The sequence below is a fragment of the Lutjanus erythropterus genome, chromosome 9 (assembly GCF_056507025.1).
Source record: "Lutjanus erythropterus isolate fLutEry1 chromosome 9, fLutEry1.hap2, whole genome shotgun sequence".
NCBI lineage: Eukaryota > Metazoa > Chordata > Actinopteri > Lutjaniformes > Lutjanidae > Lutjanus > Lutjanus erythropterus.
The window spans coordinates 15,323,761-15,825,303 of NC_139325.1; the positions used below are offsets into that span (position 1 = coordinate 15,323,761).

The 501,543-nt window shown below is 38.6% G+C and overlaps 7 protein-coding genes across 11 annotated transcripts; 4 read left to right on the top strand and 3 right to left on the bottom strand.

The window, feature by feature from the left end:
- Positions 1-7,392: 7,392 nt before the first annotated feature.
- On the bottom strand, positions 7,393-74,272 carry cobl (cordon-bleu WH2 repeat protein). The gene is made up of 19 exons (XM_084726262.1): positions 74,151-74,272; positions 73,765-73,896; positions 56,143-56,337; positions 52,744-52,954; positions 49,916-50,144; positions 48,236-48,280; positions 47,313-47,401; positions 46,920-46,991; positions 40,872-41,054; positions 24,912-25,509; positions 20,563-20,721; positions 16,418-16,730; positions 14,007-14,125; positions 13,049-13,240; positions 11,328-12,904; positions 10,968-11,201; positions 10,754-10,870; positions 8,904-9,212; positions 7,393-7,864 (listed from the first exon to the last, which is right to left on the bottom strand). The coding sequence occupies exons 2-19, from the start codon at positions 73,791-73,793 to the stop codon at positions 7,781-7,783; spliced, it is 4,755 nt and encodes a 1,584-aa protein (XP_084582388.1). The 5' UTR covers positions 73,794-73,896; positions 74,151-74,272; the 3' UTR covers positions 7,393-7,780.
- Positions 74,273-76,470: 2,198 nt separating this feature from the next.
- Positions 76,471-79,915, top strand: LOC146321205 (C-C chemokine receptor type 2-like). Its single transcript, XM_084725637.1, has 3 exons — positions 76,471-76,639; positions 77,583-77,741; positions 78,817-79,915. Exons 1-3 carry the CDS (start codon positions 76,633-76,635, stop codon positions 79,728-79,730), a joined length of 1,080 nt encoding a protein of 359 aa, XP_084581763.1. The 5' UTR covers positions 76,471-76,632; the 3' UTR covers positions 79,731-79,915.
- A 3,012-nt stretch (positions 79,916-82,927) lies between these two features.
- On the top strand, positions 82,928-87,608 carry LOC146321206 (C-C chemokine receptor type 4). Of its 2 annotated transcripts, XM_084725639.1 has the most exons (5): positions 82,928-83,034; positions 83,773-83,883; positions 85,540-85,685; positions 85,867-86,039; positions 86,602-87,608. In XM_084725639.1, exons 3-5 carry the CDS (start codon positions 85,544-85,546, stop codon positions 87,307-87,309), a joined length of 1,023 nt encoding a protein of 340 aa, XP_084581765.1. In that variant the 5' UTR covers positions 82,928-83,034; positions 83,773-83,883; positions 85,540-85,543; the 3' UTR covers positions 87,310-87,608. The 2 variants fall into 2 exon arrangements, with proteins under 2 accessions (XP_084581765.1, XP_084581766.1); XM_084725640.1 differs by lacking the exons at positions 82,928-83,034; positions 83,773-83,883 and having other exon boundaries at positions 85,187-85,685.
- Positions 87,609-90,132: 2,524 nt separating this feature from the next.
- On the top strand, positions 90,133-99,351 carry ccr8.2 (chemokine (C-C motif) receptor 8.2). Its single transcript, XM_084726264.1, has 3 exons — positions 90,133-90,275; positions 94,463-94,546; positions 95,864-99,351. Exons 1-3 carry the CDS (start codon positions 90,232-90,234, stop codon positions 96,951-96,953), a joined length of 1,218 nt encoding a protein of 405 aa, XP_084582390.1. The 5' UTR covers positions 90,133-90,231; the 3' UTR covers positions 96,954-99,351.
- A 9,114-nt stretch (positions 99,352-108,465) lies between these two features.
- triob (trio Rho guanine nucleotide exchange factor b) lies at positions 108,466-258,645 on the bottom strand. Its single transcript, XM_084726265.1, has 61 exons — positions 258,372-258,645; positions 241,912-241,965; positions 202,691-202,765; positions 200,786-200,900; positions 198,035-198,227; positions 196,486-196,590; positions 195,754-196,224; positions 193,873-193,995; positions 176,948-177,139; positions 175,647-175,778; positions 174,972-175,202; positions 172,756-172,878; positions 172,055-172,246; positions 169,128-169,297; positions 168,264-168,438; positions 160,822-161,017; positions 158,674-158,840; positions 156,063-156,182; positions 154,174-154,272; positions 153,965-154,057; positions 153,569-153,718; positions 152,659-152,773; positions 152,333-152,448; positions 149,593-149,715; positions 149,040-149,234; positions 148,125-148,240; positions 147,380-147,446; positions 146,968-147,077; positions 146,756-146,825; positions 146,516-146,605; positions 146,226-146,318; positions 145,352-145,463; positions 144,927-145,117; positions 144,248-144,349; positions 142,971-143,110; positions 142,577-142,676; positions 138,365-138,617; positions 125,982-126,268; positions 125,716-125,886; positions 123,643-123,738; positions 122,571-122,719; positions 122,328-122,394; positions 122,113-122,216; positions 121,738-121,807; positions 121,476-121,565; positions 121,287-121,379; positions 121,133-121,183; positions 120,885-120,962; positions 120,439-120,630; positions 120,069-120,246; positions 118,369-119,246; positions 116,179-116,429; positions 115,944-116,073; positions 115,800-115,827; positions 115,369-115,531; positions 115,046-115,167; positions 114,306-114,384; positions 113,647-113,847; positions 113,402-113,540; positions 112,318-112,504; positions 108,466-111,295 (listed from the first exon to the last, which is right to left on the bottom strand). Exons 1-61 carry the CDS (start codon positions 258,439-258,441, stop codon positions 110,892-110,894), a joined length of 9,447 nt encoding a protein of 3,148 aa, XP_084582391.1. The 5' UTR covers positions 258,442-258,645; the 3' UTR covers positions 108,466-110,891.
- Positions 258,646-260,538: 1,893 nt separating this feature from the next.
- dnah5 (dynein, axonemal, heavy chain 5) lies at positions 260,539-379,829 on the top strand. Of its 4 annotated transcripts, XM_084726267.1 has the most exons (89): positions 260,539-260,628; positions 270,731-270,865; positions 271,172-271,256; positions 271,531-271,694; positions 273,902-274,120; positions 274,526-274,663; positions 275,234-275,410; positions 275,598-275,711; positions 275,928-276,035; positions 276,532-276,654; positions 277,015-277,230; positions 277,620-277,646; positions 278,357-278,464; positions 278,637-278,722; positions 279,295-279,502; positions 279,589-279,702; positions 279,925-280,131; positions 280,417-280,497; positions 281,554-281,644; positions 281,960-282,105; positions 282,912-283,089; positions 283,316-283,570; positions 284,071-284,267; positions 284,405-284,498; positions 285,119-285,261; positions 285,596-285,672; positions 285,764-285,888; positions 286,040-286,275; positions 286,451-286,669; positions 286,960-287,022; positions 288,085-288,323; positions 289,559-289,706; positions 289,868-289,960; positions 290,921-291,120; positions 291,286-291,439; positions 291,860-292,023; positions 292,217-292,373; positions 292,681-292,893; positions 293,531-293,755; positions 294,711-294,883; positions 297,767-297,837; positions 299,309-299,416; positions 299,606-299,793; positions 300,535-300,729; positions 301,889-302,023; positions 302,202-302,309; positions 304,039-304,192; positions 304,403-304,549; positions 306,798-307,039; positions 308,091-308,267; positions 308,876-309,080; positions 309,316-309,458; positions 312,403-312,537; positions 312,894-313,016; positions 313,273-313,486; positions 313,778-314,001; positions 315,594-315,792; positions 315,910-316,082; positions 316,462-316,592; positions 319,278-319,431; positions 324,472-324,739; positions 325,527-325,650; positions 325,895-326,002; positions 326,889-327,003; positions 327,727-327,903; positions 331,678-331,881; positions 332,469-332,648; positions 336,592-336,729; positions 339,823-339,958; positions 340,371-340,552; positions 341,167-341,301; positions 342,567-342,722; positions 349,810-349,992; positions 351,910-352,014; positions 352,406-352,544; positions 352,939-353,053; positions 354,927-355,117; positions 357,084-357,205; positions 360,069-360,218; positions 360,980-361,225; positions 361,959-362,178; positions 363,434-363,639; positions 364,355-364,558; positions 370,471-370,686; positions 371,587-371,799; positions 373,001-373,153; positions 375,340-375,571; positions 377,864-378,056; positions 378,162-379,829. In XM_084726267.1, the coding sequence occupies exons 1-88, from the start codon at positions 260,539-260,541 to the stop codon at positions 378,013-378,015; spliced, it is 13,986 nt and encodes a 4,661-aa protein (XP_084582393.1). In that variant the 3' UTR covers positions 378,016-378,056; positions 378,162-379,829. The 4 variants fall into 4 exon arrangements, with proteins under 4 accessions (XP_084582393.1, XP_084582392.1, XP_084582394.1 ...); XM_084726266.1 differs by having other exon boundaries at positions 377,864-379,829; XM_084726268.1 differs by having other exon boundaries at positions 271,537-271,694; positions 377,864-379,829.
- adcy2a (adenylate cyclase 2a) lies at positions 379,057-459,887 on the bottom strand. Its single transcript, XM_084726270.1, has 25 exons — positions 459,296-459,887; positions 452,286-452,483; positions 431,652-431,813; positions 416,821-416,970; positions 413,703-413,851; positions 413,029-413,140; positions 412,447-412,574; positions 411,410-411,568; positions 410,084-410,216; positions 409,815-409,991; positions 409,675-409,718; positions 409,404-409,484; positions 409,018-409,087; positions 408,668-408,765; positions 407,775-407,859; positions 404,261-404,398; positions 401,671-401,790; positions 401,374-401,558; positions 393,046-393,130; positions 387,635-387,793; positions 386,354-386,500; positions 385,540-385,650; positions 385,296-385,410; positions 382,626-382,750; positions 379,057-380,405 (listed from the first exon to the last, which is right to left on the bottom strand). Exons 1-25 carry the CDS (start codon positions 459,830-459,832, stop codon positions 380,253-380,255), a joined length of 3,621 nt encoding a protein of 1,206 aa, XP_084582396.1. The 5' UTR covers positions 459,833-459,887; the 3' UTR covers positions 379,057-380,252.
- Between the last annotated feature and the right edge of the window lie 41,656 nt (positions 459,888-501,543).

A 501,543-nucleotide genomic window follows, 5' to 3' on the forward strand; every position in this document is an offset into this window, starting at 1 on the left:
TTAACCAATTATCATTACAGTTTATTGGGTTAACTCTTTGTTAACACTTGCCCAGTCGGCCAAGTGATTCGCAAGATTTACTTGCCCAACATGGATTAAAAAATTTTGCACATATGCACATTTTACCTTATTTTTATTGAAACAAGAGGGGTTTAACTTTAAGGTGCAATATTAGGGGGGTTTTGTCTGTCTTGCTTCTTTCACTTGCTGCCACAACAAATAAGGGAAATAAAAGTAAGGTGGGAAATAAAATATGAATGGAAAATAATGCAGATAGTCCCCTAAAACATAAGTATTGGATGTTCATTGTAGATCTACATGGTACATGTACATGTACATGCTGCTTTTTAGTCAGGACCATGTGAATATAGACAAGTCAAGCCATTACAGAACATTGTGTATTTCAAACACTCACAGTTGGTTATGATGCCTTCATAACTACACATTCATCATATTTCATCTTCAGCTTTGTGGATATTAGTCTTTCTGTGACTCTATATCATTGTAGTATGTAGTAGTATGTAATCTGTAGTGTTACAGATTATAACCTCAGAAATAAAATGGAAAACCAAGGTGGTAACATGGCAAGAATATTGTTATGATACACCATGAGACTAAAGTTAAGGCCAACACGTCATTTTAATAATAAGAAGCCCTGCTCTGACAAGCACAATCACAGATGAAACCACCGGTGACTGTGAGGTATGTATATTGCACAACCGGGGGTCAGATCTCATTGCACCAGAGTTACCTTCCCTGCACTTCCCTCTTAACCTTGTAAGGGTGTTGCATAAGACCTTCTGATGTGTATATGACTGACAGCAACATCAAGAGGTGTACATTCACTGCTAACTAGCTTAAAACATGTAGACATTAATAAAACATTTAGGAGGGAAGGCATGCCCCAAAGGAAATGACTTGAAGTGAACCCAACAGCACTGTCGGAAAACTGACACCAGGGATAAACCAGTGTTCACCTCGTTTCTCGTGCTGCCTGTGATATTTCAGTCTCAGATAAACTTAAGTGATGGGAACACACCATGGGAGTCTGAAGTGCAAAAGGTCATCATCAGTCCTGTGTGTGTGTGTGTGTGTGTGTGTGTGTGTGTCTGGATCAGGACAACAGGGAGTTCACACGGTGTCCCCTCAATGTATAAACACACATTCAAAGAGCAGACATTGTGCAGCTGTTGGCATCATACACATACTTACATACAAACCCACATCGTGTCATTCATATTCAGGGTGTCTCCGTGCAGACAAAGCACTCTTAATGAGAGACTGGTACTGAGACACGAACTTAAAACACATTATGTTGATTTCACCTCATCAGACATTCAGCATCACACAGGCCTTTTGTTCAAATTGATTGATCAGATACATGGTTGACTACCCAACATCAGAAAACAAAGTCAATACAAACCCCTGCTGATAGTCGCTGTCACTGTGTCCATCACTCATAAGTCAGCCAGTCAACACTAACAAAGCTGTGTAATATCAGGCCAGGCAGTTAGTGAATGGCTTTCACATGGATGGGTGTGCTTTGAGTGAAAACTGCCATAGAGGGAAATAAAGCCCGAGCGATACTACATTTTTGGGGCAAATATCAATATTAGGGAACAAAAAGATTCTGACATAAATATATTGTTGGAGATCCTTTATTCTTTGGATTTATTTTGGAGCTTTTTCCCTTTAGACCTTGAATTAAGACAAAAAGAATTTAAATATGCAGTAGGGATGCACAATAAATACTGAGGCCAATAAATTATTTTGGGGCCAATAAATTATCGCCCAATATTCACCTCTCACAGCTACGTTGGTCTGCATTCGTATTATCACCCATTCTCGAGAAGAGGGACAAATCATGCTGCTACCAAAAACAAAAGAAATCTTTAAAAATTATTACTACTAACTCTCTAATTCCAATTCTCCAATTCCAAGTGCCAGTGAATTCTTTAGATTGAGATTATATGTATTAAAATTATGTAATTTATAAAATATTTTGGCCTGCATTAACTTTTTAAAATTTCTAAACTTGCCCTTCAAACAATCAAAAAAATGTGTTCAGAGCCTTAAAAACCTAAAACTTAGAATACTTAGATATCATAGGTGTAAAAATGTGATGTTGTAATTATCTTTGTTTTAAAATATATTTGTCATTAAGATGCTGGTCCTTTAATGCTGTATTCCAGATTCCCGTCAACTCTGCCAGATTTTTACAAAAACATAAATTGATCAGGCATAAAAAGGTTTAGCTATAGCCCTGTCTCACTTCCTGGTTTCAAAAAAGGCAGGACTACTACTCAAGTACAGGTAAGCTTTCTATTTCTCAACAAATTCATGAAATAATATTGCCATTAGATATGTCTTAAACATACCATGTCAAGTCCTTAGCCCTTCTAAATCTAAACCAAAGAAGAATTATGGGTAAAAAAAAAATGTGTATTTTAAATAGTATTAAGAGAACTCTTCACAACTTTAAAAAATAAAATCGCTACTTGCTGCGACTATGCTGTGAAATGCAAAATCTAATATTTTTTCAACTCTGGAAGTTGTCAACTCTGTCAGATATTGCATCTTACAGAGTTGACATTTATGCTCTCATTGAATGATGAGTTTCAAATCAGTACTTTTAGTGCAGTATTTAGGACCTGGTGTCATTTCGGTCAATAAAACATATATATATATATATATAAATATATAAATATGCATATTAAAATCACTAAAGTTTAAAAATGAAAATATCAGCCAACCACCGGCTCCAGAGAGAACTCGGCACTTTCTGTTATTTATTGCTCATCTTGAGTAACAAAAACCACATGCAAAACAACCTGTACAAAGTGAATGATGTGATCTAAATTTCATGATTATATGATCAAAATTTTGTTCGTAAACACGCTGAGTGGTTTGGTGACATGTGACATATCTTCCCTGCCTCAGGCTTCCATGTGAAACCATCATGGCAACAAACACAAACACAAACTTACCAATACGGTTGGTAAAGGCTCAAAGCCAAACCTAATTGAATTTATTTCTGTTGTGTTATGTGGTGTGATCTTCTGGAAATTCTTTATTCAGAGCTTGTTTACGTTTGCCAGTATGGTTAAAATGGTTTGGAGCCATAACACAGGCACAACAAGCTCAAACACACATACACACACACACACAACAAAAATATCACTCACACCCACCCATACACACACACACCCTTCAGAGATTTGTAAGGCAGATTAGAATGGCCATAGAGTGAGCATGGATTTGGACCCACAAAAGAGCCTGTGGTCCTCTGCAGGAATTTACTGCTCTCTCTGGCCAACAGAGCCAAGATCACCCTACTCTGACTTACTCACTGCTAGAACTGACTTAACATCACGCTGCACTGGTCAGTAAAAATCCCGGAAAACAAGAGCATGAGGTGGCAGTGATTCATGTTTTATTTGGTAACACCTTTGCACTCAAAAGAAGAGTTATGATGTTTTATGCCACTTGACCTGAGATTTCTCCATCGGTGTGTTTTTACATTGTTTATTTCCATGTGATTTTGCAACTAATGTGGATATTTGCATCATTCATTTCCTTCTAGGGGAAGGTGGAGGGGCATGATGACTGGTGTTTCAGGAATCAGGAATGCAGGTTAGGTTCAAGTTCTGTGAGAGTCATTTTGTGTGACCACATAGTGATGAGTCAGGGCCATGAGCTGCTGCCCGGAATAGTAGCTCATCTGTGGTGTGGCAGGCAGAGAGAGACAGAGAGAGGTTACAATATATTTCATAAGGACAGCAGAATGACCACAGCCAACAGGCAGCCACAGTGCTGGAAATTTCACAGGGCAGGCACAGCAGAGTGATGCTTTCCAGGGCAAAGGTCATACTACCATCTGCTGAATCTAGTAAAAACCCTAATTTCAAAGAGGCCGGGACTCTGTGTGAAATGTAAATAAAAACAGAATCCAAAGATTCTTAAATCCTTTTTGACTTGCATTCAGTTGAATACAGTACAAAGACAAGATGTTCAAACCGATAAACATTATTGTTTTTTGAATTTGAGGTCTGCAACACATCTCAAAATTCAAAAGTTAACTGGTAACAGGTGACAGCATGATGATTTGTTATGGAAGGTGTATTCTTGCATTCTTGTATAGATATCTCTGCACATAAGGCACAAGGCTGGAAACCAATAACTGTGACCTTTGACCTTTGCACTGCATTAAAAACCCACATGATTATATAAAGGATACTAAAACCGTTATCAACTAACACAGTGTGTCACTGCATCTATAAATGCAAGTTAAGCCTCCATGCAAAATGAAAGCCATATATCAACAACAACTAGTTTCTCTGGGGCCTGAGTTCATCTGAGACTTAGACTTAGACTCAGTGGAAAGGGTGCTGTGGCCTGATGACTCCACAGATTTTTTTTAAGGTCTCCCTTAAGCTTACGGGCCCGGGAGACCTTAAAATACAACTTACGACGCATGTAGCGCTACAAAGGCTCTGGGAAACAGGGCTCTGATTGTTACCAGTGCTAACTTCAAAGCACTGTGTTAGCGCCCATGGCTAACTGTCACATCTGTGAAGGCCACACTGATGCTGAAAGGTACATACAGGTTTTGGAGCGTCATATGTTGCCATCCAGACATGTCCTTTAAGAGATTTCCATGCTTATTTGGCTGTAAAATGTGTGGCGCATTATGAAGCAAAGAAATATGACAAAAGAGACCGCGGGCTGTTTAGACTTTGAAGTTGTATATCAAGCAAGACTGGGAAAGAATTCACCTTTTAAACTTTCAGCAATTAGTGTCCTCAGTTCCAAAATGCTTACTGAGCAAAATGTTAAAAGAAAAGGTGATGTAACAGCGGTACATGCCCCTGTCGACACGCCCCTATCCCAGCTTTATGGAACATGTTGCAAGCAAATTCAGAATGAGTCACTTACAAAAAATGATAAAGATAATCAGTTTGAACTTTAAATGTCTCATCTTACTGCACTATAATATGTACTGTATTATAATTGAATATAGGTTTGCAAATAATTGCATTCTGTTTTTTCTGTTTTACACAGCATCCCAACATTTGTGGAATCGGGATTTGTATTTTTCTAACTGCTACTTGAGAGTGAAAAATGCTAATTCTTATTGATGAGTGAACGAGAATGATGAATGAGGCTGCGAGTCATATTTCACTTGATTACAAAATGATTTATTGAATTGAAAATTAGGTAGACAAAAAATAATTGTGCAACCTTCCCAAAAAACAACGTGTACTTAAAACTTACAAAGCAATAGCTTATAAAATGTCCACACTATCAGTGAAATAGCTCTGTATCAAAGAATTAAATCAAATCTTTTCTCTGTGAAGATCTTTCTTTACTTTACAAAATGTACAACGCTACAATGTGCTGTAGGATATAGTGTAGATGAAACCATCTGGCAGGAATGAAACAATTCCTTCTAGTTAGTGAAAAACAAAACAAAACAAAACAAAACAGAAATTCTCTTAAGGTTTTCACTCTCAGGGTCAAACATACAACAGTAAGAGTATTTTTTGAGTGTTGAAACTGAGCATAAATTAAAATAAATCTCTCTAAAACTCCCTTTACTTAGATTGAACTCACAATCCACAGCAGCAAGCATTTACACCTGAATATGTATACTCTAGGTTCTTCTTCACTCTAAAGATGACGCAGTGTGGACGTCCTACTTTATCCATAACTATACCATTTAATGGTAGTGGTCCACTCTATCTATCAAGCATAGGTACTCCATACAGTAAACTTCACCTACAGACAAGCAGCATACTCCTAAATCAAGGCCACTGATATCCTATATTCCTGCTTTCCTACAATGGCTGGTTTGTATTACATAGCGACTACATACTGGTGATTTGTTTATTAATAAACTAATCTCTTTGCTCATGGTGGCATCCACCATTGCTAGAATTCAACAACAGTGCTTCAAATATGTTGAAATGTCAAGGAAAATAAAAGGTTCATCTTAACTTTTCTAATATACTGAACATCAAAGGCACGGTCAGTCATATCGCTTCCGTACAGGTTTCTGCAGGGCGTTGACCATGTGCGACAAGGTCCTTAGATTTTCAACAGCAGCACAAATGAAGGTTAGAAGCTAAAACAGGAGCACACTGAGCTTACAGGCACTAGTTGGTCAACACTATCGTAGCCTCATCACAGCCAAGAACTGTAGAAGCTGGCATTGTTGACCAGATCTGGATAAAATAATACACTTTAAAAAATCAAATATTGTCAGTGGATCTACCCACTGTTTTCTTAAAGGACTAGTGTGTAAGATTAGTTGCCATCTAGTGGTGAGCTTGCAAATTGCTGCCGACTGAATACCCCTCATCTCACTCTCCTCTTCTGAGCGTGTACAGTGGCCGTGCAACTCTGAGAAACATAGGAGTGCGACGTGGCAGAAGAGGACCTGCCCCCTTTGTAGACGTACAGGGCTCATTCCCACGAAAACACAACAATTCTTAGTTTCAAGTGCTGAAAACAGTATTATATTCCATTTCTGCCAAACTCTGCCAATAGACCCTCCGAAATCTCACACACTGGACCTTCAAGAGTACTTAAGTTTTCAATAATCTTAATTTGTTAAACAAATATTAAGTAGTTCAAATCTGGAAACATCATCAAATCCAACTTATTGCACCCAAAAAGAATTTTTACAGCAAACATCATATACATAACACTGACTGAGCAATGGTATGGCATTGATAACTTAACTGTGATAAAAAAAAAAAAAAAAAGATCAGAGCAAATAAAAAAAAAGATCTGAAAGTAGCATAAACTATTAAATTTACTTTCATTGGCACACATTTTGAACATCTTTTCCAGTTAAAACTACTGAATTCAAGTACAGATGGCAAGATATGTTTAGGAACAGATATATGTCATAAAGATGAACACAGGATGAAGTTTTTCATCTTCTAACAAGATATTGTTTTAAGCTAACTGAGAGATCTGATATGATGAATGGAATTAACCGCAAACCTTTCACCTATGACACCTTGATTAGACAAATGCTTCTGGTGTTTGGCTACTAAGAGAGCAATGTTCCCTTTGCAAGAAGAAATGTTTAAATCATTCTCCTTTTATACAAAATTCTTAGAGCATTAGTGCATTATTTTAATAATAAGGCCACAGGCTAGTAGGCAGAGCTGTAAAGCCCTATCTGAATTGTTTATCTACAGTAGACAGCATATAGAGCCGCGTTTCCACCCAAAGTACCCAGAACTTTTAGTCCCAGGAACTATTTTTCAAATAACTAAAAAGTTTCTGTCACTGGTTGTTTGCAGCCTCCGCTGCAGCCTTAAGTCCTGTAAAAATTAGGCAAATTAGCCAACAATGGTGACCTGGACTTTGTTGTTAGTTCCTCTGTCATATGCTGCAAGCAACCACCAAGGTTCCTGTACTTTTGGACAGTATTACACCCCAAGTAGGTATTTTTTAGGGATGAAATACTCTCCCCAGATTCTTAATTTAGACCCTGGTAACTGTGTTGGAAAGACACAGAGTTCCTCTTAAGGTCCCTAGTCTCTGGGAAAAGTTCCAGCGGTGGAAACGTGGTTTAGAAATAATTCTTTTTTCTTTGTCATTTGTCATCAGATAAAGTTTCCCAAAACTTTCACATAACCTCCACAGAAATTGTGACTCAGTCCAGATTTCCAAATGTCTGTTGCAAAAGCACAATGGCAAAAAACAACAACTGAAATTAAACTTGATAAATCATTCCTCATTGTGGTGATGTGGGCTTCCCCTCTTATTGTTGAGGGAGTGTTGAGGAGGTTGCCTGGATTGTTCCCAGTCTGCCGTTCACTTTGACTGTGTTTGTGGGCACAGCGACCTAGTTAAAAGAGACACAACATGTCATGTTTGTAATTCTCCACTTTGGTAATGACAGGAGTAATAGTTCATGGCATGCTGGGAGGAATATATCAGCTTCTGTGGTTTTGTGGTGTCTAACTGGATACAGAAAGAAAAAAAGCTGAACTGAAACTGAAAGAAAGAATTCTGATTTTTTTTTTTATTCAATTTTGTACCATTTCAGATCTGACAAGAAATGTGGTCAAAAATTGTCTGTTTATTTTCTTTTTCCCTTAAACTCTGCTGTTGTTTCTGTCTGATTTAAAGAACGCAAAATTAATAATGCAAAAAATGTTCCTGGCATCTCTTATTTTACACAGCTGCTGACCTGAAATTGAACTTTATCTACTTGGAAATGTTCACACAGCAGCACAGTATGGCTGTCAGATGAATCTGCAAATGTTTTACAATCTGCATTTCATTTACAGTTTCCTGGCTGCAGCACTGCAGGAGAGCTTTGTTCTGCCGATGATGTCTTCCAACGAGGCGAGACATGAGAAACCAGACCAAAAGATGTGAGAGAAAAGAGGACACTGGTTCAAATCATATGCTTTTCGGTCGCTTCCTTGCCTCTCTCTATTCTGTCGCTGCCTATTTTCATGGCTGTCTTTTTTCTTCTTTGATAAGAGTCTCTCTGGGTGAAATTATGCCGTCTTGTGACCAAGACTCATGAAAAAAACAACAAAAGAATCAAAGCATTAAGATATTCAATTGCTGTGCTAATGCTAAATTTTAATTTGTTCATACTATCTTTGTTTTATTTTTAATTTCTTCACCAGTTTATGTATTTTTCCCTGTTCTGCTGACAGAACAGATGAGACAGATAGAGATTTGGAAGCCAATAGCCTCTGATGTCATTTGATCCAATGGGACGTGCGATGTTTAAGTCTTACTCTATTTTCATCATTATGTTTTCATGAAGAAACTGTAGAATTGAAAATCCAACAGTACTGAGAGTAAAAAAGAGTACTGCAACAAGTTTCACTCTGTGGTGGAAATAGATGGTGTTTTTCTTGTACCTTTTTTAGCCTCTCGGCAGCAGATCCATTGCGAATGGCCTCCATCATAGCCTCCCTGGCCAAAGCAGGGTTCATGGGGGTGTTAGTGCTTGAATGTGCCACAGTGCCAGGCTTAACCTGGGGCAAGACAAGGGGAGGAGGAGGTGGAGGTGCAGTCATGGGTGCTGGTGGGGGTGGTGGTGGCGGTGTGGGGGTAAAGGCAGGAGAAGTGCAAGTCAAAGAGGGAGAGGAGGGTGAGGAAAGGGGTCCCGCACTCTCCTCAGACACCTTCCTGAACCTCTCCAGCTCATCAGCAGCCTCAGATTTGGTCTGTGGGACACAAAATAGTGAGACAACGGTAATTCTAGATATATAAACAGAGCTGGGAGATCAACTGCTCTCAAAGAGGTGTATTTGAACTCTTACTCATGGCCTGAGTATCTAACATCAGTCTCTCACACTTACAAATTCTTTTCTGTTCTAATCTTTCTGCATTATATGTTTTTATATGATTTTATCTTATCTATTTTTGTACCTTCATTGTACCTTGTGATTTAGTTTTATTTATTTATACACTTTTTTTGAGAAGCACAAAGTTTTTGAGTCTGATTTAGTCATGCAGCATTCCAGAGATTCCAGTTCTGGTAAGGAACCTCCAGAATAGAACCGCAGATGTTTCAGCTACAGCAGCTCGTTCTCTGCCCCTTTCATTCCACATGGGTCCTTACATGACACCAAACCACAGCTCACAGTCCACACACAGCGATGAAAATAGACTCCCATGCTTGCATAACTCCGGTCATACATGGTTCTGTGAAGCTGCTAACTAGCTAACAATACAGGCAAAGAGTTTAAGCGTACTTCTTATATTCAACATAACTGCAACAAGAACGCGTCTGTTCTTAAGTTGACCTGACCTGACCTGAAGCTGTACTAAAATCTACAGTCAGTACAATGCCAACACTAACATGCTGATGTTTAGTAGGTATATTCACCATCTTCATGTTAGCATGTTTCAAAAGTACAAAAATATCGAAAGAGGAACGAGAGAAGCAGCGAGGGAAATGGCATGTAGAACCAGAATATTTTCACATCTAACTGTAAAATTAAAGGTTTATTGATGAGGTGATGAAAGATGAATCTTGATTTATTTTCTGTTGATACTGAATGAAGTGTGTTTTACAATGATAAAATTCTGTAAATGGAATCTTGTGGTGGCTTTGGCAAGATAAATAAATCGTCTGTGTCTCGTTAAACAATAAATATCTTTAACAATGAAGGACTGTATCTGTAGGGATCCTTTCCATAATGTTGTCAGACACTTCTAATAACAATCTGAGGCTGTCAGTGGCCGAACAAGCACTTTCAGCGGATCTATTTTGACGGCAGCAATGGCCCATAGATTTCATTGCAGCCCGTTTTGCAGCTGCAGCGGTCTCAGTCATACTGGACCTATTTCCAAAATTGTTTTCCCCATCAATCACTTAGACACAAAACATGGGTAAACAGGGTCCAGGTTTAAAAAAATACTGAAGTTAACCTTCAGGGAGGATTCATTCTCTGGGGACTTTGAATATCTGAACCAAATTTCATGGCAATCCACCCAATAGTTGTTAAAGACATTTCTCGGTGAACCAAAAATCTATAGTCAACAAACAGATCAGGACTCATCTTCTGCAGACAAGGAATATCTAAAAAAGAAAAATTAGCTATCTTGGCTAAAAAGAGGAATGTTGAAAGTCATTCTAGGAGGCTGCAAGTGGATGGTAGGTAGTCATACTGTGACTTTGTAGGACCAGGTTTTATTTCCCTTCCAGCTACCTTGACAAATATAAGGTGATATTGTGTAAATAGCTAAGAGAGTATTTTACCTTCCTCAGTCTACCCGAGTTGGTCTGAGCTCTGATGGCAGCCAGAAGAGCAGATCTCTCGTTCTCCTCCTCCACATATGATGTTTTCTTCACGCTACTGGGACCAGACATGGTGATCTAATAATGAAATAAAAAGAAAATCAAAATCATTTTGTTGTCTTCCAGCCAACACCATCACTTCATCATTCATGCACTGAAATTTTCTTGACCTCACCTTCTTGAGCCTGTCCTTGCCTCCACCGGTCTGGATCGCCTCCATCAGGCTGCTGTGCAGAGACGTCTCTTTCTCAACTGACTTACAGATCACCGGTCTGAACTTTTTAACTGGTCCAAACACTGTCACCAGCGGAGGACCAGGGGTCACACTGCTGTCTGTCACTGTGACAGAAGGTTGTGGCTTCACATCAGGTGTTAGATGGGTGGCTGCCTTGGCCGTGTCCCTTGTATTCTGAAGACAAGATGTTGGGGATTAAGTACACTGTCATTGACACTGCTGTAAAAATTCTTCACAGTATTTATTTTTCAAGAGAGCTATTAGATGAAGCACAGAATTTTTACTGCAGGCTTTACTCACACTTGTCTGGATTTGGGGAATGATCTTTGGGGCTGTGGGTGGTTTGGCAGATGACTGTTGAAGACTGCTTTGTGCAGGGCTGGGGCTTCTGGGATGAATATGTCTGATATTATCTTTGTCATTATTGGCGGTTGTATTTATTTGGGTGGGGCCACTAGACTGAATGTGCTTATTCTTGGTTGTTTCTGTTTCCAGTGTATTAATGCTTCCTCTGATGGATCCAACACTACTTCCAAATCCTCCCCTGTCTGGTCGCACTTCTCCGAAATCCCGCTGGCTATCTGACACATATTCTGGGAAGCTCATAGACCTCTTGGGACCAGGAGGGTTGAATTTAAAAACAGATTCATTCTCCTTATTATCTGACAAAGATGACTGGGACGACTGGTGTGGATTCACTTGTATGGACCGACCTGATCTCTGGAAAGCCTGTGTTTTCAAAGGAGCAGAGGAGTCAGGTACGTTGGGGATGAAGTTGGGTTTAACTGAGGACTTTGGGGTGTATTTAGCGATGGCAGACGCCACGTATTGGCTTGAGGTTCGTCTGGACGGTTTGAGGAAGGAAAGGTCTTTACTCAGGTCTGGGAGGAGAGGAGAAGGAATGGATGGTTTAATACTTGGCTGCGGAACATTTGTGGACACCGAAATCTTGCTTTCCACTTCTTTCTGCTCCTCTTTTGCAACTTTGTTGTCTTTCGCTGGTTCTTTAGCTTCTTCTTTAACCAGCTCTTTAGGCTGGACTCGCTCTGCAGGTTTATTAAGTGATGCTTGCATCGTTTTCAGGTCCTCAGTGTTACCGGTTTTCAATGTAGTTTGTGAGATTGCGGTGGGAGTACTTTTCAGGCCATCTGTGCTCTCCTTAGCCTTATCAATGAGAGCTTTGTTGTGAGACACAGCACTTTCTTGTCTTTCGTTTGAGCTCCAAAAAGCTTTGGCTTTTCCAAGAAGTGGAGACCCCTCACTGTGGTTAATTCCCAACTCCGATGAAGCACCAACTTTGGTCTGGGAGATACCCGCTTTCACCATGTTTCCTTGATCGTCAATCTTAATGGCACCATCAGTCAGTGCGACGGCTGGCACTCCCGTAGCAGAGTGTAAGACAGAAGATTTGGGAGGGACCACAGTGAATGTTTTCATACCGAAGCGTGATGTAATGTTGGGAGTGATTTTACGAGTATTCAAGTTATTTTGGTCAACTCTGTGCGACTCTTCATCTCGTTCTGCAGACGCTGTTTTCTCGCTGGTTGTTGGAGGAACAGGTTTCTTCTCTTGAACAGGTTGGGCGTTACTTTTGCTGTATTTCTGCATGTCGACATTAGATTTCACTGCTGATGTTGTTCTTTGTTTATCTTCTTTCAGGCTGTTGGTATGAGTGACACTTGTCTCTTTAATTTTTGTTTCTAGTATCTTTTCTTCCTTTTTGTCACCTTTAGACTTGTTCTTCAGTGACTTCTGCTGCTGAGTTTGAGACGACTGCTTAATATCTGCAATACTGCTCTTACTACTCTCAGCAGCTGTACAAGCATTGTTGTTTTTGTTCTGTGGCTCTATGTTGGACTGGCGATAAACACCTGGAGCTGTGATAAGAAAAGGTAAGAAGAGATCCATGTAAAATATAAATAATTATATAACAGTATAACTAAATTGTATTGAGATCATTGAACCTGAATAAATGGACTGAATAAATTGACTCTAAAGGCAGACATGCTGTTTTTTCGTACCTTTGCTGCCAGCTGACACGGTCCTGGTCAGTGACTTTGCCTCATTTTCTACAATGTTACGTTCATAGTCCTCCAGGACTTCATCTATGGCTGTGACTGGCACATCCATGTCCACTACAGACACCGGCACCTCATTACTGTCTGTGGACATGGCATAGGGAGCCTCCTTCGTTGAGACAATATCTATGTGGTCTGGAAAAAAGAGCAGATCAAGAGACATCATACTCTGTTACTTTAGGCACATTTTACTTGAATATTTAAGAATACTACTATGGCCAGTAGTTATCAGAATTCACTAGGACGAAATGTCAAACTTTAAACCCATTTTACATCAAATTGCAGATTCATAGGATTTCTTCAGGTATACGACAAATGCAAAAAGCCTGACAAGTGACATCCATGTAAATCTATTACCAGAATCTAGCTAAAACCAGAAATACTGTCAACTGATGATTGGATTGACATTTTTAATGACATACAGGATGGAAATAATCACTTTTTCTCTCAGACGTTGGATTGTGTACAGCTGTACATTCATGATTGTTTAATGCAAATTTCTATCTTTTGTTTTCATTTATTTTCCTTGCCTACTTTCTTTTTGTAAAGTGATTTTAGTATCAGGAAGGTACACCCCAACTCCCTGGTTTTATTTAATTAGTTTGGTTTTCTATTTTGTATTTTTTAATAGCTGTATTTTGTAAGTCTTGTAAGGAAATCCTATGCAAGTTCTATGAGAACCTTGATAAAATCTGATAAAAACAAAATTAAAAAAAAGACACATCCATATAGTGTTGCAGTGTTGGTTTGATGGTCGACAGGTTTAATCTTTTACTGAACCACAGTCTGTATCAATTCTTGTGTTGGAGGCAGGCTCACCTGGACTGCCAGGACACCTCAAAGAATAAATACAATCCAATCATAGATTATAGATGAATACTGTCATGGCGTGCCCCCTCACCTGCAAGGTCAGCTTCAAAAGCTGCCAAAGTCTGATGGAGCTGGGCTGTGAGCTCTGGGTCATCTTCATAGTTGTCTTTTAACCTGTCCGACTTTGCCTGTTGGCTGATGTCGTGGTGCCTGTGAAGGGTACATAAAAACGTGTCAAAAAGACATACACACACACACACATGTTAAAACACACACAGTCCCATAACATTTGTAATGTAAAAAGAGATCAGTGGATAGGGGCAGCCACAATACAGCACTCCTCATGACTCTATAATTTTTTATTAACCACCCAGTCACTTTCAAAACAGCTGTTATGAGCTGCCTGTTTGATGCTGTTGTTAAATCCAGCACCATTCCCGTTACTAATCTGCCACAGAAACCGAGAGGCTAAATGCAGTTCAGTAGTAGAAGAAAGAAAACAAATGTGATAGTTTTAAATATTTTGTGCTTGTTCAAAGCTGAGTTTTATTTTTACTGGAGCCTGTTGGCTTTGAAACATGTAGCTGTAAAGATATTATTACCACAGTTTAAAGTTCCTTCACTCTCTTCAAGGGTTCAGCAGAGCATTCTCATGAGTTACTGGCGTATTAGCCATAACAAATTGCAATATGAAGGCCAAACCAAATAGAATTTGTCTTCTAAGAGACTTGGACTGGTCCTCTTTTCCTCAACGATTCTGAGAAAACAGGGTTATAGTGCTTTCCTGGAATACTGAGGAGCCAGCAGCATCAGGCCAGGCCTTGGATTCATAGAGTTCTCTGATTAACAGCATCAATCCCACATCCCTGGTCTGGGCACATTACCATACACATTTCACAACAACTTAAAAGGCGAAAAGTGATCTGGGGCAGCACTCATTTTCCACAAAACCTTTGAATAAGAGCCTAGAACCATAACTATGAAAGCTGAGCACTAAAGGTTGAGGGTGCCAGCTTTGGCTACAACTCAAATATAACACATGGCGGGAACTGCTCTTGGTTATTACTGCTGGCACAGTTAAAAACTGTAGAGAGACTTCTATAGTTGGCTGACACGGTGATGGTTCACTATTCAGGTGAAAACACAGGTGTGATAGCAAAGTTGATGGCCCAATGCAAGAATTTAACTAATAATTTTCATACAGGTGTTTGTTATCAATGGTTACGCCGGCTCAAATTGACAGCAAAGTGAAGGGCACATGCATTATCTTGCCTGCAAGGACACCGGGATCTATTCAAATGGATTTACAAGTAATATGTGACAGCTATGGGAAAAATATGAGGTAGAATCGTGGTAGGAGTCTGCAAAAAGCAGATACTGAGAAGCACATGGTCAGAGAGATGAATGAGGTAAGGTAGACACTATGAATCATTTGTTTTCTCTTGAGGCCAAAGCAGATGCCTTAATGTGCCTCACCATCTCGATTAAGACTTTCATCATCTTGATGGCCAAAAATCACAAATTAGGTGAATGTAAATATACCATATGTGCTTTTCAATTTCATTCTACACTCTTAAAAAGAAAGGTGTTAACTAGAAACATGGTGTTCTTTGGCTTGTCCTTGTAGTAGAAGCCTTTTTGGTTCCAGGTAGAACCTTTTTTGGAGGTTTGGAACAGTTCTACATAGAATCCAGCATAAAGGGCTATACCTAGAACCATCTTGTGAAAGGTTCCACTCAGAGGAGAGGTTCTACAGAGAACCTTTCTATGGTGTAATGGCTCCAGCCGGGACCTTTTCCATCTTCTAAGGGTGCTAACAGGAACACACCCAGGGAGGTCTACCAGAACCCTTTTGTATTCCTGTTCCAATGGTTTTATCTACAACCCACCCAGGGCATTCTACAAAGTACCCTTTTTATTCCAAGGGTTTATCTAGAACCTACCCAGGGGGCTCTGCGGAGAACCCTTTTCTAATATGGTACAAAGAACCCTTGATGAACACTTCACAACATTCAACGAAAAAGGATTTTAACAATCCTTGAAGAACTCTTGCTTCCATTAAAGGTTCTTTGGGTGAAAAAGGTTCTTCATGGAACTGTAAAGGGATGTCCATGCAAACTGTAATATAAGACCTATAACTGTAAATATAACTATAAAAATGTCATTCTAAAAATGCTTCTAACTTAAGTGGATGGTGGCGTCCAGACAGCAACTTTATAGTTGTGGTGTGGAGTACATCATCCACTTCAGTTAAAATGATTTTAAAATCAATATTTTATAGTAGTAGTAGTAGTATAGCTCTTGGTGTGGATGGCCCTTCAGTCTTATAAAAAACCCTTTTGGAACCCTTTCCTCAAAAAAGGATTCTTCATAAGCAAAATAGTTGTGGGTACAAGCTTAGCCCTTCAGAAAAAAAAATCCTTTTGGAACCCTTATTTCTAAGAGTGTACTTTCCTCCCTCACTGTTCCTCTTTCTGTGATTCCCTTGACTTCCATCTCTACCTGTGTCTTGATCCCCAGGTGGCACATCCCTCATCACTGTCACTGGAATTGTCCCGCACTGGTCCCAGCAGTCTCTCTGCCCCGCCTCCATCCAGAGACAAACTCCCATCTGGGGATGTGGGCTGGGTGTCGGATGGAGAGCTGACCATGCCTGAGTCCTCACCCTCTGCCATGCCCTCTGAGGCGGCGTAACCCTGGTCAGGCAGGCTGCTGCCACCACTGCTGCTTCCCAAGGACATGGTCTCCTCCTCGGGTGTTTCAGTCTCTGGTCTCTGGCCATTGGCTGTGGAGCTCCGCATGGAGTGCAGCCAAGCTGGAAGAGGACAGAGGAGGATCTTAGCATCATGTTATTACTTTCCTTTAAGACTTTTAGCAACTGTTAGCAGCAACTTCAATATCCAAGACAAAGGGTTTTCACTGGGCTGGGGTTGTGTATTTACTCACGCCATGCATTAACTTTTATCACTTATTTATTTTTGTCAAATTCACCAACCTTAAAAGACTTTTTATACCTGGGAAAACACTGAGAGACACAAATCATGAGGTCATTTGTTTGAAAAGAAGTGCAGGATGCAGAGCGACCATGCAGAGCGAAAGTTGGAAGAAGAGGAAAAAATTCTGAGGAAGTATTTACATTAGTTTCATCATTCAGTCTGACACTACACACACACACACGAGCCAAATATACAAACGCAAGCCTGGGCCACAACCACTTGTGGCTTGATAAAAAAGCTTTAATGATGTGTGGGTGGATTTACTGTAAACAAACCCTTTTAATTAGATTTTTACAGTACTGTTTTAGATCCCAGTGAAAGATAGCATTGCTTCATACCCTCTCATCTCTTTAGTACAGTCATGCTCTGGTCAGTCCTGTGGGTTTTGGAGGACTTATTTAGTCTGTCACTGATCTCATTGAACTCGAGGCCAAGAGAATAAAAATCAATGTACCATTTCTTAGGTTTTCAGCAGCCCAGCCAGCATGCAAAGCACTGGGAACTCAATGGGGGATTCTTTAAAATGATTTTAACAGTGAATGACCTTGTTTGTAATACCAGGTGTCTGTGAGTGTGTGCATGCATTTGGGCACTCATTGTGCTTCAATATGTCTTCCTGTGTGTGTGTGTGTGTGTGTGTGTGTGTGTGTGTGTGTGTGTGTGTGTGTGTGTGTGTGTGTGTGTGTGCGTGCGCACGCACTAGGCCTGTCAGTTTTGGGCCCAGTCCTAATGGTGTGGAGAGAACAGTCAGTTCCAGGAGATGTGGTGATGACTCACAGGGCTGTCCTCCCAGCTCCTTCCCAGCAACAGCTTAGTCATGCCAGCTACAGCCACATTCAGCACACACACGCACAGACAAGTGCATGCATACACACACAGTCTTGTGCTCTCATATGTTTACACACACACACACACACACACATATATATGCTTGCATTACAAACGCAGTTAACATCCACACATAGATGTAAAATTTCCCGCTCAATACGACCTTCGGCACATGCTCAGTTAAAGCAAAACAAAATGTTACCCAAGCAAGTCAATACTCGTCAACATCTGACCACAGCAATCCATGCACGATCCCAAACCAAAGTCGTTGAATCTTGATCCAGTCTTCAACTGTTTAATTGAAAAATGTCTTTCAAACATATGTTCTGTTTTCACAACACAGGTTTTCTTTACAAATAAGTGCTCTGTTCATGTGATCTGTTCATTATCACAACTCTACAGGCTCAATAAGCACACATCCCCATACTAGGCCATATATTTGCTTGACACCTACTAAGAGTAAAAACAGATCTGCATTGTATTATAATCACAGCCAAAGGTCAACCATCACTGTCTCAAAAATGTAAAAATCTACTTTATGACTCTGTCACACCACAATAGTTGCATTCATATAGTACAGAACAAACATGTGATAAACAAGCGCTCCACCCCCATGACATACAGTCACCACACAAAAACTGTTTCACATTTTCTTTTTTTTGTATATGTAATGTAATAATACAGTGCTCATAATAGTAAAAAAGTTGTGTGACACAGTCTTGTCTTACAGCCACATTTATTGCAGCTTTTCAGCCAGACGCAAATGATATACTTAGTTTTTCTCTCCCAATATTTTTAACCAAAATACTATGCAAGGTTGTCAAAAGTACTGACACTTACACTTTTTCAATACCGCATTTAAAATACAATACTAGCATTTGATAGTAGTGAAAGTACCAAAGGTATGAAAAAGAAATTATCTAAGTGTTCATTCAAAACTGCAGTTCAGCTTAGTATTTATTTTCCCGCTTGCAGCAAAACCACAGTGTTCAGGGACTTTTTCTGTATCAGCACCGTGTGCAAGTTGTTAATTAAAAAAGAAACAAAGTGTGCCTTAGACTTTTTTTTTTGCCGTGGTATCCAAAGAGGTATCAAGTATCGTTCTTTTATATTAGTAGTGTACTTACGGTTTTGTGACAACTCTAGTATAGAGCTCACAATAGTAAACAAGTTGCTTTTTATGGAACAGTCTTGTCTTAAGACCAGATTTATTGCCAAAGATCCAAATTACTACTTACAAACAATTTTGCCAAACACTTGTTTTACAAACAATTAACCATTTTTCCACATAGGAAGTCATGATAGAAGGGCAATTTTGGATCCCATCATTTACTGTAAAAATAAGCTGTGAAGTGTTCATGCAATTACAAGCTTTCACAATAATAAAAACAACAGTTCTATAGAAAATCAGTGTGTACTTTTTTTTTAAGTAGAGTGTTATGAGCTTTTTTTTTTAAATACATAAAAGGAAAATGTCATTGATAGATCACCCTCACCATAATATTGCCAAAGGCAGCATGCATTCAGCTCTCAGATTTCTAAACTGAGCCATAACACCAGGCACAGAGAAACATACGCTGTCCAACTATTGATCTGCAAATATCACATCACCAGAATATTGGCTGATAGATATCACATGGCCTTGCCTCATAGCCTCATTTCAGCCTGTCACTCATCAATCACACTGTAACTTATCCTTCCAGGGCTTAGCTCATCTGTCACTGTATAGTCCTCTGACCACATTCTCTGTGTCCACTTTTAAATCAGCTCTCTCTCGTGCATACTCAATCACAAACAGCAGATCAAGTTGAAATGCAAAACCACCAACAGTATATACATACATTTGAAAAAAAAAGCATTGCTTTAAGAGTGAAATTGGAGAGTATTTTGTGTCCTCAACAGAAACCAATCCAAATGATTGAAAGAGCAGGTGCATTGCTACAAAGTGGCTCCTGCTGTAACAGCAAATGAAAGCAAGTGATAGAAATGAGCCGATTAAAATCGAGAGAGCAAAGAGACCTTGATGATAAATACAAGAGTGCAGAAGAAACAGTAGAAAATGTCATTAAAGAATGAGAGGAAGGTGGTGAACGTCAGAGGGAGGTCCAGCAGAAATAAGAAGGGCCAAGACGAAGCAAAGGGAACTGATGAAAAGTGATTGTCGGGCGAAGGAAGGGTCAAGCCAGAGAGAGACTTCAGGAGTGTTTGGAGCGCAGTCGCACAGGCCCACAGCAGTACACTACAAAGTATAGGGAGCGGGGTGGGGGAGTAAAGAAAAGAAGAGATGAGATTTGAGATGGAGAGATCGTAAACATTGCACTTGGCGGGGATGGAGATGAAAACAGCATCCAGAGAAAAACCTAGAAGTAAAGTGAGAAATTGAGGACAACAAATAGTGAAATGAAAAACAGGCTTCTGTCTCGATTATAAATCTAATGCATTGTTATGTACTGTATAAATGCAACAAAAAAGGCACTCCAGTTGATTGGTGTTGACCCCAGCCTTGACCTTTTGAACCCAGAAGAAATAACATGGCTTACAGGGTGACATTTATAGATATGAAGCACCTTGACCTCACATGGACCCAGTATCACTTAACAACTCTGCTACAAGAAGACAGAGATGGAAAGCATCTGAGGAAAGAGAGCAGTATTTGCATGCAAGCACACGCATGCATTTGGCAGTGAAAAGGACAGTTGCAATAATCCAAGCTCTGATTGGGACGAATGAAATAAAAGTTAGAAATCCAGGAGAGCAGCTTCTAGGAAAGAAAAGAAAGATCAGGAGTGATGGAAAAGGAGAGGCTGTCCATCTGGAACCTACACTGCGGAGCTGCTTCCTCCGCTTCCATGGGGCTCTGTGGGGACTTGCTTTCTGTGGGCTCAGTGGGAGGGGAGGACAGGGTAGGGGGTAAGACAAGCTGTGGTGGCTCCCGGGCTGGGGAACGACGAGGTTTGGGTGGTGCTGGTCGCTCGGTGGCTCCTGCAGGAGAAACAGCACGCAGGCAGGGCAAGCACTGATGATCATGCAAGGAAAAATGTGACACAAACATTGTGCATGCAAAGTTCTTATCAGGATCTTTATTTGTTTTTTGTTTTTTTTTCTGGCAACGTCTTGGCTTCTGTGTTTTCTGTGCTACACTTCCAGAGACTGCTTGTTATTCAAACAGTGGCTTCTTTATCCTCAGATTTCCTGCTGATGAAGTTTGAGTTTCTGTGGGCAGAACTCCTTCCTTTGTCTTCCGAGCCATGGAGGTTATCGCTGTTAAAGTACTGTAAAGTAGTGTTCACAGAACATTCATTTGTTCAGGCTTTTACCACTGGTCCTGTGGAATTTCACAATTTACTTGACTATTTAGTTGAGGGCCCAGCCTTGACAACAAAGGTCTGTAAAGTATGAGCTGAAATTTGAACAAAACTGAAAAGATCTATTTCTTTGTTGTGTACTCTGCCACCGAGGCTTTCAGTATTTCTATCTTCTAACTTGAATTGAATGACTAAAACATAACTGTTAAACGTTTCAGGAATCAGAGTTATTCTGACATTTAGAATTTATGAATTTTAGAATCTGTACTAAAAAAGTAAATCTCAGATATCGTTTTAGACTTAAATAGCACTACCACATCCTAAAATTATATCCCTATTTCATGCCAAAAATAGGCACTGATTGACTTGATAAAAAATAACGAATATGGATACTAATGTCAGTAGGGGCAGTAAGAAAGGAAGTAAAGCGTAGATATGATACACAAAGCGTGTGAGACAGCTGATGCTAACAGAAGTGTGGATGGACAAATAGGACAAATTCAATCTGGATTACATATTGGGCTGTAGGGGAAAAAGCAAAATTACTGTATAATAGCACTGCTGAAATATAGCTACCTAAACATCTTTATAAGACTAGTGATGCTCAGTGTGCTGTGTCTTAGTCAGCAGGTGCTGTCGACGTGCTTCTTTATCTGTTTACTCTTTTGTCGACAACAGGAAGGAAACTGTAACAACAGCATGCGAGGCTGAGATGATAAACAACACCATCATAACCTTGACAGCTTCTGGAGCACACACACAAACACATACACACACAAGCTGTAAAAACAGTTGAATCTTCTCTTCCAATCCATAAAACCTTAAAAATGGCCTTGGTGCTAATTTTTCAACAATTTGATCTCGGTTTTACCCCTTCATATTATTGTTGCTGTGTTTCTCTAAACGAGCACACAGAGACACACACTGCACTGCCTCAGGCACTCCACTAAATATCTGTATGATTAATGTGAATGCAGCCTCAAAAACAGCAGTACTATATCACTTTGTCAATATTAACTGGTGGATATTGTGTTGACTAGATTTAAAGAGAAACCACTGATTTACATTTTACCCCGACTTCTCTGCTTCAAGCTGAAGCTGTAGTGAAAAGAAACCCAGAAACACAAAGAAACATGTATATTGTCCTTTGTTTTCAACCAAGCTGAGGCTTTAAATTCAAGTTGACATAAATATTGACATTATGCATTCCCTTCTGCCTAACATACAACAGACACACACTAACACACCCACGCCTGTGTACATTTTACGTTTTAACCTTCTACAGTAGTGTTCTAGAGTTGAGTTTTAAGATTTATGCTAAATACTAGCTAATATCTAGGATCAGAGGAAGCAATGGTATAAAAATAAGATTTAAAAAATATTGAAGTAATTCTATATTACAGTGGTACTTTCAGTGTAATGGTTTGCATCTCCACCTTTGTTTATTTAGAATTACATATCTTTATAACAAAGCTTTTCAAAGCAAATGACATGGACATATACAACAATTTTGCTTAAATTAAAGACCAAATCAAACTTATAAAATGAAAGACTAACTTAAACCTAATAAATGCACTGTGTACATATCTGCCCTTCCCATACAAACAGGAGGGAACCAGCCTATACTGTGTGTGCAGGGTGTAGTCTAAGCTCTGACGTGTATACCAGCTATTTTTTCACTGCCAAATATATACTCTTCTTGTATAATGAGTTGTCTAGCTGCACTAAAGAATATTTTGTTTATAGTTGCAGCATGTAAAAAGTTAATGTTGAGGTTGTGTGTAGGACAAAATGACTGTTGAGAGGAAATAATTGACTGAAAATAAAAATTTCAACCCAGTGAATATTTTCTAACACATTGTAAAAAGAAAGGACACTGAAAATACAGGGAGACCAAAGCAAAAGAGAAGGTGATGCACTGTCAGCAGTGTCAGGATAGTGAAAAAGAGAAGTAGCTAGGTCTATACATTTATTAATGATCCTGGTGCTGTCTCCTCCAGCCTGACTAATGCACTAACCTCCTCATACTTCATCCTTTCTCTTCCTTTCATCTGCCTGTCCATCATTCCCCTCTCCTTAAACCCCCCTAGTCCTCTTGTTTTTACCTTGCTACCCTGTCATCCCTGCTGCCAAAACCTTCCCATGCTCCGTTCTCTGAACTCCATTCTGGTACCTTCACCTTTCTCATCCCTTTTCTGAGGTCTATGCCTCTCTCATCTCTGCCCCTGTCAGACAAGACAGCCCTCTGCTGCAATCTCACTTTGCACCACAGAAAGATCTAGGTTATGTAAAGATCAATACGAGGCCAGCTGAAGTTCAAGTAGGTCCTGTTTAAATCTATGATGGATCTGTCTGTCTTTGTATCTGCCAGCTTTGAAGGTGTGTGAGAGCGGCTGCATGCATAAGAGAGAAAGTGAAATAAAGAGGGGGATAGAGAGAGAGAGAAGTGAAAATGAAAGAAAGAGAGAAAGATAGGACGAATGTGTGGAATAGATCAGTGCAGACAAGACACACGAACTGTACTGTCTCATGAACTATGATGAAAACCAGCTCCACTAGTTCCTGTACTTCAGCCATGACTTGAGTGCATGCACACACACACACACACACACACACACACACACACACACACACACACACACACACACACACACACACACACACACACACACATCCACACACAGTCTTTCACCAGGTTATGTGCGTCATTCTTCACAGTTTAAGTTTCAGATGTCGCAGCATTGTGACAGCTCCGTCCTCCAGGGCAGACATTCAGTCAATTTCTTGACAAGTATAAAACTTCAGACTGTCTCAGTTCTTTAACATAAAGAATGAGCGTGTGTGTGTATACCATCACTGTCAAAGAGTTCAGTGATCAACAACCAAATTCATTTTCCTTGATGAGTATAAATGTTTTGTGCACTGGGGTGTGAAATGTGATATAGTTTAAACCAAAATTTAATTCACAGAGTAACTGATAGGAGATAATAAAACTAATAACAACATGTGCCAAAATGATACACAAATACAACAGGTAGATCTCATTACAGCTTCACTGCCTGTAGTGCTGTATCATTATAAATATCTTTGGCTGTCATTTGGCATTATTCCTGTTGCTAATCTGTTGTGAGGTGTTGGTGTCTCTGTCTTTAATTTGTGTAGAAGAAGTCTGCCAACAGAGAAATGTTAGACAGTTACTAGAATAAAATAGGCTGTGTCATCACTATCTAGGGAAAAATGAGATCATTAGTGTGTTTTCAGAAAGCAAAGACTTAGGAGTGTTAATGATTATTGCATTTATACACTGAGGACTTCAAATTTAAATTATTGTTTCTAAAATATGTGTCAGCTGCTGGGGTCAGTTGCACAAAACATCTATGGACTTAAGATTTTCCTTAAAGAGTGAGTTAATATTTTCTTGAAATAAAATCTTAGCAACCATAGTAAGGAAAATAATTTAAGGAACCTCTTACTCTCTTAACCAGTCTTAACTGCAACATGGCCAAGGGGTGAATAAATACTGTACCCTATGGAATCAACTCTGTTTAACAGTATTTCTTTCACAATACACAAGATCACAGTCTAAATGACAAGGTTAGTTATGTCATGATAACAGGTATCACAAGCACCGAGCAAACAAATGGTGGATGGAATAGAGACTATATAATTTTACTGCAGTAAAATCTCTTTCAATGCCTTAAGGTTTTCCCTTTAGAAGGATTCAGTGCAACAGCCTTAAGCACATCCTTCAGCTTAAGGGAAATTAAACCTTAAGTGTCATATTTAAGGAGAAAACTTTAGGGTTTTTTTGTACAACCAGCCCTTGGTTTTTGAGTGTCTGTTATCATGCTTTTGATAGATATTTACCCATTGCGCTGTGTCTGTTGTTCTCAACTTCATCCAGTTTCAGGTTTAAAGCTGACTCAGTCTCTGACCGGGAGCTGCTGGCTGAGGTTGCATCTGACTTGACAGCCATGCTGCTGGACTTTTCCGACTCCTCCATCCTGCTGCTGGAGCTTTTCATAGTGGTTTGGACCTGCACAGACCCGCTCATTGTGCTGCTGGTGAGGCTGCTACACTGGGAACCAACTTGGTCCAGGTCCGCATCTGAGTCATCGAGGCTGTGACTGAGTTCAGAGCTTGAATCCTGGACAGCCAGGCTGTCGGTGGTGCTGCTGCTTGGGGTCGGGGAGCTGGGGGTTGTGGTGGCAGTGGACACAGGTGGAGGTTGTACTGGCGCTTTCAAGGGGACTGGTTTTACCGTTTGTGTTACCACAGTGGTAGCAGAGATGGTGGTTGACTGTGCCACCTTGGTACGGGAGGCCGGAGTAGGTGTTTCAGTAGCGTGGCTATCAGGGGTGGGAGCAGCAGAAGGTGAAGTGTCGTCAGGGCCTGGGGTGATGGAAGCCGGGGTGGGAGGAGGGGCTGGAGCCTTTCTTTTCCTCTGCTGGCTCTCTGAGCCCGTCTGATTGAAAATAAGTAAAAGAAAAGCAGAGAGACAGTAGAAAGTTAATTTATGCAAGAACCTTCTGCATATGTGTGTGTGTGTGGTCTAACCATAAATCAGCCTGTCTACCAGGACTGAAGTAGAGTTACTACTGAGTAATTAAATCAAGTGGAGTTCTGGCAGGCGCCTGAGTCCTCAAATCCATCAGAGTGCCAACATTCCTTTTAAATTATCCTACAACAACATCTGGCAGCGACACAGTTAATTTGATGCAGTGGTATTGTGATAGTACATATTGAGACTGTATGCACACTTTACTGTGGTGCTTCTCCTAAATATTCAAAGAGACATCAACCATAATCCAACTGTAATGCTGTCTTGCTGAATTACTCGTAAAACTGAACCACTGATCACTTCAGGGGGGGAAGTGACAGCTGTTATTAGCAAAATGATGCAATTTCTTTTGTGTATGTGCAAACATAAAACAAAAACATGTCATGTTGCTCCCACATCTCCAACCCTCTGTCAACTCAGTTTAAAAATACAATTGTTGGCAAGGTACAACTTAAAACACTTAGGCAAGAAGTCAATGATGGGGAAAAAGTAAAATGATACCAAGTGACACGGCCCAGCAAGAACAAGCGATTCAGCAAGAATCTGTCAACAGATGTTTCATAACATTAATCCTTTTTTATGTTTTTCATAATGACGGTGACAGAAAAAGAAACAAATTTTGTAAAAATACATAAATACATTTAAACTGGTTGTCGTGGAGAAAGAGAAATGAAATAGGAGGAGACAGGGTAAAACTATGAATCACTGACAAAGTAATGAGTGAGAAATTCTCTGTTTTCTTCCACAGGGAGATGAGACTATTCACACCCTCATGTGCAAGTTGATCTCACTCTCTGTGAAGTCAGTTTTCTAAGAATCAATTTAAAAGTGCTATGGGCAGGTTTCAACAGTGTAGATGTCCTTCTGTCTCAAAATTCCCAATTACTGCTGCTGCTGCTGTGTTCAACTTTTCTTCACTCTGAAACTGAACAGAGAACATGCCCAGAGCTGCATGTAGGGTTGCATCATGCAGCAGGACGAGAGAGATCAGGCCACCTTGCCTCTCTTTAGGCAAACTAGGTTCACACATGTGAACTCAGTGAACTCACCACTGCATGGCATGCTATGGAAATCTAAATGGCCCCCCAACTGGTTGTCTTTCTCTTCCTTGGTCTCCCACTTCTCTCCCTCTCTGGCATTCATACATACATGAATACAGACATACCAGTGGATGTGGGCCAAAGTTGAAGCTGCAATGGATGACTGACTCGACTATGAAGATAGATGTGTGTGTGTGTGTGTGTGTGTGTGTGTGTGTGTGTGTGTGTGTGTGTGTGTGTGTGTGCACATGCATGTGTGAGTATGTTTACGTGTGTGTTCCCTGCAGAGTGAAACATAAGACTGCAGCCAAGCCCTGCTCTGAAAGCAAGAGATCTGTGGCCACAACACACACACACACACATGCACATACACTTTTCTGTGTGACTGTATGAGCACATACACAAGCACACATGAGAAGGAACGGTATATCTCAGGCCAAAGTACACTCTTAGAAATAAGGGTTCCAAAGAGGTCCTCCCTGAAGGGCTGAGGTTTGACCCAAAATGATATGCTTTGCTTTGTTTCATCAAGGGTTCAGCAACCCTTTTTATCCAAAGAACCCTTTTTTTCATGGATTATTGAAATCCTTGAAGAACTCTTTTGTCACAGGTTTTGTTTCTTTACATTAATATGAAAGGGTTCTTGGTAGAACCCCTCTGAGTGGCTTCTAGATAAATCCTTTGGAATAAAGAAGGGGTCTCTTCAGAACTCCGGTGGCGGGTTCTAGATAAAACCAGTAGTAACCTCTGGGTGGGTGCTTGTTGGAACGTTATGATTGAATCCCAAGGGAGGGTTCTTGCTAAAGCTTACATCATAGAAGGATTCTCTGTAGAACCTTTCATAGGGGGTTTTGTGTGGAACCTATCACAGATGGTTCAAGGTATAACCCTTCCAACTGAAACCTTTATAAAAGGTTCTATGGGGAACCAAAAAGGGTTCTCCTACAGGGACAAGCTGAATAACCCTTTATGGTTCTAGTTAGCACCTTTATTTCTCAGAGTGTGGGGTGTATGGATTAGGGAGTTGTTAAGGGTTGCAGGGTTAAGTGTGTGCTGCTCTCATGGGCTTATTGGCGCCATGACTGGGAACGCAGCATGTACTTAAGATTGTTAGAGACTGAAGCCAAGACTCAAGACTCTGTATTACACCACATTCAAGGTCACACTGTACATTAAGTTAAGCTGGCTGTGTAATGTGATTATGTATACACTGTGTTTATGTGTGTTGTTTACTAACGTTACATTTGCAGCTGCTTTTTCAAACGTATGTTACACAGAGGAGAATAGCTGTACAACATAACTCGTTTTTTTTCAAAAGCTATGCATGTGCTGCTGCATACCTGCTAGAGGCAGGCCTCTTCTGCTCAAATGTCAAGTCAGCCTTGTGTCATGACATCACAAGTCAAGTCACTACAAAGCAAAGGACGGCCAAAGTATCAAGTGGATTCTCAAGTCCTGACGCCGTAAGTACAGTCGAGTCATGTTGCATCAAATCACAAGCAGAAACAATGTCAAATGAAATCAATGCAAAGATGAGTGATGAGTTCACTAGAGTTTCACAATGCACTATGAAAAATACAGATTAAATCCATACGTGGGAATACACAGAGATACTAAACTCCTCTTTCCATTTACTAGTTTTGAAATTGATTAATCACACAGTAGATTCATTTTAGGTATCTTATTTTAATGAGACAAAGATAAACAACATTTGGAGGTTTTTCACTATCACAAGGAGCCAGATTCATGGATCATATTCTGGAGTATTATATAGGACCAGACATGAGACGTAACAAAAGTATTTTGTTTTCAAATATTTGTACTTTACTTGAGCATTTATTTTTCTGAAACTTCTTACTTTCACCCTCCTGCATTTTAACAGAAATATCTGCACGATCAGGCTCATTATTTTAGTTTAAATTCCTTTGAAGGATTATTGATTATTTTTATTTTGCATCATTATATGCTTCCTTCCCAACATCAAGATCAATTTCAACCTAAATGGATGGGACAGTTACACACAGAAAAGGCATTTCCTTGGTGTGTCCATCAGTGCATATCATGTGTGACAGATGTAACAGGACGCAACAGGCAGTCAGAGAGGGACTGCAGAGAAAAGGTTCAGTTAGATTTGCACAGAAAAAGCCGTTAAAATAGAGAGATACAGAAGAGAGCTACTTTTTACTTTTACTCAAGTAAATAAGCTGAATGAGTAAATATGTTGAATCAGTACTTCTGTTTTTACTAGTCTTTTTTTAGACAAGTATCTGTACTTCTACTTGAGTAAAAAATGTGTGCACTTAAGCCATTTCCATAAACAACTGAAAGAAGCAAACACTTTCTTCACTGTTAATCTTAAGTCACAAGAAGTCCATTTATTTCTGATGATTAAGAAAGGATGCAGGGACATCATCACCCACCATCTAATTATCAAACTTCCTTGTTTTCATACTAATGTGATTGTTCTACAGTAACTCCACAAACACGAGGAAAAGAGAACTTGATTTCAGCTATTAAAAGCCTTCATGTTCTATGCAGGGTGTTTTTGTCTCATAAATGGTGCTTGGACTGAAGACTGCTTTAGTCTATTATTGAGGAAGATAAGCTCTGCTGTGAAAATGCTGTAGTTTTGTTATTTTGTCATTATGCTGACTAATAACTACGCTAAAACATAGTGGAGAGAATGAACTAATATATTTCTCAGATTCACAACTGGTTTGGACAGAGCACTAACCAATCATAATCTGCAAATCACGAACAAGCAGTTATTGTCTGCTAGGGCTGCACAATTATTTCAAATATTACTGAATTTACAATATGGTCATACCCAAGTTGCAGAAGCTGCAATTGTTTGATAAGGGAAAAATGCAGGACAAAATAGATTTGCAATGAACGGACATCACATCATCATGATTTTAATACTTTTTTCAATGAACATGAATATTGTGATGAAGAAATTACCATTTTATTGCCACAATAATCACAATATGATTTCTTTTGCAGCACTATTGTCTACCACATGCTTCTTTGCTTTAACACATTAAGATTTTTCTCTTCCTGATTGTTTTTTTACGGGCTTTGATTAAAGAACAGCTGAAAAACAACACAACATATGTGGACATGGGTATATTTTAAAGGGAATGCGCCTTTACACAAAAGCACATAGAAGGCCATGCCAGGACAGTCTGGTGTGTCCATTAGATTTTCCACTATATGGTTTGAGAGGCGAAGGGCCTCATGTTGGAGCATGTTGATCAGATAGGGCCACCCATGGAGGCTTCAACCTGTTGCGTGACCATTCATCAGTTGTTTCGAAGGACTCTTGATGGGTGAGGGGCTTTGTGACAGAGCAACATTACAGCGCTAATGTGGAATGTGAAATGGAGTATGTGTGAGTATGAGAGGGAGTTACACTGTATATGTGTGTGCTTGTGCATGTCCCCATGCATGCATGAGTACATTCATATATGCTTGTGTATGTGTGCAAATGCACATGTGTATGTATGTGCATGTCAGAGATAATAATAGCGGCTGAACTGTCTCGACATTGAGGGCACTGAGGTCAAAAACATCCAACAGTAGGCTGGAAGACAGTTAGCGTGTGTTGGGGTTATTGTGTGTGTATGTATGTTATAATTAACATGTGTGAGTGTGTAGGATGTATGAAGAAAAGAGTTTATGCTAAAAGTCTTAACAATGTGTGTATGTAAGGGGGGAGGCGTGGAAGAGGCTAGCTAAGGATAAGGAGACACATGGCTGACCCAGTTCCATTGTCATCTACTGTGTCCTACTAACCCACTGAATTTCCATGCTTTCTTCCCCTTTTCCCTACATTTACAGAAATGTTCATATACACAGTTTTGTGTAGGGATGAGAGGACTCGGAGAAGACAAACATAATAGCTGTAGTTTATACAAATTGATTAATTGTAGGGCTGTAACAATATATCGAATATTGCAATAGTGATTTGTTAATTATTTATTATTTTGTTTTATTAATTTTCATTTTATTTTATAAAAATGACATTTTTTCACAGTTTTTCACATTTTTTCATGTTGTCTTTTTTTTTTTTTTTTTTTTTTAAATCTTACAATAAATATTGTGTCATGGAATTTTTATCATAGAATTGTCATACCTTTAGTTTTTGGTAACATTACATTCTTACTAACTTGCCTACAATTAATAAACTGTGCTTTTGCTAATTTAAAGGCTGGCTTTCTGCAGGCAATAGTGCAGTGCATTTCTGTTAATTACTTTTCCAGTTAATCAAAAAAACGTACAAGTTCTCACATCCTAAGTGAATAATCACTTCTAAATGGTTCTCAAACTGGGATCCTTAAGTGGGTTGTAGGGGGTCCCCAGGAAAAAGAGGAGTAGAATATTTTAACTTTTATCACATTTTTTATAAAGTTGGAACAGCAAAAGATGAAATGATTGACTGGAATTTATAGTGATCTTAGTTTGAAATTTGATTGAAAAGATTTTATTATCTTCAAACGTAAAAATAAAAAAAAATTACAAAATCCTCTCAAACTGAAGTCTAATGGGGACCTACTGTGGAGGTCCTTAGCATTAAAAAGTTTGAAATAATCACTTCTCCCCCAGTATGAATATAACATAAATAAAAAAAATATTGGCTTACATATACCCCTTGTAAAAAAAAAAAAAAAAGCAAATACCTACTGAATTATTCAAACAAAACCAGAACTAGAGAAGTTTGGAGTTAACAAAGCCAACACATTGGATTATATTTATATGCATGTATATAACAAGGGGTATTCACTGTTCACTTTCTAATAAATCCACATACACACACACAAACAAACACACACACACACACACACACACACACACACACACACACACACACACACACACACACCCACCCTCTCACTCAGATGCAGCCATGAACGGTTTGAGACTGACACTAACATACATTTGCTTCATTTGTTTGTCCCATCTGTCCTGGCGGGTCTCATACACAAGATGTTTTGACAGCTTCAAGTGCAGACAGATCCTGTCCTACATAGGCAGCATGGCAGGGTGACGTGTTCCCCTATTCCAGGCCCCTAACTCACACTTTCACAATCTTCAAGGTCAGTGCATAAGAATAGAAAGCTTGCAGTGTCTCTCTACAGTAAACTTCAGTCAGCACAACCACAAAGCCGAGCAGACATACAGCAAGGACATGTTGCACATTAATGTACATTATGTTAGAGGGCATGTGTAGGATATTGGCAAAATTCAGTAACAAAAGGTAATGTGTAATTAACAACAGTACTGTGTGCTAATCGTGCCCTTTTTCCATTGCAAAATATTCCTCTACCTCTATAATTTTGGCCTTTACTTGGTAGATCTGGTTCACATATTGTTTTTAAATAGAAAGTTGCAGATATGTGATTTCACTTCAGTTTAGAAAACAGTTCTGTTTTAAGGGTTAGGGGTTAGGGTTATTACGTTACTGTACAATAAAGTTTGACCCCTATTTTTTCTAAAACTGCAGCACAATCATGAACAACAATCTGGTGCTTCTTATTTTATGGTGATCTACTGTATTATAGTTTGTCTTATATTGTTCTGTCGGTGCTTTCTTGTAGAGTTCTGAGTTTTGTGCTATTAAGGTATACTTGTATTGATGAGTTTGTGTTTTGTACTGTCTTCTGGGTATTTGCTGTGAAGTTTTATGTATTTTAAAGGCCAATCTTGGCACAGGCATTGCAAGGTAGCTTAACCCATAAATTCTGTGATGTATGGCATTGGTTTATGCCACATACTTGTCCCTATACAAATAAAAATCTAAAAAACAAAATGTTCTCATGTAATTGACTCGTGTGTGAATAATTAACAGTTTTGTTACCCATGCAAATCTTCAGACTAAGATCAGACTAAAAATGTAGTACAACTTTTTGATAATTAGATCAAGGTCATTTTGAAGATGTATGTAAAATGTACATGGCTCTACTAGAGCCACAGCACCTGTTGTTCTCAAATGAAAACAGGAGCTTTAAAGGGAGGATGAAGAATGGGAGATGATCAGAGGAAGGGCTGCCTGTTTGCTTTGGCAGCAGTTGCCTTCTTTCTTTGCTTCCAACTGATTCAGAAATAAATGTTCTGTTCCTTCAGAATATGTGGAGAGTTACAGTGGAGCCATGTGGCAAATGGGTAAACATCCTTCTCTACATCCTTCCAAACCTCTATTGACATTTCACATCAGGAACACCCAGCTTACCTTCCGTCTTTCTCTCTTTGCACTGATTTGTACTTTTTCCCTCCTTTTTTTTTGGTCTCTTGTTCTCTCACAATTCTTACCTGAATGAAGCTATGCCTATTTAACCACAAATACATGAGGGACTAACAGCAGCAGCATGGCCATTCATTGGGTGAAACTGTGACTAGTCGACAAGTATTGTAAAAGAGACAAAACAGGGTGTTTTCAGCAAAAGAAAAGCTGATATCAAAGGGGAACAAAAAATGGAAAGAAAAAAAGACAGATGGATGGCAAAACAAAGAGGAAAAACAGAAGCGAAGAAAGAAAAACCCTTACAGGAACACTCATCAGTGAGCACAGATCCAGTAGCGACTTGTGTTTTGTCTGGCTGATTGAACCAGAGCTGTGCATTAGAGCAGATTAAAGTTAGCTACCGCCGTAGACAACTATGGGTCTGATGGATGACTGTGAAAAGCAAGCCTCCCTCTCCTGCCAACTCACTGTTTTTGCAGTGACAGATCATCAGGGAAAAAAAACGTAGCCAGCTCGATCAATCAAGAAGCCAAACAGACACAGGCAGGAATGCAGCATGCACAAAAACTAATTCATGCAATGATGTGGTGAAGGCTTTCGGTAGAAAGTCTGCCATATATACTGCAATATAGCTTTACACAAACACAACACATTTACGCACCCATAAAAACATGAAGTCTGGACCAAACAGAAAACATATTGAGGAAAATACTAAAACTAATGCCACAGTCAAACCTTGAAAACACACAATGATATTATTAGCATGTTTTCAAAGTTGTTTCATTTGTATACACAGCCAAATCCAAACCTTATCTCCAGCCTCTCCCTCTCTGAATTTCCCTATGCACTTATCCCTGAATAAGATCCCATTCTGTCTCATTTACTAATTATTTACTTATTATTCTCATTTATTAATTAAATAATAATAAATATAATGTATTTTTATTCTGACCTGAGGTTCTTATATTAACAGTAAGATGTGAAATATGCACAAGCTGACTTGTTTTGTATGTTGTTGTTTTTCCGACTGTAACATGACACTGTCACTCACATGTGCTTTTAAGACAAGGGCTGGGTATCTGTACTCTATACCTTTAAGGTATCAACAGAAATAACGCAGTACCAAGGCTCACTGCCACTGCAAGCCTTCTTATATTTAATGTAATGTGTGACTGGCCCACTACCACAGCAGCTACAACTCATACAGTCTGTCATGTGATGAAGTCGAACGTGGAGAATGACAGAGTTGATAGAATTCACAGTTCAGTGTGCTGAGATTACACTCAGTATAGCTACACTACACACCTATGAAGTCTGATAAAAATAAATGCATAAAATACTCAGAATACCTAGAATTATTTCAGGAATGCTTCTGTTAACATTATGAGTATCAAATGAGGTAGAAAAAAAAGGTATCAAATAGAGGACTGTATTGCTTTAATGGTATTGGTATTGGCACTGGTATCATAATTTTTTAAAAGATACCCAGCCCTATTCAACACTATTATCAGTTTGTGTATAAGACACAAATAAACCAATTGTTTAAAAAACAAATAAAAGTAAAACTAAACCACAAACTGCCATAATTAAGATCTGAACAGCAATCACATTAAAATCTCTGGGTCATCTTGGGCAACTCTTTGTCAGATCTGACAGCTGGATTTCTCTTGAGAAATTTAATCTTATACACTTGCAACAGTGTCTCAGCTGCCATGGTTCACTTGTGATCTTTCAACTGAGAGACAGACAGTCATCAAATTTTAATTCCCACATAAGGGTTCACTTTTCCCAGCAAACAGATGTGATGTGAATTACGACTTTTTCCAAATGTCTTTCCTCTCCCCTCTGGCTTGTATCAGCCTTCCGTGGCTTCGGGTTTCACAAGAAACTCTGGTGTATCGAACAAGAAATGGTTTCATACTGGAGCTTTCCTGATTGGCTACATTATAAATCATTTTTTCCAAATCCGTATGCATGTAATGCTGCAAATGTAATGCTGGTGAGTTATTAGTCTAGAGAGTAATGTAGGCAGACATTTGCACTGTCATTTGGTGACAGGAGTTCAAAAATGTCAGTTGAAATGAAATACGGGGGCAGTGAAGGTGCAATAAAAACTGAAAGCCTACATTTAGCTGTAAGTAATCCATTTTAGAACATTTGTAGACTTTTCTTACAGACTTAAATACAGCCTGCTTACTGTCACTGATCTTATTACTCTTTCACCTTCTGCTCTTAAATGCCACTTGTCCTCTGTTGAACTTTTCCCTCGTCATGTCCTCCTTCTACAAGGTGAGGGTGGTGCTAAGGGCCAACCAGATTTCATGCTGTACTGCATTTTTGAAATATGATCCCAAAGCTCATACATTGTTAATGTTGCACAACCCAAGTACACACATGTGAAACCCTTATTAGACCTAATATTACCTTACTCTGACTTTCTTTGACCTTCTAAGTCACTCAGTTTTTCTCCGTTGCTCTTTATCCTCTCTCTCATTCTCTGCTTCAGTTATTCCATCTTTATCTCTCAGTCTTCCTGCACACACACCACACATGAGCACAAACACACTTACTCAAGAAGCACCTTCTGTTGCTGAGCACTGAAGCAGAAAGCTCAGAGTTTTTCTGAACTCCTTTATCACAAGAGGCAATGTAGACATGGCTTCCTTTCCAAACCACAATAACAGATTGCCTATCACTGCTGGAAAAAAAGACTCCAAAAACAAAGTTGTGTTTCTCTGAACTCAATGTTCCAAAACATAATTTCATTCCATGCTGCTCTCATAAAGACAGACACAGATTGTTGGTTGTTCAGCTGAAGAAACAAAACTGTAAACTCCTCTGACTCCATGACAACAGCATTGAAATGTGAAAACATCTGATTTGCCTACAGTCGAAGATGACTTTACACTCTTCCTGAATACTGTGTCATCTGTTTTTAGTGCTGTTGCTAACCCCATTCTCACAGCCTGTCTCTCAGAGATCAAACTTCCATTACTCCAAATGAAACAAGATCTTAAATGGAGATATTAAAGTTCTTTTTCAAGACCCTGACATCAATCCAGATTGTGAAAAAAAGTGTGTAACTAAAATGTATGAATGATGACACACAATGATGTTAATGGCAGGGCTCAACAGTAAGGATTTCCCAAAGGCCTGGGGACAAGTACAATGCAAGACTGGGCTAGCAGATCTAGCAACTTTCTTGCCCAAGTCATAAAAAAGAATTAAACATTGTTCTTCCAGAGCTGATGACAGGAGAAGCTATGGAGTGAGTCATCTCACTTCTTTCTCTTGTCTGTTGAGATTTGTACAGGCACAGAACAGATCAGGCACTGATGAGAATAAGCTGGTATCGACAAAGTTTATGTGCGGAAGTCAAAGTGAGTATTTCAATTATCCTGGAAACAGGAATTAAGTTGTGTGGCTTTAGAGGATGTGGGCAAAACAGGGTCATTTGTCAAAGGCATGTCAAGTTTCCGAAAAACGTTACTGCAGGGCCATAAATGGAGTCAGCAGCATCACGCTTGCATGGCAGCAAAGCAGACTGCCCCTCCACACTGATGGTGCTTGTACAAAACTTGAGCACTGAAACAACTCAGGTTGTTGCCAGTGTTTCATGTTTCAATAAAGGGGCAGCCGTTCACTCGTGTACTCTAGAACAAGACTAACCTTAATTGACAAAGGCATTATTTGACAACCAGTAATAAGTAAATCAGTTTGTATAGGGCACATAAAAATTTACTTTGGGCAAGTAAATTTCTGACAAGTGGAAAATTAGTTGCTGATTAGTTGAAAAAATCCATCTGAAAATGTACTGTTGACTTTGCTATGAACTCACTGTCCACATATTTCCCTTTCAGGAACTACTTATTACGAATCAGCAAATCCGAAATTATTTTGTTTTTAGTTATATTACTTTTGTTCAGTACTCAGACAAGTAAACTGACTGACTGTCTTACAAGCAGTGTGTAAAAATGGATTACCTTGGTTTTTCACTAGCTATGCTGATAAATACAAATAGTATGGGATTTCCACACGTATGTGATATAGCATTGAAGTCCAAACAAGAATCTCCACAATAATAATTCATAATCCAAGCGTTCACACACATTACAGTTATATCTCAGGTGTTTAACTCATTCAGACTTACTAAAAGCACATTAAGCATAACTCTAGCTTCAATTCTTATTTCTTAGGCCACCAACATTAGAAACATGAAAGCAAAAAGTGCCTGGGACAGAGCCACAGGGAAAATATATATATAGCAAAAGTTCAACTTATCTTAAATTGATCATTTGTGATAGGCACAGAAGTTGTCCTAAAATATGGCCCTGAATTTGACCAACAACCCTCCTAATTTTGTCGATGATGTTAATCTTACTATGTTCCTACTATGATTTAAATGACTGCCCTTGGTGATCTCTGCCTCTCCAAAGGCTATTTGAAGTATTTAGCTTCATTATAACAATCTCATCATCCTTATAGCTTATATTATGATGTCAATGTCCATTACTGTGTCTAGTAAATCACAATTAGTTGACCACCTAAGCTCGTTTGGCACAGAGGGAGGTCTATAATGAGGACAATCTTCATAGAGAGATGTCCTCAGATAACCTGCTATCATGTGCCTAATCCTCTATCTCAACACACACATACACGTCCTCATATTTTATATACTGCAGACAGTATCAACATAAGGCGGGGTAGATTGTAGTACAAAGCAGCATGAGTCAGGATTGAGAAAGTGGTTTGGTGCACGACAGGCCTGAGTCAGCAAAATCCAACATACATAGAAAGTACAACAAAAACAAACTGCACATTTGGGGATAAATTGTGTGTGACTTCTGCCAGGCGAGCTGGCCCACTTCCAGCCCATCCCTTGTGGACAAACCTGTATCTGTACTAATATATTTTAAAAGTATAGCGTGACATCTGTTTTCACTGGAGCTTGAGCTTTGTAAAGATGATGTGCTACTGACAGGCAAAACCTCTCCTACTGTAGCTTAATATTGCCTCCAGCAACTACGATGCCATATTTCATGTAAATGTGAAAGTACAACTTAGATTCTGACTGTGACATGATTTGATTTGACATGTACAATTGTTCCGCAGATCCAAGTCATGCAGAGCTCTTTAATGCCAATGGCCCTGAGAAACTATCCTGATAAGACCTGGCTGCTATGACACCCTTCACTGTCATGAAACCAAATCCTGTCTAATCACATTCAGACAACAAACACAGGCCAGGCATGCTGCTAATCTTTGAACACCCAACACCTATGGTGTCCTCAGATGACGCTGGCTAATCACATAAACACATATGAAACAAGGCCGACATTAATGTTTGTGTCACGTTCTATCACAAGTACAAGCCTGTCGACCACGAGTAAATCCATGCTTCCTCCTGCACAGTGATCTGGTTGGTGACCTCTATGGCTGACTTCTCAAAAACTCGGCAACACTCACCAAAATAATCTAGATGGATAGATAGCTCTACAGGTAAGAATGGATTAGCAAAATGTTGTCACATATGGTACTAGAGAAGATAACTTACATATTGAGAAACAGTGTTTGAAACTTTTATACATTCCTAAAACATTCAAGCATTAGAGATATTCAAATGTAAGTCAAATACCTCTATATATCTTATAAAATGTTATATAAAATCACCTTTGAGACAGGACTGGCATTGAGAGTACTACCTAATACTTTTTATGTCATTTTTATTTTTTTATGTTTTGGCATGTGCATTTATTTTGGTACTACTGTGCTGTTTGGGTTTGTGTGGGTTTATGAAAAACATTCATCTTTTGTTGGTTGCATGTAATTGTTAGTGTTTTGTTTTTGTGTTTTTGGAAAGTGGGGTGGGGAGAGGAGGAACGCTGTTTGTCTGTAATAAACAGCATTTACAAAAATCTTAGCTCTATAGGTGAGAGGAAAAATATGTATTTTAAATTTTTTGGGCGACTGTCCCTTTAAAAATGTACTTGAAATCAGCATGCAGAAGTTTCACTTTTTACAGACTTGTTGCTATTCTGTGATTCCTGTGCAAGGAACTGAACTGTCTCCAATCCCTCTGCTCAAAAAGCACCACCAGGAAACGGAGAGGTGCAACATGAGAGGTGTCCTGCACCGCAGAATGACCTTGCAAAGTGTGGATGGAATATACATGAGACTTCAGACAGGATAAGAGTTCAGAGAAGGCATAAGAGTGAGATGGAGAAATCTATTATTAGACTATTATTAGTCATCAAGTCCTCAGATGACCTTGCCAACTCCTGTGCTGTGAAGCTGCCCTTGTGACTCCTAGTTGTGTCTCAGTAGGTGTCTCAGCTCTGGTATCTGTCATAATAACTCTTAATCTGACAGGTGGATAGATAAATTACTGTCTCCCTCTGCACAACTACATTTTGCTGTACTAAAAATAATCACCACAGCAATAGGGAGCTTCTTAATAGGGTCACAATGCACTGCCAAAAGAAAATAAATATGAAACATTCATAATTAAATTAAAATGAATACCATTAAGCAGCCCTATTCATTGGCTAACTTTGGCCCTTTAACAACCTAAATCTGGCCCTTTGACCATTTATAAATGATATAAATGTGATTTTATTTAAATAACCTGCTAACATTTTAAGTTCATTCATTGGTTATATCTTATTATTTCAGGTTTTAACTCAGGCTGTTTAAGCAGAGGGAATAAGGGGAGTTCATGAAAACAACAGGTTACTTTTGATTACAAAGGCACATTGCTTTCTTGCACTTTTGCACAAAATGTGTGAAAAAATTGTGAATTGCAACTCCAATAACTTACTATGCTCACCAAACCAAATACCTCTGAAATGTGCTCTGCTCCTCCATGCAGAGTTCAGTTCAGTTAATTAAGCTAAAGAGGATAACACCATTCTCCTTGTTGTTCCAAGGACAAAGTTTCCTTCTATAACATTCATCAAGAACACTAGCTCCGACAAATAAACAAAACTTATTATCAGAGGGAGGGAGGAAGGATGTTGGTTGCTAAACAACATTTCCCAGCATGCTGCCATAACACTATAATGAGACTGCAGGGAGCTGTTGCTCTAATGTAGACGATACAGGTCACTCTGGCCTTGAGGAGCTGAATCTGAGGCCAAAACACCCAAAGGAAAGGCTGTGTCAAACAGATTGCAGTTTTCAGATGTTCTGCTTCAGGTCAGTTCTGAGAGCAGAGGGATTTGGATATTTTACCTAAAATTACCTAATACTAATTATACATTGTTTTTTGAAATTAAATGTGTATGCAATACACAACATACATACAACATACATAACGCAAGTCCAAATAAGTTATTTGGGAAACCACAAATATGATTGAAGCAGATACTTCTGCAACCCAAAGTTGCTCATTATTATTCAGGAAAAATGTAACACATTAATGTAAGAGCACTACTTTTTATTTTTAATCTACTACTTATTTTATCTATTTATTTTTATGTAGTACTTAATTTTAATATTATAATAGAATTATAATATTAATATATATGTATATATTCTAGTATTGTGAACACAGAAAGAGAGATGAAAGGTACAGTACGAGGATTTGGAAATATATTTCATAATTAATTATGTCCAAAATATTAAATAAAATCAACCTGCTAATGGAAATTGGGCTAGAAAATGCAATATTTGCCTGATTTAACATGACTTTGAGTATAAACTATACTCACTTCTGGTCTTCTATCCAAATACAGACACAGAGACAGATGATTCCATTACAAATAATGACATACCTGTGCACTGCTAGTATGCAGTATATCTTCAGACAATAATGTATTTATTTATGCATGCACTTGCATGCAAGTGTGTGAGATGGTATTTTTTTGTTTGCCCTGCAGGTATAATTTAGTGATTGACCACACTGGGCAATGGAGCAAGAGTCACAGTTTTATAGCATGGTATAAGTAACTGAACTGTTTTCCAGTTAGTGGCTTTTAACCCCTCACCTGATAGCCCTCAAAGCTAGCGTGTCCCACAGTGGGTGTTGGTGCCCCGGGTAGTGCTGGGGCCCTCCTCTTCTTGGCGTCAACCTTGGGAGACGTCCTGGGTATGTTCATGACTGACTGAGACTGGCCCAAGGTGCTGGGTCGATCTTCTATGCTGGGAACCCCTGACACTGAGGCCAGACCCTGTGGACGATTTAAAAAATAAAGGGGGTGAGGTCACAATGACAAATATGTATGTAAGTACACAATGTGTAAATGTGTTTTACAGATATCAATTTCAAATGAGACAGACACATGACCAGTGAGTTACAGATATATAAATTCATCAAATTCATCATGTTACTGTTGTGCCACCCAGAGCTGAAATGCTACCAATGTTTGAAGTGATCTTTGCCTCTCTAAAGGCTATTTAAAGCATTGAGCTTAGCCTTATAGAGCATTCGTACAGTATTTTCAATCAAACCTAAACCACCTGAACCAAGAATTGTCTCTTGAAGCCTTTCACATATAAATTGTTACAATAAATGCAATTACAAATTCCTTTACACCCATAACAATCAATATATACAGTCACTTTGTGAATATATACTCACTAACTGTAATATTAACACCGATTGAATATTTTGATTATGAATATTTAATTCTTGATGGTTTCCAGAGACAGGAATCAACAGAGGACTTTGCCATAGTTTTGCAAAGTTTTGGAAACTTTATGATTTCAATCATGTAAACTTTACATTTAAATGTTTAAATGAACTCTGTAATTACATCAAGTGACTACAGAACTGTACAACATCCAACAGAGCAGCTTCTAGAGACAATTCTAAGTTCCATCCTGTAAAACATCTTTTGCTCAGACAGCTTTTTCTGGAAAGGAGCAAAGTCCTGGAACTTGTTACCTGATCACTTAAAATGTGCTGCAAACTTGCCAAACCGCCAGATCCTGGTTAATTCAGTAACAAACCTGTACTCATGTTTAGTTATTAAATGTAATATATTAAGTAATGTAACATTACAATATCCTGCTAACTAACAAAATTGTTTACAGGACTCATATCACTCAAAGTGTTAAATTTAAAGGGTTGCCTTTAGGTTTAAAACTGACATACAAAATACAATAAATGTTTATGTGACAAAATGTAACATGAACATTTATTTCCTATTTAGATGAACTTTTAAACTCATGTCAAAGGAAGATCACCACTTTTCCCATTTACAGCATGTTAAATTGTTTGAAAATGCATGCATACGTGCACATACTGTGCTACGCATGCATTCGATGCACCCATTTCTGACGGTACAGTTCATGTTTCAGTCACAACAATTTATTTGACCAAGTTGAAAGTGTAACCGCATTTTCAAAGGGTGGCTGCTCCTGACAAAAGCATTGGAACAAAAATGGTTTTCAACATCTGATCAAAGACGGCCCAAAGTGTTCCTGAAAATCTGAATCTCCCCATGGCTCAGCTTGGTACAGAGCCTTGGCACAACGGGGGTACCAAACCACGACCCACACCCCCATGATTTAATAAAAGAAACGTGTTTAAAAGCAGATTAATTGATGCGTTCAGACAATGCCTGGATACGGCATAAAAGCAGAGCAAAGAGGAACATAAAGTTCAGGGCATTAGAATTAATTGGACCCAAGGTTAGAACATCTCACAGTAGGGTGGGATGGGAAAAGAACAGTACTTCTGAATAAAAGGCCATGAGGAGAGCAGTCCAGTAGGCACGTCTGCCTCAGTTTTCAATGGGAACATTTCACTTGTGAAAATATGTTTTAACTACTGATATTTTGATTCTTTGGGCATGCAAATAAATATGTTATTGGGGAACCTCTTGCCTTGCAGTGAAGAGAGGTAGCAAGATACATTTTACTCAGTATACCACTAAAATAAGCATTTGTGAAAAAACAAAATAACGACACATCAAAAAACACATCACTCTTGTATTAAGAACTTATAGTGACTATAACCAAGGTAACACCTTGTATATTAATTTTTCAGAAAAACACAAACTTTACATTAACAATTAGGTAAAAAAAACAGTCAAAACATGTAAACAGTAAAAACATGAATAAGTTAACACAGCACAACTTAAGAAGATAAAAATGATGATATAAAATATTAAATAAAAGTTTTCCACAGTGCTGTGTGACTGACAGGGGTAAGAGCAGGGCAAGGTGGAGGTGGGCTAGATGGCAGATGGAGGCTGACAGAACAAAAAAGAAATGTTGGAAGTGAAGGATTGATGTGATTTCCATTTGGGATCCTAAAAAAAGAACTTGTTTTCACCTCACCAAAATATAATGTTCAAAGCAGAAAATTCACATGAACTCTGTCTGACTTTTTCACCTGCTCTCTTCAACTCTTTCCCTCTGGTAAACAATCTTAAATCTGTCAAAATCGTGTGAGATGAAAATGTAACAAAGGCACCGCAGCATTCATAATTACAAAGAGCATAACTTAAAAGGAACCTATTGAACTTCTGCAGAAGGAAGATGACTTACATACTGTATCTCCGGGGAATGCCTTTTAGAACTGATCCTTCTGCAAACCACAAATGCAAACGTAAAAGTGACAGTCACGATCTCCAGTTGCCTATGAAAATATCAGAATCCCTTCCTATTAATCAGACCGTGAGTTAGTCTTATTTTAGCGTAGAGGAGAATCCTCCTGCATCTACTTTGAAAGAGGAGAAGTTCATTTTTTAGAATGTAAAACACATCACTCTTTGACTGCACTGAAATGTGTGAAACGAATGACAACTCTCATTTTTTCAAAGACTTACATGCTTTAAATGCATGTGACTGAGACAAAATGAATCATAATCATAATCCTAATTTTTTGGTAGATGACAGGGTATTTGAAGAATAAGTACACCAGGCTGAAAAGTAGTGTTTCACTGCCCTCTCTGGCTGAAAGTTTCAAGTCTATTTCATCTCTGATCACACATCTCTGCTGGTTGACTGTGGTTGGGTGTGGTCAGATGTGCGCACTTTTTTACCTCTACCCACACCAAACAGTGATGTCACAGTATACTAATACACCCTTGAGTATACACCTATATCACTACAGCAAGGTCAAAAAGTAGTCAAGATTTCCAGGTGGTGTTAAGTTACTCTTCAATCAGGCGCATAAAAAAGATATATTTATTCAAGAGCCAGACCGATATATCGGATGGCCGATATATCAGATGGCCGATATATCAGCCCGATATTGGTCTAGTACAGTTATATTGGTCAATATCAGTATTAGCATATATGTTTACCAGTGTTTTTTACAGAACATAAATTAGTTTCATTTGTTAGTCTATGGGTAGTATTTGATGTATATTTCATCTTTTTCAAGTTGTTCTATTTGTGTTTTATTTATTTATAGTAATTCATAACTATTGCAAATACCAGCAAAAGTTAACTGTTTCAGTGATCTGATGTAATTTTGTTTTTATATATATAAAGAACATTGGGGAGATATATCAACATCAGAATTTTTCATACTCCTCAATATCAGTATCACCTCAAAAATCTAGTATCGGTCGGGCTCAAATGTATTTACAGTATTATCATCAAAACTAAGTTTTTGCTTTTGACATTGATATAGCAGTCTATCTTGCACCCAAATATTTTATTAATTGTAAGAGTACATAATGTGTGTAAGCTGTAATATTAATTTAGAAGGTAGTTAGGAAGGGCTTTTGCTTCATGAGCTGAGCACATTTTGTGCCATACCTTAATATTAATTTATTCATCTGTGTTTGGAGTGATGACATCATCAAATATTTATGCCACAGAGAAATCCTAGAAAACCAGCAAGTGTGCAACTTTTGTCAAGTACAATCATTTTTATTAGTGGGCAAATCATTGAATATGACTACTAGAGCTGTGAGTAATGAAAACTGCTTTACAGTTGTGAGGCTCCCAAAATGATGCTTTGATAATTGTTGTTTAAATGTTATTTCTGTGATTAGGTGGCTGGGGCAGGTAGTTAATACAGTTGAAAAAACTGTTTTAATCCAATGTCTATTACGAGCAAAAATATCTGATGTATATGTATTTTAAAAAGTAAAAAGGGAAAAAAAAGCACATTTTAAGTCAGTTTGCTTCAGACTCAGCACTGCCCCATAACATGATGCTCTCTGAGCATGTTAGTGTTTTAAGACCACACACACACCGACTCACACACAGTAGTTTAGCCCCTAATGAACAATTAGAGATAACAGGCTGGGCTTTTAGTGCTAATGTAGCCAAGGTAGGGTAATCTGATGCCTTCAGTCTGATAACACTGTGTGTCTATGTATGTGTGTGTGCGCGTTTGCTTGTGTGCACGAATGCATGTGTGTGGTCTGATAACAGTCCCTGGTTGAAACAATCATATCAGAGAGAAAAAGTCCAGCTGCATTAGAACCCACTATAAAGGGTGACATGGCTGAGAAATAGCAATATGAATAAAGAGAAATTAGCTCCCACTGTGAGATGATGAATTTCAGTGTTCTAAATGTATTCTAAAATTTAACATCAAAGCATATATCATGTACTGTGTCTATAGTAGTTTGAACGCTTAATCCTTTTTAGTCATTTCTCTGACTTCCTTCATTGTTGATATTTAATTCTAAAGGAAGACGTGTAGCCAGAGGAACCTGATGAAGATATAAAATAAGGACAAGCTTAGGCCTTAAAGAAAAGGACGATAATAGTAATTGGGATGCTTAGTGTCGAAGGAAAGACTAGGAACAAGAGGTAGAAGAGTGGAGAAGTCAACCTAGAAGCTTTGTGCTTGGTGGGACTGTGAAGTGAACCAGAGTGAGTGTTTTTCCAGTTAATACAATCAAACGCCATATTGACCTGAGGTGAGCCACAGAGGCTGCAACAGAACTGAGGTTCATGGATTCAGAATCTAATTAAAGTGATTGAATTATGGATATAACAGGTAGAGAGTGGCCTAATGCAGCATCTAAAAGTGCATCTGGTCTAACATGGATGTTCACTCCTCATACACACTGGAGTGGTTGTGGTTAATATTTTGATTTTTAAAAAATCCACCATTCAAGCTTTATTTTCAGCTGACTGACATTTGGTCAAATCTTCCCATATACCAACGCTGTGCTATACACTCTATAATTCATAGTGATTTTATTTAGTATAGAAGCTAGAAATACAACTATTTAATAATTTTGCCTCTTGCCATTTTATTACTCGGGACTTATTTGCAGGAAAGAAAAGACAGTGGGGGAAAGACCTGCAGGCAGCACCACAGGCAGTACTCTTCATCTGACCTCTGATGAACACTAAGACTGCTGACTGGAGACAGCTGCTGCCCTCTGGAGGACATCCATCTACATGACAACTCAGCAATCTTGTACAGGGGCAACAAGGTCCTATTATGTGAAGTTTCTTTATTCAAAGAGGCTTTAGGGTCACATTTGTGAAGCTGATTAGTTTTTTGTTATTGGTATACAGCTGAAATTCAAGAAACTTTAACGTCAAACTATTATTTACTGAAGTGACTAGCTTTGGTGATACTGGCATTGTCAACCAGCACTGGTAGGACTTGACACACCCAATCAAATCAACATTTGTAGTAGTTGTGATCGTCCAAAACAGAGGCCGAATTTAAGGTGGGAATAGTAGGCATACAGTATGTTATTTAAAGAGAGGAGGCTTTTATATTACACATCAGGCTGAATGCCGAATCAGAGTATCAGTAGCCATGCAAGAAATGGACAAGAAATGGACATGATAACAGGAACTACCCAACCCATGTGATAAAGCCCAATTATACTGACCTGCAATAAATACTATCTTTGTTTAATTTGTTCAGTTTTTGTTGAGAGTGTGACAAAAGTGTCGATTCAACCCTATGGCAATGAGGTTTCCCTGTATTTTGTAATATTATTGTTTTATATTAAATTGCACAGGTGTTCCTGTTATTCTGTTCACCCACAGTATGTGATTGAAATGCTGCATAAATTAGTTAAGGTAAGGTGACAATAAAACTTTGATTTCATTTATCACATCTGGACATTGTCAGATGTGTTAGTAATACTCACATTGGATTGTGTGTCTGTATTTTGGATTACTTTATCATCATAGTCATCCATGTCCAAAGATGTTGTCTCTGTCTGTAAACAAAAGGCACAGCTAACATGCAGCATTCAACTGTTCAGCCATGCATTTAGTCTGCCTCAGCTATCAGTCTGAATGATTGGCATGCACCACTCAAGGTTAGTTTGTTAATTATTACGCAAACTCATATTTCTTATGGAACTTGCACAGATGTTACTGCTAAACTTTCTGGGCCATAGTGATGATCTTAATTCAATAATATCAGTGTAATATTTTGTATGTATGATCAATATTAACCTTGATAATAAAACATCCTTACCCTGCTATAACTGGAATCATAAAGATTGAGATGCAGCAACAGAGATCCCGGGTCTTACCTTGGATTTCCTCCTGCCGAACTGGAAGATACCCAGGAAGCCTTTCTTTTCTGCTCTGCCCAAACTAGTAGTGCTAGAGCGGAGGGAGTCTACAAAAAGAAATCAAAGACAACAAGGAGGAGGAGAAAAGGTGGACATGATAGTGTCAGTAACTCATAAAAACAAAGTAAATATGTAAAGGTTCGTTCTAAGAAAGGAATAGGAGAAATTCAGTAGTGAGTAACGAGTGATCCCGGCATGCGTAGATTTATTAGGCTAACAACAAAATTGAGAGTGGGTTTGCAAAATTAGTAGAATACTGTGAATTTACAGTGCAATCTCACATATTTAGTTAATATCCAATTAATTTGCTTTACTTAATACATAATAATAAATGATCAAATATATGCGTTTTTATTTTATTGGACATTTTTAAAGCGTTTTGGAATGGTCTAAATACTCATCCTGTTTTCACTCACAAAGAACTGACTAAGTTTCCTCAGCAGAGGGCACTATAGCTTTATTTTTCTCAAAGGCCAACTCAATCTAACCTTCACAGTCTACAAAGCAGCAAGTAACAATGTGTCATAATAACACTGTTGGCTTGAGGACGGGGGGGGGGGGGGTAAACTAATCATTTAAAAAATCACAGAGCTGTACTGGAGGGGCATTTTCCTAAAAAAGCAGTGGCAAAGCACATTAATAATAAGTCATTTTAAAATGTTGATGATTATCAAGTATTAAAATTACAATAACATCAAACTAACAAATCATTTCTTTGAGTACGGATAACTAACAAGCAAACTTGCACGTCAAACGCAGTAAAAAAAAAAAAAAAAAAAAAAAAAAAAAAACAGGGTTAAATAGCAAGCAGCAGTACATTGGGTTAAAGAACTACATTTGGTTAGAACACTAAGACGGACAAGATTTATCATGACGAATACCTGAGTAGTTAAGAGCAGGGGCAGAAGCCATTTTAGGCTGGAGAACTGGAAAACATGACAACGTTTTAAAAAACACATGAAATCACTAATGGATAACTGACCTGGGTCAAAAAGAATCAAATAATCTGTTGTATTTCCATTTCTGTAGAACCACAACACACTGGTAGAATTTAACCACAGAAAGAAACTCTAATGATAAGACATACAACATGATTTGTAGATTTTCCTCAATTAACCATGTCACGTGTCCTTCATAATAACATTGAAAGGCTGATTACTAAATTACAACCATTACCTAACAGCATTTGGCCATAAACATGACATAATCTTCTACATGTTCTTCCTTATATCTTTCATGGCCCTAAACCACAAGCTTTTCCCATAAGATGACACTCTGTGACAAGAGCAATATCTATAAATGGGTGTGGACTGTTCCCATGGCAATGAACCATAACATCAGATCTTGGACTGTAATTCAGCTTCCTACCAGATAAAGGACGAATAATTATTGTAAATCCAGAGACAAATTGTATTTACCAAGGTTCTAGTAGGAGAACATATTGTAAAGACACAACAAAGGATTATATTTTTATTTATACTCTGTTGTACCTGCTGCTTCTTACACCAATATTGGCTCTGACTGTATAAAATTATAAATTATATAAATATAATGTTAGGCTGTTTTTTTTGGTTGACTGCACTGAAAGTGCCAGCTACTGGCTGAGTTGGCACATAGCATATACATCAACATTCATGATTTGGTACAATATGACTTTTATTCATCTTACTTACACTGTTAGTATTAAGCTTTAAGTTCCCTACAGGAAAATTATAATTTCTCCTGTACTCATCCACAAATATGTCAGAGAGTCATAGGGGACTCTGTAAGATGTTAGGCATGCAGTCTCAGTCTCTGTCCAGGCCAGTCACACCACCCTTGTTCTAAACAGTTCACCTAAGTTTGCAAATCTGTGTAGAGGCTATTGAGAAATACAAACTGCAGGCTCTCCCATAGATCATTTCATCTGGTTTCAAGAAAAATCCAATCCAGTGGCAGGTATTAAGAATAACTACAGACTGGTCTTGTTTGCTTCTGTAGGTCATACAGAAGCTTTAGTATTAAACTGAGGTTGTTTCATAACAAGTTAAAAAGTCTTTGTAGTACATTTAAGATAAAACTGTCAAGTTTGGAGGATAGTTAAAACTTAGGTAAAGGAGAATATATATTTTTTCCCCTAATTTCACTTAATATGCATTTGCTTGTCTGTATATGTGTTCATATATTTTACAAAGACACTGATTCAGTATAATAATAGTGCGTGCTACAGAAACTGCTTTGGGGATGATATTACTTTGCATGCAGCAGCAGATAATATGACACAATAGCTGGATGAGCCAAGGCACCTATCAGTATCCATGATGACTTATTTGATCTGCTTTAATTAGCTGACTAACATCAGCCATCACTGTCACAGAGCATAAACCCAGGCTCGGCTCTATTCATTTTTTTGGTAATTGAATTTCTTCTTTTATTTTATTGAAAATAATACAACTATTTTTCCATTAAAACCTAATCTAATCTATAAACAATTTTATTATTTAAAAACTTGGCTCTGTTACTTGTTTTCAATTTAAATGTGACTGAAACCCTGACAGAAAATTACATGGATTTAAGTTTACCTAGACTCTGATCGTGTACGTAGAGCTCCTTGATCCCCAGGTCTGACAGAGATTTGTCCAGTTGTAACTCGTGGCGACTGACACTGTCCTTCAGGAGTAGGACATGTGCAGGTTCAAACTCACACTTGTCACAGATGGCCGGTATCAGAGCCTGGAGTGGTACCAACGGGTTGACCCGAACCACTGCCTTCTGGCTGCCGTGGTAGTTCACCATCAAACGCACTGTTTTCTGATATGGACAGGGAAGAAGAGTTGAAAAAAATGGACATTAATGTCTGCATGGGATAAAAGTCCAGTTAGAGCACGTTGAAAAAATCCTCCCATTCTGCTGTCACAAAACACATATTTTCATTTTCACGTTGTCTGTATATGGCATGCATAAAGAAAAGAGGATAGCTTTGATGGACGAAATAAGACAGAAAAAAATGTAACAACTTCAAACTAACTGACTGACCTAACAGAGACATGATTGATTAAATTCAGCAGTTCAGTAACAACTACCATAATATCAACTAATGAGTCTTGAACATAATAACCAAAGAGCAGACAGTATAGGTAAACTGAATAAGTTGATGTATGAAGATATGGTATAAATAGATTTGAAGACAAAAGAGCAATAAATGTGAATGAATGAGTAATCAACTTGATCTGAGATGCTTTCTTTTGAGTTTGAGTTTTCTTTTAGAGAAACAAGTGAATTGTAAAATATGTGGAAATGAAGGGAGCAGAGTGACAGAAACACCTTCAAAGATCCCAAGACACTTTGATAAATGAGTAACTTAAGGTTAGACTTTGGTTGCTGACAGAAAAAGGAACATTCACTAGGCTGAAGATGATCGTATATATGTGTGTGCATATATGCATGTGATCTTGGATGTGTCTGTGTGTAATTAGCTAGTTAATCTTACAGCACTACATAGTCTTCTGTTATAGAGAACAGACACGCTCTGTTCAGCAGGCTTTATCACTAAGTGGCTCACATCAGCCTCTATAAAACACTCTCCCCACTCAGAAGTCAAGAGCCTGAAGAATTCATAAAATGGCACTTCAGTCTGTGGCTACTCATTGGCTTTTGTATTTCAAGGGACATTTAATGTTATTCAGTATTATGTATCACTACAAGGAAATAAAACATTCCGATCGCGGGCTTCTGGCAAGGTCTAATGACTTCTCCAGTAAGCCAGTAGTTTTAACTGTTGTTGATAGATGGCAGTTTAATCTAGGGGTGTCTACGTATCAGCAAGTTAAATGTACGGCTTTTAAGACTTTTTAATGCCACAGTTTAATTAAATTCACAGCCAATTTTGCAATAAAACTAAACATTAAATGTGAAAATATAGGCGGACTCTTCTGACTAAATTCTTACATTGTCAGTACAAAATTATAAGTAAGGCAAAACGACAATAACTGGTTGAGTTAAAGAAGGTAGAATTTACAGTTTCTATGGTGAAAGTCACTTAGACCATGAATTACTATTGTGGTTCTCTGTTTTATTGTTAACACATGGATAAGTAGAAAGTAAATCCACAGAAACTAGACTGTTTGTTGGTTGGCAAACTAGCTAGCTCCTACATGCCATCCAGACAGACCATGGATGTAGGTCACCACGTAACAAAAATTGCTAACACGAAAAGCCAAAAATCTTAAAGACTGTGAAAGGATAACAGAGACATTAGAATTCAACTGTTCTTGATATTACCAAAGATAAAACATACAAGCATTTTGCACTTGGAGTGAGTTTTGGACCATGTTTGAAGGATTCAGTAAATAAATATTTAAGACCTTCACACACAGAATTTAATACTATTTAATACCTTTTAAGGGCATTAATGAAAAAATGTAAATTTAAGACATTTTAAGACTTTTTAAGGACCTGTAGCCACCCTGTAACCATACAGACAAGTTCTACAGTGGGAGTCCTTCATATATTTAAAAGTTAGAATACATTGTAGGACTGTTGTATAAAGCTGCATTAATTTTAGCTGGGTGCATCTAATGAACTGACAGCTGACTGTTCAGTATATGACAATGGCAAATTAGATACAACAGAGAAGAGAGATGACTGACAGCAGTGTCTGAAATAGTGTCAGTCTCTGGCCTGAGGCCAGGCAGGGTCAAAGGGAGAGAGAGCAGCCAGTGAGCCCTGAGAAGAGCAGAGAAATAATGCATGGTAACTAAAGGTAAGGCACTCATCAAATATTCAAACTGTAGGAGGAGAGATGAGGAGAGGCAGAGAAAAAGGGAGAGAGAAAGAGACTAATGCTCAGTAGAAATCATTTCAGATAGGAACTGTAAAATCCGATAACAACAAGACAGAAAAGAGTACAGGTGATAAAGACAAAAAAGGCACACTTGGACTCAAAAACCAGCGTATGAGAACTAACTCCAGTGTCATGCTAAGTCAGTTCAATCCCAACTGGCTTCCTACCTTAGTATATGCCCTTACAGGTTTCACTGGCCTTCCTTTCTGCCAGCACTCAGAGGTAAAAGGTAGAGAAGGGAGGGATGGACATTACACAAGGCTACAGGGTAAGGAGCTATCCACATAGTGCATGCAGACTGCACAACTTACGCAAGGCTTTTTCACTGGTATTCTGGGCTACATTAATCTACATTACAAATAACATGGGTACCTTTGGGATATTTTTTCTAAATCTCACTATTGTGTGTACTCTTATTATTCAATTTGCACTGCAACCCACAAGAACCTAGGCCTAACATACCTAATTTCAGCAATTTGAATAGACTGTGAGATGTACTCAAAACTATAAAGCACACAGGACAGAAAGAACATCCAGATCACAGTAACAAGCTCCACTGTTACTCACCTCTGGCACTTTGGGTGCCGGTCGGCGCACCACTTTCTCTTCCAAGACTTTCTCCTTGATGAGGACACAGGCCACGTTGAGGGAGCCCAGCAGCGCGTTGGGCTTGAACCCCAAAGTGTGGCCCTCGGGCGACAGCAGCTCCAGGGTGTGCAGTGCTGGATTCAGGTGGTAGTGGCTACACAGCTCGACCAACAGGTCCATTAGTGCCTTACTGAGAGAGGGAATAAGAGAGAGAAGAGGGAGAGCGAGAGAAAGTGAAAGAGATGGGGTGAAGAGGGAGGGAGGGAGTTTGGAAGAAAGAACCACAAGAGGAGATGGGGAGAAGGGAGACAGAGAGGCAAGCAGGAGGGAAGATAGGGTTACAAAGTCTACCTAGCTTTAGCTCTGGTAAAGAGAATAGTAATTACTTCATACAACACAAAAGAGACACACTCGATGTGCTTAGAAGTGTTGATTGATAGACACAAAGAATATGATTTTAAACACTGAAGTTTTCATATAGATACACTAGAGATGGAATGGGGATTAGGGTCCGACTTATACCGGTCTTTTGGAGATGGCAATAAGATGGCAATAACTGGAAGTAAAAAACATTCAATATCAATATATCAGCCAATATTTTTTTTATATAGAATATAAAAAAACACTTTTGACAAAGGATATTTAACAGTTTAACAATGCTTAACAACAAAGTTATAAAGTTTCACTTGTATTTCTAATAATTATAAGCCTAAATAAAAAACATAAATAGAACAAAGTAAACCCAAATAACAAAAAAGGATCAAATATACATAAATTGCTGCCTATAAAGTTAACATATAAAACAATCAGCATTATGTTCAGTTAAGAAAAGTTTTCATATAGGCGCATACAAAATATATTCTGATGCCAATATAAACATTTTTGTGATAGGCCAATATCGGGCTGATAATATCATTGAACTAATATATCAGTTGGGCTCTAATAGAAATAGCAGCGATTTTGACATGAAGACAAAACTGCTGTCCTTGTAGCATCAGGAGGAGGAGAACTGAAAACAAAACACGCAAAAACAAGAAGAGAAGGCAGATAAGAGAAGGCACTCAGGATAGAAACGTCCGCAATAAAAATGGCAGCCAAAAAATCTAGTGACATTAAAAAAGGTGACAATCAAATTGCAGAGTCCTTGCTGATATGACAACCTCTTCTGTTGATCAAGCTACAGCAGAAGCTCTGAGGTCTGCTTTGCTGCTTTGTGTGTCTGTGTGTAGGGGAGTTAATGAGGAGGCCTACAGTACTACCTGTCAATCCTCAGATAAAGAAACCAAGAGACAGTCTCCAATGTTTTCTGAGAACTGCCAGATCAGATGACAGAACTGAGAGAGATACTACGACAAAGGACACCATTGACAATCACTAAGACATGGACACATTCTACAACTAAAACGACAACATGCTTTCAACAGACCCAGTGTCCTCTGTTGGGGGCTTCTTCAGCTGGTTCACATAGGTTCATTTTTATAAAGGCATGTTAAGTGTCCAGGCATTGTTCATTCTAGGGTTCCCCCCTAATAGCTGACTAAAACGTCAGTCAGTTGAATCACTTGAGACTTAGTCAACCAAGTAAGTTTTCATTACTCAGTTGCAGGAAAAAAAAACACCTCCAACCCCAATTAGGAGTGTGCTGCCCTGGACAAAAGTGTTAGGTGGACAGCTGTAACACAGACCTGTCCTCTTGTACCACTGGAGTCACCAGCAATAGCACTGGAGTTTTGGGAGGAGTTTTCAGGCTCAGGGAATGATGGTGGGGTGCGTCACTGGAATCAGCACCAGAACCAGAGCTGGGAGAACAGGTTAAAGAACCAGGCTCAGTCACTGCCGCACTTCTGCTAAGTTAACTGAGCTGTAACTGCCATTAGCTAGTTAGGACAGCTAGTGGTCCGCTTCAGCTGGGAGGCCAGTTTGACAAGAGGGAGACTAATTGATTTGAGGTGATTTATAATGGCTAAATTAATATCATGAATATTCATGAGAAATCACCTAATGGTTTGAATTAACAACTACTAGTCGACAACAAAAATCTTGGTCAGGGAAGCCCTCAGTCCTCACCGTAACATTTTCCACTTACATTTACAAGTTACATTACGGGGACATATTTTCATCTGATGTAGTGGTGCAATCATAAAAATTACATCTTGGGGGATTAAAAGATTAAAAACATAGATCGGCTTGTGATTGAAATTTACACTTGTCTCTCTAGCACCTCACAATACTGTATCTCAGTATCTTCAAGTTGTTGATGCGCTTTGAAAAACTGGAAAACTGTGTACTATATATACGTAGGCTTGTGTAGTATATAAGATACAGTATTCATGAAAAACTATAATCTGATCTGTAATATTGAAGTATTAACATCTCTTACAACAGAGCCACACAGCTGTATTCATTTTGGAATATGAGCACAAATCAGCTTTTCTATAAACTGTTTTTATATTCTTTGCTTTTATCATCACCTTGTTAAAATGTCCAAGTACACACAATAAATTAATTACACTACAACACCTCTGCCTTATCTTATTTATGAATTTATAACTACCACAGTATCAGGCTTTAATGCTGTTACTGAGCAGTGTCAGAAGGTAAACTGTAAACACAGTCCATCTGAAGCTAAAATACCTGTCTTTTACTACTAATGACAAGTAGCACAGAGACAGCAACTGGCATTAAGTTTGTCTGTGGTTATTACAAGACCACCTTGCTGTTCTGTACTGAGGAAAAATCCTTGATTTTCTGCCCCAAAGGAGAGAGCCTCATTAGGGGCAGAGAGAGCATTAGCTGGTAAGCCTTCATCTGTCAGCTCTCTGGGACAAAGCTTGTGCTGAGACGGGGAATGGGACCCCTTGACAAGGCCCCACTGGCACAGCAACCCAAATAGACCCAGAAACAGGTCTCATACTATTTGTCTGGTCACTGGCAATGTAGGCCAAAACATAAAATAATTTTGTTCAGTTAAGCAATTGCTAAGAGCCTCATATTGTGACTATTTTGACTGATATTACAATTGTGACATGATGTTTGATATTAGAGGAAATTCTAAGTTTTCATTATTTTAATTTTCATTGAAAAACATACAATTATGGTGTGATTTTTGCAGGGATCTGTTCTTAACAAATATGTTTTCTTCAGCATGCAGAATATGAAGTGCTGGCCATCTCTGCAGCATGACAATATTTTATTTAAAATGGTATTTTGACACACAGTTTGCCTTTAATAAACACTTCTCTCTCTGAGATTTGAAAATTGCATCGGGCCAAATTGCATTTTCGGTGAAATTTCCATTAATTGTTCAGCCATACACAAAACCCATGCTGGTGGGAGTGACACACCCAGAGTTACTGGGTCCTTGTATGCCTGCCTTACCTGCCATCCTCAGTTACAGAAGCCTGGTATCCCTGTGGTAGGGTTAGCTGTAAATCCACAGTGGGCCTCAGTATGTTCTCCTTTGTGTCCATGCCTGATGTCCCTCCCCCATCAGGTACGGTGTTTCTGAAGATGTGGCGTGGGGCGGGTTGAGGAGCCTGCGGGGGTGGTGGGGCACGTGCCTTCATTCTCCTCCTAGGAGATGACAATGGCAAAGATAAACACAGGAGACTATTGCTAGAAGTTTTTGTACCAGGTTTTTCATGTAGAGCCTTAGGACAGTTACAACAGGCACTGATTCCACATGTTCTACTTGAGTATTGCATTTATAATTAATGAATCAATTGAGAAAACATACAATTAAGTCAAGTAAACAGTGTATCGTGTAAGCAAAACACCTTCTTCATCTGATGCAATGTTTTCACAATGTGACTCATTGGTTAATTGGCTTTAAATAGCCCTTTTTACTGTTATAAGGACTGTATCATGTTTTTTTTCCATGTCCAAACACAGGTAAAAGCATGACCCCTTCAAAGTATGGTTGCCATCACATAGCGACTATATGATTAAACGCCCCTACCCATGCTCATCGGCACCAGAAATACTAGTAGTTTAAAATATTTATCAATATTTCATTCATGCATGATGCCAGTTATCTGTTGCCGCTAAGATTTTATGCAGCCGCATGCCACTAGTCTCTCGCCCAGCGCGTATGAACCGATCACCCTGGCAACCCCGGATGTTTGTATCAGCAAAGTCGGACAGATGAATGTAGACTGTGACAGAATAAGCTGATATATATTCACTCGACTGGAGAAACATGTGACCACATTAAGCACAGACACAGACATAAACCTGCAGGCGGAGCTGCTGCTGCTACTACTAGCTGCTAACGTTAGCCACACTGTGTGTCAGGCTGGCAGCTAATGTTAGCTCTGGATCCTTTACCTGCAGACACTGTGACCCTCTTCGGTCTGAAAAGGTGAAGCGTTTAGTGAGTTGTTGTCATGTTTTGTACATTAATGTGTAAGGTTTGTATTGCACAGCGCAAAGTAGCGCGCATTTCAGCGGCATTTAAAGTACAATTTGGCGATTGTAGACTGATTAACGTCTTCAGATGGCTCTTAATACACTCAGTATTTTTTTCGGACGTTAAACATTATAAACTAATAAATTCTACTAAATTTGAACTGTTTTCTCGGTGTTTTCTTAGTGTTTGACTAGTCGACTAGTCTAAATTAAATTTTGCATTTAAAGGGAATTAGTCGCCAGGAACATCCCTAGTACACACGCTCAAACAAGCACGCCTGTGGCGTTGGTGTGCAGCAGTGAAATGGGTCCCCGCTGAAACACTTTCCCGCCATGCACGTTCCAGATGTTGTTTGGGCTATTCACCGGTATGGCGGTGTATGAAAAATTAATGTCATAACGAAAATAAAGACTGGTTTTCGGTACGAACTAGTATACCGCACAGGCCTACTCTCTTAATTTCTTAATAAAAAAAATTAAAATATGTAGATATTTTCATTCCTCTGAGTCATCTTGTTTATCTTGAGTTCAGTCTTAGTTATACAGCACAACAACCAAATGAACACAATCCACCGCCAGCACCTCAAGAGCAGCCTGAATACTAATCACTTCTATCTGTTTTTCTGTTTCTGACACAACCTTTCTCTTCATTTAGATTACATAACAGTCTACAGAAATGCTGAGATGAACCCCTCTGGGTGTCAAGATAGCCCAGCCCTAAGCAGCTGCTTATTCCATCTGTTTCTAACACTCCTCTGACTAATATTCTAATAATTTATAATAATAATAATAATAACACCCTCCCTAATATTACTGCCAAGTATTCTTATTCATACTTTAAGAAAATACTGCAGTCTCAAATAATCAATTTCTGTTTTCAAAGCAAAAATAATTTCTAAAGGGAAATAATTAACAGCTAGCCAGCTAAAAACACAATTGTTCAATAAAATGTTCAATAACTGTGCAAATATCTTATATCATATCCCCTGGTAATGGTGCATACAATGAGTGACTTGCAAACAGCCAATAATTTAACAGTTGTGTTGTTCAGTTTCACCATTGGCATGTGACACAACAACAGAAACAGCATGGACTGGGGCCCCCGAGCAGCTTACTTGGTAGAGCATGTGCTCCATGTACTGAGCAATAGCCCAGGTTCACTTCCTTTGCTGCATATCATCCCCTCTCTCCCCCTTTTCCTGTCTACCTAATAATAATCATAATAAAGATTTAAAAAAAAAAAAAGCCCAGAGAAAGATACATCTTTACAAAAAAAAGAAGAGACAGTGACTGAGAAAATGAATTTGAATTAAGGTGAGATCATTCATTCATCCTTATTTATTTATTTTTTTATTAATTTATTATTGCCTGTGTGCCTCAAAAAAGCATATGGTTAATTCAACCTTTGTTCTCCTTGTCTTCATAAAAACATGTTGTTAGAAATTCTCAATAATTGATATATGCAATGTTTTCTGGCAGTGGTTCATTTTGTGTTGTTTAAACCTCAGACCACTGTATAACAGTTTTGTCATCTGTCATCACTGTGTGTGTGTGTGTGTGTGTGTGTGTATATAAATATATATATACATATACATACACATACATATATATAGCATTACATAAAATGTTTAATTTAGCATTGTAGTACAACAATTTCCATAGCACAAAAAACTCGAAGCAAAAATATTTAAAAGGTTATAAGGCATTTGGTTGGCTCAGGAGCAAAGCATGCATAATTTAGTGTGCTGACATTAGCTCTACGAAAACCATAAATACAGATAGGACACAGATAAGAACGATACTCAAACCACAACTTCTACACAATGGGTGGAGCTGTGGCACATGTCAGTGACATGCTGGCGACAAGATGCTGCTGCTATCTGCACATTTGCCCTCAGCCCAACATAAACTGTACTTAGCCTGACAGAGACAGCTGATTAGACAGAAATCAAATACTTCATTCCGCTAACAATGACAAATAGTTATTCTAAAGGTGCCAATGTTTCAGCACGCACTCCATCTCTGTCTTCACTGCACAAATATTAGCCTTAGATAACAAAAGAAAAACACCCCACTCACGTCAGAAACAGTCCTTGTGTTGATTAAAGGTTCAAACTGTTTTATATCAGACTGTTTATAAATCCAGTTCCAAGGATTAGGCACACTCTCAGAGAGAGTGTGTTGGTCCAGTGGTGTATAATCCAGTATCCTCCAAGGTACTCGTGCCCAGTATAAAGGCTGCGATGGAACAATGTACGTGAACATAGCACGGTCAGCGGACTCTAACCTGGCTACAGTTAACCATTAACAGTTGAGTCAGATATCAACTAACTCTCAACCACAAGACCCATAGTGTCATTGACTCATTATGTAATGCAGAGAGTTTTTCAGTGGATGCATCATGGGAATGACAGACTATAAGGAGTCTAATCACAGTGCAGATCATTTCTAACCACTAACTGCAAGGTGCTCTTCCTGAGAGTGTATTTAAAGACATACAGTTTACTCACAAGAAATAGAGAGACGCAAATCATTTTTGTGAGCAGCTTAGAGACCTGTAAATGTATGACATTTCTGTGTTTTGTCTGGTGAGACTGTGCTTTTGAAAGTAAACAGAACTGGGCTCTGTGGAGCTGTGGGACTGGGCCCTGGCCAGGCTTAACACAGTCAGCTAGTATCCTTCTCTCCCTCTCACTTGCTGTTTGTCTCAACATAACATTTCACTCTCCCTCTCTCTCTCTTTCCCTCTCTTGAACACGCACAAAGACTCCTTTAGGAAAAGCTTCGTCTCCCACAGAGTTAGGATGAGCGAGCATAAATGGAGAGAGAAAGAGCGAGAGAGTAAAGCAACGAAGAGCAGGAAACTCTGCTCCGGCACAGGAGGGCAGTAAGTGCTGAGCTGCTGCAGGTACTGAGTTACAAATGGGATCAAACACACACACACACACACACACACACACACACACACACACACAAACACACACACACACACACACACACGGAAGGTTACTAATGGACTTCTCAGAACCACTCAGTTCTTTTCACTTGACTAAACAGCATTAACAAGGGTATATTTTTTTCACTATCCCCTACTACATCTGTTAGCTTTTCTTTTTAACAGGGACAGTTGTTTGTTTAGGTGCAAAGTGTGTATGACACTCAAATAAATGTTTTTTAATAGTTTAAACAGTAACAATCTAAAACAAACAGATGCTGAATTCAACTTAAACTGCCAGAGGCCTGTAGACTCATGTGGTCAGTGGTAAAATCATCCAGAACAACATCTGAGCAGCTAAGTGGAAAACAAAGTGAACAGAGAACATCAGAAATGGAATTTTCATTCACAGTTTAGATCAAATATAACACAACAAAGATTAGCATGTATACCATATTTAGTTTCCCTGGGTCTCTGCAGCAGGTAAATCTGACAGCATTTCATAATAAGTCTAAGACTGACACACAAAAATCACATTATGATTATTTTGATAGATATTGTATTTGCAATATGATACACTTCTCAAACTAACAGAGTTGTCTGAAATAATGAAGTTATTGTGGAAAGTCTTGTAGAAGCTGTTTTTTATTTAATACTATTATCCATTAGATTACAACAAAAACTACAAAGCCATTTTGTAGATAGGAACACTATGGTTAATTAAAATTTTGCATGTTAGCTCTTACATGTGCATGTCACACTGAGATCATGCTGGCAACCAACTATTTCTGAACATATGGTGTGCCACAGTGTTGATGGTGGAGTAGTAATCTCACATGCCTAATTCTAATGTCTATGATGTCATTCTTAATGGCATAAAGTGCAGGTTAATCTTCAAATGCTGGTGTGTTTCTTTAAGCCAGTGATAATCTGCCTGTTGGCATTGGTTGGCATTTTGGTTAAATAAAACAGTGCAAAATTAACATAATCATTATTTAGACAAGCCAACATTTGATCAATAGAATATGATATTCACTGGTGTAATATTTAAGTGAGCACAAACTGTCATAACCTTACCTTTGTTCTCAGTGAAGCAACGGTAATAGTATAAGACACAGGCCTATACACAGCCTACCAGTCATCCTATTTTGCTGTCTGTGTGTTAGTCTCTTTAACAGATTAGTCTCAGTATTTGCCTGTCTGTCTGTCTGTGTGTGTGTGTGTGTGTGTGTGTGTGTGTGTGTGTGTGTGTGTGTGTGTGTGTGTGTGTGTGTGTAAGTGCTTTTACAGTGTGTGCATACACGTCAGGCTACCTCCTCCCTGACCCAAATACAACCATGCTCACTCCTGATCAAGGTGAATCAATGCTGGATGTGTGAGTGTGACACTGTTTGTGTACATGTGTGATTGTGTTTGGATAAAGACACAGATCAGTGTAGATATAGGACAAAATGAAAATAATATATATGCAAACTGCAAAAAAAAACTGTCCCATGGAGAGATGGAAAGGGTGAATCATATGATTTCAGGATATAAGCAAAAATGAAATGCTAGTCCATGTCCATGACTGCCACAGTCCGATTACTGTTTTTAGATGAGAAGTGAAATTACATAACACAGCTCAGACAAACTGGAGACTACCTTGAGGTTTATTTTTTTCTGAGAAAAGAAGTAACTGTCAATGACTGTATTTATCCAAGCCATGGAAACGGAAAGCCTAAAAAGTCCCCGCTCTGGAAGGTCTTATGACGGAATATATTAGTTTATGCTCTGAGCTGTGCTTTGTCAGCACCAACCCTACTAAATCAAATTCCATTTGCCACTTCTCTTTTTTAATTTGTTCATTTCTGCTATCTGAACTCGACAGCTTCTTTTTAATCTCAATAAAAAGAGAAAATGTAACCATTGTGTGTTTGATATCTTATTCACTTTCTCAAGGATCCAGTCTGAACAACACAGTCTGCTGTGGATGTGAAACTATGATTTAGAAGCAGACATAGCCACAAACATTCATGAAGTCAGTAAGTTAGTCAGACACAAAGTCACTGAGATCTACAGACAGCCAGACATGTCCCCAATCAGAGACGTGGACATCTAGTCAGATGAAAGTCTGTTCAGTGGCAGACAATAGGATCACTGAAACAATGAACCACTATCCTCTAATGAAGACAACAAACTGGGAATGAGGCAATTAATTGGCCACAGCGCTGACTGACCCACATTTACTGACAGACTTTGTGGATTCTGAGAATATAAACAATGGATGAACCCAAAGCTCTATGGCATATAATAAGAATTGAAATCCCAGTAGTTAAATTGTTTGTTTGAGCAACATAAACACTTTCTTTTGAGAAGCAGAAAGACTCAAGTTGGCTGTCTCCAACACACACAAACACAGTTCACATTATTTCCCATTTTTGTCAAAGCTAGAAGTGTTTCAGATCTAATCTGACCTGTCAAACAAATGTCCAGCTGGATAATCAGAGAGGCTGTTGGAGTATGTAAATTGATAAAACTTTGTAGTTAGACTTGTGGAACTCTAACAAGCATCTCCAATACCTGCATTAGATAATTCTGGTTGAAAAAACACTGACATGTTTACATAGTTCTACCGAGCAATTCTTAATTTCCTGACAGACAGTTTGTACGAGAACAAAAAAGAAACTGGTGGCTAAGTTTATAGAAGGGGCTGGCTGTCAATCAAAGTGGATGGTTTGATCGCAGTGATTCTGGTTCAGTCCTTGACCTCAGACCCTGAGCTCCAACCATCCTTGAGCAAAATACTGAAGCCAAAGTAATATTTAAAATTAGCATTAGTAAATTAGTAGTAAATAAATGAACATTTGGTAAGTCAGAACAGTTTGTTTTTAGTTGTAACAGTGGTGTCAGTCAGATTTAGTTCAGCTAGAGCTATGGAACATTAAATCATCCATATTTGCTGCATCTGAGCCTTTCTTACCCTGCAGTGTGCTTAAACTATAGGTTCTATGAACTTATTTTTAAAATACAAAAATGAGACATTATCAGTTATTTAATAAGGATCAACCAGAAGCAAGTAATTACTATTGTTTGTTATCAGTATTGGCTGAAAAGAATCCACATTGGCATCTCTAAATTCATGATCATGCTTTCAAAATATGAAATATTATTTGGGATACACTTCAGTGAAGAGAACCATCAACAAAGAAAGCATGCTCTGCACTGAGTGCCACTTCAAGAGAACACACACCCACTTACATGTGAGCATACACATACATATTAGAGCCAAAGCCACAGTTGTCTGTGTGCACACTTGTGTTTTAACCTTCTGTTGTGCATTGGACACACTGTGAATGATACACATCCTGGACCCTCGGCCACTCCCCTCACACTCATACACACTGTCCTGCTACCTTGGCCAGCATACCCCTCGGGTGTCATGGTGTCCCCATGGCAACCTATATTTACACCACTTGACTGCGGAAGAGTGTAGACTTCGGTTTAGTAGCAGCTGTGGATTTTGGACGTGTGCACACAAAGAGTGAGTGAGCCAGAGAAAGAGAAAGAGACACAGAGACGAGCAGGGACACAAAGCAGGGACAAGATAGAAAGAGAGAGTGAAAGACTCTCTTGTAGAAGTGAGTATTAGAGACGTGAGCCCAGTAAACCATTTGTTTGCAGTTGCTAGGCACACACAGCCTTCTAGTTCAGCATATGCCTTGATGCTCATATTACCAGCCATGTGGTTGAAAACCCCACCCAACGGCAATACCAAGCAAACTGTCTCAGTGAGAGTGCCAGTCTGACCCTCTGCATTCACACTGCAGAGCTGGTCCACCACAACCTCAGCACTGCCCCAAAAGCTACAGCCAAGTAAAAACTGCACACTGAAGTACAAACTGTAGATATTTTTATGTTTGAATCTCTGCTTTTCTGTGCAGTTTAGGCAAATACATTTACTTTTATCTTGTGTAGATGATAGCAGTTTCTAATGGAAAAATGACATTTTTTTTTATGCATTTCTATTTATTTGAAGTGCAAGGTAATCAAATATCAAAATGAATCAAGGATAAACATTTAAAGGTGCACTGGTTTGTTGAACAACCAAAAGATATGTTTATATTTAGTGTTACTCACCAAAAGGTATTGTGTGTGTCCTTGAAGTCTAACACATGTGTTGAGTTCAACACAGGAAAAGTGCCAATGCTGACATTTACCCAGGTAACAACTTACATCCACAACGTTAGTGTTATGTTTTACATACAATAACATGCTGAGTATGATTTTGACAAACAACTGTCCACAAGAATAGTTTCATGAAACTCATCACACAATTCCCTAAAATCAATCAAGCTCATACAGTTATACAGATTAGCAGCAGTTTGACCAAATGCCTCATTCAACACACAAAAGACCCCAAATCAATGATTCACTGCATAGTGTTTTACCTCACTCCATGGTATGTGGAGCTGAAAACCCAGGGTCAAACCTGGTACCACAGTATGTGCCTGTTTTTTCTATGCTAGTTTGCATATGCAGTAACTGTCTTACTCTCTACCTCATTCATAGCTGGAGGTCAACACAGTTCACAAAGGCTAAACTGCTATTGTAGCTCAGGAAGGTACTAGGCCTATACTATCTTTATGTTATCTATTCAACCAGTAATTATAATACATTTGCATTTTATTAGGGTCTATTATGGTGTACTGCTGTAACAACTTTGGCTCTAGTGTTGGCCAAACTGCACTTAACCAAATGACAGGCCATGATAACAGTCTGTGGTTGAACAGCACTTGAATGATTAATTCATAATCATTTGAAGCTCGACTCCACATATGCAATATCACTGCATTTGCATGCAAACTACAACCATACTCAACCTGAATCACATATTGTCTGGAGGCTGCACTGTCTATATGAAATCCCAGCATTTAAAATAAGAATATGTTGGTCTTGAAATTTGCATGTAACCTGGGTCACCTGCTTACCACTATTATAACGACCAGGATAGAGCTCGGCACAATCTGCTCAACAGGAGTGCTGCAGAATCGGTAACAGTAACATAATGACCCAAGGGAGATGAAAAGACAACACCACACCTCAGGTGCTAAATGAATTGTTACTCATTGGGATCAATTAAGTTGCTTACATTCTTTACAGTTATTCGAGGTTTTACATTCAGGATATATTGCATTGACCGTGGGTTAAGTCAGCTAGCAACTGACAACCCAGAAGTATCTGTTTCACACCTCCTTAAAGGAGAGAAATCCACTTACTGTAACAGCACCCCTCCCTCCTCCTCCCTCCTATCCTCTCGTCTTCTCTCCTTGCCCATGTAGTCACCTTGTCCACTTGTGACTAGTGACACAGAGGCACGCTGTAACAGTTAAACATGAAACATGTTCCAAGGAGACAATAATTCTCCAAAAATAGGAGCAGTAAGTTAAATTCTGTCTGACCAGCTGGAAAAACAGTCTAGCTTACTTTTTTTGATCGAATACGATGGGCATGTCCATAGACTTTTGCCAAAAAGTATCTTTCCTTAGTCCTTCAGTGACTGAGGTGAATTTATTGAGTTCTGTCAATAGAGGGCCATAGTTTTCAACTGTATATTCCTGGACAGTCAAGTGTTTTAATGTTTACAATGCTTACTGTAAAAGTCAGGAACCACTGCACTCAAGTAATGAACTTCTGCAGTTCAAATTTATCAGTTGATCTACTTAGCTAAGAGTCTTGATCCTCTGACAAAGCAAGATGTCATTGTTAGTACTAGTTTTAACATCAGAATTAATCCCATGAGGGCTGATACTGTAAATAACTGGATTGTTGAGTCACATAGCCCTTACAGTTTAATTATTGTTTTTATTTGTGCACATACTGGCTGTGCACTGTGCACCAGCTCAGTAAAACTTGTGGGTGGCAAACAGGCCCACAGCAGAGGGAGACTGGAGGGAAAATGAGAGGGAGGGACAATGAAGGTTAGTAAGAGGGAACATGAGGGAGTCTCAGGTGGCAAAAAGCCCCATATGGCTGAAGAGCAACAATCAAATGGGATAGAAAAGTCTAGGTGGGTGGAGTCCAACATTAGAGAAGATAGGAAGGAGAGATGGAATGTAGAAGCAGAACAGCAGGAAATGATAATTAGTCTGTTTTCTATTCCCTAAGCTGCATGTTCAATTAGAGAGAGCTCCCGCTGGAGAGACAAGAAGAAAAACACTACAGTACAGATATTGTTGGTTTTTAACAGACATGCACCACTTATAGGGACCCCGGGATCCTTTGATGTGACAAACAGACAACACAAATCAATGAAATCACACAGTACAATATTTTCAGCAAGACTGAATCCAGTTTTTGCAATAAAAAAAGGACTGCAAATAAGTCCCTCCAGGAAGCTGCAATGTTGCAATTGCAACAATTAACACAAATTCAACTAATGAATTCTGAACAACCTTGCCGTTTTTTCTAATCACTAATCTGACCAGTCACTGTAGCTTTATTTTGTCCCTGGCACTGAGAAGATCACAAGGTAACTGTCATTTAATCGATGCTCTGTGCACTTATATTTTACAATTTTGTGGTTTGACTCAGTTTGAGCTCCAAAATCATTTTGCTTCTTTGTGAAATACCCCCCAGGTGTACTTTTTCTTTTACAAATAAAGCATATTTTATTGGAGGTTTTTTTTGTAATCCTGAGCCTTTTTGCTAAGGTTAATAAGAACAAGTAAGTCTTTGTTTTTGTTTGTTTTATTCTCCCTGGAACAAGTTGCCTTTTTTTATGAATTATAGAAAAAATGTGACTTGTTTGCAATGCTTGCTCACATAATTTCATTGGAAAAAACACAGAAAAACATTGCAACATGCATATATGCATTTTTCTGCAAACCTGCCATGAAATCCAGCATTTTAGGTCACAATAATCCCAAAAAAGCCTGCAAAATCCTGGAAGGACTGACAAATAAAGGGCATATTTCTTTTCCTGCGCTTTCTAAGCTTGTTCCTTATCATATCAACAGGTAATAGGCAAATAAATAACATTTTAGCACCCATTGATGCCCTTTTACTAGAAAAGAAATGTGCATGTGCTCCCTGCCGATAGCCTGTAATGCTTTAATAATAATTTTGTGAAAAGGACAAACGACTGCTGATGAATAACAAATATTGTGGCACAAAGTAGTTGCACTTTGTTTTTTCTATGATCAAGAACAGGCAGGCATAGCAGCAATGTTAAAGGGTTACCCACATGCAAAACCATCACAACATGTACATAACAAAGTGCACTTCACCACCTCTGGCTTATCAGGCGATATGACTGTTATGGTCTGTCAGTTGGCATTAGAGAACTCCATCCAGTCTGCACACACTCATATGCAGTCCGTCTGTATTCCTCTCTGACAAACCCACATACCAGAGTGACTAACATATGACTGCAGGCTTCCAGAAATAAATCCGAGCAGCTCATAACAGCTGCATACTAAGAGCACAGACAGATACACTGTACTGGAGCTACTTGAGACTGATACACAGGCCTACTTTGTTGTTAAAGGTATCTGCCAATGCCTTATTTCACAGGGGGCGTTATAAACAGCAGAAAATAGGGTGGATAATGTATAGCAATGGGGATTAAGGAGCATGACAGTGTATAAATACAGCCAGTCTATGTCTCAAATATTTCCAATGGCTTTGAAGTAAATGTATTCAAAGAGTTAGTACTGCTTTGGACTTTGCACAGACCAAGTAACCATCAATTACATCCTACTGTAACAGGCCTTACAACAAACTCCTACTTGGAATATTATAACCACAACAGACACTGCATTAATTGTTAATGGCATACAGATTCATTAAAAACAGTCAATTCTCGTAAAATGTGGGTGAGGGTAACACTTTAAGCACTTAATTACAAAGTTATCTACTTTATCTCAAGTGTTCAGTGTTTTCTGAGGATTAAATCATACATGGAACATAGTCTAATAGCCAAAAAGCTTGATATGTCTACCATACACTGACTCCTTACTAAACCCATAAATTGAGCAAAGGTTATGTATGCTTTGGATCGAACATGTTCAGTCAGTGTGCACTTTGGTCAAGCTTCTATCCTTGCAGAACAAGCTGGTGGAAGCATTGCATCCACACCCTTTCTATTTTAAACAGGATGGTCTGTGAAATGGATGCAGATATTACCAGATACACGTTGCACCGCTGCCAACAACGCATAGCCTCAAATACTTTCTCTCTTGCCTATCTCAATTTTCACAGGAGTTAAATTTAACCCATCATAAAACATAACCTTAAATATCCAGATGTGACCACATACACTAAAATATTTTCCTCGTTGGTAAAAGTAAATGCAGTATAGCCTTCAAGCAAAAGAGGAAAAAGAGAGGGAAGTCCCTTAGTCAGCAGTGCTGAGCTGCTGGGCGACCACATGAGCCTTAAAATTTTAAATAGAGAAGATTTTGTGAAGGATGTCCAGGGTGGGGAGCTTCAGATCTGCATCTGTCTAAATATCTGTATTTGAGCCCCCAGCAGGGGCCCACAGCAGCACTAAAGGATAACTTAATCTTACAATGTCTATCTCTGAGAGTATTTTAAGAAACTGTACAGACTAACAGACATGCATGACATTCAAACACTATGCAAAGGATGAGGCTGACATTTAGTCCAGTGGGCACAGCTTCAAACTAATGAGCATTTACACTGCAACTAGCCAATGCTGGTGATCTCCCTCCACTTATACAGTGTTCATGAGTACACACATGCAAGCATGTGCATGTGTGCAGACAGGACAGCTGGTAGCCAATAATTATCTCTGGGTGTGTGCTGAGGATAAATGGACACTTATTTGTAATCCCATACTGTATTTATCTGTAAAATCTGCAACCAGTCTTCCTGTGGGTGTGTTTTAAAACTGAACAGACACAGAGATGAGGCTACCACAGACAAGAGAGGCATTAAAAATATAATGTATGACCTACCAACAGTGAGGCAGATGGCAGCACAAGTCCAAATGCTGAGAGTGGTAAGGCTTTTTTTTCCTATTCTTTGCACTTCATGAAGCACTTTAAGGTAAAATCCAAACATAAGAAATGCACCAAGCCTATGTGGTGATAAATGGCAACAAATGTGTTTGTCTCTGTAAGGGTGTGGGTGGTTGATCATCATCACTGGGGAGTGAACCACATGTGACCAAAGTAAGCTCACAAGGTTCTGACGTCACACATGATTGTGTCTCCAGAAAAGACAGACAGAAAAACAGAAGAGTTCTATTAAACATGCAACAGTCCAGTAAAACACTTTGAAGATTTTAAAAAAACACAAGTGAGGAATGCTATAAAGTTAGATTTTATATGAGCAGTTCCCTCTTATTTCTTCCTCTGTTTATATATATATTTTAGTCAGTTGCTTCCTTACTGCCTCAGTGGGAGTGGAAAAAATTAAAAGCATAAAACAAAACCACATTAATCAGAGACTTCTGGACTACAGCTCGCTCAACACACAAACAAGGGTATAGGCAGACACACATAAACACCAGGTCCAGACATGTAGAGGAAAACACCAGTGTGCTCATTAAGACTGTTGTGTACTCGGCACACTAGTACTATAACTACTCTGGTCTAAATTAGAGACAGACAGATATATTGTTTGGCCAATATTATTGGACTATACTGGCCCATCACAGCTTTATTAGTCTATACTGGTATTGATGCATATTTGTCCGATATGCACCAATATGAAAACTTTGTTTGTTGATAGAACACAATGCAGAGGGCATTTTATAGATATTTGATCAATTTTCTTGATTCAAGTTTAATTACTTTTTTTCTATTTGTTTTTTTATGTTATGTTGGAATTGTGTTGGATTTTTTTAACCTCCTAATATCATCTGCATCAGCCCCGAAAACTCAGCACTGGTCCAGCTCTGAATGCAAATACCAGACATAGTTACACAATTAGGTAACAAATAAAAAAAGTAAGTGTATTTTGTTAAAATTATATTTAAAAAATGAGATTATTAGCATGATTATAATTTAAAATACAAAAAGATATACTACCATGGGTCCACATTACAACACTTAACAAGTCTCACATGACATGAAGTGAAACCATAGTTACTTTAAGTTCCCAATTCATTATTATAGCTCTTGTGGACAAATGCTGTTACTGGGTGGAGATTTCACCATTCCGTCTTTAAACTAGAAAAAGGGAACAACATCACAGCAGTGAAAATCCTCTCATCATTCAAGAACTCAACATCCAATTCAAAGAAACATTTACAGGTAGGAACAACCACTAACATCAATTAATGCTACAGAAATCCAGTATTAAGGACTCAAAATTAACTTTTTTTGTTCAAATTGCTTGTGAATATTCAAATTTTACCAGTCACAAAATAGATTACTGTCGTTTTCTTTGGCTGGTGAAGCAAATATACCAGACAGTTGAATATTTTACCAGCATTTGGCTGGTGGATGTAACTAATTTGTTTCAATGAGTCAGCTAACTTGTAGCTAACTTGTCAAAACTACTATTACTGCTGCTACTGAAAAATGTGAGAAATCTGTGAGAAATCTGTGAAAAATCTGTTGTCATTTGGTCCCTGCGTGGGGAGGAAGTTCCCTTTTGTGCTGATGCTTAATTACAGGCTTATAAAGCTCAAAACTAAAAGGCTTCATTCAGGCTACCTTTGCACCACTCCTACCTGCAGAAGTGCACACTCCTTTTTCTAAACACTGACACACACACACACACACACACACACACACACACACCTGCTGCTCAGATTTCAATGGCAAGGTACAACTGAATTTCACTTCCTTCAAAAGAGCAGTTTCTCCATTCTCTATTTATCTGGTCAGTTATCGTGCTCTGTGTGTGTATATGTGTGTGTGTGTGTGTGTGTGTGTGTGTGTGTCTAGTGGTAGTTTTATGAGCTGTGCTTCATTAGGACTGGGCTATGTAGTAAAGTAGCTCGTCTCTGTGTGTGATGACGAAAGAGAGATCACAACACAAAGGGAGTTGTCATGGTAATTTATATGGACAGAAATGTCACACGCTGACTGGATAAAAGGGCGTTTTGGGTCCACTGCCAGCTGACTCTGCTGTGACTAGCCTACTTTGTAATTTGGCCAAAAAGCTCTTGAGTGTCTGAAATCACTGTATTTAAGCGTATCTGGTTAAAGGGACCTTTGCTTGAAAGATCAGAGAAGAAATAGACTGAACTTAAAAAAAAAACACCTCATCAACTCTTTCAAACGGTATCATACCCTACTCATGTTACTGCTGAAGAAGAACACACGTTTTAGTGTATATCTGCACTATGCTGCTGTTGAGCCTTTATGACGCGCAGATGGAGTAGTTCAGAGTGTCCTGAAGAGCTAAAGCATGATAAATAAAAGGTGTGACCCTTCTACAATGACAGCAGTAACACTAACAGTAATTACAATCTTGCTTTAAGGTTTGATGAAGTCAGCAAAATCTGGCTCTACAGTGCACAACTATTACCATAACTGCCAAGTAGCGCATAATTATACTGATGCTGGATCACACCTGGTCAGTGAGATACTCACAAAGACATCATAATTTAACTTATGTGTTAAAAACCTCAGATACACCCATGAAAACCATTTGGAATATAAGCTCAAATCATGCTCATTCAAGCTAATAATTTCTATTATATTTGCAAATTATTACACGTTGGTGCCTTTTTTTTTACCTTCCTTTATCTTATTTCCTTTTGCCAATGAGAAATTATTAAAAGTTTCCAGCTAAATTAACACAAACATTATGTATATGTTATAAAAAATATTCACAAATCAGACCATACATCTGTTCCTCTGTAGCACAAAGACATCTGAAAGTTCAGGAGCTGTTTACCCTCACAGAGAAGCTGCAATGAATGAGTGGTACCGTATGAACACTGTTCAAAATAGTAACATATTTTCAAATATATAGTAAGTGATCCCAGACGCATGTAATAAAGAAGCAGGAAAAACATCAGTACTGTACCAAATTGTGCTTGGGCCTTTTCACAGCAGACATTTTGGCTTGTCATAAAAGGAAGAGCCCAGGTGTTACTAATAACATAATAACTCCCTTGTATTGACATCTCCCAGTAAGACATGACAACAGACTATTTTGACTTGAATAAGAAGGTAAACACAGGTGTTAAAAAAGATACTAATTAAGATTCAGTTACATTCAGGTCAGACAGAGTCAAGGTGCTGCTGTGGCTCTGCTACACCAAATGAAACAGGACATTAATTAGCATCATTGGCAACGCCTGTGTTTACCCTACTATTAAATATCAATAAAGGTCTATTAGCCAGCATACACAATACCAGGACACTGAAACTGATGCAGCTAAATGGATTTCAGCAAACATCTACTTTAATATTTGAACTTGTGCCGTTGCTACTGTCACATGTCACAGTATGAAAGAGGCCTACACAGCCCCAAATAACACGAGTAACAGCACATTGTGGAGAACAACTACAGTTGTTGCTGTTGTCAGTCTCTTTCCTCTACTGCAGCAAACAACTACAGTGTCGCACTATGCTTTGGTCAAGAGCTGTTCATTCTTATTGTGTGTGAGAGGCAAAGAGGCTGTGGGCACATGGAGAGCAGGCTGGTGTGGCTGCTGGAACACTCTCTCTGTTGTCAGGACTGACTATAAGCTACAAATGCTTTTTTTAAGTGTTGCTGCGTGTGGAGGCTCCTCACCGTTTCCAATAGGCATTTGTGGGGCTGCAACTCATTGTAACCCAAATATTTTCACAACAGCTTTATGGAGCGATGAAATTACTGTTTTCGAAGAAAAGCACCTATTAATCATAACCCTAACAATGACACACAACCACACAGTCAAGTCATATGTGATAACACTGCATAATGTCACAAGAAGCTTCTTTTGAGCACCTTAGACCAGTGGTTCTCAAACTTTTTTTTTCCCCATGAAGGACACAAATGACACAAATTAGACCACAGACCCTAGTTTGATAAAAATTTTGGTGCCACATCAGAAAAGATTTTTGCTTTTAAAAGTTTTGTTACATAACGCGCACAGTGTTTCTGCTGTCTCACACTGTATCTGTCGGTGTTTGGGTGTTAGTTGCTTAATATTGAGGATCTAATGTTAAAAATCTTTGGAATTATTATACAATCATTATTTCAAAGGCATCTGGACTACATCTTATTTAGCTTTAGATAACATTTAGGCTAAATTACAATGATTATACAAATCACAGTTTGGATAATTGATGCATCTCTCCTAAATGGGTACAGAGAAAATACTGGTGTATGAACCCCATGACCAAATAGTGATAGATTCTGTCCTTGTGTTACTTGTTGATGGAATTACAGTAAAAATAAATTATTGCCTTTATTCTCGAGAACCCCTGAAAACCAATCCAAAGTCTCCTGGGGGTCCTCGTTCCCCCATTTGAAAACCACTGCCCTAGACCAGCAATAAATACTACATTGCTGTACTCAAACTGGACATAATGCAAACAACAAATGCAACGATACATTTGCGCAGTTTTTTTTCGTAGATAGGCACGTTTTTCAATGTTGATAATTGGTTTAATTATTCTGAAAGTTCGTTCAAAGTTCCACAAACCGTCTGAGAAAGAATAAAAACGTTTAAGTAATATAACTAATTATCCTTTTTAAGGACTTACCCTGACGGCGGTTTGGAGGACTCGGTCATTGCAGTGATTAGATATCCAACTTCAGATGATAGCGGCACGCAAGCTGCTCCTAAAATCCGCTGTTGCGCTTTTAGACTCGGTGGATATCCATTATACTATCACCTGCGAGTTCAAAATTTAAATTAATTGCCGTGTTTTATAGCATGTCTCAAACAAACAAACAAACAAAAAACACTCCTTGTTTTTTGGTGTGAAAATAGCAACTTTATATTTTCTATCACAGGTCCAACAAGTGACAGTGCGCAGAGATGACAGTCCTGTCCTGTGTGACCTGCAGCACAAAGACCGCAAAGTGTTCGGAAAGCTAACTACGACACAAGAACTGATAAATGTTGAGTATTTTAAGTGCAACTTACTTTAGTTAAAACGGTCTTGCTGAGTCCTCATGGATTCATTCTCACTGAGTTACTTGTCAAATCTAGTTGATATAATCTTCGTATTCCCAGTTTGATTTTTCCTCGAGCGTCGTCGAGGTAACTGAATACGACTTCCGGCATAGCGCTTCAAAATAAGAGCTCATAAACGAAAGAGCGTTTGACCAACACGTCTACATAGGATAATTGTAACATTTTTTCATTTTCAACTCTCACACTACTTGAAATACACAAGTCAGTCACTCACTAGGTTTGACAATAAGAAACATACAAATTTGAACTAACTCAAAAGAAAACTGATGTTTTTGTCACTAATATTATTTTTGATGCAAGAAGTCAGAGTGTTACAATTGTGTAAGTGGTGTGGGCGTAAGTGGGGGCGTGTATGGTACAGAAAAAAAGGTGTCACATTAATCCTCTGATGAAAGACCACGTCAAAGACATCTATCTAATAGTGTTACTTAAGATTTATTTTGTACATGCTTGAAATTCTTTTAAAGTATATTCAAAAGATCTCAGGTGCATTCAGTGCAAAAGTCTGTTTCTATCTTTTTAATTATTTGACTTAAGTAAAAAGTAATTTTAGCATTTAAATTTAGTGAAATGTGTTAATTTTCTAACAGAAAAGTATATCACCACAGACAAACAAGGTGCTTAACTGAGCCATGTTTTTGTCTATGTTTAACCACTACCTCAGGGATAAAATTGATCCAAGTTCAAAGGCAGCAGTAGAAAAATACTATACATCCAAAAAGTAACTCTCATTCCTCCAAATCATTTTTTGTTGAAAACTTTTGCCATGGTGAAATGATCAGAGATCGAATTATACCGAGCAGGTGCAGAGTAAGTGTCATCAGTCTAACTGGTTTCTGAGTGGAGGAATTAAATGTATTATAAATGCCACCTGTTATATTTGTCCCCAGTCTCCCCCACCATACTATAACCATACATAACCTACTATAAAAATCTATTAAGCAAGTCTACTCTTTTATTTGGAAGGTGATGCTACATAATTTTCAGTGTTCTGCAGCTGCGTCTGTCCAGCTTGACGCAGCTCCGTGCAGCCCGCCTTCGTCAGCAGCTCTCACGTCAATCATTGGGAATTCACTGAGCGCCAGCTGGAGAGCGACGGTACGAATAAATACACCTCAAGTACACAGAGACAGAGATAGAAAAACAAAAAGACACGAAAAAAACAATCAAATCCGGAGCTAAAACTAATAATAATAATCATAACAATAACAACAACAATAATATACAATACTATTATTATTATTGTTATTGTTGTTGTTGCACGTTAGATTTACGTATAAGATAACAAAAGTTTAGGCCAAGCTTGTATGCACAGCGTCTCAATGAAATTCTATTATGAGAATTCAAATCTTTTCTACCGGCATGTTTCTCCCGGCATGCTTTGTGCTATCAACACCTCCCGGCACAACTAGGTATGATTCTTCACCACAAGAGGGCACTCGTAGACTATTCTATGATTTTATCTGTTGGACGCTCTACATGGGGTCAGACTGTCAGAGGAAGGAGAAGGAAATGAAGAAGAAGACTAAAATAGGACAGAGTTACACAAAATCAAGCAGAAACACTAGAAGTTAGTCAGAGTTGCGGGTGCTTGAAAGTTTATTCAATGACGTTATATAAAATGCTGTGAATGCATTCATCTGAATGGTCAGGATAACTTTTCAATATAGGAGAGGGAGAGGGAGTGAGACAGCACCTGAACATGCATTTCAAACAGGGGACAAGCTTATTCAACTAGCTATGGACCTGTTACAGCTGTTACTAAATTAATATTCTGCCAAACCTCAGAAAACTAGAGCAAGCTCTGCTTACCAGATTTCGTGATCTAGATCAGGGTTTTTCAAAGTACGAGTGTCAGCCTCCCCTCAGAAGAAGCTTGGAAAAAGGTTAGTTAGTTTGGTTAGTTGTCAGATTAATTGCTATTTTGATAATAGATTGATCTGTTTGAGTCAATGTTTTAAAGAAAAAAACATCCTCTGACTTAAGCTTTTAAAATGAAATGTTTTCTGGGGGTTAGGGTTAGGGTTCTGTTGCAACATCTTTGATTAATTTAATTCAGTGGGACTTCCTCAAATGCCTCATGCATATGTATGATGTATTGAAGCTTTTTGTGCAAATTTGAAAGTCTGACATGTTTGGCCGCTTAGATTTGATATGCTATATGTTTTACTTTGGCAGACTATTGTACTTCAAGCATCTGTGAACTTTAAACTCCTGATAACAATCTCGCAGTCACACTTAGGGACTTACAGGAAACAGCATCTGCATTTTTTTTTCTCTGCTACCCTCAATAGAAGTCTGTTGACTTTCAGACAGTCACTTCATCAGGGGACATTTGACAACATCACATCCATAAAGATCTGGACTGAAAAATTAGGATCACAGCGCCTGACAGTACCTGAACAGGAAAAGGAATCACTGAGATATCACCATGTCAAGTGAGTAGATTTTAACAACTGTACTTATTTTATTGCTTAATGTATGTAAATGAATGTGTTATTGATTAGTTGAAGAAATATTTGTGTGTGATCATTAGTGATCCATGAGGCTTAATACTTTGCTGTAACTATTATTATGATCCACTGTTGTAATACAGTATACATTTGTATTTTTTATTAATCGATGTTTTACATCCTGAGATTATTTTATTTTTTATTATGTTCAATTGTTTCACTAAATGAAGAAATACAAAATATTACAATAATTAGATTATATATTGGCTATCAAAAGTCTTAAACATTATTCTTTAGATATATACGATCTACAAACATGTATCTATTAAGGCAGACAAAATAACAGTTCAGATTCATTTAAATCTTAAGTAACTGCCTTTTCAAAGACTCAAATATCTAAAATCGTCAGTATGTGGATAACATGAAATAGATGCTTTTTGGTGAATCTGTTGAAATTAGCAGGGATGTGATGAACAGTATAGAGCATGTTGACTTTTCACAGACTTCAGTGACACTGGGGTTTGCAATGGTCCTTTTTCATAAACTGTGTACATTATTGTGTCTGCCCCCTGTAAATAAATGTGTAGGAGTGACAAATGTTTCCAAGAAGGTACTAAATTACCCATGATGACCAGCAGGTGGCATTATAGCCCTCATTATCAATTGATTCACCCAGATTACAACGTTCACCACGGCAGCAGATAGATTTGGTTCAATTTATTTGGTTTTGTTTCTGTTTTGAGATATCAGTATGTGACATTTCTGCCTTAACAGCGATGTAGTGGAGTTAAATAGAACTAGACTACTTTCCTCTGAAAAATACAGTAGTCCTATGAAAAAACTAGAGTAATATAAGGTATAGGAACTATATCTAAACTAAGGTAAGATGTTGCAAATGTTGAAACTGAAAAAAAAATTCTCTCTGCAGTTGATGGAGCACCTGCCAACCTCACCGCAGCGTTTGATTATGAAGATTATTATAAAGGGCTTGATGACTTTGCTCCGTGTGATGCCGATGATGTGAGCACTTTTGGCAAGGTGTTTCTGCCCACTCTCTATAGTTTGGTTTGCATCCTCGGCTTTTTAGGTATGTATATGTGTGTGTGTGTGTGTGTGTGTGTGTGTGTGTGTGTGTGTGTAGGTTTGTTTGTACTCATGGGGTCCAACAACCAGACTACAGTGGTGCGGCTAGCTTTGTGGGGACCAAAATGCTGGACCCCACAAATTTAAAGGGTTAACCAAACAGCCCTTTAAATTGTTTTTTTTTCTAAGGAGGGCAAAGTCACAACCCACCCTCCTCTGCCTCTCGTTGGCTAGTACTTGTTACCTTTTGTTGGTTAGGTTGATTAGGTTTAGGCTTGAGGAATAATTGGTTAAGGTTAGGGTAAGAATATCAGAGTACACCAATAGCCCTCTGTGAAATAGCGGTGACAGTGTCAATGTCTTTTTAAAACTGCACATTTTAGAGTGGCCTTTTAACGTAACCAGTCCAATGCACACCTGAGCATTAATCATGATTTTTATCAGCAATCTCTCTATGCCCCACCCAGCACTGGGTATTTTCAAAAAATTGCATTGCCAGCACCAGCACCGGAACCCTTTAAGTTATACCGGTACCAATAGAGTATGTCATTTGATGCTTTTTTCCCAGAGGTTCCTCTTTATGAAGAACACTTGCAGTAATTAACTTTGAGCAAAATCATAGAAATAGTCATCATTTTCTAGATCTATTTACTAAAAGGATTGAAGGCAGGTATTGTCTGACTGGAAAAATGTTGATACTACTTGGTACTGGATTATTTCAATGGATACTTTTAAAGATATTGAGTACCAATACCCAGCCCGAGCCCTGCCTGTCAGGTGGATGGATTATCTTGACAAAGAAGTGCTCACTAATATGGACTTTAACAAATTTCTGAACAAAAGAGACACTGCTGTCGACTGTTTCATATGTATCTTTTGGTGCTTTGCCAAGCCGAGTGCCTTGTAGTTCCATTATATGCGAGAGAAGGCAGACATCTCTCCGGCTGATGTCACCAAAACTCTTCAACTCCAAAACAATCTAGATATATTAAAATAACACCTGTAGGCCGGGGAAAATATGTGTTTTTGAGACCATTATGATGCATAATCTGATAGATGTTTTTCCTCTGCTCATGCAGGTAATGGCCTGGTGGTATGTGTTCTGGTGAAGTACCGCAACCAGACCAATTTGACGGACATCTGCCTCTTCAACCTGGCTATCTCTGACCTTCTCTTCGCCCTCACGCTGCCTTTCTACTCTCACTATTCTGTGGTCAGTGAGTGGACCTTTGGAGACTTTTTGTGCCGCTTTGTCTCTGGCTCCCACAGCACCGGCTTCTTCAGCAGCATCTTCTTCATGGTTGTCATGACGGTGGACCGGTATGTGGTCATTATGTATACTCACAAGGTAGCACAGTATCGCACTCTGAGAGCAGGCATTGCTCTGAGCGTGTTGGTCTGGATGCTTAGCTTCAGCATCTCTCTACCAGCTTTCATCTTCACAAAGGTTACAAATGACTCTCTGGAGCGAAGTTGTTGCTTCATCCCGGATAATGATGCCTGGAAGCTTTATGACCTTGTCACAGCAAATGCACTGGGTCTCCTTATTCCCTTGTTCGTGATGATAGGTTGCTACTCCAGGATCATCCCCACCCTGGTGAACATGAGGACTGCAAAGAAGCACCGCATTATCAAGCTGATCATCTCCATCATGGTCACCTTTTTCATATTCTGGGCCCCGTACAACATTTGCCTCTTCTTGATGTTTCTGAAAAATGAAGATAAATTGCAGATTGAAGACAAATGCAGGCTGGATGCAAACTTAAGGATGGCAATAACAGTGACTGAGGCCTTTGCTTACACTCACTGCTGCCTGAACCCCATTATATACGCATTTGTGGGACAAAAATTTATGAAACGAGCTCTGCAGCTGCTGAGTACCTTCGTGCCTAAGATTCTCCTACCCTCCACCAGGGATTTGTCCGATAGCTCATACAGGAAGAGCTCATTTATGTCCAGGTCCTCTGATGTCACCCCCACCTTTATTAAGTAGGAGGTGGAGGACAGACAGAGAGTTTAACATGTTTTTATCTGGCAAGCCCTTGTTGATATAGCATGATTTGTTTTATTTGTCATTCCCAGGTTCCACCTCTGACAGTATTATTCATCAGTAATATCTAATCTTAAAGTGGCCACATTATGCTTTTTGGGTTTTTCCTTTCCTTTAATAGGTTAAAAGAACATCGTTTGCGATAGACCCTTTGTTCAATTGCTTGGTGACATCACTATGTAACACATTTGCATGGACAAGAGCAGCCATATATCAACCTCCACACTGACTGTTGGGTGAAAGCAACCACTGTAAAAGCAGCTAGTTAATGATAGTTAATGATGTCATTCATTCATTTTCTGTAACTACTTATTCCGTAAGGGTTGCAGGCTGCTGGAGCCTATCCCAGCTGACATTGGGCGAGAGGCAGGGTACACCCTGGACAAGTCGCCAGTTCATCTTAAGGCTGATACATAGACAGACAACCACTCACACTCACATTCACACCTATGGGCAGAGTCACCAATTAACCTAGCATGCATGTCTTTGGACTGTGGGAGGAAGCCGGAGAAAACCCACACAGACACGGGGAGAACATGCAAACTCCGCACAGAAAGGTGCTGCCCAAGCAAGCCAGGGATCGAACTCAGGACCTTCTTGCTGTGAGGCGGCAGTACTAACCATTGCACCACTGTGTGCACACACGTGTGCTGATTTTGTCTGTGGATCAAAGCCAATCAGAAAAGAGTGATGTTTTGATGGTGTAATTAAAGTTTTTGCTTTGAAAAAGCATGGCCCCACCTTAAACACCAGCTTTTAGAATGGAATTTTTTTCAGCAAAATAAAGTGTCTCAATGATAAAAAAAAAAAAAAAAAAAAAAAAAAATATATATATATATGTATATATATATATATATATATATATATATATATATATATATATATATAAGATTCAATAAGGCAGTTGTATATGTCAGACTCATCCTCCCTGATATAGTTTAAACTGGCAAAGACCTCAGAATTTGTATTTACTGCCAGTCACACTAGAGTGGTTGTTTTCACCCAAAAAGGAGCGGGGGCATGATGCAGGAGCAAGGCACCTAGTTAGGAACAAAAGTTTTAATGAGCTTTGGGCTTTAAGAGGACAAGAACTAAGAGCTGTTTCAAACAGAGTGTAAACAGAGGTGCTGCAGCTGTAGAGAAAAATTAAGCATTTTGAACATTTGAACACAAACCTATTTTAGTAGAAATCCCAGATAAAACTATGACCTTGAAAATGAGCATAATATGACCGCTTTAAAAAGCTCTCTGTGTTGTACCTATACATGTAAATATCTTTAGATGAGTCTGATTTCATTCACACTTTGAATTTGCACTGTTTTATTTTGTTTTGATCATAGTATGTGTGAAAGTATAATCTGATCATCGTCTTCTCTATGATCTCAGCGTGTTTTCTGCAATGCTCCTTCTCTTTCTGCTGACATTGGAGGAAACTTAATGGCATTTTTGGATTGTACAAACTGTACCTCTTGACTGAAACTATGACAGCCTTATTTGTAACAGCATATAACCACAAAGTTTGTTTATCAGTGCCTGATGTGTTAAACGTGTTTCTGCACCCCCTTTTTCACACGTTCTCACTTGTTGATGAGCCTGCAAGTTAGTTGAAAAATATTCATACTAGAGGGAAAATCTATTTTTCAAAAGAGGTGAAACACTTTCACAACATGGAATTGTTTTTTTACACTTTGATGTGGAAAAAGTTATTCATTGAAAAAAATTGATGAATCAAAGCTACAAAGGCAAAACTTACGGGATTAGCACTTTTTGTTCTCTCAAGCAGCATCATTTATCATGAATTTCAGTCTGTAGAAATGGAGTCAATTCTGGGTCATCATATATACCTATGACTTTTCATATGTTTATGTCTCACCTTTGTATATATGTACATAATACTGCATTTTTCTAGTGTTTTCATACTGAATACATTGTTTTTTTATGTATCATGTTGTAATTGCTTTCTGCGGTGGTTTAGTTTGCCAGTGGAGATTATTAAAGTTTATCTTTTTTCCAGTCTAAGAGTCAGTCTAATCACTGATCATGTTACACTGTGCTTTTATTTGGACATCTTGTACTTACTTAAAGAAAAAGTTTGAGATGGTTACAAACCTACAGAGGCCCTGAGTGGCAAGTGAGAAAACAAATTCTGGTCATTGATTTTAATTACTTTCCCTCCTGTGTTTATGACTTAGGAACAGGTGAAAAAAGTTTTCGCCAGGACATTTTTTTTAAAGTGTTTGTTGTTGTAATACTCATTTCTGTCACAAGAGACTGAAGTGTGACATTTTGTCACTGCCCCTTGGCGACGTGCGCAGTATGCTGAGGGGTGGTGACAAAACATCAGTTTGAGACAAGTTGGAATTAGAACAGGTTGATTTTCTTCCAGGAGAGGTTAAATTAAAAAACTAATTAAAACTAATCTGTAAAAAACATGCTGTGAGTGTTTAGTCCTATTTAGAACATGGAGTAGAGGTACTGCATGTATTGCAAGTCATGTAACATTACTGTCGTCTTTCTTTTGTCTAGAAATGTGACAAAACTGTGTAACAGCAGATTAGCAACAATTAAAATGTATTTCTTGAATGAATTTAGTCCTATTATGAACATGGGGTAGTGGTGCAATTAACCTTCACCTGCCAAATAATTAGGTAGGCAATTACTTGCTAGTGTGCCATTTTATTCTCACAGCAAAGGCAGCTTGTTATGTACAGCCATTACAGTATTTGAGAAAAAAAACTACAGTATAGATATAATTAAGTTGATCCAATTCTATGGTGATTCTAATATATAAATAATTTGTATAATCATGTTAAGATTCAAGTTTTACCTAATTTGAAATTTAAGTATGCAAAAGTTTTGAAATATAAATAATAATTGAAAAAAAAGCTTCTGTAATTCCTGATGAGCTGAAAGCAATTTTCAAAAGCGCATGTCACCAAAGTGTGAAGAGTGAACAGTGAAATAGAGAAAAGCTCCTCATTAGAATGCAGTTTCCCCTCTACTACTTTCTTGGCACATGTTAACACATAAAGGGACATTTCTCAGAAAACCGCACTGCCACCTCTTGCACGATTGAAACAATGCAGAGGAAACAACAAAACCCCAATGCACACCTTACCAGAAATGAGCTCTGCAGCAGGATTTGACACAAAAAGTGAGCAATGCATGTTGACAGGATGATATGTGAGCTCGAAGCCCAACACAACAACATGCACATTCAGGAGCAGTGATTTTGGCAGACAATTTGGTAAGCACACTGACATTTAAATTTTAAAATGTTTAGACACTGTTTACTACTTCATTTACAGCTCTCTCACGTCCTACACATATAAACACAGTGTGTAGCTGAGGCGTGCGTGTGTGTGCGTGTGTGTGTGTCAGCCACAGGAAGTGAGGGTCGGCATTCAAACCGTATATAAACCACTGTTTATGTTGATAGTGGAAGGAAAAAAAGGGTCAGATGTGGTTTAAAAGAGATCATCTGAATTTGATTATGGTCAGAATGGCAGGAAGTTTGTGATATTCACTGAGAGATGAGCATTAAATCATCTAAACTGTTGGTGGCTGTAAACACTTGTACCTTTGACATTCAGAGGGGAAAAGTGAATAATGACGTTTTCATCAGCTACTGTGAATGTAACAGAATTACAGTCATTGCTGTAGATTTCTCAGATTTGGAAAATTGTTTTTACATTTGAAATAGCAGCAGTTGGACTTGTTTTTACAGAAGCCTCTTGGGCATGACTCACTAAATGGTGATCATGTTTGAAAAGTTCAACTCAAAGGGCAGGAAAGTCCAGTAATGTCTCTGAATTCCCTACAAACAGGTGGATGTTTTTCAAACATTTTTTTAATGAGGTGTTTTTTATCTTTAGAAAATGTTCAGTGTGTAACAAACAGCAGTCACACACTGTCATTATGGTGTGGAACAATGCGTGTCTGTCATGATGAGGAACAGAAACATCTATATCTCTTTTTCCAGTAGATTTGTGAGTGGAGGAAATCTTTTCAAACACTTCAGTGCAAACAAAGGGAAGAGTTTTCTCAACACCACAAGAAAGTAGAGTCAGGAGCCAAAGATTGCATTGTTGATAAAGTAAGTAAAGCATTTATTTTTATATTCACATCTAATCTATGTGATTCTGGCACTTTGGGTTCACATTAGCATAAGAAGGGAATCTTTAGTTAGAAATTCAGTAATATCAAGACTTTAATCATATGATAACAGCATAATTTATGTTATTTGGATCCTAGATGGTCACATTTTACCTCCTCTGATGACACCTGTGATTTAACTGTCTAACTTTAATGTTAAGCTATATTAACTGATCATGGAAATGTTAGACTGTTGTATGATTCACTTGTTTTGTGTTCATTTCACTGTTTAATTCAAGGCTTGGAGAAAACACTTTAAGATCAAGATTTTCCTAAACTGGGTTTGAACTCAACCACATGTTTGAACAAGTCCAACAGGAAAGAGCCGTACAACCACAACACATGAAGTTTATATAAAAAAGAGCCCCTTGTCTGTCTCAAATACCACTTTTGTCATTTTTGTAAGGTTGAGGGAACTAATGTCTGCCAGTTAGTGTAGTAGACTTGTGATGGATTTGATTTAAGACCAAGATGGATAGTTGTTCATTACTTTTGCGCACACACACAAAAGAAATACAGATAAGTTAATTGTAGTATATTAATTTTTTTAAATTCATGTGTTTTAGTTAAAAGTAACCATGTACAATATAAAACATAAATATCCTAATTTTACGCACTAAGCTATACAAAGATGAACACACATAAAACTATGTAAAACTGCTCACAATAGCTCATGTATGCTTCAAATACGAGCTAGTTATAAAGACAAGAGTTAAAGGTCAGTGAGTACAGAGGTGAGCTGCTTTTAGAAAATGTTTTAGGTTGGTTATGAAAGCACTGGTAGAGAAGGGTATTCCACTGATTTGGGGCTTTTACAGATAATGCAGATTGTCGAAATGCAAAATGTTATGTTAAAGTCTTATAAAGAGGATAATCTTGCAGAGTTTAGTGAGCCAGTAAAAGTCATGTAGTAAATTAGGGGCCAAACTATTTAAAATTTTACAAAACCAGGAGCAAAGTTCAAAATAATCTAAAATTCCCAAAGCTTAGTAAGATGTATTTCTCCAGTACCCTACAGTGATGAAAATGCCATGGTGTTGTTGTCCAGAGTTTATACGTTTGTATTTTTTGGTTTTGACTCAGTAGGTGTATCACCAGTCTGCCCCCAGCATGTAACGAGATATGCCATTTAGGAAAGGATCATAACATACATAAATGTCTTGTCTGTGTTGAGACACAGTCTCTAATACCACTAAAATTGCTTAGTTATACTGTATACTTATGGTTTTCCCAAATTTCTTTACTGGTTTCTTACAGTTTAAATTTTGATCCAGTGTCATAAGATATTTTAAATGAGCATTATGAGGTTGTACCATGGTTTTGATTGTACTATGGTAAAATGTGTGAGATAATCATTATTATTATAATTTTTTTTTCTGTGACTTGGAGTGATTTAATTTTTGGTAACTCTGATATTTACAGTAATGATTTGCTCTATTGAATGTATGATGTCAGTCACGCTATATTTGTTTTCTACAGTACATGAACCTGTTTTTGACCTAATTATATCACTCTAGATTTTTTGTGTGTGTGGTTTTGAATATTGTTTGGTTTAATATCTAGCTTTAAACATCAACTTCTTTTCCTCCTCACACAGCAATATGAACATATCAGAGAACGACTCATACATATACGCAGGGATGTATGACTATGAATTTTACTGTGATACCAGCCCAGATTTTCCCAATGGATCGATGGTCTTGCCGGTTCTTTTCTACATGCTGTTTTGTCTGGGCCTGATAGGTATGTTCAACATTACCTCACTCTTAAAGAGCAAAAACGTGGGTCACTCTCTTTACACATTTTAATGCATGTAGCAGAAACTGACGCATGCAACAGTTGACATACATATGCCATAGTCCAGTTCTACAGTCTGTCACCAGAAATAATAAGTAATGACAAATAATTTGAAATGGTTTCACAGGCAACATCACTATTCTCTGGGTTCTCCTCCGATACATAAAACTGAAGACTATGACAGACATTTCCCTCCTAAACCTGGCCTTGTCTGACCTCATACTGGCTGTATCTTTGCCCCTCTGGGCCTACGATTCACAGAACCTTGCATTATGCAAACTGATGACTGGAGTCTATCAGGTGAGCCTTTCTTTAATTTTTCATTATTAAGAACCCCATCAAAATATTAAATCGCTCATATTTTAATATCCAAAAACTCAAAATCCAATAGTACTTGTTATTCAGAGAGCAGAATTTATAAACAGGTGCAGGTGAGCTATTAAACAACACTTGCTGCAAGTTAACACTAAGGGTTTTTATCTGGTATTGTTGGTAAGGTGTGAAAAGTCAGGATTAAGCTGATGCTTTCACTCCCTAATAAAACACGGCATCTGAAATGTCAGTACATAAGTGCAAGGGTGGAAAACATGAACTTATTTTTTCTTCTTTTACACTATGAGGTATTACTGCCAGTGAACTATTTCTATGTTCCACTGTAAACATGGGTGTTGTTATATTTTATAAAAAAGGAGATATTCTAACTCTAACCAAGATGAGCTCAGGTGTTATCAGGCGATGTGTGAAACAGCTGCTGTGTAATTTCAGCTGTATGAAGAACCTGACTGAGGCCTGTAGAACCTAACATACGTCACCTTGTGCCACATCCTGTTTTGACTTTGCTCCCGTCTGCTCCTCTGAACAGCTGGGTTTCTACAGTGGGACTTTGTTTGTGACCCTAATGAGTGTGGACCGCTACCTGGCCATTGTCCACGCCGTTGCAACCATGAAGGCCCGAACACTTCTCTATGGAATCATAGCCAGCATCGCTATCTGGGTTGTATCTGTCAGCATGGCCATCCCTCAGGTGGTATTTGCCTCCTTGGAGATAGATCAAGATGACAACAGCTCCCAGTGCCAGCCACTGTACCCAGAGGAGAGCCAGGAGTTTTGGAAGATGCTGCGAAACTTCAGTGAGAATTCAGTCGGCCTTTTCGTGTGCCTCCCCATCATGATCTTCTGCTATGTGAAGATCCTGTCTGTGCTGTCCAGGTGCAGAAACTCCAAAAAGGGCAGAGCTATAAAGCTGATATTTACCATTGTGTGTGTGTTTGTGGTGTGCTGGGTCCCCTACAATGTCACAGTTTTCCTTCAGACACTGCAGCTGTTTGACCTGGTGAACACCTGCGAGACTTCAAAGAACATTAACTCTGCCTTGAGATTTTCTGAGATCATTGCAGTGTCTCGCTGCTGTGTAAATCCAGTCATCTATGCATTTGTAGGGGAGAAGTTTAGGAAGTCAATGGGTAATATGCTGACTAGAAACCTCTGCTGGAAGCACCAGAGCAGATGGCTGTCAAGCCACAGAGACACCACAGAGACCTCCAACACACCTGTAAGATCAGATTATTAGGAATGATAAAAACACCTTACCTGTGTGGTGGTTTTGGCTACATGTGTGATGTAAGAATGCTTTTATCTTGAAATTCAGAGACTACAGAGGAAAAACTGCCTGTGTGTGAGGTGTCATGTACGTGGTGCTTATTAAGAACTGCAAAATGATATGCCACCACAGCAAGAATAGGGGAATGCTGTATTTTGAAAATGTACATACATTTATGAAACATGTATTCAAATCATGAAATGCCAAGTATATTTTGATTTTGTAGAACCATATTGTAACTAATGTAAAATAGATAAAATAAAACTTGACTGCTCTTTCTTTGTTCTGTTTATATTGACTTCCCAGTTCAAATTCAAAAGGCCGTTCCGGCTTGTGCTCTGTGTGTGTTATGTATGTGAAATGTCACAAGCTAAGCATCCTGCCACAGCAGTGCATCACCATGCATGAGCTTGAGATGATAAAAACGTACTTTCATTCATTTTAAAATCTATTTATTTATACAACATTTAAATGTGCTAATTTTCAATTGCAGTCCTTTGATTAGATGTTATGAAACCAATGATAAGTTGCATGTGCAGACAGAAGACAACATGGCTGCCACAACAACAGCAACAGCCCCAAAGTAGGCTCTCTCAAGTGTGCAAGTTCAACAGGAAACAGTCAAACATTAGTGCAATCCACTGTTCAGCACATGTGATCAGGCAAGCAAAACACACCCAAGCATTACTGGTTATAACCATTTTTGACACTTACAGACATGCAGAACAGCGATAAGTAATAACACTGAAATTAAATATGACAATCATAACGTTGATCTTGATCAAATGTTAAAAGAAGTAGGTACAGGTTAGTAAAATTACAAAATCAGACACCGCTGTGCTCTCTTGAGCACTTGGTGCTACTGACCCCCTCCACAGCCAAGTTGTTGATGAGAAGTTTTATCTTATACAGTTAATGGGTGTAAGACACAACTAGACTATAAGAATTCATACATCAAATGTGGTATGAATTCTCTACATTGGTGATACACTAAATTAATGGTTTAGGCCAGAATAATTACTCTCAAGAGATTTTTCATGGGTCTGAGGTTCTGGCCATGGCCATCCTCCTACCTGCCAGCACAGCCCTGAGGAAGAGAGAGACCCCTTGTTTGCAGAATCAGTTGTTAAATTTGGCGCTACTTGCTTTCCGATCTTGCACGTTTTGACATGATCGAAGGGGACCATAGATACACAGTAAGTCTATGAGGAGGACACTGTAGGAGGAGTTGTTCCAGCATCAGTACAATGTCATCACAGAGGTGCACGCCCAAATGGGGCAAAAACCAGTGCTTGTATACGCTTGTGCACCCTGTAATGTTTGTAAACAAGAAAACTGTCTATATCAATCATTAGCAAGATAGTTAATTAGTGTTTTGCCGATAGCTTAAGATGTGACTATATATACATCCCTTTTACAGATCATTTTCTTGCAATAATTGGTGCTGAAATCATGTTACTGAAACAAATACCAATGATGGTATTTCATGTTCTTTTTTGTGCATTATTACTTTATATCATAGATGTATTATATTGAACTAGATAGTGTATGCATTCAATCCCATTAGAGTTGCTCATCTGGCACATAAACCAAAAAAGTTTTTTAGCTTCCTGTTTACCTCCTGGTTATATGACCCACTGTGTATGTGCAGTAGTGTTTCTCCCCTTGCCCTTGCCCATGAGTTCTTGCCCATGTCTTAGACTTTACATTGCAATGACATCACAGATTTTTAAATAACTTTTTGTCGGCTCTAGTTAAGTTTTACAAATATACACAGTTTTACAGGTGTCTCTTATAATGGTGGCTTATAGGGAGGAAATGCTTATGGGGGACAAGCAAAAATGTGCGGGGCTAGGGTCAGTTGAGAAACTCTCACAGAAAAACATGATTGGCTGAAAGATCTGGACATGTAGGATTACCCAGTCTCCTCTTAGAGCAGATCTGAGATCTTTTTCTGCTTGATAAAAGTTGTCAGTAGGGGAGCTTAAGATTGGTTTTCTGTCCATTTTTTGTTTTGTACACAGCGAAAATGGGCTTAGTGGTTCTACATTTCCTTGAGTCCAGCTTGTTATACAGTGTCTTAAGTAGAGAATGGTAATTGCATTCATTGCAAGTAGTTGGCAATTTCTTGAATTCCTAGAATGAGAAGTATTGTATTCGGTTATTACTGGGCATTGCTTTTTTTCACTGTTTTTTTTTTTTTCTGAAGCATGAGGTGGTGTTAAGGAGAATATATAGCTATAGACATGACAAACTACTTGGATGAGTTTCAGGCAGTCATTCTTGGCAGCTTGTAATTATTTGACAAGAAATGTGCAGAGCAGAATCCCCATGTCATATAATAACATCCTGACCTGACTAACAAGGTTGTATTTGACCATTAATTCAGTTACTGACTGATTCACAATGATGCATAAAATGTTAAGATGTGTACATTTCAATAGTCACACCAGCCTGTCTACAAAGTGTCGGTGGCTGTGTCAGTAGTATCACTTCCTACATGTGTGAAAGCTCAAATGTGCATGCACATCTTCTGCAAACCTCAAGCTCTGTGTGCCTGCTGGGCTGGACAGAATCACCTGCATTTTTAAAGCTTGCATATGCGGACTGCGGTTCATTATAGTTCTGCAGAAACTGTGGGTTCTTACATGAAGTTTCAAAAGCATTCACAGGAAGAGGCAAACCATATGATACATGAAATGCTACAAGCCCCCTTGTAGCTTGGTTAGGGGGTGGGTGTATTTTGAAAAGGGCTTGCACATCAATTTCTCACACTTTCTCTCTCATGTTGTACATTTCTTGTGTACAGAGCCTAATCAAACTGGATGCACAGCTGATCATTTCTCCTGATTTAGCCATCATCTCTACCATTTGTGAACCAGAATAAACACCATGACCACCACCAATATCAGCTATCTTGTTAACAGCACCAACAGGTAATGTTTTTTGTTGTTTTTTGACCACTTTTATATTCATCTACAACTTATGACAAGTACAAAATAATACAAAGGTATAATACAAACAGGTATATAGTCAGGCCTAATCAGGTCACCCTGATTAGGTGTACAGAAAAATTGTTAATGGATCAAAAATTAATTGTTTAATACTAATGAAGCAATGTTAATATTGTTTAATACTAATCCCAGCTATTACAAGAGATTCAACTGTGGTTATTAGGTTAGGTTTAATGCACAACACAATTCAAGTATAAATGAAGAAGTCTGACTTTTAAAGACAGATTGATGATTTTTAATATACTTACGAATATTTATTTTTAAAGGAAAGAGAGAAGGAAAAAAACTTACACTTACACTTCCTGTTTTTTTTTTAAGTATTTTTTTAAAATATATTTAATATATTCTTTTTTTTTTTAAGTATTTTGATTCATATCACTTACCGCTATCACAGTCTCATGCTTGTCTTGCTTTGGGTCCATGGGAGACTAACTTTGTTCTCATCCTGCTCCAACACATTTATGTTCAAAATGGATTTGTACAAAATATGCATCAATGATATTGTGGTCATCAGTCAATTCTACAACTGACAAGTCTTTCTTTCACATTGGGACCAGCATCTATGATAATCACATTCTCAGTCACAAAAATATAATTGCCCTAGACAGCAGTACTGTCACCAACTGAACAAACTGAAAAAAATTAAAGCAGTGAGATTACCCTGTACATCACATATTTCCTCCAGAGAGACCTTTATCCAAAAAAATCTTCTCTACTGAAAAAATATTCAGCAGGCGAAGTGAAGCCAACTCCACAACACGACATGTTCAAATCCCTTTTGTGCTGTAACAATATAAGCTCTGTGTACCATTTGATTGCTTAAAACATTCTCACAATTTAAGACAGATTCAATCTGAAACCGCCTACGCTGTCTATAGGTTACTTAAACAACCTGCAGGTTTCTTATGTTGTGGCTGCGAAGGTTCTAACTCATCAGACACCAAATGCACAAATACACTCCCATGTACCACTAAAAATACACCAGAAATCCTTTAATAAGCTGCATCATTACATATTATGTGCTGAAATGTCTGTGTGGTTTTCTATAAACTTTAAAGACATTTAAATCTGACCACTAAATAGAAAATATTGGCAGAAACTGTGGAATATGCTACAGAAAAACATAATGTACATGCTTGACAGAGTCATCATAGTTGTGACAAATAGAGGTAAGGATGATCTTACGGAGGAGATGATGTTCTGGGGTTGCTGTGTAATGTTCCCTAAAAGTTCTATTAAGTAGACAAATGTCCGGCACCTTTACATGATACTGGGGACATCCCTCAAATGTCCTCTTTTGGTTAAAAGAGATGCAGTTCAAAATTCCCTTAAAGACTTAAAAAAAATCAAAATTCCATGTTGGTTATTTTATGGTTATATAACAGTATTACCATGATATTATGGATATTTAGGACATTAAGAGAACGCTCTCATATGGTCCACTGTTGGTCATACAAGGACATTTTGTTGAGGACTTTGGGCCGGTCACACATACATGAATGTGGAGGAGTCATTGCTTGCCAAGGCCAAGGCTGTTAAACAGATGGTTAACTAAGTACAAAAACTTTTTACTTTTACTCAATACATTTTGTCACAAATATCTGTACTTTCTATTCCATGTATTTTCAAACAGCCTTATTACTTTGGTTTTAAAGCATTTGACGGAATTATTGATTATTTTTGTATTACCAATACAAAAAGATGTAACAAGATGAAATCAGGTAACAATACATAATAAAACAAAAATTATGTGAAAGATATAACAAGACAAAAATTACATAACAAGATGTAACAATGCATGAAATGATGTAAGAAGGCGAAAATGATGTAATACATAACAAGACAAAAGCGATGTTACACAAGGAAAACCATGTGTAACAATACACAAAAAGACAAAAATTAATATGAAGTAACACGACGAAATTACATATAAGTTGTAGTAAAACAAAAATGATAACAAGATGGCAATGACAAAATATGTAACAAGACAAAAAAGATATAACAAGACATAAGGACACAAAAACAGTCCAACAAGATGTAACAAGACAAAAATGAGGTAAAAGACATAACAATACAAGACTGACATAAAAGATGTGACAAGACGAAACAGACAGCAAGACTCGAGCGTGGAGGAAACGTGAGGTTCAGTTAGCTTTGCACTGAAGAGCGTCCTTCAGAGGGCGACTTTCTACTTTTATACTTTTATACTAAATACATTTCAGAGCCTATACTTTTTCACTTTTGAGTAAAGACATTGATTTCTAGTCTTTTTTTCATAAGTATCTGTACTTCTACTTGAAAACCGAGTGTGCAAATGTTTTTCATTTTATGGTCACATAGAAATCTTGCAAAGAGAACATTTGGGATGTTCAGAACATTCACATATGGTTCTTTGTTAGTCAAATGGGGACATTTCATTTGGGACCATCATCTACACTGGTACTCAGTTAGTAACATGGCTTCACATAGAGGACATTTCCATATGGTTTTCTGTTGGTCATATGAGAAAATTCTCTTTAGTGCCACAGCAACATCTAACATAAGCTCTCTCTCTCCTTTTTTTTCTTTGGAGGGGTTTTTAGAATCAAACCGGAGCTACCGCAGAGGACTGATTGCCTCCGTACATGGGGTGTAAAACCGAAATGCGAAGTGTATGGTGGCTTAGTGGTTAGCACTGTTGCCTTGCGCGACAGGTTTGGTTTGAAGTGTGAATGTTCATCTTCACATTTCACCTGCCATCAAAAACATATATTAGGTTAATTATTCTGTCACATCCATAAATGTTCTGGGAATACAGAACAGGATACAATTTCTAGTTGGTATAATCAATTATGCAAAGCAGTGAATGGATTCACATTATTAATCCTATTGAGCCCTTATCCTTGATGATGAAATGATTTTTTCCCATTTCTTTTAATTCCTATGACACCTGATTTCTATGGAATTTGCTTGCATGTTGTATGTGTCACGACCTGGCTCAAAGGTAGGACAAAATATGGAGACCACGCATGACACTTTAAAGTAAAAGAATTAAATATATTTAAATTAACTAAATTAAGTATTTATGTAAGTCAGTTCATCAGTAATGTTTGTAGTGTATGGGTGTGTGAATGTGTTAAGATGTAAGACAACAAAAAACTAAAAAACCCAAGACCAAACAAACCAAGCAACTCAAAGAGGAGAGAGAGAGCACTGAATGCTCAGACACCCATAAATATAGGTGAGCTTTCACACCAACTCAGGTGTTAGCCATCTCTCCTAATGAGCCACTCCCAAGGTCTCAGCAACCAACCAAAAAGTAGGTCAGAGGCCTAGGGGCCGTCACATATGGCACTGGGATTTCATTTCTAAGAATATTCTTGAAAATCTACGCATAAAAAAACAACATACCACTATGTGTTTGAAGCACATACCCAAAATTTGTGCAATTCAGCCACAAAAACACACTGGACAATATTTTTGCTATTAATGAGAAATAAATCAAATCATTCAATGTAGATTTACCATGTCAAAGATGGACCCAAATACAGAACACAGACAAGCCATTGACACTGGGGTGGTAAGTCAGGGCATTTATTGAAGGGGTAAAGGGAGAAAGGTGGTGGAAGGAGCAGGCAGCCCACTGGTGAAGTAGATTGGTTTTACTGGAGCTGGAAACGGTTGAGGGTTAACGGGTTGAACAAAGGCAGGCAGGTATGACAGCAGGCAGATGAACGGGGTCCTGGAGCACAAGGAGAAACACCATGAGGAATGAAAGACAGCACAAAACATGAGGCTTTAGCTGTTACAGGTGGTGGACTGAGTGAAAACCAGGGTTTTTAAACCGGTGAGCTGAGTGCTGCCGAGTATGGAAGGAGCAGAGCTAGGAGGAGCCAGGAGAGCGGAGAGGGAAAACCATGCCCACAAGACAGACAGACAGGAGAAACAGGAGACACAGGGGGAACAGGAAAACAGACAAGCCTTACAAGAGACATTGTGTCGTTGTTGTTGTTGTTGCTGTGTAGTTGTAGAATGAAATGTAAAACTGGACTGATCAAGGGTATATGCAGCTTTTCTTTTGGTTTGTTTTTATCTTCATAAAGTAGGTCATAGTTTGCTTTTCTTTCCAGGCAGCTGACCATGACCACACCCATCTCTGTTGTCAGCGCTTTCACTGACTTAAGTTGGGGTCCACCTACACAAGACACACCAGGGTAAGATTAAACCTACAGCTGGCACACATACCACCATATGTTGTTCTGTGATGTGTCTTTGTCAGTCTGTCTCACTTTACTCCAAAGCCTAGTGTAGGATTTTTTACGAGCAGCTAGCTGAGCATTTCAGTCTGTTTTGTCATAACATTTATTTTTCTGACATGCAATCCTGAATTTGTCTGTAAGATTACAGCTGCATCATTCTTATTGCTTTACAATTAAGTAATGCAGCTTATCTTAAGGGAAAGGTTTACTTTTGAACCTTTTATTGCACTACACACAGCTACAGTGCAAACTGATGTATCTTTACATCTATGTTAAAGGAGTGATGTGTAAAATTTGGACAAAGTTTAGTTTTAAAATGTTCTAAAATTGAACTAACATTATTAACTGAATATGAAGAACACTTATGACATTATGTCACAGATATCTGTGCATTGTGTTGCAGAGATATATATTGAAATTAGCATGGTAACCAGGTAACAAGGTAGTAGTCTGATCCCCCTGTAGATTCAGGTGGGAGATATATGCTTTTTAGTTTAATAAATAAACAAAGTAATCTCACAAAATGTAAAGAAATTATATATTCTCACACCTTATGTCTGCAATAAACCATACATCTTCTGAATTCAAGTTTCTCTCTTTTACTTACTAAGACAATCTTGTCCGTAAAACACAATTAAAACTCAACAGAAACTAAACAAAAGTCACAGTTGTTCAACAATTGGCAATTCTGGCTTGGTTGAAATAAATCCTTAATCCACTATGTTAGATGAGGAAATATTCGGGTTCCTTGCATCACCCCTGGAGTCAGAGTCCTGGTCAGAGCTGTTGTAAATCACCTCCATGTTGTCCAGTTGGCCCCCACCCCCTTAGCTTAAATATTAATACACTAATTATGATAAAAGTCACACAAATGTCTAATAGGATAAAATGATGAAGTGATGACATTTTATTTCCAAAAGATCAAAGGTCTAATGTTCAGCTCCTTATCAGTCCTCTGTACTCCTCTGCAAAAACAGTTGACAGCACAGTAAAAATAGAAGACAGCATGTTTCTCACTGGAAAGTGTTTATTGGAATCATACTTAATACCTTTATATTAAATTCATGCAGTCATTGCTACATATTATATGAGTCTGGACAGACATGGATGTAACTTGCAATGTGTCTGGTTCACAAAAGCAGACAACCATGATGCAGTAATTCTAGTTACACGTTACACCTTTAAGCAAGAGGGTTGTAGATCCAGTAAACTGACCTGATATAATGGGAATTCATTTTTCTTTGCTGGTTTTGTTCCTCTGTTTCTCACCAGCTTTACAACTGCATCCTTCAATGATAACATCACCTCAGCCACCATAGAATACGACTACGCTGACTACCTTGACTTCCTTGAAGATGTCGAGGTGTGCAAGTATGAGCGTCACGGAGCCACTTTTCTTCCAGCCCTTTACTCCATTTTCTTCCTCTTGGGCCTTCTGGGTAACTCTCTGGTCATCTGGGTCATCACTTGTGGGGTGCGACTCCGCAGCATGACTGATGTGTGCCTCTTGAACTTGGCTGCTGCTGACCTGCTCCTGGTGTGTTCCCTTCCCTTCCTCGCCCACCAAGCTCGAGACCAATGGCTGTTTGGGGATGGTATGTGCAAAATGGTCCTGGGTATTTACTACATTTCTTTTTACTGTGGGATCTTCTTCATCAGTCTAATGAGCATTGACCGATACTTGGCTGTAGTACATGCTGTTTATGCTATGAGAGCACGGACGAGGTCCTTTGGAATGATTGCAGCTGCTGTAACGTGGCTGGCTGGTTTTTTGGCTTCTTTCCCTGATCTGATATTTCTCAAACAGCAGACTGTTGTTAATGGGTCTAATTTCTGCTTCCCTGAATTTCCAAAAAAACTGGATGGTCCGAACTCTCATTTCTGGAGGGTCTTCAGCCTTTTTAAAATGAACATTATGGGCCTGTTTGTCCCAGTTATCATCATGGGATTCTGCTACTCCCAGATCATCTGGCGACTGCTGAACAGCCAGTCATCAAAGAGACAGGCCATCCGTTTAGTTCTCACCGTGGTGGCTGTTTTCTTCTGTTGCTGGGTCCCCTACAACATCACATCGTTCTTCAAAGCACTGGAGCTACTGGACATCTACGCAGAATGTGAAAGCAGCAAAGCCATCAGATTGGCTTTACAGGTCACTGAGGCCATTGCCTACTCTCACAGCTGCCTGAACCCCATCCTGTACGTCTTTGTTGGGGAGAAGTTTAGGAGGCACCTGCTCAGGTTGATAAACAAGACTCCATGCAGACTGTGCCAGGTCATCAAGGTCTACATACCTCAGGACAGAATTGCAGGCTCAGTCTACTCTCAGACTACCAGCATTGATGAAAGGAGCACCGTTGTGTAAAGTGGGGGAAGGTGGGATTTGGTTGTGTGCCATCACCACAAATTTCTTGCGAAGTCAAAACTTTTTATATATCAGAAGTGAGCATTAATATAGTGGTTTTCCAGTGGTTTCTTTGTAGTGTTAAGGTGCAACATAGTACTGCCATTGTGCAGAAAACCTTTTAAGCCCCTAAATGGGTCTTTAGAGGTTCTCTATAGATGCTTCAGCTTAGTTTAGATTAGTTGGAGAAAGAATAAAAAATGTGTACATGTGTACGTATTAGGTGTATTTTCCCCCTAAAATGTGATAGATTTTACAGTCAATTGAGTTACTTAAGCTACTGTATTGGAAAGGTCAAGAGGTCAGGGATAGATCTCTGACAGTCAAAGTCATCCTATGATCAAATAGAGATGTGACATTGGACAACATCAACATACATAGCAATCATCATTGCATATACATATGAGACAAAAATACCAAAGAAAATAAATAAGTATACATTTATTTGACTTTTTAAAAAATAGTTTCTTTATATTTTTTTTCCAGTTTATATAGATAAATGTATAAGTGTGTTATAGTGTTGTTGCTACTGGCTGGGTATCCCTTTTCAAGTGCAATTTTAGAAAATGTATATATAAAGCAAATTATACAAATTTTAATTTGATATAAACTCGTCAGTTTTATTTCTGCGGTAGCAATCTGAATATGAATCAATTGCAAGGGCCATTTCTGTGCCTTACACATTGTTGGAGGATCTGCTCTCTCTACGGGCCTCAGTGCAACTGCAGCACCTGCACAGTGTATATTTACACACCTGTATATAGACCGAAAGAATGAAAGAAGTAGTTAGTGTTATTTAGCACATTTTGCAGTATGCAGGTTATTTGAGGATTGATGTGTCTTAAAGAATACATGAAAGTACATGTGAATCAATTTGACAAGCCTGATCTTTATGGTCTCATGATATTTTAATAGTCTTACGCAAGCAAAACACAGTGTACCTTATGATTTGTAACCATACATTAATGTATTTTTATACTTTTATATGTTTTATAGACTATAAGAATGAATATGTAGAATTGTACTGTAAATATGTTTTGGATTCTTGCGATTTTTTTATCATATATATAGATGTTGTTTAGAATTAAAGTTTGTTCTCTTTTTAATCACATGCTGCTAGCTGAAACTAAGTGAGAAACTGTGTCAACATGAACATCTGTCAACAACGTCAGCGTTAGAAACCTCAGCAGCCTCATTTAATCATCAACTACCAATAGACACAGTAGGTGTACTGCAACAAACCAGAACCTAACTTGACCACTTCCTTGCTTTAATCAGTGGAAGCACAGCTACAAAACAAATATTGTCTTTTATTTGCACATGATGGCCATAACTTGCGTCAGTTTTGCGTCTGACACTGGTGCACAGCAAAAGGTTCACGGTGCAGGCAACCTGCAAGTTTCATATCATTTGTAGCAGCAGCTATACCACTCCTAACCTCATCCTCAAGAAAACCACAACCTGAAAGGGGAAGTTGTGTATAGTTGTTTAACCTTTGCAGTCTCTGTGCACAAATGAATGTCACTGTCAAAGTTTGCAAATATTTTTGCAATATTTCTACTCTACAGTCTATTAATTGGCATTTCTTAAAACATGCACTTTCAAACATCTAAGTTGATGGGTATGATGATGTGATAAATCTGTTGCTATGTTCATATGTGCATGGAGTATTTTTACTGAATCATTACACTTATTAACCACCATTTCAATCAATGTACAGATAAAGTTATTCATTAGGTACGTCAGGCATTTTAGATTTATATCATCTATGGTATCTGAAAATCAGTGTCCGTGCAGAAAGTTCAGCTCAGTTAGAATCTGTGCTGTGGTGACTCACTCAAAGATAAAACAATGACATCACTCATGAGTCAAAGACAGGATTCTGTTTCTGAAGTAGGCCTACATTTCCTGAAGAAACCAGCAAGATTGAAATGGCATTTTTTTCTTTTTGTAGTGATTCAGTATAGATCTTTTATAAAGTTGGGTGACTCGAGACAGATAAACTTATGAGGATTTTTTAAAGAATTGCAGAAACTGAAAAAGCAGAGGCTGAAAAAACCTGACATTTAGTTTCCAGTGGGACAAGATCTACAAACACCAAACCCTACACTTCCCATAATGCAACTAGATAGTGTCTTTCATTAGACCTTCCATTTCTGGTAAATGATCAAGCCTTTTTTTCCATTTTTCCATTGTATTTTATTCAGTCCTGAATAGAAAACATCATACTGAGCAGTTTCTGGCGCTTGCTGTTTTTGCTCTCACACATATAGATTTTTGTATGTTAACATAAAGTTACCTATCTAAGTGTCATATTACGCTATTGCCATTTTTCAATAAAATTGCTCCATTAAGATACCCCAAATATTTGATTAATTGTTTTTTCTGTACACTGATGTGTTCTGATTGCATTTTTGCATGTACCTCCTTTGTCCTTTGTGTCTTATATTTTTGCCCCTTTTATAACTTTATTATTATTATTATTATTATTATTATTATTATTATTATTATTATTATTATTATTATTATTGTCTTAGCATGGCCATCAGTAAGACAGGGACACTGATTCTACTGTAGTTTTGTGCAGTTTAGTGCAGTTTAGTTCTGCACATTCTAGACTCATTCATGAAGGTGTACTTGCTGTATGGTTACAAATTAAATTAAAGCTGCAAACAGCGGTGATTGGACCCTTGCACCCCTTTGCATGTTGGGACATGCGACAGGTGTTGCCTCATTGCTGGACACTGGCCAGTCAACAAGGCTTGAATTTTTAGGTCTTTTGGGCAACTCAGGGAAGAGTTCAGTGTCACTTCATGTGTCAGTTAGATGGCGCTATAGAACACCCACTGATTATATGGCAAGTTCCAGTATAGCAAGTGTAGACCACACCGTGAAAAAAAAGTTTTGTCACGTAATTGAAATTGTTACACCAATTGTTTACTTCCTGTTGTCAGTAGGTGGTACTGTGATTATGACCCCTGAGTGGCATGTCGTCATCAGGCTGGGACTCTACGCAGACTGTGAAAGCAACAAAACCATCAGATAAGCTTTACACGTCACTGAAGCTGTTGCCTACTTCCACATCAACCTCAACTCCATCCTGTGTGTGCTTGTTGGAGAGAAGCTCAGATGGCACAAGTGTATTATTTTATCTGATGCTGTGACCTGCACCTCTACTCATGCCTGTACACTACATTAACTTTTAAATAATATTGAATAGTGCAAGATTTCCAGGTGATGCATTTTTTATGTGTTGTGTTGTAATGATGTGCAAATGATTTCTTTAATGATTAATAATAATAATTTTAAGCATTCCTATGCATACAGTAATAACACTGCAACAGAAATCATTAATATTTAAGCTGACAAACTAAAAACTGTAGTCAGAAACGCAACAGGAAAATTCTCATGCAGCCTCAAAAATGAACATGAAGTTAGCTAACAATGATAAATTGTCTCAAACACTGAACATTTTAACATTATGCTGGTTGGATTCATTGCAGTGCTGTTGTATTAAGCTGCATTGAATTTCGATGGGTGTATCTCATTGTCAGCATTACATCTGCTCTGTGCAGTGGTGGACAGTAATGAAGTACATTTACTTGAGTACTATATTTAAGTACATTTTTTGAGTATCTGTACTTTACTTGAGTATTTGTTTTACTGGAAACTTATGACTTTCGCTCCACTACATTTCAAAGACAAATATTGTACTTTTGACCCCACTACATTTCTAGGAAGGTTGTTGTTACTCGTTACTTTTAGGCTAAGCACTGCTTTGAAGTCAGCCGTTGCTGTTTTCAAAATGCCACTGTCTTTCTTTCAGAAGGAAACAAATAACAGTACCTGCTCTCAACTAGGATTGATGTAAAAGCAGAAATATGCCATCCAGGCACATTCTGTAACTCTGTAACTCAAGCAAACTCTGCCTCTTTCATTCAAAAAAAAGAAGAAAAAAAATGCTGCAATGGTGACAACAGGAGAAAGACAAAAGACAAAAGACAAAGACAAAATTAAATCTCAATTAATATCTATTAATCTCTAATTAATGTATACATTGCCCCAGAAGCCAGAAAGAAATCTCAATTATTTAACAGACTCAGAGAGCCCCTTACAATCGGCTTCAATCTTGTCCACCTTAAGTCATCGTATTTAAAAAAAACAAAGAAAAACTAAGGATAATGTGTCTGATCTGAGGTGTTTGATTTACCTGCCAACTGCTTTTTGAGGAGATTAGCAGCGCTCTCCTTTCCTCTGAATCATCCTGTGAACAAAAAAAAAAAATGCATGCATCATTTTACAGCCAAAATTGATGTACTTACGTATATTTGTTACAGGTTTACTCATGAATGTCAAACAGCTCCCCCATGCATGTTTGCTGACTAAACCTGCTTCAGCGTAGTGTCAACCTTAAAATTAGGATGAAGCAAAACACTTTTTATCTTACCTTTGCAGCTCATAACTAACACTAGAGATTCAGTGCCAATTAACATAATTTTGCTGCCACTGTAAAACAAAGCATAAAAAAGACAATCCCTATGAGCGCGCGCTAGCTAAGTCTACAGTACGATTGCTAAATTAGCTGAGACAAGCTGTAATTTCAAGTTTAGTCTTGTCTAAAAGCTCTTTCTTGTAAAATAGTTAATAGCTGTTGCAAATAAAACAAAGCAAAAATAGTAATCACCAAGTATGGTTTTGGCTAACTGATTAAAACATGTACATGTACAAACTTATGTATATAGTACAGTAATTTAAAGATGGAAAACAGGGGAGGCTGACATGTCAAGGGCTTTGACCTTACTTGAGCTTTAATGGAGACGGCACACTCATTCACCTAACTGAAGAGCATTAACTAAAGAATGACTGCAACAGCAAACACATAGAGTTCTGAATTAATGTTACTCCATTTTATTCACTATTTTTTTTTTAAACAAAGGGAACACGCTATTCCTTGTCCCAGCCCCCAAAAAGAAATAAATTCTCCATGCCGTTCAACAAAAAAATTGTCTTTTAATAACTTTTCATCTCAAAGATCTGTAGACTAGACAAAGAAATGTTGTCATTAACTGCTTTGATTAATTGAGTTTGTTAAATACAATGCATAGAAAGTGGTTGGAAAATGGCACATTAAATTCAAGATGGCTGACTTCCTGTTTGAATGTCTACACATGATACACATGCCTATTGATTTTCGTAGATGAAATGAACTGGCATGTTTACTTCATTGAAATTTTGTAGGGGGCACTAAAGAGCCATTTTGCCACGGCCTTTGAGAGACCCTGTTCATTTGGGCAAAGAAAGAAATGAAAAATAAATCCTTCAGCACTTGAGACTTGCATCAGAGTATATACGGTGATACAGGTGTTAGTCATGGCCACAGAGCTCAGCTGGAGAACCTTGAGCAAACAGAGGAACACACACGAGTTTAGTGGGATCATTTTGGGCATTTTCTCCAGAGAGAAGTTCATTTCTCATCAGTCTAAACAGACACACACAGGGAGGCATAGCTCCTAGTGCATATAATCATCAATGCTTTTAGATAATTAATTAATTAATTATTTATTTAAATATTTATTATTAATTATTTCATATTTTTAACACAGGACACTGATTTTTCTTTCAGAACAAGTTTTTTTTTTTTTTGGTTAAATGTTGTGACCCAAGAGAACAACTCAAGATTCAATGAACACAGTTTGGATGAAACTGTATTCAGCATCACTGAGAGCACAGTTTGACTCTACTTTACCCATAATTCAGATCTTCCAATCAGAAATACAGGCTTTGAGACAGTGTTGCCAGATGTATGATAATTATCAGATTTGTATCATAATTTTAACAACTCTACAATATATGATAGTTCCAAAAAAAAAAGTCCAAACCTATTACAATTTTTACATTTTCATAAACCTACAATGTAAACTGATCAAGCAGCTGGCAGGGCAGAGAGACTGGGCACAGTCTGGGGCTTTTATTTTGATGGGTAAGAACAGAAGGAGTGGTTTGTAATAGGCTGCCATCAGTTCTGTGTAAAGCCATACACAGTTGTGATCTTGTTCAGACGACGGAGCCTCCATGTAATGCAGTGCACGTGACATAGTTTTACTGTTCACTGGTAGCATCCTGGCCTCCTCTCAGGTCGTCCCTACATATATGACAATTTTTGTTAAAATAGGATCATTTTAAAGTCACTGTATGATATTACTGTATTTTGCTTCTGGCAACACTGCAGTGAGACAATGTGATTTCTGTGATGACGGAGAAAGTGTGTCATCTTTATTCCGTCACATCCGTACATACAGTACATTTGGTGAAATGAAATGCAGCAGTGCCACCTGTGACTGGCTCTTGTCAGTACAATTTCCCGCATGGCTTTCTTCTAGAGTGAATAGTACAATCAAACATGGAAGTTATGGCTGATAGCATTAATCGTGTAGGTGATGCATATAGGCAATCCACTTTATCAGAAAAGGAGAGTTTCCACTTCCAACAGGTAACTTACTTAGCTGATGGATGAGCTGGATGGGAATAGCGTTCAGGAGTCAGTGCTGGCAGGGCCTAAAAGTTATGCCTATCAGACCAGAACTGGTGATGAGTTTCAAGGGAATCCCAACAAACAATGAAAGCTGCAAAAAAAAAGTTTTGACAGCATTAACTGGTTTGTAGAGGGTTACAGAAAATAGCAGAGGCGGTGTTACGGCACCTGAGAAACAGTCGAGATAAGAAGGGATTTCATCTGAAAAAATGTTCATTTCAAAAGAGACTCAGAGTGATGTATGACAAAAGGCTCCTCTTATCCCTCAGACAAAGCAAACCCTTTGGTTATTAAGAAAAAAAAAATCTCACCCAGAAATAGCAGAGTAGATTCATTTTGATCCCAGATTGCATTTACCATTTTCATGTCTGGTGGTAGGACCCAGTGGATTGACATGTTATGGTAAGGTAAGATAATTTATTTTTCAAAGTGTCATGCACCAAAAAAAGTGCCCAGCCCTCATGGGTTTATAAGACACTACAAACAACAAAACAAGACAAATCGGGAGCAAATATCAAAACACAAAGAGCAAAAGAAACAAAGGTACACTTCCTACATCACAAACAATCTTAAATCAAATACCGAGGACCAAATTCTTAGAATTGCATTCACATACCTTGAGCATATCTTAACACATCAAATAAAAAGTCCCCTTGTGCACTGCTGATAAGCGTTTAACAAAAATGTTATGAATGCTGTACCTGATCATATTATTTGGATTTGTGGTTCTTTTCTGAACTGGGGCAGAAAAATAAAAACATTACTTTTGTAAAAGGGCTATCTGATTCTTTTGAGACTCTTTCTCACTGATCAAACACACCTGGTCAGCATCATTTTTATTTATTTCTGTATTTATTTTTAGTGATAAGTCTGTGTTTTAGTCAGCTTAAAATGTAACAGCACAGTCACATTTCTATACATAAAATTCACTGGCTGGCTCTGATCCATCTTTATGATGATTCAGTTGTTTTTAATGCACTGTGAGACTGTTTCTCCAGATTTTCTCTCTATTTGAATTATTTGTAAGAGCGGCACATACGTGTCTCCTACGACCTGATGATGGACCATGTCATTATACGTGAACAGGTGATAAATGCCTATTTTTATATCAGGGGGGTGGGGAGAGTTTGCATACATCATGTGTGCCATCAAGGGGAAAAATGAACTTTATAACAGCTGCTACCCACCCACACAAATGCCTGTTTAAAAGTATCATACTTTATAGTAAAGTCAGATTGAATTTTTTTTAAGTCACACGTCAAAATTAACTTTTATCAAATACTACAGGTAAAGTTTCATTTAACTCTGTGCTCCTTTGTATCTACCCAGTTGAGAAGGGTCTTATCAAGAGAAACATTATATCAAGTTTGAGGGTATGAAATCTCCATCAGTGCCTCTTGCCAAGGATCCTCCAAGTGAAGATGTTGAGCTAAATCCACTCAGTAATTGTTTGATATGAAAATCAAAAATCAACTGTAGAGATGTCTGCCCTCTTTTGCATATAATGGGAATGAAACTTGCCTTGTGGTGCTCAAAGCAGCAAAAATATATTTGAAAAACTCAATAGCAAAGTTTCTTTCCACAAATAATGACTTGCTAATCAAGATAATGCACAGACCTTGTTGTGAGCAGTTTCATGTAGGAACTCATTTCTTTCCACAGTAGAATCTGCTGGAACCACTTTCTTTCTAATAGACAGAAAATAGTTCCTACATGAAACTGCTCACAACAAGGTCTTTGAATTATCTTGAGAAATCAAGTCACACTTTTTGGAAAGAGACACTGCTTGTGGGATTTTTCTTGGTGCTTTGAGCACCACAGACTGAGTGTCATTTAGTTCCATTACACTGGATTGAAGGCAGACATCTCTGTGATATCTTCAAACTCTGCAACTCAAACCAAAACAATCTAGACAGGTAAATAGCACTACAGGTATGAAGGAAAAAAAAATAAAAAAAATAAAAAATCTCTCTCTATATATATATATATATATATATGTATATATATATATATATAGTTGTTACCATCCCTAAGCTAAGCTATCAATATTAACATTTAGGCCACATAAATTTTTCCCAAATACAAATGTATGTTTAATTAAACTGTGTTGCATTGAAAATTGTCCCATTCTTCCAATCTCACACTAAAATATAGAGATTGAACATCCAGCAAACGGGTCACTGACTGAATATAGACACCAGCTCCTATATTATTGTGGTTTAAAGGGAATCCCCAGCTCTCCAGCAAACTAAGGAGGATGACTAATAAGTTTATTCTCTTCAGTGGAGCTATGTTTAAACCATATCAAGAGGCCCACCTACAGCATTTCTATAACAATCACCTTCTCCCTTATGAAGCAACAAAAGGCCTGCTGCTGGTGACTGATTGACTTCTGCTGATAAACCCTTTGTATCTCCCCCACCTCCTCTGTGTGAAATTTTATGTATTTTTAACATGTTGCAACCACCCATGATCATGGCTTCTTCCTGTCAAATAAAATTTGACATATTTAATGACCTTTAAGTGATATGACTAATGTAAGTTGAATATGTATAGATTATTAGGATAGATATTAGGTTGGTCTAGTCCAGATAGCCTCTGAGTAAGCTGAGAGAAATGCAAAAGGTGTTACAAAAGTCCCCAGTGTCCCCTACATTTTATTGATAATACTTAGATACTTTTGCTTGACCTGCACGCAGGAATTTTACCATGGTGGAGTATTTTCACACTGTGGTATTACTACTTTCACTGAACTTAAGGATATCAATACTCTGGGAACTGTATATCAGCTGTTCTATGAGTGTATCATTGTCAAAACCTTAAATTGATTTTCAGCTCTTTAGTGCCATCTAGTGGCCTTGCAGAACCTGGTTACACGGTAGTACTAAACCATACATCTGATAGCTATCGGAGTGGAGGTTACAGTCATGTCATTTTCTCCACAGCGAGATTAACTTTCTAGATATTTTTTTAAACAGTACCGAGAAATCCTTTTTAATCATGACAGCAGGGCTAGATTACTCGATAACTTGGCCGTTCAACTTTTCAGGGGGTTTCACTTGTTTAAACCAAGAAAAGAAGAGTCAGAAAGGGATTTTTATGCATGAGTGAATGCTGAATTCAGTGGGTGAAGGAGACATAATGATACTTAGGAGCTACAGTAGATGAGCTGTCACCTCTGGGAGCAAAGAAATTCACATGGTCAAAGAAATCACGTGATCAATCAAAATATTGTACAGCAATACAAAACTGTGAGGCATAACATAAGACACAAAGGCAGCAAATAAAGAAGAAGTGCCACATCAGCATGCAACACCTTTACACTTTATAGGTGTTGCATGAGATTTTGACCAAGATTGTGTCAAGATTGCACAGCTATGTCCCCTGTGGTTTTATGCAAAGCATGCTGATTTTACACCTGTCAAGATGAGCTGTTCCTCTCATGTGATACACATATACTGTAGTTAAACAAAGACAAACTGGCAGTTCAACACCGAGGTATATGTTATTGGAAACAACAACTATAAAACAAGTATTTATTTTCAGAACACTTTTCTAATATTTATTTTCAGAACACTTAAAATTTCCAGTATTTCTTTTCAGAAGAATTCAGAACTTATGAACAAAAGTTCTTCTAACTGATGAATTGAATGAGTGTACTGTACAGAGCTCAATCAATTCATTAAATGAAATTCCTGAAGACGCCTGATCAGCACATCAGAAGACGTACTAGTATGCATTATTTGAGAGTTAAAACTCTCCTGAGATTCTTCTTTTTTTAAAATATAATTATATATAGAAAGCATATATGACAAAAATCTGCTGTGTGTTGCTAATACACTTTAAGATAAGTTATGGTTGCTTGTTTTCACAAAGAAACTGAAAGAAAAACTGCAAACTATGATGAAGTTTAGACTTGAATGTAGTCCATACCCCCTTAAAATTTAATAAATTCACTGGGAGCAGTTTCCCATATTGCCTTTGTGTCAATGCTAAAACAAAGGAGCTCCAACAGTAGCAGCTGTAGTTCTGAATTATTTGTGGAAAATGAAGATGTGACTTTTCAAACTGAGAAAATGTAAAAGGAAATCAATTTGTTTGTAATAACTGTGACTAAAGAGTTGTTGGTTCAACTTTAATCTTACCTCATTACCAATTGTTACCTCAACCTATCTTTTAAAGTTTAGTCAACTTAAAATTATAAGGCAGACACCAACTTTTTAAAGTTAAACAAGTTAATTATTCTTCTTTTTTTTTTCAATGTCTGGACAATAATAGATGCATAAAGAGGTGTCTTTATGGTAAGTTCTATCTTCTGATTAATGAAAACACGAGTAACTGACATTATAAAATGGATTAAGGAGGTGGGGAAATTATCTTTTGCAATGACAGCACTCTGCCAATTCATGCACAGCAGCATGTGCAGAGGACAGATAAGATCAGTAACATCCCCTCTTTGGTTCACTTTATGGGTTATCACAGGTACATATCTTCATCAGAGTAAACACATTCACTTGCACACATCTCTTTGTTGTTTTTATCTCACCATCTTGCTTTTCATTTGTGGAGGCAGGTTTTCCCCTTGTTGGTGTAAATATCATATACATCACAGTTTTTGCAAGAGCCACATGTGAAGCCGGTGTGCTGCTCTTCTCACGGAAAGGAAAACAATCAAGTATTCAGTTTAAAATGAGGATTTCTGTCACAGCAAATGGACATAGTTTATTATTGCTGTTTTCATTCATTACGCTTAATCAATGGCTTGTTCAGGGTTTTTCCCTGCCTGCTCTTTACTCATGCCAGGAAAACAACATCGTCTCGCCTTCCAACCCTCAAAGGTTATTGGAAATGATGAATGAATAACAACAGTTTCAAGAAAAAGAATATTTTCATGTGTGGGTGTTCATGAGCGTACTGTAGTGCACACAACGTGACACCAGCTGTTCCTTGTACGTTTAATGGCAAAATAACAGAAGACAAAATAAAATATTTACAACACTTAGTAACATGTAAACACAATTTTCTGTACAAAGAAATATACATGCAAAAGTAAAAATAAGTCATAATAAGACATTCAAAATGACATTGCTGCAGTCTTGTTCTATGTGTATTTAAAATATGACATAGTTATGAGGTTTACATCCTGGGTGTGGGCTAAACTGCCCGACCCTCTCTGTACATCTTTACATCATGTATAGGCTGGGTTTCCCAAAGGCATTTTATTACTTAGATCATTTTCTTCCATGAAGAGGGAGAATTGAATAAACGGATTAACAGCATGATTTTGGGAAACCCAGATCCACACCAATAAATAAAAAATGACACAAAATGAGAGACTTAGACTGTACAGACCAACTCGACATGTTATTGACTTCTTCAACATTAAATCAGATTATCTGACAGTAACTCTTACAACCTTCAAATAAAATAAGAAGCAATGCACATTTTTTTTTTTTAGTTTCACCCACCTCTCAAGGTTGACTCACTCAACTGGCACTTAAAAAAAAAAAAAAAACTTCTTCACCTAAAGACATAAACGCGTTAAAGTAACTGGAAGAGATTTCTTTCATGGCTGTTCATGCTGAGTGATATTTATCAAAGGGGTATATTTCAACTGTTGGTGGTGCAAGATTTGGTTGTCTCCTAAAAGGCATAATGCTTCCTCCAATCATTTAAAATCTGCGGTGAACAGGCCACTACGAAAAACATTTTTTCCAACCCTATTGCTCGGTAAAAATGTCAACCAATTCTGTCTCAAGACGTCAAACTGAGATGCTAAAAAAATCTAGCGACATACATCAGTATCTACCTACGAAAGCCAAACAAACTCACACAGCAAACCACTTTGTGCACAGCTTGAAAAAAGACAAGTGAAATATTAGTTTTTTTCATCAATAAACCACCAAACAATTTCTTATTACAATAAGAATAAATAAAGCCAGACTGAACCTTTGTAAACACTCATATGTCTGGGTTCAGTGTGGTCTGTTATAACTTAACATGAGAAATCATTAATTAAAAAAAACAACACATTTTAGCGGGAAAAGAAAGCATATTCAACTTTGGTATTGTTACAGAAATTAAAAACATAGCAATGACAAAATGAAAGCATAAGTGCCTATATTTTATAGATACACATTTTTATACATTATTTCCCAAAACCCTCCTCCTGTCTGGGGGGTTTTGCAGATATTAATACTGAACTTAATACATAAGAGTTAACACAATACAGACATCTATCGCAGTACCAGGTACGTACATGCCTTTTTAAGAATACGGCTACAACACAAGTCTTCATAAATAGTTGCATAAATGTTAAAGCTGCAACATTGCACATGGGAATTGATGCAAAATACGAGTGCATTTCTAGTAGCGGTTTTGTTCAGAGTGAAATCCAGCTGCTGAGGGTCTGCAGGGAGCGTGGACTCACTAATACTCGGCAAATGAAATAGCTTTTTGTTCAGACAAATTCTTGTTGAGACAAATTCTTCAAAATGAGAATGAAAGGCAGGAATATTTTATTTACAAATAAGGCGGATGCAGGTAGAAATCTGAAAAGCTGAATTGCCGAATAGCTTGAACGCTCATTCAAGTTAATTTCTCTTAGTGTAACAAACTGAAATGATTTCTCCTTTCAAACTGAACGAGGGGGATAATATAAGCAAACTATTGCACTGAATGTAACTACAATGTGTTTCTGGAAAACATGGTTTTGGTCTTCACCTTGTTCTTGAATAAGTGGACCCTGCTGATGGGTGCCACTTTGTTCACACTTCTCTGGTTTTCTGTCTAATAATTTACTCACCTTTGTTTTCCCAAAATGTATGAATAAAGACAGTTCTCTGTTTCCTCACTGTACATGGTTTCATTTACAAAAAGTAATCTCTCGTTACAAAAAAAAACATTTTCTTGTGTTCAACCGAAAGCAGCCTGAATTACTCTTTAATATACAGTATTCTATGTTCTTTGTTTAACACTGTCCGAAGCACAAGACTTGCTCGTGCTGGCTTGTTGAGAAAGCACGGTTTTCTCCCTGCCAAGTCAAGATTTGAAATCTCAAACAGATTCCAACAGTTTGTTTGTTGTGCAGGCATAATGACAATATGCCAAGGTTCAGGGGAGGTGGGGGAAGAGTCAAAGGTTTAATCAGCAGAGGTCGGTCAGTCAGCAGCAGCAGGACTTTTGTGGCTTCATGAGGGAGGGGGTGATCATCGTGGAAAAGTTGCTGGTGGTCCTCTCAGTAGGGTATATAACAGTTCAACTGAACCAAGTTAACTTGTTATTCATCAGGCAGGAATTCCGTCTCAACCACAACGTGGGAACTGGTGTCTACAGCATGTTGTCACATCCACCCGGTGACCCGTTTGCTAGATGTGGTTGAGCAGGCGGCTGTGAAGGAAGGCCTTGATGGAGCCAATGGGCCGAACATCGTTCTGGTGTTTCCGTCTCTCGATGAAGGAAATGAGTCTGGAGGTGTCCAGATGTGAGGTGTGACGGTTCTGAGATGGTGGCTGTGTATGATTTAAGGTGTCTCTGTTTATCACACCTCGAGGCTGGAGCCAGGGCTCCTGCAGGCAGAACGCTGCAGAGGGCCGTCGCTCTGGCTCACTCTGGAGCAGCAGGCAGATGAAGTCCCTGGCAGCCGGGCTCACGCCCTGGAAGTAGTCCTCCGGGAAGCTGAAGTCCAGGCGACAGATGTTCAAACATGTCTCCTCCAAGCTCTCATCCAGGAAGGGAGAGGCGCCGCTTAGGACAACGTAGGTCACAACTCCTGTAAATCATCAAGTCAGTACAATGGTAAATTAATCAATCAATAGGTTGGTAAATTAGTTAGCATCATAAAAATGCTGCAGGAATGAGTCCCAAAACCTGGAAATGGGTTCCCACGTCTCAAAGTCAGTGGGTTTCTTGAATGGGATTTTGGTTAGAATAAAATAGAATAAAATTTGCAGTAAACAAACGTTTAAGAGATTCTCATGTTTTGTTTTATGACATTCTTGTCAACTGTGGGATCTAAAAAATAGGAAGAATTTAGAAACCAAAATTGGGGGTAATTTGAATTTCATAGACATTTTCTCTGAAAATGACATGATAATAAGTAACATACACATTTCTTTTGGAAACAGATGCCTTTCAACTGACAATTATCAGCTGGAAAACAGGTTGGGGTCACAGCATTTAGCCTTACCAAGTCCAATTTCAAATTTGATTACAATAACACAGAAAATAACTATTTTAGAAATGTTTTTCTAAGGGTATAATAATTAGGGTGCTCATAAAAAATGTACCCCTTTCTTCTAAAACTTTCCATCAAAAAAAGAAAGTATGAAAATTTGTAATAAATCAGAAGAATTTCAGGAGAACTGTGATGCCAGGAGGAAACCAGGAGAGCAGGACCTGGGATGGTTGGCAAGTACGCATAAAATACGTCCTTAAATCCCCCACTCATCAACTTTGAAGCTTTTATGTGTCTTAAAAGATGCGGTTGCTAACAAGTGGCTGAATGAGATGACAGAGGTTTACAAGGACATTAAACGTCATAAAGCTGAGCACTAGTCGCTTAGTGGTGGCCTGGTGTCATGTGACCGTGGTTTGTGGTGAACAAACAAAGAAGAACTATAAAGTTTTGTTTGCAATAGAGCTTATTTTCTGCACAAATTGAAGAACCAATGAAAAAAACCCATCATCCCTCATCCCTACAGTCACCTGTACAATATATTAAATTGCTATATATTGTCAAATATTTTTCTCATGATGTTACAAGTTACAAACTGCTCGTGCTTGGTTACAGACCTAAGCTCCAGAGGTCAGACATCAGTGAGGCAGGCTGACCCAGGACAAGCTCAGGAGCACAGAACTCTGGGCTCCCCAGGAGAGGATGGATGTAGGAGGAGGGAGGGCTCAGCTGAACGGCATCACCAAAGTCTGTCAGCTTGATCACTGGCTGGGAAGACGCATGTTCCACCACAATGTTCTCAGGCTGCGGAAGCAGGAGAAAGAAACTTTAGAAACCAACGTTAGACCCAGATGACGTCCATCTTTTGTTACACCGGCACATCCACAGGCCCTCAGTAAGATTCAGCTTATATCACATATTATATATATATTGCAAGGGATTCCCTGACTCTTGTGGTACTTATATTGTGCTAAATTTTCCTCAGTTTGAAAAGATGTAGAAAGAAAAATGCTTTTTCAGTAGTTTGGCTTAATAGTGTGGAAACATCTGAAAACCATCATGTGATACAATTTATGCCCTAAAGAGGTTTCTTTACAGTGACTTATTCACACAGGACTAGATAACCTGTGGACCTCTAGTGCTGTGTAATAACTACAGAGATAATCTTATAGAAATAAATCCTGTGCAAATTTGCCATGTCAGTAATTAAAGTAAAAATTCCACTGCAAATTACCTACCATCTCTCACCAAGCACATGGTTCATGAGATAATATTGTCTAATCTCTGTGGTTTGTTCATTTGTGAGGTTTTTTGTTTACTCTGGGACTTTTTTCTGCCTTTTCCCTGAAAATTACTGAGACTCTATTGGAAATTATTAATCAAATCTTTGGGTGCAAATTCAGGAGGCTCGCCAACACAGCATTTCTAAATAATACGAAGCCCCCAGGCACAACTAGTCCCATGCAAACAGGGCTTTATTTATAAAATCTCAGTTTACAGAATCCCTGACACCTTAAAATCTTTTTTTTAAATACTCCACAGTCGCAATAAATTCTTTTCGCAATGAGATATAAATATATAAATATATAAATATATATACATATATAGAGAGTCATATGTATGTATATGAATTCATTTTCTGTTGACTGACTTATTGCTTAATTAACTAATTTCTTAGCTCTACACTGAATATATATTTACTTTGACATCAAGATGTGCTATTCTCCAGCCGTGCAGGTAGTGGAGCGCTTCAAGAATATCTCTGAGGTACAGAGCCACCTTCTCCTCTGTCAGGTTGCCCCAGCTCACAATGTAGTCCAGGAAACGTCCCTGGTCTGCCCTGTAAATAAAAACAAAAAACACATGATGCACTTGTCATTAGTGACTTTTCACAGGGATAAACAATTCATAACTTTAAAACTGCATAGAAACACTGCTGTACTTACATCTCTAGTACAAGTACAAAGCTGTTGGCCGTCTCATACGTGTCCAGCAGCTTGACCAGGTTGGGATGGTCTAGACTCTGCAGGAGTCTGATCTCCTGCAGCACCAGCTCTCGACGCAGCAGCTTCTTGTTAACGTGTTTTGCTGCAATTGTGCGTTTACTCCCTCTCTGGTCACACCGCTTAGTCACTGAGAACCGGCCCCTGGAGAGCAGAAATGAGGGTCAGATAAACACATGAATACCAATTTAATATCACGTGGTACCATGGCCTGTTGAAGTTTGGGGTATCAGGCATTTTACTGATGTTACTTTTAGCTTACTCTGGATCTTAGCAACAAGTAGATTTCTTTAAGTTGATGCTCTACTTGTTTCAAATTAAGATAATCATTCTTTAATCTTCTCCCTGTATCTGTCATGTATTTGCCTTGACTGGATTTAACAGACTGTTGATAATATATGCACGTAAATTTGTCTGATCAGTCTAAATCATGAGAAAGCAGGTACTGTGATCAGTTTCCAGGAAATTTCAATTCCTCCTTACCACTAACTGTCTTCTACTATTACTATTAGTATCATTAGCTTTGATGTGGTCGAGGAACATCACATGACAGTCAAACAGTGATCTACCAGATAAATCTAGTTTTATCGGTACTTTCTTACCTTCCCAGTTCAGTGATCTCTGTGTAGTGGGACTCAAAGCTGCTTTTCCAGAGGACTTCACTGCCATCATCAGGTGTTCCTGAGAACACAGAATCATAGATTCAGAATGGGTTACACAGACTAAAAACGACCTATGTTTTTCTAACAAGCATTCCTATTTAAGTAAGACTTTTTTCTTTTTTTTTTTTGTTTCCTTGCTTGATTGAAAGTTGGAAATGTGTACAGTTTTCACAGTTCAAAACTCCAAACTGAGGTGGTGTTAGCACTGCAGTGTACCCAATAATTATTTACAGAACAAATGCAGGTAGCTCACTGGCAAATAAATAGTTAAAAGGTTTAATATTAGGGACCTACTGCAACAATATATTGAATATTACAATATCACCACTAAAATTAAATATCTCAATACCATACCGTACTGTGACAATATCTACTGTAATATTACATGGCTAATTATTTCATTTTATTTTTACTTTTAAAAGGACTTCTACTGACTGCTGCATTATTTTTGTTTTGCAGTAGTACATACATAATTCATACAAACATACATACATACAAAACTGGCTACTAAACTAGGAAAGCAGAAGCATTAAAGTTAAAAGGGAAAAATAAAATTTATACAAGGAAAAAATGCATAATTTTCCTTCAATTATTTATTTATTTGTAAATATTGCGATAATTTTTTTAAAAGTTTTTTGGTATTATAACATCCCTAGTTTATTCAACTACAGGACTCTCACCTGAAACTCTGAGGCTGGCGGAGGAGGTGACAGAACCTGCTACATTTGTGGCGACACAAGTGTACACACCACTGTCCTCTACAGACACTCCCACAATACGAAGAGTTGCTTCCTCTGTCTCACTGCAACAAGAAAGAAGGACAGAGAGATAAGCCATCAGATCTGTCAGTTTCTCCATTTGTAGATGATGCCAACGATGTACAGGAGCATTGTGTATTTCTTGGAATTAAAGCTTTGAATCCCTTTCCTCCCACCACAAAGACAATGTGTTCCTCCTCTAACCTTGCTGTGACTTTAAATTAAAATGAAATACATGCCGTCACCTGTAAGTGATGCTGTAGTGTCCGTTGTTGCTCAGAGTGTTGTTGTCGGGTCCCCGCCAGGTGACGGTGGCCCGGGGTCGACCGCACACTTTACATCTCAGAGTAACACTGTCGCCACTCTCACATGCTACATCACTGACGGGGATGAGGAAATCTGGGGGAGCTGTAGAGACAGAATAGAGGTCAAAGATGATACGAGAAAGTGATGCTGGTACTTTGAGTCACAAATAAGCTTAAAACATTTTTCTATACAAGCCAAAATCATCAAGTTTCAAAATAAGAGCCCGTGACAGGAATACCATCCTGAACAATGTCTAATTCAAACATGTAGATTTGTAAGGTTGATGGGCTGATAGGGTTCATGTTTACTTTAGGATTTTCACACACACTCACACTCACACTCCTTGGTCAAAAGCAGCAATTGTACATACCATCATGAATGAAGTTGGGATTTAGAAGCTGTAAAGAAAAAAAATGCAAGGACAAAGTTAGATTTCTTGCCCAAGTTAAAATGTGCAGATAGGACAGAGAGCAAATACATTTTTATGTTTGTAAGTTATCTTCACACTCTCTACCTTGACAGAGACTTTGTTGGCCAGACCGTCCTGAGACTTGCGGTAGCCATTCTCCATCTTCCGGCCCTCCTTGTCTCTTTTCTCAGATTTCCGGCGGATACGGAGCGCTGTGTGCCATGATAATGATTTTCTAAAGCAACAAAGACCAGAAATGAGAACAGAAGCCCTAAGTTTCACTTCTGTTTTTGCATAATCATAATACATGTGCTAGTTTCAGTCAGTGTCTTTTGCCTACTTGATGGTTCCTTCCGGGAGTTCTGGTGTGATGGAGGATGAAGTATGTCCTAATACGTATCCAGGGATCCAGCCCTCGGCGGCAGGGCAGTGCTCATTGGCTGCCCGGTACACCAGGAACATGTTTTGCTGGTTGCTGGCGAGCATTTGGACCACCTCACCCTGCACCACACTGATTTCATCCTCCTTCACTGCCACATAGTCCTGGGTCACCAACATGGTGGACACACTGCTGCTGCTACTGCTTTCACTCTGTCAGAGAAGAAGAAGAAGAACATTTTAGACTAACACACAACAGCCTGCACAGTCAGTTATATATTAAACAAATAAATGCAACACTTTTGTTTTTGCTCATTTTGTCATTTTCCATGAGTAAGGTATATTTCCCTCAAATTTTGCTCACAAATTTTTAAAATCCATGTTAAAAAGGTCTTCTCCTTTACAGATAATCTGTCTACCTGACAGGTGTGGTATATAGAGATGCTGATTATAGGGATAGTTCAGATTATTTGATATGGCGTTGTATGAGGTACTTATCAATACTCAGTGCATTTCCCACAGTAGATGCCGGTCGTCACGCCGCCAGTTTGGAGAAGCAGAGAGGTGTACCAACAAAGAAGTTAGGCAATGTACTGCTGAGGACAGGGTCAGCAACAAAAAATATTTTAGCCACTTTAAAAGGTTCCTCCAAAAAAAAAAAAAAAAAAAAAAAAAATCATAGGGGAAATCAGTAATTTTACCTCTAAAATATGTTTTGTTGTTGACCCTGTCCACAGCAGATTATTGCTTACCCTACAACCTTAACTGATCAGTCCTCTGGCCTAAAGCTAACCAACCCAACCAACGTGATAATGAGAATTAGCTAATCAGAGGCAGAAGAGGGTGGGCCATGCTTTTCCATTCTGGAAAAAAAAAAAGGTATCTGTGGCTCGATGTGAAACAGCCATAGTTCAGTGCGTCATAAATGTCTTTTTTAAAGTCTAAACTGCACATTTTAAAGTGTCCTTTAATTGTAACCAATCCAAGACACATATGTGCAATGATCCTGCTGTTTAATCAGCATCTCTATATGACACAACTGTTAGGCAAAGGAAAAGTGCTCTCCAACACATTTTAACATTTTTGTGAACAAAATTTAAGAAATAAATTTTTTGTGTGCACAGAAAAATTTTACTTCAACGTATGAAAAATGGGAGGAAAAACAAAAGTGTTGCATTTATGTATTTGTTGAATGTACATGTGCACCAATACATTTGCACAGACACAGATTAAAACACAGATTAAAGCACAGATTTGCACATACAGTCCTGAAAAAGGGAAGTACAGAAATGTATCAGTAGTTTCACGCCAGTCAAATGCATGACTTGATTGACACACATGAATGACGTTCCTAATATGCTTTATGCATGCAGCAAAAGGGAGCAATGCAAAATCTTTTTTTTTTGCAGAGATATTGTTAAAGCAATCATTTATGTGTGCAGTAATGATTGTCTATATAAAAGACAGAAGTTATGTATTAAGAAGTTGTGAAGCAGAAGTTAAGATCCTTCGGTAAGAGACGCTGAAATGAGGAACTTTGCGTCTCCACGGACAGAGCAAGGTTGATGTAAAAACAATTTCCGAGAAGAAGACACTCTATCAGTCTGAAGAGAAAGCAGGTCGAAAGGAAGCAAACAGCAGCTGATGTAGTCTCAAGGCTAAACACTGAAAAGTTAAGACTAAATGGCATACAGAATAAAGGGGAAAGGATGTAACATGACAAAGTTTTTACCCCTAGATTACTGATTATTGCACGAGAATACTCCCATGGAAGTATGAATGAAAGAGATAACAGAGAAATGTTGTTTTTAAAATCATATGTTAGTGTCTATTAGCTGCAGTTTGGAAGCAAACACATACCGAAGCTCAGAGATAGAGTCTAAGAAAGCAGATACAACAGCTGCTCCATGAGTCAGATCCACACTGTTAGTACATTCTGAAAGAGCCAGAAGATTCCCTCTCACACACACTGACGGTGGAGTTAGTGCACTCAGATAGCCGTTAATCTCCGGTGTAGTAGTCGTTGCATTTACAAGCCATTCTCAGAGCCAGCGGCAGGGCGAATCACTGACTGACAGCCAGTCAGTGAGGGCGGGGTTAGTGACTAGTGAGTAGGCCTCACTGAAGCCTGGGCCTTGACTTGGCATCTTACCCCGTTGCTCTGGGTGGAGTGTATGGACTGCTCGCTGGTGGAGGAGCAGGTGCTCATGCGGTCTATGTCCTTACTGTGGGTGGAGTGGCGGTGATGAGATGGCGTCCCGTGACTTCCTCTGCCCAGAGAGTCCCCTCCACCACCACTGTCACCAGGGTAGGAGAAGGAACCAGGCCGGCTGGCCGGAGAGGGGGGCATGGCAGGCACCATAGCCCAGAAAGAGTTGCCTTTATGAGCCGGGCTGGAGGGGACTCCTCCTCCTCCTCCTCCTCCTCCTCCTCCTCCTCCTCCTCCTACAGGGGACTGAGGTGAAATCAGAGGAGAAACTGTCCCAACTCGTGGGCTTTTTAGGGGCAAATTCAGAGGAGCTACGGCCATCTGTGGTATTCCAGCTGTTTGATGCTTCTGTGTTTCTCCCTCCATGCTGTCTGACGGCCGGTTACTGTTATTACTGTTACTTCCATGAGGACTGTCCAGCCTCCTCATCTTAGGCACCTCTGAAGCTAACAGCTCTCCGTTTGTGCTGCTGTCTGAGTAGGGGTTAGAGGGGAGGAACTGAGGGTGGCAGGGTGACCACATACCTGCTGATCTGTCGGGCCCCTCAGGGCCCGGGGGGTGGTGGTGGTGGACGGGCTGGGGGAGGCGTGATGACGGCTGGGGGATGCGGGAGGGCCGGGAGCGAGGGCCGCACAGAGAGGAGGAGCTACTCCCTGATCCTCCAGAGCCACCGCCGCCACCTCCCCCTCCCATGTTGGAGGTACTGTTGGAGCTGCTGCCTCCTGGCAGGCCTCCAGTGCTGCTGCTGCTACTGCTGGGTGGTCCGCCCGGCCCGCCACCACCCACGTGGTTCCTCTGGTACTCTATGGGGGACGTTAGGGCTGTAAGAGAGGACAAGGGACAAGATTTTACTCATGTCACAACCTTAATGTTAACAGTTAGGATGTAACAATATATCAATACCATACCAGACTGTGACAGTATCTGCCACCATATTACTATGGTTGAATATTTTATTATTTTTATTTTATTTTCTAAATGGATTCTACTGACTGTTGCATTGTTTTTGTTTTACAAATATATATACATAATTCAAACATTCATTGCCAAAGACAATTCATGTAAAAATTTTGCCTGCGGTTAGGTCACGGCTGGACACTTATTTTACTTTATTAACAGGGTTTCTGAAGTTTTCAGCAAGTGTAAATTCTAGCTTGGCTCCACATTATTGATGGTCTTGTTTTGCATTAGTTGCAGCGTGATCAACACCAATTTTTCACCAAAACATATTTAAAAGTGAGACTGAACAATGCAACTTTATAAAAGTAACCTTAATTTCGTGAATTCAGTCATTTTTAGACCTGGCAAAATCATATTTAAGACATGTTAAGACTTTTTATGACCCTCTGGACACGTGGTTAAAGAAGGAAAGCAGAAGCACAATGCAGCACTTGCAGTTAAAAGGAAAAATTATTTATATGAACAAAGAATGCTGTGCACATCAGATTTGTTATTTAATAAAGGACATTTCAAGTCGTAATTTTGCTTTGTTTTTAAATATCACGATAAATGTCATATTTTGGACGTTTTATCGTAGTATGGTTGTCCATTGAGACACAGAGAGTTTTTGGGTACTCAGAAATTTCCACTAAAGGACCCAATGTAGCATCACTTTAGTGTGGGCTTGTACATCATTCTCTTACCATTGAGGAAATTGCGCTGGTTCTCCAGTATCTGGCTGACCTGGTGGACCCACACTTGACTGACTCCTGGGCTTGTGGAATGGAGGGTGTACCTCTCCAGGTTGCCACTAGATGATCTGGAGGTCAGTGTGAACTTGCAGGGGTCGTCTGTATTTTCTTCCAAACCCAACCAGCTCACCTGCAACAGGGAAGGAGGAAGAACGAAGATGAAGGAAGGAAAAGGAAGTGTTGACATTTGTAAAAGGAGTTTGACTTTGGCTTCAAATAAAGAAGCTACAGTACAATTTACAGTACATAAAGATAAAATCCATAGATATTTTTTTTTCTGCTCTGAGGGTAGTTTTTTGTGATTTTAATGAGCTCCACTGACCTTGATGCTATTCTTGAAGAGGTAGCCGGGAGTAGAAAAGCCCTTCTTTTTGTCCAGGGGCTCGCTGAAGATGACGATCTGCTCAAACAAAAAGACTCTCCTCTCTTTCATCCTGGACAGAAGTCCTCCATCCTGGTCTGACACCATGAAGGTGTCTTGGAGGAGCAATCTGCCCTGCGCCACAATTTTACCCTGAAGAATGAGAAAGAGAGGAGGGAACGAAAATCAGAGTCTTTCTACCCATTTCCATTTTTCAAGTTAAATTTGACAAATAAATAAATAAAAGCAAAGTCTAATACCACACAAACCACTTTCAGAACTTCAAAAATATCTCCAAAAAATGAGTGCACACTGACACCTAGTGGTAGAGGACTGAACTAAGAAATTGATTTCTCCAGAGTATAAACTATTTACAGACAGATGCACAAACACAGTAGCAGTCTTACTTCGAAACCTTGAAGGCGCCCGACATTCATCATGTCATTGCAGCGCTTGGGGACCACACACATCACCTCGACAGCTTTCTATAGTACAACATGAGAGTAAAACAAACTTAGAAATAAACTGCTTGCACAACAGTCAAGTAAAACAATAAGTGAGGAATGTGAGTCTTGTCATGTGGTTCATGTAGTCACACAGAGGTAAATGCAATAGATTACTGAAAGTCATCAGTTTAAGGGTGAAATCACATTACCTCTATTTCTGTTGTATCCACTCCGGCCTTCTTAGAAATTTTGAAAAGATCCTGTGAAAGATTTAAAATGTATTATATATTATATTACATATGTATTACATCAAGTGTATTTTTCCTTATTCTGAATCCAGCCACTATGTGGTAATGGTTTTACCTTCAGCAGCAACTGGTACTTCATTATACGCTGTACGGGTTTGATTAGCAGGTCAGTGATCTGCAGTCTGTGGCCCAATCGCTGCTTTAGGTCCTGAAGAAAGATAAAAATATCATCAAGTCTGGGAAATACAAATCATAGCACACATAAAGAACATTCTGTAGGTGTAAAATGGTTTAACAGTCCCACCTCAAAGTATGTGTCAATATACTCTGACACAATGTGCTCAGATTTAGGTTTGTTCTGGCAGTACACAATGTACATGTGTAGCCTCCGCTCCTGCAGTTGGAAACAAACCAGAAAAGAAAGGTGGCTTTTAGAAGTGAGAAAAATGTGACAGCTTAGAAAATGTAATTTCCTTCCTCTCGCTTTTAAATTCAGTAGAGATCTACTTGATAATCCACCCCTCAATGAAAAAAATGTGAAACAAATGTGAATATATGTTTCTCACCTGTTTAACAAATAAAGGAGCCAGCCTGTCAGGATCCTCCAAACACTTCTCAAGCTCTCCCAGGAAAAAACTGTACATCAATCAAGAGAGAAACACAGGACTTAAATGACTGTTTTCTTTTTTTTTTTAAATATTCAGTTTTCTATCAAAGAGAAGTAAAGAAACTAGAAAATATTCACATTTAAGAAGCTGAAATCAGAGAATTTTGCCTTTTTTCTTAAAAAATTACTAAAACTGATTAATCAAAAATAGTCTGTGATTAATTTTATACTATATACTACTATATACTACTATACTACTACTATAATACAACTTTAAAAACATTTTGCAGTGGAATTGACAGGACATGATAACTGAAGAAGACTGCCAGCTTACTCTTTGTGCCAGTCATAGATCTGATGGATGTTTCCGAAGACAATCTTGTCTTTTCCTCTCATGTCATCTGGAACTCCTTCCTCTTTCATCCTACTCATGTAGCCCTGTGGAGAAGAAAGTCAACTCATTTGTAAAACATACAGCAAACACCTATCAAAAACAATCTCTGGAAATTTAAAGTTACGATACTTTAATATCTTTTTTTCTCTTTTTACCTCCACCACTGAGCCAAGATCTCTGACATAGTCCCTCTCAGTCTCCACCAGCTCCAGAAGCACGTAACTGAGACACAAAACAGAAATTGTCACGCTGTAATACAAATGTAATGCACTCAGCTGTGGACGAACATCAGAAATGTTCCATATAAGCACACAAATGAAGACAAACGTAATTAACTGATCGAACTGAAACAGCTTTTGTTTATCCAAACACTAACAAGACGTGGGCTTATAACTCACTGTCTTCTCTTGAGGAAGCCAGACTTGCGCTCATCCACCTCATCGATGGGCGAAGATGAGGAGAGGAGGGAGTTGTCGGAGGGGTTGAGGGAGGGAGAGCTGCTGTCGCCTTGCTCTACCGACAGAGAGCTCGGCCGATCCTCCAGGGACTGAGAAACAAGGAGGACAGAGGAATGAAGATGTAGAAAAAATAACTGGAACAGTTGAAAAAAGAGTATTTACTGTGTGGCTGGGCTGCACAAACAAGGGCAAATTTTTAAACCTGATTAAATCATGATTAAACTTTAAATTATGTGTTACCACATATTTAAACAAGCTTAAAATGGTGAAAGAATAAAATTAAACCTAAGTTGACTGTTATTTAATTCTGCTGGCAGAAAAACTTTAAACTCCAATTTAAAATGTGATGCAGTCAGTATTAACTTTAAACTTAAATTTGAGGATGTTTAACTCCTTTTGTAGCTAGCTAGCAAACAATATAACTTTTAGAACTTTTTAGCTAACAGGCAAACATAACAACATTTTATTAAGGAATACTGATTTCTCCCCCCTTTCATAATTACTAGATCCCAACTCAAATTTTATATTTATTTTAATTTGGTTAAGCAAGCATCTCCATATTGATTAAAGTCTAATTTTTGCTTATATTTGATTAGAAATAATCTTAGATTAAATTAATCTTTGTTGGTGCAGCTCATTGAATGTGATTTTATGTTTTCCACAGCATGTTTCAGTTATTTATCAGGGATCAAAATAAAGCCATATGACCACAGAGGAAACTGTATTATCTTTACTCTAGTATTTATCTGTACTGTATTGTATGTAGGCCAGTGGGCATGTGTGAGTTGGGGATATTTGCCAGAGTGCAATGCCCATTTGTTGGAACAGTGGACAGCTGGCATAGTGAGTCACAGTCCTGACAGATGACTAGTAGGCCATGGTGCCATTCTCTGTCAACAACGCTAGAAAAAAAAATGTGTGTGTTTGTGCATAAATCTATCAGAGTTGTTCTGTGCACACATGTGCCACATTTGCCTGTACTTGTTAGTGCTGTTTATGATTTCTATCTCACCATCTTGCTCTTCACCAGCTCTTCGATGGCACTGACCAGTTCGGCAGCACTGGGTGTCTCCGAGCTGTTGGGACGAGCGGACAGACGCGACGCAGACTGAAAAAGAGAGAGAAAATGGAAGAAAGAATGACAGAAAGTTAGCAGTTGAGGTGTAAAACATGAGAAATGTAAAACTTGCCAGTGCTGCATGCGTACAGGAGTCATACATTCTCAATGGCTGCTGCTGTGTATGTGATCAGGCTCACCATTGTTGAGTTTGGACCCCGATATTCCACATGTCCAAATAAGGACTTGGTGGTGGGTGTGATCTCCCTAATAAAGGGGTTAATTAAGGGCTAAGTTGGAGCCAATCACAGGCTGGTCTCAGGGAAACAGAGGTCATGACGTGGGTTTAGGTCAAGGGCAAGCTGTGGGATTGGACTGCTCTTCAAGCACGAGCACCACAATTGGTTAAACAACTTACGTACAGCAAACAGTGTTGCTTAATACTCCATTGGAAAGAAGGTTTGCCTCTGCAACAGAGCCCAGTCTGAGGCATAAGTGGCAGGCAAAGTTTTAAAAGGATTCTCGTTCAAAACCAGACTTAATGGGAATTCACCATTTAGTCCCACAAACACCTCGCCACTGCAGCAACACGTGAATGGAGTATTCGCTTTAGCAACAGTAGAACGATTACACTCCAAGGGAATTACATTTAGTTGGTGAAAGAAAGAGAACAAAAAGACAAGAAAGAAGTTAAAAAAGAAGGATCCAAAGTGGAGAAGATGAAGTGGTTTTACATGGAAAGATAGGGAAACTGGGAAAGAAGAGAAGCAGAACAGAAATCAACATAATGCTGAAGGAGGCAACATGCAACCATCAAGAAAACAAGAGAAAAAAAAAAAAAGAAAACGTATTAGTACCAAAGAAAAAGTTAAGTTGTGCTTTTGTATTCTTGATATTTATACAACTCTCTATGGAACCAAACACGAAAATATGGCTGTTGAAATGAAAGCTGCAGTAGGCAATTTGAACACACACGATGCAAAACCTCCCCATCACTTGCCAAGGTAAAGGTGGTCAACTGTTGTAACTAACAAGCAAGCTAATGTCTGTTCTAGTTAGTTAGTTATATCTGACTGGGAGATAAGAAAGACATAAAGACAAGTAGAACCTGGGTAACCCTTGTTTGTACAGAGTGGCTGTGATTTCCTAGATACATGGTAACTAACCTTGATTGGTTGTTTAATTCAGACTGAGTCAAGTTAAAAAAAAAAAACATGCAAAAGGACAGGATCATTCAAGTAAATGTTGTCAAAATTTATTTCAACCAAGACTATAATGAAATAATCTTGCCTTCTGCAACTTTAAGGTTAATGTGAAAGAAATATTTAAAGCTACTACAAAGAACTTTCATATTGTGTTGATGTTGAAGGTCCCATATGCACAAAAGCAGTAGTATTTCTATTGCCATAACCATAAAATAGAGCATCATAAATAAAATTATCTAAACAGAAATCTCTTGTTTCTTTTGAAGTGGCTAACATAACTTTGCCTGGGAAAATATAAACATAAGCTGTTCCAGTCTGCATGCCATAAACCATCTCATCTGATTTTAAGGAGAATCCGAACCAGTGGCAGGCATTAAGAATAACTATTTAGAAATAGCAGGCCTTCGCTGTGATGGTGTCATTTCCTTATAAAGTAAGACTGTTCTATAACCAGTTAAAAACTCCTTGTTGTAGCTTTTTGAAATTAGAAAAAAAAACATTTTTTTTCTTAACACTTAAAACTCAAAGTTCAAAAGTTGTGAACAACAATTCTTTTGTGTGTCTGAACTGTATGTTATCTTATTTTTGCATTGCAACCCTCCCTGCAATTATCGCACATAGTATCTCTATTTTTATGCCACAGTACTGCTGAGGAAGCAAAAGCATCCATTTAAAATAAAGCACAGTGGTGAAACTTAAACGCAAACCACAAACCGTATTTGTCTTGGGTCATATTGTGTATTGCGTTTTGCGCAGACCATTGTGTCTGACCATGTATAGTTATGTGTGTCTACGTGTATTTAGACTGCCCTGTGTGACCCACCTTGTCATCTTGGGAGTCGGGCTGCAGCAGGCTGTGTTGCTGGATGGCCATCGGGGGAGGTAGAGGGACAGCGTCGGCCCCCTCCTCTCCTTCCTCCTCGCCACAGCTCTGCATGCCTGATGAGGAAGACTTAGACAGGGTACCACTGCTCAGCCCCTCATTACGCATACGCTGTAGAATGAAGACGAGAGCAATGATTGTCAGCTGGTAGGTCAGAACCAAAACTGTTTTTCAATGTTCTGACAGGATCAGTCATCTGTATTTACCTCCTCCAATGTCTCGTCCTGTGGTGTGGCGGCGCTGTCGTCAGAGTCCTTCTGCGAGCCATGCATTGTATCCATGTTCTTCCTTGTGCCATCACGGTTCTTCTTGTGCTTGTGGGCGAGCTTCTTGACGTGGCCATCTGCTTTGCCGGAGCTAAGTCGCCGTACGGGGCTGGTCAGCCACTTTCTTAATGTGTTCCCGGGACGTTTGGGGCCAGGCGAGCTGTGAGGACCCAGGGTCTGGCTGGAGCCTGGTTGTAGGGCGTCGTTACTGGATACAGACAAAGTGTCTAAGAGTGAGAGGGAGAAAAGAAAGAAGAGGTTGATAATGGCAGTAACACAAGTACAGAGGCATAATCTGTAGACTTCACCAGAAATTAAGGAACAACTGTGCTATAAAAGGTTTGTTTACATCACAAACTCCTGGAAACACAGCAGCAAAACAGTCATGTATTTTGCCATTTTTCCATAAAATTGAACTCTTTTTACTCAATTATTAATTTACCACAATATACATTCATTTGGTCAAAAATATTACAATTCAGACTTATTTGATTTGTTTTTTTCAGCACTGAAGCTGTAATTATATATCAAACTAGACACTCAATCAGTATAAATCACTTAAAAAGCTGTTTTTATGTAAGAAGTCGCCATATATGCATATGTGAATTTGCATATATTGAGAGAACATTGAGGAAAGACACATTATATGATTTAAAAAAGCGTCTACATGTGTTTTGTTTGTGCTTCGTTTGTATGTGTTATTTGCAGTGGGCAGGCTGGCCTCCTCCTCCTCACAGTGATCCTTGGGGAATATGTAGGAGGAAACCTCTTCTTCGACTAGAAATGGAGCGATGTGAAAATGATACAGGAAAAAAGGATGCCCGAGGCTTTGTCTGAACACTTCAAACATACATCCACCTGTCTGTCCCACCTGTCTGCTCACCCCCTCCCCTGTTCTCCTTCCTATCTTTAACCTCTCTCCTCCGTTGCCCTGACATTCCCACATTACTTTTCTTCACCATTATCAAAAAAGCTGCTGCATGCTACAGAGTGAAGAAACAAAACCTCTCAACTGGCTCGACGTAGTATCTGACCGAGCAGTCTTGGGGTGATAACGTTGGGGTTGGATTTCTTTGTGTGTCGTCTCATTGTGCAACATGACCCCAACTCTGACACCACATAGCGTTCCCTGAACAAGACCTTTCACCTCCTGTAAGACTGCATGATTTAAGAGTATCCATTAGTCTGCTGCCAATATAAGAGGTCAAGAAAAAACAAAACAAAACAAAACCCTAGATATGACAAAGAACGTCAGGAATCCCCCAAAGATGAGGAGAGTATGGATGCTCTCTGATCACCTAGTATGTGGACTAAATAGGGTATTCAGCTATGTTAAGCAAGATCCCAAACTGTAAAGAGCCGAAATGCTCAGTTAAAAGGAAAATGTGAACTGTGTAGGAAAGAAGTGAACACTGGTTCCTCACTTTGCTGGAAACTGACAAACTATCAGTCATTTTGCCAAATTGAAACAATGGAACTCACATGGATGTTTCATATCTTACAAATATTTTTAGAATTTATGGATAGTTTTAATTTGAAAGTATTAATCTAATTAGTAATTGAATTTAATAACATGACAAAATTAATAATAATGAATTAAATAATTGTATTTTATATGCAAGCACATAAGAACAGTCTAATTAATCAACATAATATTACATAATCATCTCTAAATCTGCATAATATTAATCTCTTTAAGAGTGACACTGCATCTTGTAAAAATCCCTTTTATCTATATATATTTCAACAGAACAAGGTTTGCAACGGTATCAGTTGTTGTTTTGTTTGGTTTTTTCATTCCATCTTTTATTTAAGTAATATAAATTGTTTACAGTTGTAGCAAAAGGTATCCAAGTGTTTTATGTTATAAGGATAATACACGGAGGAATGATGTCGGTGTTGGTGATTTTCCAGGGTGTTTTAATTGGAGGACTTTTGTTGAAGGAAGTTTACCTCACAGCAATGCCCTGAACAGGGAGCGGATGCTTTCATTGTGCAGATTAGTAAAAAAAAGTGCATCTCAATGGGGGCTGGAGGGACGATACTCAAGGATGATACTCTCCTCCAATTTCATCATGTCACATTGTGAGTTGTTGAGCTTCAAAGCTAAAGGCAGAAAAGAAAACAATGAGCTTTTCTAATGTTTTCGAGAAACATATTTAACTCTGAATACAAGACTAAATTATTGATATTTTAGGATTCTGTGCAGCAGCTTGACTAATGAGTAAAAGGTCTGAGAGTTTCAGGCTTCAGCTTCTCCATCATGTAGCTATTCAAGTGGTTAAAAAGATGCAGCTGCTAAAGATTAAACCATGTGACCAAGCTGAATGGTTCTTATGAATGGCAGGTGTGGAAATGCTGCCCTCCCTCACTGGACACTTTCACACAGCCTGAATGAATGCATCTGCATGTGAACGTGCATGTCAGTCATTCAGCCGCTGGGAGACGTATTTTTACTGCGCTGCGCTGATACAAAGCATGTGTTCTCACATTGCATGCAAGGGAAAAAGAAAGCACAGTTCCCAGAATAACAAGCATCTCCCACATTAAGACTCTAAGACCATCTTCTCCGAGACTCCTCTCACCATCTCGCTCTGACAAAGCCCAGGTCATCTGCAGATATCGTCAGCATAACCTGAGCAATAATAGTCCTGATCTTTCACCGACTGTACAGTACTCAAGCTGCCTTGTGCAAGATTTTCTTAGCCGTGAGTCAGGCCAACAATAACGTGAACGTGTCGAGGCAGAGCAGGCAAGAGCACATGTTTTTATCTTGTTTTCATCCTGCAATTTATTTTTTGCCAGACAGAAAGTCAGACCGATACCGTTCTATCTCCCAGGGATGGAAGAGATTGAACAGCTCCGGAGATCTATAAATTCCACCCAAAGGGCACATTTAAAGGTAGGAGGTGTGAAGGGGCTGTCCGTGTTGCTTGAGAGCAATTTGATGGAAGATAATCCCTTTCACTGGCACAAATCTTAACATACAACCTCGCTGTTTAGTGCAGATTTTAGGGGAACCTTGTGAATTACCTCCCTCCACCATCTCCCCTGCTGTACCAAATGAAAACCAGAGTCACAAATGTTTGTTACGATACCGCCCTGGAATGTTTTAGTCATGGGTACGAACATAGAGCCTATTTAAAGCTGTAATTCTGATGACACAGATACCTTAGCATTTACTATTGTTGGTCTCTAAGGACTATTAAAAACTTCCTTTATGAGTTCTCTATATTGTTACTTTAGTAGATAACACCAGCACATTTGATCCATTATTCATACTGAAAACAGAAAGTTCAGGTGATGACTGGGCCTTTGAATTATTTAAAGATCTTTAAAGATCCGAATACATTGAGTAAATAACCATTATTATCATATCGTATCAATAACTATTATGCTCTATCATTATATTCACCGGGGGAAAATGTACAGTGAGTGGGTAATAATTGCAATACGTGCAATTACTCTGTAGTTACCATATTATCTGTATAAGTGAAAGGTATAGTGTACATAGTATTCTTATTTTACTTTCTATTCCTATTTAACTTGTATTTTTATTCATCACTTGCTTTTTTCTACCTGCACATCTGACTCTTGAGATGCCACAACAATTGAATTTCTGACAACCTACTTGCGTAGGTGCGAAAGTTGTGCTTCTAAAGGGAGCAAACCATGGAGGCAGACACAGGGGGGCAGGACTTCTGATGTAGAGTAAACAGACTAGAGACACGCTGGGGTCACAACCTAACATGTAGCCATGCTGTTAGCAAGTATGTGTCAGCTAATACATCAGAGGATGCAGGGTCAGTTAAGCAGACAAATATTTTACGGCATCAATTCGCTCCAGTTAGGTCTCTGGTGAGAAACTATTACTTTTATGCCTTTGAATGACATTCAAATACTCACAAAATGTAAAACTGAGGTCACTGGCTTTGTGGTTTAAGGAAACAGAAGAAAAGTGGCCAATCTAAAAGTGTGAATTATAATATATCAACATAATAAAATTTGAATATCATAAATCAACAGAAAAAAAAGCCTCACTAGTGATGTATCTATTAATTTGTAAATATTAATATGATGATAATATATAAATGGTCATAAGAGAGAAATATATTTTCAGCAGTAACTGAAGGGGAGATACTGTGACTAAGAAACATTTTACAAAAAGCAGGGAAATCTCCCTCCTGTCCTTTATGATGACTAAAATGTGCACACTGACAGTTAGATAAGCATCTGCTGCTATCTACATGCTCTGATCAGACTGAAGAGGTCGTGCTAACATGGGTGTAAACAGATGAAACATGAGGTCAGCAGCCTTGACACATTCTTCCTCAGTAGAAAATAACCCTTGGATCACACATACACACACACAGGGGGCGCGACCTTTGCCCTTTGCCCTGCAGGGCGTCTCTCATTGTGAAGACACCTCCGGAACAGCTGGTGATGCTTGCGCTCATGGGAAACAAAACTAGCTGACATGATCTGCTTGCAGGGGTGACACCAACTAAGACTTTGTTTTTATAGCAAGAATTTCATTTTAGTCATGGAAACAATTTATTAAAGACTCTTAATTCTGCTGCTACAAAAATACATCAAGACAAAACAAATAATCCACTAGATTGAAAAGGTAGAAAGATGTTTCACTACTCATCCAAGAGGCTTCTTGAGTTTTAAAGTGATTATTCAGTTTGTCTTGATGCTGTACTACCTGGATACACAAACTACTGTATTTCCTCCAGTTTAGAGTCAAAGAATTTGAGCTATTTCACAAGCAGCATTTTCATTCCAAGGCCCAAAACAGTAGGCAACCGCAAATGACATCTGGTCTCATTAATCCCATCTGGTAAGCTTGTAATCACAAGTGCCGGATTCCCAAATGTAAAAATTATAAATACATCAGGAGTGTACAGTATGCTGGTGCTAGGCTGACACACATGCCAACGATCTAAATTGCTGTCCATTTCTCTACAGCTGCAAGAGATTAAACTTGCTCACAACAGACTTTAAAGCATCTAGTAACATGTTTGTTATTCAACATGAATACAGGCATCTCTGCCTCTGGAGCAATTCTGGAACAAAGGGTCCTGCCTGGGTGGGAACCCTTGATTTGAGAAAGTCATCATTTGTCTGTGTTGTTTGTTCAATGTACCAAAAAATTAGGTTTTATAATTTTACATCACTGTGGTTAAAATATAACAGGTTGATGATTCTAAGATGCTGGAAGAGCCTCAATCTCCAACGCTGAAAATGTGGAAGGAACAAATGATGGAAATAGCTGAATGTGAAATGATGCTGGGAAGACTGAACTGCAAAAATGGCATGTTTATAGAAAAACAGGACAGTTTTAGTGGATATATATATATTTATGCAACCTAATCTTGACAAGAATCTGATGATTTTGTACAGTATTATGTACTAATGCGCACCACATTATTGGAACCAAATAACTGCCTGCCCGCTTGATATTTGTTATATTACCTGCCTGTCTTTTGTTTTGTTTTTGTTGTGTTTTCCCTTTTTCTGTTTTGTTTGTGGATAGTCTTTTATAAAACCCAATCATCTCATTCACTTTCTCAGTGGACAGCATCATATTGCTTAGATGACTGTGATGATGATTGGGATCATAAATGTGTATATTTTCATGCAGCATTAGTGATTTGTGCACGGTAGACAAACTGCATGTATGTAGCCTACATATAGAAATGCACATGCATGCATGTACATACATGCTGCATTTTGTACATGCATGTACAGACATTCAAACTTCAAAAAAACTGCCTTCACCATCTGATTAAACATACAAACATTTACATTGATACTGAACATATAAAGTCAAATCACATTTGTATTCTGCTAATAATAGCATCCTCCTCGTTTAACTCTGTAGGGTGATATTCTTAAGAAGAGACTCACCCAGGGTCACACACAGGCCCTCCACTGCATCTTCAGATGTTTGCTAATTTATCTGCAAGCTACTGACGTGTTATCATAATTGAGTCACTGCTCATTCATGCTACCACAAAGAACCTGTAGATTTACAACTTAGTGTCAGTCCCCGAGTCTCAGAATAGGAGGGAGGGGACGGGCTGTCTTACAACCAGAGTGATCCTGAAAGTCTGCGCAGCTCCACAGAAGCATGCCTGGGATTCCAGAGGTGTCACCAGGGGAGCATCTTTCGTGTGGTCTTATCTTGCCCCAGGAGAAGTGATACAAACACACAGACGCACACAAACATCAGTCGGTGTGGCTGAAATGGAGCTTTTGGGGGTGGAGGTGCAGCGTGTGGGAAAGCTCCAGGGGGTTTGGCTAGCTGATCTGTAAAAATGTGGACAATGCTGGAGAGGGCTTGCCACCAAACAGCCATAGTTAGTGAGGGCGTGGAGGTGGGATGGGAGATATGGCAGAATTTAGAGACCACCCGCTACATATTCTGGCAAAACTAGTCAGATAGTATAATGTTAAAGGCTTTATTAAACTATATAAGGTAGACAACTTTGGATACTATAGCGTTTTTTCTATTCTATTCTTTTCTATTTGACCTCATTATTTTCTTTCTCCCTGGGGTCTACAATAACTCTCTACCCATCTGTGCAGCACCCGCCCTGTCATACAGATAGGCACAAAGATATAATCTTGTCAATGTGATTTCAGTAGATTTAATATCTCATCACATAACAGTGCATTCACTAAATTACTTTCACTGCCATAATGCCACAACATAATCCACACTTGATTAGTGAATGCCCTCTGCCTTAAACCCATTTGTAAATAGCTGATGTACATTCTACAACAAAGATGAGCTGTCAAAAAACAAAAAAAACAAAAAATGTATAACTGTTTTTGTTTCTTGCACAGTAGTTGTAAGTGCAGTCCAACTTTCTGACCCTACAAAAACTTTCTCTTTATGTCATACGACCACAAACGTAGCCCAATACAGATTGTACCATTACATTTCCTTTACATCTTGAATATGACAAGACATCTTATCACTTAAATAATTTCTTTCTCTCAACTCTCCAGACTTCTTTAGTATTAAAAAAGCAGAAATTGCAATTTTATCTCCACATAATAGCCAAATACAGAAGACACATTACTATCTCCATTTTAAACTCTGATAAAGAAGGCAAACAGTCCAAGTGTTTTGTCAAACAAAACCTACTCTGACATATAAATACTGTATTTGTACACAAGCAGAACAGCAAGAAAATGCTACACAGTCCAACACATTGTGCCAGCACCCACCTAGGTCCAGCAGCCAGAACTTGCAGTTGTCAGAGTGCCCTCCCTGTGCTGAATCCATGGAGCAAAATGGGTTTAGAGACACTAAGGACTCGATTCCACGGGCCATGTCTGCCAAATATCAAGCCTCTGGGATTCTGACTCGAAATATTGCCTCACAGCATCTCCACAGGTACGACCACTGACTTTAAATTCCTATGCAAAAACCAAAAACTGTTTAACTGCTGGTTAAAAATGGAAAGAATTTTGCAGTTGCTTAAATTCCAAGGAGACGAAGTATGAAGTCCAGCGTGAGGATAAAGAAAAAGTCAAATGCAGCATTAGAGAGTAGGATGTTTTCTCTTTCTCTCTCTCTTTCCCTCTCTCTCCTGTGAGTGGGCTGCTGTGAGGATATTGGGCAAGCCTCCACTGTGCCTCTCCTGCTCCAAGGGGATGTCTGTAAACATGCAGCACATCTACCGTATTACCCTTTGTAGAAGCACCCACTCAGTTTGTGTGGGCGGGTGCATATTTTAGAGGCATTAGGATGCATACGAGTTGTGCAGTATGCTTGGAACAAATATAGACTTGGTTATGAAATCCAAGAGAAGTGAACAGCAGAATGCTCACACATTTCAGATTGTTTTCCTTGAATTCTGAATATTCTTGGGGTTTTCAAGGGGTTTTGTGACGACTACTGTATATATTCAACACTTAACTCTGTTTTCCTATATCGTCACTTCATCTGACACACTGGCGAGATGCACAAAGGTCTCCCTGTTTTAACTGTGAGCGTGTGTTTGGGTGTGTGTGTCTCCCTGGGCTCTAAACACACTCTGTACAAACACGCACATACTTGCACATGCACTGCCTGCACGTACTCTCTGCTCCATGCAGAGGTCTTTTATCAGTAACACTGTCATTAAATGTGTACCTTTGTATTTAATTCTCAGAGGCAACCTGCATTCTTCAGTAAAGGGGGAATTCCAGCAAACAAACTGAAAATGTGATTAGTGTGTAGGTAAAGTGCTCTAAACAAGATTTAACAGGAATGTGTAGGTTTGCACACTGTAAAGTAAAAAAAAAAAAAAAAAACTCTAACCCTTTCAAGGCACCATAACACTAAATTTTGAGTTTTAAGTCACACTCAAACTCTCTACATATATTTTTTGTATAAATAAACTAAAACAAGTATTGCCAACATTTATTCATCCATTTATTTATCCATTTATCCCATGTGAATCTTTGAATTTGAGAAACCCCAAAAATCCTGCATTTCAAAAATTGTTCAGTGATCTGTGATCCTGATTTTTAACATTATTCACCTTAATGAATTTACTCAACAATTTTTGAAATATAATTGGCTCTAACACTCAAAGGTTCACAATTTTAACAAAGAAAAGTAAACCATCTCAACATAAGATTATAGGTTGAGAAACTTTTATTTTTATTTTTTCAAAATTTAAGAGTTTGAGTTGAAACTCAAAAGTTTAGTGAAGACAGCTGCATCGAAATTGAAGTGTTTATACACACTGATAGATAGGCACATACACACTGAAGACATACTATAGAGATGTGAACTACTTTCACTCAAAAACATCCTACAACCTGAGCAGACAACCAGCTGCCAGCCGTACACTTCACAAACTAATCCTACTGTATGTGAACCATTCAACTCTATTCTATTCCAGACACAGACATTGGCCTCCAACAGTCAATTATTCCTGGTTGTGAGACACAGCAGGAAAAGGGGAGATTTCCCGGAGAAGACTAATCCCCCAAACCGTCACCCTTCCACAACTTTGAACAAAGTGGCCTACATGGTTGGTCAGTAAACACAAAAGACCGACAAAGTAGCAAAGACATTTTTTTTGTCATCCTTGTTCTCCACCTCCTCAGCAACAGCCTTTTTTGACCACAGCAGCCTCTGCAGTGAGAAGCTCCTTTTCATCACTCCCTCTGGCCACCCAAACACACTGACACAAACAATGAGGGTGGGTTAGGCGCAACCAAGAGACCAAGGAGAGCCAGATAAAAACAAGAGCCTCTGTAAGCAAACAGAGATAAGAAATGGTTAAGCGTAGAAAGATAAGTGGTTCGTAAATTTTATCCTTCTTCCTGTGCTGCACTTGTGAATCATTCAACTAATTCCAAACTTGTAAGTTCCTGTAAGTACAGCCCATACATCCTGTAATTTAAAATTCAAATGCAGACCTTTCTTGTACTGACTACAAAGGGGCTGCAAGCAAAAATATTTGTATGCTATATTACCATAGAAACAAGCAGTTTCAGCTCTCACCCACTCTTCCAGAGGGAAAGACACAAGCAGAAACTTCCGTCAAGACGTGATGACAGCAGCTCAAATGAGGGTCAGGTCTGTGTATGGAGTTTTCCCTTTCACTGTCTTCTGTTAGCTATAATCTATTCTTTGTTCAGTACTTAGTATTTTAGTACTTAAGCACTGGTTAGATTATGAATGCTAACTGCTGGTCTGTATAAGGACACTGTGCAAAACAATAAATACACATTGCAGTGATTTGTAATTTTTTTTGACCTACTTGCACACACAATTTTTTATTTTTTTTTTTACAAAATGTTGAACCATGCCCCATCCTTGCCTATAAACAACTGAGCCTTTTGAGGTTGCCCCTCTCATACCCAGTCATTATACTATCACCTATTACCAATTAACCTGTTCACCTGTCGAATGTTCCAAACAGGACTTTTTGAGCATTCCAAAACTTTTCCAGTCTTTTGTCACTCTTGTCCCATCTTTTTTCGGAAATGTTGCAGGCACCAAATTCAGAATGAGTGTATATTCAAAAAATAGAGTCTATCAGATTGAACTGTAAACTGTATTGAACTTGTCATTGGATTGTATTTAATTGAAGACAATTTGAAAAGGATTTGCAAAACACTGAATTCTGTTTTTATTTACGTTTTACACAGCGTCCAAACTTTTTTGGAACTGGGGTTTGTACATTTCAGATGAGGTCAACATCAATGCCTTACATGGCCCAAGTGTAGAGACGAGCTGAAATATCAGAAAATCTACCTTGACTGCCTAGGGACATTCAAATATCACACAGTAAGTACTGATGTTCAGATTTAAAACAATGAGGGAATCAGTCACCATCACAGTAGCAGATCCAACAGCAGTTCAAAAGAATATGGACCCGGACAGTAGGGGGGTCTGATCCACACTTACTAGATAAACAAACCAGCAGCACCACAAGAATATCAAGTGGCCACCTGAGTCAGCTTTTAGGTCTTTGTCAGAAAGTTTTTAGCTCCAGGCTGATATGACTGCACTGATAAAACACATTAAAGGAAATAGTTCGGGTTTTTGATATGGAGTTATATGAGGTACTTATCCATAGCCAGTGTATTACCTACAATATATGACGAACTGCATGTCCCCAGTTTGGAGAAGCAAAGAGGAGTAGTGCGTGAAAGCTAAGAAATGTACTGCCATGAACAGGGTCAACAACAAAAGGTATTTTAGCCACTTAAAACAGCCTCACCTAAAAAATCAATATCATTTTAAGAGTAAGCTATATTTATGATTTGATTTACTGCTCTACCTTGAAGTCAGACAGCCATTTCCAACTGAAAAACACTATTATATAAACTGTCATATTGCTCTCTCCAAAGCCATTCACCAAAGTCAAACAATATCAACCAATCAAGGCAGCACAAAACCACAAGTCCTGTGTTCTACAAGGTAAATTTACTGGTTTTGACAAAGGAGTTGAGAGAATGATATAACTGTTTCAGTTCCCCGTCTGATCCTGTCCACAGCAGTACATTGTTTAGCTTCTGTGCTGCCTCTCCAAACTGGGGGATTGACCGCCATCCACTGTAGGTGTTATGTTAACCACTGACAATTCAAAAAATCCAAACTATCCCTTTAATGTTGGTATTAATACTGACATTTCTTTCGTGGGTTGAAAATGGCTTAACACTCCATCTACTGTTTTAAATCAGCCCTGACTCTTTCAAGGCCAGTGCTGACGCCCTTTAATCATCTATCAAATCAATCACATTATGTCCTTCCTGCCTCTCCACTTAATCTCTGAAACCGCCATGATCAAGCCTGCTCTGCAGCGCATTACTGTTATTAAGAAAATTTTTTATTTTGGATACTATAAATTAACAAGCCAGTATTAAAAACTGGAGGAAAATGTAAAATTAATCATGCATGTTTTCCTGTAATTCAAGTCATGCACTAACATCTGCATGTTATGAAATACATTTTTGTTTCAGCAGGGTGGCCACATTTGTGACTCCAAGTTGTATCTTCCTCTCTCATCTCCAAGTTAAAATATATGGACTAGTGAATGTATAACGTGTGTGTCTACGTATGTGAGAAATCCCCAACATTTCTAACAATCCGTTGGTAATTATGAAGTTAATTTTCTGGCAGGACATGATTCAACAATATTTGTCTTGCTGTAACCATAGCAGATTGTGGAAATAACCATGGGAACCATATTACTGACTTGTCTTAATGAGACCCTTTGGGCACGAGAATATGCAGATTCTGACATCATATTTTCCAGGATTGAACTCTCACAAGGCCGTTAAGTATTTTACATTTGCTACAATACGGGGACATGCTGCTGCGTGTTCATGACAAAATAAAGGTTTCTGACAGTAATAAGATCTGTGGATGTTAACAGTGTGGCAAATTCAAAGGTTAATATTATTTTAAGGTAATTAAAAGAGAGATATGGTTCAAGCTCACTCTCCACAGTTGCATAGCAACACCTAGAAATACATGTACGTGCTTTCTCTTGCAGCTGTTTGGTGAGAAGCGCAGGTTTTGCAAGTCACCAGTCCTGTGTTTGCAAACAAGAAATCCATCCTATTAGCTTTCACAAATGCTTCAAATGCCCATATGTGCAGGGATGTGAAAAGCAGTTGTTGTCGTGTTAGATAACAAGATTCTGCTGGCCACCTTGTTGTTTCTAAACACGAAATTCATCCAATCATCCAACTTCCTAATATTCTGAAGTGTCCAGATATGCCTCAAAATGAGAAAATAGCTTCCAATCCATCTGCCAATGTGAGTATGAACACCCAAGGAAATATTCTCATCCTACCCTTGTGGTTGAAGAGCCCCTCCATCTCCATGGAGGACCTGGAGTGAGCGATACAGAGCATGGAGCAGGGGACAATGCCCTCCTGGGCTGGAGAACGGTCTGTGGTCCGCACCAGGCACCAGTCCGGCTTGTCGTGGAGTCGCTCCAGAACCTCCACAGTCTGGCCCCGGCGTACTGTCAGCTCCCCACTGCTACCACCGTTACTGGCCACAAAGTCATGGATCACCACTGTCAACTCACAGCCACCGGACAGCTGAAATGAAAGGACAACAGAAGCGATGTCGGTAAAAAAAAACAAAAAAACAGGGATGTTCACCGGTAAATAAATGTTTTTTCATTTCATTTCTCTGGTTCACATGTCTCCAACAAGCATGAATACAATCTCCACAGGACACCCTTTGAGGTTAAATTATATCAAACAAGTCATTCAACAAAAAAACGTGAAACTAATATCAGTAAGCATGAGCGTAATGCTAAACTGAGATTACATTGTTGCTAAATTGACTAAGGAGGAATGATTGAACACTGATGATAAGACTGGTGTGCTGTCACACTTAGGACTGAAACATAGGCCTGGATAATAAAACAATGGTCATACGGATCAGCAGTAGACACTTCAGAGCTTTTGATTTCAATGACTCAAATTTTGGGGATTGCAGTTCTCCCAGTATTTTTTCTCTCTGCACCCCAACCTTCATAAGTGCATCTGGTGCATGACCGAAGAAAAAACACCACCACCACAGCACAGTTTCCAGGGAGCCTGTAGCTACACTTTTCAACTTGACACTGCCGGTGTCAGATTTGTATTGCAATTCTTTTCTCAATGTCACATTATAACACTAAATAAAAGAGTATCTTATAATAACTCCTGTTCATAGATATCTTGTCCAGTCAGTACTGATTACCTGCACACAGGACAGTCCAGTGTTGTATATTCCCACACAACAACCTTTGTAAAGTAAGGTAAATGTGTGTATGACTTCACTACCTGACACTATAAACTGATGCCAACAAGTGTGATCATTCAATGAAATTGCTTCTGACATCTCAAAGTGAAATTACTGGCTCCTCAGAACACAAAGCAACTATTCCCACACAACAACCTTCGCAAACAGTACAGGTGCTAACGCAGCTCTGTAAAGTAATGTGTACATGCACTGATGACTGGTGACTCATTCTGGCACAACTGAGCAAAACGTCAGTCTGACGAACCGACTCTTGAGTGTCTATGAAAAGACAGGCGACATAAGATAGACGGGGATCAAGGTGGAATTAGTCATTTTGCTCACCGGTTTATTCTTGAACATATTTCATTTGGACATGTGACTGAAAATGCAACCATTTGCTGCACATTAAATGTTTTGATACTCTAACAGTACACCAGAGCATGTGCAAATTCTGATACCCAGCAATCATAAAATACAAAAGCATAATTAATGATTGTCTAGGACATTTTCAAATAAATGGCTTTGAAATGGCAAAATAAATGAAATAGATATCACAAATGTCCAATGATGTGTAGTTTGTCCTCTCTGCTGTACAGTACATAGCAATAGTTCTAATTGAACTTCATGTTTTAAACTAGTTAATTCTTTACTAATTGTAAGCCTGTATTTTTATAATAGGAAAGTTCATGTACTCCAAGTTAAAATTCCCAAGAAAAAGTAACATTAAACTCAAATATTTTTGAGCTATAAAACCTAAATTGATTTCAATCGTCTTGTGGGCATTTAACACTGATGATGACCAAAGTTTTAAGTCTATTAATCATACAATTAATAATAAAGTTAAAATAAGCTATATACCCGGCAGACTGTTTACACATTTCATGTGTTCAAAGGGTTACAGCTGTTTAAATTGAACATGTGTTTCCTATTTATAGCACTGAAATTTACATGGTGTTGCATGTTTCTTTTGCCCTTTATCACTGAGACAAATTGTATAAACCATTTCAAAGAAAAAAACATCATGCCTTTTTTCAAATACCACACGACACATCATTGACAACATACCCTTTGGTAGTGTGGTAAAGCCAGAGAGCTGAGAAGCTGAGAAATGGGATTTGAGCTCCTGTCCTCCAGCCTTTCCATTGTCCACTCCCTCATTGCAAGAAAAAGTCCCAAACAGCTTGAAAACTCTACCGCAGTCTGATTTCTACAGCAATCAACTAAAATTGTCCTAAATCACAACAAGGAGACGCTCTCTAGATAAGCATACATTTAAGTAAAATTGATTTAACTTTTTATGGAATATTTCCCGTGGGAAGAGCAGCCGCAGATAATTACAATCCTGATCCATTAGAACATCCAAAGGCCAGAAGAAAAGTTGCTGCCATCAACAGCGCTCCTCTGTGGGTGCTTACAATCAGACTATTGAAGGTTAAATGATTCCCTGTTGTGTGTCTCCTCTCCACAGTGGAGCAGTTAATCCATCCTTGTCTTTAAACGAATGTTGCCACAATTAAGCTCACTAATGTCCATTCATCAACAAAAACAAAACACACCAGAAAATTAGTGGAAAAAAACACAGCGGTTTTTGCCCGAATATTTCTAAGTGTGAGATCGATAGCTGTGAGGACATAAAACTGTGCTCTCCTGTCTGGCATACAGACGAGCATCCTCTGTGAAGAGAGCGTGGGAGGCTGAAGCTGCTGACACACAAGTCACTCACTAAAGCGGAGACACACACACACACAGGAAGCAGGGCACACACACACACACACGCTCTAACACAAACACAGCACTGTCACTGCCTCTTGAATGAGAGGTCTCACAGAGAGCCCTCACAGAGAGGAAGATAGAGAGGGGCATTCAAAAACGTGAGACTGAAACACAACATTTGTACTTGCATGTGTCACTGTGTATTTTGAATGTTTATACACGAGAGCGTGTCCTTAACTGAGGGAACAATGAATAATTAATTTATGAGAACACACACTGCTCACCTCCTCACCTTTACAGTTTGTTTTTATGTCACGCGACACAAACACAGAGCTAAGGTTTGTGCTAACAGTTAACTAAACAGCAATAGTGGGTATGCTAAGCTAATTTTCTTTTTTTAAGGCTGAGCTGGGGGAAATCCAATTCAAGTGTGAAAATAGAGACCCATAGTCCACTGCTTCAATTTATAATTAGTATGACAAAAAAGTATGGAAATATTTTGTATCTATGTGTGCTGGTGCGTGTGTGTGTGTGTGTGTGTGTGTGTGTGTGTGTGTGTGTGTGTGTGCGCTTTACAGTTGCTCATACTGAGCGTAGGAGGACAGGCCTTCTGTGGTGCTATTACCAGATATAACTACAGCCGACTGCTAAGGTTCTCTCTCTCTCTCTCTCTCTATCTCCTTCTCTCTATCTCACATGCGCGCGCGCGCGCGCACACACACACACACACACACACACACACACACAGCTTTAAAGCACTATCAGATGGACTGTTTCTTCCTCTTCACACAATCAAAAACTTTAGAGTTGCCTGCATATAACCAGTTTGCAGCTTCCAGATGATCACGTCACTGTGTGATGGGATGATATGGACCAATGGTAGAGAGGCTACGTCAGGGGCTCTCAAACGTATCACTCAAAGATCCACAACGGATCTTTACTCAAGTGAAACTTTTGGAACAATTGGCAATAATTATTTAGCCCACATAAAACTTTAAAGCAACATATATTCAACAAGCAATTAATTAATGTCACATGATGGGTCAGTACAAAACTGATATAGACACGATTATTTTATTGAACATATTAGTTCTAGATCTCGTACTAGAGAAAACAGAGCTGATAGCAATTTCTACAGTGTAACGTTAATGTGTGAACTTGGCAGCAACAGCACACGACACTCTGTCCAGCAGTTAACTTTGCCATGACAACATTGTCAATGATAAATATAGTAAGCCATATTAAAACTTTATTTGCAAACTGCAACTTGTCTGACCAGGCAATTGGAAAAATTAATACTGAAGCCTGCTACAGATTTTTTTTGTTCAAAATTGAAAACATGACACTTCTTTCATAACATAAAGTATAGCCTGGGTCGGGTCTGACTTGCTGTGCAGTCCAGATGTAGACCTTGGTCCAGACTTTGAGAAGTCCTGGGCTACATACTGGCTGAATGAACAAATTAGTGTGACAGTATTTATTTTTTGCATGTCTGATGTGCTGCTATGCACATGGTGGGAATGAAGCCTGGAGAATGTGTCTATCGTCCTACCTTATCACTGTCCAGTGTGTTCTGGGATGTGCGTGAGGCAATGGAGATGGTATCTGGTTGGCTGCTGGCGTCTCCCTGGCTGTCCAGCTCCTCTCCGTCTCTGCAGGCAGACATTATTATCATTATAATCACTCCATTATTATTAATCATTGTATTTTTCTGGAAATGTTTGGTAGTGAGTTTTTATACTGCAACAGCCTGGAATCTGGGATGTTTTTTGCATCACTTCTGTTTTTCTCCTGAGGCCAGCTGCAGTTTTAATGGTCATTATTGAAAAAACTGATCTAAATAGTTTTAGAATTTCCTACTGTATTTATTTATTAATATTTGCCACATTGCGCCTTTAACAAAATAAACAAAAGCTTAAGTTCAGAGAATGACACTCTTAGCTTACCGTCTGCCTTTCTGTTTTGTTGTGGTGGCTTTAGGGATGTGGATGGGCTCCTTCAGAGCTCCTCGCAGGTGGACGGTTCGTTCCTGGATGACCTCCCGAATATGTTTGATCCAGTCCTGTTTGTTCTCAATGCTTGAAGCCTGTGACGCGACATGACAACTTGGTCAGATAAAGTTTAGACTGACAGGTTTTAGTATGTACAGCTGTTATGTCACCACTAGTGACGTAGTCAGGTGTTTTTTTCTGCTTTTTCACATACTGATGCAGACAGATCATTAATCAGCGACAAGAGATGTGAACAGCAGAAAAAATAAAAGCAGTTACCCTTTTCACTTTTCCCAAACGGATGCATTGTTGACCCATAACACAGCTTGAGGTTTAATTTAGCAATTATATAGTTGTGTCTGATCCCACATGAGTGCTTTCATCCCTGCAATCTTCTAATTGAGTCACATGTTCATATTCAGACACAATGTGAAATGACGACAGTGGTGTCTCCTAAGTGCCACTTAGGGCTCCACAGAGAGAAACAGGTACTTTTATCATCAGCCTCATTTATTTACGTCACAGAGCCAACACGACAGCATGTTGTGCATATGACTACCCTCGTCTGCGTCTCCTCTTCCTCCTTCACTTAGCAACGAGCAGCACCAAGGCTGCTGTGGCACCGTGTTACATAAGACACAGATTAGGATGGTCATCAGAAGTTATGCAATAAAACAGACCAACAGCTGCTGAGCACACATTCGCGCATCGTAACAAAAACACGGGGATCCACAAGTTTCATTCTTTCTCTCTGTCAGTCTCAAAAACAAAGACGCATCTACATATTCACCCTGCATAAAACACTGCTTATGACTCACTGCATGAGAACTACCAAGTTGCTTGTGAGTTTTGATTATGACCCATCAACTGCTATGCTAATGTTTCTGCATGATAAGTGAATAAGTAGCAAAAAGTAACACTCCAGCCCTCTACAGGGAGTGAACTTTCTTGGCTGAACAGAGGGAGCTATGTAGGATTTAGTGGGGGTGGACTACAAATATGGAGTGACTCTTCCTCTTTATGTGTGAACATCTTGACCACTCTTGCAGACAGGGGATCATATGGGGGTCTATTTTACACTTCATTGATACAAGTGGAACTGTAGCTAATTAAGAGGAATATTTTGGTTCTCATATTTACAATAGGAAAAAGGAAAAGGAACATTAAGAAACATGAAGGCAGTGACCAAACAATGCCCTTTATCTTCACCATTAAAATTCTTATCTTTATACCTTGAGGACGATCTTGTTGTCCGAGGTCGGGGTCCTGCCCACCCACAGGGCAAATTTACACGGATCTCCCTCCACATGTTCTGTCACTCCAAGCTCTGATGTCTGAGGGGGTGAATAATGTGTCAGAAAATCCACATGATACATTACCAAAAATGTCACAAATAACAGCAATCAAATAACAGCAATTTGTCGTAGAGACCATCCAGCTGACCCAACTCCCAAAAACCATGAAAACCTGGAACAAACTGGAACTTAGGTTCACACGTTTGAGCTGTACTCTAGTCTTAGATTGGGTCAAGCTTGAATTTAGATTTTAAAATTTTGTTTTGACCCAACAAACCCTGATAAAACCCAAGGAAAATGACAACATGAGCAACACAAGCTCCATATTTAGTCTGGCAATTGGGTCAGTTGTTTTAATAAACACATTTATATAATGAAAATCCAAGGACGATTGACCCAATCAATACACAGAAATGACAATAATGACTGGTACACCAACTATATTCTGGTGACATCATGTCATAGCTTGTACTATTATGAGCGATGAAGTCATAGTTTATTAGCATCATCCATGGATAGCCCCAGTAAGTCAGACAGTACATCTTAGTAACTTCTCATCTGTTATAATCAGTTTAAAAAGAAACAATACAGTCTGATGAAACAGCCCTTTACTTACAAAGAGTTTGCTCTTGTACAGATACTTGCTGCGCCCATTAGAGTCTTTGACTTCTTTGCTGAAGACCAGAGACATCTCGAAGAGGAAGAGGTGTCGGTCGCGACCCTTCCGGATCAGAGTCTTGGGATCCCAGACCTGGAAGGACTCCTGGAGTATCAACTCTCCCTGTGAGTCAATGTTCCCATCAAACCCTGACAAAGAAGAAAGGAGCAATTTAGTCGTGTTTGTGTGTACAGTATGTACAAACATCTTTGTGGGTGGCGAGCGGAAGGGAAGTTAAATTAAGTTATTGTTGACTCACAGCTGAATTGTCTCTGCTGAATGAACTGAAAGTGGCGTCACTCCATTCACAAAAGTGAAGTGGATGTTGAAATAATGAGAAACATCAGACACTCAGAACAAGTTGTTTTTGTGTGTATACCCACCATCCAGCATAGAGAGATGCATGGCATCATTGGCTTTCTTGGGAACACTGAGCATCACTTCAAGACCATCCTTGATCTCACCTTTACCCTCCTCACAGCATGTCAACAACTCCTACAATACAAGCACACAAACAGAGACATACACATGTTGACATTTAAATGAAGAAGTAACAATTTCATTTTTTAAACAGAGAGTTTATCTAACCATTTTCAGATCAACCGGATAATCAATGAGGAGAAAATGGGTAAAAGGTAAACTACAGTTTACCCACCCGTGTATTTATCACTACAACCCTTGTTGTAACACATTGCTACACACACATACCACACACACCTATGAGAACATGTCTATCCCTTTTCTCTGTGTATCTATAAATATAGCAGCTTGACAAAATGTACATTCTTTACGAGTTGAATGTCACTGTGTATCAAACTATAGTAAGCAGTCAGTGCTGAAGTAAAATAGAACAGAGATTTGTATCTAAGAATCATTTGCAGGTTTGACTGTCCTGGTGAAAAACACAGCTAATCATTTTGAGCAGTATGGCTCACACACTTACAGTTAACTTTTCATTTTGGTGGCACTGGCCAATTTACTGACTCAAAAACTTGGTTTTAAAGCATGAATGAAATGTTTTGGGCGAGTAACTACCTTTTGCAAACATGTAATCGAGTTTTGATGTTCTATGACAATTGCACTTCCATTTTAGAGAATGTAAAGACTGTTTAAAAAAATGAGTCAAATGGATTGCGAAAAACTGTAATGATTTTTAAAGGGTAAAAGTTCATACTGTATGCATTTTTTGCCTGCAAAAACTAAATAACAACAGACTGGATATCATTCCCTTTAGATCTATTTAAAGACAAGCTGTACCTTGAGAAGGAGTTGGTATTTAGTGATTCTCTGGACTGGTTTGATCAGATACGAGGAGATGGAGTTGGCAAGGCGATGTCTCTGCTGGATTTCCTGTGAATCAAAAACGGAAACACACATATGAGTATGTGTTACGGAGCTATATTCTTCATTATTCTCACTCATGTACTGTACAGGTAAACGTTGAGAGCTAAACAAAAAAGTCCAAGAAGCAGTGCGTGGATTACAAAATATATAAAAGGAAATCTCTCATCCTAACTTTAATATCACAAGTTATCACATTTACTTACATCAAAGTAGGGTCCAGCATGTTCCAGGATGAGCTGAGTGGAGTCGGGCTTGTTCTTGCAGTAGTTCACATACATCTGAAACTTATCAGCCTGAGCAGAAGAAATAACACCAGTACTTTACACACAAGATATCAAGAGTCTAGTCTATTAACCTTGGTGCTTAGTGTTTTGGTATTTAAACTTAATGTGGACCTAAGTAGGACCTAAGAAATATAAAAGTCATAACTATAAATCTCTCACCCAAGTCACAAAACAATGGCCAACATCCTCTGGAAGCTGCTCATACTTCTCCAACTCCTTCAGGAAGATACTGTACAGAGACAGAAGCATTTAAAAGAGGAGTGATGAGAAGCTGAGGAACGATTTTGTATATGAAACACTTTATCGTTTTAAATTAGCTGATGTTGATGGTAAAAACGCAGAATGTCACAGCAGATCACTGCTCCACTGACTTGTGATGAAACTCATAGAGGTCCTGCATGTTCCCAAAAATGATGTGTTCCTTGTTGACAATACCAGGAGGAATCTCCTCTACACCGCTGGTCATCTCCCACAGGTATGTCTGCACAACACACACACACGCACGCACGCACGCACGCACGCACGCACGCACGCACGCACGCACGCACGCACGCACGCACGCACGCACACACACACACACACACACACACACACACACACACACACACACACACACACACAGAGAGAGAGAGAGAATAATTAATTAAAAACCTAGAAATGTCTCTGTTTCAGCTCATCTGATGTAAGAGCAACTGATCATCATGTTAAATATATCAATTAATCATTTACTTAAAGTCAGGAAACAACTAATTATGTACAAATTGAAAAAAAAAAACCACTTACATCCATACACTCCCGCAGGTCTCTGACGTAGGCTTTCTCTGTTTGAATCAGTTCAGCCATTATAAATCTGAAAGGACAGGCAACAAGGATAGATACACTGATGAACATGGTCGGGTGCTATAGTTCACCAAATATAAATTATTTAAAAAACATTGTTTTTTTGGAAATTCATCCCATGAAACTGCTCTATGGCGACATGTCTCCTAGGCACAGAGTTAAGACAAATATCACACTGTTGCTTGATGTGGCTGCATTATAACCCCCTTATGGCTCACTTATGGTTTGTGAACATATGTACTATAATTTTCAGGCTGTTCATGGGCTCCCCCCTGTTTGAATTTCCCCCATAAACCATTTAAAACCAATTAGCACAGATATTCCTTCACAGAACACAAGAACACTGAAACATTTGGTGATAAATGCTCATAAGGCACATTACTGCTCTGCATCCTCTCACATGCACCATAAATTCCATCTCCATTTGTTAACACACTTGATTGGATTTGAAGATTTCAGCGTTCACTGTGATGTGCTCATGTTCTCTGGGTAATCTGACATTAAACTCCACATTATCACAAACTCTCACAATTTAAAATGAAAGCCTGACTGCAGTTATAACGTGTTAATGGGACCAAAAAAAAAAAAAGGTTTCATATGTTTGCAGAAAGACAACTGAATTCTTCATCCAGGCATTTTGCCACGACTGTGTAGGAAAGAGTGCCAGGGATATAGCTGTCACACTTACTCTTTCCTTCTCGCGGACTTCCTCTTCTCTTCATTGAGTTCATGGGCAGCATCCCTCAGTTTGACCTCTGACCCTGGAGCACTGGCTGGGATGATGTCCAGTTGCAGCTCTTTACTCTGAAAAGGACACAGTGGCTTTTATGTTGTGCATAATAAGCAGGATGGTCATTCTCCAGTAAACACACCAAAGTGTGATGTATTTGCTTTCTCTCTCCATTAAAATGCACTATGGGGAAATGGAGTTTCACAAGGAGTTTCTAACCTCTTATGCAACTGTTTCAATTTAATAGCGATGCGTCTATATGACCTACATAAGCAAATAAGACCATCAACGAGAAGACTGGCTGTTTCTGTGGTTATTCTTGATGTCTGCTACCTGGTCAACATGCAGAACCAAAGAGCCTCTGTTTACATTTTCCTGGGCAAAGTTACAATGAGTTGTACCTTAGCCAATAAAAAGGAAGCAGAGGGAGATTTTTATTTAGATTACTTTATTTTTGGCATAATTGTTTTTGTTTATTAGGGTGGAAACACTACTGCCTTTGTCCACAAGGAGCTCCAAAATTAACACAACATGAAAGTTCTTTGTTGTAGCTTTAAATGGGACATTTGACCCCAAAGTGCAAGCTCTACAATAACGTGAAAGCCAGAGGTAGTTTGTAAGATTAAATCCATCACTTAAAACATGATTTTGTTTTAATCTCACACTAGAAAGGCTAGAGGCCAAGGTTATATCCTTATAACTGTAACCTGTGTTGGACGCATACTCTATCAACAGCTGTATCTCTCCATGATCTTTCATTCTGCAGCATTAACTGAAACTTTTAGCTTAAAACATATGAATCAAAACGCATTAGTAAGAACAGAACTGATATCTGTACTCCTCTTTTGACTTTTATCAGTGGTGTGCACTCACAGCCTTGTTGGAGTCGGAAGAAATGCCGAGCGCCGTTTCCAGGCAGGTTCGGTATTTGTCCATGCGGAGAGAGAAGTCCCTGTAGCGCTTGTCCACAGAGGACACCCATTTCTTTATCTCCAGGGCATGGGCGTGGCCCTTGTCACAAAACCCATCCGCCAGCTGGATCAACAGCTTTACCCGCTCTTTGGTTTGCTGTCAATAGAGAAACATTTAGGGAGGCAACAGAAAGGGAGGAGAGATGGCCGCACAGAGGCAACGTCAGAGGAGGAAAGGTAGATAAGAGAGACAGAGAGAGAGAGTTGGGAATCAGTGTGTTTGCTTGATGGACACAATAGCATGTTCTCTCACACAATAACAGTGACACAGCAACGAGGAAAGAGGACAATACGCTGCCCTGGGAAAGGGCCTCACGGCAGAGCACAGGACTGTGCAAACAAACACACAGCACAACGAGCAGAGCAACAGGCACAAAATATACAGTTTCTATCCTCCTCACCTTCTTTTATAGATGTAGTGACAAATAAACACAGACACACACACACACACGTACCTTTGCTGTGATCTGGAAGTCTTCGTGCTCTTTTAGCAGCTCTTGTGTGTGATGAATGCTGGAGCCAGTGGATGTGTGTGTGGACAGGTAAAACTCCCCAGTGTCATGGATCCACTCCAGGGCCTGAGGAAACAACCAAGCATAATTGAGTACGTTTGCACTGCAGGGATTTTCGTTACACAATTTGACACAGTCTCTATTAACTATCTAAATATGAAAACATTAAAGCCAAGGGGCAGTTTGTGTTATTGGACTCATCCGTTTCTTCCCCTCCTATCCAGTGGGTTAGTTTTTTTTTTTTTTTTTTACTTGATGTAACTCTAAGGGGGAAAAAACTCTTTTGCACAGCTCAAAACTATACATATATTGGTCAGGTAAAGAAAAAAATGAACAAAAATCATAAGATGGTTAAGTAAGTTTACTGCACATATTCTTGTCCTAGAAAGAAAGCTGACCACAAGTTACCAACCCATATAGTAGTGGCACATGGTTATACATACACAACAAACATGTATTATGCATACTTAAATTCATAGATACATATACCCATACATATATATATATACATACAGTTGCCTATACACATACTGTACATATCTGTGCATATGCATGCAAACACATACACTATTTACATAAATATTGGATTTGGGTGATATAAAGGTATACCAGGGAATTAAAAAACCCCAGCTGTACAGACGCTTCCCTTTCTATGAAACTGATGAGGAAACACTGTATTGTAGTGTGCAGCACACACCACCAGGGATCAGTCTCTGTGCAGCAGTGCAGCTGAGCAGACAAACATGGAGCCTGTTAGATAAAGTTAGAGGACTAACTACTAAAAAAGAAAAATGCTTCTGTTTGATTATATTTTGGATTCAGTCTCAATGATGAAGGTAAACTGACAACCACTGCAGACTACTGACTGGTCAGAGAAGGACTTTGGCGATAGTGTGTAACTTTAGTCTGTGTGAGAGAGGGTAAGTGTCAGACTGATTATTGTGTATGGTGTCAGAGAGTGACGGTGAATGTGCGCTAAGCAGAGGAAAAGGTGAGTGGTGAAGTTAACGGTCTGGCAGAATGACCGGCAACGGTGCCGTAAATGCACAGTGTGGGTTTGAGTTTGTCAGTGAATGAAAGCTGCAGCTTTTCATGATTGAAGCTGAACTCCTGAGTGTGTGTTTCAGCTGTGGGAATAGTGTTGCTAAGATGACCATCTCCCCTATGTTAAGGCAGTACAACAGTAGAGTGGACTACAGTGGGTTGAGCTGTTTTACACAAATACCGCCATAGTAATGTACACCTTGGTATAATGTCAGGAAGGTACAAAGGTATGAAAAAATAGATACCGCCGAAGCCTTATAAGTATACTAATGTATGTATGCACACACAATAAACTGCACAAGGAATTATATTAGAATAAAGAAACAGATCTGTAGTGGTGCTTATATTCTTACTAATAATGGCATGTTGTAAATTTGCACATTAATAAAATTAATAAAGTGTGATAAATTTGAACTGATCATGTGATATGTATAGTATTGACATGTATAGTACTACTGCACTATCTGCTGCACAATATAATTATGTTTAATTATTCTTAATTAATGTAGTTTTTGAAACAGCAATATAGAATGGAATATAATGAAATTAGATCTTTATGATACCAAACAAACTACGAAAATCAAAAATTTAACTTATTCAATTAATTTCCAAAGGTCCTACTTTGTTTTGATTCTTTTTAACGTCTGTGTACTTTATAACCAGCAGTGGCAGAACTGGTCCAGTCAAACTGTGAGACCAGAAAGCATTTGGGCCCTGGGGATAAAACCTGGATCGCCCTAGAATAGCCATGTCCTAGAAACATCTATGATGTCATCTGATTTTATTGGCTAAGCACGCCGCTGTGTGCCTGCACTGTGCTATCCAAACACCACAAGAGGGAGCAAAGTATCTTGTATTTAAACAGCCTCAGATCTGATACACAGAGATAGAGCCAAGGGCTTAAGTGCCACAGATTTTAAGTTGCTTTGGCTTCTTGAAAATAAAGTTTCCAGCAGTGATGTTTAAATAAAAAAGCTCAATCTGTGTGATATGTGAATAGATCTTGGCTTCTGCAGATAACACCATTATCCAAACTGTGTCAATCCCATAGGTCCTTGCATCTTTGAACAATGGCTGATCTGAGACTTGTTTGAGTAAGAAATAGTGATTTTTTTGTGACTTGACCTCTCTCCCTTAGCTCAGATCTCTTTCTCTTCTAAAACACAGAAAAACTTAACAATAAAAATCCCGGGGGTTGAAACGTTCAGCACTGCCTGAGGGGTAAAAAATAGTAGTTGGGTGACTTATGTTAGGCAATGCTCTGTAGTAAACACAGTGTTTAAATTTACTTGGCCACATTAATGTTGGCCGTCTTTACGACTGTCATTGTTGCAAATGTCTGCCAACTTACATCATTTCCAGTACATTTGAAATGTATCATTACAAAGAAAACACAGACTGCCTGATTCAAGATGGAAATGAGACAAATCAAGATGGAAGTTGCAGCTGCATGCCAACAGACACAAGTCAACTTGTTAATTTGGTTCCAGTTCAAACAAGGGGAGGCTTATTTCTACTCAGTCTGTCTGTAATGAATTGAATGACACAAGGCATGGACCTGCCCTGCCTTATCTCCAAATTGTGATTATTGCAGGTGCACTCATAAACATGCAGTGTGCACACAATCATAAGCACAAACCTGTTTGGCGCTGCGTTCAAACACGACGTATTGCTGGCACTGGTCCAGTCTCCGCTTTCTCATGGTCCAGAAGTGGAGCACTCTGTTCTCTCTCTGCAGCAGCTCATTCAAGATATCTGATGAAACAGCACAAGTGCACAAAATGAATGTATTCAAGATGTTTTTTTTTTTTCTGTGCGTCAGCAGAGCAAGGACATACTGAAAACTTGAATTTATAATTCTGTGAATAAATTAAGAAATGGTGATTAGAAAAAGTTACAAAGCTAATTTGAAAAAACATCTTTGCAGTGAAAAGCCCCAAAGTGATTACCAAGTTGTCTACTTACTCTTAACCTGAGTCTCTGGAGCTTTGACATGGGACAGCATGCCAGGCATGTTGACACTGTTCCTGTGCAGGTACTTCAAGAAGACGTCAGCATTGCGTCGGGCTAACGTACAGGCCTGTAAGTGTGCAGAATGGGAACAGATGTCACTTACAGGCTTTTCTGTCTAATATAATACCTACAATTATCTCAGAAATCACAACAATAACAAGTAATTTGACATTTTTCTTAAAAGGAGCAATATGTAAGATATGCGTTCAAAGATACTGCAGTACTGCCGTCCAAATAGTGTGTTGGAGCCAAAAATTGCAAATTAAATATGTTAAATCCCCATTTAATTTATGATCTATGATTGAAGTGAGTTTTTCCACCCTGCCACCTCCTTCCCAGACATGCAGCTCAGACAGGCTGCAGGGACACTGAACCTACATGAACACAACATAAGACTTTGACAATAACAAATGACAACAAGTCCTAGTTGATCATTGATTTTATAACTCTGTCAGTTGTCTGTGAAAAGCTAAGGCTGTTATCCCAAAAACAAAAGCCCACTGCTCTGAAAATACACACTCTGGAGTCAGAGTTCAGTGACTGCCTGTCTTACTGCCTGCCAGACTCCATTAATGTATTGTTCAATTTAACATTATATAATCTATTCCTTATAAAAGAATATTGTTTTTTTATGACTCATAAACTCAGTGAACCTTCAGCATTAATTTGAACTCTAATAAATGTGAATTGGGCAAAATGAAACAGATTTCACAGAAGAACATGCTGGCTTAAGTGTTTTAAGTGCTTTTAAATCATGAAATAATGATTAAGTACAGTAAATATATTACACATCTCTCCTTTAAATGGAAAATGAAACATTTCCTTAAATATAAATAAAATATATTTAAAATAACTTTCTCACCTTGAGGAAGGCCTCTTTCTGCTCCAGATGTTTGCTGATCATGGGGGTGACGTGGTCTGACTCACTGTTTGGACCCAGTTTATCAGCACCACCACACCAGTCCTCTTCTCTCTTATACTCCTGCTCCAGGCTTTCTAACACACTGCACACCTGAGACATACATGATACAGTACATAAAACCACTGTACAATACAACACTGGTCTTCTGCCTCTGAGTTTTATGTAACTTGCAAAACTACACATCATTGGGAGCATTTTTTCTAATGATACTCTGCAGGCACAAGCTTTGAAGGTCTATTGACAAAGGGGAGTGTAATTCCCATAATTCTTTTCTGTCATCTTTGCTCAAACTCACTCCTGTTCAAAATGAACACACTTTAACACCTGCTTGCGTACCTGTTCAGAGGTCTTGTAGAAGGCCACAGAAGCATTAACCAGCTTGAGTCGGTCCTCCATCTTCAGCATCAGCTGCTGCCAGTGGTCTGCCACCTTCGAGTCAAACAAAACAAACCAGTTTACGACTTTAAAACAGCAATCACGCCACCTGCATTATTATTCATGCTTTCCTTTAGAGATGTAGAGATGTATTTGTTAGAGAAGAATACCTTTTCTGCACAGTCCCTGATCATATCCATGTCATAGTGGTTTGCCTGGAGCAAGGCCTCAGCCTTCTGCTGTACCTGCAGCGCACTCTGATGGGTTTTCTGCGTGGGGGAAAAAAAAAAGCAGATGAAATTCAAGAGTTATATGAATCTATATATCATAATGATTGCTTTAAAAACAGAACCCCAGCTGCTTGTTGGCCCTCCAGGGCACTTTGGTGGAGGGTGGAGGAAAGGCTAAATAAATAAAAGTAGTGTCTCATTATAGCTGTGTTGTAAAAGATTGTCCTGGAGTGAGCACTCTGGAGAGGAAATGAGATAGGGAGGTAAAAAGGACAGTATCTGGTGACTCTTGTGTAGCCTTTTGCTCCTTGCTGGACTCGGAGAAGTAGCAGGAGGGGAAACAGAAGATAAAGGAAGAATGAAGGATTTCCTACAACCTTTGATCATGTCTGCAGCACCTGCAGGGTACTGTCCTGGAGGACATTCTTATATCAGTTCCTATTTTCTCACTGAATCCATTATGAGATTCAGAGACTACAGTTAAGGCATGCATGCTGACATTAAACTCTCACATAAGCAATAATCAGAAACACAGCTTTCTTCTGACTGCATCTGTGTGCAAGTGTATGTGAGCTCTGTAGAAGTAGGTCAGGTACAGGCCTGCATTAAAATGAGCCCGGCTCAATAGAGTTCAAAGGAAAGACACCCTGCATAATCAGTGTTAAAAGAAAAAAAAGGAAATAAAGAAGAAAGGTGAGTAGAGGAGGAAGAAAGAGAGTGGTGGAGTCTTATTAGTTATTCATAATTCCATTTCATGTGTGACTTGTGATGAGAAGGGGAAGCAGTGGAAACCCGTGAACCTGAAAGGAGTTTCTGAAAGGCAAAAGGTTGAACGGAGTCGAGGAGATACAGAAGAGGTAAAGAGAAGGAAAAGGGTGAAGAAGAACGGGGCATGAGGAGATAAATCGAGACAAACAAGATGAAGGGGAACAAGAGAAAAAAATAGGATTAGGAACTGTGTAAGGAAAACAAAGACATTTGTAATTGGAAGTACAAAGTACATGGCCATCAGCACCTTGCTTCAATAAACCATAATGTATTTTCCAGGTCTGAAAAGTGCAGCCAGTGCAAAAGTGGCTTTAATCTGCCTTCTTCTATTGACTCCACTAACGGCACTACACTGTTTCCTATTGAGTTTATGGTTTCAATCACTAGTTTTAAGTCTTATTCAACACAGCATGATGTTCAACTTTGTAATTTATGGTCCTATTTAGAGTAAAATAGACAACAAAGCAGAGTATGCTTTAGGTCATGTCTACCTTGTGACTGACATGTCATTCTCAGTGAGTCCATCCAGTGTCACACACAGGGCTCACAAAACTCACATCAAACTGTTTTAGTGTGCTGTTTAGTTGTAATACAATAAAGATTGTGACCAAGCAGCTGCCATTGTGTGTCCAGTTACCAGCCGAGCTTCCTGAAACTCAAATCACACTGTCAGAGTAGACAGTATTGATTAATATTCGGTTACCACTATGCCTTTTTCTTCCATAAAATGTTTTCAAAGAACATATTTTTGTGCACAGTTTAGTTGTAATATGAGAAAGAGCATGACCAGGCCAACATTATTTCTCAGTGAATGGACAGGCCAAAACCAAGCACTGCCCACCACCCACAAGCTCCACGCTCTTGTCGGCACTGCACATGCTCTGGTTGCAAACAAGATGGCAACCTCCATAATTCCAAACTCAAGTCTTCAAAAGGGTACTTCAAAAACCAATGGGTGGCGTCATGGTTGGGTCACACTTGGTTGCTTCTAGTTAATTTATCAAAATGAGCTGAAAGGAGAACAACAAGAGAAAAATTATACATATTGTTTAAATTTTTACCTCTATTGCATGTTGGAATTGTTCATGTTCCTTCTGCAGCTGTTCAGCTTCTTGTAATGAACTGGCTGTAATCAGACCGGCGTTCAGCATGGACTCGCCATTACGGATCCATCCCAGAACCTAAAACACACACAGCATACACACAAAAAAATATTATAGAAATTATTCACTCCTTACTTTTTAACACACTGGAATTATCTGCACTACTTTCGCTATGGAAACATCTCGAAAGCACTTCAGTAATCATCGTTAAAAACATCTAAGCTGTTCCCCAAATTTCTGAGGTCTTTGTTCTGTGTTCTTTGCTCCTACTTTCTTTTTTCCTTCTCCCATCAGCTCTTCAACATTCTCTCCATGTGCACCAGCTCTCCCCCTTTATCTGTCTCTTCTCATAAATTTTTTTCTTTGCTTCTCTAACCCTCTGACACCTCCTCATTCCCCTCCATCCGCACTCTGTTCCTGTTTCAATTGCTCGGCACATCTCCCTACCTACACCATCCTTTACTTAGCCCTTTGTACATAATCTCTTCACCTACCACACACCCCGCCTCGCACACGCAACACACACGCTCGTGGATGCACACAAAATCCCATTTGCTCATAGTTTTGCTGGCCTAGTTCTAGCCAAAGGGTATGCTAAACACAGTCTGTCAGAACACCTCTCCGTCTGACTCAGCAAGCACACCTGCTGTGTGGGTGATGGGAAGAACTGCAACTGGATCTTGGCTATAAAAATGATGATGCAACACAACTGTGACTCCTGTTTTTCAGCAGCTTCAACAGGGCCTGTGTTTCCATTGCACTTGCATTGTCCCGAGGCAGGACAGGTATGAGAATCGGAGGAGCTGCATGTACACGTGACGTAACTCTAACGCTTGCACAAACAGCAGCAACGTCAGCAATAATAAATACATGTATGATTCATTAGTATAATATGGAAAACCATTAGATTTACATAATGTATTATGCTATTTCATAATGCCATCACAATTGACTTCACTTCACAGGGCTTTTAGTTTTGTTGGTGCTCTATCCATAATCCTTATTTTTAAACTGTGCCATTTCATAATGACATACAGAAAGTATTCCTAACAAGTAACCACCTCTCAGTTTGGGAAATTTTAAGCCAAAAAAGGAAAACGCAGTAACAACAGCAACTGTAGTGCAGCAGTAATCTCTGGCCTGGATTAAAAGGCTATGATATTTATATCACCAGTAGCAGCAGTACAGAGGCTACAATTACCAGATTATGGTTGTGTCTAACTTTAGTCTAACAGGGTTGTCTAACAAGTTTAAAAAGTAAGTATTCAGTATTGGTCAGTATAACTTTTTGTTTTTTTCTCTCTTTTTGTCTAAACACCTCGACAAAGAGACAACCTAAGAGATTTAATGAAATGCTCGTAAGTGAACCCTTCAGCTTATGGAAATATTTTGCTTAAGGGACAAACTTAAATTTGAAACTGAAGGTGGTTTATGCAACTGGGTACAGTACCCACAGCTTAAGACAGTTCTGATTTATAAACCACTATTAGCTGCTCAGACTCATAGACTTCTTTTACTGCCTATATAGCACGGCCTGTCTGTGGGCAGATGTGTCAAAATAGCCCCACCATCATACTGGCATCGCTCTATCACCACACTGTCAGATCTGTTCAATCACTACGATGGCAGTGCAGCTTCTGAAATGTGCTGCTGTAATACTCTTTGGGTACAATTTTGTTACTCTTATTCTCAATTTCATATCTGCCACCACTTTTCTTCAATTTATTATTCATTTGAGCGCAAGTTGGAACACAAAGCCTGTTGTTATCCGGCTGCATCACTATGATAACCGGCCTAGTTATGAAAATTGGCTCTATGTTTGTTTTTGTTTTGCTTTGAAATATCAGTTGGCTACATCGCAAATTCATTCACACAATTTTCTCGCTGTGATTATGAATACTGGGAGAGAATCGCTGTTCTTCACTGACAACAACAATAAGCTAAGAAACTCTATCTCGTTCCCTCCCTGTCAAGTCAGATCCTGTCTGGCCAATTTCTCTTCTTTTACCCTGAATTTCCATTTATCTTTCTCCCGCTTTAAACCTTGGCTGAACATCTAACCGTGCTGTATCTTTCTGACTATTCCCCAAAGTCAGAAAGATATACAGACAGATAGAAATACAGCCAGAAAGAGGAGGGAGAGACAGAGTTGTTGACAGAGGATGAGTCATCTACCCATGGTCATGTACAGACAGAACATACTGTAGCCCTGTAGCCCTTCAAACACTCCACTGTAATATCACAGTGCACTGTGCCAATAAATTGTCAGAATAGCTTTCCTCAGATCAGTCTGACTTCAGTCTCAGGAGGAAAAAGCATCACAGGTAGCCCTAGGTGTGTTTATTTCTGAATACAGCACATGAGAGCATTTATATATGATCGCTATGTCTTTTCTTTGTGAGTTTAATGAGGGGATTATTCTTTCATAACTGAAAAAAGCTCTTTTGTAGCTTGTCTTTTAGAGTGCTTTCAAAATCCCACCCCCACCTTCCAATCGCTGCTTTAAAGCTGTATCATTGTCTGTCCTTGTTATACTCTCTTGTCCTTTTCTTCTTCTTCAAGTATGTACCTGTTTGACTTCAGCCTGTAGATGCCTTAATTGGACACACTGCTCCAGATGTCTCCTGTGCTGCTCTGCCGCCAGGTCCAACTCCTGCTGCTTCTCATGGAGAAACTCCAGCAGGTCCTGGACCCGTGTGGCCATGTCCACATCTCTGTCGCATAACAGCTCCACACCTGCAACACAACAGACATTTTGTTGTGTTGCAATGACACATTCCGTCTTTTATAATACTATATTTATGCGCATTTGTCTTGCGTTTGCAATTTGTTTCTTAATTTAAGAAAAGATGACATAAATCAACGGACAAGAAGCAAAACAATAAACATAGAACAAACACAACACAATGGTCAAAAAGTGAGCAAAATAGAAAATCAAACCAATGTAGTCCTGTAGACAGACACACCCAAGATAAACCCTCACAGCTTGTAGAAGGCCGACTTAACACCCATATAAATAACAAAACATTAAGAGACATAAATAAAGAACAACTTTATCCTTTTTCAAATGAGCATCACTATTATAGATGGAGAAACTGATAGCATCTTAGGGTAATTACACAACAAAATTAAAGTTTACAGGTAATATTCTTTAAGTGAGCTAAAATAGACTTTTCTCATCTTTCCCTTTTTTCTCACTTTTGTTTCCTTCTCTATTAACTACAAATGCAAAACAACAATAGTCATGTTTTATATAGACACCTAGTCAGGTCATTCCTAAGAGCCAGCAAATGAGCTAGTAAGCAAATACCACACATAAAACAAACAATGTCAAAAAATAAGCATCAAATGAGTTAAAAAGAAGACAATAAAGAACATTTGTTTCTATGCATTTTACACACAGTTATTCACTCAATCATTTATTATTACTGACAAGGACAAATGGGTATTCTGCATACATCTCTGTCAATACTGAATCCACATACTATACACAGAGGTAGAGGGAAAAGTATAAAATATATATTTCGTGAATGTACTCTGTGTTATCTGCATCTATAGAAGAGCAACAGCTAGACGGACACAGATTTTACATTTTAAAATATTATTCATGGATGGCATTTTACTAACATAAGGCCATGCTGACAGTGAAATGCTGATCTTGTGGAACCAGACTAAATCATGTCTGAAAGCCATTTTCTGCAAAAACCTTTAAATCATAGAACTGTAGCATTAGAATAATGTGTACTCACATTTCAGTCCTGCATTCCAGAGCAGCATTGTCATGATGCTAGCAGCAAGGCTGGGTCTAGTCAGTAATTATCATCATAAGGCACGTTACAGAGATAGCTCTCGCATATCTACTATTGTTAAGGTAACCATTTAGCTAGCTGGAGCAGAACAGCTGGCTGACTGCAGAGTCAGATTACTGCATTACGTCAGTGCGTTTTGTACTGTGACAATATCTGAAGTGAAACGTCACGACAACACAGGAGGCGTGGTCCTGGTCATGAAAAAAATATACTTCTGTGTGTGCATGTGTTGACCAGTGGTTTACCACAACCGTGAACAGGACTCTATGGATTAAGAGGCACAATCTGCTTGGTAAAAGCAGATCTGCCTTCCATTCCCTCCTTCTTTTTCCATAAATTTCTTTTTCTTTCCATTTATTTACTCCGAACATATTCAGCACCAATCTCCTCTTAATGGACAGTTCAAAATTTTTTTATGTAGTTATATAAGTATCTTTAAAGAAGCAGCAGGAGTACCAGGGGCTGGATCCAATGCTTTAAAACACTGTCACACAATAACACAAACAAACTACCCAACTGAGGCAGCAGTAGATCAGCAACTCCCGTGTTCTGTAAGTTAAAACGTTTTTGTTAAAACGAGTCTGGTGGCTGTGGGGAGGTTGATAAAATGGTATCAGTTTCCCATCTGGTATTGATTTTTTTAGGTAGACCTTTTTTGGGTGGCTAAACAACATTTTGCTGCTGACCCTGTCCACAGCAGTACAGTGCTTAGCTTCCCACATCAGCTCTCTGCTTCTCCAAAATGGGGGTGCAGTACAACCACATTTCAAAAAATCTGCTTTTGCACCTCAAGTTAAAATGACTTTGTAGTTCCAAAAGAAAATTATTTTGCCTCCATATTTCAGTGGTGCACTTAGTCCGTTCTTGACAAAATATTTTAGCAAGTGTATTTCTATTGCCTCACTCACCAGATGCCTGGACCTCTGTGACATACTGCAGCAACTCTTGGCCCTGGTGGATGACATCAAAGGTGAGGTTGTTCATAGTAAGCGCCTTGTCTGCATGATGCTGCAACCTCTGCTCAGCCAGCGTCAGGTCCTCTGTGTCAAAGTCACTCATCTGCTGGGACAGTTCCTCGTTCCATGACTCCAGGTCTGAGATGATCTGAGAGGGAGTAAAGGAATGGAGACAGAGGGAGTGAAACAGGATGAAAAGTAAACTGATGATAATAAAATGCATGAAAAAAATTACCTTTTATTCAAATGAAAGGCACTGAGAGGTGATGAACAAAATTATTTTGTACAAATTCTTGACATTTATCAATATATGAAATTATGTGGAGCAACAAGTCTTTCTTCAGTTATTTTCACTGGTACAGACATTCACAGGACTGTAAAGCTCTGCAAAACAGCACAGCCATTTCATTATCCATATAATTTTATGATTAAGAGAATTTTTGAATACCAAGTCAGACAGTTTAATCGCTGTAACCTGAGCTGACTGCCATAATAACGGATAACATATTACACTGGTGATGCATGGCTGGTAAAGCAGATGTACCGAGATGTCAGCGCTTGTCTCTGACTGCCTACGCAGACTGAATCATGATACCAGGGGCACCTTGATCCTGGCACCATCCAGCTCTGTCTGTCAGTGTTGTTTTTCCCATTTTTTTTTTTTTTTTTTTTTACAAACACATGCGGTCTAGTACACTTAATTTAAGAATTTACCCACCTCTTGCTCGAGGGAATATGGAGTTACCATTGTAGTAAAACCTGTTACTAGAAACAGGTTTTAATTCCATTTTTAAAGGTGGGGTTTTATGCAGTTCTTATCCAGTGCACATATTCCTCACTAAATTCATCAAATATCTCCTCACAGTCCACTCGCTCACTGTTCTGTGTGTGCTGCTGAAAATAAATGTAGTGTCTGTGTGTATTATCTAATTTTCTAGACTTCTGCTTTCAGAGCTATGTGAATTAAGTAATTACTAAAACCAATAATGACCGAATTCAGAGGCAGTTAAGTAGTGTGATAACAAGTAGGTACATGTATATAATCCGACAACCCATTTGCCCTTTGAGGGCAACCATAACACTGATGTGACCCGGGATGAAACTGCATTTTTTTACAACCTTGCTCCATGGTGATCAGAGTTAATTTGCGTATAAGAACAGTATTTCAGGTATAAAGTGAAACTGTCAAGAATAGCAAATTGTATGGCATGACTGTGTTATACTGTAAATAATGGTATGGAAACAATGATTATGCTGAGCTCATCATGTGAGCCTACAGCAAGGTTTCTGGTCTTTTCATTATTTAGCTGTTTTTTCAAGACTTAATGTAGAACTGGCATACATGTGCTCAAACAGACAACACCATTTTTATTTGGTGCGGTGTGAAATCAAATCTCAGTGTTGTAACTGCACCTTTGAGATGGACATTTGCTGTGCAGTGACCATAACACGATTCGTGAAAGATAAAAATGATCAAATTTCATCATCTGTGGTTTTATCTACTTTACTGACATGGGTGACAGTTTGACGTTCAGCTGTTCTGTCACCCACTGAACTACTGTAAAGAACGTGTCACTTTGAAACATATGGAGTTACCAGGACCTGACAGATGGAACTCTATGAGAATATATTTAAGCCATATATGTAAGAAATATGAATATCTAATACAGTAGTAGTAGTGGTGGTAAAATTTGATCTGTGTGCATAAATGAAAATGAACATGAGATGCTTTGGCAGCTGTCCTCTTCATTTGAAACACTGCTACCTTGTGCTTTACAAGACAGTAATAACACAGTAATAAAGGGACAGAGGAGCACCATTTTTGCACGTCCGTACTCTTGTGTGACAAAGATAGATAGATAGATAGAAAAGCAACAGCTAAGGAAGAAGAAGAAAATGTGATCTCTCTGTGTTTTTTTAATTTCTACCATCTCTCAGCTATACTTCTACAGGCTAGAACTGATATAATCCTATAAAAGTATGTTAGAACACCATGATACAGGTGTGATTCATAGTGCAGTAACAGTGTTATACTGCTAAAACTTGGCAAAGGACGGTGAAGCATTTCAGCAATAGCAATTTATTGCAGGCTAAGGGTATGATTATGCTATTTGTCATTTGCAACATTTAGGAAACATCAGAGAATAGCAGTGAACTGCTCGTAATAGCTGGAACAAATTAAATATGAACAGAAAATTCCTTTTGAAATGAGCATAAACTGAGCTGAAAAAAAGTGAAAACTGTACTCAGTAATCAGAAAACAGTGCTACAATCAGGAAACAGTGCATCTACATAAACAACAAACAAATCTTTGTTTCTCTGTCTCCTATAATTAACTTTTTAATGAATAGGATAAGCTGTATTTTTCTCCAACCCTCATGATACAGACAAAGAAGAGGAGCCACAGGGAGCCAGGTAGCTATCAATTACCTCAAAGTCAGAATTAGTCACTAACCTGCTCTATGTTTCACCATAAATATCTTTTTTTTAATCCTGTTACTAGCACAGAAAAAGTCCCAGTGTTTTTTCTTTTTCTATAATTAAATAATGTGTAGTCATGCAATGCAATATGGGCCTATCAGCTAATGTGGTTTACCAAAAGTGGCTAGCACAGACGCTAACTGTAGATACACAGCAGATATATCAGAATATGTGGTCAGCCATTACAGAAGTCTTGGAAGGCAAGTGAGGAAAAAAACATTTTCTAAGTCTGTTGAAGCACTTATTATTGTATAACAACAAATACTGAAAAATAATCCTGACCAATTTTTTTTACACCTGCCAAAATATGAAGAAAAGTCACTTTGAAAAACTGTCCTGGCAAAATGTTTTTTCACCAAAACTTTTTTAACCTGTTTCATGGATGAAGAAAAAAAGTAACTTCAAAAATATGCTGGCAAAACCTTGTTCTTCACCTACTTTACAGATGCCAAAAGAATTTAAAAACATTCTTCTTTCACCTTACAAAACCCCTTTTTTCCCCACTTGTTCATAAACACGGAAAATAAAACCATTTTCTTTTCTCACCTGCCTCTAGCGTTACATAAGCCACTGTGATCAGTAGAACACAAATTTATCTGTCAATATCCATGGCACAATGTATGTAGATATGGATGCAGTAAACACATATTTTGCTGCAAAATGTTTTTCTACAGCAGCTGTCAGAATACAAATTCTTTCTCTCTTCTTTTCACTAAGTCTAAACATCACAAAGTTACAAAAAATTGCAATACCTCAGGATCATATGTTCCAACAATTTATCTTTAAGGAAGACCACTCAGTTTACTGTGCCTTTATTCTTTTTCACCATTCTAAGTGTAATAGCTTGTAAGGCAGCTGCTTTCCACTTATTCGACTATTACAGCAGGGAGGTCACAGACAATAAGCTTTCTTGGAAACAATACCTAAACATGGGTAGAGCATACATTCACAATGTCCTCAAACCTCGGTTAAGACCAGCCTTGGACCATGGAAACATCCACGATGTGGTGAAACCCATGTCAAAACAACTTTTTTAGTCTTGGTTTATTGCAGATCCACTAAAGTCGTTTTTAAGAAGAGCACAACACATAAAAGTCTATTTCACGACTGAAAGGTTCTCTGTGCACCTCCTCATTGAATATGTTTATACAGAAAGTAGGATAAACCTATCATGCAATAAAGAGCATTATTCTCTTGCAATGCAGAAAAGCGCGCTTGCCTCATTACAAAGTACTGCAGGAAAATCACACAAATTCCCCTGCTAAATGTTCTTGTCTAGCACACACAGTAATCTTCTCAAGTCATTTTAAAGCAGAATAAGATAAAAACTTCTCTAACCAATATGATAAGTTTTAAAAATCTGGCAACAAAGTAGAAACTTACCAAGCACTCTTTTGAACTCTGCTCTCCTCTCCTCTTACAGTTGAGTAAAATGCCTTCTGTGTGCAGAAAGACCATCTCCATCAGCAACCAACACTGTGAAAACTAACTAACGTGAGGAGATAAGTCTCCTCTCTAACCACTTATTTTATTTTTCTTGTTGGTCTGCAGTGACAACACAACTCATCGTTAGAGAAGAAAGCACTGAGAGACAACTGTACGTCTCACCTCAACCCCGTGCCCTCACCTCAAACACACACCTCCTTCAAGCCAGGAGGGAGTGTCGCAGTGCATGTGCATGTGTTTGTGTGGGCAGGGAGTGGAGGGAAACAAAGGCCTCCTCCACCCATCTTCATGCTCAAGCACTGTGTCATATTAATCCTCCGTCTAATTGTGTGTATGTGTGGGCGTACTTCAGTGTTCAGCACGAGAGATTAGCAGATCCACCATGATTCCCTGACTTGACACGCAGAGCTAATGTGAGACTTATCTGTTCTTTTGGACTTAACAATGCTGACACAAAAGACTTGAAACCAACCACAGAACTTCTGCTGGCATACAGTAGAGGAGAATAAAACACCACATAGTTCTAGACCGGAGGAGTTAAACTCATTTTCGTTCTTGTGCCACATACTGTACAGCCCAATTTGATCTCAAGTGGGCCGTACCAGTAAAACCATTGCATAATAACCTATAAATAACAACACCTCCAATTTCTTTCCTTTTTAGAATATACAGACCACAGTGGATCTGCAAATGCACAAAACATTTATTTAGTTTGGAAATGAACAGTAATATAATATTTTACTTCTTTATGATTTGAACAACTTGTTGAGATCTATAACTTGTTTTAATTTTCCACACATTTCCACTCCTGTGTAGTAATGCTGCATCACCACACAACACCAGCTTAAGTAGTAAACAATGACAAAACAAAAATTTAGTGCCTTAGTGATGAGGCTAAACTAATGTCGCTTTAAGATATAAGTCTGAGGCTGCCGATTGACAATATTTTGCACAAGTTAAATATCTTTAAATATGACTACAATAAGTATTTAGTGCTTTTTCACAGAGAGCCATGTCCTGAAAGATTTTGTGCTGTTAGTGGCATTAATGTCAGGAGATCATCAAAGTCATAAAATATAATGTCAAAAATTATATTATCCAAAAGAAAATATCCTCCTCATTCCTTTAACTGTTAACACACTGTACTACTCACTGTAACTTTGCCTGAGAAAATGTAAACACAGGCTCATCTCATCATGGAGAATCCGACCTGGTGGCAGGTATTAATAATAACAATACAGAAATAGCCAGTCTTTTCACAGATAGTTTTGTTAGCTTAGGTCGTATACAGACATTAGTAATACATTGAGACGGTTTCATTACCAGTTAAAAACTAATTGCAGTCGCTTTAAGTTCACTTTGTTTGTGTCTTGAAAATCCAGCTGACAATAGCAGCTGAGTATTAATAGAAACACTATAATTAATTACTAAATTTCTGAGCATTAACACAAACAAAAGGTGCTTGGCCTAAAATTGCTTATGCCTGTAAAATCAGGTCCGGCAGGCATTACAACATTAAACGTAGTCTGATGAATTGTTGTGCATTTAAATGCATATCATGAAGCATAACAAACGCATAACTATTTTTTCAGAGCAATTAAGTCTACAGCAATAAAATCACAGTGGTTCTTTTTGCAAAATAATAATATATTAACAATAATAATAAGAATTATTATTAAAAATAATACAGTTTAGTTGAGTGTGTAAGCATGCTAAAGTTTGCTAATTAGCATGAAACATAAACTGTAGCTGAGGTTTATGTGAATGTCATTAGTTTTGCAGGTTATAAACCTACAATGTATAAAATATTGGATCAATCAAAATTTGTACCTCATAACAGCACAAGAGTGATCACCACTTACAAAAGTCTAAATTTTTTTTTTTTTTGACATTTTTCAAAAAGTTTTGCCAGAAATTTTTTTCACACAGTCATTAGGATTCATCCTCTGGGCACAGGTGAATCCATCCAATAGTTGTTGAGGTATGACTGACTGCGTTACTAACTGACACTGACTACTGCCATCCTTAAAATGCCTAAAAATGCTGTTCATCATCACACTAGTGAGGCGATTATTATTGAAAACTATTTCTATACATGCTTTCATTCATCACGTCTGCCATGATTGGTTTCCACAAACCCCATTTTGCACTTACAGTACATCACCCTCATGCATATGGTGCTGTATCTCTGCTCTAAGCCTTCGCTCCCACAGTGACTGAGTGTAATTCATCTGTCAACATAGAGTGGCTCAACAAATCTGATTCGACAGCCACAATAAACATCACGAGAAACGTAAAATAATATTTTAAAAGAGCAGTTAACATATCTGAGCACCAGCTGAGAGAAGCATTCACTCTCACAGTTGGACATTAAGGATTTAGTGGATACAATGAAGCCAATTGCTGGTTGGGGAGGAGGAAACAAAATTGGAATGAGGCAGTGGATGAGATGCGTCAAGTGGAACTAAATACTTTTTTAATGTAGCACATGTGAGAGTATCGCTGTGAATTCAACCAAGCTTTGAACCAGCGGGAATCCTCACTACAGGACTGAATCTCCCTTTTACAGTGTAACGGTCCATCAGCTCAGAGTCACAGTCATTGTGGTTTTTCAGTGTGTCCCCTGCCACATGGAACAGATCTTTTAAGAAAAAACTACTAAGCCGCTAAAACAAAAGGTGTAATATGGCACAAATCATTCCCTTTTTCTCAACTTAACACATTCTCTGCAGTTTTTGGTTTCGGCAAAACTTTATTTGAAAGGGTGAGCATAAGACTATCATAACTGCATCATTATACATGTATGCATATATAGCCATGTCATAACACCTACCATTAAGATGAAGGAGTCTTGACGAATGTTTAACGAATGACTGCTGTCATTAAGTATCATTAGGTCAATTATGTCATTTTGAATGCAAAGTTGACATTGTTTGAAATGTCTTTTTTATGACAACTTGACATTAATCAAAGACAAAAATATCTTTGCTATGATTATAACATGATCATGTATTATGATATATTATGACCACAATCATAATCAGTTCCATCCCCAATTATTGTTAAAGATCAATAAAAATTCTGGGGTGGGGGTGCAAATTTAGTTCAGCTTCTGAAAGTGGGCATACCGGAAAGGGAACAACTGGTGTAATGACAGTCTTATGCACACCCCTCCCAATAAAGTGTTATCAAGAGTTAAAAAAGTTCATAAATTCTGCTCCACCTCTGACATTTTTCATGCTCATTAGTGAAGGTTTATTTTCAGCTGTTTTCCCTTCAGATATTATCCACGCAAGTCCACATTCTTCTTCCGCTCCCACCAGATTCTGGCTCTCATAATCCTGTGCAAGCCTCAAACTCCTTCTCCTCTTTCTGTTTTTCTCACTTTCACTTTTGTCTGAACATTGCAGGATAAAACAAAAACAAACATCCATCACACGCCGAGCCTCCGTCCCCTGCCTACTCACGTCAATGGCATCTCTCTCAAAGATGCGGAGCTGGAGGAAGAGCTCCAGTTTGATTTTTCTTTCCTGGAACAGCTCCTCCATCTGGCCCTGGGCCTCGTCCAGCTGCTGCAGCACGCTCTCGATGTGCGCCATGGAGCTATTGTGGGGAGTCTTGTTGCTTGAGATGGCTGAGTCTCTGTGGACAGAGGTCAAATACAGGGGAGTTACAGGTGTGGAGTACATTTGTAGTCAGAGATTTGGCCCGCAGTTCTTGTGAAGACATCTCTGAGGAAATCAAGAGTTGAGTATTTTCCTCTCTCTTTTGCCCAGTTTAGTTAGTCTGTTTAAGAAAACTCTTTCTATCTTTCTTCATAGCTTTGGGATTTCTTTTCCTCAACTGTCCAATGATTGCAGATAAACTGTCAAATCACTGAGGCCTGAAGCTTTGCACGTCTTAGTTTTGGTATTTAGTAAGATGTCATTTTCAGTGATACAGGAATTCATTATGGTTGTTACTCTAAACTCTCAGTTTAAGAGAGTGTGTTGGTATGTGTTAAAGGGATAATTCTATATTATTTGAAGTAGGGTTGATTTTATTTTTTTATGTGTACCTTTCTAAATTGGCTAAAATGCCTTTTCTTGCTGTTCCTCTTCATGGCAGTTCATCGCTTAGCTTCCGTATGGGGGTCCCTCTCTGCTTCTCCTAACTGGAGGCATGCCGACTGCCATCTACTATAGCTGACACACTGGCAATCGATAAGTACCTCAACCCCAACCCCACTTCAAATAATTCAAACTATCCCTTTAATGTATTGGATAAGTGCATGTATATTATATGCTGTAATACAATGTGAAGACAATAATGTAGCATATAATAATTGACACCTGAGCTGCTGTATGAGGTCCTCTCCCTCCTTGATGACATTGACAGTAGCCTGCAGGGTGGTCTGCTGCTGCTGGCCAAAACGCTTGATCAGGTCCTGCACGGCTTCCACTGACTCTGCGTATACGTCATCAAGCAGCTCCTTCTGAAGCTCCTCCAACCACGTCCACAGCTAACAGTGATTGACAGGAAAGGTAAGCCAGTTAAAATGCAGCATCATGTGCATGTAGTGCAGAGAAAAAAAAAAGCCAAACGGTCCTGTTGTGAAGAGAATACACATGCTGAAGGGGAGTGGGGCAGAATACACAGAGCGCTGTGAGTTAAACACAGATGTAAGGATAGATAGACAAGCTGCCAAATGGACAGACAGAAGATGGGCGACAGAAATCAAATCCAACCGGTTCTGCTCAAAGCTGGTGTTTTGTGAACGGTCATCTTTGTAACAGATTAGCCATCTGGGTGAATTGGCTCAGTGTACTAAAGCCCTGGCACACTATCCAGGCTGCAGGAGAGAGACCCTGGAACCCGTGGTTTGTCTAACACCCACACTGTCGACTCAAAAACACGTCTACTTTGGTAATGTTGCCGTCATTCACAAAGTAGCATACAGTATGTTGTATTATACCTTACATCTATAGTATATAGACGTTGTCACTGTTGTTTGACAACCAAATATACAAAGGATTGAGTCAGCTTTTTTTTTTTTATTAAAGCCTGGTGGCAGTTTATTTTTGATTAGGCTTGACGAGACTAGCTTTGGTTTTCAGTGTTTGGTTGAGGGAGCACAAGGATGCTCAATACAAAATATGTGACATTTTCTAAATCTCACAGCCCTTTTTTCAAAATAGGTATCCCAGTAGTTTACCTTTTCTTTTTTTTTGTCTTTAAAGGGAAAGTTCACCCCAAAACCAAAAATACACATTGTATCTCTTACCTGTAGTGCTGTTCATCCACCTAGCTTGGTGTGAGCTGCTTAGTTTTGGAGATATCAGCTGTAGAGATGTCTGCCGTCTCTCTGAGATAATGGGTGTAAATGGTGCTTGGCTTGTAGTGCTCAAAGCACCAAAAAATACATTTCAAAAATAATCCATAAACATTGTTGTGAGCCCTTTCATGTATGACCAATTTTCTTTCTACAGAAGAATCTACTGGAACTACTTATATAAATAGTTCCGACAAGTACATTTACAAAAAACTTTTTTTTTGTAATTTGAGCACTACAAGCCTTTAGTTCCATTATATCATAGAGAAGGCAAGGCAAATTTATTTATACAGCACCATTCAGACACAAGGCCTTTCAAAGTGCTATAGATGAGTACAGAAATACATTAAAATAAAACATTAAAAGAGCATTAAAATTGGAGACATCTTTACAGACAATATCTCCAAAACACAGAAACTCACACCAAAACAATCTACATGGATAAACAGCACTAAAGGTAACAGGACAGATTCATAATTTAGGTTTTTGGGTGAACTGTCCCTTTAAAGTAGATTAATTTACACTATTAATATTACCAAAGGATATTGTCTTTTATCTGGAGTGACTCTGTCTGTGTACTTCATGAATATCAGTGCAGATGAATCCCCTCTCCTCCAGTGTAGTTCATGCTCTGTCTGCACATACTGTTTGTTGCCTTTCAACATGTTGGACCGCATCCAAAGGCTTCTACAGAACTAGAAGAGGTGATGGGCAGGAGAGCTGGAAACATTCACTCATGCACACACACACACACACACACAGGAGGACATGCACACACAGGCTCAGGCTCACACATAAACACAGTGACCTGCACTAGTGTGAGCTGACAGATGGGATGAAGGAGATTAGTCCATATGGACATTAAAGACTAGCTTCATTAATAACGTTGTGGCTCTGACTGTCTCTGTGACTCTATGTAAACAGGATGTAGTGCTAACACACGCAGAGCACAGTGCTATGTCAGTGTGGAGAGGTTAATTTTGACAGTCAGTGTTAGCGTATGACTTTCATATTACCATGACACTAACAAGAATTAAGGGAGTGGTGTAGTGATTAGCACCTTGTCCACACAGCACGTACAGATTCCTGTCATGTACTGTGTAGTTTGCGTGTTCTTTATTTTTTTTTTTAAAGGGACATGGTAAATTATAATAAAGAAAATTTAAGGCATGATAATCATGATCAAAGGGTTGTCTTTAATTTGTGTAAACACAAGTTCACTACAGAAGGAAAGGAAGCACAGATGTTTTAACAGCGAGAACATAATGACTGGCATATATTCAAGAGCACTTTGAGGGATGATGGATATTTACACTCTTAAACACACAGACACACAAATACACACACACACACATCTAGAAGATGTCATGACTATCTTGCCTGCAGCTGGTTCAAAAGGCAGCAGCGAGACTCCTCAATAGTACCAATAAGAGAGACCATATCTCCATTGTACTATACTCAATTCTGTACTTTAGTGGTAGCCAGTGAAGAAGCACTGACTACCACTGAAGTACAAAATTGATTTTAAGATTCTTTATTTGTTTTTAGGCCATTGCATGGACCGGCGTCAGGTTACATCTCAGAAATACTAATCCTCTATTCCACTCCTCTCGTCTTGATATATAGTATTGTGTTTGTTCTTTATTATGAAAACAACAGATGTAAAGGATGATGTAGCCTTGGTGGCAGAAAGTGCTGGGTTTCAGCTTTCTAGTTAGTTCTGTGTTCATATAATAGAATGCCTGTCTGCAACATATATCTAATGAGTCAGTTGTTGATGGTAGACAAATATATGACAAAGATATGCTGTTCCTGCATATGATAAAAAGCTGGTGTGTGATCAATAAATTGATAACCCTCTACCATCTCAGCTCCCGTCTTTGAAACAAAACAGAAGTCAAATTGATGGGGCTAATTGGGGTTGAGGGAAGGAATGGAAATACACACCTCTTTGACATGTGTATGGAAGGCAACAGACATGTCCAGCAGGACTTTACGCTGCTCAACACGTCGCACAAAGTCCTGGATGCGATCTTCTAGCTGGTGGGCAGCCTGGTAGATTTCCTCTGGGTCACACTCTCCGGTCTGTGCCAGCTGCTCTGCTGCCTCCAGCAACTTGTCAGCATTGGTGTAGGTGTTCTGAAATGTTCACATTACGTATTTTTAAAATGAGACTACAGTATCTCACACACTTGACTGGTATAGTCTGCTCTAGTCTACAGTCTGGGCAATATCTAAATATTGTATCAATGTCATGATATGAAACTAGATGTCATCTTAGATTTAGGACATCATTTTTTAATGATACGGCATGAATGTTTGTCCTAGTTTTAAAGTCTGCATTTCAGAAAAATGTTGTCATTTTCTGAAATTAACTTGCTGATCTATTATTTGCCTTTATCCACTTTATATCAATGTCATTATATCCACATTGCTATTACTTTTTTAATTATCAAAAATCTCACTTAAGTAATATTTTTGTGATAGCATCAACCCTACAATACTGTTACAATACTAATAAATATTGAAAAGAGGTATTTTGTTAAAAATATGATCTTTGATTTTGATGTTTTTTCAAAGAAATGTGCATTTGATGGCTAAACAAACAGGTATGTCGCAGGCAGAAATGCATTACTTTAAAAACTCACCTGTGCAACCTCTTCAAAGTCTTCATGTCTCTTCTGCAGAGCCCTGGCTCTGTGCAAAGACTTTCCAACACCAGTGTGTTTACTGAGGAAGGCCTCACCATGGTTTTCTATCCAGTCCAACACCTTGAAACACACACACACACACACACAGTACAAAATATGGTCATAGTTTAAATGGGCACAACTACACAGGGTAACTGTACATTTATAATGCAGTATACATGGTTGAGCAGTAGGGGGTGCAATTGACTGGAATGGCTGTACTCAGATCCCATTAGAGTTACACTGGTCTATAGATGTCATCTCACTCCTTCTCTGCTCATCCCCTCTTCTTTACTCTTTCTCCATCTGCAGTCTGTCATGTTTAAATTACATGAGAGTGGACAATTAGGTTTCGCCTAATAGGAAATCCAGAGCAGTGCTAAGTGTCAACATTTCCACTGTGGATGAGATTAGCTGTAAATCTTTGTACATAATTACCTTATTATCTATTAAACAGATGGCAATACTTCATATGTTTCTATGTGGAGCAATGAAAGGGATTTTCATGATGCTTTTCAAGGTCTCTGAGAGAATATTTTGATGGGACAAACACACATGAACATGTGCACAATGCCCTCGACACTTTATGTGACAGTAAATTGCATCACCATGGAAACCACTACCAAAAGAAAAGGGTAATGAAAGAGTGGATGGAAGAGGGGGGAAGACAGAAGCGCAGAGAAACAGCAAGACAGAGACGGAGAGAAGGAGGGAGGGGGCAGAGAGGAGTTCATGCCCAAAGGGTAGAAACGCAGAGACGACACTATATACCAACTCAGTAGATTTGATCTAAGAGCTCTGCCATCCAGACAGTCACAGAGAGAGATAGAGACTCTCACTGTGAAAACCCAGGAGGAAGTGAAAAAAGGCTTTGAAGCTGGAGCTGATTATATTATATCTTAATATCACACCCCCTGCTATCCAGTATGGAACACTCGCAGAATACTATTCTTGGATTTATTGGTTTTATAACCATTAAAAAATAGTGAGGCAGTAACATTTAATGTATGCGCTGCTATTCACTTTACCTAATGTTTGTATGATGGGACAGCTTCCTCATAGTTATTTATTAGCCATAGATATTATATACATGTGTAATGTTGCTAGTAAAAATGTCTGTTTACAGCAATACCACCTTTACTCAACTATGGGAAACACAAGCATTTTACAGTAACCCAAACACTGTCTCTTTTGCATTTTGTTTGAGTTTTGCAGCCCCTGTAGATTCTCCTACATGCTTGGAACATTGACATATATAAATGGGACAACATGACAGCTCCCCAGTATCTCACCACAGCAGATCATCTGCTCTTTGGCAGATCAGGCACCACTCAACCTGTATGGATCCACATATTTGATTAGCACAGGCTTTTTTATGCCCTTCCTGACACAACCCTTCACATTTATCCAGGCACGGGACTGCCATATTGAGAATAAACTGACTTGTGCTGGGTAACAAACTGCAGCGCAGTCAAAGGACACTTCAACAAGTGACAACTGCGCCCTGCTCGTGATTGAATCGGTCGGCTGTTTAGATGTCCTGTAAGGGGCTGTATTGGTAGAATACAGAAAAAATGAAATCTAAATATTCATAAGTATGTTTTAATTAGTGTTTAATAAACTCCTTACCTTAGAGTGAGCCCTTGATATCTACAGAGGGCATGGATCCTCTTCCATGGAGGTCACTATGTTTCTATAATAACTTAGAACAGACACACCAAACACTGGTCCTAGGGAGGGCTTCTTGTATTTTTCAGGAGTTTTGGACCCTTCATATGCTCTCCTACATGCTTGGAAGGGGAGGGTGAGAGGAGAGGTACTTAGTCGGTTGCAATCTGCAATCTTATCACTCGATGCCACTGAATCCTTCACACTGGTCCTTTATTTATTTTTTTTTTTTTGGAATAGCATCAAAATAAATTTGGTGAAATTCCCACATAATGAAAATCCTTGTGAACAGCTCAAAAAGTTGATAATTTCCGTTAGAAATGTTGGAAAGTTTAGGTCTGTACATTGGTAGTGCTTTGTAGCCTGTAGCCTTTGCTGTGTATGTGCACATGTGTGTGTGTGTGTGTGAGGAAGAGAGCGCACGTCTGTCCAAAACCTGCTGAAGCAGAGGTTAGAGGTCTTGTTGTAGTTAGATTATGCTCTGTGTGTCTATATGCGTCTCTTACTTGCTGTACGTCCTGCTGGAAGACACACAGCTGCAGCCGTTGGTGTAGGCGGACTTTGCGATGCTGCCAGATGTTTTCCAGCTGCCTCTGGTGATGCAGGACCTCATGGATGATGTCTAGGACATGGTGCACGGCCTTGGAGTAGTTAGCCGATGCCATCAATGAATCAGCACTTCCTGGCGTCAAAGGTCGCTGCAGTTTGTCCAAAAGAGACTTCCCATCCTGGCTTACCTGTAAAAGATTATGTGCAATTTGACATATCGCAAAAAATTGTCAAGCATCTCGTTGAAGAGTAATAAAATGCCTCATGTCTCAGCTGCTAACTTCCTCATTGAACAGAAATCAGCTGGAGAGAATGTATTGATCATGTCAGTATAAATACAACTAAATCTAATGATATAACCAGAGAAAAATTTAAGTAACTATGTGGACAGATTTATTCAGGCCAGGCGTGTAAATACATAAAAGTCAAACACAAATGAATGGATAATGGAGAGATTTTGTTTTCTATTGTATTGAAGGCATCTGTGTATATTTTGAATACATGATTTGGATAATTGTCAGTCCTATTTTGTGTTCTGCAAAGGAGAAAGTCATTTTTGCATAATCATTTGTTTGCACGCTCACCTGGCTATGTGTGTGTGTGTGTGTACATGGATGAATGTGTGTACTGACCTCGGAGTATGCGGTGGTGATGTGCTCATACAGTCCCTGGTGATGGTGGATTGTGTCTTCCAGATCCTGGAGTTCAGAGGGCAGCTCTCCTTCACCACATGCCTTACACCATGGCTCCACTTTAGTCATGTACTGGAGAGAGAACGCACAATATAAACACTCCATATCACAGACCAACATATTTCTAGGCATACAATATTATGTAGATTCAAGCACTATATTATACACAGTGCATGCTATTAACACTGTGGATGACCACTGAGGTTTGATTTACCTGTTCTCAAATTTTTAGCTGTCTCTGTTGAAACTGTTATTGTACATTTACATTTTACTACAGTACATGCTAAACCATACTTTTTGGTAGGTAAAAGCACTAATCATTGTGTATGCAGGATGGGACCTTTACATCCAAGCAGTAGTGATCTTTGGCAAAACTTGAACAACTTTGCTATTTAGTTTTCATTTTGAAATAAACTTACACTATAATTACATTCACACACACACACACACACACACACACACACACACACACACACACACACACACACATTAGAATTTGAATTTCTTCTCAGTGTCAGACAGATATAACAATTGGCCAATACTATCAGCTGATACTGGCTATCACAGCTATCAGTCTATATCTGTATTGGCGTATATGTTGCCTGATATGTGCTGACATAAAAAACTTTTTTGACAGAACATACAACACACTGTCCTTATTTGCGTTCACCTTATTGATGGCACTTTCTGTCACCAGGGCATATTCTTCCTTCCTTTTCACAAAAAATATTCATAATTAACCAATGAAAGTTTACTGTTTGGGTACCCTGAACATGCCCTGTTATTCTGTTTATTGTTAATAAATGTCCTGCCTCCATTACATATCTTTGTCACAAGTGTTTGATACCCACATTTGAGGGATCACTGCAATATTCCAATCCAATACTGACAACAACATATCAATAGCTTGCAAGGAAGTCTTGAGCATTGAAGACTGTACAGAGCAGGCCACTCAGCCTCAACGAGTAACTAATGCGTTATTACTGCAAGCAAAGCAAAAAAGGAAAGCAGTATCAATCATTTCAGATAGAAGATCTTGTCAGCCTCATCATTATCTAATATGCTTCATTCCACCTCTTATTTACACTGAATGTATTGTATGTGTGTAAGAACTAAAACTTTAAAAATATATGCAAATACCTTGGGGCATTTCCAGTGGAGCTGCCAACAGTTAATTTATTCTAGCCAGAAATGTTTGTATGCACGCAGGCTGATTGTATGTGATTGTTGTGTGTCCGTACCTGGTCTGCTTTCTGGTGGAAGCTGGCAGACATCTCCAGCAGGGTGCTGCGTTCATCCAGTGCTGCAGCGAAGGCCTTCCACTCTTGTTCCAGCTGTCCTGAGATCTGCTGGATTTGCTGGGAGGCATAGTGGCCCGACTCCAGGAGCCGGTTCCCCACTGACATGATCCGATTGATGTTCACATACACGTTCTGCATTTAAGGAGAACCAGAGAAGCAAGACCGCACATGTTAAAATATATACAAAATAGAGACAGGCAGATAAATTCTGGAGGATGGATACATCAGTTCTCATAAAATACTCATTTGGCATCAATTCCTCAAAATAAATAAATAAATAAATAATACTATATACATACAAAATGTGGGTGACTGCATCAACATTTTTCCATACTTTTATATAATGTTTGTGCCAATGACCAGCCCTAAGAGACATATTTATCTTGCCCATGTCACATGCCTGTGGAAACCTTGGAGACATGAGAACTGAGCGTGCAGCACAGTCACACACTTCCACGTCGGACTGGTGAGAGTTTAACACATCAATGGAGAATGGCAGAAAGGAAAGGAAATATGAAAAAAGAAGCACTATCTGTGAAAAGAAAGTGGCGCACAGAAGAAACACGACAGCAACATTTAAAAACTACACACCCGCAGCAGTTATAGTGAGGATGAACAAAACCAAGAAGATAATTTTGATCATAGTATGTCTGTAAAATATACAGGTTTTTACACTTTAGACCTTTCTAGAACAAAACACTCATGCTTGCTTTTATAATGTCAGATCTTTTTTTCTCTCAATATTGGCCTTTTTTTTTTTTAAATAACATTCCCACTTGGAAAATTATCAGTATCAATAGTGATAAAATTGTGATAATAAATTGTGAAATAAAAACATTATGGATTACCCATCCCTAATATCAAAATTAGTAAAGTATAATCCCTAATTAGTATGATTATCCTTAATAAGTTCATGTATATACAGTAGACAGACAGGTAGACAAAGTTAATACTAACTGTGTGCTAACGAAGCTGTTGCAATCAAAGACCAATGATTTAAATCTAAGGACAGCTAACATGAGGCATTGGTGACTCATAAACAACGATTTTTTATGCAATGTTGATATTGTGCCCCAGTAAATTAACAAGCTGCCAATTAAAGTATTGTTGTGGTTACATTTTGGGTGCCATGATGCAACAGTATCTTCAAACAGCCAAGACTAGCTGAATTTCTGCAAATTGTGTTTGTAAAACATGAGAAATTACCAAAATTACTTTAACATACACAGTGAGTAATATCAGAGAGAATTAAATCAATACATGCAGCTTGGTAATAAGCTAACCATCCCCTTCACACACACACACACACACACACACACACACACACACACACACACACACACACACACACACACACACACACACACACACAACCTTGTGGACATTAAAAAGTCATTCACTTGGGAGGCATACCTCATGTGAATAATGAAAAGAGACCCATTTGCCTCTTAATCTTTCAGTCTTTTTTAATATATGGGCTCCAAGCTGTTTGGTGTAGATAGGCACGGATCAGCAAACGCTAATTAACAACTGTGTTAACAGCCTGTTATTATTCTATTCAATTACTGCTCCTGGACCCTATTATGGCTCTTAGTTTGCTTGTTTCAATCACAACAGGGTGGAGAGATGAACCGAACACCAGCCATAGCCTTCAAACAGAGGCAGGGTCTTGGGAAGAGTGATTCTAGGAAGACAAATGATGCATTTTCATCAACGTTGCAGATGATGATGATGATGTCTGTTTTTCCTGAAATTAGGGTTTAGAAATTTGAATAGCGTTACTTTTACTTGATAGGAGTTTTTTTTGCATTCAGACCAAGTAAAGATATCCCCCACTGTCCAAAATCCAGGAAAATCTTGACACTGGGACATCAAAAGCAGTAAATTAAGTCTGATGTTGACTTGGGGATAATACAGACAGTGGTGTGCTTAGAAGTATTGCACATGAGGGAGTCCAACAACTCTTAAATACACAGCAGTAGGTAAGTTGTGTTACACAGCAGTGCACAGTCGAGCTACAGTAATCCTATTATACATTTTACAAAGGAACAAGAACAGGAAAACGAACTTTAAGCTACAACTGTATAGATCTGGTAAAGTATTATACACCACAAGAAACTATGATTTTTTTTTTTTTTTGAAAGGACATACACTCAAATAGACCTGAAGCAGAACACACAACCAGTCACAACCTGTAAGCCTAAAGGCCTTCGAGCCATCTGTGGGACATTATGAATTTGATTAAATAACAGAGACCGGAGTACTCGGACGCACTGGGTGGTAAAGTCTTAATCCAAAACTGATGGACAGAGAGGGGGAAGGGTGGGGTACAGATAGGCAGAAGGTATTCCTAATTCAAACCTGATGTGGGCAGGGGGCAAGAGAAAAAAGTCAGACAGAAAGTAAGACAGAAAGGGAGAAAGGAGGAGGGAAAAGAGGACAACAATGTTGACCCAGAAATCAATCAATCTACAGAAAAGGAACACAAATAAGGCCACAGTGGTATTTGCTTTGTGAAAGGACTACAGAGGAAGATGAACAACTGTTCACAACAGCAGAATGGCCAATGACAAAAATGAAGTGATATATACTAATATTATATAGGGTCCTCAAAAGTTCAAGCAAGGAATGAAAGTTAGTATTTATAATGTGCAGAATGCTTGTAACTAAAATCCCCCAATACACCTCACCTATGCTACATGCATGAATCAATGTTATATGGAAGGACACAACATGTTGATGATTTAAATTTCACTGGTTCCCTGTGTCCTCTATAATTGTCCTTCTACTTATAGATAAGGCTCTCAATGGCTCAGAACCATCCTACATCACAGATTTCCTTGTAGTTTTATGTTTCTTCATGGATTCTCTACTGTAGACTCTCTGGATACCCAAAACCCCACCAAAAAGAACATTGGAGATGAAGCTTTTTTTTTCAGTTAGGCTCCAAAAATATGGAACAGCCTCGCCAAACATATCAGAGGCAAGCTCTGTTGAAATGTTTAAATGTTAAATTAAAAAAAAAAAAACCTTGCTGCGACCTTATAGTCTATTTTTAAATGACAGTTTATGCCTTAAATGACTTTCAATACCTTTTTTCTCTCAGTAGCTGATTATGCCTTCAAATGTTTTTTGCTCTTACTTGATACATCCAGTTGCCTGACTTTGTGATTTCTGTTTGTCCTGTTTTTATCTGTGCTGCATATTTTGTATGAAAGCAGATACTTAAATAAAGTTCATTCTAATTACTCTTGATTATAATTATTATTATTACATATAAGTGGCTAAAATCCAACTTTGCCGCTCTTTGTAGGGTACATTAAAGACTTACTACTTAATAAATACTGAATAGTGTACCGTACACTATTCAGTATTTATTAAGTAGGAAATAGTGAAAGAGTGAACAAGGGGCCCCAAACATTCAGAAAGCCAGTGAGAGCGAGCAGGCTGCTAATAAGTTCATTGTACGAACAGGTTAATGATGCAAATTGGTTTAAGCCAATTAGCTTCCCTTGACTTTGAATGTCAAATTGCATAATCATATCACCAATTCAGTGCAGCTCATATTAGTGTCCTTTTGGGCAGGAAGAGTTACTTTTTAGAATACAGGTTACTAAGCTTAAGCTAACTAAGTTGCACTTTTCCCCATAGACACTTCTGATTGAAACACTAAGAGTGCACCTATTTGCATAGGCTCATTAATAAGCTGCTTGTGCAGAATGCAAAAAAAAACAAAAACACAACAACAACCTATTGGTCAAAAAAGACCCACAAAAACCTGAATGAAACTGAAACTTAACACCAACAGAAACACTTAACGTGATTTTGTGTTGGCTCAAAAAAAAAGAAGAAGTAGATTTTAGGTTAAAAGATTCACACACTGCTTTGCCAGATAAAGTCAGTGTCCAATTCTTCTTAACAAGAACAAGCCACCCAAATAATGTAAACCACAGCTTTGAATAATTGTCACTGTTCACATGTAGACTTCTAATCTCACAGATCAACTTGCCTCCAGTTGTCACTGGAGCTATTCTCAATCTCTAAAAAAAATCTTCTGTATACACAATGAAGGCAAATCATCCTCATGCCTTCAGGACTGTTTCCATTTGTATTCTACTGAACATGTTGGGATGCCAGATATATCCCTTGCATACCTACTGGGACCTATATTCTGAAAATATTTGGCAATTTTGTTAATTCATTCACAGCTACTGGTTCCCCCACAGGGATCATGAAGGTTTCATATGTGTTTTTGTTGGTTTTCTATATAATAGTGAGGACAGTATAATGTTGTATAAATCATTCTAACAACACCTGCCAGGGACTTCAGGCCTTATAGAACATATCAAAGCTTCTATTTACTGTGTGGCATCATTGCAGGAGGTAAACCTGCATCTCTATATTTTGTCCTTTGTGATCAAGTCTATTCTTAAAACGTAATTTAAGATTACATATGCAAGATGTAATAAGTTGGGGTTGGTAAGAGGCAGTCTCATGAAGTTCCTCCCACTAGAACAAGTCCTTCCTGCTAAATCATTAGAACCAACCGCAAGGTGGTCAATGCATATATAACACACAGTCACATACAGAGAGAAACACAACTTCACAATGGAGGAGTCTGAAGCAGCAGACTCTGCTGGTGATGAATACATGACAATGGACCCCGACAACTGGTTGGAACAGGATGACACTTATGAAAATGGAGATACACTTGGAAGATGGGATTCAAGAGGACATGGAGCGGACCATGATTCGAAGGGACCAGAGTCTGTAACTTGGAGTCCCCAGCAAAACACCCCAAACCCAAACACTGCACGACCCCCCAACAACCCTCTACCTGACAGATACATCACTATCAGACGGCCTCCAGTCAATGCAAAGACAAGACCTGGAATGAAGCAACCAGCTGGATTAGGTAAGGTACATACTTAAATTCAAATAATATAAATACAATAAATGCAGACACACAAAACAATAACATACCATTGTGTCAAATTAAAATAACCTTATTATTATCTTCTGATTAGTTTTCTTCAAGTGCACCACAGTATGTCTGGCATTGGTCTGTATTCTGTTACTCGGAGGGCTGCTTGGACTCATCTTCTACTGTGAGCCTGAACTTTCTTTTATGAAATCACAACCTTAAAGATGCAGCAGATGTTGCCCTAGAGGTAGGGCTGCATGATTGAAACAAATATTACTGAAACCACAATATGGCCAAGTGCAATATCCAAATCTCAGAGGGTGCAATTATTTGATAAATGAAAGATGTGTGACAAAACAGCATTACAATGAAGTACTGCAGTGCTGCCAAGATGCCCTGGCCTGTGAATCTTGTTCTCCAGATGTAAGAAAGCTTGTTGGTTTGGCAACAACAAACAACAAACTAATGTCACACCATCATGATTGTTTTTTGCAAGTTTTTTTCAGAAAAAAAATGAAAATTCTGATGCAAAAGTGATGATTCTCACTAATAGTGAATCATATCACAATTACATCATCTGTCAAAATAATCGCAATATGATTTTTCTTTTTCACAATCCTGTGCAGCCCTACCCTAAGGCAAAAAAGATATGAAAAAATCTAGAAAAAAGTGACTCACATACAGTCAACACTGTATTAACATACAGAGAAGCAGTGACTTACTTCACTTAGGGTAATCTTGTAATATCATATATTGAGGTGTAATCCTTGACCACCCCCTCCCCTTTAGGAGTAAATTTACCTAATTTAATACAATTGTTGATTGTTTTTGTGCTTTGAATTTTGAATGTAAAATTTTGTAAGATTTATTACAAAGAGAGGCTTTGAAAATTTTCATTGTACATTTTCCTGAGAACTATTGTTTTAAATTTCTGTAGAATTGTTGTATACAACGGGAACAATTTTCTTTTTAAATGACTAGAGTGATCAAAGGTTTGTCCATTAGTTTTATAGTACAATTATCACATGTTCATATTCCTGTAACTTTTCACAGCATGAATTGTGTATATGAATGAGTATCCCACTTGGCCTCTGTCAAAGATTAAATTGAATCTCTTTTTATAACAGCTGCCAAGAGTCATATGGAAATATCTGAAGAAATACAGAAGCTACGTGAGGAAATCAAGTTGAAGAACGAAACAAGTGAGTAGTCAATGAACATCAGAGAAGAAAAACAGCACAAATCTTTGATCAAATGTTTTATAAAGGCTATGATTCTGGACAAAGTGAAAACAAACAGTGTAAAACTAAACAGCTGTTCAGCTTTTTGGATATAAAGTTTTGAAGGATTTATTACAGTGAAGGACTGCTAAAGAGAGGCTTTGGAAGTTTTCATTGTATAAAGTCCTGAGAATTATTATGTTTAATGGTTGTAGAATTATTTGATACAACAGGAACATTTTTCTGTTTAAATGACTAGAGTGACCAAAGGTTTGTCTATTAGCTTTATAGTACAAATATCACATGTTCATATTCCTGTAACTTTTCACAGCATGAATTGTGTATATGAATGAGTATCCCACTTGGCATCTGTCAAAGATTAAATTAAATCTCTTTTTATAACAGTTGCCAAGAGTCATATGGAAATATCTGAAGAAATACAGAAGCTACGTGAGGAAATCAAGTTGAAGAACGAAACAAGTGAGTAGTCAATGAACATCACCCCAAGAAAACAGCACAAATCTTTGATCAAATGTTTTATAAAGGCTATGATTCTGGACAAAGTGAAAGACATTGCAGGAAACTAAACAATTATTCAGATTTTAGATATAACTTTTTGAAGGATTTATTATGATGGAGGACTGCTAAAGAGAGGCTTTGGAAGTTTCTGTTGCAAGCTTTCCTGAGAATCATTACTTTCAGTGTACGCAGAATTATTTTATACAACATGAACATTTATTTTTTTAATTACTACAGTGATCAAAGGTTTGTCCATTAGCTTTATAGTACAATTATCACATGTTCATATTCCTGTAACTTTTCACAGCATGAATTGTGTATATGAATCAGTATCCCACTTGGCCTCTGTCAAAGATTAAATTGAATCTCTTTTTATAACAGTTGCCAAGAGTCATATGGAAATATCTGAAGAAATACAGAAGCTACGTGAGGAAATCAAGTTGAAGAACGAAACAAGTGAGTAGTCAATGAACATCAGAGAAGAAAAACAGCACAAATCTTTGATCAAATGTTTTATAAAGGCTATGATTCTGGACAAAGTGAAAGACATTGCAGGAAACTTAACAATTATTCAGGTTTTTAGATATAAAATTTTGAAGGATTTATTACGATGGAGGACTGCTAAAGAGAGGCTTTGGAAGTTTCTGTTGCAAGCTTTCCTGAGAATCATTACTTTCAGTGTACGCAGAATTATTTTATACAACATGAACATTTATTTTTTTAATTACTACAGTGATCAAAGGTTTGTCCATTAGCTTTATAGTACAATTATCACATGTTCATATTCCTGTAACTTTTCACAGAACTAGCAGTCTGTGTTAGTGTTCAGCAGGTGGAACAGTGGATGATAAAAAGTTAAAAAATAATCTGTGCATGCATGAATTGTGTATATGAATGAGTATCCCACTGGGCCTCTGTCAGAGATTAAATTAAATCTCTTTTTATAACAGCTGCCAAGAGTCATATGGAAATATCTGAAGAAATACAGAAGCTACGTGAGGAAATCAAGTTGAAGAACGAAACAAGTGAGTAGTCAATGAACATCACAGAAAAAACACAGCACAAATCTTTGATCAAATGTTTTATAAAGGCTATGATTCTGGACAAAGTAAAAACAAACAGTGTAAAACTAAACAGCTGTTCAACTTTTTGGATATAAAGTTTTGAAGGATTTATTACAGTGAAGGACCGCTAAAGAGAGGCTTTGGAAGTTTTTGTTGTATAAAGTCCTGAGAATTATTATTTTTAATGGTTGTAGAATTATTTTATACAACAGGAACATTTTTCTGTTTAAATGACTAGAGTGATCAAAGGTTTGTCCATTAGCTTTATAGTACAATTATCACATGTTCATATTCCTGTAACTTTTCACAGCATGAATTGTGTATATGAATGAGTATCCCACTTGGCCTCTGTCAAAGATTAAATTGAATCTCTTTTTATAACAGTTGCCAAGAGTCATATGGAAATATCTGAAGAAATACAGAAGCTACGTGAGGAAATCAAGTTGAAGAACGAAACAAGTGAGTAGTCAATGAACATCAGAGAAGAAAAACAGCAGAAATCTTTGATCAAATGTTTTATAAACGCTATGATTCTGGACAAAGTGAAAGACATTGCAGGAAACTTAACAATTATTCAGGTTTTAGATATAACTTTTTGAAGGATTTATTACGATGGAGGACTGCTAAAGAGAGGCTTTGGAAGTTTTTGTTGCAAGCTTTCCTGAGAATATTTTTTTTAAATGTATGTAGACTTATTTTATACAACATGAACATTTATTTTTTTTAATTACTACAGTGATCAAAGGTTTGACCATTAGCTTTACAGTACAATTATCACATGTTCATATTCCTGTAACTTTTCACAGAACTAGCAGTCTGTGTTAGTGTTCAGCAGGTGGAACAGTGGATGATAAAAAGTTAAAAAATAATCTGTGCATGCATGAATTGTGTATATGAATGAGTATCCCACTTGGCCTCTGTCAAAGATTAAATTGAATCTCTTTTTATAACAGCTGCCAAGAGTCATATGGAAATATCTGAAGAAATACAGAAGCTACGTGAGGAAATCAAGTTGAAGAACGAAACAAGTGAGTAGTCAATGAACATCACAGAAAAAAAAAACAGCACAAATCTTTGATCAAATGTTTTATAAAGGCTATGATTCTGGACAAAGTGAAAACAAACAGTGTAAAACAAAACAGCTGTTCAACTTTTTGGATATAAAGTTTTGAAGGATTTATTACAGTGAAGGACTGCTAAAGAGAGGCTTTGGAAGTTTTTGTTGTATAAAGGCCTGAGAATTATTATTTTTAATGGTTGTAGAATTATTTGATACAACAGGAACATTTTTCTGTTTAAATGACTAGAGTGATCAAAGGTTTGTCCATTAGCTTTATAGTACAATTATCACATGTTCATATTCCTGTAACGTTTCACAGCATGAATTGTGTATATGAATGAGTATCCCACTTGGCCTCTGTCAAAGATTAAATTGAATCTCTTTTTATAACAGTTGCCAAGAGTCATATGGAAATATCTGAAGAAATACAGAAGCTACGTGAGGAAATCAAGTTGAAGAACGAAACAAGTGAGTAGTCAATGAACATCAGAGAAGAAAAACAGCACAAATCTTTGATCAAATGTTTTATAAAGGCTATGATTCTGGACAAAGTGAAAGACATTGCAGGAAACTAAACAATTATTCAGGTTTTAGATATAACTTTTTGAAGGATTTATTATGATGGAGGACTGCTAAAGAGAGGCTTTGGAAGTTTCTGTTGCAAACTTTCCTGAGAATCATTACTTTCAGTGTACGCAGAATTATTTTATACAACATGAACATTTATTTTTTTTAATTACTAGAGTGATCAAAGGTTTGTCCTTTAGCTTTACAGTACAATTATCACATGTTCATATTCCTGTAACTTTTCACAGAACTAGCAGTCTGTGTTAGTGTTCAGCAGGTGGAACAGTGGGTGATAAAAAGTTAAAAAAATAATCTGTGCATGCATGAATTGTGTATATGAATGAGTATCCCACTTGGCCTCTGTCAAAGATTAAATTGAATCTCTTTTTATAACAGCTGCCAAGAGTCATATGGAAATATCTGAAGAAATACAGAAGCTACGTGAGGAAATCAAGTTGAAGAACGAAACAAGTGAGTAGTCAATGAACATCAGAGAAGAAAAACAGCACAAATCTTTGATCAAATGTTTTATAAAGGCTATGATTCTGGACAAAGTGAAAAAAAAAAAAACTGTGTAAAAGTAAACATTTGTTTAACTCGTTGGATATAAAGTTTTGAAGAATTTATTACAATGGAGGACTGCTAAAGAGAGGCTTTGGAAGTTTTTGTTGCAAGCTTTCCTGAGAATATTTTTTTTAAATATATGTAGAATTATTTGATACAACATGAACATTTTTTAAATGACTACAGTGATCGAAGGTTTGTCCTTTAGCTTTACAGTACAATTATCACATGTTCATATTCCTGTAACTTTTCACAGCATGAATTGTGTATATGAATGAGTATCCCACTTGGCCTCTGTCAAAGATTAAATTGAATCTCTTTTTATAACAGCTGCCAAGAGTCATATGGAAATATCTGAAGAAATACAGAAGCTACGTGAGGAAATCAAGTTGAAGAACGAAACAAGTGAGTAGTCAATGAACATCAGAGAAGAAAAACAGCACAAATCTTTGATCAAATGTTTTATAAAGGCTATGATTCTGGACAAAGTGAAAGACATTGCAGGAAACTTAACAATTATTCAGGTTTTAGATATAACTTTTTGAAGGATTTATTACGATGGAGGACTGCTAAAGAGAGGCTTTGGAAGTTTCTGTTGCAAGCTTTCCTGAGAATCATTATTTTCAATGCATATAGATTTATTTTATACAACATGAACATTTATTTTTTTAATTACTAGAGTGATCAAAGGTTTGTACATTAGCTTTACAGTACAATTATCACATGTTCATCTTCCTGTAACTTTTCACAGAACTAGCAGTCTGTGTTAGTGTTCAGCAGGTGGAACAGTGGGTGATAAAAAGTTAAAAAATAATCTGTGCATGCATGAATTGTGTATATGAATGAGTATCCCACTTGGCCTCTGTCAGAGATTAAATTGAATCTCTTTTTATAACAGCTGCCAAGAGTCATATGGAAATATTTGAAGAAATACAGAAGCTACGTGAGGAAATCAAGTTGAAGAACGAAACAAGTGAGTAGTCAATGAACATCAGAGAAGAAAAACACAGCACAAATCTTTGATCAAATGTTTCATAAAGGCTATGATTCTGGACAAAGTGAAAAATAAAAACTGAAAAAACTTAACAGTTGTTCAGTTTTCTGGATATAAAGTTTTGAAGGATTTATTACAGTGAAGGACTGCTAAAGAGAGGCTTTGGAAGTTTTCATTGTATAAAGTCATAAGAATTATTTTTTTTTAATGTATGTAGAATTATTTTATACAACAGGAACATTTTTTAAATGACTAGAGTGATCAAAGGTTTGTCCATTAGCTTTACAGTACAATTATCACATGTTCATATTCCTGTAACTTTTCACAGCATGAATTGTGTATATGAATGAGTATCCCACTTGGCCTCTGTCAAAGATTAAATTGAATCTCTTTTTATAACAGCTGCCAAGAGTCATACGGAAATATCTGAGGAAATACAGAAGCTACGTGAGGAAATCAAGTTGAAGAACGAAACAAGTGAGTAGTCAATGAACATCACAGAAAAAAACAGCACAAATCTTTGATCAAATGTTTTATAAAGGCTATGATTCTGGACAAAGTGAAAAAAAAAACTGTGGAAAACTAAACATTTGTGCAGCTTTTTGGATATAAAGTTTTGTTATAAACTTTTTTGAGCAGGTGGATCAGTGGGTGATAAAACGTTAAAAAAAATAATCTGTGCATGCATGAATTGTGTATATGAATGAGTATCCCACTTGGCCTCTGTCAAAGATTAAATTGAATCTGTTTTTATAACAGCTGCCAAGAGTCATATGGAAATATCTGAAGAAATACAGAAGGTACATGAGGAAATCATTAAGTTGAGTAATTTAAGTAAGTAATTAATGAATATCACACAAAACACAGCAGAAATCCTTGATCAAACATTTTATAAAGGCTATCTAAAAAATGTTGCTGTGACAGTTTCCAGCAGATACGGCTATTATAATTGTACTGGAACAGACCTGTTGACAACAAATTAGGACATGCGTGAGGTGAGCAATTTCCTGATTTGTGTTTGTGTATGTCCAGCTGTGGATACATATATGAAAAAGTAAAGGGTATAAAATGGCCTAATCTTAATTAACAATTTTACTTGGCTTCACAGCAGCCAATGGAAGGGGATTGTAGTTCGCAGGAGCTGGAGAAAGGATGAAGAATGCAGCATCCTGTCCTCCTGGAACTGCACACTTAAATTACTGGACTTTTCAAATCCTATTGTAAAACTGAAAATAATGGCAGATTACACAGGATAGGACAAGATATTATCAAGATTATTGTACATACATAGATGCTACACTGACCACCTTGGCTTGTTGCTGCATTATGTCAATGTTACCGCCATTTTTGTTTTGAAGCAAATACATGTTAAAGTCGGAACTGTGGATTTGTTTCTCAACTAATCTCAATGAGTGGTGTTATATTTTATGAACTAAACAGTTTAACAACAACAACAAAAAAATATTATTCCCTTATGGTGAAATCACATTTTTTCTCTGCACAAATAGGCCATATAGATATGCATGTTGATGAAGACCAGCAAAATGATAAATGATAAATACATAGTCTGTGATTGCTTTCCTTATATACTTGAGATAATTGTGTTGAGATTCTTCTTTATTCACTCTCTTATACATAATGATTATTGCTGCCAGTGGGTCTGCACTGGAAATCAATGGAGAGATCTTGATCTTGCATGATCTTATGGGGTTTGCAGATGTAAACAAGGGAGACGGAAGTGGTGGTACAACTTGCTGTAGTAATGTAAGCTTTGCAGTGAGAAAAAAAAAAACAGAAGGATAAATGAATGAATTTGGAGGAGAAAATGTTTGGGGAGACAAGGTCAACACAGGTTTGTCTATTCGTCAGTGAGAAGTAAAAGTAAGATTTTAACTGTCAGTTTAAATATCTGTCAACAGTAGTATGCAAGCTATCCCAATGTCTGTAAACCAGATCATTTGGGCTATACTTTGTTACCGACCGAGGTCTAGCCCAAATTTCTCCTCCAATTGAGAGGTGATTTTTTTTTTTATATATGACTTTATTTGAATAATTAAAATTTCATCATTCCAGTCAACTGTTTCTTTAGAGTATGTAGTTTGTACTCAGAAGCATAGTTTTGGATTTTTATTGTATACAAATGAATTATGAATGAAATGACAAAATTAAGTGACACCAAAAAGTAACACCAATAATAAAACTACCAAAAAAGCATGGGGTGGCGAGCAGGGTGGGATAAGTATCTACCTAGTGTAAATCTTGGGTTACATAAATATCATTTAACATTCTGCCAAGTCTATACTTAGGGTAGATCTTATTCATTGTTTGTATATCCAGTGAATATGGCAAGTATTACCGCCTTGTAGAGACCAGTTGTTGGACACGATGTGGAGAACAAAAACCAAATTATACACATGCTTTTTGTGTCCACTGTTAATATCCTTTTGGGAAGAGGTTGAGTAAACCTTAGTGAACATCTTTGAGTTAAATGAACATCTGAAACCAGAAAATTTCTTGGTTATTAATTTGTTGGGCATAATTAACACTACTGGCATGCATCCCTTCAACATACGGCGTGTGACAGCCATGAAACAGGCGACGGAGCAGGGTGATTTTGTGGTAAATCACCACAAAACTCCTGGAGCGTGAGCCCGTCTCTTTCTGCAGCAGAAATGACCAGAGACGACGTCAGATCAGGTCATTTATCAATGACCATGTAATAATTTGTTCATTATTTCTTAGAGTATGTTTTAGAGGTTATTTTGTGCTATTTATTGTACAGGTGTATACCATTCATTCCAACTTTACTAATAAATTATTATCATTCTTCACCCAAATTTGCAAGATTTGTTTTTCCAAAATCACGGCTTTTCAATGTTTTTCTTGCCTCTCTTTCGATGGGTTGTTAAAGGGAAAGATACACACATTAAACTGTCAGTAAGTTAGCTGAAAAATGAGCTTCAACAGTTAACCACAAAACTGGATGCTGTGTGTGTAAAAATTGTCACTAGGCAAAGTTGTTAGTTAGTTACCTTTTAATATCTTTTATGTTGTTTTATGTTGATTCATGAGTTAAATTAGTTACTATCAATTCTAATTAAAGGTAGCCTACACTATAAAACGATGTCCCATTTACATTATAATAAATCATTACCAAACTGCATTTGTTAAGTGCCTCCTATAGGGGGCATGACACTAACATCAATCCATCTCTTGTATTATGCACATAATGACACATTATGACTTACATAATTGCAAACAGTCACCATTAACATGTAGTTTAACCCTTGACTTAAACTTGATGGTATTCACATGAATTAACTGTAGCAATGATAAGACATTAATGATCACTGTCGATGGAGCAACAAATCTCTTCAAAACTCTTCTTTTAAAACCAGTGACGCCAATGTTTCGACATCAGTGGAAACAGGTAAATATGTTGTTTCACCTCTCCCATAAACGTTCACACACACCGAGAACACACACAGAAACAAGAGGACACAGGCAGTGTCGCTACATAAACACACGCGCGCCCTACACTATGTATTTCCATTCAGCCATGAAAGCAACAGGAAGAGGAAACGCTGCTTCCTGTGGAAGAATGGGTGGAGGGGGCGGTGGTCAGTCTGAGTGTACCCAGCTCTGTGTGTGTGTGTGTGTATACATTGTACTGTGAATATATGTGTGAGTTTATACAGCAGTTCCATCTGTCTTTTCTACCACTGTTGTCTCAGGGGTTATTGGTTCATCTCCACCCGGAGTGTTGACACAACTGGCTTTGGGCGGGCACTGAAGCTGACCCTGGGCCCTCTTGTTGACACCACTCAGTGCACATGGTTCCCAACACCAGTGATTTGTGACACTGTGAGTGGGAGGATTTAGGCCATGAGTCTCCCTCTTCCTTGGCTACATTTTTGTCCAACTAACAATAGTGACTGTTTGTATTTATATGTTTTTGTCCATATCAGAGCTGATGGACAGTACATGTTTTCTATGCCAGTTTTAGTCCAAAACATTTAGAGTTTACTAACCTAAGTCCCACCTGTACATCCTTATGATATGAACTGGTTAAAGCTTGGTTTAAATGCTGAGTCATATCTTAGTCCAGGCATTTCAGACAAAAGTGTAGGTCAGCCTCACAAATTGCAACAGAAACAAACTCTACGGATTTGGTGTCCTCGATATGTTTTGAATGACAAAGAAAAATCTTCAAATCCAAAAATGCCGGCCGCTGCAGAGGACTAACAGCCTCAGTTACAAGGGGCGGACACTCGCAGTTTGACCTTTTACCCCTCTAAAACTTATGAGCTCTGAGGCTTCAGTAGAGATTCTGAATTCTTACTGAGCAACACCAAGTGAAATACAAAATAACTAAGTATTTGGTTTGATTTCTAGGCTATTATGAACGCTAGAAAACCAGACTATTTATGACTACAGGTTGATTAATTAGTGAATGAATAAGACAAGAAACTTAACATAAAGTCTTAAGCATTACTGTTATATATCACTACATTGACTTGGCTGACCTAGAGGCCTAAGAAGTGTTATGAGCCTGACAAGTATTATTGTCAAACAGATGTAATGTTAGTCCCCTTGACTTCCATTCCAATTTTCAAACAAAATCCATTCATCCATTTCAAATAAAGTCATCCTTGACCATTAAGTTAAATTAATTATTTTAGTGAACTTAAAATAATTTTTGTTTGCACTGCCCTGTCATTTTGGCCTTCTTGTCCTCACAAAATTGACAACACCAAAGTTGCCTCACCCCCTAAGATGATAAAATTTCTGGCCTGCTTTTCACTAACCTGACACGCCAGATGGTTTGTTACACAGAACCATCTGGGAAGCCGTCCACAGAAACCATTTAGAAAAGGGCGGGCGCTTTCGTAAAAACACTCGGCAGGTGATTGGATGAACCATCTGTCACGTCTGACATGGGTTAACGTCAACGATTCAGATCAACTCACTAAATCAACGCTGAAGCCAGCCGGAAGAAGAGCAAAAACGTCTTTTCCATTGATAAAAGCCTTCAGTGCTGCTATTTGCTCTTCTTTCAATGAAGATATACTCAACTGTTCTGATATAACTGACGCTATCGCAGTATCTGTGCAAACCTCTTCAGGAGCCACCGTTGTTAGAGTCGAAATGAGTTGCTTCTATGGACGCTTCTTGCTATTGGCACCTGAAACCACACCTGTAGCTGCCAGTAGTCCCTCCGAGAATGCTGACCGACTCGCACCACCTCTGGTGCGGACACAAACAGATAGCTTGGAGCTTTGTAGGAAATTGTGGCATCACCAGTTTCAGTATTTTCAACACTTTCCCTAACTTAGATTCTTAAGACTTTAAATATGTTATAAAAGAGTTTCTGTTGCAATTCGTGTGGAGTCATATTGTACAATGTCTGTACTATCTAACAAATAGGGATCATACAGTATCTGCAAATCAAAGTAAATCTGCAGAGTTAATACAGTATAGTGTCCTCGGCTACACTTGTTAAGTCAACAGCAGAGCTCCACAGACTACAGTAAAGTACGGGAGGGCAGAGAGGGCTGTGGCGCAGAGCAGCAGAGGGCAGCATACAGCTATGGGAGGGGCAGGGAGGCAATATGGGTCAATTATGGGAACAGCACTGTGACAAGACATGACAGAGAGGGCAGGGTTGGGGCAGAGTTGAGGCAGACTGGAAAACAGCTGAATAATATGAGAAAGTGGCAGGACAGAAAATATCAGTCCACAGCGAGTCACAGCCCAAGGGAGAGAGTGGTTTGGGATGAAGGCTGCGAAGAAGAAGAGGTGGATGTTTGTGTGTGTGTAGTGGTTGTACAGGGGTGGGAGGCTTGTTACTGTGAATGACAGTAATGATGATGGTTTGTGACTGCGTTGGCTGTGTGTAAGTGTGTTTCTGTGCATGTATGTGTGCACAACAGAGACTAAGACAATGTCTTACCATGCAGTTCATAGCAAAGTGGTTGTGCTGGGTCTGCAGCTCGACTGCATGCTGGTGGTTCCCTCCGATCTCTGTGTAACTGGTGAGAAAAAGCCCCTTGTTGTGCATTATCCAGTCGAACATCTACACATGGAAGAAGAGGGGGAGAAAACGCAGTTAGTCTTACAGAACGCACTTCAAATGAAAAGGGTCTTTCCATCTTGCGTTTACTCACATTGACAGCAGTGAGAATAAGAGGGCCTGTTGTTTGATGTTTGTAACTGACAAAAACCTTTTATCATTCATCACTGTACTGACTTCCCATCGTCAAGCTCTTCTGTAATAAATAGATCCAAAAGGTCATGCTGTGTGTGGGGGTCTGACTTAGGCTACCATAGGCGACACATTTCAGAGTAGAAACTAGTTAAGAGAGTGCTGCAGGAATGAATCCTAAAACCCAGTGATGAGTTAGGATATTAACATTTCTGTTTGCCTCATCTGGAAGTCGGTGGGTTTTTTTTTAAGTTTTTGTTATTTGACTGAAATAAAGGTCTGTGGTTAACACAAGCTTAAGAGGTTTTCACGTTTTGTTTTAAGACATAAAATACATCAGTAAATACCCATTTGAGAATTTTGAAGCTTTTACACTTCTTCAAAAAGGCAGCTGCTAATGAGTTTAAATGATACTACATTGGTTGTCACTGACACATGAATGTCATCACGCCGAACATCAGTCACTTAGTGGGCATGCAGCTGCAAAACATGTGCGTGGTGCAGTTTATTTATAGTTTCATGTTAGCTTTTTACTTCAGATAACTGAATTTACGTTTCATTCAAAAATTAGAAAAGTGATGCTCATTTGTGTAAAATTTTCTTGTGGAACAAAACATAGTATCATAAACTTCCACAGAGCTAATTTTCTGCATTATTCCAAAAACCCAATGGAAAAATCCCATTGGCTTTTTGTTTAGGGGACCAGAGTGATGCTAACTTCTGGGTTGGCCTACAAAAATACATTCCTGCTACACTCTATTGGGGACAGCTTATGCAACGGACCCTTCCAAGTCCAACCCAGCTGAGAAAGCTTGGTGCCTGGCAGAACCTTAATCACATTTCTCCCTTTATGTGGCTGTGTGCTCTTTCTGTGTTCCTCTTACTACATGCTTGGTGTGTGGAAAAGGTGTGTTTAATTAGAGCTCTTTCCAGAGTAGGCCTCTGTATTTGCCTCCGGCCCTGTATGGTTCATATAGCTGCGTATATTTCCCAGCTTCAGACATGCAACATCACACACTCTCCTGAAATACTCACGACATGCAGGCACACACTCACTCACATTCATTTCCTCTCTGTTTCCATGCACACAAGCACACAGCTCAGATAATAATTCACCAAGATATAAAATAATGCTAAGAAACACACACAACACAATCTTTATGACCAAAAAAGCTTTTAAAATAAAAACGAGAATTTATATTATTAAGATATTGTATATTAACCTTCTCTCAACAGTGGCCAGTAGTAGTACAGCAATGCACCTCACTGTTAAGCCTTTACCACAATATACATACACAGCCTCACTGATCTGGCCTACATGGGGATGAAAGTTGATCTGAGGACTTAAATATTTGGATTAATGTAATGTTTCCAAATACCCAGCTCAGACTGGCATGCATGCATGCATGCTCATGCTTCAGATTAGCTCCTGTGTGGCCTGAAATACCTGCATATATCAAAAAATAAACTGTATATTGGTGGATATTAGCATAGAAGCACCAAGGGGCAAGAACATGAGGTGGCAGTGAGGATCTAATTAACCTTATTCTCTACATGGTTTCAATCGTCATGATCATCATTTGAATAGTGTAGAGAATAGCACGGAAGAGAACAGAAAATCACGCTGACCTTCTCTGCATCCTGCTCGAACAGACGCAGCTGGAAACACTGGTCCAGCTTCAGCTTCCTCATGTGCCACAGCTGCTGCAGATTTTGCCGAGTCCCGTGCAGCTTATCCAACAAACCTGTCACTTTAGCTACTAGGTTGTGTGCATCCGCATGCGTGTGGGAGCCGTAATGATGGTCATTGGAGTCTCCACTGGCTCCACCAGAGCGGTTACCATATCCACTTTCACTACTACTTCCACCTCCTGCAGTTTGTGACTGTAGCCTTTGCAGCAGCCTTCGTCCCTGCGTGTCCAGCTCCTCCACAGATGCCTTCGTGGCCCTTTTCTTAAGTGCTGCGTGTTCTTCCATGAGTCTCCGAGCTCCCTCCAGGTCCCGTGGGAGATCACGCTGGGACAAGGTGTCCTGGAGCTCCTCGAGGCGTGCCAGCGCCCGCGCTGCGTCACTGGCAAACGTCTCAAATGACAGCCGCACCTGAAATGAAAGTTAGATAGGTAGAAAGATGTACTTAATTAATCCCAAATTGGGAAATTGTTGTGTTATAGCAGCAGGATACCAAGACATTGCACACAGTCATATACATAAACACAAGAAGAGAAAAATATATATCAATAGAAAAATAACACAAATAACAAAATAAAATTAAAACAGCTCATTATTATTATAAAACAGAAAGCCTGGTCTTTCTAAAGGACAGAAGAAAAAAAAAGGACATGATAAAATGTGTATTCAAACCTCAATCCAGTCATCATGGTTGTACTCTAAGCTGCCCTCAAAGTCAGCTGTCAGCTGGGATGGATCCACAATCTTGGATAAACCCTCTAAGGAAACCATCACCGTCTGGTGCAGTCGGGTTTATGTGGGACAAACGAAGTCAGCAGTGACAACGAAGAGAAAGATGAGGTGAAGGAGGGAGACAAACCACCAGAAATTAATTATCACAGTCATCATCATCCTCTCCATATTCAAAACTTATCCAATGATAAGGGTCAAAATACTGTCCACTGTTAGACCTAGATTATGAGAAGAATGTGCAGAGTCAGTGGCTCTACACATGTTTAGATAGGTGGGGTGACCAAAAGGAAAACATTCCAGACATTTTTAGCCACATTCATGTTATCATTAATAAGATGGAAATACACGGATATAAACGCTTAAGAAGTATAAACAGAAATTGCTGACATTCACCGGAGGCAGGCAAACACAATGAAAACACAAAATATGCTGTCAGATTTGGGGTTGAAGTCTGCCTCTCAAGTATGAGTGTCAAGATTCTCAAAACTTTCAATTTTAAGGTCACAATGCAGTTCAGTTTTCAATTTTTTTTCAGCATTGATGGCTGCCATATCGAGTCTTCGTTTGTAAAGACCAACATTTTCAAATTCGTCTTTAAAATGTTACTGTTCATACGATGTTAGTTCAGTGTCTTTACAGCAGAGTTATGTGAAATGCTACGTACCATGGATAAATTCTACTAGCAGAAACACTGAGCTAGCTGCTAGATAACCACTGCGTCAGTGGAGAGCAAGGGCCAAATTGAAGTTTTGATCAGTTTTCAATTCTGAATTAACCCCGCCTCTCAGGTGTGTTATAGATGCTATAATAGCTAGAGGTTTAGTTTCTTTTTAACTGAAAGCAAACTAAGACACAATTTCAGGAGTAGTTGTAGGTGGAGGTGTGAATGTACACTATAAAAACTTGTGCTGCTGGATAATGAGCAACAGTTAAACAGGGAAAACTGAACAGCAGACCACGAGGGAGCAGAGAACACATCTTGATGTCTTCCCCCGTTGAGAACTAGCAGCCAGAAACTCAAACTAGTGATTTTCTTTACCATGTCCTGCTCACATACAGTACAACATACAACAAGTGGCATGTCCAAACCCAACTCACTTCTGTTGGGATGAAATGCTTCGCCATGTCCTATATATCCTGTTTCCATAGTAACTGGGTCAGGACTAAATATACCAGCACCACTTGCCCACACGGGACAGAACAGTGCCACTGTCACTGAGCAGCAGTCCAATTAGATCTGATAAATTAAGACCTATGGCTATGCTAAACTGACAAGTACTCTAATAGCTTACAACAAATTGTTAATCTTATAATGTATTGACATAATGAGCACTGCCAAAAGCCCCTTTCCTTGTAGACAATAAAAAATCATAAACACATCATAAACCAGTATACTCAGAGGAGACAATAACACTAATGATCCATGTAAAACATCTATAACAGAACATAAGCCACAAATATGAAAAGAAGCACATAAAGTATCGCCCACCTCAAATTCAAACTTGGAGCTGCCGAAGTTGGTCCTCTGCTTCTGCCAGAAGTTGTCTGGCTTGATGATGAGCGCGACGTGAATACAAGACGGAAAAGACTCCTGAAGGATCTTCAACAGAGGCTTGATGCTGTCCCACTTAGAACCACGCATGTCCACAATAACTGTGAAGCCATGTCTGGCCACCTCCTCGCTGCAGAAAACACGAATAAAGAGGTCAGATCCTACCATGAAGAACAAATCAAAACACGAGAAGATATATTACATTTAAATTATTTCATCATGGTAACATCTAACAATTCGAGCAGTTTAGGAGAGAGGGTAACATGTGAAAACAAAAGGACAAAACCAATCAGCTGTGATTGATTTGAGACTGAACAAACATGAAAGAGCTACAAGAAAGATTGTCAAACTACTGAGTCACATTATTGTCACAGCCCATGTAACAGAAATAGAGACACCGCCCCCCCACAAAAAACAAAAAAACTAATGAAACAACTAACGAAAAAAAGAAAAACACCCATTGTAAATTTTGTAAAAGCTCTGTTGTAACTACAAAGATGCCAAAAAGATTTAAAGTCAAGAGATCCCATGCAAATCTCTGGAGCATCTGGGGAGGGAAAAAATAGTTAAAACATTCAAGCGTTGAAATTTCCACTGCTGCTTACCAGGAGTCGTGCTGCTCTATAAGTCCATAAAAGGTTGTTTCTCAGTGTTAAAGGCTTTAATCTGAATGTGTCTAGCTAGGAGACAGAAACAGACGCAGGCCCTCCTGCTCTAACTCACTCTGACCTCACTCTCTGAAAACAGATCGGCAGCCAAATGGGTAGAGAAAAACAGAGTGTCGAGGAGGCAGAGGGGAGAGAGAGAAGGACAGAGGGAGGGGGAGACAGATGTAACAGAAAAAAAAAAGGAGGAAAGACAGAAGAAATATTTAGACAGGAGAAAGAGAAGTCAAGCTGAGGAGAAGAAGCTGACCTCCTTCTGAGTTAGTGACACTTTGTTCCTTCTGATCCTCAAACTGGATGGCTGGCCACCTCTGACAAATCTTTTCTCCTGTCTAGTCTGACCTCCTAACACAGAGCTGAGCTTTTTGGATGCCTGGAAGTCTTTGTAAACCAAAACCAGCATGTCTTAATTCAGAGCAATCTACCTGTCTTTTACTGCTACAACACATAATACTTCAGATAAGTATTTGAAAAAATGCAGGTGGGCTGTCTCAAGATAAAAAATGCATTTTTAACATGAAACTGATTTATTCAGGTTCGTCTGCACTCCAAACTGAACACAAACTAATACCACATAAAAGCAGAACATAAAACCCTTCACTTACATCATTTAGACTTGATCTAACCCCTTTTTTGAGTTTGTATGTACTTTTGCAAAGAGGTGAAAAGATTTTGCATCAGAGGTCAACATCTAGGGTCATGGCATTGAGAATCAATTCAAAATAAGAGCCGATTCCAAAGGAATCATTAAGAAATTTTGAATTTGATTCTATTTATTAATTCCTACACAAACTGCACTCAAATTAAACCAAACATGCAAACACCTACCACACATCAACCTTGGCTATCAGTCGGCATTTATGTGTTTGTCTCACTAAATCATGAGTCAGTTAACATACTTAGCCATCAAGTTGTTTGATTAGCAGGTGAATAGCAACAATTTTGTGAGTCTTGTAACAATCAATTAAAATTGTGAAGAAGCAAAATCAATAAGCAGAATCTGAATCAGAATTGTTAAAACCAAAAAATGCTCCACCCTTTCAACATCCGATTAATAGTTTGTGTAGTGTAGATAGTTTGCAAGTTATTTCAATAACAAACATTTGCATCATACTCTAGTCAGGCTACTTCTGACTGAAATACAGGCATGTGTTGAACTTCTTTGATTTTGACTTGGATATCAAGGGGCCCTGAAGAAACCCAGGCCAAATTTTTGCAGTAACCGATCTGGTCCACCTCTTGCCTCAAGACAAATCTCCAAACTCTACTGTGAAAAAGACTTAAAGCACCAGACCTGCAAAGAAAGCACTAGCAAGCGCAGCACAGGGGAGATCAGAGGCAGCGAAACAGAGGAGTGCAAGCTCCCCTCCAAGCTAATCACAACTGACTCCAAACAGAACAGCCTGGAGCCAAGTGTTAAATGTGAAGGAAAGGTGCTCCTACACTTGAACATCAGGCGGCACAAAACTACAGAGGGAGTGCAGCTCTGCAAGGACATCCTGTGGCTACACACTTCCTGCAGCAGTTTATAGACTCGAGTCTATACGATAAAACAAACAGGGAAACGGGAAAGAAAAGCCAACCAAGAAAAGGGACATTTTGTTTAATTAGAACTGACCCACTCTAACTACACAATATCAATAGCAGAGTGAGAGAGGGGAGAGTCACTACATAGTGGTAACCTACATAAAGGAGAGGGAGCTTTTTCTAGAGAGTCAGGAGGAAATGAGGTGGGGAATGGAGGAAGGAGGGGGTTGAATCTTCACAGAGAATCCAAAAACAAAACCATCCCAGCTCTTTGTAGCCTCAGGTTATGCTTCAGAATTTTAAATCCAAGCAAGGTGGGAAAGTCTGACACAAAGAAAGCTATGAGATGTGTGTGAGTGTGACTGAGAGGACGAGAGGATGAGCCTGTCTCAAATTAACCCAGGAGGAAAGACAGGAAAGGGTGCATGTGCATATTCACAGATTGAAAACCTATGAATCCTCCACTGAAAACCTGTGTGTGTGTGTTTGTAAGTACCTGGGAATAGTAGCCAGGTAAGCTATAAGCCTGCGGAGGTCTTCGGGTCGTATTCTGTCATGGTTGCTCCGTGCTGGAAAGGTGAGAACTGGACCGCCGCGTCTGTCTCTACCACCTTTGGGTAGAAATCAAACAACAAAAAGTCATTAAAACAGCCACTTCCCATGTAGGTCATGTTCATAGATAAAGAAACGTAGATAGCGCATTTGCAGTTTGACATGCATCTGCTCATCCAACATATTTGAGAGGTCAAGATCCACCAGTAAACAATGCATTATGCATTGAGAGTTGCAGACTGTAACTTGATCACTTCTGAACAGATTTTCCTGAGAAGACCTGACAAATTTAACATTATAGTGCTTACTTGTTGGGATTAAATTCAGTCACTAGGGGTGATCTGACCAGCTCTATGTCACTGAGCTGCTTAGATGCTATTCACGCTATTTACCCTCTGAACAGTCACGTCTTCTACTGGGACATGCAGCCTCTGATCAACATCAAGTGTCATCACTGCTTTATATCAGTACAGTATATAGAGAATATTTCATGAAAGACAATTCAGAATCAAGCAGGTTACAGGTGTAACAGGTGTTACAGGCCTCCAATGAGTTATTGATGCTAAATGCATAATGCCTGTATACTGTAGCACAGCTGAAGCAAAGCTAAATCTACAGACTGAAATTTTAAAAGCTAGCTATTATCCTTTTGACTACTTAGTCTGCTACTGTCCAGTTCACGCTGGACTACATAACCATCACATTACTACACCAAAAAGATGTCAAGTGAGGGCAGTGGTTCAGTTCAGAGATGACAGTAGCTAATTTATATGAGTGCCATCTGTGAATATTTCTGCAGTTAGTCATGACTATCCTGGGTCAAACAGAAGAGTCAGGGCTCAAATTAGTGTCACGATGACAAGCCTTGTAATAGCCTTTCAGTCAGAGACTGTCTGCAGCAACAAACAACACTAATTATTAATGACCAGCAAAGACACACTCAACCTCACAATTATGGCAATGGAGATGCAGTTAACACTAACGGGGTAAAGGTCAGGTCAGCACCATGACGAGTCAGAAACAGGTCACAGAAATAAATGAGTCTTACAAAATCATAGAAAGCTTGAATTTTCAACAAAATGATACCCCTGCTGCCATTTTGTGACATTCAGTGACACATAGTATGTATTCTCATTGGAAACTATCAGATCTTTCAAGCACAAAAGCCACAAAGTCTTGTGACTGTGTTGATTTTGTTATTATTCTGAGGATGAGTGTGACTTTAGATCTTTTAAAAGTAAATAAATTAAAAACTAAAGATGTTATTTATGCTAGAACCAAAGGTTTCTTTTTGATTAGTAGACACTTAATTAAGCATAACGTATGAAACTGAATTCTCCACTTCTGTATAAAAGATCTTGACTTCACCTCACTTGATTTCTCTCTTCTGTTAAGTTTGCCTTGCATCACCATGCAAACAAAACAATACATGAATGATATGAAACCCACTCCCATGCAAGGTCACTGCAGTAACACAGAGATACAATAGCTACTTCAAAGTGTAGGAAAGAGTTTAACAAGCTTATCTGAGATCAAGGCAACATGAGCTTGTTCAAAAACGTTAATCTAATTCCCAATTTTTTTTCACCACTTCTGAAAAAGATTTCTACCCTTGAAAGATGAGAGATTTAATTTTCAGAGCATTCAGACTCCCTAAGACACAGTCCAATTCTGAACTGGCTGACCGACTGAAGGGCAACAGTGCAAACATATAGTTTGGGTTTGCTTTGACATCTCTTGATTGAAAAAAGTACGAATGGCAGTTTTTATGAGTACTGACACATTACAATATTTGATACATATAACAATATCATATCAGTGACATAAACTGTAACGGTGTACATCTGACCTGAGAGAAAGGCAACCTTCTCCTTGAGGATTGGAAGCACATCAATTGCCTTCATATCCTCATTGCGGTGAAACCCTGAAACACAGAGAAAAACAGACAAATCAGCAATCAGAATCCACCTATCCAAATGGTTTTTGTTCATTTTCACACATTTTTAGTATGCACTGAGTTGGTGTTTGCAGCTTGTCACTGTTTGTTCTAATCCAGATGACCTCAAGTCTCTCAAAATGATCCACTTTCTTTAGCATATTGTATAGAAGACAACATTATTATACAATAAGCATGGATGTAGCCCCTAGATGCAGCTGAGCAGCATGTCATGAGAAACATTTATATTGTGTAGTCAATACAATTAGTGTGTTAACATCAAGGGTTAAAAGTGAAAAACAAATATATGGATCTGGTTATAACTATGGCGAGTCAAGCAATGGTATTGTTTTCATTTCTGAAGATATTAGCTTATCTGAAACTCAAAGTAATAACTTAAAATTTCTGCCATAATTATCTTGTCACAGTTACTATGGAATTTCAAAAACATTATCATTTGATCCATTTTGATCATGACAATTGGTGAAGTTGCAGTCCTAAGTGTTTAGCCTAGCCTAGCCTTTCCATGATGGTCTCGCCTGCTCTGTTGTGGTATGTTCTTCAAATGTCAACTCTTTTTGCATCGCCTCCTCAACAGATGGCACACTGGTTAATACCAGGAAGCAAGATGGAGCAATTCAACACACACACACACACACACACACACACACACACACACACAGAAAAACACACTCACACCAGCTGACTTTTATCTGGTGTGTCAGAGCAGTCAGTCATGAAGACAACTGATTCAGATGATCCAGTGAACAGAGTAGTGTAGGGATGTTTGATACAGTCAAATATCAAAGCAGATTTTCACAGTAGGCATCTGATAATAACTGGGAGCTTTCATTCAAATACAGCGTATTCCCATTTGGTTCCCAAATTCTCTATCACTGCCACAGTGAACATCTGCATGTACTGCAAAACCCAATAATCAACAGCTGAAAGCTATGATGCTGCAGTCAGTAACAAATATTCATCAGCCACAATATTGACAGCTTTGACCACTGAATATATACGAGTGCATGCAAGAGAGGAGGTGGGGGGGGGGGGGGTGGGTGGGAGGCAATGCCTCTCTGCAGATGCAGTTAGCTGGTGATGTCATCAGATATCCCTCATTTTAGCTGTGAGCCATCTCTCTCACACGCACACACCCCGACACACAAAATAGCCTATACAAGGAACATGTAGCCGATTTGAAATTGCACACTAGCAGCAAATCATTATCATAGATTATAGATTTGTTTATTTATTAGATTACTGAGTTATATGTCTATTTATTTGAAATTCTGTCAAACAATCGCTAACACCAGCTAAGCCAGAACTGACTGAAGTTTCAGTTTCAGTTAGCTCTGATTGGTGGCACTGACTTATAAGAAATATACTGATGAGAATTGAGAAGTGGATCCAATAAAGAATCTGTTCCAAATTGTCCATTCAATCAGAATCATATACTTCCAAGCTTATCAGTTCCTTTTATTGATGCCGCCATGTTTTTCTGACAGTTGCACATTCTGAAAATAATGACATCAAACTAATTCTTCTATGCTGCTGGAAATTCGCAACAAGTAGGAGTCATGCCAGTGAGGAAGCAGTGGTCCAAAGCGTGGCGTCACTTCATGAAGAAAGATGACAAAAGCACTAGTTGTAATGCCTGTACATAAAAACTAATAAATCATTTCAAGTACGGGTAGAAACACTATCAATACACAAAATGGGCTTAAAATCCAGCAACGATACAATCTACGCACAAGTGCAACTGCTTCCCAACCAAGCAACACATCCTTTCTTTGACTAAGAAAACCTAATGGAAAACAAGTGCTGTACAAATATTCTCTCATTTTATCCATTTCAGATGATAACAGACAGACTGTTGGTACATCTAGCTCTCAGGCTACAGCCAGCCAAGGAATCAATAACGAAATCGATACAGAATCATAATAAGCACAATTCATAATGGCACTGGTATTGAAAAAATCTTATTAATTTCCATCCCTTCACTTATGTCATTCAAAAACTCAAATAAGCTGCATTAATTGCCTACTTTACCTTCAGTCCAACTGTTAATGGTCTTTTCACATTAAAAAATAAGAAAAGGAAAAATGATCTTTTCGTCTGTGTCTTAGTTTGACTGACAGTAGCTGACAGAAACCAGAGTGCTGGTGTTACACTGTAGTGAGACAAAACAAACAAACTGTAGCTTACATGTCATAGGCAGACATAGTGTTGTTAGTAACACTGAAGTGTAAGAACGACAGCAGCATCTAACCGGAGTGAAGTGACATTTGCAGGAATGTTTACATGCTGTTAAATGTGCTGCAGCTGAGCACCTAATTAGCGATCTAGTTTACAAACTAATGTTAGCAGTGACATTGCCACTGGTGAATGTTTGTTGGTTCCCCATCAAATAGATATTAATAGTTTTTCATGCCAGCCACATCAATATGAAATAATGCATAAACACGGATTACGGTCTTGTTCCATTTAGTGTTGCAGGCCCCTTACTGTGAGCCAACATGTGCAATAGCAGCATTATACTTCTGTTTGACCTGACCTAGTATCATTGGTAACACCTGTGTTTACCCTATTATTTCAATTTTAAATTGTTGCTGTGAAAAAGGTCCATTAGCTAAGATGCAGAACAAGATGTGATTGACTGCATATGTAGACATATGTATCCTCTAACAGATAAAGAAATGCAGTTTACTTTCAGTCTGACTCACGGTCTTAACTCACAACCTAGTTAGAGACAGTACTTGTATTCCTGCTGATGTGTCTCAAAATGCTAAAATGTGATGAGAATATGTAAAAACAAAAAAATGTGAAAATATGAGAAATATTTAGAGCAAAGAGCTTAGAACTTTACATAAGCACTGTGCTGCTTTGACAGTTATATTATAAACATTTAATCACACTGACTACGAATGGAAATGAGCTAATTAGATAGTGGCCAGACTGCTGAGTGCTGAATCATGCACTCACACACACACACACACACACACACACACACACACACACACACACACACACACACACACACACACACACACACACACACAACGAATGTCCTCAAATAAAAGTCAGTTATGATTCTAAATTCATTTGAAACTACAGTGAAGCCATAATCTGAAGCAGCAGCCAGTGATTATTACTCAAAGTTGAGTATTTGCTCTGAAAATTTGAATATTTTTCAGCTCACAGCTTGATACAAGCAGTGAAGGAAATAGCAAAATGAAGACATTTTTCAACATGAGTATCATTAAACATGTGACTGCTTCTTCCAGGTGGCAAATGAGCTACAACCCGAAGATATAGAGGAAAAAAAAGAAGGGTGACAGAGTGTAAAGTGAAGACAGAGAGGGAATGACAGAAAGCTATGGATAGATGAAAAGATAAATGGATCAAAGGCAGACTGAAATGGAGAGGGGCAAAGACGAAGTGTGTGGTATGAAATGACAGGAAGAGAAAAGCACAGGCTGATAATGATTCATGGGAGACGGCGAAGAGAAGAATATGGGGACAGACAAAACTGCAGCGTACAGCGAGACAGATAATAATACAGACAGAGAAGACTGCAGAAAGAGACAGCTAAGTAACTCCTACAGGTTTTAATGGCTCCCGTAATATCGATTTCATCCACGGTCTGAGGGAGTTAGGAGCGGCGGTCAGGCCTGGATGACAGCACATTAGCTCACAGTGGGAAGTGGCCGGACTGGACACAACCTGACTCACGGATAATGTCACAACCAGCTGAGGCGAGATGGGACTGAGGTGGCAATAATGGTTTCATTCTCTTTGCACGGCTGGTGAAAGGAGAGAGAGAGAGAGAGGCCAAATAGCTGAGTGAGTCCTACGCACCCCACACTTATACTTTTTATGATCTCCCTCTCTGTTGCTGACTGTCTCTGTATAACCTGCTGCACCTGTTTGTCGTGCAGCCTCCACCCTCTATCTGTCTCTCACACACAGAGAACATGGTAAGAAGATGTGCTTTGACAATAGCTGGAAATATGTTGAAAACAAAGACGTAGGCTTCATTCTGTGTCTTCAGAGAAGTGATTCTGTGAGTGGCACTAAACAGCAGCAAACAAGTGCCCAAACAAGAAGAGACTAGAATTGCCGCCTTGCTGTTGTATTCCTCTGCCAAACAGTAAAGTCGCAGTTTATATCCAGAGTCTTATAATACATGTGAGACTTTGAAAGACTTCAATAAAAGGTATTAAGTTTATTATTTTGGCAAAATGGAAGTAACAACTATAATAAGCTGTATAGTGTATGACTCCAGTGAATAATCTCCAGTGGGAAACATGCTGCCTTCATTTAAAGATTTTATTTTTTACAAGAGTTTCAGGTGTTTTTGCAGAACATTATGATGTGACAGTGAAGTTGACCTTTAGCATTTTGATTATAACATGTATAATATGTCACATTTTATTCTAACTGACATTTCTGTGAAAATTTGTTATGGCCAAAAATGTGTTTTGTAGGGTCAAAGTGACAGTCCAACTGGGCATTTTTTACCAAATATGAAAAAATGCTGAGAACTCTCTTCTCAGCTGCTGCTGAGATGGACATGAGGTCATAGCGACTGTGACCTTTGACCACCAAAACTGAATCAGTTTATCTCTCAGTCAAAGTGAACATTTGTGCCAAATTTGAAGAATTGCTCACTCAGCATGTCGGGGCTATTGTGTTAACAAGAATGGGAAGGATGTCAGGTCACAGCGATTTTGACTTACGACCTTTGACCACCAAAATCTAGTCAGTCCATCCTTGAGTCCAAGGGGACGTTTGTGCTAAATTTGAAGAAATTCTCTCAAGGCATTCTTGAGATATCGTGTTGATAAGAACGGGACAGATAGATGGCGGACAACCCGAAAACATAATGCCTCCGGCTATGGCTGTCACTGGCGCAGAGGAATAAAAATACTCCTCTTGCACTGTGTGTTCGCACATGTGTGTTTCCTGAGAAGTGTGCCCAGACACATTCCTCACTGTGGTGGTTTATGTAAAACACTGGCGCTGGCACACAGCCAACACTGACCTCTGTTATACTGCTGCAGCCCTGCTAAAACTGCAGTTCGTCACCTTTTTGAGCACCGCATTGGGCCAAATCTGGCAGAGAGCTGGACATATATGCACCTCAGGTTTATGTGGAAGGCTGCAGTAAGCTAGAACCAGATGTGGCTGCCATAGAAGTTACACATCTCAATGCTGCAACACTGTATTTTGGAAATCAGATTGGAAAATTCCACATAAAGTGTTGCAAGATCATAAAAAAAAGGAGAGCAGCAAAATATAAATAGCTGCCAGTGAAGAGAAAGATGCTTCCAGAGTATGATTACTACTTATGATGTCAACACAGTAAAATCGTGGCAATGCTGCAAGTACACAAGCAACCACACAGCCTCTCCTAATTTTTGTCATGTTTATATGCAGCAATAACCCATACAATATCCCACAGAAATGAAGTATTACCCTACACACTGTGATTCATGAAATCCCATCACTGCCTCTCGCTACACACACTAACACACCAGAACACGCAGGCACACACAACAATCTCTTCTCTTCACTACACACAACCCCTCATTTACAAGTCTGCCGAGCATGAAATAAAGCTTTTCAATCACAGACTGCTTGTTCATAACACACTCATAATGAGAGCAATCCATTTTACTGGCAGCCTGCACTCAGTGCCCTGTAAAATGAGGCAAAATGCATAGTGTTCGTCCAAGAAATAAGGTTTTTTACAACAACGTTTTTGTGAATATTTTTTTTAAAACTGGAATTCAAAGCAGGTGAATGAAGAGGAGGGGATTTTTTTTTTCCAGTGCTTGCCGTGACACAACTGTCCTTGCACATGTACATAGTAACAGGAAATACAAGGTGACGAGGCGATCAACTGCACACATGACAGGTAGTGGATCATGCAGACATAAGCAGTGTAGGAGTGGTAGATGCCAGTCTGTCATTCATCACACACACACACACACAAACACACACAGTAATGGAGACATCTTGTGCATTCATCAAAGGGACAATGACAGTATGTCATGTGGAGTATTTTGTGCATGGACTGGCTTGACAACATATAATGCATGATATATGATCATGCTCTCACTTGTCAACTATGAACCTTTAAGTGTAAGTGTGGAACTACTTGTCATTTTGGTGAGTTGTATATTTATACACTACATATTTAGGCAGTTGGTGAGAATGTTGAGTGATTTTTCGCCCCTATTGTAGTGCTTTTCCATTTAATAAATATGCAATAACAGTTCAGTGACTAAAAGGTGGAATGCTGCAAGGAAAGTCTGAACTAGTTGTAGGCTATTTTTTAATCTTCACTGTAAAAAAAAAAATGCAGGCATTTAGTGGAATCAGTTAATCTTTTCTCATACACACTAGTTTCAGAACACTCAAGAGTCTTTTGATTTGAAATGATAAGTTGAAGGAATGAACTGAGTTCAATCAATTAATTTAGAAACCTGATCAGTTTATCAGATTTCCCAGCATGCACTGTTTGAGAGTTAACTCTCCTTGATAATTAAAAACATATATGATGAAAACATGCTGTGTGTCTAATACATCTTAAGATAAGTCATGGTTGCTTGGTATCACAATAATGAAAACACACCAATGCTGGAACAAAGGAGCAGCAGCAGATGTAAGTTCTTTAACAAAAACTAAAAGGTCTGACCACATAACTCATATTTTATCTTCTCTTCATCCAGTAAAAAAAAAAGAATTGATTTTAAAACACTTCTTATTGTTTTTAAATGTCCTCTTATGTTGTTGACATGCTCACTGTACCTAAAATCAACTCAAAATCAGCGTATGGTGCTTTCAGTCATTATGGTCCTACTCTCTGGAATTGTACAAGTGTTCTCTTTCAAACTAAAAACATATCTTTTTTCGCAAGCTTTTAGGTTTTTAAGTGTATTTTTATTTGTTTTAGGAATCAGTATTATTATTATCTTCCTTTTTAAGATTAATGATAATAATACCTTCTTACTTTGTTTGTTTTTATCATGTTCTGCTTGTTTTTATATATGCAATACTTTATTATCGTATATGTAATTTTATGTTTGTCATGTATGATGTATCTTGAAGCACACTGAGTTTACGCTTGTCGTATGAAATGTGCTATATAAATAAAGTTGACTGACTTTTCAAAGAAAAGAAAAGAAAACATACAAAATCAAATTTGTTTGAAATCTCCATCAGTGTAACTAAACGGTCATTGTTCAATTAATATCCAAGGCTTATTGAACTTGTTTTCTCAAATGAATTATAAAGTTTATACTAGACTATTATATGACTAGAAAAGTTTGTTTTTTTTAAATCAGTACAAAATGACCTCAACTTGTCTGCTCAGATTCAGTCAACCAAAAATTTTAAGGCAGCCCGGGCATTAACATTTTTTTTTTAAGTTACAAAAAATAGTATAGTATTGTCTTGCAATACTAGACACTAGTTTTTACCCCACAGCTGTGCTAAGCTGCCACCATTGGCTATCTTTCATAGACCGTCAAATTACAGTTCTAGTTTGCCCAATTTTGTACTGACTTTGTCAGGTCAGAGATGAGAGCAGCTTTTCTAATTGTGTGTGCCGTCATGCAGCTAAAAGGTCATCCAACCCCACTGGTTTAGCAGTGATATTCTAGTAAAACACACAACCACAGAATGCAGAGGTGAAGATACAAAATTGTAGCTTACGTTTAACTTTAAGACACAGAATGAAGGAGTCTATACATGGACTGAACAGTTTCATGCTTGGTTTTAAAAGAATTTCTCAGTCTTCGTTTTTGAAAAGCTTGATCACTGTGAGGATATTTCACATGCAGCCTGAGCAGTGAGTACTTTGCATTTTCACTCAAGCAGCTATGCATGAATTTAGAAAGCAAACAGAGAGCATAAGGCAGTGACACATATTCACTCCGCTCACCCCTTCATCTTGTCTCTACACGAGGATTGTGCCCCCAATCCTTAAATTCACATTGCTATGTAGCAGAGGCACTACAACACACAGAAAGTGTGCCAATCAATTTCCTTTTGCCCTCCTAACTCCAGGCTGGAATCACTCACATGCAGATACACTACTACAGAACAGATTGTGTTTGTGTTGTGCACCAATTCTTCACACCACAGACTGAAAACTTCCTACAGTACATCCTTCAGGATCCAAACTGGGTTACAGACTTGTTTCTAGAAGGCTTTAATGAGTTGGGGAATGCATGCGCTAAGTTTAGAGCAGAATAAAAAAAGTTCATAAACCTCTGACCACAATTGCAACATGTGTAGTTTCTTCACCTACAGTGCGAGCATCATAACTCATTACCCAAAAATGAGCACAACTGCACATTCGTGTCGTCTTTCCGCAGCATGACGGAACAGACGGCCTCAGTGCACTGTGCCAATCCCTTCACTTCCAATCCTTTAGACCACAGGCTAGACTGTACATGGTGCATCTGCACAGCCTGGCACGCTGCATGATGCCAATCCTCTGGCTCATAACCTCATAACCTCAAACTCTGAACAATTACAAACTAGGCAGTATGTGTAGTACAGCAGAACAGACCAGGCCCGCTGCATAATACTGCAGAAATACTACAGCACAATTCCCCTGGTTGTTAAGTTGACCGCATAAGCACGAAACTGATAACACACATTCCTGCTGCCGGCGAGGAGAACTGTGCAAAGATCCAAAGATTCAGAGCAGTAGTCACTATGAAATGCATTTTATACCGATGATGTGCACCCCGCAGCAGTGTTTCACAGTACAGATGCAACAAATGGATTCTCATTATTTATTTGTAATCACAGCTGTATAAATGTAAGCTCTTTTAGAATTTAGTGTCTGCTTTATGTGAAGATATACAGTGCATGTGACTGTGATGGATTTCAGATGGCTCTTTTATACTCTCTCTGGGTCAGAGCCCAGTATGTGAACCTTGCTATGAGCTTGAGTGAAAAGAGACAACTGGGAGGCATTTGTCTCACTGCTCAGCCTGGTTTGGCTCAGTTTGGGACGACTTGGACTGGCTCAGAATGTGGGGAACCTTTGGGAACAGTGCAGAAACAGAGGAAATGCAAGAGTGGATTGGTTTAGTCATTACCGTGCAAGAGTTAGAAGGTGGTTGCATTAGTCTGTGCTTGATTTTGTTGGGTGAGAACAAGGCTCACTTTGGCCTTTCTCTCTTCATCAGCAAAGACAGTTTATGCTCACAAAAACAGAGAAGTGATAATTATGGAAAAAATAATCGAGAAACTAGTAGTAGAAGCATTACATGACTCAAATACAGTTCTGTTCTTTTATCCAATAGAATATGGCAACAAAAATAGGAGCTATGTATGGAATATTAAGGAGGAATTCGATTACACAAATCTCATACTGATATGACTTTTAAAGAAGCCTATAATATCTCAATTATTTCATAGTAAAAAAAGAAAAAACAATATTATCCCAGAGATTTCCTCCCCATTTAACCCAAATAAAACATGCTAAACAAAGGTGTTTAATATGTTGTCTCCATTATTAACTGCACTGTTATTATTGCACCATTCTGACTTTAAACTACAGCCTGATCAATATATCAGTTGATTGATATTATTGGCTTGGTGTTGACCTATCACAGCTTTATTGGTCTATATAGGCATTGGCACATATGGGCCTATATGAAAGCTTTTTTTTAACAGAACATAATGCTTTATAGGCAATATTGTATTTTCTTATTTATTTCATATTTTATATATTTTGATTTATTTGTGTTTTCATATTTGTAGTTATCTATAATTGCATTACATATCTTTGTTACAACTGTTGACCACTTTTGAGGGATCACTGCAAAACACACACACACACACACACACACACATTTATGCAATTTGTTGCATACATTTGTAACTTTTTTTCTGTTTGTTTTTTTCTTAATGTGTGTAAACCAGCTTGCGTGTGTGTCTGTGTTCTGACCTGTGTTTCACTGTGCGGCAGCATGACTGGCACCCTTTGCAGGGCGCTAAGAATAGTGCTCCCTTGGAGAGAGGGATGTGCCACTTTATCAGCTTTTTGGGTAAAACTTAACTGAAACCAGGCAGAAAACAGGGCACAGGCCACTGTACACCCTCGAGGGAATCTGCAACACAAAATCGATATCTCACCACCAGTGTCTGCCAGGAAACTTCGAGCTCTGAACGTCTACCACCAGTGACATCAAGTCTACAGCTGCCGTTTGCAGTAATACCAGCTCTTCTGTTGGTGTTGATGTTAAGTTATAATACGCTAGCTTTTTGGGATCTGAGAAAAGTCCAACTGATTCTCTCACAAATATCCAAACCACCTGGGAGTTGCACTCAAACATAAAAATACTGAAGCATCTAGAGCACTCAAAGTAATCTCTAACCTTCTGACTTTCATAGTTTAATGTTAATCTAACATTTGCTATTTTAGCCTAGAGGCATAAATGAACATTCAGCTTTTGGCTCTGAACCACAGCTTGTTTTTATCTACCTATACTATCTGCTTTCATCACATATAGACCACGTGAAGATGCCATGTCGTGTACTATTTCTGCATAACCCCCAAGTGAGTAGGGATATCAGGCTGCAATTGCCCTACTACATGTTGTTGTGGGCAATATGAGTGTTGAGCGTTGTCTATATGATGGTCTGTTACAAGCAGTTATGTCCCCTGTGTGACAACCCTGACTAGAGTAACAACAGAGTAGAGTAACAGCGCCCTGGTGCAACGGGGTGGATAAAATAAACAACTTAGAGCTCGATCTCTCTCTCGTTCTACCTCTCACTCCATTTCTCCATCTTCCACTCTCACACAGTCTTTAAATTCTTCCCTCAGATACAAAGCCACTTCTAGCAGCCTCTCTACTCTACTCCAGTTCTTTGACCTTCAGCCGGAGCTGGCAGGGGGCCTTGGGACTGTGGTGAGCTCAACTTTCATCGGGTTTCTCATATTGTTGTCACAGTGTGGCTTACAGTAAAAATAACACTTTGCTCCTACCGCAACCCCTCGACCTGCACATAACCCCTCAGCACAGCGAAAATGGGTATGAATAAGTCATAACAAATGGGAAGGGTAGGAAACAAAAACTAATCTCATGGTACAGCTCTGGCACTGGGCTTAAATGTTTTGCAGTGTGGCGCCTTCAGATAAAACAATGTCTTTCCCACCACTGAAGAGAGGTTATTAAATGTTTCTTACTGTAATTTGTTTAACCTAAGCAGAGAATGTGGAGTCACTATAACAGAGTGGTTAAGGCCATTAATCTGCTGATTAAATAAATTAATTAATCAATCTATAAAATATTCAAAAATAGTGAAAAATGCCCATCACAAGTTTCTAAAGCACAACCTGATCTCTTCAAATTAGGGGGTACATATTTAGTTGTGTAGTTGATTAAACACACATTTCATCTCTGACTGTTAAGTAGTCATTAAGTTTAGGGTATTTTTGTTTGATTGATAGTGGTGCTAACAAGAATTCATTCCTGTTCATCTTACAGTTTGGTAACCTGTACCTGAAGGCATCAGCTCGAACTCCTTATGAAGGATGTGGTTTGGGTCAGAAGTAATTTAAGGCCCTTTTCTTAACATTTAAAATCAGGTTATGCCCCTCAAACCACTGCAGGACTTCTTTCACCTCTGATTTGCACACAGCAATATCTGAGTCTGTTGTCAGTAGACTCAGTATGGCTGTGTCATCTGAGAATTTGATAATATAATTGTTTGTGTACTGATTCCTGCAGCCGGCTTACACAATCCTGGCTCCAGTACTTATAACCTGTAAGTCAGAGAGAGTTAACTTTCACTTGGCGCTGTCTACCTCTGAGAATTGCAAAGTACCACTTGATTATAAAGGGGTTCACCTCCATCTGTTTCAGCGTGTTTAACAGGATCTGAGGGAGTATAATATTAAATGCAGTGCGAAAATCCATAAACAAGCAGTTGGATTTTCAAGGTGTATTAAAATAAAGTGTCACCAGTGCCTCTACCATCCTTGTATGCAAACTGGCAGGGATCTAAGAGATGTTGTACTTCACTTTGTAGATTTCCTACCATGATGCGTTCAAGTGTTTTCATCACTATGGATGTTAAAGCTACTGGTCTAAAATAATTACTGACCTGAGGACAAGTGTTTTGGAACCATGATGGCAGCTTTTTCCATATTGTAGTAATGGTAAATGTGTAATCTAAAATGTTATGCAATCACCTGATGCTTGAAAATTGCACATTTAATCATTTCACCACTAGCCACAATCACTTGTCAGAACACAAACTTCTCCTTCTCAAACACAAACGTGAGCGTTGGAGATGTACTACTACGATGTAACTGTGTGATGAACCATGAAATGAGTACTTGAGTGGTCCTCCAGCACACTACTACTGATATTTCCACACTTTTACTCGAAAGACCACAATGTGATGCATATAAATAATTCATAATTAAGCAGGACAAAACAAAACCAGAGAAACCTAAATATACCCTTCAGACTCATCATACAGAACACAGAACAGAAATCTCTGTAAATCATGTTCACACCATTCAGTGCCACAAATACCCTAAATATAACTCATATTTAGTAGGCTACAGTGTGGGAGCAATGCTTAGATAAACAATGGTCAGCAGTCTTATACAAGCCAGTGACTGCATGCACATGAAGACACTACTTCACTGAGCTGTTTGTGAGACCAGTAAAGGGCACAATCAAAGCAGTTTCAATGCAGTATAATGAACTACTGTGCTCACATCTGTGCTCTCACAATACACTGCAGTGCTACACGTTACTCGGCACGCATTTCTGAAATTACACTTGCGACATGTGTGTGTAGTAAAAGCAGTAATGATAATATTGTACACAAGAAGATGAAAAGCTCACACAAATCACAACACACACACACAACCTGGAGACAGCCCAGGGCCCAATGCATGCTGCACTAATAAGAAAATCTGTACGACCGTCTATTTGTATGTGGAGTTGCTTCATTAGTAATCTGTTTAAGGTCATAATAATCCTTGACAGAATATAAGTGGTGTATGTGTTCTTATTCTGGTGCTACAGCTGTTTCTCCATTCCTTTCACACCTCAGTGAGCATGGATAACAACCTCACCTCCGTGTACAATTTACAAATCTCCTCCACTCTTTTTTTCTTCATTTCCCATCTCTCATGTGACATCTTACCACCCTGTCTGTCTCTTTCAATCTGTATTCTCCCCTCCCTCTGTTGACTCTATTGACTTCTGACATACTTAGTGTTCCCGGAGGCCTCACTATTGGCAACCCTCTGTGCCACTTGCCAGTACTTAATGCTGTGTTTTTCTTTCTTTTTTTTGTGTCCACACACTGCAACATGGCTAGATTTCAAAGGATAAGAACATGTGAATCATTGCTAGTCAGCACTTTTGACAGACAGAAGCCCTTTTGGGGACTGTCAGAGTTGGGAGCAGAGGACTGAGGCAGCAGCCCTTTGATTGGAAGCACTTGTCTTGTCATGATCAACTCCATTCTATATCTATCCGGCATTTAGACAGAAGGACTGTCGTACAATTCCTTCTGGGGTGCATAAAAAAATGAGATGTCTACAGTGTCTGTAAGTTTTAAGCGTGTGACAAAGTTTGATGAGTAATCTACTGCATTGGTTCTCAACCAGGGGTCCAATCCCTCTCCTCAGTGGGTGCCAAAGATCACAAGGGGTCCCCAAAGCTTTTTCTGCTCTGAGGCCGTTAAAATTAGATATGCAGAGTTTATACAAATGTCAGTAAACAAAACTATTTAGAAGATCTTGTTTTTTTCCTCCGCAATCCAAAATAATAGGATACATAGTTGGCCACACGTCTGTGACCTCTTGAGCTCTGTGATAATGACTCATTATGAGTGTGTATACATTTACTCTGTTGGGTTGTTAAAAGAAAAAATGTTGGAAAAGAGACATGGAACAAACGGAAACAATTATAACTGAATATTAAACCTTGGAAATAATCAGTTTTCCTTTTGCTTTAGGTATACATGTGCATGGGCTGGGGAGACTCAGCTTCTCATAGGTTGAAGTACTGGGGGCTCCTAGGAAAAAAGGTGGGGAACCACTGATTTACTGGATGACATTTTCATTTCCCTGAACAGTGACTATCAGGAGTCTAGGGACACTATAAAAGTATTGTGCATTGACTCTTTAGTTTTTACAGGATCTGACAAAGAACTTTTCTATTGATCTTACTATAAAAGTGAAAAGGACTAAAGGTTCACCTGACCCCAGTGCAAAGACTGATCAATTGAGTGCACAGTCATCGTCACAAGTAATAACTAGGGACCCGTGACTCCCCAGTTTTGTCCCCGGTCTTATTTTAAATTAAACCATGCCAGAGGCCTTTATAAATCCTCGCTCAGCTTGCCTGGTTGTGATGTCATCCTGCAGTGCTCTCCTCATGACAAATAGCACTATTTCTCCTAATCGCCTCACAGCAGTCATCTCCTCAGACATCTGCATTCATTACCCCTGCAGGCTCCAAGTCTTTGAGCAAGAGGGGGTGAAAAAGAACACTTCCATTTCTATTGAGAGTGATGGCGGTACTATTTTCTAGCTACCTGATCAGAGTATTTGAGGAGGTAAAGGCCAAGTCTGATGTTATGAACTGTATTCATCTAATGGTTTACCTTCTGTCCTGTGCTAACAGTGTAGGGCAGCTGTCCTGGATGACCTGTGTCCACACCTGACACAGACTGCAGGCTTACAAACTGATCAAGCAGGGTGTACTCTTTAGCTGTACAGGCTCAACATTCAGTAAACATAAGGTATACTGTATGCCGTTTTCTCTATTTCTATCCTATTATAACTAAAACAGTTTTGTGTCTATGTGGCACAGCATACGCTGAGCACAATGACCCATATACTAAAATGAAAACAGGACACCTTAAGCATCAGGGTGGTGGTTAAGTGTATAAAAAGACAATGTACATATACTGTATGTAGAGGCCTTTTGTGTCCCCTTCACTTCCCAGAGGCATCCCATAAATTACGTCAAACGTAAGATACACACAAAGCTTTTACAGAGATCTGAATGTTACTAGCCTGGCATCAAACAGAATTTTAAACTTGAAGACAACAGAGTGGAAGCACTGCTGGGTCTTTTTGTTGGTCACATAATGTACAGGTGCTCTTTGATACAAAGAAAATTCAGGTATTTTGTGGGTGAAACATCTTGATTAGATTTTATTATTGAGACTGTTTCACCCATGCAACAAGCCTTTTCCCAGAAGAATAAGCACAACAAAACCTGACTTTTAAACTGGTTACACTCCATTTCCATATTCAGAGAGCCAGTCAAGTCAGTGGGCAGATTTAAGGTCTGGACCAAGCAAAGATTTTAGTTTTTTAGCACATCGTAAAATAACTAAAATACATACAACAAGCTCACATGGTCATCGTATAACTTAAATCTGTGGTAAACACTGCAAACACAAAATCATGTGTCATAATTGTTCAGGCAAACTGCCCTATCAGAGGGGAACAAAAGTCATGGCTAGGCCTCAGCAACACAAATTGCCACAAACTTAAATCAAAACCTCAATCTCAGTGACACAGCCTCCAGGAAAAAAGACCACCTTATGCCTTACAACATTATTTACTGCAACGCCTTGTATATTAGTTTGCACTATATTGTGAAGTGTTCCTGTTATTTTATCTCTTGGGAATACTTACAATACAGCTACATTGCACTAGGCATTTTAAAAGTAGGACTTTCTTGTAACAATATGCACATGTTCCCCATATTATAGTATGTCTAGGAAACAACCCAAGAATATGCAGAGGGTTAAGTGTAGTCTATTATTTAGTCATCCAATCATTCACTCCCCTATCTCTTCTCAGATGGAGAATATAGATACCACAGATTACTGCTAAACTGCCAAAGAGATCACAAATGAAAACAGTAAAATTACACAATTTTCTTTAAAATATGCACAAACCATCACTCTTACAGAATTGTGCTTTCCACATAGTACATAACAAATATTTAAATACTTAACAAATAACAGCCATACTGTAAATTACTATGATGCAAAATGCATTTGAGTTTAGAAAGCTGAATGCTGTGATTTGGTCCCCTCTTTCTGCCTAAACTCTGTAGTTAACAAAAGGAGGGAGAGTTTTCTAATTTGCATTATAAAGACTGTTTTTAATCACTGTCACATGTCTCATTTGAAACAAAATACAGTATAAGGTGATGAAGAAACTACTGTTTAAATATGTGTTTATTATTTATTATATTTTATATTTATTTTATTAAAAAAAGGCAATGCAGCGCATAAATAATATAAAAAATATCAGTGCAAACAAAATATTATGAGGTGTAATGGGGCTCTAGATCATTAACATCAAATTATCTTTACAGATTTAAAGGCATTTTTGTAAATATCCCTCTACCAGAGTTAATATGAATAGTGTTTCTTTACTGCAGTTATTTCAGTTGTACACTTAAGATGAATCAAAATAAACAGGATTCTGGATTAACACGACATATATTTAAATGATAGAGAATACTCTACCTGAGAGTCTGATCAGGGTTTTTCCAGCCTGGGCGTACTGCCAGCTGTGGTTATCCAGCACAGCCATTGTAAACCAAAACCAGCTCAGAGGTGTCCCAGTCAATCTAGACCTATACTATCCTGCAGCCTACACAGGTCTACAGCAGTTATTGCTCTACCGCTTCTAGCTTCCTAACCGTACCATTGTTGTATGGCGAGGAGGCAACTGAACAACTGCCGCACCATATATTGGCCAACGCCCTGCCACCCACCGAGCTACAGACAGCCAAAGGCACTGCCAGCTCCTCTTTGCCTTCACCAAATGGCTTTTTTTTTTGGCTGTTTTCCCCCCCATGTCACTAACCCCTCCCCAAAACAAGATTTAGTAACAAGTGCTGCTTTGCATTAAACAGTTTCTCCCTTGTGTGACCGACTAGCTACTCACAGGGGGGAAAAAAGTTAAGCCAGCCAAACAGTTGTTGCTAGTGGATTTGCGGGTGAAATAGGCTTTAATAATGATTGGTTGTAATCTTCTCTCTGACTAATACTCTGTTGGTGACTGTGAGCTTTTGCGTTGGGGCACGTAAGAACCCTTAAAGTAAAAAATGTCCTTATCATCTTTACAAGTGTAGTTATCAAGAGCACAATGATTATTTATCGATCTTATGAGACAGAAACTGAAAAATGTCATTTCTCATGTACAACCATCTTGTTTTCTTCAAATATGTAACAGAAGTTGAATTGCAACAAGTCCTGAATCAACAGTCTTCTGTCACATTTTTTTTTAGAATTCCTTAAAAAATGTTGGTCTATACAAAACTAGTATTAAACAATGCATTTATTAACACCAGACATCAGCTCATTCATTTATAATCATGTGTTAAGCATTTATATTGGACACTTTACGTCATCTTGACGTCAATGAACCTCAAAAACTGTGCAGAAATTCATTGAGACCAAATTATCTAAGCGGTTATATTTGATCCAAACACTCGTGCATATCCACTTTCATAAAAAACAGTCACTTGATTGGGAGCCAACATGTTTTGAACTGCGGAAACAAAACAAAGAGCTTATTCACTGTTTACTCCTAGAGAGAAAATTAAGCTTCTTTGTTGTCCCTCAAAGGAAAAGTCGAGAGGGGATTACCATTATTTTTCCAAATTGTGAGGAAAGCTCCGATAAGCTCTAAAAATGGGTTTACAAGACATGGAGCTCAAAAAGCAAGGCCAGAGTAAGTCATGATCCAGCAACTAAAACTCCTGTGATTAACAAGCATCAGCGTTCAAGCTGCAGCAAAGACTTTATCTTGATATAAAAGTGTTGACATAATGGACAGACTGCAATATATTATGTGCAGGCATTTTTAACAAAAATCCAATCAAAAATGGCCTATAAATATACAGATTTCCATTCACATTTTTACACAGTATCCCCCTCTACAGCACTTTCTGGGGCCACCTACCAACTTTGTTAGCTGTCTGACATGGTTCCACGGCCAGCTGACCCCTCCTGTCCCTGAGAAAGCCCATGAGGTGCAAACGGAAAAGCAAGGCCAGATTCGCCATGTTCTCAGTCACAGATAACGATCCAGATCCACCGATGTGACACAAGGGAGCGTCCAAAAGCGGCGATCCTGTAGGTCATATACTGTAACTCAATCCCCAAAAGTGAGATGTCAAATATATTCTCTAGTTTTGTGAAAGTTATTATTCAAGCGAAAAAAACAGCAGACCGCTAACTGTATTATGATGGTGGTCATGTCTTGTCTGTGTGAGAGCTGACAGCCTTCTCTTGTCTCTAAGGTCTGTCCTGCTCTGCGTGCATGCAAGCGGACCAGGTCATATATCTGATTGATCCTGCTGGAATAAATAACTGCAAGGGATTGTCACCTCTGAGAATGAGGCACGAGTAAGCTATAACAGGCACATAAAAGCACATGAGTGAGTGTGTAGTAGGTTAGGTCACTGCAGCTGTAGATGCCTTGTTTATTTTGCAATGGAATAACATGTAACATGCTATAATAACCCCTAGACATAGGTAGCCTCACCTGATTCTGGAAATATAATAAAAAGTAAAAAGAAAAAGCTATTTATACCAGGTTAACTAGTCTCCATTTGAACTTAACTTTAAAAGTGCAATATGTCTGGACAGCTTTTGGCCACTACTGGGTGCAGCGTATCAGCAAACTGCCGCTAAATCAACAACAACAACAGGTTCAGGACAGGAGTTGAGTGGTAGAGGAGCAAAAGGGAGGTCAGACATTAGTGAGGCACCAGAGAGCCAGAATATTTCCACATCTAACTTTGTAAATTAAGGTTTTATTTTGACCAAACCAGAGTTGCTGATTGTTGAAACAGTGGAAAGAATATTATTATTTTGTTTCTGTTGAATTTTATAGTGTGTTTTATGAAAAAATCAATTAAACTGGAGAGAAAAATTTCATTCAGAAGATCATATTTGAATAGGTATTTAATAGGAAAATAGGTGTGAGAATATCAAGAAATCAAGATATGTGCAATTATTTTGTTTATTTATTAGACTAAAAAAATGATAGACCTTGTGCAGTGTAGCAAACTTGCCACTTGCACACATCTCCCAGCTGAAACTGTGGGAGGAATCGTGAGTAACACAATCAGATTATAGCCTCTGAAGGTACAAAATTATATTATAAGACAGGACAGACCAGGGTTGGCTAGTTAGCTGACATCTCTGCAACACAATACATAGATGACTGATATCTGAACATCAAAATTGTTAATTCTTCACAGTCTGTGGATAACTTGAGTTATTTTCAGTGTTTAAAACCAATATTCTTACATATTGGACTTTTAAAATCATAGTTTTGCTGACCTTTATTTGTACGTGTATGGAGAGGAAGTGGGTATCCTGTCAACTAACCCTCAGCCCCTCTCATAACCCATTTTATCCAATTGTAATCCACACATGTTGACCTTTATTAGCTTATATTAGCTATTAGAGAGAGAGAGAGAGAGAGGGAGAGGGAGAGGGAGAGGGAGAGAGAAAGAGCAGACCAGGAGAGAAGTGGTGAATGTGAGAGGGATGGACACTATAAACAAGCATAAAAGCCCTTTTCAGCGTTGGCCGTCCATGTGCATCTGTCTGCTTGTAAGCCTACAACAGTATACAGTACAAACTAACTGGGCAGCCAGCTGAGTCGCATCAACACATCAATGAAGTAGAGAGGAGGACTCTTTGTACAGCTCAGGGAACACCATTCATCAGCTTCCTCTATCCAAACCGTGCTCCGATTGTCCCGCCGCACAACAAAACCAAGCCAATAAACCACAGTGCACCAAATAACACTTGACAGGCGGGGTGCACAAGGGACAGAGAGAGAAAGCAGAGTGCGTGCTTCTGTGGTCCACTGTGTTACTAACTGCCTCCGAAGAAAAGAGGACAGAGAAGGAAAGAGGAGGGAGAGAAAGTGCTGGAGACAACACCATGTCAACTGTCCTTCATTTGTTTCAGACAGTTGTGGCCCAAGGCAGATGGGATTTCAACTGATGATGTCAGACAGCGGGAGACAAATGACGATACCTGTCCAGGTCCAGAGGTGGACAGATTAAAAAAGAGGAGACAATACAAGTTGATGGAAACAGATTTTTCAAACACACCTTAACATTGCAAGTGTCTGCATCTCTAGATTGTGCAGCCCAACCCTCATGTCGCCAGAAAATTAAGACTTAAAAGAGCAGGGGTGTCAAGAAGTTGATGCAAGAAGCCATTAGTGCATGTAACCCCCTCTCTATCACCACCACAGTTAAAAACAACACAGGATACACGGGACAGACGCAACCATTCATTAAAAACAAACACGTGCCACCTTATGTGGGAAGCAGCAATGCAATGTCACACAAACTGCTTTTATTCACAAAAAGGCAGTTGGTGGAAACTCTGACTCACATATCACACTTATTTTGCCCAAATGTACCAAATTTACTTAAAACCTGTGCAACAGTTGGAGGCTTTAGAGAGAAAGACAGACAATGCTGGAGAGACATCTAATATAACAACACTGTTGGTTATACTACACATAGACATACTATCCAAAAAGCGTGTTCCTGCATGGAACCAAATATAAAGGAAGATAACCCCATCACACAGCAGAACTGTCAGGTCAGCTGAACCATGACCTCAGCTGACAGCAGCACTAACAGAGCACCAGCTGAGCTCTGATAATAGGATTATTTGCTCCTACTAACCTCAGGGACAAACTTTGAAATTAACACGTGATTTACTTAAAAAGCAGCCATTAACACAAGTGTTGTGATGAAGCTGGCAGCTGCACTTTATAAATGCTTGCATGGAGATAAAATAGCCACAGGGACGCTCTACAAAACATCTATGGTAAATGACAGAAGAATACTGGGGATGCTTAAAATAATCAAGCGGTGACTTAGTGTCTGTTCTTTCCTGTGTCAGTTGCTGCTGGAACATAAATGGAAGGAAAACAAAGCCTGAAATAAAATCATTCAGCTGTGAAAAAATGGTGCTGAGCAACCTCACTCTCTTTTTGGAATAAACAGTATTTGTAATGAATGTCTCTAACAGTGTGTTGAATGATAAACAGGGAATCAAACTCTGTGGTTTCTGTCTAAACAAACCCAGCAAACAGACCAAAACTATTATAACTGAGTCCAATTGTCTTTAGTGTGACTGTGTGTGTATATGTGTGTGTGTGTGTGTGTGTGTGTGTGTGTGTGTGTGTGTGTGTGTGTGTGTGTGTGTGTGTGTGTGTGCACCTGCAGGGCTTACAGCTTGCTAAAAGCAGGATAGTTCCTGTTTACAAGCTCAGTAGTCAAAGCCAGTTCCCAGAGGAAGACACACAAAGACATTACGCGTATCTTTGTGTGTGTGTGTGTGTCCAGAGAGAGTTTGTGTGTGGATTATTGCTGCTGGTGTACATATGCATCATGTTCTCCTCTCCAGTCATCCTCCATGCTTCTCTAGTCCTCTTCTTAAAGTGACAGTTCATATTCTTTAATGGGGGCTTGTATGAGGTACTTATCGTCATCATCATTTATCAGTCAGGTCAGCAAGCCCCCAGTTAAGAGAAGCAGAGAGGGGCACCAGCAGTGAAACTAAGCAAGGTACTTCTGTGGATGGATTCTGTAACAAAAGGTAGTTCAGTCACTTAAAAAAGGTCCACTAAAAAATCAATATCAGTCTGATTAATTTTCTAACAGGAAACTGCCATTATATATACGCCAAACTGGGTGAAATCAGTAATTATACCTTACAGAACACAGAAGTTGTTGGTCTACTGCTGCCTTTATTATCTGTTAGTTTGTTTATGTTACTGTGTGCCTTAAGTGAATCTGAACTATCCCTTTAAAACATCAAAGTTATATCATAAAGCAAAGCGAAACAATCGAGGCAGCAGCATACTGGCAACTCCCTTGTCCTGCAAAGTAAAATGATTGATTTCACCCATGATGTTTGGTCGGTTTGGGGACATCAATATTTGGCTCATTTAACAGCGGCCTGTCTGATGGCAAGGTAAAGCAGTAAAAATATTCTAAATATAGCGTACACTTAAACTGATATTGATTTTTAAGGTGGACTTTTTTGAAATGGCTAAAATAGGATTTATTGGTGGCCCTGTCCACAGCAGTACATTACTTCACTTCCATGCTGGTACTCCTCTCTGCTTCTCCAAACTGTGGGCTTGCCGACTGGCATCTACAGCAGGTAATACACCGACTACTGATGCATACTTCATACAACCTCACATTAAATAATCCAAAATATCTCTTATCATTCTCATCCACATCTTCAACTCGCTCCACTCTATTTTGTTTCTCAACCCTTCTTGCCCTCTCTGGCATTCCTCTCTGGTCATTCCCAATCCAACACACTCTCTCCTCATCCCTCCTCTCTGTCTGCCTCCTCGTCACTCCATTCCTCTGTGAATAGGTTTTCACTAGACTTGTCCTCAACAAAGACCAGACAATGTCCCGTTGAGTACACGCACAGCAGACAGGGAACTACAGGCTATGGCTCCATAGCCTGTCCCCAAGCCAGGAGGCGGCTAGTGGATCCACTGTTATTACAGCCCTGAAAACAACTGGCTTATGCAAACAGGGAGCCACAGGACTATCAGATGGAATATCTGACTTACATGCATGGATAAACACATGCATGCACAAACACCCTGAAAGAGTGGCCAGTGGTGGTTACATGTTTGCTCCCTGCTCTGACCATCATGACACTGAAACCTTACTTGCTCTGGAGAAGTGCCTAATGTAAAACACTCAATTGCTTGTGCAATAAAATTATGTTTTGCAGTGCCAAAATAACAAGATAAAGAAGTAAATAAGCTGTGCTTACTGGTGGGAGTATGTTTGCAACTTGCCAGTTGATTTACAACAGTGTTTCTACAGAGGGAAATATTTCACACCAATTTGGACTATTGAGCCATTCCAAATCTAATCTCATCTAGTTATTTTCATATTTTGCTGAGGCTCCCAAGTGTCTCAGTTTCTAGCCATCCTCCAAGAGGACAGGAGGGGGGCTGAGAACTGAAAGAGACGGGGAAACAGATAGAGGTGAGAAAAATAAGAAGTTGGAACTGGAATAGAGGGAAAAAAGGGAGGAATAAACATAACTTCAGACTGGTTTGTGTCTGCTCCCAATTTAGGATGCTCTCTTCAAGCCATTTAATTGTAGGTCTTTTTATGACTTTGAGGCCTGAACTTCAAGCAAACAACACAGAACCACATGGACTCCACCCCGACTGCGTATAGATAGGATACCATACACAGTCATGTTATACTGTCTGTTTTTACCTACATGGTCCTCCTATGGGAAATACAAATAAATGTGACGCCCACATACATTAAAAAAACATGAACATCCATCAAAAACAACAAAGAGTGACAGTTACTCTGAGGAGAGAGGAAAAGACAGACAGAGGAACCTACATACTCCCTGCACTCTTTGTATCACACAGTAGGGGTCACTAGTCTCATCAGTAAAACAGTTGTTCATGGGCAGATAAACCATTCACTGTAGAAAAACATCAAAGTAGCATATGTGACATCATCAATAGGTGTCTGGAGGAACATTTTGCAGTGTGATAGACTAAGACTCATTTAAATCCAGCAAATACACTCAAATATACAACTCTTTAAGCCCATATTTCATTTCAGTGTTTTCAAAATCACCACCATGACACACATTACAAGACAAATAGCAATCAAGAACATAACGTCTTATGGGAAAGTCACATTTCTGCATACCCTTTAACCATTAATCTGTCACACCTTACTTGCATCTGCAGTCATGTCAAGGGAGAGGGAAAACAAAAGGAGAAAATCATTTTATTATGTGGTCAACTACTAGTATTAGTGCATCTGCTTTGAGAATCAGACATTTTAATGTGCAGTTATACTAACATTGTCTTAAACCTCCTTCAGTTTTGGCAGCGCAAGGCCTCTTTTTCCAGTTGTTTTCTATTGGCAGTGCTAATACGCCCCTTGGTATCTTGGGTTTTGGACAAAAAAAACAGTGCCCTGTTTTTTTTTGTTTTTTGTTTTTTTCAGGAGCACTCTTAACACCTCAAGTTTAAAAAAAAAAAAATCAACTCAGTGCAGAACAAGATTCAAGTTTTTTCCCCCTTGTCCATTGGATTATTAATTGAGAGACAAGCCCTCAGTGGTGGTAATTCCGTATATTAAGTTTACAAATTCTTGGGAATAACAATCATGGCTGACAATTTACTGGTGTCTATTGCTGGATATCCAGAGCTGAATGGTTTTATCAAGCGTAGTTGCCATGATTCGAACAGCAAACAGCAGCCTGGAGGCAAATTAATGTAATATTGAGATTTGGGGTAAATTGTTTTCATTCCTTTGAACAGTACTAGTAACTGTTAACATACATTTTTTATGGTTTGCGTTAAGCTAAAGTTAGCTTGCTTTCGACATCTCCCTGGGCAAGCTGCCTAATTTCTTCTCTTTCTGAGGGTTTCACCCTCTGCAATTGTGCCCTGACAGACAAAGATATAGGAATGTAAATGAAGTGAGGCTGCAGCTGACAATTATTTTTCAAATGATTAATCTATTGATTTTTTTTTCAGTTATTCAATTAATCTAGCAATTTATATATTGATTAATTTAGTTATCATTCTTTAATTATTCAATTGCATACCAATAAATGTACCCAAAATACATATCATAACCTTGTCTCATAAATATTTCAATATTTTAATCAATCATAATCCTGAAAAATAGTAAATAGTAATAAAAAGCACATTAGAATCATGATAATAGTGGCATATTTTAAAGATAGTCTAATTTCCACCCTATTTAATAGACTCCATGTCAGCTGCCTGATCAGAAGATACTGGACCTCAAATCTAAAGGAGCTGTGATGCATGTTACTTTAATGACTAATTACAGCGTCAACCCTTCACTGTATCAAAATATCATTTATCATTTTTGACTTAAAACTTAAACTGGTTATGATATGGAGTTGTTTCATCATTTTAGTCATATGTTGGTAGACTGATCCCTAACAGTGTATTTTTGTGGGCCAAAGAAAATACTTTTCATTATTTTCCTGGTGCCTGAAATGAATTACAGCCTTTAACATTATTTTTATTACATAGAAGAAACATCTAAAAAATATATTTAAAGTGACTTCTACCAACAGAAAAATGTTCCACGTGTTGATGATCCTCATATACATGTATCATGCTTGGGTGCTGACAGAAAGTAAACAGGATGATGTTGCTGCTGTGGCTGCAGGAGGAGGACGGGTTGCTCGGTGCTTGACTTCTAACGCTCGTGTAGAGCAGCTGTACTGCTGTGATAAGTCACGTCCAGTTGTGGAGCTTAAGGAGAGCCAAACTGTTGTGTCTCTGTCTAAAATAATCCCACACTTTAGATGATCGCTGCGAGGCTCTCTGCAGCTTGTTCTCCAGGAGAATCCACGCTCTGACCGGGCGCAGTAGTTCACAACAATGCGCCGACGCATGACATGCAAATCACCATATTTTCATAATCGATGATGTCGATTACTTTGACGAATCGCCCCAGCCCTAAAATGAGGGAAGCTTTCCCAACATTTCTGATGCTCATATTCTCATCATCCAGCTGCAGATGAATCCATATTGTCGGGCTGCTTAAATATTAAATGCTTATGGGTCACTACACTCTGTTTCACAGCCAAGAAGCTCATCTCTCACTGTCTGCACGAGGGAAGAGTTCAGGGTGTCAATGGAGAAGAGAGAGAAAACTGGATTATTTTCTCATTTAATCACCCTCAGGACCCAGAATGCAATTCTAGTGTTGGTGGGCTAGAATAACAAACAGTTTGCACATTGTACAGCTTAAAACAATGCTGACATGTGCAGTGACACAGGATATTTGACTTTACCTCATCTTAAAACACCTTATGTAGGGACCATGGAAACATGGCATCTCTAAAATCATCTGCTGCTAATCTTATAAAGTCTGGACTGAAGTAAATGCAATTCTACTACAAGGTCACACAAATACAACTCCATAACACCCTTATATCTTCTTCTCTTTAAAATTGTCAGCTGACTACAGTTTCAATACACAGCAAACAGACCTTTTCTGTTACATACTTTGCTTTTGTCCTTGTTTAGTAATAGTTCCCTTTTGATCAGAGGCCACAGACCTGCAGAGTGGGCCAGAGTGAATGTCATGCGATGCGCAACATCATTTCAGCTCCAACACTCAAATTAACACCTAATTGACCGACCGAGGACAAAATGAACAAGAAGTGAAGGTTATGAAGTGATGAGAAGAAGGGGTGGGAAGTTTGATTCTTATTTTCATTCATTCTCTCCAGTCTCCTAATGCATGTATACTTTATAGCAGGGGAAACATACAATCCACCAGTTTTGATAAATTTCGTTTCATAATGCCAAACACTCAAAATTCTTTGTTTTAGTCTCTCAATGACACACAAAATGCACAAAATTATTACTTTAACCGATGAACTGGGCAATAGGAATAACAAAATTACATCAAGACCGATTAGAAAACAATCAAATTACTTATTGTCCATGTCAAATACAATCATCAGAGACAAGGGGAGACTCAAGATTCACTCAGCATGACTCAATATTAGAGGAATCTTTCTTTGCTAAATTCCACATTTGAATACTGCAATTGTTCAATTCATAAATTAAATGTAACTTGCTTCCAACAAAATTATCATTTTGACCATTTTATATGATTATATATGCCTCCCTGTCTGATCAGAACCATTGTGTCTTGGAATTTTATCACATGAAGAACAATGGCATTGGATTTGAGAGTTATTTTAGATTATGTAAAACATAAACATCTAAAACATTTTCATCATTACTTGTGTAAACGGACAACTCACAAATTTCATTTCATAAAGAAATGGAAACTAAATTTGTGACTATGTGAACACACTGATTGTATACACCATATTAATGTGTTAATTTAGTTTGTCAATCAGGTGCATGCTGTTATCCTTTAATGATCTGACCTTATTAAATCGGTAGAGAAAAATAAGCAAAAAGTGCAATGGAAGCAAGTGAGTCAGTATTAGGAATATCACTGTATTGTCAAATTAGCATGGCTTTAAAAGTATGGTGTAACTTTGAAAAATCATAAATAATATTCTAAACACACCTTGTTCAGTTCAATACATGCAGGAGTTTGATGCTACAATCTTAATTAATGGCAGTTTACGACACTGTGGTATGGTGTTATAGTCTTACTCTACATGTTGACTGTTTTGTTGTCTGGAGCACACTGGGAAAAAAAATCCAGCCAATCATGGTTGATATGGCAATAAATATAATCTTGATTCTTATTTGGTCTGGTATAGTAGTGTCGCTATATACCACTATTAGCAACATTACAGCAACATTGAGATGTATTTGTCTTTTATGCCTGCAATGTGATGCTACCCAAGTCAATGATTAGCTCCCTTGGTGGTTACACATTCCCCTCTATGTAAATTCAAACCTTTGCAGCAGAAGAAGTGAAACCACATGACTCACATGCATTCATTAGTTAGCATCACAACTCTCTATTTTTGGTCTGCAGGCTGTCGAGAAGTAGCTCTAAGTATAGAGCAGAGCTGAATGCAGTCATTGGTCTACATATGTTTCACCAATATGATAAAATCATTATCATGTAGTGGCTGGTGAAATACAACTCACATTAATGCACTTAAAAATCCACATAAAGTAATGTGGCTGTGAGCACAAACACACTCAAGTTACATCCAGTTTGCAACATTTCAAAGTCATTTTAAAAAGTGTGGCCTTGCCTCACTGCTGCTGTGTCACTTTGTCCTCCAGCTAATGTTAAATTATTCAGCCTTTCCTTGTAAATCATATAATACTTACAAGGTTCAGCAGACAGGATCTGGATGGACATGTCTTCAGCTTGGTTTTTGCTCCCTCTGCACTCGAACCAGTCAACTGACCAATAAAGCAAGCAGCATGACAGCACAGGCGGGTTTCCATCCGTATGTGAGCTTCCACAGAATTTGAGATGGTACAGCTTCTCCCTCTAAGAAGAGTGCTTTCGGATTGCAAGAATCATAGCCTTTACCCCTTTGCGCTCCACTCCATCATCAACACTGCTTCAAGTAAACACCTTCATTATGTGTCACCTTTTGTCAGTGGCAGTTATTCTCATACAGACACTATCTCCACTGTAACATAAAACCACAGGATATTAATCAATCACATTCTTAAGGAAGAAATAGGAGAAAAATCAACATTAGTTCCACTCACTGTGCATAATATCTCATTCCTGCCTGTGGTGTCACTACAACAATCAACTTGCCACACTGCCACTATGAATCAAACATTTATTTTTAACATTTTAGCATGAAAATGATCTAAATCATTACTGCATTTGCACGGATGTGACGATCCCATCACATGATCCAACATCATGTCCTAAGCCTCTATTGAATGAATGAATGAAGAGCATTCTAGTATAATTTCTTGGGTAAAAATTAGCATTGCCCCTGCAGCTGCACCACCATCAAAAACTGTGAATACATCCATCGAAGAGGATGAAGAGGGCATTATGGTGATATTCCCCTGTCCCTGGAGCAGCCAAGCATCCTTTATGTCCCCTGAGTCAAGGAACGACCGGCACACACACACACACGCACACACACAACAAACCACCCCCCAACCATCCCACCCTTCAGGCTCAGCTCCTCCCCCCACTGGCCATCTCTAGCAGGCGATAGGCTGATGTACGGGGGAGAGGTTGATGGCGATTGGATGGGTGACGGAGCGGAACCTTGCTTTCTTATGCATCAGTGCTCTCCAGGAAAAGACCGGGGTCGGAGAAAGAGAGGACAAAGATGATGATGATGTGGGAAATAGGAATGATATGAGGGTTGGAGGAAGAGAGAGGTAATGAAGTAGGGAGGAGAAGAAAAAGCTTGAAGGGGGAAGGTGGAAAATTTGCAACATTACACTGCTCACCTACATTTTATCCAAACACTGTCCTTTAATATAACATCAATAACAGATCTTCACTAAATGCATATTGACACCAAATCTTGCAGATAGAAAAGTCTAATGAAAATTACATTAAATTTGATGTTAGCATGCAGAGAAACACACTGTCTTGACTTCAGGCAGTTTAAAACAGATGGGGCCTATTAGCATACAGCATGGTGGTGTATTTATATCTAGTGTGTGTGTTTGTATATGGAGGGCAGGGTTCAGCTATGCATGCAGGTAATAAGGAAAACTATTATTGGTGACCCTGATGATGTTACCTGATATACCACTAAAGGTGTTTGTCTATACATGCGATATATCATCTATTGACGATGGGCTAAATCCATTGCCGAATGCTTTTTTTTGGCTGATTTTTAGGGCACTATTTGTCATTTTAGTCTGCTAATGTAATAGTCTTTAGAGTGACAACATCTGCTCTCCACTACACTCTCATCCAGCGGCACGGTACACACCCACTCAGCCGACCATGAGTGTTCTGAGCTGGGTGACGAGTGAGAGGAAAACAGCCTGCAGAGTCAAACTCTTTACACTGTTTTCGCGCGGTGATTTAAGGATTTATTTTGACCAAACCAGAGTTGGTGATTGTTGGAAGAGTGGACAGACTAACAAAGACAGTTTTGGTGAATTCTACATGTTTTTTCTGTCAAGTTTGAATTAAGTGTGTTTTCTGAGGAGTAAACAAGCCAATTAAAGTCGTCTTAGTTCTGTAAAAGTGAGAAACTTGAATTCAGAAGGTGTATGGTTGTATTTCTCTGTTTAAAACGGAAAATAAGTGTGAGAACATGTCATTTCTAGACACTTTGTGAGTTTATTTTGTCTATTGGACTTAAAGAACGCACACAGCATGCGTAACATACTGAATTTGCCACTTGTGCACATCTCCCAGCTGAGACCCAAGAGGATGGGAGGTTGAAGGAGGGGGACGAAGATATCGCCAATCGCCGATGGATGGGCTGACGATGATCATTTGGAAAACTTTAACATATCGCCCACTCTAGTAAGGGCTGCAAGTCATCAGCAATGGCTAGGCTAAAACAAGGCTTACCCACTAGCAGTGTTTTCTGAGTACCTAGTTACGTGTGAGTACATTACAAAATAAATTGTAATCTGTTAAAGTTACAGAGACAAAAAAGGCAATTAAATTAGCTACTAATCAAAATATTAGTGATATCTGAATATTCTTTTTGGGTTGCTTGGTGGATATCTACACTCAACTGAGTGACCTCTTCTAGTTGACCAGAGTATTATTACATTATCTCAAATGTTTCTCACAATGGTCAAACTCAGAGGAATACACAATTAATTCAAGGTAACTGCGTGTTTCTTGCTAGCTGCTAGTTGCTATTTTTCAAACCTTTCAAAGTGTTTTTATTGTTCCTTACCAGGAAATTGATTTGCTGCCAGGATCATACAAAAAACACACAATAAAAACATGCTATAACCGCTGGGTGACCACAGGACATGTCTGATGTATCAGAGAGTGAAGAAGGAAGCCGGCAAATATGACTAAACGTAACATGAATGAGCCTTAAATATTACCAAGTCTATGAATGTGATTTTTCATCATGTCGATAGATTTTCAGCAACTCCCATGATCTCACACTACTGCACATCATCAAACTATATCTTTTATGATTGTTTTAATGTGCACTAGCAGCAGAATGCATGTATGTTTTTTACTGCAACGATACATTATGTTTATATAATCTACTGCGACTTCAGTTGTCTACATTGTGGAATCTTGGGCTTTAGGCCTCAACATTTAAAAACTGAAAGGGAAATCCATTTCATATCAGAAAATTCTAATGACATGACATAGTTTTTGATTCAGTAATTAATAACTCCAATAAAGTAATCTGAACTGTTTTATATGCAGTCCTAAAAGAATTTAAAGCCATGTCCAAAGGTCATTATTCAGTGACATAAAAACACCCATTCAACAATGTGCATGTTTTTAATAAGTAAATATATAAATTTAATTATGCTAATAAACTCCAGTTGATTGGACTGATGTGGTGTTTGGAGAAACATAAGTTTTAAGATTGTTCTCCAGCAACCCATTTTGGATTTGATTGTCTTGTTATTTGCAGCCACAGGAAATATTGCTTGGCCAAACAGATATCATTATGTTGATATCCTGTGACAGGAGGATGCAAGCTGTGCTCTTTCTAAAACCAACACAGCCAGTGTTCCACAGCATGATCCAATTAAGGCCGTCTGCACAAACACACACACTCACACACAAGCTTGGCGAGGTCAGGACTCACACATCCCTGTGCACATCTGAATGAACTGCGTGCACAGAGACACACAAAGGTGCGCACAAACATGACACAAACACGCTCAGTCCAGCTGTCTCTGTGTAAGACACCACAGGGCGTCTAACTGGCTTTCCTCTCTTTCATCCCATCTCCTTTGTGTGTGTGTGTGTGTGTGTGTGTGCGTGAGTGAGAGAGAGACAGAGACAGAGAGAGAGAGAGAGAGAGAGAGAGAGAGTCAGCAATTGCATCTGTCATGAAGAATTTGGTCTTGTTAACACTTAGAAACTAATAACTTTCCATACAGAAAGGAGACGTTACAATCTAATTATAAATGAAAGAAAAGAGGAACATCAAAACAAGATAATACTGAGAGGCTGACTGTGATTAGACTTTCTGGTAGACAACATCTCTGTTTCATCACAGTAAATACTAACAATAATAATAAATTGCCATGTCAAACCTTAACCATGCTTTAACTTGTCCTGCTGCAGAACCTGGTGCCAACGGCAGATGACAATATAAACGCTCCTTTTTTCCCACAGTGCTACAGTACACCCTGCACTGATAACACTTTTACACACACACGTGGAAGGTCAGCGCTAGTCACATAATGCATGCCTTGTCCAATAGCATGCATGTATGCAAATTATGTGACAGCATCTTGTTTGATTGTGTGCTTTTATGCAAGACAAGTTCAAAAGAAGTTCAGCCAACCTGCTGGCTAAGCTGTTAGACACAACACCTTATGTGCTGTAGAGGTGAGGACATGAAACTGTAGCCAACATTTAGCTACATGCTGCAGACAGCTCAACTTATTTCTTTCCTCCATCTTCTCCCTTCTTGTCAATGTTGTGAACTGTTGTTGCACCCATTTAGCTCATTTCATGCCTCTCTGCATACATATTTGTCAGCAGTAGCAAAAAATAAAGTACTAGAGCGTAGAGTGTCAAAAAATCATTTGATATCAAGTTTCAATACCTAAGGAGTTAATGGCCAAGTTGTGCTTTTTAACTGTACAAAACTACTTTGAATTGTTTGTAGGACCCGTGGACAAAAGCATTATTGTTGCCACCATAATAACCACAAAATATTGCGTCAGGTAAGCAAGTACGTAAGTTTAACCACATCAGAAATAAATAGGTTTCTATTTTTATGTTATGAAACTGTTAGAATTTGATTTTATAAAATGGTATAGAAACAAGTATCATTCAGAAACTGGTACTGAAGTCAAGGTACTGCTAACAGTATGAGCATCGAAAATCTTTGAATGATACCCAGTCCTACAACGTACAAATACTTTGTTACTGCACTTGTGTAGAAATCTGTACTTAACTTTTTACTTATATGCCCTACATTTTACATAAAAATCTGTACTTTCTACTCCTTACATTGTCTAACTAAGTTCGTTACTTTAGTTTTAATACATTCGAGGGGCATATTTGATTATTTTTATTTTGCATCATTACACACCGCCTTCCCATAAAGGAGGCTTTGAGGGTGGGACACAGAGAAGACGTTCCTTGATGTATCTGTCAGTGCACATCATGCATGACAGATAGATGAAAATAATGGAAAAGACAAAACAAGATGTAACAAGACAAAAATAACATGAGTCTTGACACAGAAAAAAAAGGTGAGGTTCAGTGCCTTGCTGAGTACATTTCACAGCTTGTGTTCTTTAACTTTTAACTGAGTAAAGAAGTTGAGTCAATACTTTTACTTTTATCAGTCTATATTTTCATAAACGTATCTGTACTTCTGCCTGAGTAAAGAATGTGTACTTTTGCCACCTCTGATTTTTGTAAGTATGGGTGGATGTTAATCCCAAATGAAGCAATAATAAAAAAAAACCTTAAGTATAATTGCCTACCATCTTCGGAAAAAATATAACAGGACAAAGCAATGGAGCGAGAAAAAAGATTTGGAACAAGAGAGAAAAGAAGAAAATAGAGAGTGAGTAAACAAGCCACCCAAGCACACACACAACCACATCTACAAACACACTAAATAAGAGTTTAGACTTCCCCACCCTGGCCTCTGCAGGGGAGAATAAAAAAAAAAACAAAACAAAAATCCAATGAACTCCAGAGAAAACCACTTCCTCCGCTGCTTAGAAGTGTGTGTGTGTGTATAACCCAGTGAGCATGCCTGCCTGCTCGTCTACCCGCAGAGCACATGGTTAGCATTCAAAGCCCAATTCAATGGGAACCACACAGTGAGCTCAGTATGGGTAGAGATGAGAGATTGAGTTCACAGCTGAATTAAACTGAACAGAAACATATGGATGAGAGAAGAGGGCTCCCCATTTATCTCTTTGTCTCTCTGTATCCTTGTTTAAACATTCATCTATTTTCAGCCAGCACTGCGAGACAAGGATTGCAAATTGTCCTCGTCTAATTCACCATACTATGCATGCTAAATATTATTAGTGCAGCGAGAGATCAGAATCATCCTGACTGAACAGGCAGTTGGCTACTGTTGCAGATTATCTTGGACTTAGAGCCAGAGCATATCTGGGGAAGAGTCCAACTATTTACTCTAAGCACGCTTAGTCTGTAAATCCATATGCAGGCCAACAGTGTTTTTGGGACACTTGTGGTTTTGTGGTTAAGTGTCTTCCACAAAACCCACCAGATTGGAGGCCTTTTTTTCATCTTTCCCCCCAATCAAGCACATGTACTGAATAAAATGTCTGTGAGCTTGTTGTAATTGCATGTTCATATCTAATCCAGTTTTAGTTTCAATGTAAAATAGTAGCCAAGCATCGTCAGACTAGTTCACAAATGTGAATTTGATCTGAGGATCTGCAGAGCAAATGAAAACTTGAGCTTGGCAGATTCGTCTGGTTCCCTGGCTCCTTTGAATGAACACACTGTGATAAGTCATGCAGAGTTTTTATAATCTAAGAAGTATTTCTACATCTGGGTGGGAATCTCTGGGTACCTCACAATTCGATTACAATTCAGAGGACTATGATTCAATGATAAAACAATCTCGATGAATCAAAACTTTACACTTTTAAGCCATGGGGTGCCGCCTGGATTGTATTTATCTGCAGCTGCTCACGTTCAGCCATCCTCACCAAAACTCAAGAAGCAGCCTATTTTAGAAGTAAACATGATGTCTATGTTACATTTAGGGGGGAATCTTTTTGTCTGATTTGATTCAGAATCTATTTTTGACTAAATAAATAGAAAAGGGGGCATAATTTTCAGTCTCTTACTCCAGTTTCCCTGAAATACAATACAAATCTTCCATGTCCTCATTGCAATGCACCTAAGAATCCCCATCCCTATTACTACATAAATGTAATATAATTAAAAACAAACAAATTGACTGAGTGAAAGAAAGTAAGAAAGTAGTAGGGAGACTGTGGAGTGGCATAACACTGATTTAGTTGGAACACTGTTACCAATTAGAAAAATGCCACGGTAATATCATAAATATGGTTCAATCCCAGTTCCTTTTTGAGCTCACAGGAGAAGTGGCACATCTCTGTGGGCAGCAGAGTGGATTTTAGGGCCAGTCGTTTGACTATATAATCTAAAGTAGCAGCTTCTGTACTTCATTTTGCGCTTTGCATTCATGATACCTTCAAGTCCACATGCTAATAAAACAGTTAGCTATGCAATGGCTGCTTGGGATGAGAACAGTTGTGACAGTTCAGTAAAATAATGAGAATTTCTGCATTGTGTACATGGAACACTTAACAAAGTCAAGACAAAAACAAGTGTGGGTCAAGCGTGCACGTTGCCACTTCTGGACCACAAAGCCTGCAGCCCAGGGGCAGCCATCTACATTTACCACCACTGTGACAGGGATTGAACCCTTATGTGACACATGCACATTCAGTGTTACAGTCCACATATACACAAAGTGTTTTTTGTCACTTTAAATCCTTAACTCTATTTAAAAGAGTTTAGTCTTTATTCCTTTATAAAGTTATTTCATAAATTGAAGCAAACTACCTCTCATTGTTACATCTATTCCCAGCCAGTGTTACAACTCATCCCAGTAGTGGGGTAGGTTGTAACAGCAAAACTCTTTGTATTTAACATTAGCCTATATAATTTGTGACTGTGTAGTAAACTAGTGAGTTTAATTTGTAGTAGATAAATATGACTGCCTTGTATCAAAGTTTGAGAGTTCTGGCACGAACAACCACTGACGCTCAAACACAAAGTGTTACTACAATCCCCAGTCTCCTCCAACCTGTTAGTGTGTGTGTAAAATGAAGGTGCCCATGTTTTGATGCAGGGTCTGTCGAGGCCCCTGTGCAGCACTATGTGACGTGAGCAGAACAGATGAGCATTGACAGATCAGACAAGAGAGGCGGGTTGATGTCAGCATAAAGGTTGAAGCTGGCACGGGGCTGAGTCTAGAGATACACAGACAGACGCTACAGACAGTACTCAGGCTACCAGTGCTGTGCACGACTTAAAAAATCTACATCATTTTAGGGACACTGATCATGATGATTCACTCATTGGTCCCTTTTTTAGCCATATGTATCCATCGATGAAAAAAAAAAACAGAAAAAGGCTGCACATCAAGTCTTTTTGCTGTTATATCAGAAATGTCTTGGTGTATTATCTGAATTCTGGGCAAGGCATCGAGTACTGCCTTCTGTAGCTTTGTGTTGGCCAAAGAATTGATTCTACCAGTGCAATCGCTGGTCTAAACCATTGCTCAGCCTAAATTAGGCTGCAAGTTACCATAGAAACAATGACGATGCTACATTCATGGTTAAACTGATTTGACTTGGTAACTTGGTTAGAAGTGCAAGTGTATTTATTCAAGTACTGAACTACATATTCAAAGTACATATTCGAGGTATGTATATGAGAATTTCCATTTTATGCAACTTTACTTCTACTGCACTATATGTCAGAGGAAAATGTGCTACTTCTTTAGTAAGGATGGGAACAGATAGCATTTTATTGCTACCAATGCCATTATCCATTCAACTCATTGCTCAGACTCAATTCCTTTATTGATTCCTGATCAATTTTAGCTGAGCTGGCTATAGCCTGAGAGCAGCTGTAGCAACAGTCTGTCTGTCATAGTCCAAAAGAAATGAAAGGAGACAATAGTTGTACTGCATTTGTTTCTCTTAGTCAAAGAAAATAGGCTAATGTTTTTATAATGTTATATGTTTATGCTCTGTAACACATGCTGCTCTCCACTACATTTATCTGACAGCTTTAGTTACTAGTTACTTTTCAGATTACAATTTTTTATACCCTTCCAGTGCAATGAAAACAATGTATATCCAAATGTGATGCTTTGGATTTGAATGTTAGTGACAAATTAAACTATTAAGTTTTCTTTTTCCTACTAAATAAACTATTTAAAACCCTCTTGAATTAGCTGTAGAATGCATCACAAAGCTGAAAACAAGGCTATTTTTCAAGCTCGTGAAAAGTCGACTTTTTAGAGATACATGGAATATGATGCATTGCTGTAGATGAAACTACCTGCCATCATTTAAGTAGTTAAAATGAGCATAACTAAAGCAATAAATGGAAGGGGACCATTTTACCACAGTGTGAGTACTACATTCTTCACCTCACTTCATCCATTATTTCTATATCGCAACGGCTTGTCATACATTATTGCTAACTTATCAACCCACGTGGGCAAAGTGGTCTCTCTATACACACATATAGCTTTCAGTTCCCACTGGTGCACAGAGATATGAACAAAACAAGTCCAAGCCCTGAGAAGACCAATGTTTCTCAAAACATGTTGGCCAAACAAGCCAAGTTTGGATTAAAAAACAGGAAATACCCAGTTGAGGTTATGTTAAACCCTTTGAAAGAAAGCAACAAAGAATCTAAAACTAGCACATCTCATGGAGGCAAGACCGAAATTCACAACAGTATGAATGAGCACATGTAGCCATTTCAGAAAAATGAAAAATAAACTCTCAAAAAAGGCATTGATGCTGGGAGGAGCTTAAAAAAAAGACTACTTTCCCAGTTAGGGATGAAAATGGATAGAAAATCCATGTGTATATTTGAATGTTTAGGCTCACTAACACAAATACACGCACACGCAGACAAAAGAACATGTCCTTCATTCACACATACATAAGGACAAATAAAATGTTCTGTTGTTGCCTACAGCGCACTTCATGATTAGAATGTGCCACATCAGCTAATAAGTAAGTGAAAGATGTATTAGTTTTCATTTTTCCAAGAACACTTTGCACACCTGCACTTTCATGTTACAGTGCAAGGGAACACTTCAGGCAATTTGCTAAATCGACACTTAATTCAACAGTAAGTTAATTTTGTTCAGAGTAATTGAAAATGAACAATGAACAATCAGCCATTAACGGCCAGTACAACCTGATTACTTCTTATTCACTGTGAGCAGCTCATGAATTTCTGCCTAATTCCAGCAAAAATATACAAAAGAAACTGGTGCAGCTCTCATTTCATGAGTGTCAGCCTGAGGGATGAAGTTCAAGGGTTTTTTGGGCAAAAGGCCTGAGCACAGGATTTGCCTGGCATGTCCCAATCATTCCCCATTAACACACATTCAAAATCTGGCACATGGGAATAATAGGCCAAGCTGTCAATTGCAAACAGTCATGTAAAAATCATCATCCCTGAATGACCCAATTGGAAAACATCAGGTCAAAACTGTGTCAAACACCCTGGCGCTCTCATCTTGCTACAGTCTAATACTGTCACGCTCACATGACATGCACAAAAAATGTGTTCAATCATTACAACTCAAACATACTTTCTGTCACTGTACACTCTTAGAAAAAGGGTTCCAAAAGGGCTCAAAGATTATTTAAATACTTGAAGAACTCTTTTATAAAAAGAAAGAAGTAAAACTTCCTGGGTGGGTTAGTGGTTCTCCTTTCTGGGTAAAACACTTCACAGATGGTTCTAGGTATAACCCTTCGTGTCAGGTTTTAGGTAGCACTCTCTGAAACAGTTTTGAGTGTAACCTTCAGAAACCAGGATCCCGAAAGGGTTCTCCTGAGGAACAAGTCAAATAACCTTTTACGCTTCTGGTTAGCACCTTTATTTCTAAGAGTGTGTGCAAGCTTTCCTGACAGATTACACCAATCCTTTCAATTTAAATCATACTTTCTAAGCCAAACACTTCCAATGCATTTCAGTCCAAGAGAGATTAAACTGTGTAATCTATGGCCAGAGAATCAGGCCTACATTCATTTGGGATCATTGACTAATATGGGCTACTTAGCTGCCCTGTTTATCCCCCAAAACAACTCACCCTGAGAGTGACTTGGTGTATTTTTAGTATGTATGTATGTCCCGGGGTATTAGGGATGTGAACCCACAAGGTCATGGTTGCTAGCTGATGCCACAGAGAAGCTTGAGTCTAATGGGATTCGACGCAGCAGCAGAGCTTTGATGGAACACAACATCTTACTTAAAGTGGGCATGGTACATGGTGTGCTCGATGCTTCGGCTCTGTCTCGCTCTTCCTCACACAAATACATGCAGTATATAAGCTACACCGGCTCATCCATGTTGAACTGCTTTTTATGCCACTGCACTTCTCCTCATGCCGAAGACAAAGACGCAGTTCATGGCGCTCTGGAACGTTCCCTAAACAAGAAAATTCTTGGTTCCTACTTTGAACTGGAATTCTATTTGATGTCGGGTAAATGAGATAAGGGGCAACTCTTTTCGTAATCACAGACATGACCGGCAAACCACATGAACAGGGATGTTTAGCATGGGCAATAAACAGATCCCATGCATCCGGAAGGAAATTCGTGATGATGACTGTGTGACAATCAGACATACCTGAGGATTGACCTGGGCCGTCCAGCTTGGATTCACATTTTGGAAGAGAGCAATCTAAAAAAGACAGAGATAAATAATTAGAGGAAGTGAGTTTAGTAAAGGGAATAAAGGGCTGTGACCCACTACAACAGTACCTCAACCTTCACCATGTTTTAGTGTCAGAAGTCAGAGCTTTGTGATTACAGAGTACAAATGAGAGAGTGAGCAATTGTAGAGCAGCTCTTTGATCTGAGTATCTGGATAGTCCCTCCCTGAGATGAAACACCATTAGACATGCTGCACACAGATGCATATGCACACACATACTGTAAATGTGCACTCATGCACACACACACACACACACCGGCATGTAAGTGCGTATGTAGTGCATGCTGTGACGGGACGTGACAGTGTGTTACACACTCAACAATCTGAGCCATCTTCATGTAAAAAAAAAAGGAATACAAACCTATGGGTAATACGTAATAGATCAGATGTTTGGGAAAGCGCTGTATCTACACAAACACAATTTACTCCAGGGAACATGTCCTAAAAGCCTACAAGAGGAGAACTTATATTTTGGATCTTGAGAATTACAGCACTTAAACAAATAACTACAGGGTGGAAAAAATTAGAACCTCAAAAATTAAACAAGTGGCTGGAAACAGAAGAGGACATAAATGAAAAACTCATCTTTAAAGCTACTTACAAGGAACTTTTAGATTTTGTTGATTTTGGAGGCCCCTGGGAACAAAAACGGGAGTGTTTCCACTGTAATAACCACAAAATATAATGCCAAAAATAAAATTATCTGTCTATCCTGCTTCATTTTAACTGGATAATGTACAACTCACTGTAACTTTGCCGGGAAAATGTAAACACAGGCTCATTTCATCTGATTTTAAGAAGAATCTGACCCTGCAGCAGGCATCAAGAATAACTATACACAAAGAGCTACAGATGGTCTTGTAGTTCATATAGAGGCATCAGTAATCAATTCAGTTTCTTTCATAACCAGCTGAAATGTCCTCATAGCAGCTTTAAATGAAATAAAGGAAATATCTTATAAAGAATAATGATATATTAGATGGATATGTTTTTAGATGTTTTTTTTTTTTTATCAAATTGCAAATGAAAACTGTAGCAGCAGTAGCCTGGGTTTTATGACAAATTAAGGCTTAACCTGTTTTTTAAATGTCCCCTTTTATAATTTTAAATATCTGTATAATATTAAAGTATATTAATGTATAGATATATACGCGCTAAATATGTGAATATGTATGGACATTTACACTATGGTTAGTAACATTTCCATTGGTCATACTTTATTATTTATGTATTAATTGGATTATTTTTATTTATATTTTGGTATGGGTGAAGGATGACAAAAAGCAAAAATGTTTTAACAACGGGAAATGTATTGATGATATTTACTACTGACACAATATAGCATTAAAAGAAACAATGAGAGCCAAAATGTCTGTACAGGCTATACATCTGTGTACTACTGATCTTTCTTCTTTACCCTGTGCTTTCACACTGTCACAAACACATGCCCTCACACCCTCACACCCTCTCTCACACACACACATACACACGTGTGACTCTGAGCACAACAGCTGATAAGGGAATGAATCATTTAAAGACACCAAGTACAGAACATATCTGTATCTCCAATGCCCGAGGAATCATCTTCAGGGAGATAAAATGTGAAGAATATTCAAGCAGACTTGTGAAAAGGCCAAGCACAGTGTCTTGTTGGTGTTTGGTATTCTAAGCCTGTAACATTAGAGTAGAGACAAAACTGGGTCCTGCTGCCTGAGCTGCAGTGCTGGAGCTGGTGACGTCAGAACGATCAATTCAGGACTGATTTATTAATAACAACTGATGCAATATGGCTGTTCTGTTAATCCACATATCCACAACTCAAATCTTATTTTCAGCTAAACTCATATATCAACAAATAGGGCAAAATGACAGCATATCTATTTTTTCTTGACATAGAGAAATGATAAGCGTTCCATGTCGATGACATTAAACCGGCAAATAAACAGTAATTACAGCCTAACTTCAAAGACACACTGACTTCTTTATATGGACTTGACATGCATGTTGTATCCGACAGCAGACTGATGAACTGTCTTTCTGGGTCATTCATCAGTAGGACACTACAGTGGCACGAGATAACAGAGAGGAGAAGCGGGGATATGAGAGACGAGAGCAGCTTAGCTCTTCTTTGCTCTGACTTTTCCTGGCTGCCTTTCTGAAAAGAACAGCCTGGCATACGCTGCTGCCTAACAAGGATTACAGTAAGCACCTGTTCACACACTGTATGTTCCATTTTATACAGTGTAGTATGGATAAAGTGGTCCAGGGAAGAGTGCTCATCCTCTAACACAATTTTCTAGGCCTTACATAAGTTTGGCATTTATTTCTAGCTCTCAAAGGTGTGCTTGAGTCCAGGAAAAGTATTGAAAGAAGTTAAAAAATTTAGTTATAGTGAATTTTCAGATACTCTGAACATAATTTTCAGTGTTTAACCATCTTTACAGAGTGGTGGAAGCTATAATGAGTAGATACTGTCTGGAGAAATTGTGGTCAGCATATGCTGCCAGGCAGGGATTAGGTGGCAACATAGTCATGTGGACAGAAGAGAGTCAGTGAAGGAGAGAAGGCCGGAGTAATCTTCTACCAAATAGGGTGAAAGAAAGAAACCACCAGGTCAATGACAAGTGACAGAGCTTTCGCTTGTAGTGCTGATCAAGATGAAGCTGTAAGAAAGTTTTAAAGGAAACAACAACTGCTAAGCATTTTCCAGATCTCTTCATCTGAAGTCTTCTACCCTACCTTGCAGGGGTAAAGAACTGAGATTTCTATCTGTTAAAGGGGCAATATGTGGCAACTGCACATCCAAAAATTAGCACTGCAGTCCAAATAGGGAGTTGAAAGTCACAGATGGGATATTAAATAGGTTGAAATCCTATTTAAAATACCCTATATGTTTGAAGCGAGTATTTTCCCCTCTGCCGCATCCTCCCCAGACTTGAGGAAGCTCAGGCAAGCTGCAGGAACACTGCAGGAGTCAAAGACCCATGCAACATAAATTGACAATAACAAGCAACAAGTCCTACACTATATGTTTGTCAGCTATTTAAAACTGTCAACTCTCTGTGAACGTTAAGTCCATTATCCTGAAAACAAAAGCCCACTACTCTGAAAATACACTAATTCATTTTGATGATTATAAACATCTATTCCTTCTAAAAGATTCTTATTTGTTACAACTCATAAACAGACACTCATGATTTTAACTCTAATTTATGCAAAACAGGCAAACAATAACTTATGGCAATATAAATTTTAAAGGAAAACACCATAGCTGTAGCATTGTTGTCAGAGAAGTGAGTATTTCAACTTAACATGCTTTTTTTAAATCTCTGATGACACACCATTGTCATTTTATGATTTAGTGTAGTAAATATCCTATAGATTTCTCCTTTAAAAGTAAAAACCTGGCAATTGTTCCTGTAGCTTCAATACAGGGCTGACATGAGGAATCTAATGTTTATAAGTGGAAAACAGTGGAATGCTCCCTTTTTTTTTTGGAGTGCCTCATTTTAAAATCTGGGATAGGAAAATTGTTTTATGCATTTTCATTTTATTATTATTTCTGTCAGTTCCTTTTTCTGTTCTTGATTTATCTGAGATACATCTTTGATGGATGACAAATTAAGTACCTTGTTTGTATTTTAAAGATTAAACAGATTTTTTTTTATTTGGAAGGGAGAGAAAAAAAAAAAAGAAACTGTTCACCTTTTTCACAGGTTCATCTCAGAGTAGTGTGAAATATCAAATTCATTGTATTTTCTTGACGTGCAATCATTAAGTGTTTTACTAGCAACTTGGTTTAGACTGACCTCCATGTGTGAAGGCTACACCAACAAAATAAACACTTTAGTGACAAAAGTACAACAAAATCTGCAGCATTCCTTCAAAACAGCACTGATTCAACAGTAGTCAATACGGAAGGATGGGATGTTACTGTAAGTTTGATCCTCAACCTATTTTATCCGAAGCCAGAGAGGCCAAGAGGCAGTTTAGCCTTCCTAAGCTAGAGGAGCACTGGGCTGGCAGTGTTCACGCGACAGGGATCAGAGACTGCTGCTGTCTTCAAAGCAAGAGGGAATGTTTCTGTGTGTGTGTTTGTGTGTGTGTGTGTGTGTGTGTGTGTGTGTGTGTGTGTGTGTGTGTGTGTGTGTGTGTGTGTGTGTGTGTTTGTGAGAGAAAGAGAGGCTACACAGTTCCTGTTGGACAGACTGAGCACAGCTGTTGACAGAAGACAAGCAGTCTCAGGCAACACACAAGCTGACACATGAAAGTACATACACATACACACACACACACACACACACACACACACTGCAGGCTGTGCTTTGATTTTACCAAAGCACTGTCTATGTTCTGCTTTATTCTTTTTTTTTTTTTGTTTTCATATGGACTTAAGTGAGACCTTGGCTTGTGTACTATAAACGTAACACACATTGTTAATGCAGAGAAGTGCAGTGAAGCTCATTGGTCTGGTATCTGAAATTTCAAGGATTCAGTTGGACATGTGAAGTGTGCTACTGTGCGTGACAGAATCTACATGACTGAAAGTTATCGCTACACCATCAACCTCATACAACTTTTATAGCAAACTACCATAAACTAAACAAAAATCCAAACATATGAAACAAACATGGGGCTGAGAGTAAAGACTCACTCTTACACACACTGGACTCTGGTCATTCACTAACTGGTCCCATGAATGAAAAAACGACACACATCCTGACACTTCAGCTCACTCTCAGGAGAAAGTTCTTCACAAACTGTGTGAGTCTCAGAACCTATGGGCAGGCATGGCCTCGTGACTCCATGGCTGCTTTTACAAAGTACTGTTCTTTAAAAAAGGAGGCACAAAGCGTTGCAGGAGGCCTACAAGTTCAGATAGTAGATCCAGATGCTTCCTTTGGTTTACGCTGCAGGGGAGGGGAGAGGTGATAGGGGAGGAACTGTGAAAGACAGGGAGGATTAAAACATCTGCTGTTGGGTCATTAGGGAAGAGGAGAAAGGTTGAAGAAAGAAGAATTAGGAATGTGGAGGAATTACAACAAATAGTTGTATTATTCAATGTGGGATTCTATGAGGTACTTATTGATAGCCAGTGTATTACCTGCTGGCACCCAAGATAAGCAATGTACTGCAGTGGACAGGGTCAGCAAAAAATAGGTATTTTAGCCAATTTAACAGGGTCCACTCAAAAAAATCTATATCAGTTTCAGTGTTCAATATATATCTACTTATTGCTGTCAGTCAGCTTTTTCCAGCAGGAACAGTGTTATATCAAACTTGATACCACATTGGCTTACCTTTTTAATGAAGAATTTAACAGTTCAAATAATGTTTCAATAGAATTGTGGCCTTAAAATTAGAAGTCATTCATCATATTGATTTGATATTGATTTCACCCATGGAGTTTTGTTGGTTTGGAGGGAGCAACATTTGGCTTGTAGCTTGTAACAGCAATTTCCCGTCAGAAATAGTCTCCAGCAATACTAAAAACTTGAGCACATAATTAAAGTTAAAATGATTATAGTCATCAGCCACTGCTGCTCTCTGCTTTCATTTATTGAAACAATAAAGTATCTTTTGGTTCCAAAAGCTGACATAATACTGTGAAATTGCTTTTTTGGGTTAATGGTGAACTTCTCTGCATCCTCTTTTTAGGATCTAGCGATGCTGACCAAACACCTCTGACACTTTGTTGGTTTTCTGCCTTAATATAATGCTCATCTATTTATTAGTCAGTCTAATTTGATAATCTTTGTTTAGATGTCTCATTTACCAAAGGTACAAGAAAAGACCTGCATGCATTCACAAACAAGAGACCAGATATTACAAAACAAGATCTGAATAAATGACAACCCTCAGCAGAGGCAAGGTATGAGGTAATGATGGAGGGCTGTGTGGGAGAAGAGTGGAGGAGGAGGCGATGAAAGGGATGAAAAAAGGATAGAATGAGTGGGAGTCTGCTGCTGACTGACAGAGGTTTCTCTCTTTATCAGATAGGGGATTTGCAGGAGACGCGCAGACCAACCCACAGCCTATTTTTATGACCCGCAATCCTCCTATGCTCCCATCCCTCGTTCATTCACTCCATTCCTCCATCCCCCTCTTCCCTGCTTACAGGGGCCTCGGGCGACGTGGGTGGGATCTAGTGATTTATACCTCTGTGCATGTGTGTGCGTCGCGCGCGTGTGTGTGTGTGTGTGAAGTAATGACGCTGTCCCACAGGCTACATTTAGCATCCTACTAACACATTACAAACCTATTAGAAGTCCCGGTTATTGACCAATATTTTTCATGTAAATAGAAGAGCATTTGGATGATTACAACCAGTAAAAATATTTTTCAGCAGGGACCTTAAACACCTCTGGTTAGTTTTAGATTATGTACTTAAGTGCTCTACAAAATTGTATGTTTACAACTTCACATTAAAGGAACAGTGTGTAGGATTTAGTGGTATCTAGCAGTGAGGTTGTAGATTGCAACCAACTGAATACCGCTTGCCTCACCCTCCCCTTCCAAGTGTGTAGGTGGGTGTGAAACTTGCGAAAAACATGGCGGTGCAGCATGACGGTCTATGACGGTGGAAGAAGATCAGCGCTCTTTGTAGATATGAAGGGCTCATTCTAAAGTATTGAAAGCACAACGATAGTTTCAGGTGATTATACACAAATGAAAACACACTTATGGATATTATATTCCATTTCTGCCATGTTCTTCCAATAGATCTCCATAAATCTTACACAATTGACCTTTACAGAACCTGAAAGATCTCTCTTAGCAAATGCATAATGTAGAAGGATGTAGCATAAATCTTAGAAGGTATATCAAGCTCTGCATATTTGTCACTGAGGTCCTCAACATCAACTCTTGACTGGTCTCCCATGCATCACGTAAAGAAAGGCTCTGATATGTCTTGAATGATATGTCCAGAATATTAATAACAATCTTAAAATATCTAACATGCGTCATTACAGTTCAAACAGACTGGAGTACATATCTGTACATTTTCTCTGTGTTAAAGAAAGGTAGGGTCCTTGCTTATGTGTGTTCAAAGTGACCCCTGGAATAGATGTACATGACATTTTACAACAATCAATAATTTCTAGAGACGGTGGGGGGTTACATGTCCGTAAAGTGTATTACTACTCTCTCAAAAAGGTCGCGAGTCTCTGATGAGATCGATCAGCGTGGTCTGGCTGTAAAATAGGTAATTGCCTCACCATGCTACCTTCTTGATTGTCTTCTCCATAAAACTCTCCAATAAACACTAAAAGAAGAATGGGCTATAACAAGCATCCCGACATCTGCTCCTTATTGGGAGCATACAGTAGGCTTTTTATATGAACTCATGAGAGGAGGAGAAATCTGCCACTTCTTACTCATATACAGTAATACTGGCCTGGAATCTCATTTTATGTATGCTGCTAACTGCTTTTTAACCATGTGACCATTTGTATTTCATGATTTTAAAACTAACATTCATTCTTTTATGGGAGAAATCCAGTATCTAGATCTGTTTATTATCACAGGTGAAGATGTGATTACTTACTTTGATTGAGTTATGACCTGAGTATTTAACAGCCCTTTTTGCTAATTTTTATATCCCTGTATTTTGGGCAAACACTTTAGGAAAACCACTTCCTAGCTTTCAGTTGTAACCAGTATGAGTATGGTGATGTCATCTATTATTTTGTTAGAGTTGTAGTTTGTCATTTGCTAAAGAATAACTTTTCATGCCCACAAATAATGCCAATGTTTTACTGTATTACTTTGTGTCTAACTGAGACATAATAATTAGAACCTGACTGATATATCAGTCGGCTGATAAACTGGCCTATCACAGCTGTATTTGTGTTTCTTTTTTATTTAGAGTTTTTTGTGATTATTAAAAATACAATAATGTTTATTGTTACACTGTAAAATATGCTGCCTCCATTACATGTCTTTGTCATAACTGTTCACCACTTTTGAGGGATCGTTAAAAAAATGTGTTTATGTACTACATGCTACATTAGGGATAAAAAAAAAATATTTGGTTTTAAGATGAACCGCAGTAAAATTCCTGAGGATTAGTATGACTGTTTCAAATTCAACTTGTTTGAGTACTGCACTTTGAAAAAGTCATGATAAATACTGTAAAATTAGCAACAGTCCCTCAGATGCAGGCACAGCAGCAATGTGGGTTTGTTTTGTGTTAGTGAACATACTGACATTGCAAAGTGACATGATGCTATTTCAAATCACTGAGAGGTTTTCAATACAAAGATTTTTGCATATCTTTTTGAACATTTCAGCACATTTTACCAACAATGGGCTAATAGTGACAACCATGATAACTTTGGCCACTATAGTCCTAATGTGAAATTGTCATACCATTCCTTCTTCTATATTCTGTATAAAGAATATTGGCCAATATATTGATGTTGGATTTTTTTTTACTCCCTTTACTTAAAATCCTGCTGGTGAACTAAATTACTGTCCAAGAGAACACAAACATTTTTTTTCCAAGAATGACTTATAAATCTTATTGCTGTGGCACTTTCAGTTTAGCTTGGTTCCTAATGCAGAATTTTGTACCTTATCTGACTTATCATGAACATAAATGTTGTCATTTATTTTACAATAACTATATACATTTCTCTGCCTTTCCAACTAGTCCCCTCTTTCCTCCTTCAGTTAAATAAGTGAGACAGCCAAATGTGCATGCGATCCCAGGCGATTTAGCAGTGCAGGCAATGCCAATCTAAGCTTATAGTCTTTAACTCTGACCAACTGCCAATTAGGCTGCCCCTGGATGAAACCGAAAGGTTTCAGCCTCATGGAGAGCAGAGTAGCCTACATTTTGCAGGGTGTGCTCCACCCAAGCCTCAGCTCTATAATTTGATGAGTGAAGGCTTGTTTGTCCCTCTAAGTATGTCATGTCCTCTCTTTCTGAATCTTACTCTCTCCTCTCTCTTTCCTATATTTTCATTTCCTTTCCCTTTCTTTGCTCTGCTGTTCTCCTCTCTCAGTACACATTTTCTTCGCCGTTCAATCCATCCTCTCTCTCTGTTTACCAAAGATGCATACTGCATGGCCTGCTGAAGTCCTTTTCCTCATCTACATGATTATATAAGATTTCTACTTGAGTATGCATGATAACATTAGGTCATTATGCTTTCATCGACTATGACTGTGCTAGAAGAAAATGAAGAATCACTGCTCAGTGGCTTGGCTCTCATTACAGACTGCACTTTTACGGGTCACTGGGTTCACTAAGGGAAATGGCTCACTGCGTTGTCAATACTGACACTGGCATCGTTGATGCTGATGTCTCGTTTTTACCCTCAGTGCAAGATGCACTGAATGACAAGCTGATAAATAAAGCATGCATAAAGGAGTGTAACAATCATTATTGGTGTTTATTTCATTGGGGTTTTTACTTTAATTTGCTTTTAGACTAAATTTCAGGCCGAGTACAAAGTCAGTTTTGAAAGAAAACATAGTTTTCCAACCTGTCTATGTAATACAAGCCTTTGATGATTTTTTCTCAACAGAGGTATCACAAAGCAGAGGTAATCACTTACACTAAAGCCTATCAATTATTCTCCTGGCATAAAAAAAATCTATTATTTAAAACTGCAGACTGCCAAGACACTCATACATGTATAGTTGAAAGCCTGTCTGCATTAGTGATGAATAGAATAGAAGCCAGTTTCACACAGTAAACACTAGATCTTTGCAACAATCTTCAGCCCTACAGTATACTGCAATGACTGATGGCCACTGTCTTCTGACCAGTGTAGTTATGACTGCGGATACGGCTCTTATGCAAGTTGTTTTGACAGTCATTTAATTTTATTCCAACATACATCTGGTTGCTTTTTGCCAATTGAGTTTCACAGTGCAGTTTGGTACAATAATGCTATTGCAGACCAAGTAACTTCATTACAAGTCATTCTGGGGACTATCTATGAATTAATACCTCGTAAAAAAGTACTTTTGTGCAAATGTTATTTTTAGTTCTGCAAAAATGGTTCCCTCAATAGTGCTTCAATATGTTTGACGGCAGTTAATCTTAAGACTTAATGCATTACTTAAAGCTGGGGTAGGCAGTTTACTTTTGACATCATTGGATGACAGTTCCTTAATAACCTTTAAGCATAATGTAATTCAAGTGGTCTGAGAGAGAACTAGAATTCTGCTGCCCTTGGCTTGGTTACTTTAGGATAAGGAAATCTAGCTGATGAGGGGAGACTTCGACCAATCACAGGTCAGTAAGATAGTTGATTGTTCCCAGTCTCTTTCCCAAAATGTCAGTATTTGATGACATAAGAATGAGACTCATCATCTAGCCTGGTCTAGAATTGCTTAATGAACCTTTAAGTGTCACCAGGGACTCTGTCATTTTAGTTCATTTGGTGTTAATAGCTCTTGTATTAAGATATTATAGGAAAGAGACAGCAGCTCTGCATTACAAAAGTTTATTGCATATTAAGGCATGCTGAGCCATCAAATATCACACAACTTGCTTCTTTTAGGTACAAATTGATTGGGTTTAGATCTTAGTCAAGTTTCATTCTTTTTGAAATAATGATTAATTCACTTTATATTTACCTCAGAATGTGACAGCATAGCTGGAGACAGGCCGAGTGCCATAATATTTTTGGTCATGCATGCAAATTCTGTACGTGTAAATGTGGTATAAGACAAGCCAGATCAAAGATAGAGCAAAGGCTCTATTATTATTGCAGACCTCAATAATGTATTTGCAGTCTATTATTAAGAAGCACTTGTACAAACCAATTTGTTTTTAAGTGGTTTTTATGTGTGATTTAGGAGAACGTGCCATTCACAAAATTTTCACTCAAGTATGAACACAATTCAGGAGTGGTCCAGACCTGTCATAGGAGTCATGTGGAGCTGGTCTGCTGTTATCCAAACACAAGTTTTTCATTAATTAAGATACAAACAGAGGGATTTATACAATTATCTGAAATTATGAGCATTTGCTGAATCTGACGTGGTACATTCATACAAGCCCATTATACTAAAAAAAATAAAAAATTAGGAGACAGTTAAGACAAGAATACGAAAATGTTCTTGCATGAAGCACAATGTCTTTGGTAAGATTAAAAATTTGTGAGAAACATTTTTAATTTAAATCTACAGGGGGAGGAGAAATGCATGCAGATGTTGAAAAGGACAAGGATAGTGCTCTGCTCATTCATCAACTCCAGAAACATAATAAACAACAAAATGCTAGACGTCTTTGAGGATACAGAAATATATTCATAGACAATGAATCAAACTCACAACATACAACATTAACACATGACCCAAACAGTCTTGCTACTTGAATTCATTCATGTTCATGCCAGTGCCAGTGCACAATGTACCACAACTTCCAGGCTCATCCTAATGCAATTCTTGACTATTTGGCAAACCTCTAGTTATGAGCAACTTGCCTTGATTACAAATTACCCAATATTTCAAGTTCACAGGGGACATGCTGCTAAGCTTGTGTGGGCTCGCAGCAATCAGCAGTATGTTATTGGGCTGTGATGCCTCACTTTGAAGAATGCTTGATTAAAGTCCAAATCCGCAATCCAAGTGGGAAATGGGTATCTTCATCAACTGCTTTGAAAACAGAATTGGATATTGTTGCTCTAATAGTTAACTGATTATGCTATTTATACACGACTAAATATAGTGTTATTGTATTCACATGCTTTAAGAGTTTATTATGCAATCACTTGCAAAGCTGGAGAGATATAGGCCTGGATAGCTGAGCATGACTGGATGAAAGAGATTAAAAATATGTTTGTCTTCGAAATGTTCGAGAAAGCAGAAGAATTTTGCCTCATTTATGACCAGTTGCAAATGTTTCAGGATTGGACTTGAAGTCACGGCATGAGCAACCTGGCAGAGTGACTCAGCGGCTGAGCTGTGATCCACAGCATCAGTGTGGGACTCAGAAATGGAACTCCATCTGCTCACTGAAAATAATCAAGCAGAGAGGAACATCAAGTATTTTCAAGGGTCGAGGATAATATCCATTCAGGTGGAGAAATTAAAAACTAGTGCAGGATCAAAAAAATATGACTTTGAAACACTTGGTGCTTTGATTGGAAATCTCAGTTTAGTCATCCAAATAATCTGCCTGTTTTCTAGCTGGCTACTGGCTGTCTTTTAGTAAGTCAGCTTCTTCAGACAGCCAGTCAGTCACTTTAGGCCCTCTTTAGTAGAAGAATCTGCCATATTCTAGGTGTCACTGACTAACTAGGGCACCAAAGTGTATCCAGAGCCCCAGAAAAACAAAACACACTCACACACACACAGCCCCTGATATAAAGTACTTGGGATCAACTAGGATGAGCAGCTGTGTGCCAAGACTTCAGCATGCAACAAGCTGGCAGCAATTAGGGAGCCTGCTGTAGAGGCTACAGGGAGCGGGATGGCCATTACTAGTGGTCCTTCTTCACAGTGAAACTACAAGATTGGGCTACATCGTATGCAGGCATGAACAAAAGTATATCATACCATATTTGGACAAATTGAAGGTGTGTGTGTAGGGGACTGATAATACTTAAAAAGCCAAAGACTAAAGACGTAAATGAATGAGATAGAAAGTTTTAAGTGTTAGATCAGTGGTTTTCACAGGGGTATCTCAGGGGGTTCCCAGTGGTCTGCAGCAAAAAGGGAAATTATTCATTTTCACTGTAATTTCATAAGTAACACAATGGCAGAACGTATGACTGATCATGGGTTTCATACACTCTGCAACCCGCGTTCATGTGATGTCAGAATAACTGGAAAAATTAGTTCCTGACTGGGAAAATTTATGTGAATACCCCCTCAAATTGAAACAATAACTGTGAAAATCTGCAAAAACTTTGGTACACAACTTTCCGAGTCTGGTGATGTCATAAACGCAGAAACATGGTGGACTTAAATAAATGTTTGATTGATAACTTTTTATTAATTCGCAGGTTGCATAGGGTTGGGTGACATGTTAAAATTTTCCAGTTGGCCACTGTCAGTCCATCAACCTGCAACTGCTGATATACTTGGCCCCCACTCCCACACCCACCCGAGTCTCAGCTAAGCGATGTATGTAAGCAACAAATTTACTAACTTACATTATGTATGCTACATCCATTCACTATGTCCAATAAACAAAATAAAATCAATTAAGTATCAAGAAATTAAACATTATCACTCCTATGTTCTTTATTAAAAAGAAATGTACAACCAAGCACCTTTTGAATTCAAGCTTCTCCCTTTTACCGAACTAAGACAAGCTTAATTGGCTCCTCATAAAACACAGCTCATTCAAACTCAACAAAAAAGCACGTTCAACTCACCAAAACCATCTTTGTTAGTTAGTCTTTCCACTGTCCCAACAATCACCATCTCTGGTCTGCCTGAAATAAATCCTTAAGTCACCATGTTAGATGTTAAAAGAGTCTGGCTCTACAGGCCATTTTCCTCACATTCCACACCCAGCTCAGTGCACTCATGGTCTGGCTGAGTGGGTGTGACTGTGCCTCAGAATGAGAGCGCATCATGGAGCAGCAGCCGTCACTCTGCATACCATTACATTAGCAAAATAAAATAACACTTGCCCCCCCCAAAAAAAATCACACACAAAAAACAACTGCTGATAGATTCAGCCCTTTGCCAACAGGCAATATAATTGTCAAATAGATAAACCCTAGTATTGCAAATCAAGTTTTTTGCTCAACTGTAACCTAATTTGTAGTAAGACATAAGTCCACGCAGCATGACGTAGATTAGTTTAAAACAGTTATTAGCATTAACTCTGATAACAAGTCGGGTAGGCATGTCGTTTCCACATTACAGCTTAAAAGCTAACGAACACACCTAAGTTGACTTCCAGGAAATGGGACCATCCAAGGATCACATCAAAGCAGCATATGTTATTAAAGAAATGAAATGAAGTAATGCAAGTATTATTTAAGTTTGCTTAACAAATAAACAAATGAGGATGTAGTCCAATTAAAAGGACAGTGAGCACAGTGACTTTTCATCTTTTCAATATGTCCATCTTCGTGTGCCATTAGAGGAGCATAAATGATAACACATTAATTAAACAAGATGACCAGAAAACTTTTGAACAGTTATCTCTTATCTAAACTGGAAACATGCAGCTATTCAGTCAGCATTTAGTGCTAGTCTACAGTTTAACAACACAGATACTTTTTACCCATATTTTTGCTTCATAATAGTCTCTTATAAAAGTTTCCTGAGGCCATAACCTATTTCTGTCTCCATCATGAATACTGTATGAACTGCATTTGCCGCTATATAAACATCCAAGCAGCCCAACTTCACAGTGAGCCAACTTTCCAGCCTGATACAACACAGCTATAGGAAAATACATTGGCAGGCATCCAACCAACCGTAAGAGAGACTGTAGCATTTGAATACAATCCATTTTGACAACATTCCTAACTGTCTGACTGGCAGAGGCAATTTTTTTTAGGAGAAAGTATGTGGATTATAGACTGTTTAAAAAGTATGAAGTATGTGTTCACAAGCAAGCACATATTTCCTGAATTTATTGATTCATATGCACTTAGGTAAATGTGCACAAATGCTGCCTGTGAGTGTGTGTGTTCCTGCATGTGTGTAGTCTGTGTAGATGGCAAACAGCAGCAGACCCCAAGGCACCAGGTGTCAGAGAGAGAAACAGCTGATAGAGAGTGAAAGACAGCTGCTTCTTCTGGTGTGTATCAGAGGTGGTCCCGCTCTAATGTTGGTGACATCTTTCTCAACACTGGACTTTTTCTTTAAAATGTACCTCACCAAAACGTGTATCAGCGCTCCTTGCCCTTCTAATGCCTGTGTCAGACTGGGTTAAAGAGGTATTTCCTAAAGTTAGAACAAGTGGGGGCTTGATTATGACAGCTAGCATGGTGTGAGCTAGAATAAAAAAAACAATATCTCATCAGACCACATAATGTTGAAAAGTCTCCGCTCTAAAACCTGCCATTTACACTTTCTGAAGTGTCTACTATACAAGTTTAAAAAGGCCAACATAAACCACGTAGATGGGAAAGTATCATGATAATCCTTAGAAAGATATACGCTAATATTACAGCCAAGACATGCCTTCATATAAGAATAGGACATACGTCAATATATTACAAAGTAGGGCTGTGTAGTGGCAAGAAACAGGTCTTATCACGATACAGGGATTATGATTCAGATTACTGAAATAAAAAGGTAATATTTTGCTGTTTTAAATATAATTTTAGGAAAACTGTCATAGTATAAAGAACACACTGTTGTATTCATAAAATCTGAGTCAAAGTAAGGTTTAATTTTATGCAGTCAGGACAGTGAAGATAGCAAACAACACTGCTATCTAATGATTGGGTTCATACACAACACAAAATTAACCACTGCCATGAATCTTTGCATGTTTCAAAATAGTGTGTTTGAGAATTGATGCAGTATCATAAAACATAACATTACAATACTCAAATGTATTTATTTTCTTGCACCCCTATTACAAAGTCAGTATGTGACTCTTCCTGGTAAATAATCACCACCATTAGGCTAAGAATGCTAAAGTAATGAAATGATACTTTGCACCCACAACTAAAATCAGGTGATAATGTTTCTCACAAGCACTATCACAATAAAGTGCATGACAGAAGTGCCCATGTGTCATTATTTGGCTGATACCAGACACCAGTGCAGCCCCCGACAGGGCCTATAAAAGGTGTTTATGTTTTGGATGCAGAGTGATAAAGTAGGCAGGCCTATCCTTATTTGTTAGGTTTATGCCATCATATCAGACAGGCCCAGTGCGTGGAGTGCAACCTATTGCTCATGCCCATACGTGCGTCCGTGGCCTAGCCTCTATCCGTGCATCAGATCTGAGAGACCTGGGTTCAGAGTGATGCACGATCCCCAAAGACTGTTCAATCTACAAGAGAGAAATTGAATTTTAAAAAATGCCCGACCCACATCCGAGCGGCTCGTGATGGATACAGCGTGTAACGTCGAAATTCTCGAGACTGTGGTCGAGCTGTACCCATCCACACCTTGTAGCCTATTTAGTCCAACCCAAAATGGGGTCACTGCCCAATAATCAAAAGCACATATTTCAGGAGGTGTTATCCGAGCTGTTGTCATCAAAGGCTAACGGAATGACAAGTCAGTGGAGTAAAATGTGATTAAACTACAAACTGTGCGCATCTCCCCTGCACGTCCGACGCGCTGTATGCATCTCGCCCATGAAACCAGTCAGTGTTTTTTTTTTTTGTCATTTTTGGCAACAATGTGGCTGACCACCACTGATCACACCGACAGCTCTACTGTAGCCCTCTCTGAGCCAGACTCGCCCCTTTCAGACTTACCGGATTTGAAAAACGCCGCTATGTCTGCCGCGTCCTTCGCAGCCTCATCTAGTCCCTCTCCTGCGCTCATGGCTGCGATCGCTTCTGCAGAAACAGCGATAGATCCTCAAAAGGCGTTTATAGTTGCAATGATTATTTGTCAGCAAAAACGGATCCTAGCGCCTTTCATTGAAGCAAATCCGGTCATACAATATGTGCTCCCTTCATTAAGCGAGAGACCTCCTCCTCCATTTTGGCCGAGAAGGGAAAATCCTGGCGACCGATCGGCGGCGCTCCCGAGTTGGGACGTGCGGGCGAGGAGGAGGAGGAGGAGGAGGAGGAGGAAGGGGGATGATAGTGAGAGAGAAGGCGGAGGTAAAAGGGGGCGGGAGGGGGGGACTGAGGGCGGAGGGCTATTCCGTTTCGAGTGGTGGGTGGGGGTGGGATATCCTGGGATTCCGTTTTGGGGGGTTTTGGTGCATTGTGCGCCACCCAAATTTTGTGTGCGCCACAGCACATCAGCAGCAGCCCCCAGCGTCACTCACTGCGGTGCTGATGCGGGCTGCGTGGGAGTCATTCGTCAGGATTGTGTGTCTTAATGGCTCAAGCCCAGATGTTATGGAAGATGTGATAACAACAAGCAGCATGCATTTCCCTGCTTGTTTCTTATATGTGTAGTAGTAGTAGCGTATTCTCATATAGGCCCTTATAAATGAATTCTTGGGAGTTAATTACTATTCACATGAGGTCATTGAGTTCTTGTGTTGCATTATTTAGTTTCCTATCAGTTACTTACAAGCTGCTCATAACGGTGTGTTTTCCTTTGCCAGCAATGACTGACTACTGTTACGTGTTTTCAGTGTGTACGAGGGAGAAAACGACGAGGAGGAAAAGGGATTATTTAATTCTCTCCTTCATCTCCGAGTGATGAAGATGATGCTACAGTATGAGGTCATTTGCCCCACAAATCTAACCCAGTTCTGTTTGACAGCTGCAGCTCTGTGCTCTTAACAAGGGACAGTGCAATGCTGCCATCTAGGGGTTACCTTCAAAAATTGCTCTGGGGTCAACAACAACTGCACCCGACCTGCTACTATGGTGATAATCAACACGATATACGCGTTTTAATGGTATTGCATCTTCTTTGCCTCGTTTATTCCACTGACATGAAAAAGAAATGAATGAATAAAAGACGGAGCATAGTTAAAGAATCTGAAAAGATAGGTAGAAGATATAATTTGTCATTATGACAATTTAAGTAAATATCTAAACTATGTTATTTTATTGGGGATTTTTAGGTTCACAACCCTCTTTCCATCTTTTTTTGATTGTTTTTAACTTAGACCTGTTAAATAAACTACTTCACGATGTACAATATATATCCTGATAAACGCATTTTCTGTAAAGTAACATAAATTCTCAAATAGGACTGAGTGATACGGACAAAAACAAATATGATATTATTGATTAAATACCTTAATATAGATTTTTCAACATGTAGTGATTACTTATTGGTACTTTCTCAAAATATTGACACAATGAGATTTTCGATAATCAGTGGTGACATGATGACACATTGGGTAAAGGCAAATAACAAAACAGACTAGTCAGTTCCGAAAGTAATTCACTTTACTGTAATGCCTATAATGATATCTAAAATCTCAGGCAATATCTAGTCTCATGTAATCATATCGATATAATATCAATATATTGTCCAGCCCTATTTTAACTCAATGGTTAAGTCTCTTGCTCTTACAAACAATAAAAGCAACATTTTTTTAAACCTCCGGAATACAAATTAATAGCTCTTTTCTATTGTATGTTATTATTTATTTATTTATTTATTATTTAAACATTTATGTTTAGTTTTGAATTATTACTTATATCTAGCAGTTTTGGGGTTTTTTTCTCTATAAAAAACAACTTGAATGAGCATGAATTGTCTACATTTCAGTCGGGACCAGCCCACTACCCCTTTGATAAATGTCTCGTTACCTTGGTAACCACTAACAACACAATCACTGCTGAAAAAACGTGTGTCGTGGACGGTGGACCGCTCCAAACACGAAAACAAAAAGTTACACCCCAAAATAAACAACGGAAAAAAACGCAATACTCAATGCGGTTTGAACTGGAAGTTTAAAGTTTGTTCATAGAGGAGACGCTTCCGTGAAGGAATGTTTGAGCCATGTCCTTCAGCTCTCGGCAAACCAAAGTCAGCTACAGGAACAGACCCACCCAGCCGACTGTCCCCGGGGAGTCACTCAAGGAGATACAGGTATGATCCCAAAAGCTTACGACCATATGAGAGATAACGTGACACTTTTCAAAAGTAGGTTTTATAGAGGAGAATCTTCTCGGTGTACCGTCATTAATCAAAACGCAATGACACGTGTCTCTCTAACGATCAGGTACCTCAAACCACGCCTTGGCACAGAACACCAAGCTGGGAATGCTAGAAAATAAGTTATAGACATATTTAATGATGTGATGTGATGTGATGTTGTGGCTTTTCTTCTAAAGTGACCAAAAAACAAACAAACAAAAAAAAAAACTCTTTCTTTTGTCGCTTGGATGCACAAGAAGTTCTCAATATTTTTTTAAAACAGCTAGTTTAACATTGGCTTTAGACCAACAGACCTTTCATAGCAGCCGTTTTTTTTTTTTTTTACATGAAACAGGGGAAACACAGGTGGTACCAATGATACTAATTAAGTTCCTGTTACACTCAGGCCAAACAGGGTCAGGGTGCTGCTATTGTGCATGTTGGCTCACTAGAAAGGATCTGCTCAACTAAATGCAAAAGGACTTCAATGATCGTCATCGGCAAAACGTGTGTTTACCCTACTATTTCATATGAATATGGCTGTCATGATAAAGGTCTGTTACTCACTACCATAGCACAGCTAGGTATAGCTAACTCAGAGTAGGATGATGCGAGTGAAACTTTCCATCAGAGTTCCTTTCTCTCTTATGTGAACAAGAAGAATGATGGAACTAACTTGCACTTCATTTTCAACCCCTCAAGTTATTTTTACAATTGCTCTGAGAATCACTGCAACATTAGACTCTGGCCTCTCAGCAGTGGTCAAACTTGACTGTAGCACACCCTACTGTGCTGGGTGTATTATAAGCCTCAGTCCACTAGATGGTAGTGTATTGTTGCTGTGAAGTTAGATGAGCTACAGAAGTCTGGATGATGTTCCACAAATATGTCTTTTACTTTAGACCTAATGCTCTTTCTTAATGTGAAATAAAACAAAATACTCATTGTTATCAGTAAGAACTTGACATCAGCTTTTTTTTCCCTTATGTGTTTAACTTATCCAATCAGTTCAGATTCAGTTTCCACCATCATAAAGGTCAGGATTAAGTAAATTTAATTGGCATATTGGTGTTATTTATTTGAAAGTTTTAGTTTTGTTTGTGAGTTATGTAATCTGTGTATTTTTAATTTCATAATGTCTATTAACAGATCAGAAACTTTTTTGTATTTACTTTGAGTCGACCCTTTCAAAAACTCTATAATAGCTATAGTGGAAACACTGCTTCACTGACTACATCTGCACTAATATATTGTTTTTTATTAAAACTGAATTGCAATATTGACCTAAATTGAAGAGGAAATATATAGTTTATCCACATGTAGATTCCCTCTACAATAGATGCTCATGCAGTTTTACTTTTCTTATCCATGCATTTTAGAAGAAATGATAGAACTTGTTCGGTGTGTTAAGTGACAAGAAAAGACTTTGTGTGACCTGCCACATGGGATGGACCCAGATTAGCACAACTAATCCTGTAACGTATGGATCAGTAGAATATTAGCCAGTTTCTACTGAATGTGCTTGTCTTCCTTATGTCCATTTTGTTTCAGTATAGTAACAGTCTATTAAAGGAGAAACAGCAGAGTCCTCAGCGCTGCTTCCGCTGCTGAGACATATTGTGCTACAACTTGGTGTAGTTTTTAAACAGATTTGTTTAGGATCTCTGGTTCTGTCAGTGTGAGCATCCTCGGGGAGAACACCGGGCCTTTCCCTGTCTTGCTCCCTCGTTACGTCTTTCTCTTTCAGATCTCACCTCCCCCTCATCTATAATTTACAGTCACTCTCCTGTTTCATGGCAGCTCAAAACCAGACAGTTCAGCTTAGAAAATCAGTCATGGCATAGTGAAAAATTGATGACCTAACTGCTTTTAAATGCAAAGCTCTGCAATCATTTCTTCAATATCAAACCGTCATTCAGACCCTGTACTTCTCATCTGCTGGATGCCACAGTAAAAGCTAATGGAATTTGATATTAATTGGTAGGAGGTCTGTGTGTGTGTGAGAGTGCATGCGTGCACGCATACCTGCATGTGTGCATGTGTGTGTTGTGTTCGCTGGGTGAATGATCACAGTCTTCGCACCAGAGCTGCAACTAATGATTATTTTCATTAGTTTAATCTAGGGGTCAACTGATAGGGTAAATGAGCAGTCTTTAACTTTAACATCTTGCTGTCGTCATCACAATATGATCACGCGCAATAAACACATCATAAAAGACTGCTTGCAATGCATAGAATAAGGAAAATCGTTTTATTTATACATGCTATGCATCTACATGCAGTATGCAAACATTTGACCCGTCAGTTGGAGCGTGGGTCCTGGATACATGGGCTTTACATTCACACCATTGGGCCAATCAGATGAAGCCCCAGCTAGCCTAATTTAGTGGCGACCACAAGGTTAGCTAGCATGATGGCTGAGGAAGTATAGAAAAGTGATGAAAATGTGTTGACGAGGACCCTGTGGTGACTGCTTTTTTTTTTATTCAGGAGAGATTATTTTTATCTAAAGTCAATCAACATTGCAATTTTGAACAGTTTTATCCCACATTGCAGATTTTCCTGATTACCTTTCCCTCTATGCCAGTGTTAGAGCCAAGTTTACTGATACAGTAGTTTTGTAAAATGTCCTACGAGCACCAATTATTTGACCAAACTGATTAATCCACAGATCTCCAGTCTAACACTGAAAGGACCAGTGTGTAGAATTAAGTGGCAGTGGTGAGCTTACAGATTCCTTCCCCTTCCAAATGTGTAGGAGAAACTATGGTGGCAGTGAAACTCACAAATAAAAGGCCCTAACTAGAGCCAGCATTTGGTTTTCGCCATTCTGGGCTACTGTAGAAACTGTAGCCAACATAGTGGCCTCTGTGGAAGAGGACAGATGCCCTCTGTAGACATAAATGGCTTGTTCTAAGGTAAAGAAAACACAACAACTCTTATTTTGAGGTGTTCATTTCTGCCATGTTCTGCCAATAAATCCCTGTAAATCTTACTGGACTTTTAATATATAAAATGTCAAAAAACAGAGCCCAAGGTGGCAACTACAAATTACTTGTTTTGTCCAAAACCAGATTGTATTTTAGTGTTATTCAATGGAAACAAGCAGCAAATTCTCACATTTTTCATATTAATTATTTTTAGGCAAATAGTGAGGAGAAACTAGAAAACCAAATAAACCATTGGTGCAGTTGTGACATATATTTTACTTAGACCATGCTAGCAAAAAAGGACAACGCTAATGACTGTCAAATGTCACCATTATATTCTCACTCTGTGAAGTTGTTTCTATAGTCACTACACGAGAAGTATCACTCTGTCAGCATATAATAGTAATGCATATGATGTCCAAAGAGTTGTTTAGTTTATGGAACTTGCTGACCTTTAAGAAGTTGGCAAATGTCTTGTTATAAGGTTATTTTTTTTAATTCACTATACACTATATGTTGTTTCTGTTTGTGTGTGTGTGTGTGTGTGTGCGCGCGCGCATGTTTGTGTGGAAATGTAACCCACCCACACTGTCTTCCAGTATATCAACAACCTTTCCACCCCCACCCTCAACCCCCCTGTCTCTCCATCCCATTGTTGTAATAGAATTGTAAGGTGAGAGCAGGACCTTGATAATTACATTGCAGACAGATGGTCATCCAACACCGCATTAGCTAGTTAGCAGTCCCCTTTTAGGAGCAACGCACTCATAATTTCAGGGCAGTAACCTTTCTCACATGGCAAATAAGAAGGCTGATTGCTCACATACTGTAGTGAAGCCACTTGTTCTCTGTCTTGTCTTCTTTGTCGGAAGCTGTAATTCTCTAAGTCATGAATACAAAGCCAATTAAGATGGTGGAATGACCTGAAAAGAAGTGTCAGACTGAAAGGCTGACAACGATGCTGCATTTTAAACCAGACTATCAAAACAAGGTAAGGTGACCCAAGAGTTCTGAAGTTACAGACTCCTTGGCTTCATGACTATCTACTTTGGCCAAATGCAATTCATCATTAATGTGTTAGGATTCAGTAAACAGCTGATGTGTTTGTATCAAAATGTGGCCAGTAGAAAAGCTCAAGAAGGCTAAAGCTATTTGAAAAGGTTTTAGTATGCTGGCGGTTATGCAGGCTTCTCACAACAAGTGATGCTATCTGACAAGAGCCTAAGTCTGCTATATTTATTGAAGAAAGATATGGCAGCCAGTGAAGAAGTTGCATTTTTTTTTTGCCTGAATGTACTTCATGCTACCATAGAAAAAGGATCTGAACCTGTCTCCATATCTGTATGTTTATATAGATCCTAAAAGTGCAAGATTAAAAATAACTCTGTATTTGTACTGCAGCTTTGGAAGAACATGTCACTGAGTTATACATTTGACATAACGTTTCAAATTCAATCAAGAATTAAAATATAAGTTGTGATTTTACTTTGTTAAAATTGTATTTTGACACCTCTCTTACAATCCAAACAGAATTCTGCAACATAAAACAGTAACTGTGCAAATACAGATGAGAGAATATGTGCACAAGTTTCTTCAGCTTTTCTGGCATTTTTGTTTGCTGTTACTATATTATCAAATATCAGAAAATATGACTGTGACAGAAAATATGAATATGAAAATTAGATGGAAGCTGTGTGATGGCAGAAGATCTAGATGTTTTGAAAATTACTATAATTGTACTTTGCACTACATGATTATTATGGCCTAAAGAATTCATGACGCATCTATGGATATGGCTTTGTTTATTGTGCACTTTTCTTTTTTTGGCAAAGGAATTACATTCCAAATGCGAGTGTAGGGTGATAGAGAGAGTCTGTAGCTATGAATGTATATGATTTAGGAGCATACAGTATGTTTAAGAGGTATTGGATTATTTACATGATATTGTCACATGTCACATTTATTTTTTTAAATATGGTTATCATCTATATCACGACACCCCTAACTGTTGCAATCATCCACAAAAAATATTTAAGACATTAAGTCAATTTCAAAGTTTATATTTTTTAAAAAGCTTATATAACCAGTAATTTATATACACCTTAGATTATGAAAGACTCAGATGTAGTGAGCAAAGATGGATGATTTTCCATTCCGTAGCTCTGACCGAACCAATCTAAATGACAATACTATTACAATAAAAACAAAGTACAGTTCTCTTCAAATGTGCATTTTACATCAGAAACATCATATGCTACTTTCATAGAGAATGTGCCTAAGAATTTAATGAAATGCTCTGACAATCTGTCAAATCTGATATTGGTATAGCCAATATTTATCAGCTAATATCAGCTAATATCGGCTAATATGTATATAATATCATTATATAGACCGATAGCTAGATAGGCCAGTATTGACTGATAATTTATCTGCACCAATATTCATTGTGCATCCTTAGTTTTTCACTTGCATAGTGAAAAATGACAGCTCTGTCCTGGCTTCCTACCCTATCCTGTTAGAGATATGATGATAAGATGGTGTGTGTCTACTGTGTATTTGTGTGTGTTCATGTTAGTACATGTTAGTTTGTGGATGCATGTCCAGTGTTTGCATGCAGAGCTGTCAGTGCTGCTTTCTTCACGTGTTTCTGTACATATTTACCTGTGTATATAAGGGTGCAAATACAAAAGCAAGTATATGATCCACCAGTGTACAGCTCACTGTCTGCATCTTTCAGTCTAGGGCATGTCTATCCTGACCTCAGCTGGCCATGAAAACTCATACACTATTGACACGAATAGCCATTAAACGTAAAGCCGGTATAGCCTCGGCTCACCTGTCTGAGCAGTCGCCACTTACAACTTGATAGGGCTCATCCCTTCCAGGGTGAGAGTATACAGCTCCCCTGTGTACATGCAGATGAGAAAGTGATAGCAGGTTATAGAGAAGATATAGGAGGGTTTGAGTCGCAGAGGCAAGGAGCTGTCATGTCGCTGGTGTTTAGAAAGCAGCTCTGGAAACAAATAGTTTCCAAGGTCATTCAGGTAAGACAATCATAGCACTGCTGTTGATTTTGTTGTGGGGTCTCTCTCTCATTTTAGTTTATCCATCCATCGACACAATCCTCATGTGTGGTGCCAAGCCCTGGCTCTGAAGGCATCTTTAATTTAACACAGTGTGGTCTGAAAATTAAATGTATAAAACTGGCTGCAAAACTTTATCCACAACTACGGTGTTGACTTTAACAGGGTGCAGTGTTTCTGTTCCCCAGAAAATGTTGATTAAAATCGACCAAATCATTTGCTATATTTATTAGAGGTTTAGTAGTGTACTGAAAACATTTTGAATTACTTATTTTAAATATTAGGTAGTTTAACAGACTACATTTCTGCCAGGCTTCCTTGCTGCATACCTTTTGCCACAGCTGTTTTTTCTTTAATTCCAAAAGACAGAGTTTGTTTATTGTAAGGATTGTCAGTCTCGCCATAGCTTATCTCAGGATGGAGCTGTGTTTGCCTCTGAAAGCTATTAATGTGGCTGCTGTCTGCCAGTGCTGGATTCTGTGTGTTATGGGAATAACTAAATGTGGTTCTGTGTGTGTGCCTGTCTGTCATTGTTTGAGCCTGTTATTGTTGGTTAGTGCATTATGTGCTTTTGTGTATTGAATTCAGTGACTTAGTCTGCGTGTTTGAATAATCTGCACCACACTGCATTGTGTCTGTATTGTTTGTCTCTGGGCTGAAGGCTGAGGTGGTTGTTCACTCAATTTGGAACTGAAGCACAGAGAAGGTGTGAAACACCTGGTCGCCCAGCAACTGATGGCTCGGCATGTTTTTTTTTGTTTTTTTTTTATGGTCGACCGACCTGTGATTGTGTTGTTTGGGTGTGTGTGAAGTGTGTGTTTACCTTCAGAGAGCAAGGTTGGTGTGGTTCACTGTCAGAGTTCTGTAGTTTTTTATTTTAGCTTATTTGAAATATATGTCTAAATATGTTTGTAAGCATAATTTTTATATTTCAAGACTGGAAATCAAATTCACCTGTTCAGCATAGAAGATTATTTCTCATTTGGAGAGTAAAATATGAAGAACACTAATCTTGAAATTAGATCACCAGTCTGGAATTTATCATACACATGTGAGCCATGTATTCTAATGTTCCACATGGGTGCTTACAATAGATCCCTGTGTATCTCACATTTAAGATAAGCTATACAGGAGTGAAATATAACAGAGCACTCATGTCAGTACAATGTCTGTTTACATAAAAGGAGCAATATGTAATGGCTGCACATCCAAAAATGAGTACTGCAGTCCAAATAGCAAGGTGGAGCCATAGACAGTATATTAAATAGGTTGAAATTCTATTTAATGTACAGTCCATGGTTGAGGTGAGTTGTTTACTCCAACCCCCTGCTTCCCACACTCAAGGGAGCTCAGGCACACTGCAGGAACACTGCAGGAACACAAGGTGAATGCAACATTGATGATGAGTCCTACATTGTAAGTCGATCATCTTTTTATAACCATCAGTTGTCTGCCTATGAAAATCTATGCCCATTATACTGAGAACAAAAGCCCACTGCTCTGAGAATACAAACTCTGGAGTTGGAGTTCAGTGACTGCCTGCCCTCTGCCTGCCAGACTCCTAACATATTGCTCGGTGTAGCCGTTATAACCATCTGTCCCTCTAAAAGATTATTAATGATTTTTTGCAACTCAACAAACAGACATTTACTCATTTGGTGAACATTCTGCATTAATTTGAGCTCTGATTAACGTGAAACGGGCAAACAGTAACAGAAATTTCAAAGGAGGACACTGTGTCAGTGCTTTTGTCAGAAAACTTTAACTTAACATGTTTCCTTAATCTCTGGCATATCATAGTCATTTTGTGATTTATTACAGAAAATATATTACAGTCCTCCTAAAAGCCAAAAACTGTTCATGTGTGCCTTGACTGAACAGTGTGCACTGAGAGTAGATTTCAAGCCTGCAATTTTTTGCTGCGCTTAGCAACCATCCTGTTATCTGTTGAAGTGACCTGTGACTTGCAGCCGCTGTTCCTGAGAGTAGTTTGCTGGTGCTTGTCAAATATTACCAAGATTTGTGAGAGAGTTAATAATTCTGGGTATTTGAAAGGACGAGCAGGTACGATGGAGGTGGACAATGCTTGGGCTTTTATTTGTCTACTTTCAGCATGCAAACTTAAATGTCAATGTGTTTATTGTCTGATCTCTTTTAAATCTGCTGAAGGGCTAATGTGTTGCTGCTCTCACTAACCATGTTGACACACACAGCTTGTGAGCTTGTTGGCATGCTCCACCTCACTCTGGCTTTGCATGGCCAACCCCCCAGGCTCTAACTAACAAGAATCGATACTCTGTCTCTTAAAGACCCTCAGTTGTAGAATTGTCCCTTTTCTCTTTATATCCTCCTGCCTCTCGCTCTCCTTCCATCTTTACTTGTTATAATGTCTTTCATATCTCTCCTCCTCTCTATATTTCCTCTTGTTTCCATCTCTCACCCCTCTTGCCTTCTTTTTTTTTTATCACATTTTCTTCACTGTTCACAGCTACTGATTATACACTTCAATCTGTCTTCCTCTGTCATTTTTGGGATTCAGTCCGTTTCCTCCTTGTCTGCAGCTGTCTACATCCCTCATGCCTGTTTTTGCCCATGTCTATAGCTCTTTCATCCTCCAGTGCTTCATGTCTGTCTAATCATCCTTATGGTCTTTTAAATTTGTCATCTTTTTGTCTCTTTCAAGGCTTTTATTCACTGTTTTATCTGATCTCTGCCTCAAAACAAGTCACATGTATCCTCTCCAATCAGATTCTCAATACAATTCATGGGGACTCAGGCAGGGTGCTTGCATGTACAATATGGTCCAAGTATACTGTTTCTGTTGGCAAAAAATAGACATTTAAGGACAAGGCTAAACAACAATGAAATCACTGCTTTATAAAGTACAGACAACCATATGGATGTGTGCTTAACAGCACAAGAAAGAGAGAGGAGAGAAAGGGAGAACATGATGAGAGAGACACTAGATCACTTAATATGTCATTCTCAATGTTAAAGTTTAATCCAGTTGTTAACGATTGTCTAAACAGATGGGTATATAAAAGAGCTCACTCTCAAGTCTTCTATTTCTGGCATGGCCGGTCACAGTGGGATGTTTCCTGCTTTGTTGCAGAAGAGGGGCTTTTAAAAGATGGTCTGACCAAGGTGACGTCAATGCAAAAAGTATTTTAAGCCAGAAATAGCTATTGCTGTCATCCCCTGTTTAAATTCTAGACTGACAAAAGGGAGGGTAAATTAGAGAATTTGAATGCACCCTGCAGCTGGCACACCATGTAACACTGGGTTTCATGTAATTTATTGGCTAACCTTGTTTCTGTGTTAGTGAGCAGGGTAACCTGGCAACCCACTGAGGTTGACATTACTGTCCCACACCATCCTAAATACAAGCCACGGCCTGTTATAAACTGTCTCTGTTGTTGTTTAATCTTTTCTAAGAAACCTGAATCTTGTAGACTTTGGATGGCTGCTCAGACAGCCATAGGAGAGACATGGAAACACTTCTCAAAAGCAGAAGAATGAAAATGGAGACGTACATTTGAAAATCTTGAAGGAATATGGAAATGTGTTTTGGATATTTTCTGTCATTGTTGTGTGGAGCTGTGTAAGCGTGCAGGGATACTTTGCCTTGAAATTATACTGAGGATTATTCATTTTTAACTATTTTTTGATGTTTTACTGGTCATTCATTGAAACCATGCAAACTTTGATTCTTTGAGTGGAGTTTGTATTTAAATGATGTCTGGGAAAAAGTGGAAGACCACCAGAGAGCTTCAGTCATCCATCATTACCCACAGCCTCATCAATACATACCAAGTATGTGGAATATAGTTGAATGGCATTGTGCTCTGGATGGATTATACATGCTAGTTGTTATTCAAGACAACAACTCCCGTGGTCATATGCCACTTCATAACATCATCAAACTGTCTTTTGTTATTGTTTTAATGCGAGAGGGACTCTTAGCTGCAAAAATTTGATATTGTTCATTTAAAAGTAATGGCATTCTAATTTAATTTAAAATTGTCTGTACATATTGTTTAGCAAAAGTTGAAAGAGGAACGTGAAGCTAAACGAGCCCAGCTGGATGGAAGACATGACTACATCCTCAGCATCGTGGCTTCATGCCTGGGACTGGAGAAAGCTGATGTGGAAGATGCCGTACTGGAGGGGAATCAGGTATTCATTCGGTTTCATACAGAAATTTTTGGTCTATTTATAGATACCACAGCAGCCTGGCTAAATAAAACAAACAGATGTGGCAGTGTTTGCAAGATGTTATGAATTAATATTTTTATTGATACAAAATTACTGCCACTTCAGTTTTCTTTTAGTTATTTCACCTATGGGCTGTTAAATATTGGATTGGGTTAAGGTTGGGGTATTTATAATAATGTGGAGTTGGTCAACATGGCAAAGTGCATGTCAGTGTGGGAAATTGTTGTGTCTGATTGTGTTGAAAGTTTTTTTTGTCATCTGTCTAAGATTGACCGCATGGAGCAGTTCTTTGTGGCTGAGGGTCTTCCACACCTCATGTTCTACTATCAGGACACTGAGCCAGTTGAAACAGGTAAAGCGTGAAAATCCACACACACCATTTAACTGAATATAATGTGTAGACTACATCTAATTGTTGCCAACACATGAAGTTGAGGTTCTTTCCCTGCATAAATTGACATGTCAGTGACAGCAATCAGGACCGTAATTGATAAGGACCAAAATCAATTAGAATTCGATTCAAATACAAATCCCCCGGTATCAGGTCCAAGCTAGTTGTGATGATACCTTGTGTGGTTTCTCTGTCCAATTCCTTCTGTCAGCAGCAGCAGCCACAGCAACCACAGCGGCAGCCTCAGCATCTTCCCAGCTTGTTGCCCAGCAGCCTGACCGCAGCAAGAAGCCTAAAGTGTTTGTAACAGACGGGAGGGATGTGGCGCTGACTGGAGTGTGTGTCTTCTTCACCAGAGCCAACACCTCTAAGACAATCACCTCTGAGAACATACACAGAGTGAGTCACTTTTCAAAGTGCAGTGTAATCACAAAGTCCTGGCTTTCAGGGTAAGTGAAAGTCAAAGAAAAAAAAGAACGGTGAAACTAACATAACTGTCATTATACCTTCGATATGTGAATAATAGACAACTTTCAACTTTTGTCTGATCATACTGTACAATGGCCAAATGTGGGACGAACATGAACCATATGCACTGAAAAATATAGTTCTCTATTATGTTGTTCACTTAAATGACAGATTCAAACAGACGGATTCTTTATTTGTAACAAAAGATGACATTTTTTAAGCTTTTCCCTTGGTTGTCCTTTGTCTTTAATCCATTTGTGTGATGAGTTAAGTCTTAATTAAGATGGCTTCTTTTCATCCAGAGCTAGTGAGACAATAGGACGTTCAGCAATAGCACTATGATGCCAGGGGCAGTTCTACCTATTGATTGTTGCTGATCACCTGCTGTCAGCAGCAAAGCTAATCACCACCGCTGATAACAGGACATGTTTGCTACGAGATACTCACAGCAAGACAGGGAGGAAGGACAGCTTTGGTGTGCGTGTGGCTTTGTGTGTTAGAGAAAGTCTACCTGCTGTGCCAGAGATCAGGGTAAAAGTAACAATGTGTTTTTGTACTAATTTGAATAAAATCAATGAATTATAAATAGTAAACTTAACATTAAAATAAGTAAATAAGTAAGCAACATTCAAGAATTACTGTGAAAAATTGGCAGTCATGTCAAGTATTGCTCAATGGCAGTGTGTCTCTATAACTTTGTACATTGTGTAGCACCTCAGAAAATATCATGTTCTAATATTTTTCTTAAAAGAAGTTTATTAATTATTGTTAGCCACAGCTATAGTGCCTTCACAGTGAGGCAGTGGCTTACTACCATCACAGTTTAGCAGGTAACTAATCATGGATGATGTATAGGTGTGCTGTGTGCATGAACATGACTATGTAGCTGGCTGATGTTGAAACAAAAGTTTGACATGAAAGACAAAAATTTATTTTAAATTACATTTTGGCAATTTCATACCTTACGTATTTTCATTTGAAATTTAGAGGTGTTTTGATTGTATTGTTTTAAAATTAATTTATTTTATTTTTTAAGTTTAGGAGATTCTTCAGTGTACCACTAGAGGGCTTATACCATAGTTTGAGAATCTAGTGGCATTTGTCTTCTGTTGTGACTGTAGTGTACATTAGTAGGAGGTACACTAGAGCATCAAGCATCAGAAATTGGAAAGCAATTACAATAAAAAAAGTCAAAAATACGAGTAACTCACAAAGAACAAAATCATTTATATGTTGCGACGACAGAAAATTTTAAAGTGTTTACTTACTGTCTATCTTAACCCAGCAAAGCCTGCTACCCACACAGAGAACGGAGACTACCACTGTAGTCCGCTTGCAAAGCAGCCGGGCACTGATAACGCCATATTTCTGGCATTAAAACACTTTTCCCCTCATATAAGCTGGACACCATGTCTTAGTCAGGTCAGACAGTACTATAGTTCATTTAGCTCTGCATACAGGAAAATATCATTGCAACAACATTCCCACTGGTCAGTGGACTCCACAGGGTGGAGAGTGTCCAGACTCCATCTGATCTGTGGGCTGTGGGGTATGGCAGCATCCTGGGCCCCTGTTTCTGTCTTAGATACACTGTATGTTCACAGCAGCTTTGGCCTCACGTCACACTTTTGTGAGGTTGAACAAATTGGATGTTATCGCAGTACACTGGCACATGCAGTTTTAAATGCAGTCTCCTTTGAGGGACCCTCTACCCAGGAGTGAATAGCCTTTGAATTAAACTTGTCTGGAAATATAGTGGTCTATATATTGCCAAAGTTAGATATCAAGTGAATACTTGACAATTCAAGATTACAACTGCAACCCCAGTTCTCTGATAGCATGAGTGGGATACCACACCAGCTTTAAATGAGGAAGCACTAAACCCATTTGAACGAGTTAGTCTGTCCTTTATGTAGGGGGAGGATGTCCCTCCTCTGGACACCTGCATCACAACTGCCAGCCATTTGCGGCTGGTGTAATGAAATGGGAACCTCTGAGGGCTATGAGGTGGGAATAAACCATGGTGAGATACTTTGCTCATCCTGTCAGAGAACAAAGGTCACAGTCTTAACATTAAGTTTTTAGACTGACATATGCATGCTGATGTGTCATATGTGAGCACTTTTATCTCTTTTTAGGATGTAAATTTCAATATGCTGGACACAACAGAGGTGGGTCTGTTAAAAAGTGTGGAGCAGTTGCTTTCCGAGATCTTCATCCCCACACTGAGGAAGATGAATCATGGCTGGGGGGAGACGGCCAGTCCCCAGGCCCAGGCTGTCAAACAGGACTTCATATCATCACTGGAAAGCTTTGTGTCTGTTTTGGCTGGAGCACAGGAGAGCCTGCAAGAAAAGGTATGGAACAGTCACTGTTACTCATTAAAGATAAGTTTGATTGTTTCATTCAGAACAACTATAAAATACCCAGTGAAGAAACACGTGTAACTTAACCCAAAGTTAATTTAAATATTTGTGAACTAACCAGATATCACACCATTGCCAGTACTTAAGGACTTATATGCTGCTTAAAAACACAGAAAATATGCAATGATTTGGATTAATATAGATCTATAAAGTCTATTTCAACAGCTGTGAACCTTTTTCATTACAGTTGTGTTTCATTAAAGCAGTAAGACTAAAATGTTAACAGCCTGTTTTGACCACAGCCTCTTCTTGTGTGAGCACACACAGGCACATTCACAAACAAAATAAATTATGGGAACCACAGCAAAAATAACCCATGTTATGACTTGACCCCAGGTTACCTTGAAAGAGTGTGACACGTTTGACCTGCGGGTGCTGAAAGGCCCATCGGACTACATGGCTGCAGCCAACAGCACAGAGACCACTGAAAAGATAGAGGCCTGCATCAAAATCTGGATCAAACAGATAGAACAGGTGAGACCTGTCCGGTGAAATGTCTGAAGTTCCCTTCAAGCTTATTTAGCCTTGAACCTGTGATGCTGTACTCATCCATTTTGTGCATAGTATAATAGCTTGTGGCCAGATTTTGAAATTAAAATTAAAAATACAAAGAATTTATTCTCAGATCCAAGTTTGCTTGAAATGTTTTTGAATCTGCCATGTGTCAGGTGAAACTGTCCATTTTCACTAAATATTCCATTGAGCTGAGCAACAAATGCTTAAAATGCATGTTCTTCCTGAAAACTAGAAAAGATTGAAGAGCAGATATAAACGTACATATATATACATATATGTAGTATTTTGGCAGCACAAAATATTCAAAAATGTTTTTAATGGTATTTTTTTTCTTATGTTAACCTTGACATATTTCATGTTGTTATAGTTCTTTCTCATAACTCAAACATTTAATGACCAATTGGGAGGAATGCAAAACTACCACGATAAAATAAACAACTAGAATATATGAAATTCAGGGAAAATATAGCTAAATGCCAGAAATGCTGCTTAAACGGTTAGTAGATATAAGGTACGTCTGCTCTGCAGGTTCTAGCTGAGAGTGATCAGCTGAGAAAGGAGGCTGATGACCTCGGCCCTCGGGCTGAGCTGGACCACTGGAAGAAACGAATGTCCCGCTTTAACTACCTTCTCGATCAGCTGAAGAGCCCCGATGTCAAAGCTGTACTAGGTGTGCTCTTGATGGCCAAATCAAAGCTCATTAAGGTCAGGCTTGGATTTTTTTTCTGCTTCCTAGGACAGTATTTTCATTCTGCTGATCTCCTCTGCCAATCATATCAGTGTTTCATGCTTGTTTTTCTTTCTGGTGATGTCTTGACAAAAGCCTTGTCTAATTTTAAAGACTGTGAAAGACTGTCATACATTAAATGCATTAAGGATTTTTTCTGTCTAGTCATGGCGGGAACTGGACACCAGGATTACTGATGCAGCCAACGAGGCCAAAGACAATGTCAAGTACCTTTACAGCCTGGAGAAGTTTTGTGACCCTCTCTACAACAGTGACCCTGTAAGGAAAATGCTTTTATCTCTTTAAAGATGAAGTGGTCTGCAGCTTTACCAGCAAATAAAGTATACTGTTTTCATCTAGAACTGTCCTTAAGCTGGGAAAATGGCCTATTACACAAATACTTAAATGTCCAGTGTTCAGTGTCACACGTGCAAGTGCATATAATGGCAAATGTAAGTTTGCAAACCCTCACAAACTATAATTGTTTCTCCCCAGGTATCGATGGTGGATGCAATCCCAGGTCTAATTAATGCCATCAGGATGATTCACAGTATTTCTCGCTACTACAACACTTCAGAGAAAATTACATCACTTTTTGTTAAGGTAGGGGTGACTGCTTTCCTGCACAATGCAACCTGATAAAAATGATTATATTGTAATCAACAATGGGATTCAGCAAAGCTGTTTGCCTATTGCCTGGACATTGTCTTCATTTGAACCCTGAAATCTGTAATTTTCATGTTTTTGTGGATGAATAAAATTAACCACTGAAACATTCCATTTTTCCCTGACAAGGGCATTGACATTAACCCAGAGTAAAAAACAAAAAATATGTGGAAAAGAATTTGTGAAATTTCTAATATCCCACTGAACAAACTACTTTATTACAGAATCAATGTGAACAGCATATAAACATCAGATTATTTTATGGACCATATAAAAGCATTCAAACAAATTGCTAGTTTGTCCTGCTCATGATAATATGTGCATTGATATTAATTATTTGTCACATCAACCACATCCATGGCCTCAAGTTGTTGGTGTCCGCAAAGAATTCAAATGCATGTCCTCATTTCACCATACCTCTGAATATCTGCAGGTGACAAACCAGATGATCACAGCCTGCAAGGCCTACATCACTAATAATGCCTCTAATACAATATGGGACCAGCCTCAGCAAGTTGTAGTGGATAAAATCAAAGCTGCCATCCACCTAAACCAGGTACTTGATATACTGCTGATTGGCAGAATACACAATTTTTAATGTAAATCATTTATTTCTTCTAGTTTTCTGTGTTTATGTTCTATCAAATACAGTTTCTTTTCAACATAGTGTAGCTGTATTATTGTTTACAGATATATAACTTTTAACTTTTGTGTGTGAATTAACATGTCATTAAAAGTGTTGAATGTCAGACGTGAGTCAAACAATACAAGGAAGCAGCAGCCGTTGTGATGATATAAGAAATGTTAAAAGGGGAAGAAAAATGACTTTTCAACCAACAATAGTTATGACCTTTCTATGATGCATGGATGAAATGAAAGTCACCAGTTTTGTTACATGTCAAACACCATCCTCCAGGAGTACCAGCGGTATTTCCACAAAACCAAGGAGAAGTTGGAACAGACTCCCTCAGAGAGACAGTTTGACTTCAGTGAGATGTACATTTTTGGGAAGTTTGACACGTTCCAGCGGCGACTCAACAAGATCCTGGAAATGTTTAGCACCATTTCCACCTACTCTGCCCTGCAGGACTCTAAGCTAGAAGGACTGGAGACAATGGCCACCAGGTTTCAAGTGGGTATATTGTTACATCAGATTTTTGTCAAAAAATTGAATACACTCTAACGTTACATTGAATAGGAAAAAAAATACTGCACAGTAAATGTAAAAGAGATTTGAAATTTGAAAGTTAATATGAAATAGGCCTTTGCTGACAGAGTGAATGTCATGATTTCATTTATTAAATTACATCAATTGAATTTCCTTTATGCAATTCAATAAAGAGAGGATAGACAGTAGATGAGTAGAAAGAAATGTTCAGTTCAGTCAAATCAGGTTGTACTGCTCTGGGACACTTGAACATCCTGAATTATATCTTACTGTGTGATTGGTGTATAGATGTTTTCCCTTGAGAAAATATTGATGTGAGCTATCTGTTTGTTTCTGCCTCCTTGGATGTTCAGACTGCAGAAATGCAGGGGAAATGGGAGGTAAAGTCTTGCCAGAGTCTTCAATTTAGAGTAACACATGACCCATTTTCATTCATCATTCATTCATAGTTGATTGCACACAATTTTAAAATTCATAGACATGACATTTTACCTCTGTAAATATTACTATGACAGTACTAACTGCATGGAACATGAACAGGCAACCAACTCTAGAATGTTATGTTATTAGTTGCTCCATTTATTTTTGTTCAAGTATATTATCCAGCAAGTTACTGCTAAATGTTTTGCATGCTGTCGAATTAACTTGCTCTAATTCCATCATTCATTTCATGGTCCATGTAACCAGACAGACCTGCATTAAAATAGATCGCAGGCCTCTCCTATTGTAGAAGTTGACAGTCAACTCTGTAGTGTATACATATTACATAATTTATGGTAAGCTTTATGATTTGGTTCGACATTTCCACTATTGTTATGCACTCTGTTTATCCTTTGCTATTTTAAAACCCAGATTAACTCCCAGACTAAGATGATATGTTCTCCAAAATCCGTCTGATATCATCTTGAAGCCCTGACACACAGTTAGTCAAAGAAATGCAATTAAAGAGATTAAATTCAAGACAGAGTAGCAGTTTTTCCCCAGCAGAATAATGAGGCAGATTTTTGAGGAGCTTTAAAACTTTGTGATAATGATGAATGTTTAAAATAACACTTGTTTATATAACTCTGTTTGTGTGTGTGCGTGATAGGCTATTGTTCTGAACATGAAGAAGAAACATTACAGTTTCCTCGACCAGAGAAAAACTGACTTTGATGTTGACTATGAGGAATTCTGCAAAAGCACCTCTGAGCTTCACGTAAGTTAAACATTATAGAGTCAAAGGCTTAGAAAAGGTTCAATCAGGCGCCAAGTGAAAACACCTGTAGCTTATCTCGCTGTGCTGTAGGTAAGACCCAGTATGAGCCATGTTGGGGAGTTTAATTTGTCCCTTTCTCTTTTGAAAAAATGTTTTGTTTTTGGTCTTTCAGAACCAGCTGAAGAATTTCATGGATAATACCTTTGAAAAAATTCAAAACACAGAGAGAGCTCTAAATGTGCTGAAGATATTTGAAAGGTAATCCAACTCTTCTTATCATACCATGCATATTCATCTAACAAAGTATTTCTCAGTCTGGTCCTCAGCACAGAAAACTGCAAATTCTCTATCCTACCAGCTAATTACTACTAGTTCATTACATTCACATGGCATCTCAGGTTTAAACCAGACCCTAATTAAATTGCTGAAATAAAAAGACAGCAGAACTCTGAGTAGACCTTTTGTAATTGTGGATGTTTCATAGTATTAAACACAGGTGGAAGTTATAACTAATAATTGGTGTTTTCAAATAGGTTTTCAAGTTCCAGAGCAAAGGGCACTTTTTTGTGCATACTGACTCACTCACATTAATGTCACATCTAAGGCATTGTTCAGACTGCCAGCCCAAATCAATTGTTTGACATATCCAGATTGATTTTTAGAAAGTCTGGCCAGAAAAAAACAAAACAAAACATAAAATGGGATTTTTTGAAGATTGTATCCAAGCCACATTTGGAGGTGATATAAAACGACTTCTTCAATTGACATCTTATTATTCTTTTACTGAATTGAACTACTTTTTTTTTTATTTTTGGTCTCACTAAAAACAGACTGGGCATTCCAGATCTTGGTATTGATGAGAAGTATCAGCGCATTCTGCAGAACTATGGCCGGGACATTGAAATGGTGTCCCGTATCTATGTGAAGCAGAAACTGGACCCCCCCATTGGCCGGGACATGCCGCCGGTGTCGGGCCGTATCATGTGGGCCCGACAGCTGTACAGCAGGATCCAGGGCCCCATGGATCTGTTTCAACAGGTAATATTATTTTTCTGCCTCTGCAATAAAAATTGGCCGGGCCTAGGTTTTTCCTTTAAAGTTAGAGTACCATTGTGTCTGTGCAGCATTCGGGAGTTCTGTCTACACCAGAGGCCAAGAGGATCATCAGGAACTTTAACAGGGTAGCAAGGGTCCTGTTGGAGTTTGAGATGCTCTACCAACACAGCTGGATGAAACAGGTAACAGAACGGAAGAAGCATGATGTTGGACTGGGGTGTAATAAATTGAGTGCATTAAAATATGGACATATATGGTCTCATCATATGCAACATGCACTATTCATCAGGCCCACTGCCTTCATTCTCTCACTATTTGTCCTTTTCTGTGCTTTATTTTCCTTCTTTCACCTTTTTCACAACCCTCACCAAACCACTTAACCCACCTCGATACCTCCTCGCCAGATGGAGGATGCCCGCGTGGGTCTGCAGGCCTCTTTGCTGGTCAGGTCTCCAGAGACAGGGGAGCTTTTTGTGAACTTTGACCCAGAGATTCTGACTCAGATCAGGGAGGCAAACTGCATGACAAGGATGAATTTGGAGATCCCACCCTTTGCTGCTTTGCTGCAGCAGAAACAAGACACTCTCAAAAAGAACTACAACAAATTACAGGTGGATATTACACACAGTTGTACACATCTACAAACACATGCAATTTAAAGGTGTAATATGGGAGCCCAAAGTTGATTATTTTCATCTATGTAAACAGATAATATATAAGTGTGTAGTTGATATTGAGAAACATTGCAGGGAGCAGTAAAAAGGACAATAGGGCTTACTGTAAACAAATATTACCATACTAAGTTTTTAGTAGTATTTACATCGCTCTCTACTGAGTAAATGAGTTCAACACTGAATGAGGGAATACACCAACTTTATTAATCTTCCTCCTTCCAGTTAACATTGAGTGAGAACACCAGAGTGCGGGCCAAGATTCAGACTGCTTTTGAACAACTAGCCATGCCGCATGTAGCCAAGGTAAGATGTTACTTTTAAAAAATCACGTTAATGTTGGAAAATGCATGGTTTGAATTGCTGTTTTCCTCTGCTCTCACCTGAGATGTAACACGCATTTGTCCTCACACTTGTCCAACCACTTGAGACTGTAAAAACATGTCACATGGGAGAAACAAAGCTAATTAATGTTTCTCTGGAGAGAAAAAATGTAGTGCAAGACTGTTCCAATGCCAACAGGGCATCTTTTCCACACATTTAATGAAACATTAATGTTAACCGATAAGGTTTTAAAAGCTACTTGAGGGCAATGTCAATGTGACTAGTAAATAGTAAGAAACGTTCAGAATTCAGGTATGAGGATTTTCTGTTTTGTATAACTGAAAACTGAATTTCTGCGGGTTTTGGTCTGTTTGGTTGGAAAAAATAAGGCATCTGAAGAAAATACAGGCAGCACTGAGTCCACTTGTCTTAATTCAACACCATCATCCTGGTCAAGACAGAACAGAAAAGATTATTCGATTATAATCCTTATTTCTCACTCATATGTTAGCAGCAATATTTTTGCATTTATCTGGACAAAAAAAAAGAATAAAAACAGACCTAAAAATACAGCTGCTGAGGTAATGGTCTAACTAATAGATATTGATTGGTGCAGCATCCAAATCATTTCACAACTGATTGTCTCTTTATTTTATCTTCAGACTTCATTTTCTAAAATTAATTCGCTATGATTGTACTTGTTGTTGAATATTATTTAACTCTTTGTTTTATTTGTTCTGTTGGTCCTAATATCCTATTTTAACTCGTATCTCCCTAACAACATATATTTAATCATCTATACTTAGACTATATAGACTATATACTATATTTAGACTGAAATATGTTATGTGATACTCATTTTAAAGGATTGTTAGCTCAAGACTTGATGCAGCTAATTATACTAGAATATTCTTTTCCTGTTGGTTTGGTCATGCAAATAAAACATGAGAGAGAGACATGAATCTGGGACAAAATGAGACCGACTTTGCACAGCAGCTACTATACAAAGTGTATCATCATACCTCACTGACTTGGCAGGTGGATGAGGCGATACAGCCAGGTTTGACCTCCCTCAGCTGGACATCTCTGAACATAGACAAGTATCTCAGCCACATCGACAAAGCTTTAGGTAAGCAAAAAATCCAGTGAGATCAATGTACTGCATGCTGACACGTAAGACATTGTGCAACTCAGCACTGGCAGCATCTGATAAAATTTATATTAATGGATTCATTGTGTACTCGCTGTTTGTATGTGTGTTCTCATAACTCCTACATACAGTATGTATGCTGTCCCAGTATGCCTCCTTTTTTTATATTCACATTTCTTAGGTTGTATATATTCTGCCTTGTCTACCTCTCCCTCCCCTCCCCTTCCTCCAGTTCTTGCCATTCATTTCCCTCCGCTTCTGTTCTGTGTCCCTCTCTTTCACTTGTCTCCCCAGTTGACCTGGAGTTGTTGATGGACAGGGTGAATGACTTGGTGGAGTTTAGGATAGATGCAGTACTGCAGGAGATGAGTGGATCCACACTATGTGTTCTACCAGAGGATGAACCGGTCACCTGTGAGGAGTTTGTTCAGACCACCAGGGTAAATAAATACACAGTCTGTTCAAATAAAGTACCTGTTGTAATCTGTAATTATAGTTTTACTGAGCCTGTCTGCTAAGTTTACAACTCCCTCACCTAATCTCACCTTGGTATATTTTGAAAAGATGATTACATAATAATTATATTACATGCATTGGGACCTAAATACACCTACACTTTTCATTGCCTTTCAAGTATTTTTAAAGTATTGTACTCACAAACAATATTTTTATTCTCCAAAGGCATTCATTTAATTAGCATTAATTATTTACATTTTTGGTGAATTTTGTACATGTATAGATGAGTATCCCCTACATTTAGGCAAATGCTCATACTTCGTGTTACTGCTTGTGGAGGGACACAAAGTGTCTCATCAGCAGTTAAGGCTACAGCTCATCAATTGTGATTTAGTAATGTGATGCAATAACCTATCAGAGCAACAGTGTGGTTCTCTGAATCATTCACTCACTGCAGACAAAGCTAAGTATACTGCATAGTACAATGATGTGAAGTACACATTGTCTCATGGACGGATGTCCAGTACAGCGTAAAAATCACTGGCGCTAATTGAAGCCGACGTGATTGGTTTTATGCCCTGGTAACTGCATTAAAGTCCTCTATGTAGAGCTGAATTTAAGTGCTTTGAAAAGAAATTACAAGCGTTTATGTAATTCTCTGTCTTTGATCCTGTATAAAGAATTTTATTGCAGTCGAGGGTGCCCTGGTAAAACTCTATAGCGAATGCTCTGCTGCAGTGCACTACCATTATATACCATATTGAATGTACAAATATACATATGTGTATAGGACCTGTGCATAAGACAAGCCCAGAGTCTCCACACTAAGAGCTCACTTGTGGAAGAGGCTGCTAATGAACTAATCAACATGCTGCTGGAGTTTGACCACAATCAGAGAGTTGAGGTGGAGAGGGTTGAGGAAGAAAGCTGCGCTGAGAGCAAGACCATTGACCACATTGACAGTGAAGGTATGCTAACATTTTCCTTTTGAGATCAAATCAGATGTGATAAAGTGCAATGGCACTATATAGAGAATGGAGAAGGTTCATGTCAAATAGCACATCAATAAGTTTTTGTTTGTATTATGTAAAAGCTTGGGGCTACTTATACTCATTTCCGTATTCCTCATTGGTCAAAGGGAACTGTAGCTGATGCTTCATGTTCACTGTAAATGTGTCAACTTTTGCATCCCAGGTGAAGATGAGGGCCGCTCAGAGGGCCGTCTCTTCTCCAGAAACACGTTGGTCCCTCCTGCCAGCGTTGGCCCTTCCTCTCCCTTGGTGAGGAGGAAGAAGAAGAGAGACCTGATGGAAGTGATGGAGGAGGAAGCCCAGGAGCTGCTCTCCTACTTCAACCACCGCAACGTGGATGCTTTGCTCAGATTGACTCGGAACACCCTGGAGATGCTAAGGAAGCGCATCCAGGCTTCCTCTCTCATGCATTTCTTGGGTAGGTCTTGTGTAATCATTTTGCCGCTCTCAGTGCTTTGGATTATTTTAATATAAAACATAAAAATACCTCACACAAAAATATCAGTGTTTTGAGGAGGCACATTGTAACACATAATGAAACAATGGTACAGTATATTTTGTCCCTATTGTAATAAAACTGCCTTCCTCATCCTAATTGGTGGCCAGCAGCCTCGTCTGTGTCAATACCAGAATGTTGTAATCAATGGCACATTTAATGAAAATAAGGGCCAAGTTGTTTTTGTCACATCCTACACACTGCAGACCATGAGTCATCATAGTTATAGCGTATTTCAGTCTTACATTGTTTCATGTGATTTATCTGATGTAGTCATTTATTTTGTGTAAAAGGAGTATATGGCTGTTGTGCGTTGTCAGGTGTGAGGTTGATTGTTGCCTGTTAGGTCTATTGAGCTCATAAAATTTCGATCTTTGAATTACATCAGTTTGTATCAGAACTCCTCTTTTCTTCCCCTGTAGCCGAAAATGACTCAACCAGTCGTGGCAAAAGCAGTGGTCAGCAGGCTATCTTCAGAGTCAATGTGACTCTCTCCATCCCCAACATCGCCATGGTCCCAGCTCTGGAAGAGGTCCAACAGGCTCTAAACCGAGCTGTAGAGTGTGTAGTTAGTGTCAGCAAAGGAGTTGGCCAGTGGAGCAAAGAGAGGATCTCCAAGGTTGGTTTAATCTGATGAAGGGAGGATTAATTACTGTAGCTAATTAATGATAATTAAATCTTTCTGGACTGCTAATTTTATGAGCCTATTTAATACCAAACCCATGTGGTCTTTCCTTACATTTTTCCCTTCTTTAGAGAAAAATGAATGAAAGAAGGATGGCAGCTCTGAAACAGGACAGTTCTGAGAGTGAATCAGAGGATGGAGCAACAACATACAGAAGCCTGGCTGGTATGTGAAGACATAAGACCTCACCTTACTTAGCCTCAGCTGTTCAACAACTCCACTTTTTCTTTTTCTTTTTTTTTTCACAGCAGAGTGACTTATACATATTGTTTCCAATATGCAGACCAGAACACTGATCATTAGCTACTGCACCACAGTCGCTTGATAATCAGATCTTCTTATTTCACAGCTCAGCAGAGCAAAGCCTCATCTGACTAGGAGCAGATAGAGATGTGTTGATGGAAATGACATGAATATGTCAGTAGCTTTGGAAGGAAGGCATTTTAACAAAAGATATTTTAAAATCTCACTCGGATAAAGTAACCCTTTCAGTCACATTGCACCCTGGGTAACATGGAGGTAATGTTGCGAAACTGCCTGATGATGGATGATACAGTTGTAGCATGATTGATTTGCAGAAAGGAACACAAAACCTGTTTAGAAAAAAGGTTAAAAAACAGCAACAAATGATTTTAGGTGTAGCTGCAAGACTCAGCATCATACTGAATACAAGATTCCAACTTACGGAATAATTCTGTATTATTTTAATATAATTATAAGTGAAGGATTCCAAGCTGTTTATATTGTTTCAATCCATCATATCACCCACACTCTGTACTTTTCAGATGGCAGCACCTCAGACATTTCAGCATCTGTGATCCAGGCTATCCCATTCCAAGCTAGAAACTACTACAAGAGTGTATCTGAGAACAAGGAAATAGTCAAGCTGATGTCTGTTCTCAGCACCTCAATCAGCTCCACCAAAAAGGTAAAGCCCTTTAATTTCAACAACAATTTCATTTAAGCATAATACAGTATATAACATGTATAGAACTGTACTGAAAATTAAAGGAGTATACATTAATTCTCCATATTAAACAGAGCCAAAACCATGCTGTTGCTGCTGTTTTATTTTGTATTTATGATATCCCATCTGCTTTGACAGTAAGTCATTTATAAACTGTAAATGGTCAAAAGCAACAACTGTGATTTTAAGTATCTGTAAGGAGAAATTACCTGGTCAACTTATCCGAAGTCTAAATGTTAAATTTTGAAAGCCCCTGATTTCTTACAAAACTGGTGTTTTTAATATTATTGTGTAGGAAGTGATGACTGCTCTGGACCATTTTAGCCGCTACCATCACATTTGGAGAAAGGACCGTGAAGACACCATGCGGAAGTATGATAAACTGCATGACTGATGATATTAATACCTGACTCTAAATAACCAACAAAAAAAACAACAACCTAAAACTTGTACTTTTTTACAGATTTATGCAGGGCAGCCCCTTGCTGTCAGAGTTTGAGAGCCAGATTCTTCTCTATCGAGATCTGGAGGTGGAAATACACTCTGAACCAGAGTACATCACTGTAGGAGCTCTGGCTTTATTCACAGGTTAGAAGTTCCAATTCTTTGCTTGAACTTTTAACAGCTGTCTTTGCTACTTATAGCAGCATGACTACATGGCTGCAATAAAACTTTCTTCATCACCGATCCAGCTGATCCATCACTTTGCATACTGATACTATTTCTTTCTTCGTACCAGCTGACCTGAAGATGTCCCTCACTGCTGAAACTAAGAACTGGATGGTAGACTACGGACTGTACTGCAACAAGAAATATCGCTCTGAGATGGAGCAGATCTTTGCTTTTGTTGATGAAGCAGGAAAGAAACTAAATCGGCAGATCAAAGACCTGGATGACATTCGCATCGCCATGGCAGCTCTCAAGGAGATCAGGGAGCAACAGATATCTATTGATTTTCAAGTTGGCCCCATTGAGGTGAAGCACAGCATGTGGTCTTTCATACAGCGTGCACATAGTGCGAATGGAACTAGATGTTTTCAGTAGTGTACACTTCAGCTAATTCATCTCATGTATGTGACTTAAATAGCATTTGGGTTTAGTCTTGTATCAGAGGAAATGCAGGAATTAAAATTCTTTTTCCTTCTCATAGGAATCCTACGCCATGCTTCATAAATATGAGCTGTCGGTGGCAAAAGAGGAGGCCGATAAGGTGGATACGCTGCGTTACACTTGGGAGAAGTTGCTGTCGCGGAGCACAGAGGTACAGAACGAGCTGGTGGCCCTGCAGCCCAACTTCAGAGGAGAACTTGTCAGCAATGTGGAGACCTTCTTGGAAGACTGTCAACACTTTTACCAGGATTATGAGAAGGTAAAGGAAGTGTGATGCTAGTACACACGTCTGCACCAACGCTCAAGGGCTCAGACAGCCTTCTCAAACACCTACAATAATGTGCTAATGTCTCCTCAAGCTATTTATTTTAATTACCGCACATAATTAAAATGGCTTGTTAATTATTCCTCCCTCCTCACATCTTTTCCTTGCATCTCTCTTTGTGTCTTCAGTGGGAGGGACTAAGATGCAATTAAAAGATGCAAGTGAACATGGTTACGTTAATGGGAACTGGGATGTATGGACTTACTTTTTCCTCTCTGCTTCAGGATGGCCCCATGGTGGTGGGGCTGGCTCCTCAGGATGCCAGTGATAGACTCATCATGTTCCAGGTTTGTTACTGACGATCTGAGCTAGACAAAATCATTAAGTTAATTATTACTTCTGTCAGTCAGTTTGTGTGTTTGTATTTTGGGTTCCCCACAAAGTCAGTTTCATGTTAATAATGTTCAAAGAGGCATGATTTCAGCTTAGTTACAGAACTGTGCTTGCTTTTTTGTGCTCTGTAAAATTTATACATAAAAAATTGCATATTTTGTACCGCACATATACAATCCAATTTCCAAAAAATTTTAGCTATTGTGTAAAACATAAATAAAAACAGAATGCAATGATTTTCAAAAAAATATCTATCATATCTTGTATTTGTACTGTATTCAATTTAATATGGATCAGAACTACATTCAGTTGAAAGAGTTCAAAGACAAGATATTGAATGTTCAAACTGATTAACTTTATTGTTTTTTGTAAATATACACACATTCTGAATTTGATGCCTGCAAAATGTTCCAAAAAAAAGTTAGGACAGGGGCATGTTTACCACTGCGTTACATCACCTTTTCTTACACGCTCTTCTCTTTTGGAACTAAAGTTTTGAAAGCAAAGTCCTTCCCTATTCCTTCTTGATATACGACTTCAGTCGGGAGTCTCTGTTGTCGTACTTTGCTCTCCACATTTTCAATGGGAGACAGGTCTGGACTGCAGAGACTCCAGTATAATACCCAAAGTCTTTAAATGCGAAGCCACACTGTTGCAACATATGCAGAGGGTGTCTTGGCATTGTTTTGCTAAAATAAGCAGGAACATCTCTGAAAAAGATGTCATTTGGGTGGCAGCACATGTTGCTCCAAAACCTGTATGTACCGTTCAGCATTAGCGGGGCCTTCATGGATGTCACAGGTAGCTGTGCCATGGGCACTAATACACCCTGTACCATCACAGATGCTGACTTTTGAAGTTGCCGCTGGTAACAAAACACTTTGCCATCTTCCGTCACTCCACCTCAGATGAGCTCAGGCTGCAGCATTTCTGCTAAATTAGATCATTTTATATATTTTTTTATTTTTTACTACAGTATCGATGTGATGAGTTGTTGCCATTCTTCTCCTCTTTAGAACCGATTTGACAACCTGTTCAGGAAGTACATCACCTACACTGGTGGAGAGGAGCTGTTTGGACTTCCTGTTACCCAGCATCCCCAGCTGTTGGAGATTAGGAAGCAGCTGGCTCTGCTGCAGAAGCTGTATGGCCTTTACAACAACGTCATTGAAACAGTCAATGGTTACTATGATATCCTCTGGGCTGACATCCTCATTGAGAAGATCAATAATGAGCTACTGGACTTTCAGACAAGGTGATAATATTATGTTTACATTTAAAGGCTCTTTGTGGCATTTAGTCCTCTAGTGGAGCTATGGAGCTGTGAATGGGTCCCCATTTGCTTGTCTAATGCGTGTGCGAACACAGAGGTGACACAATACACAGTTGGACCAATGGTATTACACTGTTTGACTGATCAACATGTGGTGGTAGCGCGCCCAGATATGCTGCAATGCACCAGCAAGGACAAAGTAAACAGCAATACAATAATTAACAATAGAGGATGAATAAAGCCCTTAACATGTTTGCTAGACCTTAAGAAAACACACAATCTTTTCTTCTTTTGTCTCAAGAAAACTCCACGGGGCATATTTAAGTAATTTAAACTGATCAGTATTGAACTGTTTTAACCCATGTTGTGCTGACCTTAGCTCAGCTAGAGGAGAAAGTGACACTGTGACACTTCCAGGAAATGTCATACACCTTCTACTGAACTGAAACAAACAAAACTAGACTAAACAGAATGCAGTGAAGGTGTTTCACTGATAAAACTGGAATAAAAAGCACATAGTAATCAGGCTTTTTGCCACAGGAAGTGAGTGTTCATCAAAATGAGGACTATCATATAAAGGAAAAAAATATCTGAACAAAGGAAAATGAAAAAGAAAGAAAATGAAATGATTTTCATTATTCTCTCTTCCTCCTGAATATCACCTCTTTCTTGGCCTGATACAAAGTCCCTCCCCTGGAATTATCCTATGAAATGTTTTTCATTAAGCCCTGCACGAATGCTCCGAAGAATTTCAATTTCACCATTCCCATACACGTTTATATTTGCACTCTGTCCTCTACAAGGGTTTAATCATTGTGCATTTGTCAGAAGGAAATTGAAGGGGAAAGAGGCTCAGATAATACAAGTTAAAGTCATCCCATCTAGAGGAAAAAATAGTTTGTAATGTCTCCACTTTTGTGTTCTCCTGGCAGTGTGAAACAAGTTGGTGGTTTTAAGCATTTAGCAGTCTCAAGGGGAATATGTGCTGATGTAACAGTTGAAGAAGAAGACAGGACAACTCTGGCAGAAATGCTGTCTATCAGTTTCAGAAGTGTTGTTTTGGGCTGGGTACACCATTAAACTGCAAAAGTGCTGGTGCACGTGTCTCAAAAGTACACATGTGCACGTCTTGAACTGTTTGACGCAGTAGTAACCTCTAGTTTACAAGATAGATATTTGCTATTAGTTTGTTGATTATTAAATCTTTTAACTACCAGGTGTCGCAAGCTGCCTCGTGCTCTGAAGGAGTGGCAGGCTTTCTTGGACCTGAAGAAAACAATTGATGAATTCAGTGAGTGCTGCCCCCTGCTGGAACTCATGACTAACAAGGCTATGATGACTCGCCACTGGAAGAGAATCACTGAGGTCAGTGAAACAAGGCTGCCAACACTGCAGTATATCCACTTAAAAGAGGATCATCATCAACAATTGTTGTAATCATAATGATAATTATTGTCTCGACATTTGATTTAAATAGACACTCTAATTTCCACACTGACCAACAAATCTGTCTGGTTTTGTGCAAGGTGACTGGACATACCTTTGAGGTGGAAACTGATACGTTCAAACTGCGCAACATCATGGAGGCTCCTCTGCTCAAGTATAAAGAGGAGATTGAGGTAAGAATATATACAGTTTATGCTTATCCCCTTTAGTATAGATTCTAATGCAAAAGTTATGTTAATTTAAGAATATTCATGAATGTTCCTGTCAGTTGTTATCGATGTAATGTGTGTCATGCATGAGGTTAATGTACAGTGTAATAGAGTTGCAATATGCCTTAATATCATTCTTACAGTGCAGTGGGCATTAATCTTTGCACCAAATAGATGTATTTCAGCTGCAGCATCATTTTAAGACAGGCCATTAAATCAGCCATCAACACATTAATGTTTTTTCCTCAAATGATAAAAGTCTTTATAGAGAGCTTATTTGTATTTTTTTTTATTATTGATTTTGTCAAACTATTTGGAGCTTCAAAAGATTTTGGATGAAAGAATGTCAATGAAAAAAGATGTTGTTGTAATTATAACAATGATGATTATTGCTGCTAATAATTATGTTGACAAGAGATTGAATACTTTTTAAACATTAATTCTCTACTTGAAATTTTTTGTAGTAATCACCTGCATTAATTCAGTGCACATTTTTTCATCCTATTATAGCTTCTGTTGTAATAGCTCAAAAGAACGGTAAGCTTGAACCCAAAAGCACGGCTCACAGGCAGACAGGTTGAAAGAAAAGTTCATGTGTAATTGAATCAAAAAAACAGGCATGGGTCAAAACTACTTGGGCAGTCAGAACAGGCAAACTTATCCAGGTGTTAGGTGTGATGAGAATGGTGTGAAAACGGGTTATTCCAGGGCAGGATGGAGTGGCTGAATCTGAATTGACAGACGGGTTAGTGTACGGCAGGAAAAAAACGACAACAAAATGAAAACTAGGAGTTTGTTGAAGACAACAGTGTTTACTAATGTATTAATATTCTTGTGAAGATAATGAAAATGTTTATTTCTATTTCTTTGCCACTACTGTTAGTATTGCTATTGTTTGAGCAAACTTGGGTGTTTCTTATGCAGGATATCTGTATCAGTGCGGTGAAGGAGCGGGATATTGAACAGAAGCTGAAGCAAGTGATCGCTGAGTGGGACAACAAAACTTTTACGTTCGCCAACTTTAAAACTCGTGGAGAACTGCTGCTGAGGGGAGACAGCACATCAGAGATCATTACCAGCATGGAGGACAGCCTGATGATTTTGGGGTCTCTTATGAGCAACAGGTATGTCAGTGTTGATTCCCATAATAATCCTATTATGATTTTGATGAGGGTCATTAAATTAACGGGGGGGGATTTGTTTGACTACACTTCACAGCAAGTATACAAGCCATCATGGCGTTTGCTATAATGTAAGGCTGTTCCATGCTGATATAACTCATTTTTCAGGTACAACACCCCATTTAAAGCCCAGATTCAGAAGTGGGTTCAGAATCTTTCCAACACCACTGATATCATAGAAAACTGGATGACCGTCCAGAACCTCTGGATCTACCTGGAGGCTGTATTTGTGGGTGGAGACATCGCCAAACAGCTGCCTAAGGTAGATTACATTATAGTGAATATAGTGTACTCTCATGACTCATTGAATAATTGAAATGACAGTTGAAATGAGGCTAAAGTCAGGCTAAAATGCAAAACTCTCTTTAAGTTCTTTAAAGATCATATTTGATCAGAAATCCCCTATTTATTTAGGGAGCATTTGTAAAACAGAGCAGCCTGACTTTGAGAATTATGGCCAGCATTGTTCCTGATGATTCTGTGTAATTTAAGGCATTAGTGTATTAATATATCTTGTGTATTTCAATTTTCAGTTACACTGTAGATCATGGCCTCTTGTAAAAAAAAGTCATAGATAATTTATTGTAGTGTTTAAAACAACCAAATAATTTGGTTTGCATTGCAAAAAATAAAAGATACAACTATTGATAAACAGATGACTAACTGACCCAACCTATTTTAGGAAGCAAAGCGTTTCTCAAACATCGACAAATCATGGGTAAAGATCATGATGCGAGCCCACGAGATGCCTAATGTAGTACAGTCATGTGTGGGAGATGAGACTATGGGACAGCTGCTTCCTCACCTCCTCGAACAGCTGGAGATCTGCCAGAAGTCACTTACAGGGTGAGTACAAAGGACCAGGAGAGGAGAGAGTAATTAAAAAAAACTCTTATGATAAAAGATTATTAGCATATATTATTATTATATTATTATTTTTAGTCTTGCCAACTATTGTATGTATCTGATTTGTTGTGTTTTCAAACACATTTTTCCATGAGACAGACTTTTTTATTACATGTTATTACACATCAAACAGTTATTTGGAGAAGAAGCGTCTGCTGTTTCCTCGTTTCTTCTTCGTCTCTGACCCTGCCCTGCTGGAGATCCTGGGCCAGGCCTCCGACTCCCACACCATCCAGGCACACCTCCTCAATGTCTTTGACAACATCAAATGTGTCCGATTCCATGACAAGGTGAATTTTTCATGGCGCTCCTTAGTGTTCTTGTTGTTTGTATTACACAGTTGGCCTTTTGACAATTCAGGGTAACAGCAGAGGTAGCAGAGGCATCTTTCAAACCCTCTGACAAGAGTTTTTCTTTTTTTTTTTGCAGAGTGACAGAATAAAAAACAGTACAAGGCTAAACAGTTGAACTGGCTAAACAGAATAGTGTAGGAGAATATGCTGTATACACATGTCAGCATGTTCTTTTCTTGCTTGACATGTGAAATAGAATAATCAGTCTGTTATTCTAATCTATAAAACATGTCATCGTCCTCAGGTCTATGACCGTATTTTGGCTGTATCATCACGGGAAGGGGAGACTGTGGAGCTGGAGCGTCCTGTCACAGCAGAGGGGAATGTGGAGGTTTGGCTCAGTGCTCTGCTGAAGGAATCCCAGAGGTCTTTGCACCTGGTGATCCGACAGGCTGCCCTGGCCATTCAGGACTCTGGCTTCCAGCTCATTGATTTCCTCAACTCCTTCCCCGCTCAGGTAGATCATTGAACTAATTCACTGATATTTCAAAACAGAGAAGAAGAAGAAAACATGTTGTATGCATGAAATTATATGAATTAGACCAGTGGTTCTCAAACATTTTTCATTAACATACCCACTTTGAAACACAGGCACCCTCTGACCAGCACAGAACATTTTTAGTAAAAAGTGTTGTTTTTATTTCCTCTCATTGGTAAAACAATATACTCCTTTTAAACTCTTTCCAAAAGCTGTTCTGCATATATAAATCTTAAATTTGCAGAATTTCTTCCATAGTCTTGTTTTTTTATTTGTGACCCAAATAAAATCTCCTGTGACCCAACTGTGGGTCATGACACAATCTCTGGGAATGAGTGCTTTAAAGTAAGTTTTTGCAGTACACGCATAGAATGGGGAGCTGGAAGACCGTGCAGAGATATTCCTCCAGAGTTTGATAAAAAGTGTTATTGGATTAGAATAGTACACCCCACCTTTAATTTAATGCAATTCCCAATTTTGATGCTGTATTCAGGGACATTATAAAAGTTATAATTGTTTTATGCATTGCACAGTGATGATTACACTTTGAATTTTGTCAGTACAATTGACCATCACACACTGATGTGATTACCAAATGTCTTTGTGCCTGATCCAGGTGGGTTTGCTGGGTATTCAGATGATATGGACGAGGGACTCTGAAGAGGCTCTAACCAATGCCCGATACGATCGGCGCATTATGGCTAAAACCAACCAGCTCTTCCTCGATCTGCTCAATACACTGATCGACATGACCACAAGAGACCTGGGCTCTGTGGAGAGGACCAAGTACGAGACGCTCATCACCATCCATGTCCACCAGAGGGACATATTTGATGACCTGGTGAGTATATTGTTGATCATTTATTGGTATTTACCCTTTTGTGTGATGGTTCACTATATGAACAAGCTCATTACAAGTTCTGCTCAAGTTGATCTAATCAAAATCCCCTGTTCCAGATAGCTATCCTTTTGTAAAACTGTATTTGATGTTCAGATACCCGAGCGTTGGGGTGTCAGAAGAAAGTCAATTCTATCAGACAAAAGTCTTCAAAGCATTTTCATTGGCAGCCAAGTGATATTTAGACCCAGAGAAAGGACTGTCTTTGAAGTCTCCCCTCCAGGCACAGTAAATTGCCTGGCTGGTCTCTAAGGTGAATAGCACAACATGAAGTAACTTTATTTGGATGTTTTTCATCATTATTATTTAATCCTCTCGTACCTGAATTCATGTATTCTCCTTTAGTCTCCATCTTTTTAGTGTCCTCTTCACCTCACTTCCCTCTCTTATACTATCTCCTTTCCCTCCTTAGACTTTTTATTTCTTTGTATTTCACCTCTCATTTCATCACCCGCATTATTTTGCTGCCTCTTTTCACTGTTCTTTATATACTTATTTTATTCATCTTCTTAACTCTTTTTTTCCATCCCATCCTTCTCCCATCCCCTTTACCTTACACTTCCTTACACCTAATTTTCACCTCATGGCCTCTCACCTTTTTGCTTTCATCCTCCCCTTGCCTTCCTCTGCCCCTCTTTCCACCTTTTTAATGTAACCTTCCTGCCACCTCCGGCCTTTCCACTCCTCCATCCTTCTTTCTTCTTGCTTTTATCTCTCACCTCGCATCACCACCTGAGTGGTGCCTTTCAATTTCCTATTCTTCACTTGCCATCTTCTCTCTCCCCCTTCTCTCCATCCTTTTAACTTGCTCCCCTTCTTCTCTGCATCGCTCTTCTATTCTCTCCTCTTTGTCCCTCCTCTTCCTCCTCCCTCACATTTCTACCCTTTCTCCCTCCAGTGCCGGCTCCATGTCAAAAGCCCCAGTGACTTTGAGTGGCTAAAGCAGTGTCGCTTCTACTTCAGTGAGGACTCAGACAAGATGATCATCAACATCACTGACGTGGGCTTTGTCTACCAAAATGAGTTCTTGGGCTGCACTGAGCGGCTCGTCATTACGCCACTGACTGACAGGTAGAGGGTCATCCATGAAGGCACACACGCAAACACACTCAAGTAGCACTGACAAACATATTGTCAAATGATAACCAGACACTGATATTTTTATCATTGTAAAAAGTAACCAACAAAGCTAAACACTGTATGTATGTTTTCTCATGATTGTAATGGTTCTGACGATCTCGACAATTGTGCCCTCTTTACATGCAGACTGGCCAGTTATGGGAGGGTGTGAAAATGTGTTTGAATTTTTCATTCTTGACACAACTACATCCATCACTTTTTCTGTGCACAACTAAGTCCTTCATCAAGAATGCCTATGAGAAGACATTGTCCAAGAGTATTATTTTCATCACTTTCTCTGAATGTTGTGACTGCCAATAACGGACCACAAACTTGCTACTGCTTGTGCCTTTTACTTTGGCCTCACTATCATCTGAAATGCCCTCAACATGAATCTGAGGACAGCTGCCCAGTCGTCAGGACAATTAGTCAAAAGTGCACCTCGCTTCAAAGGAGTTATTTTTTATTGTTATTGTTATTACTAACCTCTTCAACTCTACTGACATATTTTCTTTCAGAGGCTGTAGCAGACTCAGTTGTAAAGCTGGCAAAATGAATTGAAGATACAGGTATCATATGAAAGACCTAAGAGTCTCCTCTTTACAGACATGTCCACTTTATGCTAATCCCATGCATTTTTTGCATGCAGTATTTTAATGTTATTTTAACCTTCTCTATTTGAATTTCTCTGCATAGTGGTGTTCTCAAACAGTATTGGAACTGCACAAATTGGCTGTTATTGGAAAGCTAAGACTCTTGTGGATTCAATTAACCCAACTGTTTTCTGGACTTGACCTCACTGTATAATTCTATTATACAGTGAGGTGATATTCTAGGATAATCACTGCCTCATGAAACTTCACAAGCACAAATAAGAGAGCTGGAGCTTTCAGATTATGTATGACTTTCCTCCTGACAATTAGAGGGTCTCTGAACAATACCCAGAACAGAAGTACTCACCATCCAATCACCAAAAAATACAATTCTTCGAGAAATCTCTTTTTTTCTCTTTTTTTTGTACTTATCTCTGTCAAAAGTTTTTGATACCAAATCACAGCATGATTTTTTCTTTGGTGTTCTTCAAGGTCTGGGTGTCGTAATGTGGTATTTTGGGGGATTTTTTTTTTATTAATTCTCAAATGATAGAAATAGGTTTAATTGTGCACTAAATCTGTGTAATAAATGTTGTCAAACCAAAAGCAAGCAGCAACATTTGATAGAGCATGTGGATGACCATCATATACTGAATGTACTAATACATACTTATATACTTAAACATAATGTTCGAGCCCTTAAACATTAACAACTTACAAAATGTGAATGGCAGCCAAAAGAAAGCACAATTACAGTTTTATGACTAGAAACACTTGACACACAGTGCTGAGCAGCATCTCAAATTAATCTTCAGGTTCCCAGCTTTCAGATGATGCATAACATTTCCATGTGGCATATAATGTTAACCCCTCTGCCCCTACCCAAAATGACCAAATGTGTCAGAGGGAGGAGTGGAGTAGAAGAGGTTTTAACAATGGCAGTATCTAAATGTTTAGGTTTAAAATCTTGAGAAATGCAACAGCATTTGTGCTGAAAAGTTTAAACGAAGACAAGACAACCTGGACATAACTGTACAGTCTCACAAAAAATGTGACCTTAATTTATAACTACAGTAAGTCAACAATTCTATATAGTCTCCAGATTTTTTCATAGATCAGAAATAGGCTGTTGCTCACAGCAACAATAAGGTAAATTATGAAACGGCTTAAGTAAAATACTGGTAACTGTTCTCTGTTTTGTAGTAGAAGTGCTCATTATAACATCACTTTGGTATATTTCGTGGCTTACAGTCTCTGTGGCTGACTACTGACTGGACTTGAGAATACAGAAGATAGAGAGAGCAGTGAAACTGGGTAGAGAAGAAATTGGAGAGGAGGAGTAGACACTCTTGCACAGTGGCCGTCGCCTCTGTCGCTGACAGAAGATCTGACTGACAGAGAGAGGAGAAGAGAATCAGACAGAGGGAGGTAGGCAGAAATCCACAAACAGCCAGTGTCAGCCTAACATACACACAGAGAGAAACATGAGATGAGACAGAGAGAAAAAAGATGAAAGACAAGGAGAGAGAAATGAGAAGAGACAGCAGCAGGGAGGGAGCTACCAGCAGACATCAGACAGTAGCTCTCCAAAGAAGTGGCACACTGTCCTTATGTCCGGCGGTGCCAAGACAGCCCTGATTTTCCTCACTGCCTTCCTTCTTTCTGTGCCTGAAACACAATCTGATTCCTTCATTTTTGCTAGTGTCTGCTCTGCTGCTTTCTTTTGTATCTCTGACTGTCTTTAATCCTCCTCTGTTACATTCTCTCCTTCATCCTCTCTGCCACTGCATCAGGTTTGACAACGAGTAAAGGGACAATGATGATTAAAAAATAACACGTTTTGTAAATTATATTTAATAGCAGTGATCTAATTTGTCCTGCGTTCTGTGAAGGACACGAAATTGGTTGCAAGCGCTGTTTCACCATGATTTTTGACCACAGGCCAGCAGGCCATGCAGTGAAAAGGGAGAACAGTGTTTATCCAGAGGGCCTAGGCCAGGCCCTGGTGTCAGTCATCCTCTCTGCTGAAGTGTCTTTGAGCAGGACACTGAATCCCCACCAGCTCGGAGGGCAGTGTTTTCTAGCTGTGCCTGACCCCCAACCTCCCTGTGGAGAATCATATCACATTAGTTTTACTGTGTGATGAATTGAATGTGAAGGGAAATGAAAACTGCTTTGTGAGGAAGAATTTTAATTTTATTATGCCTGAAATGCAACTGTCTTCCTGTCTATGTGTTGCCAGGTGCTACATCACACTAGCCCAGGCTCTCGGAATGAGTATGGGTGGAGCACCTGCTGGCCCTGCAGGAACAGGTAAGACTGAGGCCTAAAAATATTACCATAAGTAATAATGTATCAGTCAAATGCTGATTTTACCCAACTGGCAAAGACCACAGACATGAGTCATAGCTGGTTGATAGATGATGGAACTCAACACTGAGGTCTCCCCTACTCAACATGTCAGAAATGTAGCATTAGTAAACTACAGTTACATAGCATCAAGATCATGGAAAAGTGACAAAAAAGTGGCACTGACTGCATCTCTTTATCTGTGATCTTGTCCCTTGTTAGTTTACTGCAGTAATTCCTAACCTGGACAGCCTTGCTAAGGGGTTCCAAGTTGAATATAAAGTGTTCTAATGGGATATTGTCCTGCTCTATATATATATATATATATATATATATATATATATATATATTTTTTGTTTTGTTTTGTTTTGTTTTCCTCTTAAACCTACTACAAGTAGTTTTAACTGGTCCTGAAACAATTTAAAATTATTAATGTCACTACATGAACTGCATACGTTGAGCTACTTTTGTGTAGCTGTTTTCTTCCAGAAATCAGATGAAAGGAGCTTGTGTTTACATTTTTCAGGGGAGTGTTACAATAAGTAGTACATTAGTCACTCAAAAATAGGAGGAGGAGATTTTTATTTCGATATATTAATTGTTGATGTTATATTTTGTGGTCATTACAGTGGAAACGCTACTAGTAGCTTTTCAAGATAATTCAACCTAACTTAAAGGGTGTGTATTTTTAAACCCAGGCTATTTTTTTTTTTCATACAGAACATTTTGGAATGGGTCATGTAGATTACTTCAGCCAGCAGCCCTGAAATGGGCTGCAATAGCTGCAGTGTAATTCTTGGGAGCAAAAATTGCCCATCAAAGTACATTCACTAAAAGTGCTTGTTTTTGCAACTGACAAGCTCAGATTGTTATTTGAAGTGTCTGACAACATTAAGGAAAGGAATACCACAGAGACAGGCTGTTCTGATGGGGAACTGAACTCTTCGAAGCCAACAGACTTCTTTGAAGAAAATAGTAATTTTTCCTTGCAGAACACAGGAGTTACTGATCCACTTCTGCTTTAATTGGTTAGTTAGTTTGTGTTATTATGCAGCTTTGGTTTTACAACATGTTGATATGGATTTGAGCTTGTCAGCTTAGTGGAAATACTTTGCCAGGCACATTTGACCTGAGGATTACATTTCAGTCAATGCAACCTGTTCTCTTGGACCTATTCCAAAACTTCTGTACAATACGTCTTAGTCATTTGGACAATTTTACTATTTCAGACTCCAGTCAGACAGTGAGATAATTTAGACAATTATTAAGACAATGTTAAGCTTAACTTAAGTCAACACAGCTTCATTTTAGGGGATCAAAAAACCAAAAAGGTTGGGAACCACTCAACTGGAGAGAGAGAGTTTTAGGTTTCTTGTCGGCATAAAAATTGTTACACCTTGTTTCAGGATTTGACAGATTTGCCTTTTGTTATTAGGCAAGACAGAAACCACTAAAGACATGGGCCGCTGTCTGGGAAAGTATGTTGTGGTCTTCAACTGTTCTGACCAGATGGACTTCAGAGGCTTGGGAAGAATATTCAAAGGTAAGAGGCACAAAGCTCTCTGGTGGTGCTGTCATGTTATTGCAAATAAAGCAGCAACAGAAAAATCAAAGGATAAAGGGGGAGTGATGAGGACCACAGATTCATTTCTTTAATGATTAATAACTAGACAAAAAGAGACTGTTGGGTATGTTTAATATAGTGGAATTGTATGTTTTTTCTCATATCCAGGTCTGGCTCAATCTGGTTCGTGGGGCTGTTTTGACGAGTTCAACCGCATTGATCTCCCAGTTTTATCAGTGGCAGCGCAGCAGATTGCGATAGTTCTCACCTGCAAGAAGGAACGTCGCAAAAACTTTGTCTTCACTGATGGAGACAATGTGGATATGAGCCCTGAGTTTGGCATCTTCCTTACCATGGTCAGTGACAAGATAGATAGGAACTGCTATTCATGTTTTGCTGATATAGTGTTCTTAATTAATAATTATTAAGATTTAATAACTGTAGCTAAATGGAATTAAATCCACCTATACAATGTGCTATTTTACAAACCAGTTTGTACAATATTAAACACCGTGGTGTGATCTTTAATTAATAATATTAGCCAGTGTTCATTATCATACTCTTTATACAGTAACAGTGTGATCACTTTATCTTCCTGGCACAGTTGTTATCCCAAGGCAAATCATTAAACAGAGAACAGTGGAATAATTCTCCCTTGTGGGAACAGGGGTCAGAGATCATTCTCTTTTTTGTCTTTACTGTGTGTGAGAGTGCTTGGTGTGTGCATGTACACGTGTGTATAGAGTCAGTAATCAAAGGCAGGCTCTGCACAGAGGAGGGACTGAGCTGTGTCCATAGGGGTTTAACTAGCTAAAGGATAATGCTTGCTATGAACTTTAATGATGTGTGAACTTAATATTATGTATAGTTTTCTGGTGTATAGCTTACATGAGTAAATAAAAAGAAACTCTGCATGCAGTGTACAAAACTTAATCAACCTACTGTATGACGCTCTGTCCCTTTTGTGGTCCATATGTGTCATCTATTATTTGTAACAGCGTAATCTGAAATATAAATGTTCTTTGTAATACAGAATGCAGTATTACATTGTTTTGAAACTCCGCTTATCTTTTTTTTTTCTTTTCCTGAATAATCAGAACCCAGGTTATGCAGGTCGACAGGAGCTTCCTGAGAACCTGAAGATCAACTTCCGCTCTGTAGCCATGATGGTTCCCGACCGTCAAATCATAATAAGGGTGAAACTGGCCAGTTGTGGGTTTATAGACAACATGGAGCTCGCCCGCAAGTTCTTCACTCTTTATAAGTTGTGCGAGGAGCAACTCTCCAAACAGGTGAAAGAAATGGATGAGTGCAAAAATGTGGTACTTTCATGCTACTTTCTTCCCACCCTGACTTTTCTCTAAATTCTGTATTTATAGTTCTATTGGATATGTCAAATTACAGAAAATGCAAATGTGAAAGAATACCAAATTGATTGAATATGGTGAAGAGACAGGTCTGCTCACTTAAAGCTGCAGTAGGTAGAAAACCTAGAAGCAGTTGATTTTTGAGTGTCATCTGAGTTAGGTTTCGTTTTCTGTGTCCTGAGCCCCTCCCACTAGGCGAGCAGCACACCCTTCATGAGCCAAGCAACAGTTTACGAAGGCAATCCTGCACGAGCACAGACCGACAGACCTTAACTGTGTGTAATAAAACAGACACCTTGACAGTAAAAAACACCAACAGAGGAGAGAAACAACATTTAAAAACATAAAGATTTAGTGTGAAGATACAGGAGTACTGAGAGCTAAACATGAAGGAACTAAGAACGCCTTTCTCTCTGCTCTCCTGCACATGTATGAGCTCAGTATCACAACACTTGCTTGTTGGAGTTGTGGTTTTACTTTGCCTTTTCTGTCCTATGAGAGCTCACCAAGGCAAATTCCAATCAACCGTGTTGATATGGCCAAATAGTGCTGAATTGCATTGAAGCTTTTGGTCGTAACTTATCTTTATATATATTTAGAATGGCATCAAATAAAGAACAAATGTGATTTGTCATGCAGGTACTCATGGGAAATGCAGTTTACAATTAGACTTCTCAAGGTCCAAAACATATGAGGCCTCACAAATACAAGATATTGGAAAAGCCGAGGATGCATCAATACACAAACATTTTCCCTGATGAAAGTCTAATGAGTTGTTAACAAGTTAACAGCTTGACGTTATGATTAAATACTTGCTTTGGACCTATTGTTTTCTCCATTGACTTTTTCTTTTTTTTAGATTTCTAAACTAAGCTCCAAGATTTCTTAGTTAGTAGTAGTACCCAAAGCAATCTGTATGACAGTGAATCAGTTCTTTTTTCATCTACCAGATTGTTCGTTGTTTTTGAGTCAAATTATTTGTTAGACAGTCTTCTACTTTGTTATTTAATTTGCAGTGAAGATTATAGGAATATTTGTAAATGCTTCTTACTGAGACTTGTTTGTTTGTCATTTGTTTGTCCAGGTTCACTATGACTTTGGCTTACGGAACATCCTGTCCGTGCTGCGGACACTGGGAGCAGCCAAGCGAGCCAACCCCAGTGACACAGAGTCCACCATCGTCATGAGGGTCCTCAGAGACATGAACTTATCTAAACTGGTCAGTCTAGAACCGAATATATACAATGGATAGAATAAATAGCTTGACAGAGTAGATCATTTTAAGTGAAGAACAAAATTGTAGAATAACACAATACATACATTTTCATGAGAAAATCTGTGTGGGTGTTTGCTCACTTGTGTCTGTGTGTACGTGTGTGTGTGTGTGTGTTTGTTAGATTGATGAGGATGAGCCGCTCTTCTTGAGCTTGATTGAGGACCTCTTCCCAGGCATCCAACTTGATAAAGCAGGCTACCCTGAACTAGAGGCTGCCATCGACAATCAGGTAGGAGGGCGTGAGGGATGAGTTTGTCTGTGTTTGCAAGGGTGAGTGAAATAGCAGAGAAATACAGTAGGAAAGAGGGATGGAGGGAGAGGGAGAGAGAGTCAGTGATGAAGGGCAGATGGAAAAGTAAAAAAGGAGAGTGAGGAGAGAGGAAAATGGTGAGGTTGACTAAAATCAGGCAAAAAACTAATGGACTGTGTGACCGCTGTATCTCTCATGTCACTCTTAAATGCCTTAAGATATAGCACCCAAAGGGATACAAATGATGTCATTTACCATTTGTCAAGGACCTAACCTACCAAGTAACTGAAGCAAATACAGTGCAGAGAAAACAGAAAGTAAGAGATACAGTAAAAAGGTCTTTAATCACAGAATTGTCATGTGTGAGTGTGTGTGTGTCTCTCTTTGGTGCAATATATGCCTTCATCATCTTGCTGTTATATCTCTGCATGTGTTACATGTGTATGAACCTGTACATGATCTGTTAGTACAGTATAATATACTGGCCTTAGACTGGGTTGAACCAACATGAATTAATTTAAGATTAGTTCTAATCAGAGGGTAGTAAAACAATGTTTGAAATCCATATGTAAAATTTGCACAATTAAAACCTAACAGTAAATCTAAATTTAGTTCTCAACTGAAATTAAAGTTAGATATGCAGATACTTGCTTATAATAAAAAATAGTGTTGAGACCAAATTTAAAAGATAGAGGAAAACTGTTAATTTTCTGGTGCTCTGTATTCCTTTACAAAAAGTAAAAAAAAAATGAATCTAATTATAAGCTGGTTTAAAAGTTTGGTGCAGTATCATTTAAAGATAAACCACAATTTAGTTGGGTTTAAAAATGAATCCTTGTTGATGCAACAGTTTGTCAGCCAGAACATCTCATACTGATTTACATGCTTAGTATGGTATTCTCACTCACATACACGCACGCCCACACACAAACAAACAAATCATTCTTGGGGCCCCCTGGTAGTCACACAACTCCATAATATAACTGGCAAAAATACAAGAATTTCATGCATCGGCCTATAATGGGAAAACAGTTGAATCTGGTGGAATACAGTAAAAATGTCAACTATCACCACTTTTCTTCAAATTGAAATGCTGACATTACAAAATGCATAGTTTTATACTGTAATTGCAGTGAGATTAAAAAATGTGGTTTTAATGGAAGTCAATAAGGCATTTTTTGGCCATGAAGGTAGGAGGGAGTATCTGGCACTCCAAAAGAAATACTAATGCGATCAAATCAATTTTGTTGTTAATCTTTGACATATCAAAGACTCTTATCACCACTGAAGCACCTTCCTCCTTCCTTATTATATGGAAAATATTTTTTTTCAACAAATTATTAATAATTCAAGTAATTAAACTGGCATTTAAAGGGTTAAAATCCTGAAAATGATTGAATGTTTGGTAGTTTTGAGCAAGTTTGAAGTTGTTTAAGAGATTTATGAGAAAAAAGTAGAAAAATTTTTGATGTATGATGATTTAATACCAGTTTTTTGTATGTGTACATTTTTGCCACAACGGTGTCTAGAGGATACAAAATGCATCAATATAATATAAATGACATGTAAGAGTGGAAGACATTGGATTTCAATTCATGCCACGCGCTGTAAAAAAAAAGTTGAGAAAAATGTACAAAAATGCCCGAGGAGGGTGTAAGGGATATAGTAGAACAGCAGATGTGTATACTATGATACTATGCTCCATCAGGTTGAGGATGCAGGTCTGATCAGTCACCCTCCCTGGAAGCTGAAGGTCATCCAGCTGTTTGAGACTCAGAGGGTTCGACATGGCATGATGGCCCTGGGGCCCAGTGGGGCTGGAAAGACAACCTGTATACACACACTGATGAGAGCTATGACAGGTATGTACATGTTCTGGGATGCATGTTCAGGAAAGGAGAAACAAACTTGTGATAAATTGGCTCATGATAAAAAATGTGTCTGTGTGTGAAAAAGACAAACAGAGCAAGAATCATCTCATCTTCCTGTACACCTCACAAACCGTTGTGCAAGTTGTTTTTAGTGTAAGAAATGTGGTGTTAATGTCTCTGTTAATGTCTTTCTTCACTTAGAGTGTGGTCAGCCTCACAAAGAGATGCGCATGAACCCCAAAGCCATCACAGCTCCTCAGATGTTTGGTCGACTGGATGTGGCCACAAATGACTGGACAGACGGCATCTTCTCCACACTTTGGAGGAAAACGCTGAGAGCAAAGAAAGGTCGGAAAAGTTAGTTACTCGACATTCATTTCACACTTTCACATAAAGTGAGATGAGATGACGGTAATAAAGTGTAAAATATAAATAACTACATGGAATATTTGCTGCAGAGTGTTCTAACTTATGCGAATGAAATTTTATTTTGTCTGAATTAGTGAATATTTCATCTTTGGTGAGCATTTTCATTTCATTGGCTCAAAGGTAATATTGAAAAATGGTGCCTATTAGGCATGCTTTGGGATTAACCTGAATATCTTCAAATACCACAGGTGTGGTATATAGGAAGCTTAGCACAAGCTGTAATACCTCTTTAATTTGCAAATAAGGGAGCATGGTTTCATAACAGCCCCTCTCTTCTAAGTTAAATAAGAGGAAGAGAGAGAACATGAGAGGGATCCCTGCTGAGCTAAGAAATCATTCCTGAAATGATTCATTAGTGCTGCTGGTACTCTAGGGTTTTCTTAACTTTTTTTCTTCCTGGGGAAAAGTAGAATGTTAGTACACTGCAGAGAAGTTTTAATATCTTGGGACATCCTTGCATCGATACTTCAAAGCAGCACCAACAGCTGTTTTATCTTTCTACACGGTTCTAATCCCACACACTTCATTAAAAATGTATGTGTGCATTGGTATGAATATACATTACGTGTGTTTGCTTTTATGTGTCAAAATATGCATCTGTATGCTCTTATGTTGTTAGGCTTATCTCTGAGCAGGAAGTTTTCCATATGTTTATTGATTGCCTTTGTGCAGCTGCGTGCTGTTCATACCGTTCACTTGTGAAGCTTGTTGCTTTGAGCCGATAGGAATCCAATGTAGAAAAAGTGGGTGATGTATTGTTGTCAGGGCTCTCCTGAGTGGGTTCTCCGAGGAAAAGAAATGCCTTGTTGAAACAGGCTGTTCCTACATTGTGAATCAACAAACGCAGCAATAGCATCACATGCCTGATCTGTTTTAAGGACTGCAACTGCACATGAAAGCAATCTGTTTTAATGAATTATTGTGTATCTGTCCAAACTGTCTGTTGGTTTAAGGCCAGATAAAATTTCGGTCAGTGAAGTAGTTGTAAGCTCAGTATGGCATAGGTAAGAGTGAAAGAATGAAAGAACCCTTTTGCCCAGTTTTTAATCACACAAATTGAAAAATTACTTTGACTGTATCTCTTTATAATTTCATTAGAACAGCTAAATTGACACCACCAACAGAGCTACAAAAGCCCTAATTATACCACTTTGGATAATTAGGGCTTAAAATCGACCAATTGTGTTTGGTTCCCCTTCAGGCATGGTCTTGGTGATTTAGGTAGCGTAGCACCTCACCACTTCCCTGTTCTAGTACTTTTTCCTAAAGGATAAATCCAAAAGTTCCATCACTGGATTTCAGAAGTTCAGAAAAAGATATAAACACTCCATCCAGGGAAAGATTACTTATTTTGTATATACCTTTTATAACCCATTGATTCCAGTAAACAGACCTTTTCCCAACAAGTACAGCCAGGTTGGACCATAGACAGACATACGATTATCTACAGTGAGATACTCCACGTATTTGGTTTACTTTTCTCCATACTGCTTTAGAACGAGCCAGTACTGGCTTTGAAGAGTACTCACGTCCATTAAAACTTGGATCATGTGAAAGAACATCCAAAGGTTTGAAGGGGATTATTAGCTTCTGTTCAGTTTTGATTCAGCTTAGCTCGAGGTCCATTCCCTTCCAGTGCTTAGATCACAGACCAGCATTAAACATCTGCATCACACCAAACGAGTGTATTTATCCCAAAGAAGTATGAACCACTTTCATTATTGACAGGCACCTATTCTTTTTGATTCTTCTTGACAGCCAAAGTGTCTGTGACTGTCTTGTGTTTCTGGATCTAAGTGTTTGTATTATTCTTGTCATATCTTGGGGTGTTTGCATTAGTATATTTGGTTATTTGCTCACTTCAGAAGAGGAAGTAGATTTAAATTTTCACAATAACAAAAATTAGTGATAAATATCAGTTCTGGTGTACCTTGCAAACTGATAACACCAGAGGTTGTCTACATCGTAAAGCCAGATGAGGAAGGTGGTATTTTGAATTCCCCTTTAAGTGGACACAGCAGTGGGATGCCAACTTCTCTATGAACTAAATGCATATTCAGCAGCATATTTATTCTGCTGACTAGAAAATTATATGTGGAAGCATTAGGTCTTGCATCATGTGATATTCATAACCATGTAAACAAATAAAAACACTTTTCACTTTCAGGAGAGAACATCTGGATAGTCCTGGATGGACCAGTCGATGCCATCTGGATTGAGAACCTAAACTCGGTTTTGGACGACAACAGAACTCTTACACTGGCGAATGGAGACCGTATACCCATGGCACCCAACTGTAAAGTGGTTTTTGAGCCACATAACATCGATAATGCCTCTCCAGCCACCGTCTCTCGCAATGGCATGGTGTTCATGAGCTCTTCTGTGCTCAACTGGAGCCCTATACTGGAGGTGAATCAACTACATGAAAAATAAGATTTTATATATTTTTGTTTCTCTGCACACATTGAATTTTTTGGTGCTTATGGTATGGTAAGTTTAAAAATTCTGCTACATATACATTAAGTATGTTTTATGTTGCATTTTCAAACATATGAACAGAAAAAACAAAAAAATGCAGTAAATATCAAAATCGTATTAAAAACTTCAATATTCAGTTAGTCTGTAGTTAATGACACAATAACTCGTGGTTGATGGTTGACTTGGTAACACGACACACTTACAAGCTCTGGAGTTTATCAGGATCTCAACAGTCATAAAATACTAACTGTTTGAAAAAGCGATGGAAACATCTGACATCGTTGACAAAACTAACATAACATACTGTACTGAACATGCTGTATATGTGATTGTGCATTCAGTATAGTATTGTATAGTATTTCTACACCTTCAGTATAAACTAATTTTAATTTTGAAGAAATTAAGGGAATATATTTAACATATTAGCTTAATTCCTTCTAATTGTTTACTTAAAGCTAAATATTTATCTGCAAATCTGCAGAACCCCTGTTGTTTTTTTTTCCAAGTGATTGAGATCAAGCCTGTATTATTAGTTACATAACTTAATATTCATTTAATAGAATGTATAGAATATAATAACATTGAAAATAAATTTGTTAAAACCGATAAGCGTCTGTGTACATATATGCATGTTATGTCGGGAGATGGGTGGCTTGGGGTGCCATGATATAAAATTTCCCTTTAAAGGGTGCCGTGGTCTAAAAAACGTGTGGGAATCGGTGATTTAGAAAACTATACAGTGAGTTCCTTAGCTAAATAGCTTTACTACTGAATGACAGTGAACACTGACAGTGATGTTCCAGCGTTAAATCTATATGAAAAATTCCTGTAACATGCAAATTCTGAAATTTCCCAGATTTGGGTATGACTAGTCATTCAGTATCAGTCATCAGAAGTAATCAATTGCCTTGATCCAGAGGACTTTACATTTATGTATTTGTGTAATCTTAACTAATTATAGTGATGTGGCTGGTGTTCTCAGGGTTGGTTGAAGAAACGTTCCCCCCAAGAAGTAGAGGTGCTGAGGGAACTCTTCTCCTCCTCCTTCTCGGAGCTCTACCGCTTCAGTGTGCAGTCACTGGAGTTCAAGATGGATATGCTAGAGGCCTTCGTCATCATGCAGTGCATCAACATGCTGCAGGGACTCATACCACCAAAGGTAAAGTTACAACTGTTCTGGATTCCCATCCATGGGACAGACAGCACTCAGATAACACTTGTTGTAGGTTAATCCATACTGGGGAAACAAAATGACTGCTGGAGTAAAAAGTGAATTTCATATAGATTGAAGGCATTTTAACGATGTGAGACTTAAATAGATGTAAGCTCGGTGCCGTTTTGCCCAGTTTTCAGTCACACAAATTGAAAAATTACTTCCTCTGTATATCTTTATAATTTCATTAGAAAAGCCAAATTGACACCACCAACAGAGCTACAAAAGCCCTAATTATACCACTTTAGGGCTTAAAAACAGCACAAATAATTTTTTTGTTTTTCTATCTCTCATTTTTAAAGTGCCTGGGGTAGAACTGGTGTTACAATTGCAGTACTGTTAATTAGCAACAATTAGTTAATGAAGGACACACTGATTTATTAGCTTTATTCTAGATTAGAGAATTGTTTCTCTTTTTTGCATTTGAGCCAATGAACCGTGGAGAAAAGTGAGAACTGTGATATATACAGTTTAAACTCTTGATGTGGTCTCTTGTTTTACAAGTTTGCTTGCTTGAACAAAATCCTCGATCTAAAGTAGATGTTACTCTACAGGAGCAGTGTGGTGATCTTACCAGAGATCATCTGGAGCGGCTGTATGTTTTTGCCCTCATGTGGAGCGCTGGAGCCTTACTTGAACTGGACGACCGGAGAAAGATGGAGATCTGGCTCAGAGGGAACGACAGTATCTCACTAAACTTGCCAGATATTCCTCATGACAGTGAGGACACCATGTTTGACTACCATGTCACAGCAGATGGTACGCATGCATAGATAAACAGATGTTATTGCCTGTAGATTAGATGCCAGGGAATATCAAAGCTTTCCAATGACAAGCAGAAGCATCCTGCCTCATGTTGCACTTTATTTTGGCAGTGGGTGTGCGTTTATCATATGGAAATATTTCAACTCTGAAGTGCCATTGTCCTATTGTCCTACCAATCTTTACACTACAGTTCATCTTTTTTATGTGTACACATTTATTCTTCTTCTAGGTCAGTGGGTTCACTGGAGCACCAGTGTTGAGGAGTATGTTTATCCATCTGAATTCACTCCAGAGTACAGCTCCATCTTGGTACCCAATGTGGACAATGTTAGGACCGACTTCCTAATTCAGACCATCGCCAAGCAAGGCAAGGTGAGACTTGCTGAAAGAAAACGACAGTGGTGTCTCTGTACAAGGCATGGAGTTACCTCATTTTAGGGACAAGGCCACTTGGCCTTTGGTGTTTTATTCAGTTTTTCCCTGATTTGTTCATGCAAAGTAAAGGGACACTGGAAGTCAGTCAGAGGTCAGTCTATTTTAATAACTCAAAATAATGAGTTAGTATTTTAAAATTATAAGAAACTTTCTCAAACTAGTCATTAGACAATAATAAGAATGTTTGAGGTACTAACTCATTATTTTAATATAAAAGCTCATTATTTTGAGAAAGTTTCTCACTATAATGACTTAGTTTTTTATTCATCACATTGGCTGTATTGGGCTTACAAAGAAAAAGACATGGCATCCAGCAGCGCAATGAAGAGGAGACTACTGTATGTAACTGTTTTCTGTTGTTAACAGAGACTCCAGTCTGCTGTGCAAACCAAAGAATTTGGTGTCATGATCAAGAGAAGTTTATATCACATTGACACTTCTGTCTATGTTTGCATGCTCCCTTTCTCAAACACGTTCCGAGCACTTTGTCTCTATTGTGATTCTGCATCACAGTTAATTAGCCTGGTTTTCCAGCGGGGCATAAAAGGCTCAAAAACCCATCACTGATTATGTGCACAGCATTTCACTTGATGTTGCTCAGTCAGAATCTCCACAGAAGACTCTTGTGTCTAAAAGCTATATTGACAGGAAAGAGGCAGAGGAGAAAACAGCTAAAATAGCTGGGGTAGTGCAGGCAGGTTAACGAAGCCATTGTAGCCTCAGAGCAGATCATTTTTGAGGGGCGTAAGGCCAAACGGAGGGGCACGGCGTCCATGGTCATTAAAAATTTCAAAACAAATGTGTCACACATGATATGACATATGTTTTCACTGAAACATTGACTCATATTTCCAAGGGACACATCACCTAGAGTAAAAAGATGGTCTGAGCAGGAACATTTGGTATATACACATCCCATTTCATTGCTTCTTTCAGGCTTATGATAAGGGTTTTAGATAGGGTAGCACCCATTTAATCTCTTCTCTATTCAGTTTATCATGCTTCATTTACTCCTGTATACAACTGAGTACACTCACATGCACACGCTTCAGATCAATAGCATAGCAGGATGGCTGGATGCAGCACAGCTCTTCTAAAAGACCCGATTAAAAATACCGTGGTCGATACTCTACTTAAAAGCCCATCAAATGCTCCACAATGTGCTATTCATCATAACCCTGTTTGTGTAGCTGTGCGTATGCATGTGTGTTAGAGTCATTCAGATTCATAATTGCACAAGAGCAGCGTAGAGAGCTTATGTATGTTGGTGTGTTTGTAAAGAGGTGGTTTGTGTGAGGGTGAGGTTTCATTTAGGTCCACGTAGTTACTTGCAGAAAATTGCTGGCAGGGCACTGGGGAGTGCTGGGTTGAAACGTATGTGTGGTGAGAGAAAAAAAACACTGTGTGTGAGTTTAACATTATGATTAATGTTAGCAATGAAGCTAACTTAATGGTATATTAACAGAGGGTTGACTACACAGCTAACAAAAGGTTTACAGTGTGTGGGGTTAGAAAAGCACAACACTCACCAGTAGCATTCAGTGTCCAACCATTCTGCTGCCCCAAACAGGCTCTTCTGTTTGTTTCTGTCTGACATGCAAAGAACAAGCTTCTCCTCCATTTTCGTGGTTACAAGGGTGATGAGTCCTCATCTGCAGAATACTTTCCCGATTAATACAAATAAGTCAATTATTTGACTTTTAGTACCTCTTCATATTGTATTTTTTCAGCACAGTAATGCATTCATCGCACAATAAACACTGGTTTATCAATTGTTGCAGCTGGCAAAGCACATAAATACTTGTCAGTTTCTTCGCTCTGAAATCGGCGATTTTCACAATCAATTTTGTGTCTCTTTTGCCTTTAGAGAATCTAATTGTCAGCTTAGCTAATGTGAGCCCAGAGTGCAACATGAGGCTGACTGACTGAGCAAAGGTGTGAGCCAATCACAGCACACAGGTGCTTAAAACAGATATAAACAATACCATGTTAGTTCAGATCACACAGTCTATAGTGCAGATGTCTCAAAGTGGCTCAGAGATATGTACTCTAGCCTGATTTGCAGGCAGCCTCTTGCAGACCATAGAAAAATTCAAAAGGGTTGTACATGACCTGCTGGCCTGTTGTTGAATAGGTCTTTTATAGACAGCACCGTTGCACTTGTTAGCTCTTACTTATTTTCCTTGCTGAGATTTTAAATAAACACAAAGTGTATGTCATATACTAACACACTGTTTTAACAAAGGTGGATCATGAAAAAAACAAACAAAAAAATTGTCATATGGAATAATTAACAGTAATTACTAATCAGTGATCAATAACAAGTAACAAATTACTACTAATCATCTCATTATACTTAAGCAATTTTTTGGGTACTTGTGGTTTTATAAGTATTTCTTTAAGCCTTTAATTTTACTCTTTCTTAAGTGTGCATTACACTGGGCTATGTAATCTTCCTCACTACTTTTATAATTGTAATTTGCTACTGAGTAGACCAGCAATATGAATTACTATCCAAATCTATCATCTTCATCTTTAAAGCCAATTAGGCTATCCAATCACAAATAGACCAATGAAAACATGACGTACTAATGAGAGGAAAAAAACAAACAAACACTGCATTAGGCACAGGTTTGGAGAGGTGACCATGACCACTGAGCAGAGTAGCACAGGAGTTTGGAGTACTTTAGCTTTGGAGAAACATAAACCTCTTTCAGTTGAATGCCTGCTACTGATAATGTATTAAACATCAACAGTTAAATACTGATACTATACTCTGAGTAGTTTGAGAGTAGTAGTTGAGAAGAAAACTTTGTACTTTTACTTGAATATTTTACACAAGTTGTTTTACCTTGATAAAAACAGTTCTGCGTTTCCATAGGCTGTTTTGCTGATTGGGGAGCAGGGAACAGCTAAGACTGTTGTCATCAAGAGCTACATGTCGAAGTACGACCCTGAGACCCACATGGGCAAGAGTCTCAACTTTTCATCTGCCACCACACCACTCATGTTCCAGGTAAAGCAGAACCATCTGTTTCCCTACCTCTAAATCAGTTTAGGTGTTACAGCTTGCTGTCTCATTCTTTGCAGTTTAATCTGAAAATGGATGGCTCTGCATCTGTGTTAACTTCTCATGGATTATCATGAATTTGTGAAGTAATATTGATCCACGTCTGCTCTGATTAATCTTGTGTAGGCTGCAGCAAGAACCACTGTCTCTTCCCTGTACATGACTAAGCTGCACATTGATCAAGTTGTTGCTGTGGATTATGTCTGAGTGGAACATACAAGATCTGTCCTTTCTCTCTCTTTTGCTTCTTGCTGTTTTTTTCATCACCTTATGTGTTGTCTTACTTTTTTTTTCTCTTTTAGAGGACAGTGGAGAGCTATGTGGATAAGAGGATGGGGTCCACATATGGACCCCCTGCTGGGAAAAAAATGTCAATTTTCATAGATGATATCAACATGCCTGTCATCAATGAATGGGGAGATCAGGTTAAGGATCATTTTAACATCAATTAATTCAAATTTAAAAAGTATTTTTTTTCACTATCTATCTCAATTAATGATGCATTTCTAGTTGTGTCCTTTGTTCTGGAATCCCACAAAAGGTCATTTCATTTCCAGTTATTAATTTGTAAACTTTTAGATAAGAGTTGTGCACATTTCAGTAACCTAATTTAATGATGATTACATAGACTGATGAAGAATGCAAACATGAACTAATAACAAATAAATCCCTTCTTCATAGGTGACAAATGAGATTGTCAGGCAGCTGATGGAGCAAAATGGGTTCTTCAATCTGGAGAAACCAGGAGAGTTCACCAATATTGTGGACGTCCAGTTTCTGGCCGCTATGATCCATCCAGGAGGGGGCCGTAATGACATCCCACAGAGACTGAAAAGGCAGTTCTCCATCTTTAACTGTACGCTCCCCTCCAACGCCTCCATTGACAAGATATTTGGTGAGTAAAAATTTAATCATTACGAATGTATGTATTGAATCAAAACTTTGGATTAATAGTAATGGGAAAGTTCACCCCCAAATCAAAAATATATACTTTTTTTTAGGTGAATAATTGTGCTGTCTTATACCCTCTAGTATTTGTTGTGAGAGTAACAGTTTGATAAATGTTGACTTAAAGTTCAATTTAATAACATATACAGCTTATATTGTGTCTCAGGCTGATATGCTGATAAAAAAAATCTTTACACCTTCAGTTAACAACTGCCTGACTATCAACTTGATTGTATAGGTGTGATTGGTGTGGGCCACTTCTCTGCACGTCGTGGTTTCACCATTGAGGTCCGGAGCACCATTCCCCACTTGGTGTCTCTGACCCGCCGTCTTTGGCAGTTGACCAAAGTGAAGATGCTTCCAACTCCAGCCAAGTTCCACTACATCTTCAACCTGAGGGATCTGTCCAGGATCTGGCAGGGCATGCTCAATACCACCGCTGAGGTGGTCAGCTCTGTCCAGGTGAGAGGATTTAAGTGTGCAGTTAATTTACAGGGTTTTTAATGATAACCTGATTTCTAAAATGTTACGTAATTAAGAAAGATGGCTAAGATGACTAGATTTTTATGCCTTCACACCAACAATGGCCATGGCTGAAGGCTTTATGTCCTTCAATCCTTCTTCTTCAAACTTGGCAAACATGTCCACTTGGACTCAAGGATGACCTGATTCAATTTTGGTCATCAGTTCAAGTGGTCAATGTGACCTCGTGTCCATTCCATTCCAGTAAATGCAATATCTCAGGAATGCTTGGAGGGGATATCATAACATCTGGCACAAATGTAACTTTGACTCAAGGATTAACTGAGTAGATTTTGGAGGTCAAAGGTCACTATGACCTCACAAAACATTTTTGTCCACAATTCAAGAATTCATATGCAAATTCTGAAAAAATTTCACAATTGTCAAATAAGATAAAATTATGAGAGGATAGCATTTTATATCCAAAAGGACAAAGGTCAACTTCACTGTGACATCAGAATATTCTGAAAAAAAAAAAAATGCTTAAAGCTCTTTGTCAGTCCTCTGTCTCTAAGTGAAGACAGCATATGGCATATGGTGAGGCAGTAATTCTATTTACTGGTTTCTTAAACCATGTACCATTTATACAAAAATGAATGTATATGACAAAGAATGCAAGAAAAAAAAAAAACACTTTTATCCACAGGGGCCCAACATCAACACAACATGAAAATTCCCTGGAGCCACTTTAACATAAGTCAACCTTAGTTCAAATGCCTACTACAGCATTTGTGTTTTACAGTAACCAGATTACTGCAGTGTTTTAGCATAATTCCTCACTGTAGTCAGATAATGGAGTGAAGGAACATGAAGAGTCATGTAGTGTAGCTTGGTGCAGGGTGATGTATAATTGACTAGAGTAGTGTAGAGACTCTGACAGTGAATGAGCAAAACCCATTCTTATATTGTAGAGCTGCTGTATGACTACATGATACATTAAGATATATGTACAGTACTGGAGAGAGACAGAAATGTTTGTTGGCAGGGATAAATAGAAAATTCTGGCATTGCAAGCTCAATTCTGGCTGAGGTGGCCAACTCCCTGTTGGTTTGTGGCCTCACTGAATAATTGAATACAATGAAATATATCTTCTACCTCGGGTTGCCTGGAGTCTCTGCAAACATGCTCAACATCCCTGCTGAGGCTGCCACCTCAACTCGGAAAAGACTACACCAGAAGAGACTAGAATAAACTGAAGCACTCAAACAAAATACAGTAGTATAGACTATGTATGAACCTAACTTTCCCAGAGTTATATTTCACAATGAGGTTGCTGTATGTGCAGAATTCGACCAATCAATGCATCTAATCAATGACTGGCTTAATGGATTTCAGTGTAAGCAAAAGATCTAGTGTGTCTCTGCTCATGTAAATCTTTTTTACTTAGTCATCAAACTCAATACAATGATTCCATTAAGTAATAAAACTGTTCTTCCCAGTCAGTGCTATTTGTCATACTGGCTGTGTTCTCTGTATCTTGCTGTTCTGCTGACTCATGACTCTTAATTAAAAGAAAATGTTAATTTTGCAGGTCCTGCTGGCATTGTGGAAGCATGAGTGCAAACGTGTGATAGCTGACAGATTTACCATGCCCGAGGATGTGGAGTGGTTTGACCAGGCTTTGGCAACGCTGGTAGAGGAGGAGCTTAGCGAGGAGCACAAGAACATTGTGGACTATGGACAAGACAGATACTTTGTGGACTTTCTACGAGATGCACCTGAGGCTACAGGTACCGACCGATCACAAAAACGCAGCACTGGAACATTTTAATGTACTATCTTTAAAACCTATGGTAATTAGGTTTTCTATTTTGATCCTTTTAATATAAAATGTTCTTTACTCACAGGGGAAGAGCCAGAAGATTCAGACTTTGATTTGCCCAAGGTGTACGAGCCGACAGAATCATTTGAGAGCTTAAAAGACCGCCTGAACATGTTCCTGAGCCATTACAATGAGAGCATCAGGGGTACTGGCATGGACATGGTCTTCTTTCAGGATGCTATGACACATCTGGTCAAGGTAATCCAGATGTTTTTTTAATCTCACAGAATAGAGCAAAAAGTGTAAGCGCATATTTGAAAGACAGAGCCTGAAGATTCCTGCATCATGTCTCAAGGCTCTGCGCAATTGAATGCCCTCAGCTACACTCAGACAGCCTTCTAGCCCAAAAATATTCTGCCACTTTTGCTTTAGTACATCTTAATTTGTGGAGCTTTGAAAAATGCTTGCATGCTCGCTCACATGGACTTGCAGTCACACAAAATCCCACTCCCACTCTGCTTCCCGTACCTGTTTATTTTTTCTCCTTTTCTCACTCACAACTTGTCACATCTATATACACAATCCCTTTATTAATCCTATTTTTGTGTGTGTGTGTGTTTGCTTTTTCTTTGTGTAGGTGTCCAGGATAATCCGGACACCTGGAGGTAATGCTTTGCTGGTGGGTGTTGGGGGTTCAGGCAAACAGAGCCTGACCAGACTGGCCTCATTCATAGCTGGATATAAGATCTTCCAGATCACTCTCACACGGTAATCCTCACATACAACACACACACACACACACAAACACACACACACACACACAAACACACACAAACACACACACACACACACACACACACACACACACACACACACACACACACACACACACACACCCCATCAATTTTCTGTTCATATTATGCTGTTACACTGAGAGCCAGCTATGCTGCAAACACAACATTGTTCCCTTTTGACTCTGAATATTTTTTGTTAATTAAGTTTAGCAAAAATTCTGCCACTCCTGGTCTCTTTGCAAATATTTGCTCACCAGAGAAGAAACTAAATTGGGACAAATCCACCCTTTAGAAAGAGTATGGTTACTTTGATTTCATAAGTACAGAGTAGAAATGCATGATAATGGATTTTTGTATGTTTTGTATTAAATGTATACATTTACTGGACAAAATAAGAAAACTACTGCTGACGGGTTTTTTCACTAGTGCCTGTTTCTTTTTGCTCTTCACAAATTCATCATAATGACTGGGGTGGTGTCTCTAAAAATGGGAGATTAAATTTGTAGTCTTGAAGGAATGTAATTTGGCTCCTCCTTGCACGACCAATGCTAAGAAATGATTGCAAATCACGACTTTGCTATACATTTCGGACACTTCAAAAAACCTTCTCACCATTGACATACCCACTTTGCATGTACATAATTAAAGCATCATCTTTTCAGCCTGCCGAATCGGCAGAAATGTTACTTTTTGGCCAGTACTGTTATTTTATTTTAAAGCCTTTATCTGTGATACCGATGACATGCTATCACTTTGCATCATGTGCATCACTTTTCAAGAGTATGAATATTTGAATAAGATTCATCATTTATCTTTCAGGATTTACAACCAGAATTATTTGCTGGACAGGATATGTTCTGAAAGACATATATATTCATATTTATTGTATGAAGTATTTTTGCAGCTCTGGCCCCTTTTCTTCTCTGTGAAACAATATCACTGTCTCCTGTGAGACTCTTTTTAGTGCAGTTGATTCATCAGAACTTTTTCAACTGTGTCATTTTTCTCTGCCTGTTCCGTCCAGCACTTTGTCTGCCTCATTGTTCTGTGTCTCACTCTGGCCTTTCTCTCGCTTGACCAACCTGTCAAATATTTTTCTCCCTCAGTCCCCATGTGCATTTGTTGCTGTACTGTTTCCCCGCTGCTATTTTTCTAACAGATTTTACTGTTTGGTGTTAATATGAACAGGGCTGGGCAGTAATATATTACTGTAATATTATTACTTTGGCCATGAATATGTAGTATAGGAGATTAATAATAAAGTAACAATAATACAGTTACTAATCCAAGTAACTCTGAGCTACTGAGTTACTTTTCGATTTCTGTAGGCTATTACGACTATCTGTTTGTGTAGCAGGTCAGGAAAGGTCACTTCAGCTGCTAGCACAAAAGCTGAATGAAGGATGGAGGATGAGGGAAAGAAAGAGAGGCATACTTTCACTGGTGGAAGTATTGTCATTACTGTTTGTTTGGCTACTTTGTTGTCCACCGTTGCCAACATCTGGACCACTGAAAACAAAAGCTTTTTGGGTATTAATAGTTCACTGGATCAGTTGATCAACTTTGGAGCACACAAGACCACCGACAAAGTACAAAAGAAATATAGTAATATAACAAGTAATGTAACTACTTACTTTTTATACCAAGTAATATGTAAAGTAATATTATTACACTGAAAGGAGGAACAAGTAAAAAGTAGCTCTTTACACTTACTGAGTAACTTGCCCAACACTGGATATGAATGAGCCTTGTGTTTTCCCTGGAGAAAACATGCACCCTAATTTTTCATTTTCTCTGTTTTATCTTCTCTTCCCACACATACAGACAGCTGCCTTTCACATCCACCACAGTTTCTTTCTCATGCAGACCTAGTTCAGCTCTCATTCTCTGCAACCTCAACTTTCTGATTGCTTTTATGTAATATGTTTTAATGCATTCAGTTTCACACCAATGTTTTTATCTGATTAATTCCACCCATTAATCTTCCACTTTCACACTCTTGCTTATTTTTTGTCTCCCTGCCATAATTCATTCAAGTTCGCACACAAACACACAAAAACAGATGGAGGTACGTTCAACAACTAGGACACTGCTTGCTTGTTTAACACCTTTCAAGCCAGAAATCTATTAAGTCTGCTCGCACTTTTTTTTTTTTACCACTTCAACTAATAAAAGCACCTGAAACTTGAAAATCAAAATGACACCTCTCAATGTTTGCACACACACACACACACACATACACTGCTTTGTTGTATGGCTGTGGGTAATTCAGTTTGTCATTGCAACACACTACACAGTATATTCAAGGCCAGCTTGGCAGATTGATCTTAAAAATAAAGTAATCATAAAAGATTCAGAGATGTATTGTGTAATTATCTTTGTTGCCATATTGGTATGAAGCAACATACTGTGTATTTTAGCAATGCACTGAGCTTGACCTACTACAGGAATGCTACTGCTGTCAGAAAAAAAATAAGTGATGTGCAGTCACATGGTCCCCTGGGTCCAAACAGTGCATCTAACTCAAACAGCATCATTCACAAAGTCAAATATATTCAGTTATACAGTGTATGCTCACTAACACACACAGCGATTTCCTTTTTATCTGTCTGTCAGTTTTATATAAAATATTTATTGTATGTATTCTGTTCTTTGCCAGCTCATACAACACAGCCAACCTGATGGATGACCTGAAGGGTTTGTACAGAACAGCTGGCCAACATGGCAAAGGCGTCAGTTTCATCTTTACTGACAATGAAATCAAAGACGAGTCCTTCCTCGAGTACATGAACAACGTCCTGTCATCCGGAGAGGTCAGCAGCACACATATAGAAAAAAGACACTAAAACACACATGCATCATTATTGTAATATAAATTTGTAATATCAAACTTTACTTAATGTGAACTTGTTGAAACTGAATTTAATTTAAGAAGATATTTAAAAGCAGCTGATATTGCTGGCCTGAATTCAATTACTCAAGGGCTCTCACAGCAAAAGGTCCCGCTTGATTCGGTAGGAGAACTTACAGTGGCTGCGAAACTTGTTAGCAAGAACAAAGCAGTGAATCAGAGGAATAAAAAGTTATTTTCTGACTGTTTCACAGCAGTTAACTTAGATGTCACTGTGTTCTCGGTGTGTGTGTGTGTGTGTGTGTGCATGTGTGTGTCTCTCCCAGCAGCTCTCACAGAAGCAGATACAGACACCACCACACACTATGTTGTAATAAGTGTTACTTGAAAGTGATTATTTTATTTTTATTAGTCTATACATTGTTTTTTTCCTACATAGTTTGTTTTTAAATGTCAGCACTCAAATAAATAAATTAAATTAAATTCATTTCAAGACTGCAAGACAAGGGGCAAAGGTATCTGCAAAATGTATCTACAAAACTAAAACAGCATGCAAGTGCATATCAGACTGTTTGAAGGTGAGGCAGTCTATTGTACAGTACATGCATTTTTTTTTTTTTTATAAATTTGGTATTAAATATCTTTGATTAGCAAAATGTTCTGCAGCTGGAGACAAGGAGAAGATTGAGTAACCCCCACTATCTTAACTGTTTAATCCAGAGGTCATGTATACGTAGCACATGTTGACCCAACAGGTCAGTCAGCTTAGGGTCTGACTGACTTACTGAATAACTGCTACTATGCCCTTTTTTAAGTGGACCATAAAACAATGTGGCTTCAGAATTCAGAGTGAGATAAACCCCAGAACTGGATGATGAAAGGATGGTGTAACTATTATTGTTAATGATAACAGCAGGCCCAGCTGGAAACTTGGGATAAGCAAAGAGAGGGCAACTACAGAGTAAATGAACCATTTCTCTGCTCTGATCTCACACATTGCTACAGCAGTGTTGGAATTACACCATGGCAGCCCATTTTTTCTAGGTCGGACAGAGGGTACTGTTCACATGGCATGTATAAATGCACCCACCAATGTGCAAGAATATATTTTAAGTACATACAGAGGAATATTTAGCCTGGGACAAAAAAGAAAAGGAAAATTCTTTTCTTTAAATTGCTTAATTCTCCTCCAAGATAGGTTTGTACCATTTATTGAATGTGCCCCTATGCATGAATTGCCACAGCAGGAATAGACAGCATTGTGACACAAATGATCAGAAATTGTTATGCGCAAATAAACACAGACATTAACAAGTGCTTTGCTATTAGCTTATTATTTATTTCAGAAAGCCAGATACACAGAAAAATGTCAGTGTAAATAGAAGAACAGTCAGTGGTCCCAGTATTTTAGAGCTTTCTCTAAATTTCTCAGATGAGGCTTTATGTGGTGATCATACCTCTTTCAGGTGAGCCGAGCGCCTCATAGCTCCCCTCTATTCCAAATACAATGAAATACCATTCTCAGAATAATATACTTGCACTAACATTTCCCGTTGCTTGGTGTATGCATGCAATGGGAAGCATATTTTCCCATTTATCCATTTATTTTTATTTTTCAGCCTTGCTCGCCAGTGTAAACTTGAGATGTGTAGAGTGGATGGCAGCTTTGTTCTTTGGCAAAATACAATTATAAGAATGGATAAAATTAATCTATCTTTTCTGTTTCTTCTTTTGCAGTAAGATGTTCTTTCTGATTTCAGTGAATGCTCTGGCACATCTGTGTTTTTGCAACACAACACTTTATCATGAGGAAAGCTTACTTTGGATATGCAAAGCTGCTGCACTGACTCAGATACTTACACTGACATCCTCTAGTTTGTCCAGCACAAAAGCTTCAATTATACTTTTTGTTGCGCTGCTGAAACTGACAGCTGGCGGTTTGCCCAGGAATGAAATAAACATTTCATGACCATGATACCAAAACTGCGACAGCACAGACCTGGAAAAGAGAAGACCATGTTGGTTATATGAGCAGTGCAGTTGCAATTGAATCAAATTAAAAAGCAAGTTGCATTTTCCCTGTCAATACGATTGCATTTCACAATTTTTTTCTCATCGATTCTGATGTCAAGAATTAAAGCTATAACTGACAGACCAGACAGATATAGCGATTGTCTTCTTTCCTGTATTGCTCTGTAATAGCAGCAGGTAGCAGCATGTAGTCATGAAGTCAAGTGCCACGGTTTACACATTTCCCCAGCTGAAGTCTCAGAATGCAGAATCCATTTCTTTGGATCCAGTGGTTGTAGTGTAACTGGGGCAACTAAAGCACTTTTTCTCCTCTCTCTAACTTACTATCCTCTTTACTTTCCTCACCTTCCTCCCATTGTTTTACTTGTACACCTTTGCCAGCTTCTTTCTTCACACTTCACTCCTTTTTGTGCTGCCCCTCCCTGTCCCCACTCATTCTTTTCCTTCTCCACTTAATATCTGGTTTTCCTCCTGTTCAGTCCTGCAATTTTCCTCTATTGTCATCTTTTTGCCTTCCTCCTCCTCCATTCGCACACCCCTAGTCCTACCCTTCATTGTTTTCCACTTTGTCTCCTCACCCTTCCTCTTTCTCCTGGTTATTCATGTGCCTCTAAGCCCCTTCTGCCTCATCCATATTTCCTTTACACCTCGTCTTCAGATAATCCTTTCTTCTCCTTGCCAGCACTGCCATTCTATTCATCTCCTGCTTCTGCCTTCGTTTTCTTCAGTGTCTTTACCTCTTTTTTTCTCCTTCTTCCTCCTGTCTTGATTCATTTTTAAGGACAGTCCTTCAAAAAAAACACAGCAATGACCTTATAGCCAGAGATGCCATCACTATAACAGGATGGAAATAAACAAGATGGAAAGGTTGAAAGTACTGAGCAGTGCAAGATCATTCAGAAAACTCCGCCTGGTAAAAACTGATAGGACAGAGTGAACTAATTATTATTTTATGCACACCTAATGTCAAGCTATTTAAATTATATACAGTTTCTCGCCTCCGGTTACTTCTCCATCAGGCTGCTACTCCTGCTGCTTGCTCTGTGCTGACATAGGAGTCTTGCTGCTTTTAACCAGCCTTTTCCCTGCTCCCACTGCTTGAATGTTTATGTTCTGTGGGGGCAACAAGCTGTGAAAACAGGGCCCCATTTTATAACAGCATCTTAATGCAAAGCAGAAGCAAAGGGCATCGTAATAAATTTAACATCTGCAGGAGTAATGATGAAATCTATTTTTTTAAAGGAAATCTTTACCGCTGTGCCCCAGAAAAGGCCCTATGTTGTTCTCCCATTGGTTGATTTACACATCACCATCCTTCTCTTAATCTGTGCCATTATCTCGACTTCAATGATGTGCAGCATAGCTATCACAGTGATGACTTGCCAGCACTCTAATGGACAGACATGTGTGAACACTTTGTTGAGAACACACATGCTTTTTTCCCTACTTTTTCAGCATACCCTTGAATTAAGTAGACGAGATGAGTTTTGCTCCTGTTTCATTCAGTAATACATGACTCTTTTCCTTAGTTTTCTTTACTTCCTTACTATTTCTCCTCTGTGTGCAAGTCAAGAAGTGACTGCTGAATATGAGACTACTTCATTTGTGTTTTGAGCAGCAAAACAAATTGATTGAAGCAGTGAACTACAATAATTTTGCTTTCCTATTAGTGGTGTTACAATTTCAATTCTAATTAATCAAAAGCAGGATCGTCAATTTTCCTGATACTGTGTTTTCTCTCCAACCCTGCCTACTTCGCCTACTTGTGCTATCTGCTACCTGAAGACGTCACAGCGTAGCTTACCAGTAGCCTGCAGCACAGCTTTTCTATTTAAAGAAGAATTTGAAAATGTAAATGATAGTTGTTGGGGTGTTGTGGGTTGAAAAAACGTGACGTTACTGTAAAATGGGAAGTCAAATCAAATTGTGGCTTTGGAGATTGTGACTTTCCTAGTTCCTCGGTGTGGTGAGTCAATTTGCAATTTCATTAACTTATTTAGTATTTTTTATTTACAATGGTCCTCAAACAAGAAAAATCTTACTTTTCCTTCACCTCTGAAGTTTTGCCCTATTTACCATCATTTTCCCTTCTTCTTTACATCCTCTTATTTACGTATTTCCTCATCTTTTCTTCTGCTATGCTCTTCCTTTTCCTTCTGCTCCTCCTCTGCCTTATCACGACACCATCTCTATCTTACATCTCTTCCACCTGCTCCTATCCCTTCATTTCCTAAATAACAATTTATGGAGCAGCTGCTCTACCAGGGGGGGTAAATAGAAGTGGGAACTGGGGAGGAGTTTGTGTCTGGGTGTTGTTTGCGTGCAGGTGAGAGGTTTGTGTGTGTGAAGTGTTGGGACTGTGTGTGAGAGATGGTGACAAAGCTGGGAAATGAATAAAGGATGAGAGAGCTGTTGATGCGAGCTTGTTGTTTATGTGAATGTAACCCAGCAGATGTTACAGACATGTTGCTTTTAACTACAACACCTCATGCTCCCCCCAAGACTTTTTCCTGCCCTTCCTCATCTCCATTAATTGTATTCTCTCTCAATAAGGGATTTAGTGAATAGGAGCAAAAAGCAATGTGGAAGGATGCAGTATCACAATCCCCTTTAGTCAAACCTGAACAAAGTGGGTGTGAATGAAGATAAAGATTTTCAGGGTACAGAACAAAAGCTGTAGCTCATACTACAGCAGCATATTCCTGCTATGACAGAAGATGATACATTTTTTTTCATGTGGTACGAATATTTTCATGTTTTGAGAAGTTTCATGTTATGATGTAATAACTTACTATCACTTGAAAGGGTTTTAATGTTATAATCTGATAACTTATATTGTTTCTTCTGTGTTCTCTTAATCAACAGTCTGACTAACAAACTGAAAACAGATGATAGTAGCTGAGATGACAAAGATGGTCCGATGATTTAATTTGACATTGATTTATGTGTATTTGTGTGTTTCTAACTTCAGGTGTCCAACTTATTTGCTCGTGATGAGATTGACGAGATCCTCAGTGATCTCATCCCTGTTATGAAGCGAGAGTTTCCCAGGCGACCACCGACCAATGAAAACCTGTATGAATACTTCATGTCCCGCGTTCGACATAATCTCCACGTCGTTCTGTGCTTCTCACCTGTTGGGGAAAAGTTCCGCAACAGAGCATTAAAGTTCCCAGCATTGATATCTGGTTGCACCATGGACTGGTTCAGACGGTGGCCCAAAGATGCTCTTGTTGCAGGTACATTTACATATTGATATGATCTGACAGTGGCATGTTTGTTTCCAAATATGTATATGTATGCCATTCTCCATTTACAGTGGCTGCTGTTAGTATTGCCAGTGCTGTAAAATCAGAATAAACAGGGATATTTCAATGCTCATTTATCACTGAGTCATCTTGTTAATAACGTGTCACTTGTGCTTTCTAGTTACTGAAAGTCAGAACAAAATTAAAACTTCTCAAATTATCTTTGCTAGATGAGGAAATGTCTCAGAGTGTTGTTTAGAGATGCCTTCAGACATACTATAGATTGTAATTAGCTATATGTATTTTTTAAAATTTCATATATATAATGAGTCTTAATATTTAAATTTTAAATATGCACAGTTCATTTTGTCCTGAAAAACAATCTCTTACAGTACATTTATTGTCAGCATGTCTGTTTGCTTTTAGAAAACAAACTGTAAAAGAATCAATATTTTCCAATTATTGTGCTCTGCTCTTTGCTTCTGTTGCTTAATGTCCACATTGTCAAATCAGTCAGAAGAATGACGCAGAACACAGATATTGCAGTAACACATATAACCAATAATCCATAATGTCTCATGTAATTACGTGGTCATTCCTTCTTGGAAAATAATCAATTTGAATTTCTTACAGCATGTCAGCTTATTGAGCAGTAAAGAAGCTTAAATAGATTTTGTGTTTGGGTTGTGTAACCAATTTCTTCTCTCCCCTCTATGTATTTTTCCCCACTTAATTCTGCTGTTTCTCATTCTTCCTCCTCCATCTTTCTGTCCTTCAGTTTCAGAGCACTTCTTGTCAGTCTATGACATCGACTGCTCACCCCAGGTTAAAAGTGAAGTAGTCCAGTGCATGGGTTCCTTTCAGGATGGCGTGGCAGAGAAGTGTGTGGACTACTTCCAGAGGTGCAGTATTTTATTTTGCCGACTGCCTCTCTGTGTCAGCAATATGCCCTTGAGCAAAATCAACATATTATTCTAGTTATGTTAGACAGTGTGAGAAATATTTGTGGTCAGTGGCCTATAACCACTTAGCCTCCAGTGTGTTTCTTTAAATATAGCAGAAATTCTAGGCCCATATGGAAAAGTTTAAGGTTAAAATATTATACAAATAATGAAATGATCCTGATGTCATCTAATTTGAATTCAGATACCGACGGTCCACTCACGTCACACCCAAGTCCTACCTGTCCTTCATTCAAGGCTACAAGACTATCTATAAGGAGAAGAGGTCTGAAGTCCAGACCCTGGCCAACAGGTAAACACATGTTAGGGATTAGATAAAATATTTGATATAGGTGTACTTACAGTGCTAGGATTTTATAACCTTTGTAAGATGGCTTTAATTCCATTTTAGAGCCAATAACTGAACTACTGAATATACAGCATATTGTCTACAACTTATGATTACTTAGGGTTGGTTTAAAACTTGTTTTCTAAATGATACTAGGTTAATAAATTTGCTGAATCTTAAATCTGTTGTTTAGTCTTTATTTTACCTTGAGTGGCTACTCATTAGTAATGAATTAATAAATAGGTGTGATTAGTGCATTTCCTGAAGAATAATAGCCCTTTTCACAGGTATACTCTTGAAAGAACTGTGTCACAGATTGAACCCTTTCTTAGTCAATAGTTATCGACTGCCTAATGTCGCCAACACTGATGGATGCTCAGGATGAATCCTAATAAAGTAAGCTGTCATCCAAGAGCCCAGTCCTGAACCATCATTTTGTGAAAATACAACATAAAAAGACATCACACATCTTGGAGCGTAACATTTCTGTGCTCCTTTTTTTCTTGATTTTGAGCCATGTCTGCTTATCAGTCCCCAGGCCTCCAAAGAGTTATTGGCGCCTGTTGAAGGACATTTCGAATTTTGATCAGACACATGGTACAAGGATGAAAAGCTGTTTTGCTGTTAAATAATGTGCAAGCAGTTCACCACCTGGCACCTAGTGGACTACAAATGATGTCAGTGCCATGTCATTCATCTTGATATAGATGTAGATATTTACAACAAACAGGGCCCCAGGTGTAGATGTGCAGATGCCTTTCAATAGGCTACCACACAAGAGCAAGGTGCACACCGTATGCTGGAATTGCATTTGGTTTCACTGCTTGTGTTTAATAAATCTCTCGTTTAGGATGAATACTGGTCTCCAGAAGCTGAAGGAGGCATCAGAGTCTGTAGCAGCACTCAGCAAAGAGCTGGAGGTGAAAGAGAAGGAGCTACAGGTTGCCAATGACAAGGCTGATATGGTAGGTTTCAGGCAGGAGAGTTTTTTTTCTCTGTGTCTTTAGGATCAGAAAGTGTCTGTAAAGATACGTACTCTATGCTTTACAGTATTTTGCTTTTTCATTTGTATGACCTTTCAAATTGAACAAATCAACTTGATATTTTGGATTGAAACAGCAGCCTGTATGTGTGTTTTAGTGTGTTTGTGTATGTGCAGGTACATATGGATATGGATGAATAGCAGTGAAATTAATGGTGCTAACAAAGTAAATGTGAAGTTTATTTATTTATTTGCATTTGTGATTTGTTCAGGGTTCTTACAAAGTCTTCAAAGTTTTGAAATTGCTCAATTGTAACCCTTATTTTTTCAAGTTTAGGAATATATTTAGTGTCAAAAATCTTTTAATATTTTAAATGAAATGATTTCTTCATCATATTTGTTTGTGTCCTGGAATGGAAATTAGCGAGTATTGAATAATCATAATAAAAACATACAATCAAAGTTAAAACAAACAACTGGTAAAATCAGAAAAGAGACAATATACACTGATTGCTGTGAGTGTAAATGAAATCCTAATAATTTATCATTCATGATTGCATTTAGATGGAATGATAAAAGCTTTTAGAGTATGAAAAGTTTTGGTTTAGATATATAAAAAAACAAAACAAAACAAAAAAAAAAACCAAGATAACATTTGAGATTGCACTGACTCATGGCCATGTTCACTTTTTGTGCTCACACCCAGGTGTTGAAAGAGGTGACAGTAAAAGCTCAAGCAGCAGAGCGAGTGAAGGTGGAGGTGCAGAAGGTGAAGGACAAGGCCCAGGCTATTGTAGACAGCATCTCAGCTGACAAGGCCATCGCTGAGGAGAAACTTGAAGCTGCCCGGCCAGCTCTTCAAGAGGCAGAGGCCGCGCTGCAGGTATGAAACAGAAATGTTGAAAATATGGTCCCCCGGTGGACAGATCTGAGTCCAAACTTGTTTTGTAAATAAAGCCATTAATCCAAGAAGGATGAACCCACAGAAAGTATTTCAGACAGTTTTATATTGATTGCTGTAACTCTCTATACTTTGGTTCAGCTAAACTTTATGTTACCTTCAGCTGGTCCACAATGCTGCTATTAACTACTGGTTGCTTTTTCTATTAAGCAAAGTTATATGGTGACAGGTGACAGAGAGTTATAAGTCGCTGCATCAAGAGGGCTCTCTGTCCTTATAAACGATTTTCCCAGTCCATTGATATCTTTAAAATATACATGCTGGTGAGAGTTTGACTTTGGATGAATGGTCTGATTTTCTGCTTCATATATTTTTATCTCTGTCCCTCACAATAATGTATAACACTTTGGATCAGCTTTGATTCAAGTTGACTTGGCAGAGGCAAGATTTCAGGTCCAGAAGATTTTTGGTTGTAGTATATGATGTGGTCTGCTCAAAATACATATGCGTCAAATATGGAAAGACTTGTCAGTGTGGGAAGGATGATTTGAATACTAACACTGGATCTAAAATAATTGGGATATATGAACTTCATTTATTGAAACAAATACAGATTTTTATTAGTGCATGCTCTTTAATGACACATATGTGCTGAATCACTGAGAAAGTTCATGTCTTTTTGAATTTTTATTTTATTTAAAATATATTAACCATACACAGAATAGATGAATTCCTACAAACAGAATGAATATAGAATTTTTATGGTTGTATTTTCATGTTCCTCTTCTACTGACAATTTCTTTCAAGCTTGCTGTATCACACAGTGCTGCTCCTCATGACATCCCCTGCAGTAGCCTGTATACCTTTTGTCCAAGCATGAGTTTGCCCAAAAGATAGCCTGAGGCTTAAGAATTGTCAGTAAACTGTGCGTTGGTGCAGTTTATTGTGCTCTTTTGTGTGGCATAATATCTCCCACACCAATATTTTTCTTGCTCCCTCACTTTGTGCTGCCTCAGGGTGCCACTTATAGCACTTTGTGACGTGCTGTGTGTAGCAGCATGCAGGTTTTGCCTACAGCCTTCTCACCGTGTTTCGTCTAAAGTTAGAGCATGGTGCTCTGGAGCCTTGAGCTGCATTGTAATTAAAGCTGTTCTCCTGGGTAGAGAGTTGCATACAGATCTCCTATGGCAGGTCCCTGATTAGAAATTTTCATCTCACTGCTGTGGATGAAAATTTTATATTTCCAAAAAGAAGCCCTTGGGCAGTCCATCTGGACTGATGATCATATGTTTTGATCGGGGTTTTTTTAAAAGGTCTAGCATGTACCATTTATGGGGATTTATGGTAGAATATGGCAGAGATGAAATATAATATGTATGTATATATGTAATAAGTATGCTTTCATTAGTGTATGATCACCTGTCAATAAGAATTGCAGTGTTTCATTACAATGAGCCATTTATATCTACAGAGGGTGTGGGTCCTTTGGCATTTTATGCAAGTTTCGCAGCCACTGTAGGTGCTCCTACATCTTGTGTCACCCTCCCCTTCCAAGTATGTAGGAAAACCTACAGTGGCCATCTGAACTTGAATTTAACTCAAAGACTTCCACTTACCTTAGCCTGTCTGTTTTATCACAGTAGTCCCCAACCTTCTATCTAATGTACCCCAACAATACCACTCCTTACATATTAACCAGAACATTAACACTGTTAGTTATATAGTTAGTTGATCTCGCATTTGTAATAGTACCACAGAAGAAGCTGAATATTTCAACCACTTACCCATTATTTTAGCTATTTCAACTATTTGTCCATCCATACTCCTGTTTCAACCATTTATACATTACCATTAGCAAACTAAGTTAACATGTTTCAACTTCTTTGCAAGCTTGTTAACTAACTTCATTTGCAACACATGGTTAGCTGCCTCAATATGTTGATATACAGGGTGTCCATAAGTCTCTTTACAATTTAACAAATTTATTACAAAAGAAAATGAATTGACAAATCTGTGGAAATTATTACAAAATGAAAAGTAGATACTGATGTTTTTTTTGCCTCATTTAATACACCTCTATATGCGCACCATTAGTTGCATGAAGCACATGATGACGGTACTCGATTTCTCGCCATGTTCGCTGTAGCACAGCCTCATCAATGGTGGCAATGGCATCAGTGATCTTTTGCTTCATGTGTGAAGCATGAATGTGATTAAAAACTTTGATAACCACTGAGTACATAGAACAAATCTGATTAACATATCTCATCAATTGCTTTTATAATAATTTTTTAAAATTGTAAAGAGACTTTGTGGACACCCTGTATATTTTATTTTTTTAATCAATCCATATTTTCTATTTTCCCCTAAGGTACATGTACCCCTGGTTGGGAATCACTGTCCTTTTGGATTTAGGATGAATATGGTGCCTTTTGGATTGCTGTCAATCAGTGTCTTTATTTATTGATTGTACGAAGATGGTATTAGGTTTAAACATTGTAGATCCAGTTTTGACTTGTCTAAAGGGCCGTGTAAAATACATCACGAGAATAGAAATGCCATGAGATGAGTTCAGAGACCAAACATTAATGCTGTTGCATGATGTAGTACACAGTATAAAAGTCATCAGCAAGACATTGGGGAATAGATCTAGAAATTAGCAATGTGCTGCTGAGAGCATTCTGGTATTAATAGTGGCCTTGATGCAGTGGAACCTGCACAAAGCCGATTGGTTATTCGTACCTACAATAACGCAAATGTATTTTTATTTTAACATACCTAGGAATAGGTACAAGTAAAATGAAAAGCTAAATTGAAATAGTGCATTAGAAGTTACCCAATGGAGACATTTTCATAAAAGGTAGTTGGGTGGAGAAGAGAGGAGAGACGAGGAGTCTGTGAAAGTAGAAGCAGAAGATAAACCAGACTGTATGCCGTCTGACTCTCTAGTGGGAGATTCACACTACACTTGGGCTGATAAAACAGAGTAGAAATGGAGCAAGGAGGAACGAGCAGAATCAAGGAAATGGAGCAGGGAAGGGAAAGCAGAAAAGAGGAAAGTGCAAGAAAGAGAGGAGATGAGATGAGCGGGCAGGGGGCCTTATGAAGCCACCGAACAACTCTCACTGGGACGTTTTCTTTACTCTCCCTGCTGTCTCTCATTTTAATCAGTCCCTTGATGTAATTCTCTACTCCTCGCTGCAGAACTACTCTCCTTTAGTTGGACTTTACACTTACAGTCATCATGCTTTCTTTGCTTCCTGCTATCTATCCTCGTCAGTGCCTCTGGTTGTGTCCTCTGCACACTTCTCTGTTTTATATCCTCAAAATGCAGCTTTGTGTACAAGTTCCTTTTATGTGTCATGTAATAAAAATACGTAATGAAAAATAAATTACTTTATTCTTTGTTCTCAGTTAATTGTCTCTCCACTCACTGTATGTGTACATATGCATGCCCACAATCCTCTTTCTCTATTTATCTCTCTTCCCCCTCCTCTCATGTGTGTAGACCAGCACAAAGAGTAATTACAATGTAAAACTAAGTGCTATATGACAACTCAGCACTTTAAGTGGCATCCTAACAACTGGTTTACTTTGAAAGAATAAATATAGATACATAAGGAAGGCTAATTACTTTCCTCAGGCTCCAAAATGCACTTAAAACCATGACTAATGTTCACCCAAGTTGTCCTTATTTTCAGTTCACATAAACATTTGGATATGGTCCAAATTCTTCTTTTCTCTGTACTCAATCAGACAATCAAGCCATCAGACATCGCCACCGTACGAACACTCGGTCGCCCGCCTCACCTCATCATGCGGATCATGGACTGCGTGCTGCTGCTCTTCCAGAGGCGGGTTAACATGGTGAAGATCGACCCAGAGAAGAACTGCAACACGCCCTCCTGGCAGGAGTCTTTAAAACTCATGACAGCTGGAAACTTCCTGGGCAGCCTGCAGGTACACTTGTACTCTCTCTTGTCACTCAACATCTCTACCAGGTCTTTTATCTCACTTTTTTATCTTACCTTATGCAGCCTGTACCTTGCGTTGTATTATCCTTTATCTTTTTGCTTCCTTGCCCTTTTCTGTCTGTCTTTACCTGTTATCCACTCCCATACAGTCTTTTTTCCCTCTCATCTGTGCTGTTTTCCTCATACATTCATCTATCCCTCATTTCTGCATCTGAGCTGCTCTACCTTGCCTGTTTCCTATGTTTCCCTTTACTGTGTCTCCCACACCACATGTATTTCTCTCATTTCCTCTGTAGCTTTCACTACCTGCTCCACTTTCTGTCTTTGATTTCTTCTGACAACACAGCTGTACGTATCATTTTTATCTTACTTTTCTTGAAATTGATATAGTTTTACATTCATTGTTTTTAAGTAACAGATGTTGAACACTTTTTTTATGAGTTACATGTGTGGTAAATATGTATATTGTTTGTGTACTGACTGAAATAAATCTTTTGTTCACTGAAATCAGCCCCTCTCACTGTGCCTCTCCTTTCCACTTCTTCAACCTCTTTCTCAATCCTTCCCTCGCAGCAATTCCCCAAAGACACCATTAATGAGGAGATGGTGGAGCTGCTGCAGCCTTATTTTGACATGCCCGACTACAACATTGAAACAGCCAAGAGGGTGTGTGGCAATGTGGCAGGCCTTGCATCCTGGACAAAAGCTATGGCCTCCTTCTTCTCAATCAACAAGGAGGTTTTACCCTTGAAGGTAACATACTGTGAAGTACACTGGTTCCTTTGTGCAGCAGAAAAGTGAAAAAGCAGTTTGTTGACAGTCTATGACACTAAAAATAGAATATCAGTCACGTGAGGTTCTACTTTGGTTGAGTTCAAGTCTGACTTTTAATTTCCCCTTACAAACATAAACACTGTGATGCATCTGTCCAGCAAACAGATATAGCAGCAGCACACACACACTTACACACACGCTCCCTGGGCAAAGTCCATGGCCTCCCACTCTCCCACTCTGTTAAATAAGGGACACTTATGGTGGAGGAAAGCGGTTGTTTTTCTGCAGAAAAGCCCCAGGCTACAGAAACGGCACAAACTGTCTCTGATATGAAAAGGATTTATTCATATTCCCACATTTTGGCAGCAACAATTTGCTGATGGTGTAGGAAATAGAAGCCCTGAAAAAATTCAGACAGGCAGACAGAGAATTGGATTTTTATCCATTGATCATGAGCATACAAAAATAAAAATGGTAGAATTGGGTGCATCTTCAGTAAAGCTCTGAGGGCCTATTTATAATTTAATTTCAGTTAATTTAATTTTAGTACAAACCCTAAAGTGGATCTCCTCAAGCAGACAGCCTGTTCATGAAACTCACTGTACCAGTCACAGAGTAGAGTTCTGAGTGGGATAAAGACCATATCCAAAAGAAGATTTTTTTTTTTAATTTGGCAATTTAAATCATCTCTTATGGGGTGAAATGAGAGTTTGGTTGATTTGTGTGAGTGAACATCAGAGGAGTTATTTTAAGATCATAACTTACTCATCTTTATCTAACACTTTGATCAATTTTTGTATCTTCATTGGAATGTATGTTTTCTTGTAAAAGATAACATCTACAAAGTTATACCAATGTTAAAAAAACATTAAATAAGGGAACTTTTAAGATTCTTCTGATTCTGCTTTTAAAACAAAATGAATTATATATACTGACTTTATCCAGTAATGACAGTGTTTATTTTTTCAATAACAATTAATTCCATACACACAGCAGAAAAGTGCAGAACTGAATACTCTATACACAAAATCCTTGATTAATAAGGGCCATTCACACAGATACACAGACACACATCTGCCTACTAAATCCAGTAATATCATGCAAATGTCCAAATCCCTTTTTTCTTTAGTTTTTCTTCCTCCCAGTGCTGTATGTGGATTTTAGATGCGTACGAATCATTTAAAAGCTTCAGCTCGCAGAATGCATTTGAGGGCCATCCACACCAACTAAAACTAACTATAGTGACTAGAAGTGTGCACCAAAATCTAATCACTTCATCCTTGAGTCCAAGTGGTCATTTGTGCAAAACTTTTAAGAAATTCCCTCAAGATGTTCATGAGATGCCATGTGCACAGGAATGAGATGACCTCAAAACATAATGCCTGTGGTGATATTAAAAAAAAAAAAAGTTTATCAGTGTTTCAAAATGTCTGAATCACAGAGGTCCTTCAGCAGACAGTCATGAATGCACACACAAAAAAGCAGACTAGCTCTGGACAAGATGCATATCCACTAATCATGCACACATATGTCACTCAATCGCTCAGGGACGCACATAGACACGCACATACATGCACACGGATGTGATCGTATGATCCCCTGGTGGGAATAATAACAAATAAATATATCATTTTAAAATTTGTTCTCAAGTGAATGGTGGAGTTCACACCACAACTATAACAGTGACAGTGGTATCATCACTTTCAGAGAATTTTAATGCACAATAGAAACCAAACCTAATTTACAGGTTACATCCTCCAACTCAGTGATTCCAAAGTACACATTAAAGAGCATAATTACCTGAGACATAGTGCCAAGTGGTGTTTGGCACTGATGGAGTCACATTTTGCTCCTTCTTGATGTCCTCTTTGACAATCACCAAGGGCCAGTATTTCAACACTTCATCTAGAGCAGAATGATCCAGATTTTATAATTCCTTTCTTTGCTATCACAGACAAAACCGATCTTGTAGTTTTTGTTATTAAGGAAAACTCAAATCTAATGATTCTGATCCAGAAAGCACAACATCAGGATTACAGAATCTAGATTTGCAGTCTTTAGATAGGCCTCCATCTGTTGTTTAAGGCAAAATTTCATTAAATTGCAGAATTTGCTAGAGCTAGATATGTATCTGTGGTTTAAATATCATTGTATTTATTCAGAAATTTAATGTACAGTTACTCTTGTTGTTATTATTATGTTTCGATACAAGTTGCATGCTACCTGTGGGTTGTTCAAGCAATCAGTGTTTTTTCAACACCCCATTTAGCACTCAAATGTTTTTCTAGTTCTTCCAAGAATGATAAAATATGTAACATGTGTCTTACATGTCTCCACATCCACCTTGAATCCATGCTTAATCCACCCTTCCAGTGGGATCAGGATTATCCTGATTTTAGCATCAAAACTATCCTGATCTGCACCTGCATCTGGGTTTTGAAATACCCCAAAACATGTGATGTGGTTCTGGGTAGGGTTGGCTTACCAAATACACATCCTAGTCTTGTCGGCTCAGGATCACATATCCTAGTTTTGAAATTCCAAATTTTGAGATTTAATCCTACCCAGATAATTCTGGAATCTCTTGGATTATAAACAGAACTCCTCCTGCACAGCCAGTATTAGCGATCAAGTACTGGTAAGTCGGAGGAACATGGTTAGGTTAGGTTTTTGCCTGTATCTTCTTCAGATTTACTCAGCTGACTTTTGTATTGTTACCTCACTTTTGGAATATTTTTACTAAAACTTTGCCTGATGATCACCTCTGGTTGCCCTTCTGTTTCTGTGTTGTTCTTTTTTTACACTATTTCCTTCCCCCCTTGTTACCAGGTTTCATTTTTCTGCTTATTTTGCTCTTGCCACATCTCATTTTCTCCATCTTGTCTGCCTCACCTGTATGCCTCTGGTGACCTCTGGTTTGTTTTTCAAATCACACATCTCTCTCCCTTCCTAGTTTCCCTTATCTCCCTTCTCATTCCCTCATTTTCTCTGTCTCTCTCTGTGTTTTGCACATATTCTGTTTTTCTCTTACTCTGTACAACCTCCATGAGAACTCCCAGCCTCTACTCTTTGATCCTGACCTTTTGCTTTAGCGTGGAGCAAATTGATTTTCTGGTTTCCAGCTCAGTGGTGGCTTCCCTTTAAGCTGGCCAGCCAGGCACAGATGCAGTTGAACAGACAGACAGACAGACAGGGTGGCAGAAAGACAGGCAGGAATGGTCCTCTCAGATGTCAATAAATATTAAATGAATGCTCCAGACCTCCTCTTCCCCAGGCCACCAAAACACACTCAGATGCATGCACACTTACAGACAAAACTTTTCTGTAAATCTCCGTCTCTAACCCTCTTGCAATGCTTTCTCCATAGCACGAGCTCTACCCAGAAAATATTCTCTCTGCTTTTCCTCTGTCGCCCTCAGTCTCCCTTGCCCTTCTTGTCACCCCTCAGTTCCTGTTTATCTTGAGTTTCTCTCCGTCTCCCTCATTTTCTCTTGCAGATTTCTATTCTTGCATCTCCAGCTTGCATCTGCACCTGTAAAATATCTAAAGTCTCATTATTAAGATTTACCTCCCACTGTTTCACCCCCGTACTTGCTTGTTTTATGCTGTCTTGCATGACCTGAGCCAAAACATGTTCCTAACCATTTTTAAATGATTTAATCTCTTCTGTTTTTCATGGTGAGTTTCATACAAAAAGTTTTTTGCTCTCCAAATAGGGAAAACTCTCCTCATTCTTCCCCTTCAATAAAACACTCACTTCTACCACCTTTCCTGTAGTTTTTGCCAAATCCTCCCTGCCTTCACCTCATCTGGTTTGTCTTTTCTATTACCTTTCTCTTTCTTAGCCCTGTAGGCTTTTTATGTGCAATAAAGGCATCACAGATCCCTTTATCTGTCTCCCTTTCTTTGTCTCTTTTTTTAGGCTAACTTGGCAGTGCAGCAGAATCGTCTGGCCATAGCTAATGTGGACCTTCAGAAGGCTCAGGCTGAGCTGGATGCCAAGCAGGCAGAGCTGGATGTGGTACAGGCGGAATACGAGAAGGCCATGATGGAGAAACAGGTCAGTAGCTTTACCTACTTCCTTTAATTTGAAATACAGTTACAATTCAGCTAACCACACAAAAAAGGAGGAGTGTGTGCTGAAAAGACATCTAAAACAACAATTATATGATGCAATGTGAAGCAGATGTTTGAGACTAGGAGATTCATACCATTTGTGTCTTTTATTTGAACAATCTGACAAATAATTGAGACATGAGCTGCCTTACACAAAGTGGTGACATGTTGGTGACTTTCTCTCTTTCAAGACTAATTCATGAACATAGATAACATTATACAGTTTGACATCTTGTGTTAGTCTGTTCCACTGAAGCCTGTAATATAGTGAGGAATTACAACATCAATTCTGCTTAGCTGACTTTTAATAGCACATGACATTGTACTACTTAGTCTGAATTCAAACTGGCAATCCCATTTTAATCCCTAATTAACTTGCTCTTCTGTATGATGGTTTGAATTCATATGGCTGACATACATAGCCATCTTTGTGCTTTATTGATTCAATTCACATTTTCCTGGAACAATGAGATTTCATTCCCTACCTCAGCTCATGTCTGTCCTTTCACAGCAGCAGTACATTTCAGTTCTGGACTGATATGGATTTTTCAGTTGCTGATGTTAAAACAAAGGGAAAGTCCTTTATAATTACATCATTTCATGCACTCTACAATCTAACATACAATGTTATCTTTGCCAGTAACATCAGTGTTAGGTGGATTTTTTATTAATTCACGAAACAGAAAAATACATTGGGTTTTGTTGTAGATTTCAGAATATGACTGGTATTTAAGGGAGAGCAAGGTACAGTACAGCATAAGAGATGTCATTCAACTGCATTATTGTATATGTTATCACATAAAATATATTAAACATTCACCTACTCTAACGTTTTAGAGTAGATTTGCTGTCATTTAGGATGGGAAAAATGCATTAACATTGAACATTTGGGCAAATGTTTATAGCAGGTTGTCTCCAAGTTACAGGGCTTCAAACTAGCTTTTTCACCACCTTCCCAGTACTCACATGGGGCAGCACAGACGTTGTTCCACAGCAGTCACACTGATGAGGCTGCCTGCAAAAGTGTCTGCAGCCATCTTCTTTCTCCTTGTGAGCTCAAGTATTGCCCAATGCCAGTTATCTCAAAATGCTAGATAACTGGCTAGATAGCTGCCTACTACAAGGAGTTTTTAACAGGTTAAGAAACAGTCGCAATTTATTTTTGAAGTCTTGATATGAGCTACATAAACAAACGAGACCATCCACATGAAGATCAGCTATTTCTATATAGTTATTATATATATAATTCTTATTATTATATTATATAGTTATAGCCTGCCACCAGGTTGGATCCCCCTTGAAATCAGATGAAATGAACCTGCATTTGCATTTTCCCATGCAGTGTTACAATGTTTAGTAGTTTTGCCTGCTTTTTTTATTCAGATTTTATTTTTGACATTTTATTTTGTGGTTATTGTGATGGAAACACTGCCACACTTGGGACCTCCAAAATTAACATGATATAAAAGTTTCTTGTAGTAGCCTTAAGCCTAAATTATGTCTGTAATTAGTATCCTTACCTGTACCTATTTATTAAAATAGATAATTTCCTAAAGTTGTGCTCTGTCACCTAATAAGATTTGTAATCAGGTTGTGCTTCTTGAAAGTAGGGCAGAAAAGTTTCGCCAAGCTACTTTAACATCATCCTTATCATATTATAGTATTTTCCAGTATTTTATCAAATGAGCTGCCCTTTGTTAAAATATATGATGAGCCTATGAACTGGAATTACAAAAGTGCACTGTCTTTCACTGTCTAAATGCAGCCTGAAGGCCTGTAATAACTAAAATGGAAAATTACTCAACCTGAGTTATGCCACCAGTAAATAAAAAATAAAATAAAGTAAAAGTAAATAAAACACCAGTGGTAGACTGTTAATTTTGAGTGCAGTTTGTGTGAGTCTGTTTGCTGTGTGTGTGTGTGTGTTTCATTGTCAGTACTCTGTGTTTTGTGATAAATGACAGCATGTAAATGGAACAGTATGTGCATCCACACATGCTGATTAGGAAATCTGGACAGCCCAAGTTGACTCTTTTTATAATTTTGTGATTAAGACACAGAGCTGTTCATCTCCAGGGGCCAAAAGCAAGATTGAAGGGCTCACTGCAGGAGTGTACAAGGCTCAGGCAATTGCTGTTGACTTAGATATGCTTCTTAATTAAGAGAATGCCTATACCAGACAGTCTTTTTTTCTTTTTTTGATGAAACAGACGTTATTGCTTCTGGGCAAACAACCTCATTATTGCCTGTGAGTAGCTGATAAAAAGATAATTGTGTTTAAGGCACTGTTGACCTCTTACTATGTATTTTAAAAAGAAAAGCTACTTTACGCAGTTAGATAGTTATAGCAGACAGATAGATAGTTAGATGGAATAAACATACTGACAAGAAAGTGTAAAAATCCGTCCATCCATCCATGCATCCAACCATTTTCCCTATTATCATATGTCTAGGGCTGCAGGAGTCAGGAGCCTATGAAACCTAATCCAGCATGAAGTTGTCCTCTCCAGTAAATTTTTAAAAAATAAATTATGTAACTGAATATTTCTGTCGAAGTAAACTTCACTTTTGAAATAAATCACATAAACACAACACATTTGGAAGGCTTTGTTTATGTACCCGCTGTCTATCCTTCTAAGTGGTATGAACGACATACACCACTTTTGTCTTATGAAAACAAGCACTGCAGTGCCAGGCCAGTCAGTACATGTAGTGTACATCTGTGGCAAACATTTTATCACAGGTTTTTTAATGATGTGTGCAGATTGTGCAGATAATTCCAGTTGTAATGTGATCCCCTAAGTTCTAATGAGATCTGCCCCTGTGCATTTAAGTACATTTGTCATCAGCTTTATACCAGTGATCCTATGTTGAGTCCTATTGTATAGGGGTTACTCATATAAACATACTTGAGATTGGTATAAATACACACATACGTATAGAGAATAAATAGCTGAATGAGAGCTGGAAGGACAGACAGGGAGGACAAAGACATATCAACCTACTGACCTGTTTTACTGCCCTCCCTACCCATCAGACGCTGCTGGAGGATGCTGAGCGCTGCAGACACAAGATGCAGACGGCGTCTAGTCTCATCAGTGGTCTGGCTGGCGAGAAGGAGAGATGGACAGAGCAGAGCAAAGAGTTTGCTGCCCAAACCAAACGCCTTGTCGGTGGGTTTCAAAGCATGCTTTAAAGCATGACTGTTCAGCATAACATGGCATAAATGCCTCTGCAATGTAAAAATAATCATTTGCTGTCTCATGAATAACAGTGATTTGTTTGTGTGATTTGTGTAAGATTTCTGGTGGATGACAACATAAAATAAACAGCTCCTGCATCCTAAATGCATAATTCCATTAGCAAACAAATAGCAACAATCTGGTCACTATGTTTTTTTATTTTACATTAAATTCCTAATGTACTGCTAACAAAGTAGCAATTCTCCACTACTTGTTAAGATTTTTTACTTTTTATTGCTAACATAACCTCCCACATCACGGGCTGTTTTCTGATTGTACTGGCATTACTCTTCCAGACTTTTTGCATGTAATTACCAATAACATCTTTGCCTTCTTGTTCCAGGTGATGTTCTTCTGGCCACAGCATTCCTCTCTTACTCCGGCCCGTTCAACCAGGAGTTTCGTAATCTTCTGTTGAGTGACTGGCAGCGGGAGTTGAAGCAACGCCGCATCCCATTTGGCAACAACCTCAATCTGACCGAACTGCTCATTGATGCACCCACTGTTAGCGAGTGGAACCTACAGGTCAGTGAACTATTTAGATAACTAGTGGCTTAAAAATCAGCTGTTGTAGCACATATTGATTCAGTGTATACATGTGATATTTCTATACTTTATGTTGTTTACCCCATTTCTAAGATAGGTACTTGGTAGACAGGGTTTGCCTATTCTTTTTCACAACAGCCAGATAATCAGTGTTTCTATATGTATATATATATTGATCTCACAAAACAAATAAAACCTCATCATTCACCATAAACATCTACTTGGAGAATTTAATAAATGTCACCGTTTCTCTGTGAAACATAGTGTACCTTCAAGTTGTGTCTGTCAAGTTGTGTTTTCTGTGAAGATTTCATATAGCAGTTCTTGGCTGTAGTTATTTAATTTTTAATAACTGACATACTTCTTTGCATCATATATCTATTTATCATTTAAAGGTTTGCTGCTGTTAAATAAAATACTGGATGATAGTGAAACTTAATTGGTTAATTAAGTAGAATATTTGAAATAATGAATAATAAAAAAACCAGACTTAAATTATTTAGCTGACATTTATTTATACATCATTTACATACATCGTTTATTTTATTTAAACATCAGTATTGAGTCTTAACTGTTTGTCTTCCATCTTACAGGGGCTTCCCAATGATGACTTGTCCATTCAGAATGGCATCATTGTCACCAAAGCTGCTCGCTTCCCCCTCCTCGTTGACCCCCAGACTCAGGGAAAAATCTGGATCAAGAACAAAGAGGCCAGGAATGAGCTGCAGGTTTGGGATTTTTTTCACCTGCGCCTCTGCTTTAAAACGTGATATTTTGTTATCAAAGAAGCAGCTCTCATCAGACTCAGTGAGCCATTACACATGCAGTATGCTTGTACCATGATCTAATGATGCTGGTGGTTGGCTGTCCAACACTACGTTACACCCACAGACAGGGATTCTCACACTATTTTCTCAGTGCTACTTCCACTATGTCACACTACTACAACCACTATTACAATTACTACTATTACTATTACAACTACTAATTATTCTTATTGTTATTGTTATTTTCATTTTTATTCTTCTTTTTATTCTTATGCATATTTTTATTTTTGTTCTTCTTATTCTTATGCTTATTCTTTTTTATTCTTAATCTTTTCCATTAGTTTCTTCATTTTAGCCCCGTTATACAGGTTCAGTTCAGGAATGGTATCAAAGTAAGACGTAATGTATCTGTACTGCTATAAAACATTTTTTAATGATAACAGCCCTCTTTTGAAGCACCACATGCAATGTCTTTTCCTTTCACATCTCCTGTAACAGTTTTTTTGATGAGAGATTTAGATTTTTATCAATCTCTAAAATCTTAACATTGCTTGGAATTGAATTGCTTGTTCGTCTTCTGCAATATACTTTTTCCCCCTCAAATCTTTTTCATTTGTCTGACATGCTATTCTTTTTGCACCGGGCCTTGAAAGAGAACTGCAGAGTTTTGCAGCTATAATAAGACCAGCCAAGGTCACTGGCCCTGTTAGGGGCAATCTCTGAGCCGAGTGAATGCATTCTGCAATCCCATTATGAGTGTCCTGAAGACACATTTCCCGAAGCCGTGGGTTTAAACACTTTTCACAAGTGACCTCATCAAATCAGCGGTATTTATTTTGATAAGGTTTTCTAAAAATGGCTCATCTTAAAAAGCAATGTGTCATTAGTTTGACTGGTCACATTTCACAGACAGACCTTGGCCTTTGTAGTTTGGTAGGGAGAACTCAAACGTGTGTCTCCTTCATTTGACTGAATCAGATGTTTCTCACTGTCTGTTGTATAAATTTGCTCATCAGTCTGTTGGAAACAATGTGATTGCTGCTGGGGTCACTTTGTAAGGTGATGGCTTGCCCCCATTAAGACCATATTCTTATGAAAATATAATAAACTTGTTCAATATGGAAGTAAAGGGAAATGCACAATTATAAATGCATTACATGTTTATGTCACACAGTTACCATTTTTTATATGCATGTATTAATAAAGGTTCTATATTCTAATCCCAGATCACCTCACTGAACCATAAGTACTTCAAGAATCACCTAGAAGACAGTTTGTCTCTTGGGCGCCCCCTTTTGATCGAGGATGTAGGAGAGGAGCTGGACCCCGCACTTGACAACATCCTCGAGAAAAACTTCATTAAAACTGGCTCCACTTATAAGGTAACGTAGCAGAAACAATCCTCCTGTTACTTCGGTTAGAAGAGTGTGAACTGGGCAGGTGTGTTCTGAGCGCAGGTGGGAGGCATGATGGGACTTGGCCAGGTCCCACTTGCCACACCAACTGTCACAACTGTACTACCACAGGTTGATTAGTGCAGAGAGGGGAAAACAAGCCCAGTCATTGACACTGCACAACATGGGTTGTGCTGACTGGAGATGGAGAGGGTCTTTGATTTTTTCCAGCTGTGCCAGCTGGAGCATCAGACCCAAATCATGTTAATTGTCTTGGGACAGATTATAGTGTGCTCAGTGAGGCATCACAGAGAGTATTTTATTATGCCGAGTGTAAAGGTGACTCCTTTCTGGTTCTCTGTGTGTGGCAAAATGGATTTATTTATATACTTTTATTTTGTTCTTTATGGTAATATAGAAGTTGAACGTCACCAACGCTTGAAAAGGCATTAGATTGCAAATAGAAAATTTGGTCCTTTTTAAATCTTTTGAATTTGCATTCTGAAGGAGCACCACTAAAATCCTTTTTAACAACAGAGAGCTGTGTTCCAAATCACATACTTTTTCTTTTTACTCTTAGAACGTACTGCAGCTGGCCTTACAAAGTACATAGTGTTGGATACCAGTGGTGGACAGTAAAGAAGTACATTTACTTGAGTACTGTACTTAAGTACAAATTAAGTACTGTACTTTACTTGAGTATTTGTTTTTTTGGAAACTTATGACTGTCTCTCCACTACATTTCAAAGACAAATATTGTACTTTTGACTCCACTACATTTCTAGGAAGGTTGTCATTACTTTTAGTCTAAGCACAGCTTCGAAGTCAGCTGTTGCTGTTTTTTCAATTCTAAAATGCAGTTGACCACACACTGTGTTCCTCACAGAAGGAAACCAATCACAGTACCCACTCTCAGCTGGGATTGATGTAAAAGCAGAGATATGTCAGCCAGGCACACTCTGTAACAAGCGCAAACAAGCTCTCCCTCTTTCATTCAGACAAAACTCAGTAATTGTGATGGCAGGAGAGAGACAAAATTAAATCTCAAGATGTTATTACAATCAGAAAAATAGAAATAATTCCAGGTAGACTTTTAATGTTTGATTGTTTTTTATCAGGGTGAAAAATACCACACAATTAACGTATGTACTGCTCCTGAAGATAGAAAGAAATCTCAATTATTTAACAGACTTGGAGAACTCCTTACAGTTGGCTTCAATCTAATTTTATGGGGTGATTTTAATACATAATGTCAGAAAATGACAATAGTTGTCCATTTTGTTTTTGATTGCATTTCTGTGCTGAAGTTTTTATTGATGTTTCTGTAGGCTTTGTGTAGCATCGCGGTTCAAGCAAGTCATGCACTGACTACAAGTAAGTCAGTGCATCATTAGGTGGTTTCAGAGAGTTACTTGGTTCTGTAAATGCATTGTGAAAACAATACAGCATGTATTGATATTAGAAAATGTACTTTGTAATTTGTACTTTTGAATACTAAAGTATTTGTAAAAGCAAACTTACTTAACTTTTGACTGAGCAACTTTCCCTTGTAGTTGAGTAATATTTGACCAGGAGTATCTATACTTTGACTCAAGTACTGGGGCTGTGTACTTTGTCCACCATTGTTGGATACATAATGCATGCAATTAGAACACACATCTTCGTCATAACATCTTGCTCATACATCCATCACAGTCTGTAGATTGCAATTAGAGATAAAAAGAAAAAAGTATGTGATTTGGAACACAGCATCAATGAGCTGTCATCTGCCTGTGCTCTCTCAATGGCTCAGTTGATGTGACAAACCCTCCAGAGGATTGTGTGTTAGAATAGCCAGAAAATTTTGCTGGCTTGTGTGCTGCAAAATGCAGACGGATGCAGTTCAACATCCTATAGTATTTTTGGCACACTGCACTTGACATACTGTGTAATGGTACATACTTAATCTTTTTTTCTGCCATGCTAAATAATATGGTTAGTGCTACTCGTAAAAGTTATGTTACAGCTTTACCTACTGAGAAAAGTAACTTCTTATAGTACTTTTGCATCACCCAAAACTAAAATAACTTTGTGATTCCTTACGCATGTTGGTTATATTGTCCTGATGATCTGGACAGTGACATACTATAAAGCTGAAAACAACAAGGATTGACTCATTTTTTTCATGCAACAGTACATTATGTTTCAACATGTGACTAGTTAGATTCTCAAAACATATGTCTGCATGCAAACTATAAAAATGCACAGGCTTTTCAAATCACATAGACTCACCCAAACAATGTTCTCTGCAGTTTACTCTTTTATAATGCAGAAGAGAAGGGTTTTCAAAACATCTGTTGGATAGTTGGTTCCTCTGGTGAGACGTCCAAGGCTATAAAGCCTCTCTGCAGAGATGAACTGGTCTGGATGATGTTGGAATATTGGCTAAAAGAAAGATTTGATCATGGGGAATTTGTTACACATCAATCTGCAGACCCAACTTAAGACTGTCTGTCCTCTCAAATGAAAAAATCACCCTTGGAGTCTCCTCCACTGACAAGTGCAGGCAGCTCGACTTGCAGTGCAGTGAAATTATAATGGTAACAGTGCTTATTTGTAAACATAACTAACTAATTACTAGTACTTAAATTGCTAAACTAATACATGACATTGCTCGTTACAGCAAAAAAGTAATTTGAGTACTCTAACCTCCAAACCTGAGTATGGCCATTGGAACACAGACCCTAGATGCTCACTAACCAATATAACCAGGAAACTCAAGTATTTACCTTTGTCTCATACATTGAAACTGTAAAATATCAGACACGTTACAGGCACTTTATTTAGCTAAATTAATTAAATTAAATAATTAACAGGATTGATGAAGTAAGTGCTGTAGAAAATGCTGCTCATGGCATCAATTATTTAGTATCTGTGTGATGTGACACAAACATTTTAATATCCAGGAAAAACCAATCAGGCCTTAAATATCCACATTAGTGAGGTTGTTTAATTAGCACTTAAAGTAATTTCAAATGAAATCTAATAGTCAAACAAAATGATCCTTCATTTAATATCTAACCACATTTGAACTGATGTCTACCATGGCAAGTCTAATGAATGAGTTAATAATGAGTGTCTGTCCCATTAAACAAAATTACAGTGTACTTGTATAGAGGGTCTCACTGGCCTCAAGTCCAATATTGTATAATCAGAAGATATTGCACCCCCACCCTGCCAGATATTTTTTGCTTGTGCTCTTTTCATTTGTGGCTAGACGGTGAAAAATAGACCACTCTCTGTCTCAGCATCCTCATTTCCTGTAATGTACTGTTGGAGTTGGATATTTTTAATTTTGTAAATTGCAGAGCATAGCTTGAATGGTTCTCATTCTGTCTGCAATTTATTAGCCAAAATGACAGCCCTGAATCAAGCTTTGGATGTGAATTCTGAGTATTACAGGAAATATAGAATGGTGCATGACAAGGAATGAAGCACTCTAAATTGGTCTCTGCTAATAAATTGGTTTGAACTTTCAAAAAAGTATTTTTATTCCACACATAAATGTCTTTTCATGAGTTGTTTGTAGAGTTTGTAGAGCAAGTTTCCACAAAACACAACTGAGAGGTCAGTCGAACTGCATACTGTTTGTGAACCGTTCTCATCCAGTTAACCTTGAACTTCTGTTATTGTATATCACAACAAGAATGGATTTTTAAACCTGTCATTGTGATCGCTCTCACACACACAACAACACACACACACACAGAGAACTAAGTAATACAGATTGTAAGCGGCTGCAGGAAAGAGGCAGAATGAAAGTCTGCTCCTAGGCATTTCTCTCGCTCTCATTATCGCCTCTCAACTCCTGGCTCCGGCTGATGCTGGTTATTCAGCAGCTGACACTGCAGCTGCCTCCCTCTGTCTCACACATGCATCAAACACACACGCATGCAGTAACACACACACATACACACACACACACACACACACACACACACACACACACACACACACACACACACAAACGCACACTGCAATATAACTGCAAAACATGCACACATGTTCACACCCTAAAGTGATTTGCAAGTAAGCACGTGTTACGTGCAGACAACACATTGAAGCAGAAGTCTCTAATGAGAGGCCCGATTAGAGGTGTCTACACGCTTCCTCCCACCCTCTCCTGAAAAGCTTTAATTTCTATTAATATCCTGGTGTGAGGAAGAAGTGAAGGTGTCTGCGACCAACGGCTCCGGGGAAAAACCAGCAGATAGATAATTAGAACTTATACTGCTATGAGTAATTAAATGCTGATCAGAGCAAATATAAGCATACATTCATCTTCTTATACATTCGTATACAAACATGTACACACACAGGAAATATTTCTGAGCACAGGATTTGTATGGGTGCTGGGAATCCTTGAAAACACTTGAATTACAATGTAATGTAATGTTGAAACTGCTTGAAATTACAATTGCATTAATTTCATAATAAGTCAATACTTGACTGAATACTTTTGCTTTTTAGAAAGAGAAATAAAATAGATGAATATTTGTCAGGTTAGAAAGGATGCTAAGTCAAATTGAAACATGAAACCTTGTATTATAATTTAATTTGTCAGCCTTGTGATTGATGTCACACAACATAATTTTAGTTGTTGATAGCACAATAACATTTGATTCTGTGTGATAAAGAAGTGAAATAATCATTTTCAGCATATAATTATGTAATTTACCACAGCTGTAAGATGCTGGAAAAGCTTGAAAATGTACCTTAAAAAGTGCTTGAATGTGACTTTGGAAAAGGTGAAGGAACCGTGTGAGCAGCTGTATCTGCAAAGCTTTTTTTTCTGCTAACACCAGGATACCGTTACCGTATTTGTATGGTCCATTCATGTTTTCAAAGACAACTGCTCAATGTCTTCAACTCAAATACCTGAATGAAAATGGGTTCTATGGGTACCCAAGAGTCTCTCATTTACAAGCATGCCAAATTTTTATGCTAATCCCATGTAGTTTTAGACAAAAACCATTGCTATTGCATAAATTGGGTATGACTGGAAAGCTTAGACTCTTGTAGTCACAGTCTGCGTTCTGTTCCCCTGCTCTCCCAGTATTTTTCTACTCTCCCCACATCTGCCTCACTCCACCTGCCACCAGCCACTCCCACCTGGTCACCCCACTCCACTCACCTGGCTCCACAGCTGCAACTCATCAGCCAATCAGCCCAGTACATAAGCCTCTCCAGTTTGCTTGCTCTTTGCCAGATTGTCTGTTGCCCACATGCAAGACTTTCTAGTGTTTCTTACCTGCCTGCCTTGTCTGTGTCACAATAAAGAGTTCTGCCTGTGGTTTTGTGGCGTCTCACTGCGACGATGCTTCGGCGCGAGTGTTTCCATCTGCTAGTCTGTTGCCTGCTGCAGCTCAGAGGCTGTTTGGGAGAAACCACATGTTGCCTTGTGTGTGTGTTCTCCTATAGATCCTTTTACAGCCGATGTCATTGAAAAGCTGCGTGCGCATTTCGGCAACAGAAGTAGCGGTCTCCTCCAGTCATTCCAGATGAGTTATCAAGCTGCTGTACAGGTAGAATTAAACATTTTACCAGCACCAAAGTCACCAAAACGTCTCTTGAGTATATGATACCTCAGAATCGATATTCCAGTGGTCAGTATAAGTTGTTCAAAATTCTGACAGGATCATGACCATTTCAGAGAAACGGGTGTTGTCTGTGGCTGCAAGCTATTAAATGTGTTGACTGGACTGAGGATGCAATCAAAACTGCTTGTGTTTGCAGTGGCCTGTTGACAAGCTGTTGTGGTTACCTGTAATTCTGTTGCCAAAATGCGTGCGCAGCTTTCTCATTGTTTACAAACTGTCAAAGGGTCTATTACATACCTGTCAGTTCCTCGATCCCTCGCCTGGCTTCGTCTCTCGTTGGCTTGTCTGCCTGTCCTGACTACTCATCTGGTTCCGACTCCTCCGCCTGGCTCCGACCTTCCTGCTCGACCATTTTCGGCTCTGCTGCTCTGTCTGCCTGCTCACCTGGTTCTGGACCCCTTTGCTTCGTCGACCTTGTAAGCGCCTCTGTGACACCTCCACCTTTGATCAAACTGAACCATTCAGGTCCACGTGAACACACCCCCGCCCTTGGTCCCGCTTCCAGGTTCAACCCGATTCATTCCCTGAGTCGCAGACTCAGACTGTGTGTGGGCTCAGGGCCCAAAGAACTGTTGCCATTGTTTCTTCATCTGCCCAAGTTACTGTTTTAGCTGTGTGTAAATAAAGGTCTGTTGCCTGTGTGCTGCAAGTGGGTCCAATACACACCTGTTACACTTGTGGATTCAATGAGCCCAACTATATTCATGCATGATGATGTTGTTAGTCTCCACAGCAGCTATTTCATTGTAGTGGAAGCATTTTTTTATATAATTTTTTTTGTATAAAATGACCTATTGTGACCTCTAAATTGATTGCAGCCTCATGAAACTACAACCTAGAGAGCTGGGTCACTCAGAAGTTGTATGGCTATAGGTATATTGACAGTAAGAAGGTTTGTGAGCAGTTATAGAACAGAAGTGTTCACGATCCAAAAATGAACTGAAAAATGCAATTCTTAAATGCCAAAAATTTTAGAGACCAAATCACAGCATTATTTTTTCTATGGTGATCCTTAAGTTCTTCCTGTCTTAATGTGGTATTGTGGAGAGATTTTTCATAATTTCCAAAAAAGTCAAATATTGCTCCAAATCTGTATCTGAATAATCAACCCCAAAATTGCTGTAATTATAATATATGATAGTGCATCGTGGGACTGGCCATCATATACCTCCACTGTAATGTTCCAAGTGCATAAACACTCTAAACTTTCAAAATTAGAGTAGACACTTAAAGAAAACGCAATGGGTTTAGAGATTTATGACTAGAAAAACTTGACCCATCAGCTCAACTTGTTTCCCACTGTACATTTGTTTTTGATGCGTGTGTTTATGTATTATGGTAGCTGTGCTCTTTATTTTGGTGTTCTGTTAATACAATTCACATGCTGATGGATAATGAGGACGTGTCTTTCCCTCCCTCTATCCTGCTTTGTGCAGGTGAAAGTGGGTGACAAAGAGGTGGATGTAATGAAGGGCTTCAGGCTGTATGTGACCACCAAGCTGCCTAACCCAGCTTACACCCCTGAGATCAGCGCCCGCACCTCCATCATTGACTTCACCGTCACCATGAGAGGACTGGAGGACCAGCTGCTGGGTAGAGTTATCCTCACAGAAAAACAGGTAAAGTAATGGTAAACATTACAGCCACTGTATACATATTTAGCTGCATATTTAAATTGATTTACCCTGCAATATTATATTGTTGGCAATTAAACTTATAGTATGTTTCCATAGAGAGGATGCACCTCAGGCTTGATGCAAATAACTTAGATTCTTATAGTTCCTTGAAAAGCCGTTGGAGACTATTTAAATTTACCTCCCCCTACTGCGTACCTCATTTTCTCCCTTTAGCAAGCACAAACTGTGTGACATTTTAACTTGAGAGATTTTCTCACCTCGTGAATATAGAACACAGCAATCATTACAGACCTTAGACACAGTGTGAAGAACCAAAAGAGTGTGTATATATACACCAGTACCAAATATACACACAAAGTTACACACATCTCAAGTGTCTAGACTTGATTCATTCATTCTGGGCAATAGACATGCATTATAAATGCAGTCAGCGCATACAACATTGATTGTCACTGAGAAAACAGTGTAGGAAGTGTAGGAAGGCCATTGTCCCTCTAGAATTTCTGCCACACAGGTAGAAAGTTGCTTTTTATCTAAATATGGATTTCATCATAGTGGGAGCTGAAGCTAAAACCTGAGATCTTTGCACTTCATGCAGCATTTATATGCACAGCATCATTGTTCAGTTATTTGCTTTCACTTAATGCCACAACTTCTGTGTGTTCAAGATAATGCATTTGCACTAATGTGAATGAATAATTGAGAGTGTCCCCTCAAAAAAACACTAATGGGCTTTAAAGCCATTAAAGACAAACTGATTAAGACAATATAAAGACAAAATTAACTTTTCCGTCCCTCTGATGTCAAGGCACAGACAGTTGTCTTGACCATATTTATGTTCACAGCGTGAGTACATTTATGAGTTGAAATCCGACACACAGTTTCAAAGAGGCTTACATTTCCCCTGAGTTTGCTGTGGGTGACTGAGGTTTTGGATCATGCTGCTGGAAGGGTGAAGTCTGTTTAATTCATGGAGTGTCAGACTGACACTGAGGGCTCTGGCACTGCATGTTACTGTGGTGTTTAATTTTGTCACCTGAGTGCTGATCTGGCATTTTCTCTGCTCTCTACTTTTTACAGTATTGTTACAATAGTATATACTATTTATTCTGTATATTTGCCCTGCAAAAATTCAATTCATATCAAGAGCATTTAGGTTTCATAAAAACCTTCCATCTAATTGGAAACTTTGCACGTTTTCTTAACTGACTGAAAACGTTCACGATCAATAATTGATTAATTATTAACAGAATATAAAATGCTGTTAATTCTAAGTTTTGGCTGAAACTTCTAGCAGCACATTAGTTATGTGAAACATAAATTAATGAAGCAAAAACTATTCATATTAATAAAATAATTAAAAAAATAAGGCCCCCACTTGAAATATCTGCTCTTGTCTGCCTGTCCCAACAAATGGTGCCACCGAGCAAAACAATTTCAAATGTAGAGCAGTTATTGCCATTTCTAGACCAATGAGGCAGATCAAACCAGACTGTGAGAAATCCAGACACTGGCTTTTAGGAAAGTGTGCTTCTAACCTGCAGTAGCAGTGTAAACAGTTTAAAACAGTTGTTGTTACTTCTGACTGTTTTTACACTGCTAACAGCAGCGTATAAAAGATGACAGTGTCAGCGGGTCCGTCTGTGTACCAGGGACCAGACTGCCGTGTGTTCTGGTCTGAATAACAAGATAAGCCCTCCATGTACTTCACTTTCATCTGGCCCACTCAGGCCAAAATGTCAACATACAGTATCTCATAATCCAAATCCAGTCCATCTGCTGATCAAATTCATACTCCTTAGGAGATAAAGCCTTTTGATTTTAATGATCCAATGGCTTTTGCTGTTGCACCTTCTGACCTGTACGTATGTGTGTATGTATCTGTGCTTATGAAATCAGGAACTGGAGAAGGAGAGGACAGATCTCTTGGAAGATGTGACATCTAACAAGAGAAAGATGAAGGAGCTAGAGGACAACCTCCTCTACCGACTGACCAGCACACAGGCAAGGAAATATACCTAAAACTGTGATGTATCAGGAGAGATTAGACAGCATTGTCTCCCACTTGTCTCCATCTTGTACATGTGATAATCACAAGGAAGCAACTGCTGTATGTTATTTTTTTAAATTCTAAAACCAGTTTATCTGATTCCTGGTGCTTTTTGACTTTATTAAAAAATACTGTTTGAGCTGTTGGTGAGATTTCCTGGGACATTTGCTCATCTGGAATTCATTAAATGGTAGAAATTCAGTTTTTCCTAGTTTCAGAAATGAGGTAACCTAATGGAACAATCATAACAAATGTACATCTGTTACAGTCATGTCTCCAGTGTTGGGTAATGTTAGCATTTTCATCTGTTTTCTGACTTATTCTGGTAAATATGTGTCTTTGTAGGGTTCACTGGTGGATGATGAGAGTCTTATTCTTGTCCTTGGCAACACCAAGCGCACAGCTGAAGAGGTCACACAGAAACTACAGATTGCTGCTGAGACAGAGATCCAGATTAATGCTGCCAGAGAGGAGTACCGACCTGGTAGGTCATGACAACTGGCTGAAAGACAGAATTTACACTTCAGTTTACTCCGGTCAGTTATTGTGTGTCTGCCAAGTTCAGGTTCAATCACATGAAACGGATTCATTCTCGGTGTATAATTTAGCTGAGACAATGACTGGGAAAATTTACTCACCATATGCAGCCCTCTAAAACTCTGTGTCAATCTGCACACTGACAAACAGACATCCTGATCAACTTCATCATTTATTTCCCACAGTGTAATTAGGCTAATAATTTTATGAGACATGAGTGACAGGACTTTGTTTGCATTTCTATCATAAATAGAATCAACAGATATCTCTTTCTGGATGGTTTTTGAGAGGATAAACACTTCTGTTGTCAAACCTGTTGCATCTTTTGTGTTTGTTGTCAGTGGCCACCAGGGGCAGTATCCTGTACTTCCTTATCACGGAAATGAGTATGGTGAACGTGATGTATCAGACCTCTCTGAGACAGTTCCTGGGACTTTTTGACCTTTCCCTGGCTAGGTGAGAATCCTCTGCCTTTTGATGCTCCCTGTGCAGCTCCATGTTGGCCTTTGTCTTACAAAACTGGCCTACAAATTTTGCTCCTCTCATTGTGATTTATAAAGTCTCAGTTTGGGATTTGTTGGGATGGTGGAACTGTAAGTTGGTTTCACTGAAGCACTTGGTGTGCTGTCTAGGCAACTGAATGCAGTCTGTGATGCTATATCAATCTTTCTCAAAATACTGATTTCCAAAAAGGGCAAAATAATATTGAATTTACATCAGACAGCTCATACTGTATAATTCAAGTGTCTTAAAGCCAGACAGTTACAATCTGTGGCACAAAACCTACCTCATTATCTTTCCATTATTTTTCCACTTGTTCCACATTTCCTCACAGTGCCAACAGCAGGGAGGACATGCTGCCATATGTTATCAGAACTGTTATAATTGTAGATGGAGCACATTTGAACAGCATGATAAATTGGTAAATATAGAAGTGAAAGTCAAATTGCACATAATTACCAAGATGCTTATATATACTCTTTAGTTAGTTTTAGTTTTTGTCTGTTTGCTCTGACTTCTGGCAATTTACTCCTCTTCACTACACCTCTTTGTAACAAAAAGAAACTGTGCAATGAGCTTTTCTGAAAAAGCAAAGAAAGCTACCTTTGTTTCAGGCCTTATTTTTATGTTTAGGACTGTATACATGTATGACAGGTTGTGCTTGTGACATTCATAATTTGGGGCTTTCGGGGGGGGGGGGTGCGCCTCTTGTATTAGACCTCTGGAGCACAAGTTTAGCTTTGTGGTTCAAAATCTAGCAGATAATGAGGTAAATTGGGACTTCATTAGTATCTTTGCAGTCCTGAAATAATACAAACACCAAACAATAGTCTGACTCAACATAAAAATGCTAAAAAGACAAGCTGAAGCTTCACCATCAATAAATATTGAATATTATTAGTTTCGCAAAGGTAGTTTTTGTTGCAGGGCAATTGGATTGAATTGCCTCAGATTTAACAGATGTTCAATTTAGTGTTTCTGCCTCTGCAGATATAAATCACATTCTCCTTGAATACAGGTGCAAATGAGGTAACAGCCTTATCCTCATCCATTTTCCCAGTTCTAATGAAAGATATCACTTTTAATTTTTAGTTGGTATGTCAGCTTTTCCACTGAATGCACAATCCTAATCCTGGACAATCTTGAACATTGTTCTCTCCCTGGTTTCTTGGTATAGCTTCTTTGCTTGAATTTTTGCTAGATATCTGTCCTTCATTTGTGAGGCATTCTCAGTGTTCTCAAGGTACATCACAACACAGGTGTTTGGAACAGCATATCCCAAGATCATTTGCATTTTAGTTTAGCTCCAGGTTGCAGATGCCTGTTTTCTAATCTCTATAATTTATCCTGTCATAATGTTACTTACTTTCCTTCTCATAGTTTGCAACTGTTTGCAGTACGTATGTGAGATAAATATGTTGTTCACACCACCATTGCACTCTTACTGTGGCGTTTTATTTTGAAAATACCACCTTGTGTGTCCATTGCTGTTTATGCACAAAACAAAGCGTTTGAAGTGCCTTAGGCAAACATCACATATAGTCCGTTTGACCCAGCTTAACTAACTACTTCTTCTATAATTATTTCTCATCAAACAGTACAACTAATTATATTGCATTCCAAATACCTTAATGGCTGACAGTCTGTACTGTTTATGCACAAGTCAATAAACTAAAACAGAATGTTCTGTGCTCATTAGGTCTTACCCATGCTGTGATCTCCAATTAATATTGAATTTACAAGAGCACTAATTGTCTAATCAGTTAATAAGCTGTAAGTCTGATGAAACTTTACATGTGACATCTGCTATGAAATAATTCTTTATCAGGTCCTCCAAAAGCCCCATTACCAGCAAACGCATCGCCAACATCATAGAGTTTATGACCTTTGAGGTGTATAAGTACGCAGCACGGGGCCTGTACGAGGAGCACAAGTTCCTCTTCACTTTGCTGTTGACGCTGAAGATCGACATGCAGAGCAACAGGGTCAAACGCGAGGAGTTCCTCACACTAATTAAAGGTAAGTGAGAGAAAATGTGAGCAGTATGCATGTTTTATTTGTAAAGGTTCTGCTTTCTTGTTTTTTTGTGCAGGTGAAAGCATAGATTGATTGGCTTGTACCTTCAGCTTTTATCTTCTAAGCTCCAGTGCATCAAACCATCTTTTTAAACCATCTGTTCAGGACTCTGTTTTTCAAGAATAGCACAGGAAAGGTATTGTACATTTCAGGGATTTGTTTATAGATAACACATTGGTATCATTCAAACAGTTAAGCGAATAAAATTCAGCCTTCCTAGGCCTTTTTTTTTTTTTTTTTAAATATCTACAGGCAAGGCATTATGTGGTTTATCAGTTGTCCAGCTCTCCCATATCAACAGACACAATCATTGGTTCTTTGTTTAAATCCCTCTCACCAAAGGCTTTTCCAAGCCCTCTATGACATGGTGTTGGACCTAAGGCATGCCTGTATGGACAAGCTGGTTAACTGGTTCTAACTCGACGTGTGTTCTTGTCATGGCTAAATTCAGCTCAAAGTGGTGCATATGGCACATATTTCAAAAGCCAAATTGTAAATATATCTTGAGCTTAATCCTTACTGTGATAAATGCAACAGTGTTGAAGCCAAGCTTCCTTCTTATGTTCTGGTCATGTTGGGGTATGCAGTGTACATTTGGCACATAAAATTAATTCACCAACAAAGAAGTGAAAATATTTTGGCCCTACAGGCCAAACAAGCCAGATTGGCAAGGAACTCAGCTAATCGCCCATCCCTATGACCCGCCCACTCACATGCAATGGTTGGTGGACCCAGATCCTTTAAATGCTTGATTATTAAGTGCATCTATCTGCATCAAACACTATTCACTTACTCACCTCAAGTCCTCAGTGTGGCTGGTAGATATCAGTATGTACAGTTTTCGGACAGTGACTGGGGAGGAATCGTATATGCATCGCTTTTTTTGTTTGTGTTGATTGATATTTTGTTTATATGTTGACATTGGTGCCAGCTGCTGTTATTATATACTCATACTCATCTCATTTCTCTTTAATGAACGAAAACAGCGCTGCACTCGAGTTACCCTTGATTTAAAACACTCTCTCAAATCCTGAAATTTCTCTCAAGTGTAATGTTGTGAAGTGGTGATTTTGAAAACATCTGAGCTGTGAATACATTTCTGAATTTTAAGAAGCTATTAGGCACTAAAACTAAATCAAGTACTGTATATTTCAGACACAAATATTTATATTTGTATAAGAACTGAGCTGCTGTAAACTCAGCAGTAATATTTGAAAAGTTTCTAGGAATAAATATTTATCTCTTTGATCCTTCACCCGTGTTTCTTCTACCAGTCTTTTCTGTGTTCTTGTGAGATTGATTTGTTTGTCAGTGCCTAGAATATATAGTCAAAGAAAGATGGTACATACACTGGCGTACCAGATCCCTGTCTCTGAGACTGAGACATTCAAATCTCATCAGAAAAAGGAGAGAAGCTACAAGTGCTGTTGTGCAGCTACTCCAGGCGCTTTGATGAAGTTGAACTGAAATTGCCATCTATTTTCTGTTTGCTGTTTTTTATTCATTATTTACTTGGCGGAGATTGATTTCTTTTTTTTTTTTAAGCTCATCTCAAAGTTCAGACACATTTCAAACATATTGGTATTGTAGCAGTTCACTGAATCAGAGATATGGAGTGCTCCTCACCACAGGGATAAAAGCCAGCGATGGCAACTGGCAAGGCCAGAACAGACAGTCTGCTGCATGCATGCAGCTTCACCATCTGTCAGCTCCGACCCGCTGAACACGGACTCACACGATGACTTTTGTGTATATTTCTGAAGATTGTGTTTACATGTTTGCATGTATTCGAAGCATTTAGCATTCTGTATTTTCCATTTTAATTTACCATATATTTTTGGGGGGTCCTCCTGTTTGTGTATATGTGCACATGCTCATGTGTCTCTCTGTTTGTGTGTGTTTCATCCAGGAGGTGCATCTCTGGATCTTAAGGCCTGCCCTCAGAAACCAGCTAAGTGGATCCTTGACATGACCTGGCTCAACCTTGTAGAGCTCAGCAAACTGTGGCAGTTCTCTGATATACTGGATCAGGTACAACACACACACACGGACACACACATACACGCACACACACAATGTGATCAGTTTAAGTGGGCTCTGACAGGTGTATGATTTCTTTACCTGAGTTTAGTTTTTTCTACTAAGTCTGCAGATAACGGTGCTCATCTGTCATCTGTTTCCCACACACAGACAAACAAACACACACACACACACACAGATTCAGCAGTGGTCTCTAGGTGCTTATTAAATATTTTTCACAGCTCTCTTTTGCTCTAGTAAGCATGTCAATATCAGTCTCATCATGTCTCGCTTCATCTCTCTTTTACACACACACACACACACACACACACACACACACACACACACACACACACCACAAGTGACTGTCACTCACCCACAAATACACACTGCCTCATGGGTGACTGACAGCTTGGTGGCTTCTGAAGAAGGGGCAGGGGGGACATTTCACGGGGCTCAGTGCTCTGTGAAATGAGCTTAGTTTGGAGAAACTTCCAGTCAATTACTTTTGGCTGAGCGTGTGCATACACACATGATTGTGAACGTGTACGCAACCTTGTATTCCTTCACATACACAAATACATGTGTATTTTTGTGTGAATGATTAGCAAAGAGAGGTGGATTAACAGTTCTTTGTTTAATGAAATCAGTCTCCCAAGAGGAACAGACGAGGACAGAATTGACAGAACTGTGATGTCAGTCTCCCCCCAGACTAGAGAGACAAAACCATCTGAGCCCATGTCTGACTGTCTTCACATGACAAAACTGCACTACATACAGGCCATAGACACACACTTTCACGCACAAACATCATATTCAAGTAACCATTTTATCCTTGTGGTTCAAGAAGTTCACTCAAATCCCCAGACTGCCTCAGAAATGTGTGTGTGTGTGTGTGTGGGTGTGAGTGTATAACACTCTCCTCTAACTACTGTTGCTAATGTGCTCTTCAACAAAGTACTGAAGCCCCTTACACTCTTAAGTGGGGGTGCTCAGTGGCTAATAGACAAAGACAAGCAGCTCTCAGCAGTGAATGTGTTCAACTATATGAATGAGCAGCAGGTGTTTGCTTCGGTCTCCAGAAAAAATATTCATTAAAGAAGTCAACCGATGACCTACACATCTATTCAACCTGTGTATAATATATCTTCAAGTTCAAGTAAAGTAGATATCATGCCCTCTAGAAGCCAGATGATTTCTTAAACATAATGAGTGTAGGAAACAAGTTTATTTCTTAAAAGTTTTATGACCTGGTTAACACGGCTGCATTCCTGTTGCAGAAATCTGGTCCATGTATCTGATTTTACTGGGTTTCTAAACAGGTTTTATATATGCACATGTTCATGGCAAGAGACTTCAGACAGGGAAGGTATCAGAGTCCTGCATGGATCTAATTTTGTAAACCTGCACCTGCAAAGCTGAGTATTAGAGCCAACAAGTAACATATTAGATACTACAGGACTGATGTATCTTTTGGTGTGCTTTCATTTGAGATACCATGGGTTAATATGGTTTACTTTTCAGTGTTTCAGCTGCCTCCAACCACTGTGAGAACTGTTGAAACTGTATGAAATTTAATATAACAGTCTTGTCCTTCTTGGTGAAAATATATCAATTGTTTTATTAATAGGTGCACAAATTTATTGTTTTTATATAGTGTATTTAGAGTAGTCTCTGAATTATGAAGGAAAATATCAATAAGGGTTTCCCTCTGAAAATATATAGAGTTAGTCTCTCAAATGAATGAGAAATTTTTCAAAAAGACTTAATATAATATAATATTATATTATAATATCTTAATATCTTAGTAAGTCATTTTGAGAAAGTTGCTCATTGTTTTCAGGTATATAGGCAATATTTTGAAATACTAAATCATTATTTTGAGATTAGATTAGCTGTGACATCAGAAATATCTCTTATAGTAGTGTGTCTTTACATCCAAAACAGCTACTAATTTACTAAAAGCAGAAGCCACAAATATATGTGCACACTAAGTAAAAACAGTGGATTCTTTCCCTGTGAGACTTGTCTTATCAAATTCATAAAAAAAATACACTGATTATTTTAATACTGATGATGCAGTTACTAGGTGATTGCAGCACATGTACTGTATCTCAGATTTCCTGATTTAACCTGATTTTTCCCAAGCTCCTGGTTTCCTGCGTGCATGTAAACACAGTGATTAACAGGCCATGTGATGTCACATTATATTTGCATAATGTTGTGCTATCAAGCATTCATGTCACATCTCCACAGCACATGGTGTTTACATGGATCCAATATGAACTGCTTTCCAGGCAATTTGTGCTAAGTACAGTATGACAAGCAACAGTTCAGGACCTCTTGTTCATCATAATCTGAGTTACATGATAATGTGTGTCAGTCTATATTTAAGACATACTGTATGTTATTGCATTGACATAGAGGACATTGCCCATATATTAAAGTGTGTAAATTTCATCTGCAGCCTGTTTTTGAGAAGGGACAAAAATAGTAATAATCAGCACTGAAATATGCTGTGCAGGTACAGACGGCCACATTGCTGTCATGGTCTTTAAGCACTTGTCAAAAATTTGGACAATTTGTGGTGTGCATGTAGATGGAACACTGAATACATTTTAATATTTAACAGAACTGTGAGGCACATTTGATCTTTGCTTTTTTTCTTTTCTTTTTTTAGTTATATTTGAATCTGGGGCTGCTTTGACTATCAGTGTGTGTGTGTGTGTGTGCATCTAAATGTGTTTGCCTGCAATATGTATTGAATTTATTTCACTACGTCTTCTCCCTCTGTCCAGATTTGATGTAATAGGAAGCAATGAATCATTTTCATCTGTATGTTTCTTAGCCAGAGCTGTTTACACATTTCTTCCAGATAAGTCGGAACGAGAAACAGTGGAAGTCATGGTTTGATAAGGAGGCCCCAGAGGAGGAGGTGGTCCCAAACTCCTATGACCAGGCTCTTGACTGTTTTAGACGCCTGCTCCTCATCCGCTGCTGGTGTCCTGACAGGACCATTGCACAGGTTAGAGAAGACACGTCTGTGTATGTGGTCACAATGTCAGGATACAGGGACCTGCTGGCTTAAAACCAAATTTTCTCACAGTTGCTCGGTTGCATAATACATGTGCAACAGTATGATACAGTCACGCTAATATAAACTTAAGTTCAAATGAATGAATAACCATGAAAGAAACACTGCAAAATAGCCCAAAGCAGCATATTCTTTATTAATTGATGATTCAGGGCTGGAAAAGAGATGCAGGTTTACTTAAAAATTAATTTGCATTAATGAGACTGGGCTCAGTAAAACAGAAGAAGAAACAGTTTGAAAATCTCTTAATCTACAGTAATACCTCCCTTGGCCTAGTCTTTCCTTGAAGGGAAAAGTGGAATACATTTAGTAAAATGGCTCTCTCTCTGAAGCTCGCTGAGCCTGAATATCTACAATGGCTAATGGACATCCACTTCTTACTGATGGGTAGTTTTTTGGTCCACTGCAGACGAGCCTGGAGTGGAATTTATTTTGTTGCACTGACAAACAGTCCAGCAGTTGTCCTTGTCTGACCTCCGGCAGAAGTCTCTACTGCTGACTGAAGAGAGTAAGCCAGTGGAAAAAAAATCCTTTGAACCATTCACTCTGTTCTTGGCCTTCCAGAAAGTAAATTTATTCCAATTCTTTTCTGAACAAGTGTTTTCCCCCTCGTGGTTTAACGTTTTGCATTATGTAGCAGTACACAAAACATGCCTACTACTCTGCCTCATTTCTTTCTCTCTCTCCTCTAGGCCCGTAAATACATAATGGATGCGATGGGAGAGAAGTACACTGAAGGGGTGATTCTTGACCTAGAGAAGACTTGGGAGGAATCAGACCCACGAACGCCTCTCATCTGCTTCCTGTCAATGGGCTCAGATCCAACAGACTCCATTATCGCACTGGGGAAGAGGCTGAAGTTTGAGACCCGATACGTCTCAATGGGACAGGGACAAGAGGTCCATGCCCGCAAGCTTCTGCAGCAGACCATGGCTAATGTGAGTCAAGGGTGTGAGGTTACTGCTGCTGCTGAATCATTTGATGTAGCAGAGTTGTTTCATGGAACATGTTAAACTATACAGCAAAGTACAATCTCTGAAAAATGTGCTTTTAAAATGTCTTTGAAGGGGTAGTTTGGATATTGGAAGTGGAGCTGTAAAATGTATTTTAGCCACATAAAAAAAGGTCCACCTAAAAATAATCTATACCAGCATACTGCATGTGTAAGCTGTATTTAGAATATTTTCTCTGCTTTAGCTTACTGTCGGGCAGGCGTTTATAATAGGAAACAGCTGTTATATAAGCCAAATATCACTGTCTTCAAAGCAACCAGACTCCTTTGGCATTTGTCATTTTACCTTGCAAAACAAGGAAGTTGCAGGTGTACAGCTGCTTCTGCCTCATCTGTTCTTTTGTTTGTGTTATTGTCTGACAGTTTCTGGTCAGAAAAACATATTGTCCAATGTCAAAATCAAGCTGTGAAAATATTCTAAATATAGTGTGCACTGTAGCCCGCATTTTTTAGGTGGCTGGCTTACACCAATACTGGTGCTGCTTCTCCAAAGTAGGGGTCTGCTTACTGACGTCTCGTCATAAGTACTGCACTTCAACTCCACTTCAAAAAATTCAAACTCCCTTAAACAGTCAGTTGCTCACATTTTTTTATATGTTATCATCACTCAGCAGTCCTCGACATACATGATAACCATTATTCTTCTTAATTTTCCCCAGGGAGGCTGGGCCTTACTCCAGAACTGCCACCTGGGTCTGGACTTCATGGACGAGCTCATGGACACAGTGATGGAGACAGACTTTGTCCACGACAGCTTCCGCCTGTGGATGACCACAGAGGTCCACAGACACTTCCCCATCACCCTTCTGCAGATGTCAATCAAGTTCACCAACGAACCACCACAGGGCCTCAAGGCCGGGCTTAAGAGGACCTATGGAGGTGGGGCAAGTTTGGTTTAAAACTGAATGATTGATCAAAAGTCTAGAATACTTAATCAAATGTCAGAATGACTTAATGTCATTTACAAAGCAAGCTCCAGTATGAAAAACATTGCTAGGCACTGAACTATAAATAAGACAGAAATACAAAATGTCAACAGATTGATTCTTAGTTTATCAAAACAGGGGGATCAGACCCGTGCATGTCTGACTGAGATAGAAATCATCAAGTGAATAAAATAACAGACTGATGAGCATGCTAGATAGGATATCTTGTTATTTTGGTTTTTGTACGTGTGTAAACAACTCATTTGTGGACTTATTTGTGGACAAAAACACATGCACGCAAGTAGACCTTCAATAAGTCACAAAGTCAATAACAAAAAAGATGTCTGTGTATTTGAGGGTAAAGGCAGTGGGAAAGAAGGCAATAAACAACTGTTGGCGGCATAGTTTTACACCTACATGCAAAAAGCTTATAAGGTTCATTAGATTTTAAATATGTTGAAACATGTAGCTTGTATTTTTATTCAAGCCTTCAAGAGGGAGAAAAAAGAGAATATTATTTAATATGTATAAACCAGCTGTCTTTGCTCAGCTCATATTGAATATATGAGGTTTATCTTCAGGTCTCGCTCTGCTACAATTAAATACTGTATATCCTCATCATATTGGAAGAAATCACTCTAATTGTGACCAGTGCATTCAGAAACTTAAACTCGATTGTCAGATTGTGGATGTTTACTGCTGAAAGCAGTCTCCAGTTGTACATGTTACAAATGATGCAAGGCTGATCCACCTGGATTGGGAGAAGCCAAACCTCACACATGGGACTGCCTATTAGGCGGATGATATTTTTCAGTGTCTCAATATTTCAATTTCAGCTGGAGTTTTAACTTCACCCCCACCCCCCAATAGTTTACAGCACTTCTGTATGTGTGTGTCAAACCTGAAGTTAAAGAAAAAAGCTAAATCTTAAAATTTTTAAACTACAAAAAACCTTCAGCAAATATGTATAGCATTTGTTCCTTCAGATCAGACGTTCCCAGCTTAAAGCTTTTTTTTTTAGTCTTTTATTTTGTCTTTGAAAGGGGTTTCTATAGTCTGCTATAGTAGAAGAAAGAAACTTCATGTAGCTGGAAGGTATTGGATCACAGCTCCAAATGTTTGCCACCAAACCTGATAGAACCACAATGATTTTCTATCAGTTTAACTCGTAGCCTCCTGTTAAAGAGAGCTGCTCATGTGTTCACCAGGTATAAACCAGGACCTTTTGGATGTCAGTAACATGGTGCAGTGGAAACCAATGCTGTACGGAGTGGCGTTTCTCCACAGCACAGTACAGGAAAGGAGGAAGTACGGACCTCTAGGCTGGAATATCCCCTACGAGTTCAACCAGGCGGACTTCAATGCCACTGTGCAGTTTGTTCAGAACCACCTCGATGACATGGACATTAAAAAGGTAGAAGTGACACTTCCCAAATGCCTAGCAAACTACAATGATCATTGAAAAAAGCTGCTAACAACAGTGAGACTGAAATAGAGTGTAGAGTTTCAGAGTGGTGGTGGTTTGTGTGACAGGCTTTTCCAGGCATAAAGTGTGCAGCAAGCTGTGGTTGTTATGTCACACAGTTTTCCCTCTAACTCTCCAGTTTCTCAGTTGAGAAAAATATGTGTAGTCTTCAAATAAATAAGTTATAGAATGTACTAAATAAGCAAATAGCGCAGGGTATCAGATTCTAGGAATTGTGCACTGCGGCGTCATAGTAAAATTTAATGAAGCCATCATTATTGAGTCTCTCATTATTTCTGTACTCTTCTAAGAATGCATTATGTATATATGTAGCTAGAGTTAACACAATAACTTCAGGCTTATCCTTACAGTTTCTGTCATACAAAGATGTGAACACTTCTCTAAGGAGTTGATCAGTGTTGTCACCTGACATTAAATAAATTTGTTACAGGAAATGTTTTATTAGCAGAAAGATGTCACATTTAATTTTCATGAACCTGCCAAACAGAAATAATAAGCACAGTGTTGAGAAAGTCTGCCTCCTACTAGTCTACTTTTTCCATGCTATTTCACATCTCCTCACAACACACTGAACAAATCAAATGTCACACTCATCAGCTGCCTTTGCATCCAACATCTGTATCACCATTTCATACCTCTTCAGGGTGTGTCGTGGAACACCGTCCGATACATGATCGGAGAGATTCAGTACGGCGGCCGTGTGACTGACGACTATGACAAGCGGCTCCTCAACACCTTTGCCAAGGTGTGGTTCAGTGAGGACATGTTTGGACCTGCCTTCAACTTCTACAAGGGCTACAGCATCCCCAAATGCTCCAGTGTTGACCAGTACCTGACATACATTCAGGTGAGTCACATCCAGTGGTGGATAAAGTAGAACACTCTATTACTTGAGTCAAAGAATAAATTCTGCTTGCCGAGTATTTCTCCAATACAGCTGAGAAACTTGCAGTTTATTTTATTTTTTTTAAATGAAATGTGTAAAATGCCAATTTTAAAATTATAAGATTTTTTGGACATGAGGACAAAAAATTAGGGGAAATGGTGGTCTGTCAAAGTGAGGCTCTTAAAAACACTCTTTTTCAAATGTTGTGTCACATTACGTAGGAAGAGGAAGTCACTGTGTCTGAGCCTGCCTCTTACGTACATGCAGAAGTAGGTGGTATCGAGTCTGAACGGTCATCTTTCAATGATCTTTGTCTAGTTTTACAGTGCTTTTCATTCCTGGTGACAATGCTGAATCATTGTGTAGCTATGGGCGCACAAACTCCTGCCTGTCAGGATGTTGAGTCCGTGGTTATCCTGACAGGAGAAGAGCGGGCGCTGGCTCTCGCTCCTGGGTGCGTTTCGTGCAGGTGAAGAGGCAGAACGTCACTCCTGCTGGCTTGCACTGACCACACAAGCACCACCTCTCCCTTTCCCCTCCTCTCTCTCTCTCTCTCTCTCTCTCTCTCTCTCTCTCTCTCTCTCTCTCTCTCTCTCTCTCTGTCTCTCTTTCTCTCTCTCTCTCATAATCATGAGCTTGTGGTCCATCATATTCATGTGAATATACATTTTCAAAGAAAAAAGCAGGCATTGGGATGCATATGTGACATGGAAGTAAAATTCTCTCACAAAAACAGCTCCAGAAGTGTGAGGAGAAGCTCGTGCCAACACAGAGAGCATGGGAAAGGCTAATAAATTACACCAAAATGTTAAAAATGCTGATAAAATAACCTGTAACTTTAGAGCTTATCAATAGTACAATCTAAAATGTCCCCTGGACCTGTTTAATGCCAGGTTTCAGTAGCTCCAGTACCTGTGTTTATTTGACAAGATTATTAAAACATATATTTATCTTTCTCTAGCTAACTAGTAATGTTAAAATCTATAAAATCCATAAAACGTCACTTGAGCAACCACAGCATAAAAACTGCAACTACTACAAGCACAGAGAACTTTGGGTTTACATACCTTGACCTTTCTAAAGTTAGTTTGTGGTGGATCAAAAGTGCAAACTTTTAAAACAATATGAACCTTTCTTCATTTCAGAGATCGTGACTGACAGTGTAGGAGTAGTTTCCTGTGATTGTGTTTTCCCCTGTGACGAACACAGTGTATGGTCGATTTCATTTTAGAAAAGAAAAGAAAATTCATCCACTGACTTCAAAGCTATGCTTCAAGGTAATAGCAATAATAGCAGGAACTGTCATAGAAATGTAGTGGGGTGAAAAGTACAATATTTATCTCAGAAAATGCTTAAGTACTGATACTCAAATATCAACTTAAGTGCAATAGCAATTGAATTAACTTCTACATGGATGATGGTTGACTGTGCACTCTTATATCTGTCTTGTACCAGTAATACAACAGATTTAAAGGCATTTGTATGACTGGACATGGCAAAAATGTCACCGTCAGTTTTTGATAAGGGCTGCTGTCTTGAGTATTTCATGCATGTTTGCACATTTATTACACATTTATGTCCCATCTTTCTACATTTGTTACATTTCTGCACTTGTTATGTGATGCTGCCGTGTGTTCCAGTTCTTTTGTGCCGTCAGCTTTCAGTGACATCACAAATGGTGAAAAGAGCAACATTGACAACACAAGGTTTCTGCAGGATGCTCTTGTCACATCCGGATATACGCTGCCATGTGTGAATTTTAGATAAAATGCAAGCATGCTCATTTTATTACAGATTATGTATGATTTATTAGTGTGCTTCTGCGCTTAACTGGTGTGTGTGTGTCTGTGTGTGAGAGTGTATCTGGGGGCAGTTCCTGAGCTAGTTTCATTAAAGCTAGTTTCATTATGATGGATGCTCAGGGCTGCCAGGCTCAGCAAGCTTATTCCTCTGCACCGCCTCTCAAATAGAGAATGACAAACACAGCCTTGGAGAACACACTCACACACAAACACGCACGATTAAACGAACTGAGGCAAAACATTCAAACACATACATACTGTGGACACACAAATACATGCATGTTCACAGACAAAGCACACAACAGAACTGTGTGTCGATGTGTGTATCCACATGACTGCATATTTAAATTCAATTCAGACCGACAGGGACAAAGCTAGAATTCCCTGAGAGGAAACAAATGACCATGGCGAGGGACAAAGGCTATTCTGTCCAGCACTCAGTGAGACTCTCTCTTCATCACCTCCCATTTTTCTCTGTGCTGAGAAGCCGGACTCTCTCCTGATTTTTGACTCTATTTGAATGCACAGTATGATGGATGTTTGAGGGATAAACAAGTCAATGACAACATCAATCACAAGAGTCTTTATTTTCCCCAATGCAAACTCTGAGAACGAATTAAATCTGATAATATCTGATAATATCTGGTTCAGCCGAGGAGAAATAAATGTGAACATGGAAAAGAGGAAGCACTATTTTCTGTTGTCGTGTTGATGTGCTAATTGCAGTTTCACACCATTGCACCATTCTTGATGTGTTAAAGGTAATTGGAGGTTTCCCTAAAATAAAACAAAGTGTACAACATGAAGCTATTTTGGTTTTTGAGTGGCTTTGCTCACCTGACATTTCTGATCATAATAAAGCTGTGTGCAGCCATTATGAGAGTAGGCTTGTTTGAATTTAGCACTTTTGTAATCAGCCTCATTAGTCACACCGCTGTAACAGATGGTCTGAGACACTAACTGCAAGATATCTTTGAACCAATTGGAGCATGACAGTTTGAACTCTACATCTTCTTGAGCCCCGATTGTAATCCAAAAACATAGAATCTGTCCCAATTAAAATATCATCAGTGACAACCTTATAACCCAAATTAGGTCAGCAGTTGTACAGTATCAATAAACCATATTGTTGAGCCAGTTTATGTGCTTTGTATTCAGGCTTTGTATTCAGGTTTTTTCCTGAAGAAATAAATTAATGAGGGAATACTTGCCAATTGTTGTATTATTTATAGTAGGAGACTAGCTGGAAAATTGGTGTTGACTGGTACAGAGATACTATCAAATAACACAGGGTCACTAGGTGAACATAAGAGAATAAACTAACATAATATCAAGCTGTTTGCTGCATTTTATGCCTTTATTAGATAGTTACAGTGGAGAGATCACAGAGAACAAGACAGAGAGAGATGCAACAAAGGTGCTCAGTAATTGGTGCAGGCAGCAGCTGTGTACATTCAAATCTCTGTGATGGTAAGGTTTCACAACACACATTTTCGTATTAGACCCCAACAAAGGTTTGGTGTCATGGTGTTTCTTCCTGCATCCAATGATGTCACAGTGATGGAGCTGGTGTTAAGGACTGTTATGGACTACAGGCTGTTTCAGCATAGATTTCTAGCCTCAACCTCTTGGTAGCCAGGGGTTGTGCTAAATGAGTGTGCTGTGTTTTTGCTAACAAAGTAGTAGCTACAGGCGGGAGTGGTGAGACACAGAAACATGTCTGCAGGTGTCAGAAGCTCACCTGCAATGCATCCTAGTGCATGTAGGCAAGTTTCCACAAGCAGAGAACTCAGGTTTCTCACTCAATATGGCATGGACTGAGGAATCTATTGCTGTAATTGACCACCTTTACTGTCAACACTGATGGGACCTCCACAAGAAAAGTGCATAATTGCTTGTTTCAGGGCATCAGACAAAACATATAGAAAATAAAAGTGGCCTAGACAGACAACTGGGTTAAAGCCATTTTTTTCTTTTTTAACCAATTATCAGTCATGTGAACTAAAGCAGAGTTAGTAGAATGACCAGTTATGACTTTATGTCTTTATTAGGATCCCCATTAGCACCAGCACACCAGCATAACCATCGACTATTCCTCCTGGGGTCCACACACACACACACACACTCATGCACACTTAACACACTACAACTAAATAAACACAACAAACAGAACAGCTCATCTTGTTAAATTAACATATTTACCATAATGTGGTCTCACACATTGAATTCCAGGAGATAGTGCACAAAAAAACATTTCACATTCTCTGCTCTCACCAGGTTTACATTCTGTTTCCATGCCATTTTCCCTGACTGTGTTTCCTTAAATAATAGTAAATACTGTTTTAACAAAATTTTGAACCGGTCTTTAGTACCCTCTTGAACAATATGCAGTGGAATGAATGAATTCCAATCAACCATGGCTCAGTACATGACTGTTTTCTGCATCATACTTGTTTTTGTTTGGGGTAGAATTAACCGTTGTTCTGTTTCATATTGTGTTTGATTGTGTTCTGTATGCATGTTGGAATTTTGTCATTAATTCATTGATTAAAAAAATAATTTTAAATTTGTCTAAAAATGAACCTTTCCAGTATTTTGCTGAGGACAGGTAGAAGATTAACAGACCTACTATTAGCTCCAAAAAATACAGGGTTTTTATCTTTTGACAAAGGGATGGCTTTCTCTGTTCTTTTGAGAGTTTGGGCCGCAGTCAGACAACTGTTAAAAATCTATGATATGGGAACAAATAAATATCTGGCTGCAACTTTGAGGAGCTGACCATCCATTTATCATCAAAGGCTTGTAACAACATTTTTTATATACCATATTTACATCTACTTGTTTGAACTTAAAAGTTCACTACTGTTCATTCAATGATAGTTCTTAATAGTTCTTAATTAACACACCTGAAAGAGAGCTAGGTGTTTTAGCCACTAATAATCATTATTAGCTCTTAATGTTTACTGTATTGTTAATGAAAAAAAATGTTAAAATAATTTGTACTTTCATGAGGTTTTGTGATATAGGCACCCTTACAATCTGTGCAAGTGGTGTTCCTATTTGATTTCCTTTTCATGATTTTACTCACTTTCTTTCCTATTTTCTGCTAACATTTTTGGCATTGCTTTTTTTTCTGTTGATAGTATTGTTACTTTGTGTTCTTGCTCAATTTAGCAACCTTGTTTCTTAATTTACAGTACAGTTCCCTATCATACAGGCAACCTGACAGTTCAGCAACCCTCTTGGCGTTATCATGCTGAGTCATCAAAGCTCATCAAAGCTCACTCATCACTTTAGCATGGGGCATTATTATGTTTCACAGTATGTTTCTTAAGCCAGCTTATTTTTTTTTTTTTCCATAAATGTATTCATAGCTGTTACTGGATCTTTTTATACAGATCTGACCAGTGCTCATCTTTAACCTCCATCACAAACAGGTCTTGAGTAAACGTCCTCCTCCGGCAGAAAGTGATCTTTCTGTATTCATCCACCACAAACATCAGATATAGTCACAGAGGTAGCACAGCCATCCATTACTATAGAAATGGGTGTTTAGTTCTCAACAGTAGGACCTCTGGTTGATTGTAACTACGCCAGGAATTCATACTAGTTCTTCAGATATGTGTTCTTTTGTGCCAGGAGAGATCCCACGTGTTACACCATGACGGCAAAGCCCTTCACTGCAGGGTGAAAAGAAGCAGCTGGTGACACTGTGTGTATCAGAGGAGACACTTGGCTGTCTACACGTTACCCTGGCCAACAATGGCTTAGCAGTGACAAAAACCGCAGTACAGGGAGATTAGTATTTGAAAGTGAGGACGAAAAGGGCAACCAACCAAACCTCCGAAAAGAAAGCAGCACATAAAAACCTATCGCTGGAGACTTTTACAGCTCTGTCAGCCTGTTTCTGCCACCCCAGTTTATGGTGGTAAGCTGTTCCACAGAGGCACTACAGGGCCGTTACTTGTGTTGTGAGAGTTGAGGAAATATATCTTGGATTTTTCTTTCTGAAAATGTGGTCCAACCAAAGCGATCTCTGGTTCAATAACTGTTGCTGCCTTTCTTGTACAGGGTCTACCAGCCTATGACACTCCAGAGGTGTTTGGTCTTCACCCAAACGCAGATATAACCTACCAGAGTAAGCTGGCCAAGGACGTACTGGACACCATCCTCAGCATTCAGCCTAAAGACAGCTCGTCAGGTGAAGGGGAGACCAGAGAAGCTGTGGTGTCCAGGCTGGCTGATGACATGCTGGAGAAACTGCCTCCTGACTATGTACCTTTTGAAGTAAGCCTGCATGTATGTGCGTGATGCATGTGTGCGTGCGTGTGTGTGCACCACGAGCAGCCCGATGTGACTGAAGCAACATGTGCAATGTTCCCCCGTTCACCATGTGTGCTGCTGTGGTACAGTACAAACAGAGCTGGAGGATGTGTGCTGCTGAGGTGATAGAAAGTTGTGTGTGTCTGAGACGGTGACAGACGGCGAGACAAGACGACTAGAAATAGAAAGGGGTGTGAATGTCGCTGGGTTTTGCTAGCTTTGATTTATTTTGGGTTTTCTCTCCTTTTTTGTCACTTTAGAGAAACTGAGGTGAGAATGTGACTTCTGAGGCAAGGTGCAAAGCTTGTCATGGAAAACTCGTCACTGTATGCCACACCCTCCATCTGTCACCTTCATTTCAATCTATCTGCCTGTTGTCGGTCTGTCTATAGAGAATATGAAAACAGGAAAATCTAGATTAGCCTCCGAAAAAAAAACAACTTTAAAATGATGAATAATCTCACAGGGTTCAAATGGCCAACAGAATGGAATGAAATACAGAAATGTTAAAAAGAAGCTTTTAATTCTCTCCTCTTTTCTATTTTTATAAGTAGTTGTAACTATAGAAACCTCACGTCCTGTGCTCAGTTTGAACCTGAAGCATGTGAACAGTTTGTGCCTACAGGTAAAAAGGAGAAAAGCTTGTGCAACACTATAAAAGTTCCAAATCAAATACATGTTTATTTTAAGAAGGTTAATTGCAGTGGAGGTATACTGAACTACAGTGAGTCTCCTGAACATGTTTTTATGTGTCTACATGTCAAGTCTGTCTGTGTGTGCTCATGAATTGTCACTCCATGTGTCATCATTTCTTTAGGATACTGATTTAAGTTTTCTTATATGATTTTATACAACTGTAACCAGGTAAGAGAACGCCTCCAGAAGATGGGTCCCTTCGAGCCTATGAACATATTTCTGCGTCAGGAGATTGACCGGATGCAGAGGGTCATAGTTCTGGTCCGAAACACCTTGACGGATCTCAAGCTGGCCATTGATGGAACCATCATTATGAGTGAAAATCTGCGGGATGCCCTGGATTGCATGTATGATGCGCGCATTCCTGCACGCTGGAAGAAGGTTGGTTGAGAGAGCTGACTTGACTTAAATTTTTAAACTGAATTCATTGTGCCTTGAATGTAATATTGCTCTTAATAATTCACTTGTGGACTTCTGTGTCATTTTGTTAGTTTGGTGGTTTCCAGCTGGTGCAGGTGTAGGTTTCCCTGTCTTGAGGCTACAGAAAGTGTTGTATTGACCAAGGAAAACCTGGTTTTAAGCCAATGGTGCAGTATTTTCCTGTCAGGTTGTTATAGACTTCTGTAATCTCTTGATGATTTGGAGACTGATGCCAACTATCCTTATGAACCCCCTTTTGCTATCAAAGTCACTGCTGCGCTGCATTTTTATGCAAATCACGGATCCCTTGAGTTTGCGCACGAGCTGATCCATTTACCCAGCAGAAAACATACTTAGTACAAACCCTTTGCATCTTAAAGTGGAGTTAAATAAGCCCTAAATGCACTTTTGCTATGCATAGACCATGTGCTATAGATAATTTAAAGAGGCCCTTTAATGTCCATTGTTTTCAATAAAGAATGCTAACAATCCACTTTAGGGCACCTCCTGGTATAAATTAATATCTCAAAGGTCTTATCATTACTTTGCAAGTACAATCTCTAGTATTACTTATTTCTCTTGAGTAAATCAAAAGTTTACTTGTTTGTTTCCGATAACATCAGATATGTCTTGTTTAGCCCACAGTGATGCTCCTTACCTATTTATTTATGTACTTTATTTTAAAATTGCAACCACAGCACACAAGTCAATTTCTGATATTAATAAAAATGACTCTTCTTCTAACAAACTTAGTTGAGGAAATTGCTGGGATACGAATATTGAGAGATGGAGAGACAGAGAAAACAACAATGACTTTTCCCATATCTTATATTGGAATCATGCTTTTGGCATTCAAGCCATGCTCTCACAAACATTAGAATAATTTTGACCTGAATGGCTTCCTGGCTGGGATTCAGAGGGTTTTTACCTACAGTGCAATCTGCTTCTGGCTCCTTTGCCTCCACTCTTCTGTGTTTTGCTGTATTCTCATCTTTTCTATTCAATCATTCTAAATTTTTTGTTTTTCTCTTGGCACACGGTGATTCACAATCCATTTCCTTCATGTCTCCCTGGTCTTCTCCTCTGATCAGTCTGGACTGGACATATTTCTGTGTTTCATTGTAATGTTTTGTTCACGTTGTTGTTTGTCTTTGTTTTTCAGGCGTCATGGGCCTCCAGCACCCTGGGGTTCTGGTTCACAGAGCTGCTTGAGCGGAACCGGCAGTTCCAGGCTTGGATCTTTGAAGGGCGGCCCAACTGCTTCTGGATGACAGGCTTCTTCAACCCACAGGGCTTCCTGACAGCCATGAGACAGGTACACACGGCATCAGGCTACCTACCTACTTACCCACCGCCGAGGAGGAGACCAGATGGCACGCAGAGGGACAAGCAGGCACAGGGCCACATTCACACACGCAAGCAAGCACGCAGCCACACACATGCATGTACACACTCACGGTGGCAAAGAAGCAAGTACACACACATTTCCCTTTGTTTTCTAATGAATTCCAATTTCTATTAATGTCGGGGTTGGGGGGGTGAATAGTACAGAGGGACGCAATCTGAATGTTTAACCCTACTTGATCCAGATCTGAGCCCTGTTGTTAGGGGTCATTATTATTTCTTATAATTATCTATCTACATTATATATTATAACATTCAGCGGTATCTAGATTTAAATGAAAATTAAATGAAAAAAGAGAGAGACAATGCATTCTGTAATTAACAATTTATATGCTATGATATATTTATACTGTATTTTCTTTCACCTTGAGGCTCAGCTTGCACATTTGCATTTCTCACAGATTTCCCAATGAAAATCTCTTCTGAGCTGTCCTTTTGTACAAGAGGACCTAAACTACATTCAACAATGTATGCTGTAGGAATGCAACATCCTTTAAAATTTTGACGAAACAAATAAAACCAGTCTGCCCCATTTAAGTAAATCTTGGGGTGGTTTTGGTGAACCCGATGAGCCTTTTCATTTACAAAGTTTAAAAGGTCTAAAATGTCAGGATTTTTGTTAAAAATCAGGACAAAGTGATTATGTTACCCTTCCTAAAACAGGCATTTAATTAAAGGTAGAATATATATTCCTCATTTGCTGTTTGTAAACACAGCATTAAGAGATGACCTGACCTCCTGGGCTTAACAAACGAGAGAGAGAAAGCAGCAGCAGCAGCATTGGTTGAGAGAGGTAGAGAGTGAGTGAAGTGAGAGAGCTGTGCTAGCGAAAACAAAGCAGTGAATCAGAGAAACAAAACGTTATTTACTGATTATTTCAAAGCGGTTATGTTGAAATGCACTAATAAACACACCCACACCAGTGCTGGATTTTTTTGTTAATGCAATGAAAGTGATCCTTCATTCTGTTGCCTCAGTCTGTTCTGCCTGTGTGTGTAGGCGAGTCTATTCATTTACAGTTAACAGAGAGCACAGGACAGAGATAGAGACAGCGATGAAACTGTTGGTCACTACATTTTTATAGAGTTCTGATCTCCAAACCTGCGCACTGTATTGTCTTGGGGCTGCACACTACTACCCAAGGGCTGACGCCAAAAAAACGCTCTGATAATAGCGAGATTATGAGAAATAAGAAAATACCAGCAACGGTCAGGGTCTCTGCCTCAGTAAAACATCTTTAAAAGCTTTTCATTTTCTTGATGATTGGTGGCCATGAGTCATTGAATATTTTTTAACTGAATTTGGTCCTGATCCAAATATGATGCGTGGTTATTGTATAACCTAACGATTAAATGAGCAGAGATAGAGACTTGAGGGCTGAATTTTTCAGGGTCAACAAATCAATTTACTTTTGAATTTAAGTAGGAATAGGAAATCATTTGGCATTGGTGTCAGGTTTGCATGTCTGACGGCCTTCTTATTTATTCCACTCTATAGAAAAATCCCAGTTGCATGCTCAGAGAGAGAAAACACAGTTGATGCAGATGTCTGTATTTTACTGAGCAGGGATTTGTTGGACTGCCTGTGTTAGTTCCCAAATCTAGCTGTCATTTTCTCTCACTGAGCTTGTGTGCTGCCTCCTCAGGAGAGATGCTGCAGCTTTTGTTGGGTCAGTGGCGTCACATTTCGTCTGTCTGTCCTTGTCATTTGTTATGAGTCCCTATCTGTTCAATTTTTCCCAATAAGGTTTTTGTCAGTTTTTTCCTCCCTCAGAATGAGGATAAAATGACTGAGGGGATACAATACTCACATTTCATTTATTCATTGTACACTCTGCTCTCACTCTTTGCTCTTTTTGAGTCATATTGGATTTATTTTCTTTGTGTTGGCACAGCATCTCGCAAAACAACGCCATTGATGGAGTGCACTTCTCTGCCCTGCAGTGCTTTTTTATTGTACCTCTATTACGGCCCTATCATCAAAAATTGATTTTTTTCTTCTGTGGGTAAACAATTGCCAAATGGTCAGCTCTGTTATTCACATGTACTGCTGTGTCACACCGCCCACGTCACGGTGGATTTGTCCCTGCACTTGTAGGAAATCACTCGAGCCAACAAGGGTTGGGCCCTGGACCGCATGGTGCTGTGCAATGAGGTAACCAGGTGGATGAAGGATGACATCACCCAGCCCCCCACAGAGGGGGTGTACGTCTACGGCCTCTACCTGGAGGGAGCTGGCTGGGACCGTCGCAGCTGTAAACTTGTCGACTCCAAACCCAAAGTCCTCTTCGAGATGATGCCAGTGATCAGAATGTACGCTGAGAATAATGGTGAGATTTCATGTTTGAGATACATGACCATACTCTGACAATGCAACACTTAAAGGGATGGTTCACATTATCTAATGTGGGCTTGTATGTAGTACTTATTGATTGTCGGTGTATTAGCTATAGTAGATGCTAGTCTACAAGCTCCCACTTTGGAGAAGCAAAGAGGGGCAAAACAACGAACTACTGTGGACGAGGTCAGCAGAAAAACATAACAAATCAACATGAGTTGAAGAGTACATATTTAGAATATTTTCATTGCTTTACAGTTTCCCATCAGAAAAGGCTTTCTGATGGGAAACTGTTGTTATATAAGACAAATATTGCTCTTTCCAAACCAACCAAACTCCATAGACAATGTCGTAATTTTACCTCGCAGAACATAGAAATTGCTGGTATACCACTGATCTTGATATATTAGTTTGTTTGTGTTATTGTGTGACATCTGTGATTTAAAAGGATAGTTCAAATTCACCAAAGTCACAAAATAACAAAAACAAACTAATAGATAGAGGCGCTGGTAGACCAACAACTGCCGTCTTCTGCGAGGTAAAATGATTGATTTCGCCTATGGAATTTAGTTGGTTGGGAAAGAACAATATTTGGCTTATATAATGGCACTTTCCAGTCAAAAGGCTGTCTGATGGCAAAGTAAAGCAGTGAAAATATTCTAAATATAGCATACCTTTAATAAAGGTCCTTGGAAAAAAAAAGAAAAAGACAGTTCATTGCTTCCATGCTACTGCCCCTCTCTGCTTCTCCAAACTGGAGGCATGCTGGCCACCATTTACTGTAGCTAATACAATCTTTTTACAATCACTCTTTTCTTATTAGGATCGATCTTTCTAGTCTTTGTGTCTCAGTCTCAATCTTGTCTCCTCCTCAACATTTGCATCCCACACAATCACTCAGAATGGATGGATGTAACATTTAAATGTCAAGCAGACTAAGTGCTATTTATTTTGTCTGCGAACAGATTACCAGCAGTATGTGGCACAGTGTTTGTTCTGGATAAGACCAGACTATATTCAGGCAGGCAGCAGAGAGACAGGCCCCAGTGGACGCCTGCGAGCAAGGCTGCCTGGGAAATGAATTAATGATCCAATGATACGCGTAATGCAGTTTGTTTACACCATGTCCCCTCCCAGCTCTTCCCACAAGAAGGCTGCCTGCTGGGTCTGAGCGTGTGTGTGGCAGCGTAAAAGAGACCGGTGGAGGGAAGCTGCTGTACACAAGTGGTTGCAAGAGCATCTATGAGTTTGTGTGAGACGTGTGTGTGTACATCTAAGAGTCTAGAAACCCCCTCTACTTAATTCTGACTCTCATCAAAGAGATTAGCCCCTTCCCTGTGTTTATGCTCTCTGAAGACTGACTGACAAGGGCTGTTTGTTTACTTGTGAAAAGGATTGTTGGTTTTTGTGCTGCTGGGGGGCTGTTGAAGAACACTCAAGAAGCACTCCAGCATGTTGTCCCTGACAGGCTAACAAGTAACCAGCCACAGAGCTGGCTGCCTAAAATCCTAGGGTGTGGCAGTAGAGGGAGATAAACACATGGACTGTTTTGCACCAACAAAGATTAATTTAGTTCTTTAGTTCTAATCAGAGTTGAGCAAAACTAGTTTTAAAATGAGTAAATCCAGATTTAAAATCAAGCTCTGTTGCACAGTTAAGCACTAATCTCTGCTTAGCTTAGCAAACCACATTGAGTTTTTAGCCAATAGTAAACTGAAATTAAACAGAGTTTAATGAATATGGAGTTGCTTGCTTACCCAAATTAAAAAAAACAAATGCATGCTGTCGGGACCTTGTAAGTGTTGTTGTTTGCTAGCCAGCTACAAAGTTAGTTAGCCTGGTTACCTTACTCTAATTTCTCCTCCTTTGAGAAAAACTTTTTGGCTGAATTTATGAAGCAATTTGGCCAAATGATACAACCCAGTTCCAAATGCTTTTTGACCTATATTGAGTTGAATACAGCATGAAGACAAGTTCAAACTGATAAACTGAGGTTCAAAGACAGGTTTAATTTTAATCTTTTTTTAAGCTATTTTAACCCAGCAACTGTGCAACCCAGCCCTGATTTGAGCAGACTAACTTAAAAACAGATGTTTTGTTAAACTCAGTGGGGTGTCCCAGTGGCATCTCCACACTGATTGAAATATTTTATTGACTTGAAATAATTCTGGGTATAAAGCTGTTTAATTATAACCTTGATTAAGAGATAATTTTGCCAGCTGATGCCCTGTTTCCTATCAGTTTTCACTACATATTGTGACACTTCTACTTTTCCGGTTTGCAGGTGTGAAGGATTCCCGCCTCTACTCCTGTCCGATCTACAAGAAGCCAGTTAGGACAGACATGAATTACATCGCAGCTGTAGACCTGAAGACTTCACAACCTCCAGATTACTGGATCCTGCGGGGCGTCGCGCTCCTCTGTGACGTCAAATGATCGCTACATGTTGAGAAACACTGACACAAATCTGGCAGAAGGTTAGCTATTATTAACTTCCATCAGTCACGCGCCCAGTGTTATAGAGAGTATGCAGGGTAAACAGCTGTTACCATGGTTACAATTTTTCTTTTTTCCCACCACAGTGTGAAAACTTGCGACAGAGTGAAACATCCGGTTCCAGACAATGGAACAAAAACTCTGGAAGCGTCACTATGTCACTTGAATAGATCCATGTAGAATGGTAAAGCACATGAATGGTGATCCCTTAGAGTCATTCTTATATAGTATAATCTAGTTCAGAGTGGCAAACGTTATTACTGTGCAACAAATGGCTTAAGGTCAAAGGTGGAACAAAGATAGCTGAGGTGCACTGACTGAAGGTCAGATATACATGCCTGTGTTATTCAGATTCTTCTGTAATTTCAGTATGTGTAGAATTTCATTTTCAGCTAGCTGTGGCTGCTGTGTGTTTGATATGTATAACCTACCACAAGAGACGTTATTTTTAGATCAGGATGAAGATGACAGTTTTTAATTAGAGGGTCCCTGAATAGTTTTTTTTTTTTTCCAATTACATCACACATATAATGCTCAATGATAAAAAGAGCTTTCTATTCACATTAGTTGGGTCGATAATCATCTAGTCATCATCTTGAGTGTGTGTCCATCCTGGTTGTATCTGTTTGTGAGGTTTATTTTAAAACTGGGATTTGATTTAAGTTTTGCTCTTCTAAAATGGAAACTGCAGTTTTAAAGCAGACATGACTCAAACTGTGCTGCCTCACTGAATGATTCAATTTTGGCCCTGATATATCTAGACATATTGTATCTGTTCATCTGCTCTCAAGGGGTTTTACCCAATGTCAAGCATGCACAGTACCACACTCTAGTGACAAAAGCACATTGAACCAAAAAGGACTAATTCAAGTTGGAGCTGACATCATCAACCTATTTGATTGCTGTGAGGTTACAGTTCTGCTCTCATGTTAATGTGCTGTGAACTGGCCATTTTTTAAGAATAATAACACTCAGTAGAACTGAAATACATAGAAATTTTAATGAAGTTTTTACAAAAAACAATGGCATCAAAACATCAAAACACTTTTTTGGTAGTATTTTCTTTTGTTACAAAACCACCGTACCATACGCACTCTAAAGCTACCCTGTACACAGATCAGGCATGGGTTTCCCAAATTAAAATCTTCACATTAAAATCATCTTTTAAATTTTCTTATCCAGTAGTGCCACTCAAACCTAAGTCTTTTCTGAACAGCATCATTTACCTGATTATCTGTTTTCAGCAGGTATTGACAAATCTGACCCATGCCATTAAGACTTTATAATAAATTTAGTTTTGTCTAAATGGTCAATAAAGGTAAGATGATTTATGTGTAGAGATTGCTGTGGGAAACTTTGCCCTGCATGAATATCACAATATATTCATACTTTTTTTTATGCTTCTCCATGTATGGACCACCTGTAAAATACATCCAAGACTTCGTGCTTCTAACAAGGTTGATGGAGTTATGTACACATATGTGTGTCTCCTTGTTGGCTGGCTGTGTTTTTTCAAAGGACCAGCTTCCCTTTTTGCAACAGTGGTCATGCAGTTTTCCCTTGTAACATTTGCCCTTTAATTTCGTTTTAACATCAGCTTATTCTTCTGTAATGTTTTGTATCATTTTGTAAAAGTTTGGTCAAGTTGGGGGCACACAAATATCCTTATATCCACAACACCAGCATGTTTTTTTTGTATTACCATTGTTCACTCTGAAATTATTGTCTTTCTTAAAGAAACATTCATGTGAAAATTGTTGCCACGCTCTTTCTCTACTTCTTACTGCACAACATTTGACATCCAAAATATACTGTGTCCTGTAAAATGAACAGAATTATAGATTCTGTTTTTGATGGACCTGGTTGAAAAGAGACTTTGAACAGCAACAAGCCTCCCAGAACACAGTCAGAATACTAATTTAGACATTTCAGAGTCTTCTAATATATTTCAGGGGTTATTGCCTATTTGCTGTACACGCTACACTTACAGTTACATAAGTGACAAAATGTATACTACAGCTGTGGCATAGTTAACTTGCAATGCGACATTAAAATCAGATCCAATTCCCGCATTCCACATACATTATTTCTGTTAGAACAGCAATGAGAAGACTAAATCTCCTCTATCTGCAATGAACGTCTGTGCCTGTGTGAATTCAGCAAATTCTCAACCAGTTTTACGGCATTACATTCCCTTGGGACAGTGAGCGGGTCATCTCTGTGTGCACAAAGTAGGTCTTGAGCTCTCCTTTGCCCTTGACGTTGATGATGCCTCTACAAGAGCACATGTAGCCCAGGGTGAGAAGGATGCGACTCGTCTCCTCCGTCACCTACAGCGAGAACCAGACGGGTAATGTCGATTTTACTTATCTTGCAAGACTGAATTAAATTCCTGCTGGCAAAAATATTAAGCGTTCCAAAGGAATACATTTCCAGGATACCAGGCTGACCCGCATAAGTAACAAAATCATGTATTGTTAATATACTGCTCTGCATCTCCAGATCTCTGTATTTAAGCAGAAGAAGGCTTTAAGTAAACTTTCACTGTATTTTTCTTATTACTACCATTAAAAGGATAGTTTGGATTTTCTGAAGATGGTTTGGCTGAAATAATTATCCAAAGTCTGTATTACTTATAGGAGATGGCAGTTAGCACAGCACAGAGCACAGGAGTTGCTTGTCTTGATTTGCTTGTGTGAATAAAGGGACAGTTCTGGAGACAGTGGAGCTATCAACCATAGAGATGTATGCCTTCTCTCCAATATATAGGTCCCAGCCCTTCATCAGTCATGATGATGATGATGAAGGGCTGGGGCCCGAAAATGTTAGCATTTGAATTTCTGTCCAGCACCCTGTACTCATCATTTTTGGATGTCCTTGCATAATCACACAATAACAGAAGCAAACTAACTGATCAAGGAAGCGGTATACCAGGAACTCCCATGTTCTGTGAGGTAAAATTGCTGATTTTTCCAAATGAGTCTGATAGTTTTGGAGAGAGCCACATTTGGCTTACATAATGCCACTTTCTCGTCAGAAAAGGTTGTCTGTCGGCAAAGTAGAGTGCAGAAAAGTTTTTCAATATAGCAAACACTTAAATCGATATTGATTTTTTTTTTTTTTTAGGTAGCTAACCATTTTGTTGCTGGTTCTCCAAAGAAGAGTCTTGCCAACTGCAAAACACTGATTACTGACTAAGCATCTCACAGAACCCCATTTTAAAAAATCTGAACTATCCCTTTAATGCTTGTAAAAGATAAAGGACGCATAAACAGCTTATGCATAAAATTCAATTTGTAAATTGAAAATCATAAACAGTACAGTACAGATTACTGCAGCTTACAGAGAATAAAGTAGAACTTCAAGGTTTTTTAAAATTAGGAAACATCAGTAAGATTAATGCAGGATGGGAAATATGTGTGCGCTACCTTGGAATAACTCTGCATATCTTAAATAAAATATCAACAGGCAATCTTGGAATGCAATTGAAAGCAGGTGGCTCTCTCAAATGTGTACAGGCTGTGAAGTGTAATACAGCCCTCTGAAGGCTGAGTGATTCCCACAGCCACTTGCCATGCAGGTGAAAAACCATTATATCTTATCAGCGCTCAGGCAGGGTGGGAATGTAAGATTTGAAGATGTCACATGATGTTGGGGTGATGTGATGTCCTCGCTCCTTGCTTTCATAAATAGCACGAGCAGAGGGAAGAAGACTTATCTTTAAAACATCTGTACTGACATTTAAAATCTCTACATACTGTATGAAAATGGAGCAGTGCTGCTGCTTTGAAATAAATGGTCGACTTTTAACACAACGGGATGTTTGACAGAGACAGAATGGGACTCCCAAAGCTGATTTGTGCCCCAGTGCATCACAGAAGATGGTAAAAGCAATGTGCTACAATGTGATCTCATTAGACCTTTTTAACATGAAATAGTAAACACAGCTGTTACCAATGATATTAATTAAGGTTCTGTTTCAATCAGGTCAAACAGAGTCAAGGTGCTGCTATTGTGCATTTTGGCTCATTGGACAGGCTCTGCTACACTAAATGGAACAGGACTTTCATTAGTACAATTGGTAACACCTGTGTTTACTCTTCTGTTTCATATCAATATGGCGGCTGCTGTAGACGAGGCTTTTACTTTCCAACTTGTCAATCTTTAAAAATTGATCACAAGTCTGTGATGTCTGTCATTTTTCAAACAGTTGTTGGGAACTATTTTCGACTCAGGATTAATAGAAACTAGTGGCAGTGCATGCAGTTATTTTTCTATGCCATTATCTTGAGATCACAAGTTAATTATTTCATTATCTCCAAAAAATTACCTTTGTTTTCAGGAGTACTCTGACATTTTCAGCTTGAATCAGTTGCTACAGTTGTAAGAATGCCACCTATGCATGCAGACATTGCACTTCTGATCTCTCATAAGTAATAAAAGTAAACAGGCTTTTGTATTCTCATGATGATGAACTTGTGATCGAGATAACGGCTTTAAGATAAAATAACTGCCATTCTTGGCCTTTGTACATATCATTTAATAATTACCTGTATTTTTCCCAGGACTCCAGTGCTGTCCATTCTGCTCGCTACATTCACTGTGTTCCCCCAGATATCATACTGTGGTTTCTGGGCCCCAATGACTCCAGCTATCACTGGACCATGATTAATACCTGAACCAAAGGACAACAAGTAATCACTGAACATTTCACACATATCTGTACCATATTCACTCACTCAATATGTTTTTAGATTGCTTCTTTGATCTGAATGGAAAATTACAGTTGACAGGACATATTTAGACAATATTTAGTGCTTAAAGAGATTTTTTAAATGAGGTACAACTACATCAAGAAACTGCAAGCATCTTATGAAAAAGGTTGTATGTTTCTGTTTCTGATGTCATACTTGAACAATGTTGTTGGAAATGTATTAATCAATTTTTGATATCACTGATTAATTATTGAGTGCAGCCAGAGTGCAGCTCCAAAAGGCCTTGAGTAAGAGACGTGCTGCTCTCAGAATAAACAAAGCTTTTCACAAGATTTCATCAGAACATGAGATGAAGTGGAAGCTAAATGCAGCTGAACTCTTAATCCCCAACACTCCCAGCACCTCTGCTAAGCAGACTCTGGAGCTTTTCACAGCAATGAGATGACACCAGGCCTCTCTCCACTCTGCCTTCCGAGTCAATTTCCAGATTGCTGGAAATTGCAATCTACACGAGTGTGCGCAGGCAGGCAGCACACACTCAGGCACATGGCCGATGGTTTTGTCCAGTCCCAGTGGGGGAGGACTTGTATCCCTCTCTGATGGAGCGTTTTAGGCCCGTCTGGAAGCAGCAGGGATGTACAGTAGCACACACGCACACTGCTGAGTTAATGGAGCATCCCATGCTGCGATCTTCACAGACAGGTTGAAGGCATCGAACTCTGACTCTTACTGCATGCTGGGAGCTGGGACCTGCTTTCCTCTTCAATTCTCCCTCTGCTCTTTAGTCAGTCTCTCACTCTGCTATTATGTTGCCATGACTATACCTATTTCCTGCTGCAAACATGAGTTTTATTTTCTTGTCATTCACACATCTAAGCATCTCTGTTTCTATCGAGATAATGAAATCACTCTCACAGCATACTGCTGCTCTAAAAAAGAATAAGAGCTACATGTCCATGTCAGTACATAACATCAACAGAGCATGCAGTTAGTCTATATTCAAGCCAATTATTTTAAGTAACCTTTTTATTTACAAAAACCTGTAATGGTTGCAGCTCTCACCCAGCATCAGAGATATTGTTGTGCTCTCATATTTCATCTCATTATATGCTGGATTTCAGTTTAATAGACAACAAGTTGCTTTGCCACTGCAGAATTCTATTATAGAGGGTGTCCATAAAGTCTCTTTACAATTTAACAAATTTATTACAAAAGCAAATGAATAGACACAACTGTGAAAATTATTACAAAATGAAAAGTAGATATTGAAGTTTTTTGCCTCATTTAATACACCTCTATATGTGCACCATTAGCTGCATGAACCACATCAAGACGGTACTCAATTTCTCGCCATGTTCGCTGTAGCACAGCCTCATCAATGGTGGCAATGGCATCAGTGATCTTTTGCTTCATGCATGAAGCATGAATGTGATTCAAAACTTTGATAACCACTGAGTACATAGAACATATCTCATCAATTGCTTTTGTAATACATTTTTTAAATTGTAAAGAGACTTTGTGGACACCCTGTATTTGGAGCATTTCCATTCTCACCATGTGATCAGATAACATCGACTAACCAGCAGCTAAACAACAGACAAACTGCTGTTTAACTATGAGCAAGAAGGTTTTAGTAGGAAAAAAAAGAATATTGAACTTGCTTTCACAGCAATTTGTTTTTAAAGGACCAGTGTGTAGGATTTAGTGGCATCTAGTGGTGGCCTTGCAAAATATAAACAACTCGTCTCACCCTCCTCTTCCAAACATGTAGGAGAAACTACACTGGCCACAAAACTCGTGGCGGACTCCATGGGCAAGGACCTTAGCCCTCTGTAGATACTAGCGGCTCATTCTAAGCTAAAAAAAAATGCAAAGATCCTTATTTTGAGGTCATTATACCGTAATGAAAACATTCTTATGAATATTATATTCCATTTCTGTCATATTCTGCCAATAAATCCCTGTAACAGCAAACATAGATGGGACACTGATGCAACGCGTCACTTAGGCAGAGCTACACTGAACACCATCTTTGTAGCATGTGGTTGTTTGCCAACTGTGTTTTCTGAGGGGATTTGAAGTAGGACACTTCATAATAATGCAGTTGGTTATGCAGGGTTTGGAAATGTAGACAATGTGAGCTCATACTGAATTAACTAACTACATCATTTTAACTGCAGGATCATGGACACACACTGAACTGACTGATTTACTTTAGTGTGCAATATACAAGTTGCTCTGCCTCCAGTTATTTAACCTTTTTGAAAACAGGGAAAAAAAAAAAATACATACTTCTGCAGCTGCATGTAGAGAGAAAAAAAAATAAACAAGCCACACAACAATAGAGATGAGCCGGTCAGTAGAGCAGCTTTAGCTGATTATAATGGACGCGCACTGCTGCAGGCATGCTGCGGCTTTCGTGTCGCACCATGTCTGTGTCCCATGTGTCCTGGCCATTAATCTTACACACTGGGCCTTTAACTGTAGCTTTCATTTGTCACTCACCAACTCTGAGTTTGAAGTCATTGAAGGAGTGTTTGTTGATAACATCCAGCTTCCCCACCAAGGCGAATGCAAACTCCACCATGGTCCCTATGTGCATGTACTGCCTGTCATGCTCCTAGGAACCAGTAACACATTCATTTCAGATTAAATGTGATTTGATATTTTCGTGCCAAGTTGTGAGAGAAGATGCTTCAGAATTTCTTCACAAAAACACTTGATTTTAATGTGGATGTGATGAACCCACCTGTGATGTGTACTCGGGCCCAGGTGATGCATTCAGCCCAGTAGCAGCCATGTAAGTGCTGCCAATGGTCTTGATCTTTTCCACTCCGCTGAATTTAGGTTTGGAAAGCAGCTAAACCCACAAAAACAAACACAATCCACACAGCAGCTAAAACAAATGAGACATTTTATGGCAGAAGTGATAGCTCTTGCAGTCATTTTTTGGATTGCATGCACATCCACATGCAGTGGATGAATTTGTAACAAACATTACTGTTCTCTCCTTTATTTTTCCTCCCCTCTGCCTGCCAATGAATCATGGTTTTCAGCGGCATCACGGGTACTCAACAGGGAAGTCTGTCCGATTTATAAATCAAACTGGTGTTAAAGAAAGCAGAATCCATCCTGTCTGAGTTTTAGACCTTGCCTCAGGGTTCCCTCTTTAAATACCCACTAGTCAAAACAAGCAGATATGAACACTCCCTCATATCTGCGGCCATTTCACTCCTAAACTCCAACAGTAAACCAATCACTGACCACCAGCCATGCTTGTTAAATATTGTTTTGCTTTAATTTTCGTAGCACTCATGTCTCATTTTGTATTTAATTGCCTTGTGCGCTTTTTGATTTGTGATATTATGTGTTTTTATGATTTTTACGGCCACACATCCCCACTCCAGGGACAAACTGACTTGATATCAGACACCATTATAAGAGGTAAAAGCTTGCACATGAGACACATACTACTGTGCTTGAAAGGATGTTCTGCTTTGTTTCTAGCATTCATGGTGCCCGTGTGGGATGTTGTGAAGGATGCACAAGTGAGGGCTATTTACCTCATCAAAATCAGCAATGATTTCATTGAGCAGCCTGAGGCACTCTAATCCTTCTTTGTTGACGTCAGATTCAGTGTAGAACTCTTTAAAGTCTGGGATGGAGGCAAACATGACGCACACCAGGTCATATGACTGGTGGTACAGATCCTGCAAGACAAAAAGAGGGAGACAAAATACAGACGTCAGTTAAACAACTGATCAACCACAGGATGAGATGCAGATGACAAGATTCTGATTATTATGTCAAGATAATTATGGTCATGTTAGAGTTTTCTGTGTATATTTAAGCTTAAAAATACTTGACAGTAGGACCACAGAGGCAGGCGAAAGCCAAGTGATAAACCAGACACACAAACCATCATCCAGATAAAAGTGACTCTAAAATCCATTAGGCCAGCAAAACTTGCTCCTGGATCCTGTTCAAGTGCAGGAGGAGTAATGTCATTTGCTGACTCTTCAGTCAGAGATTTTTTTTTTTTTTTTTGCAGCACAAGCAGCACTCATATTTAAAGTCCCATGACCTCTAAGAAACTACATCCTCTAAACTTCCTAATTTGTAAAATCTTACTCCTCACAGTTTCACACTGAAGGAAGCATTCAGTGGATTTAAAAGTGATTCAGATTGATGAAGGAGAAAATCTTACAGGCGAGTCAGCAAATTCACCTGGACCGTTTCTCCCAATGTTTCGTCATTATTAGCGGTAATTCATCATTTTAATACTACATTACAAGACCCTGTTCCGTTTAAAAAGTTATGATGTTGAACAAATTACCTCCTGAATTTTAGCACTGAGTATCTCAAACAGCCAGTGACTCAATTTACAATCCTCTCCACTCACCAAAAAACACTTTTTTATTGTACTTTTTACAACTTTAAAACTCTATTGTACATTCTGGTTTTGGATTTAGATTCTATATCACCTCTTGAATTCTACATTTTATTACCTAAACATAAAGCCACACTGAAATCTGAAATATCTAATCTATGTCTTATACTATTTATATCCATACTGCTTTTTAAGTAGATTAAACATCAACATAACTAACAGCAAAGGAATAAAATATGTACATAATTCAGATTTAATATATTGATGTGTAACATAGATCTTTGAGGTAAGCTGCTTTTGCAATGCCTCATCAGAGCTAATGAATAAATGTAATGGATCTTGGCATAATGCCACTGGTACTGCAAGACCTCTTTGAAACCACAAAACATCCTGCAGCCATTTCTCAGACCAGAACTTACACGATGTAATAAAAGTAAACACAATAAATGCCTACCTCATTCTTCCAATTGCGTGCCAGGAAATGTTCTGCAACGTGCGCAGGCAGGACATTCTCCAGCAAAACCCGGTTAAGGTTCTCCATCGTTTCAATCTCCTCACACTCCTTCTTGAACTTGTTCTTCCACAGAAAGTCTAACCTACAGTAATATTCATTCTGTTACAAGAGGACACAGAGGTGAAGAGACTGAAGGTACAGCTGTACAGCTTGCTTCCATCAAGTCACAGAGAAAAACAGGAAAACAGTTACAAGCGTGGAGTCAAAAACAGACAAGTAAATGTGACATTGAAAAAAACATGTTACAACTGACCCTTGCAAAGTTCTGCCCCTTTGCTTTGTGCTCCAATAACAGTCGAACAAGCTTTGTAACTGGTGTACAGTGCTGGGCGGTAATGCAACAATTAGCTAACAATTGACTGATATGTTAGCTAGCTAGTTAGCTATTCTTTTTCTAATGTAACTAGCTTGCTTACAATTGATGTAGATTATCCATTTAGCTGGCTAGTGCTTTGCTAACATTAACTATCTTAAGACGCGACTACATGTCACTTTTACAAATCTTCCGGCAACATATTTTAACCATCTTCAAAAACTTGCACATAGATATATATATATAGGTACATCAAAGTTGCCGCTATATTTGACAGGGCAAGACTGACTTGACCTGTTATATTCAAAAGTTCAGGATCTATGTTATCTAAGTTAGAAAAACAAAAATCAAAAAAGCCCCCCCCGCCCCTTACTCCATGTCAATCATAAACCCTTGGATATAACACGACTATGAAATCGGATGAGAAAAAAATATTATGGTGCTTTTTATCTACAAAAATGCAGCTCCCCCGTTTACATTTATGTGTATTTGTTCACAGGTCAGTCTCACTCTGTCCAATGTGGCAGTGATGTTGATGTAACTGAGCAACAAGCTGAAGTAATCAATGCAGCATCTATGTTTGATATGTCGATGTCGTCATTGCCTCCCTAAGTGGTTTCAAAAGGGATGGCACTTAGGAAGGGTCAGTTTTGTCACACGTGCAAAAACTCAAACTTCCATCAACAGAAACCTTAGTTATCTGAGTAGCATGAGTGAATGTCTCACATTGGGAACGCCCTTGGCATGACCTCGTCAGAAGCCAGGATTGGCTGGAACTGTGTGTCAGTGACAGAGAGGGGAGAGACCCTCGCCTTAAAAAATGGCTCGCACTACTTGTCATTCAAAAACACCCACCTCTTCCTGACTATGAAATGAGCAAGGAGGGTGGTCTGGGCTCAGAAAGAGACCAAAAGGGAGGACTACATATTTGTAGAAAGTTATCAGTGATGATGCACATTTCATCCCACAGCACAGGATCAGGTGAAACCGCCATCTTCTCCCCCAACTTGACTTGGTACGCCACCAGGAGGGATGTAGCATTTAGGGCCCCAACCAGCAGTGCAGCCGCCTGGTATGCCTTTTCTGTCAGACTGGACTGAAACCAGTCTGCTCTGGATGGGAACGTGGGACCCAGTGACAACAGGGACTTCTTTGGGTGGGGGTGTGCCGCCACCACAGGCTCCACTTAGGGAATGCTGCAGAGGTCATGGCTCTCCATTCCCTCAGAGTAAAGCACAGGGCTGCCAGCCAGGTTTGTCATGCCAAGAGAAAGAAAATTCCTCCAGTAGCTCTCAGAGGATGGGCAGGAGCTGCTTTCCTGACTTTTTCACTTTAGGCAGCCTCTTCCCATTGTAACGGGACCTTGCCACCTCCACCTGGACCTCAGGCCATTGGATCTTGAGCTTAGCTGCAGTGTGTTTGTACAGGTCCTGCAGGTCCATCGGGCGGCCGAGTCACTGGTGCCTGCTGAGACTGCCAGTGAAGGCAGGTAGGCTCGAGAAGAAAGTTTGGAACATCGAAAGGCAAGTAGCATAGTGTCAAGCCCTTTTTTAGGGGGAGGGTCTCTCCCCTCTCTGACACTAACACGAAGAGTTCCAGCCAATCATGGAATGCAATATCTTTAAATTTCATTTTCTTCCTTATCGTATGAAGCGTTCAGGTGCTCTATGATGATGACTTTATTTAAGGCTGTTCCTGAGCGTTATACACCAAACTAATCTGATAAAGAGGATGCATCAACCAAGGAGACACGTTTGTAAGGTGATCTGACAGAAAAACAATCAAGCAGAGAAAGTGGTATGATTTGATATTAGAAATATAATTAGTTGTTACAGAGACCGAAAAAAGTGGGGTGTGGTACAAAAACAAAGTGTGCATGTAAACACATCAGAGTGAGCAGTGTGTGTGACACTGAGCAGATATTAATAAATGGCATCTGTTATTTTTGCTGCACAGACACTCACACCTGGCGCTTTTTCATTGAGCTGAGGACATCAGTAATTTGTCTTCTGCAAAATACATTTATTATCCAATCAGACTGCCTCTGCTTAATATTCATGTCTATATTTGTGGCTCTTCATCCAAATCCAGCAGCACTTATAATACACAGGTAGCATATTATCATATTTTCCACATTTTTGTGACACACAAGGCCTCAAGCACAGAAACAGAAGCTCCCAATGGTGTGTCAACAACTGTGGAAAATAATCTTTTTTCTATAAATCACACTAAATAATACATAAAAACCTATGTTCAGTGTTCTGTTATGCCAAAAAAGTTTCACTGCAATGTTACCACACTTGAAATGTCCAGTTTATTAATTTGCAGGTTTGGTGTCAGCGAAAGCAGTAAAATGTGGTGCTTTTGCTCACACCTGTAAAACCACTCATGTAGTCAGTATGCTTTTTGTGGACACAGTTCAGTCCCTGGAGGGGTGAAAAAAGTGTGTAGCAGCCAGCCTGTTATTTCAGTACACAGTTGTGCCCAGAGGATCAGCTGCATCCTATTTAGTGATAAGCTCTAATATAAAAACAGAAATATTACTCTGCCCATTCCTTCTCTCTCTGACAGAGTGCTGCGATTTAACCCTACATCCAAGTCTGTTCCAAACCATGAAAATAACCTATGCATGCACAAATACTTACTGCATGTGCTATATTTTGTACATGCAGGTAACAAAATTAATTGCAATTGCAAATAACAAAGCAATTGTAAATATCTGTGTAATCAAAATGTAGAGAGTCTTAAACTGGGTTGATTACTGTTACTTTAAATACATGCAGTTGATGTTAGTAGCTTAGACTGTACTGTAGCTCCAGAGCAAAGAAGTGTCCCAGTTTTGGATCACACCAGAGTACAGTACCCTGCAGTGTAGCATAACCCCAAAATAGCTGGACTATGAAGCACATACAGTAACTCTCCAGAATAATCAGGCTCTGGTCCCTGCTTCTCCTGGCTAGTAAAGCTCCACTTGAGTAATTTCAGATGTGTTGATGTAAATCATTGGCCAGAGTGGCTGATGGGAGGCCAGACAAACGGGTCTCATGATACCCATTTTGCACAGTGTGGCACAGCAGCCCAAAAGATTTGCACAGTTGATAAACTCAGTAGGGACGGCAGAGTTTATTCCATCTAGAAGATGGATAGGGGCAGCCACACCAAGCTCTAAGGTAATAAAGGTGTATATATACCATATATAGAGAGAGATAAGCTGTTTTCTCATATGCACTCTGAGCTATACCCTGAGAATCAGGTTGGGACATTGGATGAATGTGCCCTTTTCATGCATGCGGCACACAATGCAGCTGTATTGCTTCTGGCAAGGCTGGGCAGTACATCAGACTAAGCCGTGTACAAGCGTGGGAGACCATTTAGGGTTAAAGAGACCATGGGACTGTAGAATACCTCCACAGGAAGGATATAAGAGGTATGTAGATGATACAGCATGAGCTTCCCAAAATGGAATCTACACTTTTCACAGGCCAACAGACTAAGAGCAGTTCACACCAGCTCAGTTATTCCTCTCGAACCAAACCATCATTCAAACTATTTTCCCCCTTGGTGCAGTTTGTTTGGGTTGGTGTGAACAGACTCAAACATTGTTAAGGACCAAACAACCACTCTCTGGCTCAACTCAAACAGGTGGTCTCAGATCTCTGTCAAGTGTACTAGGGAGCAGTTCATTTCTGGTGTAAACACAATTTCAACAAATCACAGAGGCATAGCATTGTATATGTGACTAAAGTGGTTGATCATTGGTTTTGGTGACTGGTCCACTGGTAGCATGTTTGCTACAAAATGTGGACTGGAAGAGGACAAAGCTGAACTCAGTATGAATTGAGCCTACACTATTAAATTATTTAACACCTGCTGTCTTAAAAGATGTTCATATTTGCAATCCTCAAAAGTCTGCTGATATGCGCTCCAGATCAACACCGGCATGAACAGAACCTGGCTGTGCTCCAAGACAAACGATGAAGAGTGAAATTTATTGACTTTTTATCCGCCGACTATATGACCGATAATCCAACCACATTTCCACCACATGACTTGTGTTTACAATTTCTGGTTTGTCTGAGGTTTGTGTGTATAGATTTGATTCAGGAACTGGATATTTAGGTGTGAACTGGCCTTAAATTAGCAGCGACAAAGACACAGGAATGTTTAAAAAAATAAACTGTCCCCACTGAGGTTATCGGCCCTGCAGAATTGATTTCCATCCAAAAGGAGCAGCCATTTCCCTCCAAGGGGAAAAAGTAATAAAGGTGTATATACTGTATATATTTAGAAGGAGACAATAACAGTAGTGTGTGGATTTCAATTTGGTCTCCACTTACATGAAATATCTTAAGCTAGAACAAGTAGCGAAGACGAAAAATACCAACTAACTAAAATAATAGCTGACTGACCCATGACAGTGGGCAGTAAACTCAATTGTATTCAATGGTATCTTATTACAGAGACCATGGGATCTTGGAATCCTCTAACACTCAGGAGCTGAGTTGCTCCGTGTCTTATTGCCTGCCAGACTTCATTAACATATAGCTCAATTTAACTGTTATAAAAGCTTATTAATTATTTCTGATGAGTCATTAACAGACATTAACTCATTCAATGAACATGTGGCATTAATCTGAACTCTAATTAACATGAAATGGGCAAATTAAAACAGTTATTCCAGAGCGGAATAGAAATTTCAAAGGAGGAACCGCGGCTGTAGCATTGTTATCAGAGAAGGGAATGTTTACTCGCATGTTTCCTATGTCTGATGGCATATCATGAACATTTTATGATAAACTACAGTAAATATATTACAGATTTCTCCTTTAAGTTAGCGGCAACAAAGACACAGAAATGTTGCCACTCCAAACTAAGAGAAAACAGGACAAAATAAACAACTTTGATCAAGAATGTACAGTAGGTAATAAATCAGCAAATGGATGGTGAAAAAAGAAAAGAGTGCAATGGTGATGTTGATGTAAGAGCAAAGCACAAGACAGACTACAACGTAATTCAAAATATTATAGTGTGGACTTACCTGTCTGGCAAGCACAAGAAGAGTGATGAAGAAGATGAAGAGGGAGATAGAGCCCATAGTCTTCAGGTCCTTGAGAACTCCTGGCCTTGAAGGGCAGTGGGGAAAAAAGAAGAATGTGTTTGTGCATGGACAGGAAAAGATAAAGGCAGAGATAAAGAGTGAGAAAACAAAGAAGATGAGCGTAAAGGAAGGGGTGAACAAGTCAAGGAACATTTAATTAAAAATTCAGATTGCAATCAGTAGTCTGTGACATGTGTCACATGATTGGTTAGCAGAGCATTTTATTTCAAGCTGTCACTCGGTTGAAACTGTCACTTCTGCTTTGCTGTGACAAGAGCTTGTTTACTATTTGGATTCCAGTGGCTGAGCTTCTCTGCCAGGGTGCACTCAAAAGGAACATTTTTCAAGATGCAATAAAAAAAAAAAAAAAAAGTTTTCATGATCTGCAAAGATTCAAGTTCCCATCTTTCCACTATCATGACCCTAAAAATAGGACACGTGTCCAGGGCAACCAACCAAGACACATCTATTGTATGTCTATGTATTGTACTGTATATGCTCACACACACACACACTCAAAGGCCAGAACATTCTATGTGAGGGGCAAAAAAAAAAATTAAAATAAAAGAAATTAAAAACACGCCTATTTTAAAAATTAAATCTACACTGAAATAGTTTTTTTGTTCATAGCAGTGAAGTCTGTCCGTCCCTATTTAAGTTCTGGCTGTGTGATAAGACTCACAGGACTGTTGCACCCTAATTTCTGCCAGCACATTTTGAATATTAATGGACTCTTACTCTTATCTAGGGCAGAGCTCAGCAGACAACTGAGAAAACAGCCTGCAAGTTCTGCATTCGCCTGGTTCATTATCTAATCAATTCTTTACACAGAATCAATGGCTATGACTGAGGACAGACAGTTTCATACAAGAAGACCAATCAGAGATGGAAAGCACACAAACAGAAAATGATTTCATTTAGTTTCTGATGAAGACTCTTAATAGTTAAAGAGATTTTTAATTACAGAAATGACCAGTTTGTCAACTCTAAACTAAACACTTTGCCTTTTTCTAATGTTACTGCTGACTGAAGCCATGTGAAGTTTGTTGGCTGAGCAAGAAACAAAAAATCACATTGTGATATTTTAATTGCTTTGGACAGGAAAGTCAATAACCAAAAAGACAACTCCCCTCCTCTGCTGGAGATCAGACCATTTAGGCTTGCATTGATGAACTGACCATCCGGTGATACTTCTTGTGTCTTCAGTTTGTCTACTGACACATTATTGATTGATGCTGTGGGTTCCAAGAAGTTTTATTTTAGACTTTACATCCAAATGTTACTTCCAGCAACGAATCTGAAAATCTAATTTTCCAAAAACACAAGGGGTGCTGTCATAATTTCCAAAGACCTATTCCATTATTTGCAGCCTGTGGAGGCACTCCAGGATTTGTCTGTAGATGATGACATCACCACAGTTTCTCTTGGGTGATCAGAGAGTTGATCAAGTTCACCAAAAATATATCACAGAAAAGGAAAAGTAGAAGATTAGAATTTCCTTTAGTATATTATGAAGAAAGGCACCCACTAGGACAACAGTAATTTTAAAATACAATGCTACTGACCACAGACAATGGCAAGCAACCACAACAGCCGCTATGTGCATGTTTTTTTCTATTTTTCATAAGGTAAACTCTTCTTTTTTCACTTCAATATGCATTAACTGAATCAGCCAAGGCTTCAAAAACTTCAACAAGCAATATGAGGGCCAATAACAGTTCAAGCTTTGATGTGAGGTGTCTATGACCTGACTTCAAACTTGGCAGCTGTGACTTTAGCCATGTTTAATGTTGTTTGACTGTTTATCTCTCTGGTTAGCTCACTGGACTTGGTGTAAGGATAATGTGGCTGAGGCGATGTTGGACTAATGTTGCCATATTGAGGGACAGTCAAGAGAGCAGTAAGTATGATGTTGGCAACTTGCTTTATTCATGTTGTTTTTTGTCAAAGGTTATAATGCAGTACCAGCTGCATTAGCTTTGTTGTTATAGAAAGTTGGATGCCTCTGTCTGTGATCCTCATCACTGGTGTGTGAGAAAAAAAAAAGGGCAAACTGCAGGAATTAATTTGCAGCGTTGTGTAACTATGACTACCCAGCCGCTAGCGAGCTCAGGCCATAAAGTGAGGTGAGAGCCACAGATAATTTTACACTTAACGTTACTGCACCAAAAGAATGGTTCTAACCCCTTGTCTAGACTGCAAACATCATAACATTGTCATGCTTGTCAGCAGCAAAGGAGCAGCCAAACTTTCTGGGCATAGCGCAGTTTTCCTTTGATATGCATCAACAAGATGCATCTGATTGTGGCGTAAGCATGGCGTGTGTACATGCAGTGGGTGTGGATAAGCAAGAAAGAAAGGGGCAAAAAGACAAAAGTGCAGTGGCTACGCTCAAAGCAGACAGGTGTTGGCTATCAAGGCAGTGGGATTAAGTTTTGTAGTAAAGTTGTCACATGGCACTAAATGTACAGTTTGCCCATGAATAACCAATGCAGAAGAAGTCTGTCTAGGTTACAAAATGTGAACAAAAATATCTTTTCAGTGGCTTTTCACTGGGTGCCACCCTCCCATTTATGCACTTATTGTTGAAAAAATAGTCTTGAAATCTTCATAAATGCTTCAGATCACCTTCATACCACGGAGCTGGTGCAGACAGCTGCGTGAATTAAGGTGAGAGTTTATGTTGCACTGTGTTGAGATGTGTGAGCGAAAAATGCACCTGACTTGCTTGCATTCGAGACAGGGGGTAATAGTGCATGCTGTGCTGCTGAGCCAATCTAAACAAGCAAAGGGGAAATTACATCACTGCGGCAGCCCTAGTGACCACCCAACATTGTGGGACAATTTCTGCTGTCTTACCAAATGTCAGATGAGACTCATTAAAATTTTTGTCTCTGTATCCAGTACAGACAGCCTTGCTTTACGAAAATGAAAACAGATGTGATGTAAAAAATACAAAACTATCTCATGTACATAATATCTCTTATTTAATATGTATAAATAGAAACATTAAAACCAGACATTGTAGCTTTAAGAACTGTTAACTGAACTGTCGATGTAATAACAGCATGCTGCATCATATTAAGCCTCATCCTGACAACAGGGATGCCAGGCTTGCATATTGTCAAGAAAACCCAGGTGGTCCTGGATGTACTGATTCATTTATTGTATAAAAAGGTCAATTTTTCTTTCCACTAAATGCCATATAAAAATGCACGGACTTTGTTTAGAGTACAGAGTTTAGATATTTCAGGCACATGATTAAGACACTATGTACTATTCTTAGATATCGGTGAGCATAACTATATACTGACAAAGCTTTGAACATTTTGTAATAATGTAGGTGTTACTGAGTATTTGTAACAAAACATAGGGCTGATTTGAATGTGCTATATACTTTGTAAGACACAAAAGTTCCACCCATACGTCTACATGTTGTGTAATTATACTCCTCATTTCCATTGAGCAGTTTTTCCAGTGGTCCATCCCTCCATGGTTAATTGCTGTCAAATCAACTGAAAAAACAAAAGACCACATTGCTGCTTTTAAGTCACTATTTGGCCTCTCTTGTCTCCACATGGCAAATAAATGGGGAACATATTTGTCGGCATTAGTCACTCTTATAATGCCTCAAAGATACTGGTTTCATCTCTTATTACCTGATTATGGTGTTCATCCTTATTAAGCAGCTAATTTCCTGAGCTGTTGGCAGGGAGAGTGTGGTGTGGAATATTAAATGAAATGAAGTTGGGTCAGTGATGGTGAATGACAGTAGCATGTGGAGAGCATATTTATGGGAACTTGTGACAAAAACTACTCCTGGTCCATACTTAAAGGTTGAATGTGTAGAATTTGTCAGTCACTGAAAATAAGAGGGTAATAAAAAGAAATAAGAAGGTATTCATGGATGGTGGGGTTTCTGCAGGTGCAGGTGCCACCACACACTTCTGGTGGGTTATGGGTGATGGTTGAGAGGGATTATTTTTGTATGAGTCTGTGCATTGTTTTGGGGGAAAATCCTGCACAGTTTGCCTTTAATTACAGATCAGCCAGTCTGTGTATTTCATGGAGATGAGTGCCTGTGCCTGTGTTTGATTGACAGTGGCTGTAGCAAACTCGCACTGTGACCTGCTTGAAATTGGAAGACATCATATTGTTAGTAATACTGGAGAGTAAGAACAACAGCGGCATCCAACCAGACCGATGTGAAATTTGCAGGTACGTTTACATGCTGTTTCATGTGCTGCAGCTGAGCAGCTAATTACTGACATTAGCTGTGGACACTTTTCCCGCAGCATGTTTGTTTGGCGGCCTGTTCAGTTGCCTGAGGTGCAGGACAAGATGTGTGTTCACGTCTGCATGTAAGCTAGATAAGAAGGAGACATTAGCAGGAAAGCTAATGTGGATTGTTGTTCATAGTCTGTGGCTCTTGTTTTGTGTAGCACCGCAAGGCTGAGGGCAAAGAGGCAGGAAAAATAATCAAGGACAGCAAGGCTCATTCATTCAAATGTCTGTGTTTGCTTTAAAAATAAGATTTGTTTGGCTGGTGTTGAAATAACATCTCCATCTATGTAGACAGATACTGGAAAAGTTTTTTTTGTTATTATATAATTAATGCAAAACTAGGGGGCACCATCATGAAACCAAAAAAATATTCATCTCTCCCTTTCCCTTTCTAAGGAGAACACAGGACAAGTGCAAATTTCTCATTTGGAAATTTAAAAAAAGAAGATTGTTGATTGAACATTTTAAATAATTTTCATCAAATACTGTAAATTGGTGAAATTTCTAGAAATAGCCACCCTGAATCAATACAGAGACTTGTACATGACTTGGACTGTAACTCAGACACTTGAGAATGTACATGGTCATCACAAGACCTGACTCTGGCCGTCACTAACTTGGCCTTACATTTGCGGTTATTTCAGCAACACAAACCTTATCATCACTTCGTAGGGACCCTTGATGTGACATTAACATTTCATTGACCTTATAGAAAACAAGTGCTCTCTCATTACATCAAAGCTGTAGGGAAAACACTGAGTTGATGTAACGTGACAGGTGGTCACTGCTGAGAGAGTTCAGACTAGTTCTTCCATACAGGTCTATGTATTTCAGGTTTGCTTTCTGGTTTAATCAGCCTAATCAGGTGTTACTAAATATTGGCATATTTTGCAGCACTTTTAACTGACCTCCATACTGTGTATGTAAAGGTAGATATGAAAAGACTGGAAAATGATGTAATAAGAAAACGTATATATTTATGTTATTAGTATTATCCAGTGGTGGAAGAAATAATCAACTCCTTTAATTAATTTAAAGTACCAATACAGCTGTGTAAAATATCCCACATTACAAGTAAAGATCATGCATGGAAAATCCTACTTTAGTAAAACTTCATAAATATTAGTGGCCAAACCAGTACTTTCCCTCTACTACTCTACAAAACCAAGTGAGAAGTTTAGAGGGAAAAATCATTTGGTGGAAATGTGAACAACTCATAGGCTCTGACTATACACACTGCTTTTTGTAATACATCAGAAGCCAAAAAGGTTAGAAAGCACTAGTTTTATCTTTGCCACTGTTTTTTGACTTTTCCTACTAAACATCTCACGTTTTATCTTAAACAATGTGTTGTAATTTCCAAGTTTGTTATAAAGCTTCATCTTAAAAGTAACTTGTAACTGAAACTGTCAAATAAATATTTTTTTTTTTGAAAATGGGACTCTGACACTACTGTGATGCAGTACAGCAGCAGTGGTGGTTCTTCCCTCACAAATGGTCTTTGGTTGAGTACAGACACTGGCTTGCAGGGAGCACACAAATCCGACAACAGACAGGTTTGATACTGGACTGTCCTCAAGTTACTCACAGAATTAACATTAAGTGGTGACAGCTGATGTGAACTGTCGCCAGCAATTCGTGTCATTTTAACTGGTGAGAGTGACAGAAAGCTCCGGCTGAAAAGACGAAAAGCTGCTATATCAACATTTTGCTAATGTGAAAGAGCATTTTAGAGTCAGAGTGAAGTGAATCTGTGTATTTTCCCAGTCACGGTGTTAAAACCACAATTTTCACTTGCATATGCTGTGAAATGCTCACACTGCAGAACTGGCTCTGGTAAAGGAGAGCTGCAAGCTGAGATGCACAAAATACAGTGCAGTGAAGAAAGGATCAGACTTTGATCAGCTTTTTATTTAGTTAATACTGATAATTAAAAAAAAATAAATATCCCAGATACTGGTCCTTAGGATCAGCTCAGATTCAGCACATCCCTTGTTGTTATTGTTGTCTTATTGTTGTTATTTGCACACAATAACAGAATTATTTCAGGAAAAAAAAACATGATCAATATTATTAGCCCCCTTAAGAACTTTATTGAGCCATAGCACAAGCCACTGTTGTGCAATGATGTGCTTTAACTTTGTAATGCTCAAAGCTTGTAAAATCAAGTTAAAACTGAGGGTTATCTTCCAATTTATACACAGTATAAAAACTTCAGTAAGGGTTTGAGCTGTTAATTGAGAAAGCTTCATGCCAAAAACAAAAGAAATCAGTTCAGATTTGAGAAAAAGAATTGCTGATGCTCACAAAGCAGGCGAAAGATACACAAAGTTATCACAGCGTTTCCAAATGTGAAGAACTGGAGTGAGAAGGATCATCAAGAAATTCAAAGAGAGCCACACAGCACAGAACAAGCCTGGCGGAGGCAGAAAGCGAAAGACTTCAAAGACTCTGGAAAGAAAACTAGTGAGAGACGTGTCTAAAGACCCCAGAACAACTTCCAAGACACTAAAGAATGACTTAGCCAAGTCAGGAATTGTAGTCTCAAAGAAGACAATCACTAGAGCCCTGCACAGGAATGGACTGCAAGGTTGCAGAAAAACTCCACTTCTGCAGAAGAGACACCTTCAAGCCAGACTGAAGTACGCTAAGGACAACCTGGAGAAAGATTATGCATACTGGAGGACCGTCCTTTGGTCAGATGAGACAAACTAGAGCTCTGTTTGGAGAAAGAAGGGAGAGTCGTATAACCCAAAGACCACTGTCCCCACAGTGAAAGGAGTATTATGCTGTGAGGATGCTACAGTGTGTCTGGAACTGAGGATCTTGTCAAGGTGGAAGGAATCGTGAAGAAAGGAGGACACATGAAGACTGTAATTTCCCTTTAAGACAAAAGTACAACTGCAGCCTAAATTATTTTCAGCCTCCAAAACACAAAAGAAGTGCTGCACTTACAAATAACTGTCAGAAATTAGAATGGCTACCTTAAAGTCAGGCTAGCTGGGTGCAGAGTTTGTGAGAGACAGCGAAGGCTCTAGGAACTAATACATTTTTATTGTATTACTTACCATAGCCAAGCTAACTTACCTTTTTAAACTTAACAAATTCAAATTCAATGAGGACTGTGTTTCTGTACTGATACAACATCTGGAAGGCACTTGCAAGAATTTTCTATACAGTGTTACATGCTCACAGTGTTTGTCAAGCAAACTATCACTATCTGCAGTGAGATTGTATCCACTATCTCAAAAAATGGCAAGACATTAAATACTATAATAAAATATCAAACAAACAAATAAGTGGAAGTCCCCTCACTAATCAAAGGCAAAACAAGTGCAAGAGGTAAAAAAAAATAATATTATGGTGTAAGACAATAATGTTACTTATGTTTATCCCCTTTCATGTTTGTTCATATGCCATAATTCAATGCCTGAACATCTACTGCACATGCAGCATAACAAATACACTAACCGCTATAAATCAAAACTACAGGAAAAAGCTTGAATTCAGCAGGGAAAAGCATCCAAAGCCACCTTGCATTAAGATGAACCAAGCTATGAATGGGTCACAGATGTATACTGCATGTTTTCTTTATATGGGCTTTGAGTAGAAAGTGGATGAAAGAAAAAATGAGGTTATGGAGAAAACAGTGACATTGAGAGAAGCCAGTATAAGTGCTTCTGGCACCTGCAAAGGATGCCCCCTGGGTGCCTCCATTTAGAGCTATTCTTGACTCTACTGACTGTAAGAAGACCTCGAGGTAGACCTTCTTCCTTTCCTTTTACCTTCCCATATCCTCTCTCCTCATAACATTATGGTTTTCCATTCACTCACAATCCCACAGGATTAATAGCAGACAACCATCGCCTCAACATGACGTCCTTTTCTCAGGCTACCTCACACGCTCTTCACCCACCTTGACTCTCTTCATTCCTCTTTCACATCGCTCTCTGAAACAGTATCTGTTTGTTACTGTGCACCTACCTGTCCAGGCTTTCAGTCTTGTACAGAAATCTGCTATATTCATCCAGCAGAGAGGCATGTGTTTGCAGAATAATAACGTTGTAAACCACCACGGCTGTCAACATGATAATCATCTTCAGCTCGTAGTTTATCCTCAGAAACACCGAGCAAGAGATGAGGCCCAGTATGCAACTGTAAATTAAATACTACACAGAAAGCAGCAGAGAGACAGACAAATTTAGATTTCTTCAAAAGTTAGCAAAGATGATAATGAACTGATAGAGAATCATCATAACAATCATTTTCATCTTCACTTACAGGAAGGTAGAAATTGTTTCTGCCAGTGAAGGCGATTAGTTGTCCATTATGGTGAAACAGTGTTTCATTGGATGAATTGTAAACAGGAACATGAGGCAACAAATTGTCTTCCAAAAAGAACTAGAAAAAAACACAAAGTCAACAGAAATGATTGGTTCGACTCATTTTTTAGGCAGTGCTAAAAATAATATTTCCATCTCCATCCACCACAGAAAACAAACCACACAATTCACATGCAAATCACAAACACACTCTCCCTGTCTGCTTGCTTTGCACGTCAGCGTGTGAAAAGACAAACTATTCTACATTGTACTTGCAGGAGGAAAATGGAGTCTTGTTAGATAAGAGGCCAATTGTGACAACCATTCAATAATGTCCTTTAAAGTGAACCTGCAGGATAAGATGAGGATTGGCTGCCCCACTGAGCAAAGCCAAGTTAATTTGGTTCATCCGCCTAGAGCAACTGACCCACATCAGGCGCAAAACAAGATTATAATCTCTGGGATCGATTCGTGTGAAGGTCTAAATCAGGGTCCTGACACCGTGCTTTATCACGTAACTCCCCCACAAGCCTCAGGTTCCGATTTCTCCTTTAACCAAGCAATTTTTGTGTTTTTTTTTCCTCCACAGAATTTAACAGATACATCTGACAATTAATAGAAAAGAGGAAAATAAATTAAAGATTTAATATACAGTATTCCCTAATCCCTACATGCAAATGATGTTGTCATGATTATTTAGGAAAACCACAATCTTCATGTTTGAAGATGAAAATTGATATACTGCTCAGCAAAAGAAAATGCTTCAGTGTCTTTCAGTACTAGAGTGTGTGATGAAATATCTACTTTGTTTCAGGCTTATTAACAACAGAAATAGGAATCATACTGATAAATACTATATTTAATGTGAGAACATCCACAGTCTCTAACCATGATGACTCAGACATATTTACCACTGTGACTTAATGTATGTTTGTCTGATGAATATAAATTTGAACATTCAAAAATATAAACATCTCAGGTTCCTATTCATTAACATTACTAGTCAGTAACTTATTTATTTATTAAAGATGTTATTTATTTAGAGGGCTGAATGATATGGGGGGGGGGATATATTGCATTTATTTAAGCAGATTTTGAAATTGCAATATGAGTCATGTTTTTGGTTTTCACTGAAAAAAATAAGATAAAAATGATGATGATGCGATTTTTGGGGTCTGCACTTGGCAATATATAACTTAGTAATACGTTAATTTCCAGTAAGTAGTGTAAGGGATTACAATTTTCATACAGTAATTACATTACTATTTTAAGTAAGTGAGTTACTTTTCTGATGATGACTTGTATCTGTGGCAGGTCAGGGCAGGCTACATTAGCTGCTAGCCAAAAAGCTAAACAAAGGATGGAAGATGAGGGAGGCATATTTTCCACAGGTGCAACAACTTGGACTGCCACAACAACAAGGCAATAAAGTAATATAACGTAATATAGTAATATAAAGAGTAATTTAACTGATACCAAGTAATAAGGTTATATTACTACTTTTTAAAGGAGCAATAAGTAAAAAAGTAAGTTGTTACACTTACTACACACCTGAGTAACTTGTCCAACACTGTCTGTACCAAACAAGTCAGCTCTCTTAAGTTTTATATGTGCTATACTTCCTGCCTGTTCATATGTTAACATGTTGTTGTCAAAATAAATAAATAAATAAATGAATATAATAAAATAAAGAAAGAAAGAAAGAAATGTGTTGGAAATGATGCTTTCACGGTAAAGTGACTGTTAATAATGTTCAGGGGATGAAAATTATGTCAAATGGTGATAAGACCGTAAGTATTTACACAAAAATGCGATTTGAAGCATTTTCTCTTATATCTGGAAACTTAGCAAAAGATACACATATAGATAATTACGGAGCCTTCTATCTGTATTCATTTCGGCCGTATTCAAGCAATATGAACAAAGTGGAGCAGTGCCAGTGGTAGTCGTGGGAGGGCAGTGTATTTAATGGCCACATGGTCCACTGCCATCTACAACTCTGCTTTTTCCTCTTTCTCAAGAGGTACATCATGACAACTTCCTCCAGCGTTACCATGTTCGTTATTATAAGAAACTTTCGACTCTTCTTCTTCTTTCGAGTAGCTTTTGACTTTGACCAGCACCCTCTAGTGGATGTCTGTCCGTGTCACTGTAAATAATGCATCAAAGTATGTGGGCAGTCACGGTTGCATCATTTGAAACACATCTATCTATTTTTGTACAGAAAGGGGGCATAAATGAGCCTCAGCACTACAATCCTTCCTTCATAATGGTATGTGGTGACATATTTTACTTTTATTAAAAACAGTAGCTCCTGTGATGTTGATATTGCATATGTTTATATTGTGATTTTGATCATATTTAAGTTAATTGTACAGTCCCATTCATTTATTTATTATGACCACATGTTGCATTCCATTACCTTCTAATTACACTGCAGTTAGAAATAAGAGAGGTGTCATTTGGAGGCTTGGGATACTTCATTCCTAATGAAGCCTAATTGGTGTTAACCCATCCCTTACTGGAGTTACCTGCACATAAAGGCTTACCATGTTGAAAACTGCCATTATGAGTATTAGAGCTGTGGTTGTCATGGTGAGAGTGATGCGGGGCCATGGCTTGTTGGCAATAATGACTGATGACCTCAGCAGCCACATCCAAGAAGTGGAGGCGCTTTTACTGCAGTGCTGCAGGGACACGTACACACAACAGCACACACACAAAAAAAATACAAGAATGCATGAATCGAAATACACAAAAGGACTCAGGAGCTGAGATATTAAAGGTCACAGGCAGATTCAAACGCACACAGAAGAGGCACCAAGGAACACAAGCACATGCACTAATTAAAATAAGTAAATATCGCGCATATGCATATGAATAGACATCAATTTACATGCGCAGTAAATTGACTATTTCTGTTGTGAAATGTGACATCAGTTAAAAATACACTGGACCACCTATTGCTGATTAACTCTTAATTGTCTCAGCAGTGCCAATCAACAAGTTCAGGAAACACAATTATGAAAAGAGGGGTCCTATCTACTTAATGGCACATGCTGCAATATAGTTTAAACTCCATACAATAACAGCACTACACATTGACCTCTACAAGTGAGTTCATCTTGTATAAAATGATGTCAGCAAACAGTACTGTATATATATAGCCTCCAACAAACCATTCAGACTGCAAAAATTATCATTAAAACCAAAGCAAAGCTGGAGGGTTTGTTAACAAGCTTCCACCTCCTTCACTAATCAAATCATTCTAACTGAGCTGTTTTTTAAGAGCAGTACATACTGGTAATATTGCTGGATTTAAATGAAGAGCATGATTGCAGACAGACCACACGTTATGGCATTATGATATTAATATGTTTATATACTACATTTTCAGTGATGCAAAAATGGTATCTTCTGTGGGCATGTTACGGTCAATTATGTTTTCCTCTCTGCAGCGCTGCTTTCAGCTGAATGTGTTTCATTGCGAGACAATGACAGTGAGCGTCCAAATCATGTGCTTCATCATCTCAGAGCAATATCTGAGCATCACTGGGGCTGAGTGGATGTGACATTTGAATAGCTCAGGGATGTACATTACAATACAATAAAGTGCAGATGGCAGACTATATTATGCACCAGTGGAATCACCAGAAATGTGGAGCTGGTGGGACACATCATTTTGTTTTGAAAGCTAGGGCATTTGCATGCAGTTTTCACCTCTAGACCAGCAGCTCGAATAATAATAATATGTATGACTTGAATGATACATATGAATGAGAATTAACAAACAAAGTAATAAAGTCTGCCAGGGTTGATTTAAGTAGAAGATGACACCAGAAACCAGCAGAATATGCAAGGGAGTTCATTAAATAACCATGTTTGACCTTTCTAAGGCACCCACATCATTCCATCCTTAACAGTGACAAGGTTTGCAAAAATGCTATGTGGGTGGGTCAATACCTTATCTTGTGATTGGAAAAGGAAAAACTAAGTATGCATATGCACATGCAGAGTGAACACTGCTGGTGTTGTTTTTCTGCAACTTTAAAAATTCAACTGACTGCCTAGTTAGAGTTGTCTGACTTCCAAATAGTGTCCAAAATTATATTAGGAGAGGGAATAAAAAATTATGAATACATATAATTTGGATTTCAAATCTTCCCACTTTCAGCCTACAATGATCAAATCCAACAGAGACCATATGATTAATACAGTCCTCGTGTGAAATATTCAGTTTGACGCCAAGATTTTTCCATTAAATCATACTGTTATCTATAATATTGGACATGTTTAATAGCTAGCTTATCTTAAAATGTCACATTGGAGATTAAAGGATAACTTCATTCTCATCTTGTGACATGTAGCAGGGACAGAAGAACTGAATATGCTCTGGGAACTGTAAGACACTCGTCTACAACAACTGGAATAAACTGAGATGGGAGAGTACAAATTTCACAAACAGTAGACAATGACATAAACTAAAAGCAAAGACACAGCAATGCCAAACAAGTTGATAAAAGGCAGCAGGAGGCTTGTCAACTTTAGCTATCAAACGTGTTTTGTTTTTGAGCTTTGGGCAACATCCTTAGGGAGCACAGTTCAGAGCTAAGCAGCAGATTCTCACTTGCAAAGAACTAAAGATCAGACACTGAGTGGAACCGGTTGTATAGGCCTGCGGCTTATGGAATTTTGTAGCAACTTTAATGTTTTAATAGTTTTTTATTTTCCCCTTATTCTTTGGGTGGTCTTTCATCTCTTTTTACTAGACATAGAATAACAGAGGAGGGAGGAGAAGTAACGTTTGAAGCCCTCGACTATCTTCCAGTGGCTTGATATAACTGCAGTGGCAATATGTACAGATATGACTGTCTGCCTTTTCACAAGAGCACTGAAGGGCATTAACTCCATTAATAACCACCTAAAAATGATCAGAAATGTTTTATAATGCAAGCAATAAAAGGACAGTTCACCCCAAAATCAAAAATACACTTTTTTCCTCCAGCTTGTAGCACTGTTTATCCATCTAGTTTTAATGAGACTTACAGAGTTTTGGAGATATCTGCTGTAGTGATGTCTGTCTTCTCTCTTCTCTCAGCTTGTGGTGCTAAAAGCACCAAAAATACATTTAGAAAATTCAACAGCAGTGTTTCTTCCCAGAAGTCATGTTCAGGTTACTTAAAATAATCCACACAAGTTGTTGTGAGCAGGTTCAACATGGAAATACTTTCTTTTAATGCAGAATCTACAAGAGCTATGTTTTTCTGCTATAAAAAAAGTGATTCCTGCATGAAATTGATCGCAACAAGGTCTGTGGTTTATCTTGAGTAACCAAGTCATGATTTCTGGAGAGAGACAATGCTGCTGAGTTTTTCAAATGTGTTTGTTGTCATTTTTGGGGGGCTGCTTTGAGCATCACAAGCCGAGTGTCACTTATGCCCCATGATATTTGAGAGAAGGCGGGCATTTGTACGGCTAATTTCTCCAAAACTCAGGAACTCACACCAAAAATATCTAGATGGATAAACAGCACTACAAACTAGAGGAAAAATATCTATGTTTGATTTTGTGGTGATCTGCCCCTTTAAAGTGCACTGTAACCCCAGAATCACAAGATTAGACAGAGACTGTTGCACAGCACAGTGTGTCAGTTATGTGGGGAACCAAATATCTCCACTACAAAGGTAAAAAAAAATGGTAGTATGACATTTCACTAATAGTTCTCTGCATGTCTGTGTTGCCCAGAAATGAAAGGATAATTGTCTCGTGAAGCAGTGTTGTACACAGGCTCTCTAAGGGGCAGGGGAGAAATGAAGGACCACCTCTTTCATTCACAGGGTCAGGATTCAGGGGCTCTTAGGTGAACAACAGGGGTACTTAACGGGCCGTAAAGCTGACCAGAGGGGCACTTGGACCACTCATGTGCCTTTGGTATGACATTAGTACAAACATTAAGCGCACAAGTGGGCCATTAGAGAGCAGGGAGATCCTGGTTAAATACAGGTTTAAATATTAAGTGACCCTCCTAAAACAATGATGTTAGCAGTAAATTGATTTACTCACCAGAAAGTGTCCAATGAAACATATGAAGAGGATCAAAGAGAGGATAAGAAAAGCCATTCCAAAGGATATTCCCAAGACTGTTGTCCTAAAAAAAAAGCAAAATGTCATTAAGTTCAGTTTTAATTCCCTCAGAGTTTAATGTCATCATGCAAAAATCATGAGCACTGCCTTTAGTTCAAAATTAGGGTAGACTGGAGATGGTTGCAACAGGGGACAGTTGCAACAAGTTTTATTTCTCCAATCAGAAAAATGCTATAGCGATGATACTTATATTGCACATGCTGCCACACAACAGTATTTTTCAACATTCACAAGCCAATGTAGGGCACATAAAAGGATAGTTAATTCAAATGCACGTTCAGAAAAGGTTTGTTGCATTGCACATTCTTCCATTGTTCTTACCTCTCACTGAAATATGAACAGCATTCATAACACCTGCACATTAACTGTCATAGTATCATCATACCATAATATCATTGTGACAATAATTAAAACTAATATTATTTTAAAACTGTACATATTTTCAGAATATTGTGCTTATTGAGACAAGATGCAAAAGTTAATTGGTGAAACGTAATGTATTTTTGATATGCTGCAACTGTTCCCTGATTGTGCTGGAACCAACCCCAACCCTGTGGATCTGACTTCTTACTTTCAAATAAATATTCCAAATGATATGTCACAATCATCTTAATATTGTATGGGTAATTAGCAGACAGATGTAAGTTTGATCCATACAGATTTGGTTGATCCAGTCCAAATAGTCTCAGAGTACAAGAGAAATGCAAAAAGTGTTGCAACCACCCTCAGTTTATACATAGGCAACATTTAGTTTATAATATATATTTATACATGCTGTTTTGTTATGATAGTTTAAAATAAGGCACACATACTTTGGAAGGACGAGAATCTGCACAATAAAAATGCAGAAAAAGATCAAACAGGCGCAGGTGACATAATATTTAAAGGCCGGCAAGGTTGTTGCTCTGTACTGAAAGGAGAAAAAGAAGGTCAAGTTTCAACAAAAGGATTTTAAAACTGATGTTTTAAGTAATTTCAAAAGCTCCTCAACTGTGCACTCAGACACCACAAGTTTCCCTGCAATTTACAAGATTTCAAGGTGAGCTGAGTGTAGGCAAAGAAACGAGGAGGAACAATATGTTCTGTGATTCTCTTTGAAATAAATATTCTGATATATTCACTGGGGGATGAATGATGTCAGTGTTCTTGCACTGCTTCTTACCTCCTTCTCCAAGGATTTGTTGTGAAAGAATAAAGATATTCTTTGGATGTCCTCAGACTTGAGCCACTGTCTGAAAGCATAAAGACATCGTTCGGATCAGATAAATATAAAACAGATGTGTTTATGCAAGAGCTTGAAGATTCAAGTTTATGTACTTATTCAAGAGGGATAAGGAGAGGCAGCTATGCAATACAAATTCCATTTCTTTAAGAAGATAGAGTACCTACTATAATTTGCTTTAATGTTGCCATGTTTCACCAGTTGCAGTTTTAAAAGACAGCACATCTGATCAATATTATAATTTCCTAAACTTTCTGTAAATACTTGTATTTTTTTCAACAATATTAAAATGATAAATATTTGTTTTTTTTTAAAATGACCCTTACTTTTGCGAATTTATCCCATCAAAGGTCCGGATCATCCTCTCGTTAAGTTCTTCCTCAAACCGTTTCTTTTGAGACTTTGTCCTTTAATGGTAACAAGAAATAAAAAAGGCTGAATATCTTCTAAGTTAACTTATTATTAGTCACACACATCAAAGCCTTAAGCATAAGTCTAGTCTTATTAAACATCTTGTCGTCTGTCTCTGTACTGTTAAAGGATGGGGATAATCCTGCCAAAGAAAATTGTGCTGGAGCTGTAAAATGAGCAGCTTGCCTTTCTGATCTCCTCTGGAAGTGATACTGCCCCATCGGCACGTCCTAGACACAAAGCGAGAGGAGAGAGATGGGTTACAAGCTACGGCTGAACTTCCCCATCGCTTACATCACAACATATGTGTGGCTGAAATTACACACAGCAGTGTTGATCTTTCCGTTCTCATTAGTCATGCTGTCTCTGTGGTGCAGGTTGGCAAAGGGCTTGGCTGCTCCCCAGGACTCCAGGTAGCGGGTCATCCTGACAGAGGCTCTCATCTTCGCTCCGTCTACATTGTGTCTGGGACGGTAATGATGCTGTGGGCTCCGACGCTCCACCTGGACCAACATGGATAATGGTGTCATTTAATTGCATTTTATCCAGTATCCAACTTTTGTTTCACTGTATGTTACTGTATGTGCTGTGGTACCTTTGGGTTGATGACCAGATAAGTGATGACTCCATGTTCCTTTAGGTAGGGATCTCTTTCTTGTCCATCCCCATTTTCAACCTTATAGGCACCATTCAGGTGCTCCAGTGTCACTGAAGTGATGTGGACCCGCCTAGCAATGAACAGTTCCAGAAAATAATTTAAATAACAAAACAACAGGTGACTTTAATTGTGAAGAATTTATGGAAACAGTGTGTTTATCTCAAAGATGTATATGAACAGTTTATCCACTACTTCACAGCTGCTCAACTTGAGGTTCATCCAGCTTCTCCTCAGTTAAAGACACACCTTCAAGCAGGTAGCCCTGCTGTAATGGAAATGCTAACCCCTGTCGTGCCAGGCTGATGGGCCGAGTCAAGTCCGGTCAGCTATTGTGTATGCAACAGGGGCATTAGAGTGCCATGCTTAAAAGAGCACAGTTTTCTTCCTGTCAAGTATTTATTATTAAGCTAAAAAACAGACAAAGCTAAAAAACAATTTAAAAAAAAGTGCTAACCTATAAGCCTATGTACATTTCCAATACATTTTTTTTAGCTGTGTTAAGAGACAAATACTAGTGCAAGGGCAGACTAAACTATTTTTCAGCTTTTGTAAGGCATTAGAGCAGTGGTGCCCAACCCTGGTCCTCAGGGACCCCTGTCCTGCATGTTTTAGATGTTTCCCTGCTCCGACACACCTGACTCAAATGATCAGCTCGTCATCAAGCCTCTGCAGAAGCCTGACAACAACCTGGGCCCTGTTTCCCAGAGCCTTCGAAGCACTACGTGCGTCGTAAGTTGTATTTTAAGGTCTCCCTTAAGGTTGTCCCAACTCTGGGAAACAGCCTGTAAGCTTAAGGGAGACCTTAAGATACAACTTACGACGCACGTAGTGCTACGAAGGCTCTGGGAAACGGGGCCCTGATCATTTGAATCAGGTGTGTTGGAGCAGGGAAACATCTAAAACATGCAGGACAGGAGTCCCTGAGGACCAGGGTTGGGCACCACTGCGTTAGAGCCTCAAGGAGCCATTACTGTGCCCCCACATTGACACCCCTGCATGAATCTGCCCCCATTAAGGTTTGTGTATTTTCTTGAATAACCAGGTCATAATATCCGATAAAAGACTTGGCTTTTGAGCTTTTAAATAAATAGCACTACAGAAAAAAAGTAACATTAATTTTGTGTGAACTGTCACTTTAAGATTGGATCTGGGTTTTCTTCTGGTATCATTTGGAAATGATTCTAAGTAACTAACCAGACAAGACCAATACAGATAAAATGTGATGACATTCATATCGTTTCACTTTGCCTCCAGTTCACTCACCCTGGAACACCTCCTGCCTCCATATGATTGGCCAGCGTGACATCATGTGACCAAACATCATACTGCCATTTCTGGAGTCCAATCACACCACATAGGACATTCCCAGAATGCACGCCGACACGCATGTTGATGTCAACCCCTGTGGCGTCTCGTACCTTCCTGTCATGCACCAAAAAACAAGTCTTGGCAATGTGGACCACTTATACCATACAACATGTCTAACACATCATACACGTCTCTGCATTCCCATTCTGCATGTCTGCAGATGGGGTATGCAGAGAACTGGAACACTGGGGGGAAAAAGAGAGATGAAAATTTGTCACAGTAATTTTCAGGTTTTCACAGTGAAACAAGTCTGTTAACAAATATGCTAATCCTGATTTAATTTTTGCCTCAATTACACTTTGCTAATTGAGGTCTTTCTGTCTCAGCCCCCTTCCTTTTGTCTCAGACTGGTGCAGAGGTGAGATGAGACTTCACACTTACCACCACACATTTGATGCAGCTAAATTGGCTATCAAGAAAAAGTCCCTACATCTGAGGTAATGGATAGCAGGGACTCATCATCATTAGGGACAGAAGGTGTTTCAATACGTGTGGTTCAAAATACCCTGTGTTTAAAGGCAAATCTGAACAATCTTTGAAATGCATGTAGTTAAAAGTAGTACCTAAAATTTTCAGGAGTGTAATCAGACTCTTGAGAGTCTTCAGGTTGTAGCTGGGTTAACACACAAGAATCAACACAAAGCAAGCTTTCTGTACTGCAGGAGACATCAAATTTCTGCATTTAGTTTTCATGTGGCAGCACTAAGATGAATGAGCCACTGTTGTTCATGATTCTTCATCATTTGTTTGCGTCCATTTAATTTCAATTCAGATTTTTTTAAATCATATTTTAACATCAGTGATGCCAAAGTTCTACCCAACATAAGTACATCAGAGTTGGGGGATGTTTGTATGATTAAAAAAGACATATTGCACAGCAACATTTATTTTACATCATTTTTTAACAGCACTGTTATGTAACTGGCACTTACTTGATGGCCTCACACATGTCCAGACCCATTTTCACACAGTTTTTTGCGTGGTTTGGCAGAGACTCCGGCAGGCCGGACACACAGTAGTAACAGTCACCAAGGATTTTGATCCGCATACATTCATTTTCCTGCATATAAAGAGGCAGAACCCAGGCGAACATCGGGTCACATAAAGGTCTCATTGACAAACAATATAGGCAGAATTTTAATTAAATAACACAATAACCCTTTGAGAAAAAAATCAATCCTCAGGTTTTTATATTTCAGTATGCCTTATAGCAACATTGCTTCATGATCTATTAATGTTGCTGTGAGTACATTTACTATGACTGTTTTGTCCATGTATGACTGAACCTCACTGAAAACTTTAGTAAAGAAACAAGCTCCTGCTCTTTGATTTTGTGAGGTTTGAATGCAAGATTCTTCACCAAAAGATAAATTATAATTGTTAATCGTTCAGGGTGGATATTACACACCATGTGGAAAAGAGAGTTTTATTATTTAATTTCCTGTGAAAATGAAAAATTACCACTTTGTTTGGATGTGTGACTTGGTGCCAGAGTCCAATACTGAAATGCTTACCTTGGCAATTTGATCAAATTTGCCAAACAGCTCATTCAGCATATGTACCAGCTCTCCGGGTGAGCAGTCACTTGCCAGCCGCGTGAATCCCACTATATCAGCGTACAGTATACTAGAGATGGAAAAATACATATCATTATAATATATTATATTATAATGGTTTCATGACTTTTTTGGGAATAACTGGAGCTTTCAAAAAAAAAAAAAAGAATATACATTTGGCTGCTCCATTTAAGTCTGTACTCTAAGACACATAAAGTATGTGTCACATACGTGCTTTAAAAGTACAGTAGGAATGGGCAACATGACAAAATCAAACATCACAATGTTTTCAACAAAATACCTCAATATCAATATTTATAGATATTGCAACAATATTGTTGGATTGACTGGTGGTGCTTTTACAAAATATTAACAAAATATAATTGATGAATAATCAGCAGTAATGTGGATGTAATGACTAAGTGGGTAAAGGCAAAAAAAGAAAACAGAACAGCTAGAACATAAAAGTCTGTTAAGTCCAGAAAATTACATCACTTCACTGTTATGCAGCTTCTACAACCAGGAAAAGACAACATCTGTGCTACATCATGATATAACTGTAAGCAGCCCTACAGCACAGATCTGCTTGGTCATGTAAGCAGTAAATAAAAATAAAAATACATAATACATGCCTGACATTAGTGTGTCTCTGAACATAGAGGTTGTGAAAATTGTTTGTGTTCTCAATCTGGCCGAAGTTTGGACCCTTCAGTCTCTGGATGATCTCAGCTTTCATTACCCGGGCAATGTGAGCTGGCAGAAGAGACAACAGGAGACGCTCCTGATGAAAGTAACATAAAGCAAAATCAAGGAAAATAGGATTATTACATTTTAAAACAATCAACATTTTAAGTTAATATTAGCAGGTTTCATACAATAAAATTGTGTTACATTTGATCAACAACGATTTAAAGAAACAGTTTGTGCGATTTTGTGGGATCTAGCGGAGAACAAGGTTCTTCCAATATTGATACCAGTATTGCTAAACGCCTCTGATACTGCCTAAAATGCTGTTGTTTATATCAGCAAGTACCCAAGTCTATGTTCCAATGCAATGTACTTTATTGCAATCACACAATATCACAGTACAGATAGTTCATTCATTTTAGCTTCAGAGTATTTTCTCACTCGTATTGCTTTTATTGCTTGAAAGACTCAAAGGTTCAAATTTAAGTCAGTGTCATGACCCAAAATTAACTGTCATTAGAAGGAATGCAAATGCAAAACAAGAACAAATCTTAATCACCTAAGATTTTGACTTATCAGTGACAAAGTTTTACATTTTCAGCCAATGGATATTTAATCGAATTCAGTCCTGATCTAGTTCTAAAGTATTATCCTTTGTCGCTGGCCTCAATGAACACTTTGAGTGCCAAGTGAAGGTTAATTGGGCACTAAATTGTGTCAGGTTGTCCTCCTGCTACTTAAAATAACTATGAATGTAAAAAAACATTATCTTATTATTATTATTATATTGCCAGCCGCATGAAAACCGGCTCTACTGTTATTCACCTTCCCCACTTTTCTTTTATTTAGTGAAAGCTACTGTAAGTATTACTCCAAGCCAGCCTGCTTTGTAATTAGCTGATAAAACTCCCGTTAAGGTGAGCGTAAGTTTCAGATTGGAAAAAACATTTAATCAAGCCAGTGTCACCTCCAACTTGACAAGTTTTCTGCACCATTGATCATCTCCCTGCACTGCTGCTGAGGGCTTGGAGGGCTCATAGTGCCTGCTAACAAACTCAGCCAGGGCTTTGGGTTTATGATGAATTCCCCTTTGGACCACTCGTACCGAAAATGTATGCACTCACTGTACTGCGGGGCACTTTGGATAAAAGCATGCAGCAAACAGCATATATTATGAGCGCCCGAGAGACATGTGTCTCTGCACAGTCACTACCATCTGTCACAGGCAGCAGTAGCACTCCAGGGCTACTGCAAAACGCTCCACCCAAGGCATTTTCAGCTTCCCTCGTGGTAGTTGTATCAACACAAGCTGGTTTCACCACAGAATAACCAGCTCCACCCCAAGCCTGGGTGGACTTTCACAACAACAGCTGGATTCACCCTTATCTGAATAGTTACCCCACATTTAGAACTGCAGCAGCTGTAGTGAAAAGTTGGCTGCATCCCAGGCTCACACAGCAGTGCGCTCTAATCAACACCTTGCTTATTTCTCACAGCCCATACATGCAGCAGCAGCAAATTCACCTGCATTAATTGAACGCACCTGTTCCACCTTTACACACAGCAGGTGGAGAAAAGCATGAATGCACAGACATGCATACAATGATGTCTGCATCATTAATAGAATAAAGTTTTTTTTTTCTGGAAAATGGCATCTACCCACAAACAGCATACAAATGAGCTTTTAGAATTTCAAAAGGGTTATTATGTTGCTTTGTATTTCTCAATTGTGCACAGTAGGGAAAAGAAAATAGGAGATGCCCCCTTTAGTCATGGAACAATGAGGCACATCATGATCACAGGTTTTGTAAAAATCTCATCTCTACTTTTTCAGATATTATATGGACCAACAGCATATTCATATTCAGTTTGTGCACCTTTTCCAAAGTCAAATTCAAGCACTTTTTTGAGGTGCATTTTCAAGTTTTTCCAGCATCTTATAGTTGTGGTAAATTAAATAGTTATATATGTATACTCAAAATGATTATTTCACTTCTTTATCACCCCAAATCAGCTATTATTATGTTTCATGATAGCATAGCATACTACAAATGGATGAACAATTAAAGGAAAACAGAACCAAATGTGTCACCTGTCTGTGAGTAAACTTGGACTTTTTTACAAACTGGCTGAGCTAAGGTCAGACTTATCTTATTTCATAATTTAAAAAGTGAACTATTCTGTCAGATAACAATTTATTATGAAAGCAATTACTTCAGGGCGATGGGAAATAACGATGGCAGGCTGCAGAAACACGGCATGAACACAAGACAAGCGCAACATTGTAATATGATCAGCTTTTTTACAAATGTCAACTGTCAATGTAAAATTAAGCTTTTTGTCCTGAAAACAAAAGCCCACTGCTCTGAATATATCCACTCTGGAGTTTGAGTTCAGTGGCTACCTGCCATCTGTAAGACCCCATTAAAGAAATGTCACTGCTGTAGCATTGTACAGATGTCCCCTTTAACAAATGTTGGGGGGTCCCCTTACATTAAACATTGTAGTTGCAGACATTCTTGCATCTTGTTAATCAACTGCAAGACTGCATCAAGATTTCAGTCGGCAGCCTTCGGATGCTAAAAAGCTTTTACTACAGAGGATTTAGCACATGCAGCAGGCTCCAGGGGCTCAACATAATCATCACACTAACTGAGGTCATTAACAATTACCACATTCTGTAAAACACAACTGCTGACACAAATCCTCCATGGACTCCTTCCCAAACCAAACCGAAGGAATCAGGCCCTGACAGTTATGTCCAGAGCCAAACGGATTCTATGACTCACAAATTTTATTTAGCTCTGGATTAAATATCATTCTCCAAATACTTAATGTGCCATAATGTAGTTTTAATTTATTTACTCATCGTCATCATCATTGTGGTAATCATCATTATCATCACTGCCACCATCTCTTCATTCATCTTCCATGATCCATTCCTCATTCTCACTCCCCATTGTTTCCATCATTATTGTAATCCACACCATCATCGCCACATGCACTAAATCACTTAGTGTCTGCCGGCTCACTGGTCATTAGGACGTATTGACACCACTTTACCTGTTGTCTCTTCTCAAACTCCAGTTTAATTGGAGACTTGATGCAGTTGCAGGTGTCCTGATATGTCTGTTTAAGTGCCAGCTCCATTAGGTGCTTGTGGTACGCCCCCGCCATGTTGCCACACATGAAAATGATGATATTGGCCAAAATCTGCACAGGAACAGAGGACAGAGAAAGCTGGAATTAGATAAATATCTGAAAAATATAATCTTCAAATCAAATATATTAATCCTTTTAATATTTCAAAATCCTGAGGAGGCAATGGGTTTTGATGACACCTAACCAAGGCTGAAAAATAAAACCTCTGAAGTCAAAAATAGGGCAAAAGCTTTTCCTTACGGGTACTAGGCCCTGGCAACAGAGATCCTACTGTGATGTTGTCATGCAGCACAGCACACTGTATATGTATATTCATGAGGGCAATGTGGTATTCATAAACAACACAGCTTAATTCAACTTCTTGTGAGTCAGTTATTTTAAGGAAACCATTTCTTCCCCACTGATGGTCTCAGAGTTAGAGAATGCCGCAAAATGGTAAGATAAGGGAGTTAGATGTGTGTGAACCGTACACTGCCTCTGCTCAGTTGTTTATTGCCTAAAAATAACCTCATGTATTCTCCGCATCAGCTGTACTGTGGCCTGGTCAACCTCCCTTCTACCCTGAAGAACATAAATAAATCCAGTGCCTAATGATGTGTCAGCACCTTGTCTATATAAACAGACTCTCAGCTGAGTTCAGGTTCATCTCACACAAGATGGCCTGTCTGTTTCTTAATTAGTGCTATTATAACAAACACCACATCCCACTATAGGCTCTATTTAACCAATGGCATGGCTTAAGTGGCAAAGGTACTATTAATCATACTCAACACTTGAGTAAAGATCAGTGATGGTCTGGTCTCGCATAGCCAGACCAATCTTCTGGTCTGGCTCCCTACATTGTCATTCTGCTACATGGGAAACATCTGTATTTCTTTAAACCAATCACAATTGTCTTGGGTGACACTGAACCCAGGATGCGGTGACGGTGTGTCCCTGCAAAAGAGTGTCAGGGGGGCACTTGTTTTGTTGAAACATTTGCACGTCAGGAGGTGAGCCCTGGCATGAGAAAGACAACATCACTGCATAAAAAAAGCTAACAGCTGTTAGCTTGTTTATGTTGCACCATTAACTTCCCAGGTGGTAATTTTCCCTTTTCAGTGTGTAGGTTGCTATGTCACAGGTTGTTGTTGTTTGGACTTTGAAAATGAAGATAACGGAATCTCTGATACATACTGAAACAAGTTGTCCAATGGCTTCACTACTAATGATATGGATCATCTTAAAGAACCACTGGAAATCCATACGAACACCTTTATCTCCCAACTTTCATCACCACAATGGCCTGAGTGCTGATAGTCATAAATATTGGTGATGTCTATCAACAAGACAGTGATATGTCCAAAATCTGATACTTCCTCGTGTTTATTTTCCCTAAACACTCATTCTAACTACATAACATAAAATTGCTCACACTTGTGCATCCTGTATTAGACAGATGACACAGTAGAGCTGAGTCTGAAATGCCCTAAGATCAAAACTTTATGGAAGGGGAAATCACTCATTTTGATTTTGCTAACTTGGCATTTCCTCTGACATTACCCTCAGGCCAAAACATTTTTTGCCCCACTATTAGGAAACATATCTCCATTTTTTTTTTTATTTATTCAACAATATTGTTTTCTGGTGTGTTCATTGCATTACAGCCTCACTGGGCCTAAAGTATTGCTGTATAGACCCTTTTATATCTGATGTCATTGAAAAGCTGTGTGCGCATTTCAGCAACAGAGGTAGCATTGTCCCAAGCTGCAAATGTTGAATTAAACATTTTACCAGCAACAAAATTGCTAAAATTACATCAGAATCGATATTCCACTGGTCAGTTGTACAGAATTCCAACGGGATCACAACTGTTTAAGGGCAATTGGTGGTGTCTATGGCTGTAAGCTTTGAAATATGTTGACTGGACTGAGAGCGCAATCAAAATCTATATAGACAGTCTTGTATTCACATAATCAGGCTCTAGACTCACTCTTCATTCAACAGACAAAAGGAAATTCAGTGACAATTTCATGGCACATACAGCATGTGATGCTTATAAACGTGATGCTGTATTGTATTCAGTGGTTACAATAAAGAATGGATATACAGAAAAAAGCTGATGTTCAAGGACAATTGCCCCCTTTAATGCAATATTCCACTATAACGGCTCAGAATACAAAACAACAAACTATTGTGTTAAATATGACACATAAGAATAAATCCTTGCTTCAAATTGAAGCTCTTCACTATACCACAGAGTGCAAATTGTAATCTGTGAGAAGAGCTGTCTATTCTGTCTATTTTCATGTCTAAACCATGCTTGATTTTCATTCACATTTCACGTATCCCTCATGGCAGCACTACACAGGAAGCTCCATTAGAGGAACTATTACGATCGGATGTGGCCCAGTGATGACAGGTGAATGTATGAGGACTGAGGAGCCCCAATAACCTTGAGTTCAATGTTTTGCAATTTAAAGCAAATGGACAATTTAATGGCTCTCAACCATCACATTTAAAAAAAAAAAACAACAACAATATTTTCTCCCTTTCCTTCACTCTTTCATATGCAGTCCTGTTCCTAACCTCTCTTTTGCCTGCCTTTTCTCATTCTCACAATTTCCCTTTCACTTGCAGCCTCTGTCTTTCTTTCCAGCATGATGGCGACCTTGTTGTCACACTGACCATTGCAATTTGCTTGTTCTCTTTTCTGATGTAAATGCACCCAACACATTTATATTACAGCAGCAGGAGAATAAGCCTGTGACCTTTTGCACAAAGAACAAACATTCTGTTTCGGAAAAAATAAGGCAGAGCAAAAGGTACAAAACTGTCCATGTCATGTATTTTTCAGTTCACCAACCATGGTACCTGTTAAAGATTTAGACTTTCAGTGGAACTTTCTTTAATGCTGTAATACAAACACACACACTCAAGAATATATGCCACTAATCTTATAAGTAGGGCTGGGCAACAATAGTGTTGTCTTTTCCTTGTTTTAAAGGCTGCATTATAGCGAAGTGCACCACCCACTCATCATAGTCAGTCAGTCATTATATCCACACTACTGACACTTACTGATGATTATTTATCTGAAATCATGGTAATATTTTGTGAAAGCACCAATAGTCATCTCTACAATACTGCTGTGATGTCTACTTGTATCAATCTATCTATTTTTTCATACCATAATACCTTCCCAACATGTTATTGGGGTATATGGTATTATGGCAGTCTCAATTCTCAACTTCAACTACTGCTACTACTACTATAAATATATGCCACCATTCGTCCCTCAACCTAGACAGAACTGATCAACATTGCGACACTATTTCTGCAGATGGGAAACAACACACACAGGAGGTTTGCTTTGGTCTGAGAGGCCGCTGCATTTATTCACTAACAACTTTAACCTACACTTTACATTTACAGCGCCACTCTCTGCCACCATAGACAATAACTAGTCCTCTACTTGCACTCTCTCAGGCTCTGCAGATCTGTTTGCAAATTTATTTTTATCACCTGGACTAAATCTAAAATACTCCCAAACAGGGGCAGAGGCCTTTTTTAAATATATAGTTGGTTTTATAACTTCTCTCAGCTCAGTTGCACTACCTTGTCCACTACTAGAGGGACTCACCTTTGATGGCATGTGTTGCACACTGCAATACAGTATCTCCCTATCAGTTTAACAGAAAGAGGAAGCTCTGTATTTTTGACGGTACTGAAAATCATACTGTAGGCATTATTTAATACTCCAATATACCGTAAGACTTTTATTCTGCCCAAGCGGAATCCATATCAACCTGGCTTACATGAGTATCTCCGACAGACAATCTGCACATGGATTTCATTGGTTGCAAACTTTTGCTGGCAGCATCAGTGCTAACACAGTTTCATTTTAATAACAGTAAAGACATAACACTTCCTGCTCTTCTACGTTGAATAACAAGGTAGTGATTACTCATCAGCACAGTTCAATAATTGTTGCATAACCAGCACCTAGAGTGTGTGATACAGATGTACGGGGTGTACATACTGAGAGATCAGGGTCTGACTTGTATGCTCAGACACACATGCAGTTTTACTGTAAATATATATGGATGTATTCAACACTGTGAATACACCATCCATATACCTGTCTCTCCTTTATATTTGACAAAAGCAAACACTGGGGGCAGAGGCCATGTGCATGAGTGTGCTCTGTGGGCTGGGTTTATGTTCACATTTATTTGCTGTGTTTGGGACAGACATCTCTCTTGCTGTCCACTGAATTTATTATCACCCTTTTCCAAACACTGAAAGAAGACACACAACCTGAGTTTTTTTTTTTCTTTCTCCAAATTAAACACACTACATTTACCAGCCTGGCTTAGTTCATGTCTTTTTGTTTTCCATAGAAAGTCTGACAAAACAGTCTGAACTTTGTGCTACAGAATAGTATTCAGAGCTTTGGGTTCATTGAATAACTGAAAGCAGACACAAGACTTACTGGGGCCTTTGTAAGCTGCTTTATAAAAAGGGTGTTTAGCAGCCAAAACATTGTATGCAATATTTTATAAGCTTACTTTAAACAAACATCCTCAAATTTAACTGAAAATCCATTCAGCTACCCATGTCAGCTAGAAGCACCTCTTTGCAATTTTGTAGTCCAGAGAACCTACATTATATGTAAATGACTAGTTCTTTATGGCTGGTGTGAGTGGAGGCAAAAAAAAGTTTTCCAACATATGACAAAAAGCAAAACAAATATATTTCAATATGTTTTGACAAACTGTCATCAAATCACAAAAAATAAAACCTGTAAACAACTTTCTTTATGCATAGTTTTGTAACTGCTCAACAGATTACATTCAGTTACACCCTGGTGCTACTCTATTAGCTGACATCTGTTAGACGAAACACTGACAGTGATCCAGACCACCTCAAAGGTCACCTGAGTGAATCGGCTTGGCTGTACAAACCATCCATACCTCACTGGTACCCAATTACAGATAACGATGGGGTCAGGTGAGCATGTCCTCTAAAGGGCTTTGAGCCTCGCCAGTGAATCCTGGGATTATCTTAATCAGAGAGCTAAGCCATATGCAGGCTATCATGGCTGTTATTACTCTACCATGTGTAGAGGAAGACACCTACCTAAGATCAATGTGACGGTCAATCTATTGACCTGCTGGAAACAGAAGACATCCAGAAGACAGATTTCTTGATCTGTTTAAGACAAGTACAAAGCATTGTACAAATATGAAGTTTTGTACAAAGTTTTGTACAAGTTTTTTGAGACTGCCCTTGTTCACTACAGTTTCAAAGCAAGAAATGCTCACACATGGCATTTGCTGTTTATTTTGCTCCTAATATGTCTTGTCTTGTCATGTCTTATACTACAAAGACATGTCAACAAGGTTAAAAATGTGATTTTTACAGGAAGGGGTCTTTAATAAGTTAATTCCTCTTTACCACTTGCCTGGTCAGGAAAGTGAATTGCCAGACGTACTTCCCGACATGGCATTTTACTTGCCACAAGCAAGCAGTCAATCCGTATTGCCGGGTTTCAGTAATAGATGTAATATGCAACAGGGGCTACCACTGAGAACATTATGTGCAACAGTCTATCAGATAAAGCTTGAATTGAGTGCTATTAGTTGTTGAGTGTTAAATCAATTTATCACAGCACTCACAAATAATGCAAATGATGGTTGTTTTTGTTCTGAGAGGGAAGGTTGTGATATAAAAACACAATGAGCGACTTAAATCATTAATTTCAATACTGCCGTGAAGCTAATCACAGCACTGAGATTAAAGTAGTTCAAAAGCTTTGATGCTGCATCCATAATTCAAATTCTAAATCAGTATTCGAATGCTGCACAGCTTTTTTTTTTTTTACATGTATATTCATTCTGTTCAAACCCAGTATTTAGTTGCAGATAAAGATTAGGTTTCGTTATGATATATCAGACATACACTAAGAGACAGAAAAGAAACAGATGAAAAGAAATAAAAGTTCTCGACTATGTTTTGCTGTCATTTACAGATGAATTTATTTCTTTCTTCTTGTCTTACATTTGTAACATATAGTTTTAGAAAAAAATATTTAACATAATAATGTAACAATGCATCACTGTTGTAAACACTCCATGCAAGAAAAAGAGTTTAGTATTTCAAAATATTATATGCACATAAATCGGGACCTCACAGAGGGCTTTCACCTCTTCTATCAGTGACCTGGTTCATTAACAGTCCAATGAGCCAGCATTGTAAAGATTAATGGACTTGACAAAGTGGAGATGTCAGCATGGTTCCTTCTCACTTAATAACCCCTGGGCAGTTTGTATGCACACTAGAACAATGCACAAGAGTGTGGACATTTAATAGCTGACATTTACAAATCACTTGTATATAGACTTACTGGATAGACTGTTAGTTTCTTCTACAAATTGGTAACTCAGTCTGAAATATTAAAATGACCTGAAATTGAAGTTAATTAAAAATCCAACATGCCACTTATGCATACATACTGAATCTGAGTATTAACTGAGCCCATTACATTTCTTTGTTGAATACCTGATTCGGATTTTGTCAGTTCTACAGACAGACCATTGCTATAGATACAGTTCTTATCATAGACTCTGTGGGACTCAGCAGAACCAAAAACATTCCTTCATTCATTTTCTGTAACTGCTTATTCCTGAAGGTTCGCAGGGGGCTGGAGCCAATCCCAGCTGACGAACCAAAAACATAATTTTTTAAATCAACAAAATTGTTTTAAAATCAATATTATATATAAAAAATGTTGGTAAGTAGCCAAGTAAAAAGTGGCTGCACTTAGCATCAGAGTGCTGCATCACCCTGTTAGGGTTTATTTCACAATAATGATCCACTCACTGTACATGATCCCTTATTTAGCATTAAGACTGGAAACAGAGGAAAGGCTAGTATGCCTCCAAACATACTGATTTACACATATCTGTTTTTTTTAATCTGTTCAACACCCAAAGTATACAAATGATATGTTGTAGTATGTGTAGTATATGTAGTGCACAGTATATAATTTCAGCCTCTTCTACTGTATGTATCTTTTTTGAAGCACTGCTCAGTGTGTATCAAATAACCTTGCTGGTTGGAGATGCATAACCATGATGAACCAAAGACACTGCTGTAATATTTCCCCAGAAATCATATACACCATGCATACCTATTGCACTTATATACACATACTGTATGCATACTTAATACCATATTAGTATGGAATTTCAGATAAAGCCTGTTTCTCGGTCCAGTCACTTCCTGGTCTCTGGATGTCACTGTGAAGTTGCCAGGCAACCAGCAGAGACTCTGACTGCTGACGGTAGCCTTACATTTACTGTACAGTATTAAGAGTTGCATTAGTATTTTTTAATCCACCTCTCAGCAACAAAGGAAAATGTCAAACCATTCCTTTAAAGGGCCTCCATGCTGTACTAGAGCAAGAATGTGGTATTTTATGTTTACAAGGGGTTTATTTTTTAGTTGTTATCCTCTTTTAGCCAGACAAGCAGACAAAGACGACATTTTTGTTGCCAAAGGCGCAGTTAAAGATAATCTAAATCTGCCTCGTACAAATACAGTGAGCTGTAAAATGTTAGGCAGGGAGTCATTACTGAAACTGCTATGGGCTGAATGTAGCACATGTGTACCTCAGCAACAGTTTGTAGGATCACTGGAGGGATTAAGGCAAAACCGTGTTTATGTTGTAGTCTTCAAGATGTTCATGCCTCTAAACAAGAGCAGTTGTTTCAGGGGTAGCACAGAATTTCTCATTAATTTTCTTCATCAAATTCTTCTCAGCAGATTGCAGTATCTGAACCGGTGACCTTTACATTCCCAGCTCTGTAAGCAAATAATTAAAAGACTCACAATTCAAATAGTGGAGCAGTTCAAATGTAAGGATTTACCTGTGGGTTTTAGAGTTGCTGGTTAGACAAAATAAGCCATTTTAAAAAAGTCTGGGCTGTGGTAATATGGGAGGGTTATTTTGTATGTTATTTTTTTCTTTTTTGACATTTTATGGACTAAATTATTTCAATTCAATTGTTTTTTTTGTTTTTGAACACCCAAAAATATCAGGGAGCAGACCAATCTGGAGTATTACTGTACGTCTCTGGCTCTAGGAAAACTAAATCTTTAGAGGACTATATCTGGACTGCAAACGCTTAGCATGGTCGTTTAAAGTGGTATTGTTACTGGATAAGGTAATTCACTTCAGCACTCTCTCGACAAATTACAGCAACAGCAAAAACCAAACTTCCATTCAGTGTCCAACCAGAGGTAATTATCAGGAGGGCCAAAAAAGTCACATAATAAAGTCATAAAGTGCGTTAGCCAATTTGCAATCTGATTACACTGCATGCTGTAGTTCTCCACATCCATCAACCTTGCCTTGGCAAATGCTACACAGAGAGCTGAGAGGATTTAATAGGTGCTGTCCAGTAGTCACCCTCTGACACGTCTTAGAGCATCCTGTCACCCTACCTCACTGTTCTTATTGAAAAAGGAGAATGTAAGCCTGAGCCTGTCCCAACACAAAGGGTTGGACTGACATTAGCAGGCTGGCAGAAAAATACAGAGGAAGAAAAAGCATACATGCAATCTCTCCATCTGACACATATTTACTCAGGCTCATACAAAAGAATGAATATGGAGCAGGCACACACAAAACGTCTGTACACAAGGAGTTGCCAATATGAATGAAATCCTTTCTGACCGTATATGTAATTTCAAACTGTCATACTGGGACATGCAGTATTTTGAGTTCAGTTAGTTGATTTTCTAGAGTAACAACTGAGAAGCTGTTAATGGATAAAATAACAGCCAGAAAAAATCACATACAAATCCAATATCAGAACATAATAGAAACCACACCATTCACCATTTTCCTGGTGGTGGAAATTTGGCCCATAACTGAATGGAAATTCAAAACCTAGTCTCATGGAACAGATCAAATCAAGCTACATAAAATGATTAGTGTAGATTACTTAGATTTCTTTGTACATTCGCAGTTAGTTTGGATCAGTGAGCGCAGTATCACGTTGACATACAGTCAACGTATCAGAGCCAGAAGAAGATGTCAACTCTTCAGAGCTGAAGATACAGAAATATCAATTAATAATAGCCATGTATCTCCACTTTCCTCAAGGGTGATTTTTCATTTCATGTGTGGGAGTTATTAGTTAAATCTATTCTGTGTTACAAGGCATATCTTCATATCTTGAGCTTTGTTTTTGCTAAGGCATTTACATTAATCACTCATTAAGATGTCTCAGATTCATGCAAAATATTTGCAGTGTGGTTTGTTAATGCAGATGTATATTAAGTACATTCTGCATGACACACCTATTCATTAATGTGAAAGTTACAAGCACAGGCCAAATGTCAGGTGATGAAGCAAACAGTCCAGTATGAAGTTGGATATCTATGACAAATTGAGTTTCAGATAATGTCTGATTTGTAGGTGTTCAATGTTCAGACAGATTGCAAATTTGTCCCATTAGAAGATACACTGCTGTTCTCGACAGATCATTACCTGACCCAAGCTATTGCATTTCAGTTGAGTTAATGTTACCACAAATACTACCACTGAATAATGTAAATTAGGACGGATAAAATGACTCGCAGAAAATAGTGTAAAGAGAAAAACAAAGAAAGTTGAAGTTGAAGCACAGCATGCAGATTGATTGGTGAATAATTGTAGTGGTTAAGTTACAAGCCAACCTGGTTGGAAGTAAAAGATATTCATCTCCATTAGTCTAAAAGGATTTTACACCATAATACTTTTCATCCTATTCCTACAATTTGAATGGACATGGTGTTATGATGTGTAATATTCTTGGTCAGGAGCTGGAATGAGATTTTTCTAATTGTTTTAAACTATTATAACAACATTGATGCTGATTCATTTTCTCTCAATTAAGCAAGCTAGTTAAAATGATAGAAAATTGGGATTAATAAAAATAGAGGGACAAGACTATGTGGATTAAAACTGAAAAGAAAGGTAGGAAGAAAAATAAGAGTTTTTACTTCCACATGGTGATCTATATGATTGGCTTACTGTTTTCAGTTTTATTTTCACTCAAGGTTCACTTGCTAGCATTGTCAAGAGCCTTCAACTATATCCAATGGCCCCTCTGCAGTAAATGGGTCTTTCTCAAGCATCATGATGGGACCTCAGTGCAGAATTCAGCCCCCTTATACACGAATCTGAAGTACCGGTAGTAAACAAGCTGCCTATTTAAAATTTGAAGAACATTAACATCGCCATCCAAAAAGGCACCTTCAATCCATTTATCCATGCCATCACTGTCAGCAGGCAACTCCAGGCACGTTGTCTAAAAGCAAACCCTTGACTGGCCAAAGGTCTCGCGAGAATGATAATTATAACCAAAACCATGACAATCTCATGAGAGTTTAGACATGACTGGCTCAAATATTCCCCTGAAAGAAGAACAAGCCAGTCAGGGTGCTGTTTCCATGGCACATTGAATGGACTTGATGTGATTACAGAACACAATGATGACAGTTACACTGAACCAGTGACAGGTGCAAAGGAAGATCAAGTATTATCACTGTCAAACTGTAAAAAAATTCAGTGTATTGAGCTTTAAAAATCAAATCAACCAGGGTGGGGGGGGGGGGGGGGGGGGCTGTCCCATACGAGACCGACCAAAAGCAGATTTGCTCGCAAGCCCATCACTGTAGTCACTGTTGCTTCCTGCTGTCAATCCACTAGCAGCCTCCAACTGTCTGAGCCAAGAAAACTCTCAAGTGAAGGGAGCAGGCATAACTTTCACATTCCTACTGTGTTAAGCTTGAAACAAAGTTAGACCACTTGCTACACTAAGGATGCTAAGCTAAGAAAAAACTAGTGGCAAGATTGAAAGAAACACACTAACTGCAGCTAGCAGAAAAGAAATACAGCTGCCATCAGTGTCTCGTTTGCCTAGGTGGACAGGTTTGATCCACAAGTCAAAAACGGAATGAAATTCCTACTTTACGGCAACCCTGAGGGGACACTCTTTTAAATCACGATGTTATGATGGTAGTTTAGAGGTTGATGACTGACGATGCCATCGACCATCGGCCCAACCCTGCTAAGCTACTTTGTGTAGGTCGACCCACTACACAGTAGAGCTATCCTTTAGTTGTCTGGATGGATGCATATTTTTTTAATGTATTTTATGTTTTTGATACTCATCCTGGTTTGGATTAAACAGTGGACCGAGACCGCTTCAAGAGCGTGGTCTCAGCCCGTTTCCGAGTGGTGCGGTTTGTTTGTGGTCTGATAGCAAACAATCCAACCACAGGATATTATGATATCAGGTGTGTGATTTTAACATGATTTAAAAAATTACACTACTAAAAAATCCATCTGCTGATTGTGAAATCTGTACTGGGGGCAATCTTCTATTTAATCTCTGTAAGCTGTACAAATATTTACATAAATCATTGCGGAAGTGTGGTGACACGTATGCATGTAAGTGCAGGACTTTTCCCTAATTAATAGGTCAAGAGGTATTAACACTGCTGTACTCGTGTCCTCCTCTGTGTACTTTGTCAAATTAAGTTGTGTGACAGCGATCCCACAGAAATAAGCCCTGTACTTAAATTACTGTACATGCCTCCTCTTCATTAAGGGTAAAAGTCCCACTGCTGTTATGCTCTATATCTATCAGCAATGATTTAATGCTTCTTGCCCAATCAAATTACGTAGTCAGAATTAACTGTTATATAAATGCATTTTAAACATAAAATGTGAACACATGCAACAGCACTGATTCACTTGACTCCACGTACTGTACACACATACTGTACTTGCACCATAATAAATTAAATAAAATCACAAACACAGACTAGGGCATAAGCACAGCCGACACAAATTTAAAAAACATTAGCGTGACTGACAGACAGAACAGTGATAACGAAACACGGAGCAGCCAGGATTTGGCGGCATGTGTGTTTACAGTAGAGAGCATTTCGTTCCTTGGCAATGTCACATCAAGCCCGGCATGCCATCTTGACTGCCGATTGAGCAGCAATCTGTCTCCTTCCAACAATGCCTTTGTATCTTGACACACACAGACCTAATACGTCTGTCAGTCACCTCTCACAGGTTAAAAGAAGCTAACAATAATATAACTTCAAAGGCATTTGGAATCAAAAAGCATTACAATCTTTATTTTGATTCAGTCCAATTAAGGTTATTTGTGTTTTCTCCTTGTTTCTTCTTGTTAAAGGGACAGGTCTCCCCAAAATCAAAAAATACATTTTTTCCCCTGGCCTGTAGTGACATTAATCCATCTAGATTTTTTTTTTGTTATGAATTGCAGGAGAAGATATCAGCTGTAGAAATGTCTTCCTTTTCTTCAGTGTAATGGGACTGAATGTCTCTCGGCTTGTGGTGCCCCTGAAAAAATACATTTGAAAAATGTCTTTTACAAAAATCATGACCCAGTCACTCAGGATAATCCACAGGCCTTGTTGTGACCAGTTCCATGCAGGTCTTTTGTTTAGCTCAGAAAAATTACAATGATGGAAATGGCGAATAATATACATATTTAATTTGACCATCCTTTTTTTTGTTGTCACTTCATTGAGAGATGTTCTTAAAAGACACTTCTCAGACAGATTTATACTGGAATTGTGATGACAACAAACTGACCTGATGCACAAGAGGAGCTGGCAGATAGTGACCATGTAGCTACACATGAAAATAAAGTAGGCTGAGACCAAATAACAGGCCATCACTGCAGAGTTCACAGAGACAAGAGAAAGTGTTTGTAAAAGGCTTAAGAGCAGGGAATAAAGAGAGACGTGAAGATACAGGTACAAGAATCAATTGAGACCATTAGGGAGGACAAAGCTCTAGTTGTGCAAGCAGTCGGTATTCACTGTTATTATGTATATTATTATCTAAGTGCATGAAGAATTATTTTAGAAAAGAAGCACAGGAGAGTTTTTTTGTTATCTGATGGACCACATTTCTTTGGAATATGAAACTTTAAATGAATCCTTTTGATTTATTCCTTAATTGAGATTAAAGTTAATTTTGTTCTCATGCTTAGAGAGGTTTTAAAAGCTACCAACAAGTAATACTTCAAAAAGCTGGACTGCAATCCTTTATAAATGTCTGCAAGAATCTCAGTGTGCCAGTCTTACTGTATAACAGAAAACTATAACATTGCGATGAATAACCTTTTATGATAAATTCTTTATTGTGTAGCCACAATTAAGTCAGAAAATAGCAACCCTTTACATGTAGGAAGTCAGTAAGATGAAGACATGGAAAAATAATAATTATTCAGTCTTTTTGTATGCCCTTTGTGAACTGTTATATTAAGTTGCGCCCTAGACTTTGAAATTTTGAGGTGACATTCTTGTTAATTGAATGTTGTTGCCCTAATGCATTAGTTGGAATTAGCCGTAGGTGGATTGGTAATAAGTAACTTTTGGAATTGGGTTTGTGTAAGCTCAAATTAATTAGAGTTTTCTTTGACCAGGTAATTGGTTTCCTGATATAGTTATTTCTTTGTCTTTCTCACCATATGCCAACTGCCTGAATGCTTAAAACAGCAATACTGCTGGAAGAAGGTGACCTTTTAGCAAAGTATGAAAAAAAACACATTAGAATTTCTATCACTCACCTGCTATGCTAACTTAGTTTTAGTTTAAAGGTCACATTTGTTTGTTTGCTAAAAATATAGACTGTATGGTTAAAATTACCAGAAATGCTCATTTTCTGAGTAGGATGGAGAAACATGAAATGTCTGGAGAGGAAAAACAATTCAATTAAGATTCCATCTGGATAATAAAACAAACAGAAAACACAGCAGTGGTTACACTTCCCATGGAGTATAAATTGTGCAGGATTAAGTGCAGCAATGTCAAACTACAACAATACATGGAGTTATAAGGTTAAAAAAACTGATATTCTTACAAGTGCCATACAGAATATAGTTGTAATAGAAATAGAAAACCTGACTTGTATGAGTTGTTGGCAGCAGCATGATTGTTTGCAGAGTATAAGATAGCTTCATGTGTGTTTGCTTGCTTTAAGTACAGTGAGCACCTTCAGTGTCTGGTGCAAAGACGCTATAGATGTGATGATGTATATGGCAAGAACTAGGCACATAAGTGATGATTGAAGTGTGTGGCAGGGACTGCACCTCCAGAGATGCCACCCTCTGCCTGTATTTATTCATTTTCTTTCATTATTTTGCTGTTTTCTTAAAGGTTATAGTGCATGGTTTAAAGTGCATGGTGCAAATGCATTCTGAGCCATGTCCAATGCTTTTGCTAGTTAAATATTGGACGTACAGTGAACGAATTTATTGTATTTAGTCAATTAATCCTCAGTGTGTTTTGGATGTAACATGAATTAAAGCAGTGATATCTCCCTTTCCCTTTAAAAGTGAGTTGTGCCTGCATCCAGTACATTGCTATTTAGATGGCAAATACAGCAAGTACACATTAAGTGAGCTGGGACCAGCAAATGTTTTTGCTTGAAAAATGCCTGAAACCATTTAGCAGTTATCAAAATAGCTGGCAATTAATTTTCTTTCTATCTGCTACTTGACTAATTGTTGCATATCTACCAATTATAAACTAAAGTCACTAAATAATACTGATTAAATAAATGAATCATGCTGAGTACACAGAGGTGTGTGCATAGGAATTTTTGTATACCAACTTTAACCAAAACTTATGTCTGATCACCTTACCTGCCACACTACTGGCTCCATGTGATCAGCTGTGGTGGACAGGCAGACACTCAACACAATGGTGTGAGAGGCGGAGGTCAGGACACTGGCGATGACGGCATCCCGCATAGAGAACGGCAGCATGGTGTAAACCACAAACACAATGAACAGGAAGAATGACACCTGTGGAGAAAGAGACAAACTCATGACACACTTGCAGAGGAAAACGGTAAAGAGAGAATGAGGAAAAAAAAAGAAAGCGAGAGCGATGGATGCACAAGAAAAGAGAATACAGACAGAAATAAAACACCAGTGTTGACAGTCCTTTGGGGGAAAAAAAGAGCGTGACCCGCCACATCTGAACTACCAACACTGCTGGCTAAAGTGGAGTTTATTTATGTATAGCAGCCACAACAGTGGCATCAAAAGAATGAATAAAGAATATAAAAATGATGCCTGCTTGGGGAGGTATTCGATATCAAGCTAGAGACTAAATCAGAAAAGGAAAAAGGAGTAAGGAATATATATTTGTGCATTAAACACATTTCAATCTTGCGCATTTAACAGTTGATCTATTATAGCATTCTTAGCGTCTCCGTCTTACCTAAGCTCCCTTGATTGTAGGAAGCAGAAAAGGGGACAATCAGTTCTCACACTTCAAACCTGACACGTCTGCGTAGCATGTAGAGTGCTTCCCTTTTTACCACACACACACACACACACACACACACACACACACACACACACACACACACACACACACACACACACACACACACACACACACACACACACACACACACACACACACACACACACACACACAGTCTTAAATACCCCTTTTGCTGCAGGGTTAAAGCAGCTCATCTGCTGTCATGCATGGGTAGAAAGAGGCCAGTGTTCTCACAGGCTGCAGCCAGGTGCCAGTTAACCTTTCTTGGGTTATTTGCAGGGCTAGGGTGTAGGGGGAGGAAGTGAGATGGAAAGAGGAAAGGAAAGCGCAAGAGAGGCAGAGCGAGTGAAAATGAGGAAAAACAGTACCTCCTCTGTTTAAGCACATACCGTTATACACTGCTACTGTCTTAATGGCTAAGTATGGCAGTGAATGTAAATAGTGATAATTATCAAAGGATGGTCTGTTACCTTCAAAACAATGCTTCATTCATATCTGACTTAAAAGTATGCTCAAATGAGGAATATGTTTCTTGCATTTGCAGACCTCCTGCTGCTTTACTACAGATAAAAGTAGGACATATTTAGATATTAGCCTAATCATAATCATCTGTTGCAGGCTCCTTATGTTCTTATTTAATTGTTAAACAATGATGGACATGATAAAACACCTGTTCACCAGAAACATTAATGCAAAACAAACATTAAGGGAAAGACAGGGCACCTGCAGCACCCCATCAACCACAAAACTTAATTCAGGCTCTGCAAGCATAGTGAGTTTTTACTAAAGAAAAATGATTTTTTTAAAACTCTTTAAGCAGTTTAATATTATACTACACAGTATAATTTTATACTACACAGTATGAAATTGACCACAATAATTATACTTTATTCTCTTTCCTACTGGGCACTGTCCAAGCCAAGCAAAATACATTAAGGCCCTCTTACACTGGCCAAAAAACCCTCAAAAAACCTCACTAGCATCTTGCCTTTGACTTCAGTGGAAAACAATACAACTGACATTCACTTCCTGGTCAGATGACTCTGCGGTAGTCACTGGTATTTATGGGCTCCAGCTCCAATCAGCAGTGATATCAACACAGCACCAGGGTGAACACACTTTTTTCGCCCCTTTTTGGTGAAGGCAATGAAGGCTTGTTGTATCGTTTGCCGACTTCCTTTTGACTTGGTGCATCAGCCCAGCCTAGCAGAGACTGCACCCACTTGAAGATATGTATTGAACTGATGACTGCTCATCTTTAAGTGAACATCTGAATGGTGGATAAACATCTAATTTAGTATACATTCTTCAAAAAGTATGTCAATTTTTTATTATCTAAAATCTTTTACTATGAAGCAGCAAAATCAGGAAATGTTGGGTTTCTATAAGTTGTTGCTTAACACCATTATCAGCTGAAATGGAATGTGAAACAGTAAAATAAAGCAGATATCTGAAAGTACAAACAGGGACACAGGAGAGAAACTAACCTTAAAACCACAGGGGTTCAGGTAGAAGGTACAAAAGTACTGAGAACTAAACTCAGACACTTTTAAAGACATCTTTGTCTAGTAGAGTAAAGTTTAGCAAAGTATTAGCATAAGCAGAAGAGAAGAATATTACGACAAGATCAAAACAAACGGGAATGAATGTTCGTGTATATAAAGTGTGACAAAACTTTTTTTTAACCTTTTAAAAAAGCACAACATCAGAGGGAAAATGTTTTTTAGGCTAGACGAAAAGAGGCTAAACCACTTACTGTGTACTTAGACAATGAGATAAATTAATAATGAAAAATCCCCTTGGAATATAGCAATCACTCATCATCATCATCATCATCATTGTCGTCGTGAAGACATGATATTTTTTTGCATAGGTTCAGGTAACATACATTCAAAGTTCTACTGACTGTTGATACAATTTATAAACAGCCTCTTTCAAGCTGTATCACATCCATCACACTGGAGGTGGATGTCAGTCACTGGCCAGTGCAGTACGATCTTTTCATAAAACGGCAGTAGCACCTTGATATATTGACAACTTGATCTATCACTCTCTAACCACAATTCTCTGCATGGCTGCCACTGGAGAACAGGTGCAATCTTTCTTCCAGTAATTTACTTCACCACAGGGATGAAGAAGGAATCAGAACGAACAGAATCCCATTCACTAAAGATCATGTTAGGCCTCCCCTCATACTTTCAGTTGCTCCATCTTTGAACAAATCAACTACAACAGAAGGCCACTCTAAATATAAAGCATTATTTTTAAGATAACTTAAAATGTTTCAAGTGTAGTTTGGATGAAGTGAGGAAAATGGTACCTGACATTTCTTTAAAACTGACACTATATCAACTGTTTTCTTGACACATTTGAGTATAATCTAAAAAATAAGATTCAGTTGAGTAAAGCACTCCACAGCTTCAATAAAAAAGATTTGAAATAAAGTAAAACTGATTTTTAAATTAGAAAGCATGTGAAGTATACACAATGCTTCATCCATCATGCACATTTCCTGTGGTAAAAGCTCCACTTTTTATATGAGGTGCTGAACTATCTCCTTGAAAATAAATTCTGAAAGCTGTTCTGAAAAGATGATCTTTATGTGTCTCTCAACAGCTACAAAAGCCCTAATTCTCACAGTAGTGCATCATATTTTTTGAAAAAAGCATGCCACTCAAGTCTATTCCAAACACCACCACTTCAGTAACACTGTACTGAATGTCAACAGTGCTGCTGTTTGAGACACATAATACCAACAAACGGCAGACCACTGTCTGTAACTGACAATGACAAGTATTTAAATGTATTCCAGTCTAAAGAAAAGTATGTGACAATTTTCCATGCCTAGTTTAGCAGCAGTTGCAGTGATGGTTACTGCTGTTATTTCTCACTGTCTTCATAGAAACAATGTCACATTCCTTATTAAAATAAGACCTTGTTGTAATCACCATGGTACCAATGACATTTGTAGTGTTGCAGTCCATGTTTAAAACTTTTTAATTTGTTGCAATATAATAAAGAAATACATACTAGAGGTCAATTGCTGATGGCTGATTGTATCCACCACTGAGTCCTCTACCTTTGTAACATTGTGATTTAAACGCCGTCCCACAAAGTAAACATTGCATTTACAAAATGAAAAGTTAAAATTAAAAGACTATATAAACCAGTCACATTAATGGAATCTTAAACAATGCATATGGACATTTGCAGGCGGCAAAACAAGCAAAAGACTTTGTAAAAAATTGTAAATTTTACCTTCATGACCCTTCTAACATACAAACTATGAAGTTACACAGCTTCTTAGAAAATATATGGATTTCCCTGACAGATATACAGTAAAGGCTTTACGATTGTATTTATTTTTTTCAAAAGCATAGCTAAGTGTATTATTTGTTTTGTGCATTCAAGAAAGAAATGCTTAACTCGTTGAACAACCTGTAATGGCTTCTGGCATTGCCAGGCCTGACCGTTGATATCCCTGACCCCGTGTGAAAGCACACAATGATTAACCAGCACACAGGATGAGAGATCAGGATCATTTCTTCCTAGAGTCAGTAATGATTCACCTCTCTGGGCTTGGGGGTCACTGCTGCTCTGACATTGTGTCACCAATTTCACTTATTGGCCGAGGCAGAACTATACGCCAAACTGTGCACTCCTAAGTGCAACCTTCATAACGATCTCTCTTCACAATCAGTGGAGCTTATCTTTATAGATCTGCAGGCCGGCATTTCCACTTTCTTTTCTATTTAAGCCGTTCACATGATGGCAGAAACCAATAGCTCTTCATGATAATCCCCTCCATGTGACAGAAGATATTATTTTGAGTATCCAGATAAAAGAGTCTGTTTTTTTGTTGTTGTTGTTTTTTAACTGAGCAGGGGTGATACAAAAGACTGGAGCTCAACCCAAATGGCACTGCACTTGTGCATCTTGCCAGCTTTGCACCTGCAAGAAGGGCCAATGTACTAATCCTTCAAACGTGGGGTGAAGAACAGTCTAATGAGCCACCGCTCTAACTGATGAGAAGCTCAAGGACAAAACAGAACAACATGAAACAACAACAGACTTTTAGTGAACTATAGCCCTGAAAAAAAAAAGTAAATATAAAGTTCAATTCATCTGCACTCTTCCTGTCTGTGTTCCTGTGTGTTGGTCTCTGGAGAATTGCAGTTGCATTACTTCAACTCAGGAAAACTGTTTCTAATCTCTACTGCCTGACCGAGCTTTAATTGGGAGCAGTCCTGTTTTATTCTCACAATGTCATGGTTCAGTGATGCTGGCAACAGGAGTTAGAATCCAAATACAAACATAAAAGAAGAGCTGAGAAGTTTTTGAGGAAGTTTACTGAGAAGGGGTTGCAGGAACAGAAAAATATCCAGAAATTATATAAATGTGCATACTAAGATTAACAATCTGGCAAAAATGAGGGTGATGAGAGCTGGAACTAAATTGGTATCAGTTCCTGATTGGTCAGTAGTGAAATATTAATAAACTCCTGGACAAACAATCCTGCTATTGGTATTAATCGCACATTAATACCCTTGAATGTAGCCCACAAGTGGGGCAGGTTCGGGTCTACTTACAGGAAATACCAGGTTTGGGCAGGCAGATAAAGTGACAAAACAGCAGTCCCAGTAAGTTATAACTGACAGAAACATTGCATGCAATAGTCTGCCTTTCTCTCCTCTCTCTGTCACACTCTCTCTGTCTCTAAAACAAGCATAGGCTGGCTGGAGGTGCGCACGGCAACCAGCGCACTCTTTTAGCTTAGCCGATCAGTGGTCAAGTCTCATCTTAACAGGTTTAATCAGAATCAGAAAGGGTTTTATTGCCAAGTAGGTTTTCACTTACAAAGACTTTGCTGTGGCAAGTACTGTCAGTCACTCCCCTGTGACTCAAAGAGTTTATGTCCAGTATGGGTGGGGTCTCTTACGATCTTACCTGCATGCCTCTGGGTCCTGGAGGCATACAGGTCCTGCAGGGATGACAGAGTGCAGCACCCTCTTGGTAGAGCAAATGATACGCTGCAGTCTGCCCTTGTCACTGGCAGTGGCAGCAGCGTACCAGGTGGTGATGGGGGAGGTGAGGATGGACTCGATGATGGCAGTGTAGAAGTGCACCATCTTTGACAGATTGAATTTCTTCAACTGCCACAGGAAGTACATCCTCTGAACTTTTTTGATGAGGGAGCTGATCAGCTGTTCAGCTCCCACGTAATGATGGTGTCCAGAAAGCATAATGACTCCACAGTGTTCTGAAGTCCACAATCATCTCTACTATCTTTAGAGCGTTGAGATCCAAGTTGTTCTCACAACTTGGGAGACTGACTGTCTGGTGACCGTCAATCTCCAACCTGCAGGCCGACTCATCCCCACCAGAGATGATTCCAATGAAGGTGGTGTCGTCTGCGAACTTCAGGAGCTTTTTTATTTAATAGTCTTCCCACAACTGTGTGTTAGGAAGAAACAGTGCACTCTGGCCTCATCAATGCTCCCAGCACTAAGATCAGTCGCCTTGAATAGCTCCATGGCACCAGCCATACAATCATGCTACTATTATGCATAAAGTTAGTGATTATTTTTGCTTTTTTTCCTCAGGTAGGGTGGTGCGGATTGTATCGCAAAATGAGTCAGGCAGGTGCAGGTCATGAAAACAAACCTGACCTGTGCATCACTCGTAACTGGCATTTAAATTACTACCCATTCCCTAATGATAACTAAACTGCCAGTGTCAGGCGATTACGTTTGATAAGAAAAAAAAAAGATAAAAGATAAACAGACAAAAAAAAGTAGCTGCATGTAAAGGAGGTAACACCAGCAACCTCATGAAGCATTTACAAATACAGCAGTCTGTAAATCTGAGGCATTGCATTGTGTTTGACTGCTTTAGCAAAGCGGCCTCGTAGCAGCATCCTAGCTCTGATGCCGATGGGATTAGCCAGATTAAAAATGTGACTGTTTCAACCTTGTGAAGTCAAGGTAACACTAATTCTGCAGTTATTAAAGTAGTATCAATAAGAGTATCCCCAATAAGCAGTGTTGGTATGCCAATATTGATAAAATCCTAATAATACCCATTCCTAGTGATCTCTTTATAGTGAGGAGCAAATGACAAAACCAAAAACAGTTGTGGAGAGGTGTGTCAGGTGACTAGTAGAGGTGAGAAAACTAAACCAGGGTGACTACAGGACAGTTGTGACAGATAGTACTCCTGATTCTGGGCCAGAATAGCCTTTAATTACTGGTGGATGTGGCGTTTTTACAGTATGAATGATTTAAGAGTAGAAGCAGTTTTCTTGAGCCATCTTCTTGTTTTTACCTTGTCAAATCCCCACAGAGCCAGAAATGCTCTGAAACACACGGTTAGGTCTAAAATAAATAAATAAATGATGTACATGCAGAATCAGAACAGATGCAGGGCACAACACAACACCTCACACCACCAGTTTATTAAGGTTTAGAACTCAAAGTGAAAAATTCTGGTAAACAATTCAGTGAATGTGAAGCACCAAATAATTTTTCTCCTCTGTGGAGGTTTAAGAAATATTATTTATTCACGTATTAAGTCACTTCCAGTACAAGAGAGAGCTGTTAATTGCTGCCAAATATCATTTAGTAAAGCAACATAATTTGCTTAGAATCCAATACTGTTAGTGAATCATAAAACAGTACAAAAGATGATAGAGAGGCTGAAGGTGGAGAGAGCTCCGATTGAGTTCTTCTGCATACTTGATACTGATGAGGTAATAAAACAGTAAACAGCTTCCTCCAGTAAGACAAGCAGCATGTATGGACCCTCTCCCTCTGTCAATTAAGTGGACAAAGCCTTTTTGTGGTTTATTATGTACAGTCAATTCTGCTTCTGCCCCATGAATCAATTCCTTGATAAAGACACTGAGGAGGGCTCGTAAAACAAATTATAGAGATGGAGTGTCAGATTACATCAGGCTTTTAGTCTACAGTCTGTGGCAGAGATTAGTTTACAGGCTAGATTTAAAAGGTGAAGTGTGTGTGTGTGTGTGTGCATGTGAGCATGTTCTGTGTGTGTCAGAAGACAGATATGCTTTTTTCATTTCTATCTATACTCACTAAATGTGGCCAAAAAGACAGATGCATTAATTTATAGTGAAGATGCAGAATTAAATGCAGTAGATTAAAAACATCCAGCCAAAGTGCTTGCTTTGCAATTTCCACCATATAATAGGTAACTGATTATACTCAACACTGAAGGCTGTGTCTTAAACCACCACTGTTGTCACAGACAGGCAGAGACACAGAGCTGCTCTGATGAGCTGAGCAGAGCCGTGTGTGAGCAGCAGATATCATCTAAGTTAACATAAACATCACAATCCCATGATCTTTTGCTATGATGACGAGCACACTCGGATTCCCAGTCACACCACTTATGTTTGAAGTCACAGCCTATGACATTTCACTCGATGGAGGTAAGAGCGACAACTTTTAAGAAAGTTGCTCCTTCTGTCTTTAAAGACTCTGAACCTCACAGCACCTCAGAGTAAAATGCAGCCCACATCTGTCTGATCTTTTCACTCCAACTCTGCATAAAGATTTAGAGAACTGTTTCATTAAAAAATGGGTGATCAGTATGAATCACACACCAGCTACATTCTGTTGCACTACTACTGCACTGCACGCATATGGAATAAACAAAGCCCCAAGGCAGAATTAGCCTAGATGATTTTTAGTAATTGAATTACTTGAGGTCCTCGAGGAATCAGATAAATTTACCTGCTATGCACAAAAAAATCCTATTACCTAGAATGAAACCTCCAATATGATTTAAGAGGATGGCTTAATTACTCCTTTTATTCTTTATTATTTTATTATATATTCTGCATCTCTCCATTTTTCTTTCTCTGCCTCTCACGCTTGTATCACTTGGGCTGTGTATTACCTAGCAATACGATAGATATCACAATACAGGGGTTATGATTCAATATATTGTGATACTGTAAGGATTGGAATGACTATTTTAGGACAAACATCATAGTATAAATAATCCACCACCATATGCATATCCATATGCAATCTGTGTTAAAGTTTACTATTTCATGCAATCAGAACAGTAAAGATAGATAACAGCACTGCTATCACAACACAAAACGAACCACTGTCATAAATCTTTGCATGTATCACAATACTAGGGGTGCAACGGATCACAATTGTCCTGTACAGATTTGACCCTTTGACCATTTTTACACAATACATTATTTTGAGAATTGTTACAGTATCACCTCCTCTACTTGTTTCTTTTTTATCAGTTGTTCTTGTCCTATTTTCACCATCTACCCTCTTCTTAATCTTTACTACTCCAACCCGGCAGGCCTCTTCCTTCATCACAACTCCTCTTTCCCCACCTCTTCTGTCCTAAAGCCTAATGAGACTGGCTGTATACTCAAAGAGGAGTGCATCTGTGCATGTGTGTGACTGAGAGATGGGGAGGGATCAAGAGAGACAGAGAGAAGGAAAGGATGAGGACGAGGCAGGGTCCAGACATCTCTCTGTGAGGGGTAGAAGCTGGACCACACAGATAAGCTCATCTCCCCACCGTCAGCAAACACAGAGGGCTTTGTGGGGAGAGGATAAGCATCCAATTGATTTCAGGTTTGAAAATGGCAAGTGTACTGTATACAAACTCACTCTGGGAGAGAGGGGATGGTTAGCACAACACAGCTGAGGAGATATTTCGAGCCTCATGCTATGTCTTTCACCTGACAGTGTACTGTACTGACATTGCAGTTTGTAATGTAACTCTCTTGTTCTCTTACTGACTCTCTATGAGGATGTCAACACAAATAATGTAGTTATTTTGACAGATGACTGTGTTCCCTATGTTGGGGAGCCACTTCATGTCACTGGAGTGAAAAACATATTAAGAACAGTAGGACAAGCCAAACTAGTTTTGCTAAACCAGTAGAAATGTAATTGAAACACATTAAGTTTCAATAAAGTGCCATCTGGACTCAAGTAGTTTCAGTGCAACAAAAGATTTGTGTAAATTAATATGCACCGACATAAAAAGAAAAAAGGAGGGGAAGGGATAATTTCAATTTAATAATACTAAAGCAGGAATAAGTGGGAGGAAACTGTACAGTTTGTTTTCAGTCACCGTTTCTTACCCTCCACAGAGTACACTAATAGCTTTTATGTAAAAAACACTACAACTGTTTGGGAATGCTGACAACATAAAAGATGACCTATAAAGAATGCACATTAGCCTGTCCAGGGTTGTAAAATTTAACAGTGTGTTAAAGAGAAAAGAAAAGAGCATGTAAGGAGAGCTTATTAAAGAAGCGACAGCAATGAGTCTCTACATCACACTGCAAATCACTTACCTTGTATTCTAAAAGGGATAGTGAGGATATTTGAAGTGAGGTTGCATTAGGTACTTGACTCAATAGTCAGTGTATTATATTATACATATTACTGCTATGATAATGACTGTGCATGTAGATGCTGCAGCTGGTAGCTCCTTCAAATTTGGTACTTTTCTAGTTATTATCTATGTTATTTTTTGGGCTTTATTTCTGAAATCACCTATGATTGAAATACATTTGTAGGCATTAGAGAAGGAAGTGTGGGATTTAGATTTAAGGGCAGCGAAGCGCCACAGGGCACCCCAGGAGGAGAAGAGGTGAGCAGGGATTAGAGCCATGCTAACCCAGCTTGGATTTAAGGCTACTTCTGGCTGATGTCCAATCAGGAAAATGAAACTGACAAAATGGGCCTCAGGCAGACCAAGTGATGGGAAACTAGAGACTGCTGCCCACATCTTACAGAAACCTGCTCCACCACAGCATCCCGGATTAAGACTAGAGGAAGTGGACTCTGTGTTTATATCAATGATGCTTTGTGCAAAAACGCAGTCAAAGTTGAATAACAATGTTTCCTAGATATCGAACTTTTTATCTGATGAAGTTAAGAATGTGATCATGATGTCTTGTTGCTGCTGTTTGTTCAACCTAACGCAATACGTATATATGAAAACAGGTGTATGTATTGCCATATTTGATTTTGTTTTATATTTGTATGCTATTCTCTTCAGAACTCAATAAATTATCTGTATTGCATGTGTGTGTCTCATGATAATAAATTACTGTGTTATTACTAACAGTCAACGCTGGTCAGCACATCACTACTTTAGACAGGCAGAGAGATGTCCTGGTGTAGGAAGCTAAGCAGTGTTTGGCTGTGGAGAGAGTCAGTAGCAAAACATATTGTAGCCACCTAGAAAAAGGTTAAATGTATGCTAAATTCAGAATATTGTCACCCCTTTATCTCAACTCAGACAGCTCCTGACCCTGCACACAGCAGTCCATTGTACTCTCGTACTCCTCTCTACATGCCAATTGCCACCTACTGTAGGAAATGAGGCTGACTATTGATAAGTACCTCGTACAACCCCACTTCAAATAATCCGAACTCTCCCTTTAAAGCCAAGAAACCTTTATATTATTCCACATGTGGTCTGCTGCTCTTGTCAGCAAATTCTGAATTAAATAAAGATTGTATTACCTACATGTATTTTTGGTGTTATTTTATGTCCCTATTTACTACACAGTGACGACATTAACCACTGTGAGATGACGCTTTTATTTTAACTGTTAACAAGGATACTGGACAACCCTTTAGACAAACCCTTCTATACCACTTGACAACCACTACACCAATTACAGGACAATAGTATAAGCTACACTACAGTGCTGTCTTTTACCTACTGCATTGTCTCATGTTATGCTGTCGATCTGTGGTTATCCTTCATATGATTACCTTTCCCTGTAACTGCACCACCCTCCTACCACAACTCCTCCTCCAGCCTACTGGCTTCAGATTTATGACATGATTTCTTTCACTTCACACATTGTAGACATGCAACAAATGCTGCTATATGCTATTTTACAGGATAATTTACACATTTACTATTTGATGTATGTTGCTATATTTTACAGTATACTAACAAGCTTTATTTCAAAGAAGAGAAGCGATACATTGTGGCAGCTGCATTCATTAACAGTGACAGTCAGAGGTTCCTGTTATGGACAGTTTACCGCGGAGCACATTAAAAAAAATTGTTACGCAAAGAATCAGTTTCGGTCACTTATGAAATAAAACAAATAACACAAGTTAATTAAAAGATGAAAAAATGCCAATGCTGCTATGAACAGAAAAATATCTGAGATATGAAAATGGTTGAACCACACCGCAGAAAACTAATCACCATCTAAACCACATTTTCTAATATGAATGATCTCTGAATGAGACTTTTAAGTAACACAGACTCCTTCAATCCTATTAGCTGATTGGTGATCAGTATAAAACAATGAACAGCAATGGAAAATAATCCTTGCGCAGTGGTTACAGAATTGTCTTCTGTACACAGAAGAAGAAAGTAACCCACTAGTGCCACAGTTTGGGAGCAACAGCTCATTTGAAGAGATCTTGATGGGAAGCAAGAATTTCATAGTATTTTCATGACTACTCTTCCACAGTCAATCAAAATCCATCTCTGTCAATAAAAATTGCAAAAGCCAGCTGTTATATTTGCGTGCACTTGCAAAAAGGTTATGCTAACATGACATTAATTAAGTTGATTCAAGGGAATATTTGTAACCATCCCTTTTCATTTCATGACTGACTGCAAATCATGCTGCATCTCTCTTGTGGGGCATTTCATATTTCATACCCAGAGCAGGGTTACAAAAACAACAGGATTGTGCTACAGTTTTGATGTTGAAGGTTCCTTAGTTGTGAACTTCCCATTTCAACCCATTTCCAGCACAAATAAATCTAAATCTGCAATAACTGATTTATTTGACTACTTATTCTTTCCAGTATTTACTCGCTTCCAGCTCGTTAGTTGCTGGTTGCTCACTGAGTTTTTCCAGTGAAAATAGCTGCCTGTTGCAGCCTAAAATTACACATTAAAGAGAGATGAAAGTGAACCAAAACTGTAAAAGTTGAGAGCCAGACAGGTAAATGAGCTAAATAAGCTGAAACTCGCTATAAATCTTTGCAAAGCCAAAGTGAGCAGTCAATTTAAATCAGAACTCTCTGCAAGTTCATGATGAGCGATGCCTCACACACTGTCATTTGATATACTGTCTAAAAAATATAGATTACATTTGCTTCAAAGTTAACCAAAGCTGAACCCTTCATGAAAGTGCCACGCAAATTCACTAACTGATTTTAGTATAAATTAGGATTTGTCCCTTTTTTGACAATCCATTGCATAGCAAACATTGTAGTGACTGCATAATTGTGTACAAGAGTGTGAAATTGTTTGTGTCTTTAAACAAGGCTAGAACCACAAAGAGTGGAGTGAGAAAACCACGGACTCACCACCGTATATCAGCATGGACGCAACAGGAAAGGAATGCTCAGAAACAGAGATCTTTAGATCTAAAAATCATTGATGCATTTGCCTCTCCATTCCTCTGTGTCCCATTTTTCTTTTGCTCTCTCCTCTCTCTACATTTCAAACCACTTTTTTCCAATAAGGATACTGCCACACAGTTAATTATTCAGACATTTAAGTCAATTATTTAAAGCACATTACTGCGCATACTGGTAGTTTAGCAACTACAAGTCCTTTAGTTATCGGTATTCTCACTTTTTCCTTTCTTGCTCATGCTAATTATGGATTTTTAAACTGCGCTTATGGACAGTGACATTTTCCTCCAGTGACTAGCAACAGCAACACTGCATGAATGATATTAGCAAGAGAAACATCGCATGAATGACATGAGACTGAAGCCATCATCCTTAATGAGCTACACATGACAGGTGAGGTGGTGGGAGAGCATGAGACCCCCCTCCTTTAATGACTGTTTCATTTTCCTACTTCTCATGGCTACCTCCTTGCTACAGCACAGAGAGCATTTAATTAACTCTGACTTTTACTTCGCCTCCTTCCGTTTCTTTTCTAGAGCAGACATCCACTTAGCAACTGCACAGTAACACCAGGGTGACCACAGATTCAAAGACTTGGTTATTAATATAATTGGCTGATGAGCAAATGTTGTGGAAGAACTTACACTGCAAAAAGAGCAGTGTCTTTAAATTTTACTCCAGGTTGAGATTTAAACTGGTTTGTGCATTTAATTCTGTTGGATCTTCACATATCAAATACGTAGTCATAAATTAAATGTGCAAAAATAAGCTCAATCTTAAAATTATGTAAACCTAACTCAGAGCACAGACAGTTTGCCTGCAGTTACATGAGCACAAGATTATATATATATTATACACAATGACAAGCAATGATAAGTTCTACACTGTAAGTTGATCAGATGTTTATAACTGTCAATTGTCTGTCAATGTAAGGTTCAGCTGGGGTCTCAGTCTCTCTACCCTCTTTCCTGTCATATCTTCAGCTGTCCTGTCAATAAAGGCAAAAAATGTCCCAAAATAATCTTAGAGAACAAAAAGTAAGGCTCAGCCCATTATCTTGAAAAACAGGCCCACTGCTCCAAAAATACAGTCTGGAGTTCAGTGACTGCCTGCCAGACTGAGACTTATAATTTAGTAAATATATTACAGATTTCTCTTTTTAAAAAAGTCCATATAAATGCAAGCATTTACATGGATTTGAATGTAACAACTACAGGTGTGAGAAAATACTGATATTTGCATGCTTCTTGTCTCTCTAGGTTGATGGCTATAGCATGGGTGTGGTATGGACAAACTGTTTTTGACAGATGCCAACAGTATCAGTAAAGCTAGCAGTGTAATATTTTATTGCCAGCTTTCATCATCTTAAAGTCATGGCACTTTGCCCAACACTCATCGAAATATTTCATGCCTGGAAGTGCTGACCCTGTCAAGCTTCAGGGACTACTGGCATGTCTCATGTCACTGGCATGATATTTGTAGTCAATATGATCATCTTCAAGTGCCAATATGTGTTCAAAGTGAATGGCAGCTCATTAGTATATTGGCTCATTATTTGGCTTTGATTTACAGTTCAGTCAAATCAAGGCTATTTGAAGAGGCTGCATCTGTCAACCTCAGAGAATCACATTTTGTATGTATGTATATATATTGATATTCAATGGATATTTATAGCCATTTTAATTCTTTTCGTTATTCGTCCGGTTTATTTTTCTCTTCTGGTGTTTACATATATATTTACTGTGTATGTACTACCCTCATGCTATGCTTGATAACCTGCTGTTACAACATAAGCATTTCCCAGTTTGGGAACAACAAAGTACATCCATCCATCTATCCATCTGTATAATTTGGTTCTTTAGTTATAATAAGGGGATAGATTTACCCAACCAGCTAATATGCAAGATGGCTCTATAAAGCTGAACATGAAAATAATTTAATAAAAGAATGATAAAATAAAAAATGAAAGTCATTTTAAAGTGTAATCATAAGATATTTTTCAGATGCTGGGCATTGTCCTCTCAGTATTCCTTTTACCATGGTGACTTGTGAATCTCAAGGGAGACCTAAAAATCCCCATGCAGGCTAATAGAATGCGAATACCCTTTTTTCATTTGTCCTGGGTTATTGGCAAACAGCACATATATATTATTCAAAGCTTTTTCATTACTGACTCTGTGAAGAGATGTGACTCACATTCATTTCAGATACCTGAAGTAGTTTCTCCGATCTCCACATTGCAAGTATACAAAACATACTGTATATACTGTATACTAAGGTGGAGCAATGTGAGTTATTTCATTACTCCATGATACAGCAGGAAGCCCCTAAAAACATGAGCATGCACCAACAACAATGTCTCCTCAGAGGAGTGTTAATTAACATGGCTAAGATGCAGCAGCCAGGGAGCATTAATGGCATAATGGCCTGCCATTTTTAGAAAGCAAAAGAAAGGAATGAATGGAGTAGCATGCGAATCAATACATCTTTAGCTATCTCTTTGTGAGAGAGGTGGCCACACCAGACATCTGTCTTGCCAAGTGTTATTTCAGCTTTCAAATGATGAAGACCTAATGTACTGTGGTGTTTTCAATGAGCCCTGTTGCAGGATGCATATGACTATATCAATGAACATGCTGTTCATCTGTCTGCCACATGTAACTGCAGATATAATATGGCTACAGAAAGTAAAATACATAGCATGAAAGTATATAGTGCACAGCTCCTGGAAATTTGTCAAGAAACAAGGAATATTCTGTATATTTCTGTGGTAAGAGTGAGCAGTTATTTTTTCCTAACCTTACAGCCTCAGATTATCAGTAGCTTTCTAACCACGTCATAGGTTCTCATTTACATAACTGAAAGCATCTAAAAAGTATTAGAAATTTGCTTTAATCCAAATTAGAAATATTGTCATTTAGGTTTTTATCACTTTCCTGGGTTTGAATCGGATGTGCTTGTGATAACTGACATATATTATTAAAGTTATGCAATTATTTCAAAGCAATCATTAAAAAAATCTATTTCAGTTGTTAAGTGGGTGCAAGAAAACTTTTCTGCTACTGCTGCTGCTCTCAGGGAGCTGAAAGTGTTATCTTGCTCCAGACTCCTTTGACACGAAATCAATAGTGTATGCTATATTTAGAACATTTTCACCGCTTTACTTTGCTGTCAGACAGCCTTTTTTCAGTCAGGGAACTGAAGCCACCGTCTATGCTCGCTTTACAGCCACAAGACTCCTTTGAAAAAAACTGTTATTTTACCTTGCAGAACAGGGGAGTCGTTGGTCTACCGGTGCTCTCAGCCGATGGCAAGTAATGTTAGTTTGAATCCATTTTAAAGTTTAAAAACAACCAAAGTTACAAAAAAAAAATGATCAAGGCAGCAGTAATCCAGCAACTCACCTTGTCTGTGAGGTTAAATTGTTTTTTTTGTCAAAGGAGTCCGGTGGCATTGATGTGAGCATATATACAGCAACTTCAGTTCCCTGTTGGAAAAGGCTGTCTGACACCAAAGTAAAGCAGTGAAGATGTTCTAAATATAGCATACACACAAAACAATATTGTTTTTTTTTAGGTGGTCTATTTTTTAGGTGGCTAAAATACGTCATTGTGGCCCGTCTACAGCAGTCCACACATGGGGCTCCTGAGGGAGCTGTCAGTCAAATATGATAAATGGTATAAATAGCAAAATATGTCTCTGAAGTAGGTTTTCTAAGAGTTACGGGTGTTTGTTCATGGGACACAGTCAGAGAGCCTGCAGTAGTGCACTATAAGAAGCTTGATGGACAAAAATATGTATTGATTTACAAAAGTGGATTTACAACACTTTCACACAACACATCTGTCAGGCCTCCAGCTGACTGCACTTTTTCACCAGAATGACTCTGATATATGATCTGTTTGTAGCTTTCTAATCAAGCAGTAATAATATTCCACTGTGGCTGCATTCATTCATTCATTTTATGTTGACCATGCAAACAGCTCTTGGTCACAAGTTGTGGTAACTATCAAGTTGAATTCTGTACTTTCAATTCAGCAATTCTAGTAGCAAGCACGAAAAAAAATAATGATAATATGGAAGGTTCTGTGGTGGCTCACAAAATCACAGCATTCATGATCTTTGACGTACAGTTTGCTGCATCTCTATATTTCAGAGACGGATACAAGTGATGGTAGAGGGCAATAAAGAGAAAAAGTAGAATAACACTGACAGTAACAACTGACATTAAGTAGACACTGTAAAGTATGCATAAATGGTACTGAGTTTAGATTATCCGAGACGTGACAAAAAATATCGTAGCACAAGAAGCTGCTTAACAGTAAACTGTTGGAAGACCTCTTACTCAATTAACCCAACCTCAAATTTCTTCTTTGTTGTGTCGTCTTTATTCTTCCCCTTGTAATTCTCTGCTACAATGAATGCTATTCTAATATCTGATAGATATAAATCCTTTGTGCTTCCTTTATGACAGCAAATAATTAACAGCTTTGTAAAGACAAACCACTGCTAAGTTTCTCAGTACCAGCTTTTAGTTTTCTCTCATTTGTTTTCCATATTGTGTATGCAATTTTATGAATAATGAATTTGATTTATTTGATTGTTTCATCAAGTTTTAAGGAATGTGATGAATAAAAAACAATAAAATGAATCTGAGCCATGACTGCTTAGGGTCTAGGACAGTTAGAGACACTTTCACGTTTCCAAGACAATATTGACAGTTAAGGTAGGAAGTATTCTATAAATGACTCATGAATAAATGATTAATTTGGGTTAAGGGTATGTCATATAATGTTTTTAGTGTGCAGGAACAGTGTGTCAGCTGTAACTTTTAATTTGAAGTCCATCATTATTATTATTTTGTTTTTGTAACAGATGGACAGACTTCAAAAATGCAGTTTTTATCCTGTTAACATATAATTCTTATTTAATCTCTATTGCTTTTAAAGAAAAATAATGTCTAAATATATTTACTAACACTCACTGAGACAGAAGCATGAAGAAAAAGGAAAAAAAAAACATGATGAAATGTCAGGAAGCACTCAAGCTTGTGCGTGATCAATCCAAAACTTAAAAGACAGCCTGTTTTAGAATGTAGGTCAGATATCACAAGAGATGAAATAAAGGCTTAAGGAGGGAGATTTTTTTTTCCGGGCCGTCTGAATCCCTAGGTCTTCTTTCACATTTATCCATGTTCGTTATAACTACACTCCACATGACAGACAAGGAAAGACACACTCTCATCATAGACTTAAAAAAAACCACTTTGTTTTTTTGGTCTGGAGAGCAGCTGTATGTGTTTAGGTATTAGGCAGAAGCCAACTCGAGCAGAACAGAAAACAAGTGAGTAAAAGCCAAGACAAATCTCTCGCTCCTCGTGCTACCAGATTTCATGATGTTTTCTGGCAATCGGGGAAATTCCCCCAAGTGTCAGATTTGTAAGACTTAAATTAGTCTTGCATAGCCAGGCCTTCAGCGCTGTTTCAGTGCTGGAGAAAGGTCTGTCCCCACACATTATCATTTTGCATTGGGGAAAAAACAGCTTGTTTATATTCCTTTAAACATATCACAATCATCTTGAGTGGCGCAAAGCCCAGAATGCATCAACAGTGCCCCTGCAAAATAGTGTGAAACTTGTTCTGGTAGAACATTTGAAAAGGGGGAGGTGAGCCCTGATATTAAAAGGTAACAGCTGCTAAAGTTGGACCAATGGACGCTGGCTGACCTTCATAGACCACTGAGCCCTCTACCATTATAACACTGTGATATAAAAGCCTTCTGTATTTGAGGTAATGCGTCCCATCAGTTTCCATAAGGCAAAAGTTTTGTTCTGTTTTTGACATGTAGGAGAGAAAATAAAAAGGCTGCTACTTTATGTCTCTTTATGGCCCGTTTCTCATTATCTTGTCATTAAAACTGATCAGTTAGGTTTGACATTAAACTTTATTTCCTTGTTGTTTCGTAGTGGTTATGTTCTGAGCACAAATAAACACTCCCCACACAACCGCACGACCACAGCTAATTGCCACAACGCCTGATTGTGTCTGTCTGAGTGAGACAGTTGGAGGTTGCTGCCAGAGCGACAGTGGGAGGCAGCGGTGACTACAGCCGGTGAGCAGGTTGACTTATCAGCTATGGGACAACAAATTCACCTCAACACTGATGTCATCGTCTATTGGCGAGGTTTCACCGCCAACATTGTCATATGCCAATTTGGTAGACATCTATATAATCTGCTATATCAATATCAATTACGAGACCTGAACTTTGTGTATCAGCTGATAGTGTACACCAATACAAATACCAGTGTTGTTTTATTAAATAATCATTGAGCTTTTCATGCCTCTATTGATAGGACAGCTGCAGTGAAGACTGGCTGAAGGCTGGAATCAAACCCACAGCCACTGAAGAGGACGGATGGCCTCAGTACGTAGGACATATGCTCCACCAACTGAGCTACGGGGTGTTTAAAAAAAAAACAAAACAGAAACACAACCCCAAAACAGTTCAGTTCAATCCAATTGACAATCACAACAGAAAGCCAACAGAAAAAGCCTGTTCTGGGTTTTCCCACAGATCCCCACAAAACCAAACCAAATCAGAAAATAACGACTGAAATAACACCATCTGTATTCTCAGTTCAAAAACAGAGATTATTTTCAAATTTATTCACTAGCACCAATGGTACCGTCGATCAGTCTGTCAGTCAGTCAGTCATTTAACCCAAGACACTGGCAGCTACTAGATTGTTCCTCCTTCTGAAACAGACTCCAGAGACTTCTGCTTACTATGAGCTGGCTACAATAAAGTGGACTTTGCAACACAATCTGATGCCAAGGTAAATTTGCCATTTCTTTTCTCCACCGATCAAAAAATGGTGTATGGGACACTGCTAAGGAGTGGCAGGGTCCTGTTTCAAAGTTAATATATTGTGTGGTATTGGACCAGCACTTAGATGCAGGCACTTACCAATACTCAATTCTGCATTTTAGACATTAGCGGAGGCAACCTCAAATGACAAAGTAGGAGAATGCTGCTTGAAATGGGCAGCCAATGGCAGGCTTTTACCCAGAATCTATGTCCAGTAAGTCAGACTAGATTTAAATAAATAAATATGTCCCCTGACAAGTGGAAATGATCAGGACTAGATATGGCTGGGGTTATCTGGGTAACTTCCACAAAATGTGCACTTCTAAAGCCACCAAAAATCCAAACAGATGTTGTCATTCAGCACAGGAGAACTCAGCTGATCTCAAGAGAAAAAAGAGAAAGGAAATGAAAGAAGAAACACACATCAGCAACATCCAGAATCTATTGGCCTAGATTTCTATCTCATCCCTGAGTGTTTGTGTGCTTACATTTGTTTTGCTGAGATACTGTTAAGCACTTAATTTGCAAAAGATAGTTCTTCTTGGGAATGAACAATTTACAGCACTGATTATTCAAAATCTTCTTTCACAATCTGTGTTTATTTGCCTTTTCTTAAATGCATCAAATAAATCACAGAATGTACCAGATGTTCCTCCTCAACACATAAATTCACCACAGAATATCTATGTCTCTTACCTGATCCCATGGACAGATGATCCCACCAGAAAACATAAAAAGGTAACCCATGGCAACCAAGCAGGCCCAGATGACCAGTGAGAAAAGACGTAGAAGCTTCTTGAAGATTGACTCGATGCAGACGAGTACAAACACAGCCAGGAAGATAGCCAGTGCTGTGGGCACAGTGATTACAAAGGCCACATGGTCCTCAACGTTCTGAAAAAGGACAGGATAAAAGGAAATAAGTGACAGTCACATTGCCAATTTAGGAGAGAGGGGAAGAGATATGAAATTTATCAGAGAAAGGAAGAATAATTAATTAGAGAGAAAACTTGGTTTGCCTGAGAGAGATAAATAAAGAAAAGAAGCAAATTTAGAAGGCAGACTTCTCGAGGGGGCATGAAACAGCCTAACTGTGTTATAAAAAGCCACTCCTCTAGCTCCATCTTTCCTCTTTAATGTCCTGAAAATACAAGCAACCAAGGTAGATACGTGACTCACCCAGAGAAGCAGTGAATACAAAATATAGCAGATCCTCCTATTTTTCTGCTTTTTCAAATACAACAAGGTTTTACTACTAAGACTGCTCTTTGCTAGCTGTATTCTGAGAGAGGAGTCAGTGATCAGATGAAATTTGCTTACTTTAGTCTGAATGTCTCTCAATAGCTTTAACTTTCTGTTTGACTCAGTATGAACTGCAAATACAGAAATATCACTACAAAATATATGGAGTCTTCTTGCTTAAAAATATGCCTTCTGAATCACCCGGATCAAACCTTTCAGGTTTAGATGTAATAAAATAATGGTGTTTATAGCATTTTGCATTTGCAAATTCCATACTTCTCCAAACTCAATTTTTTTTTCAAATTCATTACTTCTTGATAGATTGTTCAGACCATATTTGACATCTGAGTACAAGTAGCTATATGTTTATCATGTAAAAAAATGTCTTAATATACAACTCAACACATATGTTCATATTCTGAATATGTCTGCCATTATGTTAGCAAATAATTACCAGAAGATTGTGGCTAGGTACTGTAGCTCATGCAAATTAATTAGGACCAAACAAATTCAATGCACAGCATTATATTACTTTCCCTATTTGAACCTTTAGCCAACCAGGCTTTATATTTGGGATTAGCAAGCTGGCCAATGGAACCCTTGCATTTACTCATTGTGGCCATTCAGTCCACACTCCTACACAGAAAGTTGGACAATGTCAAGATTAACTAACCGCTGTTACCTATACTTGTATTTTTTTTTATATTGTTCAACTGTGGAAATAACATGTATTCGTGTTCCCATCTATTTTTTAAGTCTTTGTTATAAATAAGACTCAAAAGAGAGGAAAACGTTAATTCATTTACTTTTCACAGCATCTGTGCTGCCTTGTTTATTCTTCATGTCCGTGGAAAGACAGTTTGCCAGCCATAAAGGTATGGTTTACTTATGCAAAAAAGACAGTCTGTGACAAACATAATATTTGGTTATTTGCGATGCTATGTGTATATGCAATTTCAAGAAAACAGTATTTTCTTTCAAACTAATTTGGTCGTAGTCGTCTGGATTTGGTGCTGTTAAAAGGTACTTGGGACACATCTGTTTTGCAGGCTGTGACATACAAGCACAGAGGCACCTCTGAGCATATACCTTAGAACAGAATAGAGGAAAGAGTCTAGAAACAAATATTTTTCCATATTGTCTTTTCCTTTTCTTTCTTATCTAGACCTGGAAATTACTGACAAGGATGTCTGTGTAGCTCTGCCGACTGCTATGCCTCTCAGCCTGGGAAAGAAAAAATACCACCATTCCTCTTAATGTACATTATCTCTATGAACATCATTCATTTAAGCTTCCAAAGTACAATTTGGAGCATCTCTGAGATGTCTGAATTAAGGATAGGGCCAGTTAAGGAGTAACACATAACAAAGTAATGCATTGCTGTAATTCCACTACTTTTGGCACTACTTAGACATGTAACTAATTACTTTTTTCAAATTGTCAAATTAATGACGCAATTACTGGAATGACAATTACTGGAATTTAAATAGATTTGTTACTTTTGTGTTAACTTTCAACTCTACAACTCAACAACAGGTTTAACCCCCTTCACTTTTACCAGCAGTTAGAAAACAACACATGGGAGCTCTGGTCATCCATGATTAACATCAGCTGATCTTATGGTGGTGTGAAGCAGTTATGGGAATGTGAGCTTGCTTTTTATCATAGTAAAATATAAACTGTTTATCACATATTTATTTAGTAACAACTTTAGCAATGATTGGTTAACATTTCAACTTCCTGTGGGTGTTGCTCTACTAAATCCTACTGTCTAAACCATTAACAATAAAAGTTTAGCTCACAGGTAGACGCTAGTTGTTGCTGCCTCCTCCTCCTATCTCCTTACTCCTATCAGTGATAATGGATGTAATATAACTACACTAAAATAATATGTCTGCATACATATATAAGTAACACAAAAGCTTATTTCCTTAGGAACCAATTACTTTAATAATACAGTATTTGATAAAGTAATTCATGTTCACTTTTTAAGAGAACTACTAACTGTAACTTATTACTAAATTCCAGTAACTTGCCCAACACTAAATATGACTAAACTGCAAAACCAGAAAAAGTGAGTGGGTGAAAAAAAAAAAAAAACAGGTTAAAAAAAATAAAAAATAACAATATGAGGTTGAAATAAAAGTAAAGGAAAACTATATTCAAAATATTCAACTCAATTACTTATTCATTCATTCATTTATAGTTCAGAATAATCATATATCCATATTCTAAATCTGTTACATTTGAAATTTTACATATAGTATCTTTTTTCTGTTGTATATTTTAAAATATCCTCGTGGTTCAACAAAGGCAAATCTAAAATAATGTTCAGAATTTTACTCTTTAGAATGGTACTCTTCTTTGAAGCCTTACCACACATATCTTTTAATAGGGACTTGATAACATGGTCAAACAGATAAGGTTAAAATTATTTCAATATGGCTGAATGTACACGCCAATGATCCATATCCATATCCATATCCTAACCCTAACCCTAACATCCTATGGAGTGATGGAAAAACTCTAAAAAGCCCCCTCTGTTAACCAGTGGCAAAGTTGAAACCCCATCCATAATGGATTTGCTGCAGCCTTTCTGAAACACACTAAGATCTAAAAGTTCTAATAAAAAATTCAGGAGTTTCTTCAAGGTGCATGTAGGAGGATAGTGCAGTGAAATGACTCGTTTGTGCTGCCTGCCTTTGCCAGACTTCATCCCATCGTTGCTTTTTTCCAGTAGTGTGACAATGGGAGATGGAAAAGGGTCAGGGTGTGAATATGTAGGCAGATGTGTCACATCTTCACTGGCATGTTTGAATGTCTAGGCAAGGATGTCTGTCAAATACACTGATGTCTACCAACCAAACTACAGCCCAAATAGTCTTGTGTCACATCATCAGTGGCGACTCAGGATTTCTGAGGGGTGAAAAAATGAAAAGGGCACCAGCTGTATGTAGCTGGGCAAATTTTCTAGCATGTAGGGCAGCCTGAATGGCATGTTTCCTCCACTGGAAGGACACCATAGAGAGCACTTTTTCATGTTTTGCCTATTGGAAGGCCACCTTAAAAGGAACTTCTTCACATTTTATCCACTAGAAGGGTACCTTAAAGAGTACTTTACCATATTTTATCCACCGGAACATCACCCAAGAGGGAACTTTAACACGTTTTTCACACTGGAATGGCAACCTAGAGTGCATTTTATCACAATGTCGTGGACATTGGGCCACGCTAGAGGGTAATTGTGCCCCCCAGCCCTCTGAGTCCACCAGTGAATGTTGTTACTGGGTAAATGATCATTCTGACTTTTTTAGTTTAACATCAGGACCAGTAATATGCTGACACTATATCCCCATCCATAAGTACAGAGCTTTGTTTGGTCTTCCATTAATTTTTAATCTTTAAAAACTACAAATATCCACTGTGTAATTTAAACTGCATAATCCAAAATAATGAATTTGTTATTTTCAAATTCTCTTTTGAAGTGGTGCTGCTATATTAATAATCATGCACACTGGTGGAATAATGTGTTGGTTTTATGCATTGCACTCCCTCACTAATCACTAAAACAAATTCTTATTCAATCCATTGTTTTCACAAGTGACCTAACCATCAAAATGTTTTTATGCCAGTCTGTCTCACAGTGCTTCTGTCTGCATTTGTCCTCCCTCTCTCCATCTCTCGCTTTCTCCTCCTGTAGATCCCCCCTGCCCCCACCTTCCCCCTGTCTCTTCCTCATACACAAAGTCAATGCACTGGGACAGGAGAGGATATGTGTGGCTGCAGAGAGCCACAGAGAGTTTGTCTCGCCCAGAGCAGAGCTCCAAAACAGCTCAGGATTTAGGTCAGCCAGACAGCAGGATGGAGGGATGATAGGATACAAATAAAAGAGAGAGACAGAAATATGATGAGGTGAGAGATGACACAGACACGAGAACGCAGAGGAATAGGGGATGATGGAGGAATAAAAAAAAAAACAAGGGAGCAGCAAAAGTCATGCCCATCCAGCAGAGGGATAGAGCAAAAAGAAAAAGAGGATGTAGGACAGATAGAGAAGTGACCTGACAGGAAAAGGCATTTACTGAGATGCTTGTTCGTTATAAGCCCACAGAAACACAAGTGCCAGAATGTGCAGAATTATATTCTCAGTGTCTGACTGTAGGGAAATAGTTTCTTCAAAACGGGGGATTTCAAAGGCCTTCTTTTCAGTTCTGGAGCACCCATGTTTCTATCTCTGCATTAATACTTAATGCTTTGGCTTCTCTCACACTTTACCACAGCTTAACACAAATACTGCAGACAGGATCAGATAATACACAGGTTCTATTTTTTTGTCAGCCAAGAACGACTCACAAGCCCTTCATTCATATTCTTTGTAATGATTTGTTGTAGTCCATTTTTTCCACTTCTACTTATGTGAGAGACCACAAGAGGAATGCATTAGAAATATATTAGAGGTGTATTAACATATTTGCACCATTTCAATGTAGAATACCCATGTAGAGAGAGAACAGGTTTACATGACACATGGTTAACTGGCAAGGAGAAAGATTTATATACACAATATATTTACAGTTATAGATTGTTAGAGTGTAATCAATAAACTATTTTAGATTAAAGAAATAAAAATATGTGCTGAACTATGAAACCCCTGGCAGAGTGACACGGACCTCTGGGGGTCCCCACGCCCCTATTTGAGAACCACTGATATAATAAATCCAAAGTAAAATGATCAATCAGGTCATTCATCGGTACAAACACCAGTTGTGGTTAAGTAATGAGTCAGCAAAATGATGAATGATGATTAATGTCTCAAATTATCTCCCCATGTATGAGGAAAAAAACATAAGGACAATTACAGCAGCATGCAGGGGTTATTAAAAGCCCATCAACTATCAGGAAAGTTTCCAAATTAAAATGATTCATCATAATATTGTGTCTCTTCTAATCACTTAGATATGGGATTTCATTTGTTGACTAATTAGGCTTGAGTGACTGTTTTGGCTGGCTCTCCAGCCAATCATGTTGCTGACCTCACCATCTGTTGGTTGTATGTTACAGCACTGGAAAACAGCGTCACCATGCAGAACTTTTCATTCTGTTTTCATTCTTTTTTTGTTTTTTTTAGACTTTTCACAATATCATCATTCTAAACTACAATACTAGTATTAAAACAGGCACTTGATACCTCTGTAAATACCACAGTGTAAAGGAAAAAAAACAGTCCTTGGCACACAATTTCTTTTTCTTTTTTGAATTAACAACAAGCACACAGTGCAAGATAATTAAGACTGAAGTGAAGTGTATCTTGTATGACCACTTAGATCTTTTTTTTATAGCATCGGCACTAAAACTATCAAATGTTGGTATTGTATTATTTTTTAATTTGTGGTATTGAAAAAGTATTGCTATTGGAAGCATTTTTACTTTTGACAACCTTAGTATGTTTAGCTACAATATACACTACATAACTGTTCCCATTGATAAATGATGTTCTCATGAATTTCATGATGTGTAGGGTGGTGTGTGTGTGTGTGTGTGTGTGTGTGTGTGTGTGTGTGTGTGTGTGTGTGTGTGTGTGTGTGTGTGTGTGTGTCAGTTCTCTCTTTGTCTCGCTGTCTCTGTCAGTGTGTTTTAGACTAATCCCTTCTTAATAGCAGACTCAGCAGTGACAGGGATGGGAGAGGCACTCTCCTAATGCAAAAATGTGATAAGCCATAATAAGGTTATGTTACTAGATCACTTAAAATCCATTATTAGATTGTGTTAATATGTCATTATGTTCAAAAACTCCTTTTTTTGATGTATATAATCAGGCAGGTTATTTCAGAGTTAAATCAAATTTTCAGCTTTTTAGAGCAAAGATAACCCTGTCAAAATAGTTACAGAGGGAAACAGATCTCCTTTCTGTAGTTCAGTCAACCATGAGGACAGACAATAACTAAGCCCCTTATTCCCCCCCTCACATTTATCTCACCCTTCTCTTCACATTAGTGCTGCGATGAGGACTGCATGCTGCGAGAGTGGCGTGTGCGTGCATATAGGTGTTGCACAGTCACACTTCTATATGTGTGCACGTTTGTATGTGTGTGAGAGGGGAGGTCATGCACTGTGTTGTATAAGTCAGCGGATTGTGTGCGTGTGCACACATGCACATTTGTGTGCACATAATTGGCAAGTCAGTTTGTTTGATCCTATTTCTATGCATTCTTAAAGAAAATGTGAGTTTGTAGTGTGTGTGTGTGTGTGTGTGTGTGCGTCTGTGTGTACAAAATGTGTCTAGATGTACCTGTCCACACTTGATATTCCTGCACATACTGCTGTAATTTACAGCTCACAAACAGGGATGTGCAATGAATAGTGCTGGAATATAAAGCCATGCTCCCACTGGATGTTTATTTGTACTTTTTAAATGTGCACAGTGAATCTGTGTGTGTGTTGCATGTTGTGAATGAGCAGCTTACCAGTCCTGAAGCAAAGAACACGGTCAGCAGAGCCAGGCAGGCTCCCATCACTATGAGCAGCAGAAACACAATCAGGGGATGCTGCTGGCTCATACAGTAGTAGGACTCATACAGCCAATCCGGGGACCGGTTTCTCTTCTCCTGACCTCCTCCTCCTCCTCCTCTATCCCCCTCCCCAGACTCCCCTGCCCGGTCCAGGAGATACCGCTTCCTCCTTATTGCCTCCTGCCACATGGATCTTGGAGCCGAGAAAGAGGAAGAGGAGGGAGAGGGGGTGGTCACTGCTGAGGTATTAGTAGTTTCCACCACAGATGAGGAGCAGTTGCTATGTTCCGCTCTCCTGGTGCTCTTGTTCTTGTTGGGGACCCTGGTGTGAGAGCTCCTGATCTCCAGCGTATCCTTCGGTTCCTCCTCCACCTCCTCCTCTCTGAAGTCCTTCAGGCGGAGACAACTGAAAGCTGAAGCTGAGTCTGAGTCAGAGGCAGCGTGCGCTGGCCGGAGGGGTGGCAAGAACGCACCAAGTGTAGAGCGCAGCATCCTCCTCTTTCTCCTCCTGCCAACATGTTGAAGCGGGAAATGAAGGGGAGCGCACAGACTGAGAGCTCTTTAGAGTGAGAGAGAAAAGTGGGAGGGAAGTGAAGCAAAAGGGGAGGGAGAAAGGGCTAAGGGGGAGGGGAGGGAGAAAAAGAAGGTGCAGCAGCAAGGAGAAGTCAGCAAATGAGAGAGTGAAGAAAATAAAAGAGAATAGAAATGACTGACTGACATTTATGCATGATTTATTATTAATCAAATATTATTTATTTTATATAATTTGAGCAGAGAGGAAACTATTTTTGTTAAAAAACTACAACTGTTTTTGAACTCAACCTCTGAGATGATGATTTTCATAAGTGAAATTAACCACTCCATCACATGTAATGTTTTTTTTATTATTATTATCTATTTCCCTTTCTCCTGCTTTCTCTCTCTCCAAACTGTCAACAGCAATTTGACTTCATGCCAGATTTGTTGAAACAGCTCCTGCTTGTCAAAGGTGAACTGGTAACAGATGCACAAAAGAGAAAACAGATTAAAAAGGAATTCTCCACCAGTAGTCGTAAGTCAGTTTTAAACTAGGATTAGCGCATTGTGGTTGTATGCCTCCGCCAGCCAGTCAAGTATCAGTTTTCCTCCATTTCCATATATCTAGTGGAGACGCTGAAGAAATACAATAAGAAGAGAGCTGTACATTATGTCACAATGAAGTTAACCTTTGACCTTTTGAATATAAAATGTCATCACTTAATTTTATTTCATTTCTGTGGAATTTTGTCATAATTAGAATATGATTTTTTGAATAACTGAGGTCACAGTGTCCTTGACCTTTGACCATCAAATTCTAATCAGTTCATTGTTGAGTTCAAGTGGATGTTTGTGCCAGGTTTCAAGAAATTCCCTCAAGGTGTTCATGAGATACTGTGTCCATAAGAGTGGGACAAACATAAGTTCACAGTGACCAAACTCTAATCAGTTCATCCCTGTGTCCAAGTAGACATTTGTGTCAAATTTGAAGAAATCTGTTTTTCATGAGAATGGGATGGATGTACAGACAAACAACCTGGAAACATAATGCCAGCACGGAAACAGTTAAATTTCCACATGAAAAGTACAATACAGCAAATCACGAGTTTAAGAATATTCTTGTGCTGAAAAGTCAGCAAAGTCCAATCAAAACCTTCATTATTCAGTTTGATGGCTCAGTAATTGAGCAGTTTCTAAATGATGTCTCAAGTCTTCTGTGAGAATAAGCAACTCACAGGGCAAAAAATAAACGAAAGAAGGCAAATTCCACATGTGGCATTTGTTCAAGTACTTTATGTGTGCATTCACTCACTCACACACTCATACACTCTCTCTCTCTCTCTTTCTCTCTCTCTCTCTCACACACACACAGATGTACAGGCACAAACCCCTCACACACAGGGGCCAGCCAAAATATGATGAAAGTGGTGCTGGCCCAAATACTGCTTTTATAAAGATGAATAAATGATGGCTCCCAGATTCTTCAGATCCCTTAACATAAACAACATGAACAGCCTCATTTGAGAGCTGAGTTTAAATTGGCAAACCATTACTGCACAAACCAATAAATCATAACTATATATACTGTCATTCATACAGAATATTTAAAGCCTTGTTAGGGTTGTCAGTTGTGTGAGTTCATGCTTGGCTAGTAGACTCATGTTTAAGTGGGTGGACAGTCACTTACAAGCTGCCAACAACCACAGGCCCATCAACTGTCTTCACGCCAGGATGATTGAGAGGCTGAGCATGTGTTTGTACTGTTTTCAATTGCTACATATATTAACACCATCTGGCTCACCCTTCCTTATATATATGCCATAACTTTAAATCTCACTTTGTCATATGTTTTCTTACAAATATGTATTCATAATATTTTTTAAAAGTGTGCCTATATTAGTGAATTCCAATATGCAAATGCACCTATGCAAATAATTATAAACAGAACTGTAATGTGAAAGTAAGGACAGCTTTAATTATTTCTTATAGGTCTTACAATTTCTTAGAAATATATTCTGTGTCGCTTGCGACCACTTCAGAAACATTAACTAATTAGTTTGGGCCAAATAAACAAAACTTTGTCAGGTTGTACAGTCCTTCGAAGGCGACCACACAGATAAAGGCAGGATAGGTGAAAACTTGCACCATGGTAACAGGGCTCAGAAACTAAGATTGCCCACGTTTCCTTGAGCAAGTAAAACGCCACTTCAGGCTTGTAAATCTAGCAACTCACTTGCCCGATTAGACAAAAGGTTAAAAAAAAAAGAATTAAACAAATTGTCTTTTCCGAAGCAGATGATGCAAGTAGCTGAGGAGCGAGCCATGCTTTTCATCTCTGTTGAGAGTTGCACATACACTCTCGCAGTAAAACAATGGCATGTGAAGATAAATTTTATGTGCTGAGGCACAAGGAAGCCCTTTAATTATCCTTGGAAAAAGGAGTTTAGTGACACAAGAGTTGACAGAATGTTCCTTGCAGTTAAGAGGAGTGCCAACAACTTCTCCTCCAGCACCTCGCCGATGAGAGATTGGGCTCGGCCTGGGTACGCCATAGCACGCAGACTTGGCTTGTCGAAGGCATTAGCCTATTTGATAGCTACTGCTCAATGTGCTAGTGGGAAAACAAAGTGTGTGCGCCATCCAATAAGGCTGAGTCATTACTTACTGCATGTCTCCCCTGTTCCTTGTTACTCTTCAGCTGTCCTTATCAAATAAAGGTTAAAAAATACAGAAAAAATTATATTTAAAATAATAATAAAAAACAGAAAAGGTAGGAAACAACATTTGGTACTGGAGGAGAGCTGCATGACTTGTTTTAAATTATCTTGTCTTGCTTTTGAGGTTCTACAGTGCTAAAATTACTCTATCTTGCTATCAAAATAAGTGACCAGTTGAGGTCATTCTGAACACCTTGTAAAAGGACAATTCGCCACTCATCAAAGAGGCTTTATCATTACCCTTCACAGATCATTCATACTTTGATGTTACACAGCAGTAACAAGGTTTAACTCACTCATATCACACAAGTTAATGTTTCCCCCACTTATCCCCCACAGTATCTCATTTCTGATTTATTTCCCAAGGTTGTAAGAAATAAATAGAATATCAAGATGTCCTGGTGATTAGGGTGGTGGCCAAAGTCCACCAGACAGAGACCTGAAAACCTCTGCGAGTAAAACTGAAAAGGATGAACATGTTGTCCAGCAACGCACAAAGAGAAATGTAGTCACTGTAATGCACCCAAACATAAACAAAGAGAAAAAAATTTAACTCCCATAAAGCCTTTTGAATGAGTGGCAATTCATCTTCCACCATTCACTGCAGATCTATAAAACCAGCAAGCCTGCAACAAATACATATTCAATCAATTAACTGTTATCTCAATGAATTCTGCCGTAATTACTTTTTTATCTGTCATATTCTGGATTGGCCCTGGTCTTATCTGTATCCTTTTCTCTGCTGCTACAAAGACCCAATCCACAAAGGCTGCACGATTTATCTTAATATTATCAAAATCACAATAAGTGCAAATACCGAAATTGGAAAAGCTGCAATTTTGGGATAAAGGTAAAATGTATGTCAGCATTATAATGAAGAGCTGCAGAGATGCCCCAGCCTACGAAAAGATATTTGTTTGGTACAGACCCAAACAAATGTTGCATTGTCATGATTTTAATGGTTTTGTTTTTCCAGTGAAAATGAAAATAAATGAAAATTGTGACGATATGAAAAATAGAATTTCCACTAATTGTGAGTAATATAGCAAGTAGAATATCTGTCAAAATAATTGCACTATGATTTTTTTTAACATATCCTGCAGTACTAATTAGGGGCATAATAATAGTAGGGGCATATATTTTGTAGATTTTACTACCAAATTAGAACTGAAGGCAAATGAATGACAGCAAATAGATTTAAAAATCTACTCCTTCTAAGTGCAGTTGATGTGGGAGATAAGGATAGAGGTTGTGATGGTTTCATTACAAGCACTGGTGGACAGCAGAAAACAAACAAACAAAAAAACAAAAACAAAAAAAACAAAGAAAGGTAGCTATTCTTTCATGAACCAAATTTTGTCATCTTCATCACTCCCTGCATATCATTGTGCCTTTTCTTTCATCTCCTTTCTCTTTATCTTTCTCCTCCACCTTCAGCTCCTCCTCACACACTTACTCCCTGATTTTCCACCGGTATCCTCTTCCTCTACTCCTGCAGTACAATCCTCATCTTTCCTTGATCCTTGAAGCCTCACACTGTCCACATCCTCTCTATAATCCAACCTTTCACCGTCTCTTCCCTCTCCAACACTCTGGCCCTCCCCATCTGCCTCCACTTCCTCAACCTCAACTTCTGTACCTCTTACCTCATCCAATATTTCCCCCTTATACCATTTTCCACCTCAGGGCCTCAGGGTCCTTTTCCCCCATGCCTTTCTTTTACCCTTCCTCCCCTTCACCTATCATTCCACCTCGACCTACTGCTTTCTCCATTACTCTATCGACCACCTTTACTTCATCTCTTCTGTCTTGCCATGTTGTTGATGGGGTTTGATGTGTTCATGTGTTATATGTAGTGAAGAAAAGGAGAGTTTAAAACAGAAAAATGTTCAAATGATTTAATATTTAATAAATATTCAATTAAGAGCTCATGCCATGTATTAAAAAAATGACTAAAAACAATGACTAATGTTGCTGGGAAACAATTCATACAGTCCAGTAATCCACCAAACTGTAGACAATTAGACAGCATCTAAACCGAACAGAGATTTCTTTACTGGAAGCTGAATTTTCAATTATGTTCCTGCAATTATTCAGTGATAAGGTACGATTAAACTGGCACTGATTCTGACATTATGTGACTCTTGGAATATGCAATTATTGTTTTATAACACAGACTCAAATCCATCTCATCGCTGCTCTCATTATTGCCAACATAATCTGCCTTCTGACATAATTCAGGCTGGTTTAATTCCCCGTTTGGGAGACTGATTTAATATTTTAGACAATGATAAAAATGGAGAAATATATACATTTGTAAAATCATTCAGAAATTCCATTTTTTTTAATAAGCTTTACAAATACCAACATTTTGTTGTGTGTTTGCTCAGTCGGGCTCTTTCACAATGACTGGTGAACACAGCTGACAGCACATTCAGATTAACAGACAGAGCTGCAGGGAAATAGGAACTTTCAGAAGGAGTTTGTCACAATACAGTATGTCTCACTTTTCATTTAATTTCTTAAAAGAGAAATATGTCATGTTCACTGTAGTAAATCATAAAATGATATTTCATCAGAGATCAAGGAAACATGCCAAGTTGAAATATTTACTTCAATAAAAACACCAAGAATCAACAGCCAAATAAAATTTTATCCAGGCTCTCAACTTGTGTTATTGTTTGACCGTTTCACATTAATTAAGAGTTCAAAATAATGCTGAATGTTTACTGAATGAGTTAGTGTTTGTTTGAGTTGTACAAAGTAATTAATAATCTTTTGGAAGGAGTAGATTTGTTTAACAGTTAAATTGAACAATATGTTAACAGTCTGGCAAAAGGCAGGCAGTCACTGAACTCCAACTCCAGAGCATGTTATTTTCAGAGTAGTGGGCTTTTGGTTTCATGATAACAGGCCTAGCTTTACAATGAAAGACAACTGACAGAAATAAACAGCTGATCAACTTACAGTGTACAGTGTTGCAGTGTAGTGTTCCTGCAGCCTTACTGAGCTTCCTCAAATCTGGGGAGGCCGCACAGGAGGAAAACAACTCGCCTCAACCACAAGTTGTGGATTAAATAACATTTTAACCTATTTAATATGCTGCTTAAAGCATACTTAGACTGCAGTAATCATTGTTAGATACACAATTTTTACATATTGCTCCTTTAAATTCTCACCAAGATACTTAAAATTAAACAACCTTTTATGCAACGAAAGAAAACCTTGAAGAGCACCCTATATTATGCTATTTATCTTGTGCTATTAAAGCTGTCAACATTTGAGGAACAGGGTGATGGAAAATAGTTAAATATACCTTCCACATGTACAGTACATCGCCACAATAAACCAGAATGTACAGTAGAATATCCCAAGTAAACTTTCTCAGCAGCTCTTATTGTCAAATCACTTCACTTCATTTGCTGAGAAGATTACAATTTATCAGGTATCATTCATCCATTCAATAGGGTGAAATGTAATTTCCAAAGAGAAACAGGTAGGGCTGAAAGATTTTTTTTAAAACCACAATATAAAAAAAGTGCAATTTACAAATAGCAACAGCTGCAGTTTTAATTATAACTTTTATAATAACAGGCCTCTTTCACAGAGGCTATTTTGACATATCACAGCGGGAAAAACAGGTGCAAGCAAAAAAATTGATGACGGCTGAATTCCATTTACCTGTGCATTTTTAGAGTCTTGGTGTTATATATTCTGGCTTACTGTCCCACTGTCATGACTTACTAGGATGCACACACAAGACCTGCAAGCAGGTTTTAAGGGGGTCCAAGCAGGTTGTGAAAAAGACATTTTTAAATCAGAAGACCAGATGCTGATGATTTGAAAGATTAAAATTCTGAAAAATTTGTGTCTCTATACCAAGCTGTTTTTAGGATATTTGCTTAAACATTTCCTTGAGATCAATCAGTGCCATTATACATGTCTGAGTACTGGGGGAATTCACAATCTACCTGCAAAGATGTTGTCTCATACTATTAGGAACACAATTCTGACAAAAAGAAAAAAAAAAGGGAAAAAAAATCACAACTTGCCTTTTTTGAGTGTACTGTATTTTGCAACCCATCAATTTAGTCAAGTTTTCTCTGCACAAACGCTCTTAGTGGAGAGAGAAAGAGAGAAAGACCTCAAATTACAACAATCACAAAACGCCATACAAAATATAATAAAGAAAAAGAAAGAGAGACAGAAAGAAAGAATATTCAGAACAAAAACAAGAGGCGTTGCAACAAGCAACGCTGCTTGGACCCCTAATTACAAGTAACACCTGTGCTTTTTCTACTCTGACAAGTCATCAGATTTACTAAGTTGTAGATAAAGCCAATTATTCTGTCAGTCTGTGAAACTATGCTACTTGTGCAATAGCGTGCTAAAAATAAGCTACGCAATTTTTTTCTACTACTTTTTGAATAAAACAAACACTTCAACCTCAACAACAATCAGCTGTACAATATCATCAGATTGTTTTCATGCTGAAACAAGCAAAATTTGTCATTATGCTTTTACAAAGATATTTTGCTATTTTGCGACTCATTTAATTTCTTCACCCCCTCCTCCCCAGGTTGCCTGTAGACTCAAGAGACAGAAGCTACATAAGCACAACATTGTAATTTGACAAGTCCTGCACTGGAAGTTAATCAGCTGCTTATAACTATCAGTTGCCTGTTAATGTAAAGCTAAGCTTGTTATCCTGAAAATAAAACCCTACTGCTCAGAAAATACAGAGTCTGGAGTTGGAGCTCAGTGACTGCCTGCCTTACTTCATGAAAATATTGCTCAATTTAACCATTTACACCTAATAGTTTATTAATGATTTCTTACGACTCATAAAGACACTTGCTCAGTCGATGTGTGAAGTCTGCATTCATTTTAACTCTAATAAATGTAAAATGGGCAAACAACAGCAAACCCTCTGGATCTAAACGAAAATTTCAAAAGGAGGACATGCTGGTTGCAGTGTTGTCGTCTGAGAAGCGAGTATTTCAACTTATTTAATCTCTAATGACATATCATGGTCATTTTATGATTTAGTACAATAAATATATTATTATATTCCTCCTGCTTTAACTTAATATGCTGGTGAGAAAAAACACAATCAGAGATTTTCCTCTAAGTGTGCAGCTCTGAGCAGGTGCCTCAGTCTGCTGTAAGGATTACTGCAGACTGTCACTTATTTGTTGTGTTTTTGTGGGGCTTCAATTATGAGCGATTTATCACATTTGATAGAAAAATTCCATATGTGCTTCTGACAATTCGTCACTCATGATTTATACATACTTGTTACTTTGTGCACTGTGATAAAAAAAAAAAAATATGTGTCCTTGTTTGTCCACGTCTGTGCAAAGGTGACAAAAAACAGCATCCAAAATAGACCGTGAGGGAGGCAGTGAGAGATGAATGCACATTCAAAAGAGGCAGTGAAGCAGCTGGCAGATATTGACCTATTTAGGGTTAAGTGGAGGTCAAGAAAAACAGACACACACACACTGTCTTCCCAAACAGAGCCTGTGTGCTTTTATATACACCTCCCACACATATATATACAGCACATATTTGATTGCTCCTGATTTATCAGCTTCCAGCTGTCAATGCAATACCCAAAGCGAACCACTGTCCCTCTGCTGTAGTCTAAGAAATCAGTAGGTAACTTAACAACATAATTAACATAATTCAGTAACACAACAACTGAAATGTTGGAATGACACATGAAACAAACATTAATTGCTCCTACAAGGGAGTAAGGAAAAATAAAATGCATATTTATAGGATCAGAATTGTACTCATTTCAACATATCTTTTTCTCCTCTTCGGCCAATAGTTGTCTTCCCCTGTAGAACTCGCAGTCTGTGCCTGCTGCACTTTGCAAAGCCTAAAAGGCGATCACACGCAGATCGGCCTTCTCTGTTAATAACAGCCCCATGTACATCACATCATGACGTACATCCCATCAAACTGAAATATCACTTTAAAAGCATTTAACTTGTGAAACAAAAGATTGGTTTTATCTTGAAGTAGTCACAGGAAGTATGATAGCATCTTTTAGTTTGGCTTTACAACTATCATTTAAAGGCATGTTTTTCAATATTTGTCAACAGTGGATCAGTTTGAAGAGTATTGCAAGTAGTAATGGAACAGTCAGTAGCAGTCACAGTGAGCTGTTAGATGAAGAGCTGCAGGTGACAGGTTGCACGCCTCACACACGCTGCACTCAACTTCTCTCAGGCAGGTAAGAAACTCCTTTCACTGTTCCTTACTGTTCATAGACTCAAGCCATGTGCAGTATCAAATCACATCATAGTTGCTTGCAGAATGATAGAAAAAGGCTAATTAATGCCTGATTTCATTATTAAACCTACAATAGTTTGTGTTGCTGCTGACAGAATTCTGGGACCTGAATAATCAACCACTGTTGTCACCACAAGAAACTGTAACTGTGGATAATACATGTCACAGAATTCTAGAGCAGTGGCTTTAATAAAGAAGTTAGGCAACAACTGGCCTTTCAATCATCATGCACATGGCATAAGTCTGAACAGCAGGGCACAGTAAAAGGGGCTAAAGCTGAGAAAAATTGTGTGCAGTGTGTGTGAGGTATGCAGCCTGACTAAGATCCTTGCTGGTGTTGTACCACCTCTCAGGTGCACATCACTTTGGATAAAAGCATCTGCTAAATGAAATTGTAAATTGTGCAGCCTGCCTGCAATATTTCAAAGTGATCTGCTGTCAACGAATGCCGAAAAATGACTGTTGTCTCGTTTTGTAGAGGCACCTTTGATGAACAATAGCGATAAGGCTACTTAAATGCTGTAAATGTGATACTGCAGCAGTAGGAAGTACATGGTTTTGCATTAGCAGTAAAATGACACACTAGGTCTACCTCCCCCCAACACCTTGTGTTTCAGAGTTTGAGACAGGCTCTGCATGACAACACCGCCAGAAATCATATCATTCTCAATTGTGTGTGCAGATCTCTGAAAAGTGGGTGTTGTAAACTTAGCTCTGAAAGAATAGTCTGCAATATGAGTCTAACTGTACATCAGCAAAACATTCAAAACAAAGATTTGCACTTTCAAAGTAAAAAAAAAACTAAAATACAAAATGTTTGCAGAGATTTGATTTTTTCTGCCTAGCAAAATATTACACAAGCCTTCAAAACTTTGTTTCAATCTTGCAAAACCTTTTTTATTAGGTTTCAAATGTTCACACATTGAGTTTCAACCTTAAAGGGACAGTTCACCACAAAAGCAAAACTAGGTACTATGGCCTGGCCTGCAGTGCTATTTATCCATCTAGACTTTTTTGAAGCGAGTTGCAGATATCAGCTCTAGAGTTGTCTGCTTTGCCAATATAATGGAAGTAAACATTTGAAAAATTCAAAGAATGTAGTTCTGATAGATTGTAAGGTAGTTCCACTAGTAAAACTGTATTTCACACTATTACGGTTAAATTAAATCTATGGTTCATATGAATGCAGCACTGCGTAGGGTGAACTGGCTTGTTTATTAGTTATTTATTAAATAAGAACAAATACTAAATATTATTGTCATGCAAGATCATGCAAGAGAGTTGCTAGAATTACAAGCCCAAAGTAGCATTTTACTTGCCCTGCAAGCAGGCAATGCTTTTTGTTGAGCCCTGTCTCTTTAGCAATTGTTTTCTTCACTGTCAGGACAATTCATCTGCTTTCTCTGCAACAGAGTCCACTTCAAAGAACCCCTTCAGCAACATCATGAGATACAGTTCAAATGCTCCTCTCATTACCAACAAGCTAAGGGGCACACTCTCCTGCCGGGAAAAACCTCCCAAGTCAGCAGTTTTTTATGGACAGGGGGCACAGACAAGATGACTGAGGAGTTTCCTACTTGAATTAATCGACCCAGACATAGTTGAAGTGTCGGCCACAATAAGAGCTGGCAGAGGCGATTCTTCGTTCCACTATTACCTTAACTTGAGACACACAGTTTCTTGCACTATTTTTTGTTTGTTGATTAAGCAGCTAAGCTAGCTAAGGTTTGCATTTCCTTGGTCCTGTTATACTCACCGTCTCTGTGGATGAGAGCAGTGATTATAATGTTACGCTAGTCTGTATTAACCAAAACTATAACAGTAAGGCGGCTTTCACACCTAAAAGACCACTAAAAGACATATACATTTGGTCCAGTTAGTTTTGGTTTCACATTGCAATTATCAAAACCAGACTAAAGAACATTATATGTCGTACCTAAGTCCTGTCATCGTCACCTACATAGATTGTGTTTCTCTATATTTCACATTGATTGGTTTGTTGATGGGTGTGTCACATCACATCATTGTCACCATAATATTATAATTATGGCACTACTACCAGCAGTACCAAAGTCAAACAACAACTGAAAAGTCTGTCTGTATTTTGAGGAGTTTTTTCCAGTTGAATTTTTGTCCCCATATGCTCCCATGGCTCATTTTGTTTTGTGTTGTTTTTCCATCTTCTGTCTCTGATGACATCCTGTTGTAATTTACTGCAATTGGTCTGAAAATCCAAACCGAATGAAAGTGACAAGTCCGAAAGTCCAGACCAAATGAGTTAGGTGTGAAAATGCCCTAAGACATGGGCTGGATATTCCTGTGATTTTCCAGCTGATGCATTGTTTGCATGCTATTTCTTTCTTTAACACACTATTTTATGTTCAGTCTTAAATGTATTTATCTTGAGTTTTTTTTTTTCAGTCCAAGATGATACTTAATTTAGAATATTTAATTCTTGGTTTGCAGCTTCTATAATGTTAGTATTTTCTGTTTTCTTTAGTACACTTTAACCACAAATTGAATATGTTTGGGTTGTGGACAAAACAAGACATTTTCTAACATTTTTATGGACCAAATATCAAATTGATTATTTGAGAAAATAATAATAAATAATGAAAACAATCATTAGTTGCAGCCCTACTCAATACAATGCTGTATCAGACCATCACTTCACCAGTAAAACTAATTCTGACATAGTGGGGATTTTTTTCTAAAACCAACAAGTGTTGTGCTATGGGATGTCAAAATCATCCATCATTTAAACTACTGCTGGTGCCTCAGGGAAGCTTTGCTTAAAAACAAAAGACATTTCACGAACAAAGTCTGTCACTGCATTAGCGAGGATCTGCTTCTGCCGTGAAAGTAGGCAGACCACCTGAAGCTATGGCAGTTAGCCTGGTGTTCTCTGAGCAAGCCAGCTGAGCATGTTTTCTAGATGCTTTGCTCTGTGCGTTAGGAACTACAATCAATCATCAAATAAAGCAGTTGGTTTTTTTTTATCTGTCCATTTTTATCTATCAATAAATCTCTTTGATGCTACTGCAGCCTGAGAGAACCACAGGTTTCCAAGAACTTTCAGAGCCCCGCTGCTTGATTCAATTTGAAGATTTTAACTGATGCCAGTGTTCTGAATGCAATATTGAGACTCAAGCTGTACTAAAGTTTACAGAGCCAGCACGCAAGTTCAGCCAAAGTTCCTCCCACTGGTATGCCCATGATGGTGGAAACTGTCATAAATAGACGACACTAGAGATTTACAGTGTATCTCATTCACACAATATTTTCTATGTTGCAAGAAGAAAGAAAAGAAAACAAAAAACAAAAAACATCTCTTTTCAAAAATCAGAAACTCAAGATGATCCACAAACCTTGCTGTGAGCAGTTTCTAATAGAAAGAAAGCAGTCTTGGTAGATTCTACTGCAGAAAGAAAGTAGTTCCCACATGAAACTGCTCGGAACAAACTATGTGCATTATTATGAGCAACTGAGTCATGATTTCTGGAATATCTTTAAATACACAGATTGAACCGTTTTTAATATGATTCTGCCCTGGGCTGCCACATATAATAAATGAGAATGAGATATCATGTGACCTCACATGAAAGCAGATGTAAACAAATACTGGCAGTAGTTTGCAGTGGTAAAACTTTGCAGTGAGAAAACCAGAAGGAAAAGTTAAACGAGTCTGTTCAATCATAAAATTACAAATCAACTTTCATTTATGTTAAACATCCGTACGTGCGACTGTCTTTAAAGTTAAACTCACTAATAACGAAAAAGAAATTATTGTGCAAGTATAAAGCCTAATAAATGTCAACAGACCTGTAAAGTGAGCACGGGACGGGATCACGTCAGATCGTCTGACAACTGGAGGAGCTGTAGTGTTTGAGTCTGCGTGTTTATTGTCCAGAAAAACAAGGATTAAACAAGGATTTTGCTCTCGCGCTGTCACCTGCAAACCAGATTTGTCTCCTCTCTTGAAAATAGATCGTAAATATTGTACGTGGACATATAATCTTGGCAAGAGAAGAAATAAATTAGTTACTTATTCATTTAAATGTTGAGATGTCTTACCTCCACAAAAGGAGATGCCATGGTCCACTCCATGCGTTTCCCTCTTTTTCGCTTTCCCATGTGTCTCCTGTCTGTCTTGGTGTGGGTTTGTGTTATGGGTGTGGTTTCCCTCCTGGCTTCCAGCTTTGCTCCTGAACTCACCTGTGTGCAATCTGCTCATCACCTCACCGGTAATTCAACCCCGGATCCGCTCTCACTCTTCGCAGGATCACGGCCTCTACAGTAGTAGTTCAACTTAAGTGTAGTTTTAAATGGTATCTGGATTTCTTGTTTCTTATGTCCCAGGATCTTCTGCATCTACCTGTGTAACTCCAGCCTGCTGACGCCATTCTCTTTCACTCCTCTGCAGTTTACCATCATCAGCATTCACCTCCACCAGCACTGCAACAAACCCTCTTGACTCCATCTTCTCCACGTCTGTCTTGCGTCTGAGTCCACCACTGAAGCAACTGTATCAAAAACTTGCGCAGCAGGTGATGTCGGGTTATCTTCGCACTGTCAAACGTCAAGACAAACTTTTAAGAACATTTCAAGTTTTTTTTTTTTTTTTTCAGCGAATTCTCGGCACTAAAACTAGTTTCTTGAAAACTTAGCAATGAGCTTTCTTTTCTTGAGACACGTGAACGCCCATGTGATACCAGACATTGAATCTTGAGTCTTTCTTCTGGTCGATTGAGGTCCATCAGGTGGTGCGCATGCGCCCAAACAAAAGGCCGGACATTTCAAAGTAACCCCCCCCCCCCCCCAAGAGGGCATTTAGCCTTTTTTCAAATAAGGGTTCATTAAGTCTAGTAGTCAGCGGTATACAAGTCCACATCAGCTGTTCATAACTCAGTTGATGTAAAGTTCAACCTGTTATCCTGAAAATAAAAGCCCACTGATCTGAAAATACACACTCTGCAATAACATTTTGTTCAGTTGTTCAGTTAAACTGTTAGAAACATCTCTGACTTCTTCAAGATTACTAGTGATTTCTTATGACTCATCAACAGACACTACTTCATTCAGAGAACATTCAGCATTAATTTGAACTCTGATTAACATGAAACAGGCAAACAACAGTTATTCTGCACAGAATCTCTGATCTGACCATCTCTGAGGACATATCATGGTCATATTATGATTTATTGCAGTAAACATATTACAGATTTCTCCTTTAACTGAACATTTTAATTGCAAGCAATTAGTGTGTAAATTTTAAAGTTGCAATTGTAAAAAATGCTTAAACATATCATGTAACAGTTTTCAACAATGTTTCACAAACTTTGGCGTTTAATTTTGTTTGAGAAAGAACTGCACTGAACTATCGTCAGGTCTAGAAGGGAACCCTTGATTTGTGGAACTCTCACGAGCCCTGAAAAATGTTTCTTTTTTTCTTCTTTTTTTTGTTTTAAATGTTGAACTCCTGACAGTTTCAGAGAATATTTCTCTTCTCTTTCCTGAAAAATGACCTTCTTTGGTTAAATGTGTTTTGTTTTTTATTGTCCTATCAATGCACTGATTTATACTGAACTGACTTGTGTTGAATTGTCACCCTGATTATTTGCTGTTATTATTTGTGTGCTGCTGGTCTGGTGGTTCATTTTTCAGAAAAGTGGGTTTATGAGTGTATCCATGTGGGGGAATGACCTTTAAACACTCAAACAGGAAATTGTCAAATGAACTCTGGCTGGCATCATAAAAACAATGCAATGAAATATTTTGCTGACTATCAGTGCATCATAGTGATTTTGCAAAATGTTGAGCAGGGGGAAGTAATAAATGACAACTACTCAAACCACTATGATCTAAACATCTTTTCATAGACTAGGCCTCATTCAACAGAGTTTTTCCCACAATTGGAAATGTAGTTGCCAACATCCATCTTTTTAGACATGTTTTCTTATATTATTCAAGTCTATTGACCTACATTTCCTATTCTTTCGGTTGATCTGTGCTGCAGACTGTCGTCACTAGGTTGGAGGTGAAATGGCCCAGCTTAGTTCATCACTCCAGAACCTTTTTGGCCTCTTCTCTTTTTCAGAAACAGTCACAGGTAGAGTATTTTAACAGTATGAAACACAGGGTTATTTGAAAAGAATTACTATTATTGTGGTTGACATTGTTTTTGAACCCTTATGTGTGTTCTGTGTATAGTCAAAATAAATGTATACATATATTTGTTGCAACATTACTTACTATCATTTAACTTTTAGTCTGTACTGCACTGTTGGCTTGAATTTATGTATATTGCTTGACTTTTGACTTTTACTTGAAATATTATAAATTTTAGCTTCCCTTATGTAATTTTATTTTCTATTCTTAACCACCATTGATTTCATGTTTGGTTTTTACTCTCTGTGCTATTTGTCCTAAAACAATAGTTTAGCCAAAAATGGAAAATCAGTCATTATCTATTTGACCTCATGCTGACTGAAGGTCAGGTTTAATTTATTAGTCCACAAAACACCGCTGGAATTTCACAGGAAAATGGTGTTGCTGAATCTCTCAAACAGATGAAGGCAACGGTGATCAGTTTTCAAAAGTAAAAAAAAACTTTTGGGCCTCTTCTCTTTTTCAGCAACAGTCACAGGTAGGCTATTTTTCATGATATGAAACACAGGGTTATGAGACATTCCTGAACATAATTACTGTTATTGTGGCTGGCATTATTTTCAAACCTTTATGTGCATTCTGTTTATAGTCAATCCTTATTCCTTAATTTGGGTTTATTATGCATGTTTTCTCTATTTGCATTTTGCATTAGTTATTTATAATAACTAAAAATTCTCGTTAAACTTTATGGTTTCATTGCCCTGATATCATTTGGAACAATAAAGTAAAATGTAATGCCTTCATTACTTGTGACAAATGTTAACCACTGTTGTGTGTTTATGTATATATGCTGTTCAAAGAATATCAGCAAATATATTTCATTTAACTTTAGAAGATACAGATGAAACAGTGATGTGGGAGGCGGAAATAATTAGTTAAAACTATTAATTTTTTAAAAGTACAATATATGTGTATTTATTATGCTGCAGTTATACTCACTATCATTTAAGTTTTAGTCTGTGCTGCGCTATTGGCTTGAATTTGTGTGTTGCTTGACTTTTTGAATTTTACTTGAATAGTTAAACATTTTAGGTTCTGGCTCTGTGCTATTTGTCCTAATGCTGCTGAATATTTGCCCTTGGGGCAGTTGGGGGTTAATTAAAAAGTTCCTCTTAATATATACCAACTTTGTTCTCATGTAATAGCTAATCAAAGTGAATTATTAAATACTTCATGGATTCAGCAAAGCAATTCAGCAAAGTTTATCAGTGGTTCATTTGGTATTCACAATGCAGAAAATACCCTCAGCTATGTGTAATTTCTTCACAAAAATCTTATCTATTTATTAAATTAATTTTTCCATTTAAAATTCTTACACTATTTCATCAGATCTATGAATATAGGATAAAACACAAGACAAGACAGGACAAACTGTCCGGCTGGCGTCTGATGGGTGCCCAACCTCTTCGCAGTGGTTGTGGGCTTGGCCGGCGCCTCCTGTGTCCAGCTGGCGTCTGACGTGCGCCCCGATGAGAGAAATGGCCATGGCCGTGGCATGGAATTTTGATGTCTCGCCATGAAACATGAAATTGCTATAACTTTAGTATAAATTATTGAATATGCTTCACATATTTGATAACAGTCCCACCCTAAAACATCTCCATGACAATATTCTGCAATCGTCATAGTAGTTTTATTTTTTAGACTTTGGCATGCTCCTTTAAGCAGGATGACCATTTCCCAGTCAAATCTGCTTAGAAAGGTCTTAAGACCCTGTTAATGCTTTATTGTGAAGATCTTGATGTATCGTCAGATGGCGTTGCCATGACAGCATGGTGAAGGTCAATGTTTCTCAAAAAAACAGGAAGTTGCATTAACTTCCATTTATATGTTCAAATCTCCCTGAAACTTGGCTGTTGGGCGCCCAACCTCAGTGCAACCTGGCTGGCGCCTCCTGTGGTGGTCGCCGAAAGGTGAGACACGGCATTGTGATGTCTTGCCATGAAACATGAATTTGCTGTAACTTTAGTATAAATGATCCGATCTGCTCCAAACTTCGCATGTTTGCTAACAGTCCCACCCTGAGCACATCTACATGATAATATTCTGCAGTAGTCATAGGGCAACCTTCTGGTAAAAGGAAATGACATGTTTTAGACTTTAATGTGCTTCTCCAAGCAGGTTGACTGTATCCATCTTAAGTCTGGTCCAAAAGGCCTTAAGAGCTTGATAATTCTGTATTGGGATGATCTTGACGTATCGTGTTGCCATGATGGCACGATGTTTCGCCAAAACACAGGACGTTGCATTAACTTCCGCTTATTTGGCCGAAGCTGCCTGAAACATGTTCAATAGTAGTCCAGGCATGAACATATGATATGAGTTTTGTTGATTTGATTGGCCAATTGGCTTGGTCACGCCATTTAAAGTGCAGCCCCAGTGGCATGTTTCACTGACATGAATGAAAATCAGTATGGACATGTATCGTGACCAGAGGCACAAAAAAGGCTGCTGGGTGCCCAACTTCGCTGCAACGGTGAAGGGTGTGGCATGGTGTGGAATTTTGATGTCTCGCCATGAAATCGCCATGATCCAATCTGCACCTCACATGTTTGATAGTAGTGGAGTAGGATTCATGATTATGCAAACAGTCCCCGCCCTCTCCACACACCCCACACCCCACCCTTACCCCTACGTAGCTGCACCTGGCCTCTGTTTTGCTGGATAATTACAGTAACTATCTACATACAGCTTCCCCTGTGGGATGGGCATCGCAGCTGATGATTTGTATAGTGCCACCCCCTTGATTAAGTTTAATTTACAGTAATGACTAATGTCTGTGTCACCACTGTCCTGTGAGAACCATGTATCTTGAAAAAGTAAGAAAACTGCCTTTTTTTCAGCTTTGTGGGATGTAGTGTAGAAGCATAAATTAAAAATGGAACTCAAGTAATGTGTAAAATAAGTATTTGATATAAATGTGCTTAAAGTTCACCACTGATTACAACTCTGAGCTAATGCAAGATGGAAATTAGTGGTTTGACAGTGACTGATGATTGATTAAATATGAAATTTAAAATCAATTAACTGACTAATTACCAGGCAGCAGACTCAAAGCAGACTCAAAACTCAGTTTCAAGATTCTGCACAAAAGAAAAAAAACTATTCAATAAATATTGTTTTTCTTGTACCTAATTCTATTCTACACAGATCTACCTATTCTTTTACCGACAGATGGAGCAAACTGTTTGAAAGTAGGAGGGATTGTAGAGGAAGTACTGAGGTGTGACAGTGTGGCAAATAGTTTAAATGGCTCTCCGGTCAGTTCAGAGGGCCCCTTAGCAGAATTTTGCTTAGAGACCCACAGAGGTCAGGACCAGCTCTGTTTTTACACCACCCCCAACAAGGTCTTTTTTACAATCCTCAAAATTTGTTTTCCTTTTCAACATAGACAGTCTAGCACCTGGCACAGAGCAGAAAGGGGAGGGACTCAGGAAGGGTCCGTTCTTCAAATTTGGAGACTATGAACTATCCCAAAGTGCATGTACAGTATGTGACCCTAACCATCACAACTGTAAGCCAAACCCTTACCTTCTATTCCTAAAACTAGTCTTAACCCTTAAAAAGCCCTTTGAAGAAGTGAAGGCATGACAAAATGACATCACTCTGAATTCATACAGCAGAAGGCTGTAAACCTAACAAGGGACTCATTGATGTTTTACCAGACAATCAAGCTGGTGGTTGCTTGATAGAATCAAACCAATTAGGTTTCTTGTTTTGTCTCAGCTGTGAAAAGTCCCTGAATGAGAGAAAAGCAGAGAAGACCTTCAATTTGCATGAAACATCTCAATTATGTCTCATTTACTTTGGTAAATATATGTAAGGTGTGGGTATTTAAATTCAGAGCTGGAGGAAGAAAGGGGAAAAAAAAGCTTCATGTTAGGGGTGGGGATTTTTTTTTCCTGCTGCCATAATTTTTACTCTGCTTCTCTTTGAAAAGGACTTCAATTATTCACAGCTTATCCACAGTGTGAGGGGGGAAATGTGGCATTCATTCACAGTTCAGAAAGTGTGACCTTGATCCACCTTTTATTCTCTAATTTACCTTTAATAACTAATCAGGGGCTCAATTTTCTTCCAATTCAACTCACCCAGAGAATTGATTACACCTCACTGTGGTTAGCCAAATGGTAGCATCAACATTAATCACAAAACAAAGTGGAAATATTAATGAGTAAAAATAAAAAGTATATGTGTGAAATTTAAAGGAATGTGTGTGCTTCATTGTCTTTGTAATGGGAGGAGGGTGATATGAGACAGCCTGAAGTACCTCCACTGTGTGTGTGTGTGTGTGTGTGTCTTGACAGAATGGGAACAGCTGGAGCGTGGTCATGAGACTTATCTTCCTCTTTCACTTCCGTCCATCATCTTTTCTCTGCATTACATTGCACAAGGGGAGAGGCAATGAGCCAGTGCCATTTATAGTATTTTACTGCTAAACCACTATTTTTGTACCAACTCTATTTCTTCTTCTTCTCTTCCGTTTCTAACTGGTGTTTAACATCTAGTGTCTGTCCCCTTTCTCTTGTCATCCCTCTTCTTTTTCTCTCGCTGCCTCTCCATCTCTAATTTTCATTCATGTGACCCCCTTTGGTCATGGGCTGCTGGGAATTCAGGCGGATCCCCCTCGCTGCCTGAAAATGAGTTCCACGAAGGGCGACTCCAATAATGGTGTTGTACAAGTTTTGGTTGGCAGCATTGCCTATTTTTAATGGAACAAGACTGAAGAGTTTAAAAACATGCTGAAGTCACTTTATTGCCATGTTTTCTATTATCAGAAAGTATGATTGTACTTGTCAGTTGAGATACACATATTGCACAATGACCAATCACCTGGCAAAAAAAAAAGGTTGCTGAGTCCCAGTAGTATTCCTATGAAGCCATGCCCTTTGATTTAGCCTACATAATGCCCCGGCCCCCTTCCAGCAGATAATGAACCTTGTGGTGGCAGGTCTGGCTGTCTGTTGTGATGATGCTGTCATTTTCACTGACAATTGAGAGGACCACCTACAAAGGATACATGCACTGTTTGACAGATTGGTGCGGGCACAGTTAATGGTGAATCTGGCTAAATGTGACGTGTATGCAGTCAGATCAGTCTCAATATTAATGAATGCACAGATTAGGTTTGACAAATGTATTTTGGTACTTCTATATAAATGACACTGCACTTAAGTATTTTTCAATGCACACAAAAGCATTTGTCATTGTATATTTTAAAAAGTCTGCGTATTAAAAAATGTTACAAATGTATTTCTGATGTTTTAAATAAATGACGTAGAAATCCAAGTATAAATACAAATATATGTATTTAAACATGTTCATCAAAAATATATTTGATGAAGTCTCAAAAAAGAACAGTTTACAAATGAGGTGAAGTTCACATATGACACGCAGTTTGTAAATGCATTATCAACAGTTTGTATATAAATATAACAACACACATATGCTTTTCACAAAAATTGCAACTTTTAAATATACATGTCTGTGTGCATTGACAAAAAAATCGTGACAAGTGTCCTGAAATACATTTGTCAATCCTTATCTTATTCATTATCTTTAAGACTGATCTAACTCCGTTTATATTGTAGGTTGATGCAGTATTGCTGTAAGCTGATGATGCAGGGGTGGAGAGGCTGGTCAGGTTCTTTAAAAAACAAACAAACAAAATGTCAGTTCATATCAGTTAAATTTTTCTGTCATTGCAGGAAAAAAAAGACCCCAGGATTCATTTGGGGATTGCAGCATTTTGATGTTTATGTTGATTCTGGGACCACTTTGGTTACCTGACCTGTAGCGCTGTTTATCCATTTAGATTGTTTTGGTGCAAGTTGCCCAGTTTTAGAGAAAGCTGTAGAGCTGTCAATCTTCTGTCCACTATGATAAAGTTAGTGTCACTCAGCTTGTGGTGGAGGGGGGTAGTTTAAATATATTAATTTTACTTTAACCATAATTACCTGTTTGGTCTCCCTTGTTTCATCTGTACCTGGAGTTGGTTCATGACAATGCACATAGCTGCAGTATGTCTGTTTTTGTATACAAGTGCACCAAAGTCCATAATGACTCTGTAGACACACAGTGGAATTGAAAGCTTGATATTTATTGATCAATTAGCAAGAAAAAAAATGACCGTTGAGTCCCAATAGTATTAGTCCAAATGTTTAAATCCATCCACCTGCACATACTTCTTGACCACTGGATGTTTTCAACAGGACCAGCCTAATTCTCTCTATTTTTGTGTGCGAAAGTTCAGAGCAGTGGAACAACAATGTGCTTGCCTTTCAGCAATGGCAAAGCAATGACCCCTAAATCACTGTACCATTGTGTGTGCGTTTTTTCTGCCCTGACAGTGATGGTTGTTAGAAGGTTGGATCCTTTATCTAACAGCATTGTAAAGGAGATGCTTATCAGTTCAAGCATACAATATAGCTTTCACCCCTGACGTTGTAGTTACTGTGGCAACATTTATTTATAGTTTTGTTTGTTGCTACATGACCATCTTGGAGGACAACAAATGTGTGCCAAGCAGGAGCAGCAAATCAAATGTCAGGTGTTCTTGTTCAAACCTCAAGTCAGTCAGAAGCACTCGGATAGAGGCTGAAACATCAGGACGTCAAGAGTCTTTGTTTTTTTTGTTTTTTTATTGTTCAGCCTCAAATGATCCAAGTTGAAATGTATCCATCTTGTGCTTTGAGGCATGAAAGGAAAAACTCCTCCCAAGTGGCCTCCTTCTCACATAAATGAATCCTCTCGAGTGTGTCTTCTTGTCACTGCACACACGTGAGACGCTGCACACAAAAGGTACAACTGGAGAGTCTAGAAAAGTAGGCAAATGAGTGTGTCAGTGTTTAATGTAGAGATAAGAAATGAAGACAGACATTTTCCGTAATATGAAAAATAAAACATGATTGTTTGAGCAGGCTAAATGTAGAAATGGCTAAAGCTTTCTACAGGGTAGTAAGGCTATAGATAAGGGAGCATTTAATTGAGTAGATGATTTTACAGGGATACAGAAAGTCCAGACTCAATTAAATACACGTGTCTGTAAACTATCTGCATTAACGTCATTTACACCCCAGCCTTGTTTGAGAACTTATCAATAGTCATCAACTTATCAAGAAGCACAATGTGTGTTACCATAATTGATGATTGTGCTGATACAATTATGATCAGAGTCCTGTTGACACACTATCAGGATGTATCAAGGATCCTAATAATTAAATGTCCACTATTTTTTTCTACTGTTAAACAGTGACTAGACAAAAATCCTCATTATCAAGTCAAGGCCTAACATACAGGAAACTGTCTCTGGAAAATGTCACACAGGCCAGAAATCTTGATGTTATCATTGAGACTGACCTCACATTGTAGTTCAAAATAGATTTTAAAGAAATGTTGTCAAAGTCAGGAGCTTTTTATCCCAGGAGGATGCTAAAAAAAACTTGTTCATGCTTTTATTTCCAGTTGGCTAGACCAGTGGTTCCCTTGGCACCCTGGTGTGCTATCAGTCAAGGTCAGGTGTGCCTTGAGATTTTGTGACAACTACACATTATTATTGCAACATCCAACTAAAAACCTATGAATGAATTTGTAATTTACTTTATCAGTATCAGTCCTACCCTTATAAAAATATTTTAAAAACCTGTCAAAGCAGTTTTTGCCATTTAGAGAGTTTCCGGATGGTGGGAATTATTTAAATGTGAGACATCAAAGGCTCTGGTTGATTGATTGATGCCTACTTTTTTCCGCCATCTGCAATCCAGGAATTTTGCATGAATATAATTACATTTTACTGAACAGGACAACTGCAACACCCTGCTCACAGGAATATACAAAAGACACCTTGATTGACTGCAGCTATTCCATAATGCAGCTGCCTGAGTTTTCATTAGAAGAAGTTAATTTGACCATACGACACCTGCACTGAGGTTGTTACACTGGCTCTCAGTAAATTTTAGAATTGATTTAAAAAATCTTTTGCTCGTTTTTAGGACCCACATGGCCTGGCACCCCAATATGTCTTGGACATGCTTGTGAGAACTAGACAGACCCCTCAAGTCATCTGGAACAGGCAGCCTGGTTATTCCCTGGGTCAACACAAAAAGTTGTGAAATTTTGTGTCCAAGCCACTGGAACATCCTACCTGATCATGCTAGGTCAGCCCCAACGCTCTAGAAATAAAGGGAAAACATTCTTTTAATTTATTTTTATTCCAATTTTCTCAATTTTTTTTTTTTAACTCTTTCATATTATTGCATTGTATTATGTATGAGTCTGTATTTATGTCTAATGTTTTACAAACAATATCCACATAATTCTTGTGGTTGCAACTTTGAGCTCACTCTGTGCAGCACATTGTGCATCAAACTGGAATAAAATGTGCTGTTTAAATAAAGTTATGCTTGTGTGAGACAGGGCCTAGCACATTGTGTGTTTTTTACATTTGTATCGCAGACTTAGTCAGGAATAATAAATGTTTTTCCCTTTAGTTTTCCTGTCAGATAGACTGTGTTGCATGTTGAGGGTCTTTTTTAATGTATAACTGAAATACAGAATATTCTGAAGCCATAATGTTCCTTAAAAGTTACATTATAACCATGTTTGAATTGTAAATCAGTTCCAGCATCAAAACTAATAGAGTGGATAGTGGGGAAATGTAAATCAAAACAGTTTTCCATTATCAAAATGTTCCACATTAAATCTGCTCTAGAGGTTGAAGAAAATGTAAAAGCATTTAGCAGCCTAGATTGAAAATGAAATATAAAATAAAATGAACTGTGTGTTTATCCTCATCTCAATAGCTCCCTTTTGAGAAAATTACTGTTCTTACTACCATTTCTTTTTGTCATATTAAAACCATCAATGGCTCGTTTCTTGGTCACTCAGAAGAAGAGGAACAAGACGTAAATACAACACTGACATTCATTATCTGATCGAGTTGATATGACACACTCTCTCCAAACAGTTGCCCATTAACACATCCAGTAGGTAGCAACATTAACAGTAATTTATGGAATATAAATCCAATATTTACTTGTTTTAGCTCTGTTTGGGTCTCTATGAACACCTTGAAGCTGCTAAATGATCCACTAAATTTTCAACAGCAATCTAGTTACTAAATTAGTGTATCTACTGTAAAAGTATTGCTGTGTTTTTCCTGAAAACAGCAGCCAGTTGTGGCTGAACACAAGGTCGATGAGAGCAATGAGAGTGAACCAAAGCAGGAGTGTGGACCATAAAACCAAAACAATAATCTGAAAGACAATAAGGCAATTATATTATAATATAATTATAAGATTGCAATTTACACACCACCTGCTGAGGCTACATGCCGAGTCTCACAGACAAGGCAATAAACAGCCTTCCACTGCCATTTATTCATATTTTCACCTTTCCCAGAAATATGACAGTTTCTATATTCTACTGCATAATGGAAAAAAGACAATAGACAATGAAAGACATTTTTGAGTACTGGTGTGGTAATGGCAATAGTTCTGACATCTCTGTTCCTGTTGTACAACATATATCTGCAGAAAATCATTTTCATCATCATTCATATTTGCTACATCAAACATTAGCAAGGGTCTTTATGAAGCCTCTTTTATGGCATCTCGACCTTTGTAAAGTATAGAATGAATGACCTCCAAAATGGCGCATTAGCTAGATTCACATCCACAGAAGAGCAAACAATTGGTGCAGTAATCTTGCTAAGCCTCTGAGCTTCATTGTCCAGATGTCCTCTGGATGGAAAATAAACTTGAATGATATAAATTAGCGAGCTCAGCTCCGTTCAGTTTCATATAGGCCTCACGTCTCTTTGTGCCAGCTTTCATTCTTATCAGCCTTCTGTAGGAGAACTATTACACAAAACAAGCCATTACTCTGCCAGTCCAAGCTCATGAACATGAACTACATGAACTACATGAACTACAGTGCCATGCTGTGAGCTTCTCTGCTTTTCATGCTTGAGTGATGTTCAGTGCAGGTATTAAATAATGCCAGAGATGAACTGCTGTATGTTTTGTTGCCCACTACTGAACATTTCCAGGAAAGGGTACAGACATTTACTGTTTTATCACACATGCAAACACAGGAATGTTGATTGAAGTGTACAAAAGGAATTTGCTGTAGAATATCACATTGGACCATGAAATCAGTAGTTTGCAACATGTATGCAACTATGATTTAGAACTAAAGGTTATTATCATTTCCATATATTAACATATTGCAGGTTATCAGCAGACAGACTAATTAAACCTGATGTCATGAGAAATGGAGATGTCTTTCAGAGAAATCAACCTCACTGTAAATACTAACATCAAGTTTAATTATAAATACTGAGTTCACCTAATTCAGTTTTTATCGACTTGTTATTGACACTCATGTTAAATAAGTTACTTGTACTTTGAGGTCAAAAAAGCTGCCAAGCTCAGTATGCTTGAGTTGGGTTCACTTAAACAGCTAAGTAACTAAGTACATTACTGGTGTACTGAAGTATCCCACAAATTAGTGGCACTTCACATAAGTGAGAATGAAAAATGCCTCTAAAACAAATTGTCTCAAACCATCCAGTTATTGAAAGTAAAAAACAGACTCATCTGGCCTCTGTAGAGAGACTCTTTGCACAGGAAGTTAATGGAACTTGGGATCTTAGTATCATTTTGTATCTGTACAACACATCGGGTGTGTACTTTTGGCTCATGGCCCAACAGTAAGTTTCAGTTTTGGCTCTTGAAGGGAAAAAGTTTGTCCACCCCTGATTCAGATATTACAAACAGTCCATGTTCCCTTACAAGTTAAACCTGCCTGTTGGACGTCCTACAGCAGCTCTAATCCTCCCTCTAGTGATCCACAACAAGGTAAATATGAATATCGTAAAATATAACTGTGCAAGTCATTTTGAATTAAAACAGTGTTTTAGTTTAGAACTAGTTATGGGCCTTTTCATGTTTACTTATTTTTCTGGTAAATAAAGTTATTATTAATGCTTGTTTATTAACTGGCCCCTAAAATATGAAAATAAAAGATTTACAAGGAAAAAGAATAATAAAGAATAAAATAATACAACAGAATGATAAAGAAATAAATGAGAATAAAATATTGCTAAAATTTCAAAAATATATGAAGAAACTCAGATATGTGATATCTGATGTTTGCTTTATTTAATTTTTTTATGAAGAAATGCCTCTGTAAAGTTGCTGATATTGAGTTTGTCATGTGCGTCACATGACAAACTCAATATCAGCAGGCCTTTTTTAGCAACGTCCACATTTCAAAGTGACCTGTCCCAGATTATCAGGCAGATTTCTTTAATGAATTAATTTATTTCTTAATTTTCATATTGATTTTAGGTTGCCAACTTAACAGCTGGTCAAAAAAAACTAGACTTTTCACTAATTTGGGTATATTTATAGTAATGTTTAATAATATGTGCTGTCCCCAGAAAATTTATTCATTTTAATTATGGGGTTATAGTTATGTAGTGCATTTTAAACTGAGACAAAACATGCTTTCCGTAAGGTATAAAAATTCTTTAATACAACTTTAAGAAGAAATGAAAACATGCAAAATTAAAATGGAATAAAATGAATGGAACCTCTTTGAACTGACAAAGGAATGATAAGCATAAAAGTTACAGTACAGTTTCAATGCAAGTGTAACGGATTTAATAAGTAGGTGATCTCACTTATCATTACAAGCTCTCTTACTGTCACTATTGAAGGTGCACTGGATTTAGATTGTTACAAACTGTTTAATTATTATGCTATTCATTGTTTTATTTTGCTTTAGTATGATGTATGTACTACAAAAATTTCCTATTTTTATTGTGTACATGAACGCCACACTCACGAGCCCATGCAGACTTCACAGATGCGCCCCGTACTGTGTTACAGTCTGCTGTCTCTGGATTCGTGGTATGTTGACTTCGGCTAAGCTCCGCTAAATTACTTAACTGTTTACGGTTGAGAGTGTGTTTTATTACCATAAATGTGGAAGATAAGCTCCCAAAAACACTAACTAATGTTCTGTGATGATGTTGGGTGGATGGAAAAGTATATGGAGTAAGTTGTTGTACAGGTTGCCGTGTAGTTAACTTGTTAGCTAACTGTTACTTCGCGGGTAATTCAGGTGATGTAGCTATTTCATTAGCCGCAAGTCAGATATGTTTTGCTTCGTTTTGTTTCAGTGCACCTTGAGCTGCATATTTAATGAGAGCTGGCTGTGGATGTTAATTCGCTGTTCTGTTCACCAGGTACATGTAAATTTTTTTTTTTTTTTATATACATATGTACATTGTCGCTTTATTGCAATTTTGTGTACTGTGTGACAGTCTGCTGTCTCTGGATTCGTGTGCACCTTGAGCTGCATATTTAATGAGAGCTGGCTGTGGATGTTAATTCGCTGTTCTGTTCACCAGTGCCGAAATAAATGGCGGGCCGAGCCAAATAGTGACCGAGAGTGGATCATCATTAAATCTACACAACGCAAGAGTGCTGACACGTTACACAGTCACAGTGCAGGATATATTTATTATCACATTTACTAAAGGAAATAAAATTGCAGTAGGGAAATTTCAGGAAAGGCACACTTCTGTTTGAGTAAGTGAGTGGTGTGACTGCAGACATCATACCCCATGCCACGTGGATCACAGCAATCAAGAGAGCGTGACAGAACTCTGCTGACTGGCTAGCTCGTGAAGCAGAATGTGTTAATGAACAAGGTCTGTAATTAAAGGGCTTGGGTAATTGACATGACAACCAGGCTGTGTTCAGAAAAAGCCTCCCGACGGCCTCATGACAGCCTCACATGGAAGGTTGAGTTTAGGTGAGACCAGGGTCATCTGTTTGTCCAACTTTTAATACAGCAACCAATCATGTGTTTCAATCTGTTCTTTTTTGGTATCCTGTGTGTGTGTGTGTGTGTGTGTGTGTGTGTGTGTGTGTGTGTGTAAATACCTGTACACAGATATTTAAAAAGACAAAAGCTGAATAATAAATGTACCATCTACAGTATATTATACATGTCCATAATAGTTAATTAGCTAATGTATAACACATCCATTATAATCACTATACATGTCTAATTTGTTTGGAGACTTAAAATTATTACAAGTTATGGAAAAATACACAGAATTTTGCACTTCCCCTGGTCTACAGTATGTGACACGCTTAATCTGTCTTCTAAATTACTGGATCATAAAATTGGTGCATAAATGTGAAGCTTTGTGCCAACAGATATGCAAAGTCCTAATGACTTTTTCCATGCTATCCTCCAGACATTAAAAACTGCCCTCTCTTATCATCCACAGTCAGTAGTTTGATGAGCGTTTCCATATATTTAGTTTATCTTTTAATCTGTTGCCTTGTAGTGAGCTGGGCGGAGATGAAAATTGAGCAATTAAAAGTCATCCACTGCTGTCCTTCCCAGTGACACTTGAGGAAGATCTGGATCTTTGCCAGGGAAAATTAATCATCCAACAGTCAATTTACCTGTCACTCTCCTCCAGTATCCCAGCACTGCAGGCTATATTCAACTCAGTTGTCAAACTGAAATATCGTCTCAGAACTGTTTCCATTTCACACTATGATGCCTTTAATTTCACCCAAGACCTTGCATTTAGATGAGGTTGAAGCCAGTTGCAATAAACAAATCCAAGTCTCGTGTTTATATAGTTTACTGCTGATGTGTACAACACTGGTGTATGCCCACCAGACCATTAAACTTATAATACGTCCTATTATAATGGTGAATAGTGTATATATCCTCCCGTCACTATGACTATGAGAATCCTGATAGCTTCTGTGTCATGAATTGAAAATGGACCAGCACTCCCTTGGTGGAAACACATGGCACATTATGAATGCACTGTGCAACAATCCTATTGTGAGTATGACGTTATTTAAATCTGCATTAATTTATTTTTTTGAGCAGTTGGGGGCAAGGTATGAAGCTGTAAACACAACATGGACATTTTTTCTACCTTATGTCATCAATTTGCTTTATTGTCAGAGCAAGTCTTACATTTTTCTTGTGTAGCTCCATTTGCAGAAAAGACAAAAATTAAGACAAGAAACAGACAAGACCACGTTTGATCCATATTTAATTTTAGGATTGACTAATGTACAAAAGAGTTCTTCAGTCCAAACTTATTAAAGAGCAACTCCATCTTCATTATTTTATGTGTTTTTCAAATGGAAGCGCCCCCTCAGCTGTTGATGCCCTCAACAACTCCTCCACAGGAGGAGTCTGATTCTCTCGTAGTCTAAGTTGGGAGATGTAGACGATTGGCAACATTACAACTTTCACAAGCTCTTAGTTTTTAAAGTCTAAAAAACAACATAAACCCACAAAAATGCCAGTAAAGAAAATATTCTTACAACTTTTGTCTGCTATAAAGCGTACATCTTCTGAATTCAAATTTCTCTCTTTCACCAAACTAAGACAAATTTCTTTGAAAAACACACTTCAAAATAAATAGAAACAAAATAAAAGTCTTTGTTAGTGTCTCCATCATTCAACAATCACCAGCTCTGGTTTGATTGAAAATAAATCCTTAATCCACCATGTTAGATGTGAAAATATTCTGCTGCCTGATCCCCCTCTCCCTGCCTGCCATCATCATCGTCCCCTGAGTCAGACTCCCAGTCGGATCTATTGTATAACAGCTCTGTACAGTATTACATGGTGTCAAGCTGGTCCCTGTTATTCTCAGAGACTGTGCTCGGTCCTGGTTTCGGCCGTCTTCACTGAGCGACTGCTGAGCCCATTTCAGTTTCCTGCGGTGTACACATAAACACTCCCCCGGCGCTCCGATCTGGAGGTCTGGCCAGACTCCAGTCTTATTAGGGCCTCTAGTTGCACAGCTAACTGAGCTAATAGCAGCTAGGTGGCTAGCTACAGCCAAATATAGTTACAACAGAGAGTATAGTGAGCAGCAGGTTAGAGTTACTCCGGTGATATGATGCAAACAATCCGTTGTTTTGTCTTTTTGCAGATAAATTCAATTCAGTCCATTACAGATGATCAGTCATGACACCCACACATTTGTATGAAAATACCTGCTCATAAGCAAACTGTGACATATGTACACATTTTACACTCTCAGCTTTTTTGGACTTGATTTCCTGAGGGAATTAGGTTATGTGTCTCTTCAGCTACTAAATGCTCCACTATTTATACCAGCTATATTGGTATAAATAGTGTGTGCCATTTGATTCTGGACAGGTAGGGCACAGTGATTTTAAAAGCTGTTTTACTGAAAACAAGTGCCTGCTTCTGCTGTTCACGATGGTGATGACAGCAGAGAAAGTGAATCAGTAACAGTGACAGGCTGTGAAACCAAAGCAATGAGTTAAAAGATGCTAAAATGCTTTGTAGAGTGGCTGGTAGCTGCAAAGTTTAGGGATATTTCTGTGTTAGTTTGTTTCATAAACACATAGTCATTTGATTCATTTTTTGATATGACTAGATAACTTGATTAAAGCAGCTTTAATAGTGGCAATATACATATTACAATTAAAAAAGAATATGATGATGATTAGTGTGTCTTTTACCATGAGAAAGCATATTTATATATTTAATTTCTGTCAATCTTGTCTTTTTTTGTTCACACTGCTGACTTTCTGTCTGTCAACAGAAACCTCTTTAGTCTTGGTTTGTTGGACTGCGCCTGAACGTTGACAAGTGAGGAGTCAATGGACGTCCACTCCAGACCATCACTTGCAGCTTGTTACTGCATAAATGTTGACAACTCCCTGTAGTACCTCTTATGGCCAGCTTGACACAGCATGACTTGATTGATGCCAAATGTCTATCTTTAGCTGATCTAATGGCTCAGTTGCTTCAATCATGAATAACGAGCAGCTTTTTAATTCACTCGAGATAAAAGTGTCTGCCATTTGTTTTCAGTGGAAGCTGTCACTTGACAGATGCCAGCCAATGTTAGCATGTCTGCCAATTAAAAAGAATTAGCTCAGTTTTGTGGGTTTGTGCAACCATGCACTTGCGAGGGTGCTACAATCACAGTTCTGTGAGTATGGGATGTTTTTTTTCTCTCTCACTCCTGCCATGTGGAAGATTTATTTATGTGGCACATTTTATTCCAACAGAGATACATGTATGGAAGCGACATGGCTATCAAGGTCTGTGCAGTTGTCTTCATCCAAGTAACACTCCTAATCCCTGGAGTACTGAGAACTGAGGACTGAGATTTGATGGACAGAGACAGCACAATTATTTTATCAGTGCACTGCAGGGAGCCTGTGAGTGCAAAATCCAACATGGCTACCTTCATGCAGTAGCTTGCATGTCTTTGACAGGGACATCTTTGCGAATTTTGATAAAGATACAACTAACTGTTAAATTGCTACTAATAATCTAAATGAATATTCAATTTATGGAAACAACCTGTAATTACTTCATATTTTGAGCCTTATTTTATAGCATAATTAGGTAGGTATGTAATATAATTTCATTCATTATTTTATTGGATTTCATGATGTGATCTGTATTATGACCTCTACAATCACAAATACAATACATTTACTATCGAAATACCATCTTAAAATAACTATAGAGTAGAAATTGCATTTTACCTGCTCTCATTAAATTTACTTGGGTGATGCAAACAATCATTAATGAATACTTGCTAATAATTGTCTTTTTAATTGATTGTCACTGAAACAAGCTTTTGGCTATCATAATCTGTATCTAACTGTGCCAAGTCAGATTATATTGACCAAGCTGTTTTTGCCAACCACAAAGCAAAATAAAAGGGTTCCTGTTTGTCTAAAAGTCTAAAAAAATAAGAATTTTCTAGAAATTATTTGATGTGTCAGTCAGACTTTTGCATCTTTGGGGCAATTAAATTCATCCCTCCTGACACCAAAAGGTGACGAGAAAAGTGAGGAACTGTATAGTATAAGTAGGCCTATAAAACATAAAATAAGTAGTACCCTAAAACTGAGAAAAATAATTTTACCTCTGGCATCAGCTACCAGATAAACAAGACAAACAAGCACTGAGGTGTCAATGTCATCTTCTGTTCAGGCTGTTATCTGGATAATCAGATAATGATTTTGAAAACTAAATGATGTTAGTCCAGGGCTCTTCTTAAGCAGAATGAAAAGAAAAAATGAAAAGATTCTAATGGAAGGCACTGGAAAATCTGTATTTCTGTTTTAAGCCTCAAACAGAGTAATAGTGAATACATCAAGGATGCACATATTATCATTTAATCTTGCCTGAAATAGGGCCTCGCTCTCCAAATTTATTTTTAGTGTTAACTTTCAAAGAACCCCACTTGGGGAAAACACATTTTCTGAGTGAATAAAAAAAAATCAATATATTTAAAAGTTTATTCATACAATCCGAGCCCCCTGCTGTTTATTTGTTTTGTCAGGCGCCAGGGACTGATGTGGAGCATGTGTGTACAAAGACTCTCTGAAATGAATGGCCCACGCACAAAATATTACATATGCATACCTGCATGTAATATGTAGGCTTTATCAGTAGCTCAAATCATGCATATTAATGACAGAAACATCAAATGTAGTGAGAAGATACAGCTTCAAAAACAACAGCATGAGGACAGCTGGAATGAAAAAAATGGAAAATACTTATTGAAGCTTGTGATGATTGCAAACTAACAAAAGTGCATCAATAGTAAAAAAACAAACAAAAAAAGTAATATCTAACAAGAATGAGACACTATTATTTGCTAGCAAGAGTCAAGAGCAATACATGTCTTTATGATGTGTTGAATGCTATTTTTTTTTTTAAATGACTGTAATATGAAAGAGATTATTAATGGTGATAAATGCACAAAGGATAATCAGACTATTCCGCAGCTCCCGTGTGTTTTAGTTTTGAAGATTGAAGACATTTAAATTCTAAATCAACATTTAAATACATTTTTGCATTTTTTTTTAAATTCTGTGTAAACCTGATATTTCACAGTTAAAATTAAGCTACATTAATATTATTAATATTATTAGTACTATTTGTAGAATTAGACTCCAAAGTCCAAAAGTCAAGATTTATTGAAAAAACATTGATGTAATAATTTCCAAAATTCACAAACATTCTGATTTAATCCATTTCGAAAACATTTTCACTCTGCTCTCCTGCTTTCTGCACACGACAGGAGGAATGCACCTGATAGGCTGAAGACAGCTGATGCTGACAGACTCAAGAATCCTATCAGGAAAGCTGGTTGTGCCCTGAAGTGGAACTGGAGTCTTCAGTGGAGGTGTCAGATAGGAGGATGCGGAGGAAACTGGAGACGCCACACTGGAGTCCTATCAGAGCACCTTCAGCTGTAGACTGAGACCACCGGGGAGCACGACAGAAAGCCACATGAAGTCATTTCCACATGTCGCCATCAAACTGTATAACTCCTCCCCTTTCTGCAGGAAGAAAAACTGACACATTGGACTAAGAACAATAATACCAATAGTATACTTTCAACATCAACTCATTATTTTTCAGTATTATGGGCAATATTATGTTCATTGTCATGTGCAATAACAGGTTTCTATTATGTTTAAAAAAAATAAATAAAAATGCATTCTTTGTGTGCTTCTGAGCACAAACAATAGAATTACATGTAATGGTCTGGCTGACTGGTCGGAGGGAGTGCTAGAACGCTGGCAGAATGCTGGCGGCCCTCCTGTTAATGTCATATTTTAATATTATGTACAATATTACTTTTCATTATGATGTGCAATAATACTTTTCTATTATATTTAAAATGCAATTTTAAAAACCATGCCAATATTACTTTTCAGGATCATGGGCTATATAATGTTCAATACCATGTGCAATATCACTTTTTGAATATTGTGTGCTATAATATGTTCATTATTATTATGTGCAATACTATTTTCTCTTCTGTTATTTTTAATGTAATGTTTTAATACATTCTACAACATTACATTGACTATCACTATTACTTTTCATTATTATTCATTATTATCATGCACAGTTCTGTTCAAAATCATGTGCTTTCCTTACATTCATTACCTGGTGCAATATGACTTTTTTTTTTATTACCTCTCAATATTGGTGCCAATATTACTTTCAGTGTAACTGCCATTACAACTTTGTCTGTTTAGCTTAATGTTGTTATCTTACTTCAATTCTTATTCTATTGGGCACTGTTAATTTGCTTTTAATCCATATACACTTTTTATTATATTTCAGTTATTTGATGCTCTATTGTTATTTTTATTTTACTGTAATTTTGGAGCAATCTGGCACAAGAATTTCCTGTGGGATTAATTAAGTTGTCTTGTCTTGTTGTCCAACTTAACTAACTAAAATAATGCTTTAGTATTCAAGTTAATAGTGGTAGGGTGTGGACCCGTACCAGCCAAACCACATCTAATATAGAAAGTTGTGAATTAAATGAATGTCACCAATTTCTGTTACTAACACCCTGAGAAAATTCTTGACCAACATCTGCCAACAAGCAGACTTAGCTTGTTGCTGGTCAATGAAGGTCACGCCTCGGTGGTGTTGGTGGTCACACAGTGTTGACTCTCATGATATTCATGTTTTCTCTGCAAAAGATAAAAAATGAATACTGCCTAAGACCAAGCTGGAGGAGAGATAAAATAAACTGCAAATAAAGATGTAACTATGGTCTGCTCTACTCTGCTGCAAGGGTCTTTAGAGGCAAAGTATGTTTCTTAAAGCTGCAGGGGAAAAAAGCACATCCATTATTCACAGAAAAATAGGTTTGTGTGAAGCACCTGAATACTGGTGTCTATGGGTCATTTGTGATCTTTATACCAGAGAGAGGCTGAATGGAGCTATTTTACCAAGCAGAATACAGAATACAGAATTTGTCAGGCCGCTTTGAGTCAGAGAAGAAAGGATATCTCAAGTGAACACAGAGTGGATCGAACTGTGAATGAGTGTGGAATCAAGGTAAGTGAAAATATCTAGGCCAAGAGACTATGGATTTTAACTATCATATTGATATGTTTTCACTTCAGCAACAAGTATGAGTTTTCTAATAATCTTTTTGGTTCCTGGTAGAACCTTTTATGAGGATTTCACTTGGAATCTTTTCTCAGAGTTCTACCTAGAACCCGATGTAAAAAGATATACCTAGAACCACCTGTGAAAGGTTTCGGTGAGAACACCTATGAGAGGTTCTAAATGAGACCCTTTTTATGGTGTAATTGTTCCACCAGAACCCCCTCTGGGGCTTTTATCCAGAATCTTTCCACCTTCTACTAATAATGCTTAGTCTTACAAAGAACCCCTCGACTAACCCTCTTTTGAAAAGCAGTTCTTCAGAAATTAATTGTTCTGGATAGAACCTCAGCCCTTCAGAAAGAACCTTTTTAGGACCATTATTGCTAAACATGTACACTAATCCAGATTTAAGTCAAATCTAAAGTTGTATTAAAGTGACAGTTCACCCAAAAATGAAAATTCACTCAATATCTACTCACCCCTGTGCTGATGTGAGGATGAGTGACAATCTCCAGTTCATAAAACACTCCCGGAGTTTCAGCAGAAAACAGTGTTGTAGCCAAATCCAGTACATTTGAAGTGAACGTTGACCAGTTTTAAAATGTAAAAAAAGAAACCAAAAAAACAAAACAAAAAATTCAGAATATCTCCATACTGCTTGTTTGGTGTAATTCAAGTGTCCGTAAGCTGCTATATCAAAATTTGACCCCAAAAGACACCATTTACACCATGTGTTTCGCCTAAACTTCAACTGTAGCCTCTCAGACCGGAGCCGCTGATCCTCACATCAGCACAGGGGTGAGTAGGTATTAAGTGAATTTTCATTTTTCAGTGAACTATCGCTTTAAGTGGAACAAAGTTAACATAATCTACATCTCATGACATGCACGTCATCAATCAAAACACCAATTAAAGAATCTTCCTCCTCCTGCTTGTGAAATTTCCAAGTTATCTGTGTCAGAAATGTGGGAGGAATGATGATATGTGAACATGCCCTCTGAAGAGTAAACCCCTATAGGCATGACTCATACTGTAGATTGATGGACATATTGTAAATCAGAGATAACATTGACATCTCAGTTAGATTTTTGGGTCAACATACTGAGATTAGGTTGGTTTTGACCCTACAAAATAAGGGGATGTATAATATGTGACAAGTACCATTGATCATTAGCATGACATGGCATGTGGCATGTTCTTATGAGGCACCAAAGAAAGCCAGAGGGAATAACAGGTGTAACAGATGTTGTAGATAGGAGTAGAAGTTACAGTAATACTTTATTTGTATTAGTGAACTGTGGAGGGACGTCATTGTCTATCAGTTTTGCAAGTACATAGATTAGAATAATGAATCTACACAATGTTTGGACATCTATGATGAAAAATACAATTCCATGATACTAGAATAACACAGTGTGGGAGAAGATGTCTTCCAGTTCTTGAACTTTATTTCTATCATCTCTTCATTCTGTTGAAACAAAAGCATTTCTGTCATTATCGCCTCCATTTTGTTCACTTTGTGATATCATCATCTGTCTCTAGGCTTTAAATAGCATAATAGTAGAAATGTGTCTTCCATACATCCTGAGAGCACAACAAACACAACCTGTCAGCAGTTAAGGCAGAGCCTTTGATCACATTCCTCTCTTTCTCTCTGTATTTGAGAAAGATACAAAGAGACGGGTGACAGGCAGACCCCAAGAGTAATTGGCAGAAAAACAGGAGAAAACACTTTTTCCTAAATCTGGCCTGAGCTGGTTGATGGTGACACTGAAGGGAAAACACATACCACACCAGATCCATATGCGTGCAGTCCAACAAACAGCAACAAACAAAAAACCCACAGAGAACAGTCTGGGAGATGCTGTATTAATAAATCATTAATTAATGATTAGTTCTGAAATATCTGTGAATCACCATAATGACCACTTTCTTCATGAGTTGCTTCTGATTACTATGAAGTACCTGTTGAGTGGTACAATTAACATTACATTTAATTACTTAATTACCTAATCATTAGTTACTCTTTTGTGACCCCTCAACTAGAGGGATACATAACACGTACCGAGCAGTTACTAAGTAGTCATTAGTTCGTCCCTCGCTACTTCATGATGAGGGACTACTTAGTAACTGCTCAGTGCCTCTCAGCAGCTAGTTAATAGTTCATCAGGTACAACTCATGAAGAAAGTGGTCAGAATGTTGCTTCAGATATTTCTGAAGTGGTCATTAGTTATTGATTTATGAATATAGTTTTTCCAAGTCTGTTCTCTAGTAACTCATCAGTCATTAATTCTCGTTCTTCTACTACTCATATGTTTGTGTGCCTTATTGCAGAGTAAGTATTACTCTTTTTCTCTTTTTTGGTTTTTGTTTCGTTTTTAGCCTAATCTTTAAATACTCAACTCATCTGCACATATATTTTCTTATGGAATGGGGGTGTGTTGAGTACAGTTGTGTCGGCTACCTGAGGAGGATTTGACATGCAAACAATCAACTTAGAGTTGGCCTTTAACTAATTTTTATTGACATTACACTTGACTTGGACTTATCCATAATGGCATATGATCAATAGTCTCTCAAAATTGAGGCATAACCCCGCAGCAGCAGTCAGATGTCAGACATTTGATTTTACCACACAGTTAGTGCGTTCTTGCCAGCACAAAGGTCTTCCTGTCAGAGCTGCTATGAGACAAGTCAGTTTATGAGTGAAAAGATACTGTAGACTACTGCTCTTGTTCATTGGACAACTCATCTGCTGATACAGCTGAGATGTAAAAAAAAACAACAACTGCACTCTGTGGATTCAAAAACATCACAAAAGTAGAGGGATGCAGACTGTTCTAGCTGTTCAATTATTGGCCTTTACTCACTTAGTCATCATATCCGCATTACTGATTATTTATCAAAAATCTCATTGTGTTAATATTTGGTTAAAGCACAATAATCATCCCTTCATTGTTGCAATATCAATATATATGTTGATATTGAGGTATTTAGTAAAAATATTGTGATTTGATTGTGTCCATACCACCCAACCCTGATTATAATACACATTAACCTACAGGAACTTCACGATCAAATGTATCCCAAGTTTGAAGGTTTTATAGCCTCATCTCACTTGAAAGTGAGTATTCCCTCTGAGGTGCACACCACTGATGAGTTCATAAATGTAAAAAAAAATGTGGTTCCAATAAGTAAACTCACCATCATAAAATCCACATTATTCCACTTTTGCAGAACTCCTCTCATAATAATAAAGGTAATATGACAATCATGTGCCTGGATTTACTATAAATTAAACAGACAAATATTCAATCCTGTCGTGGCCTGAGGAAGAAACTTAGGACACTGAGAACTGACATTTATTTACAAGAGCGTCTGTCAGTCTGAATACATTAATGAAGTCTCCTGACAACAACACTTCAGACTTAACAGACATCTCCTTTGTCCCGGCATTCACTGACTGTCATTTGAACAATGTTGTTTGCAAACACTAATTACATCCACATACTGATTCACATCGCGCTGTGGAGGGCCTGTGCGTGGGATTTGAATACGCAGATGCAAATTTTCTACTGTTTAGACACTGACAGCCACAAACAGCCTGGAGGCATAACTACTGACCTTTTCTTCGAAGAACTTTATTTTTCATGCTACTGGGATTTGGATGGAAGGGCTTCTGAAGAACTTTCTCTCTTTATTTCAGTCTGTCTGGTTTTCTCACCCTTATAATGTATTGATTTGCATGGAAAAAAGTTATTAAAAGTTTATCTTTGTTCCATCTGCAGCTGGGTTGAAGAGAGGAGTAAATGGCAGAGATCAGATTTCCTGACTTGTTCAGGAAGGGATACTTTACATCACATTAAAGTCAGTTGCATAAACCATCTAAGGGTCAAATTTAAGTTTCTTCAAGCAAAATAATTCCCTAAGCTAAGTGGTTCATTTAGGAGTGTTGCATAATGCCCCTTGCTTATCTCCTTGTCTAAGTGTTTTTTTATGCTTGGGTACGGCTACAAAGTTGCTTGTACCAATGTCACATCTGTACTCTCTAACAAGTTGCACATTGCTCATAATGTTCTCCCTGTCCTGAAAAATGTGTCTCGCTATGTCCTCCTCTTCTTCAATCACCAAAAATTCAGCCATTGTCCACAACTTATTTCACTTTTGAGGGGCTGTTAAAATTTAAGAATGGAAAAATGGAAAGGAAGGACCTTCTAGTAACACATAAGAGAGTACTTAAGAAGCTGAGGGCAAACAATAGGCTGGGTGACACCAACAAAGATCCATTTTTAAACCGGATTAAATCGCAGTTTAACTTTACACTTCACTTAAGGTTTTACTCTAAACCTAGAAGACATTTATTTATGTTGCACCAAAACTGTAAACTCCGATTTTAACTTTGATCAAGTACTGACTTTACACTTATAATCCAGCTCCTCAAAGAAAGTTAAGGGACAGACTGGACCACTTGCATTATGATGTGTTTCTTCTTTCTTTTATTCCAGGTAACACTTTTTTCTCAAAGGACGAGAAATTAGATCTTTAGCTAGCTAGCAAACAATATAATGTTTTTCATAGTTAGCAAGCAAACAATGTCACGTTTTAACTTTTTGGCTAGCTAACAAACAATTTAACTTTTTTGTACTTGTTAGATTGCTTGCAAACTATAAAGCTCTGTTTAATTCTAATCTGGATTTACTCATTTTAAAAGTAGTTTTATTAAAATTTGATTAGAAGTAATCAAAGAACAAGTGAATATTTGTTTGTGCAACCCAGTGTTAGAGGCTGAAGTGTTTTCTCTTACACACCTAAGGAAATCCCTATGGTGAATTTATGCAACTCATTTTTCCCTCAGGTATCCTTAACCGGAAACCTTAGCCTAAATGGTTTTATGATTCCTAACACTCTGTATAATCTTGCTTAAACAGCAAATATTTGATAGTGCTTTTGTGTTCATATTTAGTGTAAACCAGGCCCTCATGTGAGCAGTTTGCTTAGAGAACAGTGGCTGCAGATCTCTCAGAGGCTGCTAGCTGGAGGCCGCTTCTTTTTTTTTGTCCCAGGGGGCTGTGTGCACTTCATCCACTGCAGATGGATATGCATTTACACACACTCCATGGTGCAGCACTAAAGATTGGACAGACAACTGCTGTGCGTCATGGCAGAGGATTTCTCATCTGAAAACTGATGAGACTACGTGCGTGCATGTCACATGTGCATTTGTGTCTGCAGAATTTCATTACTGGATCAATGCAGCCCTGCCCGACTAATCTGGTTAATATATCCCTCAGGAACAAAGAGGCAGCTTTTAACAATATTATGAACTATAGCCTGTGCCAAAGTATCATTACTATTTAATCATCAACGAAGACAGATTCAAGAAAGTGGATGATGACAAGGAGGCTGGATCTAATTTCCTAGCGCTTTAGTCAGCTAGTTTTGAGTCAAGAAAGGGTAAAAGGGGTCTCGGTGAGGACACTTTTTCTCCTTGGTTTTAATTTGAATAAAATGACGATGGTTCCAACCACTAACCCTCTGAAGATTGAACCTTAAGAGAGTGATTTTGTTTAAGCCCTCTCCTCTGTCATGTTCTACTTCCCTGCACCCTGCTGACAATTTGAGAGGTAATGGATTAAATCTAACTGAGCCTAGCAATGATTCAACAGTGCCACCAACAGAGAGTATAGAGAATTACACAAATGCCGTATGGGACCTTAAATTGAATTAGATAAACTCTTGCATGCTGGAAAATAGATAGTAAAAGACTACTAATTGGAATCCATATACTTGAAAACTGATATACTTCTGATATACATGTTTTGCATTCAGAGAGATATTTTGAGTGTTTTTTTAAAGAAGGGTTGTTTTAGGTTCTTATCCATAATGAATGTGTTACCAATGGTAGATGGTGGTCTCCAGGAGTAAGGCTAAGCAATGTGCTGCTGTGGACAAGGTTAACTGCAAACTATATTTTAGGCACCTAAAAAAGACCCACTCACAAAAAAAGAAGAAATATTTAGAGTATTTTTGCCACTTTACTTTGCCACCAGACAGTCCTTTCTGATGGGAAACCACTGTTATACAAGTCATGTACAATGCTCTATATCGTTTTCTCCAAAGCCACCTGGGAAAAAAGTGATTCTACCTCGAAGAACACAAGTGTTACTGGGGTGCTGTGGCATATATCAGTTAGTTCACTTATGTTTTGTGTGATTTTGGTGTTTTAAACGGTTACTTCAGATTCACTGAAAACACAATAAGACAAACAAACTGACCGATCAGGCAGAGGATTAGCAGCTCCAGTTTGGTCACTTTGACTAAAGCAATATTTGGATTATATGGCAGCGGCTTCCCCTTGGAAAAAGCAGTCTGAAGGCACTATAAAACCATGAAAATATTGTGAATATATTCCACAAACACACATATATACATATGTGTGCAGTGTATATGCACAGTGCTTAACTACCTTCACTGGTACTTGGTTGCTTCTTCAAACTATGGAAGTGCCAGCC

What these genes read in the sequence shown, in the direction of transcription:
- cobl (XM_084726262.1), bottom strand. Translation starts at nt 73,793, where the DNA reads ATGACCGAGTCCTCCAAACCGCCGTCAGG. An exon ending in CGTACACGATCAGAGTCTAG is followed by an intron (nt 48,281 to 49,915) that starts GTAAACTTAAAT and finishes CATGTTTTCCAG; the next exon opens with TTCTCCAGCCTAAAATGGCT. An exon ending in ACTCGGGTAGACTGAGGAAG is followed by an intron (nt 9,213 to 10,753) that starts GTAAAATACTCT and finishes TGTGTCCCACAG; the next exon opens with ACCAAATCTGAGGCTGCTGA.
- LOC146321205 (XM_084725637.1), top strand. An exon ending in TTGCATCCTCGGCTTTTTAG is followed by an intron (nt 77,742 to 78,816) that starts GTATGTATATGT and finishes CTGCTCATGCAG; the next exon opens with GTAATGGCCTGGTGGTATGT.
- LOC146321206 (XM_084725639.1), top strand. Translation starts at nt 85,544, where the DNA reads ATGAACATATCAGAGAACGACTCATACATATACGCAGGGATGTATGAC. An exon ending in GTTTTGTCTGGGCCTGATAG is followed by an intron (nt 85,686 to 85,866) that starts GTATGTTCAACA and finishes ATGGTTTCACAG; the next exon opens with GCAACATCACTATTCTCTGG. An exon ending in TGATGACTGGAGTCTATCAG is followed by an intron (nt 86,040 to 86,601) that starts GTGAGCCTTTCT and finishes TCCTCTGAACAG; the next exon opens with CTGGGTTTCTACAGTGGGAC.
- ccr8.2 (XM_084726264.1), top strand. Translation starts at nt 90,232, where the DNA reads ATGACCACCACCAATATCAGCTATCTTGTTAACAGCACCAACAG. An exon ending in CTTGTTAACAGCACCAACAG is followed by an intron (nt 90,276 to 94,462) that starts GTAATGTTTTTT and finishes TTTTCTTTCCAG; the next exon opens with GCAGCTGACCATGACCACAC. An exon ending in CCTACACAAGACACACCAGG is followed by an intron (nt 94,547 to 95,863) that starts GTAAGATTAAAC and finishes GTTTCTCACCAG; the next exon opens with CTTTACAACTGCATCCTTCA.
- triob (XM_084726265.1), bottom strand. Translation starts at nt 258,441, where the DNA reads ATGAGCGCAGGAGAGGGACTAGATGAGGCTGCGAAGGACGCGGCAGAC. An exon ending in AATTCCAACATGCAATAGAG is followed by an intron (nt 154,273 to 156,062) that starts GTAAAAATTTAA and finishes TCCCCCACGCAG; the next exon opens with AAAACCCATCAGAGTGCGCT. An exon ending in GCCATTGTTTTGTGACTTGG is followed by an intron (nt 146,606 to 146,755) that starts GTGAGAGATTTA and finishes TCTTCTGCTCAG; the next exon opens with GCTGATAAGTTTCAGATGTA.
- dnah5 (XM_084726266.1), top strand. Translation starts at nt 260,539, where the DNA reads ATGTCCTTCAGCTCTCGGCAAACCAAAGTCAGCTACAGGAACAGACCC. An exon ending in CTACTGGACTTTCAGACAAG is followed by an intron (nt 288,324 to 289,558) that starts GTGATAATATTA and finishes TTTAACTACCAG; the next exon opens with GTGTCGCAAGCTGCCTCGTG. An exon ending in GCTTAAGAGGACCTATGGAG is followed by an intron (nt 362,179 to 363,433) that starts GTGGGGCAAGTT and finishes TGTGTTCACCAG; the next exon opens with GTATAAACCAGGACCTTTTG.
- adcy2a (XM_084726270.1), bottom strand. Translation starts at nt 459,832, where the DNA reads ATGCTGCGCTCTACACTTGGTGCGTTCTTGCCACCCCTCCGGCCAGCG. An exon ending in ACAAATCCTTGGAGAAGGAG is followed by an intron (nt 408,766 to 409,017) that starts GTAAGAAGCAGT and finishes TTCTCCTTTCAG; the next exon opens with TACAGAGCAACAACCTTGCC. An exon ending in CAGATTCTCGTCCTTCCAAA is followed by an intron (nt 407,860 to 408,667) that starts GTATGTGTGCCT and finishes CTTTTTTTTTAG; the next exon opens with GACAACAGTCTTGGGAATAT.